We start from the raw sequence: 562,046 nt of genomic DNA, 5'->3' as shown, positions 1-562,046 counted from the left end.
CGTGAACTGAATTGTTTATTATTTATGTTTCATGTCGAGCATAAATTCCAGAAGCCAAGATGCTGCCACAGCACACAAACGTTATGCGTTTAAAACGTTGGAAATCAAAAATGCCATGTCAGGTCATTCGGTCCTTGTTCCAAAGTGAGATTCAGAAATAGGTTGGGATTTTCTGCCCTTAGATAAGAAAACGGAAATTATATTTTACTGTACATGTTATCAGTTAATGATAAATAAAAAAACTAATATACACTGCTGTTATTATAAAATCCATATGCTCAAGAATGTTCACGGATGGAGAGATCTTCAAATGCCATTTCAAAAAAGAAAATGCACTTTTCTTCTTTGCAGATTAGGAATTTGAACATATTCCCTGTGCAAAATGCAGGGAATATTTTCACAGCCTTTATACCTGATTACCATACTCTCTATTTATTTCTTATTTAAATTGCACTAGAAAACCTAAAGTAAATGAAATGTAACATAATAAAGAGAATTTAGACATTTACTTTAAAAGCTTTATTTCTCAAGGGTCAAGCTTCAGTTTCAAGCTACTGTTTGATGATGCATATGTAAATTCTTGGTAAAAACTTGATCATTAGCAATTAAAACAACTTTTTTCTTTTATTTTATAAAAATGTTTAAAATTGTTTCGCCACATGCTTGTCCTTAAAATGGTGTAAACTGACCATTGTGTAAGGTTTTTGTCAGATTTTTGGATAGAAAAGGAGTATATATTATGTGTAGATATGTCCATGTTTATTGTTTCTCTGATCTATCTATTTTTGTCCACATTAAATACTGATTATTGAATTTCTCACAGCTCTACACAGTAAGGGTGTTCCATAATGTAAAACAAGTTTAGTCAATCATCGTATGAATAGTTGAAATACACTTTTGGAGTTTGAAATGATAAAAGCAAGAAATCAGTGAGGTTCACTTCACCGCCCCACCTCACTTTTCCTTTTTTTAATGCTCCCGCCTTTAATTGTTAACATTATTGACTAAGTGGTTGAATAAATGAATAGTGAAAACATTTGCTACTTCTCTTTAAGGAAGGATGCATATTTTCCATATTTAATGCATCCTTCAAGTTCCCATTCAGATTAAACAAGATTCTCCTTGTCATCTTTAGTTTATAGAATGTTGAATGGGACGGCATAGCCTGCAGTGAGAAAGTTTCAGCCAATGTGGAGTATTGTATTAAAATTCCCTCATTATTTCTGTGGACCATATATATCAGTATTCTCTATTGTTATTTTTTTCAGAAATACTTGTTATAATTATTCACCCCATATAACTTTATTAGAAAATATAAACAACCATATGTGAGATATTATATAAGTTTTGTAATCATTCACCATTAACTGGGATCAGACTCCCTAGAATTTGAAGAAGAAATTAATGAAATCAAGTGTAACTTAATAGTAGTAGTAATAGAAATTTTAAAATCCTCTTAAAGTTTCTGCAAAGTGTGATCCCTGCCCCCTTACACTCAAGTTAAAGGAGGATGTTAACAGCCTGTCCTGTCTCTGTGGACGGTGGACCTTATCTATACTCCCCAACTCCAAATTCCTCAAGTTTATTACAGGCCAGCGAGCTCCTGCACAGCTGCAAAGTTACAAGACCAATAAATTTAGGTTGCAAGACATGTTTTTCTCAAGATGTAAGAAATGTTGTAGTGCTTGATTAACTGCCTTTGTTTTTCGCTTCTGTAACTTGCTTCCCGCCTCATGTAGTTCCTGCCTTAAGATGTTTAAAAGTAGGAAAAGCCCTTAGTTTGGGGCTCATATTTTCTGGACATATGTCCGGCTGGGCCGGTGATCACCTTAATAGACTCTCCTGAACCTTTTTCAGTCTCTCCAGTCTTTGATTGTCTTGTAACATTTCTGGGGGCTCATCTGAGATTGGAGACGGAACATTTTCTGTCTCCTTTGCCTGTGGGCTACAGCCCCAGGACACGGGAGATCTGGGGTCCTTGGCACCGCCAGGAGAGTTTCAGCCCGGAAGGAGAACTGCCTTCCCAAGTTCTGGGGCCTTCCCCCGACAGCACAAATGGAACCAGTGGAAGGGGTTGCAGGACGGTCATGGGAGCAGCATGCAGACATCTGAACCACGGTAAAGTTTGGGCCCTAAGGCAAGACCCATCCCATAAGGATGGAAGGGGAGCCTGATCACCTCCCAGGGCATGATGACTAATCTGACCCGAGGGAGTTGGGACAACCGGAGAGGCCCATTGATTCGGACAAAACTCATGCCCTAACCGACACCAGATGCAGGTGGGGCTCGCAAGTCGGTCAGAAAGGAAAACAGTTCCAGGGACGGGGGAGGTGTGTGAAAGAGACAGTCTCAGGAGAGACCAATGCGGGGCGTGACATGGGGAAGCACAGGTCTCTTAGCGTGGACTGTGTGCTCTGAGGCGAGTGTGGGGAAAACCAGACCTAGAACACTGCATACAGCCCATAGGACCAGCTCTATGGCTGCAGCTAGCTGTAACAGGAATTAAGGCACTCTCCTGGCTAAGCAGCATCCGAACCTCCCATAATAGGACCCAGTCTGGTGGATCCAAGAGTGAAAGTGACAGTGAAAGCATGCCATGAGGGAGGAAATGGGAGGAAAAGTGTCAAAGCCTGCTCCACTGGAGTGCATGCTGAAAAACTTTTAAAAAAGGTTTAAATGGTGATTAAATGGTTAAGCTAACTCCAAAGAAACTGAGAACCTTTTGTGAGATAAACCGGCTGTCTTTTAATGTATGGTGGCTGGCCGAGGGGACAATACACAAGGAGATAATTGGCCAAGTGTTTCAGGTGGTCACCAGGCTTGGAGAATAGCCCAGGCACCCAGCTCAGTTCCCGTATATAGACTCCCAGCTAAGTGTAATTCAGACCCGCCCTAAGTGGCTGCAGACCTGCTTTGAGACCTACTGTAAGACTCTAATGGCCTGGACAAAACCAGGAACCATAGAAAGAGACTGCAAGTCATCAGAAAAAACCTCTCCTACAGGCTCCACCTGAAGAGTTAGAAACTCTACCCCCATGCACCAATTTATCCATCCTTGGCAAGGCTTAGACAGGAGGCTGCCCCAGCAGCCTCTGGAGGCTCAGACTCAGAAGAAAGCATCCCTCAGGCAACACCACGCAGAGAGAAGTCAGAGCCCTTACCTGAAAAGCCAAGGGAGGAATTCCAGGGGGATGAGGTTGGCCGTCTTAGGTCAGGTCATGCCCAAGCAATGCAGATGCCCCTCCTCCGATAAACATGGGGACAAATTTATTTGAATGCACAGAATGAAGTCTGAGGGGGAGAATGGCTCTTCAGTTATCAGCCCTTCTCTACTACTGATCTTTGAAATTGGAGACAACATACTCCCTCCTATACAGAAAAGCCTCAGGCTCTTATAGATTTAATGCAGCCCATTTTCCTAACTCACAATCCTACCTGGGTTGATTGCAAACAACTTCTTCTGTCATTATTTGATATGGAAGAGCACCAAAGAGTTATACAAGCCGCTCTCCAGTGGCTGCAGAACAATGCGCCTGCAGGCACAGGAGATATCAGGCAGTATGCACAACAAGCACTCCTGATAGAGGCTGTCCCAGTCTGGGACCCTAACCAAGCTCAAGGGCTACAAAGTTTGCAGCGGTATTGAGAGGCACTCCTAAATGGAATAAAGGCTGGAGGGAAAAAGGCCACCAATATCAGAAAGGTCTCAGAGGTCCACCAGAAGCCAGATGAAAGTCCCGGTGAATTTTACGAGAGGCTCCGCGAGGCTTACCGGCTTCATATGCCATTTGACCCTGAGGCTGCTGAAAAACAGTACACGGTAAATATGGCATTTGTAGGGCAGGCCCAGGGAAATATCAGGCATAAATTGCAGAAGTTAGAAGCTCCACAGGCGTGAGTGCTACTCAGCTTACTAAAGTGGCTACGAAGGTGTACATTAACCAAGATCAGGAGGCAAAGAAGGAAGCTAATTGGAAGCTTAAGGAAAGGCAGATTTACTAGCAGCAGCCCTCACGGGAAGGGAAGCTGACTTTGCAAGGAGGCGTGGGTGCAGTCGTGAAAGAGGCCAGTCTGGACAGGGATTTAAGAGCTGGCCAAGGCTAGAAAAAGATTAATGTGAATGGTGCAAAAGGAAAGGACACTGAAAGAATGAATGTCAAGAGAATAAGGAAAATGGTCAGGACCATGGTATAAGAAAGCCACTGGCCAAGGGCTACTGCACCCGGGAAAAACCCAAAACCTTCTGCACCTGCTGTGGAAGGCAGGGTATAAAGTGTCAGGAAAAAAAGGCTCAAATCTGCTTTAAAAGTGTCCAGTATTTAGGCTTCTGTATAAGCCAAGGGAAAAGATGGCTTGGTGGTGAATGAAAGCAGGCTGTTTGTGCATTTCCTACTCCAACCACCCGGCGCCAGATAAGAAAGTTCCTAGAGGCAGCAGGGTTCTTCCGCATTTGGACCCTAAATTTCTTGCTCATGGCTAAGCCATTATATGAAGCCACAAAAAGCGGGAAAAGGAACCCCTCCTGTGGGGAAAAGAGCAGGACATGGCCTTCAAAGAAATCAAGAAGGCTTTGATCCAGGCCCCGGCATTAGGACTGCCAGACATGAAAAACCTTTTTTCCTGTATGTTCATGAAAGTTAAGGAATAGCTACATGAGTCTTGGTACAAATACTACGGTCATGATATTAGCCCATGGCATATTAGTCCAAAGGGCTAGACTTGGTGGCTACGGGATGGCCACCCTGTTTCAAGGCGTTGGCAGCCACTGCCCTGTTAGCAGAAGATGCTAACAAGCTCAAATTGGGACAAAGGTTGATAATTCGGGTTCCCCAAATGGTTGTCACCCTGACGGAGCAGAGTGGGCATCGCTGGCTTTCTAACCCTAGAATGTTAAGATATCAAGGGCTTTTGTGCGAAAACACCTACATAACCTTGGAGATTGTGAATACTCTAAATCCAGCCACACTGCTGCCAATAGAATGGGTAGAGCATGGAAAGCCCACGTTGTGTGGCCCAGGGTATGACTGTTGTGTGGAAATACTGGATGAGGTTTTCTCAAGCTGAAAAGACATAAACGACCAGCCCTTAAAAGACCCAGATGTCGAATACTTTACTGATGGAAGCAGCTTCATATCTGAAGGTGTCAGATGGGCTGGATATGCAGTGGTAACACTGAATTCAGTATCTGAAGCCCACCCTCTGCCAGTCGGAACTTTAGCCCAAATTGCTGAGCTAATAGCTCTCACTAGAGCATTGCTCTTGGCAAAACGAAAATCAGTAAACATCTATACTGACTCAAGGTGTGCTTTTGCCACTTTGCATGCCCATGGAGCCATATATAAGGAAAGAGGGTTGTTAACTACTGAAGGAAAGAAAATCAAAAATTAAAAGGAAATAGAGCAGCTCTTAGAAGCCATATGTGTTCCAAAAGAAGTAGCAGTCATCTATTGCAAAGGGCATCAAACAGAAGCAGGTGATGAGGCTAGAGGAAACAGAAAGGTGGACAGAGAAGCCAAAAGAGCTGCAATGACAGAGGTAACTAAGAAGGAAGAGGAAACCCTTACCATGCCTTTACTGGAGCTTCCCCTTACAGAACCCCCTAACTATTCCACTAATGAAAAGGCTTGGTTTGAGCAGGAGAGTGGAAGTTACCAGAAAGGAGGTTGGTGGAAGTTCTCAGATGGGAGGCTCGCCATCCCAGAAGCAATAGCCCCCCCACCGCAGTTCGTACAGCAGTTTCATCAAGGAACGCATATGGGGAAAACTGCGTTAGAGACTCTTGTAGGATGGCATTTCTGTGTGCCGCGTCTAATTGCCATCACTTGAACCATTTGTGAGCCACTGCAGGGGCCAACACAGCTCCCAGGGGTTCAAAAAACTGAAGCTACACCTTGTGAAAACCTGCTTGTGGACTTTACCAAGCTGCCTCGAGTTGGAGGCTACCAGTACAGGAGGCTAATGTTTGTCTGCACTTTCTCAGGGTGGCTCGAGGCATTTCCCACCAGGACAGAGAAAGCTCGGGAAGTAACCAGGATCTTACTAAAGGACATTATTCCTAGATTTGCACTGCCTCTAACTTTAGAATCAGACAATGGCCCAGCATTTGTGGCAGAAAATAGTACAACAGTTAATGCAGATGTTAAAAATCAAATGGAAACTGCATACAGCTTATCGCCCACAGAGTTCTGGAAAAGTTGAAAAAATGAACCAGACATTCAAACAGCTGTTAAAGAAGTTTTGCCAAGAAACACATCTAAGGTGGGATCAGGTGCTCCCCATGGTCCTTCTCCGAGTCAGGTGCACCCCTACTAAATTAACTGGTATTCACCCTATGAGATAGTATTCGGCCGACCACCCGCAATCATAACTCAGATAAAAGGGGATTAGAGCAAGACTCCGTCTCAAAAAAAAAAAAAAAAAGAAATTGGGGGATTAACCTTAAGAAGGCAAATGCAAGCCTTAGGTGAGGCCATGCAGGAAATACAAGGGTGGGTAAAGAAAAAGAATACCTGTTAGTCTCACAGATGCAGTACATCCCTTCCAACCTGAAGACTCTGTCTAGGTCAAATGATGAAACCCAACCACTTTAGGGCCTTTATGGGATGGCCCCCATATTGTGATCTTGTCTACCACCACTGCTGTTAAAGTTGCAGGTATCACACCTTGGGTTCATCATAGCCAGCTGAAACCAGCAGCCGCCACTGCCCAGGACCAGTGGACCAGTCAACAAAATCCAGACCACCTGACACTGGTGAAACCAAGCCACGGCTGACAAGGACGATTGCCCTGCTCCGATCACACTGGAAGCTGGTTGGTCCACGCACAACTGAAGCTTGAGAACATCAAGCCCTGCTCTAGTCACACAACCGGAAGGTGACTAGTCTACTCACGGCCGAAGCCTGAGGAAGTCAATGGTAGATAAGTAAATGTGGATTAAATTTACAAACAATAGTTATACTCCTACTTGTACTGATTTGTTTTGCTGTCACGTTATCTTTGTAAATGCTGCCAAGCTTGTTGCCCAGAAGGGTGCCCATGCATAGTATAAGTTTAATCATATTAGTAATACTGAAGCCGCTGACACTTTCACCTATGGTTATAAAAGGGGAGCAGGATGACTGTCATCACTGTATGATAGAAGCCTGGTCCAGAAAAGGTGTGACTAAAACTCTGTTATACCAGACCTACTATGAGTGTACAGGGACTCATAGAGGAACTTGTGTCTATAACCAGACTAGTTACTCAGTCTGTGATCCTGGAAACAGGCAGCCCCAAGTATGTTATGACCCAGAGTTCTTGCCCTATGACTTCCGGTTTGATGTCCAAATTGGCGAACCCCTAATGCCATCATACACAAACCCCACAGAAACCGGGGTCAGTAAACTTGTAAACAAAATGGAATTATTCCCTTACTCGCATAAAGGGTCTGTCTTCATACATTTTGATGCCTGCCAAGCTGCACATCTCAGTAAACTAAATAATATTGGGACCATCTGTAAAAATCTAGGACAAGAAAGAGTCAGCACAGAGCCGCCAAGGCCATAATAGGGGAGTCCAAAAAAGACTACCCTGATTGTGATAGTCAGTGAACCACACACGAATGTAATCAGCACCTATACACAGGAAGGGTTGCTCTATTTGCCAGCCAAGAGGCAAATATAGGGTGCACAACTGGAACGTGCAACCCACTCAATCTGACAATGCTAAAGCCAAATATGCCTTTCTGGACTAAAGGGTATAAAGGGCTACTAATTTTTGATCAGGCGGGAGCACTCCTAGGACTTGGTATTCCTCTAGTCATCACAAAGAAAACCCAAAGGACCCAAATTCAAGTTAGCCCGATACAACAGTTTAGATTCTATAAATCTTTCAGTGAACACTTTAATCCTGAAGTATCAGAAATTCAAATTCCTCCTATATCAGCTGAAAATCTGCTTGCCCAGCTAGCCAAAAGTATTGCTAATAATTTACGAGTTACTTTATGTTATGTATGTGGAGGTACTAATATGGGAGATCAATGGCCCTGGGATGCCAGAGAATTGATGCCATAAGACAATTTTACCTTGCCTGAATTTGTTAAAAAATTCAGCAAATCCAAATGTTTGGCTATTAAGGAACCCCATCATCGCAAAATACTGTATCGCCCATTGAGGCAAGGCCTTTCAGAACCAGGTAGGGGAAACAACTTGCCTAGATCAACAATATTTTGAAGAATCTGAGAACAGAACACAATGGAGAAGCTTTATAGACAATTCCTCTGTGTCAGATTTTAATCCCTTTTTGCAGTTCCCAACACTAAATCAATCATGGTACCAATTAGATGCTCCAGCTGTTTAGAGAGCACCTGCAGGGTTATATTGCATCTGTGGAACAAAGGCTTATCAATTACTACCCGATAAATGGATAGGGGCATGTGTATTAGGAAAAATATAGCCATCCTTTTTCCTACTCCCACTGCAGCAAAGGGAAAATCCAAGCTATTCGGTCTATGATGAAGGCAGAAAAAGAGTCAGAAGAAATGTGTTTACAAAAATGAGTACTGTGGAAAAAATAAATACTAACATTAAAAAGGACATTGAAATGGGGAGCTGGAACAATAATGAATGGCCCCCTGAAAGAATTACCAAATACTATGGACCAGCCACCTGGGCACAGGATGGGTCATGGGGATACCGTACTATTTATATGTTAAACCACATCATAAGGTTGCCAGCAGTTCTGGAAATTATAGTCAATGAAACAGCCCGAGACTTAGGCTTCCTAGCCATACAGGTGATCTAGATGAAAGATGCCATTTATCAGAACAGGTTAGCACTGGATTATCTTTTAGCTTTAGAAGGAGGAGTTTGTGGAAAACTTAATTTAACAAATTGCTGCTTACAAATTGATGACAATGGAAAAGCTGCATTTGTGTCAAGCACCAAAAGGGGAGAATGAAGAAGGAATTAATGAAATCAACTATAAACCAATAGTAGTAGTAATAGCCATTTTAAAATCCTCTTAAAGTTGCTGCAAAGTGTGACAATGCCCCCCCTCCCGCCCCGGCCTTACACTCAAGTTAAAAGAGAATATTAAGGGCCTGTCTTGTCTCTGTGGACAGTGGACCTTATCTATACTCCCCAGCTCCAAATACTTCAAGTTTATTACAGGCCAGTGAGCTCCTGCATGACTGCAGGGTCACAAGACCGTTAAGTTTAGGTCGCAAGACATGTCTTTCTCAAGATGTAAGAAATGTTGTAATGCTTGATTAACTGCCTTTGTTTCTCGCTTCTGTAACTTGCTTCCCGCCTCACGTAGTTCCTGCCTTAAGATGTTTAAAAGTAGGAAAAGCCCTTAGTTTGGGGCTCATACTTTCCGGACATATGTCCGGCTGGGCCAGTGATCACCTTAATAGACTCTCCTGAACCTTTTTTGATCTCTCTGGTCTTTGATTGTCCCACAACAAATTGAACTTCTGCCTCACCATTTGTTAGCTGTGTGATTTTTTTGGCATGTTACCTAACTTCTCTGTGTTTTGATTTCTTTATCTGTGAAATGAATATAATAATAGTGTCTATTTCATAAAGCAAGACATAGCTCCTGGCACCTAGTAGTGCTCAATACATGTTAACAGTATTCTCTATCTACAACTCTAACTGGTAATGGAGAAAATTATCCAGCTTTCTAAGTTTTGTTGGGGTTGTTATATTTATTGATAGATTTAATTGGTAATTTTTCTGTTACTGGAGGCAGCACAGCATAATGGAAAATGTCCCTTTTTTAGCTCCCTTGCTACCTTTTTTGTGACTGCAGGACTGATTTTTCATACAGTGTTCTGACAAGACCAGGTTCTTCTAATACTTTGCCTTTTATTATGATAAGTAACCTAGTATTTCTTTAAAACAGTTCTTACATTCATTTTATTCATCTCACTAGCTGTACTGCACTCATCCATCTAGCAAATGTTTGTTAAACACCCAATTTATGCTCAGTTTTAATAAACACTGTAGAGAATTTGCTCCCTTAACCCACAACAAAAATTATTTTATTGATTCTGCCCTTAACAAGCTGGGGAAAGAAGTAACTTAAAAACGTTTTGAAAAAAATATAAGTATATAATCATACTGTATTTAAATGTAATCAACTGTCAAACACGTAATAACAACAAGTAGTGAGAAAGAAGAGAAGTTGATTAATATTAGCTAGACTTGTTAGACAAAGGATATTGGGAAAGATTGTACTTGATGAGGGCGTGAAGAACAGGTAGGTTTTTTAGTTCTTCAAGAACTAAAGGGTATTTTGTCTGAGCATAAAATAATGTATTAGTAATACTTCTTGGACAATTTTATAAATCAAGTGAATAAACCTACTACCTTAAAATACATATATTACAATTTAAAAAGTACCTTCTATATATTAAACTTGAAATATATTGCTTTGTTAAATTGTACTTTTCATACTGTTTCAATCCAAATGAATAAACAGTTGAGCACTATAGGTGTAGGCCCTGTTAGACAGTCCAGCCACAAATATGAATGTGTCATGATCCTCTGATCCTCAAGGAACTCAGAATTGTGGGAAATAAGGGCACATATATTACACATGTAAAAATAAAAGATGATGAAAGCATGGAAGTAATACAGAGGAAGTAAGATAATTGTGTGAGAAAGTTTCAGAAGACTTCACAAATAATTGACACTTGAACAGTGTTTTAAAGGATGAATAAAAGTTCTACAAGTCAAAAAAAAGAAGGAAAATTCAATTAGAGGGAATAATTCAGTTATTACATTTCCCACTCTAATGAATTTCATCCATTTTTGTCTATAGTTACCTTAATATATATTGACTCAAACATTTTCTGATAAAATTACTTACATTGATTCTTTTTCTTATTTTTAAGTAGAAATAGTAGAGACATTACTCACTGACAAAATAATATATGAATGAAAGAGTAGACCATAAGATTGATAGATACGTGTATTATAATACATGTATACACCTTTTTGTGGAAGAAGAATGTGGAAATGGGAATAGGTTTTGTTTTGGTTGGTTGGTTTTTTCCAATTTTTATTTTAGATTCAGGAGGTAGGTACATGTGCAGGTTTCTTACGTGGTTATATTGTGTGATGCTGAGGTTTACGGTATGATGATATTGGTAGTTTGATAGGAATAGCATTGAATCTGTAAATTTCTTTAGGTAGTATGGCCATTTTAATGGTATCAGTTCTTCCAATCTATGAGCATGGAAATGTTTATCCATTTGTTTGTGTCATCTATAATTTCTTTTAGCAGTGTTGTGTAGTTCTCTTTTCACCTCCTTGGTTAGATGTATTCCAGATATTTTATTTTGTGTGTGTGTGTCTATTGTATGTAGGATTGCATTATTGGTTTGGCTCTAAGCTTGAATGTCATTGGTGTAGAGACATGCTACTGATTTTTGTACAGTGATTTTGTATCCTGAAAATTTACTGAAGTCAGGAATAGGTTTAAAATGAAGACTTTTTGAAAAAGAATACTAGAGAAAAAAGAGTGTGCTCAAAGCTCTACATGAGTTTTAGGCATTTTATAGTAAATGCAACATGGTTTAAAAAGTTTTTGTGTGTTCAGATATTAAACTACTTGCAAGAATATACTTTTGTAATGTCATGATTAATGAATACTTTAAAAGTAATATACAAATTTTCCTTTAATACTTTCAAAAATGATACCTCCTAAAATAAATTATTAATGGTACACTTTTACATCAAATGACCCTGTAATGTAGACCGTGTAAAGTAGAATAGAGCAGAATGGATTTAAATTCAATCATAGAGAGAAATATGGGTGGCTGTACATTCCAACACCTCTTTGCTAACAGATCCAACTATTTGAATATATTGTGATGGGGCACCTTATAACTCTGACAACATCACTGACTTCACAAACCAGCTCTTCTCTTTGAGCTCTTTAAATGTGATTGTCTATTTTGGAGACCTGAGGAACATAGAGCATCTAAATGTACACAAAGATTCATTAAATCTAATTTGATGCTGCTCTCCATAATAATAATGATAAAAATTATGGCTTCTGCATTGAATCCTAAGCAGTGTTTTCCAGGTGCAATTACTGTGTAATTTTAATTATAAAAATCCTTGAGGTAGGTACTGTTATTATCCCTGCTTAAGGTAGAGTAGCAGAGGGTTTAGGAATAAAACTTATCTAAGGTCACTGCTGGAAAGTTGCAAAACTGAGAACTGAATTGAGGTCTGTTTGAGTCAATGATCACACCCTGAACTATGCAGGCCATTAACACTGGATCTCACAGCACAGTTTAAATCTTGGTGGGAGGAAAGGTTGAAGAGCATGAATCCAACCTGGCCATTTGAGAAACCCTACAAATCCGAGAAGCACATAACCCCAGACTGCCTTGTTATGTCTCCTTTTTTACCCCAGAACAACTGCTTTATAAATAAGTCATGGTCCAAAAATGTCCATGATAATTGGGCCTTAATTTCCTATATGTCCAGTTTTAATATTGTGCCATTTTTTGTTTTAATTCCCATTTCCTGCAGATTCTGGCTTGCTATCTTTATAAGAACACTAAACCTGATAGTAAACAGAATGAAAATTATGCACAAAGTCCATATGATAACAAAATATACCATCACATCTTCACCTACTCTTTTTGCTCTTTCATTCTTTCTTGCCCATCATCTCTTATTTTCTTCCAAACTCTAGTTTCTCACTTTCAGTTTTAACTATATACTTCAAATTTATAAACCATACACCACAGCACATTTTTATATGTGTTAATTAATTTATTTCATTTCTAATAATTTATTATATTTTGTTAGGCATTAGAGACTACATTAGAAAATGTTGATCCATGGATCAAATTTTAATAGAGAAGGATCAGAGGAGCAAAAAGGGATTTCTAGATCTTTGAAAATGATAGAGATAGCTGTATTGCCTGACAACTTCTAGACTCTCATTAAATATTTTATAAACAGTCTAAAGGAATATCCCATAAAGGATCAAACCAAAAGTGCTCATATTTTTAACAATTTTAATTACATGATTATAGACATCATGTAGACATATAAACATCTATATGTCTTTCTAAAGCAATACGTATTTTCATGATTAGAAAATAGCATCAATGAAACTCTATTCTATAATCTAATACCTAGTAGTTGAATCTTTTTAAACAGTTTCAAAAACTTCATGATGAACTCTGGTGAGTTGTAGGAAATCTATGGAAATAGAAAATCTATCTTATATAACCCTTAAACCTTTCAGGACTGGAAAGTTTGCTATACTGGATTGTTAGATAGCCTATACTGAGTCTCTGAGAATTCAAGACCAATTAAGATCTTAGAGGGGAATACTGCATGAGGTCAAAGTTAAGACTATACCCAAAACACAGCTTTCTACCCATTCATTTTGTGGGTGTTACTTACTATTATATCCTCTCTGGGTTTGGGCTGTAATACCTCCTGAGAATAAAGAGCTTCATAATATAATACCTTTGTATCACCATAATTTATTTTATTTTATGTAAATAAATTGCAAGCTCCAGGAAATACCAAGTAGTTCTAATATTGCAGCACTAGGTGAATGAGGTCACAATATCCTCTTTTTATTTTATAGATGCTAATCTTCAGCCAGATCTTCTTTTAATTGTCAACTTCTATGGCAGCTCTCAGTTCCATTAAGCATAATTCAAAAATATCAAAACTTTCTGACCTATGTCACATCCCCCTGGTACCATGGTTTCTGTGCTTCCCAAAACAAACAGTTTCTCACATAGTCAGCTTACCCTTTTTTTGTTTGTTCTGTGACAGAGTTTCGCTCTGTCGCCCAGTCTGGAGTGCAGTGGCATGATCTCGGCTCACTGCAACCTCCACCTCCTGGATTCAAGCAATTTTTCTGCCTCAGCCTCTCGTGTACTGGGATTACAGGCGCCCACCACCATGCCTAGCTAATTTTTGTATTTTTAGTAGAGACAGGATTTCACCACGTTGGCCAGGCTGATCTCAAACTCCGGACCTCATGATCCACCTGCCGCAACCTCCCAAAGCCTGAGATTACAGGCATTAGCCACTGCACCCAACCTAGTCAGCCTAGTCTTATTGGAAACTTCTGTGGTTTGAATGTGTCCCCCAAAAGTTCATGTGTTCAAAACCTAATCCACAGTGCAACAGTGTTAAGAGGTGGGGTCTAATAGGAGGTGATTGAGTCATGAGGGCAGAGCTTTTATGGATGGATTAATGTTGTTGTCTCAGGAGTGGGGGAGTTATAAAGTGATTTTGGCTCCTGGTGTCTCTTTAGCATGTGCTCACTTGCCCTTTTACCCTTCTGCCATGAGATAATGAAGCAAGGAGCCCTTCATCTGATGCAGCTTCCCAATCTTAGACTTCTCATCCTCCAGAACTTTGAGCTAAGTAAATGTCTCTTCTTTCTAAATTATCCAGTCTTTGGTATTCTGTTATAGCAACAGAAAATGGACTAAGGAAGGTTACAGAAGACTTCAAAATCCACTATTATTTTTAGGGCAATACCCTCTGCTTTTTAACATAAAAACCACTTGTATTAGTTTTAAGAGAGAAGTAAGGGGCTTGCCCTGGCAGATTGGTATAAGCAATATTTTGTGCCCATGATTTCACTTGGTTATCTTAAAATAATGATGCTTAAGTAGTGACTTTCTCAGGTCAGGCTTTAGCTCCCAGATGAAACTACTAAGCATATGTTTGTTTGTACATGTCAGTCCCAAGCCTGACCCTCCCTTGGTCCGCAAAGAAAGTAGTTTCTGTATGCATGAGAAACAATAAGCACTAAGGACTTTGTCCCTAGTGTTCAGACTTATTATGTTACCTGTGTGTATTTTACTTTATGATTGGAATCTCATTGTGAGTATCTCCATTGCCTTGTTTCTCATTCATTGCCTCCCTTAGTTTCTGTAATAAAGAACTATGGCATAGTAAACAAACTGTCTAAAGGAATATTCCACAAAAAAGGCAAGCTAGGTAGAAAAAGCCTGGCCAGTTATAGCATATTTCTGTTACATAAGGACATCAGTTTGCACATGTTTTTCCAAGGTATAATCAGAATTTGAAGTTCTTACTGTAAACCAGATACAGACTACTTTTACAAATTGGTTTTTTAAATGTGATGGCTACAGACTGTCCATCCTAAGCTGATTGCACTGAGTGATTGCTGACCTGCATCTTTCTAGGGTGTAGCCCCCAGGGGACAAGCAAAAAACCCTTGATCACAGCCACTTCTAAGGTCCTTTCCTCTGCTGCCTCCAAGTTGAGGGAGGAACATGTACCCTGAAATTGTTCTAGAGCCACAGCAGGCTGCCCAAGAGTTCCAAGCCACAATCTCCAGCCAGCAGTCAAAGGGGACAGGAGCCCAAAATTTCAGAGCATTGAGAAAGCACACAACTGCAACTATGAGGAAAGAAAGGAGAGCCACACAACCAAGCAAGAGTCTACCAAGAGACCAGTATACCTAAGCGCCTCCTACTGGATCACATCCCAAAGCTTCAACTACAAATATACCTTGCTAACATACCCCACTGTGAAACCAAAGATAGCAAGTCAGTCAGAGTCAAATAAAGACTGCAAAAAGCATTGGTCCTGTGAAAACATCCATAAAAGAAGTCTATTGACTGTACTCAATCTATGCCTCAGTTAAAGGAACACTCACATGCAGAGGTGAGAAAGAATCAATGCAAGATCTCTAGTAATGCAAATGGCCAGAGTGTGGTATCGCCTCCAAGCAACTGCACTAGTTCTCCAACAAGAGTTTTTTTTTTTTTAGACAGAGTCTTGCTCTGTCGCCCAGGCTGGAGCGCAGTGGCACAATCTCAATCTTGGCTCACTGCAAGCTCTACCTCTCAGGTTCATGCCATTCTCCTGCCTCAGCCTCCCATGTAGCTGGGACCACAGGTGCCTGCCACCACGCCCAGCTAATTTTTTGTATTTTTTAGTAGAGACGGGGTTTCACCATGTTAGCCAGGATAGTCTTGATCTCCTGACCTCATGATCTGCCTGCCTCGGCCTCCCAAAGTGCTGGGATTACAGGCGTGAGCCACTGTGCCCAGCCAAGAGTTCTTAACTAGGCTGAGCTGGCTGAAATTACAAAAATAGAATTCAGAATATGGATAGAAATGAATATCAAAATTTGGGAGGACAGCAAAACTCAATCCAAGGAAACTAAGAATCATAGTAAAATGATACAGGAGCTGAAGGACAAAATAGCTGATATAAAAAAGAACCTAATGAATCTGACAAGGCTGAAAAACACAATAAAAGTATTTCACAATGCAATCAGTAGTATTAACAACAGAATAGACCAAGCTGAGGAAAGAATCTCAGAACGTGAAGACTGGCTCTCTGAAATAAGACACTCAGACAAAAATAAAGAAAAAAGAATGAAGAGGAATGAGCAATACCTCTGAGAAGTATGGGATTATGTAAACAGGCCAAATCTATGAATCACTGACATTGTTGAAGGGGAAGGGAGAAAGCAAACAACTTGCAAAATGTATTTCAGGATATCGTCTATCAAAAATTTTCCAAACTTGCTAGAGAAGCCAACAGTCAAATTCAGGAAATACAGAGAACCCCTGCAAGATTCTACACAAGATTATCCCCAATACATGTAATCATCAGATTTTCCAAGGTTGAAATGAAAGAAAGAATGTTAAAGGCAGCTATAGAAAAAGGACAGGTCACTTACAAAGGGAACCCCATTAGGCTAACAGTTGGCCTCTCAGCTGAAATCCTACAAGCCAGAAAAGATTGGGGACCTACATTCAACATTCTTAAAGAAAAACAGAAATTTCATATCCAGCCAAACTAAGCTTCCTAAGTGATGGAGAAATAAGACCCTTTTCAGGTAAGCAAACGTTCTAGGAGTTTGTTACCACCAGACCTGCCTTACAAGAGATTTTGAAAGGGACACTAAATACAGAAAGGAAAGACCACTACCAGCAAATACAAAAACATACTTAAATACACAGACCAGTGACACTATAAAGCAACTGCACAAACAAGCCAGAATAACCAGGTAAAAATACAATGATAGGATTGAATCTACACATGTCTACACTAAGCTTGAATGTAAATGGTCTAAATGCCCCAGTTAAAAGGCACAGAGTGGCAAGCTGGGTAAAAAAGCAAGACCCAATGGTACACTGTCTTTAAGAGATCCATCTCACATATAATGACACCCATGGACTCAGAGTAAAGTGATGGAGGGAAATCTACCAAGCAAATCAAAAACAGAAAAAAAGCAGGAGTTGCAATCCTAATTTCAGACAAAACAGAGTTTAAATGAACAAAGATCAAGAAAGGCATTACATAATGATAAAGAGATTAATTCAACAAGAAGACCTAACTAGCCTAAATATATATGCACCTAACACATGAGCAGCTAGATTCATAAAGGAAGTTCTTAGAGATCTACAAAGAGATATAGACCACCACATAATAATAATGACAGACTTAAAGACTCCAGTGACAGTATTAGACAGATCATTAAGCCAGAAAATTAACAAAGATATTCAGAACCTGAACTCAGCCTTGGACCAAATGGATCTGATAGACTTGTACAGAACTCTCCACCAAACAACAGAATGTACATTCTTCTCATTGCCTTGTGGCACATATTCTAAAATCTACCATGTAATTGGATGTAAAACAATCCTCAGCAAATGCAAAGGAACTGAAATTACACCAAACACATTCTCGGACCACAGCAGAATAAAAGTAGAAGTCAAGACTAGGAAAATTGCTCAAAACCATGCAATTACATGGAAATTTAACAATATGCCCCTGAATAACTTTAGGATAAATAATGAAATTAAGGCAGAAATCAAGAAGTTCTTTGAAACTAATGAGACTAAGATCCAACATACCAAAATCTCCAGGATACAGCTAAAGTAGTGCTAAGAGGGAAATTCATAGCTCTAAATGCCCAAGCAGTTAGAAAGATCTTGAACTAACAACCTAATATCACAACTGAAAGAATTAGGGAAGCAAGAACATATCAATCCCAAATCTAACAGAAGACAAGAAGTAACCAAAATCAGAGCTAAACTGATGGAAAATTGGACATGAAAAACCATTTTGAAGATCAACAAATCCAGGAGTTGGTTTTCTGAAAAAAAATAATAAAGATAGTCTGCTAGCTAGACTAATGAAGAAGAGAGAAGATCCAAACAAACAGAATTAGAAATGATGAAGGGGATGTTAATACTGACCCCACAGAAATAAAAATAACCATCAGAAACTACTGTGAACACCTCTATGCACACAAAATAGAAAACCTAGAAGAGGTGGATAAATTCCTGGACACATAAACCCTCCCAAGATGGATCCAGGAAAAAATGGATTCCCAGAACAGAACAATAATGAGCTCCATAATTGAATCAATAATAAGTAGCCTACCAACCAAAAGAAGCCCAGGACCAGAAGGATTCATAACCAAATTCTTCCAGACATACAAATAAGAGCTGGTACAATTTCTACTGAAACTATTCCAAAAAATTGAAGAGGAGGGACTCTTGAGTAGGTTTATTCTACGAGACCAGTCTCATCCTGATACCAAAACCTGGCAGAGACCCAGCAAAAAAAGAAAACTTTGTGCCAGTATCTTTGATGAACAATGATGCAAAAATTCTCAACAAAATATTCTCAAACCAAATCCAGCAGCACATCAAAAAGCTCATTCACCACGATCAACTTGGTTTCGTTCCCAAGATGCAAGGTTGGTTCAACATATGCAAATCAATAAATGTGATTCTTCATATAAACAGAACTAAAGACAAAAACCACATGATTATAGATGCAGAAAGGCTTTTGACAAAATTCACAATTTCTTCCTGTTAAAAACTCTCAATAAACTAGGTATTGAAGGAGCATACCTCTAAATAGTAAGAGCCATTTATGGCAAACCCAAAGTCAACATCATACTGAATGGGCAAAAGCTGGAAGCATTCCCCTTGAAAACTGGTACAAGACAAGAATGCCCTCCCCTACCACTTCTATTCAAGATAGTATTGGAAGTGTTGGCCAGAGCAATCAGTCAAGAGAAAGAAATGAAGGGAACCTGAATAGGAAGGGAAGAAATCAAACCATCCCTCTTGGTAAATGACATATTCTATATCTAGAAAACCCCATAGTATTGGCCCAAAAGCTCCTTCAAGTAATAAACAACTTCAAAAAAGTTTTAGAATACAAAATCAATGTACAAAAATCACTAGCACTCCTGTACAGCAACAACAGCCAACCTGAGAGCCAAATCAGAAAGGCATCACCATTCACAATTGCAACAAAAAGAATAAAATACCTAGGAAGACAGCAAACTAGGGAAGTAAAAGATCTTACGATGACAATGACAAAACGCTGCTCAAAGAAATCAGTGATGGTACAAATAAACGCAAAAACATTCTGTGCTCACTCATAGGGAGAATCAATGTCATTAAAATGGCCATAACTGCTCAAAGCAATTTACAGATTCAGTGTTATTCCTATGAAACTACCAAAAACATTCTTTACAGAATTAAATAAAACTATCTTAAAATTCATATGAAACCAAAAAAGAGCTCAAATAGCCAAGGCAATCCTAAGCAAAAAGAACAAAACAGGAGGCATCACATTACCTGTCTTCATACTATACTACAAGGCTACAGTAACCAAAATACCATGGTACCAGTACAAAAGCAAGCACACAGAACAATGGAACAGAATAGAGAGCTCAGAAACAAGGCTGCACACCTACGACTATCTGATCTTCAACAAAGCTGGCAAAAACAATAGGGAAAAGACTTCCTGTTCAATAAATGGTGCTGGGATAACTAGCTGGCCATATGCAGAAGATTGAAGCTGAACCCCTTCCTTACACTATATAAAAAAGTCAACTCAAGATGGATTAAAACTAAATGTAAAGCCCAAGACTATAAAAACTCTGGAAGACATCCTAGGCAATAGCACCCTGGGCATAGGAATGGGCAAAGATTTTATGACAATGACGCCAAAAGCAATCGCAACAAAAGCAAACACTGACAAATGGTATCTAATTAAACTTAAGAGCTCTGCACAGCAAATGAAACTATCAACAGAGTAAGCAGACAACCTACAGAATGGGAGAAAATATTTGCAAACTGTGCATCTGAAAAGTCTAATTCCAGCATCTATAAGAAACTTAGACAAATGTACAAGAGAAAAACAATCCCATTAACCGCTGGACAAAGGATATGAATAGAAACCTTTGAAAAGAAGACATACATGCAGCCAACACGCATATTTTAAAAAGCTCAATATCGCTGATCATTAGAGAAATGAGAATTAAAACCACAACAAGATACCATCTCATGCCAGTCAATATGGCTATTAGTAAAAGTCAAAATAATGGATGCTGATGAGGTTGCAGAGAAAAAGGGAACACTTGTACACTGTTGGTGGGAGTGTAAATTAGTTCAACCATTGTGGAAAGCAGTATAGTGATTCCTCAAAGAGCTAAAATCAGAACTACCATTTCGCCCAGCAATTCCATTGTTGGGCATATACCCAGAGGAATCTAAATAATTCTACCATAAAGGCATATGCACACAAATGCTCACTGCAGCACTATTCACAATCACAAAGACATGGAATCAACCTAGATGCCCATCAATGACAGATTGGATAAAGAAAATGTGGTACATATACACCATGCAACCATAAAAAAGAACGAGATCATGTCCTTTGTGGACGGATCTAGAGGCTATTATTCTTAGTAAACTAACACAGAAACAATATTAAATACCACATGTTCTCACTTATAACTGGGAGCTAAATGATGAGAACTCATGAGCACAAAGAAGGGAACAACAGACACAAGGGTCAACTTGAGGATGGAGGGGTGGAAGAAGAGAGAAGAGAAGAAAAAAAATAACTGTTGGGTACTAAGCTTAACACCTGGGTGATGAAATAATCTGTACGACAAATGCCTGTGACATGAGTTTACCTATATAACAAACCAGCACATGTACCCTGAACCTAAAATAAGAGTTTTTTAAAAAGTGATGGCTAATTAAAGATGCCCCTTCTTATGTTTACCTAATCTCTATTTTTTAGACCAAAAATAATCTTCTCTTCCAGATCATCTTCCCCAAAGCATTTGTTTAAAAAATTGCCTGCCATTGAACATACCTAGGATTTCAGAAATCTGTCCAAGCACAGATCAAGTGAAAATTTTAACAAAACACAGATGGAATAAGATGGCTTCGTAAGTTTATGTTTTCATGTAAACTTTCTATTCCAAACAAAAATGAAAAATGATAAAATAAAAAAGGAAAAAATAAGAGAAATTAAGAAATGAGGTAAACGTTTTCATGAACTAGAAATAAAACACAAATGCAAAGCAAGGAACCAAGCTGAGGCCAAGGGCTGTGACTTCTGGGACAGAACATAGATGTTGATTTTGGACTAAGGGTGCATATAGCAGATGGACCCTAAGGTGATTCAATGATTCTCACCCCCTGGCATTCATGCCTTCTATAATTCCCACCTTATGTGTGTAGTGGGAATCTGTGACTTGCTTCTAGTCACTAGAATATGGTAAAGGTGTGATATGGTTTGGCTGTGTCCCCACCCAAATTGCATCTTGAATTGTAGTTCCTATAATCTTCATATGTCGTGGGATGGTAATTGAATCTTGGAGGGGGTTAACCTCATGCTGCTGTTCTCATGATAGTGAATGAGTTCTCATGACAGTGAGTGAGTTCTCACAAGATCTGATGATTTTATAAGAGGCTTTTCCCTCTTTGCTCTGTACTTCTCCTTCCTGTCATCATGTGAAGAAGGACTTGTTTGCTTCCCCTTCTTCCATGATTGTAGGGATAATTGTGAGATAATGAATGTGTGTTGTTTTAATGTGCTGAGTTGGTGGTTATATGTTATATGAGAATACCTAATATAGTACCTTACACAAGAAAAGGATCAAGGCCAGGTTCGCTGCTTGAAACCAGGGCAGAACCAGCACACCCACATATGTGAACAGTGTCTGAATAAAAAGGCTGGTTACCTGTTTAAATATAAAACTATGGCTATAGAGAAGTATGAGAACTCAAAACCGGGAATTGAGTCAAGTTGCTAGTAGCAGCTGGATCTTTGAACCCACTCCCCACGCCTATCAGTACTCTTAAAAATGCTGTTATAGGCAGGGCATGGTGGCTCACACCTGTAATCTCAGTGTTTTGGGAAGCTGAGGCAGGAGGATTGCTTGAACTCAAGTTTGAGGTTACAGTGAGCTATGAGCTACGATCATGCCATTGCTCTTCTAAGCAACAGAGCAAGACACAGTCTCTAAACAAAAAAAGAAAAAGAAAGTTATAAAACTTGGTTCTGGATGGTGGATCAGGAGTACCAAGTGATGGCAATTTCAGGTACTTGAAAACTATTAGTCTAGGAAGCTGAGACCAAATAAAAGAAAATCATTCCTTCCAGTCGAAAGAAGATGTATATCTAAATTCAAAGACTTACGAAGAATGCTACTGCTAAGGAAGGCAAACAAAAACCACAGTGTTCCAGCATGAATTCCTTGCAGGAGAAATTAATTATATGGAACAGTTATGCTTAATGAAGAAATAGCATCTATTAAAAGTCATTAGAATTTGAAAGCAGAAACACGTCCTAATAAAAGTTTGAACATGAAAACAAAAATGAAAATCTTAAAAATAAAAGTTCATTATATGCAATAAATTCTACACATTTATGAAGAGAAATTAGCAAATTTGAAGATGAGAAATTCAATCCGGATGGAGGAAAGGAACACACACAGAGACACACAGACACATACACACCAAAAGGCCTGAAGAATATATTGACTCAATGATATATGTAACTGGAGCTTCAGAAGAAAAGAAAGAAGGAAATACCAAAAGAAATATAAAATACTAACTAAGAATTTTTCCAGAATAGAGAAAAGAGTAGGTACTCAGATGTTAACTAGTATCTGCTTTCCACTAGATAGAGCAACCAGCACCTACTAGAAGAGAAAATGTCATCAGCGATCCCTGAGGAGACTTGAAAAGTTTTAAATTCTCAGGCACTACTCCAGATTCACCAAATTAGAAAGACATGCACCAAAAAATCTCCAGTCTTCCCAAAATTGATAACCCCAGTCTAATCATGAAAAAAGTCATCAGACAACCGTCAACAGAATATTCCACAAAATATCTGCCCAGTGTTCCTCAAAATATGCCAAGGTCATCAAAGAAAGAGAAAAAGAGAGAAAGAGAGAAGAGAGAGGAAGAGAGGGAAGGAAGGAAGGAAGGAAGGAAAGAAAGAAAAGTATAAGAAACTTGCATACAGAGCAACCCAAGGAGGCATAATGACTGAATGCAATGTATCCTGGATGGGATCCAAGAACAGAAAAAGGATATTAGATTAAAAATTAAGAAAAGGTGAATAAAGTATGGATTTAGTTAATAATCATGGATTAATATTGGCTAATTAATTTTAACAAATGTACCACATCAATGTAAATAATAAGATGTTAATTATAAGAGGTGATAAATGTGATGTATATTGGAATCCTGTACTATTTTAACTAGTATTCTGTAAATCTAAAACTATTCAAATTTTTTTAAATTGTTAAACATAGAAGCTTTCCATTTTATTTTGATTATCAGCCAGATTTAGATTTATTTTATCCCATCATGTTACAGATGAGAAAACTGAGATGCTTGAATTCTAAGTACTCACCTGATTCTAGTAATTTTAGAGATAATATAGTTATTATAATTGTAAATTGTGATTACAAGTGATTTTTTGAAATACCTTAGAATTAAACATAATTTGTATTCTGGAGTTTTAACTAAACTATAGCAATATAACAGTGGTAGTTTAATTGCAACAAATGCTTATTTTTAAAGCCCTTAAAATGGTACTGAAAAATGGTGTGGATTTCAAAATCAGCCCCCATTAGTATTAAATACAGTAAATAAAAATCATCTTTTTTTTCTTTCTTTCTTTCTTTTTTTTTTCTTACAGAATCTCACTCTGTCTGTTGCCCAGGCTGGAGTGCAGTGGCATGATCTTGGCTCACTGCAATCTCGGCCTCCCGGGTTCAAGCAATTCTCCTGCCTCAGCCTCCCAAGTAGCTAGGACTGCAGATGCGCACCACCAGGCTGGGCTAATTTTTGTATTTTTAGTAAAGATGGGGTTTCACTATGTTGGCCAGGTTGGTCTCCAACTCCTGACCTCAGGTGATCCGCCCACCTCAGCCTCCCAAAGTGCTGGGATTACAGGTATGAGCCACCATGTCCCGCCTGAAAAACATCCATTTTTAAAAGAATAGGAATCTATTTTCTGTTTCCTCTTTTCTCCTTAAGCCCTCCCTTCTTAAGTATTTCTTAACGTTTTCTACTTTTCTTCACACCCACTTCCTGGTAGTTTCCCTGGAAGGGAACCACCTCCACACACAAGTTCTCGTCCCACCCATCACACTTACAACATACTTTATTGTCAACTGATTTTTCTTATTATCTCTGTCCTCTAACATGCCTCCCTTTATATCTGGCCAGCTCACAGAGACAGCTATCTCTAGTGAAAAGAGCTTTGGAATTTTACAATGGTACTGTCCCTTACTAAGTATGTGTGAACTAAAGTATATCACATACAACCATTGCCTCAGTTTTCCAACTTGCAAAATGGCTACAGGATTCCCACTTCACAGAGGTGTTGTAAAGATTAAATGAAGTAGCTCATATATGAGAATATTCTAAAGTATCTGGTATATTATGGATGTATGTCACCAAATTCCACTTCTGAGAATACTTTGCAGTTTCTAAGGAAACCCATACACCAGCTGTCCCCAATCTTTTTGGCACCAGGGATTGGTTTCCTGGAAGACAATTTTTCCATGGACAGGGGCTAGGGGGTGGGGGATGGTTCTGGGATGAAACTGTTCCACCTCAGATCATCAGGCATTAGTTAGATTCTCATAAGGAGTGTGCAAGCCAGATCCCTCGCATGTACAGTTCACAATAGGGTTCCTGCTCCTATGAGAATCTAATGCTGCTTCTGATCTGACAGGAGGTGGAGCTCAGCGGGTAATGCTGCTTGCCCGCCACTCACCTCTTGCTGTGTGGCCCAGTTCCTAATAGGCCACAGACCAGTACTGGTCTGTGGCACAGGGGTTGGGGACCTCTGCCATGCACTATACAGGAAAAAATATAGTTACTTCTTAATTGACCTTCGATGGTCAAATCAGTTTTTTCTAAATTGATTAAGCCTTGGTGCAGGGAACTTGGATATAGTAGACACTACATTAACTGTAGTCTTGTAGGTTGTTGCTACTCAACTTCTAAATGTTATTCTTCCCCAATATATTTAGACATGGTAAAAATGAAGTACACTGTTCAACCATGCCTTCCTTTGCAACTCAATTTTAATTTCATTTCTAGGAAACAACTTCCTTGTATGTTTTCCCACAGACTCTCAATACAACGTAGAATAATAGTATGATGTAACATGGGCACAACTAGATAATACATAGCATCATTACCAACTGTATTAACCTAAAATCATATAAACTCCCAGCTTCAAACCATCTGAAACATTTGGAGCAATTGCCTACATTTTTCTCCAATATAATTTTAAGAGTTTTGTATCTTATAGTCCAGAGGTTCAAGCTAAAACACTGTTACTGCTGACTGCTAATTAAATCTACCATCAAAGATTCATGATGTATTATGGAATCTCAAGTTTGGTTCATATTCTTGGAGCTCCATATACTGAATGGATTCTATTCAGTGCATTCTATTTAAGTTTATGCATTTCCATGAAGTTGAGAAGGATCTTGCTGAAAAGGCCCCAAAGTTTTCACAAATAGAGTGGATACTGAATATTTGCCATATTCATTCACTTACTTATAAATATTTATTGAGTATATTTTATTTTAATGCAAAGATTATTAGATATTGGTTTTTGTCTTAAAGTAGGTGACAGCCTATTAAGAGGGGTGAAAGGAATTAAATAGGAAGGAGAGAGAGAGAGAGAAGAGCAAATCATTGCGATAGAGAAAGAAAATTCTAGTAGTACTAACAACAGAGCCAAATGGGAACAGAGCCAAAAAAGTGTTTGAGAAAGTTTTCTGGAGAAAAATGACATTTGAACAGAATTTGATAGAAAATTTATTTTCAAACTAATAGAAGCTACCACAAAATTTAATCTCCATGAGTGGAGGGACTTTGGTTTTTATGTTCACCTTTGTATCTTCACTGCTGGAAACCTACCTGGTTCATGGTATGCTAAAAATCCTGTGTTAAATGGATGAATAAATGAATGGCTACTTGGCAATAGGAGCAGCTGAATGAAAACATTTACTTCCTAGAGAGTTAAATAATATATTTTATGGCAACTCCTGACACCACTATGTTTTTCACATAATTTGAAATGTAGCATGAGTCAAGCTGATTAACCAGATGACTCCATCTTAGATCATTCAAATTTCTATGATGGCCATGAAGAATTTTAGGAAATAGGAAGGATCTGATAATAAGAATAAATAAAAAGTCATCTTAAGTTGAGGAAAAGGCAAGCACACCTGCTTATTCCACTACAGTTCCCCACAAATACATACATTTACATGGCTTGCAGAGGTGGACCAAATATTTATATGATGAAAAACTCTTACGGAATTTTTTTTTGGATCAGATGAACAGAAATAGAATGAGGAAAAATTAGAAACTAATTGCAGACATTCAATAGGCATTCAATGCAGACATTGAATAGACATTCAATCTTTGAGGTACAACCTGAACTGACTGCATCCTTTTGTAAAACCTTCACTCCAGCAAAACTAAAGAGTCTCCAAGCTATGGACATGTGCTATATGGTAAAATAATATGGAGAAAGTTCTAGAACATATGCTTCCCCATTTCCATTAAAAAGAAATACTAACCATCTTTGAAATGTCAGCTCCATGATGAGGCATTCCTGAAATGATCTCCCCAACTTCCAGCATGCATCCATAGCTCTTTGGTCAGGTCTTTCTCTTGAAATTAATAGAGTCTGTGCTGATTTAAGTACATCTCAAATTCCTTTAAGAATGTGAGTTCCTTGTAGACATGAATGATACCTTTTCATTCTAATATTTGATCTTACCTCTTATAACTTCCCCTCAAATACACATACTCACACATAATCATTTCCTGAGTGAATGTTGAAAGAAAACTATAACCTGATATACTTACAGAAAAAGAGATTTGATGTTTTCTAAAATAAGAAACCATAAAGAAATACTGATACAAGACTTATGATGGCAATGCAAGATGTAAAAGATGCTATGAAAAATAAACAGAAAGGTAATCAGAATGTGTGATATAAATATGTTGCAATGATAAGAGTACTCAGCCTGTGCAACATGACAAAACCCCATCTCTACCAAAAATACAAAAATTAGCAGGCTGTGGTGATACATGCCTGTCATCCTAGCTACTCAGGAAGCTGAGGTGGGGGGATTGTTGAAGCCCAGGAGGTTGGGACTTCAGTGAGCTGAGATCATGCCACTGCAGTCCAGCCTGGGTGACAGAGAAAGACCTTGTCTCAAAAAAAAAAAAAAAAAGAAAGAAAAGAAAAAAAAAAATACTTACTGATTCTGATAGACATATTTTATTAAAATCAGGGAATTCATGTTAGTTATTTAGGGGAAACTATATCTCTGCTTCTGATAGCTACAGAATCAATAGCTTTTACACATCATAAAAATGCCTTTTGATCATCACTTGAAAGTTGCTGCGTGCTTCTTATTCCTTGTATCAGTTAGGATGCTCTCATCAGCAAATACTGCATTACACATCTACAGCAGCATAAATAATAAGATCTTGATCTCATATAGTAAGAAGCCTGGAGGTTGGAGATCCGAAGTTTGGTGCAGTGACTCAACGGTGATATCAGGATTTAGGCTTTTTCTATCTTCTACTTTTATGGTTGCAATATGAATGCCATAGCTGCACATCTAGTATTCCAAGCCAGAAGGCTAGGCAAAGACAGGAGCAGAGACTTTTTTCTTGAGCACTTCTCTTTTAAAAGGAAGGTCTTTATTAGAAGACTTTTTTTTTTTTTTTTTTGAGACGGAGTCTTCTCTGTCGCCCAGGCTGGAGCTCAGAGGCGCAATCTCGGCTCACTGCAAGCTCCGCCTCCCGGGTTCACGCCATTCTCCTGCCTCAGCCTCCCGAGTAGCTGGGACCACAGGCGCCCGCCACCACGCCCAGCTAATTTTTTTGTATTTTTAGTAGAGACGGAGTTTCACCGTGTTAGCCAGGATGGTCTCGATCTCCTGACCTCGTGATCCGCCCGCCTCGGCCTTTCAAAGTGCTGGGATTACAGGCGTGAGCCACCGCGCCCGGCTAGAAGACATTTCTTAACAGATTTCCCTTCTCACTGGCCAAGTTATAGAGTGCAATAACTGACATAAAGGAAGGGTACTGCTATGATGTGCCCAGACAGTTGAAATACACCCACTAGTGCTGGCACATCATGCCTGAACAAAATCGAGATTCTATTAACAGTGATGGAAGAAAAATAACTCTTGGAAAAGAAACCATTAGTGCCTATAACATCACAAAAGATAGTCTCTATAATTACTGTGATATAGACAGTAGATATTTGTTGGCCTTGATTTCATTAATTAGTAAAAATACCTGAAAAATCCATTATTGCTTTAATGCTTACCTTCAAATGATTTTGTTAAAGCTTGGGTGAAGTGGCAGTAAGAGCTGTGAAATGGCAGAGATAATCATTACATTTTAACTCTCAATGCCTATATCAAGTAATATAAATTAATGAAACATCATTTTAACAAAAATACCAGAACTTAGACATACACACGAATGTTTTGCTATAAAGTACTTACCTTGAGAAATTGAATACTTCCAAAGTAGCCACTGGTCAAAGAAAGCCAGAACTAATCTTTTTTTTTCTTCTTCTTTTTTGAGATGGAGTCTCGCTCTGTTGCCCAGGCTGGAGTGCGTGCAGTGGCATGATCTTGGCTTGGTGCAACCTCCACCTCCCAGGTTCAAGTGATTCTCTTGCCTCAGCCTCCCGAGTAGCTGGGATTACACGTGCCCACCACCACAACCAGCTAATTTTCATATTTTTAGTAGAGACAGAGTTTCACCAGGTTGGCTAGGCTGGTCTCGAACTCCTGACCTCAGGTGATCCACCCGCCTTGGCCTCCCAAAGTGCTGGGATTACAGGCGTGAGCCACCGCACCAGGCTAAGAACTAATCTTAAAGCATTGCCATTAGTCTATGGCATAGCTCTTAGGACTATTTTTAGTAATAAGAAATCTTTGTCTTTCGTGAATAAATTTGCTTATTGGAAATACATAAATGCTATTTTGAGCCAAGCCCGGAGAATTGGATAGGTAGTCAAGCTGTGTATGGCAATATTTTGGTCCAAAAATAGTGACTACTAAGAAACATCTTATATGCTTATTATGGCTTGTTAACATACTCTAGAAACAATTCCAAGTGGAATATTCTAAACCTACTTTGAGAACAGACAGGAAGGACATCCCAAAATCTACTTGAAGGACAATATTATTTTAGGCAGTTACATTAGAAATTATGTTTAAAATCAGTTTGTGTGTGTATAGTTACCTTCAAAACAAACCAATTTTAATACTAGCCTCAAACATATCAGCTTAGCATAAAATATATATATTTAAAACTGTATCTTTGAAGTAAGATAATTATTACAGATATTTCTCCTAAGTGCTTAGAACATAATAGGCACTTGATAAATGCTATTGGATAACTGAGTTGCAGTCAATCTTAAGTAAGTAATAGATTGAAGAACACTTGCTTGAAAATAGAAATTTATTATGATTTTATGATTATTACCTGGTAGTAACTGTAATCTTCCTATTGACTTAAAGTGTTGGGAAATTCAGCTTATGGGGAAGTAGCCTACTTAAATGTGTCATAATAGACCCTATATTTTTCATTAGGCCTGCTACTGTCATATTCAAAGATATACTCCTACATGAGAAACTTCATAATATAAAACAATTACCTAGGTTTTTAGAAGCAATATAGATTACATAGATCCACAATTGCATATCTGAGCATGGACCTGGCCCACACATTGGTAGCAACAACGAAAACATTATAGATTATATAGACATCGTAGTTGGCACAGCCCTTCACAAGTTAAGCAGTTTGCTCTGCTGTGTAAATGTCTTAATTACCGAAGTAAGTAATTAGAAAACCATAAAGTTATTTAGAACTTTAGATGTTCACTTAGAAGTCATACAAGTAGTATTTATGAAAATTACCCCGGAGGAGCAGTAGTGTAGTTTTCTTAATAAAATTGTTGAGTTTGATTTTAACTACACTTGAAGGGAAATCAGTCCACAAAGAACGTTAGTATCAGTGAGTATGCCTCCCAGATGTGGAGCTACTCTTTTTTTTAACTTAAATATATGACAATAACAGGCAAATATAAAATAGTGAAGGATGATCAGATATTTTGAAAGTATAACTGATATAGGATCTTAGTGTATTATGTTTATATTAATTTGATGAATATTTATTGTACCCCAGTGTAAGATGTTTCCATAACAGATTGTTTGCCTTTGGCCTGTTGCATTTTCCTACTTTGTTTTTCCAGAAAAAAGTTATTTTAACTTTCCTATTTATATTGTAATTTAACACACACACACATACACACATGCACATATATATAACACAGCACGTCACTCTGGGCATAGATGTATTTTTAATCACAAGGACCCTAAGTTTGTGCCTTGCCTACACATTACTTCTCTTAATATGGTAGAAATCTATGTAGAGTTGGAAACTCTACTAAATTGAACATTTCTGAAAAACTGCATCTTACTCTGACATCTACCAAGGAAGATGTTTAGCACATGCTTATTTATTGACCTGATCTGGCCTGGAAGATAAGCACCCTCTCTCTGCGTTCTCTCAACTTGTACAACTTTAGAAAAAAGCATTTCTTCTTTTTGAGTCTTTTTCTCCATTTGATTAATAAACAATTTATGGATTTTCTGTATTTGCTATGAGCAGCCCTATTTTGCAATTGTATACTGTCTCTGCTAAAATTGACATCAAGAATCTCTGTGTTTTCCAATTATTCACCCCAAAGCTAGTTTCTTCTCAACACATACTACACACACATATAGACACATTTATATTTTGGCATCCTTCCTTTCATGTCAGAAAATATTATAAAAATACTCTCTTGCCTCCTTGTTAAAAATCTCTTTAATTATTTTTTTAAGTTTACCAGTTAAATTGTCACTGAATGAGATTTCACATATGAAGTCCAAACACAATGCCTTGCACAAAAATTCCATAAGCTGTGATTATGATTACTATTCTTAGCACTCTCCCATTTTAGGAAAAAATTAAATAATCCAGAGGAAATGAAGAGTCACAAATTTATAACTTTACTCTCTTCCTCTATATATATATAATAAAGTAATATTCACATTTAGAAAGGCAAATATCCGCTCAGTTACTTCTCAACAGCCATTTCAGGTGGTGAGAACTACTCAAGGAAGAAATATGATTTACTGTCAATCCTGATGACTTGAAATACCTGAGCTACATCAAGACTTTTACATCAAAGCCGAATAGAAGGAGGAAATACATAATAACTGCTTTTAAGAAATAGACAGTGAATTGATTAAGCATTTATTTTGCAGACTCTGTTTTATTGCAATAGTAGCTTTTACCTGAATTAGGTTAGTATGTGGATCTAAATCTGGAAACTTTCTTCTGTTGCACTAGTATCTTTGCTTATCTTGTACCTGTATTACATTGTTTTAATCACTTTAGCCTCATCATTTTTCTTTTCTTAATACAGTTTGATTATACAAAGTGTAAAGAATTATCATCATTATGTTATTATTTCTCAGGTGTATATGCATGCATTTTCTTATTTAATGATGATATCAGGCAAGGTACTGGTTCCCCAGGGAAGACTAAATAGCTTTGAAAGCCTTGTCTCAGGAGTCATTTGTAGAATCATTGAAGGCAGCCTGATGATAAATCTCACATGTACTTTATAAAGAAATATTAGTCTAGGCCAAAGTTTTCCTTATTGGCTCGGAGAATGCGAGATAATTAAAAGCAGGTCTGGAATTGAACTAAGAGGCTATGTTTCCTGGCCAATGATGTTACCCAACAAATAACATCATGTATGCAAATTAAATACAAAAATTTAATTTATTTTTTATAATTAAGTTGTTATTTCAATTGTAAATAGAAGTCAGGAACATCTAGAGTCATTTCACACTGAAATGATAACTCTGCTGATATGTTCATAATGATAGTTCTTTCATCTCTGTAACACAATGGATGTAGAAAGCCAAAAAAAAAAGAGGGATAAGAAATGATGCAATGGGTTTGAAGCATCACTCCTTCAGCCTTGTAGGTAGGTATGCCCAGCTATTGGTGAAAGTGCTATGTATAGTATATATAGCATATATATTATATATGACATATATATGTGTGTGAAAGGATTTTGAAAGTATATAATACACACACACACATGATTAACAGCATACTATTCTTTTCCTTTCTCACTTTGTAATCTCTGTTCCAATATGTCAAGGTGTTCAGCTCAGTGTGAAACAGATATTAATTAACCAGACAGACCTGAGCCATAACAATGCGAAACTCTAGAACTGTACTTCTCAACATGTGTATATTGAGTCTTGACTCAGCACCCCACTGAGTTCTTGAGAAGGACCGAAAAAAGCATATGAGATTGTCTTAGTCCTTTCAAGAAATAGGACTAAACATTCTCACTGTGCAATATGAAGACCTTTAATATGTTCCTTGAATACCAGCTTCTCCATTGTCACTAATGTTGCCAAACCTTCATTTGTAAATTCTTCATTTTTAATTTTAAAAGGTAAGTAGTGTGCCTCTCTTCTTGCAAACTTTGCCTGATTCACTTTAGTTCTCTTTTCTTCAGAAAATATCCTCTGAGCCCTTCTCAGGGTTGGTTGTTCATCTCTACTATATCCTTATACTTCTCCTAGTTTGGCTCTTATGCTGCTTTAATGTAATTGCTTAGTTGTTTGTATCTGTAAGCTAAACTGTAAATTATATAATGAAAAATATATGTACATAATGGGAAAATGATGAATAAATGAACGATAGTTGACTTTCAAATTCCTGTTGTTTGAAATGTGCATATTAATTTCCACCATGTTACTGTAAATCCAATACTTTCTAGTTCAGAAATTCAGAACTGAGCTACAATATAATCAAAAGATTTTACTTAAATAATCAAGTCACTGTCTTGCTATATGAAGCAAATAAAATGTGTAGTTTTTAATATTTGTTACATACTGCTATGCAGTTTATTTCATTATCAAAGTTACTTCTCACAGCAACTTCATGATGTTAACATTGTTCCCATATTATACCTGGGGCCAATTGATTTTATCAAGCATAAGTAGCCAAAGGTTATATAGCTATTAAGTGATGGGGTCAGGTGCTAAATTTAAGCAATCTACCAGTCCCAGCTCTTATCTTCCATGCAATATACTTCTTGTCACTATGCTACCTGCACTAATTATTAACCTATATCCCAGCTTCAAAATACCTTTCTCTCCTCAGCTGGCTTTGAAATTCTAAGGCTGGAAAGCCACATTTCTGCTTTTCTAGCTGGATCTGCGCTAGGCTCTGCCAAGAGTGGATGCAAGAGGGTGACTGCAAGGCTGGAGGTGGAAGACAGGAGACCTTCCAGGCTGCTTCCCGTGGATTGCTGTATTCTTCTTATCTGGTCGTGCTCCCACTGGGCATATATTAGCCGGGCATAGTTCCCCACTGAAGCAGCAGAAGTCCTTTTCGTAATTGCATAAGAATCTAGTTTGTGGTTTTCCAACACTTGCAGAATCAGCTTTATCAAGCTCCTCTCCTTAGAGAGCCAGGTCCCACTCCCGCAGGAACCCTCCCCTAAGGTCCTCAATTTCAATGAATCACTCTCCTTGTTCTGACCTAATTAACAACTTCATGCATAGGAGCAGTCTCTTCTGAGTGGACCTTGACCCACACCAGGTCATACATACAGCTATTAAGTGATATATTCAGAAACTAAAGTTGGGCCAGTCTCCCAACCACAGCTGTTATCTATTGTGAAAGATTCTTATCACTGTGCTAACATACGTGATATTCCACTTGTTTGTCATCATTTTCTAAATAAATAATAGTAGCAGGTAGAACAGCAAAGAAATTAACAAAAACAAGTTTAAAGCTTAGAAACTCTCATATTTAAATCTATTGTTCATACAATCACATGGGTTTCTTTAAACAGTATTTCCAATTCTAATATAGCCATATAGATAGATATAGAACTGGATATATGACTATAACATAGCTAATACATAGCCATATATAAATAGATTATCTAGCTAGATATATAGTGACTATATTATTAAAACAAATAAAATGTAGCCAGTATAGCTCTCTATATAGTCATATAGAGGGAGAGAAACAGATATCCAGCTAGCTAGCGACTAATTTGGGCTTTCAGGTGTCTAAAGTGGTGGTCAGAAACATAACTTTTCACATCTACAATGGATAATTAGAATGTCTATACTTTTTTCTATCCAGAATAAATGCCATAAAGAATGCGAGTTTTCTGTTTTCAGGTTTAAAACTACTAGATTGTTGTTTTTGCTGCTACTGCTCCTATTATTTTCCACACCACTGCATTGTAAATATAAGTGAATTTTTTTTTCAAGTTCTTATTTGGAGAATTTTAACAAGTGATAGATATGACTTTCATTTGATCAGTAAATATTTTAATCATTTATATGCCAGGTACTGTGCCAAGTGCTAGTTTTATAATGCAAATAAGACAGAATATGCAGTTCCTGCCCTGCGGTTATGGTCTAACAGGGTTAAATATTTAAAAAGTGAATACTTTATAGAGTATTTAATGTTTATGTATTGGCTTTTGGGGTTATTTTTTGGAGGAAGAGTGAGACTAAGAAAGTACCTCTTACTATGCAAGATAGTGTGAAAGGAAAATAAACCTTGGGACCCCAAAATCACTGAGCTAAAGGGAAAAGTCAAGCTGGCAACTGCTTAGGGCAAACCTGCCTCACATTCTATTCAAAGTTAGCCCTCTGCTCACTGAGATAAATGCATATCTGATTGCCTCCTTTGAAAAGGCTAATTAGAAACTCAAAAGAATGCAGCCCTTTGTCTCTTATCTACCTATGACCTGGAAGTCCCCTCCCTACTTTGAGTTGTCCTACCTTTGATTCCAGTTGCCTTGCCTTTTGGACTATTGATTGATGTCTCATGTTTCCTTAAAATGTATAAAACCAAGCTGTGCCCCAGCCACCTTGGGCACATGTTGTCAGGACCTCCTGAGGCTGTGGCACAGGCATGCATCCTTAACCTTGGCAAAATAAATTTTCTGAATTGACCGGGACCTGTCTCAGATATTCAGCCTTCACTTGGTAACTATGAAGAGATTCTGAGTGGAGATGCCCCTGACCTTTGAAAAATCTATGGGTGCCTGGTACCATCTTGAGCTAACCTTATGGCTCAAACCAATAGGACAATTTGCTGAGGACTGGAAGCACCCCCTCCAGAGAATCCCTATTCTCCCAAAATTTGGTTGAGATCTAATGTTTATTTTGCTGTACAACTCTTTTTTGTTTGTTTGTTTGTTTTTTGAGTTTTACTTGTTTCCGACAAGGAAGGCAAGTTTTCCTGCCTGCATTGATGTAGAAGGCAGGGCTCCTTGCCAAACTCCACCCTCAAACCTGGAACCTTAGCCCTAAGTGAAAACAGCTGACCCTGATACAGAAGGGCTGGGCTCCTGGCTACACTCCACGCTCAAGCCCGGGACCTAGGCCTTAAGTGAAAGCAACTGACCCCATTTTTCCAACTGATTGCCTTTTTGACCCACCCCGCCCCCTATCCTGTACCCATAAAAACCAGCGCAGCTGGCAGAAGAAAGCTACAGCAACACAAGCAGCTGAGCCTCAGGGATACAAACTGCTGAACATCAGGGATAAAAGTGACTGAGCAGTGAGCAGAGAAGTAACTGAACATTGGAGACTACGGATAAGGATGGCTAACTTCAGATGGTGCGGTTTTGGAGGGGAACTTGGCCAGAGATGGCTGGGCTTCAGGGAAAAATTACCTTCTTCCTGTACTATCTCCTAAGGCTAATGAGAAACTCAAAAGAATGCAGCTATTTGTCTCTCAAGTACCTGTGACTTGGAAGCTCCCTTCCCAGTTCCAGCTGTCCCGTTTTACATATGTTGACTGATGCCACATCTCCCTAAAATGTGTAAAACTAAGCCTCTTGAGGCTGTGTCACGGGCATGCGTCTTCAACCTTGGAAAAATAAACTTTCTAAATTTACTGAGACCTGTCTCAAATTTTCAGGGTTTACAAATTTACTGTTAGCTAAATCTTCTGAGTTATTGGCAAAAATACCTATGTATTTAACTTTGAGGGTCTTAAGTTTAGGTAAGCACCTGATGTTCACGGACTACTAAAAACGTGTTTAACAAGGAAGTAACTAACTTTAAATGATAGTGTCTAATATCTCAGTTTACAGAAGTAATCTAGATAAACTGATAAAAGTAAAAGAATTGAGTACAGTGAATGGGATAACACTTTAGGTAAACTTTTTATGTAAATTAAAATCTTAAAAAATTTTGATGCTCATTTAATATCTGCATCATTTCCAGTTAAAGGGTTATGATATGGGGAACCATGTTTCTGAAATTGTGGATTTGTTCTTATCTATTAATGCCCATATCTGATGGTTCAGGATTTCTTGCTTTTTAGGGTTACACTAAAGTTTTAGTTTACTAAGGAAACAAATTATACTTAATACATAATTCTGTATATCAAATGTGTCAGAAAAGGTTATGTTATTAGTGAGGAAAAGAATAATTTTGTCTAATTCAAAAGTTATCTAATAGTTCAAGTTACCAATTTGAAAAGGTTATTTGTGAAACAATGTAGTAACGAACCAGAAGGTGGGGAGAAAGATATGGGAAATGTTTAGATTATAAAATACTCTTTAAAACCCAGTAGAGAATTGGAGACATTTGGCTATTAACATTTTCATAGTTAAAGCTCTGAGTCTTGATTAAAGTAAAATAAGAAGTATTGTTAAAAAAAAAAAAAAGCATCAGCAGTTTGGCAATTCTTTTTGTAAATACAGTTAAGCATGAAGCCGAATTTAGTGTGGAGCCAAATTTCATATACATGCTTGCATTGCTTTGCACTATGTTTACTGTTTTGCATGGATAGTGCTGGCACTGGAGTACTTATTGGTCATGTACCTAAAATGAATTTCTTAATTGCACAGGATGTATGATATTGGTAAACTTGAGGATATTGAATTGTGTATCAGGAATAAAATATTCATTATGTGGGTTTTTAAGGGCCCTGGATAACACCATAGCCTCCAGGGTCGATTGAGTAGGAAAAATTTAGGGTTGGTTTCCTATTTGTTTTGGCTACTAGTTTTCATTTGTTTGCTGTTTATTCTTTGGCTTTGCCTATGTATGCAGATATAAAACCATATATATATGGTTTTAGGCTTCCTGACACTTTCTGTATAAAACCATATATATGGTTTTAGGCTTCCTGACACTTTCTGTGTAAAACCGTATATATATGGTTTTATATCTGTGTGTGTGTGTGTGTGTGTGTGTATGTATGTATATATAGTTAGTTTCCAGTGGAAGGCCTTTATTTGGTTCTTTAATAGATATTTTGTTTCCTATGCATTTCTAGCAAGTCATCATTTGTTCCACTTATCTGGAATTCCTAGGCTACCTTTGTCAGGCCCCCCAGGTATTGATGGAACACACCAGCTTTTTAACCTTAAACTAACTTTTTGGATTTTAGGCTTCCTGATACTTTAAGGGTGTTGAGTATACTTTTGTAAACATAATTTGAGTCATATTTCTCTCTAATTTCTCCAAAATTTGTAAACTATTTGTGAATATTCTTAATTCATGGCAATGTATTTGTTTGCATACAGTTTATCAGGGTCACTAAGGCTGCTCAGGAAGAGAGAACTCAGAAACCTGGCATGCTGGCAAAAGTGTAAAAATTTCTTACCAGTCAGACTCTAGCCTCTCTCTGTGCAAACTGGATAAATAAATAATGAAAGTTACTGTTACTGTTTATCTCCTCTGTATCATTTTGATTAATTTAAAAAAAGATTCCGAGGCTAATGTTAAACTGTAGTGAATATGTTGTGTTTTGTATGTCTTTCTGTATTGCCCTGTTATAAAGAGGGACATCTTAGGATAAAATCCATGCCTATGACCTCATCGGCCCTCTGTTCAAGACAGCCCAGCAAACTGGCCAGCCACATTCTTGGGAGATTGACCTTGTAACCATGTGGCTGTGCTTTCTCTTTTTACAATGGTGACCAGGTTTGGGTTCAATTTCTGACTTAGGGAACGATTTCTTTATCTTCTGTCTATATTTAAATGTGTTATATGTGTAATATGAAAGAACTTTAATTAATTGGTTTAATAATAAGAACTTCAATCAAATATTTTGTCCAAAAAGTGGAATGCCTTTTATTTAGTTCCTGTGACTTAAGTAATCTTTAAAAAATAAAGTTTTAAAGATTATTGGTAAAATAAAAATCTTCAAAACTATAAACATTTCATTTAAATTATGCAGGTCAGATATTAGGTTTGCTAAATGCTTTAAGGTCATAAACTACTTCTTTGACTTTTAAAAAATTGTTCAATGTATTTTGGAGCATTCAATTTTAAATAAAGCCTGGGGACATAGGAAATTAGCTATGCCCCCTAGCTATGCAGAGAAGATTACAAAAAAAAAAAAAGAGGCTTTATATAAGAAAGGATCTTGTATGGTAAATTTTTGTCTTAAAGTAAAATAACTGGATGTTTAAAAGAGGGATGTTTAGGACAAGTCAGAAAGTCCAAGCATGTTGTTGATAGTCTATGTAAGTTGTGAAAGAATTTATGAGAGAGTTTATGCAAGAAATGTACAATTTAAAGGTGACTTGGCCTCCTGAATGTTTCAAAAATGTCACTATGACTCTTAACTGTACAACATGCCTGCTTTACAGCTAGGTAAAGCCTGGGACACATGGAGGTAGACACTGGAAAGAGTCAGAACTTATCTGCACTTCTGTCTGAGTCCTAGGCTCCACACCTAATACAGAATTCAAGTCCCAAACTTAACAAGGTTTTGACCAAAAGTAAAAGTCGCTAAGTGTTAACATTGTAATTGAGACTACTGAAGAAACAGTTTTACATGCAAGGTATGTAAAAAAAGTGAAATGTGATTTAGTAAAAGATTATAAGAAGGCATGGGAATGTGGATTTTTGTTGTTGTTGTTTTTGCCTAAAGGGTTAAAGGATTGTTTTAAGTTAGGATAAAGCTAAAGGTTTGAACAAGTTGTGGAAGTTTTGTAAAAACAAAAAAAATTAATCTTGTAAAACACTATGTGTGTGAACATACTGACTAAATTTAAAGGGTCATTTTCTGGTTTCTGCATAAATTGAACATTGAAATAAAAGCACAAACAGAGTTTTCTTAAATCACTGATCTTCTCTTTAACAAAAATTTGTAAAGGCTTATAAAAGGTTTATGAGACTCTCACCTTATGATGATACTGATTAAAATTGGAAAGATTTGTCTATAAGGTTTTATTAAAAATTGGAGCTGACCTTAATGGTACACCAATGCAAGGGTAAAATTTGGCTTTCTCTCTTGAACAAGATTTTCATGTAATATTAAAAGATAATGAAATATTTTTGTTTGGCTTTTGAATAAATTACCAAAAAAATAAATAAAGGAAAGGCAAGAGACCAATTATTTGGAAAGCTAGGTCTTCTTCCCTCTATCAATGAGTAAAGGTTTTTGCCTTTTAAATTTTTGAGTCATCATTTTGGCTAAATGAATGACTTATGGTAACCTGGAATTCTATTTCATAATATCAATGTTTTAAACGTTTAACATATTTGATAGGCCTCCCAAAATCATATTTCAGCTTCAAAATAGTATTTTCTGACTTCTAACTTTGAGATGCTGCAGAAGGCTCTTGAAACATCCAAAAGAGAGGTAAACAGGATTATTTGACATGTTATAAGGGAAGCATTGTCCGAAAAAAGTTTAATCTTCATTTATATTTTAGTCAGTGATAATATATGTCACAAAATTGTATGGGATTTCTAAAATTCTAATATGTCTGAGTATATGCTATCAATTATAATTACAGTTATGTTAAGTTATTGTAAACTACAGAAATAACCAATTTCCTTGTATAAAGCTACTAATCCAAGTAGAATAAAAAATTAATTGAATACCAAGAAAATATGTCATCAGATTTTCATGTTATGCCAGCGGGTATGGAAATTGTTTAGATATACAATTTGAACTCCATGGTCTAGGTCAAATTATCTTGATAATCCATCATTTATCAGTGCTATGCACCTAACTTGGTAAAACAACTGGTATTCAGGAGGATATAAGTCTAATGTTATTTAAACATGGACTCAGGGAGAATCAGGATGATCACCTTGTTCTTCCTGAATCCTTAAAGCTTTTGTTATTAAAAGTTCTGCATTCCATGATTCATCATGGAAAAAATAAAATCCAAATTGAATATATTTTTGTGGTTACTTATAATTTGTTAAAATAGTTGATAATCGGGGAGGAGCCAAGATGGCCGAATAGGAACAGCTCCGGTCTACAGCTCCCAGCGCGAGCAACGCAGAAGACGGGTGATTTCTGCATTTCCATCTGAGGTACCGTGTTCATCTCACTAGGGAGTGCCAGACAGTGGGCGCAGGTCAGTGGGTGAGCGCACCGTGCGCCAGCCGAAGCAGGGGCGAGGCATTGCCTCACTCGGGAAGTGCAAGGGGTCAGGGAGTTCCCCTTCCAGGGGTGACAGACGGCACCTGGAAAATCGGGCCACTCCCACCCGAATACTGTGCTTTTCCGACAGGCTTAGGAAACGGTGCCCCAGGAGAGTATAGCCTGCACCTGGCTCAGAGGGTCCTATGCCCACGGAGTCTTGCTGATTGCTAGCACAGCAGTCTGAGATCAAACAGCAAGTCGGCAGCGAGGCTGGGGGAGGGGCGCCCGCCATTGCCCAGGCTCGCTTAGGTAAACAAAGCAGCCTGGAAGCTTGAACTGGGTGGAGCCCACCACAGCTCAAGGAGGCCTGCCTGCCTCTGTAGGCTCCACCTCTGGGGGCAGGGCACAGACAAATAAAAAGACAGCAGTAACCTCTGCAGACTTAAATGTCCCTGTCTGACAGCTGTGAGGAGAGCAGTGGTTCTCCCAGCATGCAGCTGGAGATCTGAGAACGGGCTGACTGCCTCCTCAAGTGGGTCCCTGACCCCTGACCCCCGAGCAGCCTAACTGGGAGGCACCCCCCAGCAGGGGCAGACTGACACCTCACACGGCCGGCCAGGTACTCCAACAGACCTGCACCTGAGGGTCCTGTCTGTTAGAAGGAAAACTAACAGAAAGGACATCCACACCAAAAACCCATCTGTACATCACCATCATCAAAGACCAAAAGTAGATAAAACCACAAAGATGGGGAAAAAACAGAGCAGAAAAACTGGAAACTCTAAAAACCAGAGTACCTCTCCTCCTCCAAAGGAACGCAGTTCCTCACCAGCAACGGAACAAAGCTGGACGGAGAATGACTTTGACGAGCTGAGAGAAGAAGGCTTCAGACGATCAAATTACTCCGAGCTACGGGAGGATATTCAATCCAAAGGCAAAGAAGTTGAAAACTTTGAAAAAAATTTAGAAGAATGTATAACTAGAATAACCAATACAGAGAAGTGCTTAAAGGAGCTGATGGAGCTGAAAACCAAGGCTCGAGAACTACGTGAAGAATGCAGAAGCCTCAGGAGCCGATGCGATCAAATGGAAGAAAGGGTATCAGCCCTGGAAGATGAAATGAATGAAATGAAGCGAGAAGGGAAGTTTAGAGAAAAAAGAATAAAAAGAAACGAGCAAAGCCTCCAAGAAATGTGGGACTATGTGAAAAGACCAAATCTACGTCTGATTGGTGTACCTGAAAGTGATGGGGAGAATGGAAACAAGTTGGAAAACACTCTGCAGGATATTATCCAGGAGAACTTCCCCAATCTAGCAAGGCAGGCCAACATTCAGATTCAGGAAATACAGAGAACGCCACAAAGATACTCTTCGAGAAGAGCAACTCCAAGACACATAATTGTCAGATTCACCAAAGTTGAAATGAAGGAAAAAATGTTAAGGGCAGCCAGAGAGAAAGGACAGGTTACCATCAAAGGGAAGCCCATCAGACTAACAGCAGATCTCTCGGCAGAAACCCTACAAGCCAGAAGAGAGTGGGGGCCAATATTCAACATTCTTAAAGAAAAGAATTTTCAACCCAGAATTTCATATCCTGCCAAACTAAGCTTCATAAGTGAAGGAGAAATAAAATACTTTACAGACAAGCAAATGCTGAGAGATTTTGTCACCACCAGGCCTGCCCTAAAAGAGCTCTTGAAGGAAGCGCTAAACGTGGAAAGGCACAACCGGTACCAGCCACTGCAAAATCATACCGAAATGTAAAGACCATTGAGACTAGGAAGAGACTGCATCAACTAACGAGCAAAACATCGAGCTAACATCATAATGACAGGATCAAATTCACACATAACAATATTAACTTTAAATGTAAATGGACTAAATGCTCCAATTAAAAGACACAGACTGGCAAATTGGATAAAGACTCAAGACCCATCAGTGTGCTGTATTCAGGAAACCCATCTCACGTGCAGAGACACACATAGGCTCAAAATAAAAGGATGGAGGAAGATCTACCAAGCAAATGGAAAACAAAAAAAGGCAGGGGTTGCAATCCTAGTCTCTGATAAAACAGACTTTAAACCAACAAAGATCAAAAGAGACAAAGAAGGCCATTACATAATGGTAAAGGGATTAATTCAACAAGAAGAGCTAACTATCCTAAATATATATGCACCCAATACAGGAGCACCCAGATTCATAAAGCAAGTCCTGAGTGACCTACAAAGAGACTTAGACTCCCACACATTAATAATGGGAGACTTTAACACCCCACTGTCAACATTAGACAGATCAACGAGACAGAAAGTCAACAAGGATACCCAGGAATTGAACTCAGCTCTGCACCAAGCAGACCTAATAGTCATCTACAGAACTCTCCACCCCAAATCAACAGAATATACATTTTTTTCAGCACCACACCACACCTATTCCAAAATTGACCATATCCTTGGAAGTAAAGCTCTCCTCAATAAATGTAAAAGAACAGAAATTGTAACAAACTGTCTCTCAGATCACAGTGCAATCAAGCTAGAACTCAGGATTAAGAATCTCACTCAAAACCGCTCAACTACGTGGAAACTGAACAACCTGCTCCTGAATGACTACTGGGTACATAACAAAATGAAGGCAGAAATAAAGATGTTCTTTGAAACCAACGAGAACCAAGACACAACATACCAGAATCTCTGGGATGCATTCAAAGCAGTGTGTAGAGGGAAATTTATAGCACTAAATGCCCACAAGAGAAAGCAGGAAAGATCCAAAATTGACACCCTAACATCACAATTAAAAGAACTAGAAAAGCAAGAGCAAACACATTCAAAAGCTAGCAGAAGGCAAGAAATAACTAAAATCAGAGCAGAACTGAAGGAAATAGAGACACAAAAAACCCTTCAAAAAATAAATGAATCCAGGAGCTGGTTTTTTGAAAGGATCAACAAAATTGATAGACCGCTAGCAAGATTAATAAAGAAAAAAAGAGAGAAGAATCAAATAGATGCAATAAAAAATGATAAAGGGGATATCACCACCGATCCCACAGAAATACAAACTACCATCAGAGAATATTACAAACACCTCTATGCAAATAAACTAGAAAATCTAGAAGAAATGGATAAATTCCTCAACACATACACCCTCCCAAGACTAAACCAAGAAGAAGTTCAATCTCTGAATAGACCAATAACAGGAGCTGAAATTATGGCAATAATCAATAGCTTACCAACCAAAAAAAGTCCAGGACCAGATGGATTCACAGCCGAATTCTACCAGAGGTACAAAGAGGAGCTGGCACCATTCCTTCTGAAACTATTCCAATCAATAGAAAAAGAGGGAATCCTCCCTAACTCATTTTATGAGGCCAGCATCATCCTGATACCAAAGCCTGGCAGAGACACAACAAAAAAAGAGAATTTTAGACCAATATCCTTGATGAACATTGATGCAAAAATCCTCAATAAAATACTGGCAAACAGAATCCAGCAGCACATCAAAAAGCTTATCCACCATGATCAAGTGGGCTTCATCCCTGGGATGCAAGGCTGGTTCAATATACGCAAATCAATAAATGTAATGCAGCATATAAACAGAACCAAAGACAAAAACCACATGATTATCTCAATAGATGCAGAAAAGGCCTTTGACAAAATTCAACAACCCTTCATGCTAAAAACTCTCAATAAATTAGGAATTGATGGGACGTATCTCAAAATAATAAGAGGTATTTATGACAAACCCACAGCCAATATCATACTGAATGGGCAAAAACTGGAAGCATTCCCTTTGAAAACTGGCACAAGACAGGGATGCCCTCTCTCGCCACTTCTATTCAACATAGTGTTGGAAGTTCTGGCCAGGGCAATTAGGCAGCAGAAGGAAATCAAGGGTATTCAATTAGGAAAAGAGGAAGTCAAATTGTCCCTGTTTGCAGATGACATGATAGTATATCTAGAAAACCCCATTGTCTCAGCCCAAAATCTCCTTAAGCTGATAAGCAACTTCAGCAAAGTCTCAGGATACAAAATCAATGTGCAAAAATCACAAGCATTCTTATACATCAATAACAGACAAACAGAGAGCCAAATCATGAGTGAACTCCCATTCACAATTGCTTCAAAGAGAATAAAATACCTAGGAATCCAACTTACAAGGGATGTGAAAGACCTCTTCAAGGAGAACTACAAACCACTGCTCAAGGAAATAAAAGAGGATACAAACAAATGGAAGAACATTCCATGCTCATGGGTAGGAAGAATCAATATCATGAAAATGGCCATCCTTCCCAAGGTAATTTACAGATTCAATGCCATCCCCATCAAGCTACCAATGACTTTCTTCACAGAATTGGAAAAAACTACTTTAAAGTTCATATGGAACCAAAAAAGAGCCCGCATCGCCAAGTCAATCCTAAGCCAAAAGAACAAAGCTGGAGGCATCACGCTACCTGACTTCAAACTATACTACAAGGCTACAGTAACCAAAACAGCATGGTACTGGTACCAAAACAGAGATATAGATCAATGGAACAGAACAGAGCCGTCAGAAATAATGCCACATATCTACAACCATCTGATCTTTGACAAACCTGAGAAAAACAAGAAATGGGGAAAGGATTCCCTATTTAATAAATGGTGCTGGGAAAACTGGCTAGCCATATGTAGAAAGCTGAAACTGGATCCCTTCCTTACACCTTATACAAAAATCAATTCGAGATGGATTAAAGACTTAAATGTTAGACCTAAAACCATAAAAACCCTAGAAGAAAACCTAGGCAATACCATTCAGGACATAGGCATGGGCAAGGACTTCATGTCTAAAACACCAAAAGCAATGGCAACAAAAGCCAAAATTGACAAATGGGATCTAATTAAACTAAAGAGCTTCTGCACAGCAAAGGAAACTACCATCAGAGTGAACAGGCAACCTACAAAATGGGAGAAAATTTTCGCAACCTACTCATCTGACAAAGGGCTAATATCCAGAATCTACAATGAACTCAAACAAATTTACAAGAAAAAAACAAACAACCCCATCAAAAAGTGGGCGAAGGACATGAACAGACACTTCTCAAAAGAAGACATTTATGCAGCCAAAAGACACATGAAAAAATGCTCACCATCACTGGCCATCAGAGAAATGCAAATCAAAACCACAATGAGATACCATCTCACACCAGTTAGAATGGCGATCATTAAAAAGTCAGGAAACAACAGGTGCTGGAGAGGATGTGGAGAAATAGGAACACTTTTACACTGTTGGTGGGACTGTAAACTAGTTCAACCCTTGTGGAAGTCAGTGTGGCGATTCCTCAGGGATCTAGAACTAGAAATTCCATTCGACCCAGCCATCCCATTACTGGGTATATACCCAAAGGACTATAAATCATGCTGCTATAAAGACACATGCACACGTATGTTTATTGCCGCATTATTCACAATAGCAAAGACTTGGAACCAACCCAAATGTCCAACAATGATAGACTGGATTAAGAAAATGTGGCACATATACACCATGGAATACTATGCAGCCATAAGAAATGATGAGTTCATGTCCTTTGTAGGGACATGGATGAAATTGGAAATCATCATTCTCAGTAAACTATCGCAAGAACAAAAAACCAAACACCGCATATTCTCACTCATAGGTGGGAATTGAACAATGAGAACACATGGACACAGGAAGGGGAACATCACACTTCGGGGACTGTTGTGGGGTGGGGGGAGGGGGGAGGGATAGCATTGGGAGATATACCTAATGCTAGATGACGAGTTGGTGGGTGCAGTGCACCAGCATGGCACATGTATACATATGTAACTTACCTGCACATTGGGCACATGTACCATAAAACCTAAAGTATAATAATAATAATAATAATAATAATAATAAAAGAACTTACTCATGTAGCCAAATACCACCTGTTCCACAAAAACCTATGGAAATAAAAAAAAATTTAAAAATAAATAAAAAATAAATAAATAAATAAATATGCAAGATGATGGAGAAAAAAAAAAAATAGTTGATAACCAATGTTTGGTCTCATCTTCCTAGGAAAACAATTAAAGCTTCAGGTACATTTGGTCACCTGATGGACCATTTAAACATTTTATATACAGATTTCATTCAATTGACATTTTCAGTGCATGTTTTCTTGTTGTATAAAAGCTTTCCCATGCAAGAAGGCTGATGTTGGCTGGGCCTGGTGGCTCACGCCTGTAATCCTAGCACTTTAGGGGGCTGAGGCAGGAGGATCACAAGGTCAGGAGATCAAGACCATCCTGGCTAACATGGTGAAACCCCATCTTTACTAAAAATACAAAAAATTAGCTGGGTCTGGTGGCACGTGTCTATATTTCCAGCTACTGGGGAGGCTGAGGGAGGAGAATTGCTTGAACCCCGGAGGCGGAAGTTGCAGTGAGCCAAGACCACACCATTGCACTCCAGCCTGGGAGACAGAGTGAGACTTCATCTCAAAAAAAAAAAAAAAAAAGACTGATGTTATAACAGTAAATTATTATGCTACAATGTATTTTTGTCAAATAAAGAAGCCTCTTATGACTGAGGACAATCAACCCCTTCACAATCTAGAACCTAAAGATTATATCTTCTGAGAACATCAGAGAAAGACTGTCCTTGATATCCACAATACAGCAAAACTTCAGGACCTTAAACCTTGGGTTCATAATCTCACAATTGAGCAGCGTCCCATCATACTCTTAGGACTGTACAGCCCCTGGAACCCTTAAGGTAAAGCTAATCAGGAAAATTACTCCCCAGAAGAAGATGGCATCCTTGATGTGAACAGCTTTTCCCAAGATCATGGGTCAAGACTTCTCTACCATTAAGAGACTTATCTTGGAATATTTTTTTCCTTGCTTATGCCTCTATGAACAATAGAAGTGGAAAATGTGTCTGTTATGTGGGCTTATGGGGTAGACTTTTATTTGTGAAGGAGTTTTCAGCCAGCCTATATATGGATAACCTTATATATTATAATCAATCAGAAACAGAACATTTGTTCACTCCTCTAAACTCATATTATGGGTTAAAGAGCACATTGCCAAGAGGCCTTCACTCTTCTAGAAGGGCATCATTTGTTAGGTCCTTTTCCCATAGTTTGGCATAAAAGAAGCAATGATTAGAAATCTATCCTTTGTGATAGGCTTTATAGAAGATTCTACTGTAAAGGCTACAGTTACACAACAGATTTTAAATTCTCTTGTGAAGGTTATGATAGAATTGGCTGAACAGAGAAGTATCTGTGCAGCTGCTGGCACTCATGACCTATGGAGAAAACATTAGATATTACAGAGATTCAGTCGTAGTGTACAAATTAAATGACTTTGTAACTTTATTTCATTCTCTTCATTTACATAGATTGTACAACAAATAATGAATGGAAAACTCTAAAGGGTATTTAAACCCCAGAAAATGGATTAATGAATCCACTGCTTAGTTAAGTGAGTAGACTGTTTATTTAGCTCATTCTTTGATCTATTTGATTTTAGGAGGTTTGGTTTATGGGGACCCTGGGTAAGAAGCATACTCCAAACTCTTGGTATTATCCTAGTGATAATGATAACAATAGTCTCAGTGGTGCACTGTATTCTCTCCAAGGTTTTAAATGTTTGCATACAATGACCTCTAGAATGTCAAATGGTCTCTCTTTAACTAGAATGACAAGAGCTGAAAGAAATGTGTGACCATGAGGACACTATAATCTATGAATGACATGCTGAGACCAGAGGCCCTAAGTTTTGGTCACACTCTCACTTAAGTGAGAACCTGACCAAAAAGGGGGAATTTTTTAAAACAATTAATGAGAGGTCATTGTTTTGGACTGAGGTCATGCACTAGGCCCCAACACACCAAACCCAAACCAAAATGGAGTTGTTCATGCTAAGACTTTAAGGAAACACATAGATCCTAGAACAGACCACAGACTAGATTTTGCTTTTCTCCTGCAAATCTCTATAACAAACATTCCTGACAGCATAGGTATCCACTCCCTTAAGTCTCCATTAAATTTTTTAACCAAATTCAATTCCTCTCACCTAGAGACCATCAAGCTTCAGATGATCATGCAACAAGTGTTCCAGCCAGTTCCGGGTGAAGTCACCACCCCTGGCCATCAAGGAACTACCCTGACTCCACTAGACAGGACAGGGCAAGAGTTTCATGATCCCCAATAGGTAGGTACTATACCCCAAGCCAGCATGAAGCTGTTACAGAAGGAAGACCATCAGTTTTTCCATCTTCCATAAAGATTTATGGGGATCACATCTCTCAAGGGGAAAAAGAGGCAGGAGAATAGGGTCTGGAGGCAGAGAACATAAGATCGATTCACAATGACTTCCTAAAACTGATTTAAATTGAAACACTTTTGATTTAAATGGAAACACTTCAGCTATGACAGGAAATATCTTCTCCATTTACATAGGGCATACACCAAGTAAATGACTTTGTAATTTTACTTCATCCTCTTCCTTTACATAGGTTGTACAACAAGTAACCAACGGAAAATTCTAGAGGATATTTCAACCCCAGAAATTTCTGTAATGGGTTCTTGAGCCCCTGTGCTTGCGCCTGCTCCCAGCCTGTGGAGTGTACTTTTTTTCTTTTTAGTTTTTTTTTTTTTTTTTTTTTTTTTTGAGACAGAGTCTCACTCTGTCACCCAGCCTGGAGTGCAGTGGCGCAATCTCGGCTCACTGCAAGCTCCGCCTCCCAGGTTCACACCATTCTCCTGCCTCAACCTCCTGAGTAGCTGGGACTGCAGGCGCCTGCCACCACGCCCGGCTAATTTTTTGTATTTTTAGTAGAGATGGGGTTTCTCCATGGTCTCAATCTCCTGACCTCATGATCCACCCGCCTCAGCCTCCCAAAGTGCTAGAATTACAGATGTGAGCCACCACGCCCGGCCTCTTTTTGTTTCAGTAAATCTCTGCAGTTTTTGCTTCACGCTTTCCTTGCTTTGTTTGTGCATTTTGTCCAGTTCCTTGTTCAAGATGCCAAGAACCCGGATATCTTCAACTAGTAACACCAGCACACTTCAATGCACTTCACAAAAGCCCTAGGCCACAGCTCAGTTCTTTGTCTTAAGAAAAGAAAGAAAGAAAGAAAAAGTGGGAAACAAATGATCTAAGAATGAAAACCAGAATGACCCCTTTTCACCATTCCATTAGTTTTATGGCACCTCTACTTGCTAGAGTCAGTGTAAAATGGAAATATTAAGGTCTTTGTGCACATTTACTTCAAGAAAAGATAGCACTGAGGTCAACCTGCACACTGTAGAGTTCCTAAGCTCTCTTTTTCTCTATTTTCTTTTCTGCCTGCTTTAAAGCTGCTGTTACTTTGCTACTGAGATAAAAATTACTATTGGGACCCAATTGGTTTTTTTTTCCTTGCAAGCTGATAAATTTGTATTAATATCTCATGACTAGATTCCTGAAATAAAAGTTATAAGATCTTTCTGTGTGAGTGTGTGTGTATACATATATCTTTAAAAGGACTTTATGATATTTTTTTAAGACAGGGTCTCACTCTGTTGCCCAGACTGGAGTGCAGTGGCATGATCTCGGCTCACCACAACCTCTGCCTCCCAGGCTCAAGCAATTCTCCCGTCTTAGCCTCCTGAGTAGCTGGTATTACAGGCTTGCACCACTACTGCCCAGCTAATTTTTGTATTTTTAGTGGAGATAAGGTTTCACCATGTTGGCCAGGCTCGTCTTGAACTCCTGACCTCAAATGATCCACCTGCCTCAGCATCCCAAAGTGCTGTGATTATAGGCATGAGCCACTGTGCCTGGCTGATTTACTTAACTTTATGTTTAACTGGCAATTAAATCAGTTCTAATTTCCCTCTAGCACATTTTTCTTCCTGTAGTTTGATATGTAAATTTTCCTATCTGATTTTTCACCTGAGAGTTGCCTCCTTCAATATACAAATTCAGGGTTATTTCACTGTCAATTGCCTAGGGTAATGAAACAGGTTATCAAGAATTTGAAAGTATACAACAAAAAAAAGATCTTATGAATCTATAAGATGTTCTTCTATCACCATGTCTAATACATCTATGTATCTATGTGTTGTGTGCACATTGCTTCACTACTGAAAATATATTAAAAAGCTCTAATTAATTGGCTTAAGAAAAAGCACTTAAATACTTTTTCAGGAACAGAGAAAAGACTAGTCAAATGCTTTTTCAAGCTTGTGTGACTTAATTGAAATCTTTAATAAATAAGCTAGCTTGAAAATTATTTGTGAAGTAATATTAGAAGTGTCTTAAAAATTGCCAGCATACATTTTATTTGCATTTATTGATAAAGTGATTTCATACTTATCTCTGCCAAATACTACATTTTACAATAGTGATTTTATCTCTATGAGCAATTTGAGAAGATTTGGAGTCTTGAAGCCTCCAGCTGCATGAGTCCTGGACCATAATTTCTAATCTCATGGCTTTAGGCAGTTTAGTCCCCAGGCAGGTAGGGGGTTTGTTTTGGGAAAGAACTGTTATCATCTTTGTTTCAAAGCTAACTATAAACTAGTTCCTCCCAAAGTTAGTTTGGCCTACACCCAGGAATGAACAAGAACAGCTTAGAGGTTGGAAGCAAGATGGAGTCAGTTAGGTGAGATCTCTTTCACTGTATCAGTTATAATTTTAAAATGGTGGTGTCATAACTTTAAATGATGACTATCCCAGTTTTCATAAATAAGTAAACTATTAAAATACAATAAGTAAATGTAATTGGAAAGATAATTGCAGACAAACTTGCCATAATTTATAATCTAAATTTATATTAAATTAAATAATGGATATTTCTTTAATTGGGCATTTTCCAATAACATATTGTAGGAAAACATTCTTTTTCTAAAAAAAAGTGTGTCCATTTTTAAAAGGTGAATAATTTTTGTTAAATTCAAAGATCACTTAAAGGTTATGTATAATACAAGGTAAAAGGAGCCAGGAAATAAGAGATGTAAAGAAAGTTTATAGAAATAAAGAGGTTTTTTTTGGTAAGAAAGCTTAAAGAAAATTAATTTTATATGAGAAATAATCTTGTATGCCAAATTTTACCCTAGAATAAAATGATTGTTTGTGGAAGAAAGAGGGATGTTCAACACAAACAAGGAAGTCCAGGCAGGTCATGAATGGTCTGTGTGAGTCTTAATGAGAAGATTTATGGAAAAAACTTTTATATGATCAAGTTGTCTATAATTAAAGGGAAATTATAATATTTCTAGAGATTTAGTTTTGATTTTAAAAACTTATATGCTAAAGAATTCATTCAAACTATAAAATTTTCTTAAGGTATTGCTTTATTCTTAATAAATTGCAAGACATTATAATTTTTTTACACTAAGTTCAACTTTTATTGTTTCTGGTTGTTTTTAGCTTTCTCTCCCCTTTTAAAAGGCCTGAAACAATAACTCTATCCTTCAACTCATTTTCAGCTCTTGTAAGTGTTTTTTTGTTTCCTTCAGGTTCTAACTGTTGTAACCTGATGCTATCAAAGAAAAAAAAAGTTTTATCTTAAAGGTCTAAAGGAAATGTTTCCTTCCAACATAATATTCCCCTTAGAGAATAGCAGTTGCACTGCAGAAGGTCTCTTCTTTTGCCTTTGGGTAACTGGCCTAATAAACACGTAAGCTTTATTGAAATAATTTCTATGTCATTAATACTAAGTTTGATTGGCTTAGAAAAAAAAGATTAAAAAATGTTAATTAAAGTTATTACATTCATGTAACTTTCTGTATATGCTTTTAAAGTCCTTGTACCATTAAGATACAGGGCTTTGACTCCTGGGTCTAAAAAGGACACCAAGTCATGCTAAATCTTAACATTGAGAGTAGTTAAAGCTTTATCTTCAGACTTGGTAAATGATGCCAATAAAAATAAACTGTGTTTGTGAGACACAGGACCAGAAATTAAAGCTATTCAACTCCTCAAGTCCCAGGGACTCTCACAAAAGGGATGGGCACATGAAATTTTAAGGACCAATTTTGAGGGATAAGTTCAGTTTCTCTATAAATTAACCATTAATGTCAAAAACACACTGATGCAACACCAGCATATGGGCCCCTATGTCAGATTAACAAGGTTTTCTTGAAGCATTAATCCTCTCTTTAATAAGGATTATAAAGGTTATAAAAGGTTTATGGAAATTATATCTTATGGTCAAAATGATTAAAATTTTATAGATCATTTATAAAATTTTGAAAAACATTTAATTGGCCTCATGCTGTTTTTATTAGGGCTTAGTGTTTGGAAAATTAAATCTACTCTGTCAAAGAATAAATGTTTTTGTCTTTTTTTCAAATCTTTGAGTTATCACTTTGGCAAAATGAGGAACTTATTTTACAATGACCTGTGATCTTATTTTGTGATAATATCAAGCATTTTAAACCTTTAATATTTGAGAAACTTTCCAAAATCAAATGATAAATTATGTCTTTTTCTGACCTAATTAGCCCTTTAAGATATTAGGTTCCATAAAGTCCAAAAATTATATATTTGGCTTATTTGGTATAAAAATCATACAGGAAGAATTGTTAAATATGAAATGGTGTTTGGCTTTCTTTGGGCTGTATTTGTACAAATAGTTATTGGTATATGTTCCAAAGTTATGGGAAAATCCTATAATTCTGATATGACTTAGTGTACACTATCAGTAATAATAATAATTGCTATGTTAAATTATTGTGTGCCACAGAGGTAACAAATTTCCTTGTCAGTTGTGTCCTTGACTGTGGCTGCCCTAAAACTTTTTGTCATTCACAGACAACTATTGTTTTGTTTTGGTTCTCTTTAGAAGGTGATTTTACAATCAACTATAAAACTCTGAGAGGTGTTCTTGAATGCAGGGTTCGGATAACTTTGGGAATTTTGACATTAGAATAGAAGAAAACCTTTCTGGACTCTCATGGAGAGCTGAAATGTTCGTGAATATCAAGCAGAACAGGAGTTAACTGCCTGAACTGAACTAATAGAAGACTGAAGTAATCTTTTGACTTTTTTACTTAAATTGTTGCTGATCATTTGCTTTGTTTTGCAGAGTCAAGAAAACTTTTCTTTTGAGCTGTTGACAGCTTGTAGCAACAATATTTGGAGCATATTTATTTCTCTCTACCTGATTTCTCCAGAATTTTGAAACTGTTTGTGAGTATTCTTAACTTAATGGTAATATAGTTATTTGCATAAGTGCAATAAAAATGTCTTTTTTTTGCAACAGGAAACCCTTGGAGAAACTGGTTACCTTACCAAGGCTTTGGCTGGGATGGTCAACAAACTTGACTGGAAATAAACTTGACTTACAGAGACAACAAAAACCCCTTGGGAAAACTAGCCTCATACATTGTCTACACAGTCCCTGTACATGGTTCCTGACCTGTGGTAGGTAAAGACTATCACTTTCTGACAGGCCTGGGAGCCCCAAGTTATCATGGGACCTTAAGAGGAGAGGAATTTACCTAGCTCACAGGTATTTGATGGTACAAATCCACAAAATAAGCCTTGTCTGAGATTTCTTCTATGTTAACAAAGTTTCATCAAAGCCAATTAAAAAGCCTATGTGAAAAATGATTATTCCTGCTGCACTTTATACAAATAATCAGGCCAAGTATTATAAAGCAAATTGGTCCTACCATGATCTGTCTTTAGTAAAAATGAGAAACTGGAGAGAGAAAAATTGTTTCAAAAACTATAGTCTACCTGTTGTTAGATTATATTCTCACCTAATGTTTTTATAATTTTTATCATTTTTGACAGTTCGGAGTGAATTCTAATTTTTCTTGGCTATAAGTCTCCAAAATCATGTTTTCAATTTTTTTCTTCTTTCTTTCTCCCCATTTTTCCTAATTTTGAATCACTGAACACTAAGCTGTGTTTTCTTGAAGCCCTGTGAACTGAAGCTAGACAACTTAAACTTCAGAAGAAATAACAGCAGCCTATTTACATGCATAAGCTACTTTCATACCTGACTAGTGATGTATGGACATCAGAGTAATATAGCCTATATCAGTTTTCCAGGATTGTTGGTTTTTTATTGTTGTTTTTTCTCCCTACCTCCCCTTATTTTCTCTTCATAGGACATGAGACTTCACAACTTGCTAAAAATGAGCTTTCCTAATAATATGGGACCTACCTGTCTAGGAACAAACCACCCTAGCCATTAAAGATTAGATGAAACCTGAGACCAGAAACTCATTTTCTTCTAAAATGCTTTCTCTGAAAGAGTCTTAAAAAGAAAAGGGGAGAAATGTAAAAGGAAAATAAATCTTGGGACCCCCAACTCACTGAGCTAAAGGGAAAAGTCAAGCTGGGAACTGCTTAGGGAAAACCTGCCTCACATTCTATTCCAAGTAATCCCTCTGCTCACTGAGGGAAGTGCATATCTGATTGCCTCCTTTGGAAAGGCTAATTAGAAACTCAAACGTGTGCAGCTGGTTTTCTCTTATCTACCTATGATCTGAAAGTCCCCTCCCCAGTTCAAGTTGTCTCACCTTTGCTTCCAGTTGTCCCACCTTTTTGGACTGAACCAGTGTTCATCTTTCATATATTGTTTGATCTCTCATGTCTTCCTAAAACGTACAAAACCAAGCTGTGTCCCAACCACCTTGAGCATATGTCATCAGGACCTCCAGAGTCTTTGTCACAGGCATATGTCCTTAACCTTGGCAAAATAAACTTTCTCAGTTGACTGGGACCTGTCTCAGATATTTGGAGTTCACAATACAAATCAAAATTTTAAGATTTATTTTCTAGCAAATGGATTTATTATTTCAATCAAGTTTCTAACTTACACAGAAACCTCAAGAAGACCGAGCAGCTAAAAAGTGACTGTGTGTCAATAGTCTACTTTCCTTAGTTTTTTATGCTATGCCCCTAAACTTAAATGTCTATAACATCAACTATATTTGTTGATAACAGGATGCAATTACACTGAGTTATGACTCATATCAACTTCTCTTATATATAGTTCTCATGTCCACACACTAAACACTTTGAAAAGCTTTCTTTAGTTTTGCTGTGAAGTGGCTTGGTTTTACGCTATGACTGGAAGGAATTGAGAGCAGGATATTATTTGCCTCTTGGGCTCCTACAGTTCATTGTTTTCTCTTGCTTCTCATTCCACACAGTTTTTAAAGCTGTAGTTTGCAACTTTGGTGTACCCAGGAATCACACAGGAGGTTTCTTAGAATTGGAAATTTCTGAGCTCCACTTTCAGAGAATTTGACTCATTAGGCCTGGGGTGCATTTCAAGAATCTGCATTTTTAAGATGAATTAAGGATAGTAAAGTTCTGATGCATCATAATCATTGCTTGGAAGATTAGTTAGATGCAGTAGAGTGAGTGTGAACCGGAAGACAGGTTTTATGAAGTCAGGATCTATTTATCTACATCCGGATTGGGTTGTAAAACTTTTAACAAATCTCCTGAGAAATTTTTATAATTTCCAGGGGTAGGGAACTAGAACTACAATGATGGGGAGATAAACAGAGGTGAATAAAAGATGGGGAGATAAAACAGAGGTGAATAAAAGGATTGAAAGATAACATTGAGGGCTTATCATAAAGATAACCAATCTAAATGTATGCTTTTTGTAAAGATTATTTAGAACCAAGGTACTAGTACATTTCATTGAGTGTACCTTGAACTAAGAATTGGCAAAAAGGTTAGACTTAGGGGAAAAAAGAATCTGAGATGTCACTGAGTGCACAGTTGAAATGTTGATCTATGTGTTTTAGGCTTCATAGGGATAGAAAAGAAAAATAAGCTTGGGGGAAAAATGGTTGAAAGGCTTTTGGCCCTAAAAATAATGAGGGTTGAATTTACTGGGAGACTTGAAAGAGCAAGAGGTTATGGTTCAAAATTTCAGACATCAAGATTTCTGTAGTGGGATGAATTCTGAATTTATGTAGATGTGAATGCCATAAAAAATTACATAGTTTTTTTGGCCTTATTTCCTTCAAATCCATGATCACTGCCAAGATGTACTTTCTAAAATAAAAGTCTGATTATATTTTTCTGTGGTGTCACTTTCCTGACTGTCTGCTGCCTAAGATATGTCAAAACCCTTACCATGGCATTTGGAGTCCTTCATTATTGCCTGCAAACATTATATACTTAACACTGTACTGCCTACACATCCTTGAAAATATTCACTCATGTTTCACCTTTGATTATGTAGTTACCTTTGCCAGGTCTATCTGGCAAAATGGGAAACCATTTTAGTTAGTTTTTAAACCTCTTCAGGAAGGTTTTAATAAAATACTCCTCCTTCCAATGTCCATTACACACATTAGTTTACTTTTTTCCTCTTCTTTTCTACTTTAATAACTTGTATGTGGTTTTGTCCTTGATCTTAATGGTACAGGGTAAGGGGCACAAACCAAATATGAGCAGAGGGCATGCATTTAACATAAATACCAAAATCAAATAGGATGAAAGACAATTAATGCTAAGGTGCTTGTATAGTAATGAAGTGTAACACCATTAAAACTTTTTTAAGACGTTGTTGCCATAATAAGACAATCAAACAAAACACATCCAAGGCACATGTGGTCCTCCTCTGCTACACAGGTCATAGTAAAACTAAAAATGAAAGGGCGGTGGCAAAGTATCAAATAAGATTCTGTGGTGAAGGTGCATGCATCAGAAAAACAATTTAAATGTGAGGTGGGGGACAATAGTATATGTAAACACTAGTGGGACCAGATGAATTTAGTATTTTCGGGTAACAATGTCTGCTATGTATGTCTCTTATCCGAAGAAGACTAGTGACAAAAATTCATTACCTAGCTAAGAGCTGAAAATGCACTTTGAACTGAGATGTAAAGACCTACAGAGTCCAACTGTCACTTTGTGGCTCTCCCATGATATTGGCCTTCACAATGTTTGAAAAACTGGCCATGTGCTTTTTCCCAAAGTTATAAACCATCTTTTTTGACTTATTTCTCAGCTTATAAATTAGTTAAAATCAGCCTAAAAGAGAGACCTTTAAGAGTTTGACAAGAGAAGCAAGTTCTCCAGAAGTCCCTTCAGCTGCATCAGTGAAAACTTTAATTATTATCTATAGTCTAGTAGATCACATATCTCCATCTCTAACCAAGATTTCTCTCATGAACTTCAGAGGTATATATCCACCTTCCACCTTGCCATCTCTCATATGACCCATGGGCATTTTAAACATGCTCAAAATGGAATCTGTCATTTCTCCCTTCATTACCAAAATCAAAGACAAAACATTGCTTTTCTTGGTGATTCATCTAGCTTCCCAGTGCAGAAAGCTATGGGTCATCTTGGAAAACATTATTCTCCCTCTTTCTTATTTAACCAGTCACAAAGTTTTATCAATTTCTTTTCCTGTCTCTCAAGTCCATCCCCAATGACATAATCACTGTTTTCTCAGGTAACTGATAGATTTACCTTTACTCTTTTCCAGTCTGTTCTTTACATTGCAGGCAAAATGATTTTTCTAAAATGCAACCACGGCTTTAAACATTTCTCTATCTCCTGCTACTCTTAGGATGAAGGTAAGACTCCCCAGTGTGGCCAAAAAAATCTGCTTGATTTATCCCCTGGCTAACTCTCTAGAGCCTGTTCTGCTATTCCCTCTCTCACCTCTCAGGTATTTGCCCCTTCATTGGTTCAACAAACATTGAGTGCCTACTATATGCCAAAAAGTGGGGTGAACAAAGCAGGACATGAGGAGATAGAATTTTTTTAAAATCACATAAATATAGAATCACACTTTATTAAGTTTTTGTGTAAAAAAAATAAAAGTAGAGGATACATTTAAATAGTATTAGTGAATGACGTGCTTTAGATTGGTTAACAGGGACCCCAATCCTGATACTCCAGCACAGCTTTCCTGAAAAGAGCTAGGTTCTGCACATATGGAATTTTCCTTGTCTATCACTTTTCTACGGCTTACCTATGTCTCAGCCTATATGGTAGTTTTTTCAGGCAGCCATCCCTGAGACTCAGAGCCTGGGTTTGGTGCTTCTCCATCCACCGCAGTTTCCTCATTCTTTGTATTGTAGTGGGTTACTTTCCTATGGTTTAGTGGTTTAGCTAATTCAGGGACTCTCCCTGTTTTTGCCACATTGAATCCTTAGCTTCCAGCACCGTGGCTGTTACAGAGCAGATTCTCCACAAACATTTCTTGGATCAATAAATGGCAGAATGTTTCTATCACTGACAGAATTGAATAAAATGCTAAAGAACTAACGCTCATGAAAATTCTGCCCCTTTATGACTAACCCCAAAAGATTAATCTTAAAATCTTTTTTTTTTCCAATTTGCCTAAACATCAACCCTATTTATATTAATTATTCGAAATATGATAAGTGCCTGACAACTGCAAGAGGGTAGAAGATTGCAAGTTGTTCAAATAAATAGATCTAAAGAAGTTTCTACATAGAAATCTAAGACTCCATGACTTTATTATATTGTGCTTTGTCTTCAGCTTCATCTGCTGAAGGCCATCTCCAGTCCCACCCTACCCATATGGATCAGCAGTTTATATCCTTATGGTCTGTTTGATCTCACATTAATCAACCAGAAACATTGCAATAAAAACCCATTGCAAACTTGACATATTACAGAAGAAACACATACATAACTTTGAAATATCATCTGAAATGACATTTGTGAACACTTGAAGAGGCTTCATGGAGACAGGTGGTACAATTTATACAGGTTCTTTTATAAGTGGGCTAATAGTTGATGTCTATTTTTCAAAAAAGAACCAGATGAAGTTTATAACTTAATGACCTCATTTCTGAATCCAGGTGTGTCATAAATAGAGCATATGATGCAAATTATGTTACCTATTGAGAACAGAGTAAACAAATTTATACAAAGCAGCCTGTTTCCATTATCTTAACATCACTTCTTGATTTACTAAGCCTATACAGGCACCAAGCTGCTTTACAATCTGCGGCAATCACCTGGAACCCTGTGGAACTCTGCAGTTGATGACCCTCCCTCTTTTGGCCTTACCTTTTCCCCCAGTGTACTGCACTTAGGAGCAGAAGATTTAGCATGACTATGTCGTGAGTTTAGGAGGAAGGACCTGCTCACCCCACCTCCCTGACTGCTCTGTGTATTTAGATGTGTGATGTATCTCTCAGAATTGTGATTAACACACATATAATTTCTTGCTAAGGAAAGTGGAGGACAATAATGTGACAAGATGAAGTTGAGCTTTGACAATGGTCTATTGAATTTTGAAACTTAAAGCCATTTTAAAGTAATAATTTCAAACAACATGCTCTTGCCTTAACCACTTATTTCTATGACTTTCTTCATGCTTTTTCCTGGAATGACTTTTTGTGCCCCTTCAACATCATGTTTTATATGCCTAAATCTTACCTACCTACCCTAGCTCAAATGCCAACTTCATCACAAAACCTTCTCAGATTTGCCCAACTAGATGTAATCTCTTCCTCAGGATTAGGTCCTAATTTCTGAGCTCTCCTATGGGTTAAATGTCTTCAAGTCTTTGTTCTGTGTAGGTGTTCACAAGTATTTATTGGTTGAATAAAAAATTTTACTTAGATGATTAGGAAAAGTAGATAACCTCAAGATTTCTAGAACATTGAGTTAAATCCTTGCATATAGAAATGAAATCATTCTCTGTAACTTTCTGCCACATCGAAGTGCTTGTATTTGGCTTATAGTTGAGAATACTTCTCTGATTTCACAGCTTTATTCTCTTTTCCTTATTTCTCTATATTGTTAAACAGTCCTGTTCACTGAATTGGCTGAGTTTGTTCCCTCCTGAAGTGATTTGTACTAACTATTCCCTGTATCTGGAATTCTCTTTTTCCAATGTGTTTTTTTCTTTTTTTTCTTTCTGCCTGGCTGATGTTTTATCATTTGGGTGCCAGCCAGGTACACCTCTTTTAGAGAAGACTTCCTCTATCCTCAATCCAATGTAGTCCTTTATCTCTAAAAGTGGTCAGTCATACCACCTAGGTTTTATTTTCTTTATAGTATGTATAACTGACTGAATTTATCTTGCCTATTTTTTAAACTTGTTTTAATTATTTACTTTTCCAGGATGATTTTTCTCCTTTTATTAGATTGAAACCTCCATGAGAGAAGAAATACTGTCCTCCTTGTTGCTATATGTCCAGCTCCAAGAAAAGTGCATGGAAATGGAAGATGCTCAATATATATAACTGTGGAAAAAAATGAATGACTTCCAAATAGAAGGTTTTATGTATATTTTTAGTGAAAAGCATCAGGCCACACAAAAAGCACATGGTTTTATTTGTTGAAATTCCTTAGTGGTGGTGGCCTGGTCTAAATTCTCTGCCCTCTTTGAACTTCAGTCATAGCATCTGAAACACTTTATTAAATATAGGTCACTTATTAAAGTCAGGTCAGGGCGTTGCTCATCTGTGCATCCTCAACATGTAACAGTGTATTAGTCAGGGTCCTGTAGAGGGACAGAGATAATAGAATAGATATATATATAAAGGGGCGTTTATTAAGGAGTATTGACTCACATGGTCACAAAGTGAGGTCCCACAATAGGCTATCTGCAAGCTGAGGAGCAAGGAAGCCACTCTGAGTCCGCAAACCTCAAAAGTAGAGAAGCCAACAGTGCATCCTTCAGTCTGTGGTAAAAAGTCTTAAGAGTTCCAAAGCTGAAGAATTTGGAGTTCGATGTTTGAGGACAGGAAGCATCCAGCACTGGAGAAAGATGTAGGCTGAAAACTAAGCCAGTGTAGTCTTTCCATGTTTCCTGTGCCTGCTTTTATCCTACCATTGCTGGCAGCTGATTAGATAGTGGCCACCCAGATTTAGGGTGGGTCTGCCTCTCCCATTCCACTGACAAATGTTAATTTCCTTTGGCAACACCCTCACAGACACACCCAGGAACAATACTTTGCATCCTTCAATCCAATCAAGTTGACACTCAATAGTTCCTGGTATTAAGTTGAGCTAATTAAGTAGAGATTAAACAAATATTGTTTGTTCTCAAACCCTGATTGTCTTTATGTATTTACACAATTCATAACAATAATAGCTACTATTTTTGGAATAGCTACTCGCTAGATAGTGTTTTATATTCTTTATCATGTTAATTCTATTAAATAACCCTTTGTAAAAGCCTATTTTAAAGATAAGGCAAGCTGAAAGTAAGTGATTCTTTAGGACTGGATCCAGGTCTAATCTCCAAAATCCATAATCTCAATCAATCACATTACCTACTTTTACTGGAATACAAAAATTTCAAATGTACTTAACAGCTTACTTGAACATTAATGATTATCCCAAACTTTCCTATCCCAAAATATGCTTGACACTAATTTCCTTCATAGCAAATAATTATTATGTACTGTACTATGAATTTGTTTTTAATATCAAAACAAGTTTTTTGCTATACATCTAACTTACTGTCTTTTTTATAGTTTAATAAAAACAACTTTATATTTTTTGTATCTGTGATAAATAATGTAATTTTTAAAAAATCAAATAGAGAAAATATGATGAAGAGAACACAATTTAAAATCATCTTTTAAAAAAATGCTTTTTGGCTACCTATACATCTTCTTTAGAAAAGTATCTGTCCATGTCCTTTGCCCACTTTTTAAAAGGTTTGTTTGTTCTTGTAAATTTAAATTCCTTATAGATGCTGGATATTAGATCTTTGTCAGATGCATAGTTTATAAATATTTTCTTCCATTCTGTGAGCTGTTTTTACTCTGTTGATGGTATTTGGCTGTGCAAGAGCTCTCACATTTAAGTAGATCCCACTTGTCAGTTTTTGCTCTTGTTGTGATTGCTTTTAGTATCTTTCTTATGAAATCTTTGCCCATTTCTAGAAGGATGGGATTGCCTATGGAAAAAATTTCAACATCAATGATCATTAGAGAAATGCAAATCAAAACCACAATTACATACCATCTCACACCAGTTGGCATGGCTATTATTAAAAAAATAAAAAATAACAGATGCTAGTGAGTTTGCAGAGAAAAGTAAACACTTACGCACTGTTGGTGGGAGTGTAAATTAGTTCAACCACTGTGGAAAGCTGTGTGGTGATTCCTCAAAGAGCTAAAAGTAGAACTACCATTCAACCCAGCAATCCCATTACTGAGTATATACCCAGGAGAATATAATCATTTTACCATAAAGACACATGTATGTGAATGTTCATTGCAGCACTATTCACAATAGCAAAGAAATGAATCAACCTATATGCCCATCAAGGACAGCTTGAATAAAGCAAATGTGGTACATATACACCGTGGAATACTATGCATCCATAAAAAAGAATGAGATTATGTCTTTGGTAGGAACATGGATGGAGCTGGAGGCCATTATCTTTAGCAAACGAATGCAGGAACAGAAAACCAAAGACCTCATGTTCTCACTTACAAGTGGGGGCTAAATGATGAAAACTCATGAACACAAAAATGGAAACAGGAGACACTGGGGGTCTCCTTGAGGGTGGAGGGTAGGAGGAGATAGAGGAGCAAAAAATAAATAAATAAATAAAAATAAAAAAATATGAATAAAAAAATTTGTTTACTAGGCTTGGTACCCGGGTGACAAAATAATCTGTACAACAAACCCCTATGACATGAGTGTACTTATATAACAAACCTGTGCATATACCCTGAACCTAAATGAATGATAAAAAAATAAAATAAAATCATTTTATGGAACCAACAGACACCGGGCACTGGGGACTACTAGAAGGAAGAGGGTGCCAGGAGGGTGAGAGTTGAAAAACTACTCGTTAGACACTATGCTCACTACCTGGGTGATGGGATCCTTTGTACACCAGACCTCAGTGACATGCAATTTACCTATGTAACAAACCTGTGTATATACTCCCTGAACCTAAAATAAAAGGTGAAAATAAAATTAGTAGAGTGTGGAACCATCTCACTGTCATTGCTGTTCACTATTCCCCCTTCTGCCTGTTCCTCTCTTCCTTCCACCTTTAGGTACCTCAGAGTCTCACAGCTGTTTAGTCACTTAAATGCAATTCTATCTTTTTCATCCCATTTGCCTGCCCAATATGAAATATTTAGTCATCTGAGCCTGGGCTATTGCAATTCTTATATATTATTTTACCCACTCCAACCTTTATTTTATATACACATATATATAATTATATATTACATATATTATATATTATATATTATATATGCATTATATATATTATATATTATAAAATATATAATATATATAATGTATACATTATCAGCTATATATAATTATCAGCTATATCTTCCTGAAATATTCATTTTTTAAGGATTAAACTCAAGCATCTCAATCAGACATTGAAGGACCTCCACAAACTGGGTTCAACCCACTTCTCACCACCTTTCCACCTCATGGGCTCTACATTTAGACTGCTCTACACCATTTTTTATGAAAAGATCTTGTGCATTGTTTTTCTCTCTTCATTTGGTACCGCTTTAAGGAAAAATGTTTTCTAAATTCTTAGTATGCTTTAACACTCAAATATCATCTTCTCCTGAAGGCTTTTCTAAATAATCTAATTTATTTCTGCTTAATGAAAGTATCATCTATAGAATTCATTTATACCAAAAAAATGTATTATTGAATACCTACTATGAATCAGACACTGTTCAGGGTACTGGGAATATATCAGGGAATCAAATGGACAAAAAAATCTCTGACATCATGGAACTTGTGCTCTTATTGATAGACAGAAAGTCTCTATCATTAGCAGAGATAGAAAAGAGCCTGGTTGGTGCCAGTAGTCAAGACAGTCGGAGAAAAGGTCCCAAAGAGATCATCTTTCTTGTCATAGGTTTAGAGGTTCAGGATAATATAATGGTTTGAGGGGCCAAGCCTGGGGCCCCATTGTCCTAATGCCACCTCAGGATGTTGTTTCCTGCATTCCAACTGCTCTGGCTACAGTCTTGGGTCAAACAGCTCCATGTACGGCTTGGATTGCTACTCTGGAGAGTGCAAACAATAAGCCTGTGTGGCATCCATGTGGTGTTAAGTCTGCAGGCACACAGAATGCAAGAGTGGTGGAGGCTTGGCAGCTTCCACCTAGATTTCAGAGGATGTATAAGAAAGCCTTGATGCCCAGGCAGAAACTTGCCACCGAGACAGAGCCATCATGGAGAGCCTCTAGTAGGACAGTACCTATTGGAGCTATGGGAGCAGGGCCATTGCTACACAGACTCCAGAATTATAGAGCCACTGATACTGTGCACCCATTGCCTGGAAAAGCCACAGGCATTTAACTCCAACCAATGAGACCAGCTACATGGGCTGCGCCCAGCAAAGCTATGGAAATATGGCTGCCCAAAACCTTGGGTGCCCCCTTCTAACAGTGTGCCCATGATGGGGACATGAAGTCAAAGATTACTTTAGAGCTTTAAGACTTAATATCTACCCTTCTAGGTTTCAGACTTGTATGGGGCATTTTGCCATTTTCTATAGGCTAATATCTTCTTTTTTGAATGGAAACATTTACCCAATGCCTATACAACCATTGTATCTTCCCAGTAAATCATTTGTTTTTGAGACTCACAGTTTTAAGGAACTTACTTGCCTCGAGTCTTGGGTGAGACTTTGGACTTTTGAGTCTATGCTGAAACAATTTAAGACTTTGTGGGACTATTAGGATTAAATGATTATATTTTGTATGTGAGAAGGATATAAGATTTGAGAGATCAGGGCAGAATTCTATAGTCTGGATGTTTGTTCCCCTAAACTTCATGTCAGAATTTGGTCTGCAATGTTGGAGGTGAGGCCTAATGGGACCTATATGAGTCATGGGGTGGATCCCTCACAAATCTTCATGGTAATGAGTGAGATTTCACCCTATTTGTTCCCATAAGAACTTGTTGTTAAAAAGATCCTGGCCCCTTCTTAGTCCCTCCCTTGCTTCCTCTCTCACCATGTGATCTCTGCACATGGCAGCTCCCCTTCACTTTCCACCATGGGTGAAGCACTCTGAGGCTTCCACCAGATGCCCAATCTTCTAGCCAGCAGAAATCGTGAGCCAAGTAAACCCTCTTTTTTCTTTTTTTTTTTTTTTTGAAAATTCAACAGCCTTAGGTATACTTTATAGCAACATTAAATAGACTAAAACATTTACCTTTGAGCTGTACAAAAAGAGGCAGTTGCCAGATTTGGCCCATGAGTTGTATTTTGTTAAGTTTTGTGTAAACTATTGAAAAGTTAAGATTTTTAAAGACTAGAAGGAGATAAGGGAGTGAGCAGGCGGATATTTAGAAATAGATCATTCTAGGCAGAAGGAATAGTCATTGCGATGTTTCTGAGACAGGGGAATGCTTAGTGTGTTTCATGAATAAACAGTATACCAGTGTGACTGGGCAGGTTGAGTGAGAGAAGAAAAGAGGTAAGGGATGAGGAAGGAGAGGCAAGAAAAATGAGATTGTAAGGTGGGCTAATTAAAGACTTTAACTTTTACTCTGAGTGAAAAGTTGAGCCACTAGAGGACTTTGAGCAAAGGAGTAATATGATTTATTTATAAATCACAGATGACAACTATCACTTCTTATATCTGGAAGAAAGAAACCTTAAAAAATTGTCTGTAGTCTCAGTGTGTTTAATAGGTTTAAACACAGACAACCAGCTCTAATTGGGGTTCTATGAGAGCAAGATTCTGAGAATGAACTCTGTCTTAGTCAGAAGCACTTCTGTGATCAATTAGCAAAGGCTGCTCGAGTGTTAGGGCTGTTGGTTGCCATGTGTTTATGGTCCTCATCTAGTCTAACCTTCACCTTTTCCAAATTTGAATACACTGATCTTCCAACAGTTTACATGACTTTTACAACATCATCACCTAATTAATGTCAGCATCTCTGGTCCCTAGATAGTGATCTGGATTGTATCTTGGTCCCTCACCATTTCAGTTTTTACACTTAAGGCAGTAATCAATGCCTATGCTTCCTGGAAGCTGAAAAGACATTAAAATAAAAAACCGTTGTGGTGGTAATAATTACCCATGCAAACTTTACTCCCTTAAATTTATACAAACTTCACAATTTGTAAATCACTTTTGTCTTTATCTTAGTTGAGCCCCAAAATTATCTTATAAATTCTTCATAGTCCCAGAAAATTATACTAGGGCCCTGAACATGCAAGAACAGGCCCTCCATCTGCTCCTAACTGGAATTTCATTTGTCAGTGATTGCAGAGTTTTGCTTTTTTTTTTTTTTTTTTAACAATTACATTTATAAAATTTAGTTACAATTATTACCACAGTTATTTCACAGTTGTTACTAAAATACTTCTTAGTGCAAGTGGAACAAAAGGAAGGAAGGACCAAAGCCTTCAAAATGTTCAATGATAAGCTTAAAGCTGCCATTCTTTCTGTGCATTGTGGGGAAAAGGAGGAGGAGTTTGTACTGAGTTCCTGTGATGACTAATGAAATTTTTATTCTTTTCAATAAGAGCTTTAACAATTAGGCTGTGTTATAATGAAATGCCCATTTGTCCAAAGTCTGATTCCTGGTCCATAAATACCTCTTTGTCAGAGGTACATCCCTAAAATATGCCTTTGTCTTGAGTGGAATGCAACCAGAGGCGTTTAGTGCAAGGAGTCTCAGTAAAGCAGCCTGAAATAAACAATGGGGCTTCAGAAAAGCTGAAATTAAAATGTATATGTATATATTTTTCTGTACCATGTGCTATTCATTACCTGACTAAAAGATTATCTACAATAGAGAGTAAGACTTCACACTAAAATATGATCATAGAGGAATGTTTAAAAAATCCAAATTAATGAAAGACATTTTACATTCTCAGTAACAGTGTAAAGGACATCTAGAAACTACCTTTTTTGTTGTATATTTTTAAAGGATTTTAGTTCAAAACTAACTAATGATTTTAAATAGTTTGTACTTTCCTAGAAATACTTTTAAAAAACTTTTATTTTAAGTTCAGTGGTACATGTGCAAGTTCGTTATATAGGTAAACTTGTGTTATGGGGATTTGTTGTACAGATTATTTTGTCACCCAGTTATTAAGACTAGTAACCATTAGTTATTTTTCCTGATCATCTCTCTCCTCCCAACCTCCACTCTCCAACAGATCCCAGTGTGTGTTGTTCTCCTGTATGTGTCCGTGTGTTCTCATCATTTAGCTCACACTTTCAAGTCCTAGAAATACTTTTACTTTTGTATTTTGATGAAATGTATTCAGTTTTTCCTCTCATGTTACTAATGCAGTTGAAACCAGTTGGGATCTATTTTAATTACATTTTTCTCGTTGCACCACTTCATCTCCTTTCATTAATATTTAATCTCTGAGGAAAACCAAAAAATGTTGGTTTTGTGTTAAATATGAACTTAGTCACAGTGGGCTCACATTTCCAACGTGATGAGAAAGAATCAGGTACTTACAAAGAATCACCATATATCAAAGAACAGAAGCAACATGGTAAAAATCTTGTGGATTTACATCAACTACAAATTGACTGTTGTGTTTTCCATAACCTGACATGATTCCAAAATGCCAGAGAGTCTTAAAGGAGGACTTTTTTTTTCTTTTTAAAGAATGGCATTTAAATGAGTAAAGAAGTGTGAGACTGTGAGGTTCCTGGAAATGGAGGGAAGTGAGGCACAGGCAGAAGCGGAAGCAGTGAACAGCAATGACAGTGAGAAGGTTCCACAATCTACTGAGTTTATTCTCCACTATTGTATGATCAATCCATGGATCTATGGACACCTAATAAGTCTTTGGACCCCATTCTAGTTTTCTACTCATCTTACAAATGTTAGAGCATCTGATGGGATACTGGAACCACTGGGCCAGTTTTTTTTCTTCTCATGAACAATGCATCTATCTGCCCATGTTCTGTTTGTTTCTGGAATCCCACTTTTTCTGCTTAGCTAATTTCTAATCACTGGCGCCTTATCACCCAAAACTCAATGAAAGTTGCCTGCTGTGGAAAACTCTGGCACCTACAGTCTGTATTAAATGTCCCCTTTTTGAATGCCTTTAATGCCTTAGGTACACTTATATTCTTACGTGATTGTACATACCTTTTTTCAGTTTTATTGAAGTATAATTGACAAATAAGGATCGTATATATTCAAGGTGTATGATGTGAAGTTTTTATATACATATACATGGTAAAATGATTACTACAGCTAAGCTAATTAACATAACATCATTTCACACAACTTCATACGTGTGTTTGTGTGTGTATGTGTGTGATAAGAATATTTAAGGTCTACTATAAGCAAACTTCACATATATAATACACTATTATTACCTATAGTCACCATGCTATAATCTAGGTCACCAGAACTTACTTATAGCTGTAAGTTTGCAATCTTTCACGAATATTTCCCCATTTTCCTTGCCCCCCTGGTAACCACTCTTTATTCTCCATTTCTATAAATTTAACTATTTTAGATTCCACATACAAGTGAGACCATGGAGGATTTGTCTTCCTGTGTTTTGCTTACTTCACTTAGCATAATGTCCTCCAGGTTCATCCATGTTGTTGCAAATGTCAGATTTGCCTTCTTTTTTAAGGCAGAACAATTTTCCATTGTATACATGTGTATTTTCTTTATCTATTCATCCACTGACAGGTTGTTTTCATATCTTGGCTATTGTAAATAATGCTGCAATGAACATAAGTGTGCAGCTGTCACTTTGAGATAGTGATTTTATTTTCTTTGAATATATGCCCAGAAGTAGCATTGCTGGATCATATGGTAGCCCTATTTTTAATTTTTTGAGGACCCTCCATATTGTTTTTTAGAAAGGCTGTGCCAATTTGCATTCCCACCAACAATGCACAAGTATTTCCTTTTCTCCACCTTCAGTAACACTTATCTTTTGACTTTTTGGTAATAGCTATCCTAACAGGTGTGATGTGATATCTCATTGTAGTTTTGATTTTTATTTCCCTGATGATTAGTGATGTTGAGTACCTATTCATGTACCTGTTGATCATTTGTATTTCTTCTTTGGAAAAACATCTATTCAACTTCTTTGCCCATTTTTAATTGAGTCGTTTGGCTTTTTTCGTTCTTAAGCTGCATGCATTTCTTATATGTTTTGGATGTTAACCCCTTATCAGATATATGGTTTGCAAATATTTTTCCCATTAGTAGGTTGGAATTTCATTTAGTTGATTTTTCCTTCACTATGCTAAAACTTTTAAATTTGATACAAATCCCACTTGTTTATTTTTGCTTTGGTTGCCTGTACTTTGGGATGTCATATACAAAAGTAATTGCTAAAATCAGTGTCATGGAGTTTTTCTCCTTTGTTTAAATCTAGGAGTTTTACAGTTTAAGGCATTAATTTTAAATGTTTAATGCATTTTAGTTTATTTTGTATGTGGTGTAAGAGAACAACCCAGTTTTATTTTTTGCATGCAGATATCCAGTTTTCCCAACACCATTTATTGAAGAGGCTATCCTTTCTTTTATTGTGTATTATTGGTGCCTTTCTCAAAGATTAGTTCAAGATTAGTATATATATATATATACACACACACATATATATAGCCTATATATATATATGTGTGTGTACATACACGACCATTGCCATATTATTTTGATTACTATGGCTTTGTAATGTAATTTGAAATCAGGATGTATAATATTGATGCCTCCAGCTTGGTTCTACTTGCTGAAGATTGCTTTAGCTGTTTAGGATCCTTTGTGTTGCATATGAATTTTTAAATTAAAAAAAATTTCTGTAAAAATGCCATTTTAATTTTGATAGGGTTTGCATTGAATATATAGATCAATTTGGGTAGTATGGACCTTTTGAGACTATTGATTCTTCCAATTCATCAACATGGAATATCTTTTTATTTATTCGTGTCATCTTAAATTTCTTTTATTAATGTTTCATAGCTTTTAATTACAGAAATATCAACTTTTTGTTAAATTTATTTCTAAGTCTTTTATTCTGTTTTATGCCGTTGTAAAGGGAATTGTTTTCTAATTTATTCTTCAAAGCATTTGTTGATAGTGTAGAAATGCTACTGATTTTTGTATATATCAATTTTGTATCCTGAAACATTATTAATTTGATAGTTCTAACAGTTTTTCATAGACTTTTGAGGGTTTTCTATATATATAATATAATGTCATCTGCAAACAGAGATTATTTACTTTCTTTCTTAATTAAATGCGTTTCTTTTTTTTTTTTTCTTGCCTAATTACTCTGACTAGGATATCCAGTTGAATAGAAGTGGTGAGAGTGAGATAGTGGGCATCCTTGACTTGTTTTGATCTTAGAAAAAAGTCTTCTAACTTTTCAACATGGAATATGAGGTTAGTTGTGATTTTTGACCTTTATGGCATTTAGCAACAAATCTTCTGTATCTAGTTTGCTGAGAGTTTTTTTCATGAAGGATTGTTGAATTTTGTCAAATGTTTTCTCTGCATCTATTAATATGATTTTTATCCTTCTTTCTTTTAACATAGTACATCACAAAAAAAGCGTATGATATTTTTGATTTGCATATGTTGAACCATCCTTGCTTCCCAGGGATAAATTCTTTTTGATCACAGTACATAATCTTTTTAATGTGCTGTTGAATTAGGTGGGCTACTGTTTTGTTGAGGATTTTTCTATCTATTTTTATCACAAACATTGGCCTGTATTTTCTTTTTTGTACTTTTTTTCTGGCTTTTATATCAAGGTGATGCAGGCCTTGTAAAATGAGTTTGAAAGTGTTCTCATCTCTTCCACGTTTTGGAAGAGTCTAAGAAACTTTGACAATAGTTCTTTCTATGTGTCTGGTAGAATTAATCAGTGAAGTCATCAGGCCATGGGCTTTTCTTTGATGGGAGATTTTTATTACTGATTCAGTCTCCTTAATCATTATTGGTCTATTCTGAGTTTCTTTTTCTTTATGATTAAGTCTTGGTAGTTAGACGTTTAGTAGTTTATCCACTCCTTCCATGTTACCCAATTTGTTGTCATATAATTGTTCCTAGTAGTTTTCTATGATTGTGGTATCAGTTGTAATATCAGCTCTTTCATTTATGATTTTATTTTGGTCATTGATTCTGAGTATAGCTAAAGGTTTGTTAATTGTATCTTTTTAAAACAGCAATTCTTAGTTTTGTTCATTTTATCTAGTCTATTTCATTTATCTCTGATCTTTTTATTTCTTCCTTCTACTAAACTTGGACTTAGTTTATTCTTCTTTTTCTTATTCCTTATGGCATAATGTTAAATTGTATATTTGAGATATTTCTTTTGTCTTTCTTTATCACCATAAATTTCCCTGTTAGAACTGTTTTTGGTGTTGTGCATATGTACCCTAGAACTTAAAGTATAATAAAAATATGTATATATTAAAAAAAGAACTGTTTTTGGCTGTATTTCATAAGTTTAGTTACATTGTGTTTCCATTTTGTCTCAAGATATTTTTGTATTTTCTTTTTGATTTCTTGTTTGACAAATTGGTTGTTTGAAAGAGTGTTGTTTAATTTCCATGTTTGTGAATTTTCTAACTTTCCTTGTGTTATTGATTTACAGTTTCATACCATTGTGGTTGGAAAAGATACTTGATATTATTTAAATCTTTTTGGATTTATTAAGAATTATTTTGGGGCCCAACATATGATCTATCATGGAGGATGTTCTGTGTGTGCTTCAGAAAAATGTACATTCTGTTGCTGTTGATAGATTGTTCTGTATACATACATCTGTCAGGTTCATTTGGTCTAAAGTACTTTAAGTCCAGTGTTTCCTTATTAATTTTCTATCTGGATATTATGTCAACTGTGAAAGTGGAGTATTGATATTCCCTCCCATTATTGTATTGCTATCTATTTCTCCCTGCACATCTATTAATACTTGCTTTATATATTTGGGTGGTCCAGTGTTGGGAGAATATATAGTTGCAATTTTTATATCCTTTTGATAAATTGACACCTCTTTCATTATATAACAAGTTTCTTTGTCTCTTTTTACAGTTTTTGACTTAAAGTCTATTTTATGTGATAGAAGTTTAACCACTTCTGCTCTCTTTTGGTTTCCATCAGCATAGAATATATTGTTTCTAATCCTTCACTTTTAGTCTATTGTATTAGAAAATAAACTATAACTGAAAGTCTCTGACATACCATGGAGACATTTTCTCCACTGTCTTGGTGATTAGCATTTGGCTCCTCATTACTTATGAAAATTTATGCAGCTGGCTTGAATTTCTCCCCAGAAAATGGGTTTTTCTTTTCTATTACATTGTTAGGCTGCAAATTTTTCAAACTTTTATGCTCTATTTCCACTTGAACACTTTCTCACTTAGAAATTTCTTCCACCAGATACCCTAAATTATCTCTCTCAAGTTTAGAGTTCCACAGATCTCTAGGGCAGAAGCAAAATGCTGCCAGTCTCTTTGCATAGAAAGAGTAACCTTTACTTCAGTTCCCACCTAATTCTTCATCTCCGTCTGAGACCACTTCAGCCTGGACTTTATTGTCCATATCACTATCAGTATTTTGGTCAAAATCATTCAACAAATCTCTAGAAAGTTCTAAACTTTCCCACATTTTTCCGTCTTCTGAGCCCCCCAAGTCTCTAGGATGTTTCAAACTCACCCATACCTTCCTGTCTTCTGAGCACTCCAAGTCTCCAGGAAGTTCCAAATATTCCCACTTTTTCCTGTCTTCTTCTCAGTCCTCCAAACTCTTCCAACCTCTGCCTATTACCTAGTTCCAAAGTCACTTCCACATGTTCAGGTATCTTTACAGCAGCACCCCACTCCAGTACCAATTTACTGTATTAGTTCATCCTTACACTCCTGTAAGGACTTACCTGAGACTGTGTAATTTATAAAGGAAAGAGGTTTAATTGACTCACAGTTCCACAGGGCTGGGAGACCTCAGAAAAATTAAAATCATGGTGAAAGGAGAAGCAAATACATGCTTCTTCACATGGCGGCAGCAAGGAGAAGTGCAGAGAAAAGGGGGAAAAGTCACTTATAAAACCATCAGATCTTGGGGCTGGGTGCGGTGGCTCACGCCTGTAATCCCAGCACTTTGGGAGGCCGAAGCGGGCGGTCATCTGAGGTCGGGAGTTCGAGGTCAGCCTGGCCAGCATGGAGAAACCCCGTCTCCACTAAAAATACAAAATTAACCAGGCATGGTGGTGTATGCCTGTAATCCCAACTACTCAGGAGGCTGAGGCAGGAGAATCGCTTGAACCCAGGAGGCAGAGGTTGTGGTAAGCCGAGATCGTGCCATTGCACTCCAGCCTGGGCAACAAGAGTGAAACTCCATCTCAAAAAACAAACAAGCAAACAAAAAAACACATCAGATCTTGTAAGAACTCACTATCATGACAACAACATGAGGGTTACCACCCTCATGATTAAACTGTCTCCCACCAGGCCCCTCCCATGACATGTGGGGATTATAATAACTACAATTCAAGATGAGATTTGGGTAGGGACATAACCAAACCACATCAGTTGTGAAGCATGTGGCAAGTCACTTCATTCCCAAGGTGCCTACCCATTCTTTCCTTGGTTGCTGATAAGCCTCTGTGGACATAATGTGCCAAAGAGGGAGGCAGATTGTGCTCAGGTATCAGCTCTATTCTCTAACTATTTCCATCCTGTAGGGCTGTAGTAGTCCCCGAGAGCTGCTTGAGCACTCTAGCCTAGCCTCAGAGCTCTCCTTATCATAGTAAAAGTAAGCCACATGAGGCTCTTATCCCAATCAGACAGGCATCTTTATGTAGAAAAATGAAATGGACAGTATCGTTATATTTCTCCATGTGTTCCACAACTCCTTACACAGGATATATGCTCACACAGATGAAGATCTAACTCAACTCTCAGAATGGACTTATGACTCAGATTGATTCAAACATCCATTCACCACTTTTCTTAACTGTGTAGCAATGCATGGTTGATTTTGTTTTGACAAAGGATAAACAAATTAAAATATCAAGAGAACTCTCCAATTATTATTAGAAACTTTTTAAGGAAAAAAATGCAGATAAAGAACGTTCTTAAACGTTTCACTATATGACAATAAAGCATTCATTTAAAATTCTATAATTTGATGCCAGTATATTTTTGGGGTGCTTTTAGGTAAATTGTACTCACAGAATCACGGAGTTATAGAGCTGAAAGACTCTTAGATACTTTAGTCCTTTGCCCAAGACCCCACAGACTGTGAATTGCCTTATGGCAATACCCTAAAATGTAAAGGTCTTCCGATTCCCATTTCTCTGTCCATTACATTATAATACATTGTATTGAAATTTTGACAGTACAAAAGTCAGATAGTGATATCACAGTCTCTATTAGACCATTCAACTGTCAGGTGTCAGTGTAGCATTTTTGAAAATGCGGATCTCTCTGTCTCATCAGTCACCTGCCATCCATCACATTATTACCTGAAGTGAGACTCTTTGATTCTTATAACTTCAGTGAATACTCCTTTAAAAGCCATTTCTGAAGTTTTCAGTTTAGACTGGCTTTCAGTTGGTTTTATACGTCTCTTTGTATCACATGATTATATTTGTCGTATCTCATCAAATTTAATCTTCAAGATAATGACTGCAGGGCAGTTCTCCAGCTTACCTTGGAGCAACCCAAGTTCCCTCCCATTCTCACTTATAATTTTCAAGAATAACTGTAAAATGAGCTGGAAATGTAACATCCTGAAATAGGGTGGGACTGGCCAGAACAGCCTGGGCCCTGTTCCAGTACTCCTGACAACAGGATGTCCTTCAGCACTTTAGCCTAGCATGTCCTATAATCCTGGAGTATAAAATCCAAGGCAAGCTGCCTTCCAGGGTCCCTCAGCTGCAATGCAAGTGGGGCACTTGCAGATGAAACCCAATCTGCCCCAGACAGCTTTGTAGACGTTGTGGAACCAGCTCACAATGAATCCCAGGCATCTGTTTTCTCTTGCTGCCTATCTGTAAATAATAGATCTTCATGTAACTTGTTACATATGTGAGTGTTCTGTTTCATGGGACCCAGACAAGTTTGTAACTGGTATACGATGAACCTGCTTCAAAATGACAATATCTTCTATTTTATATAAACTTCTCCTTAGTGTTCTGGTGTCTGGTTTTATTTAAAAATTGCATAATACATCTCATTCACTTAATAAGCCCATGTATGCCTGAGCTTATTTGTCACAGTCATCTGTTTCTGAATTTAATCTATGAAATAACCTCCCTCCCTTACCTGAAAACAACCTCCCATTTTCTTCCCAAGCAGGCGTCACTCACATTCTCCTGTGCCCCAAATGGTGCCTAAATGAACATCTCTGATCCAAGCATCTGCCCAAAGACATGCCTGGACTAGAATGTCATAAATAGGTCATTGCTTTCTCCATTTGGCAGTTGCTTATTTCAACATAACCCAAAAGCATTATTTCCCTTACTCTTAACCAAAAGAACCATCTGGGCAACTGAGACTTTCTCTGGTTAGAGCTCCAGAGGATGTCTCAGGGTTTAATGAAGCTGCTATGTCCCTGCAGCTTGCTCAATCTAGGTAACAGTGATGACATCAGACATTAGCCATACCTTAAATAAGTTAGGTAGCTCTCCCAGCAAAGTCAGATGCATGACTAGATGAAATAAGAGTCTATGTGCTTAGGTTTAAGGTACAAAGAAAAGGAATCCTACTCTGAAATGTTTCCTCACCTGCTTGTATTTCTGCCTCATATCCTACCTCCAGGTTTTATTATTTTGAGCTAAGCCATAGATTCATTCATTGCAGTTGCCTTTAGGAAGTATAATAGCAAATGATACAGTCATTAAAATTAGCTGTCTTTTGCTTGCTATTCATTTTTTAATACAATAGGTCAAAATAGCCTTTGATGGGTGACATAGTATAAGTGAGAATAAATGAATAGACCAATAACAAGTTTTAAAATTGAGGCAGTAATTAATAGCCTACTAAACAAAAAAAGGCCAGGGTCAGATTGATTCACAGCAAAATTCTACTAGAGGTACAAAGAGGAGATGATACCATTCCTTCTGAAACTATTCCAAACAAGAGAAAAAGAGGGACTCTTCCCTCATTCATTTTATGAGGCCAGCATCATCCTGATACCAAAGCCTGGCAGAGACACAACAAAAAAGGAAAACTTTAGGTCAATTTCCCTGAAGAATATCAATGTGAAAATCCTCCATAAAATGCTGGCAAACCAAATCCAGCAGCACATCAAAAAGCTTATCCACCGTGGTCAAGGCAGCTTCATCCCTGGGATGCAAGGCTGGTTAAACATATGCAAATCAATAAATGTAATCCATCACATAAACAGAACCAATGACAAAAACAACATTATTACCTCAATAGATGCAGAAAAGGCCTTCAATAAAATTCAACATCGCTTTATGCTAAAATCTCTCAATAAACTAGGTATTGATGAAACATATCTCAAAATAATGAGCTATTTATGACAAACCCATCGCCAATATATTACTGAATGGGCAAAAGGTGGAAGCATTCCCTTTGAAAACTGAAACAAGACAAGGATACCCTCTCTCACCACTCCTATTCAACACAGTACTGGAAGTTCTGGCCAAGTGAATCAGGCAAGAGAAATAAATAAAGGTATTCAAAGAGGAAGAGAGGAAGTCAAATTGTCTCTATTGGCAGATGACATGATTATATATTTAGAAAACCTCATTGTCAGTAGGGCATGGTGACCCACGCCTGTAATCCCAGCACTTTGAGAGGGCGAGGCGGGTGGATCATGAGGTCAGGAGTTTGAGACCAGTCTGCCCAACATGGCGAAACCCCATCTCTATTAAAAATACAAAAATTAGCTAGGTGTGGTGGTGTGTGCCTGTAATCCCAGCTACTCAGGAAGCTGAGGCAGGAGAATCAATTGAACCCGGGAGGCGGAGGTTGCAGTGAGCCGAGATCCTGCCACTGCACTCCAGCCTGGGCGACAGAGTAAGACTCTGTCTCAAAAAAAAAAAAAAAAAAAGAAAGAAAACCCCATTGTCTCAGCCCCAAAACTCCTCAAGCTGATAAGCACCTTCAGCAAAGCCTCAGGATGTGGCAAATGTGCAAAAATTACAAGCATTCTTTTTTTTTTGTATGTTATGCAATGGATTTGATTTGATTTGTTTTTTTTTTAATTATACTTTAAGTTTTAGGGTACATGTGCACAACGTGCAGGTTTGTTACATATGTATACACGTGTATACATATGTATACATGTGCCATATTGCTGCACCCATTAACTCATCATTTAACATTAGGTATATCTCTTAATGCTATCCCTCCCACCTCCCCCAACCCCACAACAGGCCCCTGGTGTGTGATGTTCCCCTTCCTGTGTCCATGTGTTCTCATTGTTCAGTTCCCATCTATGAGTGAGAACGTGCAGTATTTGGTTTTTTGTCCTTGCGATAGTTTGCTGAGAATGATGGTTTCCAGCTTCATCCATGTCCCTACAAAGGACATGAACTCATCATTTTTTATGGCTGCATAGTATTCCATGGTGTACATGTGCCACATTTTCTTAATCCAGTCTATCATTGTTGGACATTTGGGTTGGTTCCAAGTCTTTGCTATTGTGAATAGTGCCTCAATAAACATACATGTGCATGTGTCTTTGTAGCAGCATGTTTTATAATCCTTTGGGTATATACCCAATAATGGGATGGCTGGGTCAAATGGTATTTCTAGTCTAGATCCCTAAGGAATTGCCACACTGACTTCCACAATGGTTGAACTAGTTTACAGTCTCACCAGCAGTGTAAAAGTGTTCCTGTCTCTCCACATCCTCTCCAGCACCTGTTGTTTCCTGACTTTTTAATGATTGCCATTCTAACTGGTGTGAGATGGTATCTCATTGTGGTTTTGATTTGCATTTCTCTGGTGGCCAGTGATGATGAGCATTTTTTCATGTGTCTTTTGGCTGCATAAATGTCTTCTTTTGAGAAATGTCTGTTCATATCCTTTGCCCACTTTTTGATGGGGTTGTTTGTTTTTTTCTTGTAAATTTGTTTGAGTTCATTGTAGATTCTGGATATTAGCCCTTTGTCAGATGAGTAGATTGTAAAAATGTTCTCCCATTCTGTAGGTTGCCTATTCACTCTGATGGTAGTTTCTTTCGCTGTGCAGAAGCTCTTTAGTTTAATTACATTCCATTTGTCAATTTTGGCTTTTGTTGCCATTGACAAGCATTCTTATACACCAACAATAGACAAAAAGAGAGCGAAATCATGAGTGAATTCCCATTCACAATTGCTACAAAGAGAATAAAATACCTAGGAATACAACTTACATGGGATGTGAAGGACCTTTTTAAGGATAACTACAAACCACTGTTCAAGGAAATAAAAGAGGATACAAACAAATGGAGAAACATTCCATGGTCATGGATAGGAAGAATTAATGTCGTGAAAATGGTCATACTGCCCGAAGTAATTTATAGATTCAAGGCCATTCCCATCAAGTTACCATTGACTTTCTTCACAGAATTAGAAAAAACTACTTTAAATTTCATATGGAACCAAAAAAGAGCCCATATAGCCAAGACAATCCTAAGCAAAAAGAACAAAGCTGGTGGCATCATACTACCTGACTTTAAACTATACTACAAGGCTACAGTAACAAAAACAGCATGGTACTGGTATCAAAATAGATATAAAACAATGGAACAGAACAGAGACCTCAGATATAACACCACACATCTACAACCATCTGATCTTCAACAAACCTGACAAAAACAAGAAATGGGGAAAGGATTTCCTATTTACTAAATGGTGCTGGGAAAACTGGCTAGTCATTTGCAGAAAACAGAAACTAGACCCCTTCCTTACACCTTATACAAAAATTAACTCGAGATGGATTAAAGACTTAAATGTAAAACCCAAAACCATAGAAACCCTAGAAGAAAACCTAGGCAATACCATTCAGGACATAGACATGGGAAAGACTTCATGACTAAAACACCAAAAGTAATTGCAACGAAAGCCAAAATTGACAAATGGGATCTAATTAAACTAAAGAGCTTCTGCACAGCAAAAGAAACTATCATCAGAGTGAACAGGCAACCTATAGAATGGGAGAAAATGTTTACAATCTACCCATCTGACAAAGAGCTAATATCCAGAATCTACAAGGAAGTTAAACAAACTTACAAGAAAAAAACAAGCAACCCCATCAAAAAGTGGGCAAAGGATATGAACAGACACTTCTTAAAAGAAGACATTTATGTGGCCAACAAACATAAGAAAAAAAGCTCATCGTCACTGGTCATTAGGGAAATGGAAATCAAAACCACAATGAGACACCATCTCACACCAGTTAGAATGGTGATTATTAAATAGTCAGGAAACAACAGATGCTGGTGAGGGTGTGGAGAAATAGGAACACTTTTACACTGGTGGTAGGAGTGTAAATTAGTTCAACCATTGTGGAAGACAGTGTGGCGATTCCTCCAGGATCTAGAACCAGAAATACCATTAACTCAGCAATCTTGTTACTGGGTATATACCCAAAGGATTATAAATCATTTGACTATAAAGACACATGCACACGTATGTTTATTGCAACACTATTTACAATAGGAAAGACTTGGAACAAACTAAAATGCCCATCAATGATAGATTGGATAAAGAAAATGTGGCACATATACCCCATGGAATACTATGCAGCCATAAAAAAGAATGAGATCATATCCTTTGCAGGGACGTGGATGAAGCTGGAAACAATCATTCTCAGCAAACTAACACCCCATGTTCTCACTCATAAGTGGGAGTTAAACAGTGAGAACACATGGACACAGGGAGGGGAACATCACACACCACAGCCTGTCAGGGGGTCAGGGGCAAGGGGAGGGAGAGCATTAGGACAAATACCTAATGCATGTGGGGCTTAAAACATAGATGACAAGTTGATAGGTGCAGCAAACCACAATGGCACATATATAACTATGTAACAAATCAGCACATTCTGCACATGTATCCTAGAACTTAAAGTAAAATAAAAAATATATAAATAAATAAATCATAGATGACATGAACAAATGGAAACACATCCCATACTCATGGATGGGTAGAATCGTTATTGTGGAAATGGACATACTGCCAAAAACAACCTATAAATTCAATGCTATTCCCGTCAAAATATCATCATTATTCTTCACAGAACTAGAAAAAAGAATCCTAAAATTCATGTGGAACCACAAAAGAGCCCACATAGCCAAAGCAAGACAAAGCAAAAAGAACAAATATGGAAGCATCCCATTAACCAACTTCAAACTATACTACAAGGCTACAGTTACTGAAACAACATGGTACTGGTATAAGAAACAGGCATGTAGAGTAATGGAATAGAATAGAGAACCCAGAAATACAGCCAAACACTTATAGCCAATAGATCTTTGACAAAGCAAACAAAAACATAAAATGGGGAAAAGACACCCTATTCAACAAATTATGTTGGGTAATTGGCAAGCCACATGTAGAAGAATGAAACTGGATCATCATCTCTCACCTTATACAAAAATCAACTCAAGATGGATCAAATACTTAAATCTAAGACCTGAAACCATAAAAATTTTAGAAGATAACATTGGAAAAACTCTTCTAGACATTGACTTAGGTAAAGTATTCATGACTAAGAACCCAAAAGCAAATGCAACAAAAACAAAGATAAATAGATAGGACTTTATTAAACCAAAAAGCTTCTGCACACCAAAAGAAATAATCAGTGAGTAAACATGCAACCCACAGAGTGGGAGAAAATATTTGCAAACTATGCATCCACCAAAAGACTGCTATCCAGGATCTATGAGGAACTCAAACAAAGCAGAAAGAAAAAACAAATAATCCCATCAAAAAGTGGGCTATGGACATGAATAGACAATTCTCAAAAAAAGGTAGACAAATGGCCAATAAACATATGAAATAATGCTCAACTTCGCTAATGATCAGCGAAATGCAAATCAAAACCACAATGCAATACCACCCTACTCCTTCAAGAATGGCCATAATTAAAACATCAACAAATAATAGATGTAGGCATGGATGTGGTGAAAAGGGAACCCTTTTGCACTGCTGGTGGGAATGTAAACTAGTACAACCACTATGTAAAATAGTGTGGAGATTCCTTAAAGAACTAAAAGTAGAACTACCATTTTATTCAGCATTCCACTACTAGGTATCTACCCAGAGAAAAGTCATTATATGAAAAAGACACGTTTACCCGCCTGTTTATAGCAGCACAATTCACAATTGCAAAAATATGAAACCATCCTAAATGCCCATCATCATTATATATATATGATGTATATATATGATGTGTGTATATATATATATATATATATATATATATACACACACTTACCATGGAGTATACCGTGGAGTACTATTCAGCCATAAAAACAAATGAAATAATGGCAGTCGCAGCAACCTAGATGGAGTTGGAGACTAAAATTCTAAGTGGAGTAACTCAGGAATGGAAAACCAAACATTGTATATTCTCACTTATAAGTGGGAGCTAAGCAATGAGGAGGCAAAGGCATAAGAATCATATAATGAACTTTGGGGACCCTGGGGGAAGGATGAGACAGGAGTGAGAAGTAAAGACTACACATTGGGTACAGTGTACACTGCTCGGGTGATGAGTGCACCAAAATCTCAGAAATCACCACCGAAGAACTTACCCATGTAACTAAACACCACCTGTTCCCCAAAAACTACTGAAAAAAACATATATATATACACATAAAAAGAACAAAAAAGATGACTGCATTGAATTTTAACTTTTAAAACTGCATGCGACTCTATATCTCAAATAAAATAGTTTATTTTGAGGAAAAAACTTTTGAATGATTTCATACATAATATTAATTTCCTTCCCCAGAATTTATTCATCAGAGTAGCATCATATCTAAGTTGAAATAATAAAAAAAGAACAAACGATAATCCAATATTGCATTCATTTTTTTTCTTTCATACATAAAACTCTGTGGGGTTGATTTCTCACATTCAGATATGTGACAAAATACATGAAAAATGTTAGTATTTATACATAGTGTGTCAGAGACTATTTGTCCTTTCAAATCCATTTTGTCCTTTCTCCTTAGGAACAAAGAATTAAATTCACAGCTGGTCACTCAGCCAGGGCCTATTCTTCCTTGCCCCGTCTTACAGCCAGAATAAACAGTTGACGGTTCTCATAGATGGAATGTGAACAGAAGGGACTTGTAGCACCCTCTAGCCTGGCTCAAAGTTTGGCTTAAATCCTGCCCTCTCTTTGGATTTTCAGTTATATTAGCCAATACATTTTCTTACTATTTAAACCAGCTGTAATTGTTTGTTTTTAGTTGCTCCTAGCCAAAATCGTCCTAGATAATACACATGGTCATAAAACACATTGCATAAGCATGGTTGAAGTGTATAATATATGACCAGGAATGTTTTCCAAACTAGAATATGTAGAAATGTTTTTTTGTTTTGTTTTGTTTTTGTTTTTGCTTTTGAGATGGAGTTTCACTCTTGTTGCCCAGGCTGGAGTGCAATGGCGCGATCTCGGCTCACCGCAAACTCTGCCTCCTGGGTTTAAGCAATTCTTCTGCCTCAGCCTCCCGAGTAGCTGAGATTACAGGCACGCGCCACCACATCTGGCTAATTTTGTATTTTTTGTAGAGACGGGGTTTCTCCATTTTGGTCAGGCTGGTCTCAAACTCCCGACCTCAGGTGATCCACCCGCCTCAGCCTCCCAAAGTGCTGGGATTACAAGCGTGAGCCACTGCACCTTGCCAAAATGTTTTTAGAGTTGAATCGATAATGTTTATTGGTTGGAGCTGTGAATATGTTTACCTTATTTTTTATTTTATAAATTGTCTGACATCTTGTATAAATACTATTGCTTTTATGGTTTGTTCATCTGTTGTTTTCCAGCACTGCACAGCTAGAATTCACCTCTTGGATAACATTTTTTAAAATTATACTGGCTCAAATTTATCCAAATAGTAATGACATTCTGATGTCATACAAGTTTAGCATATTATTTAAAGTCTATTACCCTGGCAGTATTGTATAATTCAGTGTTGATGTGATTATCTTAATATTCATATGAAGAACGACTCATCAGATCCAGATATCTGATAATGGTTTTAGATAATTTGAATGTAAGCATTGTGCTAGATAATATAAATTTGCTCTACAAACTAAGGCCATATTCTTTATCTGTTAAATCCTCAAAAGTATGCTGGTCTTTGTGTGTGTGTGTGTGTGTGTGTGTGTGTGTGTGTGTTATATAACAACAACTGCAAAAACAGTTCCTCATTAAATAATATTGCTTGAATTCTTATTTCAGTCTTTTGCTATGTCCACAGGAAGCAATCGTTTCACTGTACAGAATACAGCTTTATTGAGTCATTGTAATTACATTGAAGCTTGGAAATCAACATAATCCAAATACTTATTGCAAATATTTTATTTGCTGATTTAAAAATATTCCTATATCTATCAATTATCATGTATTTAGAACATATGCAATTGTGTACCCTGATGATTTTTTTTTTTTTTTTTTGAGATGGAGTCTCGCTCTGTTGTCCAGGCTGGAGTGCAGTGGTGTGATCTCGGCTCACTGCAAGCTCCGCCTCCCGGCTTCACGCTGTTCTCCTGCCCCAGCCTCCCTGGTAGTTGGGACTACAGGTGCCCACCACCACGCCCAGCTAATTTTTTGTGTGTTTTTTTTTTAGTAGGGGTGGGGTTTCACCGTCTTAGCCAGGATGGTCTCAATCTCCTGACCTCGTGATCCTCCCACCTCGGCTGTACACTGATGATTTTAATCAACATGTTTTATGAGATTTTTCTTAAAGACTGGAAGAACATCACAAACTGTTAACAGTAATCTCCTCTGTGGAATTGTGATTGGATGTGTGATCTTGGAAAAATCATTCATTTTATACTTCATATGAAAATTTTATGAATCACTAGATGTTGGGTTGTGTTTGCCTTATTTAGAATAACATTTAAGTGAAAGTTCCTAGAGAAAGGATTGTTGGGTTTTTAAAGTTGTATGTTTCTTCAAACAACTTTATAACAAATTATAAGTTTCCAAATTAATTTCTAAAAAGGTTGAATTGGTTTACATTGTCATCAGCAATATGAAGTTGTATTTCAGCATTTCCAAAAAAAGAGATAGGAATAAATATTTGTGGGATATATTTTTGGTTATTGCTCTTATAGCCATTTTTCATGTTTGTTCATCCATTTATTCATCAGTCTTAGTTCATTTGAGCTGCTATAACAAAATACCATCATTGTGATTTTTTTGGTTATGGTTTCTTTCTAATTTGGCTTAAGGTCTCTCTCTGGAGAGTGGCCATAAGCCAGATATCTACCCTCTAAGAGAGCACTGATGGAGTAGAGAGTTACAGTCGGTGCGTCTGTTAGGTAAGACACAATAAGGGAGTGAAACCAAAATGCATATAATGGAAGAAATTTATTATTCTCAAGTCTAAGAGAGGTTAGGGATACAAATAGGGGCTGGTGGGAAATCTGGAGGTGAAAGAAACTTAACCAGCAGGTGAACAGAGGGAGAGAGAAAGAGAAAGGGGAAAAGACAGAGAGAGAGAGAGAGAACCTGCAGAGCTACGCCTTTATTAAGGTTCTTATACATTATTTCTTAGGTTTTCCAATGGGGTTATGGATTGGCCAATTTAAGGAAAACACATTCTAGGATAATTTGTTTGCATGACTCTGGTATTGACCATTAGGTTTTACCATTGTCAGCAGCTGTGGAATGTGTTGGGTTTTGGATCAGTGAGATGATAAATTAAGAAAGGCATATCTTCTTTTTTTTTTTTTTTTTTTGAGATAGAGTCTTGCTCTGTCACCCTGGCTGGAGTGCAGTGGCATGATCTCAGCTCACTGCAACCTCCACCTCCCAGGTTCAAGCAATTCTCCTGCCTCAGCCTCCCGAGTAGCTAGGACTACAGGTACGCGCCACCATGCCCAGCTATTTTTTTGTATTTTTTTGTATTTTTAGTAGAGATGGGGTTTCACCATGTTAGCCAGGATGGTCTCAATCTCCTGACCTCGGCCTTGGCTGAGATTATAGGCGTGAGCCACCATGCTCCGCCCAGGAAGGCATATCTTAAACAATCACATTGGAAGGGTAAGTTTTAACTAGGCCAAAAGTGATGTGGTACAACTAAGTTTCAAGCAACTTATGTCAGGTCTATAAATTGATGCCAAGGCAGCAGCTATATTAAATAAATTTATGACAACAGTAAACTAGGAGGCTTGCAAACAACAGAAATTTATTTCTCACAGTTCTGGTGGCTGGAAAGTCCAAGATCATGGTACCAGCAGATCTGTGTCTGGTAAGGGCTCAATTCCTGGTTGATCGATGGTGCCTTCTCTCTGCACCCTCCAATGGTAAAAGGGGCAAGGCAGCTCACTATGTTCTCTTTCAGGAGGGCAATAATCCTATTTATTAGGGCTCTGCTCTAATGACCCAATCACCACCCAGTGACTTCACCTCTTAATACCAACACATTGGTGAGTAGGTTTCAGCATATGAATCTTGGGTAGCCACAGACATCAGTCTTTAGAAGAAGGTTAAGCCTGCAGTGAACCATAATAGCACCACTGTGCACCAGCCTGGAAGACATAGTGAGACCCTATCATCTCAAAACAAACAAACACACAAACAACACATTATATTTTAAAAATTTATTAGTTTAACAAATATCAAGTGTCAACTATATGTCAGATACTGGTAATGATTATGGAGAAAAAACATAAATAATCCTTATTTTATTCACCTCTTTATAATCCCAAAAGAAAAATTCTGTTATCCCCAGGTTTGCACAAAGGAAAAAAATAAGAGGCTCAGGCATATTAAGAATTTATTTTAAATCACATAGCAATTGAGAGATCTAGGATTCAAATCCAAAATATTTTGTCAAACACCAAAACCAATGTTCCTTCTTGTCTACATGTAAAGCATGGTGTTTTACTACTCTAGAAGTTTAAATTAATTTTGCTGATCTTATAAGCAAAGTTAAAGTCTTATTTTTACTTTAGTTTTTTTGATATCACAAAGTTAAAAATATTTTTCCTGCTTGTTTACTAATTATACTTCTTCATGAGACTATTGTCTGCTCATGTAGTTTAGTAATTTGTTACTACTGTGATTTTGATAACTTTCATACTAACTTGTTTAATATATAGATCAAGATATAGACATAAATATTAGTTTTTTTGTAATGTTTGATTAAAGTAAATGTACGTTTTTATTGTTTTACATGTTGGTGATAAGAGTTAAAATTCAGAATAATTTAACATATTAGGCTGGGTGTGGTGGCTCATACCTGTAATCTTGGCACTTTGGGAGGCTGACACAGGAGCACTGCTTGAGTCCAGAGGTTTGAGACCAACCCAAGCAACATAACAAGACATGATTTATATATACATAAATTTTTTTAATTAGCTGGGCGTGGTGGTGCATGCCTGTAGTCATAGCTACTCAGGCGGCTGAGAAGGGAGGATCATTTGAGCCCAGGAGGTTGAGGCTGCAGTGAACTGTAATCATGCCACTGCACTCCAGCCTGGATGGCAGAGTAAGACCATGTCTGAAAAAAAATTAACACATTACATTTTTCTTTATATTCACTGATGTGAACAAATAGAGGGCATAAAAAATAGCAAAAATGACAAACTTTTCCTATTTCACTGTGTAACTATATTTATCAATTCATATAGTGAGTTATAGGGCCTATTAATGCAGAAACCTTTATCAGTAATTGTTTGAAATGCAAACTAGTTTGTTATTAAAGAACATTTTAATTTGAAATAAATGTTTTGCATGGGATATTTTAGCTTTTCTAATTCCAACATTCAGAAACCATAATCCTTGCCCATATTTTCTGTTAATATTTTGCTTTTGTTATCACTAGTTGAATGTACAGTTTCCCTAATAAATGTTGTTATATGACTCTGGGCTTCTTTCATCATTATCAGTTAGTTTTATCACTAGAATTTAGTCAATGGAGCTGTATTTACTTTTCTTAGTGAGTCATGTTTCCTTTATACACTTATTAACATGCTTTGTATCATCACTTTCATCCTCATTCATGTCTCTTATTAATTGCCTGAAGGTCTTTTGATGACGAATAGAAACCTGTCATTGAAAAAAATTTCCAGAAATTAGCTTAGCATTAGTTTCCAATCTACATAAAGGATATTAAGTACAAATGAACAAAAATCTTATATAATGCTGCATTAATGATGAAAAACAACATTAATGACTTCTGATATGATGACATAGATATGGTAATTTAAAGGCTATTTTTTTTCTATTATTGCTGTGGCTATTAGCTGCTATTTACTGAGCCCTTACTCAGTACTATACAGTGATGAGTACTTTACCTTTATTTTGTCATTTAGAGTTCACAACTCTCTTATGCAGATATAATTATTAAAATGGGAATTTTTACAGATTACGAAAGGGCTGGCCAGGCATGGTAGCTCACACCTATAATCCCAACATTTTGGGAGGCTGAGGCGGGTAGATCACTTGAGCTCAGGAATTCAGGACCAGCCTGGGCAATATGACGAAACCTCATCACTTCCAAAAATACAAAAATTAGCCAGGTGTGGTAGTGTGTGCCTGTGCTCCTAGCTACTTAGGAGGCTAGGTGAGAGGATCGCTTGAGTTGGAAGTTACTGTGAGCCAGTATCAGCCACTGCACCCCAGCCTGAGTGACGGGGTGAAACCCCAGCTCAAAAAAAAAGGGGAGAGGGCGGTTAACTATTTGATGCAGGTCATATAGTTAGTGAGTAGATACAGTGTGAATTTGAATTCAGTTTCACATTTATTAGAGCACAAAATGTTTATTTTAAAAACATCCCTTTACACCTGCTGGGGCAGTTGTACTCCCTAGAACACAGTCTAAAAGTGTCACCTTAGATGTTTCAAACTTAATCAGACTTGAGTTTGAGTCATTCAGATAAGGCTCATGAGACAAATATAAAGAAATTAAAATGCCATTTTTAATAGTGTATACTGATAAGTATAAATGCTAAAATATTCAGACACTTCAAGTCCTCCAACCAGTGCATTCTCTCCCTGTAAGCAAATTATAGAAAAAGTAACATTATGAACAGGGAATTTCTGCATGCTGAAAGAAGAATCACAACAGAAATATTGATTATTTGAGATGAATGTTTAAAAGCATCAGAACATACATTTTTTCCCACAAAAGACAAATATCAGGCACTAGACTGGACATCACAAGTGCTTGGCACAGGAATTCCTTCCCTTTGGATAGTTCTTGGAGGTGAATGGCTAAGGTCTGACTCTGACCATTTCTGTATAATTCTGTCACTTATAACCAAATTTCCTTTTATTGATACTCTATTTATTTAAACTTGTTAAACTTTCAATATACTGTAAAAGGCATGAGACAGATTTGTCTCTTTATTATTTTGTATATTTCCATTTTATGCTATTTCCACCTCAGGGTGAGGTAGTAGCCTGAGATGATCCACATGGCTAACCCAACTGTCAGATGCTACCTACAACATAAGAAGTATTCATAAGCTTTGTGTGTTATAATGAATAAAAAAGTGAATTAATGGGCTTCTTTTTTAATGCCCTGAAAATTCCTTCATTTTTTTATATGTTGAGGAAAAAACCAAATGTAAATGTATTATTTGTAAAATTCTTTCTCTATAACTTTTCTTATCAATGTCATATAAAATCCTGATACCCAAGACCTGCCTACTACTTTCTTTGCATAGGATAATTTTATTTTGGTTTTGCTCCTTGAATAATAGAATAATTATTTGTTTTAATATGGAGAGGTCTCTGATTTCAATAAGACAATGTTTAGGATATATTTTTTGGCTTTATCTCCTAGTCAAAGTAAATATTTTGGCTTTATCTTTTGGTCAGAGCTATAACACAGAACTTACAGTTGCTAAACTTTGGCAGAGCAAAATCTCTTACTCATGTTTATCCACCCTGTCATAAATTTCAATGCTTTAAATTTCCCGGCTTATTGTACCCATTCGTTTTACAAATCCTCCTACCATCACCACCACCCACATCATCAATTAATAGCTTTTACCATCATTTGCAACCAGAGAACATTATCAAGAGTAAGAAAGACAGGCGGTGAAAATATTTATTTGGCTTTGATGCTGATTTTGTTTCTTTTAACTAGCTAGGTGTGAGTAAACCAAAGACGTGGGTAGAAACACATGTGCCTCTAGGATAGCAGGGACATATGTTTATACCCTAAAGTGAATTTTCTTAGTTTAGCCATGCTGATAACTCATATGCAGACACTTAGTTGTGATTTTGTTGGGTGGGGAAAAAAAAAAAAAAAAGAAATTTATCAGGGAAAAGTCAGAACTGTTAAGTTGGCAGGTTTTGACCTTTGGCTGCCTGGAAAAGAAGAGAAGAGAACATAAAGCGAATCAAAAGGGGAAATAGGAGAGGCACTCAGAAAGAGAAGACAGACACTAACAAAATAAACTTGGCAATTTAGCTAACTTGTAAAATTAATAGCTCTTGCACTATGGAAAACACTTGAGAGCTTTTCAGAAGAGGTATGAAAATCAGCTAGTCTTGGTTCTTACCAAGGCCTCTTTCTCCAAGTTAGTCCAGATCATTTATTCTAATTTTTCCTGGTATCTTGCCAAGCAGTTTTCATTCATGCCCTGTGAAGAGAAGGAGAAAGGAAAGAAAAGAAGCACAGAGAAGAGAAAGAGATAGACTTGTGTTCCTACAATTGATTTCCTCCTTTTAAGGAGTCAGCAAGATATAATTTCCTGGGATTTCCCTATTAATAGAACACATTCCTCATGAATGTCTTACAGTTTTAATGATACTTCCACCACTGCCACTGATCACCTGGGTTTCCCATTTCACTGGGCTTTTGAGCACCCACCCTCACCAAGCTTATTTGGCTTGTTCTTCCTTTCACAGGAGTACCATTGCTATACCACATTCTCACTTCATCCCCTTTGGATGAAATGAAAGAAACAGCTGGTTTGACTGGTAAGTTCACTAAGGCAGGACAGTAGCAGTACTTTATACATTTTAAAATGGCTATGAAACTGTTACTGCTTATTTCATTTTGGTTAACTGAATAGCTTTTATATTTTATTATTCTACAATTTGTTCATTATTATGTGTAAGTGTGTATACAAAATAATGGACAAATTATAGAGCAGTAAAGTTAGATACAAACTGAAATCATTTGCTATGAAATCTGATAAAGTTGTTTTTTTTCCTCTGACATAATTGTCTTCTTTTTCATTTATCCTGATATCATATTTACCATTCTTTTGGAGTGTGTTTTGTTAGGGAGAGGAGGGCACAGAAAGACTAAGAAATCATGTTTGAGTGACATTAGCAAGATAATGAAATAGGAAGTCTCATTCTCCACCCCCCTCCTCTAGAAAGTTAAACTAGCAACTGTCCACAGACCAGAGTATCATTTTTTAAAATCCCAAGACTTGAAAACAAGCTGGAAACAACCATGTGGTCCAAAGAACTAAATAAGAAGCAAATTATTAGGGTAAGTATAGTAATGCTTCAACCATGCTATCCCTGCCCCACCCCCTGCAAGTTGGCACAGTGCCACACAGAGAGGATTCCCCACGGTCCACAGTTTCTACAGAGGGACTAGAGAACTGAAGGTGGTCGGTCATCCAGCCTCCCTAGCATTCCGAGATGCTTCCTAGGAAGCCCACTCTGGTCTTACCTCAGGGGGAACACTGAGACTAATAGCGCAGCTGTACTACCTAGGATCCAGTAAAAAACAAAGAAAGAAGACAGAGCTCTCAGTGACCAGTGTGCAGATTTTGGTGGTTCCTCTATGTTCCTGCGAGCTGTGGTACCCAGTGAGAGATACCAGTCAACTGCGTAGGTCACGTGCAAAACTGAGCTGGTTGCCTTCAGAAGCACAGTGGGAGGTTCAACCTGGCTTGATTTCCTAGACAACATACCAACCTTCAGAGCCCACCCCAATGACACAGCCAAGACAGGGAGACAGTCAACTCCATGCATTTCAGAAATATGTAGAGAATAGACCTGCTTGACCCAGGAGGTCAAACAGCAGCTCCACTCAGCAAAAAGCCTGCCCCATGGTTGTTTCCAGACAGGGAGGCCGTCCTCAACCATGCATTTCTAAGGAGCATAGACTTTGGTTCCACCCATCCCAAACAGTGACTCTTCCTAACCTCAGAACCTAGACTATAGATCTGCCCAACTAAAGATTTTAAATAACAGAGTCACACAACCAGGGAATATATTCTGTGACTGACCTGACCAGAGAGGCCAGTGGCCAGACAGCAGAGCCCAGCAAATGGCTACACTTAGTGTCGGAGCAAAGGCAGCAATCTAACCAACTAGAGAACCCTCAATAATCCTTGCCTTCCTGAAATCACCACCAGATGCCCCTTATAAAATCACAGTTGAGACTAAATAGTGAAGATCTATCCCTGCCAAAGAACACCTATAAAGGCCAGAAAAGATGGCTGTCTCTTCAAATATGCAGACAATAACACAAAAAGACAAGAATCAGGGGATCATAGCTCCTCCCACAGAAACTAATAAAGCTCCAATAATGGACTCTAAAGAAACAGAGATCTATAAAATTACTGATAAAGAATTCAGAATAATCCTTTTCATGTTCAGTGAAATATAAGAATGTATGGATAGAAAATAAAATTTGGAAAATAATACATGAATAATGCAAGAAGTTTGACAAAGAAATAAAAAACATTTAAGTAGAAATCCTAAAGATAAATACAATGACTGAACCAAAAAAATTCAGTACAAGGCTTCAACATTAGACTGATCAAGCAGACAAAAAAATCAATTAGCTAGAGACAGAACATTTAAACTTTTCCAGTCAGAAGAGAAAAAGACAAAGGAATTTAAAAGAAGAAAGCTGACAGAAATTATGAGGCACCATCAAGAGATCACATCTTCACAAAACAGCAGTTAAAGGAGGAGAGAAAAAAGTAAAAAAGGCTATAAAGAATATTATAAGAAATAATGACTGAAAGCTTCCCTAATCTGGGAAAAGATGCCTACATCAGGTACAGGAAATGCAGATGTCTTCAATCGAATTCAACCCAAAGAGAGTTCAACAAGATATATAATAATCAAACTATCAAATTCTAAGACAAAGAAAAATTTCTGAGAGCAACAAGAGATAAGAAACACATTGTATTCAAATAAGTCACAATATGACTACCAGCAGATTTTGGGCAAAAGATAGAAGGATAATATATTCAAAATGCTGGTGAAAAAGAACTGCTAACTAAGAATATTTTCCCAGCTAACCTGTCTTTCAGAAATGAAGGAAAAATAAAAGTTTCTGAGACAAAATTTAAGAGAGTTTATTACCACTTCCTGTATTACAAGAAGTGTGAAAGAGAGCACTTTAAGCTGAAACAAAACATTACTAGCTAATAACATAAAACACACAAAAGCATAAAACTCAATGGCATAAGTAATACAGAGCCATATTCAGAATATTTCAGGACTTTAACGATTGTGTGTAACTCAATTTTATTACTAGTTCCAGGGTTAAAAGACAAAACTATTAAGAACAACAATACCTACAATAAATTGTAAAAAGGTGCTCATTACAAAATAATGTAAATTCTGAAATCAAAAACATAAAATGTACACATAATATAAGTGTACAGTGTTGTAGGCAATTCAAGTTACCAGCTTGAAATAGACTGTTGTAAGAGGTCTGAAGTAAGCCTCATGTAACAGCAAAACAAAAATCTTCAATAGAAGCACAAAACAAGTTTAAAGAAAGGGTTCAAAGCATACCGTGACAAAAAACCATCAAACCAAAAAAAAGACAAGAGAGAGGAAAAAAAAATCTACAAAACTACCTAGAAAACAGTTAACGACATGAAAATAATAAGTCTTAGCAATCAATAATTAATTTTAATGTAAATGGTTCAAATTCTTCAATAAAGACATAGAATGAGTGAATGGATTAAAAAATAAGACCCACTACATGCTACCTACAAGAGACATCAAGAGACTCACCTTACTTTTAAGGACGCATATAGACTGAAAGTGAAGAGACAACAAAAGATACTCTATGCAAATTGAAACAAAAAAAGAACAGAGGTAGCTATACTTACATCAGACAAAATAGACTTTATGTCAAAAATGTAAAAAGAGGCAAATAAGAACATTCTATTATGACAAAGAAGTTGACTCATCAAAAGGATATAATACTTGTAAATACATACGTGTGAGTATGTGTATATATACACATACTCAATATCCAACACCTAAATATATAAAACAAATAGTAATATATCTGAAGGGAGAGATAGATTATAATACAATAATAGTAGAGGACTTCAATACCTCACTTTTAACAACGGACAAATCATTCAGTCAGCAAATAAAGAAGGAAACATTGGATTTGAATAGCACTTGGACCAAATGAACCTAACAGACATATACAGAACATTCCATCCAACAGCAAGAGAATACACATTCTTCTCAAACACATGTGGAACATTCTCTAGGACAGATTATATATTAGGTCACAAACAAGACTTAGCAAATGTAAGACTGAAATCATATCAAGTATCTTTTCCAACTACAATTGCATAAAACTAGAAATCTTTTTTTTCTTTTTGAGACAGTCTTGCTCTGTCGCCCAGGCTGGAGTGCAGTGGTAGAATCATGGCTCACTGCAACCTCTGCCTCCCAGGTTCAAGCGATTCTCTCACCTCAGCTGCCCAAGTAGCTGGGATTACAGGCATCCGCCCCCACGCCCAGCTAATTTTTGTATCTTTAGTAGAGACTGGGTTTCACCATGTTGGCCAGGCTTGTCTTGAACTCCTGACCTCAGGTGATCCACCCGCCTTGGCCTCCCAAAGTGATGAGATTACAGGGGTTAGCCACCACGCCCGACCCAAAACTAAAAATCAATAACACACACAAAAATTGGAAATTCACAAATATGTGGAAATGAAACAATTCTCCTGAACAACTGATGGGTCAATGAAGAAATTAATAGATACATTTAAAATATCTGGAGACAAATGAAAATGGAAACACAACATATCAAAACTTGTGGGGTACAACAAACGCAGTTCTAAGAGTAAAGTTGTTTAATAAATGCCCACATAAAAAATGAAAGATCTCAAATAAACAACTTAATGTTACTGTTCAAGGAACTAGAAAAAGAGCAAACTAAGCCCAAAGTTAGGAGGAGGAAAAGAAATAATAAAGATCAGAGCAGAAATAAATGAATCCAAGACAGAAAAACCATATGAGATCAATGAAACTAAGAACTGATTTTCTGAAAAAATAAATAAAATTGACAAACCATTAGCCAGAGTAATGAGAAAAAAACAGAGAAGACTCAAGCAAAATCAGAAATGAGAGAGAAGATATTGCAAATGCTACTACAGAAATACAAAGAATCATACGATACTATTATGAACAATTATATGTCACCAAATTCAGGAAACTAAAAGAAATGAATACATTCCTAGACACTTACAACCTACCAACACTGAATCATGATGAAACAGAAAATGTGAACAGACCAAAAGGTAGTAAGGAGATTTAATCATAAGTTGAAACTCTCTTATCAAAAAAAAAGTCCAGGATCTTATGTCATCACTACTGAATTCTACCAAAGACTTAATGAATAAATAATACCAATCCCCTTTAAACTTTTCCAAAAACACCAACAAGGAATGAATACTTTTAAACTCGTATCAGGAGGCTTACATTATCCTGCTATCAAAGCCAGATGGGGATATTACAAGCAAAGAAAATTACAGGCTAATATCCTTGAAAAATTGAAAGGCTTTCCTCTAAGATGTGGAGGAAAACATGGATGCCTACTCTTGCCATTTCTATTCAACAGAATATTAGAAGTCTTCCAGAGCAATTAAGCAAGAGAAAGAAGCAAAAGGCATCCAAACAGGAATGGAAGAAACAAAATTGTCACTTTTTGCTTACATAATTTTATATACAGAAAACACTAAAGATTTTACTACAAAACACTTACAAACTAATAATACACTAACAAACAAATACAGTAAAGTTGAAAGATACAAAATCAACACACAAAAACAGTAGCATTTCTATACACTAACAATGAACTGTCTGAAAAAAAAATCAGGGGAATAATTCCATTTATACTAGCTGCAAAAAATAAAATATTTAAGAATAAATTTAACCAAGGTTGTGAAAGACTTCCACACTGAAAACTGTGACATTGAGGAAAGAAATTGAAGAGACACAAATAAATGGAAAGGTATCTCATGTTCATGAGTTGAATGAATTAATATTGTTAAAATGTCTATACTAACCAAAATGATTTATAGACTCAGTGCAATCCCTATCAAAATTCCAATGTCATTTTTCACAGAAATAGAACAAATGAGACTAAAATTCATATGGTACAATAACAACAAAAAACATTCAAATAGCCAAGGCAATCATAAGCAAACAGAAAAAAGCTGGTAGCATCATGCTACCTACTTTTAATCTATATTACAAATCAACAGTATATTAAGCAGTAAATAAAACAGCATGGTACTGGCATAAAACAGATATATTAACAGATCGAACAGCATAGAGAGCCCAGAAATGAACTATACATGTATGGTCAATTGATTTTCCACAAAAGTGTCAAGAATACACAATGGGAAAAGGATAGTCCTTTCAATAAAGGGTGCTGGGATAACTGGACACCCACATACAGAAGAATGAAATTGGAAGCTTATTGCATACCAAATACTAAAATAAACACAAAATGGATTAAAGACTTAAATATAAGACCGGAAACTATAAAACTACTAGAAGAAAACACAAGGGTGAAACTCTACGACATTTTTCTGGATAATAATTTTTTTGAATTTGATCCAAACAGTTCAGGCAACAGAAGCCAAAATAGACAAATGGGATAACATCGAACTAAAAAGCTTCTTCACAGAAAAGGAAACAATGAAGAGTGTGAAGAGAGATACATATGATTTGGGAGAAAATATGTGCAAGCCATATATCTGTTAAGGGGTTAATGTTCAAAATATATAAGGAACTCAAATAACTTAATTGCAACAAAACAAATAACCCAATTAAAAAATTGGCAAAGGACCCATGTAGGCATTTCTCAAAAGAAAACATACAAATGGCCAGCAGTTATATGAAAAATAATATTCAATATTGCTAATGATTAGGGAAATGCAAATTTCACACACAATGAAATTTCACCTCTCACCTTTCGGAATGGCTAATATCAAAAATGTGAAAGGTAACAAGTGTTGGAAAAGATTTGAAGAATAGTGAACCCTTTCACACTGTTGGTGAGAATGTAAACTAGTACAACCATTATGTAAAACTAGTAAGTTCCAAAAAATATAATTACCATATGATCCGGCACTCTCACTTCTGGATATTTACCCAGAAGATTTGAAATTGGTTTGTCAAAGAGATGTCTCCACTTCTACATTTATTGCAGTATTATTTACAATAGCAAAGATATCGAATCTACATAGGTGTTAATCAACGGATGAATTGATAAAGAAAATGTATATAGACACAATGAAACACTATTCAGCCTTACAAAAAAGAAAACCCTGTCATTTGTGACAAAAGGAATGGAATTAGAGAACATTATGCTAAGTGAAAAAGCCAGGCACAGGAAGACAAATATCACATATTTTCTCTTATAGTGGAATCTAAAGTGAATTCATAGAAGCAGAGAGTAGAATGGTGATTTCAGAGGCTGGAGGAATGCAGAGGTGATAGTCAAAGGGTACAAAGTCTCAGGCAGACAAAAGGAATTAGGTTTTGTTGGAGATCTATTGCACAGTGTGGTGAATATAATTAATTATAGTATTATATATTTATTTCAAAATTGCTGACAGTAAATTTCAAATGTCCTCACCACAAAAAATTATAATAAGTATTTGAGGTGATTAATATGTTAATTAGCTTGATTTAGGTATTCTACATTGTTTTCATCAATCGTAACATGACTTTGTTTCCTATTTCCAGTAACCTATCTTAGTACGGCACAGAAGTTTTCAACTTCATTTTGAGAAATAGTATTCATAATTTTTCAACTTGATCTCTGTACTCAGAAAGCCTGTTGGCTTTTGTTCGTTTTTGGTTTTGCACGTTAACACACAACCTTCATTTACTAGAAAATAATAAATAATGAAAGGAAAGGCAGATGTTGAAAAAATTAAACCTGGAAAGCATGGAGTTCCAAAGCTGCTGACTAAGCTAGACTTACGGCTGCCATAGAGTATAAGTATAGAAAGTCAGATGTGGGAGTAGGGTATGGATGAGCTCAAGATTATAGTTTAAACTGAGGAATAAGGGAGTCTAGTTAGAATATTATTGGCAGTAAATTCATAGAAAGGGAAGTTGTTTTAAAGCATGGAGGAGGGAAGTATGAGAATTGGAAAGGAATAAGATAAGCTTGTCAGAAGAGGAGGAGGACTGATTTTAGACCTTATGGGCAAAAAGAAAAACTGTGTTGGTGGTGTGATGTGCCTTGCTACCCAATCTGTGATCTATGGAATTGCAACATTAGCCTGACCTGGGAGTTCATTAAAAATACAGAATTTCAGGCCACACCACAGATCACCTGAACCCAGAGTCTGCATTTAACAATAACGCCATGTGAATTGTTGATTTGTGTGCATTAATATATGAAAAACACTCTTAAAGTGGAATCTTCTATCCACTGTTTTGTTGCTTTTTTTAATCTCTAAAAGGAGATTAATAGTAACTATTTCACAGAATATGGGGACAATTAAACTGTATACTAATGGTATGGTATGTGATAAATGCTTCATAAATGTTTATGTACTCCAGTTTGCTGAAAGTCTCTCTCCAGTAATTATTGTTTGTAGCTAGAGAAAAAATAATAAAGGGAGGAAATTTTAATGAAATAAAGGGAAGAAATTTCAGCAGAGGCAGATTTGATAATTAAGCTCCACACGTGAACTAAGAATAACCAGAAAATGTAGTTTAGCACAACAAACATAAGTTTGAAAGCACTGGAGAGCTAACAAAGACAATTTTGAACTGTGGAAATAAGATTTGTAAGGAAAAGGAAGTAAATGGAGAAAAGTGAGCGAGCCTGGCAGTGAAGCCCATTATCCCTGAGGGAATATGCAGATTACAGAAGAGGAAACTGATAGTGGGAGAAGATGAACAAAGAAAACAACCTCAGCAGACTAAGGGGACAAAAATTGGCATGCACAGTCTGACAATGGGAAAATAGTGCTGATAAATTCACAAGTTTGGTAAAGTTAAGCCCAAGAGTAAGGATAAAGCAAAAGTAAATATGAGCTTTCATTAAATCCAGCTTCTAATCATTTCAGTTCCAGAACTGGATTAAAGTGGTCTGAGATTGATTCTACCTTCTTTATAAAAAGAATAAAAAATAAACCATTATAAAACATTTCTGGAGGCAGTTAACAGCATCTTACAACTCATAATATTTCTATAATGTTTCCTATCTGGTATTACATATATAATAACAAGGCAGAAGGCAAAGGTGTGTTCCAAACAAATATATATGACAAACACTAGGAAAATAACCCACAGAGAATCCAGATAATAAAGTTAGCATATACATACTTCATGATTAGTATGTTCATGGATATATAATATAAGGTGGAGAATTTTGGCAAAGAGAATTATAAAAGAAAGAGCTAAACAAAAATTCTAAATCCCAAAAATACAATAGCTAAAATTAAGAACTCAGTGGTTGGGTTAATAATAGATTAGATACAACTGAAAAGAAAGTCAAGGACCTTATAGCATAGAAGGCATAGCAGCAGCATAGCACTGAAAATGAAGCGGAGAGCTCCAAAAGTTTGGGAAATAGAGAAAAGAAGGTAAGATAAATATGGGATACGCTGAGAATTCTAACATATGCCTAACTGGAGTTCCAAAAGAAGCAGAGATTCTAGATAGAAACAATGTTTGCAGAGATGAAAATTGCCAGTAACCCTGCTATTCAACATCTATTGGAGATTATAAATACACAATGAGGAAATAACAGTTTTCTTTTAAAAAATAAAAGGTGGAAAAAAGAAATAAAATAATCATTATTTGCAAACACTATGATTGAAAACTTAGAACATCTACAATTATGTACATATAAATTGTTAAATTAATAAGCAGTTTGGCAAGATTGAAGATTGCTAGATACAATGTCAATGGATGTATGAAAATCAACTTTCTACATTCCAAAAACAGAAAACGATTTTTAAAATTAACAATACTATAAAAAAAATTAGGTACCTAAGAACAAATTGAAAACAATATGTGTGAAAATGCTTCTAAAATAATAAAATGTCTTCGGATAAATTTTTTATTAATTAATTTAATTGAAGTATATACTCTCTTCACAGCCTGGAAGATGCAAAATTTGAAGTCAGCAATTCTCTCTAAATTAACCTAGAAATTTCATGCAATCTTAAAAATTCCAATAAGTTTTTCAAAAATTGGCATATGATTATAAAATTTGTATGGAAGTCAAAAATTCTAATAATAAAAATCTTCTAAAAGAACATGGTGAAATAACTTAATCTAATGAATACAACTCTTATTTGTAAAGGTATATAATTAATACAATAGAATACTGGTACAAGAACAAACAAAAGAACACTGGAATATAATTGAAAATCTAGAAGTTAACCCAATGACAGGTACACAACTTCATTCATATCAAAGGTAGCACTGAAGAAAGTGGTGCTGAAATAATTCAGATTTTCCTTCTACTTTACACCATATATAAAAGTCTGTTGCAGGTGTGTTGTAGATCTAAATGTGAAAGGGAAAATAATAAAGCCTTAAAATATCAAAATAATAATAATATTAAAAGTTGATTAACCTTATTAGTATTCAGGAAAATGTTTTTTTTTTTTTAAAAAAAACACAATTAGATATGACTAAACACCCATCAAACTGGCTACAATTAAAAGACTAATGATACCTAATGGTGGCATGGGTATTAAGAAACAGGAATGTTTATACACTGCTGGTGATATTATAAATACCACTTTCGTGTGTACAGCTAAAGTATACAGCCACTTTGGAAAACTGAGTATCAGTATCTATTAAGGCTGTATGCTTATTCTATAAACCCACTATTCTACTTACAGATATATATTAAAAATATATACATGAATATATGCACCAAATGACATATGTAAAATTTATTTGTATATCAGTCTTTCTTGTATAAACAAAAACCAGAAACAATCCAAAAGTCCATCAATAGAAAAATGTAAAAATAAATCATGTTGTATTCATATGATGGTAACAGAATTTAAGATTTAAAAAAAATAGATGGATCTCATGGATATTCTATGAAGTAAAAAAGCTAAATACAAAAGAAAAAAGCTGGATACAAAAGAAAACATACTATATGACTTTATAAAATATTCCAAAACAAGAAAACAAAACTGTGGTGTTCAAAGTCTGCATATTAGTTACTTGTCATGGGGAAGGTAGAGGTGATAATTGGAAAGGGTCTAATGGGGGTTTTCAGTGTTCTTGTAATATTCTGCTTCTTGATCAGGGTGATGGCTACAAATATGTTCTCTTTGTGGTAATTTATTGAGTTATATGTGTAGTTTTGTGCACTTTTGTGTGTGTATCATATTTTACTTCAAATGTCAAAAGTAAAAAAAAAAGAAGAAATCAAATTGATTCCAAAGGAATTTATGCCAATTTTTGTAAATTATGGTAAAATGAAATGGAAAATAGTAGTAAAATAAATATGGATGGGATATAAAGAAATAAAATTCCCATTATTTGCAATTTTTATGATTTTCTACATAGAAACCTAAAATAATATATGGGAAAATTACTAGAGATGAGAATATTCAACAAAGTTGCTAACAAAATTAAAATTCTGTTTAAATCTTTTATCTGTGACTCTAATGACATGTTACAGTATGCCTACTAGTTAACAAGTTTATAATGCATTCTTAATATCGGGGTCTTGACTTTTGCATTTGTTTTTGGTTTCGTTTTGTTTTGACTGATTTATCTCAGCTGACATCAGTGTAGAATACATCATATGCACTCAAATATATATTGAAGGAATAAACCATATTATCAACCAAAGCAAATGATACCATTTCTCATTTTCATATCAGGATAATATGTATACAGCCACAAATGGTCATATCAGGTTACTAAAGATCTCAGATAGGTTGTTAGGACACAACACTGATTCTTACTATTTGAGACTGAAGGGCCCTTCGTTAAGGGCCCATTTCACACAATTCTGAATCTTACTCAATAGAATCTTGATCATTTTGAAGTATCCTGAATAGACTGGCATCCAAGTTGAGGTCTTACTCATAACTATTTCCTTGGCAGGGTGAAACAAAGTGTTTTAAGAGCCAACAGTGGAGTACAGTGGTGCACTCTACATTGTGTAGAACTTGCATTAAGATTGACAGACCACTTCTGAAATGATTTTTTATTCTATCTACAATATTGTTTGTCTGCAACATTATTCCCATAACATCCAGACATCTTTATGAGGTATCGATTGTATTCATTTAGCATCCCTGGGCATACCAAATTTGCAGATAACTCAGTTGCCTTTATGCAAATTCTAGGTAGCTAGTTATTTTTACTAGGTAAGGAATAATTTCTTGTCTTCTGCAGTAACCACTCAGTTATAATGATATTCTCAAGCCCTCTCTTTCCTTCTATCATTACATATAGCCAAAAGGACTCTGACTGTAGAAGCAAGGGTAAGAAACCCAACATGGTAGGTCAGAAGAATCTACTTTCCCCTACACAAAAATATTTATTTTACTTTCTAGCTCTTATAACATTTGGAAAGTTATATTTCACAAAAGAAAGGGCTGGTATAATCTCATTTCCACTGATCACCGGTCAATATATTTTATTACAACAATAAATTTGTAAGTGACCTCTTTTGGTCCATCCTCATTGACAGAACACAGAGGACTGATTGTGTAGCAAATGACATGGTGTCTCCTGTTGTAAACTGATCATTTGACTCCTCTCTTTTGTCAGTTAGCTACAATAAAAGCAAAATGACTTTGAAGTCTGGAAACAGCAGAGCCAATGACTTAATTCTTCTTATTAATGATATAATAACATGTGCTTGTGTTAGACAGTTCCATATAAGTTTTCATGCTTCATTTGTTCACTCTCAGGCAAATCTGCTGAATCAAGTAAGACTCTAGAAAATGCCCTGCATTGTGAAAGTCACGGATGATCTTTTCAGGTTTGGAAGGAAGGAAGCATGGAACCAGGAGCTCAGATTCAGGATCAAGATCCAATTTGAGTTGTTGATTTGGCTAGAAGGATACAATTAAGAGTTTAAAAGCAAACCAGAGAAAAAATTTTCAGCACTTGTATGCCTAGAAAGCTCCCCAAAGCAAGCATAACATGTACAAAAGAGGTTTTACTTCCTCGATATTTTATTGGACTCTCAATTGAAACTATCAATAGAATAAAAAACTGGGTTCCTGTTTTCATAGGAATATTTCAAGGATGTTTAATCACTAGGGGACAAAATCTAGAAATTACCACTACAGATAATAATTTTATATTTCTTTTCTGAAAACAAAGAATTATTCAATATAAATACCTGATGAAGACTAGAAAACACAGAAAATAGAATATAGATAATTGACCTCAAACCTCTGGATCTAAGAACCATATTTTAGTATGTTTTCATTCCATGTGTGTTGGAATGAGGGATGGGGCATTTGTCTAGGAATAGTAAAACTGACTTTTTAAACTCAGAGTCAATTCAGGAGGAATTTGTGTGTATGTGCATGTGTGTGTGTGGCAGTTACAGCTTATTCCTGTAATAAGTAAAAAAAAAGTTATGACAATTTGATTTTCTTTGAAGTTTTATCCAGAAGCATCTTTGGGAAGCAATCTCTGCACTAACTTCTGGGTTCTCTAGTGTGGCAACCTGCAGCTGTGATTCTATTCAGCCCCTCTTGTCATTGACTGAACTACTGGTCTACTTGACTTCCCAGTGCTCAAAATATTAATTAGAATACATCTCTTTATCAATACAATGTTAAGAGATTTCTTTTGTTTTCTAAGTGGTGTGTATGGATGTATATTAAATTTTTAACAATGTATTTTGCCCTCATACATGATGGGCAACTAGCTAATCTTTATTCATTTTTTCACTCAATAAAATAATTATTGATGTCTATGATGTGCTAGTCTCTCTTCCAATTACTAAAAATGAAGAAGTAAAACATAGAGGTCTCTCTAATTCTTTCAAAACTTTATAAAAAAGACTTCTGGCTTTTAATATTCAGATAAGACTGAGACTGTGGCCTGGATTTATTTCTTTTCTTTTTCTTTCTTTCTTTCTGTTATAGGAGTTATTAAGAAATTATTTTACCTAGATAGAGGGGAAAAACGGTTCTTGGAAAGTTTTTGTCTCTTTTAAAGCAGCTCCAGAAACATTTCTTGTCTAGCAGGAAAGCCTGGCTCTTAAGAGCCAGTCAGGCAACCTTTGATATGCAAATACAGGCCATTAGAAGCTGCTTCCATCTACACATGTTGATTCCCACCATTGTCCTCTTGCCCTTGCTCCCACACGTGCCTGGCAACATGCCTGCCCCCACATATCCCCACGTATGTAGAACATCAGGGCGCCCTGCATTTGCATATTAAAAGACTAGGTGGGAGGGCCAGTTTTTTCCAGGGCTATGTGAATGACATGCTTAGTCAAACCAATCCCCTAAGCCCTATGCATATCAGACACCGCCTCCTCCAGCATCCTCATATAAAGCTGGTATCTACTGCACTCCGGGTTTCCTCTCTCGGCCTTGGAGACCCCTTCCCTCTGTCTCTGTACAGGGAAGCTTCTTCCTGCTTTCTTTTTTTTTTTACCTATTAAACTCTCTGCTCCTTAAAACTACTCCACGTGTATCTGTCATTTTATGCAATTCAGCCTAAGACAAGAGCCCTGGTGTTCTCCACTCATCGAAGTCGTATCATTTCTTTTTCTTTCTTTCTTTTTTTTTTTTTTTTTTGAGTCAGGGTCTTCATCTTTCACACAGGCTGGAGAGTAGTGGCACAATCATATCACAGCTCACTGCAGACTCGACCTCCTGGGCTCAAGCAATCCTCCCACCTCAGCTTCCTAAGTAGCTGGGACCACAGGCATGCTCTATCATGCTTGGCTAATTTTTCTATAATTTGTGTGTTTTTTTTTTTTTTTTTTGGAGAGATGAGGTTTCACCATGTTTCTCAGGCTGGTCTCACACTCCTAGGCTCAAGCAATCCGCCGGCTTCAGCCTCCCAAAGTGCTGGGATTATAGGTCTGCACCAAATACCTGGCCTTGGATTTATCTCTTTTAGTCCAAATACTCCTTTAATATTTCTGCAGTCTTATAATTCCAATATTTGATTGGGAAGTGAGTCTCCTTTCATTAATGTTGTGTGAACTCTCTTTAAATCAATTAATGTAAACAGTATATTTTCCAGGAGAGTAAATTTTTCTTAAATTGTATACTTGATTTTAGTTTCTGTTTCAAGTTTTGTAATTTGATTCTTCTTCAGAAATACCTATAATTAGAGAATCAAATCTTTCTTTTTTTCTCCCACAGATACCATCTTCTCTTTGATAGCTTTCATGTTTTGTACTTTTCAACTTTTTTTTCTATATTCTAGGATGGTTTCTCAAATTCTCTGATGTGTTCATTTTGTTGTGCTATTTCGAATATGGATTTAGTTTATGTGCATATTTTAGCTCCTCTACAATGTTTCTTTATTTTTTTTACTCTACCAGTCTCTGAAAATCTATTTCCATTTCTTTAATAGGTCATTTAAGTGATCCGCATTCCTTTAAGTGTGTTGTTGATATGGTAATTGGGTCAAAGGGGTGGTTTCCCCACCCTGTTCTCATGATAATCAGTGAGTCTCAGGAGATCTGATGGTTTTCTAAGTGTCTGGCATTTCCCCTGCTTGCACTCATTCCATCCTGCCCCCTGTGAAGAAGGTGCCTTTTTCTCCTTTGCCTGCTGCCATGATTCTAAGTTTCCTGAGGCCCCACCCAGCAATGCAGAACTGTGAGTCAATTACACTTCTTTCCTTTATAAATTACCCAGTCTCGGGTATTTCTTCATAGCAGCATGAGAAGGGACTAATACAGTTCTATAATGCTCTTTTTCTTGTTTTATAAAAAATACTGTAGGTCTAAACATTTGGTTGACTGTTTCTGCATGTTCACATCTGGTGTTTTCCAACAGGGTCATGAATTGAAATTCCTGAATCACTTTTTTTTTTTTTTTTTTTAATAACTCCAACTTTTATTTTAGATTCAGCGGGTACATGTGTAGGTTTGTTACATGGATATATTGCATGATGCTGAGGTTTGGGATGTGATTGTTCCCTTCACCCAGGTACTAAGCATAGTACATAGCATACACAATAGTTGGCTTTGAAACTTAATCTCCCCTTCTTCCTCCCAGTAATCCCCAGCGCCTATTATTGCATCTTTATATCCACATGTACCCAGTGTTCAGCTCCCACTTATAAGTGAGAACATGTGGTATTTGGTTTTATGTTCCTGTGTTAATTCACTTAGGATAATGGTCTCTAGCTGCCTCCATGTTGCTGCAAAGGACATGATTTCATTCATCATGAAATCTTTGCCAGTTCCTGTGTTCAGGGTGGTATTGCTTAGGCGGTCTTCCAGAGTTACTATAGTTTGAGGTCTTATATTTTAATCTTTAACCCATCTTGAGTTAATTTTTGCATATAGTGATAGGTAGGGGTCCAAGTTTATTCTGTATAAATGATGGCCAGCTATCGCAGCCATCATTTATTGAACAAGGAGCCTTTTCTTCACTGCTTATTTTTGTTGACTTGGTTGAAGATCAGATGTCTATAGGTGTGCAGCTTTATTCCTGGGTTCTCTATTCTGTTCCATTGGTCTATGTGTCTGTTTTTGTATCAGTACCACGCTGTTTTAGTTACTGTAGCCTTATAATATAGTTTGAAGTTGGGTAATGTGATAATGTGATGTCTCCAGCTTTGTTCTTTTTGAATAGGATGGCTTTGGCAAGCCAGGGTCTTTTTAAGTTCTACACTAATTTTAGAATAATGTTTCTAAGTGTATAGAAAATGATGTTAGTAGCTTGATAGGAATAGCAGTGAATCTGTAGATTGCTTTGGGCAGTATGGCCATTTTAACTGTATTGACTCTTTCAATCCATGAGCATGGGAGGTTTTTACTGGAATCTTGTTAAATCCCTTTTTCTGATTTGTAATTGGATGTACAAATGAACTACAACCTACTATGGCCCTTAAGCAGAAAAATAATGTGGCATAATTTCGAATTGACAATATTTAAATGTTTCTTTCATATTTATTTACTAGTGAAATGGTTGCTGCCTACAAAGGGATTTTTAAATCAAAACCATAATACTAAATAAGAAATATCATTATCATTTCCACTTTGGCAGAGGGAGGATTAGATTACATGTTTCCATGTTACAACTAGAATTCTTTGTAGAGCCCCAACTGCATTATTACTGCTTTCTCACTCTTTTGATGCCCCTCATAGACTGGTGTACTTTGCAATGGTGTAATGGTGTGACTGGCCTTACTCTTCATGCAGCTTAAGGCTAATGACACCTGAGTGTTGACAGGATCTTATCTGGAGAAACTTTGCTATATTCTACTGCCTGCTTTCTGTAAAGTCAAACGTAGGAAATATGTGAAAAACCATTACAATGTGGAACTCAGTACTCTCAATCATCCTTCTCTGGCTCTCCTAATATACCCATTTTCCTTGAGCACAATGATTACCCACTTAGCAATCGATATTCTCAGTCTACCCTAACTTTGTTTAGACTCTTTCATCTACTTTTCTATCATTATTCACTATTGATCTTCCTTGGGAATCTCATTCTTCAGCCAACTCTTCTCTCTCAATTTCTTGACCTTGCTTGTGATTAGAAAACGCATAAATTGGGAATTAAAAGAAAAAAGAAGGGTAAGCTACATGATTTATGCAATGCAATTTTAGAAAACTTTATTATAAAATAATACCTATTTATTTTATGAAATTTGGAAAATACAAATAATACAAAAAGAAAATTTATAATTGATAATCCCACTACCCAGAGAATATCACTGTTAATATTTTGGTATCCTGTCTACATGCATATAAAGAGATATGAGAAAGAAAGGATTATTATAAATAAACCATTTAATTTGATTTTAAATTAATAATTTGTCATGAATATAGCTTTTCATATTAGAATACTTTTTTCTTACTATGTTAATACCTACATGGTATTACATGAATGTGACAGTTTATTAAATCAATGTTCATTGCTTTCAAATTTGCATTAGTATACATAATGCTGATATTAGTATATTGGAATTTGTATGTGAATCATATGAATTCTCTTAGAATAAATCCCTAGAAGTATACAGAATTAACAACCTTAATTAACACAAACAGCTTTTTTGAAAGACTGCAACATTACTCTCCCAGAAGTATTTTTTTAAAATCCATTTCCCAATGCCCTTGTAAACTCTAGGTTTATCCAACTGAAATTTTATGTCTTTTGACCAGCACCTTCTCAACAATCCCACCACCTGCATTCCATAAGTTCAACATTTCTATTGTTTTAATTATGCTTTAATTGTCTGAAGACATAATTGTCTTAAAATATTTTCTGTTGCTATATTTCAATTCTGCAGAATGGGTAATTTATAAAGAATGGAGATTTAGTTAGCTCACTCTTCTGGAGGCTGGGAAGTCCAAGAGCATGGCACAGGTATCTAATGAGGACCTTCCTGCTGTGTCATGACTTGGCAAGAGACATTATGTGGCAAGACAGAGCAAATGTTCCAGCTCAGGTCTCTCTTCCTCTTCTTATAAAGCTGCCAATCTCATGAGGTTCCTACCCTGAGGATCTTATCTAATGCTAATTACCTCCTGTCTTTGTCCATTTTGTGTTGCTGTAACAGAATACCTGAGACTGGGTAATTTATAAAGAAAACAGATTCATTTGTTTCACAATTCTGGTGACAATTCTAGTCCAAGAGCATGATACTGTTATCTGCTCACCTTTTAGTTAGGGCCATGTGCTACATCACAACATAGCAAACAAGCAGTAAGGTGAGCAGATGAGTGCAAAGGGACACACATGAGAGGCTGGGCTCACTTATAACAATCCACTCTCATGGGAACTAATTAATTTCTGCAAGAGCAAGAACTTACTCCTTTAAGACAGCATTAATCTATTCATGAGGGCAGTACTCCCATGTTTCAAACACCTCGCAGTAGGCCCCACCTCCAAACACTGCCAAATTGGGAATCAAATTTCAACATAAGTTTCAGAGGGGACACAGTCAAACCAATAGCATTCGGCCCCTGGCCCCTCAAACTCATGTCTTTTTCAAGCACAAAATACAATCGCCCTATAGCTGCAAAGTCTTACCTGTTTCAGCAACAACTCGATCATTTAAAGTCCAAAATCTCATTTGAGTCTCAAGGCAAGCTCCCTCCAGCCATGAACCTGTAAAATGCAAAACAAGTTATCTACTTTGAACATAAAATGGTGGGAGACATATTGGTTAAACATTTTGATTTCCAAAAGGAGAAATAGGCCAAAAGAAAGAAGTGACCAGCCCAAGCAAATCTAAAACCCAGCAGGGTAGAAATTTAATCTTAAAACTGCAAAATGATACTTTATTCCATATGCTGTCTCCTGGACATACTGGGGCTGGGGTTGGGCCCCAAGGCCTTAGGCAGATCTGCTCCTAGGGCTGTGCTGGATGCACAGCTCAGATGGTTACTTATACGAGTTGGAGCCCAGTGTCTATAGCTCTCCCAGGTGGATGTTGCATGCTGCCAGTGGCCCAACCCAGCAGTGGCTGCACTCCCACACTCCACTAGACATTGCCATGGTAGGGACTATCTGTGGCAACTTCACCGCTGGAGCAAGTTTTTGCTTGGATTCCCAGGCAGGTTGATATATCTTTTGAAATCTAGGTGGGGACCACCACATCCCTACCTCTCTTGCATTTTGCAGATCTGCAGAATTAGCACTACATGGATGTGGAAGCTGCGGAGGCTTATTGTTTGTGCCCTCCAAAGCTGCGGCACAAGCTACATCTGGAGTCACTTGAGCCATGGCTGGAGCAGCCAGGATCCAGGAAGCAGCAATGTATGGATATGGGGAGCTCCAGGCCCATCTCACAAAGCCATTCTGCCCTTCTAGACCTGTGCCTTTTCTCCGTTGTCCTAACACACAACACTTATCTTTCTTGTTTTCATGCTAATCTTATTAGAAAGTAGTCACTGGGCCACACCCTCAGCAATCTCTCCCAAACTTGCTTTTTTACTCTTAACATGATCAGGCTGTGACTTTTCCAGATTTTTTCAGCTTTGCTGCCCTTTAGTTATAAATTCTGTTTTAAATTATTCATTTGCTCCCAGATCTCAGTATAAGCAGGTCAAAGTAACCACACAGCTCTTTCTCTAATTTGTTTAGAAATTTCTTCCAGAAATCCTAGTTCAACATTCTTAAGTTTCACCTTCATAAAACCCTAGAACATGGACACAATGGAGGCAAGTTCCTTGCTACAGTATAACAAGGATGACTTTTACTCAAGTTCACAGTAAGATATTCCTCATTTCCATCGCACCTTATCAGAATGGTCTTTACTATATATATTTCTATTAGAAATATTAATAGAAAATGAACCAACAACAGAGTAAGTTTACAAAGCCACAAATATTTTGTTGAAACGATTAATAAAATTGGTAATCTTAACAAGGATTGTTCAAGAAATAAGTAAAGAAACACAAATTACCTATAGCAATGAAAGAGTCAATATGATTACAGAGCTCATAGATATTGAAAAGATAATATTATAAAGAACTTTATCCTGGTAAATATGATTATTTAAGTGGAATGAAAAAAATCTTGAAAAACACAATTTACCAAATCTGACAAAAGAAGAAATAGAAAATTTTAATAGCTCTGTAACTTTTAAAGGAATTGAACCTATTACCAAAACCCTTCCACAAAGAAAACTGTAGGCCCTTATGGCTCATCACTGAAATCTATAAATCATCTAAAGAAAAAATAAGTCTTACATAAGGCTTTTTCAGAAAATAAAGGTGGCAATAATACACCCCAACTTGTTTTATGAGGATGGTATAACCCTGATACTAAAATGTGACAGAGATATTACAAGAAAAATTATCACCCAACTTAGCCACATAAAATGAAAAGGCAATAGTTTCACATCTGTTTGCATTTGATAAATGTCTTAAGGACTTGAATGTTATAAATCACTCTACTATAATGTGAAACATCTTTTATCAAATATCACAGGAATGACCAATATCTGATGACTGGAGAGGAAAAACAGAAGAGAAATACAAGTTTCTGCATGTCAGCCAAACATAGCTAACATTATTTTACAAAGCATCAGGAATTGCAGTGGCATTGTTGTTAACAGAAACTGAAGGCAGATAACTTACTGATTTTAGTATACACCATAACTTTTAACATAGTAATAGACTTCTGAGAGCACTAATGTCTCAGCAACTTAATAGGTGCTCCTTGATTTGTTGGATTCTAAGGAATGCCTTGACAAACATTCCCAAAATTGAGCTCTCATACATATTAAATCTAGACAAGGCTGAGTGGCTTACTGTGAAATAATAATAATAATCACAAAATCCTGGAATACCATGCCACTAAATCTTACTAGCAGAGTTCTAAAACAGAAAAATTAATGCATTTACTAATACAAGACTACGTATTGTGTAGTCTGTGACTTCTCTCCTTGATGAATATTTTTGAGTCCATTAAAATAATTCTCTTTGTCTACTTTAAGACAAAACCTATTGTCAACAATTTTTTCCATGTGAAATTGTAAAAATCTTTTAACAACATCTAATTAATTTTTTCCCTAACAATATCTTATTAAGAGTCCATTAAAATAATTCTCTTTGTCTACTTTAAGACAAAACCTATTGTCAACAATTTTTTCCATGTGAAATTGTAAAAATCTTTTAACAACATCTAATTAATTTTTTCCCTAACAATATCTTATTAATTTTTATTACACATCTGAGTATATTTGATGAGTAAAAGGGGAGTCAAATTAATGGTTATGACTCTTAGGAAGAATGCTAATATTTCTTCTTTAATCAGCACTTAGTTAAATCCTACTTATTAATTACTTTAAACAACTCCCTATAGAAAACACTCCAGTGCTATTTATTGCTTTTATTCATGAAACACATTTGTAAGAATATTTCCAATGTGTCTGTATTTTCTTCACCCTTAATATAATATCAGAGTGAATACAGTTTTGATGAATTAGGAACTATCTCAATCCTTTGTGATATAGTTTATCTTCATAGATGGCCAAAGGAAGCCATCTTTTTGGAATGCCTTTATCAAACTGCTACTAGATAGAAAAATAAATTAATATTCATGCTGATCAGGCTGAAGTCTTTGAAGACATTGGCCTGAATAAATAAGGCAAGTCACAGACCCATGCCACTCTAGTATGTTTATTAAAACAATCATACCCTATCAAAAACATAACTCAGCACATTACCCAGATAGTAATAATACAGGTCACCTCCTTTAGAGCCAGTAGATGAAACTGTAATCGTATCAACTCTTTCATTAATAGCTCTGTAACTTTTAAAGGAATTGACTCCATCACCAAAAGCTTTCCACAAAGAAAACTGTAGGCCCATATGGCTTATCACTGAAATCTATAAATCATCTAAAGAAGAAATAATGTCTTACATAAGGCTTTTTCAGAAAATAAAGGTGGAGATAACACACCCCAACTTGTTTTATGAGGATGGCATAACCCTGATACTAAAATGTGAAAGAGACATTACAAGAAAAAGTATCACCCAACTTAGCCACATAAAATGAAAAGACAATAGTTTCACATCTGTTTGCATTTGATAAATGTTTTAAGGACTTGAATGTTATAAATCACTCTATTATAATGTGAAACATCTTTTATCAAATATCACAGGAACGGTCAATACCTGACAACTGGAGAGGAAAAACAGAGGAGAAATACAAGTTTCTGAATGTCTGCATTGGTGTTATGCATTAAATAATACTACTTTTTCTTGCCTCTTGTTGATATATGCAGAAATCAGTATGCAATATGCCAAACTGCTCTTGCCACACCTATTACTGTGTAACTTATTCTTAAGCAAATTATCCCAATACAATAGGCAGCTCTTTTGCAAGCTTACTTAAAATGCTTTTATTCCTATTCATCCTATGGTCATATCTTTGTTCCTCTTTTCTCACAAGCACATGTTATTAGGCATGTCTTATCTTCTTCACAGTCACTCAAGGGTTTCCGTGTGGCTCTGTGTGTCAATGACCACTATACATGCAAATGTGCATGTGTACAAACATAATGTCCTGTCTACAGTCATCTCTACTTGCCCCTAGAGTTTCTTATGGTTCAATTTCTGTTTTAGTTTAAGTCAAAGATGTGTTGCTTAGATATTCTGGTTATCAACCAGGCAAGTCTATTCTTTTGAGCTACTCCTTTTTAGTGTGTAATCTTTCACTTCAGCTAGTTGCTTGTTATATCCTTCCAAAAACATCATTTCATCACGCTGTCTCCTACAACTTCTCTAAAAGCCTCTTTATTATCATTTTAATTATTCATCTAAGAATTGGCTTATTCTTTGTCTTTTCCAAACTCTAGAAAACCAAAGGGAATTTTATCGTTAGGAAGCATCTAGAGCAGTGGTTGGTAAACCATGGCCCATGGGCCAAATCCAGCCTGCAGCCTGTTTCTATACAGCTCACAAACTAGGAATCGTTTTTATATTTTAAAGTGGTTGGGACACAAACAAACAAAATACATTTTATGACACATGAAAATGACATGTAATTCAAATTTCACTGTTCATAAGTAAAGTTTTACTGGAACCTAGCCATGCCCATTCATTTACATATTGTCTATAGCTGTTTTTGCAATACAGGAGCAGAATTGAGATGTTGCAAGAGACCAAATGGCCTGCAAAGCCTAAAATATTTACTATTAAGTAAAAGAAAAAAAGTTTGCCAACCCTTGATCTAGGGAATTAGAAAAATGGAATTTGTTGTTCACAAGGTTAAATGATTTTCCCAAGGCCATAGGAATTTATTGCTGAGCCCAGGCAGGAACTTTGATTTCTTTATTCATCCATTGGTGCCCTCCTTGTTGTATCATATGCCAACTACCCATTTAAAAGACATAACTGAAAGACAAGGGGAAACTCCATTTCTCCTTGGGTCTTCTGCATTTCCAACGTTAGTCAGTCACAAAAAAACACTGTGGAGGAGATCAACATTTAGATGACTACTGAAACAGGGATTATCATACAATGAATAATTAACTAGGTAGCAAAGATTATGTATACCCTTACTAATCCTGGGTTTTAAAAAAGGTCAATGTTAATTTTAGTTAGAAAGAGTTGTATTAATATTACGGTGTTGCACTTCACATGTTACTTTTATATACATGTATATTCTTAGAAAAAAACAAGAACCCATTCTCTGGGATAATTTATCATCTTGCTTTAAAATAAAGAAACAAGTTCTGCTGCCAAGAAGTTTCTCACATGTTCCCCCCTTATCAGGATAAATAATTGTTTGATCAAAATAGCAGCTAGCCTAGTGCCCCTGGCTGAGAGAGTTGATTAATGAACTTTAATTACTAGTTACAACTCTAGAACCACCCAGCAGCCTTTAACCAACCTCTTCCTGATCATCAACCTCCTTTTTCTGCTTTTGCCTTGGAAATAATGACAGTGTCTCCTCTAGACATCCACAGGCCTGTGGGGAGATAGAAGTTCACAGGAGGAATTGCAGTTAATTTCTTGTTTCTTCTTTACTGGACAGAAAAACGAAGAGACTTCAGAGAAAAGATAGTGTGGTAACTATCCCTTTGTAACTCTAACCCAAAGTTCTACTGCCCTTTTTCGTGAAAATACTTTTAAAAAATCATACGTGAGAAAGGGGAGGGAGGTGTCTGTCATCCTTTTCAGGGCCCACCCGTGCTGTTACGTTGCCCTGTGGGGCACTCCTTGCTAGCCAGCTTCTGTGGAGGAACGAAGTTGTTGCTGTCTCAGCTTCAGTACAAGTACGTAGGGAAGACAATACTGTCATTTGCTGTTAGCTCTGTAATTCCCTACACCACTAGACTAGTGAGTGTCTGTGACTTGAAGGTATAGGCATAACTAGAGAGGGTAGGTAATGAGATATGGCAGGACTTTAATATACTAAATATGACTGTTGCCAGAGTACAAAGAAAAGACTGACCCTGGCCTGGTGTCTCCAACTGTGGACATACACCAGTTCAGATCCTTTTCCCCAATCTCAAGTTCACGCTGCTCCATCATTCAAGGAGAGATGCTGCTTTATCATGTAGTCAGAGAATAAATTTTCCTTATCACATTAGAATACACTACCACTACCCACAAGAACGGTATTTACTTTGGGCCTTCTCTTCTCCTCCTCACTAAGGCAATACATACGATTAGGTAAAAAACAAAAACAAACCAGCATTATTTGTGGCATTGGCAAGAAATGCCTGATGTTGAATTCCCAAAAGTGTCATCAGACACCCTGTTCCTAAAGACTAACAGAATGTATTCAAACTCATTGTAGTAAAGCAGACAGATTCTTAGTATTGGAGGAAATTTAGAGGATTTGGAGTCTGGGCTCAAGAGTTTTCAAAATGGGATGGGTTTAAAGCAGGAAAATTATTAGAATTGGGCAATGTTCATAACACAATAGTTTACGGTTGGTGAATGCATTGAGGTGAGGTGTTGACATGGTAAGCAAACCTTTGATAAATGATCTGTTTATTGAGGTGAACAAACATCTCTGATAAATTGATTTGTAGGAATTTCTTGAAGAAAACAGTAAAGTTGTTTACTGGTTTAGTTTCATGTTAGAGTGTTTTTTAAATTTTTTGTTTTGTTTGTTTTTAGAAAAAAAATCAACTAAGGCATGTGGATATAGATGTTTTCAGTTTTCATCAGAATGACCTTTAGTACTCCATGGTATCAAAAAAAAAAAAAAAATAGGTGTGGTATTGACAATCCAAATTTGTGGCTTTGTAGTATTTCTAACAGTATAAGGAAACATACATATACAAACATATACATTGTTCTAGAATAAATATTAATTTAATTGTTAGGGGTTATACAAGCCATAATACTCAGAAAGAAAGATAATTTTTTTTTCCTTGGGTAATACAATTTTTAAAGGTTGTCTGTAATCACAATGGAAGATATAAATTTACATTATTATCCAGATAAGTTTCATTCTCCACCTTATCTCTAGATCAAACCATGTAATTTCCTAGTTTAGACTATTACTGGTAGGTAGTATCTAGCCACGTATCCTGTCCAAAACAGAACCATCTTTCCATTAAAATTCTTAGCAGAGCTTTGAAGTTAAAATTTTACTTTACTGTAGGCCATATCAAATTCACTAATATTTGAAAAATGAAGGTAAAGCATACATGCCTTTATTATATCTAAATTAAAGCCAATCAGTAAGGGTGGCACTTGTTCTAGATAACACAGTTAGTTGCAAATTATTCCATTTTTTCTCCTTTTCTTTGTTTTTCATACAAATGACTCCAGCAGAGCTTAAAATAGTATTTTTTTTCTGTTTGTTTTGTTTAACTTTTAAGTTCAAGGGTACATGTGCAGATTTGTTATATAGGTAAATTTGTGTCATGCGGGTTTGTTGTACAGATTATTTTGTCACCCAGGTATATTAATCCTAGTACCCATTTGTTATTTTCCTGACCCTCTCCCTCCTCTCACCATCCACCCTCTGATAGGCTCTAGTGTGTGCTGTTCCTCTCTTTGTGTCCATGTGTTCTCATCATTAGATCCAATTCATTTGTGAGAATATGAAGCATTTGGTTTTCTGTTCCTGCATTGGTTTGCTAAGGATAAAGTCCTCCAGCTTAATTCTGAGAATTCATGGAATAAAAAAATTATGCTAAATTTAATCATTCTGATACTGATTGTTATAATATTATTTATTTTAGTAAAATGAGAATGTTAAAACTTCATAGTGATTTTTGCAAGTGAAGAAAAGCAGAATATTTCACCCCAAAATACACCTCTTTGACATACATATTTTTAAGCTTACTGCAATTGGGAAGCAGCAGTTACAGAAAAGACTGAGTTTCCCTTTCTTACCTAAGGCAGGCTATAAACATTCCTGTAAAAAAGATGCAGGTGGGCTCTGCCTTCTCTTTCCACATGTAGATGGAGATATAAGTTCTCGCTTGCTTATCAGCCCAGAAGTGGCACCAGCAGAGTCAAAGGAAGTTGGGAACAGACTTTGACTACTTTTATGCAGCTTTCCCCAAATTTGGGACCCTAAAGCTGCTTGTAATTTCTGTCTTAACACTTCTAAATTGATTGTTCTTTGTCAGATATGCTATATAAGCAGGAACCCTAAGCCATCATATTATGAGAAACTTTTGAACTGAGGTTTCTCCCGTGTGTGTACACTGCACACATAGATAAAAATGTCTGTTTTCCTCTTGTTAATCTGTCTTTTGTTACAGAAGTGTTCCCGCTATGCATTTAAGGGGTTGAGAAAAGAAGTTATATATTTTCTCCCATTTACAGGGAAAAGTTGTGTATTCATTCAATCAAGAAATATTTATGTATTTACTAATTTCTTACCAGACACCACACACTAGGTTGGATACAAGAGCTTTCAAAATGGGGTAAAGAAAACAAATATCATAAATTACTTTTAAAAATAACTTTTAAGCCAATAAATGAGAGAAATACATAAACTCTTGTAGTACAATGGAATAATCTAATCATGTTTATGTAAAGATGTTTTGGAAAGGTCTAAATCCATTTATGTTAAATTTGGATACGAATAGGGCCAAGTTATAGAAATATAATGTTTTTTTCTGTCTAATATGTGCCAAGCATTTTATATTATTTTATTTAAACATCACTACAGGCTGTAGAAATTCAATGTTTATCCCAATTTTGTAGGTGAGGAAATTAATGCTTATAAATATTAGAAATACCAAAGGCACAACAACTAGTAAGCAGTCAAGCCTGGCTTGGAATCCAGTTCTTTTTGGTTCCAAATTATTTACTATTTTCAGTACACTGAGCATCTCCAGTAAACACAGATCTGAATTCTGGATTTCAGGCAGGAGATATTGAGAGGCGACAACATGCTAGCAGCCCTCGCTCATTCTCAGCATCTCCTTGGCCTCGGCGTCCGCTCTGACCGCACTCAAGGAGCCCTTCAGCCCGCCGCTACACTATGGGGGATGCTCTCTGGGACTGGCCAAGACCGGAGCTGGCTCCATCTGCTTGCCAGGAGGTGTGGAGAGAGAGGCATGGGCGGGAGCCGGGGAGCTGGGTTCCAGATGCGTGCAGGCTCAGCAGGCCCTGCACTGGGCACAGCCGGCCAGCACCTACTGGGCTTGATTGGGGGATGAGCTCCCTCTGGGCTGCCGGAGTGCCTGGGCTAGATGCCCCAAAGTCCCACAGCAAGTGCCATTGAGAGGTGAAGCCAGCTGGGCTTCTGGGTTGGGGAGGGACCTGGAGAACTTTTCTGTCTAGCTAAGGGTTTGTAAACACACCAATCAGCACTCTGCGTCTAGCTAAAGGTTTGTAAATGCACCAATCAGTGCTCTGTCAAAACGGACCAATCAGCTCTCTGTAAAATGGACCAATCAGCTCTCTGTAAAATGGACCAATCAGCAGGATGTAGGTGGGGCCAGATAACGGAATGAAAGCCAGCCACTCAAGCCAGCAGCGACCACCCAAGCCAGCAGCGGCAACCCGATTGGGTCCCCTTCCACGCTGTGGAAGCTTTGTTCTTTTGCTCTTTGCAATAAATCTTGCTGCTGCTCACTCTTTGGGTCTGCACTGACTTTATGAGCTGTGACACTCACCACGAAGGTCTGCAGCTTCATTCCTGAAGCCAGCGAGACTGCGAACCCACCAGAAGGAAGAAACTCTGGATGCATCTGAACATTTGAAGGAACAAACTCCAGACACACCATCTTTAAGAACTGTAACCCTCACTGCGAGGGGCCGCAGCTTCATTCTTGAAGTCAGCGAGACCAAGAACCCACCAATTCCGGACACATTTTGGCAACTCTGGTGGGACTATCGCCTATCGCCAAGCAGTGAGACTATCGCAAAGCAGTGAGACTATTGCCTATCACCAAGCGGTAAGTCTGTTGCCTATTGCCAAGCAGTGAGACTATCGCCTAGCACCAAGTGGTGAGTACCATTGGACCCCTTTTGTTTGCTATTCTGTCCTATTTTTCCTTAGAATTCAGGGGCCAAATACCAGGCACCTGTCAGCCAGGTAGAAGCAATTAGTGCGGCTGCCGGATTAAAGACATGGGTGTCAAGCTTTCTGGGAAGGGGCTCTCTAACAACCCCCGACTCTTCGGAGTTGAGAGTATTGGTTTGCCTGGAACCAGTTTTCTGCTTTTCCTTTACTTCTGGGCTAAGCTGAGAGTTGACAGAGAGGAAAGCCATTCAGCTCTGGGGTCCCAACAACAAGTTGGTTGTCCCTGTGGCCATGAGGGGAACTCTCAAAATCATGTCGCCCAAGCGAGATTCGCCCATCTATCCAATCTATCCTGACCCTTGGCCCCTGGGTCCTAACGCCTGCCAGACAAACTTCCTCTTGCCTCTCTTCTCCGAGGCTAATCCCACTTCTAAAAAAACACTCCCTGTCTCTGGTGCTTTTCTAGTTTCTCCTGTAAGAATGATTTCTAGTACAAACTCCAGGACTCTATTACCTTCTTTAGGCACCCAGGCTCCCCAATCAGAAAGACATAATTTTTGCCCAAAGCCCCGTTGTAGGGGATACTATCTGGAATTTTAGGATCCCTCCTCAGACCCACAGGCCTAACAAAAGCTATTCCTAAAGCTAGGATATGGGGAGCCTCAGAAATTGTATCCTTCCTATTTGTATAAGTAAGGACAAAAGGCATCACTCTTCCAATGCTGGAGATACTTTCCCTCCCTCGGTATGGCCCTCCACTTCATTTTGGGGGCATAACATCTTTATAGGACACGGGTAAGGTCCCAATACTAACAGGAGAATGCTTAGGACTCTAACAGGTTTTCAAGAATGCATCGGTAAGGGCCACTAAATACGATTTTTCTTGGTCCTCTTTGTGGTCTAGGAGGACAGGCAAGGGTGCAGGTTTTCGAGAACGTGTCGGCAAGGGCCACTAAATCCAACCTTCCTCAGTCCTCCTTGTGGTCTGGGAGGAAAACTAGTGTTTCTGCTGCTGCATTGGTGAGCGCAACTATTCTGATCAGCAGGGTCCAAGGACTGTTGTGGGTTCTTGGGCAGGGTTGCTTCTGCTGCTGCATTGGTGAGCGCAACTATTCTGATCAGCAAGGTCCAGGGACCGTTGCAGGTTCTTGGGCAGGGGAAGAAGTAAAACAAACCAAAACCATGGGCGGTTTTGTCTTCAGATGGGAAACACTCAGACATCAACAGGCTCACCCTTGAAATGCATCCTAAGCCATTGGGACCAATTTGACCCACAAACCCTGAAAAAGAGGCAGCTCATTTTTTTCTGCACTACGGCCTGGCCCCAATATTCTCCCTCTGATAGCAAAAAATGGCCACCTGAGGGAAGTATAAATTACAATACTATCCTGCAGCTTGACCTTTTCTGTAAGAGGGAAGGCAGATGGAGTGAAATACCTTATGTCCAAGCTTTCTTTTCACTGAAGGAGAATACACAACTACAGAAAGCTTGCAATTTACATCCCACAGGAGGACCTCTCAGTTTACACCCATATCCTAGCCTCCCTATAGCTCCCCTTCCTATTAATGATAAGCCTCCTCTAATCTCCCCCGCCCAGAAGGAAATAGGCAAAGAGATCTCCAAAGGACCACAAAACCCCCCAGGCTATCAGTTATGTCCCCTTCAAGCTGTAGGGGGAGGGGAATTTGGCCCAACCCGGGTACATGTCCCCTTCTCCCTCTCTGAATTAAAGCAGATCAATGCAGACCTGGGGAAGTTTTCAGATGATCCTGATAGGTACATAGATGTCCTACAGCGTCTAGGCAAACCTTCGACCTCGCTTGGAGAGATGACATGCTACTGTTAGATCAAACCCTGGCCTTTAATGAAAAGAATGGAGCTTTAGCTGTAGCCCGAGAGTTTGGAGATACCTGGTATCTTAGTCAAGTAAATGATAGAATGTCAGCTGAAGAAAGGGACAAATTCTTTACCGGTCAGCAAGATGTCCCCAGTATGGATCCCCACTGGGACCTTGACTCAGATCGTGGGGACTGGAGTCGTAAACATCTGTTGACCTGTGTTCTAGAAGGACACAGGAGAATTAGGAAAAAGCCCACGAATTATTCAGTGATGTCCACCATAACTCAGAGAACGGAAGAAAATCCTTCACCTTCCTTGAGTGGCTACAGGAGGCCTTAAGAAAATATATTCTCCTGTCACCCAAATCACTTGAGGGTCAATTGATTTTAAGAGATAAGTTTATTATCCAATCAGCCACAGATATCGGAGAAAGCTCCAAAAGTAAGCCCTGGGCCCTGAATAGAATTTGGAGAAATTATTGAACCTAGCAACCTCAGTGTTCTATAATAGGGACCAAGAGGAACAGGCCCAAAAGGAAAAGCGAGATCAGAGAAAGGCCACAGCCTTAGTCATGTCCCTCAGACAAACAAACCTTGGTGGTTCAGAAAGGACAGAAAATGGAGCAGACCAATCACCCAGTAGGGCTTGTTATCAGTGTGGTTTACAAGAATACTTTTAAAAAGATTCTCCAATGAGAAACACGCCGCCCCCTCATCCATGTCCACTATGCCGAGACAATCACTAGACGGTACACTGCCCCAGAGGACAAAGTTTCTCTGGATCAGAAGCACCCAACCAGATGATCTAATAACAGGACCGAGGGTGTCTGGGGCAAGCGCCAGCTCATGTCATCACCCTCACTGAGCCCTGGGTACATTTAATCATTGAGGGCCAGGAAATTGACTTCCTGTGGACACTGGTGTGGCTTTCTCAGTGCTAATCTCCTGTCCTGGATAACTGTCCTCAAGGTCCATTACCATCCAAGGAATCCTGGGACAGCCTGTATCAGGTATTTCTCCCACCTCCTCAGTTGTAATTAGGAGACTTTGCTCTTTTCACATGCCTTTCTTGTTATGCCTGAAAGTCCCACATCCTTACTAGGGAGGGACATATTAGCCAAGCTGGAGCTATTATCTACCTGAATATGGGGAACAAGTCACCCATGTTGTCCCCTACTTGAGGAGGGAATCAACTCTGAAGTCTGGGCATTAGAAGGAGAATTTGGAAGAGCAAAAAATGGCCACCTAGTCCAAATCAGGCCCTATCAGTGCCCCTCAAAGCTCAAGTACATCAGCGCAGGGCCATACAACTAATACCCCTACTTATAGGGTTAGGAATGGCTACTGCTACAGGAATCTGAATAGCCAGTTTATCTACTTCATTATCCTACTACCACACACACTCAAAGGATTTCTCAGACAGTTTGTAAGAAATAACGAAATCTATCCTTACTCTACAATCCCAAATAGACTCTTTAGCAGTAGTCACTCTCCAAAACCGCCGAGGCCTAGACCTCGTCACTGCTGAGAAAGGAGGACTCTGCACCTTCTTAGGGCAAGAGCGTTGTTTTTACACTAACCAGTCAGGGATAGTACAAGATGCCACCCGGTGTTTACAGGAAAAGGCTTCTGAAATCAGACAATGCCTTTCAAACTTTTATACCAACCTCGGGAGTTGGGCAACATGGCTTCTCCCCTTTCTAGGTCCTATGGCAGCCATCTTGCTGTTACTCACCTTTGGACCCTGTATTTTTAACCTGCTTGTCAAATTTGTTTCCTCTGGAATCGAGGCCGTCAAGCTACAGATGGTCTTACAAATGGAGCCCCAAATGACCTCAACTAACAACTTCTACTGAGGACCCCTGGACCGACCCACTGGCCCTTCCACTGGCCTAAAGAGTTCCCCTCTGGTGGACACTACAACTGCAGGGCCCCTTCTTCACCCCATCCAGCAGGAAGTAGCTAGAGTGGTCACTGGCTAAATTCCCAACAGCAGTTGGGGTGTCCTGTTTAGAGGGGAGATTAAGAGGTGACAACATGCTAGCAGCCCTCGCTCACTCTTGGCACCTCCTTGGCCTCGGCAACCGCTCTGGCCATGCTCGAGGAGCCCTTCAGCCCACCGCTGCACTGTGGGGGCCCCTCTCTGGGGTTGGCCGAGGCCAGAGCCAGCTCCCTCTGCTCACAGGGAGGTGTGGAGGGAGAGGCACGGGCAGGAGCCGGGGCTGCATGCAGCACTTGTGGGCCGGCGCATGTTCCAGGTGGGCGTTGGCTCCACAGGCCCTGCATTTGGTGCAGCCGGCTGGCGCCTGCTGAGCTTGATTGGGGGATGAGCTCCCTGTGGGCTGCCGGAGTGCCCGGGCTAGGTGCCGCAAAGTCCCACAGTGAGTGCCATTGAGAGGTGAAGCTGGCTGGGCTTCTGGGTCTGGTGGGGGACCTGGAGAACTTTTCTGTCTAGCTAAGGGTTTGTAAACGCACCAATCAGCACTCTGTATCTAGCTAAAGGTTTGTAAACGCACCAATCAGTGCTCTGTCAAAACGGACCAATCAGCTCTCTGTAAAATGGACCAATCAGCTCTCTTTAAAATGGACCAATCAGCAGGATGTAGGTGGGGCCAGATAAGGGAATAAAAGCAGGCCACCCGAGCTAGCAGCAGCAACCCACTCGGGTCCCCTTCCATGCTGTGGAAGCTTTGTTCTTTTGCTCTTTGTAATAAATCTTGCTGCTGCTGACTCTTTGACTCTTTGGGTCCACGCCACCTTTATGAGCTGTAACACTCACCGCGAAGGTCTGCAGCTTCACTCCTGAAGCCAGCGAGACCATGAATCCACCAGAAGGAAGAAACTCTGGACACATCTGAACATCTGAAGGAACAAACTCCAGACACACCATCTTTAAGAACTGTAACACTCACCGCAAGGGGCCGCAGCTTCATTCTTGAAGTCAGCGAGACCAAGAACCCCCCAATTCCAGACACAATATCAGTAAATTATTCCACTACCAGAACCAGGAGAGTGATAAAACGAAAGCAAAATTTTAGAAAAGTAATCTCTTCAGAATTCTGGGAATCAGGTAATAATGTATAGAAGCAGAGAATTCAAATAGCTTGCTGAGATATCAACATAAAAAGGGCTTAGGCTAGAATAGTAACAGCTAATAAAAATTAACATGACCAACTACTGTATACCACATTTTGTGCTAGGCATTTCACAATGACTTTCAGGATAAAGTTATGAGGTAGGTGATATTATCCCCATATTACTGTCTAGAGGTTAAGCAACATGACAAGGTCACATAGCCAATAAATAGGAAAATTATGATACAAACCCAGATCTTTTTGGTTGTGAAAACTGAAATCTTTACCACTATGTTATAGTAAGATTAGAGCAGAAATGTCAAATATAATATTTTGGAGAATCTTTTGATAACAAAATAAGGAAAGAGAATGTGCTTGAAAGTATTAAGCAGAAGTTATCAGTGCCAAAGACAGATCAGATGACAAAGCTAGACCCTGATGCAGAATGCCCACCTCCTACAAATAATTGCTTCTGTCTTGTTTCCCATCACCATCTATATCATCACTGCCACTGTGATCATGCAGTAGCACCTATACTCTCATCTTCATACTTCTTTCGATATTCTTCTATTTACTCCCTTCCATCAATGCTTCCCTATTTTATAAACCCTTCCACTCTGTTCGGGGACTAATGGACACACACATATCCACAGTTCCTGGGAACAACGTAATGAGTTTTGTGTTTCTCTTTTTGTGTGGTATTGCTGTTCTAAAAACTACAGATATCAGTCAGTGTTTTTACAAACTCAATGTAGATTGATGCCTAGAAAATGATATCCTCTTCTGTTCCCACCATTCTTCTCCAAACCCTATCACGTCCTTGAAATACTGTTCTACGATCAGTATGTTCCTGTATATTCTGTGTCTTCTCTGTAAATTCCCTCCAGTTCCTTTGTCCCAACTGACACTTCAAAATCTTCTGAGGATGTGAGGAGATTGCTTTCTTTGTAGCCTTCTCAAACAGAGGTTTTTTTTTGTTCTTCTGCACTAGCCAGTTCTACCCAATCTGACTTTATAATTCCTGATCCACCAGTTTTGTTTTCTACATCTACCTGTCTATCAGCATTTTTATTGAATTCAAAATCCAAGAGGAAGACCTATTCAACAGGCTGGTAATGCATGATTTGCCCTCTTCATTTTAAATAACATTTACTGCCATCTCCATCTCAACAAATCATCCCCATGGTCACATCCTGTGGTAGCACTCCTCACACAGGGGCACCAGCTGCCGGGGTCTGCCTGCAGACCCTAACCCAGCGATGGATGAATAAAGTACACTGACACACAGATAATCTGCTTTGCCAGTCCAGCTGAGTGTCCAAGCCATTTACAAACTCCCTGCTGAGTATTGTGAACAGTTGCAACTATGGCCCGATCAGCTGATGAGACTCACATTTATTCAGTAAGATTAATTAACAAAGTCTTGAGTCAACACCATTAGATGGTAATTGACATTGTGGACTTCCCAAGTAAAAAGCACTTAAGCACCTGTGGTACATCAAAGGTTAGTCTTAAGACCACATGAGTAAACAAGCTAGCTAGTTAACTACCCCACATTCCTTTGTTACTACTCTACTTTATTTAACTAAAGGTTAAGATCAGATTGTCTTTAACCATATCTGTTACCAAAGTTATGCAAACTTCTTGGTCTTCCAAGAAGATTTGTGTCTATCTCTGTAACTATCTCTAATATTTTCCCCACCAGCCTGACTGAACCCCAACAACATTCTAGATGCTTCTCTTCTAGAAACTATGCCAACTACAGCATCTGTATTTCAACCATATTGCTTTACAATGATTGTCTTTTACTTTTCTATCTCACTTGCAAAAGTACCGTTGCTGAAATAATTCCTCAACTTCATTGAGGACCAATTCCTTGACCTCGCGACTTTCTCATTACCATACTGTCTCCTTGTATATTAGTTTTCCTTTTAAACCACATTAGATTATATGGTTCCACACTACCATCACTCATTAAAAAACCTTGTTTGCAAATATCCTTAATTTCTCTACATCTGCCACTTCCTGTGGTAATTCTCTGACAAACCAAATTTTTAATGAGTAATTCACTTTCTAACATGAAGACAGAAGAAACTTCTGTGGCTGGAAAGAAATATCACATGAGTAAGCTGACTGGTTTTTACTTAAAGGGACCATCATGAGCTTTAAGTGGGCATTCTACATATGGGCAGTCATATTCTAATGAGGAAATAGAAACAGTCAGAGAAGAACTTTCTTGTTTTCTTCCAACCAAATCTATAAAATGGCCTTAATCTGCATCTATCTGAAACTTTTTGCAGTGTGTTTTCCATCGCTAATCCCAGCATACGGGTTTCAAATAATTTCTACAGCACTGAAAAAAACCAAATCATGCCAAATAGTGGGAGGAAGAGCTACCTTATTCCAAAAAATATTAGTATCAGAACTCAGGTTCCATTAAGTACATTGATACCTAGAATAAAAGACTCTCTTGCAGCTTTCTGTGGCCATATGACTTTTGTTCAATGAAATATTAAGCACTGTGTTGTATCTCCAGAAAGTCCCCATTTTGCTTTTCTCCCTTTTATTCTTATTTTTGTGCTTTCATGAAAGTGATTTCAGGAGCTTCAGAATCCATCTAATACCATGAAGTAACCTTGAAGAAACCATGTGCAAGGGCTGCAGAGGAGAAAGAAGAAAGTCTGGCCTCTAATCACACTGTGGACATGCTTCCACTGTCCAAATCTGGATTTCTTTTGCATAAAATAAGAGAAACTTATATGTTGTTTAAACCACTTTTGTTTGTTTTTAATTTTTCTGTCATATGCATACATCAAAATTCATAAATGATGTGGTTTACCTGCAAATATCAAGAATATGCAATACAGGCTGGAGTACAGTGGCTCATGCCTGTAATCCGAGCACTTTGGGAGACTGAGGTGGGCAGATCATTTGAGGTCAGGAGTTCGAGACCAGCTTGAGCAACATGGCAAAATTCTGTTTACAAAAATACAAAAAAATTAGCCTGGCTTGGTGGTGCACGTCTGTGGTCCCAGCTACTAGGGAGGCTGAGTTAGGAGGATCTCCTGAGCCTGGGAGGCAGAGATTGCAGTAAGCTGAGATCCCACCACTGCACTCCAGCCTGAGCAACACAGTGAGACCCCATGTCTATATATATATATATATATATATATATATATATATATATATATATGAATATTTTTTAAGAAAGAATATACAAGAGAAGTTTAAAACTTACCTGGCAATAAGGGATAAATGTGTAATATAATAATTTCTTTCTATACAATTAAGCCTGAGTTTTGATAATTTTTTGGTTATTCTCCCACCAAAAAAGAAGAAAATAAAAAGCTTAGCAGTTCATTTTCATGATCTCAATCCTAAAGCAAAGAACTATTTTCCAACATTGTGCTTGTAAGTGTCTAAAATCACAAAGTGAATGAAAATTGTGTCAGCAAATTTTGAGAGTAGTTGAAATAATAACAAATTTTCTAATTAAGTGCATTAATAGGCTAAAATTACTTAAACAAGGAAATATTTTCTTCTGTATGTCTTATGAAATCATCAACCATATGATTCTAATTAAACACAAAAATGGAGCCGGGATTTTATTTTGTAAATTAATATTTTATATTTCAATAGCTTTTGGAGTACAAATACTTTTCGGTTTCATAGATGAATTGTATAGTGGTAAAGTCTGAGATGTTACTGTACCCAGGGGATTTTATTTTTTAAATTAGGTTTTTGTTAGACAATTGCTATAACAATCTAATGTATTTATTTTTATATTTTAAAGAATTGGCAAATAATAGCTGTGAAAAATTATTCTGTTTCTTCCTTAAACATGAATTTGCATTCTATCCTTACAATGGCAGGACATTACTAGAACAAAACAACATTATCATTTCCTAATTTCTATGTATAAAACACCTACTATGTGCCAAGAGTATCTAATATACTATTTCATGCTAACCTGTCTACAACATAGAAGAAACTTAATAAACTATAGTTGACTTAACTGATCTTCACAAGAAGCCTTACACATTTGGGTTACATTTATTCACTCACTAAGGGGAAGATCTGAGCCTTAACATGGGGAAGATCTAAGTAAAATTATATGATTGAATAAAGTTACACATTTGGAAAAGAAATCGCAGGTCTTGGATCAGACCTCAAGCCTGCTTGAGTGGCCTATGCCCATGTCATTCCTACTATTTCCGAAATCCTCATCACTTTGAATCAGAATTTAAAACAAGTATGGGTGTTTCTACTTAATTTTAAGTGAGTAGATATGATAGAATACTAACTAGAAGTTATCTGATGTGCCCATATTTCATTTGCTCTCTTAGCACTTGCGACAATGAAGTGAGAGAATTAACACATAAAATAGTCAGATTATACCAGAATTACTTTAAAAAAAAAAAATCACATCCAGCCGGGTGTGGTGGCTTATGCCTCTAATCCTCTAATCCTAGCACTTTGGGAGGTCGAGGCAGGCGGATCACCTGAGATCAGGAGTTTGAGACCAGCCTGGCCAACATGGTGAAACTCTGGTTGTCTGTTCCTGCATTAGGAGCTCGTCTCTTCTAAAAATACAAAACTTAGCCAGGGTTGATAGCAGGCACCAGTAATCTCAGCTGCGTGGGAAGTTGAGACAGGAGAATCACTTCAACTCGGGAGGCAGAGGTTGCAGTGTGCCAAGATCGCGCCACTGCACTCCAGCCTGGGTGACAGAGAGATTCGAGTCAAAAAAAAAAAAAAAAAAACAACAACAGTGATTGAATTTTAGAATTATCATTTTCAAATTATGCTTTTAGTTGGCTGTCCAAGAAAAACCTAGTGAAAAATATTTCTTTTTTCTTGTATTTCTTTAGTAGTTTATTTCTACATAGTAGCATAACAAAAGAAATCTTTCTCTTTAGGGTTTTTTCTCTAAAATTGTATGAAGACTATCTGACCTTACGGTTCACAAGGTTAATGATTTGATCATAATTTGTTAAAGTTAATTAATTACCCTGTAATGCCTCCTGAAAGGGATTACTTGGCTTTCTCACAGTAATTTAGCCAAAAAATAGAAATATTTTGTTCAGTCATCTAGCTAAACAATACAGAAAGACATGTTAAAATAAGCATATCTGACTAACCTACTTTCTTTGCTTTTATATTTTTTAATTTTTAAAATTGGATTTGTTTCAGCTTTTTTTATAGACAAATAGCTGAGTGCCACTGTGATTCTTCCACAAAGTTTATAGACTGAATATGACTTTTAGAAAAATGCTATTTTTCTAACATCACCTTTCTATTATAAATAATTTGTGCTATTTTTCAAGGTAAAGCTAACAAATATTGTTAACCTGTAACTGTCTAGATATTTAAGTTGGTCTAGATGTGTGTGTTGTGTGTATGTGTGTGTATTAATTTACCTCTAAATAAAGCTTTCATCACATTATTAACTATGCAGTATTTTCATTTTGATATTTTTTCATAGTTTATGATTTTTAAATATCTTTGATCCAAGATTTTAGTGAGCATTTTTTTAAGATATCAAGTAGTTAGATTTTTTGTTTTTGTTTGTTGTTATTCTAAAGCTGGAATATTAAATTATAATTTTATTACATCTGTGCATTTACATCTATTGATATGATGATATTAAAGTGTAAATGTAGTGAATAAATTTTTTGGATTTTATATTAAACCATATTTGCCTTTTTCTGGCATAAAACTAATTTGATCATAATGTCTTTTTTTATATGCAGTGTTGGTTTGTGTTTATTGGTAATTTGAGGGATTTGACATCTTTATTCATGAGTGAAAAGAACTTGTAAGTTTTGCTTATCATACTATTTCTGTTGGTTTTGTTGTGAAATTATTAAACATCATAAAATGAGAGAAAGTTTTCTACTTTTTCTATTCTTAGAAGTTTTTTTTAAGAATTGAATGATTTGCTCTTGGAAATTTTGGATGACCAGTAAAACTGTTCAAGTTTCTTGTTTTCTTTAGAGGAAAATTTTAACTGTTAATATAATGGCCTGCTATTTTTATTGTCTTTAGTGGTACCTGGAGACTATTACTTGTTTTCATTATCTTAAATTCCCACATGAAAAGGTGAAAGCTGATGATGCCAAATCTCTTAATACTTTAAATGTGCTAGCCCTTATGGAAAAAATGAAAAAGTTCTTTAGGCTGAGAGGAAGCTATTAATCTATTAATGGCTTGCTCTTTGGAAAAATCAGCTTTCCAAGTGGAAATATATAGCATATATATGATATGTAATTCTACATTGCCTACACATTCCAATATTTTATCAACTTTGTCAACTCAGAATTTATAACTGCCTTTTTTTCCATGTATAACTTCCAGATAAAATTAGTAACAACATGCTTCTTCCTAACCTGAAACAACCATACCTTGCACAACCAAAGACATGTTTTTCCTCCTCCCCCAATGGGAAACACAAAGTCTCATACTCTACTTTATTCATGTCTGGTTGATATTTATTTATCTTCTAAATCAGCTACAGATCTTCTTTTATATGTTGCCAAAATATATAAAACAGGGGCTTTTGGCCATTGGACAATAGGCGATATAAAACTGTGGTCTGTGATAGAAGAAAAATATACACGATGACTCATTTGATTTCCTCAGCTTACCATCTACAGTTTGTTTACAGGCCACAGCACAGGGAGGGGGAACACAACAGAGCCTGGCAATCTTAATGAGTAGAAGGGAAATAACCCGATATTTGAGGAGGACAAGGAGCTAGAATTTCATTTCAGTATATCAGAGAGGCTGGAACTGCACACAGAGTGAGTTCTAGAAATCTACATAAGAGTTTCCTGCATAAGTACTGATCAGTATATTCACAAGAGGAAATTACCCAAGACTGGAGGGAAAAAACAACAAAAAAAAAAAAAAAGAAAGAAAAAGAAAAAAAAAAACACCAGGAAGTTATAGGCCAACTAATTTCTGGAGCACAACAGGACTGGGGATTATTTTGTGTTCCCATCAGACAGCAATCAGAATCGTATTATATATAATGTACAGCAATCAGAATCATACTATATTCAATGTATTTGACCCAAAAAAGTTAACAGGTATGCAAAGAAACAGAAATATATTATTAATAATTCAGAGGAAAAAAATCAATCAATAGAAGACCCGCAAAAAATAGGGCAATAAAATTAAAAAATAAGAATGTTAAAATAGCTTTTAAAACATGCTCCATATGTTCAACAAGATAGAGGGAAATACAATCACGATGAGGAAAGAAATGGAAGATATTTAAAAATCCAAAGTAGGAAGACATTAATAGCAGATTAGACACTGCAGAAGATCAATGATGTTAAAGACATAGCATGGAAACATTTCAAAGTGATGTAAGAGAAAAAAATTAACACCTCAAGGATTAAACAGCATATCAATTACGTTATCAAGTAGCCTAACAAACATAATTAGAGGTCTAGAAAAAGGGGAAAGTATAGAAAAGACAATAATGCTGATAATTTTCTAAATTTGATATAAAATATAAATTTCCATGTCCAAGAAGTTCAGCAAACCCCAAGGGGTATTAACACAAAGAAAACTTCACCAAGGGACATCACAAATTGCTTAAAACCAGTGATGAAAAGAAATATCTTAAAAACAGCCAGAGGAAAAGAAACATTTTATACAGAGAAGCATGGATAATAACAAACTAATGCAAGCCATAGGACAACGAAACAACAGTCTTAAAGTACTTAAGAAAAAAGTCCACCCACAATTCCTTACCAGCAAAAATATCTTTCAACAATGAAGCGAAAATTTTTCATACATACAAAGATAGTGAGATTAATCTCCAGCAGATATGCATGTCAAACACTATTAAAGGAAATTCCTAGTGTATCAGTTTGCTAAGACTGCCATAACAAAACATCATAGACTGAGTGGCTTAAACAATAGAATTTATTTTCTAACAGTTCTGGAGGCTGGAAGTCCAAGACCTAGCTGTCAGCAGGTTTGGTTTCTTCTAATACTTCTATCTTGGCTTCCAAAATGGCCACCTTCTTGCTGTGCCATCACGCAGCTTTTTCTCTGTGTGCATACGTCTCTGGTATTTCTGTTTCTATAAGGACACCAATCATATTAGATTAGGGCCTGCTCATTGACTTCATTTAAACTTAATTACCTCTTTGAAGGTCCTATCTCCAACTATAGTAATGACACAGGATCCTTTGGGTGCCACTTTGCCAGCCGGAAACCTCTGTGGCGGGTGGTGCTTCTGCTCAAGTTTCACTCATATCCGCTGGGCTTACTCCACCCACTCAGCCTGACAGCTGCACTCAGCCCACATTACCAGCCTAGATCCCATGCCCACTGAGGGTGAGCCAGGCACAGAGCAGTGAGGGGCATGTGAGTGAGTGAGTTCAGGGTCTGGCCACAGCACACAGCCAAGAGTGCCAGCTACTGTGGTGAGGTGGGCAGCTCCATGTGCTGGCACAGGTTCAGGCTCTGTGTGAGGCTGCAGCTGGACCAGGAATACTGCAAATGGCTTCTGCCTTAGGCGCTGGTATCTGGATGAGGGAAACATCGTAGTGCCCGAAAACTTGGAGATGCCAGCAACCATGGAGCCTGAGCATTTCACAGCTTGTTCATTTCTTCTGTCCTCAGTGTGGCAAATGGGGTGGGAGGGTGTTTCATCTTGTTATTATTACAGCTGGTTTGGTCCCACTGCCCCACTCTGGCCCAGGTCTCATGGGCTGGCCCAGCCCTGCTGCCACTTCCTGTCATGTGGGGTGGCTGCCTGGCACTGTCAGAGAGCAGGAGGGGTACAGTGTTACAGTTCCTTTCCCATGTTCTGTTTGGCAGGTTCTGGGTTCTTGTCCCAAGAAGAATGAGGTTACATGGACAACCAGAGAGTAAGCAAGGCAGAGAAGAATTTTACTGAGTGACAGAACAGTTCTCACTCTACCTGAAGGCAGGTAGTCCCAACATGTGGCTGAGTCTGGGGTTTTTATGGACTCAGCAAGGGGGAGTGCATGCTGATTGATCCATTGGTGGGCCTGGAAAAAGCACCATTTGGTTGGCTAAAAGGCATTGAGGAAGTTCTCAATCCAGGTTGCAGATACTACCTGGGACTGGCAGCCCAGTTTGCAGGCTTCAGGCTGTCTTCTGGCTTGAAGGTTGGGTTTCACCAGGGACCTGCCCCTGTCTACCTACGAATTTGTCTGTTTCCTGCAACTATCAGTAACATTCTGATATGTACTGGGAGTTAGAACGTCCATATATACAACTGGGTAGGGGTGGGTAGTGAAGCAAAATTCAGTCCAAAGACTTAGGGAATAGGAAAATGTTACCAGAGTGAAATTGGGATCTAAACACACACACACACACACACACACACACACACACACAAAATTAGCAATGGTAAAAATATAAATAAACATACAAGAGTTTTTCTTCTCATTATTTGATCTATGTAAAAAATATTGATAGCTTAAAAATAACAATTTACTGTGTACTTTATAATATATATATAGAAGTAAAAAGTATTACAGTAGTACCATGAAAGACAGAGGAGAAAAATGAAAATATACTGTTATGAGTTTCTTATGCTATATGCAAAGTCATATAATATTATTTGAAAATAAATTGTAATAATATGAAATTGTTATATTGTAACCCATTGGCCAACCGAAAAATAAAAAAGATAAAGTGAATGAGCCATTTGTGATGATAAAATTGAGTGACAAAATAGACACAATCTAAAGAAGTAAAACAAAGATAAGAAATGAACAAAGAATAGATGAGACAAATAGAAAACAAATAGGGTACTAGATGTAAATCTAATAATATCGATAATTACATGAATTATAAATAGTCTAAACACTCCAATTACAAGGCAGAGATTTTCAGATTGGATAAAAACAGACCTGTGTTGTTCACAAAATATATTCACTTAGAACATACAGACAAGTAGATTAACAGTAAAAAGGTGGCCAGTGTATGTGTGTATATATATATATATATATGTATAAGCAAATACTAAAAAAGTTTTAAAAAGAAAACAACACGCTGGGAGACCTCTACCTCCAAATAGGTTGAGTAACTGGGCCTGGATGTACTGTTATCACCTTTAACAATGGAAAAAACAATGTTTTTCAGACACGGAGCATCAAAAAGTTCAGAATACTCATTCCTAACAGTGGGGAAACAAATAAGGTAAGCCCCATGCTTATCCTAGTTTACTGCCTGGAGAAAATTTCCACGCCACGGAGGAGGGAGAATGAAGCCAGGTACAGCCTGCAGTCTCTTTGAGTTGAAGCGATGAAGTTAGAATTCAGGCAGGGAGAGGAGGCAAGAAGTCTAGAACTCACCAGAAGGGATACTAGAGAGCAGATAGCTTCAGAAAGTGAGGGCTACAGAGACCTGCAAAGGAACACTGAGCCTTCAGTTGGGTTCTAACCGATGCACATGTGTGAAGAAATTACCCAAACCAGGTCATTTGTATTTAAGAATTCATCTGAAAATTTCTAGGGTAATCATTTCAAAAATGTTGTTAAAAAGGAGAAAATAAAAATACTTCAAAAATTAGTAATAAGATACACTGAGTAATACAAATGAAGGAAAGGAGGGTAAGGAAACAAAAATAGATGTGGTAATTAGATTAAAAACATAATGAGATAATCGACGTAAACCCAATTGTAATCAGTAATTCCTTACTTAGAAATAGAGAAAACACTTTTATTAGGGCAAAACTTTAAACTTCCAGAACACTTCCTTCTGACACATTAGATGTGTGGCATTTTTGTGCCACACTGAAAATTCTCCAATACCAGCCACACATCCTATGATTCAATTGAATTCTGGTACTAACCTGAGTTAGTGCAGACCCCGGAGATTAAGGGCTCAGGCCCACAAGGCTGGCTCCTACCTCAGATGCCAATCACAAGTGGTGGGTCTCCAGGCTCACCAAAACTTCTGTCTGACTTGGCTACAAACAGGAGGTTCCCATAACCCTCTCCTTGTGTTTGATCATTTTCCAGAAGAGGTTGCAGAACTTAGGCAAACAGTTATGTTTACCAGTTTACTATAAACAAGATTACAAAGGATACAGGTAAACAGTGAGATGAAGAGTTACATAGGGCAAGTCGTGTGAGAAGAGGTGCAGAGCTTCTGTGTTCTCACCATCGATGCCACCTTCCCAGCACCTTCATGTGTTCAGCAACCTGTAAGTTTTTCAAACTTTGTTCTCGTATGTGTGTGTGTGTGTTTTACGGAGGCTTCGTTATAGAGTCATAATTGATTAAGTAACTGGTCATGGGGGATTAAGTCAATACTAGTCCCTCTCCCTTCCCTGGAGGTAGGGGATGGGGCTAAAAGTTCTAACCCTCTAATCACATAGGAGGGGTAACCAACACCATCCTGAGACTATCCAGGAGGGCCTGATACCAGGCATCTTATGAGCATACAAAAAGACACTTATCATTTTGGAGATTCCAAGCGTTTTAGGAACTCTGTGCCAGAAAACAAGCAGGGAGAAGGAGATGAGGGGACAGAGACTAAATATATTTTTTATTATGCCACAGTAACAATAGTTACCCTTTTATGAAATAAAGCAATCATGTTCTTAAACTTATGGTTTATCCTCTAGAACAATACTAGGCACATAGTCAATTTTCAATAATTGTTTAAGTAAATAAATAAATGAATAGCTCAGATTTTTTGTAATGATTGTCACTCTTTTCTCATTTCCATAAAAAGCTAGCTGAATTTAGTTTGAAACTAAGGTTGTTGTATCAAACTGGGTGCTTACTTTTTAGCAGAACCTTTATTAGATTCAGGAAGGCAGCTGCTTATTTATTTATTGGTGGCTCAATTGCTTTTATCTTACCTAGGGGAAAAATTAACAATATCTCAAATGAAAACATTCTTATGGCCAGATATCTAAGGCTAGTCCAGAACTGTGTCTAATACATGTTATATTCAAAATCCGTGTACTCAAGTGAAGTGTGTCTTTTCCTTCTTAGATTTTCAAAATGAGATCAACACAATTGTAATGGTATACTTTTAGGAAAATCGTCGTATACAAGTTGGCATTTACTGTTCTTTCATAATCTTTAAAGATAAGAGAAATATAAGTGGAACTGGAAGAAGTCTTTTGTGTAAGACGTAATTGGTTGTTTTGCCACACATTATCATTGTATGATGGCATTTTTAAAAATTTATCATTTGTTTTGCTTCTTTTTGGAATTTAAAATCCAGCGAAAGCAAGCCACGTTTTTTTGAAATAAATCTTATGTAGGAAAATGGAAGATAAGGCATTTATGAACATATAATATTTAAATCCCAATTATTAATTATTTAGAGAAGTTAAAAAAGAAAGTTCTAGGATATATCTAACACACTGACACCCTCTTCTTCATTTATCAAAGTGTTTCTAAACATGTTAGAAAAACAAGCCAAAAAATTACAAAATAAAAACACGGCTTTTAAAGTTGGTCTGAATATGTAAAGTGAGATAAAAATTAAATAGGTTTTGGGATCTATGTTTCTCTCTATCGTAGTTTCAATACATCTGGGTAAAAGTTTCCTTTTCCAATGATTGAAATGGACTTAATCCATGAGACATTTACATCATTTAAGAAACTGGAATATTTGTAAGGCAATTGCTCACTTCTGTAACCTTGAAAATAATTATATAACAAAGAAAAAAACCAAATGCTGTGGATTTTTAAAAACACCCTTGTTCTTTTCCTTCTTGTTTATTAACCTTTGTTTTGATTTAGCAGTATTAATGTAAAGTAGCTGAACCAAGCAGCTAATACCATAGAAACAATAACAGGGAAGCCATTTGAGCTTGTTATTAATTGTTAATTGTCTTCTGATCCTTAAACTAGGTACCTAAACTGAAGAGACAACTATCAGCAACAGAGCCAAATTATATGAACACTGTAGGTGCCCAAATGCAAGTGGATTTCTAAACATTGTATTACTGTCCAAGTGTCACTGAATAATTGTATTTAATTTTTCTCATACTCTAAAAGGTGTAGTGTCAAAAATACTTGCCCCATTACAAGTTATCAGAACCTGGTATCTCAATGAATACAATTTTCCTGAGAGAGTGTCTCAGAAAATTAACCAGAGATTGCATTTTATATACATGCAGGTGACCATGGAGGGAAATATATTATTATATTTTTATATTTTTGATGATAAAATATTCAGAATATTTCATTTCAACTTTATTTTTGACCTTTGTATTTTATGTTTAAGGCAAGCTGAACTACTTACTCCTTTCTCTAAACACCCGTTATTATCAAACCCGTGTGTATTTTGCCTGCATTCTTACTAAAATGTTTTCTTCTAATGGTTGCCTGAAAGATCCTATCTGTTTTTTCTGTGAAGCCTGCCCTCATCTATACAGATATATATGATCTTTCCCTTTTTTAAATTGTCATGATGTTTTTGCAACTGCTTTTATGGCATGAGTCTCATTCTACTGTATCCTATATTTGTATGGTGCATTCTTATTTCCTATATTAGGTTGAAAAAAACTTTGAATTTAATGTCAGTGTCTACTTTTTAAAACTGCACTAAGCTATTCTTTATATATTTGGTAGTAAATAGATAACTTCAGAAAAAATGTTAAAATAGTAGAAATTTTCTGATTGTATTTGATTGTTGCTTTTTAATTTTATAATCAGAGAAGGTGATTAGAAAGACCCATTATGGAAATTGGAAACTTTGTGGAGAAAACCAGGAGGGTAAAATTATTTTAAACATATAAAACAAAGGGTATTGTATAACAAATGATGATTCATTAAACTCCATTACCTGCAGAAAGATGAATAATTTTCTTGAGAATCAAAGTTACTAATGCAGTTATTTATTAATGGTGAGAAATCCTAGTACAACTCATAGAAACTTTTAGTAAGTATAGAATTCAATTTTTCTGAAATATTTCAATGAAATTCTGTCTGAAGGGGAAACAATGTCCCTGTAAGGTGCATATTTAGTAGGCACAGCCACAATCAACTTAATGTTCTTCATTTTATTGACTCCACACAGAGTCTCAGACCTGATATTACTGAACTTGAAACGTAGAGTAAAATCCTATATAATTTGAAAGCCAGGAAAATATAATGTCAATTTAGTTGTTTGGCTATCTAAGGCTTAAGCAGAAAACCTTCATTATGGAAGGCTGTGTCACCTTTTTTCATAGCTGAAACTTTTTCTAAAACTTACTAGAGCATTTTCTATTTCACAGAATATACTACATAGATGTAATTTCATTTTCATTGAAGCTTCAGGAACTTGCAGTGCCACTGTGTTTGCAAATTCTAATTTTAAAGTCCTATTATTTTAGGCATTGGACATTTGGGTATGATTCTGTTTAAATGATGGGGTTGGATACTTTAGGTTACATATTATGGAGCACGGATCCTATTAACTATTTCGTCATTGCCTGAGGTCACACATACACTCTTGTATAGAAACCCATATTTAAAAGTGAGAAAATTGCTGTAGATCAGTTAATGGTGTTTTCAGCTTTACCTTCCAGTTGGAGATATTATCCATATATAGGGAATTCTGGAGATACTATGGACCTGCTTGATTTGGCATGAGAGTGTGCAGTAGCACTAAATTTGCTGACAGGCTGTTTCTCTCACTCATCTGATCTGAGGAGATACTGAGTCAACAGAACAGAACACCAACAGCTTTTCTACTGCAAAGCTCACGCCCTTCAGAGTGATACCTTTGTCCTCTGGGGCTTATTCAACTGCTTTAGGAAACTGATAGCCTGAGCAGTAAAAATAGAACAGAGTCCAGTATGCAGAGAAAATAAAAAGAGACAGAATTAACCCAAACAGTGCTGCACATTTTTTTCATGCTTTATCAATTTAACTTTTATTTCTTGGTATAGTCATATAAAATTAGAACCTTCTTTGGAACATATTCATTTTATTTTGATTATAACACCTGACCCCTATCATTCTCATTCTCCCTCACAAAATTGCAAAGGGTTTAACATTTTCTCTTCTTATTTGATATTTGCAACTCATAACATAAAATGAGGTGGGGAAAGATTAGAACTTTTTACAATTGGCAGCAAATCTAGCCTCTACTCACTCACTCATTCATTATTCATTCATTCATAACTGCTCTAAAGTACGTCAAAGATAGGAATCAAATAATCTAAATAAATGACCACACCGTGACCTTCCTCAGTCTAGTGTATTAGCATTCACTTACAATGTGCCATGCACTTTGTGTGTTTGAAAACTGTACTTAGAACAAATGCATTTCAGAATAGTGTTGGACTAGAGTCTGTTTACCTATGAGGAGACTTAGGGAAATTATCTTATAAAGTTACTAGTAAGTAACTAACAGAGGTAATACTTTTGGGTGTATCAGAAAATTGGGAAGTTAAATGATTTTAACATCCTTTCAGTGATAGATTTCTATGAATTCGTAGGAATAATATACTATAATTTTATTATCTGTAGTGGTCTAGTCATTCATTTTAATATGATTTTACCACCTGCTACGATACAGGCACTGTGTTTATCAGGGAAACTATAGTTTTGAAAAACACGGCTCCTGTGTGTTTGTTAAAGGACATAAACAAACAAGAAGTTACAAAGCAGTGTAGTAAGTACTCCTTAATACAGAGTATGGTTATGGGTGAAAAGAGGTGACTAACAGGCATTCTAGGCATAGCAAAGGCCCCAAATATTTGAGGGCATTTTGGGTTCAGAAGTAATATACTTGGAAAATGAGAAGTGAATGATATGTGAGGAAATGTAGTGAATGCATATAAATTATGCTTTCAAGAAATTTGATTTTTAAGCCAAAAAAAAAAAAAAAAAAACCAGAAAGAAGTTTGGGTATTATAATGATGTAAAGTGTCAAGGAGGGAATTTTTTCCCCAAATGGAAGCGATAACCATATTCATATGCTATAAAGAAGCCAACACATGAAGAGATAATGGAGCAAAGGGATGCATTGGACTCAGATTATTGGCAGTTCTTTTTCTGAAAGTGAAAATGAAATAACGATGATAAAGGGAGGACACTTCACACCGAAGTGTAAAGCATAGCACCAGATAATAAAAAGCCAGGTCAGCAGGAAGTAAGATGAGAGGAGTGGCAGATTGTCTTGGTACTTGTTGGAGTTGGAAGAAGGAGAGCAGAAATGGGAGAAGTAGCTGACCAATAATGCTTTCTGTTGATCTGGACTGAAGGACCTGAGTCAGTGAGCATGCACTTTTACTGCCAACAGCCATGTGGTTGTTACATTTTCTCTGGCATTGCTCAGCAGCAATGTGAGAGCTTATGAAGTGAGGTCCCGGGAAGACTGACAGTTTGGGAACTACCATAGAAAAGAAAGACACGGGCAGGTGCAGTGCCTCCCACCTGTAATCCCAGCACTTTGGGAGGCTGAGGCAGGTGGATCATTTGAGGTCAGGAGTTTAAGACCAGCCTGGCCAAGATAGCAAAACCCTGTTTCTACTAAAAATACAAAAATTACCAGGGCGCAATGGCAGACAACTGTAATCCTGGTACTCAGGAGGCTGAGGCAGGAGAATTGCTTGAACCTGAGAGGTGTAGATTGTAGTGAGCCGAGATCGCGCCACTGTACTCCAGCCTGGCTGACAGAGTGAGATTCTGTCTCAAAACAAAAACAAAAACAAATAAACAAAAGAAAGACATGGGATGAAGAATTTAGGAGAGAAAGTGTGGGAAGTTATGAACTTCAAAGTGTCCAAAGCATAGAGAAGGTAGTCAATACAGGGGAAAGACAGGGTGACTAAAGGTCTCAGTTCAGCAAGGATTCTGGGCAAAAAATATTTAGAAAGCTAGAAGAGAAGGGGGTTAGATGAATGAAAGCATTGTGGAACAGAACCTTAAAATTTGGGGGTTGGGAGCTTTCATATGGTAACTTTCTGTGTGCTGAGATGGGAGTGTGTATTAAACCAAAATAGAGATGGAAGTGATTGAATTTGAAGATCACAATAAACATCGTGACTAAGTGGTTGGTTAGAATCACTGCTTGCATATGGAAATCTTCCAGAAGAATGAAGAAAAATAAGATGGAAAGAACAATGTAAACCATGGGCCAAACTCCTCAATGGATATGGGGGAAGATTGAATTATCAGAAACATGTCAGAAAGGAGAAAATTTAGAGGGTACCAAATTTGGATGCTGTAAGTTTTTAAAGGATGAAGGGGTTTTTCTTGCATAAATATAGAAAAATAATGATCTAGAACTGGCAAAGAGAAATTGAGAGAATGTTGCAATTGCTTTAGGAATTTGGGGTGTGGGACAATGAATAAGCTTGTTCTCGAAAGGACTATTTGAAGGTATTTGGTATTTGAAGACCAGCCAGGTTTTAGTTGAGGCAAAGAGGAGAAATATAGAGAAGTTGTCATATGCTTCCATTTGGAATATTACAATATGTGCTTAGGATTCTAAAGAGAACCATTTTAAAAGCTTTCTGGTACCCTTTCAAGGTGATTCCTTAAGGACAGGAAGTGCAAGTGCACATGCTGTATCTTGTATCTCTGTATCTTGTGTCCACGTGGGCATCTGCGTACTATAAACTCCTTGAGATAAGGGACTGGTCTTGTGTGTACTTATATTTTCAGCATCTAGTTCACAACTTAGCAAATAGTAGGCTTTTAATAAGTACTTGTGCCTGCCATATTTTAGGTAATCTACACATATTTGTGGAAGGACTATATTACACGGTACATAGATAATATCTTTCTTGAGGTTGCTTCTTGTTTGTTTCTTTTCCTTTGAAGAACAAATATAAGAGTGAAACAAAAACGCCCAAAGTGAATCGTTGGAGTTTTAGTTTTTCAGCCTATATATCTATAAAATCTTTTTGAGATATTCTCTTTAAATAATTAAATTACTATGAAACAGGACACTTTTTTCCTCATTTGAAATTGGTGGCCATTTTTCTGCCTTATGAGAACTTTCCATTTTTTTCCTGCTGTGGTATAATTCATGGATTTTTATTTTAGTGAAAAAAATCCAAAGGTCAATTTTTTTTTGTCTTGTTTAAGTAGGTGCCTGTCATCCAGTTTCACAGTGAGAACCTTTATTTTCCTCTTATTCTTATAGCTGTTTTTTGCTTTAGTGATGACAGGTAGATACAATTCAAAGTTAAGTCTAACTGTGCTGCAAAAGTAACTTTTAAAACTTGACTACAGAATCTGAGAAATCCTAAAAGTAAACGTCGGTATCAGTGAAAGCCCTAATACGGTCTATAGTTGTAAGTAAGGCATTTTGCAGGTTGATAATTTCATGTGCTCACAAAAACTCAGAAAACATTCTCTATTTGAATATCTGTTCTGTAACTTGGCTTAAAAATATGCTTCTTCTCTTTAACACACGTGTATACTTAACCTCACAAAGATTATCAGTGATGTTAATTTTACACAAGTTTCTTAGCTAAATATTAGCTGTACTTATATGAATGCCTACTTCCTTAGATTCATATTTTGAGGTTAGGTATTAATCTTTATTTATTAATTCAACAAATATTCATGAGTGGCTACAATACACAAGGCTAGGACATTGAGATTACACTGACTTAAATACGAAAAGATTGGTTTATATATGAGACACACCATTTGTTTATAAAACTGTAGAAAACCATAACAAAATTCTTCAATGATTTTTTTTTTAATTACCACAAACAATTCTGAAAACTACATATAAAAAATGTTGTTTCTTTTGAGTGCTGACAAAGTTTCTTCTTGAGAAGATTCATTCTTTTGGATTAATCCATTCTCTTCACTAAATTGTGAGTGGGTTTTAAATGGGAAAAAAAGGGGCAGTTTTTAAGTTTTTATACCAAGTGTTTACATTAAAATAACATAAGCTATTAATTGGCTATACATTGTTCTTTGTATCACTGATTTCAGGAATATGAAGATAATGAGTGAGGGTCACATTGTGCAACCTGTGGTAACATTTTAGGTAATTTATCAGTTATTATAAATTTATAAATTATGTAGTTAATTTATCAGTCTGGAAACTACAGGGAGGGGTAAAAAGAACAAAATGCTTTGAAACAATTTCCTGGCTGGGTGCGGTGGCTCACGCCTGTAATCCCAGCACTTTGGGAGGCTGAGGTGGACAGATTGCTTGAGCCAAGGAATTTGAGAACAGCCTGGGCAACATGGCAACACTCCATCTCTAATAAAAACATAAAAAATTAGACGGGCATGGTGGTGTGCATCTGTAGTCACAGCTACTCAGAATGCTGAGGTGGGTAGATCACCTAAGCCCAGGAGGTTAAGATTAAGGGGAGCTATGATCGTGCCACTGTGCTCTAGCCAGCAGGGTGATAGAGTGAGACCCTGTTTCAAAAAAAATCCAAAAACAAAAACAATTGCCCCAGGCATGGGTGCGAGGAAGATGACTTCAGTCACATACTCTTGTCTCTCTGAGCCTAACACATTTTGCATACCTCATATTTTCAGACTTCTCTGAGCTATTTTCCTTTCCTACAGGCTATTTTCAATTGCCACCATTTGCCTAATTATATCTTAATAACACCACTAAAATATAACAATACCAGTTAAAATAACATACCAGTTAATATATTTTTATATATATAAACCCAGGTGTCTTAGTCCATTTTCTGTTGCTATAACTGAATACTGCTGACTGGATATGTTACAAAGAATACAATTTTATTTAGCTCACAATTCTGGAGGTCGGGAAGTCCAAGTTTGACAGGTCTGCATCTGATGAGAGCCCTTTTGCTGCAGCAAGCCATAGCAGAGGGCATCATGTGGTGAGAGGGCAAGAGCATGTATGCCAGCTCAGGTCTGTCTTCCTTTACTTATAAAGCCACTGGTCCCATCACACCAATCACCTTATCTAATCCTGATTACCTCTTAAATATTCCACCACTAGTGAACATACGAATTTGAGGATTACATTTTTAGCATGTGAAATTTGAGAGACACATTCAATCTATAGCACCAGGGTTCTGACTTAGAGACTATGAGCAAGCAAACTTACCTGATTGTAAACATGCTACTGATAGACTGAGCTATCATTTCCTTTATATTGTGTGCAAACCCAATAAATAGCAATAATAAGTATTACTTTTTTATTTTAAAAAATTAATTGACCACAATGTGTCAAGCAGCGTAGAAAACAGAAACATTTCCATTCTCCATTACATTCTAGTGTAGACAATAACCAAGATAAATAAGTAAATATGGTGGCAAATGCTAAAGAGAAAAATAGAGCAACGAGGGAGAATAGGGAGCTTAGCAGAGGGAGTTGGAGAATAGTAAAAGCTTAAATAGAGTGTTCAGTCAAGGTTTTCTTGAGCAGGTGACCCTAGAGACATGACTGAAGTAAGGGAGCTGAGCACGTGAACCTCTAAGTGAAGAGCCTTGTCGGCAAAAGGAATACCAAGAGCCAATGCTCTGTTGCAGGAGGGTGCATAAAGTAACAGTGAGGAGACCTGCATGGCTGAAGCACAGTGAACAAGAGAAAAAAAATAATAGCAGAAGATGTTGCAGAAATGAGAGGAGAGTCCTATGGGGTCTAATATGTTATGTTAAAGACTTCAGCATTTACTCCAACTGAAATGAGAAGCCTTTATGGACTTTTTAGCATTAGAATGACATAATTGGACTTATTTTTTTTTTTTTACAGGATTCCTGGGTGCTTTCTTGAGAATAAACTACAGGGCTTGAAGTAGGGTGGAGGTCAAAGGTAGAAGCAAGAAGGACAATGAAAAGACTATTAGAATAATACAGTCATGAAATGGGTTATTAGACACTGGTGGTAGTAGGTAAGGAGATGAGACGTATTTGATTCACAGATATATTGTGATCATATAATCAACAGAATTTGCCTCAAATGTGGGGTGAAAAAGACAGAAAAATCAAAGATAATACCAACCATTTTGGTCCTTGGCAACTGAAGGTATGGAGTTTCCATAAATTTTGATGAGGAAAACTACAGGAAAGACAGGTTTTCTGGGAGACATTAAGAACTAAGTGTGGTCACGGTCAACTTGAGATGCCCTCCCCTTCTTTTTTTTTTTTTTTTTTTTCAGGGTCTGAAACTCCTGGGCTCAAGGAATCCTCCCAAGATGTGCGATGCTTATTGACCATTCAAAGTAGGCAGATGACTCGAAATTCAGTGGAGAGATTTAAGGTAGAGATATTAACCTTAAAGCCTTCAGCATATACATGATATTTTGAATCATGAGACTGGATAAGATTACCAAAGGAATAAGTAAAAATAGAGAGAAGAGGCTTTTGACACTAAGATGCCTGAGAGAAAAGGAGAAAACAGCAAAGGGACTTACAAGGCATAACCAGGTGAATGTCATGTCCTGGATGCCAAATGAAGCAAGTGTTAAAGGGAGGAGAAATCTAATTCTGTTAACTTGTGTTGACAGGTCAAGAAAATTGAGCATTGAGAAATCACTATAGGATTTAACAACGTGGAGGTTATCATAACCTTGATAAGAATAGTTCTGAGGGAGAAGTGGGGACCAAAGAAATGAATAAAAAGTGTTTGAGAGAAAATAGGAGGAGGACATTGGGAAATATAGGAAGTATGCGGAACTCTTTCAAGGAGTTTTGCTCCAATTATTAGTAGAGAAATGGTGCACAAACTAGAAGAGAAAGTGGAAACAAAGGTTTTTGAGGAGTCTTTCTGCTCTTTGTTTTAAGATGGGAGAAATAACAGTATATTTGTATGCTGATGGTGTGATTTCTTAGGAAACAAAAAATCAATGATGCAAGAGGGAAGGATAATTGCTGGAGCAATTACCTTAAGTGGAGATCAGGGATGGGATGACCTTAAGCCAGATGCATGGAGAGTTCTTTCATGAGAGAAGCTGCAGTCCAGGAACACACACAGGTAGACAGGTAGATGTGGTGGGGATGGTAGAGGCTTTTCTGATAGCTTCCATTTTCTTCTTGATGTTGTTATTCACCTAGAATAAGACACAAATACCAAGACAAGGAAAATATAGATCTAAAACAGAGTAATAACAAACCCTTCCCAATAGGTTTACTTCACTTAATTCTCCACTTATCCTGACAATTGTTTCTAATGATTCCAGTGCCTTTTGAGCAGCAAAGGAGATTTATCTCTCAGGATATTACCTAAATATTACTTCAGCATTCAGTTGCTATTGCAGAAAAACAACCAAGAGCCTCTTACAAAAGAGAAAAGAAACTCTAGCATGGTGCCCTTTTAAGATAGGGCATGCATCAGCACAACTTCTCAGGAGTGTAGACCCCCTATTAAGATGCTAATTAAGTGCTTGTCAGGGAGAATTATTTGCTCTTCCTCTCTCTTATCTGTTTTTCCCTGCATTTAAAATCTAGTCTCTGGGTTCAGAATTTCAATTCACAACAAAAATGTTCTTGGGAAAATTTCTGGCACTTGCAGATAGTGCTTAAGTTGACATTTGGTAGAAATCTTTCCTGAGTACCATCAGAACTTGATGCTTGTACTTAAAATGACTGACATGAATCACCCCAAGGAAGATTAATTTCAAAACAACATATGGCCCTATGGCATAAATGTTATGAAAACCCCAACCACATTATACACTACTGTAAAGAAAGACAATGCATAGATTCTGAGGGGTTTATTTTTATGAGTGGTAGCAAAAGGCTAGTTGTTATGACCTGTAAACCTCCATCATAAACATTAGTACTAAATTTTAAGAATTGAGGTGAATAGCTAGTGGGGGGAACTATAGTATAATAAATTATACATACGGATGACTATTGATTTGAATTTCTTTTTCTAACCAATTTTTTATGTATGTAAATAAAATAAGTGGTCAGTTGTATGGATGTTAATTAACTAGTTTACTATTTGGTACCTTTTGTTTATATGTATACAAAGAAATATACTCACATTTTAATTATGTTAACATTAAATCTTACTTTGTTTCCCTTAACCAAACCTGTAAACCAAAAGTAAAAGTCTAAATTCCCCCAGCTGACTGAATGGACTCCGCTCTCAGCCAAGGGGACACAAAGAAACCTGAAAAACTACATCAGGCTATGACAGAAAGGAGGAGATAGGCCATGCCTCATTATACTTTCCTCCCTTTGGAGTTGAGGCACAGTTGACCAGCATTAACATTAAAACAGAGGTCATAATAAGAGTGACAAAACAGACTCTTTGTAACCATAAGACACCAAACTCCAGCCAGACTCTAGTATAATATCACATGACAGATAAAGAAATCAAAATATTTTACCCCCAAATATGTCAGTTTTTCATATTTTAAAATGGCCTGCAAAGCAATCTTTCATGGGGGAAAGTTTGTATCTGTAAAGAATCTTTATTAATATAACTAGCTCTTTCCCCCTTCCAGTCCTTCCCAACCCTGAAGACATTAACTAAAAGTCTAGCAACTTTTAAAGGTCTGAATAGGAAATATTTGCCATCTCTTGTCTCTAAGGGTAGGCCACCTCAGAGACTCATCTACGTAATAAGAACCTTGGTCTCCACAATCCCTTGTCTTAACCAAGACACTCCTTTCTGTTGATTCCAGGTTTTTAGATAATAAGTTAGCTCTTTCAACCAATTGCCAATCAGAAAATCTTTAAATCCATCTATGAGCTGTAACCCTCACCATGCCCCTGTTTTGAGTTGTCCCATCTTTCCAGGCTGAACCGATGTATACCTCAAATGTATTAGTTGATGTCTTATGTCTCCCTAAAATGTAGGAAACCAAGCTGTAACCCAATCGCCTTGAGCACAGCTTCTCAGGACTTCTTGAGACTGTGCCTTGGGCAGTTGTTACTCATATCTAGCTCAGAATAAACTTTTAAAAATATTTTACAGGGTTGATGGTGTTTTTTTTTTTTTGTTTTTTGTTTTTGTCAGTATAACTACTGTGGTTTGGGAGCATAATTCATAAGAGGAGGCCTTGTGTTAATAGAAGCCAGCCTGGTATATATGTAATTGAACACATGTAATGCACAAACTGAATTATACACATGGTTTACCAAAAGGTAAACAATTTGAGAAAAGTACATACACTCATCTACTAATATGCGAAGTCTTCTATAATTAATTGTCTAACAAATTCTAAATCTTGATATAATTTTAATAGATGATAATGCTACTATTAAGATTATACAAACAGCTTTACTCTTTTTCAGTTCAGAACTTTACCATATATAATTTTAGGTTTGTGTGCCCAAATGAAAGTATATTCTAATCAAAGGTGATTATAAAAAAAATGATAATTCTTGGCTGGGCACGGTGGCTCATGCCTGTAATCCCAGCACTTTGGGAGGCCGAGGCAGGCGGATCACGAGGTCGGGAGACAGAGACCATCCTGGCTAACACGGTGAAACCCCGTCTCCACTAAAAATACAAAAAATTAGCCGGGCGTGGTGGCAGGCTAATTGTAGTCCCAGCTACTTGGAAGGCTGAGGCGGAAGAATGGCATGAACCCGGGAGGCAGAGCTTGCAGTGAGCCGAAATCACGCCACTGCACTCCCGCCTGGGTGACAGAGCGAGACTCTGTCTCAAAAAAAAAAAAAAAAAAATAATAATAATAATGATACTTCTTGAAATAAAGAGCTTGGATAATTATACTTTCTAACTTTTCCAGTTTAAGTAGGAAGAAAAAAGCATTATTCTCAATGAGTTACATTTTTGTAATGAAAATGCATCTGAGCTAATAAAGTTGTTGTTGTTTTAATTTCAGATTTATAGTACAACCTCTCATAATTCAAAAAATTTCAGATGTGATGGGTATATATATAACAGATGTGATTGATCAATGTTTAATAGCAGAATTATCCTTGTATCTTACAGCATATTTAAACACTGCCTTTGTGACTGCTCCATAAATTATTTCAGGGTAATAGCTGGGACATTAATATGGTTAGCAACAAAAACTTATTCATTTAATATTAGTAGAATAAAAATTTATCCTGTTTAAGAATACTCAGTTCCAGAAAATTGACTCAGCAGTTGTTCAACACTTTCCGATAACCAATGAAATGTATACTCCATGAATTTGTGAAGCTGACCTGTTGGGGGGTGGGGTGGGAACAATGTTATCTCTATTCTCTTACAAATTTTGTTCATTTACCAAACATGGGTGGCTATAGTCTGTTATGTCCACTGTGGAGAAAAGTAATCTAATGAGAGGCATGAATGATAAGAATTGCAGACAAATAGAAACAAGAAAAGTAGAAAAAGAACCTGAAAATACTGAAATACTTGGTTTCAGTTCAATATAGACGCCCACTTGATTTTTACTTTGATTTCCATGAGTGATGCTTGAGTCTTTATTATAAATTACACTCCATACTTAGACTACTTTTTGCTATTTTCTGACACACAATCAAAAAAATTTTTAACAAACACATCATGATTAGTTGCATCCAATAATGTGGATAAACTCAAAGATCATTCCTGGTTACCAATGTGGGTCATTGGAAAAATGGAAAGGCCATTCACTAAGATATTTCGTTTAAAAAAAAAAAAAGATAAAAGAACTCACAAAGCCAAAGAATCTTATAAACATCTCCTGCAGAATATTTATTCGACACATATGTTTATTTACACACATATATATACACACATATACATATATGTATACGCACAATCTTCAATCTTCATTATTCATAGATTCCATATCTGCAATTTTGCCAACTCACTAAAATTTACTTGTAACACCGAAATCAATACTTGCGACTCTTTTTTAAACATTTGTGGACATGCACAGAGCAAAGAAAATGTTGAGTTGCCCGATGTGCAGCTGAGATTGAACAAGGCGATGCTCTGCCTTTTTGTTTTAGCTCTCATCAGTATAAACTAATGCCCTCTTTTTCTCATCTCTGTGCTTTGGTTGTTGATGATTTCGCTTCTTTAATAGCCCTCAGTTGTAGTGTTGAAGTGCTGTCTAGTGTTTCCTAGGTGCAAGGAGGCTGTGACGTAATTTAGGGAAAAAATGCATGTTAGATAAAGTTCATTCAGGCATGAGTTGAAATGTTGTTGGCTGTGAGTTCAATGTTAATAAATTAATAATATATATATTTTAAAATGTGTCTTTAAACAGAAGAATACATAAAATAGAGTTATGTACTGACTAAGTGACAAAAATGTGACCATAGGTTCATAGGTACTTAACCCTGTATTTCCCTTAGGAGTAGAGGCTCAGTGTTTGTTAATCCAGTGTTTGTAGTAATTTTATAGAACATTAGTATCACAAATAATAAGAGTGGACTTTTATATATTCTATTTTACAGTATAATATAATATACTAATTTAATAAAAAACTATAAAAATTACAATAATTATCTTTAAACATATTTTCAAATTTCATAAATCAGAGTTTTATTCATTAAGACACATCAGCTATAAATTAACAAGTTCCGCTTTATTGCCAAAGAACTCATCTTTGGATTTTTGAAGTTCAAAACATTTATTAGTTGAATCACAGGGAAGATGCTTTAAAATATTAGAATAAGAAAGGAGAATGAGGTCTAAATTCATTTTGGTGTGTTTTATCATTCAAGATACTAAGTAAACCCCTAAAAAATTTCATTTTCTGGCAGTTTTGTCAGAGGAGTTTTGTCAGTTTTGTGAACTAGAGCAACTTCATCTTAAATAGGAGCTGGGTAAAATGAGGCTGAGACGTATTGGGCTGCATTCCCAGATGGTTAAGGCATTCGAAGTCACAGGATGAAATAGGAGGTCAGCACAAGATACAGGTCATAAAGACCTTGCTGATAAAATAGATTGCAATAAAGAAGCTGGCCAAAACCCACCAAAACCAAGATGGCCATGGGAGTGACCTCTGGTCATCCTCACTGCTACACTCCCACCAGGACCACAACAGTGTATAAATGCCATGGCAATGTCAGGAAGTTACTCCATATGGTCTAAAAAGGGGAGGTATGAATAATCCACCCCTTGTTTAGCATATCATCAAGAAATAACCATAAAAATGGGCAACCAGTAGCCCTTGGGGCTGCTCTGTCTATGGAGTAGCCATTCTTTTATTCCTTTCTTTTTTTTCCTTTACTTTGTTAATAAACTTGCTTTCACTTTACTCTGTGGACTCACCCTGAATTCTTTTTTGTGTGAGATCCAAGAACCCTCTCTTGGGGTCTGGATTGGGGCCTCTTTCCTGTAACACTTTTACACAGTTAACAATGAAGATTATACCTATGGTACTACTTTAAATATATGGGTTCAATCTGGAAACTCAACAAGTTGGACAGGTGGAAAACGTAAGAACAGAATATTCTCTGTGTTTATTTTATTACATCTTTTATTTTATCCATTACTACTCAAACATCAAAATAACTGCAGTTAACCCATGATGAATAGGAGTTTAGAAGAACCAACCACCAGCCTCCCAGACCACCAGCCTCACAATTGAAAATCCATGTAAAACGTTTTTATTTCCTTCCAACTATTATTTTAGATTCAGGGGGTACTTGTGCAGATTTCTTGCATGGGTAAATTGTGTGTCACTGGAGTATGGTGTACAAATTATTTCATCAACCAGGACGTGAGCATATTACCTAATCGGTATTTTTTTATCCTCACCCTTCTTCTACTCTCACACTCAAGAAGACCCAGTGTCTATTGTTTCTTTGTGTCCACATGTACTCAGTGTTTAGCTCCCACTGATTATAGAACATGGGGTATTTGGTTTTCTTTTCCTGCATTAATTTGTTGAGGAAGATGGCCTCCAGTGGCATTCATATTGCTTCAAAGAATACAATTTCTTTCTTGTTTATCACTGCCTAGTATTCCATTATATATATATGAATAACTGTGAGATAGATATATATATATACATATCACATTTTCTTTACCCAGTCCACTATTGATGGGGATTTATGTTGATTTCATGTCTTTGTTATTGTGAATAATGCTGCAATGAACATGCAAATGCATGTGTCTTTATGGTTGAACAATTTGTATCCCTTTGGGTATACACTCAGTAATGGGATTGCTGTGTCAAATGGTAGTTCTGTTTTGAGTTCTTTGAGAAATCTCCAAACTGGTTTCTACAGTGGCTGAACTAATTTACATTCCCATCAGCAGTGTATAAGTGGTCCCTTTTCTCTGCAACCTTGCCAGCCTGTTATTTTTTTACTTTTTAATAATAGCCATTATAACTGATGTGAAATGGCATCTCATTATAGTTTTTATTTGCATTTTCTAATGATTAGGGATGTTGTGCATTTTTTCATATGCTTATTGGCTGCATGAATGTCTGTTCGTGTTCCTTGCTCATTTTTTAATAGGGTTGTGTTTTGCTTGTTGATTTAAGTTCCTTACAGATTCTGGATATTACACCTTTGTGGAATGCGTAGTTTGCAAATATTTTCTCCCATAATATAGGATTTCTATTTACTAGCCAATTGCTTCTTTCAGTGTTCAGAAGCTCTTTAGTTTAATTAGGTTTCACTTGTCAATTTTGTTTTTGTTGCAATTGCTTTTGGAGTCTTTGTCATGAAATCTTTGCCAGGGCCAATGTCAAGGATGGTATTTCCTAGTTTTTTTTGGGGATTTATAGTTTTAGTTTTACATTTAAATCTTTAATCTGTCTTGACTTTTTTAAACATGGTATAAGGAAGGACTCCAGTTTCAATCTTCTGCATATGTCTAGCCAGTTATCACAGCACCCTTTATTGAATACGGAGTCTTTTCTTCATTGTTTTTCATTGTTGAATTTGTCAAAGATCAGATGGCTGTAGGTGGGTGGCTTTATTTCCTCATTCTTAATTCTCTCTGTGCCTGTTTTTGTACCAGTACCATGTTGTTTTGGTTACTGTAGCATTCTAATATAGTTTGAAGTAGGGTAGTGTGATGCCTCTGTCTTTATTCTTTTTGCTTAGGATGCTTTGGCTATCTGGGCTCTTTCCTTGGTTCCGTATGAAATTTTAGAATAAATTTTTTTCTAATTCTATGAAAAATGTCATTGGCAGTTTGATAAGAATACCATTCAATCTGTAAATTGCCTTGATCAGTATGACATTTTAAGAATATTGATTCTTCCTATTCATGAGCATGGAATGTTTTTCTGTATGTGTCATCCCTGATTTCTTTGAGCAGTGTTATGAAATTCTCATTGTAGTGATCTTTTACCTCTCTGGTTACATGTATTCATAGGTATTTTATTCTTTTTGTAACTATCATAAATGGGATTGCATTCTTGATTTGGCTTGCAACTTGGACATTTTGGTATACAGAAGTGCTACCAACTTTTTGTACATTGACTTTGTATCCTGAAACTTTGCTGAAATTGTTTGTATCAGAGGTATGGGCCTTCGGGCAGAGACTGTGGGGTTATCTAGGTATAGAATTATATCCTCTGCAAACAAGGCTAGTTTGACTTTCTCTCTTTCTATTTGGATGCCTTTTATTTCTTTCTCTTCTTACCTGATTGCTCTGGCTAGGATTTCCAGTACTATATTGAATAGGAGTGGTGAGTGGGCATCCTCGTCTTGTTCTAGTTTTCAAGGGGATTGCTTCCAACTTTTGCCCATTCACTCTGATATTGGCTGTGGTTGTTTTGTTTTATTTTTTATTGATGGCTCCTATTATTTTGATGTTGCTTTAATGCCTAGTTTGTTGAGGGTTTTCAATATGAAGGGATGTTGAATTTTATCAAAAGCTTTATCTGGGTCTATTGAGATCATCATGTTGTCTTGATTTTAGTTTCATTTACGTGATGAATTACATTTATTGATTTGCATATGTTGAACCAATCTTGCATCCAAGGGACAAAGCTTCCTTGATCATGGTGAATTATTTGGATATGCTTCTGGTTTTGGTTTGCTAATATTTTGTTGAGGAATTTTGCATCTATGTTCATCAAGGATATTGGCCTGGATTTTTCTTTTTCCATTATTTCCTATTTCCAGGTTTTGGTATCAGAACAATGCAGGCCTCATAGAATGAGTTAGAGAATAGTTCCTTCTCCTCAATGTTTTAAAATAATTTTAGAGGATTGATAACCAGGTTTTCTTTTGTGGTAGAATTCAGCTATGAAGCTGTCTGGATAGGGCATTTTTCGTTTGGTGGGTTTTTTTTATTATGAATTCAATTTTGGATCTCATATTGTTCTGTTCAGAATTTCAGTTTCTTTCTGGTTCAATCTTGGAAGGTTGTATGCTTCCTGAAATTTATCCATTTCTTCCAGGTTTTCTAGTGTGTTTGCAAAGATGTGTTCATAATAGTCTCTGAGGGCTTTTTGTATTTCTGTGTGGTTGGTGGTAACACACCTTTGTCATTTCTGATTGTGTTTATTTGGATCTTCTATCTGTTTTTTTTGTTAGTCTAGCTAGTGATCTAGCAATCTTATTTATTCTTTCAAATAATTAGCTTTTGATTTCATTAATCATTTGTGTAATTTTTTGTGTCTGCATTTAGTTCAGTTTGACTGATTTGGGTGATTTATTTTCTTCTGCTAGCTTTGGTTTTGGTTTGCTCTTGTTTTTCTAGTTTCTGTAATTGTAATGTTAGTTTGTTAATTTGAGATCTTTCTAACTTTCTGATTTGGGCATGTAATATTATGAACTTTCCCCTTAAGACTGCCTGAGTTTTGTCCCAGAGATTCTGGTATACTGTATCTTCATTTTCATTAGTTTCAAAGATTTTGTTTTGATTTCTCCCTTCATTTTATTGCTTACCCAAAAGTCACTCAGGTTCCAGTTGTTTAATTTCCATGTAATTGTATGGTTTTGAGAAATCTTGGTATTGATTTCTATTTGTATTGCACTCTGGCCTGATAGTATGGTTGGTTAGATTTTGTTTTGTTTTGAATTTTTTGAAAAAATGCTTTATGGTACAGTGTGTTCTCAATTTTAGAGTATGTGCCATGTGCAGATGAGAAAATGTGTATTCTATTTTGTTGGGTGGAGTGTTCTATAGATGTCTGTTAGGTCCATTTGTTCCATTGTCAAGTTTAGGTCGTTAATATCTTTGTTAGTTTTCTTCCTCAATGATCTGTCTAATGCTGTCAGTGGGGTTTGAAGCCTCCCACTATTATTGTGTGGTTATCTAGGTCTCTTCCTAGGTCTCTAAGAACTTGTGTTATGAATGTGAGTGCTCCAGTATTGGGTGCATATATATTTAGGATAATTAAGTCTTCTTGTTGAATTGAACCCTTCATCATTATGTAATTTCTCTTTTTGTTATTTTTGGACATTGTTGGTTTACAAAGTCTATTTTGTCTGACATAAAAAATTTTAAAAGTCTAATTTGTCTGAAATAAAAGAACAGAGCAACTTTTGAATTTTTTTTTTTTTTTTTTTTTTTTTTTTTTTTTTTTTTTTTTGCTTTCCATTTGATTGATAGATCTTTCTCTATCCCTTTACTTTGAACCTATGGATGTCATTGCATGTGAGATGGGTCTCTTGAAGACAGCAAATAGATGTGTCTTGCCTCTTTATCCAACTTTACACTCTTTGCCTTTTAAGTGGGTGTTTAGCCCATTAATGTTCAAGATTAATATAGATATGTGTGGACTTGGTCCTGTCATCACGTTAGCTGATTGTTACATATACTTGATTGTGTAGTTGCTTTATAGTATCAATGGTTTATGTACATAAGTGTGTTTTTGTAGTGACCAGTAATGGTCTTTAGTTTCCATGTTCAGCACTCCCATAAGGACTTCTTGTAAGGCAAGTCTGTTGATAACAGATTGCCTTAGCATTTGCTTGTCTGAAAAGGATTTTATTTTCCCTTTGGTTTTGAAGCTTCATTTGGCTGGATATGAAATTCTTGGTTGGAGATTCTTTAAAGATGCTGAACATAGGGCCCCAATCTCTTCTGGCATGTCAAGTTTCTGCTGAAAGATCTGCTGTTTATTTGACAGGTTTCCCTTGTAGGTGACCTACCCCTTCTCTCTAGTTGCCTTTAATTTTTTTTCTATTGCATTGACCTTGGAGAATATGATGACTGTGTATCTTGGAGATGGTCATCTTGTATAATATCTCATAACAGTTTTCTGAATTTCCTGAATTTTAATGTTGACCCATCTAGCAAAGTTGGGGACATTTTCGTAGACAAAAGCATATCTTGAAATATATTTTCCAAATTCCTTGCTCTTTCTCCTTCTATTTTAGGGATGCCAAGTAGTTGTATGTTTGGTCTCTTTACATAATCCCATATTTCTTGGAGATTTTGTTCATGTTTAAAATTTTTTTTTCTTTAGTTTTTGTCTGACTTAGTTGATGCAAAGAACCAATTTTTGGCTCTCAGATTTTTTCCTCAGCTTGGTATATTCTGCTCTTAATACTTTTGATTGTATTATGAACTTATTGTAGTGCATTTTTCAGCTTTATCCAATCCATTTGGTTCTATCTTAAAATGGCTATTTGTCTTTCAGCTTTTGAATTATTTTACTGGATTTCTTAGATTGAGTTTCAATTGTCTCCTGAATCTTGATGATCTTCCTTCTCATCTAGATTCTTAATTCTATGTCTGTCATTTCAGTCTGGTTAAGAACCATTGCTGGGGAGCTAGAGCTGTCATTTGGAGGTAAGAAGACATCCTAACTTTTAGAGTAGCCAAAATCCTTGCACTGTTTCTTTCTCATCTGTGTAGGCTAATGTTCCTGTAATCTTTGAAGTTGCTCTCCTTCTGATGGGGGTTTTGCTTTTATATTCTTTGATGTCCTTCAGGGTTTCACTGTAAGTTTGTTTTAGTTTACTGGCTTTGTTTCTGGATGATTTCAGGGGCCGAGGCTTAGCTCAGCACTCCTGGCATGTGTTCTCTAACACTGGGGGGCTGGGACGAGGCCCATGGCTTTGTTCTCTGGCCCCTCAAGGTTAAACACCTGCTGCCCTGGAGGGACCATGCTGTTCCAAGTCTGTTGGCAACAATACTTCAGTGAGGAATGCTAGCAAAAGTGCTTCATCGGGGCTATAGTGGCAGGGTCCACATGTGTGCTTGCAAAGGAGGTTGTGGGAGAGTGTGAATTGGCAAAGCAGTGTGGGGAGGCAAGTGTGTGCACACTGTTGGGGGCCTGTATGCAGAAGTTCTCTGACGGTTAGGCAGGATCTGCCCATAAAAGAGCTGTGCCCATGGCCTCTGGGAAGTGCCCTGGTTGGGCATCTGAGGCTATGCTGTAAGAGAGTTCAGCTAAGCAGGGACCCTGGATGAGGCACTCAGATCAGACTGGTCAAGTCCCATGGGCAAGATAGCCCTTATTCTAGGGTGGAGCACAGTAGCATAACCTTGGTTTACTATTGTTTCCATTTCCTGGGCTCCAGCAATCCTCCTGACTCTCAGCCTTTTATTCCTCCCTGTAAGTGAGACAGAAAGGCTATAGGGAGCTGGAGGTGGGTAATTTACCTTACCCCCAAGTCCAATAAGGCTCTAGTGAAGATTTTTTCCTTTGCTGGAAAGTTTTTTTTTTTTTCCCCTTTCCTTTCCTTTTTTTCCCTTTGCTGGTTTATTCCTTTGGTAGGCCTTTCTTGTGAACTCTCCCTCCTTCTTTCAAAATTCTTCTTTCCCCTTCCTGGCCAAACACAAGGTTTCTTATTCTTCTCACCTCTGATCTTTACCATAGAAACTCAATGCAGTTCCTGAAGGGAAAATCCACAAAGGTGTGAGATTCCATCTTAAAGTGGGGCATCAGGAGTTTTTCACTATTAAGCTAGTCCACACCATTAACCCCCAGCTTTAAACTGAAGTTACCGTTTAAGTGTTTCTACCAGTTACTGGCCCCCACAGCTTCTGCCACAAGTGAGCTGATCAGTATTGTCTGTATTTGCCTGTCTCTAGTATTCCAGGTGGTGGAAGGGTCATTAAGGAAATGAAGGGCCATTTCCTTAAACATGTCTTATGATCTCAATTCTCTGAGATCTAAGAAAAGTTAATTTTCAGTTTGTTCAGCTTTTTCTTGTTTTGAGGAAGATATTAATAACTTTCAAGCATTTTACATGTCAATGGGAAAACCAGTAGTTCCTTTGACTAATATCATTTTTTGATACAGTTTAGTATAAAATGTTTGCAATTCATTTATTACAACTTAATAGATTTTTCTCCAAAATTATACTTGTGTTATTGATGTAACTACAATTTATCTATCTCATATTTCTTAACAAGAAAACTGTCTTTTTGTATATAATCTGTCATTAGTAGCTCTTATAAATGCAAAAACGTATTATTTTACATACATGATATTTATTATTTTACATACATAATATTTATTTTACATACATAATAAATATTTATTATTTTACAAACATAATATTTATTATTTTGCGTACACAATAATTATTTTTATATACATAATAAATATTTATTTTTACATACATATTTTTATACACATAATAAATATTTATTATAATTATTTTATGTTAATATAAACAGACACAATTTCTGAAAACTGCTTTTATTCCTATTTCTATTTCTTTCTTTCTTTCTTTTTTTTTTTTTTTTGAGGCAGAGTCTTGCTGTGTCTCCCAGGCTGAAGTGTGGTGGCATGATCTCAGCTCACTGCAACCTCCACCTCCCAGGTTCAAGTGGTTCTCCTGCCTCAGCCTCCAGAGTAGCTGGGATTACAGGTGCCTGCCACCACGCCTGGCTAAATTTTGTATTTTTAGTAGAGACAGGATTTCACTATGTTGGCAAGGCTGGTCTTGAACTCCTGACCTCAGGTAATCCACTCGCCTCAGCCTCCCAAAGTGTTGGGATTACAGACATGAGCTACCGCGCCTGGCCAAAAACTGTTTCTATTTACGCTATTATTTGCTAGAGAAAACTACCCTGAGGAATTATGCCTTTTTATATGCAATTCTGACTAAGACCTATAGTTCAATGTCCCAAGTTTTTCAGAGGAGGATAACTTAAGTAGCATTTATTAAATTGGTAGAAATAAAAGTAATGCTTAGGAGCTGAAGTCCTGAGCTGAATTACCAAAGGAGGCCTCCTATCGTCCCAGAGATAATGTCTCTTTACCAGAAAATTATTGAAGGAATTGCTGACAATGTATGGGTGCTCAGAAGCCACCCTATGTACCTGAAAGAGTCCTTTTATAATAGAGAGCAAGAGTCTTTATTTGACAGAGGTAAATAAAGTAAATGTAAAATAAGCTTCTGTAGTATCCTTTTTTCTCTCTCTTTTTTTTAGACGGAGTCTCACTCTGTCATCTAGGCTGGAGTGCAATGGCGTAATCTCGGCTCACTGCAACCCCCGCCTCCTAGGTTCAAGCCATTCTCCTGCCTCAGCCTCCCCAGTAGCTGGGATTACAGGCATGCACCACCACGCCCAGCTAATTTTTGTATTTTTAGTAGAGACGGGGTTTCACCATGTTGGCCAGGCTGGTCTCAAACTCCTGACCTCATGATCTGCCCGCACGGCCTCCCAAAGTGCTGGGATTACAGGTGTGAGCCACAGTGCCCGGCCTCTGCTGTAGTATTCTAAGGGGACAAATGACCACAACACACAAGCCCTGGAAGGTTCCAGACTCTCCTGTGTCACTGTGTCTGTTTTCCTCTGTATCACTTTAGGGTATTTTGGAAAATGAGTAAACACCTTGGTACTATGCAGGAGGCATAATTTCATAAAATGAGTGATGAATTTACAAATCATTTTTAAAGACTGTTACAAAATTTTTATGTTACCATTAAGTACCAAAAATGACTTTTGCATTAAGAAAGGAGGCACAAATGATTGATAATATTTCAAAAATTTGAAGTGTGAGCTGTGATATTTGTCTTCAAATAATGAGCAAAGAAGAATATATCTATATATGAAATAGCCAAGCTCAACTGTCAGATTGCGAAAAGCATGAGCAATAGAAAGGAAAAAATATATAGCCAACATTGCTCTTACACAAACGAGTTAAAAATGTGCACAGGACAAACTTAATCAAGAATATGTCACATATTACTCTATACTTGCTGCCCCCATGGTTTCTGATGTGTGTGAAAAATGACTTGTCTGTCGCAGTAAAATATAACTTGTTAAAAGACCCTCTGAGTGTGTCAGGACCGTGTTTCAGCAATTTGAATCTATTCATCTGGCTCATCTTCTGCACAGCTTTCACTTCATATGAGGGAATTCTGCACCAAATCTAAAGATTTCTTTAAAAGTACATTCAATTTTTGTTATGAATTATTGCTGCTTGAATCATGAATTTACAGAGTATTCTGATACATTTAATTGATGTTGATTCTTTTAAGTCTGATGCAAGGTTTCCTTAGATGTCTTGTATTTTAAGTTATCTTCTTAGAGTTGCTTACTGTTAATTATTTTAACTAAAATTTATTATTAAATGAACTTTAATGTGGTACAAATATCTTTACGTTATATATTTAAACAAACAATGGCTGAGTTGACCAAGTGACATAAATGTGAGATTAAAAAAATGATATTTATTGATTGCAAGCTGTCTGTTCTGAGCTAAATGCTTATTATTGAATTTAGCTCATTTAATTAAGGGTCATTTCCTTAAAAATGCAAAGGCAGTAGCAATGCAGGGCACGTAAAAATATCCTGCAGGCTTCATCCCATGTCCTGTTTTCTCTCATATAGCCAAGACAGTGAAGTATTTCTTCATATATTTGAGGATATATATTTCTCACAATCATTATTATTAGATATTTCTAAGCTTAGCCTCATAATTCTTTGTTCTCCTACTGGTTTAGGGTAATCCTAAGAATAATTTAAATGGAATCAAAAGGAGGTTATTGGCATCTAACCATACATTCTTCAGACACCCACAATAGATAACATTCATAACTTCACCTAAGTAAATGGCAAGATTTGTAAAATGGTGGCTATTACCACAGCATAAATTCTACACTTCTCTAAATCTGTACTTTCTAGCCATTGCTTTTTAAAAAACCACATTCTAGGATGGTTTCATTTTTAAAGTCATTTTTTCAAGCTCAAACTTTAAAAGAAAAAAAGGACTCATTTCAATATATTTTCCTTGGCAGAGATGAAAAGGGCATTGCCCCCAACAATAAATTCCAGCCAAGAAAACAATTTGCAGTTTGACAGATATCCCATTATTTTTAAGGAACTATGTGCGTCATGTTAGAAGAAACTTTTTTCCCTTAAAATTATTTGAGAACACAGAAGCCATTTTTAAAGCTATAGTTTTCATATTTGTACAATTTACTTAATCCTCTCCTTGCCCTAATTACAAAATTTAAATGAAATTATCCAAATAAAAAATTTGCTTCATTCAATAAAAGCAATTAATGAATCAGGGTTAGGTCTAGCTGGACATATTTGCACAGTATGTACATCCTGACTTGGAAGTTTTGCATATTCTTCCAGTGTAGCTCTGACTTCTCCTCCGGAACCAGGACCCACTGAAGACATTGGCTTCCAGGCCATTGAGCAGAAAAGGATCATTTAATGTCTTACTTCAGTGTGCTTATTATAAGGTGGTAGAGGAGGTACTTTCAGCCTTATTTGCCTCTTAATATATTCAATTCTATCAGTAAAAGACCTAACCTTTGGTAGAGAAAAATACTACTATGGAAACTTCATTAACAAGAGGGCCTATAGGCTCTGCAATAGAAACTTTAGACATTTTTAGCTATTATCTCCAGACTCAAAGTTTATAAATGATATCTTATCCCAGAAGGCTTTGGAGTCTTCCTTATCCTTATATAATTATACACAAATATTACATGCTTACATAATATTGGAGCCTTTCAAGTTACACAGATACTGAGGCCACCATTCTTCAATACACATTACGGACTGACTGTTTGTGTCCTGTCACCCCCAAATTTGTATGTTAAAACCCTAACTGCCAATGTGATTAATTTAAAGATGGGACCATTGTGAAGTAATTATGTTTAAATGTCATGAGGATAGGACCCTTGTAATAGAATTTATTAAAAAGATGAATTGGGAGGCTATTAGGCTGAGAAACCTGTAGCACCTTGGTTTCTTGTGCAAGCAAACTGAAGCCCAACTCAATGTAAACAGTAAAATAAAACTTAACCTTAATGAATCAGAAAGCACCAAACTAACCTCTAACTAGGAACTTTCTGCTTTAGCCAATCAAATAGACTTTCTTTGTCTTGCCTCCATGAACGTCTTAGAAAAGTTTTCTCCTTGCTCCCCTCAGTGGAGCACTGAAACATCTGCTGACTGGTTATTCCTGATTTGTGAATTGTTGAATGCTCAAATAAATGCATTAACAATTTAATGTGCCTACGTTTATCTTTTAACAGAGTAGTATCCTGAGAAGAGGAAGCAACCAGAGCTCTCCCTCTGCCATGTGAGAAGACAGTAGAATGTGGCTGTCTGTAGCCAGAAAGAGAGCCTTACCAAGAACTAAATTGGCTGGCACCTTATTCTTGGACTTCCCAGCCTTCAGATCTGTGAGAAATAAACGGCTGTTGTTGAAGTCACCCAGTCTATGGTGTTTTGTTATAGCAACTGGAGAAGTCTAAGAGAATACAGCAAAATGGTTTGAATACATTTTAATTCTATAATTAAAATGGAAGAAAAGAAGTGTGGTATAATTCACATTTTAAAAATTACATTCAATTTATTTTTTGGAAAGTACATTTATGTTCATCTTTCAGACTCTGGTAATGACTGCCAGGTCTCAGTCTTCAGTTTGAAGTTCTCACTGAGCTTCACACCTTTGTCCCTGTCTGTTGTATTTTCTCCATTGGATAAAACATCCCCATATGTATGGTAGGTTAAGAAAAAAAAAATCCCTTCTTCATTTCTTTTCACAGGCATTACTGTCCACCAGCCATCTAGGCTTGAGAACTTGGAGACCTCCATGGAAAAATCTCGCTCCCTAAACTTCTTCACTAAACATCCAAGATCTCCTCTTTTCTATATGCCTAAATTATAAAATTGCTAGCACAGAACTTTTTATTTATAAACAATTCTACAATTTAAGCATTTATTCATATGTGTCTTGTTTCTTTAATTTATTATAAATTTGATGGCATGGAACCCAAATTTGTCTTCTATATCTCCCCTAACTTTTAACATAGAGCTAGGTGACTAATGATGCTCAGCTAATTCTTTTCTATGATTATGACTGTCAGCTTCAAATGTATCTTTTTCAGATGTGGGTTTCTAGTCAGACCAGCAAGTTAAAAACAATGTTTAAAGGGACTTTAATATATTATTAAACAACTATTTAAAATCATTTAACAGTTTTAATGACATTAGTATATTTCTCCTAAACTCTTAGCAAAGGAACTCTCATTTTGTGGAATAGAAATGTTCATATTAAATTGATAGAAGGCAATGATTCTTTGTCTTTATGCTCCTGTCAAATATCTATGATTGTCCTCACCATATTTAGTCTTTAAATATTTTCTATTTTTGGATTTAAGATATTGCTTAGAGATTGAAAAGAGTGGAAGCAGGAATTAAATTATGATAGCAGTAATAAAAACCTGAACTTGGAAATTAAACAAGTACAGATTGTACTGGTAAAGATGCATAAAACTATGTTCAAATATATGTGTACCCTTCCAGCTATTTTAGGCAGGTAGATGAGGTGCTTACAGAATTACAGAGAAGACAACTCTTCTCAATCATGAATTAGTTTGTCATATTTTAGTCTAGAAAAAAATTTAAAAGTTAGCGCTTATGTAATTTAAATTCCTAGAATCAGTAACCTAGAAATTATACAAAAATGAAACATATCAGACTCAGAAGAGAATTTTGTTAATAAAATTCCTATAATTTAAAAAAATTAACAAAATTCTGGGTATTTTACAGACACTTTTCTTGCTTAACACAATCAATTTAGACACTTAAATATTTCCTTTTATTTAAAAGAAAACTGCATACTGAGAGTGACTGTTTTGCCCAAGAACACACAGAATTACTAAGGAGCCAAACAAGAATTTAAATAGTTGTTTTGAGTCCATATACTTTCCTTTATCCAAAGCATCTCACCATCCAAATTAAATTTCGTAGTAAAAAATAGTTGAATTTTATTCAAATACATCATTTTATTCAACACGTCCTGAGTGCTTACTAAGCGTTAGAAACTTTTTCTACTAGGAAAAAAACACCAAATCTCTATCCACTACAGATTCAAATAAATCTCTTAAAATATTCAAACATTGTATGCATTTCTTAGATATTTTGCCACCGCTTTACAGACTTGTCAAAATTTGTCTAGGATTTCTTCCCCAGCTAAATGGATGAAAAAATCATGATTAGAAATATAAGCAATTCCCTAGGAAAAATCACAATAAGAACTAATCCCTCTGAATCTCCACCTCATCTGCCACATTAAAAGTTCAGATTTAAGTGACCCCAACTGAATGCTTTTAGAATTCAACTAAATATCAGTTGTCTAAGTGCATGCCAGAAAGAGTACATAGATCAACCAATGCTTTGAAGAAAGCCTGACTCTCAGTGAATAGAATACCTGGGACTGCGAAAAGACCTTACAACTTTTATTTATTTATTTAATTGATTAATTAATTTATTTATTTATTTTGAGAGGGAGTCTTGCCCTGTCATCTAGGCTGGAGTGCAATGGCGTGATCTCAGCTCACTGCAACCTCTGCCTCCCGGGTTCAAGTGATTCTCCTGCCTCAGCCTCCTGAGTAGCTGGGATTACAGGCACATGCCACCACGCCCGGCTGATTTTTGGTATTTTTAGCAGAGACGGGGTTTCACCATGTTGGCCAGACTGGTCTCAAACTCCTGACCTCGTGATCCACCCACCGCGGGCTCCCAAAGTGCTGGGATTACAGGCATGAGCCACTGTGTCCAGCCCAAGACCTTACAACTTTTAAGTAGCTCAAGCAGAAGCCAAAAAAAAAAAAAAAAAAAAAAAAAATACTGTACATTTGTTGGCTTTCCATTACAACTAGTATTTTCAAAATCAAAATATCCAAGGAACCATAGTCATAGGTAGATTTGCTTTTATTTGCAGCAACTTTAATTATGTATTAGGAAATGATTATTTATTCTACAATTAGATGGTTTTTAAGGGAAGTCCTGTTGCACTTAGTGAATTGACTTATAAAATTGACTGATATATAATCAGGTTTAGCTACCTGATTTGAGGAACCATGGAAAAAGGTTGAACTGGGTAAAGACCTCTTTAAACTGCTTGATTCTGGCACTGCAACCCTCTAGTTTGGTTGTTTCATAGCCTCAGTCTCCTCATTTCAAATAGTAAGTCATTACCAATTTGAAAATGATAGAGATCTATGTATCTACTGTTAAAGAAAAAATTATTCATGACACTCATTAAAGATGGTAAGGCAAGCTTTATTCAAGGGTGATCATGGCAATGTCTACAGAGACTGTTGAAATGGGGTCTTGCAATGGGAGATAGATTGGACTTAATTCCAACTCCAACAAGGACAGTGGGGATTTAAAAGCAAGGTGCAGGGTGAGGGTCAGTAGATGGAAAACCACCAAGAGGAAACATCGGGCATAAGGGGTTGATAAGAATTTTTGCTGAAGGCAGGCCAGGACAATAAGATATCAACAGGGGTGGATTTCACCTACACTGACTTTGCAGGATTCTACAAGGAGAGAGAGAAGCCCAAGGTTTGGTCTAGTCAAGCTTACTCAAAGGAGCCCAACTGAAGTTTTGGTCAAAGGAAACAGTCATTGGTACCACTAAAGAAAACAATGTTCATAGGTATGAAAGCCAGGATTTATACTCTTTTAATAATTTGTGTGTGTGTGTGTGTGTGTGTTTTATCAAATATCTTAGTAGGTGTGGAATAAGAATTTTTATGTCAAAATCAGTGAAGTATTTTGAATCTAATCTTATTTCCTGGAGACACCCTGAGAACCAGCTCAGGTTTTATACCTTGTCAAGGTTTTTACTCTTCTAGAATTAGTTGGAAACAATATCTTTACAAACTTCTAATATACAAGCAAGTAGTCTTAAAAAAGATTTATATCCTGTGTTCTTGGGTACCACAAAGGTAATCCTTGAGCAATAATATAGCATTGTGAACATCCCCAGAGCTACATGAAAGCTGCAGTGTGCTAAGTCCTTTCAAAAACATTCCTAAAAAGAACAGTGTAAATTGTATGCAGCTCAGATCACATAATAATTATGAAAATCATTGTAAATACATTTAGGTTGCCTTCTGTTACACATTACAGTAGTTTTATTTTCCCAAATAACTGAAAAATCTATGGAACCAACTTCATGCTTGTGATTTTATCTAATGAACTCAATTTGGTTCTGCAAAACACTAAACACTTAAGTTTCCTTTATAGGCATAAGTATTGCTTGTACAAACACTATTCAGAAAGGAAGAAAACAAAGGAAATGGCAATAAAGCCAACAAAAGCAGCAATGCGCAATTGGGAATGAGCCAGAGGAGATAAGCAAAGATAGTAGAAAATAGCTCAAAAGAAAAAAAAAATACCATGACCCCCAAAATGTTAAATAGCTAAGAAGTGAATAGAATAGTCACAGAATATTTTCCCCTAAGAGCAGAGACATCTAAATGTCACCTTATCTTAGAGTTTGATAATAAGATGGAGGAAAGGGAAATAAAGCCTCTGACTTGTTCTTGATGTGGTATTTGAAAAGTAAAATGCAAAAGCCTGATTTTACTTTTTGCACAGCAGTGTGTGGTAGGTAGAATTCTAAGATGTCCTTCAATATTCCTACCTACTGATATACATACCCAATATATGTACCAGCATATATGTGGGAGCTGAAATATGATGAAATATCACTCCTGTGATTAGATTAAATTAATAATAGGTGGATTGGCCAAGCATGTTGGCTTATGCCTGTAATCCCAGCACTTTGGGAGGTCAAGGTGGGCAGATCATGAGGACAGGAGTTTGAGACCAGCCTGGCCAACATGGTAAAACTCCGTCTCTATTAAAGATACAAAAAATCAGCTGGGCATGATGGTGTGTGCCTGTAATCCCAGCTCCTCGAAAGGCTGAGGCAGGAGAATTGATTGAACCCAGGATGCAGAGGTTACAGTGAACTGAGATCACGCCATTGCACTCCAGCCTGGGCGACAGGGTGAGACTCCGTCTCTAAATAAATAAATAAATAAATAAAATAGCTCGATTTTGGAGATGAGTCAAGGTTTGCAAAAAGAAAATAGTGTGGACGAAGTAATCATTCTTTATAGATTTTAGCTAAAGTTAGACAGAAGGCAGCAGTAGTGAGTGGGTTCTTTAAAACTTTTATACAGAGTCCCCAGTCTGTATGGTGAAAAACAGGACAGTGTTCAGAGTCATCTAAGTGTTAAAAATTGGGATAGAAATCTTAGAAAGGGAAGAGTTGGAGAATGGGAGCCCCAAACTCTGTTTACAAATGATGTACAATCTTCTGGCTGACCCCAGAAACATGCATGGATGAGAAAGACCCCAATTATACATAACAGAATTAAATTAGATGAGTGCTATTGCTCAAGATATAGTTTGTAGTGAGAATACAACCATAAGTATGTATGCACCTAATAACAGAGCTTTATGTTAGCAAGGGTGTCCAATCTTTTGGCTTCCCTTGGCCACACTGGAAGAAAAAGAATTGTCTTGGGCCACAGATGAAATACACTAACACTAATGATAGCCAATGAGCAAAAAAAAAATTGCAAAAAAAAAAAAATCTCATAATATTTTAAGAGTTTAGGAACCTGTGTTGGGCTGTATTCAAAACCATCCTGGGCTGCATGTGGTCCATGGGCCATGGGTTGGACAAGCTTGATTTATATCAAGCAAAATTGTCAGAATTAAATGAACAAAAAGACAATTTCATAAGCATAGTTAGATTTTAACATTCCTTTCTGAGCAATTGAAAGAATGACTAGACAAAAATATAGTAAAACATAGATTATCTGAACAACACTATCAATCACCTTTACCTATATATAGGTCTATAACCAATGTATATCTATAACCAATTACTACAACTTTAATGGCTTAAAACAACACTTAAAAAAAATTTACAGTTCTGAAGGTCAGAAGTCCGAAATGAATTTTGCTAGGTCAAAAATTAAGGAGTTAGCAAAGCTCTGCTTCCTCTGGAGGCTCTGGGGAAAAATACATTTACTTGTCTTTTCCAAGTTCTAGGTATCCCTTGAATTCCTTAGCTAATGGCCCTTCCATACATCTTCAAAGCCAGCAGTTAAGTGTACTCCAACCTTCCTCTGTTTTCATCATCAGATTGCCTTTTGCTCTTCCCTGATTCTACTCCCTCCCTCTTATAGGCATTCTCATAATTCCATTGGGCCCAACAAAATAATTCAGGATACTCAAAAATAGTAGATACCCTATCTCAAAATCTTTCACTTAATCATAACAGCAATTCTCCCATGCCACATGAGGTAACATATTCACAGATTCTGGGTATAAGTATGTTTACATTTTGGGGGTCCATGATTCTCTGTACCATAAGCTAATTGATGATTATAGAAAACTATACCCAACAACTACACAATACATGTTTTTTTAATGTGCATGGTTATTTCACCAAGATGGTCCATGTGATGAGTTATAAAAAAGACTCAATAAGAAACAGTGTGGAGATTCCTTAAAGAACTAAAAGTAGAACTACCATTTGATCCAGCAGTCCCACTACTGGGTATCTACCCGGAAGAAAAGAGGTTATTACGCAAAAAAATTATTATACGAATGACTTCCACACACGTTTATATTATAGCAGCACAATTTGCAATTACAAAAATATGGAACCAGCACAAATGCCCATCAATCAACAAATGGATAAATAAATTGTGGTCTATATATACCATAAAATACTACTCAGCCATAAAAAGGAATGAAATTATGGCATTTGCGGCAACCTAGGTGGAATTGGAGAGCATTATTCTAAGTGAATTATCTTAGGAATGGAAAACCAAACATCATTATGTTCTCACTCACAAGCGGGAGCTAAGCTATGAAGATGCAAAGGCATAAGAATGATACAATGGACTTTGGAGACTCGGAGTAAAGGGTGAGAGGGGGGTGAGGGATAAAAGACTACACATTAGGTACAGTGTACACTGCTCAGGTGTTGGGTGCACCAAAGTCTCAGAAATCCCCATTAAAGAACTTATCCATGTAACCAAACACCACCTGTTCCCCTAAAGCCTATTGAAATAAAAAAATAAAAAAGAAAATAAAAAACACAGTAAGTTGAAAAGAACTGAAACCATACAGAATCTGTTCTGACCTCAATGGCGTTAAATTAGAGAATGATAGCAGGTATCTAGAAAATCTGCAAATATTTGGAAATTATGTTACATGCTTCCAAGTAATCCATGAGGCAAAAAGAAATCACAACAAAAATCAGGAAATATTACAAACTAAATGATAATGATATTACAACATACTGAAATTTCTCAAATATACCTGAAGCAGTTCTTATAGAAAATGCAAGAATTGAAATGCTTGTATTTTCCAAAAGTCTAAAATCAGTGACTTAAGATTCTACCTTAAAAAGCTAGACAAAGAAGTAAAATATAAGTCCAAAATAAGTAGTAGAAAAGAAATAGTAATTTTTTTTTTACTGCAAAATAAGAGATCAAAGCACAGAAAAAGGAATCTAGGAAAAACATATTTCGGTAACAGAAGATGAAACATACGCTGTAGATGTTTAGGAAAGAAATGGAAGGAAAATATAATAAAATTACATAAATGAAGGCACATTTTGCAGAACAGTTTTCTGGGTGGCCCTGGAATGAATGACTTCTCTCTTTCTGGCTTGTAGTTCTCAGGAATGAAGAATGTGGCATTAATTGCAAGATGGCCAACTAGATGCAGCCAGGAAGAACATCTGCCACCAAAAGACTGGGATATTGGGAAGACTGGAGCACTCTGAACAGATCTTCAGAGGGAAGGCATTGAGAATGGGTGGAGGGAGGACGCAGATACCAGGCTGAAGGGAGAGAAAGCTGGGAACCCTGCACAGGGCTACCACTCATGGGGAATGTTCCTGGCCCCCAGTGACTACCGAGGAGGGGGTGAACTGAGCAGACAGTGTTACCCACACTTGCCACACACCTCTGAAATCCTGGCAGCAGGAGATCCCATGACACCAGTGGAAACTTGAGCTGGCAAGGAGAGTTGCTTAGGGAGGTGGGAGGAGCAGGACTCTAGCCTGTTCAGAGCCTAGAGGGTTTGATATAGGAATGTCTGCAGTGGAGCATGGCCAGGTACACCCATCCCCCAAAGCTTGCCAGGCTCCCATAGAAGACTTTAGCCTTAGAGAAACTGTCAGACCAGAACAGAGCAGGGCAATGTTGCTAGGAAGACAAAGACAGTCTGACCTGAGTGCCCTCCATCTGCTGGCCTCTCCTACAGCCCCAGCCTGGCTATGCCAGCTTGCAGTCCAGCCTCAGATGCCCAACAGGAGTGCCTCCCAGGCGCCTATGCTGGCAGACAACAAATGACTGTCAGAGAGCTCCAGTAGAGTGCCCCCCATGATGCACACCAACCTACCCATACCCTCCCCCCACCACAACCTTCCTCACTCTGCTTTGCCAGTATGCACTCACCCATTGCTACCCCCATGCGTGTTCCAATGGTACATGTGCACATGGATGGACTTTGCATCCTCTCCCCTTCCAGTGAGCATGTGTGCATGAAACCCATCGTGCCACTGCTGCCAGGGTAAGCACACCCCATTCCACCTCCCCACTGTGCCACCATTGCTGTGGTGAACATGCACACAGAGGCAGTAGCCCCACCCTCCACTCTGCCCCACCATTGTCACCAGTGTGAATGTGTGCATGGAAGATGCCAGCACCACACCTGTCAGTACCCTGCCCCTGTGCCGACACTACCACCATGCAAATGCACACACAGATGCCCATAGCCCAGCCCCTACCCTTGTGCCACCATTGCCACCATTGTGAATGCTCACACAGAAGCCATCAGCCCTGCACCCACCAGCATCCCACCACAGCCAACAAGCATGCATCCCGTAATGCTGCTACTTCTACTGCTGTTGGCACATGCAAATGGGCATAGATCCCACTGTCACTGCCTGATGGAAACACTTCAGCTGGCACCACTCATTGGAGTTTTGTGGATAGTGGTATGGGAAGTCTCAGGCAACTCCAGTGCAGCAGGCTGCTAACCTCTAGGGACCAGATAACAAAGCCAGGGGGCTCATACCAGCCTTCCAGTGTTAGAGCATGCAGCTCAGTACTGCTGAACTGAGTCTTGGCCACCTGAATTCTTCCAGAAATGAAGCCAGTAAACAGAACCCATCTTACACCAAAATCAAACTCCTAAGAGCATCAAATGAGATAAAAGAAAAAAAAGCATATAAAGGACAGCAACTTCAATGATTGAAGGAACATCAGCCCACACAGGTGAGAAAATCAGTGTAAAACCCCTTGAAACTCAAAAAGTCAGAATGTCTTCTTACCTACAAGAAGAACCAGCAATGGTTCTTAACCAGGATGATATGGCTGAAATTACAGAAATAGAATTCAGAATATGAATACAAACAAAGATCATCAAGAGTCAGGAGAAAGTCAAAACCCAATCCAAGGATTATAAAGATTATAAGAAGATGACACAGGAGATGAAAAACAAAGTGGTCATTTTAAGAAAGAACCAAACTGAACTGATAGAGCTGAAAAGAATTCTCACTTTAAGAATTTCAGAATACAATTGCAAGTATTAACAGTAGAACTGACCAAGATGAGGTAAGAATCTTAAAGCTTAGAAACTAGTTGATCTATATTCAGCATTCTTAAAGAAAAGAATTTCCAATCAAAAATTTCCTATCTAGCCAAACTAAGCTTCATAAGTGAAGAAGATGCTTTTCAGACAAGAAAATGTTAAGGAAGTTTATTACCATTAGATCTGCCTTATAAGGGGTCGCAGGCCAGTTGCAGTGGCTCACACCTATAATCCCAGCACTTTGGGAGGCCAAAGTGGGAGGATCATCTGAGGTCAGGAGTTTGAGACCAACCTTGACAATGTGGTGAAACCCTGTCTCTACTAAAAATACAAAAATTAGCTGGGCATGGTGGTGGCCACCTGTAATCCCAGCTACTTGGGAGGCTGAGGAAGGAGAATCACTTGAACCCAGGAAGTGGAGCTTGTAGTGAGCTGAGACCCTGGGCAACAAGAGTGAAACTACATCTCAAAAAAGAAAAAAATAGAGGTCCTGAGCAAAGTGCTAAATATGGAAAGGACAGATTGCTACTGGCCACCACAAAAATACACTTAAGTACATAGACCAATAACACTCTAAAGCAACTACACAATCAAGTCTGCATAATAACCAGCTAAAAACATGATAGAATCAAATCAATACATATCTATACATATCAGCATATCATTGCATCGTGATTCTTTACCCAGCTTGCCACTCTGTGCCTTTTAATGTGGGCATTTAGCCTGTTTACAATCAAGGTTAGTATTGATATGTAAAGATTTCATCTATACATATCAAGCTGAGAAAAGAATTTCAGAACTTGAAGACCAGTTCTCCAAAATTAACTCAGTCAGACCAAAATAAAGAAAAAACAATGAAAAAGAATAAAAACTCCAAGAAATATGAGATTATGTAATGAGACCAAATTTGCAACTCATGACATCCCTGAAAGAGAAGGAGAAAAAGCAGACAACTTAGAAAACATATTTCAGGATGTCATCAACGAAAATTTCCTCACCCTCACTAGAGAAGCTAACAGTAAAATACAGGAAATGCAGATTGCAGATAATCCCTTTGAATTACTACACAAAAAGACCATCTTCAAGACATAGTCATCAGATTCTTCAAGGTCAAAATGGAAGAAAAAACGTTAAAGGCAAGTGGAGAGAAGAAAAAAATTTGATCTCTATATATCAATACTAATCTTAATTGTAAACATGTTAAATGCCCTAATTACAAGGAACAGAGTGGCAAATTGGGTAAAGAAGCAAGACCCAATGGTATGCTGTCTTTAAGAGACCCATCCCACATACAATGATACCCACAGGCTCAAAGTAAATGGATGGATAAAAAATCTACCAAGTAAATAGAAAACAGAAAAAGGAGTGGTTACTATACTAATTTAAAACAAAACAGACTTTAACTCAACAAAGATTAAAAAAAGACATAGAAGGACATTATATGATAATAAAGGTTTCAATTCAGCAAGATGTAACTATCCTAAATATACATGCACCCAACGCTGGCGCACCCAGATTCATAAAGCAAGTTCTTAGAGACCTAGGAAGAGACTTGGATATACAATAAGAGGGGAAGACTTACAACATCCCACTGACAGTATTAGACAAATCATCGGGACAGAAAACTAACAATGATATTCAGAACCTGAATTTGACAGTTGACCAAATGAATCTCGTAGATATCTATAGCAATCTCAACCCCCAAACAACAGAATACACATTTTTCTTATCTGCACATGACACATAGTCTAAAATTGACCATACAATCAGATATAAAGAAACTGTCAGCAAATTTTGAAGAAACCAAAATTATACTTATCACATTCTCTGGTCATACAGCAATAAAAAATATTTAGGCCAATATCCCTGAGGAACATAGAAGCAAATATCCTCAAACAAGTTTCTAGCAAACTGAATTCAGCAGCATATCAAAAAGTGAATCCACCATGATCAAGTTGGCTTCATCCCTGGGATGCAAAGTTGGTTCAACATATGCAAATCAATAAATGTGATTCATCACAAAAACAGAACTAAAAACAAAAACCACATGATGATCTCAATAGACAGAGAAAAGGCTTTCAATAAGATTCACCATCACTTCATGTTAAAAATCCTCAACAAACTAGGCATTAGAGAAACATACTTCAAAATAACAAGAGCTATCCATGGCAAACCCACAGCCGACATTATACTAAATGGGCAAAAGCTGGAACCATTCCCCTTGAAAATCAGAAAAAGACAAGGATGCCCTCTCTCACCACTTTTATTCATCATAGTACTAGAGATCCTGGCCAGAGCAATGAGGAAGAGAAAGAAATAAAAGACATCCAAGTAAAAAAGAGGATGTCAAATTAGCACTGCTTGTAGAGGTTATGATACTACACCTAGAAAACCCCATAGTCTCTTCCCATAAACTTCTTGACCTGTTAAAGAACTTCATCAAAGTCAATGAACAAAGTAATGAACAAGGTGAATGAACAAAAATTAGTAGCATTCCTGTAAAGCAACAACATATAAGCTAAGAGCCAAATTGAGAATGCAATTCCATTTACAATAGCCAGAAAAAGAATAAAATACCTAGAAATACAGCTTACCAGAGAGGTGAAAGATCTCTAAAATGAGAACTGCAAAATGCTGCTCAAGGAAATCAGAGATGACACAAATGGAAAAACAGTCCATGCTCCTAGGAAGAAATAATATCATTAAAATGGCCATACTGCCCAAAGCAATTTACAGATTCAATGCAATTCCTATTTAACTACTAAGGACATTCTTCACAGAATTAGAAAAAAACTATTCTAAAATTCATATGGAACCAAAAAAGAACCTGAATAGTCAATGCAATCCTAAGCAAAAAGAACAGAACTGGAGGGTTCACATTACCCAACATCAAGCTATACTACAAGGCTACAGTAACCAAAACAGCATGGTACTGATACAAACACAGACACATAGAACAATGGAACAGAATAGAGAGCCCAGAAATAATGCCACAAATCTACAGCCATCTGATCTTTGACAAGCTTTACAAAAACAAGTAATGGGAAAAGGACTCTGTATTTAATAAATGGTGTTGAGATAACTGGCTGGCCACATGCAGAAGACTGAAACTGGAGCCCTTCCTTATCCTGTACTGAAAAAATCCAAAAACCCAAGATGAATTAAAAATTTAAATGTGAAACTTAAAACTATAAAACCCCAGAAGATAGTTCAGGAAATATCATTCTGAACATTTTCCCTGGCAAAGATTTTATGACAAAAACTCCAAAAGCACTTGTAATAAAAACAAAAATTGACACATGAGACCTAATTAAATGAAAGAGCTTTTGCAAAGCCAAATAAACTATCAAGAGACCAACTTACAAGATGGGAGAAAATATTTGCAAACTATGCATTCAACAAAAGTCTAATATCCAGAATCTAAAATGCACTTAAAAAATTAACAAGTAAAAAACAAATAAGCCTATTAAAACTTGGTCAAAGGACATGAACAGACACTTTTCAGAAGAAGACACACACACAGTCACAAGCATATGAAAAAGAGTTCAACATAACTAATCATTAGAGAAATGCAAATTAAAAGCACAATGAGATAGCATCTCCATCTCCAAACAATCTTAATGACTATTATTAAAAAGTGAAAAAACAAACAAACAACAACAACAAAAACAGATGCTGGCAAGGTTGTAAAGAAAAGGGAATGCTTACACACTGCTGGTGGTAAGATAAATTAGTTCAGACATTGTGGAAAGCAGTTTTAGAGATTTCTCAAAGAAATCAGAATTACCATTCAACCCAGCAATCCCATGATTGAGTATATACCCAAAGGAATATAAATTATTCCACTATAAAGACACATGGATGCACATGTTTATTGCAGCACTATACATAATAGCAAAGACATGGAATGAACCTAAATGCCCATCAACAGTAGACTGGATAAAGAAAATGTGATACATATACACCATGGAATACTACACAGCCATAAAAAAGTGAGATCATGTCCTTTGTAACAACATGGATGGAGCTGGAGGTCATTATCTTCTAGGGTTTTACAGTTTTAAGTTTCACATTTAAATTTTTAATTAATCTTGGGGTTTTTTTTAAATATAGTATAAGGAATGGCTCCAGTTTCAATCTTCTGCATATGGCCAGCCAGTTATCTCAACACCATTTATTAAATACAGAGTCCTTTCCCCATTACTTGTTTTTGTAAAGTTTGCAGCTGCTGGCTGCCTAAGACAACTGAGCTCCCTAAGAAAGGGCAGCAGCCATCTCTACAGCTCCAGGCTACCATTTTTCCCCTGCTGGCGCTGGGGAGACTGGACAGCTTGGTCCCAGGAGGTATTCCCCCCCAGCACAGCATACCAGTTGTGGCAGATTGTGGCCAGACTGACTCTTTAGGCTGGACCTTGATCCATCCTTTCTCACTGGGTGGGGCCTCCCTGCAGGAACTCCAGCAACTTCAGCCAGGGCTTAGGGAAAGAATTCTTATCTGCCTGGGCCTGAGTCCCTAAGGGGAGGAGTGGCCATGGTCTCCATGGATCAGCAGACTTAGTCTTTCACCTTGCTAGCTCTGAGGAATCCAGGCAATCTAGACCAGAAAATTTCCCCCCGTACAGCACATACCCTCCACCAAGGGACAGGCAAATTGTTTTGTTAAATGGGTCCTGGTTCCTGTGCACAACTGGGTGAGACCCTCCAACAGGGGTAACCAGACACCCTATACAGGAGTATTCCTATTGGCATCAGGTTGGTGCCCCTCAAGGTCAGAGATCCTAGAGGAAGGAGCAGGTACCCATCTTTGCTGTTCTCCAGCCTCCTCAGGTGACATCTCCAGGTATGGAAGGACCAAGATGAATAGGGCCTGAAGTAAACCCCCAGCAAACTTCAGCAGCCCTACAGAAGAGGGACCTTACTATTGAAAGAAAAACAAAAAACCAGAAAGCAACAACAATAGCATCACCAAAAATGTCCCCACAAAATCCTCATTCAAAGGTCAGCAGCCTTAATAACTAAAACTAGACAAACTCATGAAGATGACAAATAATTAACAACAACAACGACAACAAAAAGTACACTGAAAACTCAAAAGGCCAGAGTACCTCTTCTCATCCAAATGATCACAACACATTTGCAGCAAGGGCATAGCATTGGATGGAGGATGAGATGGATGAGTTGATAGAAGTAGACGTCAGAAGGCAGGTAATAACAAGCTTTGCTGAGGTAAAGGTGCATGTTCTAGCCCAATACAAATAAACTAAGAACCATAATAAAAGATTACAGGAGCTACTAACTAGAATAATAAGTTTAGAGAGGAACATAAATGACCTGATGGAGCTGAAAAACACAGGACGAAAACTTCTTGATGCAAACACAAGTATCAATGGCCGAACTGATCAAGTGGAAGAAAGAATATCAGAGCTTGAAGACTATCTTGCTGAAATAAGGCAGGCAGACAAGATTAGAGAATAAAGAATGACAGGGAATGAACAAAACATTCAAGAACTATGGGGCGATGTAAAAAGACCAAACCTAGGACTGATTCGATTACCTAAAAGAGATGGGAAAATGCAACTAAGCGGGAAAACACACTTCAGGATATCATCCAGGAGAACTTCCACAACCTAGCAAGATAGGCCAACATTCAAATTCAGGAAATACAGAGAAGCCGACTAAGATACTCCTCAAGAAGATCAACCTGAAAACATATAATCATCAGATTCTCCAAAGTCAAAATGTAGGAAAAAATGTTAAGGACAGCCAGAGAGAAAGGCCAGGTAACCTACAAAGGGAAGCCCATGAGATTAACAGCAGTCCTCTCAGCAGAGACCCAACAAGCCAGAAGACAGTAGGGGCCAATATTCAACACTGTCAAAGAAAATAATTTTCAACCCAGAATTCCATATCTGGGCTAAATATGCTTCATAAGTGAATGAGAAATAAAATCCTTTTCAGACAAGCAAATGCTGAGGGAATTTGTCATCATGAGGCCTGCCTTGAAAGAGCTCCTGAAGGAAGCATAATATGGAAAGAAAAAACTTGTACCAGCCACTGCAAAAACACACTGAATTACAAAGACCAATGATACTATAAAGAAACTGCTTCAACTAGTGTGCAAAATAACCAGCTAGCATCATGCTGACAGAATCAAATTCACATATAGCAATATTGGCCTTAAATGTAAATGGGCTAAATGCCCTAATTAAAAGACACAGTCTGGCAAATTGTGTAGAGTCAAGATGCATCAGTGTGCTGTATTCAAGAGACCCATCTCACATGCAAAGACACATATAGGCTCAAAATAAAACAATGGAGGAAAATTTATCAAGGAAGTGGAAAGCAGAAAAAAGCAGGGGTTGCAATTCTAGTTTCTGACAAAACAGGCTTTAAACCAACAAAGATCAAAAAAGACAAAGAAAGACATTAAATAATGGTAAAGGGATCAATTCAACAAGAGCTAACTATCCTAAATATATATGCACCCAATACAGGAGCACCCACATGCATAAAACAAGTTCTCAGAGACCAACAAGGAGACTTAGACTTCCACACAATAATAGTGGCAGATTTTGACACCTCACTGTCAATATTAGACAGATGATCGAGACAGAAAATTCACGTGGATATTCAAGACATGAATTCAGCTCTGGATCAAGTGGACCTCATAGATATCTACAGAGCTCTCCACCACAAAACAACAGAATATACATTCTTCTCAGTGCCACATGGCACTTACTCTAAAATCAATTACATAATTGGAGGTAAAAGACTGCTCACCAAATGCAAAAGAACAGAAATCATAACAGTCTCTCAGACCACAGTGCAATCAAATTAGAACTCAAGATTAAGAAACTCACTCAGAATTGCACAACTACACAGAAATTGAACAACCTGCTCCTGAATGAACACCTGCTCCTGAATGACTCCTGGATAAATAATTAAATTAAGGCAGAAATCAAGAAGTTCTTTGAAACCAATAAGAACAAAGAGAGACGATGCACTAGAATCTCTGGTATACAGCTAAAGCAGTGTTAAGAGGGAAATTTATAGCACCAAATGCCCACATCAGAAAGCTAGAAACATTTCAAATTGACACCCTAACATCACAACTAAAAGAACTAGAGAAGCAACAGCAAACAAATCCAAAAGCTAGCAGAAGACAAGGAATAACGAAGACAAGGAATAACTAAGATCAGAGTGGAACTGTAGGAGACAGACACAAAAAATTTTTCAAAAAAATCAATGAATCCAGGCACTTGTTTTTTGAAAAATTAATACAATACATAGACCACTAGCTAGAGTAATAAAGAAGAAAAGAGAGGAGACTCAAATAGGCACAATAAAAAATGATAACATTGACCACACAGAACTAAACCAAGAAGTAGTCAAATGCTTGAAGATACCAATAACAAGTTCTGAAATTGACATAGTAAAAAATAGCCTAGCAACCAAAAAAAAAAATCCCAAGATCAGAAGAATTCACAGCTGAATTCTATCAGAGGTACAAAGAGGAGCTGGTACCATTTCTTCTGTAACTATTCGAAACAACTGAAAAGGAAGGACTTCTCCCTAACTCATTTTGTAAGGCCAGCATCATACTGATACAAAACCTGGCAGAGACACAACAGAAAAAGAAAACTTCAGGCCGATATCCCTGATGAATATTGATGTGAAAATCCTCAATAAAATATTGGCAAACTGAATCCAGCAGCACATCAAAGACCTTACCCACTGTGATCAAGTCAGCTTCATCCCTGGGATGCAAGACTGGTTCAACATATGCAAATCAATAAACATAATTCATCACATAAAAAAAAACTAATGAAAAAAACCAAATGATTATTTCAAAGACACAGAAAAGGCCTTTGATAAAATTCAACATCCCTTCATGTTAAAAACTCTCAAACTAAGTGTTGATGGAACATATCTCAAAATAATAATAAGAGCCATTTATGACAAACCCATAGCCAATATCATACTGAATGGGCAAAAGGTAGAAGCATTCCCTTTGAAAACTGGCACAAGACAGGGATGCCCTCTCTCACCACTGGTATTTAACATAGTATTGGAAGTTCTGAGCAAGGCAATCAGCCAAGAGAAAGAAATAAAGGCATCCAAATAGGAAGAGAGGAAGTCAAATTGTCTGTTTGCAGACAACATGATCCTATGTCTAGAAAACCCCACTGTCTCCGCCTAAAAGCTCCTTAAGCTGATAAGCAACTTCAGCAAAGTCTCAGGATACAAAAATCAATGTGCAAAAATCACATTCCTCTACACCAACAATAGACAAGCAAAGAGCCAAATCATGAATAAACTCCCATTCACAGTTGCTAGAAAGAGAATAAAATACCTAGGAATACAGCTAACAACGGATGTGAAGGATCTCTTCAAGAAGAACTACAAACTACTGCTCAAGGAAATAAGAGAGAACACAAACACATGGAAAAACATTCCATCCTCATGGATAGGAAGATCAATATCATGAAAATGACTATATTGCCTGAAGTAATTTATAGATTCAATGCTTTTCCATCAAACTGCCATTGACATTCTTCACTGAATTAGAAAAAAGTAATTTAAAATTTACATGGAACCAAAAAAGAACTTGCATAGCCAAGACAATCCTAAGCAAAAAGAATAAAGCTGGAAGCATCATGCTACCTGACTTCAAACTATACTACAAGTCTACAGAAACCAGAACAGCATAGTACTGGTACAAAAACAGACATACAGACTAATGGAACAGAATAGAGATCTCAGAAGTAAAACCACACATCTTCAACCATGTGATGGTAAAAAAAAAAAACAAACCCGACAAAAACAAGCCATAGGGAAAGGATTCCCTGTTTAATAAATGGTGCTGGGGAAACCGGGTAGCCAAATGCAGAAAACTAAAACTGGACCCCTTCCTTACACCTTATACAAAAATTAACTCAAGATGGATTAAAAACAGAAATGTAAAACCCAAAACCAAAAAAACCCTAGAAGAAAATCTAGGTAATGTCATTTAGGACATAGGCATGGGAAATGATTTTATGATGAAATCGCCAAAAGCAATTGCAACAAAAGCCAAAATTGACAAATGGGATCTGATGAAACTAAACAGCTTCTGCGCGGCAAAAAAATTATCATCAGAGCAAGCAGGCAGCCTACAGAATGGGAAAACATTTTTGCAATCTACTCATCTGACAAAGGTCTAATATCCAGAATTTATAGGGAACTTAAATTTACAAGAAAGAAACAAATAACACCATAAAAGGGGCAAAGGACATGAAGAGACGCTTCCTAAAAGAAAAGTTATGCGGCCAACAAACATATTTTTAAAAGCTCAGTATCACTAATCATTAGAGAAATGCAAATCAAAACCACAATGAGATACCATATCACACCAGACAGAATGGTGATTATTAAAAAGTCAAGAAACAACAGATGCCGGCAAGACTGTGGAGAAGTAGGAACACTTTTACACTGTTGGTGGGAATGTAAATTAGTTCAACCATTGCGGAAGATAGTGTGGTGATTCCTCAAGGATCTAGAGCCAGAAATACTATTTGACCCAGCAATCCCATTACTGGGTATATACATAAAGGAATATAACTCATTCTATTATAAAGATACATGCATGTGTGAACCTAAACGTTTTTTAAAAATCTAAAAAAAAAAAATGTAGAATGGACTGCAACATCCTGAAACATGATGGAGGAATTGCTTGGAACAGCCTCAGCTCTATTCCAGTTTTCCCTAGGAACAGGATATCCTTCAATGTTTTAGCCCAGTAGGTCACCTTGTCCCAGGGTATGAAACTAAAGATAAACTGAATTTTAGGGTCCTTCAGCAAGTGGGGTGCATCAGTGAGACCCCATCTACCTCAGACAGTGTTCCTTGAGACTTGAGGGGTTGGTTCATAATGAATTCTAGGCTTCTTTTGACCCCTGTTCTTATTTGTAACTAATGAACCCACCTTTTGTAACTCATTGTATATGTGGGTGTTCTGTCTCACAGGACTCAAGCGAGTTGTTAAGCAGTGCACAATGAATGTACTTCATGCATATCAGAAACAAAACAAAGAAGAAACCACTAAAACCAAAGTCATTTCATTAATACTGAAAAACATGAACAAAATAACACAGACTTACAAAAGCAAACAGTTACAGAGGAAAAAAAAGGGGCATAGAAGACAAAAGAAATGTTACATTTGTAATTCACTATTCCCAGAGGAAATAAACAATGAGACAAATAATGCAATAACTTTATATGAGAAGGTGTGTTTATACAATTATTGATAATTGAAATTATTATCTTCCTGAGTGAATAGAAATATTTTGTTTTTCCTATAATACTGTCACAATGCAACTCAGAATAATTCACCTCTGGTCACCAAAATGTGTATGGATTTCTCTCTACCAGCAGTTGGTCCTTCAGCAGATTCTGCAGATGATTCTTTAATGAACACCAGATGGTTGTCCTCCCAATTCAATTCAATTCTCACACTGGAAGATCTACTGGAGCTAGTGTCAAATCCCACAGATTGAGATCCCAGTTCCACAAGACTGACCCCTCTAACCCCCCTACTTGAGATGCCAATAGTAGGAACAGGTTGTGGCCTGTGTTTTTTTTTTTTTTTGAGACAGCGTCTTGCTCTGTCGCCCAGGCTGGAGTGCAATGGCACAATCTCGGCTCACTGCAAGCTCTGCCTCCAGGGTTCACACCATTCTCCTGCCTCAGTCGCCTCAGTAGCTGGGGCTACAGGCGCCTGCCACCACGCCCAGCTAATTTTTTTGTATTTTTAGTAGAGAAGGGGTTTCACTGTGTTCACCAGGATGGTCTCAATCTGGCCTGTGCTTTTAACCAACTGATTATAAATGAAGTTTCCATGACCCCCTACTCAGGTTTGATTAATTTGCTAAAGTGGCTCACAGAAATCAGGAAAACACTTTACATACCATTACCAGTTATTATAAAGGGTAGTACAGCAGCCAGATGGAAGAGATGCTTAGGGCCGGGTATGGGGAAAGCATGTGGAACTTTCATAACCTCTCAGAGGACACAACCCTTCAGGAACCTCTTATGTGTTCAGCCGTCTGGAAGCTCTCTGAATGTAGTCCTTTATGGATTTGATGGCAGCTTCCTCACACAGGCACAATTGGTTAAACTATTTGTTGCTACTGATCAGCTTAACCTTCAGCTCCTCTTCCCTCCCCAGAGGTCCTGGACTTTCAGGTGACTGTTCCCCATCCTGAAGCTATCTAGGGGTTTCCAGCCCCCAGTCATCTCATTACCATATAAAAAACACTCTTATCACTCCAGATATTCCAAGAGTGAAGACCAAATATATATATATATATAGTATATATTATGAATCACTATGTTACACTGAGTTAACATAGCAAAAACTTTCTTCAAATATTAAGAAGTCTTGTATTCCTATATTTTCTGGTAAAATATAGGAATAGTACTAGCTTTGGGCACAGATTTATTAACTATAAGGCTATCCATAAAAACAAATGGTAATTGTGAGAGAAGAAAATGCAAAAAAAGATGAGGAAGAGGAAATATTCACATTTCAATACCTCTTATAGGTCCTACTCAACAAAATAAATGGTTAAGTGTAAAAACTTAAGACAGTTATTCACCACAATAAAAATACAACCTTTCTGATGATCAGAACAAATACCCATCCAAGTACAGCAAACAGTCAATGTGGTAAAACGTATAAAGACAAAAAAGCTATAAAACCAGAAAGCATGAATAAAATATGATGACAGAACTAAGAACAAATATATCTTTTATGTCAATACATGAAATGCACTGAACTCACCAATTGTCTTCGGTGGGGATTCCTGGAAACAGAGACAAATTCAAGGGATTTATTAGAAAGAAGTGCTATACAAGAAAAAGAGTACGAAAGGAAGGAGAGGGTGAGGGTTAAAAAGTAAGCAAATATGTGACCTCAGCAGAAAGGGATTTCAGTTTAATTCTATAGACAAGGTTTGGAGCAACAATTACACCTCAGAGTTAGTTCCCCTTTGAGGCACTTTTATATCCTTGACTGAATTCTGCCCCTTAAGGGGAGCTGAGGCTGGGGAGTCTTTCACAACTTGATGGGTGAATTGGCTTTAGCAGAGGACAATTTTCCAGAGAGAGAGACATCTGTGAATTATTAGCCAAAGTCGGAGGCAACTGGGGAATGAGGACACCTGCAGGGAAAGGGTAGAACGTCAACAGCATCTACCTTAGGCCATCCTTGTACCACTAGACCTACTTGCTTTTTGTGTTACATATGTTCCATCTAGTCACAGCTTCTCCGGGATCCTGCTTGGTCACCATTTCCAGTCATATCTACAAGAGGAGATTAGTGGGCTAAAATATAGCACCAAATGCTGCAGCTAGTTCCAAGACTAAAATTGATACTTCTTTCTCCACCACTCATGCTACCAGTGGCCATAAAACCTACAAACATAGGTAATCTCTCTTTCAACAGATTGAATCACCTTGTTTACTTCTGAGGTATGCTAAAATAGAAAGTTTTTTTTCTTTTGGTTAAAATCAGAGAAACAACACACCACAGCTACATGTACAGGGATAGATAGAAATTTTGCATTTTTGACAAGTGACACAAGAGCATACCGTATAATATCACTTCATGTATCAGGTATTATATTACCAATACATAATTATATTATATTTGCCATGATTCCATACTTTATGGCGACTCCTGTGGCAGGCCAGGTCTCACTAACAGCTGAACAGGCAGGCCTCCCCGACAACTGTTTCAGCACTGACTAAGTGATTAAGTTAAATATTAAAAGCTGATAGAGCCAGTGCCCTTGTACAAAGGCTAGGATGTAACAAAAGCCCACCAAGAGTTTTGCCTCAGCCTTTCCTGGGCCTTGAAGCATAACAAGATAGTGAAGGAATTCTTAACAGGACCTTTTGAGGATTAAACAAGTTTTATCTGGGGTCTGAAGGAACCCCCCAGACCTCCACAAACAAGTTTTATTAGTGTCTAAAGAAACTCCCCAAATCTCCATGATTTAGTGGGAGACAAGGTAAGGCTAATCATCCCTGGCACCTGGAACCATCTAGATAAAGTGAATTTACTGAAGTTCCAGAGGAAGGTCTTCAGGACTCAGATCTTAGATGTAGATTAGAAGGAGTTAATCACTTATGTCCTTTGACAAATGCATATTTACACATAGATAGATAGCTTAGAAGGTATATACTCTAGAAAACTGTAATTCTGAGTTGGTCTGGTGATATTTTCTCAGCCTTCTCCCTGTACCCGGTTAAGGAAATAAACTCTCTTTTTTCCCAGTGCATCTGCATCTTGTTACTGGGCCACGAGAATAAGCACCCCAACTCTCCGTTCAGTCCGGGAATACTCCCGTAGAAGTCCCCTCTTGTTCAACTAGGAATTCTGCTAGTATAGGTGACTTGGCTGGTGGCTTTATTAGACGCTCATCCCCTAAGGGTTCTAAGTTCCTGATTACCATGCCCTTACCAGGATGTGACTGCTGTACTTGTCCATTTACATTTACAACTCAGCATGGGAGTATTCAGAGACACTCCAGTTGATTATTTGAATTCCAGATATATTCCTTCCTGGCCCTCCCTTACTACCTCATGGTGATCTGTGCCAATTACCCCTGCCAGAATAGTGATTCCCTTTGTTGCCCACTAGTCTAGTGGCACTTGCAAGTGACCCTTGCTGTGTCTCCTGGTGGAAGAGTTCCCCTTTCAGAAACAAGGACTACTAGACTTACTGAGCCTAAAATGCTGAAATAAGAAGCAAAATTGTGAATAATTGTGTTAGTGCCATTACTACTTTCATTCCTTATTTTCAGAACCAACATATTCTACTTCTTGAGAGACAATACCATATAATGATCATTGGTTTAAGATATATGCCATGTACTGAAGGATATAGTGTACAATTCCTACAATGTGTCATCTCTAATTGGCATTTTATTTGTACTTTTAGAAAGCTCTTCTGTCACTCTACGACATTTGGTAGGTTCTTGATAGCTGTGGTAAGTAGTAGAATTGGTATCTGGAAGAACCAATATGTGGTAATACCATAATCCTGTGGTCAGAATGCACTACCATGAGTCTTTACTAAAAAGTGAATTGAAATGTTTTGCTAGATGCCGTCTTAGTAGATTATAAAGTAATACACCTGGAATATAAGTCGATTCTATTCAATGTGAATTAATGCCTTTCCTAGAATTGAAGATTATAATGTAATTAACCCACATCAAGTGTCTAGTGGGTCTCCTTGAAGAATTGTAGTATATTATGGACTCATCATTGGTCTCCATTGTTAATAAGTCAGGCATTCAGCAGCAGAAATAGCTAGATAAACTTAAGTCAGAAGAAGAGGTGGAAGTGAAGAAACCCCATAATGTTGGCATAGCTGCTATCTCAAATACAGTGTTTACATCATTCATAAGCCTATGAATGAGCGGAGGTGGCTGAGGTCAGAGAAGAGCTAGCATTTACTCACAAAATTACCCTATCCATTCATTTTATTATTCCCTCTTTGGAGTGAATATCCTATAATTGGAATTTATATGTGATTTTAAAATATCCTCATACTTTTTTCCCCAGCTCCCACAAGTACATTACACATGCCTTTTCCCCTGATCTTCCTGTATTGATCTGCCAATCTTGCTCATTCCAGGACTCTGGCCAACCTGATAAGACATTTTCAATACTCATAAGTATATGTAAATCTTTACTTTGTTTACTTTTCTCTGCATACAAAAGGGATGACCAGAAGCACTGCTCAAAACTCTATCCATGGGAGGATGTCACTTCTCTTACTTCTTTCATGTGTACTCCAAAAAGGGGCTGGAGTAGGGTAGTTGAATAATGCTACAGTTTTCAACTTGCTCCTACACGACAGGTCAACCATGACAGGTGCAGTAAGCTTGAACTTTTTTTTTTGCCTCCATCAACTAGTCATAAGAAACCCCCATAAGACCATGGATGGTACTGATACCAAAGAACAGGTATCAGTACAAGAGAGGTAAGTGTCACCATTTATTCAGCTAACTTGTGCCCTCAGACATTTTTGGACCTAGTCACAGATGTACCACTTCCATTTTACTATGAGATTATGCTGGATCTGCCTGCCTTAGTGAATCTAATAGTAATTTGCTCATGATTCAATCTTCTGGTGACATAGTTATTTGATGTTCAAATGGCTAGACAGGTTATTTCTACTAAAACCCAATATAGTGCTGAGAGATGCTACTCTGTTGCACATGACATGACCTTGTCTAGAGCAAAGGATCTGCATTAGAACTTTCCTATTAGGGCTCAAAATGGTGACTTTTTCTGCTGTAAATATGTGTTCTGTCATGGGCTCTTTCAGGTCATATGGCCAAAGAAGCCAGCTGCTTAATCACATTTGGGACCTGTTGAGAACTTTTTCTTGCCCTAGGGCCTATTCTAAGCTAGCTTTATCAGAATTTCTGGTTTTAGAATATGATCCTCCCAAAAACCAAAAAAAGCACATTAATCATTGTACATTTTTTTCTTTATGTTAGAAAATCCAAGTTGCAATAACTTGTCTGTTATTTGGGGGTTGTCTGAGAATGCCCCGCACCCCTGATTTTCTAAAACCTTTATCAATTTAGTCCTGGTCTAACCCCAGAACTTTTTATGTTCTACTGTTCTACTTTTCCTCTTGAACTTCATTTTGAACTCTTCAGTGCTATCTAATCCTTCAGATTTCAGTAAAATCAGCATTTTTTTAAGCAAACAACTTTTGACTAATCTCCCCCTATTACAGAAGAAAGAGGTTGTAGAAATGAAAAATGAGTGCTGTATAGGATCTCAAAATACCATGCACTTTTCTTTACAGCACTTGTTATACTTGCAAATTTATATTTCTCTTTGTGGTTAATGTTTCTTTGACCTACTATATTATATTTTTATTTTAAGCTTTTTTTTCTTAATTGTTCAAATATACTTCAGATAATGGTTGGAGAGGAAGTATTATACAAACTTTGGGGAGAGGGAGACTAAATAATTTTTGTCATATTAGTGTTTTTATAATTTCATATTACAATAAATATCTTTTGTCTTAATAAAGGCTCTTGACTCTAGAAAGTTTTACCTGGGCCAGTTTATTTAATGACAACAGAAGTATTATTTTTTTGAAAGTAATGCGAAAATTATGATTAAAGTTTTAAAAATCCTGATCTGTTATAGATAAACTATAGTAAAATGAAAAGGAAACTAAATCCCCTCAGGCAAAATTCTGGCAAACTACCTGACAGGTAAGCTCTTGATACCTGAGTGAATGGAAATTGGATTTCCTTTAAGCATTACCCAAGATGAAAGGGCTCAGAAACAAAGCTGTCTGTAGGGGTTATGTTGCCATCATGTGGTCTTAAGGGAGGAAACATTTTAAATAAAAACAGACATCTAGTATAGAAAACTATATGGCATCAGTTTAAAGTTGTCATTTAAATGGAATATAAGACCTTATTTTTTTACATTAAGAAAACACTTCTCTGAAAATGTTATTAATTCATTTTATCCAAAACTTGGCTTTCTGTTCTGGGACTTTTAGTATGGCCCTTTAACTTCTTGTTTCCTTGTCAGGAGGCAAAAATAACATTTTAAAAAAACAATTAAAATTATGATGCATGACAACTTTAATAAAGGGCAAATATTAGTAAAGCAAATAAAAGAGGAAGATAGAAATCATACTAAAAGAGAAAAATTAAAGTCAGGCAATTTTCCCACAAAGCAAATGAAGCTTAAGGTTAGGGACTCTCAGATTCCTGTTCTTAATTTTGTATTGGCAATTTTGATTCTTTTTCTTAAGAATGGTTTATTATTTGTTTCCATGCTGCTTATAAAGACATAACTGCGACTGGGAAATTTACAAAAGAAAGAAGTTTAATGGACTTACAGTACCACATGACTAGGGAAGCCTCACAATCATGGAGGAAGGAGGAGCAAGTCACATCTTACATGGATGGCAGCAGGCAAAGAGAGAGATTTGCAGGGAAATTCCTGTTTTTAAAACTATCAGATCTCGGCTGGGTGTGGTGGTTCACGCCTGTAATCCCAGGACTTTGGGAAGCTGAGGCAGGCAGATCATGAGGTCAGGAGATCGAGACCATCCTCGCTAACATGGTGAAACTCTGTCTCTACTAAAAAAATACAAAAACTTAGCTGGGTGTGGTGGTGGGCGCTTGTAGTCCCAGCTACATGGGAGGCTGAGGCAGGAGAATGGTGTGAACCCGGGAGGTGGAACTTGCAGTGAGCCGAGATTGTGCCACTGCAGTCCAGCCTGAGCAACAGAGCGAGACTCCATCTAAAAAAAAAATAATAATAATAAAATAAAACCATCAGATCTCATGAAACTTATTCACTATCATGGGAGCAGCATGAGAAAGACCCTCCTTCATGATTCAATTACCTCCCACTGGGTTCCTCCCACAACATGTGGGAATTGTGGGAATTACAATTCAAGATGAGCTTTGAGTGGGGACATAGCCAAAACATATTATTCAGCCCCTGGCCCCTCCCAAATCTCATGTCCTCACATTTCAAAACCAATCATACCTTCCCAACAGTCTCCCAAAGTCTTAACCCATTTCAGCATCAACTCAAAGGTCCACAATCCAAAGTCTCATCTGAGACAAGGCAAGCCCCTTCCTCCTATAAGTCTGTAAAATCAAAAGCATTCCCAGATACAATGGGGGTACAGGCACTGGGTAAATACAGCCATTCCAAATGGGAGAGATTGGTCAAAACAAAGGGGCTACAGGCCCCATGCAACTCCAAAATCCAGCGGGGCAGTCAAATCTTGAAGCTCCAGAATGATCTCCTTTGACTCCATGTCTCACATCCAGGTCACACTGATGCAAGAGGTGGGCTCCCATGGGCTTGGGCAGCTCCACCCCTGCATCTTTGCAGGGTATAGCCCCCCTCCTGGCTGCTTTCATGGGCTGGGGTTGAGTGTCTGTGGCTTTTCCAGGTGCACAGTGCAAGCTGCAGGTGCATCTACCATTCTGGGGCCTGGAGGACGGTAGCCCTCTTCTCACTGCTCCACTAGGCAATGCCCCAGTAGGGACTCTGTGTGGGGCTCTGACCCCACATTTCCCTTCTGCACTGCCCTAGCAGGGGTTCTCCATGATGGCCCCTCCTCTGCAGCGAACTTCTGCCTGGGCATCCAGGCATTTCCATACATCCTCTGAAATCTAGGCGTAGATTCCCAAACCTCAATTCTTGACTTCTGTGTACCCACAGGCTCAACACCACATGGAAGTTGCCAAGGCTTGGGGCTTCCACCCTTTGAAGCAACAGCCTGAGCTGTACCTTGGCACCTTTCAGCCATGGCTGGAGTGGCTGGGACACAGGGCACCAAGTCCCTAGAGTGCCCACAGCAGAGGGACCCTGGGCTGGGCCCATGAAACCATTTTTTCCTTCTAAACCTCCAGGCCTGTGATGGGAGGGGCTGCTGCAAAGGTCTCTGACATGTTCTGCAGACATTTTCACCATTGTCTTGGTGATGAACATTTGGCTCCTTGTTACTTATGCAAATTTTTGCAGCTGGCTTGAATTTCTCCTCAGAAAATGGGATTTTCTTTTCTATTGCATTGTCAGGCTGCACATTTTCCAAACATTTATGCTCTGTTTTTTTCTTTTAAAACTGAATGCCTTTAAAAGCACCCAAACTACCTCTTGAATGCTTTGCCGCTTAGAAATTTCTTCCACCAGAAACCCTAAATTATCTCTCTCAAGTTCAAAGTTCCACAAATCTCTAGGGCAGGGGCAAAATACCACCAGTCTCCTTGCTAAAGCATAACAAGAGTCACCTTCACTCCAGTTCCTAACAAGTTCCTCATCATCTTTCTGAGACCACCTCAGCTTGGATTTCATTGTCCATATCATTATCAGCATTTTGGTCAAAGCCATTCAACAAGTCTCTAAGGAGTTCCAAACTTTCCCACATTTTCCTATCTTCTTCTGAGCCCTCCAGACTGTTCCAACCTTGGCCTGTTACCCAGTTCCAAAGTTGCTTCCATATTTTCGGGTGTCTCTTCAGCAGCACCCCATTCTACTGGTATCAATTTACTGTGTCAGTCCATTTTCACACTGCTGATAAAGACATAACTGAGACTGGGCAATTTAGAAAAGAAAGAAGTTTAATGGCCTTACAGTTCCACATGGCTGGGGAAGCCTCACAATCACTGAGGAAGGAGGAGCAAGTCATGTCTTACATAGATGGCAGCCGGCAAAGAAAGAGCTTGTGTAGGGAAACTCCCATTTATAAAACCATCAGATCTCATGAGAGTTATTCACTACCATGAGAATAGCACGGGAAAGACCCACCCCCATGATTCAACTATCTCCCACCGGGTTCTTCCCATGACACATCTGAATTGTGCGAGCTACAATTCAAGATGAGATTTGGGTGATGACACAGCCAAACCATAGCAGATGGCCTCCCAAAGCTGAATAGGCTTTATGTTTAAAAAAACCTAAATGTGTCCTGTTTCTGTATTACTGTTATCCTGTTTAAAAGATCAATTGGACACATACCAGACCCTGCTTCAGATGTTGGGATCAGAGAAAAACACTGTTCTTCAATTCAAGAAATCCATAGTTAACTGGGCTTTACAGTGCTTGACATTTAGATATTACAATTAATCTTTTTAAAAAGCTATATTACTCTTTAGAAACTCAGAACTCAGATGAAAATAAAAGAGGTTTCATAAAATATTGCGTAGAGAGGATTAGGAAATGTGATCATTTGTAAGCTTTTCCATAACCTCTATAACCTCCTTTATAAACTTCCCCATAAGGGAAGTAAAAAAACTTGCTACATTTTGCAAAAATAAGAAATGACAGCCCGAGTCACAAAGTTCATGCAGAATCAGACTGACTAACTTTTTTTGTTTACCAGGCCAGAGAAGCCATATAGAAGGCTTTTGTTTACCAGGCCAGAGAAGCCATATAGAAAGATAATTTAGCTGTACGTGTAATTTAGCTGTATGTGTAATTTTAAGTCAAATTTCAAATTCATGTAACAAGTTAAAGAAAAATATTCTGCCCTTTTAAAATTATGGCTTATCCAACAAACCTACTAATTTTGAAATCATAAATATCCAAACATCTTCCATTTGATGGCCTTCTATAAGCTCCTAGCCTTTTAACAGCTGAGTATATTTTTCTGTCCCCATGTGCTTTCTATGGGAAGTTTAATGCTTGCTCAAACTTCTGAAGATGTAGGCCATGGAATTTATTCTTTAATTCTTGTTGCAAATCCCTGCTCTCAGATCTCAATTATCGGCTCCTCTTACTATGTTTCTTCTTGTGACTTCTGAACTCTTCCACAACAATTTATTCCCTAAGATGAATGCACTTACTTTCTCTTTTATGTACCAAAGCATCATACTCTCATGTGAAATTATTTTACTAACCATCTGGGGCAAAAGGACAAGGGGATATAAAAAAACACAGAACAGAAACATCTTAATAATATATGTCAGCATTCTTAAAATCCCTTGCATGGCCCCAGAACTGTTAATTTCTGTTTTGTTTTGTTTTGTTTTGTTTTGTTTTGAGATGGAGTCTTGCTCTGTCGCCCAGGCTGGAGTACAGTGACACGATCTTGGCTTACTGCAGCCGCTGCCTCCCAGGTTCAAGTGATTCTCCAGCCTCAGCTTCCCGAGTAGCTGGGATTACAGGCGCGCACCACGATGCCCAGCTAATTTTTCTATTTTTAATAGAGACGAGCTTTCATCATGTTGGCCAGGCTGGTCTCAAACTCCTGACCTCAGGTGATCCACCTGCCTTGGCCTCCCAAAATGTTAGGATGACAGGCGTTAACCACCACATCTGGTCCCAGCACAGTTAATTTCTCACTGGCCCTCTTTCCCCTATTAGACCAGTCTGCTGCTGCATCGATGGGGGTGTATTTTCCCTATCTTGACATTTTTCAAATTCTTCTTTATCCAGAGTCTTTGCTGTCCCCCCATACAATTTTTTTTATTCATTAGCTATTTGATAGTTATCAAAATTCTCTCCTTTTTATGTAATAAAAATTAATTATTTTAGTTCAAATTCTTCCTCTGAATTATACCCAAAGACTCAGCCTTCCCTTTGCCTTAACCTCATCAGAAAATCCCTGAATCATCTTAAAAGACTCCCAGGGTGTTGTGGAGTCCAGTTTGAAAACCAAAGATTGAAAGATTTTCTGCGTTGTGACATAAATACAATATGTTTATTTTTATATATTGCAACCAACTCTGTTCATTCTTTTCAGGCAATTCACATATTATCTCTATTATTATCTTAATTCCTAGTAAATCAATGAATAGCTATTAAATCGTATTGCAAATTTTACTTCAACAGTATTTGAGTTAAGCTGAATCTGCTCATAATCCTCAGTATTAGTAATCAGTAAGTTATGGTTGACTTAATCTGTTTTTTTTTTATTGGAGTGATAGTTACACAAGTGTACAACTTTTTAATGTTCATCAGACTGGAAAATTAAAATGCAAATATTTTATTTTCCCTCAATATTATTTTACTTCAATAAGTTCATTTAAAAGCAAAATAATTAAAATATGAGAAATGGATAAGACATTACTAAACAGGCTGCAGAATTAAAAACTATAAATAATATTTCTAAGAATTAAAACATCATATTATTTAATGTAAGAAATCATTTGCAAAACAAACCCCCAAAAGTATGGTAGTTCGAACAATAGACATCTATAACATAACAATACAATGTCAGGTCAGTTGAGGGATGGCACTTGATGTGTGATGGAGGTGTCATGTGTTCCATACCATTATTTAGAGAAATGCTTAGGGATGCATTGTTTCTTCAGCATTCTGATTGCAAAGTTGCCCTGGGAAGTGCCATACATGGGAGATTCTTCTAGGCTACACCTGTAATGCTGTCTACAAGATACACTTAAAAGAAATGCACAGAGGAAAGTCAAAAGTCACAGAACAAAAGCGTGTGTGTGTGTGTGTTTGGCATGATTTTGAAACAAAACAATGATCATATAGCTATTTTAACATCATATAAAAAAGAAAAACAAAAGCCAGTCAAACAAACAAACAAAACAAACACCAAAACAAAACAAAACCAAAAACTATTAAAACACAAAAAAAATCTATAAAAAATTAGGGACATTAAGGATGCTAATGGGTGCTACATGTATTAGTTAGGAATTGTGTTTGATGAGGAGGAAACCAACAAGAAAGTGACTCAAACCTATGAGATGCCTAATTCTTCTCAATGGGAACCTCAGAAGAGGTAAGAAGTGCAGAGCTGAAGAAGCATCATAAAGCCATCTGGGCTCCAGGTTCCCACTGTTTTCTAGTCAGTCATCCTTATTTTTGTCACTTACTGGTTCCTGGATAGCTGCTCTACCCCAGTCTTATGTCCCCATTCTGGGCATAAAAAGACTAAGAAGAAAAGGTACATCTGAAAAGAATCTGCCCCATTTTATTTTTATTTTATTTTTTTTTGGAAATATCTCAGGTGACTCACCAAACATCTGCTTTTAACTCATTAGCCAGAAAAGTGTCACACAGACACTACTATCTTCAAAGTGTTGCTGGGAAATAGAGATCTTGTGGAGCATTTTTCTGACCCATATAAATTCAGGCTTATTTAGTTTTATATTGCTTGTTTAGCTAATTTCTACAAATTGTTTTTCTGGGAAATTGCTGTTTTACCAAGTTTCCAAACTTCGTGGCATAAAAATTCATAATATTATTTTACTGCTTTTCAAATGTCTGTTGTGGTAGAATCATTTCTCTTTCTTCATTCCTAATTTTGGTTATTTGTGCCTGCTCTTTTTTTTTATTTGGATGATCTTGCCAGTAGTTTACCTATTTTAATTGTCTTTTTAAATAATTGATGCTAGAAAGAAATATATTCTTCACACCTGGCAATTCAATATAAGAAAAATATTAAAAATTAAAGGCACATTTGCTGCCTCCCTTCCCCAACTTCAACTTATTATTAACTTATTACTAATTATAATTTTAATGATGAATATGTTACAGTAGGTAGCTAGTCAGTCACGGACAGGGCAGGAGAGAGCTCCCCTTTCCACCAGGAATGCCAGGAAACCATCAGGTGATGGTCAGGCAGTTTTTACACTGTTTCTCTAAATTAATAATTGGTCACAGCCAACACCAGGGAAAGGCAGTCTCCCAATCAATAGAAACACCTGAAACTGGTGATCGGTAGCTTCCCAATAAGATCTCAGGAGTTGAGAGAGTGGGCTAAAGCATGCTCACTAAGAGGCAAAATGGCAGATGACCTTTCTCTAGGAACACTGTACGGTAAGGGAAAAACTCCTCAAATGAGCAGGTGTACAACTCTAGTAAACACACGGAGCACGCAGTTTCTCCCAAGAACTTGCAGGCTGCTGCACCCCAAGGAAACAATCAGAGAAGGGATGCAAGACCCTGGAAATATGCTAACATATAAAATCCTAAGTCAAAGTTCAAACGGTGCACCATGCACATGATCTTTCACGTCACCTGCTTGGCCCTCTTCCAAGTGTACTTTATTTCCTTTAATTCCTGCTCTAAAGCTTTTTAATAAACTTACTCCTGCTCCCAAGCTAGCCTGGGTCTCTCCTGCCTTATGCCCTTCAGTCAGATTCCTTCTTCTGAGGAAGCAGGAATTGAGGTTGCTGCAGTTATATATGGATTTGCTGCTGCTAACATACATACTATTGTGAGAGAGAGAGAGATTTGTAAGTGTGTGACAATACGTTGCCCTGTTTTTCTGCCTCTTCTGATTTCAGAAATCGTGGTTTATAATAAAAAGCCGAGATACAGAGAGGATGGATGGATCAATAGATTGATAGAAAGACTGATAGATGGATAGATAGATAGATAGACACATCAAGTCTTGTAGAATGCAGAAACTACAAAATGATATTCAGATATAGAAAGAAAATTATATTTATAGCAGCTGTATTCATAATGGCCCCAAAACAGCTGTATTCATAATGGCCCCAAACTGAAAATAACCCCAAATCCGTAATACAAGTGCATAATACAAAGTGGTACATTTCTGTAGGCAGAAAATATTGTCAAATTTCTATGCTGCTCTCTACCAAGCTCTTGGCCAAAACCAACCAACCAAACAAACAATACCATGCAGAAACCTTTTTTTCCCTTTTTTTAAATGCTCAAAGCACCTAAGAAGGAGTACAGTTAAAAGCACTAGGTTATCCATGGAGACATCTAATTTTTCTTTTTCCATTTCACTCTTCCACAAATGAGGCTTTAGGTCTTATCTTAAGAGTGGAGTGATGCCTCCCATGGCAACACTCTACAATACTTAAAAAAAAACTACCACTTGAATTGAACATAATAGGTTTAACACCTCAGATACTCTGGGTGTGTGAGTTAGTGGGGAAGGGATAGAGAATCCTTGCTTTTCTAAGTAAGAGTTATCTCTTGTCGGCCTATAGAAATCTTATAGATAATAGAAAGTGTCAACAGAAATGTCATTTAAAGCCAGAGCTCTTAAGATGCTAACTATTCTGTAAATGGTTTCAGACACTTGGTTATGACCTGTTATGCATCGGTGCTATCTACAAATGCCCTCTCTTTATAAAAATGTTCTAACTAACCCATTTTCTTCCTGTAGGTACTTTCTATTTTACATTCAATTTGTAATGCCATTCTCAGATGATCTACATTAAATTGAGCCAGATAATAACTGCTCACCTGGAACAAATGCTACTATAAGTTTTCCTTTAATTGTTCTCTCTGATTTCCTTATAGTAGCAAGCTCAAAAGTTTCTATGAAATTCTTAAGCAGAATCCAATGATAAAATAGGCTTGAAAAACGATCCGTTAGCTAGCTCTCTCTTTAATATAACATACTAAAATATTTGAGTAGTACAAGAAGTGGAGCAAGATATGGTTAAATACATTATTCCAAACTTATTTAACTAAAGATTCTCCCTTTCACTGAACATCCCAAATTAAAGATATTAACATCATATACTACTGATTTTTTTGTAGCCATGCTTTGAAAAATAATTTTATGCTGCTGTGAAAATTTGTTTTATACACACATTGAAAAGGCTCTAACTTGGTTTTAGAAATTATTTTTGATTTTCTTATTTGCTTTGATACTATACTGTGATAAAAGGTTAATGGAAATTACTAACACACCGCATGATGGTTCTGCTCATTGTGTACATTCATTGAAGATGTAAAAACAACGATCAGGACAAAAATCTGTAGAGTAAGATGTGAATGGTGCCATTTGGAATTGAGAAACATGGCACCCTCATAATGATGAAATTAAAATAAAAAGCAAAAAGTAGCTGAAACACCACAGTTGATTTATCATTTACCAGAATGGCTCAATTCTTTGTCTAGTATGTTCTTTCTGCGTGCAGTATGAATGTTGTAAGTATGCAAGAAGAATAATTGTTATAGTTTAATTTGTAATATTATGTTGAGAAAAAAATGCTTAAGATTGGATTACTTGGAGATACTGGTGGGGATGCAAAATAGTACAGCCACTCTGAGAAAGAGTTTGATAGTTTCTTAAAAATTAAAAAAAAAATTATCATTAGATTTAGCAATCTCACTCCTATGTATTAACCCTGGAGAAAGAAAACTGTATTTACACAAAATACATATGTTTATATCAACTGTACTCATAATGGCCCCAAACTAAAAATAACCCCTAAATTCTTCAACTGATGAACGGATAAACCACTATTACATCCATACAATAGACTATAACTCATCAGTAAAAAGAATTATTGATACATGCAATAATTTGGATGGCTTTTGAATGCATTATGCTACATGAAAGTAACCTAAGTCAGAATGTTACATACTATATGATGACACTAATATAAAATCTGGAAAAGGCAAAATTGTAAGAATGAAGAAGAGATAGATAATTGTGAGAAATTGAATTGGGGGATAGATTTGATGAAAATTAAATAGTGTAAAGAAATTCTAGGAGAAGAGGAATCTGTTATCCTGGTCTCATTTTTTTTTTTTTTTTTTTTATGAGATAGTGTCACTCTGTTGCCCAGGCTGGAATGCAGTGGTACAATCTCAGCTCACTGCAACCTCTGTTTCCCGGGTTTAAGTGATTCTTGTGTCTCAGCCTCTTCAGTAGCTGAGTCTACAAATGGGAGCCACCAGGCCTGGCTAATTTTTTTATTTTTAGTAGAGATGGGTTTTCACCATGTTGGCCAGGCTGGTCTCGAATTCCTGCACCCAGGCAATCTGCCTGTCTCGGCCTCCCAAAATGCTAGGATTACAGGCGTGATTAAAGCCCCTCTGCTCTTAAAGAAGAATTAACCAAACTAATTAGCCATCCCACCAAACAGACAAAACACAATAACAAACAACACCAACATTTCATTGAAACGTTGAAAATAAAAGATGAAATAAAATAATCTTGGCAAATACAAACCAAAACAAAGCAGGGGGGTGTATTGTGTCAGGAAAAATAGACTTGAAAGAGATGGCATTATTATGGAAAAGGTAAAAGTTTAATTTACCAGAAAGATTTAATGACTTTATGTAATATAAAACCAATAGAATAATTTTGATATCTAGAGAGCATATTCAAGAGAGCTAAACAGAACAATTGGCAAAATCACATTATTTTAGGAAATGTCACATACTTTTCACAATTATTAACATTTCAAAAAGAAATTTTAGAAAAAATAGAAGAGGTGTAGATGCACAATTTAAAAAGCTAATTTAATCAACTTGGACCCATCAGTTGGAGATGGCCCATATGATCTAAATGCGTATACAGAACACGTAAAAATGAACCATGTTAAAGTGGGTCTCAGATTTTAAATAATAAATTTTCAGACCATGCTTCTGATCACAACAACTGAAGTTAGAATTAAACTACAAAATAATGAATAAATTTATTCCAATGTAGTTTAAATTTAGCAAAACTCTTTCATTCTAAATAACCCAAAGTAAAAAATATAATATATATAAACTATGTGTATATATATATATATATATAAAAAAGTGTGTGTGTGTATATATATACACACACATATATAATGTAATAGGAATTTTAAAATGTTAGAACATGATAATGGAAATGCTAACCAGAAAAACCTGTGAGATGTAGGTTAAGTGCCATTTTTCAGAGAAATTTTGAAGCCTTAAATTATCTTTTTAAAATGTAATTTTTGATATTTAGAAAGATCTTTATTTTAATTCTGGTGATTATCTTTAGCTATAATCCTATATTTTTGTAATAAGTTTATTCCAGTCCTCTTCCTTTGTACAATACCTATTTTTCTTTATAATAAGCAATAATAAAGGTATCTACTACTTTCTCCACTTCCACCTAATTTTAGCCCATTGTATTATCTTTCTTGATATTTTTCTATTGTTAAATATGTTTATGCTCATGCTAAATGATACTTCAGCTTTAAATAGTAACCTCTGTCTTTAACTTACTATGTATGAAGCAATTGTCATGCTTATTTTATTTTCTGCCTTATCTCTCATTCTTCTCTTGGCTTCAATTTTTGTATCATTCCTATATTATTCTTAGAATCTGGATAAATATATTCAATGATCACTATCATTCCTTTGTAAAAATTTCCCAAGTTATCCATTGTTTTGAAAAAACTTTTTTTCTACCCTGCTGCCAGCAAACCACTGCCCCAAAAACTAGAGAGACAGGTGGATACAGTCACAGCTTAATAGAGCAAAAGCCCATGAACAGCAACCTCTGGTGGAACCAGTTCCAAAGGCTTATGCCTAAGAACAATAGAATACAACAAAAAGAACTGCTTGTCTCAGGGAAACAGTCTTTAGGGAAACCAACAGACAACAGTGAAGACATAAACAACCAGAGGAAATTTTAGTTTCTGAAATGTACGACTTCAGGAAAGAATAAAAACAGCTTAACTCCTAGCCATATAAACACAAAGCCTCCCACTGAGGCTTTCTTTTTAAGTCTCAGTTCCTTTTATCTAGTGCGTCATGTCTGTCTTTCAGCAAGAAATTACAAAGTGAACTAAAAGAGGAAGAAAATACAGTTTGATGAGACTGAGCAAGCATCAGAACCAAACTCAGATGTTGGAATTATGAGATTGAGAATTTAAAACAAACGCAATATGCTAAGTGCTCTACTAGAAAAAGTTGGTGACATGCAAGAACAGATGGGTAATGTAAGCAGAGAGATGGAAGCTCTAAAAATCAAAAGGCAATGGCAGAAATGAAAAACTCTAACACAAATGAATAATTCTCATCAACAATTCTCATCAATTCTCTCAATTCTCATCAACTCATCAATCATCTTTAAGTGATGTCAATAGAAATCTCTAAAACTAAAAGGCAAAGAGAAAAAATAAATAAATAAAACAGAATATCTATGAACTGTGGGAGAATTACAAAAGGTGTGATATATGTTTAATGAGAATACCAGAAGAGAAAAAGCAACACAATGAATGTTTGAAGCAGTAATGACTGAGAATATTCCAAAGTTAATGATAGACACCAAAACACAGATCCCAGAAGCTCAAAGAACACCAAAGAGGACAAATACTAAAAAAATCTATACCTAAGAATATCACATGCAAACTGCAGAAAATGCAAGACAAAGACAACACTCTTTTTTTAAAACATTTTATTATTATTATACTTTAAGTTTTAGGGTACATGTGCACAATGTGCAGGCTTGTAACATATGTATACATGTGCCATGTTGGTGTGCTGCACCCATCAACTCGTCATTTAGCATTAGGTATATCTCCCAGTGCTATCCCTCCCCCCTCCCCCCACCCCACAACAGTCCCCGGTATGTGATGTTTCCCTTCCTGTGTCCACGTATTCTCATTGTTCAATTTCCACCTATGAGTGAGAACATGCAGTGTTTGGTTTTTTGTCCTTGAGATAGTTTGCTGAGAATGATGGTTTCCAGTTTCATCCATGTCCCTATAAAGGACATGAACTCATCCTTTTTTATGGCTGCATAGTATTCCATGGTGTATATGTGCCACATTTTCTTAATCCAGTCTATCGTTGTTGGACATTTGGGTTGGTTCCAAGTCTTTGCTATTGTCAATAGTGCCGCAGTAAACATATGTGTGCACGTGTCTTTATAGCAGCATGTTTTATAATCCTTTGGGTATATACCCAGTAATGGGATGGCTGGGTCAAATGGTATTTCTAGTTCTAGATCCCTGAGGAATCACCACACTGACTTCCACAATGGTTGAACTAGTTTACCGTCCCACCAACAGTGTAAAAGTGTTCCTATTTCTCCACATCCTCTCCAGCACCTGTTGTTTCCTGACTTTTTAATGATTGCCATTCTAACTGGTGTGAGATGATATCTCATTGTGGTTTTGATTTGCATTTCTCTGATGGCCAGTGATGATGAGCATTTTTTCATGTGTCTTTTGGCTGCATAAATGTCTTCTTTTGAGAAGTGTTTGTTCATATCCTTTGCCCACTTTTTGATGGGGTTGTTTGTTTTTTTCTTGTAAATTTGTGACGAAGGGCTAATATCCAGAATCTACAATGAACTCAAACAAATTGACAAAGACAACACTCTTTAAAGAAACCAGAGGAAAACAAAACCCAAACCGAATAAAACCTTACTGATAGAGGAGCAAGGATAAAAATGATCTCAAACCTACTTTTAGAAATCATGTAATCAAAAAGAGAGTGGAGTGATGTCTTTCAAGTATTGCAAGAGCTTGTCCTCCAGTTTTCTCAGAATAGGCTCCTGTGAATAATATTCTCTGAGCTTTTTTCTATTCAAAACTGTGTACAGTGTTTATATGTAATAAGTTGGCTGAATATAACACCCTTGACTCATACTTTTTTCTCTGAAATAGAGAAAATAGCCTGTAAGTATTATTCTTCAGTCTTTTCTTTTTTTTTTTTGAGACTGAGTCTCACTCTGTCGCCCAGGCTGGAGTGCAGTGGTGCGATCTCAGCTCACTGCAACCTATGCCTCCCGGGTTCAAGCACTCCTCAGTCTTTTTATATTGATAGTTGATTGGGAGAAGTTTAATGCTTACCTGATTTATTATCTTTTGTACGTGATTTGTTCTTTTCACTTGTTTGTTCAATGATTCTTTCCTTAACTCTTAAGTCCAATTTTACTGGACTGTATTTCAGTGTTACAAATTTTAGTATTCCCAGGGATATGGTGTGCCTTTTCACTTTATAGATAGAAACTTTCTTTTATTTCTGAAAAATTTCTGGATTATACTTTTAAATATTTTTTCAGTTTTAATTATTTGATATCCTCCATTATTTTGTGTTTTTTCTTCCTAATATTATGTCGTCATCACTGACCATCTTTTACCAGACTTACTGTTTTCTGATTTGATGAATTTCTTCATAGCTGTGATTATTTCATTAAAGAATTGACAAATTTAGGTTGCAAAGTTATGTTTCAATCTTGAACTGCTTTGTAACTACCTTTTTAAAAACTCATCTGTTAGCATATGCTTCGTGTTTTATTTTTCCTAAAAGTATCTTTATTGGTAGAATTTTAAAAAAATATACCTAAGAAAGTGTTAATCTTGGTCATAATACAAGTAACTAACTCTGTTATTTGTTCCTGGAATGCTGATGTAATTTATAGCACTGCTAAGCTGATCCCTGTGGAAATGTGAGCTTACTTTTCTGTATACCTTACTTTTCTGTAATGCAGAAAAATTAGTGTCCTTAAACATCTTAGCACTATATATCTTACTAAAAATAGATTAAATTTATAATCTGCTCTTTCATAGGCACCTTAAGGAAGCAAAGTCTTCTCTCATCCTCAGGCTGGAATCCATAGACAAGTAAATTGAGATTCTAATAAGATGATGTTATATGTTGGTATATGTGTATTTTTTCAAGAAGTGGACTCATGATTTTCTTTATGTTCACAGAGGAATCCAAGAATGACAATGACAATAAAAAGATGTGGTCCATTTGCATTGAGGAAGGAGGACTAAAATAAGATCTAAGGAAATTTACAGTTTGTGCATTTTACTAGCGATATGGTTAGGTCACTTGCTACCTCTGGGAAATCAGTGATTTCTAAGGTCTTTTGTAGTCTGAAAATTCTATGATTCTAAAGCCAGGAGCCTTTCTTGGGTGCTGTCTCCTCCAAAAAATTTTGAACAGCAATTCATAGCTATTCCTTCCTTATTATACTCATTACATGGTGCAATAATCCAATTTTGCTAAAGTCAGAATTGTGGCCATCTGAGTGTAAAGCTATAAAATACTCTTTGTCTTAGACCTAAAGGACATTGAAGATCTAGAGTGCACAGATTCCAACCCTTGATGCCACTGTGTTTTATGATATTTAGATTGAGCTTTCAAGGCCAGAGTTAAAAGAGGAACACTTGATTTAGAAGGAAAGCTGCTGTAGACAGCAGTATAAAGTCCACACGTAAAGTGATTGGTCATTCTTCTCTGGTTATTTTTGTGTTCAGTTTAGAAGTGAAGGTAGTGAGAAATTACTCAAAGAAGATTTCTAGCAGCCATGCAGCTTTTAACACCACTGTTTATTAAAGAAAAAAAAAATTGGTATAAAAGAGCTGAACCTATAAAAGGCATAGTATTCTAAAGACAACAATATAACACAAATTGAAGAAATGAAAAAGAAGACTTGGCTGAGCATGCTGGCTCATGCCTGTAATCCCAGCACATTGGGAGCCCTAGGTGAGCCCAGGAGTTCGAGACCAGCCTAGGCAACATAGTGAGACCCTGTCTCTAACTAAAAAAAGAGAGAGAGAGAAAGAAAGAAGACTACTCTTTAGAGTTATGAGAGTCAAACTGAATTCCTTTCAACCCCACCTTATTGGTCACTTTCTTTGGCAAATGAAAATTAAAATAAATTAGACTTGAGGACTCCTTTTATAAAAAAGAATTTTCGGTTTAATATATTGTGATTGCTTATAAGATTTTGAAAGAAAAAAGTTTTCAGGACTAAAGTAGATAAATAAATTAGTAAATAAATAATAAGTTTTAAATTTTAACTGTACAATAAAGTAAAGTTAAAAAGAACCTAGGACACTTTTCTGTTAGTGTACATGGGACCTGCGGATATAAAAGTTTGACTTAGTCGGGGAAAGCCAGAACACTACTTTCATTTTCCAATGTGATAAAAACAAGAGTATTCTTAAAAGATGCCCTCTTAACCTTCAAATAACTTCCTCTACAGATGAACAGATAATATAAAGTATACTGACTTGTTAAACGCATTTGGCTAGAGGGCTAATTGCTGTTATGCTCTGCTCTATTGCTTTTACCAGCTGAATCATATACTTACTAAGAGCTAGTCATACTTGTCCCAAGACCCATTACTTTATTGTAATTGCCACTGTAATTATGTAACTTAATTAAATGTTGCATAAACGAATGAGTATATAAAAAAAGATAGTTGTTTCTATGAATGCTTTGGAAATATTTGGTAATAGTGAATTGCTAAAAATGTTGCTGCTCATTTAAGGTGAATAAGACAATCCTAAAAGATTGGAAAATTTATAAAATAAATAAATTTCTGAATTAGACACTTTTTTGCTTCACTTTTGAGAAAATAAAACTGGATGCATTTAGTAGAGACTGACACAGACCTCACACTCATAGAAAATGCCTTCTCCCTAAATTGACTAAATGTACATTATATGTTTTAATAAAAATAAAATGTTTAGGAGGCCAGGTGTAGCGGCTCACATCTGCAATCCCAGTGCCAAGGGAGGCTGAGGTGGGAGAATTACTTGGAGCCAGGAGGTTGAGATAGACCTGGACAACATAGTGAGACCTCATTTCTAAAATAAGTAAATAAATAGCTGAGCATGGTGCTCCACATCTGCAGTTTCAGCTACTCAGGCAGCTGAGGTAGAAGGTTTGCTTAAGCCCAAGAGTTTGAGGCTGCAGTTAACCATGATTGGGCCACCACACTCCAGGCTTGGTAACAGAGAAAGACCCCAACTCGAAATAAAATAAAATAAAATAAAATGTTTAAGAGATTTATACATTCTTACTGATAGGGACAGAGGGCAAAGAAATTCTGGTCAGAAAGGGCCAGGTCCCTGGCAAAAACCTCATCCTCTTGCCGAAAAGCCTGAAACTGTGGTCTTAAGTGGGAACTTATATCTCTGTTTTCCTGCTTGAATGTTGCCTTTCCTAAACCACCCATGCCCCACCCCACCCCATCCTGTGCCTATAAAGACCCCCAGACTCAATCAACAGAGAGGAGAAGCAGCTGGACACTGGGGACTACAGCTGGACATCAGAGAAAAGCAGCTTGACTTCAGAGGGACAGCTTTACTGTGTAACTTCAAAGAATCCAGCCAGGGATGGCTGGACTTCAGGGGAAGATTACCTACCTCCTACCCCATCCCCTTTTCAGCTCCCCTTCCTGCTGAGAATCACTTACACCAGCAATAAAATCCCCCACATTTACCATCCTTCAACTTGTTCACATGACCTTATTTTTTCTAAATGCTGGACAAGAGTTCAGGAGCCACAAGTGTAGATACAAAAGCCTGTCACATTGGCCTTTGCCCTCGTAGTGGAGGGCAGCCACCCCATGTGACAAGGCAAAGGGCTCACTGAGCTGTTAACACTTAAGCCATCCACGGACAGCAGAGCTAAAAGAGCACTGTAACATGCCCTCTGGTGTTTCGGTGCTTGCAGGCACCCCCTACCTGGACGCTGTTGTGGGGCCCGCAGGGAGTTTGCTCCTGCTGGTGCCAAAGTGGTCAGCAGGTCCAGTACGCATGCATTCCACTTCCTGCCTTGTTCACTCACGTGCTCCCTCCTGCAAGGGTTTGAGAGCAGTGAGCTGAGTAAATAAGGCACCTCTGTTGCAAGTCCTCCAAAGGGGTCAGGGAAATAATCCTACTTCATTTCTATTGTGTTACTTCAAATAACAATTTCAAATAACCAATCAATTATTTTATCCTAAGTGTCAGGTAAGATGGCTTCTACTCTGCAAGTCAGAGAGAACTGTTAAGTAGGAATTTCCTGGCATTAAATGGGATAAATAAAAGGGTATCACAAAAGATAACTCTTACAGTATGACACTATTGCTAAGGGATGTGCTGCAGTTTGTATTAATATAGCCTTAGAATATATAGCATCAGAGACATGAAATTCAGAATGTATGAAAGTTTAAAACTTTTATTTCTAGTAATAGTTTTGCAACAGAGTATACAGAAGAATGGAGATTGGGGAGTGTCTTACTTTATGCATGTAACTGTTACCTTCTCTAGCGGATACGGAGTAAAATGAATGCTGTTTGTGCCTGCCCAGGGCCCCTTTCCCAGCTGTTTATCACTCAGTGTTGAAAGTGATGTCAGCTTCCCTCTTCTGGAAGGAATTAACCTCAGCCAAGTGGAAGCCATAGAGTTCTGCAAGCTATCTTCAGTCTTGCTGTGGGTCATAGACAATTATTAACTGACAGTACAGTAGGAAAAGTCAGGCGGCGTGTATTGGCATGAATGAAAAGAGAATGCCTTGGAGTAGGTATTTTGGCTGTTGGATCAAAGTGGGAACCAGATAGTGCAAAATCTTTCATTATGAGGAGTTAACATTTTGGACAGAGCTTCAGGAATTGATTCTAAAATGCTGCAGAGATGGCTCTTGAATGCAATGGCCTGTAGGAAATAAAGGAGAGATACCAGACTGCTGTAGGAAAGCTGTAGAAGAAGAAATCTAAAGGCTCAAGGAAGGGTCTGTATGAATGAGTCTGCAAGACAAAGATGGAAAATACATTATCTGTTCATGTTCTTCAAAGGAACTTGTAAGAGACTTCAACTTTGAATGTGTTCATTACTCAGACAAATGAATTGGCAGAGGTTGCAAGACTTAGGGCTCAAATCATTAACTATGAAGCCACAAAAACACAGAAGAAATCTTAGGAATCTAGGTTAACAAATAAAAACAAACAAACAAACAAAACTGAGCCTATATTTTAGTAGTCACTGTGGAAGATTGAAGTAGATTGGATGATTCAGCCCATTAATGCTAGCCAGACTCTGTCGGGGGCCACAGTACTGCTTACGAGGGTTCATAAATAGGGAGACATGGAGGCAGGGACAGATGCCATGCATAGGCCCAACAACATGGGCTCTGTCTTACCAGGGTTGATTCTTGTACTATTACTGTTGAGTGTCCAATACACCAGAAACAGAGAGCAACACTGATGCCCCCGAATTGTATCATACCCAAGGAGACCAACCAGTTAGTTGTTTGCAAGTTGACTGTATCAGATCTGTTCTATTCTGGAAAGGTTATGCTGACCAAGTGTGAAACATATTCTGCATATGAATTTGACTCCCTGCTCAGTTTCTCATCCAGCACCAGTATCTAAGTGTTCCCAATATCTAATCTACAAAGAAGAGATTCTGTAAAACATTGTTGTGGACCACGAGAACACCTTAAAACAAAGGTGACCCATGAGATCTACTGGTTCTACCATAAACCACACCATCTAGAAGTTGCCAACCTCTTGAAAACACAATGGAGGCACCAGCCTGCAGATAACATGCCTTGATAATGGTATTTCAACCTTCAGAATGCAGATGAAATTAATTAAGATAATGTTATACTGGAGTAGGGTGGGTTCTTATTCAAATATTACTAATATAAGAAGAGAGAAACACAGGGAGAAGAGCTGCATGTGAAGACAGAGTCAGAAATTGAAGTAAAACATCTACATGTAGCAGGGAATCTACACTACCTTACAACAAATTTGCCACATTTAAAAAAATAGCCATTTTATCTCCCCAATGTCATGTCTTGATCTTGTGAAAATATAGGTCCAAAATTTCTGTGTAATGAGTTACCACAAACTTACCAGCTTCAAACAATACCACAAACTTACCAGCTTCAAACAACACAGTTTTTGTGGTCAAAACTCTGAGCATAGCATAGCTTTTCTCTGCTTAAAGTCTCACAAGACTTCAATCAAGGTATTGGCTGTGTTACGTCTTCATCTGGAAGTTTGATTGGGAAAGAATCTGTGTCAAAGCTTTCTGTATTATCTTATAGGGATGCCACAAAAATACTACAAACTGGGTAGCTTGAAACAACAGAAATGTGTTGTTTTATACAGCTCTTAAAACTATAAGTCTAAAATGAAGATATCAACAGAACTATGTTTCCTTTATAGCAGAAAATCTTTCTTGATGTCTTCTAATGTCTGATGGTTGTTGACAATTTTGGCATTTCTTGGCTTATAGATGCATTACTTCAATTTCTGCTTCTGTTATCACATGGCCATCTTTTCCCTTTGTGTCTCTCTTTTTACAAGGACGTTAGTCATATTGGATTCAGAGCCCACTCTACTCTAGTAGAACATTATCTTAACTAATTACATCTGCAATGACCTATTTCCAAATAACATCACGGTCTGAGGTACAGGGTGTTAAGACTTCAGATATATTTTCCAAAGGACACAATTCAACTCATAACACTCACTCAAGTTGTTGTCAGGATTTATTTCCTTATGGTTGTAGGACTCAGGCTCCAGCTTCTTGCTGGCTATCAGTTGGAGGCTGCCTCTAGCTTTTAGAAGTCTTCCAGAGTTTCTAGAGGTTGCTCACACTTTCTTGCTATTTGGGCATTCCCAAAAGTGGCTGTTTACTGCATCAAGACATCAAGAATATCTCCTTAATGTAATCACGGAAATGACATCTGTACTGGGTTTAATAGCACTCCCCCCAAATTCATGTCCATCTAGAACCTCAGAATATAAATTTATTTGGAAATGGGTGCTTTGCAGCTGAAATTAATTAAGATAAGGCCATAATGGATAAGGGAAGGGGTTCCTAAATCCAATTACTTGTGTCCTTATAAGAAGGCCATGCGAATTCACAGAGACACAGAAAAGGCGGCCATGTGAACAAGGAGGAAGAGATTGAGGAGTGATTTAGCTACAAGACAAGAAATGTGAAAGATTAACAGCAACTACCAGAAGCTGAAAGAGGCAAAGAGAGACTCTCTTCTATAGGTTTTAGAGGGAGCATGACCCTGCTCACATCCTGGCTTCAGACTCCTAGCCTTCATAACTGTGAAACAATAAATTTCTGTTGTTCTAAGCTACACAGTTTGTGGTAATTTGTTGCATCAGCCCTAGGAAATAAAAACAAATTTCATCACTTTGCTATATTTTATTGGTTAAGAGCAAGTCATAGGTCCCATCACACCCAAGGAGAGGAGATTACACAAAGACACGTAATAGGCAGGGATCATAGGGGACCACTTTAAAGACTATTCTTCATACAAGAGGCAAAAGTAAGAATAGTTCCATCAACCACAGGTCTCTATAATCCATTTGCAGAACTTGTGCTTCACTCTCATATTTTTAGATTCAGTGGGTCCAGAGGCCCCAATTCTCAGAGCAGGGATGCTTCTACCTGGGGACATAATAAGAGTCTTACTGAATTTAATGCTTTTTCTTCTGCCTGATCACTTTGGACTTCTCATGCCAGTAGAAAAGTAAGCCAAAAAAAAAAAGAGTTCTCATACTGGCATGACATTAGACCTAGTCATCAGTAGGAGGTAGAGCTACTACTAAATAATGACAACAAATAGAAATATTTTAAGTATTAAAATGATCTGTTAGGATGTCTTGATATGTCCAGTACAAACTGTAAATAGGTAAGTTCAGCAACCACAGCCTGATAAGGATGTGAAAACCAGGGCCTCATGGTGAGTTATGAAGGTCTGGGTTCACCCAACAAAAAGTCACATAGATGAGCAAAAGTACTAGTCAAAGCAGAAGGGAATCCAGAATGTGTCACGGAAGAGGGAGATGTTGAATATCAGATATGCTCTTAGGACCAACTAAAAGATAAAAAACTATAGTAAGACCTACTAACTTGCCTCTTAAAAGTTTCCCTAAGAACTGTGACTGATCAGAATCCTGGAGAAGCTGTGTCTGGATGGACTCAATGAGAGAAGCATGTAGATGAAGAATGGACTATAGTGGATGCAACTGGTGCTCTGCCTAGTTCCCTAGTACCAGTTAGTGTATGCACCCTCTGGGTGATGTGAGGTTTGGGGGATAATAATTAACAGGTGCCCCGTTCTCCAGAGAACTGCCCTTGGTTAAATAGGAACCACCTTTACCAGTTGTATATGCCCTTATTAACTCTCTACTCCCTCAAAATATGATTATGAGATTATAATCTCAAGAGCTGTTTCAGAAGCTCCCTATCGAATCTAACTAAAGCTAGTCTGCCACTGAGACCATTTTATTTCTTGGCTTTTTTTTTTTTTTTAACTCGAATTTGCATTCCTAACTCCCTCTCCCTTGAGACCAACTTCTTAGCAAATTATTTGAATGAGAATTCTCATCTGAGGCTTTGCAAATTAGGAACTTCTGTAAGACATAAGCCACTAGTTTTTATTCTCTTAGGGTGCCCTGAGTAGCCTTTCCATTTGTATTAGTTTGATCTTTATTTGTTCTTTTATTTTGAAATATATAACACAACTATCCCTCCTTCTCTGGATTTCTAGATTTGGTTCCTCCATCAAGAATGAACAAAAACATGAACTTGAAGAATTAGCTGCTGTAGACATCTATTTAAAAAAAACTCAAATTACTGATCTCTTAGTGGAAAATCCTCTGAAACTTACCTGTATGAATGAAAGATTTTGCCTTATTGGACAGTACTCTCATCTTGCATAGCACATGTCCTCTCGTGGAGAGTGAACTCTTTCACAGCTCAGGAGCTGGTGCACCATTGAAGTTAAAGTTGTTCAAATTCAGTTTCCTGGGCTCCTAGGGAGTATGGATTGGTACAAACTGTAAGCTGTTTTGAGTTGTAAATGGCCTTCCTTTGTTTTCTTGCATTTAGATATGGTATGTCTTAGCATTTCTGGAACGCTTTTGGAGTGTGGCTAAATTATTCTTATAACCTGCTTGTGATAGTAGTAAGCAAATACTTAACAAGAAGCTGATACTGGTGCTGAATATGTATTGGATCTACTTTAATAATATTTTCAAGGCCACACCCACACAAAAGTATTCAGCATTCATTCAGCCACCCTCAAAATCTTCTCTGGAAATTCTAGGCTAACCACAATCAATTCTTAAACTTTTATCTTTGTATTCAAGCCACAGAGGCTAAACCATAGTATGTCTTTCAGGAAATATTGGTGAGACAGACTGATAATCACCGAAAAATTTCAAGTGTCTTGGTATGTCCGCACAAATTTATAAGGATCTTCCTTTATCTGAATAAGCACCTTTGAACAATTCATACAGAAGGAAACTTGAGGGTAGGGTGCAGGTAGTATGAGCTCACAGAGATGTGAGATGTGACACTAAACTCAGTAATCGGCAAGATCCACCTGTCACCAGGTGAGGGCTGTGAGCCCTTTTGAAGATTGCTCTAAGCATTCCTTATATTTCCCAACACAAAGGAGTTATGATCTGGGAATGTGCACTTAGAGATTACATGAGTGTGCACATATTATTAAGAAGAGCTGGGCAATCTTTGCCTGGAATTGGGACTGAGTCCTTCCTCTTGATAGGTTTCTGGAGTCCCATTGATTTGTCTGCACTCACTCACTAACACACACACTTGGTGCTAGTCACTTCTCCTGTCAACCTATTTGGCCTCAAACATTTTCTGTCTTCTCAGCTTCTCTTCCACTCAAGTGGAGTTAATTGCATTTGGTGAGAACATTAAGAACACATTTTGTCCCTGATTTTGATTTACGGATTCTGGAAGCTAATGCTTCTTCACAAATACTGATATGAAGTACACCGGTTTTCCTGATAAATTTCCATGTTCCCTTCTGCATTGTGCACACTTTTGTTAAATTCCATTACTTAACTGAAAATCTTAAAGCCCACTACCAGAATGGATGATGAAGAACTTAGCACAGGTATCTTCAGCACATTCCACTCTTTCAAAGACTTGCTCTAAAACCAGTAAACACTCATGCACTAAAATGGAAACACTCTCAACTTACAACTCACACACTTTATTAAGAGAAATGTCCTGGAAACTCTTTAGAACCTATGTTTTCTTTCTCAATTTTTATAATTCAATAATTTTCCTAATATAGTTTTCTTGGTTTACCATTGTCATCCCCAGAGTTCTGCCTCTCCTCAGAAATATAAAAATACTTTAGCTTTTAGTGTCTGGGATAACAAACAATGCAGGAGTTTGATGGATTTATAGACAGGATATTTCAAATGATCTGCTTTGTGTCCAAAATGGTAGCCTCCTAACCTCATTTGCTTAGACACACTCAGGAATATCACTTTTGTTTTTCCCAGAAGCAATTTATCTTTCTTTAAGAATGTTTTAACAATCCTTGCCAAACAACTTGAACTTCCAAAACACCCTGCACAGGTGACATCTCATGTGGGGGCTTTGGAAGGAAACCAACAAAGTAAACTTCCAGCATAACATAATTCTGATACTCTGGTTAAAGTATTTATCTCAAATGTTGTTCTCACAAAATAGGTCTAGCTGTGAAATCATTGCTATGCATACTGTGCAATTCTTTACTTGAAAGCATTTTCTAACTAAATTATAATTTGTGCTAAGTACATTTTTTTTCTCATTGGCACCATTCTGTTAACCATTTAGATGGTATGGTGAAGTATTATTTCTTTTAGAATAATGAATATTTTGATTAGATATAGATACAAACTATATTCAAACATTTTGGATAGTAGCATCCACTTTTCTGTCCCATATTATTCTATTAATAGCATTATTGCCCCTGTTGAGGAAAGGAGAGAATAAAAGTTCATGATCATATGATCAAGTTAGCCAGGGAAACTGAAATAACAGACTGTTACTTTGCTTTTGTGTCTACAAAGGGGTAGAAATATGGGAGTGTTTTTTATTATTATTATTTCATTAAAGTCTATCCAAAATGTATGTGGTTTCAGTTTTAAATGCTTGGAGCACCTCCATGGCCACCCACTAATGATCAGCAGTCACTTCCACTATAGATTGTCTTCTACAGCTCCTCATCCTTTTAATCACTTTGCTTCTTCCTGATAGGTTTTATACTTGGTTTGGGTGTTAATTAGCCATTTTTGTCTTTCTTTTGTTGGACAGTGGTCAAAGTGTGTGTGTGTGTGTGTGTGGTTGTGTTGGGGGAAGCAGGGATGACAATGAGGGAGATAATTACATACTGTGGTGGAGCAGGGGAAACAGAGAAAGCCTCATGAGGATCTGTCCTAAGGGTCTATATGTAAAAGGCAGTCAGACCTTTTATACTGGCAAGATTAAATCCTGCATGAACATTTAATATATAGATTTCTGCTAAAACAACTTTCCCACACTGTGTTGCAATATGAAAAGCCATTATTTTTACCCTAGCCTTGTTTTGATGTTAGTGTTTTGTATAACATTGACTATTGCCTGTTGCAATGATGGAAGTGCATCCCTGATCTCCATTCAAGAGCAGCTCTTTGTGGGTAAGTCTGTCACAAATAGTGATGACCTACTTTTGCTTATTCAATCTGTTCTTGTCTTTGGTTTCCAAGAGATTGATTACCTTGAGAATGCTAGGACAGATTTGTTGTTCATAGAAAAGGCTATAAATTATGAATAAGCATAAGTAGATTTTAGTATTATATTCTAATATGTATCAAAAATTTTCAGATACATTTATTTACTAGAATGGTTATTCTATGCTCCTTAGTAATTCATTATTAATTTATTTTTATTTTACGACATCCTGATCAAAACAGTGTGTTAAATTAGGGAGTTATCTAGAGTTGTCTTAAGAGAATAGGAGAGGTATATTTTAAAACCAAGAAAGAATCAAGAATCACAATGAGCATTTGGTACCGCCAAGGAAAGAGATGGAGAATGGAGTGACATGATGAGTGCGCTTGGCAGCCCCTAGGATCAGGGGCGCAAGCATCCCTTGAGTGGTGATTGCAGCAAATGAGAGAAGAAAATTTGCCCAAGGAGAAGTGAATGAAAATTATGAAAATAGCTCTTCTTTTGCAACTCTGCTTAAGGCTTTTTTCTGCAGGGTGAATTATAGTGCCTAAATTAAAAAAATGAACATCCGTATTTATGTTTAATTTATTTTTTCTTATCTTGCCTACCATGGTAAATGTTAGTGGCCTATATTAGAAAATAAGTTACTTGAGACTAGAGATCTTATCTATTTTGATCTTTGCTATTTTCCCTGCACCTATAATAGTGCTTAACACTTAGATATTATTCAGTAAATGTGAGTACAATTTGCATAATATTATATTATCTGTAAATACATTTAACTGGGAGGGCAAAGGCTTTAATACTTAGCAAGAGCCTACAAAAGACCAAAAGAAAGTAAGAATGGTGCCTTCATTAGACCAGGATGCCCTGGATGCATTAGGGGTATCAGGATGTATTAGGGATGTCACACATCTTTGAGGATCTGAATTGCAGATTTGATGAAGGTCCTCAGGATTGATCCATATGTCAAAGAGTAGAAAACACTAATTTATTCCTCATTTTAGGAAAAATTAAATATGAATAGAAATTCCAACATTTTCCATACCTTAGTCAATGTTTTTTATACTCAACTTACCATTGTTCTAATATGCACATATATTTTTCTTAGCATGTTTATATCAATGCATATTTTATTATTGTATTTTAAATTAACATTTAAAAAGCAAGTAGTTCTTACACACTAAGAGTACTATAACATAGATTTTCAAAATGTAAATCTCAGAAAATAACTTTTATTTATTTATTTATTTGAGATGGGGTCTGTATATGTTGCCCAGGCTGATCTCAAAATCTTGGGCTGAAAACATCCTACTGCCTCAGTCAGCCTCCAAAATACCTGGGATTACAGGTGCAAACCACCACACCCAACTCCACAGAAAATAACTTTAGAAATATGTATAGAAATTAATCTTGTGAGGCTTCATGCAGATTTGATTCTGTGTTTACAATAGGAAACTTCTTATATTATGGCTGAAGAAATTATAAACTTAACCCTAGGGGGTGGCCAAGAAATTGAACTGTAGAACATTTGAAAATAAGGGTCTAAAATATATTTTATTTTCAGTAAAGAAAATTCTTTAATAAAGTAAAATATTTAAAATGGCATGTGTAAGGAAAATGGATGAGCTACAGTCAAGAGTAGGCTGAGGCAGACATCTGGTCTAACATGACTCAGTGAGTTTGGAGTGCAGGTGCACAATACTGCTTATTGTGTAACCATTCCTGTGAGCTAGTGCTTGTCTTTGAGCCACTATTATCTGTAAGTAGTATAACTGCCCCGCCACCCCTGTCATGCAGGAGGAGGGAAAGAGAATAAAGCTGCTAACACTGTGAGTGCATGCGCACATAAGACAGCTAGCCGCCTTGCAGGCAGACAGAGAGAGAGCCGGCCACCTTGCAGGTGGACAAAGAGAGAAAGTCATCTGCTGTGCAGGTGGACGGAGAGAGAGAGCTGATTGCCTTGCAGGCAGACAGTGGGGAGCCAAGAAATGGTGTGTGTGTCAGGGAGTGCAGCTGCAGGCATAGAGGTGGCAGGAGCCACGGAGCCACGGACTGATGGAGAGATAGAGCATAATAAAGCCACATTTCACCTGCCTACGGGCCCCAAGTGTTCTTTGAGCTACGTGCCACCTGTCCTACTACTCCCCTCAGACCTCATCTTGGGCTGGACCCCGACCCTTGGCATGATAGCATGTAATTTATTTTGCCTTTTTTTTGGTGTTTTCTACTGCTTCAATTGGTAAGGATTTGTAGAGCTTTGTAGTAAGCCCATGTAAGTTGGTTTATGATTATTATATAAACTTACATTTAAAATCAGGTCTATTATTTAAGGCATTATAATTTGGGGCAAATTTCTTAACCTCCCTAAGCCCTGATTTCCTATTCTGTAAAATAGAAATACAAAAAAAAAATGTTATTAATACCAACTATGAACCGAAATAACACAAATAAATTATCTACTTCAGTGCCTAACTCTGACTCCCTTGTCTTCTTGTTGATTCTGAAGGTCTGTTTGCCTTATGACCTATTCCTTGTCCTTTCCCTGATTTGCTCTATGTGAAAAGATGCTGACTCCTGCAGGTTGTGTTTCTTAGGCTCCTGTAACAGCTGGCTTTCAGCTGGGGCTGGTCAATGGCAGGAGGCACTAGTAGACGATTGGAAGGTGAAAAGAAGAGAGGTGCACCAGTATCTCAGCTTGTGTGTCTGGCAGCTGCTAGCACACCCAGTGGTTTCAATGCCCATGGACAGGCTTTTGTGTTTCCAACTTCTGCTGCGTGACTCCAGCTCCTGGATTCTGGTAAAATTCACTTCCCGTGATCTCAAGTTTCCCTCCGACCAGAGCTTAGATGAAGCTAGTTCTAGTTCTATAATTCTTCCTGCAGCTGCTACTCAGAGTTGCCTTGCCACCTTCCACTCAGCTTCTCTGCTTTTCCATCATCTATAGAACAAAATTCTTAAGTTGAAGTCCCCGTATCTTAAAATCTCCAATGCTTTGTGTTTTCAAGTTAGACCTAGTATTAGTTTTTTACTGCTGTGTACCAAATTACTCAAAATAAGCAGCTTAAAAGTACACCCATTTATTATCTCACAGTTCTGTAGGTCAAAATTCCATGAGGACTCAACTGGGTTCCCTGGTTAGGGTCTCACAAGCACACAATTATGGTGCCAGCTAGGGCTGGAATCTTGACACTCTGGAAAAGAATCTACTTAATTTATTGAGGTTGAAGGCAGAATTCCATTATTTGCAGCTATAGGTGTTTTCTTGCTGGCTGTCAGCTGAGGGCTGCTTTCAGTCCCTAAAGGTGGTCTGTTTCCCTTGCCACGTGGACTTTTTAACAATGGAGAATATTCCTCACATGGAATCCTTCTCACTCTTTGAAAATCTCTGATGTCCTCTTCTGTCCACAGCTGGAGGAAATTATTCTCCTTCAAAGAGCTTATGTGTTTAAGTTAAACCCACCTGGATAATCTCCACTGATTAGTAACATCAATTACATCTGCAAAATCTCTTTTGCCTCCTAAGGTAATATAATCATGGGAGTAATGCTGGGGAAGAAGGTCATTGTAGATAGAATTCTGTCTTCCACAGGCCTAAAGTGATCCAACACTTCTGGCGCTAGCCATGTTTGTGTCCTCGAGCTAATCATTTAACCGTCAAAGACCTTAGATTCTTCATTTATAAAACATTTATAAGTAAGAGGGCTAGGCATACTGATTGCTAATGTTCTAGTTCTATAATTCTACCATTTTGTCATCTGAGACCTACATTACTTGGGCTAACAGGAAGAATGGTGCGGGGTTTTGCTATCTTCTCTTGTGCCCATCCCCTTTCACTGGGGAGTATTTAGATTTCATTTGGAAAAATAGAAAATTGTGTTTTGCCAGAAACATTTCTTAAGTATAGTCACAATGAAAATACTTATATTTCATTGTATTAAACTTCAGTATTTAGGAGTGAGTTGCTACTTCTTTTGGTGGTGCCAGTTCTGCCGAAAGTTTTGACATGGGTCAGTAAGCCCCACCTCAGTGCCCAGAGTGATGCTCTGGTATGAGGTGAGCTGGATGGAGAATATAGAAGGGCTAATCCCAGACGGTTAGAGGAGAACTCAACCTAGTAAGAGCCTCAGATGATATAACAGCCCTGGCATCTCGGACATATTACATAACATCTCTGAACTTCAGTTATATACTCTGTAGAATGAAGAAATTCACCAGGGGACTTTTAGGGTTCTTCGGGTTTTAACAATAGATAACCCTTCTCTATAATACAGGCTTGGCTGTAATAAAAACACAGTAACATATGTACAACGAAATTGTAAGTTTGTTAAATTCTCAGGTGGAATGAACACTGAATACTTTAAAAACTTACATAAAAAATTATTTTCATTAAAATATTTCAGTGTATAGTTTTTGGATGTTATAATTTATGACCGTAAACCACTCCCTTCCACCTCCATAGATCTATTCCTTCTGGATTAATATACATATATAGTACGCCCTTATAAAGGTGAAAAAAACGAAAAATAAATAATAGCATACCAACATCTGGCAGTCGCATAGTGCCCTCTTCTGGCTAAAGATCAAACCACAACTTTTCTCTGTGCTATGACATTATCTGGATATTTGCATGTTATTTTACATCTTTTCTACACATTTACTTTGTGATATCTGTTTCAATAATTCTTAATGTTTAATTGTTATCAGTTTTAATAATCATTGTGTTTTTTTGATGTTGTACGCATTCACCTACTTAGCAACTTAGTTTAATAAACACAGGTAATCTACAAGGTTTTTTTTTTTCCCCCAGCAAAATTTTAGACTATAATCCAGTTGGGGTATTTTTACTGATAAAATTAACCAGACTGCCACATTTACATTGAATTTTTAAAAAGACAGTGATAAACACATTCTACAACAACACAGTATATTTATAATTAATATTTCAGTTTCTGCCTCTACATATGTATGGGAGTTGACTAAATCATTTCCGTTCGCCTCTAACTAGGATAAACCACACTGTGATATTATTTTCCCATTCTTGTTATTATAGTTTTTACCCAAGTATTTCCATTCTATATTATATATTTGATCATAAAGGGATTTAGAAATGAAATATAAAGCCAAGAATAATAATGAGTCTATTTGGTTTTAACCAAATAACTGTGATTTGGGGAGGTAATTTAATGACTTTGCCTAATGTCTCCATTTACAACAGTGATTATCAACCCTTAGGACCACATGAAGATCACTTGGGGATGTAGTGGGAAGAGTAAATTTTCTCCAATAGCAACACGTGTGATGTTCTCCAGACACATTGAGACCCTTTGATAGCCTTATACTTAATGACTACATAATCTATCACCTAAATCAGGACACTTTTGAGTGTGAAAGAGTCATTATTAAATAATAATTATTACTAAGAATTACTTATGCCATGGTACTGGCCTAAATTGGGGCTACCGTAGGCAAAGCGGAAGTTGAATCAACATAATTTTATTACAAAATGTATTCAATAGAGTATGGAAAACTGAACAAATTCTGTTTTTACTTCTACTTTCAATGGCAGTTCTCATCTTCTATTTACAATTTTCTGTTGTATGGCAAACAGAAATCATGTTAAACCTTTACTCACCTTGGAGCCAGATGACCTAGTTTCAAATCATAACAAATTACTTAGCTTTTTTGTGTCTCAGTTCCCTCATCTGTAAGATGGGAATATTATTAGTAATTAGCTTATAGGAGTGTTTCAAGTACTAGAAAGTTAATAATGACTGAGTAAATATGTCGGTTATGTTTAGAATAGTATCTGGAGCATAATAAACGCTATTATTAATAATGAAATTATTAGTTTTTGAGAATGAATACTAATTTGTTTGAGGTTTTATAAAGCAATGATAATTTCAGAGGTTATATTTATCTCAGGAAAGCAACATGTAGTAGGCAGCTTCTCAGATGGCCCTGAGTTCCTCCTTGTGCTCACGCTGCAGTATGTTCTTCTCCCCTTGAGTGCGGCCTAGACCTAGTGACTCATTTCTAATGAACAGAACAAACGACGAAAGTGATGAGATGTCACCTCTGTGAGGAGCTATAAAAAGACTGACTTCCATGTTGCTCTTCCTCCCTTATTTTTCTTTCTCTCTTGTATCCTCGCTCTGAGAGAAGCAAAATGCCATGATGTGGACAGTCGTATGGAGAGGCCAATGTGGAAAGGAACTGATGATGTCTCTGGCCAAAAGTCAGCGAAGACCTGAGGCCTAGCAATAGCCTTTTCCATTAGCAAATGGTAATTTAAAAATATTCAAAGAATCAAAATGTAAATAGTGGGAAAATGTGATTTCTTCAGTTTCCAGACGCTAAAAAAAAAAAAGCAAAAACTAGTCTGTCTCTTCCTATAAAGAAAATCATTAGAATTTCCAAATTAAAAATAGTTTAAGTTGTACTAGGAAACAAAAAGACATTTAATTATAAATGCAGCTTTGATAGAAATTCTAGTATGGAAATTAAACTGACTTTGGGACTGAATGCATTTTAAGAATATAATCCTAACGATTCATGTCAGTTTTACCACTTGGTGGAGCTACAGTGCCAGATAACCCTTAAAACCTGTTCTGTTTTTATGGAAGCAATTTTTTTTTGAGAAATGTAGATAAAATGCATAATTTTAATCACTATTTGGAAGTGTTTTAATGATTACTCTGCACCCTTACCAAGCAATTTCTGTAACATGTCAAAGAGAAATCTTTACACAATCTTGGGCTGTTAATGGAAGACAATTTGCTTATTTTTATTTTTCATATAGATAATTTGAGGAGGATATTCCTTGGGAAATACTTACATATTGGGAAAATATAATCTATTAAAATTTGAAGAATAGTTATCAGGTCTTCTAGATATTTATGTGTGGATATTATGAGAAGGAAAAGTGAGCATTCCTGTAGAACAAGGCCTATCACAGAATTCCTGAGTCAAGCAGTGGTGGAGAAAGACTGATTTTTGCAAGGAAGAAAGGACAGACAAAAGGTGGAAATGTTGGTCACAGGCAAACATAAATTCATTCTCTAATCCTTACAAACTATTAGAATGATTACGTTTGGTAAACTCAGGTCTCCAATCCTTTGTCTCGAAATTTGGGGGCCAATATGCGTTAGAATTAAGAAATGTTCAGATGTTGAAAGAGGAATACAGTATTTATATCATATATAGCAGTACATAACATTCTCAGCAATGTCTGAGCTAGCACCCATTCATGTTGTTGAAGGTTAGATTCCACAAGAATCAGACTCTGAAATAGAGATTCAGAGAAGATGTTTATTAGGATGTACTCTTAGCTTCAGGTAACTTCATGGGAAGATCTCAATTTGATACAGTCCTTTCACATTTTCCTGAACTAGAGTGAGGAAGATGAGCCTTCATACCCCCCTGCAATGAGTCACTGGATTCAGGCTGCTGCTGAATAAAAGGAGGCCTTGTTCTGGCATCCCTCCCAGCAGCTAAGAGACTAAATCTTTCATTCCTGCTGTGTGACTTGGACCACTATCTTTGAGGTTTCTGAGCTTCATGTCTTCAAGCCCTTCTCAGGAAAAGGTTACTAAATTTGTCCATTGACCACCCAAAACTTGGCAAGAGGATACTAGGAGATGTCCAAGTGATTAGCAGAGTAGGAAACATATTCCTCCTCGTCCTTTTGTGTCACCTTTCTCCTGGTGAAAAGAGTCGATTCCTACCAATATGCTAACTCCACTTCTTGTCTTCTATTCACTTGCAAGAAGAGCATAAAGCATCCAAGAGGCAACCATTAACTTATAGTTCAGCAGGGCTTTTCTCGTGTGTCCTGGTGAAAATGTTCTCTTGGAATAAGACAACTTAGAGTTGCAAGGAAAAGAAGCGCAGAATCACTAAGTAAGTGAATCATTAATAGTGATAATAAAGGGGGTTAATCCTGCTTCTACACTTTGGCTCCAAGACTCATGCATAATACTTACTGGGGACACAGAATCACAAATAAAGCCTTGGAAACAAGTGGACACTCTGTCCTGGAGGAATGGTATGCACATCTTCTCTGAACTGCCACTTCAGCTTTGCCTTCAGCAGGCCATTCCATTGCGTTGTCTAGCCAGCAGCTTCTGAGTGGCACAGTATGTAATGTGACCAGTGGATCATGTGTCATGGACCAGCTATACACTTCCCTTGCTATAAAGTAGGTTCTTCGATCTGACATGATACTACGTGGAATTTTGTGGTGATGGACCTTATGTTTTATAGGTCCTAGCTGTTGCCTCTTGCATAGTCTTCATCTCTGCCATCACTGGTGCTTCTTTCATGAGTTCCTTGTGCCTACACGAAGGTGGCTGATGGCAGAAGCTGGCTCATGTTAACTGGCCAGTCAGTTTTGTTTACCCTGATGGTCAGTGCCTCTTCCATGGCAGAAGGTCTCTAGTATACTTTAACATGCAATATGAAGCCACATATCTCCACAGTGAGTGACCTAATGCCTCCACCTCACACCTTCTTGAAACTGATCTTTCAACATTTCTCTTTCAGGACTCTGATCAGCCAAGCCATTTACTACTGCTTATGATTTCAGCTCTGTACTAGGTTTGAGCTTAGATATGGCAGTGAGTGGTGACTCTAAAACACTGGGGCAAGGACAGAAGCAGATTGGATACCGTAATCTCATGTCACAGCAGATAACTGCAACCACTCACCTATGATCCTGGACCAATGTAGGACGCAATGAGTAACACAACCTTAGAAGGAAATTAGAGGAAAGACTGAGAAAATGCTCTTTACGTAGTGGCCTCTAGCTGACATCACAAATAATGGTTAAATAATGAAATAGAACAAAACATAGGTTTCATTGTTTCAAAATGCTTATCAAAGAGGTGGTAGGAAAAAGCATTTCTCAGAACTCTTCATTGTTCAGATATATAGGTTATTGTCACATTGAACTTAATTTATTTCAAATCAGGTAAAACAAACTTAGAGAAAAGCAAATGTTCAGCCTGCAAACACTTCTACTTCTAGAACTTGTACATGTTTCTCAGTTTCAAACTTTGAGCACATCTATGACTCTTACATCCCTTTAAATCCTACATTGAACCAATTGCTGTAATTTTTCCCTTCAAAGGCAGCTGACATTAATTCATTGTGCTTTGTTTTCTTCTCTGGCTTCTGATTACAAACCCTTGTGTTATTTTTTGATTATTGGAATATTTTTCTAACTGAGCATTCCCTGTTTAAACAAGCCTGCCTAACACTGCTAGATAAATTTTCCTTAAAATCTATTTTCAGTATCTCATTATTTGGTTAAAAATATGAACAATAGAAAGAAAAGATGCTTGTTAAGTATCCTTAAGCAAGTTAAAAAAGAAAACTCCAACTGAGAAAGTATGTTTGCAATAGGTTTAATGGATTGGTGTTTAAACTACATGAGGGATGCTTGCAGTTCAGTAAGCAAGTGACTCAAAGGAAAATGGAAAAAACATTAAGTGTACAGTATAAAGTCATTTTGAAATAAAATTAATGTACATAAATAGGACACATAAACCCCCAAATGCTAATGGTGGTTTTTTTCTAGGAGATGGAATCATGATCGATCTTTCTTTTCTAATGTAAAAATCTTTTAAAATATGTAAAATATTTTTAAAAATATGTAAAATCTTTTAAAATATGTAAAAATCTTTTAAACTCATTAGATAAAATGAGTTTTTAATTGTAAAAATAAATGTTATATCTATTTTAAAGAGAATATCTAAGGATTGCGGACTCTGTAAATCTCTAACATTGTAGTCCATGTACTGTCAGGTGCTCCATTTCCCTTCCCACCCTCACAAAACCCACATACTCTGGAGGCTCTAGCAGGGAGGACAGTTATTTCTGTACCCTGGCTGCACAGCTCTTCAGTGTTTGGGTTCGTGACCTTTTTCAACATGCAGCTTCAGAGAAGACACACACAATGTCAACCAGGCAGACCAAATGCCATCTCAATGCAGACAATAACAGGTTGACAGATTTCGGTTAGAGTCCCCTCATATTCAAATGAAGTAGTTATATTTAAGGATATTATAATATATTAAAAGATTCATGTTTATGAACCAAAACATAAAACATGTATGTTATATATAAAAGTATACTTAAAGGAAAAATGAAGTACCATGTTTTAAGTTGGAGTTAGCTTAGATTATCTGAGATAACAATTGGCTTAGAGACATCTTCAGAGAGTGGTAGAAAAATTGCTTTCCTTCTCACACCACCCCCCATCTTGCAGAAACAATGAGAAAAAATAGGGTAAAGAATTCTTAAGAAATTGAGGGCATCATACCAAATAAATAAGCAACGTATTTCTTAAAGGAATCTAATATATCAACATTTTCAGAGTGAAATCACAGAATTTGAAAAAAGATGTCACTTTTTTAGTGCATACCATATGCTAGGTACCTTCTTATACATTAATTTCCTTGAAGATACATATGCATTCCATAGAATATATATAGAAAAGAGTTTAGTCTAGCTAGTTTCGCAGAAATAATAAAGGAAATTAAATATCTCCTAGATCTCTAGGAGAGCTGAAGAACGAGAGTTGGATGCTGCACTGACAGAAATAGTACAGGAAGAAAAAACTCCAAACTAAGCTTTACTCATAAAATTATTCTGAGAAGTTAAAAAGAATAAAAGAAAGCATTATAAATGGTATTATAAGAAATTGCAAGTACATCAGAAAACATATTCAATATCTGCTTTCAACTTTTAAATGTGATCTTCAACCAAGTTCAGGGTCATTGTAGGTAGTCAAAAGAAATATGTGTCCTTCACACATACTGACATTAATTTTAGTTCTAATGATGTTTAAACAAATTCAACAAATTACAAGACACCCAGAAAGGTGATCAATTAAGTTGTCAATTAACAGGGTAGAATAGGCTAAATTATTCACTTACAATTACTTGTTTTCTCCTTACCTTTGCTATACTTTCTCATAAGCAGGAAATAAACCCTCTGCCCCACTGATGCTGGTGTTGGGCTTAGCCATGTCATTCGATTTGTCCAATGGAGTGTGAGTGGAGTAACATACACCTGTTCAAACAGAAGCTTTAATTGACTTGTCTGGGTTGACTCTGTCCCATCTGAACAGTTGTCCTCTGCCAAGAGAATATCATGTCTCAGATGATGACTCCCTCAGAAAAATTCCAGGAGTGAGAGAACTCATGGAGCTGGGTTAAATCCAGTGGGGTGTGTAGCCCCCACTGGATTTAACCCAATACACACAATAAAAAGTGTGTATTGACAGAGCCACGGAAATTTTGGGTTTGTTTGTTGTCATGGCAAAAGCCAGTTAATATACAGGGAAGCACAATAGTTTAAAGTATGGTCAAATTTAGAAGTTACTGGATTAGGAATCAGTGGCAATGGAAAATTCCTAAGATTAAATGCTGCTTTTTGAATTAATTTTACTTTCAGATACCATAACTGTAAATTTATTTATCCTGACAAAAAAATACCTTATTGCAAAAGAAGAGGGGTCTATTGTACAGGGACCTTGTTGTAGTAAAACAGAGTGTGTGGAGATATATATATATATAACTCCACGTATCCATGTATATATATATATATATATATATATAAATATATATATATATATAACTCCACGTATCCATGTATATATAGATCTATCTATCTATGTATCTATCTAGAGAGATAGATACATATATATATATATATATCACTTTTTATATAATATATGAACATCTTCAGATAATTTCCTGGGTTCCATGTTATAACAGTTCTTGTTAATCATAATCAGTTTTTGATATAAGAAAAATTGAATATAAAATTCAGAAGTGATTAAAATTAGTACAAACTACTTCAAAACAATGCTAAAATTTATGTGAACTAAAGTCTAAGATTGCTGGGCATGTTTGAATAAGGCAAAGTTGTTTTCTGTTTATTTGTTTGTTTGTTTGTTGTTGTTCTCAGATAAGAGGGGGATAGTTACTTTATATCCAAATCCTTACAAAATCTTACTTATTGCTGATCCTCTCTCAGTTTATTTAATTTTGACTAACCAAACCAAATTGTTGTTGTTCGTGAAGACACATTAGCCTAAAAATCTGTCAATACTAGTATCAAGTGAGTGACTGAGATCGACTGAATTGGTGAGAAAGAAAAGAAACCCTAAAACTATAATACAGATTTATTTATTCCTGTCATGAACATGACTTCACAATTGCAAGTGCTGGGTTATAAACAAGTTTAAAATTTATTTAAAAAGCAATGCAGCAAATGGTCAGGTTGAGGAGATAGTGGATGTATATTCATAGGAAAATATAAAAACAAACGGGTTAATGTTTTGTGAATGTATACACTCAGGATAAATTTTCCAGTGCAAACGTTGTATACAGACCCAGAAAGTGCTTTATCTCAAAAAAGTGTGGACCAGTAAGAAAATAATGTGCTCTGGACAAAGCCATTAGATTCAACAGGCAGCTCTGTTAATGATGAAGACTACTTTAGAAAATACATATAGAAAGCTTAAATAAAATAGTTCAAGGAATGTGAAAAAGTATATTTTTATAGTAGTGAAGTGATTACATAATAACATGTGATTATAAATATGTTAACTTATTTTATAAAGTACATATTAAAAGTTGATATTGTTGAAGTTAAGATGGAGACCATGCCTGAAAAAAATCCCTGAGCTGACAAACCCAATTAGAGCTCATGTTACCCCAACCTTGCTCGATTTGCAAACATAAGTGAAACAACTTGAGGTGTTTCTTGTAAATGCCTATACTAACGAAAAAGAGAACTTAATCTCAACCAATCAGAAGCAGCCAATTAACATATTATGATTAGCAACTTTCTAAGAAAAGAAACCAAATAAGGCAACTGTATAACTGTAATCAATCAATGTCTTATTTTCTTTTAACTCAATATAGTATTGTAAAAGCTTCCCTGTTGCATTTCCTTGGTGGAGCTCTCAGATCACTTCTGGTTTGGAGCTGCCCAGTTAATGAATCATTGTTAGCTGCAATAAATTTTTAAAAATAGTATTGTGTTTCAGTTTACCTTTTAAATAGTATTTACGATTATATATACAAAATTAGATGTTAATATGGTAAAGTTAGTGAAAAAAACTTCTTTCTGGATCTTTTCCTTGGGAAAATAAAAGATGACTATGTTTTAGGTTAACTCAGCAGGAATGCATGGTACCTAACTCCATTCTGAACCATATTCCTTTAATATTTACCACCTTCTATTAATTAATCCCTCACCTATTTTCCACCAAAGATTAGTTCACTCACTTAAAAATTAACAAGTCTAGAATGTAATTTACAAGAGATGTCTCCTAACTTCAGAAGCCTAAAGGTTTGATAAAAGTTCTTCTTTAATGATTTTAACATGCGTGATGATTTTCCTTTTGATTAATAAAGAAAAAGCTAGAATTTAAGAGCCAAAGGGTAAGCTATCACATCAGGTTCTGGCCAATCCTATGCTAATTAGGAAATTGCAGAGCCAATTAAGCAAGCGATGATTAGACTGCTGTCATTGGTCAAAGAAAGCAGCTAAATTGGTTTCTTTTGACTACCACATTTTAAACTGAACCTTCATTAAAATCACAAAGGGACATTTCTTTGAAAATGATTAAAAAAAAAAAGGATTTAAAGAACTAGATAATCTCTTTAGGGGATACTTTCTCCCAAAAAAGTTTTAAAGTTCTGAATGTATAGGTTGCCTTTCACTAATAAGTAAAGACATACAAATAGAAAATACTTTGCCATTGACCAATGAGTAGATTAATATGAACTCATGTGGGTTATTCCTTCTGGAATAATGCCTAATAGGGCTGTCAAAGTTACACTGGTGTCTTAATCCATTTTATGTTGCTATAACAGAACACTTGAAGCTGGGCAATTTATAAAGAATAGAGGCCGGGCATGGTGGCTCACGCCTGTAATCCCAGCACTTTGGGAGGCCGAAGCGGGTGGATCACGAGGTCAGGAGTTCAAGACCAGCCTGGCCGAGATGGTGAAACCTTGTCTCTACTAAAAATACAAAAATTAGCCGGACATGGTGATGGATGCCTGTAATCCCAGCTACTCGAGAGGCTGAGGCAGAGAATTGCTTGAACTCAGGAGGTGGAGGTTGCAGTGAGCTGAGATTGCGCCACTGCACTCCAGCCTGGGTGACAGAGCGAGACTCCATCTCAAAAAAAAAAAAAAAAAAATTGAAATTTATCACTTATAGTTCTAAAGGCTGGAAAGTCCAAGGTCAAGGGGCCTTCATCATCTCGTGATGTGGCATCATCTCACGGTAGAATGCAGAAGAGCAAGAAGGCGTGTGGGGGTGTGTGTGTGTATGTGTGTGTGTGTGAGAGAGAGAGAAAGACAGAGAAAGGAATGGTGCTGAACTCATTTTTTAAAAAATCAGAAACACACTCCCAACATAACAAACTCATTCCCTTAATAACTGCATTAATCTATTCATGAAGGCAGAGACCTCATTACTTAATCACCTCTTAAAGGTGCCCCATCTCACTCAACATTGTTGCATTGGGGATTACGTTTCCAACACATGAACTTTGTAGGACACATTCAAACCTTAGACCCATGACCTCTCCAGTAAAACGTAATCAGGCATAAAGTAATCCAGATTCCCTTAGGACCTACCTGCAAAAATTTAACTCTGAACACTGCAGATAAGTTTAGTCCAGTATTTTATTTCAAAGGATGCATTTTTTGAAGCACTCTTTTGGGATACAATTTTAATCCAAAAACTTTTCTAAAAGTTGAGTATGTTTGTAAGTTTGTTTGGCTCCCACTCTTACCTCTGATTTTTTCTCTTGAGCAGCTAATTAAAATCCCAGAAAAGTCATCCCCCAGCCAGTCTGTTGTTTCTTCACATCTATGGAAGATACGACATACATGCCTGACTAGAGTGCCCTAGAGCTTTGCTGTTTAAAATGTGGTCTATGATCAAGAGTTGCTGACTAGGAATGCAGACTCTTAAGCCACACCTCTGACATTCTGTATCAGAATATGTATTTTTATCTTAATAAAAATAGGATGGATTTATTTCTGGGTCCTCTATTCTGTTCTGTTGGTCTCTGTTTTTATACCAATACCATACTATTTTGGTTACTTTTGCTGTGTAGTAATGATAATAATATTTTAATAATGTTTTAAGGTAATATTAATACATAATATAATAAAGTGATATTAATAATAATTATTTAATATTTTAAAGTCAGTAGTGTGCTGCCTCCAGTTTTGTTCTTTTTTGTTGTTGTTGTTCAAGTTTGTTTTGGCTATTTCAGGTCTTTGTGATTCCATATATACATTAGATTTCTTTTTCAATTTCTGTGAAAAATATCATTGATATTTTAATGGGGATTGCACTGAATCTGTAGATTACTTTTGGTAATATGAACATTTTAACAATATTAATTATTCCAGTGCACGAACATGAAATTTATCTTTCAATTAATTTGTGTTCTTCTCAATTTATTTCATCAACACTTTATAATTTTCTTTGTGGAGCTCTTTTACCCTCGTGGTTAAATTTATCCCTAGCCATTTCTTGTTTTGTAGCCATTGCTAGTTGCATTGCTGTCTTGAATTCCTTTTCAGATAGCCTGCTGTTGGCATGTAGAAACACTACTGATTTGTGCATTTATAGCAAACTGATTTTCAACATAGGTGCAAAAAACACACATTGGGGAAAGGATGGTCTTCTCAACAAATGATGCTGAGAAAACTGTATATCCATATCTAAAAGAACAAAGCTAGACATCTATCTCTCACCACAAAAATCAACTCAAAATTGATTAAAGACTTAAATATAAGACACAAAACTATAAAACTACTCAAAGAAAACATAGGGAAAATACTTCATGACATTGCTTTGGATAAAAGTGCTAATAAGACCTCAAAATCATAGGGACACAAATGCAAAAATACACAAATGGGATTATATCAAAATAAAAAGCTCCTACACAGCAAAGGAAATAATCAACAGCGTGAAGAGACAACATGCAGAATGGGAGAAAATATTTACAAAATATGCACCTGACAAGGGCTAATATCCAGAATATATAAGGAATTCAAACAACTCAATAGTGAAAAACCAAATAATCTGATTTAAAAATGAGCATGAGATCCAAATAGACATTTCTCAAAAGAAGTCATACAAGTGGCCAACAGGTATATAAAAATGCTCAGCATCTTTGATTATCAGAGAAATGCAAATCAAAACCACAATGAGCTATTACTTCAACCCAGTTAGAATGGCTACTATGAAAAAAGACAAGAAAATAACAAATTCTGGTGAGGGTGTGGAGAAAGGAGAACTCCTACACACTGTTGATGGAGGTGTAAAGGAGTACAGCCATTATGGATAACAGTATAAATTTCCACAAAAAATGTAAAATGGAGCTACCATATGATCCAACAATTTTACCACTGGGTATATAGCCAATGGAAATGGAATTAGTATGTCAAAGATATATCTGAATTTTCATGTTTATTGCACCGCTATTCACAATCCCAAGATATGGAATCAACCTAAGTGTTTATCAACAGATGAATCCGTTAAATAAATGTGATACACGATGGGATACTATTCAGCCATAAAAATAACAAAATCCTGTCATTTACAAAAACACGGCAGACCTAGAGGACATTATGTTAAGTGAAATAAGGCAAACACAGAAGGACAAATACTGCATGATCTCATTCATATGTGGAAGCTAAAACACTTGATGTCATAGAAGCAGAGAGTAGAATAGCGGTTACCAGAGACTGCGGAGAGTGCAGGGTGAGGGTATGGAAATAAATTAGTTAAAACAAGATTACAGTTAGATAGAAGGAATAAGTTCTATTGCACAGTAGAGTGATAATAATAAAAAAGTAATGTATTGTATACTTTAAAATAGCTAAAAGAGATGACTTTGAGTGTTCTCACAATACAGAAATGACAAGAGGCTGAGGTGACGGATATGCTTACTACCCTGATACAATGTATATATATGTTTATATATATACACATACACATATATATAAACATCACAGTGTACCCATAAGTCCTACAATTATTACATGCCAATTAAAAACAAAATAAAACTTATTTGACAAACAGAAATGTCCCGTTGGTTTTTCACTTTAACGTTTGAGAAATAGTCCTCTTGATTTTGTTTTTTTGTTGTTAATCTTTAATGCAGTGGTTCTAGCCCTACTTGCACATTACAATTACCTCGGAAAACTTCTGAAATTTCCAGTCCTGATGCCTAGGCCATACATCTGATTACATCAGAATTATTGGAGGTGAATCCAGCCATCACCGTATTTTTAAAGTTCCCAGGTGATTACAATGTGCCACCAAGTATGAATCAGAATCACTTGATGAGCTTGTGAAAACACAGATTTGGGCCCTCAATGTCCAGTTTCTAATGTATTAGGTAATGGTTGGGGTATAATATGTTATATTTTTAACAACTTCCAAATTGCTGCTGCTCTAATGACCATGCTGTGAGAACCACCAATTTAGAGGGTGTGATTTGAAGGTGAAATTTTTAAAAATCGTTGTCCAGGAAAAAAATGTTACTTTATTTCCAGCTAACACCTTGATATTACCTTATAAAAATTAATGAATTTACTATTTATATCTTTACTCTGAAACCTACGTCTGTACTATGCTTCAGAAATCCAGTCATAGAGCTATACCATAGATTTTTCAGCACCCAGAACAGTTCCATTTTTAAAAAGTCACTTTCTACTAGATAACTACACCTGAACACTACTTAAGAACTCTTGCCAATGTGTTCCTCCTGCTAGTTTCTTATCTCACTAAATGACATCACCATTTACCCAAGCTATCTAATCTATCATGTCCCATAGTTATCTATGATTCTTTTTTCTCTTATGTACAGTATTTCAACAAGTTGTACTGATCATTTCTCTGAAACCCTCTTAATTATGCTTCTTCTTCTCCTTATTAACAGAGTGATCAGCTCAGTCTGTCTCCTTTTAGATTATCCTCGCTCTCCCTACCCCATCCTTACCCAGTCAGGCATTAACTGAACTGCTAAACTACAAACTGCTTGTCACCCATAAATCTTGTCCTCATACTTAAAAAATGTCAGTATTTTTTCATGACCCATAAAATAAAGTCCAAAAGTAATATGACATTCAGAATAATTCCACAATCTGAACCCTAAGTCTACTTTTTCAATCTATTCCCCACAAATGTTTTTCATAAACCTGCTGAATTTTCAAACCACTACATTTCTCATTGTTCCATGAAGATGCTATTTTCATTCCTTTGCATATATATAAGCAACAAAAATATATACATGTTATATACACATATTATATATAATATATAGAACTAGAAAACCCTTTATTATTACTCTTTTTTCAAAATTCAACTCATCTTCAAGACTCAGATCTCACATTCTTTTAATTCAAAGTCTTCCTCAATACTCTCCAGAAGAATTAACAACTCAATCCCTTTCACCTGTTTTGTTGTTTTGAGACAGGCTTTTGCTCTGTCACCCAGGCTGGAGTGCAGTGGCACCATCATGGCTCATTGCAGCCTCGACCTCACCCAAACGATTCTACTGCCTCAGACTTCCAAGTAGCTAGGATCACAGGCATACACCACCACACCCGACTAATTTTTTATTTTTGTAGATACGGGGTCTCCCTATGGAGCCCAGGCCGGCCTTAAACTCCTGGGCTCAAGCAATCCTCTGGCATTGGCCTCCCAAATTGCTGGGATTACAGGCATGAGCCACTGCACCATGTCCCAGGTTACTGTTTAACATTATCCTAATGTTAGTTTCACATCAGTATGTCTTGCCTCACTCATCATAGTATCCTCCAGAGCATTTAGCAATATCTGGCACTCAATGAAACTGTTGAATTGGTTATTATGTGTGATAGAATCATCATCAAATCTTAATTCTCTATCGCTCGAGATTTTTACTATGCCCCTTTTCGAGCATGTATGCCAGAAAGCAGAATCAGGAAAACGTATCTGTGTGATGTAGGTGAGAAATTATTTTTTTCCACTAGAGTTCATATGGGTTAAGAAATTCTGATAACATCAATATAGGTTACCTCAGTATTTTTATAAGATAATAAATTCTAAGCCATCAATCGGGATTCTGAAACCATATTTTTGTCCTATTATGAGAAAAGAGTTGTGTAAGAAAATAATAAAAAATTTTTTCTCATTAGGCAACAGCCAAATTCTTATAAGTATTCAAAGTAATAACAATTATCTGGCTTTAATCAGTTTCAAATTCTGCTCTTTAAAATACATTTTCACATCAACATTGAAATTAAGAGAGAAAATTTTTCTATTTTTCCTGTTGAGCAAATGAGGACAGAGAGAAACTAAATACAGTTGACCCTTGAATAATGTAGAGATTAGGAACAACGACTCCTTGGGCAATTGAAAATTCACATATAACTTGGGTCTTACTTTGTCGCTCAGGCTGGAGTGCAGTGGCGTGATCATATCTCACTGCAGCCTCGAACTCCCTCAAGTGATCCTCCTGTCTGTAGCCACTCAGCCAGGACTATAGGCCACCACACCTAGCTAATTTTTATTTTCAAATTTTTGGTAGAGATGGGGAGCTTACTATGTTGCCCAGGCTGGTTTCGAACTCTTGGCTTCAAGCGATCCTCCTGCCCTTGGCCACCCCAATTGCTGAGATGACAGATGTTAGTCACCAGCTCCACATATAATTTTTGATTGCACCACACCTTAAATATTACTAGTTTATTGCTGACTGGAAGCCTTACCAATAACATAAGCAGAAGATTAACACCAATTTTATATGTTATGTGTAGTGTATTATATACTGTATTCTTACACTAAAATAAGCTAGAGAAAAGAAAATGTTGTAAGAAAACCACAAGGAAGAAAAAATATATTTATTAAGTGGAAGTGGATCATCATGAAAATCTTCATCCTTGTATCTTCAGATTGAGTAGACAGAGAAGGAGGAGGAGGAGGAGGAAGGAGAGGGGTTGGGTTGGTCTTGCTGTCTCAGGGTTACTAGGGGCAGAAGAAAATCTGTGTATAAGTGGCCCCAAGCAGTTCAAACCCATGTTGTTCAAAGGCTAACTGTGGTTTCCATCTCAGATAATTACGGACAGGATTAAGATACAAATAGTAGTCTGTTTCTTAATAAACCAGAAGACTTTAGAGTCAATAGCTGTTTTCCATTTCAATGATATGTCTAGTCTAGAGCAGGCTGAGAGAGTGATAAACGAGATGATAGGTCTGTGATGCCGGTGAAGTCCAGAACTGGAGGACCTAACCACAAAATTAAACTAAAATCGACTTGATAAAAATATATTAAACTACCAAAGGTGCCCCCAATGAAACAGTACTTAGTAATTTATAACAATAAACAATAATAATAATTATTAATGTAATAGTAATCAATATAACAATAGTTTAATCATTTAATTATTTAGGGAGGTGTTTAATAATTACTAAACAGTAGTTTATTAGTTAAATATGTCTCAAGAAAAATAAGTGACTCTTTCTTCTCAAAAGGTTCGCTTTTATACTATTACATAGTTGAATGTCAGCATAAGCCAGAGTAAGGAAAAAGACAACATCTTAGTTCTGGAGTTACTTAGCTGATATTGTAATATAATCACATAAATTAAGTTGATGCAGAAACAATGAAATTAACCAGAAGTTAAATGAAAGATAAGAATATAATTTAGAGCACCTTTTCACAAATATTTAAAAATATATAAGTAGCTTCTTAGTTTATTATCTTTCCCTGATTTAATAAAAAATATTAAATATAATAATGAAACTTCTACTTGATGATACAGGTCATTACTTTACATCATTTGTGGAGTATAATATGGAAAAATCTCTTCTCCTCCTAACCCCATCCTTCATTTAACATTTGTGTAAGGTATATCTTGCTTTTTTACCAAATTGTACCAGACATCTATGTTGTTCTAATTGTTCGTATTTGTTTTTCTTGTGTGATGTGTCACTTTTTATTGTTGTCTGACCATTTGTTTCTTTGTTGTCCCATAGCTCTTTATCATTCTCCATTGATCTGAGGGTTTCAGATGATCACAGACAATCAAGCTTTAGAGCTACCAGAACAGATGTCTAATGCAGAGACTTGCTTTTTGTTTTCACTTGAGAAACTAGTGGCAGGAGCAACCCAGTAAAATAACGGGGTGCATCCCAAGACAGCAAAGGTAGAATCACAAAGAAAATCTGATTTGGGGCATGAAAAGCCAGCCTAGATTTTTCTGAATGTTTTGGCTTTAGGAAATCAATGTGACCTTATAGGTTATTTGCACCTGAGAGTTCCCCTATTTGGGGAGGGAAAGCAAGATTTGGAACCTGACACCAACCTCAAGGTTAGGGACAAAAAATTGAAATGGGACACCTTCTCTAGAAAGGATTTATGGGATTGTATTCCAGATGAAAACTGGGTAGCAACTCGAAGCAGTCCATGCAGGATTTTTCTGAAGTTTTTCCTCTTTTTCTCGAACATTAGCATTTAGTCTTCGGTTTCCTGATCATCTCCCATGCTATTATTTCAGCCTGAAATTTCTCTAATTATCATGAAATCTTCACTGACTCCATAACCCTTTGTTTTTGGGTGGTGGCATAGGAAATTATGGAATAGAGAAGTGAGACTTTCCCTCTATGACAATTGCAACACGATTATGAAACAACAGTGGCATTGGGATTCTGGGGGTAATCACAGAGTGAGTGGCAGCCCCAGGCAGCACCGAGAGCTGCAGAGAGAAGAGGCAGTGCAGAGAAGTACCTGCCACTTGGTTTAACTGAGCAAAATAAAACACAATTTTTTTTTAACCTAACTGCACAGAAAGATGGGCCTTAGTAGGAGAGGTGATGAGTTACAATTCAAATTAAAATAAATAGATGTTATCTACTATTTTATTAATTATATTTATTGTGATTTTCTGAGTTGTTCATATCATTTCAGGAGTCCTAGGTTGCCATAAAGCTCTTGATTTTTTAGTGGTCACTTTAAGCACCAGTATAGTCACCTAGTTTTGCCAAAGCTACATAAAAGACAAAGATTTGTGGTTCCCTGAAAAGTGTCTCCTGCCTGAGATTCACACAGTTATTAACCATATACACATGCATATACACACAAGGCCTTCGGGGTGAGAGAATGTGCAGCCTGTACTGTAAACCATTTTCCTATCTTTTATAAAGATATAAAAGTATCTTTTAGATACTTTTCTGGTCTAAATTGTCCTTATCTATTAAAGATATACAGCATGTTCTTCCCAAGAAAATTGTAGTAATAAATATTTAAATGTCTAAGGGGCCACCATATATTAAGGGTACATTTTAAGATCATATTTCTCTCTGGGAGCTTTTAAAATCCATTAGGGAAGTACAGCTAGGGTACTATTAGTCATTAACTAGAATAAATCGAAGGACAATTTTGAAGTTGCAACACAAGTGTTAGTTATCTACTGGGAATCAGAAAATAGGGTAAGAGTTTGAAATTAATCAACCCCAAAGTTTTGGCATTTCTGAGTATGTATCCTTCTGAACTCAATTTCAAAATAGAGTGTTGCTGTTTCTGTGTCTATAGTTCTGCTGTCTAAATACAGTAGCCACTATCTGTATGTGGCCATCTAACATACAATATGAAGACTATAGGTAATACAATTGTACTGTATATGGGACTCATGATAAATGAGTAGGTTTTAGCTGCTCTTGCTACACCCACACACAAAAGGGTTACTGTGAGGTGAAGGACATATTAATTTGCTTCACTACAGTAACTTTTACTATCTATATGTATTCTATAACATCATGTTATAGAATACACACAATACACACAATAAAAACTATTTTAAAAACATAAATTTAAATTTATTGCAAGTTTATTTCTCAATCAAGTTAGCCACAATTCAAGCGCCGAACAGTTACACATGGCTAGTGACTAACATATCGGACAGTGTAGATATAAAACATTTTCATCATCTCAGAAAGTTGCATTGAATTATGTTGATGGATAGTATGATTTTCCAGCTGGGCGCGGTGGCTCATGCCTGTAATCTCAGCATTTTGGGAGGCAAAGGTGGGTGGATCACTTGAGGTCAGGAGTTTGAGAACAGCCTGGCCAACAAGATGAAACTTCGTCTCTATTAAAAATACAAAAATTAGCCAAAAGTGGTGGGGCACATCTGTAGTCCAAGACACTTGGGAGACTGAGGCAGGAGAATCGCTTGAACGCGGGAGGCGGAGGTTGCTGTGAGCTGAGATTACGCCACTATACTCCAGCCTGGGCAACAGAGGGAGATGCCATTAAAAAACAAACAACAACAACAACAACAATAACAAAAAACTATGATTTTCCTTTTCTCTTCTTTTTCCTCTATTGCTAAGGTACACAGTGAAATGTAAGCCATTATTGTAACATTTGGTAATGGCATATCCCAATATTTAGCTAGTATAGGGAAGGAAACAATTTCATTTCCTTTCCTATTAAGGTTCTTAGTTCAGACATGTTCCTGAAAACAAAAGTCAGATTAACAAAAGAAAAATAAGCATAAGCTTATTAACGTGTGCTGTTCTATCACACAGGAGAGGCCTCAGTTCAAAAGTATTTCTCTCTCAAAGCAGTGACTCAGGGACCTTGCTTAAATTTAATGGTATTTTAACAAAGAGCCATAAATCCTATGTAGTGACAAGAAAAAAGAGAGAGAAGTTTCAGTCTTTTAAATGGTAGGAAAATGTGGTGAGATAGTAAAATCCATTCCCAAGTTCTCCTGGTGTCTGCTGGTGCCTTCTCTGGGCTGATAAGCAAGTGCTGTCACCAGTAAGCAAGGACTGATGTCCTGTCATCAGGCAGAGAGAGCTGAGGCAGAGTCTTGCCCTTTGTTTTCAGTCTCTTTAACATAACAATCTTCAATATTTTTTTCCTTTACTAACCAAAATGAAAGATAATTTAGTGACACAACTGCATGCTTTTTGTTTTCATCTTGTATCTCCGACTTAAAATACAACACATTCAATCTTAATTCAGTCCCCACGTGTACCTAAGTCATGACCATACCTGTGAGAAAAGGAAATCCAATTGCTTATTCTCTCCGTGTGCTGGGATATTATTTCTTCTTGTTACAGACTTTTACAGAATGATAACTTACAATTTAGGAAGTAACACATAATGAAACAAAAGTGCATACCCCTCCCTTGCCAGGAGATAGGAGAGCACAGAGACCTACATTTGCTCACAGAAGCCTCAAAATAGTTTCATAAATTAGACATCCTTGCACTAAGTTCAGGCCTTCTTGGTGAATTCCCAATGGATATTAAATTTAAATACCTCCCAACTTCTCATCATGTGGCCATCAGGACAAACATAACATCTCTGTTATTATTTCTTTTCTCTTTCCCAGGTAATCACACTTTAAAAATGTAATCAAGATTAGGACTTGCCTTCATTTGGGCAGAAATGTGACTTAGTTAAATAGAAAATCTTACTTAGTACAATTATTTAAGACATGGTCTGGGTATCTGAAGACAATAAATCTAACTGATCTGAGGCAACATTATTAATATAATGGACACTGGACATAAAAGGTTCTAGTTTGAGTGCCAACCTATTCCAGTCACAGGGGAGTTGAGATGTTTTTGAAGTCTCACAGTAAGCAAAATACCACCAACACTTTGCAGAATTTTAGAGTGGTTGAAAAAGATAAACATACCAGAGGTTTAGCTATGGATTAGTTGTGACTTGGACCTTGTGTGCAACTAATCAGCAATTAGAAGTTTAAGATTTCTGACAATATTTGGAAACAGTGCCATGTGATAATCACTAAGTGGAATTACAGGCATGTATCAGAGGCAGTGGCCAAGCTATTGAATTTTATGGTAAACATGCATTCTTGATTTCCTGACTCAGTCCTCTGCTGCCGTATACGAATCTGTAATGGTCAGATCATGCTTCCTTAATAATTTTTGGAAGTTTAATTAACCAAAATATCATAACTTTAATGTCTCAAATAGAGGAAATAGGACTATCATTGACAAATAACCTTAAATACTGTGCATTTAATATTTAATATATGGTTTATAAGGCTTATATGGATGAGTTACTTGTATGTGGTAAAGAACATATAGGGAACCCATCCCTGCAACTCACAATTACTGCTGCTGCTGATAGGTAATGGGGGAGGAAAAAAAGAGATAGCTTAAGGAAGCTACCTCAGGTAAATTTGTGGCAGAAACTCTCTCTCTTAGACTGTTTAACATGTTCATATCACTTCATGACAATGCTTGAGATGTTGCTACGTAAAGCTTCATTGGGAAAAAATAATAATAGGAAATCTTAGAAGAAAAAAGGGCCAGTACAATAAACTAGTAAAAAATTACTTCAACTAGATAGTTCTGTACAAAGATCTTGACCATATCTTACTGTGGCAGCAATGGAATTGTTGAATATAAAGAGTGAGAAGTTAGTTGGAAAACTATTTTTCAGCAGGAGCATTTTATTTATTCTGTAGTTCAGAACAGGTAGGTTCCGGGGTATCACTTAGAAGAAATTCACCAGGAGTTGCTGTAGGAATGCTTTGTGTATAAGAAATCTGTTATTTAGCAGGCTTGGAGACACTTAAGTAAGCTAAGGGAATCAAAGGATAGCAGGGAACAAATTGTCTTGTTCTATAAATGTCCCACATTTAAGCACCTTAATCACTTAGCCTTAAAAAAAAAGCATGACTTATTTATTGGGAGAAGAGCAGGTCAATTTCCAGGATTCCCCTTATACCATAATTTAAACATGTAAAAGTTATAAATTAGAAAAACAAATTATTAAGTCGAATATCCTTCTCTGGACAAATGTATCTTCATGATTACAAAATTAAACATATGTATAAAATTATTATTTTTATAATATTAAACATTGGCACAAAAATCAAAGACAACTAAATTGCCCACCTATTGATATTATATTGATGCAGCAGCAATATTTGGATGAGTAATAAATGAAACATTCACAATTTATAAGTCATTTTATATTTACCCTATCAAATTTATTTCTTGTCTTACATACAGGAAGTCACTATTCTCTAATAATCAACATTTTGTGGTAACTTGTTGCCCCTGTGGTAGGCAGGATTTGAAGATGGCCCCCTAAGATTCTTAGCCCTTAGTGTACCTCGCACTCCTAGCTAATCCATACAATTCAACACTAGTTTAGGCATTGCTGTAAAGAAATTTTTCAAATGTAATAAGATTCCAAATCAGTTGATCTTAAAGTAAGAAAATTATTTTGAGGGAAAGACTTGATCACGTCATCACTTTAAGAAGCACAGAAATTTCTCTGGCTGGTTGAAGAGGAAGTCCGAGACTCAAAGCATGAAAAGAATTCATGGCACCATTGCTGGCTTCAAGAGGGATGAGACCATATGAAAGGAATTCAGGCTATCTCTGGAGCTGAGTACAACCCCCAGGTCACATTCAACAAAGAAACAGGGACCTCAGTCCTATAAACACCACCAACAGAATGAACTTGGAAGCAGATTTTCCCCCAGAGCATCCAGATAAGAATCAGTCCATTCAACATCTTCAGCTTTGTGATATCCCAGGCATATTGTGCTGAACTTCTGACTTACAGAACTGTGAGTTAATAAATGAGTGTTGTTTTAAGCCACTATATAACACGTTTTGTATTTTCTGATGTTACTCAGTTATTCATGAAAGTAGTCAATTTTTTTCTTGTAAATTTGCTTGTGTTCTTTTTAGATGATGGATATTAGCCCTTTGTCAGATGAGTAGATCGCAAAAATGTTCTCCCATTCTGTAGGTTGCCTGTTCACTCTGATGGTAGTTTCTGTTGCTGTGCAGAAGCTCTTTAGTTTAATTAGATCCCATTTGTCAATTTTGGCTTTTGTTGCCATTGCTTTTGGTGTTTTAGACATGAAGTCCTTGTCCATGCCTATGTCCTGAATGGTATTGCCTAGGTTTTCTTCTAGAGTTTTTATGGTTTTAGGTCTAAAATTTAAGTCTTTAATCCACCTGGAATTAATTTTTGTATAAGGTGTAAGGAAGGGATCCAGTTTCAGCTTTCAAGATACATGCACACGTATGTTTATTGAGGCACTACTCACAATAGCAAAGACTTGGAACCAACCCAAATGTCCAACAATGATAGACTGGATTAAGAAAATGTGGTACATATACACCATGGAATATAATGCAGTCATAGAAAATGATGAGTTCATGTTCTTTGTAGGGACATGGATGAAGCTGGAAACCATCATTCTCAGCAAACTATCACAAGGACAAAAAACCAAACACCGCATGTTCTCACTCATAGGTGGGAATTGAACAATGAGAACACTTGGACACGGGAAGGGGAACATCACACACTGGGGACTGTTGTGGGGTGGGAGGCCGGGGGAGGGATAGCATTAGGAGATATACCTAATGTAAATGACGAGTTAATGGGTGCAGCACACCAACATGGCACATGTATACATATGTAACAAACCTGCACGTTGTGAACATGTACCCTAGAACTTAAAGTATAATAAAATATATATATAAAGAAAGTAGACAGGTGTTCCACATTTTTGCAATTGCAAATACATTTTGAACCACTTGTTGCAAATTAAAACAAGTGGTTCAAAATTTATTTGCAATTGCAAAAATGTGGAACCAACCCAAATGCCCATCAGTCAATGAGTTGATAAAGAAACTGTGGTATATATACATGGTGAGATACTACTCAGCCATAAAAAGGAATGAATTAATGGCTTTCACAGCAACCTAGGTGGAATTGGAGAGTATTATTCTAAGTGAAGCAACTAAGGAATGGAAAACCAAACATCATATGTTCTCACTCATAAGCAGGAGCTAAGCTATGAGGATGCAAAAGCATAAGAATGACATAGTGGACTTTGGGGACTCAAGGGGAAAGAGTGGAAAGGGGGTAAGGGATAAAAGACTACAAACTGGGTACAGTGTATAGTGCTTGAATGATGGGTACACCAAAATCTCGCAAGTCACTACTAAATAACTTACTCATATAACCAAGTACCACCTGTTCCCCCAAAACCTATGGAAATAAAAAATTACTAAAATTCTTTGTTTATAAGACTTTTAAACAAAGAAAATTATTTTACCAGCTGTTTTACATTCTTAATTTTTAAAAGAATTTTTGTGACATATTTCAGCAGAAAAATTATATAACAAGTGAAGTATTTCCTTCTATGTATATCCATTTACTATCCCTGTGTTTTTGTTTGAAAAGCATTTACTTACTTAATTTTTGTTAAAATTCAACTTCATTTTGAAGAGTAATATTGTTTGGTTATTTTATTAAAAATACTTTCTTGGAGTATACCACTGGCAGCCAGTGGCCATCACAGGAAAATGTAGGCAAATTGAAACAACTTTTTTTCGTAAAATAAATTTTTGATTTATCTTTAAGAATTTTGCCATGAAATGACTAATAAACAAAGATTTTTCTGATCATCTACATCTTGTTGTGAAATATTATAGTATTTTACTCTTTAAGTAAATGAATCCATAAGTCCTTTTGATTGGGCACATATAAAGTGTAATGTGTTCAAAAATGATAGAAGCAAATACACACAAAAAAGGACACACAATAAGGGAATACAAATGGTTTTTTCAAGAAATGGTACTGGGTTTACTAAGCAGTCTTATAGAAAAAACAAAGCTTGACTATACAAAATAAAAATCCCAGGTAGATATAAATGTGAAATGAAAACCAGAAGGCTTTTTGATAATATAAAGAGAGAATATCTTCACCATCATGAGAGTAGACAAAAATTTGTTAAACAGAGCATGTAAAACAATCACTAATCATAAAATAAGATGTTGTTAATTAATATTAAGAACATCTTTTTATCAAAACATACCAACAAGAAAATGAAAAAGGCAAGCCATCAAGTAGAAAAAGGTATTTGTAATACATTTATCTGAAAAAAAAAAGACTGACAAAGGACTTATATCCAGAATATGTAAAGAATGATTACAAATCAATATGAAAATAGATAATCCATCTATAAATGAGCAAAAGATCTTAAAAATGTTTCATAGAAAAGGATTTCCAAATGGCCAATAAATATGTGAAAACATAATCAACCTCATTGGAAAATGCAAATTGAAACCACCAGTACATATTATAGCATATTCACCAGAATAGCTAAAACAAGATAATAATAATAAATTTTGGCGAGTATATGAATCAAGTGGAGCACTCATGAACTGCCGGTAGGAATGTAAATTGGAATAATCATTTTGGAAAACAGAACATGTATGTTCCCCAGAACCTAGTAATCCCACCTAAAATATATACTTAGCAGGAATACATGCATATATTAATCAAAGACATGTATAAAAAATGTTGAGAATAGCATTATTTCTAAAACCTCCAAATTGGAAACAGTATAAATTTCTAGTAGTATTACAACAAACAAATAAATTGTGACATATTTCCACCATGGAATAATATATTGTCATTAAAATGAACAAAATACTTACATCGACTTGAAAGATGTCTCACAAGCATAATGTTGAGCAAAAGGAATTAGATATGAATGAGTTTGGACTGTAGGCTTCCATTTATATATATCAAGTTTAAAAACAGGCAAAACTAAGCTGTGGTGACAGAAGTCAGAAGAATGTTTACCTTTGTTGGGAGAGGAGAGACCCAGCAGTGGGAAGGCACCTGAGGAGGCTGCAGAGCTGCTGGTGAGATTCCTTTTATTCTGGATGTGCTCACTTTGTACTAATCACCAAGATCTATGCTGATGACTTGTGCCCTCTGAGTATATTTTAATAAAAATAATTTATTTTTTAATTTATTTTTTAAAAGAACACCACTGGTAGCTCCCACTCTTCCCTCAATATCTCAAACATAATACACGGCAGAAAACCATCTGGACCAAATGTGGATTTCAGGTTCAGAGTATTAAATATCAAGTGGGCTTAATTCCTTTCTATCTTATATTAAATATATATGTAAATAAAATATATAAAGATTTCCTCTTTTACTCCAGTGTATTGCATTTGTATTGCATTACACACTTGCTGGAAAGTGCATACCACATTTTGGAGACCACTGGTGTATATAAGGAACCTGTGGAATTAAGTATGCATACCATACTGGCCACTGTGGCTGATCTTCTCACAAAGTTTATTCCTCGATTCATGTTATTGCAAATGCTCCTCTCTTATCCCACTCCCTCAGGGGTAATATATTGGATGCAGATGTCTCCATTTATTGACTCAGTCAATCACACTTACTGAACAGTTTTATAATGTGAACATCTAAAATATTCTTTAGGTTGTTTATTATGTGTTGTTTTTTATTATAAATAAAGAACTTCTATTAAATATTTGCATTTAATTAAATCTGTCTTTCTCCTGTACTCTAACTTTTTTTGAACAATTGCTGATCTGCTCTGATGACTTGGAACTTAGGGTAATAACACAAGTACTGTAGTTCAGCTTTCATTATGAATTTTTAAGGTTTTTATGACTGGCCTGGGACTCAAAGTCTCATTTGAAACTTCGCTTATAAGAATGACTATGTTCCAAATTTCTAATTGACCTACACATAAACCTTTTGGAACAAAATCAATTTGTAAATCAAGCATTTCTTTTGTAATTAAATTGCAGAAACTTTAAATAACAATAATTTAAATTATCACAGAAATAGCATTCAGAAGTTAAGATAAAGTAATTAAGTCTTCAATCTGGGATGAAGTGACTGACAAAAAGTCAGAAATGGTAGACTAAAACTGACAATTTTTCCAAATCCAAAGGTAATATAAGGTCAATACTGAACTGTAAGTAAATATTCATTATTATAGTTGGAGGGTAGTTTTAGTGTCTGAAATACCAAAATGAATGAAAAGCACCCTTTTTAAAGTAGAAGCTGGAGATTCAAGCTAGGCAGATAACATTCTTCCTTCTGAATGTTTTATTTTGTATAATTTCATAAAATTCCTTGACATTCAAAATCTTGCCAACTTCTTTACTGAAAATAATTTAATGCAGTGGTTTAAAGCAAAGGTTTTGAAATAATACCTTTATTCAAATCTCAATTCCACTACTTGCTGGTGGTTAACTTTTGACAAATTCCTTAGCCTCTCTGGGTTTTTGTCTCCCTACCTTTAAAATGGAAGTAAAGGTGTACTCTTCCAGTAGTCATTGCCAGGACTAAATGAGAGCATCCATTTAAAGCACTTGGCACAGTACCTGGCATATACTGAATTTTCCATAAGTATTGTTCTCTGTAGTGTGGGTTTAATGCTGTCGTTTACTTTTGTTTGTGACAAGGGACACTGAAAGGTTAACTTTGGATCATGTGTTCTATTTAATGATATTTGAGTTGTTATATTCAACTGTTGAGACATCATAACACTCCATACAAACACAATGAAAATCATAATTTCCTTCAGAAAATTGGAAGAAGTGAATGCTTTATTCAAGAAATAGAAGTTGTTGTAAAACCAGCTTATCTCTCAGTTTTTTCCTCCATGAAGAAGACATACCGACAAAAATGCATTCCAGAGAAATCAGCATTACCATTTTTTTCCAAAAAGGTATTATACATAGTTATGAAGCAATAGCTCACTGGGAGGCATTGCTGTTGCTTCTTTTGTTTTTGCCACTCTTCTGTAAAGTATGTGGAGTATATCCCTCAAAATCTTCACTATTAATAAAAAATAAAAAGAAAAAGGAAAACATTTATGCTTGAGCCCAGCTTGTGGGTGGGAAGTGGGGGCAATAGAGGAGAAGACAAAGATGGGACATAGGGTTTTGTTCTGTAAATTAAAAAAAAAAAGCTGACAATTGATAGAGAACAAGTTCAGGTTTTTGTACAGAGCCAAGAGTGATGGGTTTATCCTCAACAACACTGATTGTTTCCCAGAACTGGAGGGTTTACCTCATCTTAATATCTCTATATATTTATTTCTCCCAGACCACTCAATTTTCTCTGCCAGATATTAACTCATTTCTCCACCCTTGTTCAAGACTCCTGGTCACTGAAACCACCCCGATACAACACTAGGCTTCTATTCTTTTCTCCGTGATCCTTTTGCTTTCACTTTAATCAGCAGGAGAGTTCTTGCTCTCCTCTTACTCATTACACAACAAAATAACTCCACGTGTTGTTTGTTTTGAGTTTCAAAATTAAAAGATTTAGAGGCTACCAAGTTAAGGTAAACAATAGAAAAGAACGGAAAAGAGAAGATGGGTGTTCACCTGGGATGACAGGATATGATATGTTCAGAGTGATTTTTTATCCTTATGCAAGCCATGTGTGGTTTCAAAAGGTAGCCTTTTCAAGTGTGTTAAGTTTTTTTCTCTTTTTACTGCCTGCTGTTATTGAAGCAGAGAAGTTTGTTTCCAATATGCTTTTTAAGTACGTCAATGCAAGAAGAATAATGTCTCATGATCAGATTAACACACCATTCTTTTCTTGAAATAATTCACAGCCACTTCAAATGACTGGATCAGTTACTGAAGTATTGGAAAATTTTTTGAGTTCACCATTACACTTACAGTGAAAGGTTTATTGTGGGCAATGATAGAGGTAGGAGATGCCTGTTTTTATTTCTGCTCCCCACTTACTCTCCTTTTAGTTTTCCACTATCAAATTGCCATTTGGAAAAGATAAGCATTTCCCTCAATTTGAAGCCAACTCTTCAAATCCAGCCATTCTGGAAATATTCAACAGTGTTATTATTTACCACCTAGTGATGTTCCATGCATCACACTTCTATATGCAACAATCTTCAGATTATAATACATTGTGGGAATGCTTCCAAATGTTTACACATGAAAATGATTATCTATCCTGGTTCAACTACAAATACTATTTTCATCTAGAGTGATTTTAATGATGCTACTCAGTTAAGGCAGAGATCAAGACAGCACACTCAGAGTATATTATGAGTTAGCAAAAATGTCTCATTTTTTTTGGGAGATGGAGCAAAATGACCAAATAGCTTTCATTGATCATCCTTCCTACAGGAACGCCCAAATGAGCAACTATCCACACACAAAAAAGCATATGAGATGTAAAAATCAGGTGAGGACTTACAGTACAATGTTTCAACCTCTTATCATTAAAAGAGGCCCTGAAGAGGATAGAAAAGACAGTCTTGATTTACCAGTGCCACCCCCCCATTCCCCAGCATTGCCACATGACATGGAGAAAAAATCTGTATGCTTGGGAAAGGGAGAGCACAGAGACTGCCGGACTTTATATTGAAATTCAGTGCTTCCTATCACAGTGGAAAGCAACAGTGGGCAGAATTCAGGCAGTGCCTATGAACGAAGCATTTAGACCATCCATAGCCAGAGGAAAATTACTCATCTCAGTCGTTGGAACCTGAGATCTGGCAAGCCTTGCCATCATGGGATAAAGAGCTCTGGAGTTCTAAATAAACTTAAAAGGGAATTGAAGGAACAAGGAATGCAATCCCTGGGCAAGTCCTGGTGCTGTGCTAGACTGAGAGCCTGTGTATTTGGGGAGCATGTGAATAAGTGAGGCACCAGCCTGGGTGGCCAAGGGAATCCTTGTGCCATCCCTACCCCAAACCCAAGCAGAGTAGCTCACAGCTCTTGAAGAGATTCCTTCCCTCCACTTGAGGAGAGAAGAGGGAAGAGTAAAGAGGACTTTGTCTTGCAACTTGGCCAACAGCTTAACCACAGTACGATTGAGCTGAAGGCAGACGCCTAAGGCCCCATTCCAGTCCCTCACTCCTGGACAATGCTTCTAGACACACCCTTGTCCAGGAGGGAACCTACTGACTTGAAGGGAATAAAGCAGTCCTGGCAGAATTTATTACCTGCTGACTAAAGAGCCCCTGGCCCCTGAATAATTAGCAGTGGTTCCCAGGCAGTACTCACCCTGGGCCTTGGGTGAGAATCAGAGACATTCTGGCTTCAGGTGTAACCCATCAGATTCCCAGCTAGGAGGAGGGATTCTTTCTGCTTGAGAAAGGGAGAGGGAAGAGTAAGAGGGACTTTGTCTTCCAGCCCAGGTACCAGCTCAGCCACAGTTGGGTAGATTACCAAGTGGGCTCTTAGGATCCTGAGTCCCAGGCCTTGGGTTTTGGACAGCATTGCTGAACCTGCTCTGGATCAGAGGGAAGCCCACTGCCCTGAAGGAAGAGCGGCAGGCCTAGCAGCATTCACGACAAGCTGACTAAAGAGCCCTTGGGCCTTGAATGAATGTTGCGGTAGCCAGGTAGTACCCACCATAGGACTGTGTTCGTGGTGGACACAGGGAGATACCACTTTGCTTGGGAAAAAATGAGGGAAGAGTGAGAAGGACTTAGTCTTGTGATTTGGATGCCAGCTCAGCCACAGTAGATGGGGCACCATGTAGATTTCTAAGGTTTCTGATTCACGGCCTTAGCTCCTGGATGGCATCTCTGGACCTGCTCAGACCTGAGGGAACTTGTCACCCTGAAGGGAAGGATGCAGTCCTTGCTAGCTTCCCCCTTGCTGTTTGTAGAGCTCTAGGGCCTTGAGGAAACATAGGCAGTAGCCAAGCAGTGTTTCGTGCAGGCCTTGGGCAAGACTAAGTGCTGTGCTGGCTTCAGGTCTGACCCAGCACAGTCCCAGTGGTGTTTGCCACAAGGGTGCTTGTGTCTGTCTGGTAACTGGATAATTCTTCTGGATCTTATTTAAGATTACAAAGGTGGTACCTCTACAAGTCTGCAACAGCCACAGTGTTACTGGCCTTGGGGTGTCCCTTAAAGAAGATAAGGCTGCAGTGATCTAAAAGTTAGATCATAACACTCAAGTCTCTTTAAACAGCCAAAAAGCCTTCCTAAGAAGGACCAGTACAAATAAGGCCAGACTGCAAAACTACAATAAACACCCAATTCTTCAATGCCCAGACACTGAAAAACAAGCATCAAGACCATCCAGAAAACATGACCTTGCCAAATGAAATAAGAAACCAGGGACCGATCCTTTCAGACAGATAATTCAAGATATCTGTTTTCGTTTGTGTTCTGAGATAGAGTTTTGCTCTTGTTGCCCAGGCTGGAGTGCAATGACGTGATCCCAGCTCATTGCAACTTCTGCCTACCGGGTTCAAGCAATTCTCCTGCCTCAGCCTCCCAGGTAGCTGGGATTACAGACGCCCGCCACCACACCCGGATAATTTTATATTTTTGGTAGAGATGGGGTTTCTCCATGATGGTCAGGCTGGTCTCGAACTCCTGACCTCAGGTTATTTGCCCACCTCGGCCTCCCAAAGTGTTGGGATTATACGCGTGAGCTACTGTGCCCAGTCTAAAATAGCTGTGTTGAGGAAACTTAGATTAAGTCAAGATAACACAGAGAAGAAATTCAGAATCCTATCAGATATATTTAACCAAGAAATTAAAAAATTTAGTAATAATCAAGCAGAAATTTTGGAGTTGAAAATTGCAATTGACATATTGAAGAATGCATCAGAGTCTCTTAATTACAGATTTGGTAAAACAATCATTAGGTTTGAATACAGGCTATTTAAAAAATACACAGAAGAGACAAAAGAAAAAAAGCATAAAGAAGAATGAAGCATGCATACATACGAGATTTAGAAAATAGCCTCAAAAAGCCAAACCTGAAAGTTATTGGAGGAGGTTGAGAGAGTCTAGGGTATAAAGTTCATAGAAAAAGATAATAACACAGAACTCCCCAAACCTAGAGGAAGATATCAATATTTAAGTATAAGGAGTTTATAGGACACCAAGAAGATTTAATACACACAAGACTACCTGAAGATATTTAATAATTAAACTCCTAAAGGTTAAGGATAAAGAAAGTATCCTAAAAGCAGCAATTGAAAAGGCATAAATAACATACAATGGAGCTTTAATACATCTGGCCGCAGAATTCTCAGTGGAAACCTTACATTCCAGGAGAGAGTAGAATGCCACATTTAAAGTGCTGAAGGAAAAAAGTTTTTATCCTAGAATAGTATATTTGGAGAAAATATTCTTCAAACATGAATGAGAAAAAATGTCTTTCCCAGACAAACAAAAGCTGTGGGATTTCATCAATGCAAGACCTGCCTTACAAAAAGTGCTAAAGGGAGTACCTCGATCTGAAAGAAAATAACATTAATGAGCAATACAGTGTCATCTGAAGGTAAAAAAAGTCACTGGTAATAGTAAGTACACCAAAACCCATAGAATATTGTAACACTGTAATTGTGGTATGTAAACTATTCATGTCTTGAATAGAAAGACTAACAGATAAACCGATCAAAAATAATAGCTACAACAACTTTCCAAGACATAGAAAGTACAATACAACAAATAGAAACAACAAAAAATTAAAAAGCGGGGGGAGGAATTAAAGTGTAGGGTTTTCATTAGTTTTCTCTTTGTTAATTTATGTAATCAGTGTTGTCAGAAGTTTTAAATAATAGGTTATAAGATATGATTTGAAAGCCTTATAGTAACCTCAAATCAAAAAACACACAAGAGATACAAAAAAATAAAAAGCAAGAAATCAAAACTTACAACCAGAGAAAATCACCTTTGCAAAAAAGAAGACAGGAAGGAAGTAAAGAAGGAAGAGAAGACCACAAAACAACCTTCCAAAAACAGTAAAATGGCAGGAGTAAGTTCTTACTTATCATTAATACCATTGAATATAAATAGACTAAACTCTTCAATCAAAAGACATAGGGTGACTGAATTTATTGAAAAAAAAAAAAAAAAAACAAGACTCAACAATCTGTTTCCAACAAGAAACACTTCATTTATAAAGACACAGATAGACAAAAAGTAAAAAAAACGGAAAAAGATATTCCATGTCAATGGAAATCAAACAAAGAGCAGGAGTAGCTATACTTATATCTGACAAAATAGATCTCAAGAAAAAAGCTACAGAAAGAGACAAATTTCATTATATAATAATAAAGATGGCAACTCAGCAGGAGTACATAACCATTGTAATATATATGCACTCAACACTGGAGTATCCAGATATATAAAGCAAATATTATTAGAGGTAAAGGGAGAGATAGGCCCCAATACAATAACAGCATTCCGCTTATAAATACAACATCCCACTTTCAACATTGGACAGATCTTCCAGACAGAGAATCAACAAAGAAACATCGAACTTAATCTGTACTTTAGAGCAAATGGACCTAATATGTAATTACATCCAAAGGCTGCAGAATACACAATCTTGTCATCATAACACACAGATCATTCTCAAGGATAGAGCATATGTTAGGCCACAAAACAAGTCTTAGGAAAATTTAAGAACTGAAATTAAATTAAGTACCTCCTCTGACCATAATGGAGTAAGACCATGAATCAATAACAAGAGGAATTTTGGAAACTATACAAACACATAGATATTAAACAATTGATACGGTTTTGCTGTGTCTCCATTCAAATCTCAACTTGAATTGTATTTTCCAGAATTCTCATGTGTTGTGGGAGGGACCTAGGGGGAGGTAATTGAATCATAGGGGCCGGTCTTTTCCATGCTATTCTCATGATAGCGAATAAGTCTCATGAGAGCTCATAGATTTATCAGGGGTTTCTGCTTTTGCTTCTTCCACATTTTTCTCTTGCCACTGCCATGTAAGAAGTGCCTTTTACCTTCCATCATGATTCTGAGGCCTCTCCAGCCATGTGGAACTGTTAAGTCCAGTTTCTTCTCAGTCTCAGTTATGTCTTTATCAGCAGCGTGAAAACAAACTAATACAGTAAATTGGTACCAGTAGATTGGGTTGTTGCTGAAAAGATACCCCCAAATATGGAAATGACTTTGGAACTGGGTAACAGGCAGAGGTTGGAAGAGTTTGGATGGCTTAAAAGAGGAAAATGTGGGAAAGCTTGGAACTTCCTAGAGACTTGTTGAATGGCTTTGCCCAAAATGCTGATAGCAGTGTAGACAATAAGGTCCAGGCTGACATGATCTCAGATGGAGATGAGGAACTTGTTGGGAACTGGAGCAAAGGTGACTCTTTTTATATTTTAGCAAAGAGACTGGAGGCATTTTTCCCCTGCCCTAGAGATTTGTGAAACTTTGAACTTGAGAAAGATTATTTAGGGTATCTGGTGGAATAAATTTCTAAGCCACAAAGCATTCAAGAGGTAATTTGGGTGCTGTTAAAGGCATTCTGTTTTATAAGAAAAGCAGAGCATGAAAGTTTGGAAAATTTGCAGCCTGACTGCGATAGAAAAGAAAAACCCATTTTCTGAGGAGAAATTCAAGCTGGCTGTAGAAATTTGCATAAGTAGTAAGGTACCTAATGTTAATCCCCAAGACCACATGAAAAATGTCTCCAGGCCATGTCAGAGACATTCATGGCAGCCCCTTCCATCACAGGCCCAAAACCCAGGAGGAAAAAGTGGTGTTGTGTACTGGGCCCCAGGTCCATGCAGCCTAGGGACTTGGTGCCCTGTGTCCCAGCCACTCCAGCCATGGCTGTAAGTGGCCAACATAGAGCTTGGGCTGTGGCTTCAGAAGGTGGAAGCCCAAACTTTGGAAGCTTCCATGTAGTGTTAAGCCTGCAGTGCACAGAAGTCAAGAATTGAGGTTTGGGAACCTCCGCCTAGATTTCGGAAGATGTATTGAAATGCCTGGATGCCCAGGCAAAAGTTTGCTATAGGGGCAGGGCCCTCACGGAGAACCTCTGCTAGGGAACTGCAGGAGGGAAATGTGGGGTTGGCGCTCCCACACAGAGTCCCTACTGGGGCACTGCCTAGTGGGGCTTTGAGAATTAGACTACTGTCCTCCAGACCCCAGAATGATAGATCCACTGTCAGCTTGCACCATGTGTCTGGAAAAGCCACAGACACTCAACACCAGCCTGTGAAAGCAGCTAGGAGGGAGGCTGTACCCTGCAAAGGCACAGGGATGGAGCTGCCCAAGACCATGGGAACCCACCTGTTGCATCAGTGTGACCTGGATATGAGACCTGAAGTCAAAGATCATCTTGGAGCTTTAAAATTTGATGGCCCTGCTGGATTTTGGACTTGCATGGGCCCTGTAACCCCTTTGTTTTGGCCAATTTCTCCCATTTTCAATGGCTGTGTTTACCCAATTCCTGTACTCTCATTGTATCTAGGAAGTAACTAGCTTGCTTTTGATTTTACAGGCTCATAGGTGGAAGGGACTTGCCTTGTCTCAGATGAAACTTTGGACTGTGCACTTTTGGGTTAATGCTGAAATGAGTTAAGACTTTGGGGGACTGTTTGGAAGGCATGATTGGTTTTGAAAGGTGAAGACATGAGATTTGGAGCAGCCAGGGGTGGAATGATATGGTTTGGGATTCAAATCTCATCTTGAATTGTATCTCCCAGAATTCCCATTATTGTGGGAGGGACCCAGCAGGAGGTAATTGAATCACGGGAGTGGGTCTTTCCCATGGTATTCATGTGATAGTGAATAAGTCTCATGAGATCTGATGGGTTTATCAGGGGTTTCTGCTTTTGCTTCTTCCTCATTTTTCTCTTGCCACCACCATGTAAGAAGTGCCTTTCACCTCCAACCATGATTCTGAGGCCTCCCCAGCCATATGGAACTGTAAGTCCAATTAAACATCTTTTCTTCCGAGTCTCAGGTATATGTTTATCAGCAGCGTGAATATGAACTAATACAACAATATACTCCTGAATGATCAGTGGGTTAATAAAGAAATTTAAAGGAAATTTAAAAATTTATTGAAACAAATGATAATGGAAACCCAACATACAAAAACCTATGTGATACAGCAAAAGCAGTAATAAGATGAAAGTTCATAGCTCTAATCTTACATATGAAAAGAAAAAAAACAAATACACAACCTGATGATGCATCTTAAAGAACTAGAAAACCCAGAGCAAACAAACCCCAAATTAGTAGAAGAAAAGAAATAATTAAGATCAGAGCAGAAATAAATTAATTTAAAATTAAGAAAACAATACAAAAGATCAACAAAATGAAAAGTTGTTTTTTTGAAAAGTTAAACAAACCTGGCAAATCTTTAGCCAGACTAACTGCTAAAAAAAAGAAAGACCCAAATATTTAAAATTTGAGATGACAGAGAAATATTATAACCATTACCACAGAAATGCAAATATTAGAGTCTACTATGGGCAGATATATTCCAATAAATTGATTAATCTAGAAAAAATGGATGCATTTCTAGACACATATAATTTACCAAAATAGAACATGAAGAAATCCAAAACCTGAATAGACCAATAACAATTAATGAGATCAAAGCCATAATAAAAGCTCTCCCAGCATAGAAAAGCCCAAGACCCAATGGCTTCACTCCTGAAATTTGCCAAACATTTGAAGAAGAACTAATACCAATCCTACTCAAACTCTTCTGAGAAATAGAAGAGGAAGAAATATTTCCAAACTCTACAATACCGGTATAACTCTGATACCAAAACCAGACACATCAAAAAAAAGAAAAGAAAGAAAATTACAAGCCAATATTTCTGATGAATATTGATGCAAAATCCACAACAAAATACTAGCAAACTAAATTCAACAATAAACTAAAAAGACTATTTATTATAACCAAATGAGATTTATACCTGTGTTACAAGGATGGTTTAATATATGCAAGTCAATCAATAACTAATAGAGTGAAGGCCTAAAACCATATGATCATTTCAATTGATTATGAAAAAAAAAATTGATAAAATTCAACACTCCTTCATGATAAAATCACCAAAATCTGGGTATAGAAGGAACCTACCTCAGTATAACAAGAGCCATATATGACAGATTCACAACTGGTATCATACTAACTGGGGACCCACTGAAAGCCTTTCTTCTAAGATCTGGACCCCAAGAAAAATTTTTCACTTTCCCCACTGTTATTCAACATAGTTCTTCTAGTTAGAGTAATCAGACAAAAGAAATAAATAAAGGATGTCCAAATTGGAAAGGAAGAAGTAAAATTATCCTTCTTTGCAGATAATATGATTTTATATTTGGAAAAACCTAAATACTCCACAAGAAAACTATTAGACCTGATAAACACATTTCAAAAAATTTGCAGGATACACAATCAAGATACACAAACCAGTAGCATTTTCTATATGCCAACAGTGAACAATCTGAAAAAGAAATAAAAAAGTGATCCCATTTACAATAGCTACAAATAAAATTAAATACCTAAAAATTAACTTAACCAAAGAAGAGAGATCTCTATAATAACAATATAAAACATTGGTGCAAGAAATTGAAGAGTTCACAAAAAAATGCAAGAATATTTCATGTTTGTGCATTGGAAGAATCAATATTTTTTAAAATGTTCATACTACTCAAAGCAATCTACAAATTCAATGCAATCCCTATAAAAATACCAATGGCAGTCTTCACTGAAATAGAAAAAAATAATTCTAAAATTTGTACTGAGCCACAAAAGGCCCAGAATAGCCAGAGCTATTCTAAGTAAAAACAAAAAAGAAACAAACGAACAAAAACTGGAGTAATCACATTATCTGACTTCAAATTATACTGCAGAGCTATAGTAACCAAAGCAGCATGGTACTGGCACAAAAATCGACACACAGACCAATGGAACATAATTGAGAAAGCAGAAACAAATCCATACATGTACAGTAAACTCATTTTCAACAAAGGTGCCAAGAACATACATTGGTGAAAGGACAGTCTGTTCGATAAATGGTTAAAATGCTGGGAAAACTGGCTATGCATATGCAGAAGAAAAAAACTAGACCCCTATCTTGCACCATATACAAAAATTTAAATAAAAATAAATTCAAGACTGAAATATAATACCTCAAATTATGAAACTACTTAAAGAAAACATTAGGTAAATTCTCTAGGATATTGGACTCTGCAAAAATTTCTTGACTAATATCCCACAACACAGGCAAACAAAGCAAAAATGGACAAATGGAATCACATTGAGTTGAAAAGCTTCTGCACTGCAAAGGAAACAATAAACAAAGTGAAGACACAACCTACAGACTAGGGGGAAATATTTGCAAACTACTCATCTGACAAGGGCTTACTAACCAAAATATATAGCAGCTCAAACAACTCTAAAGGAAAAAAATGTAATAATATGATTTTAAAATAGGCAAAAACCTGAATAGACATTTCTCAAAAGAAGACATACAAATGACAAACAGGTGCCCAACATCACTGACCATCAGAGAAATGCAAATTAAAACTACAGTAAGATATCATCCCACCCCAGTTAAAATGGATTTTATCTAGAAGATAGGCAATAATGAATGCTAGCGATGATGCAGAGAAAAGGGAACCCTCATACACTGTTGGTGGGAATACAAATTATTACAACCACTATGGAGAACTGTTTGGAGATTCCCCTAAAAACTAAAAGTAGAGTTACCATATGATCGAGCAATCTCACTGAGAGATATATACACAAAAGAAACGAAATCAGTGTATCAAAGAGATATCTTCAGTCTCGTGTTTATTGTAGCACTATTCACAATAGCCAACATTTGAAAGCAACCCACATGTCCATCAATTGAAGAATGGATAAAGGAAATTGATACATATATGCAATTGAGTACTATTCAGCCACAAAAAAAGAATAAGATCCTGTGATTTTCAACAACATAGATGTAAATAGAAGTCATTTTCTTAAGTGAAATAAGCCAGGCATAGAAGGATAAACTTTGCATATTCTCGCTTATCTGTGGTAGCTAAAATTTTACAAAATTGAATTCATGGAGATAGAGAGTAGAATGATGGTTATCAGAGGCTGGGAAGGATAGTGGGGGCAGGGATGGGGAAAAGTGGGGGATAGTTCATGGGTACAAATATACAGATAGAATAAATAAGATCTAGTATTTGATAGCTCAGCAGGGTGACTACAGTCAACAATAATTTATGTGCATTTAAAAATAACTAAAAGAGTATAACTGGATTGTTCATAACACAAAAGGATAAATGCCTGAGATGATAGATACCCTATTTACCCTAATCTTATTATTGATGAATTGTATACTTGTATCAAAATATCTTATGTGTCCCATAAATAATACACCTATTATGTACCAACAAAAGTTAAAAATTAAGAAATTAAAAATAAAAATGGGCCAAGAAAAAATGTCTCAAACTCAAGGTAAAGTAATAAAATAATTATAAGAAATCATATATATTCCCATTTTCAACTGAAATTGTACCCAACTCTGCTTAGATTAGTTCCTGATAAAGATGTGATGGGAAGGGTACAGGCATTTATTCCCTCATAACTGTAACTTTTGAAGATTTTTCCAAGAGCATTTTTTGTAGGTCTCAAGAATTTGCTAATTATATTCATCTACTAGATACATAAAGATACATCTATTCCTTCCTGGTAATTAATGGGACATTTATAGACTATAAAACAGATTTTACTAGGCTATTCAAAATAATTTTAGATTTATGTTCATCTGATTCAATAGATGCTCATGTTCCAGTAGTATATGGTGATATTTATGTAAAGGGAGCCCTAAAATGAATCATTATGTATAACATGTTGGGATTTGCTTCTCTGAGCAGAGGGTGAGTCACATATTATGTCCATAAATACAGATTTGTTTCCAGTTAGTGTTATCCTGCTTTCTAAGACTTTCTGAAAGTAAGTCATAGGCAGCTCTAAAAGGAACATATGTATATATACAAGTGTGAATGAGAACCACACTTACAGACAATTACTTACATTCGTTTCTGTAGTTAAACCAGTATTTGCAATTGCACTGGACTATTTAAGAGAAGATATCTATATCAAGAAAAAGAGATGGTTCATTTCCCTCTGTACTGATTTTAGTTGATGCTAAAGGATCAAGGCTTAGTCATAACTCTAACAGGTAATTTAGGGCATTTATTTTACGTGTTAAAGTATTATTAGCCCCCATTTTCTTTTGTGAGCCACTGCACCAGGACTTACTTCTACTTTTTTTTAAAAAAAGTATGTATTTGCTTATATAAATAGAATCTCTCTGAAAGCCGTGTAGCTGGGGATGGTGGTTGTCTCCTTGAAGAGTCATTGGGAGGCAGTTAACCCCCATTTTTAATCTATTTTTTCTAACCCTATCTCCAAATACAATCCTTCATTTAAAAAAATCATGTTTCCACGTTCTTGGCCCTTTCTGTTGTAACTGATTATTTGTCCGAAGGCCCAGCAACTTGATACTTATTTCTTAAATTCCTCTTCCTTTTCAGTAGCAAAGTCATCTCAGATATCCTCATAATTATTTTACCATATTTATTTTAAGGAAAAAATTGGTATCCCTTTTCTACAAATATTGCTCAATATTACTTTGAACAGGCTTTCATGGTTGTTCTAACACTAGTTTCTTTCAAGTTGGAAAGAAAAATATTTTCCTTTAATTGCCCTCAGTTGGATTTTGTAGAGCTGACTATCTGACATTCTGGAAATTTTCAGGTAAAATCCTATGCGTGTGCTAAAACAGGGGAACAATTTCCGACATGGTGATTTAATTTGGTTTATGCCCTATTAACTTACAAAGCAGCATATTCATTTAAGTAAGGTCTTTTTAAGAAAATAAGAAGTTAGAAAAGCTGGTGAACTAATGATTTCAAGGCAAGGTATAGGATTTTCATTTTTATTTTTAAGCAGAAATCTTTAACCTCCATAATTTTGGGAGGCTAATTTTCACATTTTTGTAATACAGATTTCTCTTACAAGCCATGGAGCTCTTTTTGTAAATACAAATTAAGGGTTAATTTTTTGGGGGGTATTTTGAAGATACCTTGAAGTTAAGAGAGTTCTTTGGACACTTACATATTTAATTTCATTATACATTTTAATTGCATTGTAGTGTTTCTGAATTCTTTACTGTGCTTTTACTTTTAACTTCTCAAGTAAACTATAATCAATTGACAATGTGTTCTACATTATTGCTAGTTTCTACATTATACTTCACTGTCTAATTTACATTTTGTCTTGGATGTTAAATAGGCATGTCAAACCTAATAAGCCCAAATTCTGTTTGATCTCCAGTTCCACCCCTAAAGGCCAATCCTCTTTTTCTATCTTAGTGAAAGGCTATTTCATCCTTCCAGTTTTTGGGCAAAAAGTCTCAGACTCATCCTTGATCTTCTGTGCCATTTACATGCTAGCATTAAATATGCTGACTTAATCTATCAGCATATTTTTGTCAGCTCACCCTTGGAAACCTATTCAATATTTTATCACTTCTCTCTACCTCCACTGCTACAACTACACACCATGAACAAATCACCGTCTTCTCTTGCTGAGACCGTTGCAATAGTCTATTCATGGGTCTTTTAACTTTTATCTTTGAGCAAATATTGTTTATTCTCAGCCCAGCAGCTAGAGTAATCCTTCTAAGAAGCGGTAGATCCCATCACTCTTCTCTGCAAAACCATCCAATGCTTACTGTCTCTTCAATAGGAAAAGCCAAGTCCCCTGCAAGGCTTACACGTTCCCTCTTAATAGGCTCTTCCCTCCTCACTGCTCTGAGTTCATTTTCTACATTGCCCCCTTACTCAGCTCCAGCTACACTGGCCTCTTGTCACTCCAACAGGCCAAGTATGCTCTTGTCTCAAGACCTTGAACTTCGTCTTCCTCTCTGTCCATCATGCTGTACCCCAAATATCCACTGGCTTAGGTCCTCACTTCCTTTGGGTCTCTTCTCAAATGTCATAATATCAAAGAGAACTTCCCAGATCATTCTATATGAAATAGCACCCCTCCACTGCCACCAATCTCGAAGCCTTATCCTGCTTTGTTATTCCTTTGATTGTACTTATTATTTGATATGTTATATATTTCTTAAAATTTGTTTTGAGATCTTTACCTCCACTAGAATGTAAACTTCACTAAACAAATAATTTATCTAGTTCACTTTGCACCCTAGTGACTTGCACATTTAGGCTTATGACAAATATTAATTGAAAGGATGTATAAATGAATTACACGGTGTTCCATACAAGTTAATGCCACCTGGGCATTACAACAAATGTTTTGGGTTGAAATAGCCATGTAAAAAATAAAAGGATGTGAACAATTATTAATCACAATCTTATTTGTCTTTAAAATCACCTCATTTTCACAGAGTGTTTTAATGAAGCTTGGGTACATGTGGAATCATCATGGTCAAATGGTTCTTATTATAATTTCTAAAACAAAAAACCAGTGTTCATCGTTATTCTGCTAAAAGCTTTCTTTATGTTCCCATCAGTGTCTCCATCAACTATTACTTATTATTTGCCTGATGGGATTCAGTCTTAGTTTGTCAGTATTATTACTCTAGTAGCTTTCACTTTATCTCTAGATAAAGTGAAAAATTAAATAAAAATAAATAAAATAAAAATAAATAAAATAATAAATAAAAATAAAAAATAAATAAAAATAAAAAAATAAAGTAGTAAAAATTAGAAGGTTATAAGAGAAAGAAAATGTGTGCCATAATATGGTTAATCATCAGAATTCTTACCAAATACTATACTTTTATCGGTACAGAGCTGACTCTGAAATATTCCTTGGGTGCTGTTTTACCTGCCAGCATGCCATTCCTGATGTTGCTTTTAATTTTAATAATATATTACTTTATTCATTTCTTATTAATTTCCAGATGGTAGGATAGCAGTTAAGAAACTGTTTGAATATTCAATTATAGATCAACTTTATGAGTGTGTTTAGGGCCCCACAATATAATGAATCTGTGAAAGAAACTTCTGCTTTATTTTTGACAGCAAAAGCAATGTTTTACTATTTGTTTTTATGTCTTTCTTGGTTTCAGCTGGGAATATGTCCTAGCTCATAGTCACCTCACAATTAATCTTTTAACCTCTTTGCCTCCTGACCATTCAAATATTTCATCTTATGATAATAATTTAAAAGTCAGAGTTTTACATGAAGATTCACAAAACAGTATTAGTTTTCCTGTTTTTTCTTCCCCATGCTCCAGATTGTACACATTGGGCAAAGTAGTTTCTGCAGTTAACACTGTGCCCACAAAGGCCTTGTCTCCACTCAAGCTAAAAAAAAAAAGGTAAGATACACGTTAAAGAGAAGTTCATCATACTAAAGGAAAAATATTAAGCCTAAAAATCTGTTACAATAGCTATATGAGATTTTTTACAATATGGCAACTAATAGGCCTGTTTATCTTTCTCTTCCTTTATGCTTCCAAATCCCTCTTCAACATTTATATTTAAATACGATATCCGATAATTGTTTATATTAGATATAATACTTTTTAAGCATTGTAAACTACGTTTCTGTAAAAAAAAATTAAAAATGCATACATGGCAGAATGTGCCATTGCAAGAAAAAAAATCCACTGCTGAGAGTAAGACTTTTCTTACTTGAATAAGCAAATGTAAAATGTCTACTTTTTATGCTATAAAGATTTCAAAAACATTAGGATAGTCCTAATCCCCAAATACAAAAGACTACTTCATGTACTGTATTTATTACCTCCGTGATTCTAAAATAACATTACAATTTGACATGTGAAAGAGTAGGATGTTTCTTTAGATGTACTTTCACCCAAGACACATAAATTGGGTCTATAAATATTCAGTTACAAATGAGATTTTTATACGTTGTTCTTACCAATATTTATTGTATAATCTGTTCTAAACCCAGAAATAAACATATTTATTATACATTTGAGAGTCTAAAGTTGCTTGAGGCAGTGATAGAAATTTTCAAATTACTGAGTGTTTTTTTAATATTGCCAGGCTAGAAATATTTTCCCACCCTCAAGCTCCTTTCAGATCATCAAATACTAACAACTTTTATTCCTCTGGCTCAGCTATGCAGCAGTTTATCAAAGGATTGATAACTTCTTTTTTTAAATGGTCTTTTGAGATCAGCCTATGCCAAAGAAAAATATTTTACTAAACCTTCTCCGCCTTTGTAAATGGTTGAGGGACCACTACAGAACCTATACCTGTAAGTCAGGACTTTTGATTCTGATCAACCAACCATTTTGAATGAATTTTAAACAAGTCAGGACCTTGACCCACAGGTCAATTCATTACTTTCCACATACTCTGTACGTGAAGAATGATTTGTTTCCATAACAAATTATATTCTGAGACCTAAGTAGAAATTGAAATGGAATAAGAATATGTGGCTAGTTACCAACTCAGATTTAATTACAACAACCACCCAAACACTTCATATACATCAACTAATTTGTAGTTAATTTATTGAGGAGCATCAACACTAATACATAAATATATAATGGTTTTATTTTTTCCAAAGACTGCACTAATTGTGTATTCTTTTGACTGTTTACAGGTTTATCACTGAAAAACTTGGGGAACACATCTATCTGGAAGTCCTACCCCATGACTGAAACTAAAATAATTGTGTAAAACTCCTACCCCATGGCTGAAGCCTTATGGAGCTTTTTATTATCACTTTTTATTATTAAAACACTATTTATTATTAAGACAATCACTATTGTTTTCCTACTCCCTCAGCCTCCAGGAAGTTAAACTCTAGTGGCGTGGAGGTTTGAAAATGTGTATGTGGTGGGGGTAGGGGATGAAAGGGTGAATGTTCTGGTTTCCAAATCAGTACCTTACATTTTCCCTAGTGTGTGTCTTTCTAGAAAAGTGGGAGTTGGGTGGAGGGGTATGGGAAACAGGCTTCTTAGATGATGGCCCATGGCAAAACTTGTCCTCTCTTTAATTGGTGCACACTTCTCAACCTGCCTACTTTCTATGGACTTGATATTGACTTATAGGGCTCTGTACGTGAAAGGCTCACTCACACACAGCTCACCTGCACATTGGTGCTCCCTAGTGAAATAAAACCACACACGTCAGCCTATCCGGCAGCCTTGTATTGCATTCCTCTGAAAAATGTACATCTGTGACCCACACTCCTATGGTCCCCTGTAAAACCATGGCTCTGCCTATTATCCAGCCATTCGGTGAGGTCCCAGAGCAGATGCTGCAGGAACAAACATTGAGAGGGTACTGTCTTTATCTCTTTCTTCTCTCAGCCTGAAAATCATAACAAAACCTCCATCCCTAATTTTCTTTACCAAAGCTTTGGTAGCACAGAGAGCAGGAAGTCTGATGGCTAAATAGACATCCAACCAAGAAACAAATTTAATTTCTTCATTTAACAGGCACTCCACACTTATAAGGCATTCTCCTTGGGCTTCCTACACTGGTTTTCAGAAGAAAAGCATGCCACCTACCAAAAAGGGAGACCGGCAGATGGAATGTGGGGTGTGTGTGTGTGTGTGTGTGTGTGTGTGTGTGTGTGTGTGTGTGTTTTCCTTTTTCGTAACATTTTCTACAATGTCTCTTAATCTTCATCTTATATCAATGCAGTGTGGTGGTGGCAATAATATCAGAAAGGGTTGATCTTAAAAGCAGAGATTCTATGAACTTATGACTTAAATTTCTTAGCTATGGGTTTTGCTCATTATTTTTAATATATTCTATTACTCTAGTTGGATTTTCACATGTTTAATATTCACAAGTCAGTATATTTTGAAGTTTTGTAGTTAAATTGGACCTGGATTTCCATCTCTACTCTACTATGTATTAGCTGTATTAATCTTGGGCAAGCTTACTAATGATTCTGTGCTTCAATATTCACAGTTGCAAGATGTAAATAATAACTTTTCATAGATTTTCAAAGGAACTAGACAATGCATATCTTATACAAATAACTTAGCATGATGTATGGCAAATAAGAGACATTTAGTAAAGTCATTTTCACAATTTAGAGGTTAAGAAACTGACTTCAGAGATTACTACATTTTCTTTTTTTCTTTTTTTTTTTTTACAGTCAGCAAAAATTTTATTTGAATCTCTGTATGATTACTTCCATATAACCATTTTCTAGCCTAAATTCTGTAATAATGGGTGCAGCACACCAGCATAGCACATGTATACATATGCAACTAACCTGCACATTGTGCACATGTACCCTAAAACTTAAAGTATAATAATAATTAAAAAAAAAAAAGCTAACATCTGTGTCCACCAACTATAAGTTAAGGACATAATTATTACAGAGATTACTACATTTTCTAAAGATGTTTGAAAGTAACAGAGACAGTATTTGAAATCAGATCTGATTTATGCTAAAACCTATATATTTTCTACTGCTACATGCCACCACATTTGCTACTTCAAAAAAATTAATCAATTGACTTATTTTCCTTAACTGTACCAAAGAAACTCCTAATTTAAAATGAAATTTAAGAAAATTATTTTTAAAAAGGATTTAGGATATTGTTCACATATACAGTGCCGTAACCCAAATTAGTATTGAGAAAAGTATGGCAAGGGAAAAACAAGGATAAATATAAAAAGATAAATTTCTGGGAAACCAAAAATGTTCCTGTGTTCAGCTCTGATAGGTAGCAGTATATTTGGAAGTACCTCTAGTAGAGTCATTAACTGGAATCCAGAGGCCAATCTTAACTTTCAAGGGAGGTCTATGAATCCTTGAAATTGTGCAATATTTTGTATGTGAGTGTCTATATGTGATTGTCTTGGGCATTCAAACTACTTCCTTTTAGAAAACTAAAAATCAAACAAATGTAGGAAGCAGAGTAAAAACTTTGCAAAATTTCTTTTTGTTTCACAGTATTATAAGAAATTCTATGCGAAAATCCCCTATAAAATCTCATTATTCTTACCATAATACAGATATTTTGTAGCATTGACTGAGATTAAGAACTCTTACAAATACTTAAAGAACAATGCCTTTATATTATAAATGAAAAGCAGATCTTTGTAGTTAAAAAGTCATAGGAGCTTGTTCTTGTACCTTTTACAAAGAAGAGGTGGCTCCTGGAAGGTCAGCTCAACTTCAGCTTGAAGCTATTAATAACTTCAATTACAGACATCTTGAGAATTTGTAGAAATTCTTGTAATGACAGGAGCTGGCATCATCTCTAAAACCTAGATTTATGCCCCCTAACTTGATCATTATCTGTCATTACAAATTTAAGGGCCCAAATCCAAGGTTCAGGACCAAAAACTTTGCCAAAAGTAGCATGTGCCACAAGCCTAACTGCACAGAATATAAGAATAAAAAGTCTGAATAACTATTTATAATTACTTCCATGTTAAATTTCTAAAAAGAATTGGTTGAAAGATTTGATATTGTTGTCTTATAAAGCTAATCTTTTTATGCCTTAACATATGAGGCCATTTTTAATAGCGAAATCTTTAAAATGTGTGTTTCTATAAAAGAATCTAATTATTACAGATTATCATTCTGCTTATCTTTTATTATTTAATTTCAAACTCATTTTCAGATACCAAGTCATTTATCAAAGGCATCACATTTTATTTTTCATTTAGAATACAACATAGTATTTGTTACCATAAGAAAAAATCCTTCAATAGGGAGTGTTTAACCTAACTCTTAATCCTATAATGATATTCTTTTCTAGATAACCTGGGCTAAGTAAAGACTTTTTTAAGCTAACAATTTCGGAAATAAATTTAGCTCCCAGAATTACCAGAACTGCATTAAAACTGCTCTTAAATTCAGAGTGCTTCACTTGATTACTTTTTTCTTTTTACTTTATCAGCTGTAAAGTATGACTTAGATTCACTGTATTTTTAGAGAGTAATCAGCTATGTTAGTCATCTCTAAGGAAAAATACATTGAAAGCTATAATCTGCTGACATTTTAAATCTTCAAAAAAAAGTAATAGAAGCATTCATTTTATCAATGGGAGACATATAACTCAATACTAATATGGTAAAGGTAAGAAAAAGTTAAAATTTCATTGAAATCAATGTGCTGCCTAAATTATTGCCTACTGTGGGAGTGGTAAAATATTTCTGACATATCACTGTAAAAAATGATACAAATCTTTTATTTATTTATTTATTTATTTATTTATTTATTTATTTATTTGAGACAGTGTCTCGCTCCGTCACCCAGGCGGGAGTGCAGTGGCGCGATCTCCACTTCCCAGTTTCAAGCAATTCTTGTGCCTCAGCCTCCCATGTAGCCGGGAGTACAGGCGTGAGCCACAATGCCTGGCTAATATTTGTATAAACAATCTTTAATAGTTAAATTATATGATGTTGGTTACGGGAGCAGCTCTCATGTAACCTAATAACACAATTCACTCGGACTGGCAATTACCGCCTATTCAGCAGTATCACTCAGTTGCCTTATTGCTGGAAATTATGAAATTATATAATACTAGAAGTTGACCTTTTACCATTTAATCCTACTCCCTTACATAAGCAATCAGAAAGTTGAAAATAACATGTGCAGTGGATTAGCATTAGATCTGATATCTATCTGTCCTCCTGATAATCATTAGCCGCATGACTTTTAGAATGTTACTTAATCTCTGAGTCTCTGTTTCCAAATTCGGAGTAATAATGCTTTTTTTACCAAACCTGATAAATATTGTAAGAATCAAAGGAAGTGCCATGTATGGAAGTGCCTTATCATTGATTGTATTATTGTTTTCTGAAATATGGAATGCTGTATGTCCTTGCGCAGCATGTGGTTTGCATACACATTCACCAGGAAGGGAATTCGATTGGGACACATGCTCTGATGTACTCTGGGGGACATGAGAAGACAACACTGTGGTTTGTAAATGTTCTATCAGCTGTGGTCTGGTCGTTCTCAGCAGTGATGGGCACCACCCTAGAACGGCTCAGGAGGAAAATTTCTGACAAGACAAGAGATAGCGAATCTTTATCTTGCTTTAGGATTTAGCCAACGGGGGCTTAATAATTATCTTATCCTTCTGTCTTTCCAGAATCCAGAAAGCCTGGAAGATACTTTTCCAAGAATTTATTTTCTGTTTAGATTCTACCCCTGAAAGGTACCATACAATATTTGGAAGGTGAAATAGAATCAAAGCCATTTTGCTCTGGAAGCAGTAACCCAATGTACAGGCAAAAGACAGACCTGATGTTTTTCCAGTGCCTTCACATGTTTTGTGAATCACTTGTTTCAGTGCTGCAAGCAGCTGACATGTCTTCAGTGGTGTTCTGAAACTCTTATAATTTCCTTTGCCATTGCCTGCCACTTCCAGATTTCCTGGAAGTTAGTGATGCCTTTTCTGACCTTTGTTTTCCTAGTCTTTCTAATGTTTTAGTATGTATGTAATTTATTGTATTAAATGTCTTCCTATCTTCTTTGCAAATCCCAGATTGATACAGTATCTCACTTTACTCAGATATTTCTGACAATTTACCATCAATTATCTAATTGCTACATAAAACACCAAAAACTTAGTGACTTAAAACAACAACAATAAAATTTAACTAAAAATCAATTTAAAAGATGTATAGAGAATTTCTAAATATTTGGAAAGGAAAGAAGGCACTTCCAAATAATACATGAGTCAAGGAAGAAATTGGAACAGAAATTAGAAAGTAATCTAGACGAATATGAAAATACAATATATAATAATTTGTAGGATGCAGATAAAGCACTTCTTAAAGAGAAATTTATAGAACTAAATGCCTATATTACAAAAGAAGGAAGATTTGAAATCAATGAATTCAGCTTTCATTTTAAAATAACAGAAAAAGAAGATCAAAGTAAATCCAAAGTAAGCATGACAGTAAATAATAAATAGGACAAATCAATAAAATAGAGCACAGTAAAACAATAGAGAAAATCAATGAAACAAAAAGCTGGTCCTTTAAGAACATCAATGAAGTCGATAAATGTCCAGCCAGAAAGGTCAGAAATAAAGTAAAAATCAATATCAGGAATGTCAGAGGTGACATAACTATAGATCTTACAGATGTTTAAATAGTAATAAGGAAACATTATAAACAACTTAATGACAATAAATTTGACTACTTAGATGAAATTCATTGATAGACATGCACTATCAAAGCTTATCAGGATTAAATAGTTAAGCTAAACGACCTTACATTTAGATATTGAATTTGTATTTAAAAACTTTATCACAAAGGAAACTAAAAGTCTGGATGGCTTCATTTATTAATTCTACCAAATATTTAAGGAAGAAATAATACCAACTCTATACCAATTGTTCCAGAAAATTTATGAAGAGAGAATACTTCATAGCTCATTCCATGAGCTCAGCATTTCTCTGATATCAAAAAAAGACATTACAATGAAAGAAAGCCATGGACCCACACACCTCACAAAAACAGATACTAAAGGTCTTAATATTTTACAAATCTATCACAATGGTTTATAAAAAGGATAAAACATGATGATTGGGTGGGACTTATTACAGGAATACAAATTTTATTTACTATTTAATAATTAACCACTGTAATTCACTGTGTTCACAAACCTCAATCCCCCTCAAAATACAATCATCTCATTTGAGACAGAAAACACATTTGACACGCCTCTCTTTCCACAAACAAGAAATCTAAGAAACTGTCTCAACCTTAATGAGAAAAGACTGAAAACTTTACCAGGAACAAAACAAAAATGTCTATTACTATTTCTATTCAACATTGTACCAGAGATTTTATTTGGGGCCATAAGGCAATAAAAATATGTAAAAACATCCATATTGGAAATGACCAAGTAAAGCTATATTTATAGATAATCTGATTGTTTATGTAGAAAATACTAATGAATCTATAAAAATAGTAGTGAGATTAGCAAGGTTGCATGATACAAGGTTAATATATTTCAAAAATATTTCTCTATATGCTATAATAAGTAATCTGAAATTAAAATTTTAAGTACTATTTAAAATAGCATCAAATTATGAAATCATTAATGATAAACTTGTCAAAAATATGCAAGACCTGTAAATTGAAAACCATAAAACATTACTGAGAGAGAGAGAGATGCCTTAGTCAGTTCAGGCTACTATAACAAATATCATAGACTAGGCAGCTATTTATTACAGTTCTGGAGGCTGTGAAGTCCAAGATCAAGATGTTAGTTGATTTGGTTCCTGGTTTGCTGACCCTCTATGATTTGCAGACAGCCACATTCTTGCTGTATTCTCACACTGGGAAGAGAAAGAGGGCTCTGGTCTGTTCTTTTTCTTATAAGGTCATTAATCCATCACGATGGCTCAGCCTCCATGACCTCTTCTAAACCTAATGACCTCTCGAAGGCCTGATCCTACTTCCAGATACCATTATATTGAGGATTAGGACTTCAATATATGGATTTTGAAGTAGCACAAATATTCAGTTCATTGCAAAAGTTTAAAACAATACAAGTACATAAATTCTTGTTCAGGATTTTGAATCTATAGGTTAAATGTGATCTCCAGCCACCTTTTAAAAATATGAAATGCTTTTATTTTTATAGAAATCAACATTCTGATTAAAAATTCTTACAGAAATAAATTTAATTTATAAAATCCATAAGGACCTTAAAAAATAAATTTGGAGGCTTAAAACCTAATTTTGAGATTTATCATGAGGAAACTAATAAAGACAGTGTACTACTGGCACAAAGATGGCAAAATAAATCAATTGGTCAATAAATAGACTCACACGTATAGGCCTAATTGATTTTTGAGAAAGGTGACAAGGAAATTGAATGGGGAAAGGATAACCTTTCTCAAAAATTGTGTTAGGACAATTGGTTAGCCATATGTAAAAATAGGAACCTTGATTCATATCTTATTACAACTAATACAAATGTATTCAAAATGAGCGAACAACCTAAACATAAAAGTTAAAAAAAAAATAAAGTTCTTAGAAGCAAACAAAGGAAAAATATTTGCGACCTTGGTTTAGGCTATTTCTTAAAGATTCAACTGTAAGAGCATAATCTATGAAAGAAAAGAAATGATAGATTGAACTTTACCCAAATGAAGAACTCTTTGAATGACATTGTTAAAAAATGAAAAAGACAAATCACACAGTGGAAGAAAATATGCACAAATGGTATAAAGACTCCTCAAAACTCGATGATAAGGAAATTAACAACCCAGGTTAAATAATTAATTATATTATTAGTCTTCATGGTATTGCCAATTAAAGCCATAGTGAGACACTACTACACACATATTAGAATATGGAAAATTAAAAAGACTGACTCTCAGTAGTGGGCAAGGATATAGAACAACTGGAATTCTTATACATGATTGGTGGGAATGTAAAATGGCACAGTCTCTCTTAAAAACAGTTTGGCAGTTCTTAAAATGTTCAAGTCAAATATATATCTAGCACATAACCCAGACATTTTATCGTCAGGTATTTATTTAAGAGAAATGAAACATATGTCTATACAAAAGTTGTACATGAATGTTCAGAACAGCTTTAATTGTAATAGTCAAAAATTGTAAACAAGTGTCCATTAACAGGTAAATGCATAAATAAATTGTGGTATATCCATATTACGGAATCCTAGTCAGTAATACAAATAAGTAATCTACTGATATACCCAATATGGACAAGTTTAAAAATGATCATGCTAAGTGAAAAAAAGTCTCTAATGATCAGTGATGATGAGCTTTTTTTCATACACTTGTTGGCTGCATAAATGTCTTCTTTTGAGAAGTGTCTGTTCATATTCAAGTCAGGAAACAACAGATGCTGGATGCGGAGAAATAGGAACGCTTTTACACTGTTAGTGGAAGTGTAAATTAGTTCAACCATTGTGGAAGACAGTGTGGCGATTCCTCAGGGATCTAGAACCAGAAATAACATATGGCCCAACAATCCCATTACTGGGTATATACCCAAAGGATTATCAATCATTCTAATATAAAGACACATGAACAGGTATGTTTATTGCAGCACTGTTCACAACAGCAAAGACTTGGAACCAACCCGAATGCCCATCAATGCATCAATGATAGACTGGATAAAGAAAATGTGGCACATATACACCATGGAATACTATGCAGCCATAAAAAGAATGAGTTCATGTCCTTTGCAGGGACATGGATGAAGCTGGAAACCATCATTCTCAGCAAACTAACACAAGAACAGAAAACCAAACACTGTTTGCTCTCACTCATAAGTGGGAGTTGAACAGTGAGAACACATGGACACAGGGAGGGGAACATCACACACCGGGGCCTGTTGGGGGGTGGGGGCGATAGGGGAGGGATAGCATTAGGAGAAATACCTCATGTAGATGACTGGCTGATGGGTGCAGCAAACCACCACGGCATGTGTATACCTATGTAACAAACCCGCACATTCTGCACATGTATCCCAGAACTTAAAATAAAATAAAATAAAAAAGTCAGGCCAAACACACACTATATGATTTCACTTATATAAAACTTTAGAAAATGTTAAATGTGTCTATAGTAGCAGAAAACAGATCAGTGGTTTACCCAGGATAGGGTATGATGTGGGGAGGGGCAAGAAGAAAAGAGTACAAAGGGGCATAAGGAAACTTTTATGGGTGATGGCTATGCTTATTATTTTAATTGTGGTAAGGATTTCATGATTGTGTCCTCATATTAAAATATAAATTATACCTTTGACCTGGGAGAAATGTACCTTACGTCCGTTATACCTCAATAAAGCTGTAAAACAAACATACAAACAAAACTCAACATCATGAATATTTGTTTCTTCCTGTGATCAAGACTGGGCTCAGCCATGCTGCTTGTCTCTGCTTCCTCCTGGTGTCAACTGGGCTCACTCTCGAGTTGGCAATCAGCTGGTGTCTTGACTGGGCTGGAGGGTCCAAAATGGCCTCACTCACATGTCCAGTGCCTTAGCTGAGGCTAGAATAAATGGGGATTGGCTGGACTTCTCTTTCTCCTCATAGTCTTTCATCTCCAGGAATTCTATCTTATCCTCAAGAGGCTTGCCCAGGCTCCCTGATGCAGAGTCTCAGACAGCATGAGGGTGAAAATAAGAGCTGAAAGTCCTTTTAAGATTTAAGCCTGTAATTTATACAATGTTACTTCTGGCCAAGGAAGTATTCTACTGGCCTGCACAAGTCATAAGACCAGCCCAGAATCAGTGTGGGAAGGAACTATAAGGGTATGATTTATTTGGGACTATTTGAAACAATCTATTACAATGTCTATAACTTTCAACCTAGTGATTTTTGCACACATACTTCTGTATCATTAATGTTACAGAAGTATATTAGCATATGTAATAAACACAATTCAAAATTCGACATTAATTCAGTGATTGATATTTGTGGTTGGCAATTCCTATTTCTTTACTATCTATACTCTGCCAAGTTCCTACCTTATGAACATTTTTTCCACTTTAGAATGGCAGAAGAGGAGGTGGTTCTTCAATTTTATTTCTATATTTAGGGCTATACAATATTCACTGAATGTTTTTTCCTATTCTTCAAAAACATGTAGCTCATATATACTTTCCCAGCTTTCATGAGTAAAAACAACTTTCATTATTTTTCCCTTGTCATGGTTATTTTCTTTTCTCCATTGCTATACCCTTTCTTTTTTACTGCAAAGAAAATATTTCACTGTTTCTAGATAATTTCTCTTAAGTCACTTAACTTAAAGGCCTCTCTATTGTACATCCCTTTTTTTGTAGCCATATTAACTTTAATAAAAACATTAAATTGCAATATTTGAATTATATAAACTAACTCAAAAGATTTGAAGCATTTAAACAGCCTGTATTGATTTACCTTCTATGACAAACTGCTGAGTCAAGCACTTTATGTTGCACACAGTATCTGATAAAATTATGGTAGACACAATAGACATGATAAAAACAATGGCACCAGGCTAGAAGAAAGGCAGATATAAGACAAATAGTTGTATAACAATATACAGTCAATGCTATGGAATTAGCAATTACCTACAGCCAATACCTATGCAATGCCAGACTCTAGAAAACACCAAGATCTATTGACCTAGTTTTCTGTCTAAGACCGTTAAAATGAATCATTAGAGTCTGCCAAAATGTGAACAAGCATGATTCTTGGTTCTCTCTCGTACAGTCAGTCCTGAAAGGATTATAAAAGCAAGAAAGAAACATGGACTCTAAGAATTAACAACAGTGTGGGAAGCCACCGAGGAGATTTATGACTACCTTAAATTGGTTGGTGTTTGGATGGTGAGTGCCTGAAAATTGCTACTGAATATTTTGATGAGAAAATGAATTAAGATAAATCTTTTTAACTTTCTGCTTTTGATTATCTTTTTTTTTTTAACCTTAGGATGAATATTTCCTGCTCTTTATTACTAGTAATTGGCAGCAACATCTCAGATTGGATAATGGTACTGGTGGAATGACCACCAGAAAGAAAAAAACATCCCCACTAAAGTGATGAAAACATGTACAGATTGTCCAACCTTTTGCTTTTGTACCCCTTCCCCTTCCAGATGTCAGGGTTGTGATTTATTTCTCCCTAAGAGTTTAAAAATAAAACTTTCATCAGAAAATTTGCCTGATACTGATGAAAAATAAGATGTAGTAATTTAGGCCTTCAGACTAGATTCAGAAATAGAATCCATTAATTTTTTTTTACTAGGGATCCATTTAAAAACATCTAAACATGATGAAAATGAAAGAATGGAGAGAAATATGCCAGGTAAATATAAACTTAAAAGAAAGCTGGGGAAACAGTATCAATATCTGACAAAAACAGATTTTCATGTAAAAAAAATGGCACACATACACCATGGAATACTATGCAACCATAAAAAACGATGAGTTCATGTCCTTTGTAGGGACGTGGATGAAGCTGGAAACCATCATTCTCAGCAAACTATTGCAAGGATAAAAAAACAAACACCGCATGTTCTCACTCACAGGTGGGAATTGAACAATGAGAACACATGGACACAGGAAGGGGAACATCACACACCGGGGCCTGTTGTGGGGTGGGGGGAGGGGGGAAGGATAGCATTAGGAGATATACCTAATGTTAAATGACGAGTTAATGGGTGCAGCACACCAACATGGCACATGTATACATATGTAACAAACCTGCACGTTGTGCACATGTACCCTAAAACTTAAAGTATAATAACAAAAAGATATCATAACAACATTTCTCTTATAAAAGACACAATAGAGCAGAATAATATATCTCTCATAATCATATGCCTATTTAACAATATGAATTCCAAATATATCAAGGAAACAACAAACTAAACAGCAGGAAGAAAGAGATAAATCACCAATTATAGTTGTTCATTTCCAGAGTACTTTGCTCAGAAACATGTAGAACAAGTAGACCAAAAATACAGATATTGAAGATTTGAAGAATACAATGAAAAACATTGAGCTATTATGTCTATCTATATCTACCTACCTACCTATTCTCCTTGACTTAACAAACATTAAATATACATTCTTTTCCAGAATACACAAAATGTTTTTAAAACTAGGTCATACATGAGATCATAAAGGAAGAATAAACAAATTCTTAAGTATCAGTATTTCATAGGCTTTTTTTTCTGCCACCAAAACATAGTGAAATTTGAACAAATAAAAAATAACAGCAAAGAAGAACTCATATATTTTGAAAATGAAATAACATATTACTAAATAATCTTTGGCAAACCTAGAAAATTATAAAGGAAATGTACAGATATTTATAACTTGATAATGAAAAATAATAGACACATAATTAGATAGATATAAACAGATACGTAATTGACTTCCAAAAAATATACAAAGTCAGGATTTGCGGGAAACAGATAAAACTATACAAGGAAAAATTTTGATAGCTTTAAACACTTTTATCAGAAGTGAGAAAAGATTAATGAGCTCAATATTCGACTCAAGAAGTTGGAAATAGAAGAAGAAAGTGAACTCAAAGAAAGAAGAAGGTGGAAAATAAAAGATAAGAGGGCAGAAAAGATGAAATAGTAGAAAGTATTCATAATTTCAAATTAAATTTTAAAAAAGATTAATAAGATGGCTGGAAAATCCGATTAAGAGAGAAAAAAGAGAAAGAGGTAAAAAGAAAAAAAGATGCAAGTAAACAAAATACAGAATGAAAATAGAAAATCACTGAGACAGCAAAGATTAAAAGAATAGCAAAAGACTATGAAAATTACTATTCACCAACAAATCTGAAAACTGAATAACATGAATTAATTCCTCCACAAATAAAAACAACCAAAAATTGGATCAAGAAAAACATGGAATTCAAATATGCAATTAGTATTAAACAATTGCAATGTTAATCAAAATATTCCCCTTTAAAAATATTTTAGAGAAAATTTTCATGTTGTTAGGTGGAGAATTCGCATGCTCTTGGCTGAGATGTTCTAATATTATAAAATATCAATCATCCACAAATTAATTTATATATTCAGTGTTTTCTCAGTCCCAGTAGATTTGCTTGAGGAAATCAAGAAACTTTTCTCTACATTTACGTATCACAAGAAAATCCTCACAGTGAATGATAGGGGATATGTAAGACGATGTCCTTTGCAGCATTATTTGTGGTGGTGGAGTGTTGGAGGCATTCCGTGGTTCCATCACTCGGAGAGTGGAAGGTAAAATGGGAGGAATCCATGCCAGGGGGTATAATGCCACAGGTAGAATCAATGGAGAGCACATAAAAACATGAATGACTTTAAAGATATAATACTGAAAGGAAAATAAGAGACAAAGACAATAAGAGATAAAATGAAATAGGCAAGACATTATTTTAATAACTTCAAAATATAAACACAAAACAATAATAAAAACTTGCAGTAACACAATAAAACAAAAATGAATACATTAAATTGATTAATGGTTGCCTATTGCAATATTGGAGAGGTGCGGAACTGGAAGTGGGATATGAAATTAGAAATAAGTGCATCAGTAAATGAAGCAAGAACACAGCCTTGCATAGACCCAATGATAATGATGCTGTGGCATGAACTGAGAAGTTTAATTCACCCAGCCCTCTGAGCCTGAGATTCAAAAGAGATTAAAGCAAACAGCCAAGAAAAACACATGGAAAGCACACATTTAGAAACCAGTAACCATAGGTTACTGAAAGTCTACATAAAACTATTGAAAAGTAATAGCATGGTTTTCTTTTCTGTTTAATCTCCAGCCTTTCCCTTTCCTTGTTCTTTCACCTGAACTTACACTTGTTAAATTTCTCAAATTGTAAATAATAATAATAACAAAATATGCAATAACTCCTCCTTGACTTTATGCCATCCCTACGTCTAGTCTCTTCTTGGCAAAAATTCTTAGTAAAGCAGTCTATGCCCTATGCTCTGATTCCCTACTTTTTAGCTCCTCAATACTCATTGTAAGTGGGCCATCGATCCACTGGCATACACATGGCATTATTTAGATATTTTAATATAATTATATATGTAATCAATAATATATTTTGTTTATTCAATTTAGTGTCTTTTAATATAGGAATATCCCATTTATCACTCTTGCTATATTAGATAAGAAGTTCTTGAGGTCACCCCATATATTATTCATCTTTGCATCCACTCACACATCTTAGTACAGTGCCTTGCAATATTAAGTATCTGAAATATTAATAGTAAATGAATAAACAGAGCTTTGATTTTAAATAAGTAAAAAGGTCCAGTCATAGACAAAATTGAGAAGTTGGCATATTTTACTTTGCAGTCTCAATCTACCTTTTCTTTGCTTTGTGTCATAGTTATACAGTCCAGGCCTATATTCTGGTCTCAACACTTATGGTCTAAATATGTTGAGAAAGATATTTAGCCTCTCCAACTTTCATTTCCTCATCTGTGAAATAGCAAATACTTATTACCTATGATATAGGGCTCTTATGAGAAATCAATAAAATAAGGCTTATATCATTGCCTCTCCCACTATATGCAAGAACTCAAAAATGATTGAAAGTACTTTTATTACATAGCAATTCCATTCCTTTATTCCTTTTCCCACCTTCTTTTTTCTTGCTCTCTACTTCCTGTCAAAATTGGAGATAATCAGATCTCAGTTATTTAAGTTATAAGACAAGGTTGTCACTCAACAGTCCTGGCTTCTGTGGAATATCAGTCCTGGAGTCTAGAGGATGGTCTGACAGGCCAAACTAGGCATAAAAAAATAAACCCAGAAAATGCCTATGCTATTAAGATAAAGAATAATTTGGTTTTGCCGAGTTAGGGGAGTGAGAGCTTGGACTGAAGATGCTATCAGAACACAAGAGACATTTTCCCAGGCAGTAGGGCATAGCATTGATAGAATTTGAAGTTGAAAGCACACTGAAATTTAGACAATTTTTGAAATGTAGCAGCTCACACTGGAAATTTGGGGATTGATTTCAAATCACATGAGGCTTGGAGATTCACAAGGGTAGGAGATTGGGGATTAAGAGACAATTCAGTCTAGAGAGAAACAGAGACCTATGCATTGTCATGGACACTATCGGTTTCCAACTAAATATATGTTCCTTCTTCTCCTTTGCTAAACAACACACAATATGGGAATATATCTTTCCGCATGCAGTAAATGTTCTTCAAGTGAAGCTGACACACCCCTAGTTACAGGAAGAGGGTTGATTGAGCAAAGGGTGGTCCAGACCATTTTTATATTGATTGGTGCCAATGAAGCAACACACAGAATTTTGTGGCCTTCCTTAAGAATCTGGCCCAGTAATTGACTTAAGACTCCATTTGTGCTAATAAGAGACAAGTGAAGGCATGCTGGGGATTTGGGGAAAGAGGTTTTCTCATTTGCATTTGCTTTGTTGCCAGAAACAATCCCACTCTCCAGTTCAGAAAGATGTGGTATAAGATGTGAATCCTGGAAGTACTATGCCATTTTTCCCTTTACTGGGAAGTCAACTGTAACAGAGAATGCTATACACTTACCAAAACCTGTTTCCTGTTGTGCCTGGCATTATAAGATATTTTCTATGCATTTTGTACCTAGGGATAGCACATATCCATATAACTAAATTCTGTTTTTGTCACTTCTGGGCAAAGTGAAAACAAGAAGGTATGCCTCCCCTATGCTCTCTTTTGCTATACACCAGCTGAATGAAGAGAACTCTGAGCACTTATAAGAGAGTGTAACTACATGTTAGGAAGAGCCCGCATTCCTAAATGATGACCTAGAAGGCTGTTACCACCAGAAATATTCACATTGGATGATGATGTGAATCGGAAGTTAATTTTTGTTGTTTAAATCCTCTAATAATTCAAGATATATCTATTGCTAGCAGTTAGCTAAACCAGAATTAACCTCACACAGGGAAGATAGGATAGAGATAGAAAAGCAACCATGCTACATTTTCTTAATCCAGTTTATCTTTGACAGGCATTTGGGTTGGTTCCAAGTCTTTGCTGCTATTGTGAATAGTGCTGCAATAAACATATGTGTGGAATGATAGACTGGGTAAAGAAAATATGGCACATATACATCATGGAATACTATGCAGCCATAAGAAAGGATGAGTTCATGTCCTTTGCAGGGACACAGATGAAGCTGGAAACCATCATTCTCAGCAAACTAACACAGGAACAGAAAACCAAACACCACATGTTCTCACTCATATGTGGGAGTTGAACAATGAGAACACATGGACACAGGGAGGGGAACATCACACACCAGGGCCTGTCAGAGGTTGGGGGGATAGGGGAGGTGTAGCATTAGGAGAAATATCTAATGCAGATGACAGGTTGATGGGTGCAGCAAACCACCATGGCACATGTATACCTATGTAACAAACCTGCACATTCTGCACATGTATCCTAGAACTTAAAGTATAATAAAAAATAAAAAGAAAAGAAAAAGCCACCATGTCCCCAGTGATACTGTTGAGCTGTTGAACCAAACAATCTCTGAAACTCAACCCAAATCTTCCAGTAATGGGAACAAATAAATCTCTATTACTGTTTAAATAGTGTGAGTTGGATTTTCTGTTTTTAGCTGAAAGGTAATTTTATGAAGAATAAGACAAAAACCAATCCATGGACACAGGTTACAAGGTTAAGCTAAGTCATGAAGAACAAGGCAAACATATCTATTGAACAGAACTAGGTTCCAAGATGAGCCGAGTCCTAGCAACAAAGCAATAAAGCCAATTTGATGTTAAACTGTCAAACAATGAATCCAGGATATTCGTATTTTGTATGCGCCTTAATCAAAATCACCAGATACTTGGGTTATAGCTGTACCTGTAGGTGGAGTTCAGGTGGCCCTGAGCATAGTGGAGGCTAGACTATATAAGCAGGAAGCCAACTTCCCATTACACCAGGAAAATAAATTAGGGATTGGCTGGACTGCAGCAGATAGAAGTCTGTTTCAAGTAGCTGACGGGGATAAAATGTTCTTTTAATGCTGTTCTGCACTAACGTAAAACCAAACCTACACGTCCATGCCAGTCCAAACCTCTTTACATCTTCTCCTTACTTACTACCCATATATTATTTCCTGTTCAATACTTATGAATATTTCACACTTTCTCTGGTAATCCACCCATATTTTCCAATACATTTTATTTTTTATTACTCTATTTCATTACTACAGAACTATATTTTAAACATTTAATCTCTTCTGTTATACACGAGAATGCATGTCCCCACTTCCTCTGTTATCTTGGCCCCTACTAATATTACTTATGAGAAAACATGTCATTGCAATAAATCCTTTTCATTGGTAAAAATTTAATGGTAATGTTATAGCAAGAGCGTTCATTCGTAATGAATACACCTTAATTATTTCAAGAAATTTCTAAAGATAATTTTTTTTTGCATATTTGGGGAGAATTAGTTAACAGTAATGAATCAATAAACAACATAATCTATTTGACATAAATAGACCATACTCTAATTTCTATTCTAAAATCTAATAGAAATGGCTTACTATCTTTATTTCTACTCTTAAGTCTATTATTTTACCTGCAAATTATAATGAATTTTAAGTTTCTTAAAAAATAAAGAGTTTGTGCTATCTGTGATTCTGGTAACTCAGTATATATTTACAATTGCAGCTGCAGTGATCAAGAGGGTTGCATTCAAAAGTGCTCCAAAGAAGGGACTGGAAAGTATTCAAATTCAAACTTGTTCAGTTAATCATGAATTATATTTGACTTCAAATGAGGAGATGACAAAAATTACTTTCAAATCAGGAAAATATTTGAAGTTTAATAAGATAAAATTTAATATACAGTCATCTGAATTTGTTGGAGATGAGGGTAGAAATAGAAACAAATTTCATTCAACCACCCAGACCACTTCTAACTGAATCAAAAAATATATTCTGAGTATTTGCCAGTGAATAGTACTGTTTTGGACAAGTGCGGTGTTTAACCTTGATCCTAGGACTTTATACGCTGGCCCCCTTCCAGAGAATTTCCACTTAGGATGGGCTGCTCGCCTGCGCAGTGCCCTTCTTACCCTTGGGAGGTGCACGCGCAGTGTGTTTCAGAAGTTGTACACATGCCCATCTGAGGCTTTCTTCCCTTTTCCAGTGGTGTGTCCCCAGAAGGTCATACTCTGCCGTTTTTGTATCTTAATGCACATGCCTGGGAAGTTACTTCTCCCTGGTGTCTGGATTCATGTAACACTTTAGTGCAACAGGTGTGGACCACCAGGAAATGGCCTCTCCCTGGTGCTGGCTGCCAATTTAACACTTTTAGAGAGGAAATGTGATAACTGCCAAACCATCACCTGACATTCCTAGTGGGTGGGGGAGAGCCCTCTCCTTCCCTGCTCATGCCTAACTATCTAACTACCTCTAACAGTATTAACTCCAAACAATATAGAGTGCCTAATTCATGCTTTGCCAAATCACTCACGACATACCACCTGGTTTCCAAATGATTATACACAAAGAACACAAGCAAAACGAAGATCAAATAACCTTTTGATTCATATCTGAACAGGTATTAGTGCAGATTGCTGGTAAAGGCTTGATACACAGAGTCTACACAGGTTCTAAGCTTAAAGCTTGCAAGGGATCCTGCTTTGCTCTTAAATATTAATATTGGGATGAGACAAGCATGTCCATATGTGTCTCAGTGGCAAAAAAAAAAAAAGAAATAAAAAGATGGATGGTGTGGACAGAGAGAGAGAGAGAGAGAAAGTCTTGAGAATATTACTCAGCTGCAAGAGAAAGGGAGAGAAAATACATGAGAGAGGGAGAGAAAATACATGAGAGAGAGAGAGAGAGAGCGAGAGCAAAAGTCTTGAGAATATTACTCAGCTCCAAGAGAGAGGGAGAGAAAATACATGAGAGGCTGTGTGAAACCCAGATATCTCCAAGTGAGAGACAGACCCTGTGTCCATTTCCTGACACAGCTGCAGTGTATCAGAGAAAACTAAGACACAGTATCCTACTTCATGGTAAAATATACCACGAATGCTCAAATGAATGCTTTACACTCTACTCCATCATATTAATACCTCCTTTTCCTGTAGAGGAACAAGCAATTTGGAGACCAGATTACCTATGTTCCCAAACCTCAGCTCTACCTCTTATGTTCAAATCCTAGCTGGGTGTGTTTGGACAAATTATTTAGGCTTTCTATGCTCTTTCCTCATGCATAAGCTTAGGATAATAAAATTACCCATTTCATGGGGCTTTTCTGAGGCTTTTGTGAGGATCGGCTTTTGGAATATGACATCCTGAAGTGTATCAAGATAATTCTGTTCTTTTCATCTTACATCTAGTTGTCAATGCATACAACTGATTACTTTGTACCTTCCTGGGTAAAGAGAGGCAGACAATTTAGTCTATGCCAAAAAAAATGCATCAGAACAGACATTAATTAGGCTATCTCCAAGGTTTCAGCATATACTAGATTAAAATATCACTCCCTAATTTATTATGAATTACAAAGTATGCCTATCCACACTTTTCAATCATGTTCATTAGGAGAGGTTTTTCAATTAGTACTACTTCGTGGCTTAGCTCAACAATAATGTCAGTTAAGAAAAATGCCTCCAATTTGTAACTCTCCTTCTTACTAAGGTTTCACAGAAAAATTAAATTTAAAATTCATTCCTTTTGCAGATTTTAATAAAAAGAAATTAAACTTTAAAAGTATTCCACTTCCAAGTTTTCTCATTCTCTGCAAATGGATTTAACTAGGGGGCTTGGTAGAATTTTAGTATTTTTCTCAGACAACCTAACTAGAGTCAATAGCCAGCACTGTAACATTTTCAAGGTTGGATTGATTCAATCCCAAGCCTTAAGTAGTCTCATTTTTCAATATTTGAAATGGTTAACACAGACTAGGCTGGGCGCAGTGGCTCATGCCTGTAATCCCAGAACTTTGGTAGGCCAAGGCAGGAGGATCACTCTAGGTCAGGAGTTCGAGACGAGGCTGGCCGACATGGTGAAACCCCATCTCTACTAAATATACAAAAATTAGCCAGGCATGGTGGCATGCACCTGTAATCCCAGCTATCGGGAGGCTGAGGCAGGAGAATCACTTGAACTACAAGACTATCACAAAACTAGTCCTCTATCCAAGAAATTCATAAGAAAAATGCAAGTTCTTATAAAAAATGATTCCAAACAAGATGATGGTATCAGACAGGACTTCAACACTGACTTTTTTATAGCAAAGTATGTACTGTACTGTCCTGTGTAGCAAAGCAACTTATAATGCTTGTGGCTCTAGGGGCCCAAACGATATCATCAAGCCTCTTTCTCTCTCTCCTCTTGCCTTCTCTTGGGCTCTGCATTCTTCTCTGCAGACTTCATTCACAGACAAGCCTTTCAAAATAGTGGTCCCCAACAACTTGAAGTTTACATAATTCTCCAGAGTGGCAATTCCAGCAGAAAGATATATGCTCTGCCTGAGTTCAAAATGAAATAAAATAAAATCCTAGGATTTAGTCTCATTGGACTGATGTATCCTAATATCATATACACATCAGAGATCAGATCAGATATATGATGTTTTCTGGGAAAATGGAAGGACAGAGAAAAGATAAAAAGAAAATCTTGTTTTAACATTGTCCAGAGTATAATCTGTGCATACCAGTTGTCCAGAGTTCATAATTTAAACGGTTTTGTGGGGAAAATTTTGTTGAACAATTAATTTTACTGTCACATACTTTTCACTGTGCTCTCTAGAATTCAAGGGTTTTTTGTTTGTTTGTTTGCTGTTTGTTTAGTCCTCTGCTTTTGCTGTGAAACCTTCATAATCCCTGCCTCCAGTATCCCAGTAGGAATCCATATAACTTCTCTCATGTGTTTTTCTCACAAATCTCATGGTAGCTAGTGCTATTGTGCTGCTGTTGTTGGCATTTCTCAAATCCATATGTTAGAGGCTAAATTTGAAGCAATAAATTTTGTCTTATATTAGTCCTTGAACATAACCTATCCTTTTCTTTAAGATACTTTTTCTTGAGACATCATAAAGTCCTTGTTCTCTCCTTATTTCAGACTGTAGCCTGACTTGACTTTCAACAAAGAATCAAATAATTTTCTTAGACTCAACAAAGAAAATAGAGGAAAGGAAAAAGGGAAAAAGAAAAAGAAACCCACATATAAACACCAAAAATAAAATAAAAAGCTATAGACTCTGAGATTTCCAATTTTATGCCACATACCCATTCCAGGAACTAACAATACAGATGCCAAAAGTCTTTTTACACTTAATCTCTGTTTGAGATTTCTCTGGCTCTGGCAGGCTTGTGTAAGAAAAAATGTTAAATAAAATTTTTTTTTTTTTTATGTTTTTTTGTGATGAGCGTAACCAGTTGCTCAGTTGCTAGCAAGAACAATTCCTTCTCCTTGCCTCCAGGGCTCCTGAAGAAGAAAAAGAAAATATTTGTCTCTGGCCATGATGTGATCCCTGTTTACTCACTTTAAGGTCCCAAATAAGCCTGCTCTATAGCTGGATCATTTTTCCAAACAACAAATACCAGCTGTCATATTTCCCCAAATCTTTGATATCCTTATACAGCAATTTACTTCCAAATGCTGTCCCCCGTGAAGCTCCATACTTGAGATTGAGAAAGTAGGAATTGAGATTGGCTTGGATGTTATTTTGATAGCATTAGAATGTCCAAATCGTGGTGTTTTGTGCAAGTAGCAAGTGATTCTGCATGATTGTAACTTAGAGGGTGGCCAGCGTTGGGATGCTGAGTCTAAAAAGTATGCTGAAGCTGTACTTTTGTTACTTATGCCAGACCACATTTATTTCACTTATGCCACTTATGTTACCTGTGCCTGCATTTATGTTACCTCTAGATTTTACTCTGTAGGCAATGAGGATCTTTATGTAATGAAAGATGTGACATATTTTTATTAAATTCAGTATTAAAAACATGTATCTCAACTTTTATTAAACATTTATGTCCTTAATTGGACATTGCTTTCAGTTTAAAAGACTGCGTGAGCAATAGAAGTGCACGAGTTCAGAATTATCCTTTGGTATTTAATATGTAAGCCAACTGCGAATGGGAAATTATCATTAGAGCCGCCTTGTTATCTTATGAAAGTATCTTAATACCTTATTGGTAATATTTTGACAAGTCTTGAGGATACTACTCAACTCCAAGAGTTAATCTCTAAGAAAGTACCACCAAATTCTGCTGATTTTCAAGCAATTAAACAGTGTAATTTGATCCACTGAACTTAAATTGGATCTATTATGTGCCAACAATATAGAACTACAGTGTCTTTTTAAAATGATCCTGCATACATGGGCTTCATTAGATCTCCTTGTAAATGCATCGCCAAGAGTATTAGTATTGATGTTTCTTTGGTGACAAGGAACAGGAATCCATTCAAATAAAGAGGAAATGTTTTGAAGGGATATGAGGGAAAAGCACAATTGAGCCTTGTTGAAGTCATGAATTGTGGAGCCATCAGAGCAACTACTTTTTCCATCTCTCTAGAGTCAAATTATTTCTCACTGTTTTCTTGGTAAGTCTCCTACTTCTTGCTACAAAAAGAACTGTCATTCCTGACAAAAATTTGCATGACTTGTGAATCTACATTCTTCGAAAGCCATATTTCAAATTCTCACAGAAGTTCTGATTGGTCACTGATCATTCATTGCATTGTTATAGTTGGACTGTGGTCACATGCTACTTGTGAAGCTAGTTGGGCTCAGCTGTACATCAGGCATTGCTGGTGGTGAGAATTTCCTAGTGAAGGGAAGGAATGTATGGGATAGCCTCTTATTGTGCTTGATCATTTCTTTTTAAAAAGCATTTTAAAAATTGTTCTGTAGAGACAGAGTCTCACTTTGTTGCCCAGGCAGGTCTTGAACTCCTTGCCTCAGGGAATCCTCCCACCTTGGCCTCCCAAAGTGCTGGAATTACAAGTGTGAGCCACTGTGCCCAGCCTATAATTTGTTTTTAAACAAATGATAACCAAATGAAAAGGCCACAATGACTATTCCAGAATTGACCTAACCTAGTGCCAGAATTTATACTACAATTAAAGATTAATAAACACAACCTTGAATATTGGTCTCATCTTTTCAAAAATCAAGTACATTAGATAAAATCAAGAGGATGAGAGTCATTTATAATAATGTTATTAATTCTTAAAGCTCTAAATAATTTTGCCCTGAAATTATATAAATTTTTATTTTATTATTTAGAGTAATTATTTTACCAAACAATTGTAATTTGAAATTTAGAAAAATGTTATGAGATAAATTTATAAAGAAAAGAAAAAAGGCAACAACTAAGCGCAAAACCAGACTAATCACCATGGTAACTAGATTTTTACACATGCATTAATAGTGTTTCCAGAGTAAAGAACAAACAGAAAGTAGTAGACAAGAAATATTTACATTTGAAATAAGATATGTAACTCTAATGTTTTATATGCTGCAATGCCACTAAAAGAACAACATTCACAAAAATGTTATTTTTCCTCTCTCTTCTGTCCTTTGATGCATGTCCAATTAAATAGAGAGATATGACAGTCTATGACTGGAATATGCTGTTATAACAAAGCAAAATGACAAGATTCTGCATGCTTGATCACCTATTATTTCTTACTTCCCTCAAATGCAAAAATGGAAAAAAACTTTAAATGAGAGACTCTTAACAGAATTAACTTGCTTTTTAAAATATTATCACTCCTTAGGATTAAGAACAAACACACTGAAAACTTACTATGTTTCAGATAACATGACAAATGCTTTGCTTACAAGATCATAATTTGCTTTAATAACAGCTATGTGGATAAAAGTTCTATGATTTTGTTTCCCATTTTACAAATGAGGAAGGAGGGTTACGGAAATTTAGCAGCAGCATGTTGGGGAGCCTGGAGAAGAACAGAAATGAAATGAAATGAAATGAAAAATCCTAACGGTGACCAGAAGGAAATTGTTCAAAAGGCAGCTGTTGCATAGAGAGAACAAGTTTTTGGCTAGGGTGACAGTTTATAAATAAATGGTCTTGTTAAGCCAGATATTGGCATTAGCAGAGATTTACCACACTTAGTCTTGAGGAACAAGTGATAGGAAATGTTAATGCAAAGTTTTCAGCTCAAACTCCTGAGATATACTTCAAATGGAACCATTTTTGTAATGGTGTTTATTTGGCACACTAATTATTCACACTCAAAGACAATCCCACAGAATCTCCTACTTGTACCATCTTTGGAAAATCACTAACACTCTTTAGTTTTTGATCCATTTATCTGAAGATTGTTTCTATGAGAACTGAAAGTTCTAATGTTCTGTAATTTTATGGAGACCTTTTTGGTTTATGTCAGCTCTGTCCTTCTCCTCTCTCAGCTATTTAGTTTCCTTATAAAGAATTCTGTTCATATGTCTGTTTATTAAATCAAGCATTGGCTTTGTACCAGTCTTGAAGGCATTCACTTTTATTCATATTTAGATAATTGAGATGGTGAGTGCAACTCTTATGAAACTAAATCTCATAAAACTGTTTACATTTTCTCGGCTTCAAAAAGTAAATATGCCAGTCTGAGTTTTTTTTTTTCCTTTAACAACTAGTAGCGTGGAAACCTAGAATAACTATGTCATCTGTACAATATTCTTTCCCAAGATAATGAAAGTCACTTTGAACAAACAAATGATAGTCTGTGCCAGGTGGGAGTCTTCTGATTCATTAAAACCAGAGTGAACTTGGAGCATGTTGAACTCAAAGGAATTGGCAAACAACTACAACTAAAGCAAAATCCATGGAATTTAGAATTAACAGTTTTTTTAAAAAAATACTTCATCAAATAATAATTTAAGAAAATAGAAATACAGCTGACTCTTCCTAATCATAATGAAGGTATAGTGGATACTAAATAGCAGGCAGTTGGATTTGATTTTAGAAGAAATTTTTATGTGCATTCTGTTATCTCCATTTACCATAAAACCACTGTACTGTGAATTTGTCATGAAATGATTTTATGAGATAATCAGTAAAACACTTACCAGAAAAGCCTTGATATGTCTTAAAAGGCCAGACTGGAAGTACAAAATCTTCTTGGAACTGCTCTTCTCTTGTTCTCAAATGTAGTTGAAAACCAATTAAATCAAATAGGAAAATCTAATTAAATCAGAAATGCTGTCTTGTCTTGCTGATATTTTGTACCCATGATCTCAATTAAGCAAAGATTTAGACAGTCAATCAAGAGTTACAAAAGATATTTCAAATATTTAATTTGAGATCATAGTATCTTTAAGATCAACATCATACAAACACGCTTAGGGGAAAAATACATTTCCTTTCTGCAGTTTTCAGATATAATCAGTGAACATTTATCAGGGTCCAAATAAATGAATTAAATTTTTGTTTTTAAAGTATTTAGAAAAAGCCATCACGTATTACCTTATGCTGTTTGGTAGATGCATTTTCCTGAATCAAGAAAAGTATTTGGTTTATAGCAAATTACAAAATTTTCTAAAGCCCCTCTTATTTTCCAAAGAAAACTTATTAACATTCTATAGAACTAATTCTTATGATCAAACGTTAAAAAATGCTGGGTAAGTTATAGCTACAAGGTTACTATTGATATTCTTCTATATGGCATGAAAAGTCCACTAATAATTTATATCCATTTCCTTCTGTACTCTCCTAATGCCCTATGCTATTAATAGCAACACAGCCCTGGAATTATCCCTTTCTATACATTATAGATACAAAAAGCTCATTCTGGGGTCACTCTTTATTTCTCTGTTCTTAATGTGTACATTAGTTTGCTACAGCTACCATAACAAAATACCTCAGACTGGATGGCTCAAACAACAGAAATTTATTTTCTCACAGTTCTGTAGAATAGAATTCCAATATTAAGGTATCAGCAAGTAATTTCTTTGAAGGGCTCTCTCCTGGACTTGCAGATGGCTGGCCATCTTGTCACCAGCCTTTTCTCTGCATGTGTATTCCCATGATAGCTCTCTATGCTTCCAAATTTCCCCTTTTGATAAGGACAGCAATCAGATTGAATTAGGGTGCACTTACGTGACCTCAGTTACCCTTAATTACCTATTTAAAAGCCTTATCTCTAAATATAGTCACATTCTGAGGTACTGGGGTTAAGACATCAAAATATGAATCTGTGATGTGCGCCCTCCTCCACCCCCACCTCCTGGTTGCTTTTAGATTTTCTCCTTATCACTAATTTTCAGAAATTTGCATGATGGGTTTTGGTGTGGTTTTCTTTGTATTTATCCTGTTTGGACTTTATTGTGTTTCTTTGATCTATGAACTAACAATTTGTTTTAAGTTCAGAAAATATTTTGCCATTTTTGTTTCATATACATTTTAGGTTCTGTCTTTAGGAAATCAGATTACACATATGCTAGGCTTTTTCATTTCTGTAAACTGAGTCCTTTAATCATTTTTCTAGTGGGTTTTTATTTAGTCTTTTTAGCACCAGTTTTTAAAAGGTGTCTATTTATTAACAATATTAGCCCTTTTATGATACTTTTTGCCTGTATTTCCTCCCAGTTTATCATTTATCTTTTGAGTTTGTTTGTTTTTGTTGCTGAGTTGTTTTCTGGCATGTAGAAATTTTTTAAAGTAGTTGAACTTGTATTTCTTTTTTGTTTCTGATTTTGAACAATAGTTAGAAAGATGTTCCCATCTTGAGAATATAAAGGAATTTATACGTTTCCTTCTAGTACTTCTATGATTTTCTTTTTTTGCACTTAGTTTTGTATTTATTTTATTTACTTTTTTTTAATTTATTTTATATTCAGGGGGCTCATGTACAGGTTTGTTACCTGGGTATATTGCATGATGCTGGGGTTAGGGATAAAATTGATACTGTCACCAAGGTACTAAGCATAGTACCCAATAGTTAGCTTTTCAAACCCCGCCCCACGTACTTCTTCACTCTAGTAATCTCTAGTGTCCATTATTATCATCTTTATGTTCCTGAGTAGTAAATGTTTAGCTGTCTGAATGCTTCACTTATAAGTGGTTTTCTGTTCACATGTTAGTTTGTTCTGGATAATGGCCTCCAGCTGCATCCGTGCTGCTGCAAAGATATCATTTTAATTTTTTTAATGGCTGCATAGTATTCCATGCTGTATATGTACCACATGCTCTTTTTCTTTTTCTTTCTTTTTCTTTTTTTTTTTTTTTTTGAGACAGAGTCTCACTCTGTCGCCCAGGCTTGAGTGCAGTGGTGCCATCTCAGCTCACTGCAAGCTCTGCCTCCCAGGTTCATGCCATTCTCCTGCCTCAGCCTCTCTAGTAGCTGGGACTACAGGCGCCCGCCACCATGCCCAGCTAATTTTTTGTATTTTTAGTAGAGACGGGGTTTCACCATGTTAGCCAGGATGGTCTCGATCTCCTGATCTCGTGATCCACCTGCCTCGGCCTCCAAAGTGCTGGGATTACAGGCGTGAGCCACCGCTCCTGGCCTGTACCACATGTTCTTTATCCAGTCCACCACTGCTGGGTGCCTATCTTGATTGCATTCCATGTCTTTGTTATTATAAGTAGTGATGCAATGAACATGTTACTGTGTGTGTCTTTTTGGTGGAATGATTTACTTTCATTTCAGTATACAGCCAACAGCGGGACTGCTGTCTTGAATGGTAGTTCTATTTCAAGTTCTTTGAGAAATCTTCAAACTGCTTTCCACAGTGACTGAACTAAGGTACATTCCCACCAGCAGTTATAAGCATTCCCTTTTCTCTGCAGCTTCACCAGCATCTGTTGTTTTTTGACTTTTTGGTAGTAGCCATTCTGACAGGTGTGAGAGGGCATCTCACGGTAGTTTTGCTTTGCATTTTTCTTATGATTAGTGATGTGGAGCCTTTTTTCACATGCTTGTTGGCTGCTTGTATGATTTCTTTTGAGAAGTGTCTGTTTATTTTTTTGCCTACTTTTAAATGAAGTTATTTGTTTTTTGCATAATGAATTGTTTAAGTTTCTTATAGATTCTGAATATTAGACCTTTTCTGGCTATGTAGTTTGTAAATATTCTCTCCCATTCTGTAGGTTGACTGTATAACAAATAAAATACTTGGAATACATCTAGCCAAGGAGGTAAAAGATATCTACAAGGAGAGCTACAAAACACTGCTAAAATAAATCATAGGTGACATAAATAAAAGGAGAAATATTTCAAGCTCAGGGATCAGAATAATCAATATTGTTGAAATGGCCATACTGCCCAACGCAATCTACAGACTCAACGAAATTCTTATTAAACTACAAGTGTCATTTTTCACCGAACTAGAAAAAAACTATTCTAAAATTCATATGGAACCAAAATAGACCCCAATTACCAAAGCAATCCTAAGGAAAAAGAGCAAAGCTGGAGATACCACATTACCAGACTTTAAACTGTATTATAAGGCTACAGTAACCAAAACAGCGTGATACTGCTACAAAAACCGACACATCAACCAGTGGAACAGAATAGAGAACCCAGAAATAAAGCCACACACCTACAACCATTTCATCTTCAACAAAGTCAACAAAAATAAGTGATGGGAGAAGGACTGTCTATTCAATAAATGGTGTTAGGATGGCTGGTTAGACATATACAGAAGAATAAAACTGGACCACTACTTATCATCATATATAAAAATTAACTCAAGATGTAGTAAATATTTAAATGTAAGACCTCAAACCATAAGAATCCTAGAAGAAAACCTAGGAAACACCATTCTTTCTGGATACCAGTCTTGGGAAAGAATTTATGACTAAGTCTTCAAAAGCAATTGCAATAAAAACAAAAAATTGACAAGTGGGACCTAATTAAACTAAAGAGCTTCTGCACAGAAAAAGAAACAATAAACAGAGTAAACAGGTAATCTACAGAATAATTGATTTTTTATTTTGAGTTTATTATTTGGATTTTGTGAAGTATGCTTTACATTTTGTGGTTTTTTCCACTGATTATCATTTGTTCCAACATCTTTTATTAAAATTCCATCATTTTGCCAGTTTAATATATACTAAATTTTTATATGAACATGGTCTATTTCTGATTTTACTGTTCCCTTTCATTAGCCTTCTCTTTATTAACTTACCAGTAACATACTGTTTAAGTATGGGAGCTTTGTAGTATTTTAAGTAACTGTTAAACTAGTCACCTGCAATTGATCTTCTGTTTTATGATTTTATCTTTTTTATTTCATAAGAACTTTAGAATCAACTTTTCTACCTCCAGGGGAAAAAAGGTTATATTTTTACTGACATCATATTAAGTTTATAAATTATCTAAAGGAGATAATTATGCATGATGCTTTTGTAATGTTGTATTGCAACTGATGTCTTCCAATTTAGTGAGGCTTACTTTTCTGTATTTCATGAGTGTTTTAAAGTTTTCTTCAATGTAGGCTTTGCATATTTGTTATATTTATTCATAAATATTTTATCTTTTATTTTGTAGCAATTACAAGTGTTTTTTTTGACATCATCTCATTATTGTTCATGTACTTGTAGACCATTGATTTTGTGTGTTAACGTTTTTCCTGCTACTTTAATTAATTCATTTATTATTTCAGTTCTATCAGTTTCATTGGAGGGTATTGAGAGGCATAACTTGGTGGAGTTTTTTGGGAGCTGGAACACACAGGAAGCAAAGTAATATTGTTTGAAGACATTAGAATGAACATCAGTTCTCCTACTTCTGAATCCAGTACTAGATGGCAATCTAGAATCATGAAAGCTGAACTCGGACATTATCTGTGAGAGCAGAGTGGTCTGAATTATAAGTTAGACAGTTAGCCTGCCTCTCCTTTTTGAGATTTTAGGTATTCTTTGCCTACAAGGAGAGGAATTTCTAGATATATCTGTATTTTCTTGCCTTTGTTAAGCTTTGCGGAGATAGAAAACTTGAAACTTGAAAGTTCCCCGTGGGCCTCTGAAGGTTCATTAAAAATTACTGACATGAAGCAGATTAACAGGAGAAAAGTGTACAAATCTATTGAATGTGTATACATAGGAAAATCACTGAGTGATTTCCTATCCCACAGCATGGTTCAGGAGAAGAGAAATTCTGTTGAGTGGATTACTAGGAAGGATAAATAGATCAGGAAACAGAAATTAACTTGTACATTATCTTGTGAAAGGTTCTGTTCAGGTGTGGTTACACTTTTGCTATTATAGGGAGAGGAAGAAAAACATTTTTTTCTCTTGTTGGGTCTGATCTTAGGTAGATAAAGGCTTTGGGAGAATCAAAGGGAAGGGGAAGGCCAGAGACAGCTTGAAGCTTCTTCAGTTCAGCATGTCAAAATGCCACATTTTGGGCTATCAACTGCTGTATTAGTCTGTTGTGCAGTGCTGTAAAGGAATACCTGAGATCGAGTAATTCATAAAGAAAAAAGGTGTATTTGGCTCATGGTTCTGCAGGCTATACAAGCATTGCACCAGTATCTGCTTGGTTTCTATTGAGGCCTGAGAAAGCTTTTACTCTTGGCAGAAGGTAAAGGCAGAGCAGGTGTGCTCGCAGGCATGTCACGTGGTGAGGGAGGGAAAAAGAGAGTGGGGGAGGTGCCAGCCTCCTGCTCTTGAGTGAACTAACAGAGCAATAACTCACTCATTATACTGGGTAGGGCACAAAGCCATTCATGAGGGATCTGCCCCTATGACCCAAACACCTCTTACCAAGTCCCACCTCTAATATATTGGAAATCACATTTCAACATGAGATTTGAAGGGGACAAATATCCATACTATATTAGTTTCTGTGCCCCAATAAGATCCATGAGTCTTGCAGTAACTACTGAATTATTGTACTCATTTCTATCTCCAACGGATAAGGAAAGTTGGAATAGAGTCTCCTCCTACAAATGCAAATGTTCCTGGGAAGAGTAAAGGTAATATATGCAAAGCTGCTCTGATGAGCAATCAGTCAACAACAATCAGCCAGGAGAAGGGACTGCTTCTAGGATGATGCCTTACCACCACTACCTTTCAGTATAAGGTCCAGCCTAGAGTAGAGGGGGAAACAGATATGGAGAAAATGATCTAAGTCCAACGCAATTATGCCGTTCCAGGTACCTCTCCACCCTCTGACCCCTGGGTCACTAACCAACAGCTGAGAGAAGACGATCCCTTGTGGAGGGTGGCTAACCTCACAGCATGTATAGGATTAGGTAAGCAGTCCAGCGCATCCGCCAGTGAGTGGTGTTGTCATTTTGTCTAGTGTAAATACTATTTGTTTCTGCTGTTTATTGTCCCCTTTTTCTGCAGGCAGTAAGGAATATAGAATATCCTTTCGGAACCATGCAACATGTTGTCTTACCAATATAGATTCAATGACTCTGTACAGATTAACTCTTGCTGAAAAAGATAAAAGAAAACAGCAAAGGAAAAATTGTGAGATGGCTGCCAATGCCAAGACTCCCATAGTACTTTTGTCTTATTTTCTATTATCAGTTTCAAATGCTTTTCTCTACCAAACAGTCAAAAAGGGAAGGTAGAGAGGTAGGAAGTGAGAAGAAAGGAATGAAAAATAAAGAACAAACCAAGGTCTGAACCTGGAATTGATACACTATTCACTCCTCTGTCATCCAGTTTCATTCCTTAAAAAGTTAATTATGAATTAAGTAAATGAATTAAGGAATGAATGAGGAGCTCAAAGCCGAGGTTATAGATATAAAAGATGCTATGTAATTAATAAGACATTGTCAAATAACAAATAATACACTAATAGAATATTCTCATCTTTATATTCTTTGTAATGGATTCATTCTTGTTTTTCCCAGAAACAGAGGAATCCATTGTGCTAAATTTCTTTGAACCAATGTGTAACTCTCAAGATAATTATATTGAAATACATCATTTATATTATAAAACTGTAACTCAAAATTACTAACCCTTATTTTCCAATACACACCATTTTCATAATGAATAACAACCCAAGAATTTCAGAAACATGGTTTTCCATGATTTGGAATTAGGAAGTTCCTGCAAATCTGTGTGTAGTTTTGATATATATTCATGTCTATTTACTAATGCAGCCTAAATCAGGTATTTCCTGATTACATTGTTTGCTATACTTAGCTTAGTTTTATGCTTGTTACACGAACATATTTTAGAATTAATACTTTATAAAACTCCAAAATATGGTTCTAACTTATGATTTGGTTATGTGGGATTTTGTACAAATTTCGTTATATTTTCTGCTGAACTCCCACTAGAAAGCATCATCTTTAGAGTGCAACAACATTCTAACACATCATGCTACAAAACAATTTTTTTTTCTAGTGATAAATAGCATGCTATCCCAAGAGAATATTTAGCACAATGTTGTGGAGAAAACTTCCTCTAAGTCAGTCAGAACACAGAGCTAGCCATTCTGACTCCCACTGCAAGCCTTCAATTGAATTATAAATCTTCCTTACATTGTAAGTCCTCCTTATATTGTACACAATACCTGGGGCAATATCAGAAGCTTTAGGATCCCTATTTGGATTCCATTTTCCAGCTTTATTTTTTCCTCTCTATTCAGACATCACTGTACAGACTTCCACTGCCAATTCATGATCTAACTTTGCTTTGGAATTTTATGTTTTGGCTTCATTTCATTGAAACAAATTTAAGTGTAAATAGTTATGAAAAAGCATAATTTACATGCATTATTTTTGTAGTGCTCTTTAGACCAGTAAGGAAGTCACTGGAACTCTAGACAAAATATTTAATTTTTCAAAAGTGTAAAGCGATACCTGGCAGAAATTTGGCCCTGATTTTTTTATACCAACTTTATTGAGATATACTTTGTATATCATAAAATTTCCTATCTGATATGGTTTGGCTGTGTTCCCACCCAAATCTCATCTTGAATTGTAGCTGCCTTAATTCCCACTTGCTGTGGGAGGGACCCAGTGGGAGATAATTGAATTATGGGGGTGGTTTCTTCCATACTGTTCTCATGGTAGTGAATAAGTCTCATGAGATCTGATGGTTTTATAAGGGGGAGCCCCTTTCACTTGGTTCTCATTCTCTCTTGTCTGCTGCTGTGTAAGACTTGCCTTTCACCTTCCACCATGATTGTGAGACCTCCCAAGCCACAGCGAACTGTGAGTCCATTAAACCTCTTTTTCTTTATAAATTACATGGTCTTGGGTATGTCTTTATCAGCAGCATGAAAATGAACTAATACACTCTCCTACGTGTACAATTCGATAATTTCTAAAGTACAGTTTATAGAGTTGTGCAATAATATAGAAGTTTTTTTCTGATACAGCTCTATTTTCTCCTTCCTATGTTGTGCTATGGTTGTCATGTATACTATATGTTTATACATTGTAAGAGCAACGATACAGTTTGATAACATTTATTTTTATGTGGTTGTCTTTTAAATTTGTTAAAAAAGATATATATATATACACACACATACATGTAAATATATATATATATATATATACTTTTTTATATTACCTTTACCACAAACATTATCTTTTCAGGTATATGTGAGTTACTACTTAGTATAATTTTGTTCAGCCTTAAGGACTTCCTTTAGTATTTATCATAAAGCAGGTCTGCTAGGAATGTTTTTTTTTCACTTACATTTATGAAGGGTAGTTTTGCTGAATATAGAATTTATGATTGGCATTTCTTTCTTTTAATAATTTAAATATGCCATTCTCTGGCCTCTGACCTCCACTGGGTCTGAAGTACTTTGAATTTTATTGTAGTTAGCCTGTATATTTTAAGTCATATTTCTCTGGTGTGTGTAGTTTTTTCTTTTTTAACATTTTCTGTTTTGGGCTTTCAACAGTTTGACCACAATACATTTGGGTACATATCTCTGAGTGTGTTCTACTTGGAGTTTTTGAGACCCTTAGATGTGTAGTTAAATGTTCTCAATCAAGTTTGGGAAGTTTTTGGCGAAGAGTCCTATATATATATATATTTGTTCTTTTATCACCTCTCCTTCTGGAACTTCTATTATATACATATGTATGGGTTCACTCAGTGATGTCCGCAGGTCTTTAAGGCTGTGCTCATTTTTCTTCACTCTTTACTCCTCCTTCTTTGTTTCTTCAAATTAGACAATTTCTACTGATCTATTATCATGCACAGATTCTCTCTTCTACCAGTTTAAAGTAGCTTGGAGCCTCTCTGATATGTTTTATTTCTGTTACTGTGCTTTTGAAGCTCAGAAAAATTTTTTGAAAAAATAATTTCTGTCTCTTTTTTTATTCTTTATTTGATGAGCAATTTGTTCTTTGATGAGTAAGTAATCATACTTATCTTTAATGCTTTAAACATTATTTCATTTAGTTTTTGAACACACTTGTGACCACTGTTTTGACATTTTTGTTTGCTAAATACAACATCGTGGCCCTTTTCAATACAATATATATTGGCTGGTTTTTTTTTTTCCTGTGTACAGGTAACCCTTCTCCATTTCAAGTATTATAATTTTTTGTTGAAAATTTACATTTTAGATAATATAGCAAGTCTTTGTTGTTACAGAATTATAAGATGAACTTCAGAATTCCTACTTTCTAGTGTACATGTCCTGAATAATCTCCTTGAGTTTGAGCAGAACCTATGAACCTGATGGATGTCACTACCACAATTAGTTTATATTATATAGTAAAGGTAAATGGATTTTTCCAAATGAAATAAAGGTTTCTACCCAACTGACTTAGAGTTAATCAAAAGTGAGATTATCTTAGGTGAGTGTGACCTATTGGGAAGCCCTTTAGAGACATTTAGGAAAGAGGGACTAGTAGCAGATGTCTCTCTCTCTCTTTCTGTCTCGTTCATCCTAAGGAAGGAAGCCACCATGAGTTCCATGGCTGTAAGAGGATAAATACATTCTGCTAACAGTCATATAAGTTCTGAAGACCTAAGCCTCAGATGAGACCTCAGCCCCAGCTGACTGCTTAACTCTTGCCTTGCGAGACCCTGAGCAAAGGAATCAGTTAAGCTATGCCCAGATTTCTGACTCATGGAAACTGAGATGATAATTTATGTTGCTTTAAGTCACTAAGCTGTAGCAATTACAGCAAAGAAAACTAATACTTTCTTCCCCAAAAGAATTGTCGCTGATTGTGTGTGTGTGTGTGTGTGTGTGTGTTTGGGGGGGATTTTTATTTACTATTTTGCTACATTAAATAGTCTTCTTTTTTCTTTTTTTTTTTTTTTTCTGAGACTGAGTTTCACTCTGTCGCCCAGGCTGGTGTGCAGTGGCACGATCTTGGCTCCCTGCATCCTCCGCCTCCCGGGTTCAAGCGATTCTCTTTCCTTCGCCTCCTGAGTAGCTGGGATTACAGGCATGTGCCACCACACCTAGCTAATTTTTGTGTTTTAGTAGAGACGGGGTTTCACCATGTTGGCCAGGCTGCTCTTGAACTCCTGACCTCAGGTGATCCGCCCCCCATGGCCACCCAATGTGCTGGGATTACAGGCGTGAGCACCCGGCCAATTCTATAGTCTTTCTTGCACACAATGTGCAGTTGCTAATGTTTCTGCTCTGATTTATTATTTTTTCATTACTAATTTAATTTTTAAGGCTGGATTTTTAGGGATTGCACCTTGGTCAACATATCTTAGTGGTCACTTAATGATTTGTTAGAGGTTATACATAAACAACTTGAACTCATAAGCCTTCTACACTTAACCAGTGGATCTTTGTGTGGATTGGGGAACACATTCAAAGTAAAGGCAGTTTGCAAGTCCTCTCTCACTTTTATTTTCTGTCAGATCTCCTCATCACACCTCTCCAAACTAAATGTCAATGAGGATGTGGTGGACCTAGGATTCTCACATATTGCTGCTGAGAATGTAAAATGATTCATTTATTTTGAAAATAGTTTGGCAATGTCTTAAAAAGTTAGACATACATTTATCATTTGATCCAGGCATTCTACTCCTACATATTTAGATAAGAGAAAGAAAAGCATATATACCTACAAAGACTTACACATGAATGTTCAAGCAGCTTTATTTGTAATACTTTAAAACTGGAAACAACCCAAATGTCCATCAACAGGTGGAAGGACATAATACTACTTAGCATTTAAAAAACAGTGAACACATCACAACATGGTAATAATTATGCTGGATGAAAGAAGATAAAAGAGAAAGGATACTCTATATTGTCATTTATATAAAGCTCTAGGAAATTCAAACTAATATATGGTGATAGAAAACAGATTAGTGGTTACCTGGTTACTGGGAGAGGTCTAAGTGGGGAGTGGCAGAAGGAAGAGATTACAAAGGGACATGAGGAGACTTTTTGGGGTGACAGACATGCTTAACATCTTGATTGCATTGACAGTTTCACACATGTATACCAGGCTTAAAACTAAGATAAAGTGAGTGAGACTCACTTTTGAGACTCAGGCACAAAATTTAAGTGGGTAAAGTTGGGGGAGGAAAACATTCAGGAATCAAGATAAATAATATTTTAGTGCAATATTGTAAATCTAAATTATTTTTAGAAATGTAATGAACAAAATATTACAGATTTAAATAAAGACAAGATCTGATTCTATACTTGCAGAATGTATTTACTCAACTTACCCTACTCCAAACTCTCGTTCCAATGAAACTCTCTTTATAAAAATAGGTAGATGGCCCACAGGTTATGGTATATCAACTTGATTTAAAAAAAAATATTAAAAATGATAAAAAACATCATTTATCTTGATTATCTTTTTGGTGCCCCCCAAAGGGGCATAGTAATAAAATTATACCTGACTGAAAATGAGCTCTCTGCTTTGAGTGAAATGATGCACAGAAAAGCAGATTTCAAAGAGAACCAGTTACACTGAATAGTTAAAATGTCTATTTTGAGATCTATATTTAGATATTATAAACTAGCTGCAAATAACAAGATAGATATTTTAAAAACATTTGTCATTATATTTAAAAACATGATGCTAATTTTTTCCCATGAATTAAGGTATACCATTCTGCCCTTTCTCACTTTACTAAAAATTACTTAAGCTAACTAAACTTTGCATGGTTAATCTGACATTTTATTTATCATTTTGGAAGTATTTAGTGACAGTAACTAATCTGTTTAAATGTCATATTGTAGGACAACAAGTATTTAAGGATATGACTGCAAGATTTTAAAATCATTTAAGCTGTGGCCAGGCACGATGGTGGCTCACGTCTGTAATCCTAGCACTCTGTGAGGCCGAAGGAGAATCACTTGAGGTCAGGAGTTTGAGACCAGCCTGGCCAACATGGTAAAACCCCATCTCTACCAAAAAAGAGTACAAAAATTAGCCAGATGTGTGCCAGATGTGGCACACGCTGTAGTCCCAGCTACTTGGAAGTCTGAGGTGAGAGGGTCAGTTGAGCCCAGAAGGTTGAGGCTGCAGGTAGCTATGGTAGCACCACTGCACTCCAGCCTAGGCAACAGAGTGAGATTCTGTCTCAGAAATAAATAAATAAAATCATTTAAGCTGAAATAGTTGAAAGGAAGAATGGAAATGAAGATATTCATATTTTTAAAAATAGCAATAAAGTTCTATGACCAACTGAATATAATAGGAAGAAGAAAATTTGATGGTTTTGAGGACACACTTGGGAACTAGACATATTGGGTTAGAACCTCAAAGCTCACAGCTTGATCTGTTTCTCTCTAGCTGTGTGACTTGGAGTAAGTGACTTAACCTCTTTGAGCCTCTTTTCTTTATCTAAAATATAGGGTTGTTAATAGGATTTATAAGTTTGTAATGTTGCTTCAATATCATTATGAACATAAAGTGTTTAGATTAGGGCATGACACAAAGGAACTACTCAATGGAAAGTAGTTGTTATTATTACTAAAATATTAGATAACAGAGAAAGCAAGCAAGAAAGGCAAACAAGCTTGCGATGAGGAAATCCAGTGATTTATTATACTCAGGAACAATAGCATTTGCAAGGGAGAATAATATGATGAAAGCATAAACGACGACTTTAGGAGAAGCCATGACGCCCATGTCATAGTATAATGGTAACAAACATAGGCAGAGGACAATACGCTTGAGCAAATTAACATTTGCTCCATGTGCCTCAGCCCAGGGAGATTTTGAGAAGCACAAAAACATCTTGACATGTGAGTTTTAAGTAGGAAGTACCTAGGTTATCTTTGAAAAGTGTAAGATAGAGATGGTTCCAAATACAAACTTTCTTGCACACACCCAGTCCTTGCATCAGCAGCATGGTCATAGTGGCTTTGATGCCTGTGAGTTTTGTTTGTATAGACAATGACAAGAAGTCCAGTTTGGCATGTTTTGATCTCTGGTGTCTTACAAAATCCAAAATATCATCGACAGTATGTGTAATGCTGTATTTATCATGGTTTCTCATGAACTTAATTATAAAAATCTGTTGTTTTTCTGTTAGCTTTAAAATGAATGAAACCCTGGGACGGGGGAAGAATAAAGGAAACATTAATGGGTTGGGTGTCAGCATGCATTATAGTAACACAATGTCATGCTGGTCTTTTTAATTACAGTAGAAACTCAGCTTGTCATATTCACAGTGCTTAATTCGTGGCTATGGATATATACTTCACAGTGAGGATGAAATCAGGCCAATCAGCCAGTATTCGCAGGTCTGCAAAGATTCCTGATTTTCATGCAAAGACCTAAGTTTTGGTATATGAAAAATTTAGAACATCCAAAACTCCCAATGAAAGCATTCTGTGGATACATTCACAGTTGAAGTAAGGTGGTTGGATTATTTCTGTTTAGGGTTAACAAATATTTAAGGAAATGGCAATATTATATTGTTAACCTTTCCCAAAGAATTTTGCAATAGTTAACTAATGGCTTTTTCATTTGACTAATCACCTCTAGGTCCAAAGCAATGGAAATACACTACTCAGATTAATACTTTTCTAAGATACCACATAAAAATGAGAATGCAAGAACTGTAGTACATTACCCAAAAGTCCAAGATGACAAAGAATAAGAAGTGCAAATATTCTAAAGTCTGTTCTTCTGTTTATATGTCACTTCTTTCTGACACATACACATTATTGTACAATATTTTTGTAAATGGCTTTTATGTTTAACAAAAATTCAAAATAAGTTTAACAAGTTAAATAATTATTATGAACATTATTATAAATAATCTCAAATATCTAATTTTCATGGAAAATACACAGAGATTTTATATTATGCTGGTAAATGTGTATAAAAAAGGGTTTTGTTAAACCCTTTTGCTACTTTTTTATTCATTGGCTAAAGCAATATAAATTCAACATGTTTAAAGCAAGCCCTATTATTCTCATACAATCTCACAAAACAGAGTTCTATGTGATCAAAATAAGCAGCTTTTATTTATTTTTTATAAACTTATTTTTTGACAGAGTCTCCCTTTGTCACCCAGGCTGCAGTGCAGTGGCGCAATCTCAGCTCATTGCAACCTCCAACTCCCAGGTTCAAGCAATTCTCATGCCTCAGCCTCCTTAGCTGGAACTATAGGTGCATGCCATCATGCCCAGCTAATTTCTTTGTATCTTTAGTAGAGACAGGGTTTCACCATGTTGGCCAGGCTGGTCTCGAATTCCTCCCAAAGTTCCGGGATTACAGGTGTGAGACACTGCTCCTGGCAGGATCATTAAAATGAGGGTTCAGTGACCAAGACAAATCACATGGCTTTTCTATTTCTATGGCTACTTCTCCTATTATTATGTATGTTTCCATAATAGAAACAATTAAGAAATATAAAATAAGTATTAAGGGCAACTAGAAATAGAAGGTAGAGAGAGTGAAGATGATGCTGTCTTTATCTCAACACCTTAACAATGAAGCTGGTGGCAATAGGTTTTGGGATAAGAATGTACGTGTTCATAAACCTTGAGGAAATCATCTAATTCTCCTTTATGGACTGTGCATATGGGTCCTATCCTATCAGCCTGTACCTTATCTGTTGCTCTGCCAGTATCTTACCAATCTATTTCCAAGAAATAAATCATGTCACCCTCAATACACTCAGAAAAATTATTTTTAAAATTATACTTTGAAGTGCATTTCTATTTGTAAAATGATGGTAACAATTTAAATTAAGATTATAAGATAAATATTTAAAAATAGAGATTACCTGGGAAATAACATCAGCAAAGTGATGGGATAGGAAACATCATGTTTCTCTCTCCACCACAGAAAGTTCAACTAACAACCATACACAGACAAGAACTCTTTGGTGAAAACCCCAAAACTTGGAAATACGCCTGAGATGCCCACATGGATCACAGAACTGAATAAAAACCACATTAGAAGAGTAAGAAAAACGGTTTCACTTCGACTTTGTTGCCCCTCCCACTCCCTCAAGTTGACACAGTGCCTCACAAGGAAATTCTCCAGTGCCCAGGGTTTAGACAGGGGTAAAAGAAAATTGGAAACAGATATCCAACTTCCCTAGCATTCCAAGGGGCCTCTCAGGAATCCCACTTCAATCTCACCTTACAGGAAACACAGAGGGTAACAGCCTGGCTAAACTGCCTGTGGTCAGATAAAAACAAAGAAAGGAGGCACTGCTCACAGTGACTAGCATGCACATTTTGCTGGTAGCTCCATGTTACTGCTAGCAGAGGTGTCAAATCAGAAATATGGTGACATAGCCCATGCACAAGGACAAGCTGGTCACTTGCAGAAATATAGTGAAAAGTTCAATCTGGCTTGAATTTCTAGACTACTAGCTTCCATGCCTAGCCTCATACCATATCCCAAGTTCTGGCCCAGAGAAGGAGATGCCTGCCACAGAGTATTTCACTAAAGCACCGAATATAAACTTGTGCAATCCAGGGATTTAAATGCTGGCTTGGTTCAGCATTGAAGTCCACCTCAAGATGCCACGGCCTGAAACAGTACTTTTCAGTAAAGCACAGGAGCTAGACTTGTGCCACCTGGGCCTTCAAATAGCAGCTCAGCTCATTTTCAAATACCACTCAAAGGCTTTACCCAGGCAAAAATGCAAACCTCAACCATGCCTTTCTACTGAGCATAGCAGCTGGTCTCAATTATACCAAGCAGCAATTCTGCTTAACTTTAGGATCTAATCTGCCTCCTGCTCAAATTTAAGAACTCAAATGGCGGTACCACTGTACTAAGAAATATGTCATGCATTCTGGCACTATTAGAGGCAATTTCAGTGTCTAACCAGTAGCTCTAATTGCAGAATGTAGTCAATGGTCTCATGAGACAGCAAAGCTCAGCTAGCAGCCACATCTGACCTCAGAGCAAAGGTAGTGGCTCAGCAAGCTAGAGAACCCAACAGCAAGCTCTGCCTACCTGATGCCATTATCAGTTGGCCCATCTAGAATCAAAGGCTAGAATTAATAGTGAAGGTATAGCCTTGCCAAAAATGTCTGTAAGGACTGAAAGAGGTGGATGTCTCCTCAAATGCACATATACTAATGTAAAAACATAAAGATTGTAAAGAATCATGGAATCATGCCACCTTCAAAAGATGGTGGCCTCTAAAGAAATGAAGATCTATAAAATAAATTACAAGAAGTTTTAAGATCTATAAAATAATTGACAATAACAGTTCTCTTAGGGAGTTCAATGAATTTAAAAGATATAAAAATATATGGAAAGGTAAATAAAACTTGGAAATCAGTCACAAATAAAATGAAGCATTTGAAAAAAATTGAAACAGTAAAAAATAGAAATCCTAGAGATGAACACAATGACTGAACTAAAAAATATAATAGCTTCAACAGAAGGTTTGATCAAGCAGAAGGAAAAGTCATTGAGCTCAAGACTGAAATTTGACAGAGACATTTGAAATTATTCAGTCAGAGGAGCAAAAAAAAAAGGAATGAAAAAGAAAACAGAAAGCCTATGAATTTATGGCACACCACCCAGAGACTTAACATTCACTTAATAGAATTACCTGAAGGAGAAGAGGGAGAGAAAAAGAGCCAGAAAGTATATTTTTCAAAATCATAGCTAAAAACTTCTCAAATGTAGGGGAAAATGCCATCATTCAGATAGAAGAAGTATAGACATCTCCAGTAAATTAAACAAAAGGAAGAGTTTATCAAGGCATAGTAATCAAACTATCAAAAATGAGAGACAAAGAATAATTCTGAAAGCAGCAAAAGATAAGGAACATACCATATAAAGGGACTCCCAATGCAGTTATCAGCAGATTTCTCAGCAGAAATACTGCAGGCCAGGGGAAATTGGGATGATAATTCAAATTACTAAAGGAAAAATAAATCTGTAAACCAAGAATAGTTTACCTGGCAAAGCTTTCCTTCAGAAATGAGGGAGAATAGAAAGTTTATCAGACAAACAGAAGCTAAGAGAGCTCATCATTACTTGGTTTGCCTTGCAGGATTTACTAAATATAGTTCTCAAAGCTGAAAAACAAAAACAAAAACAAAAATTATTTCACTAATTAATAACATAAAATGTACAAAAGTACAAAACTCAATGATACAAGTAACATATATTCATAGTCAAATACTCTATGTCTGAAATGGTGGTATGTAAAGGAATTTTAATTCTAATATACTGGTTAAAGGATAAAACTGCTAAAAACTATGGCAAAATAAATTATGAAAAACAAACAATAAAATTATGTAATATTGACATCAAAAATCAAATTAAGGGAAAATAAAAAGAAAGAGTTGTTAGATATGATCAAATGGTGTTTAGCTTGAAATAGCCTAAGTCTGAGATACTTTATGTAAGCCTCATGATAGTACATCTATAGATGTGCAAAATATAAATAGAAAGAATTCAAAGCATACTGACAAAAACCATCAAACCATCAAACCAGAAAACTATCAAAGCACAACGGAAGGTAGCATGAAAGAAAAAAAACAAACTATATTCCAAACAACCAGAAAACAAATCATGAAATGGTAGTAGTAAGTCTTTACCTGAAAATAATAGTTTTGAATGTTAAATGGATTAAATTGTCCAATTAAAAGGCATAGAGTGGCTGAATGGATTTTGTTTAAAAGACCCTACTATAAGTTGCCTGCAAGAGACTTACCTCACCTTTAAAGATGCACATAGACTGAAAGTGAAAGAATGAAAAAGGATATTTCATGCAAATGAAAATCAACAGAGAGTGGGGGGAGATGTATTTATATCAGACAAAATAGATATTAAGCCAAAAACTATAAAACAAGACAAAGAGAGTTACTATGTGAGGATAAAGGGGTCAGTTCATTAAAAGGATATAACAATTGTAATAAATTTGCACCCAACATTGGAGTACTTAAGTACTTAAAGCAAATATTAACAGAACTGAAGGGAGAGATAGACTATATAATAAAATAATGGCAGTGGACTGCAATATTCCACTTTCAACAGTGAACAGATCATTCAGATAGAAAATTAAAAAGGAAACTTTGGATTTGAATATACTTTAGATCAAATGGACCTAGAAGACATGTACGAAAAATTCCATCCAATAGCAAAAAAAATACACATTTTTCTCAAGGGCACATGGAACTTTCTCTAGGATAAACCATATGTTAGGGCACAAAACAAGTCTTATCAAATTTAAGAGGATTGAAATCATATCAAAATTTTTTTCATAATGATATGAACTAGAAATCAGTAACAGGAGAAATCTTGCATAATTTACAAATACATAGAAATTAAAGAATATGTTACTAAATAACCAATGGGTCAAAAAGAAGCCAAATGGGAAATAAAAAATATATTGAGACAAATGAAAATGAAAAAAAGTAACATAACAAAATATACAAGATAAAGTAAACGCAGACCTAAAAGGAAAATTTATAGCAATAAATGCCTATATCAAAAAAGAAAAAATTAAGTAAACAATAGAAAAAAACAAACCCATGATCTGACTTTTGAAAATTTAAACAAAATCAACACTTAGCTAGACTAAGAGAAAAGAGAGAAACAAATTAATAAAATGAGAAATGAGGAAAAAGATATAATAACCGATACCACAGAAATACAAAAACTGAGATTAATATGAACCATTATAAGCCAACAAACTGAATAACCTGGAAGAAATAGTTAAATATATACATATATAGAGCCTACCAACAGTGAATCAAGGAGAAATAAAAAATCTGAACAGAACTTTAACAAGTAAAGTTGAGTCGGTAATAAAAAACTCTTCCATCTAATAAAAGCCCAGCATCTGATGGCTTCACAGGTGAATCCTATCAAATATTTAAAGAACTAGGCAGGGCGTGGTGGCTCACACCTGCAATTCCAACACTTTGGGAGGCTGAGGCAGGTGGGTCACTTGAGGTCAGGAGTTTGAGACCAGCCTGGCCAACATGATGAAACCCCATCTCTACTAAAAATACAAAAATTTGCTGGGCATGGCGGTGGGTGCCTGTAATCCCAGCTACTTGTGAGGCTGAGACAGGAGAATCGCTTGAACCCAGGAGGTGGAGGTTGCAATAAGCTGAGATCATGCCACTGCACTCCAGCCTGGGTGACAGAGGGAGACTCTGTCTCAAAAACCAACAAACTAACAAGCAAAAAAGCTAATACCAATCCTTCTCTAACTATTCCAAAAACTTGAAATAGAGGAAATACTTCTGAGCTCTTTTTTATGAGGCCAGAATTACCTTGATACTAAAACCAGAGAAAGACTCAAGAAAAAGAAATTACAGGCCAATATTTCTCATAAATATAGATGCAAAAATCTTTAAAAAAATCAGGAAAGTGAATTCAACAGTTCATTAAAAGGATAATTCACCAAGATCAATGAGAATTTATCCCAGTGATGCAAATATGGTGCAACATGTGCAATCTATAATTGCAATACACTACATTAACAGAATGAAGGGCAATTTTTTTTTTTTTTTGAGACAGAGTCTCACTCCATCACCCAGGCTGGAGTGCAGTGGCACGATCTCAGCTCACTGCAAACTCCGCCTCCTGGGTTCTTGCCATTCTCCTGCCTCAGCCTCCCAAGTAGCTGGGACTACAGGTGCCTACCACCACGCCTGGCTAATTTCTTGTATTTTTAGTAGAAACGGGGTTTCACCGTGTTAGCCAGGATGACCTCGATCTCCTGACCTCATGATCCGCCCACCTTGGCTTCCCAAAGTGCTGGGATTACAGGCATGAGCCACCACACCTGGCGGAAGGATAAAAGTCTTACGGTCATCTCATTAGAAGCAGAAAAACATTTGACATATTCAGCATTCTTTCATGATAAAAAGTCTCAAGGAAATATATGCAGGAATATATTTAGCCACAGACGTGAAAAATTTACACACTGGCCTCCATAAAACTTTGATGGAAGAAACATAAGAAGACACAAATAAAGGGAAAGATATGTCATGTTTATGAACTGGAACAGTTAACATTGTTTCAATGTGCCTACTAACCAAAGTATTCTACAGATTCAATGCAATCCCTACCAAAACTCCAATGTCAGATGGGTGCAGTGGCTCATGTCTGTAATACCAGTATTTTGTGAGGCCAAGGTGGTAAGATTTCTTGATCCCAGAAGACTGAGACCAGCTTGGGCAACATGGCAAAACACGATTTCTACAAAAAGAAAAAAATAAAAGAAAATTAGCTGGGCATGGAGGCACATGCCTGCAGTCCCAGCTACTCCAGATGCTTATGCAGGAGGTTCCCTTGAGCCCAGGACACTGAGGCTGCAGTGAGTCATGTTCACACCACTGTACTCCAGCCTGGAAAACGGAGGGTGACTCTTTCTCAAAAAAAAAAAAAATTCAAATGGTCATTTTTCACCAAAATAGGAATAAACAATTCAAAAATTCATATGGAACCATAAAATCAACAAATAAAGCAATCTTGATAAAAAAAAACAAAGCTGGAGACATCACACTACCTGGCTTCAAGCTATACTGCACAGCTATAATAACTAAAATTGCATGGTACTGTCATCAAAATTGACACAATGATCAGTGGAACAGAATAGAAAGCCCAGAAATAAACCCACGTTTTTATGGTCAATAGATTCTCAACAAAAGTACCAATACCACACAATCAAAAGAACAGTATTTTCAATAAAGGTTGTTGAGAAAACTAGATATATACATGAGAAAAAATGGAATTGGATGCTTCTTCTACATCATAACAAAAATTAACTCAAATGGGATGACTATGTAAACATAAAACCTGAAACTGTAATAATACCAGCAGAAAACATAAGGGAAAACTACACAACATTGGTCTGTGTGATAATTTTTTTAAAAAATTTGACTCCAAAAAGCTCAGGCAACAAAAGCAAAAATGGACAAATGAGATTACATCAAACTAAAAAGGCTCTATACAGTAAAGAAAATAATTAAGAGTGAAAAGACAACCTACAGATTGAGAGAACATACTTGTAAACCATATATATGATAAAGCATTAATATCCTAAATATATAAGAAATTTATATTGAGAGGTGACAACGTGCTAGCAGCCCTCACTCGCTATCAGCACCTCCTCAGCCTCAGCATCTGCTCTGGCCACGCTTGAGGAGCCCTTCAGCCCACTGCTGCACTGTGGGAGCCCCTCTCTGGGCTGGCGGAGGCCGGAGCCAGTTCCCGCTGTTTGCAGGGATGTGTGGAGGGAGAGGTGTGGGCAGGAACCGGGGCTGCATGCAGTGCTCAGGGGCCAGCATGAGTTCCGGTTGGGCATGGGCTTGGTGGGCCCTGCACTCAGAGTGGCTGGCTGGCACTGCCGGCCCCGGGTAGTGAGGGGCTTAGCACCTGGGCCAGCAGCTGCGGAGGGTGCACCAGGTCCCCCATCAGTGCCCACCAGTGCCACACTTGAATTCTTACCAGGCCTCAGCTGCCTCCCCCTGGGGCAGGGCTCAGGACCTGCAGCCCACCATGCCCAAGCCTCCCCCTGCCGAAGGCTCCCGCGAGGCCCAAACCTCTGCAGCACCCGGTCCCATTGACCGCTCAAGGGCTGAGGAGTGCAGGCACGTGGTGTGGGACTGGCAGGCAGTTCCGCCTGTGGCCCTGGCATGGGATCCACTAAGTGAAGCCAGCTGGGCTCCTGAGTCGGGTGGGGACTTGGAGAACTTTTATGTCTAGCTAAAGTTTTGTAAATACACCAATCAGCACCCTGTGTCTAGCTCAAGGTTTGTAAATGCACTAATCAGTGCTCTGTGTCTAGCTAATCTAGTGGGGACTTGGAGAACCTTTATGTCTACCCAAAGGATTGCAAACACACCAATCAGCACCCTGTATCTAGCTCAAGGTTTGTAAATGCACCAATCAGCAACTTGTGTCTAGCTCAAGGTTTGTAAATGCACCAGTAAGTGCTCTGTGTCTAGCTAATCTAGTGAGGACTTGGAGAACTTTTGTGTCTAGCTCATGGATTGTAAATGCACAAATCAGCACCCAGTCAAAACGGACCAATCAGCTCTCTGTAAAACACACCAATCAGCTCTCTGTAAAATGGACCAATCAGCAGGATGTGGGTGGGGCCAGATAAGAGAATAAAAGCAGGCTGCCCTAGCCAGCAGTGGCAACCTGCTGCAGTCCCCTTCCACACTGTGGAAGCTTTGTTCTTTCACTCTTTGCAGGGAATCTTGCTGCTGCTCACAGTTTGGGTCCACACTTCCTTTTATGAGTTGTAACACTCACCGCAAAGGTCTGCAGCTTCACTCCTGAGGCCAGCGAGACCACAAACCCACTGGGAGTAATGAAGAACTCTAGACGCACCACCTTAAGAGTTGTAACACTCACCACGAAGGTCTGCAGCTTCACTCCTGAAGCCAGCGAGGCCAGGAACCCACCAGAAGGAAGAAACTCCAAACATGTCCAAACATCAGAAGGAACAAACTCCGGACACACCATCTTTAAGAACTGTAACACTCAACACAAGGGTCCGCGGCTTCATTCTTGAAGTCAGTGAGACCAAGAACCCACCAATTTCAGACACAATATGTCAATAGCAAAAAAAAAAAAAATTAAAATTGAGCAAAGGACCTGAATAGATATTTCTCAAAAGAAGACACATAAATTCTCAAAAGATATATGAAAAAGATGCTCCATATCACTAATCATTAGAGAAGTACAACTTAAAACTACAATCAGATCACATAACACTTTTCAGAATGGCTAGTATCAAAAAGATAAACAATAGCAAGTGTTTGCAAGAATATGAAGGAAAAGGAACTCTTGTACACTTTTGGTATAAATGTAAATCAGTACTGCTGTATTAGTCCATTATCATACTGCTATAAAGAACTACCAGAGACTGGGCAATTTATTAATATAAGAAAAGAGGTTTAATTGGCTCACAGTTCTGCATGGCTAGGGGGGCCTCAGGAAACTTACAATCATGGTGAAAGGAGAAGCAGGCACTTCTTACATGGCAGCAAATGAGAGGAAGCGGAGGGGCAAGAGCCCCTTATAACAACTTCAGGTCTCATGAGAACACACTCACTATCACAAGAACAGCATGGGGAAAACAACCCTAATGATCCAGTCACCTCCCACCAGGTCTGTCCCTCAACCCCTGGAAATTATAACTTGAGCTGAGATTTGGGTGGAGACACAATGCCAAATCATATCAACAGCCACTATAGAAAAGTGTATGGAGGCTGATATGGTTTGGCTCTGTGTCTCCACCCAAATCTCATCTTGAATTGTACTCCCATAATTCCCACGTGTTGTGGGAGGGACCCAGTAGGAGATAATTTAAATGATGGTGGCAGTTTCTACCATACTGTTCTCATGGTAGTGAATAAGTCTCACGAGATCTGATGGTTTTATCAGGGCTTTCCATTTTTGCATCTGTCTCATTTTCTCTTGCCACCACCATGGAGGAAGTTCCTTTGGCCTCCCACCATGATTCTGAGGCCTCCCCAGCCATGTGGAACTGTAAGTCCAAGTAAACCCTTTTCTTCCCAGTCTCAGGTATGTCTTTAGCAGCAGCATGAAAATGGACTAATATAGAGGTCTTCAAAAAAGGAGAAATGCAATTACAATATGATTCAGCTATCCTATTTCTGGGTTTATATCTTAAGACTTGAAATCAGTACGTCAAAGAGATATGTGCACTCCCATGTTCATTGCAATATTATTCACAACAGTTAAAATAGGAAAACAATTCTTCATATCCATCAACAAATAAATGGATAAATAAAACATGGTGCAGGTTGAGTATCTCTCATCTGAAATGCTTAGGACCAGAAGTGCTTCCAAGTTTGAATTTTTTTTGGATTTTGGAATATTTGCATATACATAATGAGATATATTGGGAGGGGATACAAGTCTAAACATAAAATTCACTTATATTACATATAAACATTTTATAAATACCTAAAAGTAATTTGCACAATATTTTAAATAATTCTATACATAAAACAACATTTGTGTACATTAAACCATCAGAAAGCAAAAGCGTCCCTATCTCAGCCATCCATGGAAACAATCTGTGGTTATTCACATCACCATCATTGCTGACTCTGAATTTATATGGTACCAATAAGCAGTCATTTTTCTGACACTTATTTGCACATAAGTACTTAACAGCAAAAAGTTGACATACCATTAATACAGTGAAAAAATAATGTGTTCAGGTTAGCTAAGCAACACAGTTGCATCACCAGAATACCTGTATTAGCTGTTAAATAACAGCAACTGCAAACAACAACAGGATTTTAGTCTCCACCTATAATACTGTGTTTTTATTAACAAGATACTATACAATGTATTTTTTTAGGTGAGAAAAAACATCAGAAGCAGTTGACAGAAAAGGAGGTGGATCATCTAGAGTTGAGGAGGTATTCAGCCGGAAGGCATTTAAAAATGTTTCCTCCAAAGTCATCTGCCTTATTAACAATGGTATTTGTTGTCAAAGTCTCTCTTTGATTTTATAAACTAATATGATTTCTTGTACTGTTATGAATGCATACTGCCCTAGTCCTTCAATAAGTTCATTATATATTTGACCATGTAATTAACCTACAGGCACTTCTGCAGTGGTTATCATTGTTAAATGTCATCTTCATTATCATTATTACTGCAATCACTTTGACTCAGGATCATTTTGGCTATTTCACCATCAGTCAATGAATGAACAAGTGGAGCCTAATTTTCTTTTCTTTTTATTTTTATTATACTTTAAGTTCTAGGGTACATGTGCACAATGTGCAGGTTTGATACATAGGTATACATGTGCCATGTTGGTTTGCTGCACCCATCAACTCATCATTCACATTAGGTATTTCTCCTAATGCTATCCCTCTCCAAGGCCTCCACCCCCCAACAGGCCCCAGTGTGTGATTTTCCCCGCTCTGTGTCCAAGTGATCTCACTGTTCAATTCCCACCTATGAGTGAGAACATGTGGTGTTTGGTTTTCTGTCCTTGTGGTAGTTTGCTTAGAATGATGGTTTCCAGCTTCATCCATGTCCCTACAAAGGACATGAACTCATCCTTTTTTTATGGCTGCATAGTATTCCATGGTGTGTAAGTGTCACATTTTCTTAATCCAGTCTATCATTGTTGGACATTTGGGTTGGTTCCAAGTCTTTGCTACTGTGAATAGTGTCACAATAAACATATGTGTGCACGTGTCTTTATAGTAGCATGATTTATAATCCTTTGGACACGTACCCAGTAATGGGATTGCTGGGTCAAATGGTATTTCTAGTTCCACATCCTTGAGGAATTACCACACTGTCTGCCACAATGGTTGAACCAATTTACACTCCCACCAACATTGTAAAAGCGTTCCTATTTCTCCACATCCTCTCCAGCATCTGTTGTTTCCTGACTTTAATGATTGCCATTCTAACTGGTGTGAGATGGTATCTCATTGTGGTTTTGATTTGCATTTCTCTGATGACCAGTGATTATGAGCATTTTTTCATATGTCCGTTAGCTCCACAGATGTCTTATTTTGAGAAGTGTCTACTCATATCATTTGCCCACTTTTTGATGGGGTTGTTTTTTTCTTGTACATTTGTTTGAGTTCCTTGTAGATTCTGGATATTAGTGCTTTGTCAGACAGGTAGATTGCAAAAATTTTCTCCCATTCTGTAGGTTGCCTGTTCAGTCTGATCGTGGTTTCTTTGGCTGTGCAGAAGCTCTTTAGTTTACTTAGATCCCATTTGTCCATTTTGGCTTTTGTTGCCTTGTTTTTGGTGTTTTAGTCATGAAGTCCCTGCCCATACCTATGTCCTGAATGGTATTGCTTAGGTTTTCTTCTAGGGTTTTTATCATTTTAGGTCTAACAGTTAAGTCTTTAGTCCATCTTGAATTAATTTTTATATAAGTTGTAAGGAAGGGATCCAGTTTCAGCTTTCTACATATGGCTAGCCAGTTTTCCCAGCACCATTTATTAAATAGGGAATCCTTTCCCCATTGCTTGGTTTTGTCAGGTTTGTCAAAGATCAGATGATTGTAGACGTGTAGCATTATTTCTGAGGCCTCTGTTCTGTTCCATTCATCTACATATTTGTTTTGGTACTAGTACCATGCTGTTTTGACTACTGTAGCCTTGTAATATAGTTTGAAGTCAGGTAGCATGATGCTTCCACCTTTGTTCTTTTTGCTTAGGATTGTCTTGGCAATGTGGGCTCTTTTGTTGTTCCACATGAACTTTAAAGTAGTTTTTTCCAATTCTGTGAAGAAAGTCATTAGCAGCTTGATGGGGACGGCATTGAATCTATAAATTACTTTGGCAGTATGGCCACTTTTATGATATTGATTCCTCCTATCCATGAGCATGGAATATTCTTCCATTTGTTTGCATCCTCTTTTATTTTATTGAGCAGTGGTTTGTAGTTCTTCTTGAAGAAGTCTTTCACATCCCTTGTGAGTTGGATTTCTAGGTATTTTATTCTATTTGTAGCAATTGTGAATGTGAGTTCACTCATGATTTGGCTCTCTGTTTGTCTGTTAATGTTGTATAGGAATGCTAGTGATTTTTGCACATTGTTTTTGATCCTGAGATTTTGCTGAAGTTGCTTATTAGCTTAAGGAGATTTTAGGCTGAGGACGATGGTACTTTCTAAATACACAATCATGTCACCTGCAAATAGGGACAATTTGACTTCCTCATTTCTTAATTGAGTACACTTTATTTCTTTCTCTTGTGTGATTGCCCTGGCAACACTATATTGAATAGGAGTGGTGAGAGAGGACATCCTTGTCTTGTGTCAGTTTTGAAAGGGAATGTTTCCAGTTTTTGCCCATTCAGTATGATATTGGCTGTGGGTTTGTCATAAATAGCTCTTATTATTTTGAGATATGTTCCATCAATATCTAGTTCATTGAGAGTTTTTTAGCATGAAGGGCTGTTGAATTTTATCGAAGGCCTTTTCTGCATCTATTGAGATAGTCAGGTGGTTTTTGTCGTTGGTTCTGCTTACGTGATGGATTACATTTACTGATTTGCGTATGCTGAATCAGGCTTGCATCCCAGGGATGAAGCACTTGATTTTGGTGGATAAGCTTTTTGATGTGCCACTGGATTCAGTTTGCTAGTATTTTATTGAGGATGTTTGCATCAATGTTCATCAGGGCTATTGGTCTAAAATTCTCTATTTTTGTTGTGTCTCTGCAGGCTTTGGTATCAGGATGTTGTTGGCCTCATAAAATCAGTTAGGGAGGATTCCCTTTTTTTCTATTGATTGGAATAGTTTCAGAAGGACTGGTGCCAGCTCTGCTTTGTACTTCTGGTAGAATTCGGCTGTGAATCCATCTGGTCCTTGACTTTTTTTGTTGGTAGCCTATTAACTATTGCCTCAATTTCATAGCCTGTTATTGGTCTATTCAGAGATTCAACTTCTTCCTGGTTTAGTCTTGGGAGGGTGTTTGTGTCCAGGAATGTATCCATTTCTTCTAGATTTTCTAGTTTATTTACATAGAGGTGTTCATAATAGTCTCTGATGGTAGTTTGTATTTTTGTGGGATTAGTGGTGAGATTCCCTTTATCATTTTGTATTGCATCTATTTGATTTTTCTCTCATTTCTTCTTCACTATTCTTGCTAGCAGTCTATCAATTTTGTTGATCTTTTAAAAAACCACTTCCTGGATTCATTGATTTTTTGAAGGGTTTTTTGTGTCTCTATCTCTTGCAGTTCTGCTCTGATCTTAGTTATTTATTTCCTTCTGCTAGCTTTTGAATCTATTTGCTCTTGCTTCTCTAGTTCATCTAATTGTGATGTTAGGGTTTCGATTTTAGATCTTTACTGCTTTCTGTTGTGGGCATTTAGTGCTATAAATCTCTCTCTACACACTGCTTTAAATGTGTCCCAGAGATTCTGGTACTTTGTGTCTTTGTTCTCATTGGTTTCAAAGAACAACTTTTCTTCTGCCTTCATTTCATTATTTACCCAGTAGTCGTTCAGGAGCAAGTTGTTCAGTTTCCATGTGGTTGAGTGGTTTTGAGTGAGTTTCTTAATCCTGAGTTTAATTTGATTGCATCGTGGTCTGAGAGACAGTTTGTTGTGATTTCTGTTATTTTACATTTGCAGAGGAGTGCTTTACTTCCAATTATGTGGTCAATTTTAGAGTAAGTGTGATATGGTGCTGAGAAGAATGTATATTCTGTTGATTTGGGGTGGAGAGTTGTGTAGATGCCTATTAGGTCCGCTTGGTGCAGAGCTGAGTTCAGGTCCTGGATATCCTTGTTAACCTTCTGTCTCGTTGATCTGTCTAATATTGACAGTGGGGTGTTAAAGTCTCCCATTATTATTGTGTGAGAGTCTAAGTCTGTTTGTAGGTCTCTAGGGACTTGCTTTATGAAAATGGGTGCTCCAGTATTGGGTGCATATATATTTAGCATAGTTAGCTCTTCTTGTTGAATGGATCCCTTTACCATCATGTAATGTCCTTCTTTGTCTGTTTTGATCTTCGTTGGTTTAAAGTCTGTTTTATCAGAGACTAGGATTGCAACCCTTGCTTTTTTTTTGCTTTCCATTTGCCTGGTGAATATTCCTCCATCCCTTTATTTTGAGCCTATGTGTGTCTTTGCACGTGAGATGGGTCTCGTGAATCCAGCACACCGATGGGTCTTTACTCTTTATCCAATTTGCCAGTCTGTGTCTTTTAATTGGGGCATTTAGCCCATTTACATTTAAGGTCAATATTCTTATGTGTGAATTTGATCCTGTCATTATGATGTTTGCTAGTTATTCTGCCTGTTAATTGATGTAGTTTCTTCATAGCATCAATGGTTTTTACAATTTGGCCTGTTTTTGCAGTGGCTGGTACCAGTTGTTTCTTTCCATGTTTAATGCTTCCTTCAGGAGTTCTTATAAGGCAGGCCTGGTGGTGACAAAATTTCTCAGCATTTGCTTGTCTGTAAAGGAGTTTATTTCTCCTTCACTTATGAATCTTAGTTTGGCTGTATATGAAATTCTGGGTTGAAAATTCTTTTCTTTAAGAATGTTGAATATTGGCCCCCACTCTCTTCTGGCTTGTAGAGTTTCTGCCGAGAGATCAGCTGTTAGTCTGATGGGCTTCCCTTTGTGGGTAACCCGACCTTTCTCTCTGGCTGCCCTTAACACTTTTTCCTTCATTTCAACCTTGGTGAATCTGACAATTCTGTGTCTTGGGGTTGCTCTTCTCAAGGAGCATCTTTGTGGTGTTCTCTGTATTTCCTCAATTTGAATGTTGGCCTGCCTTGCTAAGTTGGGGAAGTTCCCCTCAATAATACCCTGAAGAGTGTTTTCCAACTTGGTTCCATTCTCCCCATCACTTTCAGGTACCAATCAAATGTAAATTTGGTCTTTTCACATAGTCTCATATTTCTTGGAGGCTTTGTTCATTTTTTTTTTTAGACTTTTTTCTCTAACCTTGTCTTCTCACTTTATTTCATTAATTTGATCTTCAATCACTGATACTCTTTCTTCCACTTGATCAAATTCATTATTGAAGCTTATGCATGCATCACGAAGTTCTCACGCCATGGTTTTCAGCTCCATCAGATCATTTAAGGTCTTCTCTACACTGTTTATTCTAGTTAGCCATTTGTCTAATTTTTTTTCAAGGTTTTTAGCTTTCTTGAGATGGGTTTGAACATCCTCCTTTAGCTCAGAGAAGTTTGTTATTACCAACCTTCTGAAGCCTACTTCTGTCAACTCATCAAAGTCATTCTCCATCCAGCTTTGTTCCATTGCTGGTGAGGAGCTGTGATCCTTTGGAAGAGAAGAGGCATTCTGATTTTTAGAATTTTCAGCTTTTCTGCTTTGTTGTCTCCCCATCTTTGTGGTTTTATCTACCTTTGGTCTTTGATGTTGGTGACCTACAGATGGGGTTTTGGTGTAGATGACCTTTTTGTTGATGTTGATGCTATTCCTTTCTGCTTGTTAGTTTTCCTTCTAACAGGTCCCTCAGCTGCAGGTCTGTTGGAGTTTGCTGGAGTTCCACTCTAGACGCTGTTTGCCTGGGTATCACTAGTGGAGGCTGCAGAACAGCAAATATTACAGAACAGCAAATATTGCTGCCTGATCCTTCCTCTGGAACTTCGTCCCAGAGGGGCAGATGCCTATATGAGGTGTCTGTCTGCCCCTACTGGGAGGTGTCTCCCAGTTAAGGTACAAGGGGGTCAGGGACCCACTTCAGGAGACAGTCTGTCCATTCTCAGAACTCAAACGCCATGCTGGGAGAACCACTGCTCTCTTCAGAGCTGTCAGACAGGGACGTTTAAGCCTGCACAAGTTGTCTGCGGCCTTTTGTTCAGCTATGCCCTGCCCACAGAGGTGGGATCTAGAGGCAGTAGGCCTTGTTGAGCTGCAGTGGGCTCTGCCCAGTTCAAACTTCCTGGCTGCTTCGTTTATCTATTCAAGCTTTGGCAATGGCGGACACCCCTCCCCCTGCCAGGCTGCAGCCTCACAGAATGATCTCAAACTGCTGCACTAGCAGTGAGCAAGGCTTCGTAGGCATGGGACCTGCCAAGCCAGGCACGGGAGAGAATCACCTTGTCTGACAGATGTTAAGACCTTGGGAAAAATCTCAGTATTTGGATGGGGAATGTCCTGTTTTTCCAGGTAGTCTGTCACCACTTCCCTCAACTAGGAAAGGGAAATCCTCTGACCCCTTGGACTTCCCAGGTGAGGCAACACCCTGGCCTGCTTCAGCTTGGCCTCCTGGGACTGCACCCACTGTCCAACCAGTCCCAATAAAATGAACCAGGTACCTCAGTTGGAAACGCAGAAATCACCCATCGTCTGCATCAAACGTGCTGGGAGCTGCAGACCAGAGCTGTTCCTATTCGGTCATCTTGGAATGCCCCCCACCCCCCGGCCTAATTTTCAATGTTACAAACTTCAGTATCACTTCTTCTGGCTTACTGAAGGACTCTGAATGTATATTTTTTTGCATAGATAAGAAGGTCAGACATCATTTATTTCTCACTTAACATATGGAATCCTTCAAAGTCACCACCTTGTTCATCATCATCACTGAACACAATCACAGGCCAGAGGTTGTTCCAGGCATGCCCAACTGTGTCACTGTGTTCAAAGTGTTGGCAACAATATGTATGGTATCCTTTCATATTTACTATTTATTGATCTAAGGGTACCCTCTTTTATGGCTGAATAATTGAAGTTAAATTTGGGGAAAGTACATGCCATAAACATTACTTTTTATGACTATTTCAGCTGTAGGATGAACAGAAGAGTTGTTGAAGAACATCACACTCTGGGGACTGTTGTGGGGTGGGGGGAGGGGGGAGGGATAGAATTGGGAGATATACCTAATGCTAAATTACGAATTAATGGGTGCGGCACACCAGCATGGCACATGTATACATATGTAACTAACCTGCACATTGTGCACATGTACCCTAAAACTTAAAGTATAATAATAATAAAAAAAATTTTAAATATCAAAACAAAAAAGAAGAATAACAAAATCTTGCAGTCATCTTTCAGTCCTGTTTTCTTGCAATAAGCATGAGTTGCTGATACAAAATATATGTGAAAACAATAATGAAAGATGTCCCTGGTGATTCATGCCTTTTTGTTAGCATCATAATTGACTGGTCAGAGATTTGCTCCTTGGAAACAACAAGCATGCACGCTTGTGCCTATCACAAGTTTACTTATGCATGCCTGCTGCATTAGCACAGTCTAGCACAGTTATTCTTTCTTTGGCATCCTTAATTCTTGTAAGGGCTGTCTCATCAGCAGTAGTCAGTGTCTTTTTGGGCAGTAACACAAAAATGGTGATGTTTCATTAGCACTATAGACTTGTCTTAGCATCAGATTTTCACCAGCAATAATCTTGACAAACTTGTCAATGGATATTCCCACTGCTTTGTGTTCAGCAGCTGCTTTATCATCACAAATCTCAAACAAGTAATGCTGTGGGGTTTTTTTAATTCTGCAGCTAGACTCTTGAGTATTCACAGCTCCCTTTAACTTTCAGTTTATCATGATAGATCTCTGCTTGTTTGTTTCATAATCGGCATACTATTAAGTGGGATGTGTTCATTACAATGGTGATAGATCTAAGTTTTCAATACATGATCCAGATCTTAATCATAAAATAAGACCTTCCTTTTTAGCTTTATACAGTGCCTTTCTATTTTTTTTATTAACTTCTGTTCATCTTTTTCATCATGGAACTTTAACAGTTTATCCTTGTGTTTTTTCAGGTATATATGATGACCATAGTCTTCTGTAAGACGTTTCACACTTAAAGCAACTATCAGGTTTCAACAGCAGCTTGATTTTTTGTGTTTTATCTTTTTCTTACCACTGTTACCCATAAGGGATTCTGCAGGCCTTGTAAACATTTTCAACAATATCTTTACACCACAGAGCAGAGAATAAACAGCAACAAAAAAATCACAATGAGTAATGCACAGAGATCTTGGCCCTATGTCAGGTATCATGGTGGTGAACCTGTTGTTGGCATGTTGAGGCTACACACATGCCATTTTAGTACCCTTTGTGGGTGTTCTTGCATGGGGGAATCTGTGCATATGTGGAAAAGATATTTCACACCTGAAGGGGGCAGGGAAAATCTTTTCTCTTGGGGATGCTGAATAAACTGTGTTTTGTGTGCCTGCAATTTGACTGTGATTTGTCACATGAGGTCAGGTGTGGAATTTTCCACTTGTGGCATTACATCACCGGCCAAAAGTTTTGAATTTTGCAGCATTTCAGTTTTCACATTTTCAGAGTATGGATTATCATCCTGTATATATGCATAATGGAGTACTACACAGTCTTAAAAAAAGAAAGAACTTTCTGTCATTAAGAACAATATGGATGAACGTGGGGGACATTATGCTTAATGAAATAAGCCAGGCAGAGAAAGACAAAGACTGCATGTTGTCACTTATATTTGGAATCCAAAACAATTGAGCTCTTAGAAGCAGGGAGTAGAATAGTGGTTACCAAAAGTATGGGGTATGTGGGAATATGGAGATGTTGATCAAAGGGTACTAAGTTGCAGTTGGTCAGGAGGAATAAATAAGTATTTAAGGTTAAAAAATGTGAAATTAATTAATGTTGCATATCAAATAATATTCCTTCCATATGCCTTGGATTGCAAGTCTTTGGTATCTTTGTTTTCATCCACTTTTGCAAATGAAATTCATTCAGCTACTCTGTAAAGCATGAAGCTATTATTGACTTCTGTGAATTGAGGCTCAGTGAAATTAATAGCTGAAAGATTTTCCCAGAATAACTTTCATATCTTGCCTGAATTTTGTATGTCTTTCTGCCTGACTTGTATTTTCACCTTATCTTCATTGTTCGGAAACTGATTCTTCAGAAATTACCCACAAGACCACTTTTACTAAAATTATTTTCATCTTCCTCAAGCAATTTCGAAGTACTTTAGTCACAATCTCTAAAAAAGTCATTTTTTATAAGTAAAAAAAAAAAAAGAGACAGCTTAAATACTGAATTATTGAATCTGAATTGATTGGGTTGTGGGAAAAGAAGCTTTTTAGATTAAGTCATTTAAGCTACTTCTGAGGAAGGTATACATGAGACAGATTTATTATCTATAAATAAAATTATTATAACTTGAACCCATGAGAAATATGGAAATCAAGTATGTGCAGTACTTTGAATCCCTATGTGTTTATCCAACAGATACCTACTATATTCACAATAATTATTAGCTGCATATGAGATAAAATGATAAATTAGACATGGCCTCTGTTTAATAAAATGTAGAAAATTTTGAAGAAAATATGTTTTTAAAAATTTATAAATAATTTGTCCTCATGAACAATATGCTATCCATTCATTGATACAACTGGTTATAAGAAGACAGGAAGAAAAGGTTGGATTTTTAAACTCAAAGGGTTTTATATGTAAGGCAGTAAATTAATACTAACCATGTGTTAGTTAAAAATAATAAGGCATGACAAAATTTGCCATTTCTACTAAAAATAGTTTAAATGAAGAGAGAAAAAGAGCAAACATTTACTGAATGTTAATTATTATGTTATCTCATTTAATTATTTTGTATATTACAAAACTAAGATTTAAAAAGTCAAATAATTGTTCACAGTGACAATAATAGTAATCAATGGAGCAGGAATTAAAATTAATTAAAATTAATATACTGGAATGATAAAATTGAACCAGAATATGATTCTCAAATATCCAACCTTGTCAAACTGGGCTATTTGTATACTAATTTTCTGAATCCTCTTTATGGGGCCTTTGTACACTGTGACAGCCAATAATGTAGTACATTATGGGTGAGCAGAAGGATGAAGAACCTTTAGATAACTTTGGGAACTTTCCCAGCACTGGCAAGCCATGATAAACACCTGCGTTGAAATGTCATTACAGGATTTTACTATAGAGTTGGTCACTTAAGGGGCAGTACAAGTATGGAAAAGAAAGAGGTATTTTTAACATCTAGGGATATCAATGTTCAGCTAGATTATTAACTTTGATTTATAATTTTCCTAGAGTATGTTTTAAAAAAGAAAATAAAGACTATTACTGAGTAGGGAGACATGATGCCTTTTACCTTCTTCTGTACAGTAATTTGATAGTTTTTATTACATCTAATTTATTGACCAGCTATTCACTCTTCCTGAGAATAGAACAAGATGAACTTGGCTAAATAAATTAGACTTTGTGGTAAGCAAAATAACGGCCCCCTAAAGATCTCCATAATAACTTAAACTCATGAGAAATATGGATGTCAAGTATGTGCAGTGTTTTGAAGGCCTATGTGTTCATCCAATACATATCTACTATATGAACAATAATTATTAGATGTATAGGAGATAAACTCCATGTGAGTTCTAAGTCAGAGAGATACAGCATCAAAAGAGTTTGATTCACTGTTGCTGACTTTGTAGCTGGAGGAAGGGGGCCAGGAGACAAGAAAGGGAAGTAGCTCTAGAAGCTAGAAATGGCAGGAAATGTATTCCCTAGAGTGCACAGAAAGAAATCAGCCCTGCCCACACCTTAGTTTAAGCCCAGTGAGATGCATATTATACTTCAGACCTACATAACTGTAAATAATAAATTTGTATTGTTTTAAATTACTAAGTTTGTGATAATTTCCTAAAGCAGCAAAAGAAATATAAATAACAGCAAATATATGAAATAGATTGATAAATAAATAATAGATCAATAGGTTGATAAATATGCTAAACATAAGCAAAAGAAGCAAAGTAATATTCACTATATTTCTTGCACAGTGCAATGGTGAATCCATAAAAAATACAAAATATAAACTTTAAACAATGGTTTACCTTACAAAAGGGTATAAGGCTTCCTTACTTGAAGCAACTAGAACATAATGCATGTTATTGAGTATGCAAGTGCTAACTTGTGTGATTCTGAGAAAATATGTTTCAGAGAAAGGTGTATTTGAAAATCGACATGAGCCCATGACTTGAGAAAGGAAATATGAGTGTCACATGGAAAATATGAGAAATATACTATTGACAGAATTGACCATGGATACTTATGAAAATTAGCATTAAAAAGTTTTGAATTCTCATTTCTTTACGATTCTTTCAGATTACAGATGAAGAGAAGGTTTTTTCTCAAAGTGGACAACTTGCTTTGATTGACAGTGAGGACCTGAAGATTTAGGATCGAATCTGACACTTCATATGAACTCAGAGAACATGGTCCCAGGATCAACTAGAGATATATATTGGGGTCATAGGAAAAAGGAAAGTTTTTCATGCTTTGTCTGAATATTGCCAGGGCTTATGCTCAGTCAATATTCAACAATGGATACAATATAGCGCTATATTTAACTATGTCAAGTATTCAAGTTGATAAAAAGTGGTTCCTTAACCCCCTTAGTGCCTCACTACTTCCTTGGTCACCCGGCTTCTACCTAGGGCCCTGAACTATCTCTAATCCAGCAACTATAGGACTAACATATGGCACTGTGGTGATACTGTTCATTATAAATTTTAAATACTATATTGAATGAAGGTAAGGTGATGTGCTAAGTGATTTTTTCAAGGTATGTTTGAATCCTACATTCATGTGATAACTAGAACAAATAGAGTATACACACTTGGTTAAAAGAACATATTGACTTATGTTTCTAGGTATAATTTATTTGAGATCAAGTAAAGAAGTAGCTACATTACATTTACTTCTCAAAAAAAGCCTATTGATTACTCGCATGGCAAAGCTCCTGACACAATTACTTTATAAATTGCTTAGCAATGACCTCGCAACAGTAGCAGGAGTTGGCAGATGCATGCCATTGCATTTTCTCAGGCCAAATAGTATAACTTCTTGGCATACTTTGAGAAAATTCTAAAAATGGCATTTTCCATGTACAAAGCAATGAAAATGGAATGCCTTTTCTGTTATCACCATATATGGAAGGAATTCAGTTTCTTACAGACGTATAAGTTTTGTTGTGGTAGCTAGACACAACACCAACATGTGATAGAGAAAGAAGCAGACATTTAAAATTATCTTACACAAGAGAATTTCAAAGACTTTTCCATCAGCAGTCACGCTGGGAGAATGTGTGACTATACTTCAGTCATGACCATACAAAAATAATTAAATAAGGGACTTGCACCATATCCAGGTACAGCTGCTGTTCTCATCTATGCTTTTATCTATGAGGTCATGGTTGACTTATTGAACTAGCAAAACCTAACATTTTCTGTGGAAAGTGGACAGACTGCCAGAAATTTACTTTATGATTCTCTCTCTGTCTCCCAAACCTATGCAAAATGTATCCATTCCATATGTATGTCTTTATCCAGATTTTCTATTTACCTGAAATATTTTATCAGTCTGTACAATGAACTGGTAGAATATGTCTGGAACTTATCATGTAGACTTTGCTCAGTTCCAAGAAACATTTATCAAAACATCAAGTGAAAATGACCCAGAATTTTATTACTTGATCATACTCTGCCATTAATGATACATAAATTGCATTGTTGTTGAATTAAGATTTGGAATTTTCCTCACTACTGCTGATTAACATATTTTTGGGCTAGGCAATATGTTAAATTTTAAATAGGAATTAAAAATGTATGTATACATATTTATATGTATAATTTTGCATTTTAATTCTAGCACCTATTATAATTTGACTTGCATTATAGTTAGTTGTACAAATGTGTTTTTCTTATGAGACTGAGCTCCTTATGGATAAAGGGCATAGTTTATGCACTTTTGTTTACCAACAATACAGGATTTTTCTTGGAAGAAAATAGTAATCACTTAAGAAATCTTTTTTTCAATTGAGTTGAGCAGAACTGAATGGCTTTTTCAAAGCTTTATGGTACAAATTCTTTTGGGACAACTTCCTACTTTGCTGAGGCAGAGCAGTGTAGTTGAGTATAACATTTTTGATATGATTTTTTTACTGAATTCTAGGCAAAGCAAAATGTATTTTTAGAGATATTGTTGTTGCTTTTCATCTTTTGTTACCATGATATTATTCATAACCTCAAATAGAAAAATATGTTTATAGCTAAATAAATGCCACTTTTTCTTCCGGCCCTCTAGAAAATGTCTAAACACAGAATGATATTCAAGGACATGGGTTGAGCCTAGTGTTTGTTGCTAATTATTGTTTGACATTAGGCTAACTTCTGGAGACTTAAATTGCACTGAATTTTTAAAATGGTAAAACTGGTCTAGATAATGTCTAATGTCTCTTGAAGCCCAAAGATCTTTTATTTTCTCACATGTCATTTTGTTTAAGATATAGTCCAGTAAAACATAGGGAAAAGAAGTTAGACAAGTCCTTCAATACCATCCCAATTCCATCTCCCATTCAGTTCCCCCAATTCCATCCCCAAAGAAATCTACATTTAAGCCTTATTGTTTGCCTTCATACTTTTCCACACAATAGGTGTAGGCAGGTATTGCGACTCCTCTTCCTCAGGGAGACAAATGAAAGCACAGAGGGAGCAAGAGATTTGAACCTGTATATCTATCATTTAATGAATGGGGAAATAGGAATAGGTCAGATCTCTTTAGCCCATGTCCTTTATTTGACAAGTGACAAGTGACTTTTCACAAATATGGCCTTATTTCCTTCTTATTGCTCTACCTGAAAAAGTCTCTACAATGTCATCTGACACAATTTCACCCCTCTTTCACAATGCTTTCCTTTCTATGTTCCCTTATCCCCTTTAGGTTTCTTTTTATGTTGTTTCTTAAAAAAATTTTATTACTTTCTTTTTATGTTACAAATTAGCACAGGAGAAATACAAGAAGCAACACTAGTTATTTTCTCTTTTTAGTAGTAATCAGGACAATAAAAGCTAAAGTAAGTACACATTTGATGCCATATTTAACATCATGCTGTAACATTTACATTTTAATGGACCTTAAACTCTGCAGATATATATAAATCCTTTCTTTTCCCTCTATTGATCGTAAAATACTACTTGGAATGATTTAATCAGGGCTGAGTTGAGACTTTTTAAAGTAATTGAATACTAATTACTAATCTGCTCTTAAACATAACTTTTGAAGTAAGAATTTGCTGAGTGCTTAAATCAGTTGCACTCAACTTTTAGCAGTGGCTACTTCTAATGGAAAAAGAACCATATTATTGAAATAACAGAAACTTGTAAAAGGAAAGGAAAGAAACAGAATTCAGAAGATTAATAAACAATCGACTTAACACTAATACACCTTTGTTCTTTTGAATTCTTAGGAATTGTTTCCTTTTGCATCTCTATAATTTAAGAGAGTTCTCAAATTTAAAAATAATCAGAATTACCTGAACGGTTTAAATACATACTGCTGGGTCCCATTCCCAGAGTTTCTGATTCAACAGGTCTAGAGTGAGGACTGAGAATTTGAATTTCTAATAGGTTCCCCGGTGTTGCTGATGTGGCTGGTCAGGAGACCACACTCTTGAGAACTCATTGATGTGGGTTATATAATGACCTCTACCTTAAGGGAAAATACTTATGAAACCAGTTTCTGTTCTGCTTACAAACTATGTTATTCATCAACAGTATTTAATTGTTCTTAATGCAAGAATGAAAGTTTTCTTTAAATTGTGGTTTGATAAAGTAAAAAATGCAGACTGGCTGAAAAAATGTGTATAAAATAGAGGGAATTTGAAATCATTATACCATTAAAATAAGTATCTAAAAAAATCAATATACAAAAATCAGTAGCATGTGTGTACATCAAAACATTCAAGTGGAGACTCAAATCAGGAATGCAATATCATTTGCAATAGCCACAAAAAGAGTAAAATATCTAGAAAGCTAATGAAGGAGGTGAAAGAGCTCTACAAAGAGAACTACAAAGCACTGCTGAAAGAAATGAGAGATGACAAAAATAAGTGGAAAAACACTTTATGCTCACAGATTGGAAAAATCAAGATAGTTAAAATGGCAATATTGTCCAAAACCATTTATAGATTCAATGGTATTCCTATCAAACTACCAACATAATTTTTCACAGAACTAGAAAAAACTGTCTTAAATGTATAGGGAACCAAAAAAGAGCCAAATCACCAAAGCAATCCTAAGCAAAAACAACAAAGTCAGAAGCATCACATCACCCAACTTCAAGCTATACTATAAGACTACAGTAACCAAAACAGCATGGTACTGGTACAAAAACAGACACATAGACTAATGAAACAGAATAAAGAACCCAGAAATAAAGCCACACACCTACAACCATCTGATCTTAGACAAGGCCAATAAAAACAAACAATGGGGAAAAGACTTCCTATTTAATAAATGGTGCTGGAATAACTGCCTATCCATATGCAGAAGAATGAAACTGGACCCCAGTCTATCACCATATGCAGATATTAACTCAATATGCATTAAAGACTTAAATATAAGACTACAAAGTATTAAAATTCCAGGTGAAAAGCTAGGAAGTATCCTTCTCAATATCAGCCTTGACAAATAATTTATGGCTAAGTCCTCAAAAGCAATTGCAACAAAAACATTGACAAGTGGGATCTAATTAAACTAAAGAGCTTCTGTGCAGCAAAAAACAAACTATCAACAGAGCAAACAGACAATCTATAGAATTTGAGAAAATATTAGCAAACTATACATCTGACAAAGTTCTAATATCCAGAATATATAAGACATTTAAACAAATCCATAAGCCAGAATAAAATAACCCCATTAAAAAGTGGACAAGGACAGGAAGGACAGGAGATGTATCTACATCTCAAAAGAAATTATGCAAGTGGCCGAGAAACATAGGAAGAAATACTCATCATCACTATTCATCAGAGAAATGCAAATCAAAACCACAATGAAATACCATTTCACACCAGTCAGAATGGCTTTTGTTAAAAAATCAAAAAATAACAGATGTTGGAAAGGCTGTGGAAAAAAAGGGGCATTTAGACACTGTTCGTAGAAGTGCAAACCAGTTCAGCCTCTGTAGAGAGCAGTTTGGAGATTTCTAGATGAACTAAGAGTTGAACTATCATTTGACCCAGCAATCCTATTACTGGATATACCCAAAGGAAAATAAACTGTTCTACCAAAAAGACACATGCAAAAATATGTTCATCACAGTGCTATTTACAATAGCAAACACATGGAATCAACTCAGGTGCCCATTAATGGTGGACTGGATAAAGAACATGTGGTACATATACACCATGAAATACTATGCAGCCATAAAACAATGAAATTATGTTCTTTGCAGCAACATGGCTGCAGCTAGATGCCATTATCCTAAGTGAACTAATGCAGAAACAGAAAACCAAATACCACACATCCTCACTTATAAGTGGGAGCAAAACATTGGGTACCCATGGACATAAAGATGGGAACAATAGACATTGGGGAATACAAGAGAGAAGAGGCAAAGAAAGAGGAAAGGATTGAAAAACTACCTATTGGGCACTATGCTCACTATCTGGCTGATTCATGTTTATTCCAAACCTCAACTTCAAGCAATATATCTTTGTAACGAATCTGCACATGTGCCTCCTGATTCTTATTTCAGAAAAAGAATAAGATAAAGTTGAAAAAATATATAAAATATATTAGCATAGTATCCAGAGAAAAATTTTAATGCTCCTTTCACAAACCTGAAATCATCCAGACTCCATTGAAGACCAGTAGAGCATCATAAAAATTATTACATAGGCACAAAGACATACACATTGTAATACTTACCATGCTATAACATGGCCATATATACTCTGGAAAGTGTCTCAAGAGTATGTTTATTGCAGCATTATTCACAATAGCAAAGACTTGGAACCAACCCAAATGTCCAACAATGATAGACTGGATTAAGAAAATGTGGCACATATACACCATGGAATACTATGCAGCCATAAAAAATGATGAGTTCATGTCCTTTGTAGGGACATGGATGAAATTGGAAATCATCATTCTCAGTAAACTATCGCAAGAACAAAAAACCAAACACCACATATTCTCACTCATAGGTGGGAATTGAACAATGAGAACACATGGACACAGGAAGGGGAACATCACACTTCGGGGACTGTTGTGGGGTGGGGGGAGGGGGGAGGGATAGCATTGGGAGATATACCTAATGCTAGATGACGAGTTGGTGGGTGCAGCGCACCAGCATGGCACATGTATACATATGTAACTTAGCTGCCCGTTGTGCACATGTACCATAGAGTCTAAAGTATAATAATAATAATAAAGGAAAAAAAAAAGAAAAGATAAGCAAAAAAAAAAAAAAGAAAATCATAGTGCTATAGCAGTGACATCATGCAGGTTGCTGAAATGTTAGAACATATATTCATTAAATTCAGTGTAATTGGAATGATTTGTCATAATAAAAACAAAATTTTTACTCATATAATTATCTAATGACTTCATTTACATCATCAGAAATCCTTGAAGTATGTATTTGAAATTTTTAATATCCGGGGCTTTTATTTTATGGAGTAGATATGCTTGGTGTAGTCAAAGCTAATTAACAATTAAAGCTCACATACTATTTGATATAATGCCTTCCAAATTAGGACTTTAGAATATGCTCTTATTCAAAATGGCCAAGTGTATTCAAGCTTATTAAATTTTTATTCTCAGGAGTCCAAAAAGTGACATAATTATACAGTCATTTTAAAGGTAACAGGAAAAGAGGACTAGAGACAAAATAGTTCTTGTTTAGATGAGAGGAATACTGCTGCGGTAAATTCTTTCTCTCTCTCTCTCTCTCTCTCTCTCTCTCCCTATGTTTCTTTGTCCCTGTCTCTGTTTCTCTCTCTCTTTCAACAATGTGTTTTCATTACTGATTAAAATAAGAGACTACTGTTTAGTCATTTTAACATGATGTCTCTAAGTTTAGTACTAAAGAGTACCTTTTTATTGACTTTAAAACAATGTTTTTCTTTATAAATTACTAACAGAATCTTTTCCTTCCATGTCTAATAATTATGGCAAGCTAGACTTCTGGTTTTAGTTCTGACAGCATAGAGGCTGTCACTGTTGTCATTACAATAAAAGAAAATTGGACAAACTTAAAATCAATGTCTTTTCTCAGACCCGTCAGAGAGCTGAAGTTGCAAGGCAAACTATCATCCTGAAATTTGGGAAAACAGATGCACCAGAGACCAATATCTGTTTATCTCAAGCAGAAGCTGTTAAAGTGCTAAAAGCAAAGAAACACTTAAATGGTAATTTTTGATTAATTGCATGAGAGTAGACTATCTTAAGAGTGAGAAACACAGTCTTAGAAGTGACCCACACTTTAATAGGCTTTACCTCCAGGAGCTCTACCAGATTCTGATGGTGAAGACCTGAGAAAAGTCCCCTTATGGCTCTGTAAAGTGGAGGGAAAAATGAATCATTGTGAAATACACTCAGAGAATTCTCCATAACAAAGGAACACTCTTCAGTAGAAAAGGCTATGCCGGAACCTTATCCCAGCTTGGAGAAGGAAATTCCTCTTGCTCCAGCCCACGCTAACCCTTCCATTTCACCAAAGAGGAGAAATACAGAGTCAACAAGGACCAGGGCTTCAAGGACATGAATTGGGAGCACTGCAGTTTGGGAAAGAAGTGGGAATCTAAGGAAAATTAGTCCATACCACCAGAGAAACTGCTGTGAAGGTCACACCCCAGGGATACAAACCCACAAAAGGACAGATTTAATAGCAAAATTATATAATGCTCCTACTCTCCCACACCTTACCACCACACAAATACAATTCCAGTATAACAGTAGAGTACATCTAAAAGGGCTGCAACACAGACTCCCTCTGACTAGAAGCACTCAGAGAAACTCAAGGTAAAAAGAGACAAATGCAAGGACACTACAAGAACATGAAGCATCTGGCAACTATAACTATAGCATGTGCTAAACACAGCCCAATTCCTAGCCGGATTACCATAAATCCTCACACGAAGGCCCTATTTACTTTCATTTGTGTTACCTGATACATGCCTGTCTTTCACCAAAAAATTATAAAGAATGTCAAAAGGCAATAAAAAATGCCATCTGATGAAACAGAGAATCATCATAATTAGACTCATGGCTGAGATAGGTATTGAAATTATCAGACTGGGCGTTTCAAATAATAGGAATTATTATGGTAAGGGCTCTAATGAAACAGTAGATAATATTCAAGAGCAGATAGCTAAAATAAGTTGAGATATGGAAATCCTAAGAAAGAATCAAAAGGAAATGCTAGAAGTAAAAAACATAGTAAAATAAATGAATACTGCCTTTGATGGGCTCTTCAGTGTACTCAACGCAGCCAGGGAAATAAAGAGTGAGCTTGAAGATAAATCAGGTGAAACTTTCCAAACTAAAATAAACTGAAAAAGAATTTTAAAAGAACAGACGATCCAACAACTGTAAGATAATATCAAAAGTTAAAATATAGGTATAATTGGAATATCAGAAGGAGGAAAAACAAAACATGGAGCAGAAGAAATATTTGAAGAAATAATAGTTGAGAACCTTCCAAAATTAACAGAAAACAAAAAATTACAGATTTTGGACTCTCAGAGAAGCATAAATATTAAAAAAAAAAACACAAAAACACAGACACATATACTTAGACATGTCATATTCAAGCTGTAGAAAACCAAAGACAAAAAATACATCTTTAGAGAAGCCTAAGAGAAAATAAAGTACTTGATTTCTGGAGGAACAGGGATAAGAAAAACAGTACACTTCTCAGAAAAAAACATGCAAGGAAGAAGAGAGTATGACAAAATATTTAGTACAGAAAGATAAGAACCACCAACTTATAAGTCTACACCCAGTGAAATTATCTCTCAAAAGTTAAGGAGAAATACAAACCTTGTCAGATGAATGAAACTGAGGGGATTTTTGCCTAAAAGAAAGTTCAACGTTTTTCAGACTTTCAGTTTGGGCCCATCATGTAAGGAACTTGAATGTTGTTACTTTATCCTAACAAGGAAAAAGCTGAAGAAGCTCAAAAATCAACAACTTGTCCTAGAGCTGTCAGAGAATTCAGGTGTCAGGGCAAATCACTGACCCCAAATTTGGATTGACAGACAGGTGCATACAAGGAGTCATGGCTTATTGAAGCAGAAACGTCCATGGGAACTACAACCAGAGTAGAAAAACCTAAACTGTAATTGATTGCTAGAGGCTCATTGTAGGTAAGTCTGAGAGTTCAAAACTCCAGGATGGCGAGCAGTGATAGGGAGTCCCCACACTTTTTTGAGTTTTACCTCCAGGAGTTCAACGTGGTTCTCTCAGTGCACAGTGCAGAAAAATCCCTTCATGCTTCCATCAAGCGGTAGAGGACTAAGCGCACTTATAAAGTTCACATTTCAGAGGCACAAGCTAAAACTGAGAACTAATCATAATCACTAGAATTGCAAAGAATTTCTGTAGATACTGAACCCTCAAGAAGATAGAGCAGAACTCTCTACTTCTTAAGTATGGGCTACACATAAAAATTTCCTCCAAAGAGCAGAACATAGGAAGGGGGAAGAAAAAAGAGTAACTTTACAGTGGAGAAATCTAAAAAGCACTATCTCAGCCAGGTCATCAAAGCCAACATCATCAGTGATAAATCATGTTGACAGTATGTACCTTTGATGTGATGTGATAAGAATAACACCTGACCTCTGCAAAATTTTTTCCCAAAACCTATAATCTCAAACCAGGCATAAGAAATATCTCAGACAAATTCCAATAGAGAAAAATTCAACAAAATACCTAGCCCATACTTCTCAAAACTGCCAGTCATCAAAAATAAGGAAGTCTTTCTGTGATTGGGTTATTTCACTTAACATAATGATCTCCAGTTCCATCCATGTTGTTGCAAATGACTGGATCTCTTTTTTTTTTTTAATGACTGAATACTTCATTGTGTAAATGTACCACATTTTATTTATTCACTTGTCTATTGATGGACACTTAGGTTGTTTCCAAATCTTAGCTATTGTAAACAGTGCTGCAAAATGTACACACCTACTATGTATCCATAAATTTTTTTAAAACATTAAAAGTTTAAAAATTAAAAAAAAATAAAAAACAAAGTCTGAGAAATTGTAACAGCCAAGAGAGCCCAAGGAGATATGACAACTAAATATAATATGATATCCTGGATGGAATTCTGGAATATAAAAAGACCATTAGGTAAAAATAAAGGAAATATAATTAAAGTATGGATTTCAGTTAATAATAATGTATTAATTATTTCATTAGTTATGACAAATATACCAAATGTAAGATATGAACAGCAGGAGTAACAAGATACACTACCTTCACAATTTTTCTGTAAATCTACATTTATTCTAAAATTAAAAGTTTATTAAAATTGCCTTAAAACTTGTGTTCATAGATAAAACAACTTGAATTTCAGATGTATAGGCCTGTAAGAGACCTCATGTATCAACTACCTCAACTTCCTCATTTTATAATACAAGAAACTGACCTCTGGAGGAAATGACTAAACCAAAATCACACAATTGTTGAACCCTCATCTATATTACTGAATGCTGCCACCATGCCTGTTACCTGAGAGATTCCCTAAGTTTCTTGAAAATTCATAGTGTGAAAATCATCATTAGTAAATATGTAAGAAGTGTAAAGCCCTTTGAATGTAGCATGTTAGTTTGACTTCTTCCTAAAGTATTTTTTGTCAAACTCATTGGATTCAACAAAAACCATAAGTGCTTAAAAATCATGACCTCGCCCAGCATTACTCATAAGACAGAACTGTTTATACAAAGTAACAGTACCGTAAGTCATGCTGCCTTCTGAGTCAATTTGCTTCAGGAATAACTTTGCAAGACAAGCCTTGCTTTCACAGGAGACTTTTGACTAAAGAAAAGACATGAGTGGTCAAAAAATTTCCTGTTTATTTTTTTAAAAATTTTCGGCCAAAAAGAAATAATTGTCCTGGGAAATTGCAACCCAGAGCAGTTACATGGATTCTTTGTAATAATTTATTTTCAGTAGCATACTTTCTTGTCAGTTCATCTAGTTTACATTTCTAAATCCCATATGCCATAATCATACTAAAATCATTGAAATGGGATTTGATGATACAAAATGAAATTGGGTATATTAGATCCCAAGAAATAAAAGAGCTCTTAATTGAAAGCCTTCCAGAACAGGGAACATGCCTCATGGCTTTTCAATACTTTTTTCAATGCCTACTCTGACTTGTTTTAAATACTTAAACTCTAGTTTCCAGAAACAAAAGCAATGAAATAACATGATGCCCCTTAGCCCTATAGAAATATTAAATCCATTTTGATAGATTAGCCAGTAGATACAGCATTCAATATCACTCAATTATTTCATCCATCTGTTCAATATGGTAAAACGACCTTCCTAGTCATCTTTCTGTGAAAAGAAACAATAGAGAGAAAAATTCAGTAGGTCTTTCAAAGTAAATAGTAAAGGAAACTAATTATTATTAGGCATTATGAATAGTCCTTAATAAATTATTTCTCTATTTTGAATTTAAATATGATAGACTACTGTGGACTTAACAATTTACAAAACAACAACAAAATGTTTTTTAAAACTCTTTAAACAGATGCTTAGTTTTTAGGGTTACTTTGGCTTCTGTTTTTCTTACTCTTGTATGACAGAAATTTTTTAGGGCTTATGTCTGGTGAAAAGATCTTTTAAAGAATCTTAGGTCCATTACCGCATGTGTTACAGTACTCACTTCCTTGGTGATATAATTAAATTTTGAGGTGACTAAGGTGAACGATAACTTCAATACTTCTTTTAAAAAACAAAGTAAAAAACTAAATTCTCAGTTCTAAACCTCTGATTTTTTTTCTGGGTCTTTATAAAGCTCATGAAATATTGTGTTTTTTTTTTCTCCACTGGTTGTCTTTCTATTGACATTATTCACTGATCTTCTTTCTTTCTTTCACTATCTAGAAGTCTTGGTTGTATCATCTGTTCAGTTATTTTATTGACTAACCCCAAACCAATTCTATTGTTTTCCCCTTTCTTTATTTCCCTCATGACTCAATCTGACCACTCCCTCTTTTGTTGACTTTATTCCTTTTTTATTCCAGGACCTTCTTTCTTTTAACGGAAAATCATCCTTTAACTTCATAAAGTTCATATTACAGATTTAAAGGCTTAAAATACATAATGTTAACTTTCATTTTCACCCTTCTAAATGAAGGTTCTTAAAAAAGCTCTATGGGCCAATTTTAGTTGATAAAGAGTGTGAAAATATGGTTCATTACAATTTCATGAGTGAAGTAAATGGGATTAATAAACTGAAACTGTGCAGGAAAGGAGATGCCCTAAAAGTGACATTCATTGCTTCTTTCATATCACACTAGTGGACTGACTGACAATGCTAAACATTCTTGAAATTCCTAGCTTGCTGGGCAATAAATTTAAACAAATGCAGTGCATGATGAGGCTGAACTGAAAGTTGATTAATGAAGACATTAAATTGAAATTGTCCCCTTTCTCCTAAAAGCCAAAGCAAATTAACAACTGAAAATACAAAATAGTCTTTTATTTCTTCCTATTATTGCCTAAAATTTCCAAAAACTAGAACATAGTTGCCTAGCTTGATATTATTTAAAGCAAAATCCATCATCCACATGCTCTGCAATGGTGTGTGTGTCCCTTTGCATGTGCACATACATAATGATACAGCTGGCTTAAGTAAAATAAAGCCTCTTCAAAATCAAATTTTTCTCCTTGTGGTTCAATAAAAAAAAATCTATTTAGGTAAGAATTCAAATATAAAATTAATCATTTTGATCAAAAATGTGTTGCCTATCTTATACTTTATACATCATTATATATTTTTTTCTGGGGATACATAATGAGAAACTTGTTTGAACTTAAGAAAATGAAAACTTAATCTAGTGGGACTACTCACTTCAGCTTAAATTACTACAACATAAGATAAATTATAAGTGCTTAAGAGAATAAGGAAAGAGTTATGGTAGTTTGGACAACAGAGTGTGGGTGTATATGTGTGTGTGTGCGTGCACACATGCGCATGTGTGTTGGCAATTGAGGTAGAAATTTAATGAACCCTGAAAATTCACTAGAATTTGAGCATGTGAAAATGATAGCATAAAACATTTCTGGCATTTAATAGGACATTGAAGCAAAAATAATGTATGAAAAACATTAAGAAATTCTCTTTTGCCAGAAGAATAGAAATTAAATAGAGTGGTGGAAAATAGAATTGGGAAGGCAAATTGGGGTCAGATCACTTAGGAATTTGGATTTTTTAACAATGAGATTAAGCATTATTCTGTGGAAAGTGATAAATTGATAAGCTTTTAGGATAAATAAGTGGCCTGACCACAGTCAGCATCAGACTTTGACAGCAGAGGGTACGAATGGTAGGGAAGACAAGACCTGAAAGAAAAATAAGAAAAAAGGCAGAGACATGGATAGAGAACCTGGGGAAGATTTTTGTTACTCCCCATTTGGGCTGAAAGACATGAGGTCACTTTTGCCCTCAAGCGGGTGTGAAATCATAAAGTATCACCACCAGATGTAAGATGGAAAGATTTAGAAGATCTTAAAATACCATAAAGTATCATAAAGTATCACCACCATATGTAAGATGGAAAGATTTAGAAGACATCAATAGGCAGATAGTAACCATCCCCTTTTCAGTCAAGCACACATGTATGAAAAACTCTCTAAGATTGGAGAAGGGATAGAATGGAAGGAGATGAAGGATATTTCAATATTGGTGGGAGTACCTACGAATTCTTCCACTGTTCTTGGCTGAGTTTCTGGGATGGAGGTGGAAGTTGGGGCTGACCTAGAACCACCTTAATTCTCAGCTAAGTTTGCTGATTTGAAATATAAGCAACGAATCCCTATTTCCTGTCCAGAATCCTGAGGCCCAGCATTCTAAACAGAAGTGCCTTCCATCATAGTCATGTGGTAACAGAACAACAATGGCAAAGTACAGTGCCTTGATCAGAGAGCACCTAATGTCCGCACCTCAAGTCTTCTGGGCCTTGAGGCCTAAAAGTTACTTGAGAGCTGCTGAATCTTCTCTACCAGAGAGGTTGGAAGTTAGCTGAGGAGCGCTATAGTGGAAATTGGAATGAACATTTGAATACTGCATTTGAAGACTATAGCTGTCCTACAGATATTGTAGCAAAATGAGAGAGATAAATGCTGTGGCTAGAATTCATTATTTCTGCTAACTGCCTTTATCCCCCACAGAAGACTACCTCTCTGTATGTATTTGGCCTTCACATTTCCAAAGGAAAAGATATCATTTGTTCAAATGGAGTTAGTGTATATTTTAGCATATTTATGCATAAATAGCAAATATTGTCCTAGAAAGTCACTTTACCTAGATTCTTGGTTTTGGGTTCAGATTCCTACTATATCACCCATGGCCTCTTGATACATTGTCCAGAGATTATATAATAATGTCTAGGGATCACACAAGGGACATCACATTGTAGCTGTGTGACAGCAACCAGATGGTAAGCAAGTGAAATCAGTCCCAGCTTCGCTGGGGCTGAGCACAGCATGTCTGGTTGAGGTATGCTCTAAGCCTGGCTATGTGCAAGTTGAGGTTCTTGTCTTCCTTTCCCATGTGTCCTTAAAATATCATCTGTTACTGTATGTAAACTCAATGTGTCTTACTCTTACAACTTTGAACACCTAATAGTCACTTTGAGGCATTGCAACCTTAATTAACTCTCAAAAGTGTGAAATGATTGTCTCCAAAGAACCGAGTCCTTCTAATTTACATCTTTCCTGCAAAATCTCTCAGTAACTTTCTTCTTTTGAAAAACATTGAAATCCATTTCTACTATTTTATTAGCACTATTACTGCTACTATCTACTGATTTATAGCAAAGTCTTCCATCTCCCTTAATATTATAGTAGTAAGGTGAAGATGAACTTGTCTGCATAAAACCATATGTGTAAAAAAATAATTATTTTTATATTTTCTAAAACTGAATTTAATTTATACTTTTGAATCTTCTTTCAACCTGAAATCACAAAATGTATTTATGTTGCCATGATAGGATGATGAAACTCCCGTGGGGCCAGCCACAGCAGTGACTAGACTCAGAAATGGACATTCTTCACACTGAGCTGCATTAACCCAGGGAGAAGAAGAGGAGACGCAACATGCCATATTTTCTAATGAGTTAAAGCCTAATTTAATCTGGAAATAACTGCTGTTGACTAGCGTGTTTCCCCTAAAATAATTGCCTCTAATGGTCAATTTTATAGCTAAACCTAAAAAAGGTGATTTAGGAAACACTGAGAAGTTCATCCCTCTTCCCAGAATAAAAATATACTTTGCAATTTATTATTACAACTATCTTTCAAGTTATTTCCCTGGGTCTATGTTATTTTGAGAAACACAAATTACCCAAAGAATCTGACTTAACCAGTCAGTGACATCAATGACATTCAGAAGCAAGTGTATAAGGTTATATATCTATTTATCAATATTTATTTTAGTCCGTCAGCTGATCATAAAATAATAAAGGGCCTCCTCTTCATTCTACTCCTTGGTATACCTTATAAATTCAATCCTACTTTCCCTTCATTTCGCTTCCCCCAAAATTTTCACTACGATTGAAATTACGTTTACTACAGCACATGAAGCCTTTACAAAGGCACATTTTTCTTCTGTTTTTGCTCACTGTTCACAGTGTAGAATGTCTAATATCTAATTAAAGTGCTCAATAATAAATGCCTATCATACCCAATGAATTGTATGATCCAAATGGCATAAATAGATAAATACTGTACCCTTTACATCCATGGAGAAAAATTCATTTTGGAGATTTATACAGTGGTATTTCCAGCTCCTAACCCTTTGGATTCCACATGCATTTCCTCCCACTAACTGATCCACACATACTAGACCCTTCAGCCTGTTAGCAGTGCCCCACTCCTTGAACATACACTATGCTCTCTTTTTTATTGAATTTTCTCTTCACCAATATCCTATTTAAAACCCAGTCAGCCCTTTAAAATCTGGCTCAAACTGGGCTCTAGATCGATACGAGTAAATCTATCTAATCAAACACAAATCTGCTTAATGCTTAATTCACCTAAGGAACTATTTGAAAAATTTATTTTGGTAAAACATATAACATTTTCTATATAATGGATGACTTTTATCTTTTGGGAATTTTTGTATATGTATTTGTATTTTGCATGTTTTAAAAATTTCAGAATTATTTACTCAATTTACCTAAATCATTTCAGCCTTGATTCCACATTTTCAGTATTATTCAGTTTAATGCATTATGTTGACAATAAAATTATTTATTTCAATGTATTTTTTGGTATTTTTGAACATTTCCAGACTTTTTAAACCAAGACCAAATTAATATTGTATAATTATTAATACCTTTTTTTACCTTATTCCACACTCATCAAATTATCCCTTTTGTGCAGCCCTATGTTGTCTAAATTACCTTTGTTCAATAATAATTTTCATTCACATTTAATGAGGTACTATCATTTTGAATAATAATAATGAAAAATCACATTAGGTAATTTAGAAATAATTTGTCACAATGAATAGATTTTTTATTTGACTATAAAAATATAAATATATACATGTACTAATATATAAATATTATAAATACTGTAATATATATTACAGAGCCAGATGTGGTGGCTCCTTCCTTTGATTGCAGCACTTTGTGAGGCCCAGATGGGAGGATCACTTGAGCCCAGGAGTTTGAGACCAGTCTGGGCAACATAGAGAGAGCCCATCTACAAAAAATTTTTTTAAATTAGTCTGGTATTGTGGCATACACCCGTAGACCCAGCTACTTGGGAAGCTGAGATAGGAGGGTCACTTGAGCCTGGGAGATCAAAGCTGCAGTGAGCCCTGATAGTACCACTACACTCCAGCATGGGCAACAGAGTGAGACACTGCCTCAAAAAAAATAATATATTACAGCATATGTTATATTATCTATATTATATATTAAAGAAAATTTAGAAAATAAAAATAATAAATATAGATGCATCAACCACGAGAACTCCTGATAACTTTTGTTATTTTCTTTCAGTTATTTTTCTATATACAGTATGTTTTTCTCTACATAATCTGTCTATACACATACACATAGTTGTGTATCAATTTTTTATTTAACTTATATTACTTGTTTAAATGTTATTTTATGATTTCTTTAAACATAGATTTTAGTGGCAGTGTCATAAATTACATAATTTTCAAAAGTTCATAATGATTGTGTAAAAATTCATAATGAGTGGATGAATCAAGAGTTGTTTACTAAGTGTGGCTGGAAGGTTGGCAAATTTTTCATTATTTATAAGTCTAGTTCTTCATTTTAATTAAATTTACTTCTGACTCTTAGGAATATTTAGCCCTTTCCTTATCTTAGTGAAATTTTCCTTTACAGATTTTTAATTTTGAATTTATTCAAGAAGTAATCTATCTATTTATCAGATTTAAAAATATTATTGTAGCAGAAACAAAGATTTTATTTTTTATTTTTTTTAATGCACTGAGTGGTTGGTAAAACCAACACGTCAGAGTTATATATGTATATGGGTTATGACATGACATTCAACATAAAAGAACTGGAAAACCCACAGATTATAGAATAATGCAGCTAGGGAACTCATGTTGCATAATTTATGAAACTCCTGACATTAGACACTTGGTAATTATATAGTCAAATAACATTTCAATTATGGAACGCAATTTCAAAAGTAAGTTGAGATGAATAGCTGGGTAAACAGTATGATGTAGTGGTTGAGTTCATTCAGGACGCTCTAGAGATCTATCTTGAACTCCGATGACAGGAAAGGAATGGCACAGCAAAAGCAAGAGAAGGTACAGTCATTTTAGTGTGTAGATCTCTTCACATAAAATCTAATTTGTGGTCCTTTGGTTTCAAATGTTCTTTATGCACTCATAGCTTGAATCATGCTAAGTCTTGTCAAAGAAACCTTCCCTAGCTTATTTTGAAGTAGAGAAATATTAGTAAGCACTCATAAAGTTACAAAGTCCCGGAGAACTAAGGATCATGCCAACCAAAACACATTATTCTACCCGTTCACACTTGAATATCTAGATCCAATGTTTGCTTATAAATGCTTTATGTTAGATACTTACAGTGCTATTTTCTATGTTTTCAAAGAAGCATTGAAAAGAAGTTAGGAAGGTGAACAATAGACAATTGTCTAAATAAAAAAAATCTTTACCAGCCCACATTCCTTAGTAAAACTACAACCTCAAAATATTGTCAGAGACTAGAGGTTCTGTTAGTCAATATTTTTTAAGCTGGGAGGTCCTTATTAGTCAATAGTTAATCTGTACCAATATTTTCCAAAACCAATTAAATTCCCACAACTTACTTTATATTCCAGCTGCCACATCCAGAGAAATATTTATGTTAGGAGATAGAAAACCATCATATAGTTAAGAATTGCTTAATAATTGGGACTCTCCTAGGAAACATAATGTACAAAATATGTTCTTTTTTTGCCTAAATCCAAAGAGAGGTCTAAAAGTGCTCCTATTTAAGAAGCATGAGGCATTCATCACCAGTGCTAAGCAAAGAGCACAGTATCTGTTTTTGTTTTGGCATTAGTTTTTGCAGGTGTTACTGAAGCATGTTTTCATAAGAGAAAAGTGTACTTTGTGAATTTTCAACATTTGTAGGAAAATGTACAAAAGCACATAGAAACAAAAATAGTATAGCAGAAGAAAAACAGTCAAGATGAGGAGGTTATTTTTCTCTTTATTAAAAAATATTATTGAAAATACCAGTATTCTTACTAAGTTAAGCTTTGGACAATGTAGACAGCAAAGTGGAATAAGACAGGCAATACTGTGCTCAAGTGAAGACTACAAAGTCAAGTCTTAAACAGATCAGAAGTACTTTCTTGACCAAGAAGAAACCCAGAAAAAGGTCCACCTATATATGAATATAGTATATGATTAAAGGTACACTGTAGGGTGAGGAGAGAATATTCAATACACTGTGCTGAGAGGAATAGTTAACCAGAAGGAAAAAGAAAGTAATTAAATCTCAACATCACAACAAATATAAAAATTAGTTCCAGATAGACTAAAGACTTAAATATGAAAGACAAAATTTAACCATGTTAAAATATAAGAAAAAAACTTTTTGTTATTTACTCTGCACAAGAAATGATTTTCTAGGGGAACACAACACTCACTGATCATTAAAATTCACTTATATTAAAATTAACAAATTCTATTTAATAAAAGATATACCTGTCCAACAAAAAAAGATAAAATAATAAGCTACAAAATAAGGCCAAATATTTTTAACACACATAACTAGCTAAAGAGTCATAAACCAGAATATATAAAGAAATTGTTGAAATAAGTACAAAAGGAGACACAGACATTCAATTGAAAAATAAGCAAAAGACATGAATAGATATTCCACAGAAGGAAAAGACAACATGATAAATATGTGAAAAGGTTTTCAACTTTATTAATCAGGGAAATGTATATTACTATTGAAATGTTTTCTATGTACTACCAAAATAATTTATATGTATTACAAAGTAAAAAATTACTTTGGCAATCCTGAGCTTTAGAGTTTGTAGGTCAATAGGATCTCTTTTACACTGATACAGGAATGTAAAATGATACAACCACTTTGGAAAAACAATTTAATGTTATCTCGTGCACGAACATTCACATACCCCGTGACTCAACAGTTCAACTCCTCAATACACATGCTGGAGAAATTCCTGCAAATGTATTTCAAAAGACAAATACAAAGCAAAAGAAATCCTCTCAGTATCATTGTTCATTGCAGAGAAAATACTGAAAGCAGCACCAGTATCCATGATAAGCTGTAATATATTGACAAAGCTGAACATCACATAGCAATGAAAATGAATGAATTAGACTTACATGCAATAAAACAAATGAATCTTAGGCATACTTTTGAATAGAAAATGCAAATTGTAAAAACTACACATATAGTATGATATTTTTATGAAGCTAAAGCACAAGCAAAACTAAATATATCATTAAGAGAATTTCAACGGATAGAAAGCAACAAACACAAACATCAATATATTTGTTCTCTTCCAGCTGGGGTGGGGGACATAAGAGGTTGGGATAGTGGAGGAGCCACTTGCATGTATGTTACATATAGTCGTCATTTATCCAAAATTATATAATAATATAAAAATTGGACACAATTATTATTTTTTTATTATTAAACTTTAAGTTCAAGGGTACATGTGCGCAATGTGCAGGTTTGTCACATAGGTATACACGTGCCATGGTGATTTGCTGCACCCATCAACTCATCATTTACATTAGGTATTTCTCCTAATGCTATCCTTCCCCCAGCGCCCCAGCCTCCAACAGGCCGCAGTGTGTGATGTTCCTCTCCCTGTGTCCATGTGTTCTCATTGTTCAACTCCCACTAATGAGTGAGAACATGCAGTGTTTGGTTTTCTGTTCCCTTGTTAGTTTGCTGAGAATGATGGTTTCCAGCTTCATCCATGTCCCTGCAAAGGACATGAACTCATCCTTTTTTATGGCTGCATAGTATTCCATGGTGTACATATGCCACATTTTCTTTACCCAGTCCATTATTGATGGACATTTGGATTGGTTCCAAGTCTTTGCTATTGTGAATAGTGCCGCAATAAAGTACCTGTGTGTGTGTCTTTATAGTAGCATGATTTATAATCCTTTGGGTATATACCCAGTAATGGAAATGCTGGGTCAAATGGTATTTCTAGTTCCAGATCCTTGAGGAATCACCACACTGTCTTCCACAATGGTTGAACTAATTTACACTACCACCAACAGTGTAAAAGCGTTCCTATTTCTCCACATCCTCTCCAGCATCTGTTGATTCCTGACTTTTTAATGATAACCGTTCTAACTGGCGTGAGATGGTATCTCATTGTGGTTTTGATTTGCATTTCTCTGATGACCAGTGATGATGGGCATTTTTTCATATGTCTGTTGGATGCATAAATGTCTTCTTTTGAGAAGTGTCTGTTCATATCTTTTGTCCACTTTTTGTTGGGGTTGTTTGTTTTTTTCTTGTAAATTTCTTTAAGTTCTTTGTAGATTCTGGATATTAGCCCTTTGCTAGATGGATAAATTGCAAAAATTTTCTCCCATTCTGTAGGTTGCCTGTTCACTCTGTTGATAGTTTCATTTGCTGTGCAGAAGCTCTTTCGTTTAATTAGATCCCATTTGTCAATTTTGGCTTTTGTTGCCATTGCTTTTGCTGTTTTAGTCATGAAGAATTTGCCCATGCCTATGTCCTGAATGGTATTGTTTAGGTTTTCTTCTAGGATTTTTATGGTTTTAGGTCTTATTTTTAAGTCTTTGATCCATCTTGAGTTAATTTTTGTATAAGGTATAAGGAAGGGATCCAGTTTCAGCTTTCTGCATATGGCTAGCCAGTTTTCCCAGCACCACTTATTAAATAGGGAATCCTTTCCCCATTGCTTGGTTTTGTCAGGTTTGTCAAAGATCAGATGGTTGTAGATGTGTGGTCTTATTTCTGAGGCCTCTGTTCTGTTCTGTTGGTCTATATATCTGTTTTGGTACCAGTACCATGCTGTTTTGGTTACTATAGCCTTGTAGTGTAGTTTGGAGTCAGGTAGCGTGATTCTTCCAGCTTTGTTCTTTTTGCTTAGGATTGTCTTGGCTATGCAGGCTCTTTTTTGGTTCCATATGAAATTTAAAGTAGTTTTCTCCAATTCTGTGAAAAAATTCAATGATGGCTTGATGGGGATAGCATTGAATCTATACATTACCTTGGGCAGTATGGCCATTTTCATGATATTGATTCTTCCTATCCATGAGCGTGGATGTTCTTCTATTTGTTTGTGGACACAATTATTACAACCCAGTTGGAAACGATAGTCTAGGCCCTTACACAACGATCCTTGTTGGCAATAATAAGGGTCTTAGAACTTCTGAGAGCAAATTTTCCTCAGATAGAACATCACCTTTGGCAATCTATAACAGGCTTTCTAGACAATGGTCCAAAAAGGCACAAAAACTTACCACAACTGGTGAAACTGCATGCCTCTAAACAGAATTCTCCTTTGCAATGGTTACTTAACTGCATAATCTAGGTTTTCTTTCCAAGTTGAGGGATGGCCTAACCTGTGTAACTTTAGAGGATGATATCCTAATTTTCTCAACAATTTTGTTATTAAATTTATGACAGTGAATTTTGTTATCAACTGGTATTTTTATTTAGATGTATTATATCCATGTATTTTTACATAGAGCTAGTTCTCTTCATTATATCAATTATTATATTTGTTCCAATTTATTAAAGCATAACTGTAATCTCTGCACTTTGGGAAGCCAAAGCAAGAGGATTAATTGAGGCCAGGAGGTCGAAATGAGCACTGGTGACATAGAGAGGTCCTATTTCTACAAAAAAAAATTAGAAATTAGCCAGTTGTGTTGGTGCATACCTACATTTCTAACTGCTCTGGAAGCTGAAGCGGGAGGATTGCTTGAGCCCAGGAATTCAAGGTTACAGTGAGCTATAATCATGTCACTGCACTCCAGCCTGGGCGACAGAACAAGGTCTTGTTTCTTAAGAAAGAAAAAATGAAACATAATACTAATTGCTATTTTTCTTTTCTGACTAGGAATCACAGGCTCAATTAATTACAATTAGGTGACCAAATAAACCCCAAACTTATTGAATTAATTAAATCAGACAAATCAGCTTTCAGTTATTGTTTCTAATCCTGTATCTGGAAATTCATATGCATAGTTGCATTTTTAGCATATTTTATACGTTTCTTTCTTGTTTGTTTCTTTTCTTAGCATATTCAACCATAGATCTATACTAGTCTATTCTTGAAATTGTCCTCTGAGTCTTATTAAAAATTTCTGAATATGGCATATTAGTTCTTATTTTCAATTTCTTAGCCAGGCAGAGTTTGTATATTCTCGGTCATTGCAGTGTTGTAGTCCTCAGTAAGGGTGAATTCTTTTCTTACATTTTGCATATACATTCTGTATACAAGACTAGCTCAGGTGTCCCAGGGAACAGGAGAGTTTGCTGCACATGGCCGAGGATTACAGTGGGTAGAGAGTCTTAACATGCCTACGCACTTCAGGGTGAGGGAGAGATATAGGTTCTCGGGTAATGGAAAAATCACAAAAAGTCTTCTGACATAACATAACAGTGTGCTCAGCCTTTTTAGAGAGCAAGCCTTCATTGGAAGACCTGAGATAAACTCTCCAGCTTAAGAGAGAGCAAGGGAGCAGTCAGGGGCCTGTGTCCTGCTTTAGGCCATCAGAGAGAAGATAAATAATCAGAACAGACATTTGCAAAGCAGACAGTCCAATAAGTTCGTTCTGTTTATTATGCTCAAGAAGAGGTTACAAGAAAATAGATAGTGAATGGCTTTTTAGCATTCCAGTTCTTCAGGATTAATTCCATTGGTCTGTATAATTGATGTTAATGAGGGACATCTGTCAAGAAAAATAATTTTTTTACCCTAGTTGTGAGTAGAGACAATAAAGAACAACATTAAAAGTAAGAATAGTAACAATTTATCAGAATTGACGTGGTTGGTATAGTAGCTGACGAGAAACAGTGATGATGAGACTCCAGAAAACCTCAGTACCTTTACATTTGGTTGACCTTTGTGGCCTGTTTTCAATTCACAGAGTATGAAGAAGTTAGCTCTAAATATTATTTATTCAGGATACTTATATGTAACATTTTAAAACTTTGGCCTGATTAATTAATTAGGTTTCAGTTTAAATGTCCTTCCTCTGTTCCTGCAGTATTCCATAGCTCCCTCATCATTGCACTTACCCATAGTACAATCAGGATGTTTATCTACTGTTTTCTATCAGAATGCAAACCCCATGAAGGTAGCACTCATATCTCTGTTACTTATCATGGTATTTTTAGACCTTAATGAAGTTACTGGAACAAGATAGTTGCTTGAAAAATATTACCACATGAATGAATTAGTGAAAACACTCAAAAGGTTATTTTACTTAAACATAAGCATGGTGACATTGTTAATAATTTATTTCTAAATTGTAGGTTACACAGTTTTCTAAAACCATCTCCATCATACACACAGAGTATCATATATTCAACTTATCCAAATGCTCACAATCTCCCACTGCATCACCCCAGGGTGGCCACATAGATCAAAGTCTAAATGGGGGATGTTTCTTGGATTTATGCATTAGCAGCTCAAGTGACCACACATGGCAGCACTTATGCATGATGCCTGGTAGCATCACTTAAGACCATAATTAAGGTGGTGGTCTTAATCTTACTTAAAAACCTTCACCATGTCCCACACTGATTTTTTTAAAAATGAGGATATTTATAAAACAGTAATTTTTTATTAGATGTGGGGTTTTTTTGTAACGGTTTTATAAGGAAATCTTCATATAAGATGTGGCTTTGTCTTAGTTGGAATCCATCAAAACCACAAATTTTAAAATTAATTTGAATTCTACCAACCTTCCTGGAGAAATGTCAATTCTGTTCATTCAGCTTTTATTCACTGTTCTCACTACAGATTTAGCCTCGTCTTCTAAAATAATTTTAATATATTTTGTTTATAAAGCTCGTTGACAGTGCATCTTGACACATGAAATGACATCATTTTATACCCACACATTTTCTGTCCTAAAATCTTGGGATAATGCATGATATTGTCTTTCATCTTTCAAATCTGTGATTCATAGAGTGAGTGCTGATGACTCAATTTGAATTTATTACATATAATATTTATTTAATTGCAAAGGACAAAATCCTAATTTAAATTGGTTTGTGCAAAAGGTATTATAATGTCTTGACTCACAAAGAGTAAAGTTCAGAAAGCATCTGTACTCAGGCATGACTGGATCCAGGAATTACATCGTTATTGTCCAGAAACTTTTTAAAATTTGATTTGATTTGATTTTAGCTTCAAGGCATACATGTGCAGGTTTCCTGTATAGTTATATTGCATAATGCTGAAGATTCAACTTCTACTGAACCCATCACTCAAATAGTGAACATAATACTCAATGAGTACTTTCTCAACCCTTGCTCCCCTCATATTCTGCTCCATTTTGGAGTCCCCAGGGTCTATTATCTTCATTTTTGTGTTCATGTGAACCCATTATTTAACTCCCACTTATAAGTGAGAACATGCAATATTAACTTTCCTTATTCTGAGTTATTTCATTTAAGGCAATAGCTTCCAGCCCCGTCCATGTTGCTGCAGAAGATATGATTTCATTCTCTTTTTTTATGGCTGTGCAGTATTCCATGGTATATATGCCACATTTTCTTTATTCAGCAATCATTGATGGAGCCTTATGTTGATTCCATGACTTTGCTCTTGTGAATAGTGCTGTGATGAACATATGAGTGGAGGAGTCTTTTTGGTAAAACAATTTATATTCCTTTGGGTAGATGCCCAGTAGTGGAATTACTAAGTCAAATGGTAGTTCTATTTTTAGTTCTATGAGAAACATTCATTCTGTTTTCAATAGGGGTTGTACTAACTTAAATTCCCACCAACAGTGCATAAGCATGCCCTTTTCTCTACATCCTCACTAACATTTGTTATTTTTTGACTTTTTAATAAGTCATTCTGATTTCTGTGAGATGATATCTCATTGTGGTTTTGATTATTGATTGGAGCATTTTTTTATGCTTTTTGGCCACTTGTATGTATTCTTTTGAGAAGTAACTTATGTCCGTTGCCCACTTTTTAATGGAATTATTTGGTTTTTTTTCTTGTTGATTTGTTGAGCTCCTTATAGATTCTGGATATTATTCATTTTTCAAATGCACAGTTTACAAATATTTTCCACCATTCTGTAGGTTGCCTATTTACTATGTTAATAGTTTCTTCTGCTCTTCAGAATCTCTTTAGTTCAATTAAGTGTCATTTGTCTATCTTTTGTTTTGCTGCATTTGCTTTTGAAGTCTTATTCATAAATTCTATGCCTAGGCCAATGTCATGAATGCTAGGTTTTCTCTGGGAATTGTTTTAGTTTCAAGTCTTACATTTAAATCTTTAATTCATCTTAACTTCCATATGTGGTGAGAAATGGGCATCCTGTTCCATTCTTATGCATATGGCTAGCAAGGTTCCCTAGAACCATTTATTGAATAGTGTCTTTCCCCATTGCTTATTTATGTCAACTTTAACTAAGATCAATTGGTCATAGGCATGTGGCTGTATGGCTGGATTATCTATTTTGTCCCATTGATCTATGTGTCTATTTTTGTGCCAGTACCATGCTCTTTTGTTTACTATAGACTTATAGTACAGTTTCAAGTGAAGTCATGTGATGCCTCCAGCCTTGTTCTTTTTGCTTAGAATTGCATTGGCTATTAAGGCTCTTTTTTGTTTCAATATACATTTTAGTATTTTTTTTCTAATTATTTAAAAAATAGTATTGGTAATTTGATAAGGATGGCATTAAATCTATAGTTTGCTTTGGGTATATAATTATTATAATAATATTATATCTATTTTTCCCATCTATGAGGATGTGACATCTTGCTTGTGTCATCTACAATTTCTTCCATCAGTGTTTTGTACTTCCTATTGCAGAGTTCTTTTAACTCTTTGGTTAAATGTATTCCTAGGTTTTTTTGTGTGTGGCTGTTGTAAATGGGATTGAGTTCTTGATGTGGTTTTCAGCTTTACCATTGTTGGTGTATAGAAACGCAGTTGACTTTTGTGCATTAATTTTGTGTACTGAAACTACTGAAATCATTTATCAATCCTAAGAATATTTTGGAGGAATGTTTACAGTTTTCTTTTAAAGCAAGACAACTAAAGTTTTCATTAGAGTTTTTAAGCAAACAGAGATTATTTGACTTCCTCTTCCATTTGTATGGTTTTTATTTCTTCCTCTTGGCTGATTGCTCTGGCTAGGACTTTCCCTGTCACATCATTGTCTTGTTCAAGTTCTTAGGGGTAACACTTTCAGCTTTTCTGCATTCAGTATGATGTTGGCTGGGTGTTTGTCACATATGGCTCTTATTATCTTGAGGCAAATTCCTTCAATGCCTAGATTGTTGAGAGCTTTTATCATGAGAAGATATTGGATTATATTGAACACTTTTTCTGCATTTATTGAGATAAGCATAAGGTTTTGGTTTTTAATTTTCTTTGTATGGTGAGTCACATTTATTGATTTGCATATGTTGAGCCATTCATGTATCTCTGGAATAAGATCTACTTGGCTGTAATGAATTGTCCTTTTCATGTGCTGCTGGATTCAGTTTGATAGTATTTTTTTGAGAATTTTTCAGTCTGTGTTCATCATGGATATTGCCCTGTAGTTTTCTTTTTGTTGTGTCTTTGCCAGATTTTGGTATCAGAATGATATTGGTTTTGTAGAAAGAGTTAAGGAGGAATCCCTCCTCTTTAATTTTTTGGAATAATTTCAGTAGAATTGTTACCAGCTCTTCTTTTTGTACCTGGTAAAATTCAGTTGTGAATTTGCCTGGTCCTTGGCTTTTTTTGGTTGGTAGATTATTAAATTTCTAATTCAATTTCATTACTCATTATTGGTCTGTTCAGGATTTCAGTTTCCTCCTAGTTCACTATTGAGAGGTTGTGTGTTTCATAGAATTTATCCATTTTTCTCTAGGTTTTCTAGTTTGTGTGCGTAGAGATATTTATAGTAGTCTCTAACGATCTTTAGTATTTCTGTGGTAACCGTTCTAATGTCACCTTTTTAAATAAATAAACACATCTGATTGTGTTTATTTAAATCCACTCCCTCTTTTTGGTTAATCTAGCTAGTGGTCTGTCAATCTTGTTCATCCTTTTAAAGAACCAACTTTTTATTTTGTTGATCCTTTGAATGGTCATTTTGGTTTCAATTCATTTAGTTCTGCTCCAATCTTTCTTTCTTGGTTTTTTCTGCTGCTAGATTTAGGTTTGGTTTGTTCTTCTTTTTCTAGTTCCTTGAGGTGTGCCAATAGGTGGTTTATCTGAGGTATTTCTATGCTTTTGATGTAAGAATTTAGCACTACAAACTTTTCTCTAAACACTGCTTTTGCTGTATCCCAGAGATTTTGATATGTTGTTTTTTCTATTTTCATTTTTTAAAGTTTTTAAACATTTATTTCTATTTTCATCGTTTATCCTAAAATCATTAAGGAGCAGGTTGTTTAGTTTCCATGTACTTTTGTGGCTTTGAGGGTTTCTTTTGGTATTGATTTCTAATTTTATTTCACTGTGGTCTGAGAAGACGGTTGATATGATGGTTTCTTTTCTAAATATATTGATACTTGCTTTATGGCCAAGAATAAGACCTATTTTGGAGAATGTTCCATGTGCAGATGAGCAAATAATATATTCTGTGGCTGTTGAGTAGAATGTTCTGTAAATGCCTATCAAGTTCATTTGGTCAAGAGTCCAGTTTATGTCCAGAGATTTTTTGTTAGTTTTCTGCCTCAACAATCTGTATAGTACTGTCAGTGCAGTATATAATTCCCCCAACTATTATTGTATGGTTGTCTATCTCTTTTCTAATGTATAGTAGTAATTGTTTTATGAATCTGGGTTCTCTAGTGTTGGGTGTGTATATATTTAGAATGGTTTTATCTTTTTGTTGAATTGAAATCTTTATCATTACATAACGTCTTTCTTTGTCTTTTTTTACTTTTGCTGATTTAAAGTCTATTTTATCTGATATGAGAATAGCAACCCATGCTCTTTTCTCTTTTACATCTGCAGGATATATCTTCTGCACCTGTTTACTTTTGGAGTATGTGATGTCATTACATGTTAGGTGGGTCTCTTGAAGGCAGTGATGGTTGGGTCTTGTTTTTCATTCCAATTTGCCAATCTATTTATTTAAGTGGAATGTTTATACCATTTACTTTCAAAGTTAATACCGATGTTGAGGTTCTATTTCTGGCATAGTGCTGTTAGCTATTTGCTTTGTATTCTGGATTGTGCAGTTTCTTTACAAGATCTGTAAACTTTGTACTTACATGTGCTTTTATGGTAGCAAAGACCGTTCTTTCGTTTCCATGTTTAGAATGTTTCTGAGCATTTCTTGTAGTATCAATCTATTGGTGATGAATTCCCTTCACATTTGCTTGCCTGAGAAAGACTTTATTTCTCTTTTGATTGTGAAGCTAAATTTAGCAGGATGTAAAATTCTTGGCTGACATTTTTTTTCTTAAGAAGGATGAAAATAGACCCCCAGCCTCTTCTGGCTTGTAAAGTTTCTACTGAGAAGTCCACTGTTAGTCTGATGGGATTATCACCTTTATAGGTGATTTAGCTCTTTTATCTAGCTGCCTTTAAGATTTTTTCCTTTAGCCTTGACCTTGGATAGTCTGATGACTATATGGCTTGTTGATGTTCATCTTTTATAGTGTCTTGTAGGTGCTGTCTCTCTAAATTTCTTGTATCTGGATGTCTACCTCTCTCTCAAGATTAGGAAAATTTCCCTAATTTATTCCCTCCAGTATGTTTTCCAAGTTGTTTACTTTTTCTTCTTCTTTATCAGGAATTCCTATAAGATGTAGTTTGGTTGCCTTAAATAATCTAATATTTCGTAAATGCCTTGTTCATTCTTTAAAATTCTCTTTTCTTTATTTTTATCTGACTGGGTAAATTCAAAAGACTGATCTTCAAGCTCTGAAATTCCTTATTCTGCTCGGATTATTATTTCAAATTGTGTTTTGAAATTACTTTAGTAAGTATTTTGATTCCAGAAGCTCTTTTTTTAAAAATATAGCTATCTTATCTTTCATATCCTTAATTATTTTTCTGGTTTGTGTTGATTTTCTACTTTCTCTTGGATCTCACTGAGCTTTCTTGCAATCTGTATTTTGAATTCTTAATCTGTCATTTCAAAATTTTTATTTCAATTAGGATCCATTGCTAGAAAACTAGTTTGATCTGTGGGAGGTGTCAAAATCATCTTTTTCTTTTTTTTTTTTTTTTTTTTTTACTGTAAGAGGTTTTGCACTGATTTCTTCTCATCTGAAAGTGTTATTTCTTCTTATTTCTGAATTTGCTGTCATTTGGATGGGACTTTTTTTGTTATTTTTTTTTCTCTTGAGAATATGAGTGGGGTGTATGTTGTATATGATTGCTTGGCTTAGTTCCTGGATGCTTTCAGGGCCTAGACTTAATATGGGTTCCACGGTTGTGTATAGCTTTTGTGTGGTGACTTGCTCTAATGCTGCTTGTTGTAGCAATATATTGAACATATGGGCTGACATACTATCTCTTGTGGGGCTAAAAGTTGAAAGGTGTAGGAAGCTTATCTCATACGCTACCATTATGCCCTTCTGAGACAGGTTTTTTATTTGACTGTGCAGTTCAGTCACCATTCCTGTCCTTGGTGCTTAAGAATAAGAACCAACTCATCTTTGCATAGCCCAATAATGAGTGAAGGCACTCACCTTAATGGGGATTGACCAGGGGAAATGTTGAGGGAGTGCACTAAGGTCTCAAGGGTTGGGGCCCAAGTAGATGCATCAGCTTTTTGTCTTCCACAGACAGAAATGTGATCCACTTCTCTATCATGCCCCTGTTACAAGCTTGCAATCTTCAGTTCAAATAGACATTGTCTTTTTATTTCAGGTCACAGTGCAGGCTACAGATATGCCCCTCTGGTGGCTACCACTGAAAAGGGCTCAGGGCAGAGCCTCTTTCTCCAGTGCAGAGCAGAAAACCCTGTGGCTTATCTGCCTTCCATTGCCAGGACACTGCCAGTCTGTTTAGAGAAGGGAAGATAAGCCTCATCATTTATGGATGCACCTACTGCACATGATCACTTTCAACAGGGGTGCAGTCACCATGAAAATAACTTCAAAGCCTTTCTCCAAGTGCACACATGCTGGCCACCAGCAGGAGAGCCTCTGCTACTTCTACAATAGTGGTTAGAGGGAGCAGGAGATAACCCCCTCTACACATATGTTCCTGCCCACTGGTCGCACTCCCTTTGGCATTCGCCACCGTGTCCACATCTCCCTTGTCCCACGGGGGGCTTTGGTGAGCTGTGTTCCCTCCTCCCTTCAGGGCAGCCCATGTCAAGGGTTAGATCTTCAGGCATCCTGCAGCTTTCCAGGGACACACCAGTCCCTGTGGTTGCCAAAATCAGATTGAGTTGTGGACTGTATTTGCAGGGGACCTCGTGATGTGGTAACTGGACAGCTGAGGTTCTCCAGATAGGGCAGTGGCCCACAGTAGGTATAAAAACAGTATGTTGCCCACTATCTCAGTTAAGGCCTGAGGGGAATGTGGGTTCCCCCGCACGAGGTGGCAACCTGGTTCTCTGTCTCTGGGAAGTCTCCAAATTGCCACCATCATACCCAGGTTGTGAGGGTGAAGAAAACTCTCCAGCAATTTAGCAGTCAGCAGATTGTCACAGGGATGAAGGGAGCAGAGAAGCAACTCCACCTACCCTTTGCTTTTCTGCATCCCAGCTTCTTCACATGGGCTCTCTGACAGATCATTGCTCTCTTCCCTCAGTTTTCCACTTGGACCATGGCCAATCCTCTATTACTTTGATCTACTTTTTGAGGAGAACTGGCATTCAACATCACTAGTCAGCCATCTTGAAGAAACAGCTCAGAAACCTTTACTGTTCCTTCTGTTCAAGTGTCATCTCCGTTTGTCTTTGTCTGTCTTTATTCTGTTTTCTCAACGTTGGTGACCACAATTACTTTGATAAACCTTCAATTCTATCCACCCTTTTAAATGGACATTTAACATTCACACCTAAATTTTAACCACTGCCTTTGTCATTTTACTACAAAATTTAATTTGCTTATTTTCATATTGCAATAAAGAATTCCTATAACTATTCAATACTGAACTGGTACAGACTGGTAATAGAAACTACTCTTAGAAATACAGTATCTTCCATGTTGCAGCAGAATTTTTTTTATGCAGTAAAGTAAGTAAAACCTGTTTTACCACATTCAATTTATGTGGTGGTGGAGAATTATTAATTCAATTTCATGCCTGAAATCAATGTGTACCTTTGTGCTTGAAAAAATTTGTGTAAAATTTGTTTACAATGGAATGTTTCCCCTTCCTTCCTTCCTTCCTTCCTTCCTTCCTTTCTTTCTTTCTTTCCTTTCTTGAGACAGATTTCACTCCTGTTGCCCAGGCTGAAGTTCAATGGCGCAATCTCGGCTCACTACAAGCTCTGCCTCCCGGGTTCAAGCAATTCTCCTGCCTCAACATGGAATGTTTCTATGTGTTGCATCTTACTGGAAACAGGAACTCCTGAAGTACTTAAGAAACAAAGTAATAATATTAGCAATCATAAAAAGAATTTCTTTTTGCCTATGTACAGTCACATGAGGTTTGTACAGTTATAACTTAGTTTATTATTTCTGCAACTTAACTATTTATGCAAACAAAAGCTCATTTTTCAAGAATTGGTATCTGTGCTTTTCCACTGCTGCTTCTTTTTGGGGAATTGTCTTAGTGATGAAGCACAGAACACAGAGTCCAGCACTTGTCATCCTGGTAAATATTTAAATAATGGGAATAAATCAAGATCACAATGCTTGTCTTCTGGCTAATAGCCTCTTAGGTATGCACTAGGCATGCCCTAACATGCTACTCAGCCTAGAACAGTTTCAGATCTTCCAGCGAATGAGTCAGATGAAGATGGCATGATAGGAGAACAAGTGATATCTCAAAATAAGTATGGCAGCAAGGGCAGCCAAACCCAGATGAAAAGAAACCTGAGTCTAAGTGGACAGTGTGAAAAAGCAGCCCTGCGCCATTTCTTGCCAAATGTTCTCAGCAGTTCTCTGATATTAGAAACATGCCTGAAAGGTAGGTATTCATACAAACTTCTTTAATTTGATAACTGGTATACTTATCAAATCTCTGTTTCAAATTATGCTGTACATTCCCAGGAGGACCTCATTTCTCCCTCCCTTTGCATTATTTTCTGCTAACACCTACAGTCCTAGCATTTGTCAGTCAGACTGATAGATCTGTGGCCAGGTGAGGCCTTAAGTTCAGAGAATTGGGAATGATTGTCATGACTCATATCATTTCCATGACCCTGTGGTTTTCTAGAGGCTACTTTTCCTGGGCATAAAAAGAAAATTCATACCTTTACTTATTATTTTGAACCATTTTTCTTAAATTAGAATACTAAATGCAAAAAACTCTTCATGAATGTTTTGTATGTCATTGATTATAAGTAGTTAAATATTGTTATATAATAAATTGCATGCTATATTAGTTTTCTGCTCTTGACAAAACAAAATGCCACAAATTAAGCAGCTTAAACAACCCACATTTGTTATCTTACAGTTCTGTTAGTCATAGTCCAATAGGGTCTCATCATGGTATCATCCAAATGGCATTCCCAATTGGAAGCTCTAGGGTAGAATCCATCTCTTTGCTCAAGCAGATTGTTGGCAAGATGTAATTTCTTGCAATTATAGGACAGTCATCCCCCATTTCACTGGTGGCTGTTTGAATTCCTTGGCTTATGGCCCCCTTTGTCCATTGTCAAAGCCAACAACCATGAGTCAAGTCCCTTTCAAATTTCAAATTTCTTCTGCCTCTTGTTTCCTCATCACATTTATCTCATTGAGCCTTCTGCCTTTATCATCTGCTTTTAAGGGTCCATGTGATTACAATGGATCTGCCAGATAATTTAGGATAGTCTCCTGATTTTAATGTCAGCTATTAGCAACCTTGATTTTATCTGCAAAAATCCATCTTGCCATCTAAGATAACATGTTCATAGGTTCCAGGGATAAGCATGTAGCCACATTTGGTGAGCGGGGGCAGGGGGGCATTAATTGGCCTACCATACTTTACTCACAGCAAACTATTTAAAAATATTAATGAAGACTTATTTTTAGAAATTGATACCATAATAGTGTCAATTCATGGTAGTTACATTACATAAAACTCTTCCCTTTGGCTTTTTTCTCTACAAACTATTGATCACTATTCTTCTCTGTTGAAAGTACTTAGGAAGAAGCCAGATTTCTATAACCCTTGTTTTAACCCTTGAAAACTCTCAAGTGATAAAAAATGAAAATAATTGATATGTTTACCTTATTACTTTGTTCATTTATTTAATGAATGCATAAACCCTGCCATGACCTTGAAAAGTTCTTCTAGAAGGCACCCAGTTACTATCTTTACCTCATCCACTTCTTAACAGACATTACCTAAATTGAGCTATTCTAAACCAGATAGGAATCTCTATTGTTTAGTAAAAATGAGGCTGTAAAGTTTCAGTCTATTATTTGCTCATGCATATCATACATTACTTTCCAGAAATCTTTCTTTGTATTTTTAAATAAAAAATATTCAGTAGTACTTGCTATAGCATGATAAGGAAGATTTTATTCAGGACCATCATGATAAGTACAGGGACAATCGCAATGGGGTTTTGTAGCTAGGGTGAGGTACTGGACCCAACTTTGAGTACAGCGTGGGCAAGTGGGAATTTATAGCTAAGGAACATGGTAAGAATCAATAGATGGAAGCTGATAAGAAAAAGAATTAAGGGTAATGGGGATTCTAGTTAAACTGACTTATTGGTGTTCTTGCTGAAGAGAGTCAGGGATGATCAGACATTACTTGGGATGTGGTGGAGGATAAAGAACCTGATCAGATATCAAAGGTGATCAGATATCAAAGAAAGAGGGTTCTTGCTAAACTGACTTAGAAAGGTTCTTTGCTAAAACTGGATTTTAGAAGAAAGTACGCAGATGGAATAGGAGAGGGCTAACTAAATTTTAGTTAAGCAGATAACCTTTGCCAGTATTTAATGAAAATAATCCTTTACATAATTTAAAGATTTTAACTTCTTCTTTTAGAAATTAGTGAATTCTTATCTTTAGAGTGCTCATGAAGTTTTATAAGTTCTAACCTCTTCTTCCCAGAAAGATTTTTTACAAAATCTAGAAGTTTCAATAACATTAAAATCATATTTACAAGAAAATAATGCAATTAAGATTTATTTAAAATTATATAATAACAAAAATACATGTAATTATTAGGAATATGAGAAATTATTAATGAACAGAACTTTTACAAGAAAAGAAATTGTATGTCAGTCAATATGTTTGTCTAAAAATGCCATCAGTAAACAAAGCTATATTCATTTCCCTATTAATAAAGAATAAATTTGGTGTAAGAAATGATGGAAATTGTATTGATTCCATCACTGACTTAAGAAGCATGCTTCATCTCAAAACCAGATATTGACCAACTACTATGGGGCTTATTCTTATGAATACTTTCTGAATACAGGGACCATTAATAAAAAGGAAAATTCTCCAACTTGGGATAAGAATTGTTTAGCTGTAATGAAATGGGAGAAAATATTTAAAAACCATACATCTAATAAAGTGTTAATATCCAAAATATATAAGAAAATCCTACTACTCAATAGCAAAAAAATAAAAATCTATAAAAAATGTACAAAGGACTCCTGAACAGGCATCTCTTCAAAGCAGACATACGAATGGCCAAGAGTTATATTTTTAAAATGATCAAAACAATTAATCATTAAGAAAAATCAAATTAAAGCCATAATATGATGTTACCTTACACTAGTAGGATGGCTATTATCAAAACTTTTTAAGTATTGGTGAAGATGTAGAAAAATTGGAATATTTGTACATAATGGGTAGAATGTACAATGGTGCAGCCACAATAGTAAACAATATGAAGTTTCTTCAAAACGTTAAAAATAGAACTCCCATATAATTCAGCAATCACACTTCCGTGATTATATCCAAAAGTATGTTAAAAAGATACCTGCACTCTCATGTTCATTGCAACATTATTTACAATAGCCAAGATACGAAGACAACCTAAATGTCTATTGACAGATAAATGGATTAAAAAATATGGTATATACACCTAATGGAATATTATTCAGCCTTAAAAAAGAGGAAAACCCTGCTATAAGTAACAATATGAATGAATCTGGAGGAAGTTATGCTTAGTGAAATAAGCCATTCATGATATCACCTATATGAGGTATCTAAAATAGTCGAACTCATGAAAACAGAGAGTAAAATAGCGGTTTTCAGGGGGCTGTGAGAAGGAAATGAAAATTTGCTGTGCAAGTGGTATAAAGTTACATTTATGCAAGATAAATAAGTTCTAGATATCTGCTGTAAAACATCTGCCTATAGTTAACAATACTGAGTTGTGCACTTAAAAATTTGTTGAGTGGGTGTCATGTAAAGTATTATTAGCCAAAAAATATAGTAATAAAAGGGCAAATCATTTAAAAAAATAAAATTACTTAACTTTGGGAAAAGAAGAGTACTATGAGAAATAGGCCAACTTTCTTCTAGTCTTCTGGAGAACTACAGTATATGAAGAATCCCTACTTGTGTATTCACAGAGAATTATTATTATTATTATTATTTTTGTTCATTGGATAATTTTATTTCGTGTTTATTTTTTCTAGCTTCATTTGGGTATACATTGATAAATAAAAATTGTATATATGTGATATTTTGATATTTTGATATTTCTATACATTGTGAGATGATTACAACAATCAAGCTAATTAGTACACCTCTCACCTCACATAATCAGTGTGTTTGTATATGTTGTGTGTGATAGAGATAACACTTAAAATCCACTCTCTTAGCAAATATCCCTCCTCTGTACTTTTTTCCATAATTATTGGACCAATTTACATTCCCACTAACAGAGTGCAAGTGGTCCCTTTTCTTTGCATCCTCATCAACGCTTGTTATCTTTGTCTTTTTGATACTAGCCATTCTAACATATGTGAAGTGATATCTCATTGTGGTTTTTGTTCATATTTCTCTTATGACTAGTGATACTGAGCATCTAATATAATTTGGATATTTGTTCCCCACTCAAATCTCATGTTGAATTGTAATCCCCAATGCTAGAGGTGGAGCCTGGTAGGAGCTGTTTCGATCATGGGGGCGGATCCCTTATGGCTTGGTGCTGTCTTCAAGATAGTGAGTTCTCACAAGATATGGTCATTTACAGTGTGTACTCCCTCCCCAACGGTCCCCATTCTCTCTCTTGATCCTGCTTCCACCATGTGAGAAACCTTCTCCTCCTTTGCATGTTTATCAACTGTAGATGTAATAAAATGAAATTAAAAACATGCTTTTTATAAAAACCTCTAAGATTTGTATATGTTCCTATTTAGGCTTCTGAAAGGGAGAGAAACCATTTTAGGAATCAATGTTTGTGTTCTGAAACCTGCTTGTAAATCTCTGATCTCATCTTTCATTGACATTAAACCATTTTAATGGTGAAAAAAAACCATGATTGTAGGCTTCCTAAGGCCTCCCTAAAGCAATGCCAGTGCTATGCTTCCTTTAAGCCTGCAAAACTGTGAGCCAATTAAACCTCTTTTTCTATAAGTTACCTAGTCTCAGATATTTATATATGGCAATGCAAGAATAACCCAATAGAGCATCTTTTCATATACCTGTTGACAATTTGTATGTATTCTATGAAGAAATATGTCCTTTGCCTATTTTCTAATCAAATTATTTGTTTTCTGCTATTAAATTGTAGGAGTTCCCTATATGTTTTCGATATTAATGTCTTATCAGATGTATGGTTTGGAAATATTTTCTTCATTCAGTAGGTTTTCTTTTTACTCTGGTGATCATTTCTTTTGCTGTGGAGAAGCTAGTTAATTTGATGAAATCTCGCTTGCCTATTTTTGCCATTGTTGCCTCTGCTTCTGAGGTTATAACCAAAAAACCATTAACCAGGCAAATGTCAAAAGAAGCTATTTCCCCTATGTTTTATTCTAGAATTTTTATAGGTTCAGGTCTTATCTTTAAGTCTTTAAACCATTTTTAGATGATTTTGGTATATGGTTTGAGATAAGGATCCAAATTCATTCTTCTGCAAGTGGATATCCAGCTTTCCCAATCGCATTTATTGAAGAGACTATCTTTCCCCATTATGTGTTCTTGGCATCTTTGTCAAAGATCACTTGACTGTAAATGTGTAGATTTTTTTCTAGGTTCTCTGTTCTGCTTCACTGGTCTGCATGTGTAGTTTTATGTCAGTACTATACTGTTGTGATTACTGTAACTTTATAATATATTTTTAATCAGATAAAATATGCCTCTAGCTTTGTTTTTTTAAATCAAAATTTCCTTGGCTATTCAGGGTCTTTTATGATTCTATATGAAACTGTCACAAGAGACAAAAAAAGATTATAATAAACTGACAAAAGGTAAAAATCATCAAGTGAATATAACAATTATAAATATATATGTACCCACTATTGCAGCACTTAAATATATAAAACCGTTATCAGCAGAACTGAAGGAAGAAATGGACAGAAACACAAAATGGATGGATCTCAATATATCACTTTCAACAATAGATAAGTCATCCAGGCAGAAATCAATAAGGAAAGAGCAGAATGACGCTTGGATAACACTAAGGAGCAAATGGATCTAACAGACATATACAGAACCTTCCATCCAACAGCAGCAGACTACACATTCTTCTCAAGTGGACATGAAGAATCCTCCAGAATGGGTCATATGTTGGGTCACAAAACAAGCCTTAAGAAATTTAAGAAGTTTAAAATCATATCAAATATATTTTCCTAGCATAATGGTCTGAAATTAGAAATCAATATCAGGAAGATAATCGGAAAATTCACAAATATGTGAAAATTCAGAAACCCTCTTTAACAATCACTGGGTCAAAGAAGAAATTATAAAGAAAATAAAAAATAACTTAAAACAAAAAAAGTGAAAACACAACATACCAAAAACTTATGGAATGCAGAAAGACAGTTACAAGATGGAAGTTTATAGCAATAAATGCCTATATTTAAAAAAATCTCAAATAAACAATCTCATTTTACACTTCAATGAACTAGAAGAAGAAGAATAAACTAAACCCAAAGTTACTAGAAAGAAGGAAATAAATAAAACAGTGATTAGAAAAAAACAATAGGAAAGATCAACAAAACTAAGGTTTTTCTTCAGAAATATAAACTAAATTGACAAATTCTTAGCTAAACAACAGAGAAGCTTTAAAAAATATATGAGAGAAGAGACTTATACCACAGAAATACAAAAAGATCATAAAATACCATTATGAGAAATTATATACAAACAAATAGAAGTACCTAGATGAAAATTAAAAATTCCTAGAAACATACAACCTACCAAGACTTAATCATTAAAAAAATAGAAATTCTCAGGAGAACAACAGTGAAGTCAGAATATTGAATCAGTAATAAAAAAATCTAATAACAAATAATAGCCCAGGACCTGATGGCTTCACTGGTGGATTCTACTAAACATTTGAAGAAGAATTAATACCAATCTTTCTCAAACATTTGCCAAAAAAAAAAAAAAATGAAGAGGAGAAGTACTTCCAAACTCATTCTATGCATTACCCTAATATCAGAGGCAGACAAGAAACTATAAGAAATTAAAGTTATAGATCAATTTTTCTAAAACATAGATGCAAAAATTCCCTCAAAATAATAGCAAAACAAATTCACCAATACATTAAAAGGACCGGGTACCATGACCAAGTGAGATTGCTTTCCCCTGAGATATAAGGATGGTGCAACGTACACAAATCAGTAAATGTGATATGGCACATCAACAAAATCAAGGACAAAAACCATATTATCATATTTCAAGATAGCTAACTAGAGACATCAGAAACAAGAATGATTATGGCTTGAGTTAAATACTGAGGGAAGAGTTCTTGAAACTGTTGAAGCATCCACACAAAGAAACTGACACACAGAAATAGAAGGCAGCAAGTATTTTACAGAGATTGACCTCTGAGGAAATCCACCGGTTGTACTTGACTATCCTGTCCAGGGAATCTCAGTCATTGTGTCTCCATATTACTACATCCCCTGCAAGCATTCCCCAGCAGAACCTCCTCAGACTGTGGCAACCACAGAGGACACAGAGGACTGGTGAGACCCTGGGAAGCTGTGGCATCCCTGGAGATCTAGACTTCAGGACAGGCTGTCCCGGGGAAATGGAGTTGCACTCTGCCAAATCACCTCTTGGGACAAAGAGGAATAGATTTTGCACTTCCCTGCCTAAAAGTCCCCACACTCACTTGCAAGTGGAAGAGGACTGTGCCCTTCCCAGATGTGACACAGGTGTATTGCTGATCTCTGAAGGGGCAGAGTGTGGTTTCATCCTAGTGGACAAGTTGCTCAAGTGCCTGGGAATAGACATGAAGAGCAGGTCTTCTTCTACCTTTCACTTCCCTCCATCCACTGCTGTGGATACAGCTACAGCTTTTCACACTGGGGGCTGGCACAGGTGCACTTAAAAATCAGCCTTTCCAGGATTATTTAGGGCAATTGCATCCCCACTGAAAGTGTGCTGACTGGCCAGGGCTTGCCAAGGCCAGGGCCCATCTCCCACTCCCTATGCTGAGTGGCAACATTCCTGCAGCACAGTGAGGACCAGCTGTAGAGCTATTTGTTTGGGGCTGAAGGAAGAGGTTCCTCTCCAAGGCCATTTTGGCAGTAGCCACAGATAGACGTTTTACATGGACCTCAGTTGCATTGCAGCCTGGAGATAAAAATCCATGTCTATCTGAACCTAAGGTCACTAGCCCTAGGACAGGGGTGTGATAGAAAATTGGAGCAACTTTCTGCCTGCCTGAAATGAGGAACTGGGGCAGCCCCCTTCCAACCTCCCCAGCACAGACCTCAGTGCCCACCATGAGCTCTCCGTGCCATCCCTGTCATGGTGGGCAACAACCATCATTGTGGCATATGAAAGAGATTTTGCTCTCTCTCAAAGCACCACCATTGGACTAGAGACAGAACTTCACAACCAAGTTTAAAAAAAAATTGCTGACATATGGGCATATTGCTAGAAAATGGAAAAAGCTTCTTGAGACTTCTGCACTCCCAGCCACACAGAAGATAGTGAGCTGGCTCAGACACTTTATACATTGCTACGACAATCAATATTTGAGAAAGCCACCACACAAAAGCTATCTTTAACCAAGGAATTCACACGGAGACTTGATCCCCTGAAAGCATCCAAAATTGAAGTCAAATGATCAGACACAAAATACATAATTATCACATCCTCAAGATGGAAAAATATAAAACATAAAAATGTTTCATCCAGCTGGGCACAGTGTCTCATGCCTGTAATCCCAGCACTTTGAGAGGCCGAGGTGGGAGGATCACGAGGTCAGGAGATCGAGACCATCCTGGCTAACATGGTGAAAACCCATCTCTACTAAAAATACAAAAAATTAGCCGGGCGCAGTGGCGGGCCACTGTAGTCCCAGCTATTCGTGAGGCTGAGGCAGGAGAATGGCGTGAACCCAGGAGGCAGAGCTTGCAGTGAGAAGAGATTGTGCCACTGCATTCCAGCCTGGGTGACAGAGTAAGACTCAAAAAAAAAAAAAAAAAAAAAATGTTTCATCCAAATGAAAGCAAATTCAAAAATAAGAAATGATAGCTCCAATTGAGAAAGAATAAGCACAGGAACTCTGGCAGTATAAAAAGATAGATTATGCTAACACCTCCAAAAGATCACATTAGATCTCTAGCATAAATCTTAACCAAAATAAAAATTCTGAAAAGAACAGATAAAGAATTCAATATATGGATTGTAAGAAAGTTCACGGAGACACAAGAAAGTTGAAAACCAACAAAATGAAATCAGAAAAACAATTCAGAATATTAATGAAAAAATTACTAAAGAGATATTAAAAAAACAGCAAACTTTTGAAAACAAAAAAAATTATTGAAGGAATTAAAAAGTACAGTTAAAAGCTTTAACAATGTACTAGACTATGTAGAGGAACTAATTTCAGAGCTTAAAGACCAGTCCTTTGAATTAACATACTCAGAAAAAAAATAAAAAATAATTTTAAAAGATGGAGTATTCAAGAAATATGAGATTATATAAAGCATCCAAACCTATGAGTTTAGGCGTTCTTGAGGGTGAAAAAGAAAAAGTAAAAAGTTTAGAAAACATATTTCAGCCATCATTCAGGAATAACAACATCATTCAGGAATAATTCAGGAAATCTTCCCTGGTCTAACTAGAGAAGTAGATATCTAGGTACAAGAAACTTGGAGAATACCTGCAGAATTCTCTGCAAGACAAACCTCATTGAGGCATATGGTCATCAGACTATCCAAAGTAAACATGTAGGAAAAAATATTGATATCAACTAAAGAGAAATGTCTAATCACTTATAAAGGAAATCCATCAGACTAACAACAGACTTCTCAGCAGAAATCATGCAAACCAAAAGAGATTGGAGAGCTATTTTCAGCTTTCTTAAAGGAAGAAGAAATGCTAACCAAAAATTTTTTTTCTTTCTTGCTTTCTTTTCTTTTATTTATTTATTTCTTTTCTTTTCTTTTTTTTTTTTTTTTTTTTGGCAGAGGCTTGCTGTGTCACCCAGGCTGGAGTGCAGTGATGTGATCTTGGCTTACTGCAACTTCTGCCTCCTGGGTTCAAGCAATTCTCTTGCCTCAGCCAAAATTTTACATTGTGCCACACTAAGCTTTATAAATGAAGGAGAAATAAAGTCTTTTTCAGACAAGCAATCACTAAGCAAATTTGTCACCACTAGACTGGTCCTCCAAGAAATGCTAAAAGGAGTTCTAAATATGGAAACAAGCAGACAATACTTGCCATCACATAAGCCCACAAAAATTCAAAGCTCACAGATACTATAAAGAAATTATACAATTCAGACTACAAAGCAACTAGGTAACAATGACAGGAACCAAACCTCACATATCAGTATTAACATTGAAAATAAAAGGCCTAAATGCTCCACTTAAAAGTATAGAATTGCAAATTAAATAAAAATCAATAAGATTCGACCCTTTGCTGCCTACGAGAAACACATCAGAGAGGTAAAGACAATCACAGACTCAAGGTAGAGGGATGAAGAAAGATATACCATGCAAATGGAAACAAAAACAACCAGGAGTAGCTATGATTTTATCAACACCAACAATAAAAAAGACCAAAAAAGGCATTATATAATAATAAAGGTTTCAATTCAACAAGAAGATATAACTATCCTAAATATATATGCACCCAATGCCATACCATCCAGATTCATAAAACAAATAATACAAGAACTAAGAAAAGAGACAGAAAGGAATACAATAATAGTGGGGACTGCAATATCCCACTGAAGGAGTAGAAATATCAATGATGCAGAAAATCAAAAAAGAAATTCTGGACATAAATAGACTCTAGAACATATGGACCTAATAGACATTTACAACACATTTTACCCAACAAATGCAGAATACAATTTTTCTCATCTGCGCATGCAAAATACTCCAAAGTAGACCATATGCTTGGCCATAAAGCAAATATCAATAAATTCCAAAAAAATTGAAATTATGTGAAGTATCTTCTCAGACCACAGTGGAATAAAATTAGAAATTAATACAAACAATGTTCAGCCACACAGGTACATAGACGGAAAACAACTTCTCCTTAATGACTTTTAGGTAAACAACAAAAATAAAGTAGACAACAAAAATTTCTGAAATGAATGCGAATAGAAACACACCATACTAAAACCTATGGAATACAGCAAACTCAGTCCTAAAAGGAAAAGTTTATAGTGTTAAATGCCTACATCAAGAAGATAGAAAGATTTTAAATTAACAATCAAATTTCCCACCTCAAAGAACTAGGAAAAAAAAAAAAAGACTAAACCAAACCTAAAGCTAGTAGTAGAAAAAAAAAAAATCAGTGCAGAGCTAAATGATTTTTAGACCAAAAAAGTAAAAAGATTCACAGGATGAAAAATCAAAAAGAAAGTCTTTGAAAAGATAATATTGATAGACTGACAGCTAGATTAACCAAAAACAATATATTTAAATAAGCACAATCAGAAGAGGTAAAGTTTACATCAAAATTGATACCACAGAAATACACAAGATCATTAGGGACTACTGTGAATATCTCTATGCACAGAAACTAGAAAACCTAGAGGAAATACATAAATTCTTGGAAACATACAACGTGTCAAAATTGAACTAGAAAAAAAGTGGAAATCCTGAACAGACCAATAATTAGTAGTGAAATTGAATCAGCATTAAAAAAAATACAACCAACCAAAAAAAAGCTCATTACCAGATGGAATCACAGCTAAATTTTGCCAGATGTACAAAGAAAAGATGGCACCAATCTTACAGAAACTATCCCAGAAAATCAAGGAGGAAGGAATCCTTCCTAACTAATTCTATGAAACCAGTATCACCATGATACCAGAACTTGGCAAAGGCATTATAAAAAAAGGAAACTATATGCCAATATTCATGATGAACATAGATGCAAAGATCCTTAACAAAATGACAGAAAACTAATCCAATAGCATTTAAAAAATATAATACACTATGATAAAGTGGAATTTATTCCAGAGATGTTATGATAGTTCTGCATACACAAGTCAATAAATGTGATCTGCCATATAAACAGAATTAAATGTAAAACCATATAATTACCTCAACTGATGCAGGAAAAGCATTATATAAAATCCAGCATCCCTTCCTGATAAAAAATATCAACCAACTAGGCATCAAAAGAATAAGCCTCAAAATAATAAAACCAATATATGACAAATTCACAGCCAACATTATACTGAGTAGGGAAAAGCTGAAAGCATTTTCCCTAAGAACTGGAACAAGGTAAGGATGCCCACTCTCACCACTCCTATTAAACACTGCACTAAAAGTCCTATATATATCAAGCAAGAGAAAGAAATAAAAGGTATTCAGATCTGAAAAGAGAAAGTCAAATTATCTCTGTTCACTGACAGCATAATTGTATACCAAGAAAGCCCTAAAGAATCCTCCAAAAGGCTCTTGGATTTAATAAGTGACTTCAGTAAAGTTTCAGCATACAAAATTAACATACATAAATCAATAGCATTTCTAAATACCAATAACATTCAAACTAAGAACTAAATCAAGAACTCAATTCAATTTACACAGACACAAAAATAAATAAGTAAAATACGACAGAATGCATTTAACCAAGGAGGTGAAAGATCTCTACAAGGAAAAGGATAAAACACTGATGAATGTGTGCCCTTGTAAGAAGAGACAGGAAAGAGTTTGCTTCCTTTCTCTTTGCTCTCTGCCATGTGAAGATACAATGAGAAGACTGCTATCTGCAAATGAGGATGCAAGCAGGCCCTCACCAGACAATAGAAGTGCCAGTACCTTGATCTTGGACTTCCCAGGCTCCAGAACTATGAAAAATAAATTTGTGTTTAAGCTACAAAAAAAAGAAGAAAGAAAAGAAAGCATAGATGCAACAAATAGAAAAACATCTCACGCTCATGGATAGGTCATTTAAGTGACCACACTGCCCAAAGCAATCTACAGATTTAATATAATCCTTATCAAATTACCATCTTTTCTTACACAATTAATAAAAATTATTCAAAAACTTTGGAACCAGAAAATAGCCCAAATAGTCAAAACAATCCTAGAAAGAACAAATCTAAAACTGTAACATTTCCTGACTTCAAACTACACTATCAGGCTATTGTAACCAAAACAGCATGGTACTGATATAAAAGTAGACAAATATATCAATGGAATAGAATAGAGAACCCAGACATAAAGCCACATAACTACAGTCAATTGATCTTCAACAAAGTTGACAAAAATACACAATGGGGAAAGGACACCCTACTCAATCAATGGTGCTGGAAAAAATGCATAGCCATGTGCAGAGAAATAAACTGGACTCTTATCTCTCACTACATACAAATATTGAATCAATATACATTAAAAATGAAACTCTAAAAATCCTAGAAGCAAACCTAGGAAAAACTCTTCTAGGCATTGGCCTAAGCAAAGAATTTATGACTAATATTTCACAAGCAAATGCAACAAAAATGAAAATAGACCAATGAGACTTAACTAAACAAGAGAGCTTCTTAGCACAATGAAGTAAATAATCAACGTAGTAAACAGGCAAATACAGAATGGGAGAAAATATCTGCAAACTATGCATCTGCCCAATGACTAATACCCAGAATCTATAAGGAACTCAAATAAATCAACAAGAAAAAAAAATAACTCTATAAAAAAGTGGGCAAAGGAGATGAACAAAATTCTTCAAAAGAAGATATACAAGCAGCTAACAAACATGAAAAATGTTCAACATCACTAATTATCAGAGAAATGTAAATTAAAACTTCAATGACATACCACCTCACACCAGAGAGAATGGCTATTACTGAAAAGTCAATAAACAACAGATGTTGGTGGGGATGCAGAGAAAAGGGAATGCTTGTACATATTGGTGGGAATTTCGATTAGTACAAACTCTATGGAAAACAGTATGGAGATTTGTCAAAGTACTAATAGAAATATCCTTCAACCTAGTAGTCCCACAACTGGGTATTTACCCAAAGGAAAAGAAATTATTATATCACAAATATTCATGCACTTGTATGTTTATCACAGCACTATTCACAAGAGCAAAGTCACAGAATCAATCTAAGTGTCCATCAATGGTTGATTGGGTCAGGAAAAGGTATATATATATACACTACGGAATATGATGCAGCCACAAGAAAGTGAAATCTTTTTTTTTTTTTTTTTTTTTTTTTGCAGTGACATGGACGTAGCTGGAGGCCATCCTAAGTGAAATAACTCAGAAACAGAAAATCAAATACTGCATGTTCTCACTTGTAAGTGGAAGCTAAACAATGGGTACATGGACATAAAGAGGTAATAGTAGACACTGGGTACTCCAAAAGAAGGTAAGGTGGGAGAAGTTGAGGGTTGAAAAATTCCCTACTGGGTAGAATGTTCACTAGTCAGGTGATGGGTTCACTAAAAGCCTAGACATTACCACTACAAAATATATCCAAGTAACAAAACTGCACATGTACCTCCTGAATCTATAAATAAAAATAAAGAAAGCAAAACCCCCCATATTATCACCTAAATAGGTTAAGAAACAGCATTTCACAAAATTTAACATCCTCTCCTGATTGAAACTCTAAATAAATTAGGTATATATGTAATGTTCCTCAACGTGATAAAGACCGTATATGACAAGCCCATAGCTAACATCATTCTCAGAGGTGAAAATTTGAAAATTCTTTCCATAAGATCAGGAACAAGACAGTTTCTCACTCATAGAACTTCTATTCAAAATTAAGTTTTGAAGGTCCTAGCTGGAGCAATCAGGTAAGAAAACTAAACAAAAGTCATTTAAGTTGAAAAAGAAAAAGTGGCCAAGCACAGTGTCTCACACCTGTGAGTCCCAGCACTTTGGGAGGCTGAGGTAGATGGATTGCTTGAGCCCAGGAGTTCAAGATCTGCCTAAGCAGCATGGTGAAACCTTGTCTCTACAAAAAATACAACTAGACAGGCATGATGGCACACCTGTAGTCCCAGCTGCTTGGGAGATTGAGTTGGGAGAATTGCTTGAGCCTGGGAGATTTAGTGAGGCTGCAGTGAGCTGTGGTCATGCCACTGCACTCCAGCTGGGGTGACAGATCAAGACCCTGTCTAAACCAAAAAAAAAAAAAGGAAAGGAAGGGAGGGAGGGAGGGAGGGAGGGAGGGAGGAAGGGAGGGAGGGAAATCTTTTCTGTTTGCAGATGTCATGATCTTATATATAGAAAACACTAAAAAACTCTTAGAACTGATAAATTCAGTAAAGTTGAAGGACACAAAATCAACATACAAAAATTTGTGTGTTTCTATATGCTAACAGTAGAAAATTTAGAAAATTTAGAAAATGAAAAAAATTTAGAAAATACTCCCATTTATAGTAGCATCAAGAATAAAATATTTAGAAATAAATATAACCAAGGAAATTATAGACTGAAAATGTAAAACATTGATAAAAAGAAATTGAAGAAAATGTAAGTAAATGAAAAGATGTATTATGTCCATGGATCAGAATAAGTAATACTGTTAAAATTTCTGTACTACCCAAAGTGACGTACAGATTCAAAGTGATCCCTATCAAAATTCCAATGGAATTAGAAAAGAAAAAATGTCTTACAGCATTTTATCTAGACTGTTTTGATGAAGATTTTCACTAATTTCATTGCGCCATAATTACTGTGAATATGTCTTATCTTAAACAGACATTCAAAGTAATAGAGATGTTGACTTGAATCCTGATGTTACCACTTTAGTTTATGTTAAGCACTTTATATACAGAAAAATAAGACAGAGTGCTTGCCTTCAGTTTTGTATGGTGCTCCATTTCAACAAGGATAAAGCCTATATTGGAAATATCCATAGGACATCAAATAAGCTCAGAGGCAGCTAACCCAGTCTGAGTATAAGGATTTTATAGAGGAGATAATTCTAGTAGATTTCAGAAAGGTGAAGAAGGATGCACATGGAGGGTATCTTTGTGATGGAAAACAATATTAGCAAACATAGTGAGATAGGAAATATCCTTACAGAGTGGTATAGAGGAAGCTTACAATGTGAGGCACGAGTAAAAGAAAATAAAGGTGGAGAGGTGTGAAGGATCCAGGTGCTAGAGCACCCAGTGCACTAAATACTAGACCAGGTATCTTGGACTTTTCATCCCAATGACTGTGTGATTTGGTCAATGCAGTGTGACCTCAGTTTGTGCAAATGTAAAGTGGAGATAATACTTATTTCAGATGCTATTTAAGAAAATAAGTAACATGACACATGCAAAGATCTTAACAGATGCTTGTCAGAGAGTAGGCATCCAAAAATGTTAGTTATCTATCTCCCCTTTGCTTTATTCACATCATCTTTAAGAAGTTCAAGTCCATGGGCCTACTCTTTAAGATAGTCCTAGATATTGGTGTAAGTTTCAGGGATATTGCCCCTAAGCCCATCACTGATGCTCTGACATGTTCTCCAATCTTCTGGGAATTCCTCGTGCTCAATTCTGGTGCTCAATCCTGGTGCTCAATTTTTAGGGGTATTGCCCCTAAGCCCTTCACTGATGCTCTGACATGTTCTCCAATCTTCTGGGAATTCCTCGTGCTCAATTCTGCTCTGGGGCTCATTCTGACATGGACACTGATTGCATTCCTATGACTTGGGATAAGCAATTTCCCTGCAAGTGCTTTTAGATCTATAAAATAGGCTAGCTATTCTTTAAGAGAGTAGATAATTTACTCTTCCATGGGCCATATTACTGTTTCAGTTTTAAAGTTTTTTCTATTGAAAAACTTGGAGCTTTTACAATTTAAATATCTGGGCTACAATTCATATAAGTGATACCATACTGCTGTATCCACTCCAGAACTGGGTTTGCATATTTGAAAATTTTCCTAACTTAGTATTTTCCTAAGTTTCCTAGGCTCTACCTCTCACCAGAAAACACACAAAGCAGAGGACCCTAGTGTACCCTCGTCATTAAAGGAGACTTGAAACAAGATTGAGAGCCTATTTTCAGCCCCATGGTCTTTTTTTACCATCTGTGTCAAAGAGTTTAAGAATGTTTGTTACAATGGAATTTGTTATTGTCTCTTTCTTAATACTAGAATCCTTTAGATGGGTATGCCAAATATATTGACTGGTCTGTATGTACTACCCATGTGCTTCACACATATGGTACATGCTCTGTAAATATTAATAAGCAAGAAAAATAATGAGATAATGAAAAGAAATAAAGAATGAAGAAAAAAAAAGGCAGACAGGCCAGGCTGGTGCATGCTAAGGCATTCAATAAATGTTTTAAATGAATATGAATGATAAAACACATACAGAGGTCACTCCTTAAAATGTAATTTGTCTTGAGATTGAACTACTGAAAAAAAAATTTCTTCAACATAGCAGAAATTACTCAATTTCAACTCACTTGGTTGAGATAAGTAATTTTTTAAAAAATTAAGGAAGAGTTGGACACTATGGCTCTATATACCATAATTTTGGGAGGCTGAGGCAGGAGGATTGCTTGATGCCAGTAGTTCAAGACCAGCATGGGCAACATAGTGAGATCCCATCTCTACAAAAAACAAATTTAAAAATTAGCATGGCATGGCGGCACATGCTTGTAGTACTAGCTCCCTGCGAGGCTGAGGTGGGAGGATCACTTGAGCCCAGGAGTTCAAGGTTGCAGTGAGCTATGATCATGCTGCTACACTCTAGCCTGGGCAACAGAACAAGACCTTGTCTCTACAAACAAAAAAACAAAATAAAGGAAATAAAAGAGGATAATGAAGTCAAAGAAAGTACATGAGGAAGTTGAAACAAAAGTTGTATCTTAAAGAACAGTTAGGCAGTGATTTTTCAATCACTCTGTATATTACAGAGATAAACGGTGGAGGTGAGAGAGGAAAAATTAGAATCTTTTCATGAGCAAAAATGCACAGACAGCATATTTGAGGATCCCAAGTTACCTGCCTCATGTTCCATCTTTAACAGTGAACTCACTAATCTTGATAGGTATACTCCATTCCACTGATCTCCACAGCCATGAATTCAAAGTCTGAAAATTAGATAGCTGCTTCTTCCCTGCAACAAACCTGCTCAGAGTCACAAATTACTTTCACTCAGGGCAATGACACAGTAACTGTTCCATGGCTCACCTAAGATTGATAATATGCCTCAGAGAGCTAGAGATAAAGACTTTAGACCAATGATTTATAGATATGGATTCATGTGCATTATTTCCAGTATTGCAATAATACATTATTCTGTTGGTCTTTTGCTGTGAATTGTGGGAAGATATATTCGACCATAGATCAGACAGAGAAGAGCAACAGGCCTTTTGCTAAACATGAAATCACGATCCAATTTCTGCAATAAAAAGTGATTCAGTGATTCTCTTGCAACATTTTACATTTAGAAGGCTAAGTGAATGAAGATTATATATAAGAGAATTTACCAGTGACATAATACTCATATCCATAGGCTTACAGAAAATAATAGTAAGAACATCTTTTTCTCCCAAGTGCACATAATTTATTACATGTTTTAAAAATATGATTTAACAGCCACAAAAATGCCCTAAGATTGGAAGGGCATGGGAAAATGAGGCTCCATTATGTTATAGGAATATTTTTTTGTACATGAATAAGTTCTTTAGTGGTAATTTCTAAGATTTTGGTGTACTCATCACCCGAGCAGTGTGCACTGCACACAATTTGTAGGCTTTTACCTCTCATCCCCCTCCCACCCTTTCCCTCAAGTCCCCAGATTTCACTGTGTTATTCTTACGCCTTTGCATCTTCATAGCTTAGCTCCCACTTATGAGTGAGAACATACAGTGCTTGGTTTTCCATTCTTGAGTTGCTTCCCTTAGAATAGTGCTCTCCCATTCCATCCAGGTTGCTATGAATAGCATTATTTCATTCCTTTTTATGGCTGAGTAGTATTCCATGGGATATATATATTCCATGTGATATATATATACACACACATATATATATACACACATGCATATATATACATATATATATATATATATATATGCACGCACACACACACAAATTTCTTTATCCACTCATTGATTGATGGGCATTTGGGCTGATTCCATATTTTTGCAATTGCAAATTGTGCTGCTATAAACAAGCTTGTGCAAGTATCTTTTTCATAGAATGACTTCTTTTCCTCTCATTATATACCCAGGAGTGGAATTGCTAGATCAAATGGTAGATCTACTTTTAGTTCTTTAAGGAATCTCCACACTGTTTTCCATAGTGGTTGTACAAGTTTACATCCCCATCAGCCATGTAAAAGTGTTCCCTTTTCACCACATCCATGCCAACATCTATTATTTTTTCATTTTTTTATTATGGCCATTCTTGGAGGTGTAAAGTGGTACTGCATTGTGGTTTTGAGTTGTGTTCCCCTGATTGTTGGTGATGTTGAGCATTTTTTTTATATGTTTGCTGGCCATTTGTATATCTTCTTTTGAGAATTGTCTATTTATGTCCTAAGCCCACATTTTGATGGGATTGTTTGTTTTTTATCTTGCTGATTTGTTGGAGTTCCTTGTAGATTCTCAATATTAGTCATCTGTCAGAAGTATAGATTGCAAAGATTTTCACCTATTCTGTGGGTTGTCTGTTTACTGTGCTGATTATTTCTTTGGCTGTGGAGAAACTTTTAAGTTTAATTAAGCTCCGTTTATTTATCTTTGTTTTTGTTGCATTTGCTTTTGGGTTCTTGGTCATAAAATCTTTGCCTAAGTCAATGTGTAGAAGGGTATTTCCAGTGTTATCTTCTAGAATTGTTATGCCATCGGGTCTTAGATTACAGTCCTTGATCCATCTTGTGTTGATTTTTGTATAAGGTAAGAGATGAGGATCCAGTTTCATTCTTCTACATGTGGCTTACCAATTATCCCAGGACCATTTGTTGAATAGCATGTCCTTTCCCCACTTTATATTTTTCCTTGCTTTGTTGAAGATCAGTTGGCTGTAAGTATTTGGCTTTATTTCGGAGTTCTCTATTCTGTTCCATTGGTCTATGTGCCTATTTTTATACAAGTACCATCCTGTTTGTGAGGCCTATTATAAGGTCTGTCTTACAAAATGTTCCACGTGCTGATGAACAGAATGTATGCTCTGCAGTTGATGGGTAGAATGTTCTACAAATATCTGTTAAGTCCATTTGTTGTAGGGTATAGTTTAAGTCCATTGTTTTCCTGATGATTTTCTGTCTTGATGACATGTGTAGTGTTGCCAGTAGAGTATTAAAGTTCCCCACTATTATTATGTTGGCATCTACCTCATTTCTTAGGTCTAGTTGTATTCGTTTTATATATTTGGGAGCTTCAGTGTTAGGTGGATAAATATTTAGGATTGTGACATTTTCCTAATAGAATAGTTCTTTTATCATTCTATAATGTCCCTCTGTCTTTTTTTTTTTTTTTGAGACGGAGTCTCGCTCTGTCACCCAGGCTGGAGTGCAGTGGCGCAATCTCACGCCATTCTCCTGCCTCAGCCTCCTGAGTAGCTGGGACTACAGGCGCCTGCCACTATGCCCGGCTAATTTTTTCGTATTTTTAGTAGAGACGGGGTTTCACTGTGTTAGCCAGGATGGTCTCGATCTCCTGACCTCGTGATCTGCCCTCCTCGGCCTCCCAAAGAATAGTTTTTTATATATAGCAGTTATCTAAGAGTTAAGAGGTTATATATGTTCATATGTAAATAAATTACCCCAGCCAAGAATGACAGTGAATTCACCAAATCCCAATATGCATTCCTCCCACATACTTCCGCCCCACAAAACTTGACAGCTTTGGCTGGTACAGTCTGTGATTTTCAAATATTATTAGCCTGTCTTGGCCTCCCAAAGTGCTGGGATTGCAGGCGTGAGCCACCACACCTAGCCCCCTCTATCTTTTTTAACTGCTATTTCTTAATATTTGTTTTGTCTGCTTTTGATGGCCATTTGCATGGAATATCTTTTTCTACCCCTTTACCTTAAGTTTATGTGAGTCTTTATTTGTCAGGTGAGTCTCTTGAAGACAGAAGATACTTGGTTGGGAAATTCTTATCCATTCTGCCATTCTGTATCTTTTAAGTGAAGCATAGAAGTCATTTACATTCAACCTTAATACTGAGATATGAAGTACTATTCTATTCATCATTCTATTTGTTGCCTGAATACCTTGTTTTTTTAATTTTTATTTTTTGTTGTTGTTTCATAGGTACCATAAGATTTATGCTTTAAGGAGATTCTATTTTGGTGTATTTTGAGGATTTGTTTCAAGATTTAGAGCTCCTTTTAGCTGTTCTTGTAGTGCTGGTTTGGTAGTGGTGGATTCTCTTAGTCTTTATTTGTCTGAAAAAGACTATCTTTCCTTCATTTATGAAGCTTAGTTTCCCTGGATACAAAATACTTGGCTGATAATTGTTTTGTTTAAGGAGGCTAAAGATAGGACCCCAATCCCTTCTAGTTTGTAGGGTTTCTGCTGAGAAATCTGAAGTTAATCTGATAGGTTTTCCTTTACACGTTACCTAATGCTTTTGCCTCAGAACTCCCAAGATTATTTCCTTTTTCTTGAGTTTAGATAACCCAATGACTATGTGCCTAGGCGATGATCCTTTTGCAATGAATTTCCCAGATATTCTTTGAGCCTTTTGTATTTGGACGTCTAGACCTTTAGCAAGCCCTCAGAAGATTTTCTTGGTTATTTCCTCAAATGTTTTTTCCAAAATTTTAGATTTCTCCTCTTCCTCAGAAACACTAAATATTCTTAGGTTTGGTCATTTAATGTAATCCCAAACTTTTTGGAGGCCTTGTTCATTTAAAAAAAAATTTTTTTTGTCTTTGTCAGACTGGGTTAATTCAAAAGCCTTGTCTTCAAGCTCTGAAGGTTCTTCTTCTGCTTGTTCAATTGTATTGCTGAAACTTTTCATTGCAAATGCAATTCCCTAAGTGTGCCCTTCATTTCCTGAAGTAGTGATTGATTGTTTTTTATTTATGCTATCCATTTCACTGGAAAATTTTCCAATCATATCCTGTATTTTTTAAATTATTATTTCTTTAAGTTTGACATCACCTTTTTCTGGTGCCTTCTTGATTAGCTTAGTAGTTGACCTTATAAATTCTTTTTCTGGCAGTTCAGAGATTTCATCATGGTTTGGATCAGTTGCTGGTGAGCTTGTGTGATCTTTTGGGGGTGCTAAAGAGGCTTGTTTTGTCCTATTGCCAGATTTGTTTTTCTGTTTCCTTCTCATTTGGGTAGACTACATCAGAGGGAATATCTGGTACTCAAGGGCTTCTGCTCAGAGACTTTTTTCCCATGAGGTGCTCCCTTGATGTGCTGTTCTTCCCTTTCCCCTAGGCATGGGGCTTCCTGGGAGCCAAACTGCAGTGATTATTTTTCTTTTCTGGATCTAGCCACCCAGCAGAGCTACCAGGCTCCAGGCTGGTACTGAGGAATGTCTGGAAAGAGTCCCGTGATGTGATCCATCTTCAGGTCTCTCAGCCATGTATAGCAGCACCTGCTCTGGTGGAGAAAGCAGAGGATTGAAGTAGACGCTGTGAGGGTCCTTGGTTGTATTTTTGTTTAGTACATTAGTTTATTGTTGGTTTGCCTCCAGCCAGGAAGTGGCACTTTCAAGAGCACACCAGCTGCATTATCATAGGGAGGATACAAGCTTGCCCTAGGGTAAAGCAGTGGGCAGGGCCATAGAGCTCCCAAAAGATTATGTCCTCTGTCTTCTGCCACCAGGGCCAGTATAGAAAGACCATTAGGTGGAGACAGGGTTAGGCATGTCTGAGCTTAAACTCTCCTTGGGGAGGGCTTGCTGCAGCTGCTGTGGAGGGATGAAGGTGTGGTTTGCAGGCCAATGAAGTTCTGTTCCCAGGGGTATATGGTTGCCTGTGCTGCATCACACAGGTTACCAGGGAAGTGGGGGAAAGGCAGCAGCCACAGGCCTCATCTAGCTCCCCTGCAGCCCTCCAGCCCAAAAGGCCCATCTCACTCCCACTGTCCCTTGCCATCAGCACTGAATTTATTTCCCAGCTGTTGGTACACAGGGCTGAGAACTTACCCCAGGCTACAAGCATCCCAGCTGAGAAAGCAAGCAGACTCACAGTTCCTCAGCTGTCCCATGGAGCCTGCAATGGCAATCCACTGCCTTCAAAGGATCTGTGGATTCTGTTGGCTTTCTTGGTATGTTCCTGCAGTAGTTCTTGGAACAAAATTTTACGATGTGAGTCTTCGCATACTGCTCCGTCCATCCAAGTGCAAGTCGCAAGTTATTCCTGCTTCCTTTTCACCACTTTCCTCCTTCCTCCAAGAACATCTTTTTAAGTTACATCTTAGTTAAATTAAAACAACAACACAAGTGATGTGATTTGGATCTATGTTCCCACCCAAATCTCATGTGGAATTGTGATCCCCAATATTGGAGGTGAGGCATGGTAACAGGCGATTGGATCATATGGGCAGTTTCTCATGAATAATATAGCACTGTTCCCTTGGTGCTGTTCTCATGAGTGAGTTCTCACAAGACCTGGTTGTTTAAAAGTACATAGCACCTTCTCTTTCTCCCTCTCCCTCTCTCTTCCCCTCCCCCCACCATCTTTCTCCTGCTCCCACCACTTGAAGTGTCAGCTCCCTTATTGCCTTCTGCCTTCTGCCATGATTGGAAGCTTCCCGAGGCCTCCTGAAAAGCAGAAACCACTATGCTTTCTGTACAGCCTGCAAAATCGTGAGCCAATTAAATCTCTATCTTTGTAAATTACTCAGTCTCAGGTATTTCTTTATAGCAGTGTGATAATACACTAATACAATAATAAACTAAGAGACTAGGCTGGAACAATATACATGAACTTGAAGATCCGGACTTTAGAAAGTCTGTAAAACCAAACATCCTTAACTCCACTTTCACGAGACAAAGTAAGGGAAAGATATGCTGTGCTATTTTGGAATTATCTATCTATTGTTTATAATTTTAACTTACTGCTTTCTGATGTTTATTTACTTTTCAAACAAAGATGCCAAAACTTATGAACTCCAGAAGAAAATTGTTAATTCTGATGTCAATATTGCTTTATCTGCTCTATTATATATTTACTCTAGATATTAGTAAAAATAAATGTACAGATGTGATTGTATTTCAGACCAATATAGCTCTTTCCCACATTTTATTTAAGAGTAATATGCATACATAAAGGTGCATACTATGTAAAGAGCTCATAGCAATACAGTGAACCTGAGCAGAAATCACCAAATGGTCCAAAGTATTCTTCATTGAATATTTGTTAATTATTTAAAATATCAAAACATCCAGTCTTTTATACCATTTGAGTACATGTTATGTAAGGCTGACAAAGCTACTGAATAGTTTATTTCATAATCTATCTCCATTAAATTTATTGTTCTTCAAAGTTGCTGCAACAAAGCCAGTGAAATCTCTCATGGTTATTGAATTAGAAAAATATCACAGAACCTGATCTTCACTTGTATTATTTATTTATCTATGCATATTGTGTGGGTCAGGTGTCCAGGCAGGATTTAGGTTTAACTGGGCCCTGCAAGGCTGTAATCAAGGTGGCCAGAATGAGCTGGGTTCTCATCAGGGGTAGGCTGGAAAAGGATCTCCTTCCAATTTCATGAAGTTGTTGGCAGCATGTAGTTTCTTACAGGCTGCCAGACTGAGAGTCTCAGTTTTTTGCTAGCTGTTGGCAAAAGCCTGTCCATAGCTCCTTGCCATATGGCCCTGTTCATGTGACATCTTATAGCATAGTTGTTTCTTCTAAGTCAGAAAATAAATGTCTCTTAGCAAAATGGGCATTACAATTTTATGTAAAATAATTATATACATTCTGTCACCTTTGCCATATTTTATTGGGTAGAAGCAAGTCATAGCATTTTTAATTCAGAGAAATTAAAAACCTAACCTAAATGAATGTACCCACAATCAAATCTTCCAAATACGCCTACTAACATAGTTGGGAGAGACTAAGTTTTGCTGTGGTAACTAACAGCATCTAACATATCAGTGGCTTAAAATAAAGGTGTTTATTTTTCAGTTACACCAAATATCCATCATAGGTCAATTAGGGATTTAATTGGAGTTAAAGCTCTTTGTCAACCATAAAATTTAGAAAATAGCTTCCAGTTTTCGAAAATATGAATACAAAAAATAATATTTAAATAAGATAAATTATTTTTGAACAATTTTATTAAAAATAAATCTCATGGCAACAATAGACACTGAGACTACTAGAGCAGGGAGGATGGAAGGGTGACATGGGCTGAAAAGCTACCTATTGGGTACTATGCTCACTACCTGGGTGACAGGATCATTTGTGCATCAAACCTCAGTGGCATGTAATTTTTTCATGTGACAAATTTGCACATGTACCCTCTGAATCTAAAATAAAAGCTGAAATAACCCCATCATGTTGCACACCCTAAAAAATATAAATAAATCTCACAAATATTAAACTTCATTATTATATTTTTCAAATGAGTTAATTTACAAATGATTATTCACTTTTGAATAATGTGACTCAAACACATTATAAAATTAGCATTTCGTTAATCAAAATTAAGTCATTCACGAAAATTTCCTGAAGATCTGCCGGGTGCGGTGGCTAACCCCTGTAATCCTAGCACTTTAGGAGGCCAAGGCAGGTGGATTTCCTGAGCTCAGGAGTTCCAGACCAGCCTGGGCAACACAGTGAAACCTCATCTCTACTAAAAAATACAAAATATTAGCCGGGCGTGGTAGCATGTGCCTGTAATCCCAGCTACTTGGGAGGCTGAGGCAGGAAAATCGCTTGAACCTGGGAGGCAGAGGTTGCAGTGAGCCGAGGTCGCGCTCCAGCCTGGACGACAGAGTGAGACTCTGTCTCAAAAAAAAAAAAAAAAAAAATTCCTGAAGATCTTTAAAAAGAATAGACATGGTAAAGGAATAAGGAATTCTTAAAAAGATTTATGATTATGATTTTATTCCTGCTTGTATACAGCGGAGTGTGCTAGCAGTTGGCCATACCAGATTTCTTTCAACATAAAACATGTGATGCCATAACTTCAAAAAAAAATGCAATTAGAATGAGCTTCTAGAACAAAATACTGCTTTCCTTACACAAAAAGATGATGAAAGTTGCTGTTCAACATGAAAGAATTATGTTGTCAAATAGTCATTTGTTTGAATAACTACAACTTCATTTTGTTAAGTGATTGCTTCTCTTTGGGCATCTTACCAATACAACTTCCAAGCACTGGATAAAATTATATAATACATAATTATAAACCTTGACAGAATGCCTGCCTTATTTAAATCTGTTCAGGCAATCACTGAAAATAGAACTTAATACATCTTATCTGATCAGATTAATTATACTTAAAAATGTAAACAAAAATGATGCTACCATTTTTAAACAAGAAATGCCAAAGTAATAACTGTTGTTACAGAAATTACATATATAAAATTTAATGTTTCTGACAATATTTAAATTCTGCATTTATCTTTTAAAGGCCTGCTTTAAAATAGTATATGGTCTATGCTTGGTTACCTGGTGGCAGTGTTCTTACTTTATAAATTATCATAGTATAATTTTTGTGTTGGCCAAAGTAATTAAGGTTCACAATTTAGTCCTCACAACACCATGAGATGATTGAGCCTTAAGGACTAGGAAGTGTTATACAAAATGTGTATGCTAGCACTTTTTAAAAAAATGTTGGAGTTACTAACATATGGATACAACCATAGATCTGAGACTAAAATGGGAGGCTGATAACTGGGAGAAATTAGAGATCATAGGAAGGAGGCTGATCTGGCAAAGAGGATGATGACAAGTAGCCACAGTATTAGCATCAATAATGGGGAAATTACAAAGATAATGAAGTGTCCATGATAGTATAGAATGATGGTTTTCAAAGTATGGTCTCCAGCACAAAGACATCAGTATCACCTGGAAACAGGTCTCAGGCCCCACCTCAGACCTACTGAAACAGAAACTCTGGTGATTCTGATGCACGCTAAAGTTTAAGGCCCACTGGTATGCAGTCATGGAAACTGAGAGACGAAAAGAGGAAACTGTTCACATGTTGCATGCTAGCGAGGACTTGAGTAAAACGAGAAGACGAGAGTGTCTGTTAGAGTTGAGCATGGAAGTCACTGGAGGCTGTAATACAAGAGACAGAAATGCATGCATACTAGTTTTCATAATATATTTATTAGGGAAATATAGAGACAATAGAGTCAGTGGGATGCACATACTGTGAGATTTATGCTCAGTTATCTGGAGAAAACATGGAAAGTAATACTGAGGGTGCTATATGTATTTATAGGACAGTTGGGAAATGTCGGGGAACTCCAGTCAACCTTGTAATAACGGAAGCTCCTTGACCAGGGATGTGGCCTTTGTAAGACAATGACTTAGTCAAGCAGGGTCACATACTAATGCCTCTGATATGAGATGGAGAGAGACCTTGTGTTCTTTTGATGAGCTTACCCAGTACTGCTCAGCCAGCTCTGCCAACCCCCATAAAAAGGGAAGAGAAAGGGCAACCAGGACTATGCACAGAGGCCACCCAAAAGACAAAATGCGTGTCTCTACTCTGATCTTGAAAGCAGCATGTCATAGACAGAAGTTTGGCTACATCAGAGGGGAGTAAAAATCATGTGTAGCTCAAAAAGACATGTGGCTAAGAATTTTCTTTTTAAAAAAATATGGGTGATACTAGACCACATTGGTGTCCTGAAGAGAATGATTCAAAGAGAGAATACTGGTGATGCAAAACTGAAAGGATGAGTGGAGATGGGATCCGGAGTATATGTGAAGGGAACTGTCACAAAGGTTTAACTAGGAAGAAAGACAAAGAAGGGTTTGACTGCTGTTAGTTTTGTTGAGGGCATTCCCGTCTGCTAAGTTGATGATCTCATGGTTTGGACCATCTCCTTCTAAGGAAAAATGGACTGATAATTGAAGTAGTGTTAATAGTACTTTCTGGACCATGGCTTGACTATATAAGTCACCAAGTTTTTTGTCCATGGAGAGATAAGAAGCAGAATTGGGTTTCAGGGTGGAATCAGAATTAAATAAGGCAACACCAGCTACCACATCCTTAGGAACTTTAGCCAGGAATTAGCATGTTCACAGCACCTTCCTCCCTGCTGTATGCATCACTATGCAGAGGCCACCCATACTCTGACCAGGGCCAGTTGTTCATTCACTGACCCATGCACTTGAAGGCTGCTAGAGCAAAGTAATCACTATTTCTTGACTCTTAAACTAGTAATCTGCAATACGAAGAAAGGGTCTTAATCCCTATTAGATCATTATCACCTTTATGCAGGGCCTGGCTCACTTGTTCAGGTCAAGACTCAAGAAGGAAAGCATTATTCCTTTCCTATTCTTTGTAGATGTAGAGGGAAACAGAGAAAAGATATCAAGAAGGAACCTTCTTGACATCTTTCGTCTGTTTCCCTCTACATCTACAAAGAAAGTGAACAGAAGAGAAATGACAAACTGCAATAATAAGAAAATGTGAAATGTCTTATGGAAGACTCATTTTTCAGGGTGTCTTGGAATTATACTATGCACTAGGAGCTTATGTGGTGACAGAGTTAGAAATATCTAACAAGGATAGAGAACATAAAAGCGTAAAATAATGTGCTATGATTTCAGCTCTATTATCACTTTAGTGGAAGCAGGCCAAAAAGTGTTTAGTATGTATATCTGATCTTAGAGGATAACACCCATTTACTTTTCCCATTAAATTGAAGCCCTCCATAGGATGATATTAAGGCAAATGCATTTTAAGTGCTGTTTTGCAGTACCTCATGTATGCCGTGATCTGTTTTTATAGTGATTTATTAGATGTGATTAGTGAAAATAAGCCGCAACATAGTTTGCCTGACAGAACCATCTTACCAACAATTATAAATCATGTGTAACCACTTGGAACATATATTGTATTCTGAGTAAAATACAACCGTGCAGGACATTACCCTCTCTTGTTATGTAATATATAGAAAACCAACAGCACCTCAAGCATGAGACAAAGTCTGAGTCCTCTATTATTTTACATTTCAACACTCTAAAAGCAGAAACAAATGGAAACATACAGTTTTTTAAATATTGCAGTCAGGCTCTCTGTAAAAGTTTAATGACCTCAGCAGTTACAATGAAGATGAATGACCTATTATAGTTCAAAATAGACTTTTTGCTCAAATAGTTAAATTTTCCACAATGTCTGCTAAGGATAGTTAAGAAGAACATTTTTCTCATTTGACTTTGCTAATCATAGAACCATGCTGACTGGCCTATCAGAAATTCATGCTGCCTATTTTCAAGTGAGTTCTCAAAGCTACTTGACTATCTTATTATTCATTTCTAGATGATAAATTAGTCTGTTCCCTATAACTTAAGTTCCAAATCATCTCTTATCTTCTCCAATTCTCTTGCCTAACTTTCCTAAACACTCTATATTTTCAGGTAGCCCTGCCTTCTTGTTTAAGGAAGACATCAGCATTGAGACTATTAAGCTGAAACTCCCACTTCACTTAGTTTTTAAAATCCATTTATTAGGTATCCTTTGCTTATGGGGAAGGGAAGAGGTAATTGGTATCTCCAATGAATTCCTACGGCACTTTGCTTCACTGATACACTTACATGTTTATTATTTTGTAATTATTTGTTAACACAGTTATATCCCCTTTTATATTAAAGACTTATTGCATACAGAGGCCAAATCTTATACAAATGATTATCTTTCACAGAGCCAAGCCTTTTACAGAATTCTCAATTAATATTTGCTAAATGAATATAGTTAGGAATAAATGACAAAACTCTAACCTCCATCATCTTGGTCTTTGTTTCAAAATAAAAACAATGTAAAGATATTCTATAGACTGTATAATTTATTATGAAATTCACAGGTCAATAAAGGAAAGAGCAAAGACTACCTTGTGTAATAGATCTCAGAGAAGGAAAGTTTAATGTAAATTGATAAACATTAATATCAATTAACCGAAATTTTAAAAATTACCTTCGTGTAGCTATAGTTAAATTCCCCAAGCCATTATGTGCTAAAGTATGCATTTGGAACACTGGTGTCAGTCATGATATTAAGGGTGTTTTATAAAAGAATTTTGTGATCAAGAGGATATGTTAAAGAGCATAATCTTAAAGAATCTAAGAACACCTGCAGAAAAAAAAGCAGAGCAGTCTCATTTAGCCCGGCATTTCTAGAGATCAAAGAACTCTATTTTGTAATTCATCTATTTCTGTCGAATAGAACATCAGTATTTAATAAATCTCAGTTTGGGAAATTCCACCTTAAAGGAACTCATAGCGAGTGGTATGGCTTCATTTGGCTTTGATGTCTTCTAAAACAAGTCTTGGATCTCTTTTTTGTCATTAATTGACCTATTAAAATACTTCATTGAACACCAGCCAAGCACCAGCCTCCCTAATAGGAACTGTGAATACAACACAAGCAAAATGGGCATAGCCCCCTCCCTCATGAGGTTGAGCTTAGTGAGGATGCAATAATTATTGCTAAGGTCCAAAGAAATAGTAGACTCAGTAGGCAAAGAAAACTGTGGGAGACTGAACATTCCCCATAGGAAAAAAAACACGGTCAAAGGCAGCATGGTGTAGGGAAGGGCATGGATATTAAAGACCAGGGCTGGAGACAGAGAGTGCATTAGGAAATGGTGAAGATAAGACTGGAGTGGTACATGAGGACAGAGCCACACAGAACATTGCAGGCAGAGTTTTTAAAGATGTGTTTTTATTCTAAAACTATAGGGAAACCATTTAGTTATCATCGGCAAGAAACTGATATGCATTTTAAAAAGAAGATTCCAGCTGCAATGAGAAAAATTTTGACAGAATCAAGAGAGGATATGGGCTGATCAGTTAGAAAGAATAATTTAGTAATTCTGGCAAGAAATAATAAGAACTTAGTGTTATGGACTGCAATGTGGCCCTCGCCACCACTCCAAATGCTTATGTTGAAGCCCTAAATCCCTAAACTCCTTGTGACTCTGTTGAAGACAGAGCCTGTAAACAAGTGATCAAGGTTAAATAAGGTCGTAAAGCTGGAGCCCTGATATAGGGATACTGGCATCTTTATAAAAGAGGGAAAAGAATACCAGAGATCTGTCTCTTTGCCATTGAAGACACAGCGAGAAAGTGGCCATCTCCAAGCCAGGAAAAAGAGATTTCACCAGAACCAGAATTCTGCCAGAACCTTAAGCTGGGACTTTCTAGCCTCCAGAACTGCAAGAAAATAAATGTTTGTTATTTAAGCCATCCAGTGTATGAAATTTTGTTATGGCAGACCAAGCAAACTAAGACACTTGGAGTAGAGTACTGGTGGTAGAGATGGAGAAGCATATACTGAGATACATAAGATACATAAGAGGAAAATCAGTATCACTTGATGATATGGAAATAGAGGGAAGGCCAAGGATGAACTCTGATTTCTGGCTTGTTCATTTCCTCTAATACTTTTTTCTCTAAAATACTAACAACTCTTAAATGCTGACCTTTGTTTCTCTCTTATATCATGTGTACAACTGTTTGTTTTCCCACATTTCCATGTTTCCTCAGAAACTCAGAGCTTTCCATATTCTGTTTCTCTTGCTTTAAATATCTATTATTCTCCTAACTTTTATTTGACTGTATAACTTCTACTCAACCAACCTTTAATAGAGTGACCAAGCATCAGAGTCTAATATTCCTCGTATATGTCCCCTGCATACTTATCACTTGCCATTTAAACTGTCTGTTAATTCATCTTTTCTTCCTATAAAAATGGGAATGTATTGTGATGTATTAGAGAAGGTGATGCTTAGGGTAAATCTTGAAGGAAGGATAAGTAGGAGCTAGCCAGGCAAAGAAGGGGAATAATGGCTGTTCTATTCATTTTTCTATTTATGAGAATTCCCACATTATAACAATGGGTATATGGTAGACCCAATAGATATCCATTGACTTAGCTAATGAAGGGATAGATCTAACATATATTTGTATAATTTTTCAGATCTTCTGTCATGTACTTAAGTTGACCTACAGATGCCCTTGTGATTAACATTCTTTTTAACTGGACACTTTAAATTTGCACTCAAAAGTCTTCTCTTACTAACACCAAAATTGTTCACTGTGTGAACCAATGTTAAAATGGAAATCACAGAGAAAGAATAATGTACTTTTAAACAATAATAAACTTCTTCAAATTATAAAATAAAAAAACTCTTTGATAAAAGATTTAGGCCGGGCACGGTGGCTCACGCCTGTAATCCAGCACTTTGGGAGGCCGAGGCGGGCAGATCACGAGGTCAGGAGATCGAGACCATCCTGGCTAACATGGTGAAACCCCATCTCTACTAAAAATACAAAAAATTAGCCGGGCATGGTGGCGAGTGCCTGTAGTCCCAGCTACTCAGGAGGCTGAGGCAGGAGAATGGCGTGAACCCAGGAGGCGGAGCTTGCAGTGAGCTGAGATTGCACCACTGCACACTCCAGCCTGGGCGACAGAGCAAGACTCTGTCTTAAAAAAAAAAAAAAAAAAAGATTTAGGACATATAGAAAACTATAAGGCAGAAAGTGACAATTACTTACAATCTTATATCCTGGAGATAACCTTGCCTTCTAATTTGAAACATATGTCACCAAAATTTCAACTGTTTATATATACACACATGCTTTTGTCTTTCTACACAAAATAAAATGTGATAAATATGTTATACATAAATTATTTTTACTTAACCATATGTTACAGATATCTTGTCATTTCAATAAAGGTGAATATGCCTCATTATTTTTATCGGCTGCACAGTAATACACAAATCTAGTAGTATTTAATAGTATTAAAATCTCCTTTTAGCGGTCATTTAAGCAGTTTTCACCATTTGCCTTTTATAAATAATGCTGCAATCTGAATATTCATAAAACAAATTATATTTCTCACACATAACAGACACCTCAATAAATATTTGTTGAGTTTTATATTGAAATTAGGGATTTTTTTAACTTTTAGGTTCAGGGGTACAAGTGCAGGTTTTTTATGTAGATAAACTTGTGTCATGGGGATTTTTTGTACAAATTATTTCATGACACTGGTACTAAGCCTAGAACCCGATGGTTATTTTTTGTTTTGTTCCTTGTCCTCCTCCCACCCTCCGTTCTCCAGTAGGTCCCAGTGTCTGTTGTTCCCCTCTTTGTGTCCATGTGTCCTCATTATTTAGTTCCCACATATAAGTAAGAATATGAGGTATTTGGTTTTCTGTTCCTACATTATGTGCTATGGATAATGGCCTCCAGCTCCATCTATGTAGGATCTGATCTCATTCTTTTTATGGCTGCATAGTATTCCATGATGTATATGTACCATATTTTCTTTATCCAGGCTACCATGGATGAGCAGTTTGGTTGATTCCATCCTATTTTGCTATTGTGAATAGTGCTACATTTGTATTTATGATACAACAATTTATATTCCTTTGGTTATATACCCAGTAATGGGATTGCTGGGTCAAGATTTAGTTCTGTTTTTAGCTCTTTGAGGAATTGCCACACTGCTTTCCACAATGGTTGAACTAATTTATAACCTCACCAACATTGTATAGGCGTTCCTTTTTCTCTCTGCAACTGCACCAGCATCTGTTATTTTTTTACTTTTTAATAAGAGCCATTCTGACTGGTCTTAGATAATATTTTATTGTGTTTTTTATTTATATTTCTCTGATCAATGATACTGAGCTTTTTTCTTCATATACTTGTTGGCTGCATGTATGTCTTCTTTTGAAATGTGTCTGTTCCACACACACAGACACATACTTGAAGCTGAATGAGGACTCCTGGGACTGTGTTTATAGCAAGCTATTCTCACCTCCTGTCAAACTATTAATATTAGAGAGGAATGGATACAAAGTAAGCTGTCAATATCAGCTTATCTTTCCATTTTTGGTGTGGTCATGTTCTGCCCTCTGTTTAAAGAAACATAACAAATTATGAAAACACACAAATTGTGCTTGACAAACATAGAGAGGAGAGTTAAATAAAACCAAGGATTTGACTCTCATAATCTAATAACCCCAGTGGTTCCCGAGAGACTAAGAAGAAGAAAAAGCTTCCTTGAATGAATTAATGGCATTTGCAGAGACCTGGATCAGACTGGAGATGATTATTCTAAGTGAAGTAACTCAGGAATGGAAAAACAAACATCATATGTTCTCACTTATAAATGGGAGCTAAGCTATGAGGATGCAAAGGCATAAGAATGACACAGTGGGCTTTGGGGACTCAGGGGGAAAGGGTGGGAGGGTGGTGAGAGATAAAAGACTACAAATTGTGCTCAGTATACACTGCTTGGGTGATGGGTGCTCGAAAATCTCACAAATCACCACTAAAGAACTTACTCTTGTAACCTTAACACTACCTGTTCCCCCAATAGCCTATGGATATAAAAATTAATAATAATTTTAAAAAGAAAGAAAAGTGTCTGTTCATGTCCTTTGCCCACTTTTTAATGGAGTCATTTGTTTTTTGCTTGTAAATTTGTTATAGATGCTGGATATTAGACCATTGTCAGATGCATAGTTTGCAAATATTTTCTCCCATTCTGTAGGTTGTCTGCTTACTCTTTTGATAGTTTATTTTGGTGTGCAGAAGCTCTTTAGTTTAATCCCATTTGTCAATTTTTGCTTTTGTTGCAATTGCTTTTGGCATCTTTGTCATGAAATTTTTGCCAGTTCCTATGTCCAGAATGGTATTGCCTAGGTTGTCTTCCAGAATTTTCATGGTTTGTAGTTTTACACTTAAGTCTTTAAGCCATACTGAATTGGTTTTGTATATGGTGTAAGAAAGGGGTCCAATTTCTATTTTCTGCACATGGCTAGCCAGTTATCCCAGCACCATTTATTGAATAAAGAGTCTTTTCCCCATTGTATGATTTTGTCAGCTTTGTTGAAAACCAGATAGTTGTAGGTGTGCAGCATTATTTCTGGACTCTATTCTGTTCCATTGATCAGTGTCTGTTATTGCATCAGTATGCTCTTTTGGTTACTGTAGCCCTACAGCACAGTTTGAAAGTCAGGTAACATGATGCCTGCACCTTTTTCTTTTTTACTTATGATTGCCTTGGCTATTCAGGCTCCTTTTTGGTTCCATACAAATTTTAAAAATAGTTTTTTCTAGTTCTGTGAAGAATGTCATTGGTAGTTTGATAGGATAGCATTGAATCCACAAATTGGTTGGGCAGTATGGCCATTTTAAAGATATTGATTCTTCCTATCCATGAGTACGAGTGTTTTTCCATTTGTTTGTATCATCTCTGATTTCTTTGAGCAGTGTTTCGTAATTCTCACTGTGGAGATCTTTTGCCTCCCTTGTTAGCTGTATGCCTAGGTATTGTTTACTTTTTGTGGCAATTGTGAATGGAATTGCTTTCCTGATTTGACTCTCAGCTTGGCGGTAGTTGGTATACAGGAATGCTAGGGAATTTTGTTCACTCATTTTGTATCCTGAAACTCTGCTGAGGCTGTTTATCAGTTTAAGGAGCTTTTGGGCCAAAACTATAGGGTTTTCTCAATACAGAATTATGTCATCTGCAAACAGGGATAGTTTGACTTCCTCTCTTCCTATTTGGATGCCTTTCTTTCTCTTGCCTGATTGCTCTGGCCAGGACTTCCAATACTATGTTGAATAGGAGTGGCAAGAGAAGACATCTTTGTCTTGTGCTGGTTTTCAAGGGAAACGCCTCCAGCTTTTGCCATTCAGCATGATGGTGGCTGTGGGTTTCTCGTAAATGACTCTTATTATTAATATTTTGAGGTATGTTCTGTCTATACCTAGCTTATTGAGAGTTTTTTTAACATGAAGAAATATTGAATTTTATTGCAAGCTATTCTGTGTCTCTTGAAATAATCATGTGACTTTTGTCTGTTTACGTGTTGAATCATATTTATTGATTTGTGTATGTTGAACCAACCTAGCATCCCACTAATAAAGTCTACTGGATTGTGCTGGATTAGCCTTTTGACGTCCTGCTGGATTTGGTTTGCTGGTATTCTGTTGAAGATTTTTGCATCAGTGTTCAAGGATATTGGTCTGAAGTTTTCTTTTTTTTTCTTTTTCTTTCTTTTTTTTTTTTTTTCTGTGTCTCTGCCTTGTTTTGGAATCAGGATGATGCTAACCTCACAGAATGAGTTCGGGAGAAGTCTCTCCTCAATTTTTTGGAATAGTTTCAGTAGGAATGGTACCACATCTTCCTTTATATCTGTTATATATATTGGGTATTCAGCTGTGAATCTGTCTGGTCCTGGGCTTCTTTTTGTTGGTAGGCTATTTATTACTGATTCAATATTGGAGTTGTTATGGGTCTGTTCAGGGAATCAGTTTATTCCTCGTTCAGTCTCGGGAGGGTGTATGCATCCAGGAATTTATCCAATTCTTTTAGATTTTCTAGTTTGTAAGCAAAGAGGTGTTCATAGTCGTCTCTGCTGGTTATTTGTATTTCTGTGGTGACAGTGGTATTATCCCCTTTATTGTTCCTAATTGTTTATTTGGATCCTCTCTTCTTTTTTATTAGTCTAGTTAGTGGTCCATCCAGTTTTTCAAAAAACTAGCTCCTGGATTTGTGTGTCTCTTGAATGTTTTTTTGTGTCTCAGTCTCCTTCAGTTCAGTTCAAAGTACTTCATAGGGTGGTGGCGGTGGGATCCCTCCTCCTTCCCACCCGTCAGCAGCAGCAGCATAGGCAGTGTGGCAGGGTGCATGCTTTTGGGCTATGGCTGGGTGCTAGCAGGTGCCGGGTGCCGGCTTCCATGCGGGCATTCGCAGCAGTGGCAGTGGCAGAAGGGCTACAGGCATTGTGAGGCCCCACCAGGGACTGTGCGTGCCTTCACTCTAGTGGTGATGTTAGCACAGGGGCGGGTCGCTGGTGTATGCAGGACCGTGTGTGCCCTCTGTGGATGTTCATGCTGGCCGTGATAACTGCTCAGGGCAGGGACAGGTCCACTGTTCTCCATGCATAGTTTCATGACTTGCAGGTGGCAGTGTTGGCACAGAGCCTGTGCACTGGTGAGGAAAGGGCTGGAGGGCTCCCTGCTGCCAAGGACAACAGCAGTGCAGTGGGCAGTGGGGGGTTGGGTACACTGAGGCCCGCAGCAGTGGCATCGTAGGGTGTAGGTGGCTCATGCACGGTGGTGGGAAAGGGAAGGCAAGGTCTGCCCATGCACACACATGCCAGCAAAGCAATGTAGGGGGTGGCCATAGGCGAGTACATGAAGATAAAACCACAGCACAGGGGAGGCTGCAGTGTGGGGAGGGCCTGGGCCAACTGGTGCATGCCTGTGGGCTGTTCTACTGGAGAGCTCAGGCAAGGTCCACCAGCACAAGAGCTTGGGGCCCCAAGGAGGTTCGTGGGCTCTGTACCAGGTGCAGTCAGGCTTGGGCCCTGAGAGAGGCCAGCCAACTGAGGGTGCTCAAATTGGACTGGCCTCCTGTCATGGGCAAGACTGACTTGCAGAGTTCAGGCCCTACAGTTCCTCTAGGGCTAAAGTCTCAAATGACAGCAAGTCGAGGCTGGGGGATGGGCATCCCTGGCCATGCTCCACCACTGGGTTCCACACTGGCTGGAGTTGTGCTCATACGACTTATCTAAGCAGCACTCCCTACCAAGTCAAGTTTCCATGGTGGTCAAGGGGTCTCTTCCTGCTGAGATTCCAGAGGCCAGTGAGGACAGCAGGTTGCTCCTTGCTCGTTCAACTCACACCCTCTGCAGGAGTCCCTGGAGGCCAGGAATGAGTGGTGGTGCACAGTAGCCCTGTGCAGGGTACCCAGCTTCCTCCCCCTTCAGCTTAGCATCTGTCTTCCCTCCTTGCTCTCAGTGCCTCTCCTCTGAAGATCTGCTAGGAGTGGCAAGTCTTCATGATGTCCCAGCCCCTCAATGGGAGATGTTCCCCCTGGTTGCATCTATTCGGCCATCTTGGAGCAGGAGCCAGGATTTCAATATAAGCTGATAATCTATTATCCTAAACTCATTCTATTTTCTTCTTGATGAAACTATCTTAAGAAAGAATCTAATTCATTTGAAAATGTACCTTAGTGATAATTCCTCATAATGAGCTGACAGCAAAAATAGACAATTGTTTATAGTTCAGTTGTCTCCTGTGCTGTTAGCAGTGAACATTAACCACCAGTACTCTCAGTAGCCATAGTTACTATTTTGAGTAAAGATCATTTAAATGGTAAGGGACTACTAACACTTAAAAATCTCACATTAATTAGAAGAATAAGATCCATATTTCTCAGTCATCCCAAGATTAAGAAGAATAATTGATATGGTTTGAATGTGTCCCCTAAAGTTTATGCACTGGAAACTTGATCCTGAATGTGGTGTATTAGAAGGTGAGGTCTAACAGGAGGTGTTTTGGGTCATGAGGGCACCACCCTCGTGAATGAATTAATACCAGTAATCATAGGGATGTCTTTGTTATCATGGGAATGAGTTTCTTATTTAAGGACAGTTGGGCCCCCTCTTACTCTCTCTCACTCATGTGATGCCTTCTGCCATGTATAACACAAGAAGAATGCCCTGACCAGATGCCAGTGCCTTGGTTTTGAAATTCCCAGTCTCCAGAATTGAGAGGAAATAAATAGATTTCTGTTCTTTAGAAATCACCCAATCTCATATTCTGTAATAGCAGCACAAAACTAAGACAATAATAATACTCCCTCTGTGTGTGTGTGCACATGCATGTGTATGTGTACAGATGTTAACATACTCTGCTGGTGGAAATCTGAATTAGAATAACTTTATTGAAGGCAAAGTTGGCAATTTTATTGGACTTTTCTATGTCACCTGAAATTCCTCTCGACCCCACCTGTCACTTTTGATACCACTGCTAGTTTTGTTCAGGTACAGTTAACAACCTTTTACATCTGGCTTTACTGCCTCTTTCTTGCTTTGAGATATGAGCTTCTGTGATGACCAGGTGAGGGTTTTCAAAGGCATCCTTCTCTGAGAAGTCTGCAAGTGAGAGGGAGTTAAAATCTGAAGGGCCACCCTTGACTAATGGGGAAAGAAGCAAATTTATGCCATGGGAGAAAGCACTGAGAATCATTTCCTACATTTTATCATATGGTTGCTAGCAGATCTAGCACCAGAGATTGAAGTGGTGCCTCTGAATAATATATTCTTATTTCCTTTTGATACAGTTTTCCTTTTGATATACATTTCCTTTTGATATAGTTTGGATGCCCCTTCCAAATCTTGTGCTGAGATGTATTCCCCAGTGTTGGAGATGGGACCTGGTGGGAGGTGTTTTGGTCACGTGAGTGGGTCTATCACGGCCTAGTGCTGTCCTCCATGGTAGTGAGTTCTTTTGAGATCTGGCTGTATAAAGTGCGTGGCACTTCCCCACTCTCTCTCTCTCGCTCCTCCTCTCACAGTATGAGATATCTGCTCTTCCTTTGTCTTCCACCATGATTGGAAGCATTCTGAGGCCTCACGAGAAGCCAAGCAGATGCCGGCGCCATATTCCCTGACAGCTTGCAGAACTGTTAATTAATTAAACCTCTTTACTTTATAAATTACTCAGTCTCAGGTATTTCTTTGTAGCAATGCAAGAATGAACTAACACACTTTTCCTCTTTGTTTTACTATCCTGTCCTGCATTCCTGCTTCCTCGGATTATATTTCCAAATTAATCATGTGCACCCAAGCCTTTGTCTCATGCGTGACAATTAAGAGAATGAAGGCTAAGAAACAGTAACATATAAAAATGTAAGGGTGCATAACTTTTGTTCTTGTAATTCCACTTTTTAGAACTTCTCCAAAAATGAAGGAGAAAGAATGAGGAGACAGAAAAAAATCTATGTTTAACTATGAAGCACCTCTTTATATCTCTAGTTTCTTAATTGCTGTAGCCTCAACTTTTGCATAAAGATTGTCTTTTAGGTCAATGTAGCTCTTTCCTTTAGAAAGTCTTCAGTTTGTTAATACCATTAGGAAAACTATGACCAAGTTTTGACACTGTTATTAAACAGATGTCTAAATACAATGAAGATATTGCTGAATGCCTATGTCTGCAATACTTATAATAACAGCCATAACTTTAAGTACACTTATATTGTCTTGCTTTGTTTATGAATATGCTTTGATTGAGCTAAAAAAGTAACAGAAAAAAACTTTTACAATTTATAATTAATTTGAGGTTCAGTGAAGAGTTACAGATCCTGTAAACAGAATGTAAGTATGTGTGGTTATTTGTTTTTATGCGTGGTAATTTTATTTTTTTTTATAAATTCTCATAAACTAAAATAGATTAGATAACAAATATTTTCACAAACCAATGTTTATTCACATCAATCTTTATCTTCAGCAAATTAAAATAAAGTATTACTGGGAATGATTTTATTTTACACAAGAAATGAAGGTAAAGATGTTGATAATTATTATTTAGGGTACCACAGCAATAGTTCCAAGAATCCTTTTAAAGCTTAAAAAGTCTGAAATAACAGTGTTACATTAGTAAAGTGTTTCTGCAGACACTTGCAATATAAAGAAACATAATGGAGAGGTCTAGAAATAGAAACGTTAAAGAAAGTTTACTTAGAATAATCAATTTTAGAAGTTTTCTTTAAGTCAGCTATCCAGGGAGTTGACCAATTACTTTTTGTTTGTTTGTTTGAGACGGAGTCTCTCTGTCGCCCAGGCTGGAGTGCAGTGGTGCTATCTCGGCTACTGCAAGCTCCGCCTCCCGGGTTCACACCATTCTTCTGCCTCAGCCTCCCAAGTAGCTGGGACTACAGGTGCCCACCACCACGCCCAGCTAATTTTTTGTATTTTTAGTAGACACGGGGTTTTACCGGACCAATTACTTTTAAAATGTTATAGATAATAAAATGTCTCTAAGTTTCTGTGAAATTCATATTTTAGTGACTTTGTTGCCTTTATTCTTTGTCGCTATTTATTTTCTTAATTATAAGTGAGGTTAAAATTTTTTAATATAGTTTTTAAATATTGTTACCTTGTTTTGTCAACTTTCTTGTATGTCCCTTGCATATGTTTTCATAGGATCTTTTCTTTTTATTTTCAAGAGTTCATTTTATACTAAGAAAATTACCAAATGTCAAAATAGAATTTTTTAACACTTGGTTAGTTCATTAATGAGCTAATTATATATTTGAGACATGTTTATCTATTTGTATATAAGTCATCTTTTTAGCTTTTCAAAGCTGTATGTTGACACTTCTTTTCTGTCAAGTGAATGGCAACATTTTTTTCTAATTTTTCAGTTGTCTTTTGACTTATGTAAAACCTTATAAGATTTCATTGGCTTATATAATTAAAAATATTTTGTATAATTTGTTCATTGTTATCTTTGTGAATTTGAGATTTAGGGACATATTTAGAAATTACATCTCTTCCTGCAAAACTGTTTAAAAAAATAGAATACTAGTCTTTTCCAGTATGTTACGGTCTCTCATTTTTAATATTTACATCTTTCCTCTTTCAGAAATTATTCACAGATATGAAAGTAAGTAATCTGCTTATATTTTATCTAATGTCTATCAATCTTTACATTTATTTTACAATTGTTAAATAACTCACCTTTACATCTCTGGCATAAAATGGCAATTTTTAAATATTCTACTTGTCCATGTGTCTTTAGACATGTTTCCGTTCCATTTTTCTGTCTATCTAATCAAAAACGTGTCATCCTACTTTAGTGGCTAAAGCCCTACTTCTAGCGTTATTCTCTGGCACAGCTAACTCTATCCTGCTCCGCACTCAGCTTTGCAGGTCTCCTGACTATTCTTCCATGTATATCATTCCAGTTGGCCATTATATTAACATATAATCATATAAATTTAAAAAGTCTTGTTTTTATTGGGATGGCATATTTTACAAATTAATTTAGAAATAATTCACATCTTTACAACATAAAAGTTATTATCCAAATATTAGGAGTGTCTTCCAATGTATTCAAATATGTCTTGTCCCTTCCCCTTATTTGGGGCAAGAGAAAATTATTATAATAGCCTTTCAAGAATTCTTGTTTTTAATTTATTTATTCTTTGTGCCATTTTTGTTGCTCCTGTTTTCTACTTAATTAGAAGCTTGTACTTTTGATAAAGTATGCATTGAAGAAAACTTCTTAAATATTATGAAAGAAAAATCTAGCAAACCTCATTCAAAGTGGTTAAGTGCTCAAGTCATTACAAATAGAATGAACTAAGGGTGCTTGCCATCACCATTTTTATTCAATACCTTTTGGATGTCCTAGCAAATTTTTAAAATCAGGTAAAAACATTACTTTTATACATTATGGCCAAGAATAGATAAAACTAATTTTCTTTAATGACAACATGTGAAGTCACTGTTAATTGCCTACCAATGGATAGTCTCACCATTCTTATTTGCTGAAAAATCACACTGTTATTTAATACCCTCCTATTTTCCTGTTACTTAGGGTGATGTCCTGTCAGTATGAGTCAATCATGGGAATCCCATCTGCCTTCTAGGTTACTGGTTTTGGTGTATGTATGTGACATAATTATAGTCAATTCGATAGTAGGAGAAATTCGCTGAGAATATTTGAGGAAAATATTTTTCTCAATTTCAAAAGAAATACTAAGGAGAAAATTATCTCCCCATGTGTGGCCTGTGTATATTAATGTGATAGTAATATTATGGGTGACATATTAAACTGCAGTCATCACCTGACAATGAGTAGAGCTAGCCAGGAGGAAACTACATACTGACAGGCAGAGTTGAAATGTCGCAGGACCCAGCTCCTTGTGCTGCTGAACTAAACAACTTTAGATCTCTGTCTATAAGATTCTTTTTGGGTGACAAAACTAATTTTCCTCATAGTCTAAACCTATTGAACTGGGATTTTGTTTCTATTACTTGCAGCTAAGAATATATTGATATGTATTTACACTTAGAAAATTCCAATTACTACTATTGACAACAATACTACAGAAATCAAAACTACTAAACAGAATAAGAAAATGTTGGAAGATGTCCATAGGGGACACTTGTAGAAAGCATGCTTTTCTCCTCAGGCACAATATCCAGATCTCTATTGTCCTCAGTGGTCCCAGGCATCCAAAGTATGCTGGTTCCTTGTCAGCACTTAGAGGCTGGTTTCAGTCCTTTCAGTATTTCCTTTTATAATTCTGGCTAACATACTTAGCTATTGTCTATATATTTAGATGTAAGTTATAGTTCCTTTTAATTCTTGAATTGAAATAAAATAAATTGATTACATTATGCTTGCTTTTTTTCTAGTCTTCTCACACTCTCATTTTCAAATTATTATTTTTACATTTTAATGTTAACAATACGTCTTTTCCATAACCAGAATTTCTATAAGTTTGACCTTTATTCTGTAGTTAAAAATCATCAAGGCTTTTTCACCTCTCCGTTATATCATGGCTTCTCCATTCCAGTTATTTATTTTGATGCAACTTCTGATTAAATAGATTATGGCATCAAGTAGTTTTTATTTTCAATAATGATTCGAGTAAACTAAATTTCTCAACTTCTTTTGTGTTTCATATTTGTCATTCTTATATTTAAACAGCTTTTCTAGTTACACAATTAGATTATCAGTTATTTGCTGCATGTGCCACTATCTTCTAGCACTGAAGAAGTAAGGCTGTGGCCAGCCTGATTTTGTCTTTATCATGAGTTGCCAAGTTATCGTAAGTTGTTGTTTTTTTTTTTTCTGTAGAAATCCAGAATTTTCTATTTCTTTGAAATGACAGTAACTTTACCAAGTTATTTCCAGAGATTAGTTTCTCTTTATCAGTTTTGCCTGGGACACAATGTGTTTTATTCAATAAATGTTTCTTTTATAAGATAGTTGACAATTCTGTTGAGTTTTTTTCTGTTTATTTTTTAGGAAAAATAAGAAAGCATAAATTGAATCTTTTATCTACCTTTAAACTTATATACAGCTTGAATATTTCTACATCTGAAAACCCAAAATAAGAAATGCTCCAAAATTCACAACTTTTTGAGTGTCAGCATAATGCTACAAGTCACAAATTTCACACCTGATTACATATGATGGGTCATGTCAGATGCAGGCATAAAACACACAGTTTATTCAACATCCCCAAGGGACCAAAGACCCTCCCAGTCCTGTTCAATTGCCGTATATCTTTTCTGCACATGCCTAGATTCCCCCATGCAAGCACACCCACAAAAGGTGTGGGTGCAGGCTGGACACACCAATGGCAAGTTTCCCATAATTCTCCACATGAGGTCAAGACGTGTGTGCTTTACTCACTGTGTTTCTTTGCTTATTCTCTACTTGGTGATATAAAGCTATTGTTGAAAATATAGGGGCAAAAAAGCCTGCAGATACCCCTGTAGATAACACTGATAAGAGAAGGAGGAAGCATTTATGTTTATAGCATGGAAAGTCAAACTGCTGGAGAAACAACAGTGGTATAAGTATAAAACATCTTTCAGAAGAGTATGGTGTTGAAATGACCATCATACATGATTTGAAGCAACAGAGGATAAACTGTTGAAGGTCTCTTCTGTGCTGAAAGTGATAAACAGAAGTTAATTAAAAATAGAAAACACTACATAAAGCTAAAAATGAAGATTCTGGTTATGTATTAAAAGAATGCCTCCATCGCAGTTTCAGTGCACACATGCCACTTCATGGTATGCTGATTATGAAATAAGCGAAGAACCATTACTACGAACTGAAGAGAACTGTGAATATTCAACAGGCTGGCAGCAGACATTTTTTTAAAAAGACTTGGCATTACATGTTAAAAGATTTGTGGTGGTAAAACATTTGCTGATTGTGAAGCAGTGGGAGAATCCATTAACAAGTTTGCCAAGGTCACTGCTGATGAAAATCTGACACTAGAATAAGCCTGTGATATTGATGAAACATCACTGCTTTGGTGTTACTATCCCAGAAAGACACTGACTACCACTGATGAGACCGCCCCTACAGGAATTAAAAATGCTCAAGAGAGAATAACTGTGCTGGGATGTGCTAATGCAGCAGGCCTGCCTATGTGTAAACTTGCTGAGATAGGTGAAAGGGTCCTCTCTCTTTTCAAGGAGTTAATTTCTTACCGGTCCATTATGATGCTAACAAAAAGGCATGGATCACCAGGGTCATCTTTTCTGATTAATTTCACAAATATTTTGTACCAGTATCTCATGCTCACTGTAGGGGAACTGGACTGAATGATGATTGCAAGCCTGTTATTTCTTGATAACTGTGTGTGTCTGCAAGTCCCCCAGCTGAAATACTCATTAAAAATAATTTTTATGCCATGTGCTTTCCCCCAAATATGACTTCATTAATTCAGCCACTTGATCAGGGTATTCTTAAATCAATAAAGAGTAAATATAAAATTACTTTTTGGATGGCATGGTAGCAGCAGAGAATGAGTTTTTCACAAGGCATTTAGCATGAAGAATGTTATACATGCTGTTGCCACTGCTTGGAACACAGTGACTAAAGACACAGTTGTGCATGCCTGGTATGACCTCTGGCCTGTGACTAAGTTCAGTGATCAACATGGTGACTTTGAAGAATTCCACATGTCAAGTGAGAAAAAAATGATGTCTGACCTTCTTATAGATGCAAAATATACACCTTTAGAGTCTTTCAGTAAGCTGTAAGAAGTAAATATTGAAGGCGTTTTTTAACACCCCTAATGAGGCTCCAGTTTATTTCTTGACTAAGGTGAAATAGCCAAAGTGGTTCTGAGTCAAAGTGATCATGATAATAGTGACAATGAAAATGATGTAAACAGTGCAAAAAAAAAGTGCCTATAGACCACAGGATGAAATGTGTGATGGGTTAATGGAAGGACTAGAGCACTGTGGATATACAGTGGAACAAGAAATCATGTCAGTTCATAAAATCAGAGAGACTTTGAAGACAAAAACCATTGTTAATGAGGCTCATAACTATGAAGGAAACATTTTTAAAAGCCATCTAGCAGAAGATCTCTTTATTCTTAGAGGACCCATATCCTGTTCTTCAACGGTTTCTGATGTTTCTTTTCATCTAAAAAAATAAAATTCAGTGTACAGTAACCTTTTAATCAAAACATAGCATCACAGGTGGAGACTGAAAGCCTGCCATTGTTAGTGGTTGCTTTGTTTTGTTTGTTTATTTGTTTGTTTTGGGGACAGATTCTTGCTCTGTCACCCAGCCTGGAGTACAATGGCACCATCTTGGATCATAGCAACCTCTGTTTCCCAGGTTCAAGTGATTCTACTGCCTCAGCTTAATGAGTAGCCAGGACTACAAGTGCGCACCAACACATCCAGCTCATTTTTGTATTTCTAGTAGAGATGGGGTTTCTCCATGTTGGCCAGGCTGGTCTCGAACTCCTGACCTCAAGTGATCCACCCACCTCGGCCTCCTAAAATGCTGGGATTACAGGCGTAAGCCACTGTGCCCAGCCGGTGGTTGCTTTAACAGCTGATACAGGTTTTCTGGTGGTGCTACTGTGCTGCTTAGTTACTGTGAACACATTTTTTTTTTCACTGTATAAATTGTATGTCTTTTTTTACTATTAAGTATTTATGTGTAAATAAGTGTAAGAAAATGATTGCTTATCAGTAGCAGATAAATTCAGAGTCAGAAATGATGGTGATGCCAAACAAGCACAGACTGATTAAGCGGGTGGCTGATAAAATAACAATTTTGCTTTCTGATGGCTCAGTGTACACAAATGTTTCCTGTAAAAAATTATTTAAAATATTGTATAAAATTACCTCCAGCCTATGTTTATAAAATGTGTATGAAATGTAAATGAATTTTATGTTTAGACATGTGTCCCATCCCTGACACATATCATTATGTTATGAAACATTTCAAAATCCAAAAAAATCTAATATCTGAAATACTTCTGGTCCCAAGCATTTCAGATAAAGAATCATCCCTTTCTCTCTCCATATATATATATATTTATATTTATATATATAAATTTATATAAATATAAATATATTTATATATTCATATATATAAATATAAATATATTTATATATTCATATATATAAATATAAATATATTTATATATTCATATATTATATGAATATAAAATTTATTTTTATATAATATATAAATATATATTTATATATTTATATTTATATATGTGTGTATTATATACACATATATACACACATATATACACATTATATATTATATATATTTATATGTACATTCCTATACATATAAAATTTGTGTATATAAATTCATCTGATCTGTAATCACTTAATTTTGATGTGACTTTTCACAAATTCATTCATCCCCAGCAGCTTTTATTCTATCTTTTCTGCCTTTAAGATAGCTCTTATTTTTGTAATGCCTTTATTTTAACTTCTATTATTTTTCCACATCTGGCAACTTATATTTTTACCTCTTTATTATCTATTCTTTTATCTAATCCTTTCACGTTTTCTTTGACTAGTGTATCTTTTATTAGGGATTTTTATTTTAAAAGTATGTTCTTGTTAATTTTTTCTGATATTTTGTGCATTGCCTTTAGCTGGTTTTCTCCTCTTCATTTTCGTTTTGTACTACCTTATAGAGACCCTTTGCTGATTCCTTAACTCCTTCTTTAAGTAGAGTGGTTTAATCAGGGTTATCAATGTATTTAATTATATTTTAGGGCAGGACTAGCAGAGGTAACTAGCAACATTTATTTGAATGTATCTGCTGCAAATTCCCTTATACTAATACATTTTGTTTTACATCCTTGGAATATGGCATTCATTGTAGATAGGGGAATCCTAGAGATGTGCTACTATCTTTGATTTGAATGCCGACTATACTTGTCAGCTAAGTTATCGTGGGTGTCATTTAATTTCTCTGTGCCTCAGTTTCTTTGTCCCTATAAAGGCAATAATAATGACATGCCTACTTTATAGGGTTGTAGAGAGGCTTTAATAGGTTAGTATATGTACAGTGCCTAAAATAGATATTGGCACATAAACATCTACTAAATAAGAGATATTAATATTATATTTTCTCTGTTTTCAATGTTACTCCTCCTGAGTCAGCAGAAAGCCTGTATACCTCCAGATGAAGCTCTCTGTCTCAGTTTTTCCATTTTTTAAAAAATCTCTGTTAGCTGATTCTATTTAGAAAATGCACGTCTGCTTGACTCTTCCTTACTGCAGACTAAGTTATCTCCAATTGTTTCTCTAAATTAGAAAGTAAGGTTACAGAAAACAAACAAACAAACAATGGAAGTTAATTCTTTCTTTAGCTTTACCAACACTACCATTTTGAGTCCTAAGGATGTTCTGTGCTACTTATCTAGACATCATTGTCATAGGCATTCTCATTACCTTGACATTTTCAGGCCATATAACTTAATTTTAGAAAAAAAAATCCTGAATATGTCTTGAGATATTTATCAGTTTCATATTTTACTTTAATTAATCTACATACATCATTATACTTAGAAGATATTTCCCAAGTTTGTATACTGTGGATGTGGCTATTTTCTAGTGTCATTGTATTTTTAAATTTCTTTGTACTGTTTCCAGTGAATTTCAAAAACAAAGATAGAGAAAACAACTTTTGCAACAACCTTTTGAATAAAAATCCTGTAAATTGTATTTTGTGTGGGGTCTAATAATTTAAATAATAGAATCCTGTGGGTTCACAGTTAATAGTCATTTTTAAAAATTTTCCAAGTAGCATATATTCAATTTTTTTATACATAGAAGCAGGGTCAAGTTCCCCTCCTGGAGTAGAGGGAAAACATGCATCTTTAAACTACATTTTTAACATTTATGTTTTCAAATAACATATGACATGACTATAGAGGATAAATTTGGAGGAGAAAGTAAAACTGTGAGTGTGTGTGCATGCATGTTTTTCCCAACAACTTGCATAGCTTCCATAGAATGAGAACAAACATGTCCGCAGCTCTGGCAAAACTGAGGGAAATCGGACACCGGGGGAAAGAGCAGAGCACAATGTCTGCAAGATAATCAAGCTATTTTGGATTGCAGGTAGTGGAAATTTCAAAAATCTCCTTGATTTTTTTTAACTTTCTTCCTATTCAGGCAAAAGCTAAACTTCAAGCTAATTTATTGTATTATAACTATTTTAGCCTAGTTCATTTTGATATTAACATCTCTCTTTACCATATGACTATTGATTTTTTAAATTCATGCTTTAATGATTCCATTGCATCATTTTTAATTCTTAATTTATGTTTCTAATTTTAGCATATTTCAAATCTATTTCAAACTAGATAGGATATAAGTAATAAAGGAGTATATTAATTAATAAAAAAGAAGAAAATATAAATATGCGGTACATGGGAGACATTGCTAAGGAGTTTTCTTTCTTGCCTTTTCCATATTGAATAATGCCCTATTTTATAATTAAAATTTGACCGCAGCCTGATATTACTGTGATTCTCCACTGCCTCAAAAAAGAAAATATTCTATCTTTCTCAGAGAGATTTACTCTTCATAATGTTTAAAGGCAGCAGACATGGTATCCACAATGTAAAAAATGTAATTTTTATATTTAATCTTATGTTTTTCTTTCATTAATGTATGGAGTTGTTGAGCCATGCATATTTATCTGAATGATAGGTTAGATGTATATATGTCCTATCGCTATCATTGAGTATAATTAATTTATCAGTCAAATAAGCCAAATTATGACTCATCAGTTGATATAAATATTTTATCTCCTAAAACCATTTTGTTTCTATGAAAGTTATTAGAGTTCTGCTGCTATATTTGCTCAATTTTCCACTTAATCTGTTAGACATAAGAAGGTTTTTAATCTTTGTGGAATTTGTCTATTGCTCACAGTATGATGCCTATTGCTATGACTCTTTTTATCTCTGTTTGAATTAGTCTAGCTACCTTCTACTCTTCTTTTCTCCTCTATACTGTATTATTAAAAGATTTTTTCTGTAATTTAGTTTTATTTATATTGGTATTGCAAATGTCATATACCAGTAAGTATTTTAGTAAAAGGATTTCTTTACAGACAAATGCACACCCATTTTTTTTCTGTTTTTGAGATGGAGTCTTGCTCTGTTGCCCAGGATGGAGTACATTGGTGAAATCCGGGCTCCATGCAACCCCCACCTCCCAGGTTCAAGCAATTTTCCTGCCTCAGCCTCCCAAGTAGCTGGGGTTACAGGTGCCCACCACCACATCTGGCTATTTTTTTGTGTGTATTTTTAGTAGAGATGGGGTTTTACCATGTTGGCCAGGCTGGACTTGAACTCCTGACCTCAGGTGATCCACCCATCTCAGCCTCCCAAAGTGCAGGGATTACAGGCATGAGCCACTGTGCCCAGCCTGAACACCCTTTTTATTGTTGAAATAGACCCCACATTAACTCATCTTTTATGAAACTGAGATGATGAAACAGAACAAGATAAGAAGGAGGAAGAGGAGGAAAGGAAGAAGAGGAGTGGAACAACAACAACAAAGAGAAGAACAGAGAAAAAAAGGTGATAGCAATTACAGGTTATTTTGCAGTCAATGTGCTTTAATATGAACCAAAACCAATAAAAAGTTGTGATGAGGTATTACTCTTCTCCTTCCCACTTTAAAAATGAAAATGAATTATTTTATACAAGTGTATGTAAAAGTCTAAACATGGAAAAGCAAATCTATTGTTAATAGATTTTACATGCAGTATAGGTAAAGGTCAATATGTATTTTAGAAATGGTATGAAATTTGAACTAAATTAATATTTATTCAAATACCTCATGACCATAATTTTATGTTTAGTATTCTAAAAATATTTCTGATGTTAAAGAACTTGATTAAGAATATGACTCTGATAGGTTATTTCTTTAATTTTCAAAATTATATAATTTTAATTAATTAGTTAATTAATTACTGATTAAATAATCAGTTAACTTTTCTACACCAGTAAGTAATGCCAAGTCTTCATTCCTAAGTGGCATCATTTTGTAAGAAAATTCTGGGAGATAATTAGAGGAGAAACTAATGAGACAAAAAAGGTAAGGATTAGGAAATAAATAGGTGTTTACTAGCATTGAATCAAGCTTTCTGTCCTGTTATTTTAAATAGAAATAAAGAACAATAGAACTCTCAATAGACCACATATTACTTGGAAGGACACTGAGATAACTGTAAAACGATGTGAAGTACCAAACTAATCAAGGTTATTCGCTAAAAGATAATTAGGAAAGTACAAAAGGGTTGACCTAAAAATTATTAAATTTTTCAAATGAATAGGACTACAACTCATCTTTCTCCCCTATCATCAACTTTCTTTGTCCATGGAACTCATAGCACTTACATACCTCTTTTTGTAAAATCATATATTGCTTTGTAATAGCTCATAAATTATCTTATTTAATATTTGATGTATATATGAAACATTATCACACCTATTTTGTAAACTTCTCTCCAGTAGGGCTCCTTGTGGTATCTGAAACATGCTTAGTATAATGATGTACACCTCCTACTGTAACAACCTCTGTACCTGCAATCCACTCAGATATTTATTAATGAACATGCCAGATTGATCCGGCCTTCATATTTGTTGTTCCACTCTGATTGCTAATTGATCAAGAGCTAGCTTATAACACCTCACTCCCCACTTTTTCTTTCCTGTTCTCTTTATGCTCAACCTTAATTTTTTTTTTTTGCAGGACAATCATTTATTTATGTGACTGGCTTATAAAAATCTGCCATTTTTATCTGGCTTTTATATTGACCCTCAAATTTTCAATATTGTAATATTAATTGCAATGATATATACGAACACATGGAAAGCTATTGCCTAATTTTTCTTCTACAACTGCAAAGATCCTCATTGCATTCCTTTTCTCTGGGATCTAAGTACATTTTAAATGTTTAGAAAGCATTTTTAAATATTTTCTCCTTTGTTGTTTCAGAGATGTAAATTGCCTTGTTCTACATTTTGATTTCTAGGTACTGTATATGTTTAAATTTTTAGAATTTTGTTGTCCTTTTTCTTGATATATTATTATTCCTAAACTTACAAAACACAGCATATACATATTAAACAGCTAACCAGATTTCTCATTAGCAAGAAGCTCTGGGAAATAAGAAGGGAAAAGAGTATAAGAAATGTGGCAGGAATTTAAAAAAAAAAACAAAACCTCAATCAAAAGATGTTTTTGTTTGGGCCTATGTAAAGCCTACTTAAAAGTTTTTAGATTATTCCCATTCAGAAGACTGTGGTGAAAATTTAATCTTTGAATTTATGAAAACTAATATATGTGCATGTTTACTTCCATCTATATATTATATTATGTGAAGTATACATAAGTATACATAAAAAGTATACAGGGTGATAGAGGAGTTGGAGTGAGATGGAGAAATAGAAGGCTCTGCCAATCATCCCCTCTTCAAGGACACCAATTTAACAACTATCTACACATAAAAGCACCTTTGTAAGAACCAAAAAACAGGTGAGCACTCATAGTACCTGGCTGTAACTTTGTATTACTGAAAAAGGCACTGAACAGATAGTAAAAAACAGTCTTGAATTCCCAACACCACCCCTCCTCTATGCCCTGGCAATGGCAGCATGGTGAGGAGGGCATTTCTGTGTGCAAACAAGGGCAGATAGTGCAGCAACTTTGAGGCATTAAACTCACTGGCTGTCCGGTTATAGCAGAAAGGAAAACTGGACCAAATTCAGCTGATGCTCACCCACAGAGGGAGCATTTAAACAGCCCTCACCAGAGAGGTATTGCCAATCCCAGTGGTAAAAACTTGACTTCCACAAGCCTTGCTGCTGTGTGTTGTAGTGTTCTGGGGCTCTAAATAGACTTGAAAGGCAGTCTAGGCCACAAACACTGCAATACCTAGAAGAGCCCTAGTGCTAAGCTGGGCCCAGAGACAGTGGACTCAGGAGGCACATGACTTACTAAGACACCAACTGGGGTAGCTAAAGGAGTGCTGGCATCAATCTTCCCCTATCCCAGGCAGCACAGCTTGCAGCCCCAAAAGAGACTCCTTACTTATGCTTAAGGAGGAGAGAAGAAAAAATAGGAAGGATATTGTCTTGCATTTTGGATACTAGCTCAGCCACAGCAGGATAAGGCACCAGTCAGAGTTGTGAGGCCCCTTTTCCAGGCTCTAGCTTCCAGATGGCATTTCTAGACATACCCTGAGCCAGAAGGGAACATACTGCCTTGGAGGGAAGGACTTGATTCTGGCAGCATTTATTACCTGCTAACTGAAGAGCCCTTGGGCCCTGAATAGCCAGTAGCAATACCCAGGTACTACATCAAGGCCCTAGGGTGAGATTCAAGACTTGCTGGCTTCAGATGAGACTCGGCACATTCCCAGCTGTGGTAGCTGTGGCCAAGACTCCTGCTTCAGAAAAGCAGAGGGAAAAGTAAAGGGAGCTTTGTCTTGCATGTTAGTTACCAGCTCAGCCACAGGGCGGTAGAGCACTAAACGAGCCCTTTGGATCCATGATTCCAGGACTTGACTCTTGGATGTCATTTTTAGACCTGCTCTTGGCCAAAGGAAAGACCATTGCCCTGAAGGGTGAGTCCCAAGCCAGGCAGCATTCACCAAAAGCTGACTGAAGAGCCTTGGGACTTGAAGGAACACCAGTAGTCTGGCAGTCCTCCCTGTGGGACTATGGAGGTGGTGGTGGCCATGGGGTGAGGGTCCTCTGCCTTTGGAAAGCAGTGGGGAGAGTGGGAAGGACTGCATCTTATGGTTTAAGTGCCAGTTCATCCACAGCACAGTAGATCACAAGGTAGACTTCTAGTTTATTCTAGTCCCTGGCTCCTGGACAGTATCTCTGGACCTGCCTGGGACCTAGGGGAGTTTGTTGCTCTGAAGTGAAGGACAAAGGCTCGGCTGGCATTGCCATCTACTGATTATAGAGGCCCAGGGCCTTAAGCAAACATAGGCAGGAGCCAAGGATTACAGCAGGCCTTGGGTGAGACCGAGTGCTGTGCTGGCTTTAGGTCTGACCCAGTACAGTCATAGTAGTGGTGGCCACAGTGGTGCTTGTTTCAGTTCAATCCCAGCTTCAGGTGGCTCAGAACAAAGAGACTTCATTTGTCTGGGAGAAAGTAAAAGAAGAGAACAAGAGTCTCTGCCTGGTAGTCCAGAGAATTCTCCTGGATCTTGTCCAAGACCATCAATGTTGTACCTGTATGAGTCTACAAAAAGCACAGCATTAATGGGCTCAAGGTGCCCCCTAAAGTAGATATAGCTTGGATCCCAACACCAAGAGCTTTCAAATATCTGTAAAGCCTTCCAAGAAGGGCAGGTACAAAGAACCCCAGAATGTTAAGAAATGCCCAGACACAGACAAACATCTGCAAGTATCAAGGCAATCCAGGAAAATATGACATCACCAAATGAACTAAATAAGGTACCAGGAACAAGTCCTCAAGAAGCAGAGATATGTGACTTTTCTGACATAATTCAAAATAGCTTTTGAGGAAACCCAATGAAATTCAAGATAACACAGAGAAGAGATTCAGAATTCTATCAGATAAATTTAACAAAGATATTGAAATAATTGAAAAGAATTAAGAAGAAATTCTGGAGCTGAAAAATGCAATTGGTACACTGAAGAATGCATGGAGTCCTAAATAGTATAATGGGTCCAGCAGAAGAAAGCATTAGTGAGCTTAAAGACAGGTATTTGAAAATACACACTCAGAGGAGACAAAAGAAAAAAGAATAAAAAACAATGAAGCATGCCTACAAGATCTAGAAAATAGCCCAAAAGGGTAGGTCTAAGAATTATTAGCCTTAAAGAGGAGATAGAGAGGAGTAGAAAGTTTATTCAAAGGGATAGTAACAGAGAATGTCCCGAACCTAGAGAAAGTTATCAATATCCAAGTACAAGAAAGTTAGAGAACACCAAGCAGATTTAACCCAAAGAAGACTATTTTTAATAGTCAAACTCCTAAGGATCAAAGATAAAGAAAGGATCCTAAAAGCAGCAAGACAAAAGAAATAAATACAAGGAACTTTAATACATCTGACAGCAAACTTTTCAGTGGAAACCTTATGAGCCAGGAGAGAGTGGCACGACATATTCAAAGTGTGAAGAAAAAATATTCAGCAAAAATATTTTTCAACCATGAAGGGAAAATGAAGACTTTCCCAGACAAACAAAAGCTGAGGGATTTCACCAACACCAGACTGGTCCTGCAAGAAATGCTAATACTTCAATCAGAAAGAAAAGGACATTAGTGAGCAAAAAGTAATCACTGGAAGGTACAAAACTCACTGGTAATAGTCAATACAGAGAAAAACACAGAATATTGTAATACCGTAACTTGGTATATAAACTACTCGTATCCTAAGTAGAAAGACTAAAGGATGAACCAATCAAAAATAATAACTACAAAATTTTTTAAGACTTAGAGAGTACAATAAGATATAAAATGAAACAATAAGTTAAAAAGCAGGGGTACTAAGATAAGATATAGAGTTTTTAATGATTTTATTTTCACTTATTTGTTTATGCAAACAGTGTTAAGTTGTTATCAGCTTAAAATAATGAGTTGGAAGATAGTATTTGCAAGCCTCATAGTCACCTCAAACCAAAAAACATAGAACAAATAAACAAAAAATGAAAAGTAAGAAACTAAATCATGTCACCAGAGAAAATTACCTTCACTAAAAGGAACACAGGAAGGAAAGACAAAAGGAAGAGAAGACCACAAAACAACCAGAAAACAACAAAATGCAGGAGGAGTGCATCCCTACTTACCAATAATAATATTGAATGTAAATAGACTAATCAAAAGATACAGAGTAGCTAAATGGATAAAAAATCAAGACCCATTCATCTGTTGCCTACAAGAACACCTTTGAAGACACACATAGACTGAAAATAAAAGGATGGAAAAAGATATTCCATGGCAATGGAAACCAAAAAATAGCAGGAGTAGCTGTAGTTACACCAGATAAAATAGATTTCAGACAAAAATTATAAGAATAGACAAAGAAGGTCACTATATAATGAAAAAGGGGTTAACTTAGCAAGAGGATATCACAATTGTAAATATATATGCACCCAACACTGGAGCACCTGGATACATAAAACAAATATTATTAGAACTAAAGAGAGAGATATGTCCCAATACAACAATAGCTGGAGACTTCAGCATCACATTTCAGCATTGGACAGATATTCCAGAGAGAATCAACAAAGAAACATCAGACTTAGTCACCACTAAAGACCAAATGGATCTAATGGACATTTCATCCAATAGCTGCAGAAAACACATGCTGTTCTTCAGCACATGGATCATTCTCATGGATGGACCATATATTAGGTCACAAAACACATATGAAAACACTAAAGAAATTGAAATAATATTAAGCATCTTATCTGACTACATGGCAATGAAACTAGAAATTGATAACAGGAGGAATTTAAGGACTATGCAAGTACATGGAAATTAATCAATGTGCCCCTGAATGACCAGTGGGTCAATGAAGAAATTAGGAAAAAAATTAAAAAGTTTCTTGAAACAGTGAAAACAAAACATGTCAAAATCTAGGAGACAGAGCAAAAGTAGTACTAAGAGACAAGTTTATAGCTGTAAGTGCCTACATCAAAAAAGAATAAAAACTTCAAATAAAAATACTAATAATGCATCTTAAAGAACTAGAAAGGCCAGAGCAAACCAAACCCAAAATTGGTAGAAGAAAAGAAATAAGAAAAATTATAGCAGAAAGAGATAAAATTGAAATGAAGAAAACAATACAAAAGATTAATGACAGAAAACTTGTTTTTTTTTTTTAAAAGTTAAAATTGACAAACTTTTGGCCAGACTAAGAAGAAAAGAAAGATTTAAATAAATTAGAAAATCCAGAAGAAATGGATAAATTTCTAGACTCATACAACCTACCAAGATTGAACCATGAAGAAATTCAAAACCGGAACAGACTAATAACAGGTAATAAGGTTGAAGCCATAACAAAAAAATCTTCCAGTAAAGAAAAGCCTGGGACCCAAGGGCTTCACTGGTAAATTCTACCAAACATTTCAGGAGAAACTGACACCAATCCTACTCAAACTATTCTGAAAAATAGGGGAGGAGGGAATACTTCCAAATTCATGCTATGATGCCAGTATTACCCTGATAACAAAAGCAGACACAGATGCATCAAAAAAAGAAAACTGCTAGCCAGTATCTCTGATGAATACTGATGCAAAAATCCTCAAAAAAATATGAAAAAACCAAGTTCAACAATACATTAAAATGAAGATTTGTCATAGCCGAGTGGGATTTATCCTTCAGATAAATCCCAGGGATACAGTTAGCATCATACTGAATGCTGAAAAAATTTAAGGCTTTTCCCTAAAATCTGGAACACAATAGGGCTGCCCACTGTCACCACTGTCATTCAACATAGTATTGGAAGTCTTAGCTAGAGCAATCAGACAAGAGAAAGATATAAAGGGCTTCCAAATTGGAAAGGAAGAAGTCAAATTTTCCTTTTTTACAGATGATATAATCTTATATTTGGAAAAACCTGAAGACTCCACACAAAAAAATGATTACCTGATAAACAGATTCAGTAAAGTTGTAGGATACAAAATCGACATACAAAAATCAGTAGCATTTCTATTTTCTAATTGTGAACAAGCTGAAAAAGAAATTTAAAAATTAATCCTATTTATAATAGCCACAAATAAAATACCTAGGATTTAAACAAAGAAGTGAAAGATCTCTACAATTAAAACTATAAAAGACTAATGAAAGAAATTGGAGAGAATACCAAAAAAAATTTTTAAAAATTATGTTAATAGATTGGAAGAATCGAAATTGTTAAAATGTTCATACTACCCAAAGCAATCTACAGATTCAATGCAATCCCTATCAAAATACCAATGACATTTTTTACAAAAATAGAAAAAACAATTCTAAAATTTATATGGAACCACAAAAGACCAGAATAGCTAAAGCTATTCCAAGCAAAAAGAACAAAATTAGAAGAATCACATTACCTGACTTCAAATTATACTACAGAGCTCCAGTAATCAAAACAGCATGATACCGGCATAAAAACAGACACATAGACCAATGAAACAGAATAGAGAACCCAGAAACAAATCCATAAACCTAAAATGAACTCATTTTCAACAAAGTTGCCAAGAACATACACTGAGGAAAATGCAGTCTCTTCAACAAATGATGTGGGGAAAACTAGATATCCATATTCAGAACAATGAAACTAGACTCCTGTCTCTCACCTTATACAAAAATCAAACCAAAATGGATTAAAGACTCTAAGTCTTCAAACTATGAAAGTACTACAAGGAAATATTGGAGAAGATAATTGGTCTGGGAGAAAATTTCTTGAGCAATACTCCACAAGCACAAGGAACCGAAGCAAAAATGGACAAACAGGATCATATCAAGTTTAAAAGCTTCTGCACAGCAAAGGAAATAATCAACAAACTAAAGAGACAACCCTCAGAATGGGAGAAAATATTGCAAACTATTTGCAAACAAATCTGGTGAGGGATTGATAACCAGAATATATACGGAGCACAAACAACTCTATAGGAAGAAAATCTAATAAGCTGATTAAAAATGGGCAAAAAATTTGAGTAGACATTTCACAAAGGAAGACATACAAATGACAAACAGGCATACGAAAAGTTGCTCAATGTCACTGATCATAAGAGAAATGCAAATCATCCAGTTAAAATGGCTTATATTAAAAAGACAGGCAAAACAAATACTGGTGAGGATGTGGAGAAAAGGGAACACTCATATACTGCTGGTTGGAGTGTAAATTAGCACAAGCACTATGGAGAACTCCTTGAAGCTTCCTCAAAAAACCCAAAAATAGAGCTACCATATAATTTAGCAATCTCACGGCTGGGTATATACTCAGAAGAATTGAAATCAGTGTATCAAAGTGATATCTGCACTTCCGCGTTTGTTGCAGCACTGTTCACAATAGCCAAGATTTTGGAAACAACCTACGTGTTCATCAGCAGTTGAATGAACAAAGAAAATGTGGTATACACAATGGAGTACTGTTCAGCAATAGAAAGAAATGAGAACTTGTCAATTGTAACAACATGGATGGAACTGGAGGACATTACATTAAATAAAATAAGCCAGGCACAGGAAGACTAACTTTGCATGGTCTCACTTATTTGTGAGATCTAAGAATCAAAACAATTGATCTCATGGTTGTAGAGAGTAGAAGGATGGATACCAGAGGCCGAGAAGGGTAATTGGGTTTAGAGGGGAAAACAGGATGGTTAATGGGAAGAAAAAAAAAAAGAGAGGAGAGAGAGAATAAATAAGACCTACTATTTGACAGCACAACGGGGTGACTATAGTCAATAACTTAACTGTACATGTTAAAATAACTAAGATATTATAATTAGATTGTGACACAAAGAATAAATGCTTGAGTGGATGGATACCCCATTGTCCATGATGTGATTATTATGCATTGCATGCCTGCATCAAAGCATCTCACATATCCCATAAATATATATATCTACTATGTATCCACAAAAATTAAAAATTAAAAAAATGCATAGGGTGAAGGAGAACAAGAAGGAATCATATAAAGCTAGCACAACTTTTAGACCACTGAAAGTTAGGTGATCAAGCAATGTGAAATAAAGTTTAGAATTAAATTAGTATTTTTCAAAAAAAACGGTATAGATTTACACTAATATTGTAAACCAAAAGTCAAAAACTACTGATCTGTAGCAAAAATCCATTCTACTAATCTGTTTCAGTTGTCCTATACAATGTTAGTCATCTTAATTTTTAAAATATTTTTAAATTATTTGTTTAACATTTAAATGAATAAAAGTTCCCATAAAATCTTCATCTCTGAACTCTCAAAAAATCAAATTTCCAGTAACACTAGGTCTGCATTCCCAAATAGCAGTGATAAACCAGAGCTATGTTGCAGTTTTCTTCATGCTTTTAGGGCATTTCAGTCTTCCTATTGCTTCTGCTGCACTGAATACAAGGGTCAGTGGCCAGTCCTGAGCATAACTGTCATGTTTTCGTCGATAACAATTTTTTCAAAAGGAAACATTTCTGGTATTCATATTCTGTCAAAAATAGAAAAATGAAAGATCAGTTTGGAGGACCTTATACTTCAAAATAAAGGGAGGTGGGTGAAGAAAGGGAAGAGCATATGGTGGAAGCATAAATTGTTTCTACATGTTTAATATTAAGCAATAAAAGAAGGTTTTACAAAAATAGCTGTCTGCTTTCCTCATGTATTCATACCCAGCCTCTGTAACCATGTGAAATTGCAAACTTTGTTTAAAACACTTATCTGTTCCCTTTTCCCTATCACATCAGAAAGAGTAAACAGAGAATATCCTAGCACTGCCAAATTCAAACTTTACTTGTTTGCTATTTTTTTACCCAACGCTACTTCTATTTCACCACTTACGTTAAAAACATAACCAGCAATTAACTCTACGGCAGTGGTTCTCAACCCTAGCTGCACACTAGACTCACCTGGGACACTTTAAAAATACCACTCCCATGCCTCCACCCCAGAGGTTCTTATTTAGTATGTATATAATGTGACTTTTCCATCAGCACTTAAATTTTTTTTTAGCTCCCCATATGATTTTAATGGAAGCCAAGGTTAGAATCATTGCTCCAAGAATTTTGCTGTCCATTAAATACTGGAATATATGCCATCCAACCTCTGCTCTCTGTCACTTTGCAAATTTCATGAGTTACTTAACCTCCTTAGGTCAAATATTTTTCTTTATAAAATGCTATAGGCAGTGACACAGGGTGAGTTCTTCTGGAAGCTGAAACTAAGGCAAGGATTCCAGTGAAAAACATATTACACACTTTCAGGAGCAAATTCCCCAGCAGCCTGATACTGCTGGAAGCTCTAGAGAGTGAATGACACCTCAAAGTTGGTCACAAACATGAAGGCAAAGAAGTGGAGCTTTTGTACTCCTGCACCAGTTATTGAGTATGTAAGGGTGGGAGTGGGGAGGCAGAGGAAATGACCTAAGAATTTCCAGTGCTTCTAGCCACCACTGCCTACAGGTGAGGGGCTCTGTTGGTCAAGGGCAATCCTCTGATCACTGGTATGCACAATCAGCAGGAAAGCACCCAGAAGATGGGGGATGGGTGCACAGAGCTGGAATACAGGATCCTAGGGGCATTTCTATGGGACTCCATGCAACCGTGCCCACAACAGTCCGCCCACACATTCTTACAGAAGGGAAAGTGCAGGATGATGGTGAAGGACAAGGTGGTGTTGAACTAGAAGATCTCGAAGACCTTTTCTAGATGAAAAAAAAATCTATAAAATACTGTCTGAAACATGCTGTTTGAATCTTTATTTTCTAACTGATAAATACTTAAAGATTTTGTTCTCTCTTTGCCTCAATCATCTTTTGATTCCTCTTTTGGTAACTGCATGACAGTTTGACAGGATACTAATTAACAACAAAAACTTGATTATTTCAAGGAAGTTTAAGGAAATACCTTAAAGCTTTAATAAAGGAAGGAAAACATTCTTCACCATGGTAGTTTCTCAGTCTTACCAGTCAGGATGCTATATATTTGTAAGCCAATTTGGAGTCATGTAACATGACCAAAGATTGACATAAATGACTAGATATATAGAAGATATATTATATTTTTATATTTGCCACATATTTAACTAACTATGTAAGAAGAATACATGATTCTTACATAATCAGCATGGTGGCTCACGCCTGTAATCCCAACACTTTGGGAAGCCGAGGTGGGTGGATCACCTCAGGTTGGGTGTTCAAGACCAGCCTAGCAAACATGGTGAAACCCTGTCTCTACTAAAAATACAAAAATTAGCTGGGCATGTTGGTGCACACCTGTAATCCCAGCTACTCGGGAAGCTGAGGCAAGAGAGTTGCTTAAACCAGGGAGGTGGAGGTTGCAGTGAGCCTAGGTAGCTGCCATTTCACTCCAGCCTGGGTGACAGAGTGAGCAAGAAGCATCTATGTACAATTTAGTCTCTGTTATCTGTTTTAATCAGAAATCCTATAATGGGCTATGTAAGACTTATGTTCAGATGATTGAGGCTTTTAGCAAATATATTTTCCTAGTTGCAGAGAATTAAGGGAACAGACAGCAAGAACAGCTTTTCAGGCACTTAATTTTTTTTGCTATGAAAAACTATAGTAAATGAAGCACAACATTTTCACTCAAAATGAAAAATGGTAACTAATTTACCCTAATAAGTACAGCAGTAATCTTAAGAACATTATTTTCAATCATATTAAGTTTGGCTTGCCTAGAGAATCATGTCTTGGAAAAGTACCAATGTTGTATAAATTTGTAGTACAACCTTGACACTCAGCCACAGAATATAATGTAGTAACTCCGATAAAGTTTCCTCATCACAGTCTCTACAAAAACCCTTTTAAAAAATAAGTTGAAGTTGCTTTTTGCTACTGTAAGCAAATTACCAAAATGCCTATTTTAAGTAAATAAGACAGGACTAGAACATAGTCCAATTAAATTTAAATTTAAACAAAATTTAAATTTCTTGACACTATTTTCTTTAGGTTAGTAGTTAAATGAATAAATTATTAACATATATATGCATATATATATATACATATAAATGTAGACAATACATATGTTTGTGTAGGAGGAAAACTAGCAATTTTAAAGATCCATTTGCCTATTTTATATTACATAGTTCATATAAATTATATTATTTAATACAACAGCCCTATGAGATATATTAAGCACAATTTTACAGGATAGGAAAAAAGAATAAAAAATATAAAATTAATTGCCCAAGGGGGACATAGCTATTTAACTTTGCAGTTGAGATTGAAATCTCAGTCTGACTGGCTTCAAAGATTATGCTCTTTTTCACTACACTGCGCAAGGAAAAGAAGTGTGTAGCTAAAAATAAATGAATGCCACAAAACTCTTTCTGCTTTTTCTGAGATCAAAATTTACCTCTACAAATTCTGGTTTAGATTTATGTGAATAAGTAAATCCTGATGCTGGTCCATCTTATCTTCTGAAAATTTTTAATTTTTATATTGTAATGTACAGAGTCATTTTTTGGATTTTCTTTGAAGATGCTTCAGGAAATGTATGAGAAAAAGGGAAGAAAAGTTGCCACCTGACCTTGTCCTCCAACTCTGTTCTGAGCAAGAATGGAGAGGATTTGTGAGGGCTTCCTGATGTCTAAATTTCTTTATGCTTGGATAATTAATTCCAAAAACAACCCACTCTCTTTGTTAGTTGTATTTTGTTTCCAAAAGGGGCATAGAAAGGTGTAAGAAAACATTGTTTCCTTGATATTTTTCTAGAATTTGCAGCACCGACATAAGCATTTGTTTCTTAACAAAAATAGACATTTACATTCCCTGGTGTTCAGTGTTTTGAAATGACAACTGTAGGTAAGAAAAGAATTGTTAATCAGGATTCCAAGTACAAAAACTGTCAGTAAAAGGAGTGATTTTTGATGTGGAAGACAGGATTTGACTTTATATATTTATATGCATGTAGGTCTTCTTTCTTCCAAAGATGACATCTTATTTATGTATTTTTATAAATAAATTTAGTTTCTTTCATGCTTTTCTAGAAGCATATTTTCTTTATTTGATTCCACTGAGGTAAAAAGGGTTTTAGAGTGGAACACAGTGATATCCATAATGAGAAACTCCAGGATCCAGGAATTCTCCTTATGTTGGGGACAAAAGACAGAACAAAGCAGTCAGGAAATCTGCCTTTAGGGGAGCTTACAGTCTAAATGGGAAACAGGTGATAAGCAAAATAAGTAAGTAAATTATATAGTATGTTGGATAATGGTAAGTATATGCAAAGAAAGAAAAAAAGGGAAGGGAATATGAAGAGCTGGAGGCTGAAATTTTAGAACAGGTAGAGTTTAGAAGAGGTAAATTTCCTTTTCAGCAACCTGCAACAAAGGAAACTTGCTTCTTCTAAACTTAACCTCTTCTAAAATTTCACAACCAGATTAAAGATTTAAATTTTGAAACCAGAATAAAAATTTAAAAAGAGAAAAGAAAGAAAATCTATTGTAAGGCCACTACAGTATTTCAAAAAACTGGAGAAACTGGGCTATGGCAAATGCCAATATAAAAGGGAAAACAAACATATTAAATGGTCACATGGTGACATGGTTTGGCTGTGTCCCCACCCAAATCTCATCCATATGTTATGGAAGGAACCCTGTGGGAGATAATTGAATCATGGGGGTGGTTCTTTCCCATGCTTTTCTTGTGATAGTGAATAAGTCTCATGAGATCTGATGGTTTTAAAAATGGGGGTTTCCCTGCACAAGCTCTTGTCTCTTGTCTGCCACCATGTGAGACGTGCCTTTCACCTTCTATCATGATCATGAGGTCTCCCCAGCCACGTGGAACTGTGAGTCCATTAAACCTCTTTCTTTTGTAAATTGACCAGTCTCAGATATGTCTTTATCAGCAGCATGAAAACAGACTAATACACGTGGAATATTCATTATAGAAGGCAAATAATCATTTAGAGAAATTGTCATCTACAGCAACTTCTTTTCTATCTTTTTTTTTCAATAAAAATTTATTGAGCTGTCTCACCTGTGGCTATGTTTGACTTCCTTCTCCATCTCTACTTCTTTGAGGTGTTGCCTCCTAGCTCCTGGCATAATGGGACAAGGATTATATTTAGAATCAGAACACCAGGATATGTGTCCCATTTTTCTTTCTCACTAGTTGTGTCTTGGGCATGTTGCATCACTGTCTTAGTCCTTTTTGTTCAATAACCACTGTATAACCTTTAAATAATAACATTTTGTAATTTTAGAAAACCTATGAGAGCTAAGTGATTGTCTTACATGTGGAATTAACCCTTAAGAAGATTGGTCAAGAAGGAAATTTAGAGAAAATGAAAAAAGGACTAAAAAGTTATCTAAACGGAAACCTACATTTAGAAATTTGAAGAAACAGAGGTTCAGGAAGGTGGAGAAGATCCAGAGAACTTTTTAAAATCTAAATTAAACTAAATTTAAAAGAAATTAATAAAAAATATAGTTACAAGAAAGGCATAGAAATCAGCAGTCTTCTGAACAAATATCAAGGTCAATCACTTAGAAATAACCATTAAAAGTGGTAACAAGGTTATCTAAGGATCATTGAGGAAAAACAGGTTTGGAGACAGAAGGAGGGATGAAGATTATAAATAAAAATCTATAGAGATTTTTCTTTCAATGTCCAAATCCATATCTTTCTATATAAATGGGAAAAATAAATCTGATCTTACCAAGATGCAAACAAGAGTATCTTAATGGTAGTGTTGTGAATTATAATCCATTTCAGAAGAAAAAAAATGAATTTTGGTTACCAGGTTTTGATTTAGCAAAATATTATTTTAAAAAAAACTTCAGAACCCTATCGTTTCTTTCCACTTCCTGATCCTTTTTGCTGTCTCTCTGTCTTCTTGAGTTGGATAGAAACATGGCATTTTTAGAGCTACAAGAGAACTTAACAACTATCCAGTTGAGAGTCTTATCATTTTTTATGATACCCTTTAAGAAATAGATATGTTATGGACACTGTTAGCAGGAAAATGCATCCATACATGCAAAAATAAGATTTGCATATAATTTCAGTGTTCTCTGAGTCTCAAAACAAGAACATTTTACCTTATCCAACCCTGTAGTTTCATAAATAAATAAAGTCACTAAAAGTGTGTTTTTACTCAGGTAACCAACAAACTGATATGTAGCATAGTGGAAATTCAGTTATGTATGTAAAAATGCTATCGAATACTCTTTCTACAATGCCACCTTGATTCTCTGTAAGCATGTCTCATGCAAAAGTGATTATCCAGTAAATTTTAGCTGTATCCAGATTAGAGTACACACAAGGGTTTGGGATAGGTACACAAGGGGTTTAGTGGAGAACAGCTTCTGGAGACAAGCACATCTGGGCTCCAAGCTCTCATACATAGTAGCTGTGTGACCCTGGACTACAGATTATCTGATACAAGTGTCCATTTCCTCATCTGTTCATGAGAGATATCTCTAAAATCTAGCCCTGGGCCTTTGCAGAATTAGGTATGGTAATGCGTGTAAACTGCTTATTAAGGTGCTTGGAACATAGAAGTAAATATTAGCTCAAAGAAGTAACAAAAGTATCACTATCATTAGGTTATACATCATTTAATCTGAAGGGTCCCCTACGTTCAAGGTTGATTAGGTTATCTGTGAACTTTTAACAGCCCAAGCTGACATTCTGGATCTGCCACTAAAAAGACACTTTGACAGGTGTTCTGCCTTCCAATTCTAATATTTACAGAGTTCTAAGTATGTTGTTTAAAGACTTTATCTTGGTTTGAGTGTCCAAGGAGAGCATATTTGAATAAGCCTGTTTATTTCTTTCTAAGGCTTAAAATTGCAATTTAGAAATCAGTCACCAAGTGGACATTTTTATGGTTTTATGCTGTAAGTTTATGACCCATGTATCTCAGTTTCCTCATATTTAGAGAAAAACCATGCAAGCTAGTAACCTATGTTGTTATTAAAAATGTAGGAAAGATTAAAGTTAATCATTTTAAACAAACATGTTATATGGGAAATTTTTATAATTCAAACACTGGGAGTTGCGGCTACTCTGTTTAAAAGTAGATGAGTCTCTACTCAAAATTCAGTTCATGTCAAGACTGATGACATCACACACAACAGGAGAGTATGAAAAGGTTTCTTACTTACAGAACTGATGCTTTTCTGGTGAAAGCAAGGCAAGCCTCCCAAGCAGGTCTGAAATGATTTGAGAGAGCCAGGAAAGAAAAATGGCATGTATTTTTATTCCCGACAACAGGTAGGGCCAGTGGTAAAGTTCCCATGCATGGGCAGGAGTGTACATGGTGAAATCATCAATGCCAGAGAAGTGAGCACCCAGGCTTTTTAATCAATTTGCCCAGAGCTGAGGAAAAATAGAGGAGGCAAGGTGGGCCTGAGAGTTGCCAGCAGTTAAATATCAAAAATGGGATTAGATCCTTTATTATACTGTGTTGGATGACACATCATTGCACACATCTTAACTACTATCACCACTCTCAATAGGTTATTCTAACTCTATTTAGAGAATACATGAAACTCATCCACTAGGTGCCTAAAGCGTCTTTTGGAACAGCATCAACTCTTTAGGGCCACATAAGCCTTCCACTGAAACCTAGGTTTTTCACTGCACTGTCTTGCCCATTTTTATCAGGCTTTGCTCTTGCAAATTCTTTAGCTACATTTCAGCAAGAAGGAAAAACTGACCATCTGTAGCATTCTTCTCATCTAGTCAGGGATGAAAAGAAATAGTGAAAAATTTTGATTATGCTTGGCAAATCTCTTTGTGACTATCTTTTTCTAATCGGGAAAACAATTTGATCCTGTTCCAAGGATTTAAAAATGAAATACATTTAACTTCTTTACCAAATTATATAGATTTTTTCAAGTTTATTTCTACTTTTAAAGGTACCAGATACATTTTCCTCTTGAACATTTTAAAATAGCATGCATAGTTGCATACTTTATAGGTAGCAACACTGAATCACAGTGATAGACAATCATTCCTACTCTAAATGCCAAATGATTATATGGTATAAACCATAAGTGCTTTGGGTGCTCAGAAGCAGACCTATGTGTTTGAGATAGAGTGCACATGCAAGATTCTTCTCAAAAGAAGAAGGAATTTAATAGATAAATAAGATTTAGAGAAATTACATGGAATGAGGAGGAGGAAATTTCAAATAGCGGGTAAAGCATAACATCACACATGGGTAAGTGTTAATACAAGGCCTGCTATTTGAATGCAATGTATGTATGTGTGCTTGTGCTTTAAATGTACTGACACATGGTTCCAATATAAAATAACAGAATAGGAAGTGACTTTTCCTTCAATATTCAAGGAGCATGTATACTCTTTGTGTTATAAAGAAATTCCTTTTTGGAAAAGTCATTAGAAACCAACTGAAACTGCCATGCCTGCTCTGAAACAAGATTTACAGAACACAAAACTACGTGTGAAATATGAAAAGTTATAGAGATTTCACAAGAGTTTTGAGACTAAAGGACTATTCAAAATATAGCATTGGTAGAGGAGAAGGTTACCTGAGAATTAAGCAGTCTCCCTTGAGAACAGTAAAATCAGCTAGGAACCATACCTATTTGAGCTCAACATCATGTTGTTGGTATTTAAGCTGTGCCTGAATCATAGTAGGTGATCAAAAAAGGTTTTTGGATGAATTAACACATTTATTTTCTGAGGAATCAATGCAAAAGATCTGTATTATATAATGTTGAGCTAATAAAACCTTTACAGAAGAGTCTAATTTAAATCAAATCCTTTTGTATATGGAACATGTGTGCAACCTGCCAGTCACCTTAATTAGAAACCAAACTACTACTAACAGAAGGCTATCCTGTGCTTGAAAATAGTACATGAATATTATGATAAAAACACTATTCTGAGAAAATACACTGCGTGTACATGAGAACTATTGGGATTGGTTTCAAGTCTAGCACAGCAGGTGCTCTGTTTTTATTAAATGTGTGTATGAGCATTTAGACAGGGTTGTTATCAAGCAAATGAGGACAGAAAGGTGTAGAACATGTTATTACTAAAGGAAGCTGTCTAGTTTCCCTTGTCCTAGAATTATTCTTCAACAGAGTGTATTATTCCCTGTGTAATGATTAAATCATGTATGTTCAGTTTAAAATTTGAAATAAGCACCTCCTTACAAAAAATGATGTAAATGGAAACTCATAATTCCTTCACTCTGAAATACCACTGTTTATAACGTGAGTGGTTTTACATCCATCTAGCTATATAAACACAATTATATATTAATCGTTTTTTATATATAGTGGTTATCTAAGAGTTAAGGGGTTATATATGTTCATATATAAATAAATTACCCAAGCCAAGAATGACAGTGAATTCACCAAATCCCAATGTGCATTCCTCCCACATACCTCCGCCCCACAAAACTTGACAGCTTTGGCTGGTACAGTCTGTGATTTTCAAATATTATTATCTCAGTCCTAGGATAGTCATCAATCACAATATTATTCATCTATGGGGATAACAAATTTAAGAAATATACATAGGCACTGTACAGGAACTAAAATATAGTACTATCTTTACTTTCCAAAGTGTAGGTTTCTTGGTAAAACTGATTTTGAAGAAACAGTTTGATCCAGAAACCATAGGCCTTTATTCATTTATTCAAAAAATGCTTGTAGAATTATACTGACAAGTATTCTGAGCAGTGGGGATAGAGAAGTTAAGTTCTTATGGAGCTTACATTCTAGTTGGGAAAAGACAGAATGATGAAACAATAAACTATGTGGGGTATCAAGAAAGGTATAAAGAGTGCTAGGAAGGGGACTGTCATTTCAAACAGGGTAGTTTGCAAAGTCCTTTCAAAGAAGGAGACATTTGAGCAGAGACCTGAAGAGTGCAATTATATCTTGAGAAATAGCATTCCAGGCAGAGGAAAGTAGGAATGCCAAGGCCCCAAGATGACAGCATATTAGGCTTTCTAATTCTGTCTTCCTGAATTGAATTTCTTTACCTACTGCTGAAGAACCACAGCCTACAACAATGGAGCACAAAGGTGCATCACAACTCCGCTCTAATCCAGCCCCTCCATCTTATTTCATGCTGTTGCACACCTCATAGAAACATGAGCAGAGAGAGAATATGTTTTATCAGTTTATCAGTTCATTTTCATGCTGCTGATAAAGACATACCCAAGACTGGAAAATATACAAAAGGAAGAGGTTTAAGGGACTTACAGTTCCACATGGCGGGGAAGGCCTCACAATCATGGTGGAAGACAAAGAGAAGCAAGTCACGTCTTCCATGGATGGCAGCAGGCAAAACAACAACAACAACAACAAAGCTGTGCAGGGAAACTCCCATTTTTAAAACCATCAGATCTCATGAGACTAATTCACTATCATGAGAACAGCACAGGAAAGACATATCTCCATAATTCAATCATCTCCCACAGGATTCCTCCCCATGACACGTGGGAATTGTGGGATTTACAATTCAAGATGAGATTTGGGTGGGGACACAGTCAAGCCATAACATTCCACTGCTGGCCTCTCCCAAATCTCATGTTCTCACATTTCAAAACCAATTATGCCTTCCTAACAGTCCCCCAAAATCTTAACTCATTTCAGCATTAACTCAAAAGTGCACAGTCCAAAGTCTCATCTGAGACAAGGCAAGTCCCTTCCACCTATGAGCCTATAAAATCAAAAGCAAGTTAGTTACTTCCTAGATACAATGGGGGCACAAGCATTGGGTAAATACAGCCATTCCAAATGGGAGAAATTGGCCATAACAAAAGGGCTGCAGGCTCTATGTAGTCCAAAATCCAGTGGGGCAGTCAAATCTTAAAGCTCCAAAATGACCTCCTTTGACTCCATATCTCACATCCAGTTCATGCTGATGCAACAGGTGGGTTCCCATGGTCTTGGGCAGCTCTGTTTCTGTGGCTTTGCAGGGTATGTCACCCATCCTGGCTGCTTTCACAGACTGGTGTTGAAAGTCTGTGGCTTTTCCAGGCTCATGGTGCAAGCCGTCAGTCGATCTACCATTCTGGAGTCTGGAGGATGGGGTCCCTCTTCTCACAGCTCCACCAGGTGGTGCCCCAGTACAGACTCTGTGTGGGGGCTCCAACCCTTCATTTCTCTTTCGCACTACCCTAGGAGAGGTTCTCCCTGAGGGACCCGCCCCTACAGCAAACTTCTGCCTGGACATCCAGGTGTTTCCATACATCTTCTGAAATCTAGGTGGAGATTCCCATACCTCATTCATGCACCCACAGGCTCAACACCACATAGAAGCTTCCAAGGCTTGGGTTTGCACCCTCTGAAGCAACAGCCCAAGTTGTCCCTTGGTCCCTTTTAGCCATGGCTAGAGCATCTGGAATGCAAGGCACCAAGTCCCTAGGCTACACACAGCAGGAGGGCCCTGGGCCTTGGCCACAAAACCATCTTTTCTTCCTAGACCTCTGGGGCTATGAAGGGAGGAGCTGCCCTAAAGACCTCTGACATGCCCTGGAGACATTTTCCCCATTGTCTTGGCAAATTACATTTGGCTCCTCTTACTTATGCAAATTTCTGCAGCAGGCTTGAATTTCTCCTCAGAAAATGGGATTTTCTTTTCTATCACTTTGTCAGGCTGCAAATTATCTGAACTTTTATGCTCTGTTTCTCTTTTAAAACCGAGTGCCTTTAACAGCACCCAAGTCACCTCTTCAATGCTTTTCTGCTTAGAAATTTCTTCCACCAGATACCATAAATCATCTCTCTCAAGTTCAAAGTTCCACAAATCTCTATGGCAGGGTCAAAATGCTCCCAGTTTCTTTGCTAAAACATAGAAAGAGTCACCTTTACTCCAGTTCCCAACAAGTTTCTCATCTCCATCTGAGACCACCTCAGCCTAGATTTTATTGTCCACATTATTATCAGCATTTTGGTCAAAGCCATTCAACAAGTCTTTAAGAAGTTCCAAGCTTTCCTAGATTTTTCTGTCTTCTTCTGAGCCCTCCAAACTGTTCCAGCCTCTGCCTGTTACCCAGTTCCAAAGTTGCTTCCACATTTTCAGATATCTTTTCAGCAGCACCCCACTCCTTGTATCAATTTTCTGTAGTAGTGTGTTTTCATGTTGCTGATAAAGGTACACCTGAGACTGGAAAATTTACAAAAGAAAAAGGTTTAATGGATTTACAGTTACACATAGTTGGGGAGGCCTCACAATCACGGCGGAAAGCAAGGAGAAGCAAGTTACATCTTACATGGATGGTGGCAGGCAAAAAAAAAAGAGCTTGTGAAAGGAAACCCCCATTTTTAAAATCCTCAGATCTTTTGAGACTCATGCACTATCACGAGAACAGCACAGGAAAGACCTACCCCCATAATTCAATTGTCTCCCGTGGTATTCCTCCCATGACACATAAGAATTGTGGGAGTCACAATTCATGATGAGATTTGGGTGGGATACAGTGAAACCATATTGATCAGTAATCTGAACATCAGAGAAAAAGCAGAGCCATGATTTGGGGCTATGCTAGAAGAATGTGATTTTCTCCAAAATCACCAAATAAAAAAGAATATCTGTGTTTTTATGAGAATAAGGCAATAACAGGAGAAGACATAGGAACCAGAAGTGATCCTCCCAAGGAAAGAATCGAATATGATTTTCTGTATGTCTTTCTGAGTGTGGGGGATAAATAATAAGTGCTTCCTTCTTTTTAACAAAGTTTGTATTATATATATTCTCCAGATATTTTAAAGATAATTTACTTTTACATAGTACATGTTTTCTCTGTAATAAGATAATTACCCTTATTATCTTCTCTGTGACTATTTTTCAACCATTTGGGTTACTCAGTTATACTGAATAAAAAATTTGAATACTGTAGCTCTCTATTTAAGGAATGAATTTTTGTCAAAATATCTGAGAGAGCCCTCAGTCAATCCCCATCCTTTTTATGAGAAGTTATTTTTCATTTCATTCAGTTCAACTGAAAATTGAGAAGCAAGGGGTGTTGAGCACAGACTTGGAACTCATAAACTGTGGAGAGTGCAATGTGGACAAATTATGCCCTTAGACCAAGCCAGAAAGGAGCCAATGTTGATGGCTGCATTTTCTTCTCCATTAGGAACCTGAGTAAGTCAAAGGGAAAGCAGGCATAGATGGGATAGACAGAGATCATGTATATGTTGATTTTGATAATCTTTTGTGGAAAAGTAATTGGCATTTCAGAATATCAATTCCGTAGTTAACTTATACCTCTAGGGAAACTCACAATTTAGCACTTCAAAAGATTTGAACCATTATAAAGTCAATTTCTTGTGCTAATCACCAGTCTTTGTACAGATACCTTCAGTATAATTCTGAACATCAAAGTCAGTAGATAGGAAATTGAACTTATTAGACTAATGTAATTAATCAAATCTAGTACTGGAAAAACATCTACTCTTGTAAAAGTCACTCCAGGCTACCTCTTTATGTGCCACTCTAGCTCTAGTTCTTGAGATGAGATTTTTTTTAATAAATAAAATAATTCAAGTAATGAAAAATTCTGTGGACAGCAAATTGTCAAATTAGAAATTAGTCTTGTTCATCTTGTTTTATGGAAATGAATGATGTTATCTTCCAAAAATTATATTGAAAGTATTTTTTCTAACGTCTTTGAGAAATAGCTGCCAAGCACAATCTGACAGTTCCTTTCTCTCCCTATTCTGCTCAGAGTCAGCCCAAATTGCATTTTGAGTGAACCCTATTTAGTCCTTGAAGATCACAGGGCTCCCAAACATGTCTGAAGCTTCCATGCCAGAGAAAATGGGGCAGTCAGTGCCAGCAGATGGCAGCATCCAATGCCCCTGCTTGCTGCGGCCCACAAGAGGACTCATGACTCAGAGGTCTGGGAGGAGGTCGACCTTCCTAGCTGCAACTGAGCAAACATTTTTAAGTTCACAGCTACTAGAGTATCCCTGAACAGAATGCCGGACGGACTCTCTTAGCACACTCAGATGAACAACCCCAACCTGCTCACAAGGTATACCCTGCTGAACTAATTCTTGATCAGACAAAGCAAGTGCTTATGGCAATATTAAAGAAGGAATTCTGAGAAAAATGAGAAAATTAAATTATTGACTGTATTTGAGATATCCAGTTGTATGCTACGGAATGACAGTTCTATCAATGATAGCCCATGTACACTACAGTGGTCTCATAAGATTATATTGTATTTTTACTGCCCCTTTTCTATGTTTAGATACACACATACTTAGCATTGTGTTACAACTGCCTGCAGTATTCAGTACAGTAATGTGCAGTACAGGTTTTTAGTTTAGGAGGACACTCATTCAAGGACACTTATCCCCCTTCCAAAAAATAGGTCTCAGTGGAGGCACCTGAAAAGGGTCTGAACAGACATCCTTCCTCATCTTCCAATAAAAAGGCCTCTGAATGGAGGCACTTAAGCTTGGAATGCAGGAATACCTATGAGCATGATCACTGGGGTAGGGGAGGTGCTGGGAGGCTGAGTCCTCCAATGCAACTCCCTCCAGAGACAGCAATGCACTAATTATACACCAAGCTTGAACTGTGCAGGGCAGCTTTCTGCCCATTAGCATGACCAGGTAAAGCCTTTGTAATTTCTGTTAGAATTGCAGCCTAGAGCCAAACCTCTCAGTTATGAATAGAAATTACTGTGTTTTCACCTTTGCTTACATCTGTTATGCATGTAAGTGTGTGTGTGGGTGTGTGGGTGTGTAATTAATTTTCCTCTATTGTGTTAAGTAGGGATCTACCATATGTTATTGAATATAGGACTCTAAGAGTATTATTTTAATTTATATACTTCTAAGAAAGAAAAGAAAATGCTTCCAATTAAACTATGACTCTCCACTAACTGTAAGAAATTTCAGAAATGTTAAATATGAAAAGAAGTGGTGTTCGAATCAATGAAATGTAGTAACTTTATCTATTTTATTTCAAGTTGACAATCAATGGTCTTTCTACCACTAATTGAATACCTCACACTTTTCTCACCTACATGAAATTTTTCTAAATAAATTATATTTTCACATAAACATAGGTTTTCTGGACTCTCTATTTAGTTCTGTTAGTCTTTCCATCAATTATTATATGAATAACATCCTATCTCAATTCCCATCTTTTACTTTGGTTAGAATTGACATCATTAGAATATCAACTTTTCTAACAGACATTTAAATTGTTCCAATTTTTTTGTACTTGCAGAAAATGCAAATTTAAATTCATACAAATTCATTTTGTATTAAGGTTACATTTCTGAAGGTGAAATTGTTTATCAAAGGATATAAAATTTAATTTTAATAGATATTGCCAAATTTCTCTCCAAAAATTGGGTTAACTTAATGTTCCACCAATTGTGTATAGCTATATTTGTTTCTCCATACTTTTATTAACACTAAATATAATAAAATGTAAAAATAATTGCTGCTAACCTGGTAGTTTTAAACTAACATTTTATTGTGGCTTTATTTGCATCTTCCTAATCATATGTGTAACTGAGAAGCTTTTCATATTCTATTGGTGAATTATAATTCTTTTTTTAGGTTCATTTTGCATAATTTGTTATTCATTGCTAATTCTTCACTTCCCCCAGCTGACCAACATTTTACCAATATGCAACTTTGTTTTCCCTTATTAAGGAAACTTTTTTGGTCTCTTCCATTCTTCCACATATCACATTTATTATTCCACCTTCTTTTTCATATTCTGGTAGCCAGTATCTTTCTTCCCTTAAAAACTTTAACCCCATTGACCCAGATGGAAAAATAAAACTTTTTTCTGTAAATGATTAATACCTTTCCTTTTGGCCAAGTTTGTCTCAACAGTTACTGCCCAACATTCCTGAGCTAATTGCTGAACACCCACATTATAAATACACACAGCTGAAGGCTTGGCTGGTGACCTAACAATACAGCATGTCCACCAGGAAATAATTTTCTCTTTTCTTATACTCCACCAAATGCTTCCAAAGCACAACTTGTTAGCATGAATGCCAATCCACTATCCTTCCCATTATAGCATTTGAGGTTGAATTCACATGTCTTGGAGTTTGTTTCTTTGTGTTATAATTCATTCTAATCACTTTTCATTTCAACAATATTTTCCTCACATAACAACATTAATTTCATATCATTTTAAAAATAGCCAGTAAAGCTAATGTAGCTGCCGAAACTGTATGGACTCCAGAAGCTGAACTCCTAGACAATGCCTGAGAAGAACAGGTGTAGGTCCATCCCCTACCGTATCAAACTGCCACATGGCCATGGGTGTGTCGCTGACCTAGGCCTCACACACAGTCAGCTGGATGTCCATGATAATGGAATGGGGAAAGTTTAGAGAATAGAAGAGAAAATGACTTAGTGAGTGCTAGCAAGGGACCAGCAGCATTACACAATGAGATCTTGAAGTGCAAGCGATCACATGAGAGTTGTGCTTGTATAGGTTTACAAGTGGCCCCTAGGGCACTGCTATAGCACCCATGGCCTTCAGCTTCACCCCAAAGCAGTCATTGATGGCAAAGTCAAAATTAGTATAGTACAGTAAGTGCATTAAAATTTGTCTTAAATTTCAGAGAACATCAGGTTCTTAATATCCGTCAACACTAACAGAACATCAATCCAGAGAAGCTGAGCAGTCCTCTAATTATCCTCAATATCCCCTGGGGATTATGGCCACACCTTGTATTTTATGTTCCTTCTTATCTGGGAGTGTCTGGTTCTTACCCAGTTGCAGGCCATTGTCTTGACTCTTGAGTTTTACATAATTCTGTGGAAATATTCAAACAGAACAGACTCTTATAAGGTATAAGATTTTCCTTTTAATTAAGTAAGATATCCACCCACCATAGTGCCTAAGATGAAGCCTATACTTAATGCTGTATTAAACTGTTTGATTTATAGTGGACATATGTTCTCTGCAACCGAAAGGGAAACCAGAGCACTGGAGATTGAGAAATAATCAGAAATGGAAAATAGAAATATGTGGATGGATATTCTAAAAAGGAATATCTCAGAGTACTGAACAGAATGACACCTCTTACCTATCACATCATTCCAGCAGTCTACCAATATGCTGGAAGCATCATGGACCACCACAGAAGGAACCTGCTATTCCAGCAACCATCAGGGATGTTCTAAGAAAGTTGACATAAAGGCTTCATAAGCAAGCAAAAAAACAGAAAACAGTCATGTTTATACTAAAAGAAAAATACAAATCACCTAGCCCACCAACAAGAAGCAAAGCATGAAGTGGTGGGAGTAGGGGCTCCTCAAAAGCAATGAGAGCAGTCTCATGGGATTTGTCCCTACTTCTTATTCTGTTTTACATAAATGTTTGTTCTGATATAATTTCCCCTGTGTTCAACTCTCTCAATTACTTTACTTAAAGGGATGTAATTTTAGCTTTCTAGCATGTCCCTAAATCTCTGTCTTTTGTCTTATATAAGAATTGAAAATTGCTGGGAATATAATTCTTGGATCAAACTTCTTTTCTCTAAAAATTTGTTTCCTTAGCCTACATAAGAAGCTTGATGCTGTTTTCATTCTCTTCCATCTGTAGGCTTATAAAGTTTTTTCTGCCTCTGTCACTCAGAAAATTCCCTAGGTATATATTTCTAAATTAATCCTATTTTGAACTCAGTGAGCCTTTCCTACTCAAGACTTTAAATCTTACTGTTATTCACAGTTTCTTCTATTGTTTGATCATTTCTTCTTGCTCAACTCTTCTTCTCTCTTTTTAGGAAGCCCTAGATCATTGTCATGTCTCATCTTTTCTTCTGTGTTTTCTATTATTTTTGCACTGACTTCCATTTGCTCTTCCAGAGAAATAATTTAGTTACAGCAGTTCTGAGTTTCTTTATTGAAATTTTAAATTTAAACATCATTGACATGGTTTGGCTGTGTCCCCACCCAAATCTCGTCCTGAATTGTAGCTCCCATAACTCCCAGGTGTTGTGGGAGGGACCCAGTGGGAGATAATTGAATCATGGGAGCAATCTCATGGTAGTGAATAAGTCTTACGAGATCTGATGATTTTATAAGAGGAAACTCCTTTGGCTTGGTTCTTATCCTCTCTTGTCTGCCATGTAAGACCTGCCTTTCACCTTCTGCCATGATTGTGAGGCCTCACCAGCAATGTGAAACTGCGAGTCCACTAAACCTCTTTTTCTTTATGAATTACCCAGGCTCAGGTATGTCTTTATCAGCAGTGTGAAAATGGACTAATACAGTAAATTGGTACCAGTAGAGTGGGGGCACTCTTGTAATTATACCAGAAAATGTGAAAACAGCTCTGGAACTGTAACAGGCAGAGACTGGAACAGTTTGGAGGGTGAGAAGAAGACAGAAAAATGTGGAAAAGTTTGGAACTTCCTAGAGACTTTTCGAATGGCTTTAAATGAAATGCTGATAATAATACAGACAATGAAATCCAGGGCGAGATGGTCTCAGATGGAGATGAGAAACTTGTTGGGAACTGGAGTAAAGGTGACTCTTTCTATGTTTTAGCAAAGAAATTGGTGGCATTTTGCCTCTGCCCTAGAGATATGTGAAACTTTGAACTTGAGAGAGATGATGGAGGGTATCTGGTGGAAGAAATTTCTAAGCAGCAAAGCATTGAAGGGTGACTTGCATTCTGTTAAAAAGCATTTGGTTTTAAAAGGGAAACAGACCATAACAGTTTAGAAAATTTGCAGCCCAACCACCCATGCAACAGAAAATACAAACCCATTTGCAAAGGAGAAATTTAAGCCTGCTGCAGATATTTGTATAAGTAACAAGGAGCCAAATGTTAATTTGCCAAGACAATGGGGAAAATGTCTCCAGGACATGTCAGAAGTCTTAATGGCAGCACGTCCTATCACAGACCTGGAGGCCTAGGAGGAAAAAAATGGTTTCATAGCTGAGGCCCAGGGCCCCCCTGCTGTGTGCAGCCTAGGGACTTGGTGCCCTGCATTCCAGCCACTCTAGCCATGGCTAAAAGGGGCCAAGGTACAGCTGAGGCTGTGGCTTCAGAGGATGCAAGCCCCAAGCCTTGGCAACTTCCACATAATGTTGAGCTTGCAGGTGCACAAAACTCAAGAATTAAAGTTTGGGAACCTCTGCCTAGATTTCAGAGGATGTATGGAAATGCCTGGATGTCCAAGCAGAAGTTTGCTGCAGAGGCAGGGTCCTAATGGAGAATCTCTGCTAGGGCAATGTGAAAAGGAAATGTGGGGTTGAAGCCTCCACAGAGAGTCCCTACTGGAGTACTGCCTAGTGAAGCTGTGAGAAGAAGACCATCATCCCCCAGACCCCAGAAAATGGTAGATCCACCAACTGATTGCACATGCACCTGGAAAATCTGCAGACACTCAACACCAGCCTGGAAAGAAGCTAGCAGGGAGGCTAAACTCTGCAAAGCCACAGAGGCAGAGCTTCCCAAGACCATGGAGACCCACCTGTTACATCAGTGTGACCTGGATGTGAGACATGAAGTCAAAGGAGATCATTTTGAGGCTTTAATATTTGACTGCCCCCCTGGATTTCTGACATTCATGGGGACTGTAGCCTCTTTGTTTTGGCCAATTTCTCCCATTTGGAATGGCTGTATTTACCCAGTGCTTGTACCCCCATTGTATCTTGGAAGTAACTAATTTGTTTTTGATTTTACAGGCTCATAGGCAGAAGGGACTTGCCGAATCTCAGATGAGACTGGACTTTTGAGTTAATGCTGAAATTAAGATTTTGGGGGACTCTTAGGATGGCATGATTGGTTTTGAAATGTGAGGACACGAGATTTGGGAGGGGCCAGGGGCAGAATGATATGGTTTGGCTGTGTCCCCACCCAAATCTCATCTTGAATTTTAGCTCCCATAATTCTCACATGCTGTGGGAGAAAAACAGTGGGAGATAATTGAATCATGGGGGTGGCTCCCCCATATTGTTTTCATAGTAGTGAGTAAGTCTCACGACATCTGATAGTTTTATAAGGGGAAAACCCTTTCACTTGGTTCTTATTGTCTCTTGTCTGCCACCATGTAAGACATGCCTTTCACCTTCTACTATGATTGTGAGGCCTTCCCAGCTACATGACATTGCGAGTCCATTAAACCTCTTTTTCTTTATAAATTACCCAGTCTCAGGTATGTCTTTATCAGCACCATGAAAACAGACTAATAAAACCATGTTTTCTATTTTCTAAAACTCTATTCATTTTGTAGTTTTCTGATTGTTCCATTGTGGTATGAAATCATAAGAATTTACATTACAATTCACTCAAGATTGTCTTCTGTTTTAAAACTAAACATTTTCTTAATAGGAATCACTGCTTTGATCACTTGGCTTCATCTAAAATTAGTGTGTTCTTATGACCTAATCTTTCTCTTTCTACTCTTGTCTTTGGGTAACGGTTCTCTCAAACAATTCTAGTCATCACTTTAAATTCTCCAGGGAACCTGATCTGAAATCATTGGGAATACAGTATGTGTTTCTTGGCTTTAGGCAGACAGTGACTCTTCTGGCTCAACTGAGGCTAATTCTTGCTTAGACCTTCACTTCATATGTCTTTCCCGTAAAAGTGGAGAGAGACAGACTTCTCCCAGCTGCACTGAAGAAGAGTGTATTCCAGCAGTCAATGTCTAATAATAAGTGGTTAGAAACATCCTTATTATTTTTACATACTTGCACATATAGGGCAGGACAAAGTCCTTTAGAGACCCTAATCACTGAAGACATAACAATGTGCCTCCTGTCTTCCCCCATAATAAAAAATAATAACTAGGCAAGGGAGGATGAAGAGGTATGGCACAGAGGATGTTTAGGGCAGTGAAACTACTCTGTTTGATACTATCATGGTGTATATATGTCCTTATACGTTTGTCCTAACCCATTGTTCTAGTCCATTTGGGCTGCTATCACAAAATACCTAAAATTGGGTGGCTTATAAACAACAGAAATTTATATCTGTTGTAGTGGCTGGGAAGTCCAAGATCAAAACACAAGCAGATCTGATACCAGGTGAGAGATGGCTTCCTGCTTCATGCTTCATAGATGGTGCCTTCTCACTGCATCCTTACATGGTAGACGGGCAAATGAGCTCCCTTCAGTCTCTTTTATTAGAGCAGTAATCCCAATAATTAGTAAGCTCTGAAAGTTCCACCTGTTAATACTATCACATTGGAGATTAGGTTTTGATATATAAACCTGAGGAAGACACAAATATTCAGACTATTGCATCTATAGAATACACAGCACCAAGAATGAATCCTAATGCAAACTATTGACTGGGTGATAATGATGTGTCAATGTAGGTTCATCAGTTGCAACAAATGTACCACTCTGTTGAGGGATGTAGATAATAGGGGAGGCTATGTGGGGGTAGCAGTTAGAGGAGAAGTCTCTGTACCTTCTACCATGACTCAGTACTTTTCTAGCCATTCTCCCCTCCTTCCCCTAGGACTCAAGGTCTTTAAAATGTCAGGAGCCTAAGTTCGGGGTTCCCATAACAATGAGACAATTTCTTCCACCTTTACTGCTGGTTATCTGACTTACCCTCACTTGGAGCCATTCCATGGGGAGAAATGGAACATTGAGGGAGCCAGAACTTTTCTATTTTTGGCTCTTGCTTATATACTATTGCAGTAAGTGAGTAAAGATTTGTTACTTTTAGTTGGGCTCATTATCCTAAGTGACCACCTGGATACCTCATAGCTCATGACAATAATTATATTAGTGAAAACATCATAAAGAAAAATATTTTCATAAGCTTAATTACATACCAACTAAAATAGTATGTTAAGAACTCCTACAAAAAGATAAAATCCATGAGGCAGACAAAGAAAAACTATTTACAGAATACATAAAAGAAAAGGCAAAGCCAGCATATAGAAAATGTTTCCACAAATTAATAAAAAAAGAAAAATTCACAGAAAAAAATAAAAACAGATGACATAACTAATACGAACTCACATACAAGGGAAATAGGGACAGAAATAAAATATTATACTCATCAAAGTGGTAAAATCTGATTTAAAATATTAATAATATTGAATAGACTATGGCAAAACAAACTTCCCCATATACTCTTGGAGTATATGTTGGTATAAATATACTCTGGTTCCAAAATTATACTTATAGGTCTCCATTCTACAGAAATATTTACCTAATTGCACCAAAGTATAAGTATAAAGTTGTTCCACTTAGAATTGTCTCTAATATTGACAAAATAAGAACAACCTATATATTAGGTATATTTTAACTAAATTCAAAACATCTATATTATGAATTGTCAAGCATCCATTAAAAATTATGGGTTTAGATTTCTGAGTTGAAATGGAGGAATAAAATAAGAGTTCCTTTTTAATCCTAAATATATGAATAAATAGATAAAACACAGAAACAAGGAAGAAAGAAAACATTAATAAATATCCATAGCTAATTTTCTTCTGCATTAAATCAAGGAATAAGAGCATGAAAGATAAATAAGAAGGCAGAAGATAAAATAGAAAAGCAGCCCCTCTGGATCTTGCAGTTTAATAAAGATGTGACTGAAATGTACTGGTTTTATCTATTCCCTCACTTTTATCAAGAAAAATCAAAAGGTTACAGAATTAAGATCAAGAAAACTTATCTGTCATACTAATTAGTATAAAAGGGATTAATCAGTCTATTAAAACAAACAGATTAAATTTGAAAGTGAAACCAACAGTATCCTGTGTTTAGGGGAGAAAATTAAAGCAAGTGACTCACAAGAGTTGGAAGTAAAAGAGTGGGCAATTATATAACAAGTAAATGCAATTAAAAATAGGAAAATTGACATATTAATATTAACCAAGGGGGAAATTGAAGCAAAGACTTTAAATGAATCAAGTGACAACTTTATTAATAAGAAATCACAAAATTCACAAAGAAGATTGACTATTTACTCATCTGATTATATAAAATCTGATTGTATACAACAAATATTTCAGGAAATGTAACATAAAATAGCGTATTAATAACACAAAATTTTAACTTAACTTTCTCAGCCTTTAAATAATCAGGTAAAATTTTTTAAAAGGGCAAACAGGAAGTATAAATAACAAAAATGTAGGTAAAAAGCATATATTAATCTGTACACTCTGAAACCCATGAACACACTTTTAAGTGCTTACATACTTCGAAGTTTGACTTTATATTACTCCAAAAATTACCAATATATTATAAAAAGATAAAATCATGGGACAAAATTATCTTATTATAATTTATAAAAATACAAAAGAATAACAAAAAGAAAATGCCAAAACATTAGTTATTTGAAAATTATTTTTAATTTTGGTTCAGAAAGAAAATGGAAACAGCCAATCACCTAAAAAACAGAAAGTATTTTTGTAAATAATAAATAAATAAAAATCTATGACTTCATATGCTGATTTTGTAGACAATAAAGCCACTGTGTTAATTAATTATCCAACACAAAAAACTAGACTCAAACAAAACAAACCTAAAGAAATAAAAAATAAAGATAAAAACAGAAAATAATACATTCGGGAAAAAAATGGAAAACTAATAAATTAATTCCAGGGGTATTTCCTCGAAAAAAGCAAACAAGCAGTAAAACAATTAAGCTTATATTTAACCTAATTGTGAAAAAAGAGAGAAGATGCAAACACACACAAAGACATACATATGAGGAAATCATTACAGATGGAGAAGAAATTAAAATAATAACATAGCTTGCTGAAATCAATGCAATTAAATTTGGTAATCTGGAAGAAAATAGATGCTATACTAGGAAAATAATTTCTGAAATTGATCACTAAAAAAAGAAAGATACAAAAAAATTGTGTAACATTTCTTGAATGAGATAAGTAACAGAGCTGCTCTGTGGACATGATAGCAGACAGATAGGTGGGTAGGTGAAGTCCATCATAACTTTGGTGGAACAAATAGCTCTAACTATCTAAAATGCTCTGGAGCATATAAGAAAAGGGAAGATTCCAAATTGTGTCTATGAATTAAATATAACATATATCACAAAACTGTACAAAAACAATATATTAGTCCGTTCTCACACTGCTGTAAAGAAATACCTGAAACTGGGTAATTTATAAAGAGGTTTAATTGGTTCACAGTTCTGCAGGCTGTACAGGAAGCATGGCTGGGGAGGCCTCAGGAAACTTAGAATCATGGCAGAAACTGAAGAGGAGGCAGGCATGTCTTGGCAGGAACAGGAGAAAGAGATGCTACGTACTTTTAAACAACCAGATCTTGTGAAAACTCACTCACTATCACAAAAACAGCAAGGGGGAAATACACCCCCATGATCCAGTCACCTCCCACCGGGCACCTCCTCCAACACTGGGTATGAATATTCAGACATGAGATTTGGGCAGACACACAGATCCAAACCATATCAAAACAGAAAAAAAAGCCGGGGGGGTACCCAACCAATCACATATAATAATATCAATGCAAAATATTGGCCTATAGAGTTAACTAGAATATTTTCTAGAAATGAAAATTTGTTTCAGTATTACAAACTCTCTTAATATTATCCATTGTATTAATAGTGTGGCCGGTTGTGTAGACTGTCTCTCTCAATAGCCATTTAAGCCCTCTTGGGGTATGCTTTCCTTGTACTGCAGAGGCTGAAATTCTAAAATCTGCATTTCTGAGTCACACTTGCATCTGGGAAGCTGGGTGTGATTTAGGTTCTGCCGATCAGGCAGGCAAATCACACTTTAAGGCTTGAAGTTAAAACTGAGTTAAGAGGAAGAGAGGCAGGGAGTGAGGATCTCATTTGTGATACGAATTCAGGTGCAGCCCTTTGGACCCGTAGTCAAGCTCCCTGATTCAGCAACTTCAGTAACAATGGCAGTTGCTTTCTAGATGAGGGCAGTGAGTATGACACGAAAGGACGCTTAACCTGGAGCCAGTTACTACAGCTCTTAAAAAGATTTTGAAAGACATAAAATATCTTTTAAGAAATCTTTTTCTGCCTAAACTAGCCGGAGAGATATTTGTTGCCTACCATTTATAAACAGGTCAAAGAAAAAAGAACATATGACCAGTCACCTTGATGTCAAAAAGATTTTTATAAAATTCAATTACTTTCTTATTAGAATTTGTAAACAAAATTGTAATGTAGGCAGATACTTTCTTAATGTAATAAAATATGTTTTTAAAACAAGTTGATATTATGCTTGCTAGATGAACACAAAGTATTCCCATTAAAGTACAAAGTTGCACAAAGTTGCACATCCTCACCAGTATTTTTAAAGGTATTTTTGCTGGCAGTACCAACCAATATAATTAGAGAGGTGAAAGGAAAAAGAAGTATAACAATTGAAGACAGGAACAATTTTTTATCATGTTTATGACTAGAAAATTCAAGAGAACAACTAAAATTACTTGAAAAAATAGGTTATATAATGGTTAAATTAATATACATAAGTCAAGCTTTTCTGTTTACAAATAATCACACAGAAAAAAATGAGAAGAAATCTTATTTATAAGACACCAAAGAAAAAAAGCCAAAACAAAACAGAACTTTAATGTAATAAGCAATGTGTCATTCTCATACAAAGATAACTTTAAAACTCCAAGAAACATAAAATAAGACTTAATTTCTTACTATATATGGACACAGTTTTTTAAAGACATCTAAACTATGAATCTACACATTTTATATGGTTCCAATGAAAATAACATGAGTACTCAATATCCATTTATTGAAATTAGATTAACTGATTTAAAAATTTAAAATGCAAAGTAAGCATGCAAGAAAAGCCATAAAAATTCTAAAATGTTAGAAATGAGATAATTTATGACTATAGCTACCAGCTATTAAAACATACTTGGCAGCTACAGTCATTAAAATAATATGTTATGGTGTCATGATTAGATGGAGAGTTTTCAGAAATAGTCTTAATCAAATGTCAGCAATTAGTATATGACAAAAATGACATAGCAAAATAGGAAGAAAAGATTTTTTTGTTTTTAATAATTTTAGATAGATGAAAGATTTAAATCTTTAAAAATAACTGTAAAAGTGCTAGAACAAAAAAGAGGGAAAACTTGCATCCAATATTGCAGTAAGAAATTTATCTTAAGATGACAAAATACACAAAAGCCATAAAGAAAATTACTGATAATTTCAAATAAATAAAACTTTTATGTAGTAATGATATGCTAACAATATTATAAACTAAGCACGAAGTGAAATAGAAAAATGAGAAAATATAAAATTACAACACATTAGTCAAAGTCCATATTTACATTTTTTCATAAAAGCTTTAAGATATAAATGCACATGCCATACTATTCCTGATTTAAAATGCACAATGCAATGGCAGCTAATATATTCACAATCAATTTTAGAATATTTTCATCATTCTAAAAGAAGTCCTGTATTCACTAGCAGTATCCCCATTTCACCCTAGCACTCTGCTCTCAGCCCTAGGCAACCTACATTCTGTATCCATAGATTTGCCTATGTTGTCTTTTGTGATTGGCTTCTTTCACTTAGCATAATGTTTTTCAGGTTCATTTATGTCGTATTGTATATTGTATCAGTACTTCATTTCTTTTTAGTGATTAATAATATTCTATTGTATGTATATTTATCCGTTATCAGTTGATGAACATTTAAATTGTTTTCACTTTTGGCTATTATGAATAATGCTGCTAAGAACACAGGTATGTACAAGTTTTTATGTGGACATGTTTTTATTTATCTTGAGTATATACCTAGAAGTAAATCACTGGGTCATATGGAAACTATTTTTAAATAATTGAGGAACTAACAGATTGTTTTCCAAAGTGGCTTCACCATTTTATATTTCCAATCAAGGAGTAGGAGGGTTTGAATTTCTTCATATATTTGAAAACAGTTGTTATTATTTTACTCACATTATATATAGATAATACGTTACATGTATATATGTATGCCCATGAGATAGTGGGTATGAAGCGTTAGCTGACTGTGGTTTTGATTTGCATTTCTCTAATAGCTAATGATTATGAGAATATTTTCATGTGTTTATTATCCATTTGTTTATCTTCTTTAAAGAAATATCTATTCAGATGTCTGCCCACTTTAAATTCTGTTTTCTTTTTGCATTGAGTTGCAAGAATTCTTCAAATTTTCTGGATACTAGTCCTTTAACAGATTTATGGTTTGCAAATATTTTCACCCATTCTCTGTGTTGTCTTTTCACTTTCTTGAAAGTGTCCTTTGAATCTGGTATTCTAGTCTTTCCTTTTCCAGCTTAGAACTAATACCCTACTAGGACTTGGGCTAAGAGCAATCAGAGTCCAGCATTTTGGGCTTGCCATGCCTGGAATAGAGCCTCTAGTCTATGCATGGGGAGCAAATGAAAGAAGGGAGCCCCCAACCTCTTGGCCACGCTTATCAGAATTTTGCCAGCAATTGAGAAATGCTGGTGGTCTGCTTCCCTGGGGTGAGATACTGTATCACTAGATCAGGAGCCGAAGGCACATGAGGCCTCCCCTTTTTGGCCACACCACCAGGCCAGGAATTTCCATTATGCTGGTGAACTGGGAGGTGGAGGCTGGGAGGGAATGAGTTGGTCATGGCTCAAGGGCCACAGACTCTGACTCTTTACAAATATTTGGTAGAATTTTTTCCAAGTAAATGTTTCTACATCTGCTATTTGTGCCTAAATTTCCAGAGATTCTAATTGGTTTTTTTAATCAATTTTAATTTAATTGGTTTATTTTTTATCAATTATTATTGTTTTACTGGGGACAGGTCCATAAGATTCCTAATACCACTATTCAGGAAATAAAACTGTGCTAAAACTTCCATTTAAAAAAAGAATTTTATGTATGTGTGTATTTATTATTTAATAAATAGGCTCTCACTATGTCACACAGGCTGGTCTCAATTTCCTGGGGTTCTAGTGATCCACCAGCCTCAGTCTCCCAAAGCATTGGGATTACAGGCATGAGCCACCACACTGAGCAAAAAAGGATTTTAGAAATTTTTTTAAAAAGCAACATTTATTTATTTATTTATTATTTTAATTTTTTAATTTTTTTTGAGATGGAGTCTTGCTCTGTTGCCCAGGCTGGAATGCAGTGGCACAATCTCGGCTCACTGCAACCTCCACCTCCGGGGTTCAACCAATTCTCCTGCCTTAGCCACTCGAGTAGCTGGGACTACAGGTGCATGCCACCACACTGGGCTAACTTTTTTGTATTTTGTTTAGTAGAGACAGTGTTTCACCGTGTTAGCCAGGATGGTCTCAATTTCCTGACCTGATGATCCACCTGCCTCAGCCTCCCAAAGTGCTGGGATTACAGGCGTGACCCACTATGCCCAGCCACAATATTTATTTTTAATATGGCCATTCTACCTGTTATATTTGAATCACAGAATGTTAGAAAGAACCTTCTGAAATCATTAATTACAATTATTCATTTTGCAAATAGGGAAGATATCTATTCCTTTTGAATACATAAAAGATTTTGCTAAGCATTGCAACTCACTGCCAGAGCCAGTACGGGCTCCTGTGCCACTTGACTTATGTTTTTAATGTCAACTTAGGAAAGAAGTCTTTATATAACAAGTGCCCTAGGAGGCACTTGTTATATATCCAGGCAGGAGTGACAAACATTATCATTGCTTTATTCCCTTGTGTTTCATACCTTCATCATGTGCGCAAGATTCTGTTTTCTTCACATATAATGTTATGTGCTATGATGACAGGAAAGCAAGGTGTTCAGGATAAGGATGAGAATGGATAGGAGAGGGGATGGGCCGTTGTTGCTGTATTAGCAGCACTGGCATCTTCATTGGCAGCATATCTGATATTTTTCGAAAGGCTGTTTTTGAGAGACAATGTGGTAAGCCTGTCCTACTAAGAACATAAAGGAAATGATCTTAAAAATAAATTTTAGTTATCTGAAATATTTGCTCTCATTACACTTCTGTCATCCAAATTAATTTTGTGTTTTCAACATGTTTGGTGTACTGAAAATCTTTTTGGATCCACAAAAGAAATCTTGTTTTGACTAATAGTGTAAGAATAATTTTAAAAAGTCCTGGCAAGATTGATATGCTAGGGATTTAAATACACTTATCACTGAAATTAAATTGCTGGCTATAGATAAATACACTAAAAAACATTCACCAGATTTCCAAGTATTACCAACCCACTTTTAACAGTCTCACATCTACCCTCTCCGACTGTTGCCCATGGGCTAAAAGAACACAGGCATATGACTGCAGGAGAAAAAAGCCACAAAACCTTCCCATTCTCCAATTCTCTGCCTTTCTCAGCCAGATAAAATGCCCAATTGGCTGACTTTGAAGTCAAATTGCAAACCTATTTACGTAAAATATCTCTTTTGCCTAGCAGTTTTAATACATTATATTTTCAATTTTGAGTTGCTGCTAAGTCTTGATTTACTTGATTCTTGATGTAGTTTTTGAAAAGACATAATCAAAAAGCCACTAAAATGTCACATCAAAGAGGTAGGATGGGATAAGATAAAATAACAATAAAATGCATCTAAAGAAAACGCATTATTTGAAAGAAGGAAGACAGAAAATAGGAAATTAAAAAGAATATAAATATAAAAAGGGAGAACATGAGTAAGAACAAAGTGGACAATAGATACGATAAAAACTACGAATGAGAAAAATAAAATTAAAAATAAAATAAATAATAAGCGAATAAAATAATGGGAAAGATTTAAACCTTATAATTATACAGTTTTACCTGCTAATTTCATATTTCCCTGTGCAATTATTTCTACTCTCATTAGCCACCATTGTTGATTTTTTTTTATTTGTTTTAGGTTGGAACACAAAGACTTGCAGGATTGAGTAACACTTCATGTCTTTTGGATAACTTTGTGTTATCATTCCAAACTTCAAAATAATATCCACTGCACATTCACTATTAGTCAAGCAAAGCTTTTATAGGAAAATTATGTAGAATTCAGTATTAACTCAGATGTTAAAACACATAAGAAGGAATTTTCTTAAATATTCTGATCAGATTAACCACCTATTTCTCCCACCACCAATTCTGAAGTACACCAAAGCATAGATCTGTTATTGAATCAAAGGAACATCTTTAAGAGGTAAAGGGTAAATATTAATAAAATCTGGATAGAAGCCTGAGAGACTCAGCTGTCTTGGAGCATGATCTTTCTGAAGTTTCTTTTGGCTTCTAAGGAATTCTCCTACAGGATTTTCAAGAATAACTGTGCCATTGCTGTGTCTTCTAGATTAAGAGATCTCTGGATATGTGAGTTGCCACTGAACTATTCCCAAAGACTGTCCTGTTGACAGGTCAGCAGAATGTGGTTATTGGGTTTTCCTGCCTGCGACAGATTGGGAGACACAAATTAGAAAGCAGGGAACAACAGCTCAAAGCACACACACTTGCTCATGAATAAGGGATGGCTGATCATCAACAAGGAGAGAATACTCTCCCAGAAAGTAAAAATGGCTGAAAATTTTGTTTAAGTATAGAAACCTGGATGCAGTGAAACATAGGTAATGATAGATAGATAGACAGATAGATATATTGATAGATACGTAGATACAGATACATAGATAGACAACAGCTACCTCTGCAAATGTCTCTACCACACACAGTATATTAAGGAAGCTGGTTCATAAAGTTCATCCATGGAGTAACTGTTTTATCAACTCTAAACCCTGCTGCGTCACCTTCTGCACTATTACCTATAGCTTTAATACTTTCCAAATTCTAAACTAGAAGGTTTGGTTTGGTTCATCCTAAACTTGCATAATGGGGACTTGAGAAGCCAACCTAACTTTCTCTCCCCATTCTCACCTTTCACTAGGGATTTATGTTCCTCAATGGCGACTGGCCTGGCCGTGTGTTCAGTGCTCCAGATCCTCTGAGATCTGCCTCATTCTCCAGTTTTCCCTGGTGTTTTGATCCTTTCTGGTGGCTCAATCCCTACTCTTTCTAGTCAGAACTATCTTGTGCCACAGTCTTCTTTACCTGGATTTCAGACTCCTCTGTCTGTCATTGCAGGCTGCTCACTGTGGCTCTTCACTGACTCCCACAGGCTCTTTGCCCCTTTTTCCCTCTCTGCCTGGGGACAGCCACACTCATTCTTCTGCCAGGGCTCTGTCTGATGTCAGGCCTCTGGTTGTCTCATCCTGCCTCTGCCCAAGTCAGGATGATAATACTCTGAGACCACTGGAAAGAGCTCAAAGTCAATCAATTTGCTCAGTTTTAGAAGATAAAGGTGATAGAAAACATTTACATAAACTGTCATTAATAAATATTACAGAAAACATGAGGTCAATGAATTTACAGATGTCTATAAAAGCAGCTCATGTACAAAACCTCATTTTTGAAACACCAGATACAAGTAAATGCACATATTTGTCATTTTTCCATTTGGTACAAATATACTTAAGATGAGCATTTTAAGATAAATGCAGTGCTAGGTGCTGGGGGACATTAATGTCAATCTAGCCCAATCTCTTCTCAGGGTCTGTGGGAGGAGAGTTGTTTCTGCTTACGGAAACGGAAAGAATATTACCAGAAGCAAAAGTCTCAGTGTGCACATTAGAAAAATAATATCTCTTGAATCCAACTCAACGTCAATGGGAAATACGGAGGGTTACACCTCTAAGTAAGATAGACCAGATCCTTTTCCACATGAAATACTTTCGCTTTTCAATGTGGGCTTAAAGACAAGGACTTTCAGGTGAAGGCTGGTAAACATTCAGGTCATCCTGCCACTTTTGGCTATGCCCTTAGGCTGTACCAAAGTTTAAAGGATTTGTCAAAACCTCACTGGCAGCTGCACCCCTGTGACTGCCTAAATAGGTCTGTGCTCTGCATAGCAGCCTAATGCAAGTTCCAAGCACCTTTATATTATTAGAGCCATTTGCCTTGTCAGGAAAGCAGCAGCAGACAAAAGACCCTGTGATCCTGTTCCTTTTGCATCTCTCTTCATTTTATTGTGCAAAATAGTACACTTCAGTCCCCAGTGCTAATGTGTTATGATGACATATTGAGAGGAAAATTTATTACAAAGCCACTCATAGGCAGAATATAGGGAAATTTCCCCATATTTTGAAGAAAGTGCATCAAGGAAGAGGTTTTTTTCTGTATCAATTTTCTTTATTTTATTGCTACATTCTCATGATTGAAGGGCCACCAGCAAATCTCTCTTTTTTTCAGAGGCAGCATTCTGCCTGAGAAAATGGAGATGTGAGATCCACATCATATAACCAAGGCAACCCATTAATCAAAAATATTCTGACAGGAAAATAAAGTGAACTATTTTGTGCTGTTAATCACAGAACAAATATAAATAAAACCAGGGTCCATTGTCAGTAATTCTTGTATTGACGTAAAAGGGAAAAACAAGTGAATTAAATAACTTAAACTCATCACATTAAATGCAGTAATATAGCAAACAGCATCCATGCCTCATAAGTAAATTTTGACAAATTTGCAAGCACTATTTTGAGCTGCTTCTAAAGTATATTAATTTTCTGTATTTTTAACAGACTTTCTGGTATGCTATGACACAATAATAAGATGCTTAAACATCAGATAGATACAGAGCATGGAATAACACCAAACTGCTATGTCCTCTACTGGTGAGACATATAGTCATCAATCAATTGACTGGTTGATCAACAAGTTGATAGATTTGTTATGTACCTGATGCCAGGCACTGAATCACTTATACCATGACCCAATAGGAATAGTGCTACCAGCTAGGCAGAATTTTGCCTCTATTAGAAACAGGATTTCTGTGCCCATGGCTGCTTGACATGTCTATCATCACCAGGTAGATTTTTAATTCTATCCAGGTTGTGTATATCCTATGAAGACAAACATCAATTCCATCAAGCAAGAGGAACTATTTTAGCTGGAAGATAAGGTTTATTCATTGGCCCAGCATGAGTAGTAGATTTTTTTCTAGTTTGCGTTATGACTTGTGCATTAAAAATGATTGGCATTTATGGTCTTAAAATGAATTAATATACACAAAATTGTCTCATACACTCTCTAAAGCTTTGCAGATAAAAACATTTGTATCTTCTTAATGGTGGTTTTTATAGGAAAGAAAATATAAAAGAAATGGGCTACGGTCATTATTGATAGTCATTCAATCATTACATTACCAACCGTCAGTTATATAGTAGCCTAATAAAAATAACAAGCTTATGGGTCCTGCTTGGAAAAGAAGACCTGCTAGCTATCTTACATCTGTGAAGGTACATAGATTTATCTCCAGGAGGCTGTGGAGTAACCTTGGAAGACAGGTATTAATGGCAGAGCCATCTGGCCATTAAGAAATAAGAAATACACTTTCATTTTTATTGTTTATTTTAGTTAGGAAAAAGTTTGATTTAATTTGATTGTCTGGATATTCAAATCTTTGGTGAAGCAGTTTAGCCAATGTTTTTACTAATATAATTTCTAATCTGCCATCTATATATTTATTTAGATATGTTTATTCTAAAAAATATACATAATGTTGCTTTATGTATAGTTTTTTAAATACATGAAGTTTATTGTGCCATAGACTTCATTCTATTTCCATCTGTTTACCCCAAACAACACTACAATAAACATTCTTTTATCTTTCTCAGCGTATATCTTCAAGAGTTTTGGGGCTTTGTTTAAAATATACAACTGCAATATATCTACATAAAAAAACCTCACTAAGACACTGCTAAGTAACTCTTCTGAATTTCCTCACTAGTTATTATGTCACCAGTGGTGAATAGTCTTTCTTGCCAACATTCTTGCCAGTACTTGATATTATCCAATTTTACAATTTTTGTCAAATCTGGTTGTTGAAAATTGGTGTCTACTGCTGCTATTGTACATTACATCTTATTCTTGCTTTTTTTTAAAATTTACTCCATTGCTCTTTTTCTTCTTGAAATGAACATTTAGTTAATTTATTTTTTCAATCATTTTTTATACCTAAAAAGTATGAAATCTATCAACTTTTTATAAATGCTGCATTAACTCTATTTCACACATTTTGACCTACCAAGTTTTTGTGGGGAGGAGGGTACCCATCACTTCAAGCATTTATCCTTTCTTTGTGTTAACAAACATCCAGTTATACTCATAGTTGTCTTTAAATACACAATAAATTGTTGAGTGTAGTCATGGTGTTGTACTTTCAAACACTAGATCTTCTTCATTCCATTTATATTTTTGTACCCATTAATCATCCCACTTCTCCCCACCTTTACAACCCTTCCAAGCCTCTGGTAACTATCCTCCTGCTCTGTATCTCCATAAGTTCAATTGTTTTAATTTTTGGCTCCTGCAATTAAGTGAGAACATGCAAAGTTTGTCTTCCTTTGCCTGGCTTATTTCTTTTAACATAATGTCCTCCAGTTCCATCCATGTTGCAAATGACATTCTTTCTTTTGGCCAAATAGTATTCCACTGTATATATGTACCATATTTTCATTATCCATTCAAATCTTGGCTATTGTGAATACTGCTGCAATAAACGTGGTATTGCAGAAATCTCTTTGATATACTGATTTTCTTTGAGTATATGTAGCAGTGGGATTATTAGCTCATATAGTAGCTCTATTGTTGGTTTTTTGATGAGCCTCCAAAGAATTCTCCATAGTGGTTGTGCTAATTTACATTCCCTTCAACAGTGCATGAGCATTCTCTTTTCTCCACATCCTTGCCAGGATTCATTATTGCCTATCTTTTGGATGAAAGCCATTTTAACTGGGGTGAGATGACATCTCATTGTAGTTTTGATTTGCATTTCTCCGATGATCAATTATGTTGAGCACCTTTTCATATACCTGTTTGCCATTTATATTGACATACTAAGTTTGGTTTGTTTTTGTTTTTGTTTTTGTTTTTTGAGACAGAGTCTCGCTCTGTCACCCAGGCTGGAGTGCAGTGGCGCAGTCTCAGCTCACTGCAAGCTCCGCCTCCCGGGTTCAAGCGATTCTCCTGCCTCAGTCTCCCGAGTAGCTGGGACTACAGGTGCCCACCACCACGCCTGGCTAATTTTTGTATTTTTAGTGGAGATGGGGTTTCACCGTGTTAGCCAGGATGGTCTCGATCTCCTGACCTCATGATCTGCCTGCCTTGGCCTCCCAAAGTGCTGGGATTACAGGCATGAGCCACCACGCCCAGCCCGACATACTAAGTTTTTATAGCTATCCATTCGTTACCCATTCTGGTTAGGGAATCTAGCCTATATGATAGTAATCTTAGAAATTATTGGGGCTTTTGGGAGAACTACCACATTATCAATATTTGAGACTATTCTGTGTGTGTTTTAAATGAATATGAAGTCTGTATTTGTTGTAAAGATATATTTGTATATAGGTGTATATATGCTCAGAAGTTTACTGATCTTACTATTCAATTTTCTATACTTCTACATATATCAAATTTGTTTAATCTATTAAACTCTGAGTGAGGCCTCTAAAAATTTCTAACTCATATTTATTACATACCCCCTCTAAAATGAGAATCAGTATGGTTAGTTGCATCACAGCTAGAGAGCAGCACAAAGAGCAGAATGTCCAGAATTTAAAAGCTAAGCTTATACTTGACAATATTTTTCATATTAATGTAATTTCTTCCTAAATATTTTAAAATATTGCTTATGAAATATACTTAAGGATCTCTTTAACTGCCCCTTTGGGAAGATGGGGAGATGGCTATTGCTAGCTATTCTGTTTCAACTACCACTATTTAGTAAATGAATTTTAAATGTATTATTTAATTAAGAAGTACTCTCTGTGCAGACCCACTTACTAAAAAATAAAGTAATACCTTTATTTTTAAAACATTATTGATATGGTTTAATAAGAAAGAGTTTAAAAATAGATTATACATTGAAGTATGTCTTTATATTCATTTCTTCTTTGCATTTTTCGACCAATTCCCTATAAATTATGGCCACTTCATGGTAAAGAAACCTTAATTAAAATACCAAGTGCAAAGGAAGGACAGGATTTGGATGACATATGTGAATGCAAATGAAAAGTACTCTATAGGGAAAGTGAGACTTCATTGAAGGTGACATGCTTATGGAAAAAAAGATGTGCTGAGCAAGCAATTTGGGGCAGTGCCATAAGCTGCAGGCATTTTAGTAAAAAATACATTAAAAATGTAATTGGGAAAGGCTTGGTTAATCAGACCCCAAACAGCATCAATCTTTAGAACTACAAAGCTAGAGGAAAACAAAATGACAATCAATAAGAAATGGTGATAACGCAAAATCAACAATAAATATACACATAAGAAGAGGCGTACCTTGTTTTAACATTTGGGTAAATAACATTATAAAAGTCTCCTTTTAAGTTAAATGTATATAGACATAAATTTATCCATTTCACATTTAGATAGAGGCTTGTGTGTTCCTTCAAGTGGGTGTATACAAGAGAAACAGATATGTAACCACAATCTATACTGTCTTAAGTACAAATTGGTGTTCTGTAGCACTCAGATTTTGTAAGATATTCTAATGGAATCTTAGTCTTCTCTACCACAGAAATAGGAATGTGGAGGGGAAAAAAAAGAACAGTCCAAGAAGCCTTCCAGAAGAAAAATTTCTATCCTCATTAGATTTTTTCCTCCGGGCTAATTAAATCTTGTTACAATCAAAGCAAAAACAAAAAAGAAACCATTATTGTTTTCAAAAGTAAGATGGAACATACGTAAATGCAAAAAAAAAAAAAAAAACCGTGATAGGGTGAAGATTCAAAAAAAGAAGAGCTTTTCCCTTCAGTTTCCTTAAATGGTACCTAGTTTAGAGGTAAATACTCTCAATTTCTCTCTATTTTGGAAAATGATCAAGTCACAAATGTAATTTACATAACCACAGGCCTTGTCAAACACAGACCACTTGAGAAAATCGAGGCTCTCACTGTAATTCCTGGCTGACAATTTAGCCTCTTTATATTTCCTTTCTCAGACATTGGTGGATTTGAACAGCGCTTATATAAAAGGCAAATTCCAAAGGTGACCATGCCTAAGGCGACCAAGCACATGGTTGAATAGCTGTAACTGAGGTAGCTCAAGAATAAATTATTTCTCCAAAAGCTAGAGTAGCATAACATTCCCATAATCTAATTGTGTCCTCACTCTCTCAAATACAAGATTATCTAAGCCATCTATTCTAACAATTTACTCATTCAACAAATATTTATTGAGCCTCTACTGTATTCAGGCACTGTAATAGATTGTAGGGATAGAGCAGTTTTTTAAAAGTACAAAATCAAAGCCCTCATGGAAAATATATTCTAGTGGGAGATAGACAATAAATGAGAAAAATGTGTAGCATATTAAAAGGTGATAATTGTTGAAGAAAAATATAAAGCAAAGAACAGGAAAAGAGAATGGTGTGGTGGCAGAAATTTAATTTTAAAAATTACAATAATAAGGACATAAAATATAGTTGGTGAAGCCAAAAAAATTAAGAAATAAAGCAAGGTAAGTGAAAGAATAAATATGGCTAAAGAATGAGCTAGCGAGTTAAGAGATTGGATTATGAAATTCTCTCATCAAATGGTAGTAAAGGATAAAATGGAAATATAATTAAGACATAGATAGAACTAATATGGATATGTCTATATTTGCATAGTAAAAGTCCCAGAGGAGGAAAAAGTCAAAATGAGAAGCACAAAATATTTGAAAAATAATAAAGATAAACTTTCCTCAAACAGAAAGGAGTCATAATTTAACCAATTTTCACTACCTTCACTGCTGCTATCCTAATCAAAGCCATCACCTTTGTCCTAAATAACTGTAGTAGCCTCCTAGTAGCTTCCACTCTTGCTCTCTTGCAGTCTAGTCTCATCAAAGTAGCCAGAGGAAACTTTTACAATTGTAAATCACACAACATATGATTCTTCTCTCAAAACTCTGCAATGGCCATTCTGATTAAAAGTCAAAATTCTTATATGCAACTAGAGTCTAGATCTTGGTTTCTAATACCATTCTCCTAGCAAAACATAGGGCCCTAGGGATAAATGGCTGATTCTAGGACTGGGATAGGAAATAAACAAGATGGGCTTGCAGCATCTTCTAGTGCCAAAAAGCATGGAAATATGCAAAATAAACACAACAATGGGTGTATGTCAAAGCAACATTGAAGCCAATTGAAAGAGCTTTTAAAGGCCAAATTTAGAACATTATGAGCACAAAATATAAATTAGTATTGTAGTATAACCTAAAGTTTAAAAATGATCCATGAGTTCATATTGATGCAAATAAATGTTTAAATAAATAAATACATGAGGAAGAATAAATCAGTCACTCATGCTGAATTCCAAATAATTCAGGCCCATGTTTGCATCTGAAATTCTACCACTTATGTCAGATGATGAAGTTTCTGGTTTGGTGGATCAGATAACATTCAGTTCATGATGAACAGATCATGTTACATGGTAACTTGGTGGACCATGGTTGACTAGTAAAGTCCAGTAGCAGGCCAAGAGCTGTTTCTCAAAAGAGCAGTAGCTATATACAGAAGATGGCAGATCTTTGCTCCAAAATCCTAAGGGCTTACATTACAATTCACACATACAGGCCTCCCAATACAACACCTATAGAGCAAAAGTCAAATGCTGACAATCACCAAGGGCAAGGTGAGTATAGCAAATGTGATGGACAGCAGAGTCAAAGCAGCAATTAAAATAGTTCAACAGGATGCTCTAAACAGCATTCCTGTCAGCAACTAACACTTCCAGCACCAATAGATCTGCTGGATCATATGGTCCAAGTGGCAAAGCAGCCTGCACAGCAACCTGAATCTGTTGCACAGCCTTCTTTTTTCCTCACCCCCACTCAAAACTAGCAGCTTTTTGAGTCACTCAGTAAATCGGCTGGGGTAACATACCCAAATAAGGAGTACATGGCCTGTAAAATCTAGAAGCCCTCTAAGCATTGTACCACTTTTTCTGGTTGTAGGAGGAGCCAAATTCAATAACTTTTTTTAGAAGGGATATCTCTACCTGCTCCACATCACTGGACCTCCAGAAATTTCACTGAAGTAGAAGGCCCCTGATCTTGGTTGAATATGTTTCTTACTCTGTCTTCACAAATGTCTTACCAATGAGTCTAAAATGGTTGCCACTTCTTACTCACTAGGTCCAATTAGCATGATGTCATCAATATAACATATCATTGTGTTATCTGGTGGAAGGGAAGGCAATCAAAATCCCTGCAAACCAAATTATGATGTAAGGCAGAAGAGTTGACATAATCCTGAGGTAGGATGGTGAATGAATTCTACTGGCCTTGCCAGTTGATGCAAACCGATTCTGAAAGTCTCTATGGACTGAGATGGAGAAAAAGGCATTTGCCAGATTAATAGCTGCATATGAGGTACGAGGAGAAGTGCTCATTTGTTCAAGCAATAAAACTACATCTGGTACAGCAGCTTCAATTTGAGTCACTACCTGGTTAAGCTTACAATAATCCATTAGCATTCTCCAAGATCCATATATCTGTTCTGCAGGCCAAATAGGCAACTTACACGGAAATATGGTTGAACTACCACCTTTTGCATCTTTCAAGTTGTTGATAGTGGCACTAACCTCTGCAATCCCTCTAGGAGTATAGTATTGTCTGTGGTTTACTATTTTCCTATGTAGAGGCAGTTCTAGTGGCTTCCATTTGGCCTTTCCCACCAAAGTAGCCTTTATTTCACGTGCCAGTGAGCCAGTGTGGGTATTCCTCCAGCTGCTGAACCTATCTATTCCAATTATGCATTCTAGAACCGGAGAAATAACCAAAGGATGGGTTTAGTGACCCACTAGGTTACTATAAGACAGACCTGATCTAAAACTCCATTGAGCACCTGACCTTCAAAAGCCCCCACTGTAACTGGTAGACCACACTAATGTCTTGGGTCTCTGAAATTAGTGTCAGTTCAGATCCAGTGTCCAGTAGTTCCCAAAAGGTCTGATAATTTTATTTTCCTCAGTACACAATTACTCCGGTAAAAGACTGTAGGTCCTTCTGTGGAAGTCTGGGAGAAAGATTAACAGTATAAGTTTTGGGGGTGGTCCCTCTTCAAGAAGCCTCAGATTCCAGTTCATTCAAGTTGTTCTGGGTCTTTAAACTAGCTCAAGTCTGGAAATTCATTGAGGATCTGTGACTCTCAATTCTAATTTTTTGACTCAGGTTAGACTCATGGTCACTTAACTAGGAATTTGATGCTTCTACAGATAAGTAAGGATTTGGTAGGCTTCCTATTTAAATTCTAGGAATAACGTGATTAACTTGCCAACATCATACACAGTTCTGTGTAAATTGAACTACATTGATTGCTGCTTTGACTCTGCTGTTCATTACATTAACTGTACCCACCCTGCCTCTGCAGGTTGAGTTTCAGCACTTGACCCTTGCTACCCCAGAATAGTTACCCCCAATGCATTTAGATACCCCAGATCAGTACCTGCAATTCCCTCTGTAAGCTATGGCCTACAGAAAAGAGCAATGACAGAGCTCTTTAAGGATTTCAGGCTCCCCTTACAAATTTATTTCCCACGGTATTAATGAAAGATATGTCTTCTAGACCGTTTCAGGCTGGGTGAGCATGTTTTAAATCACGAATCCATTCTAACATTTTAATCTTTTAAAGGCTTTGAATCCCTTTTTCTACATTAGAACAGGGCAGATTCAGCATTTCCAACCCACTCACTGTGGGCCACCTTTTGGTCTCCAACCAACCAAATAAATTGTTGAAGTCCTTTTTAACTCCCTGAACTGCAACATTAAATCCAGAACTGTTGCTTAATTAGCCCACATTAATAAATTCGGCCTGATGCAACTTTTTGTTTCTTCCACCATTGTCTCACACTATTGACATCCATTTTCACACAGGTTTCCCAGATTTCTGTCTGTATAAATCTTAAAACTCAAGTAGTTCTTTTGGGATGTAATGTACTTCCTCATGGGTCACACTTTGTACCCCACTTTTAGGGACCTTCTGGGACTTGTGTATAGTTACAGGTCTAAAAGCACATGGGGTAATGGGGGTGGGTCCTGAGGAGACTTAGTGTTATTTTGTAAGGCTATTCAAGGGATGCCATGATAGTGAGACAGCCAGGTTGGAGGGTCTCCACGGAAAAACTCCAACCAGCCTGCGCACTGAGGTGGAGCCACAGCAGTTCATGTCCTTTTCGGCAGGGAGGAGTCAGGCCCCTCCTCTTCCTCTGAGGAACCTGGGATTTAAATGGTGGGTGGGAAGCACTCTAGGGGAAGGATTCCGGCATTGCGAGAGTCTGTTTCTCCCTTTTCTTCCTTTTCACCCATTAAAACCCTGTCTTACTCACCATTCAAATTGTCTGTGAGCCTAAATTTTCATGTCTGTGGGATGGACAAGGACCCCATATTTAGCTGAACTAAGGAAAAGTCCAGCAACATTTTTTCTGTGCAATGTGGGGGCTCAAGAAATGGTGAATGAAATGGAGACTCAAAACCTCTCTTTGTCACTTTTCATCCTGGGATTCCTAAGGGTAGGGGAAACTATGCCCCCACCCCCTGTTGCTCCCAGGGGTCAGGAACCATTCCAACCTTTCCATAGCCCTGAGAGGTGACAGTGTGCTGGCAGCCGTTGCAGCCCTGGCTCACTCTGGGCGCCTCCTCAGCATTGGCACTCACTCTGGCTGTGCTTGAGGAGCCCTTCAGCCCACCGCTGCACTGTGGGAGCCCCCTTCTGGGCTGGCCAAGGCCAGAGCCGGCTCCCTCAGCTTGCAGGGAGGTATGGAGGGAGAGGCCTGGGTGGGAACCAGAGCTGCCCGCAGAGATTGCAGGCCAGCGTGAGTTTGGGTGGGCCCCGCACTCAGAGTGCCGGCTGGCCTGCCAGCCCCTGGCAGTGAGGGGCTTAGCACCTGGGCCAGCAGCTGCTGTGCTTGACTTCTCTCTGGGCCTTAGCTGCCTCCCCGCCGGGCAGGGCTCGGGACCTGCAGCCCACCATGCCTGAGCCTCCCCCCCACCCCACCATGGGCTCCTGGGTGGCCGAAGCCTCCCTGACAAGCACTGCCCCCTGCTCCAGGGTGCCCAGTCCCATCGATCACCCAAGGGCTGAGGAGTGCAGGCACATGGCACGGGACTGGCAGGCAGCTCCACCTGCACCCTGGTGCTGGATACACTGGGTGAAGCCAGCTGGGCTCCTGAGTCTGGTGGGGACTTGGAGAATCTTTATGTCTAGCTAAGGGATTATAAATACACCAATCAGCACTCTGTATCTAGCTTAAGCTTTGTAAACACACCAATCAGCACCCTGTGTCTAACTCAGGGTTTGTGAATGCACCAATGGACACTCTGTATCTAGTTAATCTGGTGGGGACTTGGAGAACCTTTATGTCCAGCTAAGGGATTGTAAATACACCAATCAGCACTCTGTATCTAGCTCAAGGTTTGTAAACACACCAATCAGCACCCTGTGTCTAGCTCAAGGTTTGTGAATGCACCAATCGATGCTCTGTATCTAGTTAATCTGGTGGGGACTTGGAGAACCTTTATGTCTAGCTAAGGGATTGTAAATACACCAATCAGCACTCTGTATCTAGCTTAAGGTTTGTAAACACACCAATCAGCACTCTGTGTCTAGCTCAGGGTTTGTGAATGCACCAATCGACACTCTGTATCTAGCTAATCTAGTGGAGACATGGAGAACTTTTGTGTCTAACTCAGGGATTGTAAACACACCAATCAGCACCCTGTCAAAAAGGACCAATCAGCTCTCTGAAAAACAGACCAATCGGCTCTCTGTAAAATGGACCAATCAGCAGGATGTGGGTGGGGCCAGATAAGAGAATAAAAGCAGGCTGCCCCAGCCAGCAGTGGCAACCCGCTTGGGTCTCCTTCCACAGTGTGGAAGCTTTGTTCTTTTGCTCTTTGCAATAAATCTTGCTGCTGCTCACTCTTTGGGTCCACACCACTTTTATGAGCTGTAACACTCACCGTGAAGGTCTGCAGCTTCACTCCTGAAGCCAGTGAGACTACGAACCCACCGGGAGGAATGAACAACTCCAGCCACACAGCCTTAAGAGCTGTAACACTCACCGCGAAGGTCTGCAGCTTCACTCCTGAGCCAGCGAGACCACGAACCCACCAGAAGGAAGAAACTCCAAACACATCCAAACATCAGAAGGAACAAGCTCCCGACACGCCGCCTTTAAGAACTGTAACACTCACTTCAAGGGTCCGCGGCTTCATTCTTGAAGTCAGTAAGACCAAGAACCCACCAATTTCGGACACAACCCTTCGCTTCCTTTTTCAAGAAGGTCCAGTAAGCAGCGGCTCCCCCCCCTCTGGGCTGGGACACATGGCCCAAGTTGCCATGAGTAGCTGACTGGCAGTTTCTGCCTAGTGCCCATGGAGTGTCTTCCTCTTCACTCCAGGGAGGCCAGCTCTGACCCACAGCAATTAAATTTGTCTCCAAGTTGGAGGAAGCACTTGCATAAGAATAAGGAGTTCTTCCCCAGGCATTTTTAAACTTTTTTCTTTCCTCTTCTCAACTCCAACAGCAGTTAACTTATTCTCTTTAAAGGTTTAATTGTGAAAAAGGATTTGTGGGGCTAACCTTGGGCTGTGGCCAATTTGGTGCGCTTTGCATTTCTGTTTCGTTTGTGCTGCAAACCTCCATCTTGTTTTACGTCCTGGGGGCATGGCCAGTAACCGCTTGGGAGCTTGGGAAGACTTTGTTTAGCAATCCTGCCTTAGGGTTGAGCCCTCTCTGGTTGAATATCTGCATGTTTTCCTAGCCCTGTCTCTTAAAGGAGCCCAACCAGGAACTGGGTTTTCTTCTGCTTGTTTGTGTGTATACTGTGTGTGATGTCTGTAAGAAGAGTTCTAATTAATTTGGCCTAAAGAAAGACAAGTGCAGCTGGGCATAGTGGCACATGCCTGTAATCCTAGCACTTTGGGTGGCCAAGGAGGGTGGATTGCCTGAGTTCAAGAGTTCAAGACCAGCCTGGGCAACATGGTGAAACCCCATCTCTACTAAAATACAAAAAATTAGCCGGGCATGGTGGCATGCACCTGTAGTCACAGCTACTTAGGAGGCTGAGGCAGGAGAATTGCTTGAACTCGGGAGGCAGAGATTGCAGTGAGCCGAGATCATGCCACTGCACTCCAGCCTGGGCGACAAAGCGAGACAAGTGCTTGGATCAAGCATTTTTTTAAGGAAAGTTAAAAGTCGTAGTACCTTTTGGTTCATGTGACTTTAATCTTTGAAAAGTAAAAACAGCCTTAAAGTTTATTGGTAAAATGCAGGTCAGATGCAAGGTTTGCCATGTGTTTTAAGGTTACAAGCTGCATTTTGGGTTTTGAAAATTGTCTGTTTTGCCTGTTTCACAATTGGTAGGGCCTGGGGACATATGGAACTAACCACACCCTTAATTAAGAAGACAAACCTTGGCTACACTTAGAACAAAATTAAAGCAACTTACCAGGTTTTACCTTAAAGTTAAAAATTGCTAGGAGTTACCATGAAACTACTGAAAATAGATTTACATGAAAGGTGTATAAGCACAGTAAAATGTGTTTTTCAGTAAAAGGTTATAAGAAGTCATGTAAAGGTAAACTTCTGCCTAGGGTTAAAGGATAATTTTGAGTTACATTAGGAAAAAGCTGAAGGTTCAAAGAAGTGGTGGAAGAATTGTGGAAATTAATCTTGCAGAAGAGGTTCTCAGTGTGAACATATTGACTAAATTCAAAAAAGGGTATTATCTGGTTTTTCTGTAAATTGAGCATTGAAATAAAGCACAACAAGGTTTTCCTAAGGTGCTAGTCTGCTCTATGGCCAAATTTGTAAAGGGTTATAGAAGGTTTTTCTTCCTTAAAATTTCTGAGTCTTTATTTTGGCAAAATAAATAACTTATGGTAATCTGGAATTCTATTTCATAATAACAAGTTTTTTAAACCTTGAACATTTAACAGCCTTCCTGAAATCAAACTCAATGTCCCCAAGATCCTTCATCAAGGTTTTCCCACATGTCCCCGTTCCAAATTTTAAGGTTTCATTCCTTCCTAGTCAAGGTTTCATTCCTTCCTAGTCCTCACATAAACAAACAGTAGATATTCTGTCGATCTGGGAGTTCAACTGAACTATAATTAAGCCAATTGGAAAATGAGATTCTGTGTTTAATTTTTGGCAATTCCAGTCTTGCTAAAGGAGATATGGGTCTCTTTGAGGGCACATATAAGGTGATTCATGTGGCCCTTGGGCTGAAATTTAAGCCCCTGTGTTCATCCTTTTCTATCCCCACTTTGTCCAGCAACAATTGAAGCAACCATTTAATCTCATTATATAAATTAATTTGCAAAAAAATGTTCAAAAGTATCATATACACAGTCCCCCAGATCCCTACTTCTTATATTATGGATTAAGAATATTCAATAGTAATATTTTGTGTCTCTCTATTGCTATATCAAGTCATGTATATCTTTGTGCTCTTTACTACTTGAAATAAGGTAATTAGGGTCTTCAAATCTAATCAGATTAAATAGCAAATTCCAGAAACCCCAGAACCAACTTGGAAAATTCTGTTTCTCTGAAATGCTCTCTCTACCAAAATTTGTGTTAGAATTCTCCAAACAGAAAAACTAGGACAAAGATAATGATAGATAGAGAGATAGATAATAAGAAATTTGCTTACATGATTATGGAAGCTAAGAAATGTCAACATATACAGCCTACAAGCTGGATACCTATGTGAGCTGATGGTGTAGCTCCATTCAGACTTTTTAGTCCATTCGAATGCTGCTACTGAGAACTGCCCAAGACTGGGTAATTCATAAAGGAAAAAGGTTTAATTGACTCACAGTTCTACAGGGTTAGGGAGGCATCAGGAAACTTACAATTATGGCAGAAGGGGAAGCAAACATGTCTTCACATGGCAGCAAGAAGAAGAAGAATGAGAAATGAGCAAAGGGGGTGTCCCTTATAAAATCATCATATCTCATGAAAACTCACTCACTATCACAAGAGCAGCATGGGGTAACTGTCCCCATGATTCAATTACTTCCCACCACGTCCCTCCCATGACACGTGGGGATTATGGGAACTACAATTCAAGATGAGATTTGGGTGGGGACAGAGCCAAATCATATCATTTGGTCCCTGGTCCTTCCCAAGTCATATGTCCTCACATTTCAAAACACAATTATGCCTCTCCAACAGCCCCCCCAAATCTTAGCTCATTCCAATATTAACTCAAAAGTCCAAGTCCAAAGTCCCATCTAACACAAGGCAAGTCCCTTCCACTTATGAGCCTGTAAAATCAACAGCAAGTTACTGCCTAGATACAACGGGGATACAGGCATTGGGTAAATACACTTGTTCCAAGTGGGAGAAATTGGCCAAAACAAAGGGGCTACAAGCCCCATGCAAGACTGAAATCCAGTAGGGCAGTCATTAAAACTAAAATTTCCCAAACTATCCCCTTTGACTTTATGTCTCACATCTACATCATGCTGATGCAACAGGTGGGCTCCCATGGCCTTGGGCAACTCCACCCCTCTGGCTTTGCAGGGTACAGCCCCACTCTCCACTGCTTTCATGGGCTGGTATTGAGTGCCTGTGGCTTTTCCAGGCACACAGTGCAAGCTGTTGGTGGATGTACCATTCTAGTGTTCTGGTAAGACAATGACTCTATTTTCACAGCTCCATTAGGCAGTGCCTCAGTGGGTACTCTGTGTGGGGGCTTGGACTCCACATTTTCCTCCCACACTGCCCTAATAGAGATTCTCCATGAGGGCTCCACCCCTGCAGCAAACTTCTGCCTGGACACCCAGGCATTTCCATACATCCTATGAAATCTATGGGGAGGTTTCCAAACCTCAATTCTTGACTTCTGTGTACCCACAGACTCAACACCACTTGGAACCTACCAAGGCTTGGGGCTTGCAGACTCTGAAGCAATGGCCTGAGCTGTACATTGGCCAATTTTTGCCATGGTTGGAGATGAAGCAGCCTCTTATTTCAGACAAACTTTAAGCCAGCAGCAGTTAAAAAAGGCAAAGATAGACATAATATAATGATAAAAGGACTAGTCCAACAGGAAAATATCACAATTCTAAATATATATTTACCTAACACTGGAGCTCCCAACTCTATTAAACAATTACTAATAGATTAAGAAATAAAATAGATGGCAATACAATAATAATGGGGAACTTCAATACTCCACTGACAGCACTAGATGGGTCATCAAGACAGAATGGACTTAAATCATAACCTACCACAAATGAACTTAACAGATATTTACAGAACATTCTACCTAGCAACTTCAAAATGTACATTCTATTCATCAGCACATGGAACATTCTTCAAGATAGACCATATTATAGGCAAAAAAAAGTCTCAGTAAATTCAATAAAATTGAAATTATATCAAGTACTGTCTCAGATAACAACTGAATAAAATTGGAAATCTACTCCAAAAGAAACCCTCAAAGCCATGCAAATACAAGGAAACTAAATAACCTGCTCTTAAATGATCATTAGGTCAACAATGAAATCAAGATGGAAATTTTAAAATTCTATAAACAGAATGATAATAGTGACCCAACCTATCAAAACCTCTGGAATAGAGCAAAAGCAGTTCTAAGAGAAAAGTTTATAGCATTAAATGTTTACAACAAAAAGTCTGAAAGAGCACAAATAGACAATCTAAGCTCACAAATCACAGAACTGGAGAAACAAGAACAAATCAAACCCAAACCCAGCAGAAGAAAAGAAATAATGAAATTCAGAGCAGAACTAAATGAAATTGTAACAAAAAAATTACAAAAGATAAATAAAACAAAAAGCTATCTTTTTGAAAAGGTAAACAAAATTGATAGGCCATTAGTGAGATTAATCAAGAAAAAAAGGGAGAATATCTAAATAATTTCAATTTGAAACAAATGAGAGATATTACTACTGATACCATAAAACTACAAAAAAATTATTCAAGGCTACTATGAACACCATTATGCACATAAACTAGGGAACCTAGAGCACATGAATAAATTTCTAGAAATACACAGCCCTCCTAGATTAAACCAGAAAGACGTAGAAACTCTGAACAGAGCAATAACAAGCAGTGAGATTGAAATGGTAATTTAAAAATCACTAGCAAATAGAAGGCCAGGACCAGATAGATTCAAAGCTGAATTCTATCACACATTCAAAGACAAGTTAGTACAAATCCTATTGACACTATTCCACAGGATAGACTAAGAGGGAATCCTCCCTAAATCATTCTGTGAAACCAGTATCAACCCAATACCAAAACCAGGAAAAAACATAACAAAAAAAGAAAACAACAGGCCAATATTCCTGATGAACACAGATGCAAAAGTCCCCAACAAAATACTAGCTAATTGAATTCCACAGCTATCAAAAAGATAATCCACCATCATCAAATGGGTTTCATACCAGAGATGTAGGAATGGTTTAACATCTGCAAGTCAATAAATGTGATACACCACATAAACAGAATTAAAAACAAAAATCACTTGATCATCTCAATAGATGCAGGAAAATCATCTGACAAAATCCAACATCTCTTTATCATTAAAACCCTCAGCAAAATCAACATAGAAGGGACATATCTTAACGTAATAAAGCCATCTATGACAAACCCACAGGGAACATTATACTAAATGGGGAAAAGTTAAAAGCATTTCCCCTGAGAACTGGAGCAAGACAAGGATACCCACTTTCACCACTTCTATTCAACATAGTCCTGGAAGTCCTAGCCAGGGCAATCAGAAAAGAGAAAGAAACCACAGGCATCCAAATTGGTAAAGAGAAAGTCAAATTGTCATTGTTTGCTGATGATATGATTGCTTACTTAGAAAACCCTAAAGACTCATCCAAAAAGCTTCTAGGACTGGTATATGAATTCAGCAAAGTTTCAGGTTACAAAATTAATGTACACAAATCAGTAGCTCTGCTATACACCAACCGGGACCAAGCTGAGAATCAAGTCAATAACTCAACCCCTTTTACAATAGCTGCAAAAGAATAAAATAAAACAAAATACTTAGGAATATACCTAACCAAGGAGCTGAAAGACCTCTACAAGGAAAACTACACAACACTGCTGAAAGAAATCATAGATGACACAAACAAATGAAAGCACATTCTAGGCTCATGAATGGGTAGAATCAATATTGTGAAAATAACCATACTGCCAAAAGCAATCTAAAAATTCAGTGCACTTCCCATTAATATACTACCATCATTCTTCACAGAACTAGAAAAAAACATTAAAAAATTCACCTGGAACCAAAAAAGAGCCTGCATAGCCAAAGCAAGACTAAGCAAAAAGAGCAAATCTGGAAGCAACACATTACCCAACTTCAGATTATACTGTAAGACTGTAGTCACCAAAACAGCATGGTACTGGTATAAAAATAGGCAAACAAAAACATAAATTGAGGAAAGACACACTATTCAACAAATGGTGCTGGGATAATTGGCAAGCCACATGCAGAAGAATGAAACTGGATCCTCATCTCTCATCTTATACAAAAATTAACTCAAGATGTATCGAGAACTTTAAAACCTAAAACCATACAAATTCTAGAAAATAACATCGGAAAAATCCTTCCAGACATTGGATTAGGCAAAGACTTCATGAACAAGAACCCAAAAGCAAATGCAGCAAAAACAAAGAGAAATAAATGGGACTTAATTAAATTATTAATAAAAAGCTTCTAGCCAGGCACGGTGGCTCACGCCTGTAATCCCAGCACTTTGGGAGGCTGAGGCGAGTGGATCATGAGGTCAGGAGATCGAGACCATCCTGGTTAACACAGTGAAACCCCGTCTCTACTAAAAATACAAAAAAATTAGCCAGGTGTGGTGGTGGGTGCCTGTAGTCCCAGCTACTCGGGAGGCTGAGGCAGGAGAATGGTGTGAACCCAGGAGGCAGAGCTTGCAGTGAGCTGAGATCGCGCCACTGCACTCCAGCCCAGGTGACAGAGCAAGACTCTGTCTCAAAAAAAAAAAAAGGCTTCTGCACATCAAAATAAATAATCAGAAGAGTAAACAGACAACCCACAGAGTGGGAGAATATCTTCATAATCTACACATCCACCAAAGGACTGATATCCAGAATGTACAAAGAACTCCAACGAATCAGCAAGAACAAAACAATCCCATCAAAAAGTGGGCTAAGGATATGAATAGACAATTCTCAAAAGAAGATATACAAATGGCCAACAAGTATATGGAAAAATGCTCAACATCACTAATGATCAGGGAAATGCAAATCAAAACCACAATGTGATACTACTTTACTCCTGCAACAATGGCCATAATCAAAAAGGTATCTTCCCAGAGGAAAAGAAGTCATTATACTAAAAAGATACTTGCACATGCACGTTTATAGCAGCACAATTCACAATTGAAAAATGTGGAACCAGCCCAATGCCCATCAATAAACAAGAGTGGATAAAGAAAATGTGGTATGTGTGTGTGTGTGTGTGTGTATATATATATACACACACACACCATGGAACACTACTCAGCCATAACAATAATAATAATAATAATAATAATGGCATTTGCAGGAACCTAGATGGAGTTGGAGTCTATTATTCTCTAAGTGAAGTAACTCAGGAATGAAAACCCAAACATGCTGTGTTCTCACTCATAAGTGGAAGTTGAGCTATGAGGACACAAAGGCATAAGAATGATACAATGGACTTTGGGGACTTGGAAGAAAAAAAAGGTGGGAGTGGGATGAGGGATAAAAGACTACACACTGGGTACAGTGTACACTGCTTGGGTGTTGAGTGCACCAAAGTCTCAGAAATCATCACTAAGAACTTATTATTCATATAAGCAAACACCACGTGTTCCCCAAAAACCTATTGAAATAAAAAACTAAATTTAAGACAAGAAAAGTAAAAATAATAAACATAATAGATACTAGTAAAATAAAAAGCAAAAAGAGGCTTAAAAAACAAACATTGGCTACTTGAAAAGATAAATGAAACGTTAAACCTCTAAAAACATTGATAAAGAAAAAAGGAGATTATATATAAATAATATTTTGATTAAGGTGTGGGAGAGATTACTGCAGATAAAGCAGATATTACAAGTGTAATCAAAATGATAAATATCAACTTTATGATAATTAATTTTAAAATTTAGTTACTTTTGACAAATTCTTGAAAAATGTAACTTACCAAAACAGACTCTTAAAAAATAATAAGGCAAAGACTCCTATATTTGAAATCATAGTTTAAAATTATAAAGAAAATAAGAGTCTCAAATGATTTACAAGTGGGTTCTACCAAATTTTCATGGAATAGACCATTATAATCTACTAGAAACTCCTCTGGACAATTGAAAAATAGGATATATCTCAAACCTTTAAAATAATAATACAACACATACACAAAAACAATTATAGGCTTTCCTTACGAATGTCTCTCTCTCTCTCTCTCTCTCTCTCTCATATCATGTAAAAGAGATCACATATGACCAGGTAGGTTTATCCCAGCAATGGAAGGATGTAAGGATGGGTCAATATTAGCATAGGTTAACATTTCATATATAAATGCCATTCTTCATTGATCATCTCAATAGAAAGAGAAAAAGAATAGAAAGTCTATACAAAAAATTTGATAAAATGTAGCACAAATTTTTGATAAAAATTATTAGTAGCTGGGTGCAGTGGCTCATGCCTCTAATCACAGCACTTTGCGAGGCTGAGGTGGGCAGATCATGAGGTCAGGAGATCGAGACCATCCTGGCTAACATAGTGAAACCCCGTCTCTACTAAAATTACAAAACATTAGCCAGGTATGATGGCACACGTCTGTAGTCCCAGCTACTCAGGAGGCTGAGGCAGGAGAATCGCTTGACCCAGGGAGGCAGAGGTTGCAGTGAGCCGAGATCGCGCCATTGCACTCTAGCCTTGGCAACAGAGTGAGACTCCATCTCAAAAAAAAAAAAAAAAAAAAAAAAAAAAAAAAAAAAAAAAATTAGTAAACTGAGAAAACAAGAAAACTTCCTTTCTCTAACCTAAAAATTCTAGTATAAACATCATCCTAATAGGTATTTCCATTACTTCTACCTTTAAAAAAATTTTATTGTTTAAGAACACCTAACAAAACCATATAATGTTAGGCTTAAATGTATGTATGAATGTATGATGAAACTTTTTAAAGCTATGTATGAATGTATGATGAAACTTTTTAAAGCTATGTTCTGTTAAAATAGAATTCAGTTCAGCAGCTACCCCTTGGTAAGGATGGAGAAAAGACAGGAGTCATAAGACGAGGAAAAACACCTTGGTAAATGTACATTATTGTCAGTCTTATAGATCTCAGGTTGCATAGTAGTGATAAGACATCTAATGAAAATGAAGTCTAAAATTTAATACATTTTATAAACAATATAGCACTAAGCCCTCATAGTGGCGTTTAAAAATTTTTGTTTACACCATTAGTGAATGGAATTGTAAGCTGTACAAAATGTCATCCTGGTGGAAAAAATGCATCACAAATATTTTCTTTCATAAGGAACCACATTTCACATACATCCTACTGAAAATAGTCTTCTTGCTTTTCAGAATTATTCTGTACATAAAAGCCTATCTTTGTTTTAAGGTGAAACAAACCCTTGTGTTCCCTGAAACTAGATTCAAACCACAAACTCCCCCATAATTGGTTTCCTGTAAGGACCATTTATTAAAACTTCTGGATCTTGTTCTAAGTCTGGATTGTATATTCACCAGAAATGACTGTATCATTGTGCTGATTATCTGATGTGGTCAGAGAAATAGATTAAATCAGAAACACACAAAAATTCTAAAAAATGCAAAATAAAACTTTTGCTTTAAGACTTTCTTTGGGGAAATACGGCTTATATTGGGTTTTCTTCATTGGAATTCTAAAGGTAGTCACTTCTGGCTTTTTATCTTTTCTTTTTCTAATCCCAAAACTCTTAAATTTGACTTATTCATAGTACCCATTTCATCAAGATTTCTGAGCAACTGATAGTCTAAAGCTCAGGTTTATATGAGGAAGGAAAAGAATTCCTGACATTAAAAGGGAGAAGGCATGAAAAAGATTTTTCTTAAAATTTTAGTTTTTCACTGACAATACAGTTGAATGAAATCTGTTTCATTCCACATTTAATATGATTTGATTATTATCACAGATGCATTTTAAGCCTAGGACTTAAAGGATATTTTATCATATTGGATTTGTTATCCATAGAAGGAAATTATGTAAACAAGAACAGTTCATGGCATTCTCGTGGCGTGGCTTGACAATGCAAATCAATCAAGGAATTACCCAAATCTCCAAAAGCAATCAAATATTTTGTCAAGTCTCAATATAAATCAAACTTTCCTCAAGACACAGCAAATCAAATGCTGTCCATGACAGTGGCAGAAACTGCAGTTATTCTTGTGACTTGCCTTGCTATTGATGGGTAAGAGACCAATCAATGATATCAAAAGCTTTTTAATTTAACATGACATTTAAATATTCTAAGGTGAGAAGTGTACTCCAGAATATTCTAAAACTAGACATCATATGTTGAAAATGAGACAGAAACTTAGAGGGCAGAGGGAAGTTTCTAGGGATAAAAGCAATCCTGTGAATTCAATGAGCATATAAAAATATCAACAAAAGATAGATAACTAAGATTATTGGGAGCCACAGATTTGAAATGTATTCAATGTATAAAATGAATTAGGCCAACATCATTAAGATACAGAAATTCATGAAAATCTTTATTTTATATATACATTGTTTGCTTTTTCTAATGGAACTATAAACAATTTGAATTAGAAAAATTTTTGACTATCTTGTTTTTTTAAATAAAATGCCACTTTCATTTCAAAAGACTAAAACACATGTTGTCTAATGTTATATATTAAATCCACTTGTTAGAAGTAGATGAAGATTCTTAAAAGTTTATAAACTTAATGGCTTGCCAAAGGTCACACTACAATTCTAGGACCGATTCAGGAATGCAACTAGGAGGTTGATATCAGGTTGAGGTGACACACACTGCATTGGGAAATAGAAAAGTAAAATTACAATACTCATGTTTTCATTACAGGAACTTTGAAAATTTTGTTTAATAGTAATATTTTACTTGATACTCATAAGTTTAATAGTTATGTTTTTTAAAAGTTTTTACTTTGGAATACATATAAGTTCATGTCAAATTGCAAAAAAAAAATCATAGGAATGTCCCATGCATCATTCACACAGCCTTCCTCATCTTGGATGACTACAGTATGATATCAAAACCAGAAAACTGGCATTGGTACAAATCCTAGTTTATTCATATATATGAATAAATATATATGCTAGTTATATATATATATATACATATATATGCTAGTTATATATGTGTGTGTGTTGTGTGTGTGTGTGTGTGTGTGTGTGTGTGTGTTGTAGCTATCTGGAATTTAATCACATGTGTAGCTTCATGTAACCAACACAACTTTCAGCACATTTAATATGTCATCCCATTGCTTCCTAGTCTCCTTGGTTTCTGATTATAAAACAGCTGTTAATCTTATTGAGCTTTTTATGTGTGATGAGTTGCTTCTCTTTTGCTGCTTTCAAGATTCTGCCTTTGTTTTAAGCTTTCAACAGTTTAATTATGATGTGTTTAGGCATGAATCATTTTGAATTTATTCTACTTGGAGCTCATGGAGCTTCCTGTGTGTGCAAATTAATGTTCATCAAATCTTGGCAGTTAACCATAATATTCAAACATTCTTCTGCCCATTTTTCTCTTTTTTTGGACTCATATTTTGCTTATTTTGGTATGCTTGATACTATTATGCAGATCTCTGTGTCTGTGGTTTTCTATTTTTTAGTCTTCCTGTTCCTCAAACTGAACAATTTCAATTACCTTATCTTCCAGTTTGCAGATTTTTATTCTGCCTCTTCAAATTACTACAAATATGTAGTAAAAGTTTTATTTTATTCTACTTTTCAACTGCATAATTTCTTTTCTTTTTTCTTATATTACCTCCTTATTGATACTTTCTTTTGAGAAGACACCTGTTTTCATGCTCTTCGTTAGTTCTGTGATAGCCGATTTAAAATTTTTGTCTCAGTCTTCATCATCTTAGCTTTCCCACGGACTAGTTTCTATTAACTATTTTTTTATTTTCCTGTATATTAGCCATGCTTTCTTATTTCTTTGCATATCTTGTGATTTTCTTGTTAAAAATAGACATTATAAATAATATAATGTGAAACATCTGGGAATCAATTTCCCACAGAAGGTTGCAAGCCTTTTTAATTTCCACAATTCTGAAAAGTAGATTTTGACAATTTTTGCCAGTGTTCTTGTTGCTACTTCAGAGGAAAGAATTTTTAGAAGTTTTTAGTCTGCCATTCCCCATAATGTCACCTCTGATTGCTAAAATTTTACTGAGGATTTTTGCATCTATGTTCATGAGAGATACTGATCTTTAGCTTGTTTTGTGTATGTGCTGTATTATTAAGGTAATATTAGCCTTATAAAATTGGAAGTTATGAAGTGTTTCCTCCACTTCTATTTTCTGGAAGATATTGCATATTTCTATTAATTTTTTGGAATGTTTGGTAAAAATTCTCCATTAAAACCACCTGGGTCCTGATCTTTCTTTTCAGTAGCTTTTAAATTATAAACTCAATTTTCTTAATAGTTAGACAACTATTTAGGTTATCAATTTCTTCTTGGCTGAGTGTTGGTAGTTTGTGGTTTCCAATAAATTGGTTTATTTCTTTTAGGTTGTCAAATTTATTAGCATAAATCATTTGTAATATGTCTTATTATGCTTTTAATGGCTGCAAAACGTTCTGCTATGCCGTTTCATTCTTGATATCAACTATTTGTGTCTTCTTTCATTTTATGTGGGAAAATAAAATTTCCCAGGATTTCCCAATGCTACTGCAAAAAGCATCAGCTTCATGATTTTTTTCATATAATATTTGTATTGATTTGCCTTGTTAATTACAGTAATCAGAAAGGATAGAAAACTTATTTTTTTGTATATTATCAATGATTACTGTTCTAGGCTAGGTTCTTGGGTTAAACTCTAAAGTGCCAGGAATTCTGGAACACTGTCTCACTGGTTATCTACATTTCAAGGAAAAATGAGTCCAAAAACTTGAAGACATCTACAGGTCTGAGAGAAATGGGCTAAATGGCTTCTGGAACGATTTTATTTACATGCTAATATGCTGCAGTAAGCAGGACATTCTAAAGCAAGAGAAACCACTGCCTCCTTCCTTTATTGAGCAGTGAAAAATCATTTTGCCTTGTCTCTTACCTGTGGTGTATCTAGTTACTCATGTAAGATTTACCTGATTTTTATCACGTTGCACAAGGGTAAGGACTAGGGCAAGTAATTCAGGGAAGGGAGTATGATACGCTTATTTACTACAAGGTATTTAATGAGAAATCTGTCTCTGTTCCAGAACTCCTTGTGCGCACATTAAGGATAAAAATAAATGAAGATAAATATTTAAAATCCAACATTTTATCATTGTCAATCTTGGTAGAGGTTTATAAATTGTGTTGTTTCATTTATGTAAAAGAACAGCTTTTAATCTCAATTTCTCTGTTGATTTTCTATTTTCAATGTTATTTCTTTTTGTCATTATCTTTTTTACGTCCTTCCTTCTGCTTTTGAGGGGTTAATTTTTCTCTTCTTTTCTAGTTTCTTAAAGCAGGAACTTATATTGATTTGAAGTCTTTCTACTTTTTAAATTATAAGTATTTGGTGTTATAAATTTATTTTTCAGCACTGCTTTAGTTACATCCCACAAACTTTAATATGTTGTGTATTGATTTTAATCAGTTAAATATATTTTTACTTTATTATATTTTTCTTGTTTGACCCTGGATTATTTACAAGTGTTGTTTACATTCCAAGTATATAGAAATTTTTCTCATCTTCTCTTATTGACTTCTAGTTTGATTCCTTTATGTAAGTGAACTTACTCTATGTGACTTCAGTTCTTTTAATCATTTTTTAAATCCAGCATATGCATTCTCATGGTTCATGTTCCATGGGTACTTGAAAGGAAAGTGTGTTCTGCTTCTGTTGGGACTAGTGTTCTCTAAATATGATGGTATCCTGTTGGTTGATACTGTTGTTCGGTTCTTCCACATCCTTGCTGATTTGCTGTCTAGTCATTTTTTTGGTTCCCCAACTATAATTGTGAATTTCTCAATTTTTTCTTTTGGCTCTATCAGTTTTTGCTTCATATATTTTGAAGTTCTGTGATTTGATACATACAAATTTGAGAATGTCATATGTACTTGGTTAATATATTCTCTAACAGAAAACAGAAGAAGACTAGAATCTTTACAAAGGAAAGAATAATAGAATAGGTAGAAATAGGAATAAAATAGACTTTTTCACATTATGAATTTCTTTAATTATATTTTATGGTAAAAGCAAAAAGTTATACACCATCTGATGGGGTTCTTTCTCTATGTAGAAAAAATGCTTAAGACAATTATGTTTAAAATAATGAAGAGTAAAGAGACCTAAATAAAAGTAAGATTTCTATACTTCATTGGAAGTAGTAAAATATCAACCCCAGTATGTTGTGATGAGTTATGTGTATATTGAGCAAAAATATTCTGAGCAACAGTTAAGAAAACAGAACAAAATGATGTCCTTAAAAATAAACAAATCATAATGGAACTCTAAAAATGCTCAAGTAACTCACAAGAAGACAAGAACAAAGAAGCAGAAGACTCAAGAACAATGTATGGTAGAGTGGATAACTAAAAATGATTCAACAATATGCTGTCTACAAGAAACTCACTTCAAACATAATGGCATTGGCTGCTTAAAAGTAAAACAGTGAAGAATGATGCTCTGAGGGATTGGCCAAGATGGCTGCCTGGAAGCAGCTAGTGTGTGCCACTCTTGTGGAGAGCAAAGGAAATGGTGAGTAAATACAGCACCTTCAGATTAAACATTCAAGTATATACATTGGGACTCATTAAGATAAAAACCTGACCCACAGAGATTGGAGAAAAGCAAGGCAGGATGACTGCCCACCTGGGAATGACATGAAGCAAAGGGAGCCTCCCCATCCCCGGGAGGTGGTGAGTGAGTGAGTGAGTGAGTGACCCCAGGGACTCATGCTTCTTCAATGGATCTTTGCAACCCTCAGGTCAGCAGACCCTCTCATGAACCCACTCCACCAGGGCCTTCAGTCCAATACACAGAGTTACATGGAGTCTTAGGAGAGCAGCCACTAAAGCACATGAAGAGATACTCGGCTTCCCAGCAAAAGCAGCTGCAGCTCTGACGAAGCAGGGATTTTGACGCTGGTACATATTTCCAGGAAAGGGGCTGAATCCAGGGGGCTGAACAGTGACAGGCTGTAGGCCCTGCTTTCATGGCACCTTGCAGGATAAGACCCACTGACTTGGGAATCCAGCCAGCCACTGGTAGCAGTGTTTCACCTCCCTGAGATGAAACTCCCGGTGTGGGGAGGGGGGCTGCCATCTTTGCTGTCTCACAGCCTTAACCATTGTTGCTTTTAGGTTCTAGGGAGTCTGAGGGAACCAGGCACCAGGGTGGTCCCTCAACACAGCCCAGCAGCTTTGCAGAGAAGTGGTCAGACTGTTCACATGGATCCAGGATCCCATTTCTCTACTGAGTGGAATCTCTCATCTGGGGTCTCCAGTCACTTTCACCAGTGTTTTCTTCTTTTTTCGCTTTTTTTTTTTTTTGAGATGGAGTCTTGCTCTGTCACCCAGGCTGGAGTGCAGTGGCACAATCTCGGCTCACTGCAACCTCCACTTCCCGAGTTCAAGCAATTCTCCTGCCTCAGTCTCCTGAGTACCTGGGACTACAGGCACATGCCACCACACCCGGCTAATTTTTTGTATTTTTAGTAGAGATGGGGTTTCACTATGTTAGCCAGGATAGTCTCTATCTCCTGACCTCATGATCTGCCTGCCTTGGCCTCCCAAAATGCTGAAATTATGGGCCTGAGCCACTGTGCCTGGCCCCCACCAGTTTTTGCTAGCTGACAGCCATTTCAAACCTTCTTGGGATGGAGCTCCCAGAGGGAGGGGCAGGCTGTCATCATAGCTGTTTGGCAGCCTTAGCTGTTCTTGCCTTCAGGCTATGGAGAGCCTGAGGCAACTGGCCGTATATTCCCAAGTATTTTATTATTTTATTTTATTTATTTTTGCAGCTATTGTAAAAGAAGTTAAGTTATGGTTTGATTCTCAGCTGGGTCGCTATTGGTGTATAGCAGAGCTACTGATTTGTGTGTATTAATTTTATATCCTGAAATTTTGCTGAATTTATATACCAGTTCTAGGAGCTTTTTGGATGAGTCTTTAGAGTTTTCTAGGTATACAGTCACGTCAACAGCAACAGTTTGACATTGTCTTTACCAATTTGGATGTATTTTATTTCTGCTTCTTGCCTGATTGCTCTGGCTAGGACTTCCAGTACCATGTTGAATAGTGCTGAAAGTGGGCATTCTTGTCTTGGTTCCAGTTCTCAGGGAAAATGTTTTCAACTTTTCCACATTCAGTATAATGTTAGCTGCAGCTTTGTCAAAGATGGCTTTTATTGCCTAAATGTATATCTCTTTTATGCCAATTTTGCTGAGGGTTTTCATAAAGGGATGCTGGATTTTGTCAAATGTTTTCTTCTGCATCTATTTATATGATCATGTGATTTTTGTTTTTATTTCTGTTTATGTGGTGTATCACATTTATTGACTTGAAGATGTTAAACTGTCCCTGCCTCCCTGGTATGGAACCCACTTGATGATGGTAGATTATCTTTTTGATATTCTGTTGGATTTGATTAGCTAGTATTTTATTGAGGACTTTTGCATCTATGTCATCAGGGATATTGGTATGTAGTTTTCTTTTTTTGTTATGTTCTTTCCTGGTTTAGGTATTAGGGTGATACTGGCTTCGTAGAATGATTTAGGGAGGATTCTCTCTTTATCTTTTGGAATAGTGTATAGGATTGGTATCAATTCTTCTTTGAATGTCTAATAGAATTCAGCTGTGAATCCATCTGGTCCAAGACTTTTTTTGTTGGTAACTTTGTAATTATGATTTCAATCTCACTGCTTGTTATTGGTCTGTTCAGAGTTTCTACATCTTTCTGGTTTAACCTGGGAGGGTTGTATTATTTCCAGACTTTATCCATCTTCTCTAGGTTTTCTAGTTCATGTGTATAAAGGTGTTCATAGTAGCCTTGAATGACCTTTTGTATTTCTGTGATATTGGTTGTAATATCTCCCATTTTGTTTCTAATTGAGCTTGTTTGTATCTTTGCTCTTCTTTTTTTGGTCTAATGGTTTATCAATTTTATGTATCTTTTCAAATACCAGATTTACATTTCATTTATCTTTTGTAATTTTTTTGTTTCAATTTTATTTAGTTCTGCTCTGATCGTGGTTATTTATTTTCTTCTGTTTGGTTTGGGTATGGTTTGTTCTTGTTTCTCTAGCTCCTTGAAGTGTGTGCTTACATTGTATATTTGTGCTCTTTCAGTCTTTTTGATGTAGGCATTTAATGCTATGAACTTTCCTCTTAATACCACCTTTGCTGTATCCAAGAGGTTTTGATAGGTATGTCACTATTATCGTTCAGTTTAAATCATTTTTTAATTTCCATATTGATTTCCTTGTTGACCCAGTGATCATTTGGGAGCAGGTTATTTAATTTTCATGTTTTTCCATGGTTTTTAGGTTTCTTTTTATAATTGATTTCCAATTTTATTCCACTGTGGTCTGAAAGAATAGTTGCTACAATTTTGATTTTCTTAAATGTTTTGAGACTTGTTTTGTGGCCTACCATATGGTCTATCTTGAAGAATGTTCCATGTGCTGATGAACAGAATGTATATTCTGCAGTTGTTGGGTAGAATGCTCTGTAAATATCTGTTAAGCTCATTTATTCTAGGGTGTAGTTTAAGTTCATTGTTTCCTTGTTGACTTTCTGTCTTGATGACCTGTCTAGTCCTGTTAGTGAAGTATTGAAGTCCCCCACTATTATTGTGTTGCCATCTATCTCATTTCTTAGGTCTATTTGTAATTGTTTTATAAATTTTGGAGCTCCATTGTAAGGTGCATATATATTTAGGTTGTAATATTTTCATGTTGGACTAGTCCTTTTATCATTATATAATGTCCCTCTTTGTCTTTTTAAACACGATTTCTTAAAGTTTGTTTTGTCTGACATAAGAATAGCTACTCCTGCTTGCTTTTGGTTTTCATTTGCATGGAATATCTTTTTCCACTCCTTTACCTTAAGTTTATGTGAGTCCTTATGCATCAGGTGAGTCTCTTGAAGACAGAAGGTACTTGGTTGGGAAATTCTTACCCACTCTGACATTTTGTATCTTTTAAGTGGAGCATTTAGGCCAATTAGATTCAACCTTAGTATTGAGATATGAGGTTCTATTCTATTCTATTTGTTGCCTGAATACCTTGATTTTTTTTTATTTTTCACTGTGTTGTGGTTTTATAGGTCCTTCGAGAATTATGCTCTAAGGAGATTCTATTTTGGTGTGTTTTGAGGATTATTTTCAAGACTTAGAGCTCCTTTTAGCAGTTCTTGTAGTGCTGGCTTGGTACTGGTGAATTATCTCAGCCTTTGTTTTCCTGGAAAAGACTCTATATTTCCTTCATTTATGAAGCCTAATTTCACTAGATAAAAAATTTTTGGCTGGTAATTGTTTTAAGGAGGCTAAAGATAGGACCCCAATCCCTTCTAGCTGGTAGGGTTTCTGCTGAGAAATCTGCTGTTAATCTGATAGGTTTTCCTTTATAGGTTACCTGATGCTTCTGTCTCATGGCTCTTAAGATTCTTTCCTTTGTTTTGACTTTGGAAAACCTGATGACTATGTGCCTAGGTGATGATCTTTTTGCAATGAAATTCCCAGTGTTCTTTGAGCTTCTTGTATTTAGATGTCTAGATCATCAGCAAGGCCAGGGAAGTTTCCTCGATTATTACCTCAAATATGTTTGCCAAACATTTAGATTTCTCTTCTTCCTCAAGAACACAAATTATTCTTAGGTTTGGTCTTTTAAGATAATCACAAACTTTTTGGAGGCCTTGTTCATTTTTTAAAATTCTTTTTTCTTTATCTTTGTCAGACTGGGTTAATTCAAAAGCCTTGTCTTCAAGCTCTGAAGTTGTTTCTTCTCCTTGTTCAATTCTATTGCTGAGGCTTTCCAGTGCAAAAGCAATTCCTTAAGTCTGTCTTTCATTTCTAGAAGTTGATTGTCTTTTATTTATGCAGTCTATTTCACTGGAGATTTTTCCTTTCACATCTTGTATCATGTTTTTGATTTTTTTAAGTTGGACTTCACCTTTCTCTGGTGTCTTCCTGATTGGCTTAATAGTCAGCCTTCTGAATTCTTTTTCTGGTAATTCAGAGATTTCATCTTGGTTTAGATCCATTGTTGGTGAGCTAGTGTGATCTTTTGGAGGGTGTTAGAGAATCTTCTTTTGTTATTTATGTATTTATTTAGAGACAGAGTCTCACTTTGTCACCCAGGCTGAAGTGTAGTGGTGCTATCCTGGATCACTGCAACCTCCACTTCTCAGGTTCAAGCAATTCTCCTGCCTCAGCCTCCCCAGTAGCTTGGATTACAGGTGTGTGCCACCACACCCAGCTAATTTTTTATTTTTAGTAGAGGTGGGGATTCACCATGTTCACCAGGTTTGTCTCAAGCTCCTGACCTCAAGTGATCTGCGTGCCTTGGCTTTCCAAAGTGCTGGGACTATTGTTTTGTCATATAACCAGAATTGTTTTTCTGGTTCCTTCCCATTTGGGTAGACTATACCAGAGGGGAGATCTGGGACTCAAGGGCTTCTGTTCTGATTCTTTGGTCCCACAGAGTGCTCTCTTGATGTAGTGCTCTTTCCCTTCCCCTAGGGATGGAGCTTCCTGAAAGCTAAGCTGCAGTGATTTTTTTTTTTCCTCTCTCTTCTGGATTTAGCCACCCAGTGGAACTACCAGGCTCTGGTCTGATACTGGGGAGTGTCTGAAAAGAGTCCTGTAATGTGACCTGTCTTCAAGTCTCTTAGCCATGGAGACCAGCATCTGCCTTGGTGGAGGCAGCAGGGGAGTGAAGCAAATTCTGTGAGTTTGTGTTTTTGTTCAGTGTGCTTCATTTTGTGATAGTTGGCCTCCAGCCAGGAGGTGGTGCTTTCAAGAGTGCATCAGCTGCAGTAGTATAGGGAGGATACTAGCTTTCCCTAGAGTCACCTTTGGGTAAGTATTCTGCTATCTCAGGTGGTGGGCAGGGCCATAGAGCTCCCAAGAGGTTGTGTCCTTTGTCTTTGGCTGCCAGGGCAGGTAGAGAAAGACCATTAGTTGGGGACAGGGTTAGGGATGTCTGAGCTCAGACTGTCTTTAAGCAGGGCTTGCTGAGGTTGCTATAGGGGATGGCAGTGCAGTTCTCAGGCCAATGGAGTTATGTTTCCAGAGGGATTATGGCTGCCCCTGCTGCATCACACAAGTTTTCAGGGAAGTGGGAGAAGCCAGCAGCCACAGGCCTCTTCCAGCTCTCATGTATCCCCGCAGCCCACAATTTTGGTGTTACTCCTCCCATCCCCACACCCCCCAAAGCCGACCAACAGCACCAAGTTTATTTCTAGGCAGCCAGTGAGCAGGGCTGGGAACTTGCTTCAGGCTACAAGCCTCCCCACTGAGAAAGCAAGCCAACTCACAGTTCCTTGGCTGTCCCATGGGGCCTTCAGGGGCAATCCACCTCCTTCAAATGGTCTATGGATCCTCTCAGCTTTCCTGGTATGTTCCTGGTAATTCATGGAGCAAAAGTTAAGGATGTGGGTCTCCACAAGCCACACTGTCCATCTGAGTGGGTCTCCACAAGCCACACTGTCCATTTGAGTGGGTCTCCACATGCTACTCTGTCCATCCAAGTGGGAGCTTCAAGGTAGTCTTGCCTCCAGCCTGCCATATTCCTACCTATCTCCCTCCTTTATCTGTTCTTGAAGAGTAGGTCTATTAACAACAATTTTCTTAATTTTCTTTCATTGGAGAATGTCTGTATTTTTTCTTCTCCCCTGAAGGTTTGTTTTGCCAAACATTGAATTCAAGATTAATAGTTCTTTTCTTTCAGTGCTTAAAAAATCTTTCGTTTCCTCTGTGCCCAATGGTTTCAGATTAGAAATCTATTATATGGATAATGTATCATTTCTGTCTGGCTATTTTAAGATTTTTTTCTTTGTATTTAGTTTTCAGAAGTTTAATTATGCTATATCTTACTGTTGATTTCTGCAGTTTATCCTAATTGAAGCTTTTGAAGTTCATAAAGCAAGATTTATACAGTTTCATTTGCAAGTTTATGTTTTTCACCAAATTTGGAAGTTTCCACAATCATTTGTTGGATACCTTTTCAGTCTCAGTCTCACACCTTTTCTCATCTCCTCTGGGATCCTACTTTTAATGGAAAAAAACACAATTACTTTTGCACCAACCTAATATATGTTTTGTTATTATCTTACAGAATCCTGAGGATCCCTTTTTTTGCCTTTTATCTCTGTTATTCAGATTGAGTAAATTTTATTGAACTATGTTTATGCTTACTAATTCTATCCTCTGTCATCCCCATTCCACTACTGAATCCATCTAGTAAGATTTAACTTGATTACTAAATTTTTAAATTTTATAACTTCTATGTTGCCCTTTTTAAAACTTTGATTTTTTTGAGGGGAGGGGGGAGGATTACTATTTTTTCATTTTTGTCCATGGCATTTGTAATTGATAACTGAAGCATTTCTATGACAGCTGTTCTTTATAATCTTTGTCAGATAATTTCAACATCTGATTCATCTCAGTACGGATATCAGTTGATTATTCTTCTCATTCAAATTGTTGTTTTCCTGGTTTATTGGTACAACAAGAAATTTTTATTGTATCCTAGATATTTTCTATGTTAGGAGACTTTTGATTTTATTTAAGTCTTCTATTTTAGTTGGTGTGTAGGTTCTGGTCTATTTTTTTATGATTTAGCTACAATGACAGTTTAGTTTCCTGAGCACTTATAATGTTATTCTGTCCTGCTTTCTTCTTCTGGCACCGTGGGGGTTCCCACTAATCCCTACTGATACTATTTACAGGAGGAGAAGCATATCCCTTTGCACCCTGTTTTTTGGTGGGCAATCTTTTGTGAAGTGCAGACGACACTGGGTTTTGATTCCTGTATGCCAGTGGGGTGAAGGGCAGGGAGACATGGGGCTTCATTGTCACCACCACTGCCACCGGATTGGAACACCTACTGATGACCCAGTTATAGAACAAGGGCTGGGATGGCCTAGGCCTTTATTGCTCTGTTTTCAGAGGCATGGACTGCCCAGCAAACTAGTTTGTAGAGTTGTGGTTAGAACTCCCCACTGGATCTCTGTTGTACTTCTCCTTTCTCAGTTCATTGGCCAGATAGAGTAGGCTTTCTTGGGTTTTTGGTCTGTTTGTTGTTTTGTTTTTGTCTATGTAGTTTTGTTTTTGTTTTCATTTTTTCTACAATTGTTGGTTGCAGGCTGCAGCCCTCTCCAACACCCAATCCTATAGTATATGAGATATAAAAAGAAAATCCAGAGAGATTACCACATTTTCATTCCTCAATTCATGATGTCCTTAGGAAGCCCACATTCTTCTGTCAAGATTACAGAGTTGATATGATTTGGCTGTGTCCCCACCCAAATCTCATCTTGAATTCCCACATGTTGTGGGAGGGACCTAGTGGGAGGTAATTGAATCATGGGGGTAGGTCTTTCCCATGCTGTTCTCATGATAGTAAGCCTTACAAGATCTGATGGATATTATAAGGGGGAGTTTTCCTGTACAAGTTCTCTCTTTGCCTGCTGCCATACATGTAAGATGTGACTTGCTCTTCCCTGCCTTTGGCCAACATTGTAAGGCTTTTCCAGCCATGTGGAACTGTAAGTCCAGTTAAACTACTTTATTCTGTAAATTGCCCAGTCTCAGGTGTATCTTTATCAGCAGTGTGAAAACAGACTGATACAGTAAATTGGTACCAGTAGAGTGGGGCATTGCTGAAAATATACCTGAAAATGTGGAAGAGCCTTTGGAACTGGGCAATAGGCAGAGGTTGGAACAGTTTGGAGGGCTCAGAAGAAGACAGGAAAATGTGAGAAAGTTTGAAACTTCCTAGAGACTTGTTGAATGGCTTTGACAAAAATGCTGATAGTGACATGAACAATAATGTCCAGGCTGAGGCGATCTCAGATGGAGAAGAGGAACTTGTTGGGAAATGGAACAAAGGTGACTCTTGTTATGTTTCAGCAAAGAGGCTGGCAGCATTCTGCCCCTGCCCTAGAGATTTGTGGAACTTTGAACTTGAGAGAGATGATTTAGGGTATCTGGTGGCAGAAATTTCTAAGCAGCAAAGCATTCAAATGGTGACTTGGGAGCTGGTAAAGGCATTTGGTTTTATAAGGGAAGCAGAGCATAAAAGTTCAGAAAATTTGCAGCCTGACAATGTGATAGAAAAGAAAGTCACATTTTCTGAGGAAAAATTAGAGTGTGCTAAAGAAATTTGCATAAATAACGAGGAGCCGAATGTTAATCCCCAAGAAAATGGGAAAAATGTCTCCTGGGTATGTCAGAGGTCTTCACAACAGCACCTCCCATCACAGGCCTGGAGGCCTAGGAGGAAAAACTGGTTTCCTGGGCCAAGCACAGGGTCCCTGTGCTGTGTGCAGCCTAGGGACTTGGTGCTTTGCATCTCAGCTGCTCCACCCATGTCTGAAAGGGGCCAGTGTAGACTCAGGCTGTGGCTTCAGAGGGTGCAAGCCTCAAGCCTTGGCAGCTTTAACATAGTGTTGAGCCTGTGAGTGCACAGAAGTCAAAAATTGAGGTTTGGGAACCTCTGCCTAAATTTCAGAAGATGTATGGAAACACCTGGATGTTCAGGCAGAAGTTTGCTGCAGGGTCAGAGCTCTCATGGAGTACCTCTGCTAGGGCAGTGCAGAAGGGAAATGTGAGGTCAGAGCCCCTACACAGAGTCCTTACTGGAGCAATGCCCAGTGAAGCTATGAGAAAAGTGCCACCGTCCACCAGACCCCTGAATGGTGGATCCACTGACAGCTTGCACCGAGTACCTGGAAAAGCTGCAGAGACTCAATGCCAGCCCATGAAAGCAGCCAGGAGGGAGGCTGTACCCTGAAAAAACCACAGGGGCAGAGCTGCTCAAGTCCATGAGAACCTACCTGTTGCATCAGCATGACCTGGATGTGAGACACGGAGTCAAAGGAGATCATTTTGGAGCTTTAAGATTTGACTGCCCCGCTGGATTTGGGACTTGCATGGGGTCTGTAGCCCCTTTGTTTTGGCCAATGTCTCCTATTCGGAATGGCTGTATTTATCAAATGCCTGTACCCGCATTGTATCTAGGAATTAACTAACTCGCTTTTGATTTTACAGGCCAGGCAGAAGGGACTTGCCTCATCTCAGATGTGACTTTGTTTACTTTTGAGTTAATGCTGAAATGAGTTAAGACATTGGGGGACTGTTGGAAAGGCGTTACAGGTTTTGAAATGTGAGGACATGAGATTTGGGAGGGACCGGGGTGGAATTATATAGTTTGGCCATGACCCACCCAAATCGCATCTTAAATTCCCATGTGTTGTAGGAGGGACCTGGTTGGAGGTAATTGAATCATGGGGTCAGGTCTTTCCTGTGCTGCTCTTGTGATAGTGAGTAATCTCATGAGATCTGATGGTTATTGTAAGTGGGAGTTTTCCTGCACGAGTTCTCTCTTTGTCTGCTGCCAACTATGTAAGATGTGACTTGCTCTTCCTTGCTTTTCACCATAATTGATTGTGAGGCTTTTTCAGCCACGTGGAACTGTAAGTCCAGTTAAACTTCTTTCTTTTGTAAATTGCTCAGTCTTGGGTATATCTTTAACAGCAGCATGAAAATGGACTAATAGAAGAGTACTTTTATCATTGTCTGTTGAATGATGTCTAGGGTGTTTAATTTTATTCAGAGGAAAGAAACAGGCAAAAATGATTCTACGGCATCTTGTTACAGAACTGGAAGCTAATATTTTCATTATAAATCATGGCTTCCTGGACAAGTTGAAATTACCAACCAAAGAATGACCTTGCCAGTAGCTGAAGTGACTAGTCAAGGATTATAGGCCAAACCTCTCACACTGTAAGATAAGAATATTTGCTTTCGGCTTTTCTATTTTGTTGCTTGCCAGCTACACATATCTATTTTGATATATTTAAATAAACCACATTTCATTGTTAAGACATCATTAATTCAATCCGGTAGATCACTGAGTTAGCTCTACTAACAAAATTTTATCTCATTTGTGGCCTGTTTTGTACTACATAGTAGTTAGAGAGGGCTTCAAAGAGATGAACAGGAATATGAATAGGTGTAAATGCCTTGTACATTTACTAATGTTTGATACCTTCATCCAAAATAAAATGAAACAAAATAAATAGAAGAGGTATCATTGCAGACTGAGCTGCCTCTATGTTACAAAATATAACCAGAATATAAGGATCTGCCTATCTTTTAAGATACTTTTGAAGATATATGTATTTTACAATAACAAAGTGCTGGGCTCTTGTTAAATTTTTTACAAACAGAACTTGAAATCACTGTAAATGCCAGGAGAGGAGATGTAGAGCTCTCTGGCATAGCACAATCCCTTATCCAGACAAGTGTTTAATTACTGACTTTAAAATTTAGGGTCAGGCACGGTGGCTCATGCTTGTAATCCCAGCGCTTTGGGAGGCCAAGGCAGGAGGATCACCTGAAGTCAGGAGTTGAGACCAGCCTGGCCAACATGGTGAAACCCCGTCTCTACTATAAATACAAAAATTAGCCAGGCATGGTGGCAGGCACCTGTAATCCCAGCTACTCAGGAGGCTGAGCCAGGAGAATCACTTGAACCCAGGAGACAGAGGTTGCAGTGAGCCGCGTTCATACCACTGCACTCCAGCCTGGGAGACAGAGAGAGACTCCTTATCAAAAAAAAAAAGAAAAAAAAAAGTGGAAGAAGAAAAGAAAAAAGAAAAAACGTAGAATCTCAAGCCAGGCGTCATCATTACGTAGAGGTATTGGCATAGAATTAAGGAATATTTATTTTCATGCCTCAAGAATGACCCCATTTCAAATGCATACTGCTACTTGTAAATTAAATTAGCTAATGTTAGCAGTTAGTGTAGAAAACAAAAAGAATCTTTCAATTTTACCTATATTAGCATTCTAACTTTCTCAATCTATTTTTTATTATTCTGCAAAGCTCTGTTTTGAATAGACTACCTTTGAACACTAATATTCTCAGATACTCAGTACATGCTTTTTGCACTTACAAAGTAAATGGGCACATAGGTAAGGGATTTTCTCAAACATATAGTTAATTTTTTTAAATGGCCACTCTCTGTCTTCAGTTATAGTAATCATTTAGTCATATTTCCAAGAAGTAAGCCAAGACTTATAATGAAAGTGCTTGGCTAAATTATTCCTTCGGTTCTTGAAATCCACCCTGAAATAACATTAGGAAGCTTTATAGGCTCAGGTAATGAGGAATTAAACAACCTAAATTCTTGGGAAGGGAAATCTAGTGTTTGAAATGTTAGCGATGTGGAGAATGAAAAGCACTCAATAAATTCACCATCTTTTCTCTTTTAATTTAATACTTTTGCTAATATATAATAGACATAGAATTAATTATGCATATTTAATTTGTCTAGTTTGATAAATTTGCATGTATAAATGCATGTGAAACCACCAGCACACTTAATAGAATGGAAATATTCATTCAACCCCCAAAGGTTCCTTGTGACTCTTTATAATCCCACATACCCTCATTTCCCCTACACCCATCCACAGACAGCCAGTGATTTTTATAATACTATAGATTAGGGGACATTTTCTAGGATTTTATATAAATGGAATCATATATGTGAACTTTTTTGTCTAGCTTTTTTTCATTCAGTATTTTTTATTTTATTCATGTTGTAATATGTTTCAATAGTTTCTTTTTATTGCTCAGTTGAATCCCATTACATGGCTATAACGCAGTTGTATATCCATTCACCTATTGATTGACATATGTATTGTTTCACATTTGGGGTTAAATTACTAATAAAGCTACTATAAACATTCTATTATAAGTCTTTGTAGAATCATAGCCTTTTATTTCTCTTGGGTAAATACTTGGGAATAGAATGCTTAGGTTATATGATAAGTATAGGTTCAACTTTTTAAGAAACTGACAATTTGGTTTTCTAAAGTGGTGTGTGATACTACTGTTAAGAGAGCCCCAGTGTCTCTGTATCCTTACCAATATTTAGGATGGTCAAGATTTTTAATTTTAGCCTTTATAATAAATAGGTATTAGTGGAATCTCATTGCCTTTGCCTAATGATTAGTGATGTCTGGCATCTTTTCCTGTCCTTATTTGCGTATGTGCATATGTATGTCTGCTTTGATGAAGTTTCTGTTTAAATATTTTGCCCATTTTTAAAATTTGATTTTGTTTTGTTATCAAGTTTTGAGGATTCCTTAATCTGGATACAAATCCTTTATCAGCTATATGATTTGCAAATATTCTAACTTGTCTTCTCATTCTCTAATACTTTCTTTCAAGGAGCAAATTTTTTAAATTTTGATAAAGTATAATTTATCAATTTGTCCTTTGATGTGGCATACTTTTAATGTAATACCCAAAATTCTATGCTTTGCCCAAGGTCACAAAGGTTTTCTCCAACTTTTTCTTTCAGAAGTTTTATAGTTTTAAGACTTACATCTATATTTAAATCTAAATTTTGACTGAAATCTAAATTTGGGCCTAACATCCATTTTGAGTTAAATATTATATATGATGAATAATATAGATTGAAGTTCTCTTTTTCATATGGCTATCTAAATTGTTCCAGCACTAATTTTGAGAAGGCCATTTTTGCTGCATTGCCTTTGCAGCTATAGTAGAAATCAGTTGCCACATATGAGGGTCTATTTTTGTTCCATTGATCTATTTCCATATATTCACACCAAAACTATAGTCTTGATTGCTGTAACTTTTTCACAAGTTTGAAATTGGATAGCATTAGTTTTCCAGTTTTCTTTTTTATTTTTTCAAAATGCTTTTGTTTACTCTAGTTTCTTTACATTTCTAGATGACTTTAGAATCAGTTTTTCAATTTTTACCAAAAATTAGCCTATTGGGATTTTGACTGGGATTCAATTAAATTTATAAATCAACTTGGAGAGAATCGACATCCTAATATCATTGAGTTTTCTATCCATAGATATGATATATCTATTTATTTAGGTCTTTATCTCAGTAATATTTTATAGTTTTCATTGTACATGTCTTTCACATGTTTTGTCAGATTTATCCTTAAACATATCATTATATGATGCCATTGTAAATTATAGTCTTTATTTTAATTCTCTAAAATTAATTGTGGTAATAGTTGCACAACTTTGTGAACATACAAAAATCCACTGTATTTTCTCTTTAAATGAGCAGACTGGCATTATATCTCAATAAAACTATTTTTTATAATGCAAGCATACATCACATAAACTTAGCAATACAATGCCCAAAGAAAAGAAAATAATTCAGCATACTTAACCAAATATGGTTTTGAAAATATAAAATATAGTGGAAATCAAATTATATCTATATTATTATTGAAGTAAAACTCAGAACCTGATGATCAATGTTAAATCAATCACACTAAAATAAATTAGCTATTAAGATTGGCTGAAAGGTCCAGATTTTGGTCAATAATATGCATATTATTAATTTTTGTAATGAAGGAAATCCTGCCATTTTCGACAACATGGATGACTCTGGAGGGCATTATGTTAAATAAAATAAGCCAGGCACAGAAAGACTAATACCTCATGGTCTCACTTATATGTAGAATCTAAAGAAGTCATACTCACAAGCAAAGAGTAGAATGCTGGTTACCGTGGACTGGTCAGGGGGTTGTGCAGGGAGATGTTGGTCAAAGAATACAGATTTCAGTTAGACAGAAGGATTAAGTTCAAGAGATCTATTGTACAACAGGGTGAATGGAGTTAATAACAATGCATTGCATACTTTATAATTGCTAAAAGAGTAGATTTTAAGTGTTCTTACCACAAAAAAACTGACATGTAAGGTAATGCATAATGCATATGTTAATTAGCTTGATTTAGTCATGCCACAATGTATATATATTTCAAAACATATATGGGCTTACTTGTTTATGGCTTATAAGATGCCCACTTTAACGTAAGTTCTGTGAGAAAAATGGTACAATTCACCCTTTATCTCCAGTGCCTAAGACAGCGATTGGGCTGGGGTTGGCACCCAATGAGGATGTGCCAAATCAATGTCCAGATAGCAACTTAGAGCCAGAAGAGACCTCAGAGAAAACTGACAGCATGAAGCTACTTCAAAGTCACACATTATACATGGTAGGGACAAGACTACAACTCATTTTCTGGATATTCTTTCCATCACATTTCACATTTTCACAAAGCAAAGCATGGTTAAGTGAAAAATCAGGATTTGAAGTAAAAGCATTTAGGTTTTAGTCCCATTTCCAATACAGTGAACTCATTTAAATAACCATGGCAAGCTATCTTGAAAATTAAATTTTCTCAACTGGAAAACAGTGATAATGACACTTTATTCATAGGACTGTTGTTAGAGTTAAATGAAAGTATGAAAATGAGTAGGTTGGAGCTATAAAGCATTAGGAGAAAGTATATTCTGTCATCGTATCTCCCTCTTCATTTTTACTTTTTCTCTAACAGGCAATTAATAGCTCACAGAAAGAAAAAACAGAATTAAGATAGAATTATGATTACCATGTTTGTGGGTACTCTAAAGCATTTTTGACTGGCTTAGAAATACTATACATTCCTTGAATTTAAAATCTAACTGAGCTTATCCTTAACTAAATTACTTCTGAAGTTTAAAAATGTGAGATTATTATAGGTTTTTATATGTTGTTTTATATTTTATAGACCTCTTCTATAAATTTATTAAAATAATCTTTATGAAGTAATAATCAGGAGAAATGAGATTAATACAAACATTTTTATGAACATAAAATTTGATACACAATGAGCAAACTACTAAAGAAAGTGAGCATCTACATTTCATCCCTATTCTATAATATATAGACTTTATAAAAGATTTTAATTTTCCCAAGATCAGTTTGAATTAGCACATGGGAATTTTTTCACTGTTTGAATAACTAACTTATTAGACATAATTAACAAGAAACCTCAAGTCCCAGTACTTTTCATAAATCACCAGAAGTGAAGCCAGCAAAAGACTAATTTCAAAGAACATTTCATTATTTCTAACCCTAGGCAGATTCAAACTAAAAAGACTTTTTTCCCAAAGAAACATATAAATTTGAATAATTGTTTTTCAAAATACCAAAGAAATTGTGTGCTTCAATAAGTGATATATCAAATGACAAGCCTTACCTGAATTCATTGAGGGCCTGACTGATACTCATGCTTCAAAACATTTTCAAAATGCTTGTTTTTCAAAGCTTATGGTTTTCACTTGGAGGCCCATATTTCACCTTTAATTGATTCCCTACAGAACTGGACCTTTATATTAGTTACAGTGTCTGTAACTCACTTGAAAACACTTCAGCATAGACAGTGCGTTACGAGGAGTGTGTTAGATTAAGCTGCAACCCAGGAGCAGCTGGCATTCAAATCAGTCATGCACAGTCGGCTGAGGAACAGATAGATTCTGGTCAAGAATGCCCAGGCCAAAAATTTGAGGATTAAAATAAGTAGTGATAGTAACAGATTATAACTCATAGAGTAAAGTAAGAACCATGAATGCATACTCATAAATAACTAAAGAAATAAAAATATTAATGAGGAGAAGAGATAGGGCTATCAGTTCGGCATACCACTCTTGTGGTGTTAGGAGGCTTCTATTTTGCCTAAAATTAATTTATTCACTCAGCAATTGTTTTATGTCTACAAGAACACAATTTTATTTATTTTATTTTATTCTTCTAATTGACAAATAATAATTGTGAATACTCATGGGGTACAAAGTGATGTTTGGATACATATAATTTACGGTGGTCAGATAAGGGTAATAAGCATATCATCTCTAACATTTATCATTACTTTGCGTTGGAAAAGTTCAATATTCTCCTTCTAGCTATTTGAAACTGTATAATAAACTGTAGTCATCCTACAGAGGTACAAAACACAAGAAGGCATTTCTCCTATCTAGCTGTAATTTTGTATCCTTTAACAAATCTCTTTCTATTCCCCCCTTAGATTTCCCCTTCCCAGCCTTTACGGTATCCTCGGTTCTACTTTTCATTTCTATGAGATTGATGTTTTTTAGCTTTCATGTGAGTGACAACATGCAGTGCTTACTTTTCTGTTCCTGGATATTTCACTTAACATAATATTTAACAAATATTTTTTGGGAACTTAGTATATGTCAGGGACTGTTCTAGGCAGGTAAGATAAAACTATTACAAATAAAAAGACACACATAGAGCCCTCATAGATAGTTACATTCTTTCTCACTTATGAAAATTATTTCATAGAATAAACTGTGTGTGAATGTAAGTTAGGTTTTTGTATAGTAAACTAAAATTTCTTAGGACTTTTAAAATAATTATCATTTCCCATCCTGTTTCTTTGGAATTACACACCAATAAGGACAAGATAATATAAAAGAAGAAGGAAGTGGAGAAGAAAGATTAGTGCTGTTGAGTCTCAAATATTCAGAAACCTAGAGACTACCTACACAATTAATTAAACTAATTGGGAAATTTCACAAGAGTAAAAATTATTTAATAACAATAATAGTAGTATTAATAATAATAGTCTAAAATGGAAAGTAGGGTTCGAATTGAATATCGCCTCAATTGGCAATTTCTGGAACTGGATAATTAGGACATCCTCAGGATCAAAAATACTCTAAAATTGCTTTTATCTTAGGGATATACAGTGAAGGTGACCTCAGGCTGGGATATTCACCTGACTGCTGAGAAGCTTGGAACATTTCATTGCAAACATGCCAGCCCACTAAAGCAGCAAGCTGTTTCTGCTTCTCCTAACAAATTCAGAATGGAAATGAAATTCCAATTATGCAGCAAATACAGGTAGTATAATTAAAATTTCTATTTCATTACTTCACATCCTTTAACTCTTTTAGGATGCATTGCTTAAACTATGAACCTGTAGATATCAGCCATCTGATAACTCTATAAAAAGCAAAATGTTGACTGATTTGAGTTTGCATTTTTCATTTAAATATACCATTATTAGAAACACATGTGCTTTTTTGTTTTAAGATGGCCAACTACAAACATTACGGTCATAATTGTTGCAGGCAAGAAGTTGCTAAAATTGGTCAAAAGTTTGAGGAGAAACATTGCGTACCCACATTGTATCGCTCTGAAGATACTTAACCAATTACAAGGGCAAAAACAGTGGGAAAGCGGCAGATACCGCCTTAGCTAAATGATCCAGGTTAACATCACCAGTAAATAAGATATATCATCATAAATACCTTTGATATGATGCAGGGGCATAGATGGACAATAACATCACTTCTGAGGTATTCTTCCCAAAAATGTACAGCCTCAACCTTAGGAGAAAACTAAAGGCAAATTCAAATAGATAGATATTCTAAAAAGTAACCAATTAGTACTTATCAAAAATGTCAAGGTCATGGAAGAGAAGAAGAAACTGAGGAACTATCACAAATTGGTAGAGACTATGGCAACAACTAAATGTAATGTAGAACTCTGGATTAGATCCTAGCACAGAAAAAGTATATTAGAAGCCAAAATAGTGAAATTTGAATAAGGGGTGTAGCTTTGTTAATAGTATTGTAATAATGTGAATGATAATTGTTTCATGGTTTGTAAATTGTAAAAAGAAGAAACTGAGGGAAGAGAATATGTGAACTCTGTAATATTTTCACAACTTTTCTGTAAGTCTAAAACTATTTCAAAAGAAAAAGAAAAAAGACAGGTAGTGGATTACATTTTAGAAAATATAATCCAAAGAAAGTTGTTGATTCAACATTAAAACATCTTGTAGTATTACTCCTTCTAGAGTAAAAATGAACAAGTGACTTTTTCTCCCTTGCATTTTTTCTAGATTGAGGCCTGACCTGTCTAAATTTTCATTCAGTCACGTTTGCTATGACTGAACTACAGATCCAAAATACTCCTTTACAATGGAGAACACACCTTTAACTAAGGTGTGATTTTTTGTTACTGTAATCTTTTTATGTAATTATCAAAGCAAGCTGCACCAAACAAGCCAGAGATTAATATGCTGGGATGTCCATTTAGCTCTTTCTAGGTAGGCTTCAATTTGGCTAAAATTTAGAATTATTATTTTTCTTCTGAGCACATCACGTAGATGTCAAAAATTCTCTCCAAAACTTCTTATGCTGTCAGCTTTAATAGAGCCTGCTTATATAGATGAAAAATAAAAATTTCCTCCTTAAAAAATAACAACACAGAGATTCTTTCCACTGAAAACTTGCAACTGAAAATTATTTGAACTCTAAATAACTATAGACATTTAGATATTATTTCTTGAGGGCAGAACATCTTTTTGAGTTAGAGGTTATAATGAGAAATCTTGAACACTTGTGGAGTGATGCCAACTCCAAATAAACTGCAACTTGCTTGCCTTTTCTTCAGTAGCAAATATTTAGCTCTTTGTTGCATTTTTTTCTATACATAGTCAGTACCAAAACTTTTGAAAGATAATTTATGTCGCCCAGTAGGACCCAAACATGAAAAATAACACAGGCAGTATCTGGCTCATGGATCCTGACAATTATGGTCTATTCAATTTCACTAATCTTACTTCATTTACTCATATCACAAGTTGAAGACTATAAAATTTCCACTTGGTCACTGTTGTAATAATCTATGTTCATGGAAATAATTAAGTACCTCAGTTTAAATCTAATTTCTCAGTGGTACATATTTTGAGATCTAGCGGTCGTTAAGTAACTCTGTAATTAAATTATAAGTTATTGTTTCATCAGAAACTGTCACCTTCACAATTATCTTAAAGCTAAATAAAATTACTATGTACATAAATTGTGCAAGGTGCTATGCAAATTTTCTTCTCACAAGAACAAGAAATGAGCTGGCATCCTCTTTCTTTCCTGTTGGCTTCCCATTTCCTCTCTTCTGTAATCCATATGATATGTTTACACTGTTTTTCCTGTCCATCATTTAAATGATTTGCAAGAGAGTACTCCATATTCTTCAGTTTTAGCAACTAGATTACATATTTGATCTCCTTTTTTTGTTCTACCATAATTTAAGTGACTGTTCACATGGATAACCTTTCCAACACCACAGCCCTTAAGTTTCAAAACATCTTAACTCTGATGACCATCCTCTCCACTTCGGCCCACATATGCAGCAGCACCTTGAAGCACACCATCACCTCTCACTGATCAACCTTCAAGATCTGATCACAGCATCAGTTTCTTCCAAATCTCCCAAGGTGTGCATCCTTCAAATACTGACCTTTACTGCACAATGTAATCCCTTAATCTGGTCCTATTCCCCAAGCTTCTCTTCTGGCCTCATTCACTTACTTAACCAGACTAACCATGGTCAGTCTTTAAGCTGTGATCTCGAATAAGCAGCCAAGAATTGATTTTTTGCTTTACATACTTTGGATTAGTTCCTAATTCCACGTTAATATTTCTGTTTCTCCATCTCCTTTTGAAATGACTAAGTATAGCAGGAGAAAACTCATGTTATTGCACAAATTGGTCTCATCAGAAACTTAAAATCTGACTGCAACTGATTAATGAATATTAACAACAAATTATTCTTTTATTTATTATTTATCCAAAATTAATTATCTCTTCAATAACTATCTGCCAGTATTTTGGACCTTTGCCAATCTCTAGATGCAGCCAAATCTATAAGCAAATGACTTTATCTTGTCTATTTAAAAAGTTAAAAACACTCAAATCAAATTCCTTCAAACTATTTTCCCGTTTTTCAAATGTTTTTCTATAATTTCTCAATCATTATTATTTGCCTTGTGACACAAAGGAAAGAAACAATATAAAAAAGTAAAAAAATATATGGATTTGCCACTTTCTTACTGGATAATCTTAAACTAATTATTTATCACCTCATTTTCTTCCAATTTAAAATAAATGTAAAAAAATATGAAAGTAAAATATCTTGGGCCCGCCAAATCACTAAGGAAAAACTCAAGCTGAAAGCTGCTTAAGGTGAACCTACCACCCATTCTATTCCAATTATCCCTGTGCTCACTGAGATAGATGCATATCTGATTACCTCCTTTGGAAAGGCCAATAGGAAACTCAAAATAATGCAACTGTTTGTGTCTCACCTATCTGTGACCTGGAAGCTCACTCCCACTTTCTAGTCTTCCTGCCTTTGCTTCAAGTTGTCCCGCCTTTCTGACAGAACCAATGTACTTCTTACATATATTGATTGATATCTTGTCTCCCTAAAATGTATAAAACCAAACTGTGCCCCAACCACCTTGGGCACACGTCATCAGGACTTCCTGAGGCTTCACGGGCACGTCCTCAACCTTGGCAAAATAAGCTTTCTAAATTAACTGAAACCTGTCTCAGATTTTCTGGGTTTACAAATTTATACCTTAAAGTTGTTGTGAAAATTAAATGAGATATTCTAAGACCCCACACAGAGTGCTTCATAGCAATTATTTGTATTTAAAGACATCTATTCTTTCCCTTCATTTAACATCTTAATTTCATTCTGTCTTCTTTTTGTCTAACCATTCGTTTCCTTATTTGCCCCCTAATTTCACCCTGTGTCTTAATTCATTATCTCAGTCTCAGTCTATAAAAACACAAAATTTCTTCGGTTCTCAAAAAAAAAAAAAATCACCTTCTTTCCTTACCCTGGGTTTTCCTCAAGCTATTATTTCTTATTTCTATCTACTTCAAAGCCTTGCTAGGCTTGAAAATGTAGTCTAGGTTTTCAGGCTATATTTAAACTTGACTCACCAACCCACTGATGTCAGGATCCCTTGCCCACTGACTGTGTACCACTTTTTTAGCCACCTTAGTTTTGTGTTAAAGAAATATTTGAGTCTTTTTTCTTCCCTTAGCAGCTACTGTCAATCAATACATCTGGCTATTTTTAACATGGAAACATTCTGAGATCTGTCCCTTTCATTCTACTCACTTTCCATTCTCTCAGATACTATTATACATCTATGGTCTAAAACAAGAGTTTCTAAAGTGGATTGTAACTCCTGCCTCATTCATTCTTCCTAATACTTCCATTTTTATCATCTGAAGCAAACAGAGCTGATCTACATCACTATGGTCCTTTTAAAAAACCGAGGATTCACATTATCTAAAATAGCCTATGTTTTTTGCATAGATGAATTTTGAGTGCATGACCCACGTACAACCTAATTGCAAAAGATATTATTTTCTATACTTCTCACCTTGCACCATAACCTGTAGTCATCCTGAACTTAATTTTTCTTCTACTATCTCTATACATATGCACATGATCCTTTCTATCACATCTTCCTGTTAAATCAAAGCCAACTTTTAATGTGCAGATTAAATGTCTTCCAGATCCACCCACATTTCACCCAAAGTTTTTGTCTCTAGTTCTCTAAGGTGCTTTGTAACTGCATTGTACAATTAGTCCAGTTTATTCTTATTGTAATTTTATATGCATTGGTAATTCCATACAAGACTATCACGTCTGAGGCCATATGTTTTAGTACAATTCCTCAAACTATGATCTAAAGAGTAGTTCCATCAAAATCACTTGGAATACTTGTTAAAAATTAGATCGTAGTGCTTACTTTAGACTGACTGCATCTGTATCTCTAGGGATAGGACCCATGAATGTGCTTTTTAATAAGCTAATATTAAATACACTAACATTGAGCACTATTATTAAATAGAATAGAATTGACTTTGGAAGAAGATGCATTTGTCTGAAATTATAGCTCGATGCCTTTGGGTAGTATAACCTCTCATGATATGAATTTTGTCATCCATAAAATGAGAATAAAATTAGTAATACCTACCACAGGAATCTGGTGGAAAAAATAAACATAATGAAATATGCCTAAAATATCACAGACCTAAAAATTATATAAGTATATTTTTACAAATAAATAACATTTTATAATATCCCAGACAAATAAATATAATTTTCCTTCTTTAACACCTTTCCCAGAGCCTCAGACCCTCAAAAATGCCATATTGGGTGGGTTTTTTTTTCCCATGTATCACATAGTATCTACCTTAATTCCTTGCAAATCAGAGGGGCTGGAAAATGTTTACTTTTAGAGAAGGCAACGAAGACAGAACATTTGTTTCTAGTAATGTTATATTTGTATGCATGATATTGAAATTAAGGCAAACTTTAGAAGGTTGTTAAAAGTTTTATGAGCACTTATGAAATCTATCAATGATTAAAGAAATAATGAGGAGTGACTATCAAAAGTTGTGGAAATCTAGTCTCACCTTAAAAATAGAGTATTAGACTTGAAATCAAGTTAATATCAAGGACATTGTGCATTTCGACATCAGCAAGGCATTTAACAAAAACATCAATGGACTTTTGGATATAATTGAGAAATATGTTTATTATACTGCTGGGTATACTGACAGCTGCCTAAACAACTGTGTTCTAAACAACTGTGTATTGAATAAAGAGGCAGACTTGGGGTATTAGAAAAAAAAAAAAGAAATGTACTTTGAATCATGGGACCTGATGAATAAGGAGATTGCAATCCAGTGTGTGGCTGGGCATGATGGAGCTTGCCTGTAATCCCAGCATTTTAGGAGGCCAAGGGAGGCGGATTGCTTGAGCCAGGAGTTCAAGACCAACCTGGGCAAAATGGCACCCAGGTGAAACCCCACCTTTACCAAAAAAATACAAAAAATAGCCAGATGTGTAGTGGAGCACACCTGTAGTCCCAGCGACTCTGGAGGCTGAGGTGGGAGGATCACTTGAGCCTGGGAAGTTGAGGCTCTAGTGAACCATGACCACGCCTCACACCACTGCACTCCACCCTGGGTGACAGAGTGAGGCCCTGTATAAAAAAAAAAAAAAAAAAAGGAAAAAAAAGAAAAGAAAAAAGCAATCCAGCTTGCATTTCCACTCAGCAAGCCATGTGCATGTGCCTTGAGTGATACTATACTCACCTGGAGGAAGCACATCCACAGAAGGGCATTTCTGCTCTCAGGGCTGATCTGCCCAGAGGGGGTTCCATTTTTTAATATGCACAAAATCTCTATGTGGTAGTTGTACAGATTACAGTCAGCTTGATCTCTACATGTAAAAATATGGAGATACAGGAGACAGAGTTTTCCATACCAAGGGACAGAGTTTTCCATACCAAGGGGACAGTATGATTCTGTACATCCCAGAGTAGTACCAAAGTGATAATGACCCTAGTCAGATCCATAGTTTACTAAAACCCAAAAGGGTATGGGAAGGGCAGGAAAGCAGATGAAAAATTGAAAAGGTCTAGTGCTTAGGACAAAGGATGACTCAGCATCTACCTACAGAGACCAATGACTAAAGACCAGATGGGAATAAACACATCCCAGCAGTGCCATCTGGATAGAGGGAGACACTGAGTAACAGATGCCCTCCCATCCTGTGACTTGGCACTCTGTCAGCCTCTGGGAACTTAATGAGAGCCTAGGCCCAGAAGTAGGTAAACCCTGAACTAACTGAGATTAAATTTCTTTCAGCTGACAAAATGGGAGATAAAAATAAATCTTAAGTAATATTGAAAGTAAGACATCACATAGACCGAGATTCATACCTGCTACCCAAACAAAGATTGAGATTAAATGTTAGGTTAGCTATTTGAAAGTTGGGGTAAATTAGATTATATTTACATAATTAGTACACTTTACAGAATCAGAGGGTAAAAAAAAGATAATTCAGGGGAAACACCGTATAACTGGCTGACTTAGCACTGTTAACTACTATTCTGGAGTATATAGATTTCTAAGAACTGCCCTCATGGATATTACTCCTTGCACTTTCTCTCTTGCCTCTCCCAGGAGACTATCTTGGTTTTTATGCACTTGTAGAATATACTTTTAAAAGCATCCATGCAATAGCACAACTGTTTTACATCAGTAATTTTATTGCATATGAATGGAAAATTAAGTGAAATGTATATGCTGCAAAAAGTCTAAAGAAAATTAGACTTCCAATTATAACACTTAACTTTCAATATCACACTTTCTACTGTTACCAAGATTGTATAACTAAATCTTTAGCTTTTAGTTAGGAACCTCATTCCCTCTAGGGCCTGACGTATACCACTGATTAAATCTTAAACCATCTAAGGAAATTAGAGAGGCTCAAAAGCCTGGTAAGTCTCAGTCCTGCTTTTCTTTAGCCTGCATATAATTAGTCAGTATCGTGTCTGATCTCTGCACCTAGCTCAGGAACTGAATGGAGTATTCATGGTTAATTGGCAGAGAAACCCAAAATTAATCTGTCTACTAACTGCTTCCATGCAGAGATTATATAATTTGACTTTTTCTCAGTAAATTAGACAAGATTTTCTTTCTTTACTTGTTTCTTACTCTTTCTCAAAACATAATTACTTAAATTTGAATGGAATAAAAACAACTCTTTAAACATATGTAAATTAAAATGATTTTAGCTGGCATCAGAAACTTTATGAATGAAAATAATGAAACACTTTCTCATAGAAAGGCAAAAAAAGTTCTGTGAATCTGAATAATGTATCATTTAAAGCAAAACATCAATAATTTTAGAAGATCCTTTATCTTTTAAATATAATAAATACTTTTTTGTTCATTATAGAAACACTTGAAAATTCAGAGAGCAACATAAATTAAGAAAACTAAGGCAAGCCTAGGCAACATAGTGATACCCTGTCTCTAAAAAACGTAAAGCGAAACAAAACAATTTGTATATGGTGGCATATGTCTATAGTCCCAGCTACTTGGGAGGCTGAGGTGGGAGGATTGCATGAGCCTGGGAGGTTGAGGCTGCAGTGAGCCATGATCATGCCACTGCACTCCAGCCTGGGCAACAGAGTGAGACCCTATATCAAAAAATAAAATAAAATTATGGATAATCCACCTGTGAGAGATAAACCTAGCATTTTATCTTGTTCTATTCCATTTCATTTCCATATGGCGGGGGGAGAGGTGTCAAACAATGCATATTTGGAATTTTTTCCTTAATAATATATTCTGAACATCTTTCAATGTAATGAAGTATTCATATGCAGCATCATTTTGAAAGCCCACACAAGATACTATTGTAAAACTTTAACACAAATTCATTAACCCATCACTCATTTCTGGGCTAAGTTGTTGAAAAAATTAACTCTGATAAATTGGCTTTGATAAATAATTGATGTAGTAGAATATTTATAAACATCCACAATGAATTCTTAAGGGTAAGCTCCTAGAATTTAATAGCAGGCCACAGAGTATCCACTTTTATTGGATTTTGGCTGTCATGACCAATTCATCCTCCAAAAAGTCTCTACCAGCATTAATCTCCTCTGCAATAGTCAGTGTTCACGTTTCCAAAACTTCACCACATGAGAATTTCTCTCATTTTACCAACATAAAGTATATACCATACCAATTTTACTTTGCATGTATTTATTTACTAGTGAGTTTTAACCTTTTTTAAAATGTTTGTTTGTCACTTGCATGTATTCATTGGTGATTTTTTAAAAATTCTTGTCCTTTATACATTTTTAAAGAGTGCTATCTTTTTCTTCTTCATTTTTAAGAGCTCTCTTTGAACTATTAAAGAATGAGTATTTTGTGTCAAATATATTGCAAACATTAGTTTTACAAGTTTACTGTTACTCTTTTAAACTCTTTATTCAAGTATAATTACAGAAAAAGTATATTTATAAAGTATACAGCTTGAAGAATTTTTGCAAATAACACATGTGTGTATTAGCACCCACATATGGAAACAGGGCAACATGACATCCAGAGACCTTTCTGCTTCTTCTAGTCTTTATTTTCCCAGTAAAGATTATCAGTATTCTAACAGCGTAAATTAGTTTTATGTTTGTTTGTGTAACCTCATATATTTGAAATCATATTTTACGTATTCTTTCATGCCTGCTTTCTCTCACTCAACATTATATTTCTGAAATTTTTTCATAGCATTGCACGCATTCCACTGAATTCCCCTGTATTTCCTCTGTGTGGTACTAACCTCACTTGTGATAGGTATTTGGGTAGCTTTCAGTTTGGGACCAGAAAATCTGAGAGATGCAACAAACGGAAAAATAACCAGTAAATTGAGCAGGTGAAGTCATTTTAAACATAAATAAAATAAGCAAGTTTCCCCCAGCTGAAAACAAAACAAGCCTTCAGATTGAAAGGGACCACCAAGCTATAGCAGGACAAATGAAAGCAGACCTATAATTAGACATATCAATGTGAAACATCAGTATGGCAAGAAAAAAATCATCCAGAAAGAGGGAGAAAACAGGTTATGTTCAAAGCGATGAAAATCACATTGGTATTTCACTTTCCACCTGACATACTACAGGTAAAACACAATGAAACAATGCTTTCAAACATGTAGGAAATCTACTTTCACCCAGAAATCCATATCCATCCACCTTATTAATAATTCTGTAGGTAAAATAAAGATACATGTACAAAACATTATAATATTTATCTCCCACATATCTTTTCTGAGTAATTTATTTAAGGATTTTACTCTGAAAAAAAAGTGAGGGTGTAAATATAAAATAGAGACACTGGATTTAACCAAGGAGAGTAATGAAGGGAGTTCCTAGCTGTACAACTGTCCAGCAGGCCTACAGAGCAACCAGGGAAGACTCCAGGACAGTTAAAAGCAATACAAGATCTCCGGGCTTCAAACATAAAGATGCTCTCCAAACTGGAAAAGGAATTCAATGGCCCTCCATCTGGGGGATCAAATATATTCCAAGTGATACACAGATCAAACAGGAAGAGGACTCCCAAAGTTTCTACCTTTAGAATCACTTTTTTTAGGAAAAGTTATAAATATTTCATTATGGTTAAAAATATATTGTAATTATTATCTACTTTGTATATTTGTAAAAGTACAGAGGACAGCTGTTGGCAGGAGGAAAGGAAGAGAAATGTGGAAGAAAAGGCAAAGGAGAAAATGTGTTCATCTTTCAAATTGAGGAAGTACAAGATATTGATTGAGTGATAATTAGAAGTTTAAACATATAATTTGTATGAAAATATTACCATGCTGCCACTTAGCAGCAGTACAAAAACCATGTAGTTATTTGTGTGTTTCCAAAATTGATTTAATCTTTTTAGCAAAGCTCCTATTAAATCTATTGTTTCCAGTTTAAACTGTTTCTTCTCAATAACTCAATTTATTCCACAGAAATGCCTTGTCTTCAAGATTTCCTTTCCCTCATATACTTTTCTTCCCTCCAACACCAACTTGATACAGATTCTCAGTAGGAGAGGGCTATGTGAGCTCCTGTGCCCTGTTCCCTGGGTCCCCGGGGCTCCTCAGGGTTGTTCCCTATGTGCTGGGTACGCTATTCTCTTCCCCTGCCAGTGTCTGCATTGAAGAATTGTGTTTTATTCTCTCAGCTCTGTCAGGCCTGCTGAATTTCTCTCCTTTTGACTGAAGCCCACTTCGGCTCTATTTGCGCTGCCATCCCTCCAGGTCTCAGCAAAGTCCTCCACCAGCCTCTGGCTCAGTTCACACGTCCGGATATCTGAAGCCTCCCCGGTGCAGCCCCCATGCCAGGCCAGCTGGTTTTCATCTGAGCTACTTCACCGTCTTCCACAGGACATGCAGGAACTTGTGAATCGATTCTTTATTACAAAGGAGTCTAGAGAGACTCAGACGTCATAAATTACACACTTTCTGTCCTAACTGCACTGTGCCTCCATGCCTACCTGGCTGTGCTTGTTCAAGAACACATTTCTACAGACTCACTGTCATTGGTTTTCCCACAATTCTCCACCCTGCATCCCCAGTGGTGGGAAGCTAGGGGAAAGTGTGGAAATGGGTGTTTCTACTGCTTCTTCCTCTCCAGTTGTCCACAATCTACTGGCTAGAAAGGACTTTCATTTACTCCACTTCTTGTCTGGCAAAGACACCCTCTGCATCATATTTTCTATATCCCATTTGATAACCCCTCTTCTTTAATCTATGGTGATTAAATTGCTATAGGAGAAAGGAGGAACAAGAAATACATTAGTTTAATGGTTTCCAAATATCTGACTAGCTATTAAAAGTTAAATTTAACCAACAGAGATGTAAAAAGAGTGGTAACTATTTATTATAGTTACCTAACTATATATTTGGACAAAAAAAGGTCGTGTGCCAGAAGAATTGAAACAAAACTGCTAAAAGCACTGCTAAGAGAATTAGACATTAGGAGGGCAAGAGCATGGGATGATTGTTTTTTATTATAAATCCTTGCATACTATTTAACATATTAATTTATAAACCACAAGTTTTTATTTATTTATATTCATTATGCCAAGAATTCATAAGGAATAATTTCCAGCAGCTCAGTCTCCTTGCCATTGATTCTCAAAGTGAGCTTCTTTGAGTAGAACAAGCTGGCACTTCAGTTGAACACAAACACCCATTTCTTTGTTTCATTTTCACAATCATTTTCCTTCATACATTTGGAGATGCTACCTCCATGCTCTGAGTACTTCATGTGCCCAATACATACGTGAAATATCTTGACAACAATCTTGCCCTTATTTAACATAATAGATCCTCCCAGCTTTGCCAAGTGAACATTTGTGGGGCAAGGATTGCATGACTTTGAAAGTTACTTAAATATTTCTGAATCGCAGTATCTCCATCTGTAAGATGCGAATAAAAAGGCAGGTTCAATTTGAGGCACTAGTGGCACAAAGACATATTAAGGCTAAACTCCTGTACCTAAATTTCTTGGCTGTTGGGTTATTTATATTTTAGAAATTTTAAAAAATTTTACAAGAATATGTCTGAGATTATTTTTCATTACTCTTTCTTGGTAAATATTTAGGAAATTTTTTTAAATCCCATTCAGATGTCCCTTATTGCAGAATACATTCATTCCTTTTATAATATTTTGCATTTTTAATTTTTTGTTTTATTTTCTTATTCAGAAATACAATGTTTTCTTATAGTAGATTACTAACTTAAATTCTATTTATTATAATGTCTCTTATAGTTGTCCTACTGTCATATTCCATTTCGTTTTAGATTTATTGTTTGTTTACTACATCACTGACTTTATTTTCTATTCCTCAGTATCTTATGCAGATTTCTATTCTTCTATTGAATTTCTAGTTTCCTACTAAAAATAACATTATTTTCTCATCTCCCCAAGCTTCCTTTTTATTTCCATCTTTTCTGTTAAATAGTCACTCTTTCTTTTTATAAGGTCTATGATTCCTTGAATTTTTTTACTAACTCAGTGCAGAAAGTTTTGAAAATGTATTTCAGTTTTCCTGTAGTAAAGCTTTTTCAAGTATGTATTTTTTTCACAACTATACCTTTATATTATTGTTTATTTATTTTTATTTTTTATTTTTTTTTTGAGATGGAGTCTTGCTCTGTCTCCCAGGCTGGAGTGCAGGGGCATGATCTCAGCTCACTGCAAGCTCCGCCTCCCGGGTTCACGCCATTCTCTGCCTTAGCCTCCAGAGTAGCTGGGACTACAGGCGCCCGCCACTTCGTCCAGCTAATTTTTTTTTTTTTTTTGTATTTTTAGCAGAGACGGGGTTTCACCGTGTTAGCCAGGAAGGTCTCGATCTACTGACCTTGTGATCCGCCTGCCTCAGTCTCCCAGAGTGCTGGGATTACAGGCGTGAGCCACTGCGCCCAGCCCTTTTATATTATTTTTAATGTTGAAGATATGTCCATAGAACTCAGTTCATTGGATATTTTTTTCATCAGTTGACTCATTCTAGAAAAGAGAGAGATTTATGTAGGCCAAATGTCTACAGGACAGAAGGCCCTTGAAATCCTTCATTGACTACCTGGTTGCTATTAAAACTCTGTTCTCAGATATGAAGTTTTGATGGAAGGCTGTTTGATAAAATTTCACTTCCCCAATTCAGGAAGCCTGGGGAGAATTGCAAAGAAGCTGGAGGCTTTGAAGGAGAACTCAGTCTCTCTAGGCATACTCTTCTTTTTAGTGAAACTGTAGCACTAATGTCTAAGTCTGATTTCCAACTTTTTTGTTGTGCAGCCTTCTATGTCAAGTATGAGATGTGATTCTACCTGCTCTCCTTTCTGGTTGTAATACCAGCCAGATCACAGGGAAACTGCCTCACCCTACTAGATTTCTGTAGTGGACAGTAGCAAAAATATATGTCTATCCTTAGGTCTATGGCCTTCTCTTGTCCTTCCATTTTATGGGGTTTTTCCCTCTTCAACCAAAAAGAAATAGAGTACGTTGGCATTAAAAAGTTTAGAGAGTGGTATAAAAATTTTAAGAAGATGAAAGTACAATTTTTTTCTCACCATAGTTTGTAAAATCAGTATTTACTCCTTTAAAAAATCTAAGTAATCTATAAGGAAAAGGTTAAACTTCCTAGAAACTTTATTACCATATTCTGACTGTTCAGTTACTAAAGAAGAGTTAGTATATGGCAGATACATTAAACACTTGCCTTTGGCTGGTGAGTTACACAGTTTACTGAATAATCTTGGCTTTTTCCTGGATGTGTTTGCACTGGCAGCCTCTCTACCATTTTCTTTGCTCACCTTTGTATCCTGGGAAGAGGAGGCTGTAGGGGTGTGAGATACTGAGTCCTGTGCAGCTGCACTTTCCAGATTTTCATGTATCTTGGCTTCTGGCTGTTTCTCACACAGGAAGGCACTGGTGGGACATTGGAGAGTGGAAGAAGGGAGAGGCAGCCAGCATACTCCCGCCTCTGGGCCTCAGGTGGCATTTTCAATACTTTGTTACTCTCTCTCCCGATTCCTCCTGCTAGACCCATTATAATTTCATCTCCTGGTTGATCCTGTGCTCTGGAATTCGGGAAAACTACTTCTATTCTTTGTTCTTCAGTATAGGATTGGTGGCTTCCAGCAGTTAAATTCTGGGTTGCCTTGCCAGCCTGATGGCATCTTAATTCTTTTATCACATCTGTAACCAATTTCCTACGTTAAATTTCTTCTGTTTTTCAAGTTCTTAGCGTTTTCCTACTTATACTTTGATATATCCCAAAGTCTCTGTATTAATATACATAGCTATCTCAAATTTATATCCAAATTAGTGAACTACGCTGATTCACTTTAGTGCTATGTTCTCAGTAGTCATTTAATCCTATTGACGATTAGGATTATATAAAAATAAATGCATATTTTAAACGCGTTTCTCAGATTCCTCCTCGAAGCCAAAAAAAAATGTTTCCTATAAAGGAGTTTAAATTTTTAAAAAGCTATATAACAGCAATAGCAGGTGAAATAATACTTTCATAACTTTTGCTTTATATAGAGTAGTTTTTATAAAACATACAGTTTTCTTGCTATTTTCCTGTGTTTAACTGTGTATCAAAACTGAGCAAGTGAGTATCTAGACCTGATTTAGTTACAGAATCTTAAGGCATCAATTAATTATGTGCCAATTAACCAATAGCTGAATGCTATTATTTCACATAATTTTAAAATATTAAATGATGTGGTATTTATTTTCTGAGCAACAAAATATTTTTATGTGATATAACCTGCATATATTCCCTTTTTTAATAAAAATAAAATAGTCTCTTAATTGAAAAAGTGTCAGATTTTATCTCCATGTTTAGTAAAGGTATCAACCCCCATTTTGTAGTTGAGAAATGGTTAGCTATATACCCTTAAGCATTGTATTTTACAAATCATGTGTTCTGGTTAAACAGGAAGAGCAATTCATAGTTAATAAAAACCAGTAAGAAATTTCCCTTAGAGTCACTTAAAAACTGAACTGAAGCCAATAGGTGTTTCCTTATAAGTACAGAACGGCCCATTTACACAGCTTTTGCTAATACAGTAAGGTTTTCAGTGGGCCAAAGTCTTCTGAGCTTTGCCAACAGTCTTGAAAATTTCCTGTAATCATTACATCTGGGTATTTTGCTAGAAAAATGTATGTGAAAAGGATTAGAAAAGTTATTGGGTAAATTGATCTGATAATTGTGACAGCTTTGTTATATTTTATCATTTTATTACAGTTTATGAGTTCAGCTGCTAATGGCTTTGGTTATTTACTTTGTATGAGGCTTGGAATTTTTTTCCATGAGACACTCTCTGCTCTTACCTACATATCATGTTCCTCTATCGAAACCATTCGCTCTGTAACTTACTTTTTCTCTAGCTAGAACTCCATAGATAGAACAAATTGACGCCCTGACACAGTGAGAAAATTATATACATACTTGGCATGATCCACATTTTTATTCACACAGAAGCACATATTTTGTCCAGATAATTAACACCAGGAAATTCTTGATAGATTTGTTTGCCTGCTGCCCTATCACATTACTCAATACTCTATTCTACAATATCACCAATCATCTAAGAACTTCAGAAATAAGTTAACCCTAAGTTAGCCCAATTTTATTCCCATACTGGAGATTAAAGTCACTTTCCTATATAGTAATACATGTGGTTATGAAACATTTTAACAAAAAATATCACGAAGAAACTAGAAGTCACAAGTAGCATTGTAGTCAAGAATTCTGCAAAGCAGGAGATGGGCATGATATGTCGGTATGGATGGGAGTGTGATGTTAAGGATTCTAAAAGTATAAAAAAGTGAATGAAGAAAAATTAGTAAGTAGTACAGGGAAGGTTTCCCTACGCCAATTATTAAGCTATTGCCTTAGGGCTCTGCTATGGTCTGAAAGTTTTTTCCCTCCAAAATTCATGTGTTGAAACTTAATCCCTAATGTACTGATATTAAGAGCGAGGCTTTAGAAGGTAAGTAGGTCATGAGGGTCGAGCCCTTGTCAATGGAATTAGCGTCCTTATAAAAGACGCATGAAGAAGTCTGTTTGCCTCTTCTGCCATGAGAAGATATATAGAAGACACCAATTATAAGCAGCAGGCCCTCGTCAGACACTTAATTTGCTAGCATCTTGATTTTGGACTTACCAGCCTCCAGAACGATGAGCAATAAATTTCTGTTGTTTATAAATTACCCATTTATAATTTTATATTTTGCTATAACAGCCCAAATGGAGTAAGACATGCTCCAAATCTACCTTTTTCTTCTCTGCATTCTGATATTGAATCTCAGACTTCAACCTACGTTTCTGCTTCGCCAGGTAGATCAACGTTAGACTCTATCAACAGGAGGTACTGAAGGAAATTGAGAGCCTGGAAGAGGGAGGAGGGACTTGCTCCTTCCTGTTTGTTTCCTGTGGTCTTCCTGACTTCCTCACTTCTGTCCACCTACCAATACATTTTTTTTATTTTTTTATTTATTTATTTTTTTACCCAAACAAGGGCAGTTCCTTCTCATAGAAAATACTAAATCCTGGTTTCACTTTTTCCAACACTTGCAGAACCAGCTTCATCATGCACTGTTCTGTGGATGCACTAGCTCCAGCTGGCTCTTGCTCCTGTTTTCAAGGTCTGGTCCCCAGGCCCTGGGAGCTCTCATTTAAGCTTCTAAGTTTTAATAATTTCTATCTCTTCCCCAAGGGTGGTAGCTATTTCTTGCAGTTGCTCCCTCCACAAGAGCTTATAGTTCTCTTTTTACTCTTTCAATTACTTAAGTAACAATTGTATCCTTCATTAACAGTTCTTCATATTAAATTTTCTCTTTTTAAATATGTAATGTCATTTCTGTTTTCTAAATGGACCATGGCTGATAAGTTCTCAAAAGATGCAACCAGGTTATGAATTGTTCTTTAGATAATTGTAAATCCATTCTATCAAGACAAAAAGGTGAAAAGAAGGACCCAGGATGCTAGCAGAAGAAAAATAATAGTTACCATAAAAAACTTAAGCAATATTTTTTGAAATATGCATTGTATAATGGAGGAAGCCAATAAATGTCAAAGAATTCAAAGAAACATGACCTTGAGGGGAGCAATGGCACAGAGGCTGTGGCTTCTATTTCATCAGAACTCACCCCATTCCCATCTCATCTATGCTCCAATGATACTGAGTATGAGTTTTATAAAGATAAGCAGACACCAGGAGAATAAGGACTTCATGATATATGTAGTATTAATGATGAAACATATGTAGTACTAATAATGAAACATAGTAAACTCATAACTGTTATATATCTCATTATTAATTGTATTTCTATAACTCAGCTAATATTCTTTTTAGGGAGGTGGATAAGACTATCTTTTCCATTAATATGCTAACATTCCTGGAAATTTGGGGAGACAATAAACAACATGAAACTTGTCTTTACCAAACTAGTCACGATGAGATCTAATTCAAAGATGTGGCTGATTCAGAATCTATAAAACAGAGTTTTATGAATAGATTAATGTGTTATTTCCGGTAAAACGTGTAAAATAAAAAGCTTAATGAATACTATGGTTTGAATATGTTCCCCAAACAGCATGTTTAACTTAATCCCCAACACAGCAATATTGGGAGTTGGGGTCTAAGGAGTGGCATTCATGTCATAAGGGCTCTGCCTTCCTAAATGGATTAATGTCAATTATAAAAAGGACTTACGGTTGCAAGTTCACTCACATGTCCTCTCTTGCCCTTCCACCTTCCACTATAGAATGATGCAGCAACAAGGCCCTCACCAGATGCCAGTTCTCCAGTCCTGGAATTCCCAGCCTCTAGAACGGTGAGCAAATAAATTTCTGTTCATTATAAATTACCCAGCCTCAGTTATGCTGTTATAGCAACAAAAGTGGACTAAGGCAATGAAGAAATGAAGCAAGCAAACAACTGAAAGAAACTGTAGGTGAATATTTATATAATTATGGAGTGGAATAGGACTTTTGAGACAAAATAGTAAGGTCAGAGACCATTGAAGGGAAACATTATAAACTTAACAACATTAAAACTTAAAACATTTGTACCTCCAAAATGACCACAAATAAAAAGTAAAGAGCGAACTAAAAATATTAGTCACATAAACCTTACTATATTTCACAGATCAATATAAATTGATGAATATGCTAATGGGAAAAGATGGTTAATATGTAATTCATAAAATAGAAAAACTAGTCAGTAAACATATATAATAATAAAATTTAAAAATTTAATAAATGAATTAAATCAGATAAAGTTCTTTAATCTATCAAACTATTGGCACCTTTATACACTGTCAAGGAGCAAGGGGTGGAAGAAGAAATTGTCTCAACAGTTTCATCAAACAACTTGGCAAGAGATATATTTCTTAAAAACTTTGAAGTATTCATACCTTTTAACCTAGAAAATATTTTTCTACAAATTAATCCAACAGAAATATCAGTAAAGTGGGCAAAAATCTATATACTCTATAAAAATATATATCTTTATGTTGTTTGCAATTCTAAAACAACCTAAATACCTGCATTAGAGAATGTTATAATGTGTAGTTATAATATTACTAAAAAATTAGAATAATATAACAGTATCTATTGAGATGAGGAAAATTTAATATATTATTTTCTGAAAAAGCAAATTATAATAAGTGGGAGCTAAGCTATGCATACACAAGGGCATGCAGAGTGATATAATGGACCTTGGAGACTCAGAATGGGGAAGGTGGAAGGCGGTTGTGGGGTAAAAAACTACATGTTGGTTTCAACATACACTACTCGGATGACAGGTGCACTAAAATCTCAGAATTCATCACTATGTAATTCAGCCATGTAACCAAAAACCACTTGTACCCTAAAAGCTATTGAAATAAGGGAAAAAATTTTTAACAAAGAAAGCAAATTATAGGGGAGTATATGCCTTATGATGCTATTATTAGACTTCTATTACTCTGTCAGTATGCACTTTTCTGCTAAAAGGAACTATATTAAAATGGTCATTTTGATGGTGGGAATATGGATAATTTTGAAATTTTGTGCTTTTCTATGTTTTCCAAAGATATTAAATGATTAGGCATGGAATTTTTTCTAATTATGATTAAATTATTTTGTATAAGAAAAATGCTCAGCTGGGGACAGTGGCTCGCACCTGTAATCCCAGCACTTTGGGACACCAATGCGGGCAGATAGTTCAGTCCAGGAGTTCATGGCAATACCCTGTCAAGAATAGAAAAATTAGCCAGGCCTGGTAGCACACACTTGTAGTTTCAGCTACTCTGGAGGCTGAGCTGGGAGGATCACCTGAGCCCGGGGTGTGGAGGTTGCAGTGAGCCAAGATTGCACCACTGCACTCCAACCTGGGCGACAGAGCAAGACCCTGTTCTCCCACCCCTGAAAAATGCTAATTTTTATTTCTCATTTAAAAAGAATATGAACATGCCACCATTAGCAGGGTTACATAAACATGAAATGATATTTTTGATTTATATTAAAAAGATGTTCAATATATAATGGTTTGTGTTTACATAAATTAAAACAGATTGGTCGGGTGCAGTGGCTCACACCTGTAATCCCAGAACTTTGGGAGGTCAAGGCTGGCAGATCATCTGAGGTCAGGAGTTTGAGACCAGACTGGCCAACATTGTGAAACCCCGTCTCTACTAAAAATACAAAAATTAGCCGGGCATGATGGCACGTGCCTGTAATCCCAGCTACTCACTAGGTTGACACAGGAGAATCACTTGAACTCGGGACGAGGAGGTTGCAGTGAGCCGAGGTTGTATGCCTGCACTGCAGCTGGGATGACAGAGCAAGATTCCATCTCAAAAAAAAAAAAAGATTATAACTATATAACATTGGATATTTGGAGTTCAAAAGAGAGGTTGAACTAAATATTTATCTAGTTCATTTGAAAATATTATTTAATATAAAACTTTACAATTCCAAGAGTCTTTTTCACATATTATCATGTATTGTTTGATATATGAGCAAAACCCAGTCTTTTGAAACAGACAGACATGACTTTGTTTCTAATTAGTATTCTTTTCAAGTTACTTAAACTGTCTAGTAATTTGGATCTTTCATTTTTAAAATAGTTACAATAATTCCTAATCCAGGGGGCTGTTACCAGGGATTAATGAGATAACAATATAAAACTGAGTATAATTCCTCAAATATAATAGAACAGTGATTTAGTACTGCAATTAATCTTAACAATAACTTGTGAAGTTGTCCATTAAAGTTTATAGTTAAGGTTGAGAAATTTAGTCTTCAAAAGATTAAGTTACTTGTTAATGTGAGAGTCAGAGGGTCCAATTGATCAAAACCTTCATGTTCTTCGAGATTTCTGGTGAGGGTTAAGGTATTATTGCTGGTTTACTTGGACTGGAGAGGGCAGCTGGACACAAGCCTCCTACTCCTTCCCTGTATGCATTGAACACACCCACTCACAGAAGCTGGAGAACTGCAGGGCTGCCCTGGGGAGTCGACAGATCCTGCATTTGGTCAGCACGTGGCACAGGGTCAGAGGACAGTACTCCTCCAGTACACTTGCTAGAGGCCAAAAGATAGAATCATACATGACCCCTAAAATTGACTTATTTTCTACTTGCTCTCCATAGGAAGTGCCCACTATTCACTTCATAGGAAAGAGTAAATGTGACATGGAAAAAGGGCAAAAGCACTCTCTACAATCTGTCCCCCATAGGGCAGAAGTGCAGATGATCCCCAACTTAAAATGCTTCAACTCACCATGTTTCAGCTATACAATGGTGAAAACTATTGTTTTTCACCTTTGTACAGAATTCAATAAATTATGTGAAATATTCAACAGTTTATTATAAAATAGGCTTTGTGTTAAATGACTTTCCCTAACTGTAGGCTAATGTAAGTGTACTGAGCATATTTAAGGTAGGCTAGGCTGAGCTATGACGTTTGGCAGGTTAGATGAATAAAATGTATTTTTTACTCAATAATATTTTCAACTTATGTTGGGTTTATTGGGACAACCTCATCATAAGTCAAGAAGCGTCTCTATTGGCAGAGTTTAAAATTGGAACAGGAGAAACAGGAGCAGTAAAATCTTACATTTGGTTAGTGAAGAATTTACTCCATTCAAGTCTTCTGGTTCCAAACTTCAGTACATTTATTAAGTCATAATGCTTGACTTGAAACAAATAAGATCTTGAGCAATCTTACCCATGTAAGTTTGGGTAAGATTGTGTTTTCTTTGATCATTACCTGGCCTTTAAACTTTAAACTAAACCAACTTTAAAGTTTAAAGGCCAGGTAATGATCAAAGAAAACACAATACTAAAAATACATAGTAAGGCTCTTTACAAAATATGTAAATTTAAAGTGAAACATTTAATTTCCTAAGGCACGAACATATTTTAAAAATAATTATATTAATACCTTGAAGTTGACACAAAATCAGCTGACAATTTTAGGTAAAATCTTAAATTTGGCCCATATATATGAAAAGGGGAAGGAGGACCTAATGTGTATGCTCCCCAAATGACAATCCACTGTGAATAAACTACTGAATAAGATTATATTTTGGCTGAATTTTTTAAATTCTCTTTGCCTTCCCGAATTTGTTCAATTATAGTGCTAAAATGTCTGTGTCCTTCTGTTTTTTCAGTTCCATCTCAGATTGCAGTATTTTTGTCACTGTTGTTAATCGTTGTTTGTTGGCCTTACTGCAGAGTTAAGGAAGAAATGTAAATAAAGAAGCATGTAAGCAATAAATATTTTGCAAAATTAAATAATAGATTCATGTTTTATTTTTATTATGTAGCATTATGAAATGGGTCTACAAGTTACCTCACCACTGAAAATATTCTATTTTCTCTCATTAAATTAAACCCTCATTCTGAACTCTAGTTCTCTTTTTGTTTAAAATGATTAAAGAAATAGAAGATAAGAGTGTGCATTATTGAAAGGAAAATTATCCTGTATTTAAAGTTATATATGCCATATTAACAGTTTTACATGTATACAGGTGTTTACCTTGAGAATGAAATTAGTCCTCTATTATTTTCTTAAAAGAATTCGAATTAAAATACTAGAACACTTTAAAATCAGTTTAAAAAATTGTTAAAGATATTTCTCTCTAATCTCAAGTCTTCTCTAAAAGAGAAAAAACAACAACAACAAAAAAACAATACAATCCATTCCTTAAAGTCCTGTGTAATAGTCAACTTGAAATATGTAAGTTGTGGTCAACAATACAAGGGAAGCATTTTTCCTTCAACATTTCCTGAGGACATTAAACAGAGTCAAACAGAGGTGTACAGTTTCGTAGAAGAATCTACAATGTGAGGACATTATTTAACCAGAGTGAAAAAACACTTCTCTTATTCCACACTTTTGAAACAAGGTTACCAGTGTTTAAATAGAAAAAATATATATTGAAGATGAATGGAAAGCCTTATCAAGTTAATTTCATGCCATTTTACCATAAATTCCTCTTAGTCCCCTGGGATTATACATTATGGCATGCTGGTAAAGTACATATTAGAAAATGGTTACACCATTGAACAGTCATTGAGGGCCACATTAAATTTAATAGATGGTAGTTGAAAGATTTTCCAGTGTAAATGCTACTTTTTAAATTGTGAAGGAAGCATGGGTTGGATGGTTATATATGAGATGGTTTTAATCTAATAAAGGAATTAATGCTAGAAATAACTAGTAATTTTGAAAAAGTTACAAGAAATCTATACATGCAAAGCTTTCTTTTATTTAATGGTGGAGTTGGAAGAGAGTAATTAGAGAATGTAACTATAACAACCAGAAACAGAAATAGTGACAATTACTTTTCACCATATATATATAGTGAAACTCATATCCTTAAGAATAAATGTGTCAGCTGGGTGCAGTGGATCACACCTGTAATCCCAGCACTCAGATCATCTGAGGTCAGGAGTTTGAGACCAGCCTGACCAACATGGTGAAACCCCATCTCCACTAAAAATACAAACATTAGCCAGGTGTGGTGGTGCATGCCTGTAATCCCAGCCACTCGGTAGCTGAAACTGGACAGTCGCTTGAACCTGGGAGGTTACAGTGAGCCGACATCATGCCACTGTGCTCCAGCCTGGGTGACAGAGTAAGACTCTGTCTCAAAATAAATAAATAAATAAATAAATGTGTCCTTGAAAATGCACCTTATTAATTACAAATTCACTTATTATTTTTTCAGTTGACTCTACAATATAAACATATATTTGTAGAGAGAAATTGGAATAAAATATTTTAGAATATAACTTATTGTATTGATAAATTCAATTTCATACTCTCTTACAGAACCAAATATTTTATATAAAACTAAGTTGAAATGTGTATCTGATACAAGCAGACCTTTTCTGTCATTTCTTTACTATCATGTAATATAAGTATACCACATGTATACAATATGATATCTGTACAGGATAATATAGATTTTACCTATCAAGCAAAAATCTAATTTTTTTCAGAATGAAGAACCATTTTTCTTCCAAATCCCATGCTTTTCTTTATATGGGAATAATTACCAACCTTTTCCAAGTGAAGAAGGTTACAGCTCTTAAATGCTATAACTTGAAATTCTGCAAGAGGATGACTTTAAACTATGTAAGATACCCTATTTCTATCCCGGTATATGATAAACAAAACATTTGCTTTAGCATTTCCTAAAATTACTCCAAAATCAATTCTCTTTCTACAGTGAGAAATATTAAACTCAGACTTTAAAACTTTGTTGTGATTTCTTTGCTTTAAGTTCCTAATCAGAGCCTTAGAGAATACATCTTTCTAGAATATTCTCAATGTGGCAGCACTAGTGTCAGGGAGAATGAATGGATTGAGGTTTTATAGCCTAAAAGAATGATGTTAACATCATTCAGTTAATTGCCAGACCCAACAAGCAACCAGGTTCTACACACCAGAAGAGACTATTTTCCTCCACAAACATTACTATCTAATCAGTTCTTGAATGTGAAATCATTGATCTTGGAACTTCCTTCTTAGCTTTGTTTATGAAATGAGGCAAAAAATGAAAACCTTAAGGAAAAAAAGCTTCATTTATACTGTCTTTTAAAGAATGCTGTTAACCTAGTTTTTCTTTATTCTTGGCAGTAGAATTTCTGCCCTATTAATCAGGGAAGGTCCTCTTGGTTCATCTCCCTACTTAGAAACAAATATTTTAATTCTCACTTCACTACACTCTAGCTAAGAATTAAAGGCCGGGTGCAGTGGCTCATGTCTGTAATTCTAGCACTTTGGGAGGCCAAGGCGGGCAGATTGCTTGAGCTCGGGAGTTCGAGACCAGCCTGGGCAACATGACAAAACCATGCCTCTACAAAAAATACAAAAATTAGCTGGGTATGGTGGCACGTGCCTGTAGTTTCACCTACTTGGGAGGCTGAGGTGGGAATAGGGCTTGAGCCCAGGAGATGGAGGTTGCAGTCAGCCAAGATCATACCACTGCACTCAAGCCTGGGCAGCAGAGCCAGACTGTTTCTCAAAAACAAAACAAAATGAAACAAAACAAAAAACGTCAAGAATTAAATATGTTACTACCCATGATTATATGCAAAGTACCATAGTAACTATAAGGAATATACAAGATACAATTCTGATATCTGATTATGGCCTCTCCTCACTTAGGATCTAGGGGTAACTTTAGACTGTTCTAAACTGATCTGGCTCTTTGTCTGCTTGTCTTACAACACTCCTGGTACTGTCCAATATGCTCTTGTTCTAGGTTCATTAATCAGACAATTTAACTTGAATCCTCTGTGTCTGACTGTTGTTGATATTTTTACACTGGTTCAACATCCAACAGTCAAAGATTATGGGAAATGGGTGTTACATTATTTATTTTTTGAAAAAGATATTCCATCCCCAATAGGAAAGGAAGCTTAAAATACATAAAATATTGGACTGAAAAAAGAATACAATAATATTCCTTTTGCTATAGTAAATACTATTTATATTCTCCACACGTCACCCAGAAAAGCATCTGAAAGTTTTACAGAAGAGAATTACTTCATGCTTAGTACCATTTGATTTACACTATGCTTTGTCCCACTACAAATTATACAAAACATCTTTGTAACTGAAAAATACATTTGCTTTTTATATTTCTTCTATCACACCTAACCTCTTCTACTCTTTAAGATGATGAAAATATTAATTACCAGTGGATCTTCTGTTCACTGGCCTTTCTCATATTTAAAGATAGTCTTAGGTGCTGGATGTGGAAATACTGGACAAATACAGAAGCCTGGATATAACTCTCTATTATGTTAGGGTGGTCTAGACATCAAGAAAATGAGATTCAGAGGATGAGCAGGAGACAGTGTGGGGAAAAAAAAGTTGATAATCAGTAGCTGAGGAGAATCTTGAGGAAGAATCATTTTGATATGAAATTTATTTGCAGGTTTATTTAAATTATTTACATATGTATTTTGTCTACTTGACATAAAAATAATCAGATTAAAAATCTTTCTTTGCTTGTAAAATATCCTCTTTTACTATTCCATACTTCCAACAATTTTTGCTTTGCAGATTTTGAAATTATGTTATTTAGGGCATGAATGTTCGTTATCTCTGTATTTTAACTGTAAGTTGGACATTGCAAATATAAGCCATTCTTTTTGCTATTTTAAGCCTTTTTGTCTTGAATTTTTATATCATCTGTTATTGATATTGTTGTTCTTGATTTTTTGTGCTTTCAATGCCTGGATAATATTTGCAATGTTTATTTTAGCCTTCTTAGTTTAATATTTTATTTTGTGTATCATAAGCAGAACGTCATTGAACTATTTTATAATTTATTTCTTTACACTAAGTCTCTTATTTTAATAAGACTTTGAACTCAATCATATTTATAATAAAAACTGACAACTTTGTTTATTTGTAATCTTATTTTATAATTTCTTATATTTCTCTTTTCGTTTTTATCTTCACGTATTGAGCATGGTTTCTTAGCTCATGCTTTTTCTCTAAAGACTCAAATGTTCTATATTTTGTTTTTAACTCTATTAATAGTTATCTACACACTTTTTAAAATGTGAACATATACTTTTCTAACATTATAAATCAAAAAACAATAATTACTCATTCCCTCATTTTAACATAAAAACTTCATTTTATACCCAGTTGCTTCTCTCATACTTTATTTTTGCTGTTGTTGTTGGAATAATCCAAAACTTACTTCCATATTTTGTTACTACTTTACAACATGTACCATTAATTTATGAACAATTTCACAGCTATATTAGTCTATTTTCATACTACCATCAAGAAATACCTGAGACTGGGTAATTTATAAAGAAAAAGAGGTTTAATAGACTCACAGTACCACATGGCTGGGGATGCCTCACAATCATGGTGGAAGGTAAAGGAGGAGCAAAGTCACATCTTACATGGTGACAGGCAAGAAAGTGTGTACAAGGGAACTTCCCTTTATAAAACCATCAGATCTTGTGAGACTTACTATCACGAGAACAGCACGGGAAAAACCTGCTCCCATGATTCAGTTACCTCCCACCAGGTCCCTTCCACAACACTTGAGGATTATGGGAGCTACAATTCAAGATGAGATTTGGGTGGGGAGACAGCCAAACCATATCAACAGCTGCATTATTTAGTAATAATAACCACAACTTTTAGACAATAACTTTAAGTTTCACTGGTTTTATTGCCCATTTCTTTTTATTATGCTTCCCCTTCTTCAATCTTGAGTGTTCTGATTTATTTCTCCATTGGCATAATTTTTCAAGGCATTTTTTTTCCAGGATGATTATGGGAGCTGTAATTTTTTTCTCATTCCTCATATTCCTAAGACTTTCAATTGCCTTCACACATAAATAATAGCTTGGTCATCTTCTCATGTAATATATTTCCCTCAAAACTTTAGGGATTTTTTTCCCAAGGAACTGTGTTAGAGTTTGATACTAATTAATTTTTATTATAAGACAATGTTTTTATTGCTTGAGTTATGTAGATTTCTCTACACCCTTTATGTTTTATCATTTCAGACTGCCCACACACATTTGTTTCCTGCACATCTTCAGCTCTGTTGTTGCTCTTTGGTCCCATTATTCCACATATCAGAAATTCTTCCCATTGAATCATGACTAAGTAGTTTTTGCAAAACATACACCACTTTCTTCAACAAGACTTTTCCTATTGCTTTAGCATATTTAAAGTTTGAGCTTGAATCCTAGCTCTGCTGATTGTCTGTGTGACTTTGGGCACATTGCTTAACCTCTCTATACTTCAGTGTCCTCATATGTAAAATGGTATAATGCATACATTAAGGGACTACTTTAGAGAATAAATAACATAATGGAAGCAATTTTATATTTAATAATATAAAGTGAACACAATGGCTGTCTTCTTGAAAGGGGTCATTCTCTGGTCATTGTTATTGCTAATGTTACCTATTGTAATAACAATGTCTAAGTATTAAATAGAGAATTAAGCCATTGTAACAGTCTTGTTTGTTTAACGAAATTTAACCTATTCATATTATCAAACTAATATTAATGTGGGATTTGGGATAGATTGAAGTAATAGCTAAAATGCTTATTGCTATGTGATATATTGGTGTTTTGTTTTTTTAAATAGGATTATAACCATATGCCTAGTAATATACAGTGACAACATTTGAAGTGATGTGAACACGTATGCAGTGATGTAAACAGAATGATATTTCAGCATAAAGGGAAGGTGATAATTGCAAAGATGCCTCATTTTCCTGTTCATAAATCATTAGCAGAGAGGAATGCTTTGTGTTTCTACAATAAAGCACAACATGTCTACATTACTTTTTTTTCCTGGCAAAATTCCACCAGACAAATCTGTTTGCTATTCCAAAATGATACGGATATCTTCCCAGAATTGATTTCGGAGAACAGAATTGAGCATATTCTCAAGTTTTACAGGATAATTTTCCCCAGTTTTTCATGACCAGATTTAAAGGATACTGTTAAAAAAGTCTGCAGGGAAAAAATTCTCTGAGAAATCTCAGTTTAAAATTACCTCATCCAAAAGAAATCCCACTGCCATATGTTTGCTTGGCCTAGATTTCATTCAACAAGGTTTCCTCCTCATACATTCTTCAGGGAGAAACAAAATTAAGAGTAGTGTGGTTGCCAGCCATCAAATGCCTATGGCCTGTGTCAATTTTTAATCAGACAGATCCTGTAGTAACTTTAACAGATTCTTGCTTTATAGCTTTAAAATCATAGAGAGAGCAATGTGATTGGAATTTTTAAATGCTAAGAATTCTTAGTTCCTGCTTTTCTTTCAGTAAAAATATTGTCTTTTTTCCTTATGGAAATGCAAAACTCCCTTCATGTTCACAATCCAAGTTTGTTTATTTAAAATGTATGTGCTGTCTTCCTTCTTGTTTTAATGTCACCCTTGATGATTTGTTTGCTTCTGATAACTTTATGAGGATTAGTTATTGTTGTGAAAATTGAAGCTATTTAATAACATAATATATGAGGAACCATTATTCTTGACCCACAGTGTACATTCAATGTTGAATGAACATTAAAAAGAGAGGGCGGGGAGAGAATATAAAACTGAAGTATTGGGCAAATGAATTGATGCAGAGTTACCATCTCTACTTGAAACTGAGGTGATAGTGCAGAAATCAGTTGCTACAGTTAAAATAATATAATTGTTAGAAGTATAATTACCATAAAATACTTGGTAAAAAAAACTTTAAAAATTTGTACGCTGTCAGTATTAAAGATTATATTTATGAAAGCCTGTCACTATTATTGCTGGACTGAAATTTACAAATAATACCTCATATTCCAGGCCATAAATATGGTGAAACTTTCTCCATAGAATCATCGAGCAGAAAATTTTCGTTGACAATGACTATCTACCATCTCTACACGATGTCTGTTCACCTGTTAAGAGTCAGGATTCATCTGGTATTAGGTTTCCCTTTTATTATCAATAAGGCCACCAGCAACTTTATGGGAATGTTATTTTACATGCTCATAAAGACTTCCATCCTTTTCAAAAATTTCCTGCATCATGCCTCACCAGGATAATTTGCTCTTATAAAATTGAAATGTTGGTATTACTCTGGACTATGCCATAAACATTCTGAAGTTGCAGAAATAACTCTCATGCATAGTTTGTGGAGTGCTTTAAGGAAGTGTCCTGCATTTTTTGTCAAACCCTCCTGAATCCGTTGGTGTACGGGATACTTAATCTAATGGAGCCAGGTTCTATGTACACCACTCAATGCTCAGGTTTAAACACACAGTAAAATAATCTAGTATTTTGTTAAGTAGGAGAACACAAAATATGATGTATGTTTTTATTTTTAAAGAACCCAGGGATCAAAATTTTCCTTTATATTGCATTAATAATTATTTCTAAAAACAACCTAAAAGACAAATGCAGAGGCATAATTTAATTATCCATTAATATACTACACTATATTAATGCCAAAATATTCAATAATGTACCCCAAAATTCTCTTTGTCCTCTATTCTAAACATTCTTAGTTAAAAAGCATCTTTCCTGCTCTTTAATAAGGATTGAACACAGAGAAGCCAGTTATTGCCTGCTATTCTCAATGGAATTCTTTTTAATTGCATTTTGAAATTAACTACTAATGAAAGGTGAAAATATATGCAGAGCCCTGGAGACAGACAAAAAAATAAAAACTGGAGGTAGACACCTAAAGGAATACAAACTATTTTGAAAATAAGTGTACTCCAGAGGATTATATAATATGAATAAAATATTATATAGTACAATATGAAACAAGTGGTTTATGACAAAATTGAGTGATACTCTGTAGAATTTAGACCACTGCAGAAAAGCGAATGTATTTTTTACAAAGGGTTTTTTTTTTCTTATACTTTCATTTATAAGACAACAAAAAGATAACATTGCAAGCCCTGCTTAATGATTGAAGATGACCTCAGGGAGCTGTTGAGCTTGCTGTGAGCTCCAGGATAACAGACAATCGCTGGGAAAGGGTTATAGAGAAGAGAACACAGTAAGATGTGTGAAAGTGGTTAAATGACAACATGACTATCTGCAGCAAACTGTAACTCTCAAATGTCAAGTGTTGAAAAATTAGATGATCTCCAAGGGACATTGCAGAACATGTATCCAAAAGCTTTAAGTTCAAATAAATTATTTAATAAGTGAACTATGAGAATCTCCATTTAGTCTAATAAGCCTTTTCTTATCAACTCTAATATGTTATTTTACATTTAAAAACTCCTTTTTCTGTTATTTCATTAATTATGCTTTGTTCTTGGTTCAGTGTGTTTAACAAAAAATGTTTGAGTTGTAATTTAGTGGGAAAAGAAACACAGCTAATTTAAAATAATTATTACATGCAGATTTGTTTTTCACCATTATTCCTGAAAAAATAAAGTGTAGATGGTCATGAACAAAAGCTGCTTTTTAAGAATAATTATTTTGCATGTTAAAACCATTTGAAATCTGTTCTAAGCAATTTTGAAGTATACATTATTATTAGCTATAGTCACCATGCTGTGTCATAGATCTCAAAAAACATATTTCTTCAACTGAAACTTTGTACCCTTAGAAAAATATTTTTATAGCACCCATTGCAAAATAAAAGCATTACTTGTTTATGAATTCTGTATAGAAAAATAGGGCTTGTCTTTTCTAGCTGTGTGACTCTGTGCAACTCAGTAAATCCAATTAATATCCATTTCTTATCAGTAAAATAGGGGTAGTCACATTTATTTTACCTGTTTTCATGAAGAGTAAGTGTGAGAGCCTGTGTAAAGTGCTCCACACATATTAAATTTGATAAAATTATGTCTCCTTGCCTGTCAACTCTGGGCAAGGTACTGTTGCATCACCCCTAAAGAGTCTTTATTGACTCTGGAGTTTATATGAAGAGTTATTATTATTATTATTATACTTTAAATTCTAGGGTACATGTGCACAACATGCAGGTTTGTTATATAGGTACACATGTGCCATGTTGGTTTGCTGCACCCATCAATTCATCATTTACATTAGGTATTTCTCCTAATGCTATCCTCTCTCCAGCCACCCACACCCCGAAAGGCCCCAGTGTGTGATGTTCCCTGCTCTGTGTCCATGAGTTCTTGTTGTTCAACTCACCCGTGAGTGAGAACCTGCAGTGTTTGGTTTTCTGTTACATGAAGAGTTTTTAAATGAGCAATTATAAAAAGAGGAGGGGAATTAATAAACTGTAAATGAGCGGTTTCAGTGCTATTAAACACATATTCTTATTGAATATGGTTTAAAGTAATTTAAGATGAATGATTTTAAACTACATGACTTTGTTGAGTTGAAAGAACATGGAATCTGAGATTTTAAGGTTCTAAAAATTGGTCATTAATGTAAGTTTGAACTATAGTAATAATAACCATCTAATGGTTTGGTCATTTCCTCAGAAGTATTAAACATTTTTTAATCTAATTCACATTCATAAATCATCTGCTCCTATGAATTTCTTTATGAAAACTGTGATCTTGTGAATTTATTGTAGATGAGATTGGATAAGGGGCATAATGATTGAAGAAACAAACTAACAGAGTGAGTTTAGAATCTAACTATTTCTCTTGCCTGCTTTCTTCTTTTCATGTGTTCCCTCTTTTTTTGACCAGAGGCACTGATGTTATTAATAATTCCTCCAAGTCATAAAAGAGTAGAACCAAATAACACACACTTCTGTGTGTGTGTGTGTGTGTGTGTGTGTGTGTGTGTGTGTGTGTGTTGTGATAAGTGATAGGAGAAAATTAAAAGGGAGAGAAAATACAGAGACACAAAGAGTGTTTGTGGTGTGAGGGTTAAGGGAGTCCTCTCTGACAGGTGACACTCAAGAAGGAACCTGAATAAAATGACTAAGTTACATGGGTATCTGAAAGCAGAACATTCCAGCGAAAGGGAATAGTAAGGACCCGGGCAGAAATGTGGTTGGTATGTTCACAGAAGGCAGTGTCATTTGAGCAGTGTGAGGGAGAAAGTATTCATTGCTAAGGCTGCCATAACAAAGTACCACAAACTGGGTGGCTTAAACAACAGAAATTTGTTTTCTCACAATTCCTTAGGCTACAATCTTGAGTTCAATGTGTCAGCAGTGTTGGTTTCTTCGGGGGCCTCCCTCCTGGGCTTATAGATAGCCATTTTCCTATGGTGCTTCCTCTGTATGTGTCTGGGTCCAAATCTCCTATTCTTATAAAAACATCAGTCAGATTGAATTAGGGCCCAGCCTCTTAACTGTCTTTAATTTAATTATACATTGAAAGACTCTCCAAATATATAGTCACATTCTGAGGTACTGGGAGTTAGGACTTTGACATGTGAATTTTGACAGGCACAATTCAACCCATAACAGAGGGAAAGACGGTGAAAAAGAACAGTTGCTTATTTAATTTGTGGTTTTCTTTTATGTGTGTGTGTTGGTTTTGCCTTTTGTTTTTGTTTTTGAGTGATTGGGGTAAGCCAAAGAGACAATGGAAGGAGAAGTGGGACAGCGAGTTTGGGGGAGTGAGTTTGGGGTAGTATTGTGGCATGGAGTTTTGATACAAAGAGGAGCAGCAAAATGGAGCAGTAACCTGAGAAAGCATGTGGCAAAAGGGAGGGCCCTTTTTAAGCTGAGAGATTGCATATCGTGCTTCTGTTCCCTTGGAGAAAAGAAAATAGATAATTGTAGGGAAAATGTCTTTTTAACACAAAATAGAGATGGTGTTTATGCATTCATGAAGAGGTTCAATTTAAACAGGAACATGGACAAGCAACTCCACTGTACCTTCATTCTTGGGCTTCTCCATCTGTTTAAATGCATCTCTCTATCTCCTACTCCCACAATCTTTTAAATAGCAAGGGAGAATGGGAGGGTGGTTAAATGTTTAAGGCTTATGAATTGGACATTTTTAAAAATAGTTATCCCAATACTTCTTAGAAAAAGAGCTATCTTTGGAAACTACCTGTTGGCAGGAGTAGAGCAGGAACTTTGAAAACCAGCTAGAATGGAAGATTTAGAGAAAAGGAGCAATTGCTGTGTCAAAGCTAAAGGAAAGGGCTTTGGAAAGAAAGACAAGAGTAGAAACGGGCTGCACTGAGGGACATGGGGGAGGGCAAAGGACCTTCAGTGGCAAGAGAGCCAGAAAGCAACTTTTGAAGAACAAAAAATGTGTAATACAAGTTTTTAAGTGGTTTCATTACTTCCTGTGGCCAAGATAGATTAATAGGAACCAGATTTACCCTCCTCCTGCCAGCAACAACTAAAGAACTAGATAATTTCTTTTTGACAGAGTCTCGATCTGTTGCCCAGCCTGGAGTGCAGTGGCACGATCTCAGCTCACTACAACCTCCACCTCCTGGGTTCAAGCGATTCACCTGCCTCAGCCTCCTGAGTAGCTGGGACTACAGGCACCCGCCACCACGCCTGGCTAATTTTTGTATTTTTAGTAGAGATGGGGTTTCACCATGTTCGCCATAATGGTCTCGATCTCCTCATGATCCTCCCACCTTGGCCTCCCAAAGCGCTAGGATTACAGGCGTGAGCCAACACGCCCAGCCCAACAAAATATTTTTACAAAAAAAAGGCAGGGCAGGACAGTGATTCCTAAAAAAGCAGTGACTGAAATCATTCCTGTAATTAGCCTAGCTATTACCTCCAGAGAGTGTGGCAGCCTAGGCAGGGGGAATCTTGGTAGATCCCAAAGGTAACCCTAGGAGGAAGAGACAAAGTTGGAAGACCAGAAAAGCCAAGCCAACATTTAAAAGGCAGAGGACAGAAGAAGAGAGAGCTGCACAGAGAGAGAGCTCCAATGACTCTCTGATGAGCATATTTGCATAAGAAAACCACCCAAGGCCAGGCAAAGAAACACTAAAAGAAACAATCCCTAGACCTCAAACAGGTCTGGGAATAATTATATTCTCATATTCTCACTACAAATTCTCCTTGATTTACAATGGGGCTATGTCTGATAAACCAATTGCAAGCCAGAAAATATTTTAAGTAGATATGCATTTAATATACCTAACCTATCAAACATTATAGCTTAGCCTAGCCTACCTTACATGTGCTCAAAACACTTACATTGGCTTACAGTTGAGCAAATCATCTAACACAAAGCCTATTTTATAATGAAGTTTTGAATATTTTATGTAATTTATTGAGTACTGTACATTACATTGGAGTTGTGCCAGTTTCACACCATTGTAAAGCTGAACCATGGTAAGTCAGGGACTGTCTGTAGTCAGATTGGAAAAAACTTGTAACTCGCAGGGTGTCAGGTAGATCACCTAAATGGTGCAGTAAAATTAGCTTTAGACTAAAGGTTGTTCCATGTCCCACCTTAAAGAAGAAAAGGAGGAGGAGAAGGAGGAGGAGGAAAACAAGCCTCAAAAAGATCAAACTGTTTTGATGTAACTTAGCTACATCCCAGATCAAAGCTCAAAACATCCAACAAGGTAAAATTCTCAGCGTCTGCCATCCAGCTGAAAATTACCAGCTATGCAAAGAATCAGTAAAATACAACACTTAATGAGGAAAAAAAAAATCTGTCAATAGATGCACACTCAAAAATAACAGAGACAAACCTAGATGATAGATTAGGACATTAGAACAGTTTTTGAAGCTTTTCCATAGAGAAAAAGTAAAGCCGGAATATACTGAGTAGAGATATGAGAAGATGTTTTTCTAAAAATACAAAAATCAAACTTATAAAGAAGAAAGATAATATCTAAAAGAAAAATACACTGCACTAGGTGAACTGCAGATCAGACACCACAGAAGAAATAATTAGTGAACTTAAAAAAAATAGCAATATGAACTACCCAAAATGAAAAACAGAGAGAAAAAAGGACTGAAGAAAAAATTCAAAGAGCCAGTAAGCTGCAGGGTAACATCAAGTAGCCTAATTTACATGTAATTTAAGTCCACAAAAGAAGGCAGGGAAGGTGGAGACAGAACAAAATATATATATATGAAGAGGTAATGGCCTAAAATTTTTGAAGTTAAATAAAAGAAATAAATCCATAGATCTTGAGAAACCCAATACATCTCAAGTACAAAATTTAAAGAAACTACCCCAAGGCACATCAAAATCAAATTGCTTATAAACATCTAAAATGAAATCTTAAAGGGCAGCCAGAGGGAAAAATATATACATGAGATTTACAGAGGAACAAATAACCAAAGATTTCATGTCAGAACAAGGCAAGCCAGAAAACAGTAGATCAATATCTTTAAAGAACTGAAAGTTTTTTTAAGGTAACTAGAATTCTCTACTTAGTGAAAATAATTTTCAAAAATGATGAAATAAAGACTTTCCCAGATATACAAAAGCTTAACAGTAGACCTTCACTGCAACATTTTACACATACATGTATGAGGCCTTCATGCAAAAAGAGGATGATAACAGATAAAAATCTGGATCTACAGAGAGGAATACAGACCATTAGAAATGGTAAAAATGTGGGCAAATATAAAATACTTTTCATTTCTTTTTAGTCTTTTCTAAAAAGATAATCAAATACTCAAAGTAAAAATAATAACAATATATTTAGGGGTTCTTAACCACATGTGGATGTAACATACACAGTATTATAAAAATGGCAACAAAGTCAAGTGTGACCTTCTGGTCTCCAGGTGACCTCATTCATTCTGAGTCTGCTGTGCTTTTCTATATGTCATATTTATCCCATCCTTTAGTCAAAAAATTACATAAAATGGGAAAAGCATGTCTTTATATAGAATATTTTTTATATATTTGACTTTATTGAAGACCTAGGGACAGGTGAGTAGGTTTTTCAATGTGTGGTCCAACAAGGTAGTCATAAATCCAAAATAATGTGTGTTCCTTTTCCTTATACAGTTTTATTGAGGTATTAACTGACATATAAAAACTGCATGTATGTAAAGTGTACATTTCCTTTTGAGTTTGGGGAAGTTGTTTATTCCTGAAAAACTGCTTCACAATCAAAATAAGGTACACATTCAGAGAATGAATCTAGTTATGTAGGAGTCACAAGGCATCCATGTCAATTGATCTAGAAATATGCAGAAAGGCAAGGTAGAATTAAGGATATTTATAACAAATTTTCTCAGTGATATGGGTTGGCTTTGTGTCCCCACCCAAATCTCATATTGAATGATAATCTGCATGTGTTGAGGGAAGGAACTGGTGGGAGGTGATTATATCATAGGGGCAATTCCCTCATGCTGTTCTCATGAGAGTGAGTCAGTTTTCACAAGATCTAATGGTTTTATAACGGGCTCTTCCCCCTACATGCTCTCTCTGTCTCTCCTGCTGTTTTGTGAAGAAGGTTCCTCACTTCCCCTTCCACCATGATTGTAAGTTTCCTAAGGCCTCCTCAGCCATGCAGAACTGTGAGTGAATTATAAACCCCTTTTTATTTTATAAATTATGCAGTCTCAGGTGTTCTTTATAGCAGTGTAAAAAGAGTCTAATACACTCAGATATTAAAAAAAGAGTGTGGCCCCCAGCTGATCAATGGGTTATTTGAAATAGATTTCAGTTATTTCCTATTTTTCTTTTCAATAAGAAATTGTGTCACATTTTGTCATAGTTCCTGAAGTTCCACTTGCCAGACCATTACACAATTGCTGAATAACATCTACATGCAACATGAGTTACAATACAGGAGAGAGACCCTGAGCTTAGGGAACTCAAATCTTTTATTATGAACAATAAGCATGCGGGCCCTTTACTCCAAATGGAAATAATATTTCTATCTCCCAATGCTGTTCCTATACAAACATCCGTGTAAAGATAATTCAGAATAGTCAGTCAGTGCCTCTGCTCACAAGATGCTAAAAAACATGAGGCAACCTTATTGTGTCCCAACAAAATCCACTCCTCACTTTTACATCATCTTAACTTCTGGTGAATTTTTTCATGAGTACACCATTTCACAATTCCATCAGCCACTTTGATTAATTTGACTAGCAGAGCCTCAAACCAAATCCATTCCATTTGTCCCATGCAACATTTAATTAACACTACTATCACAGGATGAGAGCAACTAGCAGTACTGACCTCAACCAGGCCCCTAGAGTTCTGGACTCAAATAGCTTCACAGATGCCACAAATGCTTAAGGTCTACCTTAGAAAGTGTTTTAGACTGCTAGGGCTGCCATAACAAAGTAATCACATATTAGGTTGGCTTCGACAACAGGAATATATTTTTCTCACAGTTCTGGAGGCTGAAAGTTGAAGATCACAGTGTCAGCAGATGGAGAATGACTTTGACGAGCTGAGAGAAGAAGGCTTCAGATGATCAAATTACTCCGAGCTACGGGAGGATATTCAAACCAAAGGCAAAGAAGTTGAAAACTTTGAAAAAAATTTAGAAGAATGTATAACTAGAATAACCAATACAGAGAAGTGCTTAACGGAGCTGATGGAGCTGAAAACCAAGGCTCGAGAACTATGTGAAGAATGCAGAAGCCTCAGGAGCCGATGCGATCAAATGGAAGAAAGGGTATCAGCCATGGAAGATGAAATGAATGAAATGAAGCGAGAAGGGAAGTTTAGAGAAAAAAGAATAAAAAGAAATGAGCAAAGCCTCCAAGAAATGTGGGACTATGTGAAAAGACCAAATCTACGTCTGATTCATGTACCTGAAAGTGACAGGGAGAATGGAACCAAGTTGGAAAACACTCTGCAGGATATTATCCAGGAGAACTTCCCCAATCTAGCAAGGCAGACCAACATTCAGATTCAGGAAATACAGAGAACGCCACAAAGATACTCCTCGAGAAGAGCAACTCCAAGACACATAATTGTCAGATTCACCAAAGTTGAAATGAGGGAAAAAATGTTAAGGGCAGCCAGAGAGAAAGGTCGGGTTACCCTCAAAGGGAAGTCCATCAGCCTAACAGCGGATCTCTCGGAAGAAACCCTACAAGCCAGAAGAGAGTGGAGGCCAATATTCAACATTCTTAAAGAAAAGAATTTTCAACCCAGAATTTCATATCCAGCCAAACTAAGCTTCATAAGTGAAGGAGAAATAAAATCCTTTACAGACAAGCAAATGCTGAGAGATTTTGTCACCACCAGGCCTGCCCTAAAAGAGCTCCTGAAGGAAGTGCTAAACATGGAAAGGCACAACTGGTACCAGCCACTGCAAAATCATGCCAAAATGTAAAGACCATCCAGACTAGGAAGAGACTGCATCGACTAACGAGCAAAATAACCAGCTAACATCATAATGGCCAAGCAAATGGAAAACAAAAAAAGGCAGGGGTTGCAATCCTAGTCTCTGATAAAACAGACTTTAAACCAACAAAGATCAAAAGAGACAAAGAAGGACATTACATAATGGTAAAGGGATTAATTCAACAAGAAGAGCTAACTATCCTAAATATATATGCACCCAATACAGGAGCACCCAGATTCATAAAGCAAGTCCTGAGTGACCTACAAAGAGACTTAGACTCCCACACATTAATAATGGGAGACTTTAACACCCCACTGTCAACATTAGACAGATCAACGAGACAGAAAGTCAACAAGGATACCCAGGAATTGAACTCAGCTCTGCAACAAGCGGACCTAATAGACATCTACAGAACTCTCTACCCCAAATCAACAGAATATACATTTTTTTCAGCACCACACCACACCTATTCCAAAATTGACCGCATAGTTGGAAGTAAAGCTCTCCTCAGTAAATGTAAAAGAACAGAAATTATAACAAACTATCCCTCAGATCACAGTGCAATCAAGCTAGAACTCAGGATAAAGAATCTCACTCAAAACCACTCAACTACATGGAAACTGAACAACCTGCTCCTGAATGACTACTGGGTACATCACGAAATGAAGGCAGAAATAAAGATGTTCTTTGAAACCAGTGAGAACCAAGACACAACATACCAGAATCACTGGGATGCATTCAAAGCAGTGTGTAGAGGGAGATTTATAGCACTAAATGCCCATAGGAGAAAGCAGGAAAGATCCAAAATTGACACCCTAACATCACAATTAAAAGAACTAGAAAAGCAAGAGCAAACACATTCAAAAGCTAGCAGAAGGCAAAGAAATAACTAAAATCAGAGCAGAACTGAAGGAAATAGAGACACAAAAAACCCTTCAAAAAATTAATGAATCCAGGAGCTGGTTTTTTGAAAGGATCAACAAAATTGATAGACTGCTAGCAAGATTAATAAAGAAAAAAACAGAGAAGAATCAAATAGATGCAATAAAAAATGATAGAGGGGATATCACCACCGATCCCACAGAAATACAAACTAACATCAGAGAATACTACAAACACCTCTAAGCAAATAAACTAGAAAATCTAGAAGAAATGGATAAATTCCTCAACACATACACCCTCCCAAGACCAAACCAGGAAGAAGTTGAATCTCTGAATAGACCAATAACAAGAGCTGAAATTGTGGCAATAATCAATAGCTTACCAACCAAAAAAAGTCCAGGACCAGATGGGTTCACAGCCGAATTCTACCAGAGGTACAAGGAGGAACTGGTACCATTCCTTCTGAAACTATTCCAATCAACAGAAAAAGAGGGAATCTTCCCTAACTCATTTTATGAGGCCAGCATCATCCTGATACCAAAGCCGGGCAGAGACACAACCAAAAAACAGAATTTTAGACCAATATCGTTGATGAACACCAATGCAAAAATCCTCAATAAAATACTGGCAAACAGAATCCAGCAGCACATCAAAAAGCTTATCCACCATGATCGAGTGGGCTTCATCCCTGGGATGCAAGGCTGGTTCAATATATGCAAATCAATAAATGTAATCCAGCATATAAACAGAACCAAAGACAAAAACCACATGATTATCTCAATAGATGCAGAAAAGGCCTTTGACAAAATTCAACAACGCTTCATGCTAAAAACTCTCAATAAATTAGGTATTGATGGGACGTATCTCAAAATAATAAGAGCTATCTATGACAAACCCACAGCCAATATCATACTGAATGGGCAAAAACTGGAAGCATTCCCTTTGAAAACTGGCACAAGACAAGGATGCCCTCTCTCACCACTCCTATTCAACATAGTGTTGGAAGTTCTGGCCAGGGCAATGAGGCAGGAGAAGGAAATAAAGGGTATTCAATTAGGAAAAGAGGAAGTCAAATTGTCCCTGTTTGCAGATGACATGATTGTATATCTAGAAAACCCCATTGTCTCAGCCCAAAATCTCCTTAAGCTGATAAGCAACTTCAGCAAAGTCTCAGGATACAAAATCAATGTATAAAAATCACAAGCATTCTTATACATCAATAACAGACAGAGAGCCAAATCATGAGTGAACTCCCATTCACAATTGCTTCAAAGAGAATAAAATACCTAGGAATCCAACTTACAAGGGATCTGAAGGACCTCTTCAGGGAGAACTACAAACAACTGCTCAAGGAAATAAAAGAGGATACAAACAAATGGAAGAACATTCCATGCTCATGGGTAGGAAGAATCAATATCGTGAAAATGGCCATACTGCCCAAGGTAATTTACAGATTCAATGCCATCCCCATCAAGCTACCAATGACCTTCTTCACAGAATTGGAAAAATCTACTTTAAAGTTCATATGGAACCAAAAAAGAGCCCGCATTGCCAAGTCAATCCTAAGCCAAAAGAACAAAGCTGGAGGCATCACGCTACCTGACTTCAAACTACACTACAAGGCTACAGTAACCAAAACAGCATGGTACTGGTACCAAAACAGAGATATAGATCAATGGAACAGAACAGAGCCCTCAGAAATAACGCCACATATCTACAACTATCTGATCTTTGACAAACCTGAGAAAAACAAGTAATGGGGAAAGGATTCCCTATTTAATAAATGGTGCTGGGAAAACTGGCTAGCCATATGTAGAAAGCTGAAACTGGATCCCTTCCTTACACCTTATATAAAAATCAATTCAAGATGGATTAAAGACTTAAACGTTAGACCTAAAACCATAAAAACCCTAGAAGAAAACCTAGGCATTACCATTCAGGACATAGGCATGGGCAAGGACTTCATGTCTAAAACACCAAAAGCAATGGCAACAAAAGCCAAAATTGACAAATGGGATCTAATTAAACTAAAGAGCTTCTGCACAGCAAAAGAAACTACCATCAGAGTGAACAGGCAACCTACAAAATAGGAGAAAATTTTCACAACCTACTCATCTGACAAAGGGCTAATATCCAGAATCTACAATGAACTCCAACAAATTTACAAGAAAAAAACAAACAACCCCATCAAAAAGTGGGCAAAGGACATGAACAGACACTTCTCAAAAGAAGACATTTATGCAGCCAAAAAAACACATGAAAAAATGCTCACCATCATTGGCCATCAGAGAAATGCAAATCAAAACCACAATGAGATACCATCTCACACCAGTTAGAATGACAATCATTAAAAAGTCAGGAAACAACAGGTGCTGGCGATGATGTGGAGAAATAGGAACACTTTTACACTGTTGGTGGGACTGTAAACTAGTTCAACCCTTGTGGAAGTCAGTGTGGCGATTCCTCAGGGATCTAGAACCAGAAATTCCATTTGACCCAGCCATCCCATTACTGGGTATATACCCAAAGGACTATAAATCATGCTGCTATAAAGACACATGCACACGTATGTTTATTGCGGCATTATTCACAATAGCAAAGACTTGGAACCAACCCAAATGTTCAACAATGATAGACTGGATTAAGAAAATGTGGCACATATACACCATGGAATACTATGCAGCCATAAAAAATGATGAGTTCATGTCCTTTGTAGGGACATGGATGAAATTGGAAATCATCAGTCTCAGTAAACTATCGCAAGAACAAAAAACCAAACACCGCATATTCTCACTCACAGGTGGGAATTGAAAAATGAGAACACATGGACACAGGAATGGGAACATCACACTTCGGGGACTGTTGTGGGGTGGGGGGAAGGGGGAGGGATAGCATTGGGAGATATACCTAATGCTAGATGACGAGTTAGTGGGTGCAGCGCACCAGCATGGCACATGTATACATATGTAACTAACCTGCACATTGCACACATGTACCATAAAACCTAAAGTATAATAATAATAAAAAATAAATAAATAAATAAAATAAAATAAAAGGAAAAAAAAAAAAAAAAGTGTCAGCAGGTTTTGTTTCTCCTGGGGCCTCATTCCTTTTCTCACAGATGGCTGTTTTCTTACTGTATCTTCACATAGTCTTTCCTCTATGTTCATGAAGCCTTTGTGTTTCTTCTTCTTCTTATAAGGACACCAGTCATACAGGATCAGGACCACATGCTAATAGCATCATTTTAACTTCAGTTCAAGATCAAAGTGTCAAAATGGTTAGTTTCTTCTGAGAACCTTTCTCCTTAGCTCACAGATGGCTGTCTTCACATGGTTTTTCTTCTGCGTGTGTTTGTGTCCTGATCTCCTTGATTTATACAGACCACAGTCATATTGCCTTAAGGTGCACCATAATGATCTTACTAAACTTAATCACCTCTTTAGAGACCTCATCTCCAAATACAGTTACATTCTGAGGTACTAGGGGTTAGGACTTCAACATATGGATTTTAGGGAAACATAATGCATCCCAAAATAGAAAATGAGGTGGCTTTCTGTTTAACTTTCTGTATTGGCCTTTCCACTTGGTGATTATAGAGTCCACAATGGCATGTAAGGATAATTCTATCATCTATAACAATCCTGGACAGTGAGAGGAGGCTAAACTGTATGCCTTCCAGGGCTTTAGCTAAAGTTAGGGACAAATTTCTCACAATGCTTTCCTAAATGAATGATTTGTATCACAGGGATAACTGCCAACAGGGGCCATGTAATTAATGACTCAGTGATTCATCCAGGAAGTTCCCCAGAGTAAGCAACAGCAGCTTCATATTGGAAAGAACTCCATGTCATCTGATAACTACGTGATCTACTAATGGTATTCCTTAAAATCTAGAGAGTCTCAGATGACTGCCTCAGAGGAACAAGTAGTTGTATTTTCAGGAGGGAAGCAAATGAATGCCTAGAATCCACACAAAATGTTCAGTCCCAGAGACACATATGGTGACTCTAGAAAGAAAAGGTTGTTTGCAATAATTGAGCCCTCAGTTGGGGTAGCACATGTTAATAGTGCTTCCAAATTGTTCTCATATCCACATGATGGATCTTAGGGTTCCCAGTTCAGTTCAAAAACTGAATTGAGTCCTTTGGTTTTGGAGACAGCAAGTGAGGGAAGTAAGTCCAAGCAGTTGTCTTGCCTTATACCATAGCTGGGTGGGATTTGTGTGCTCTGTGGAACAAGCAGCAGCTCCAGGAGTGGAGCTGATACAGACATCTGGAGGTGGTGACAGATGTTTTGCATGGAAGATGCAGGAGCTCGGGCCATCCTCTGTTATTTCCAATAAATTTATTAGTAATATTAAGGGGAATGATTGTCAAATTGTAGTCAAAGCTGTCCAGCAGAGGACAGAAGATTCACCAGTATGCTAAATTTAATTGCAACAGTTTGGAAAAGCCACCCAAGTCATTTCTCATTCATGAGAAAGGCTATAGGGCTGATTCCAAAAGAAAAAAGATGATTAATATCCTTCCCTTTCCAGTATTTTCTGTGGTCTGAGTAATTTCTTTCCCATGCCAAAGTCATTGTTTTCCTTTCACTGCCACAAAATTGATGTGTCTCATTCCAGTAGCTATAACTTTACCTTTTTTAAAAAACATTTTTTAATCACACCTAGGCCTTTCTTTTGTAAGAGTCTGATACAAGAAAGGCAACAGCATTTTTTTTAATTTTTTTTTTTAGTTTAATCAATTTTATTCATACAAAAGTTTACAGTTATAAGTTTAGAACAAGTCACTGCTAAAATACAGATTGGATTGTTTTCAGTATTATGCTTTGGGTATATATTGTCACAATTCTTTTTCTTATTTTTAATTTAATTTTAGATTTGGAGGTACATGTGCAGATTTGCTTTATGAGTATATTGCATGATGCTGAAGTTTTGGCTTCTAGTAATCCCATCAGCCAAGTAGTGAACAAAGCACCTGATAGGTAGTTTCTCAACTCTTATTTCCTTCTCCCCTTTCACCCTTTTAGAATACCCAGTGTTTATTGTTTCCATCTTTGTCTCCATGAGAACCGAATGTTTAGCTCCCATTTATAAGTGAGAACATGTGGTATTTGATTATCTGTTTTGGATTAACTCACCTAGGATAATGACCTCCAGCTGCATCCATGTTGTTACAAAGGACAAGATTTCATTCATTTTTATGGCTGCATAGTATTCCATGGGGCATATGTGCCATATTTTCTTCATCCAGTCCACTGTTGATGGACACCTGGGTTAATTGTATGTCTTTGCTGTTATAAATAGTGCTGTCATAAACATACAAATGCAGATGTCTTTTTGGTAGGATGACTTATTTTCCTTTCAGTATATATCCAGTAATAGGATTGTTGGGTTCAATATAGTAATGGGGTTATTGGGCTGAATGATAAATCTCCAAACTGCTTTTCACAGATGCCAAAATAACTTGCATTCCCACCAACAATGTATAAATATTCCCTTTTCTCCACAACTTTGCCATCAGTTATTTTTTTACTTTTTAGTAACAGCCATTCTGACTAGTGTGATATGGTATCTCATTATGGTTTTCATTTGTGGCTCTGATGATTACTGATGTTGAGCATTTTTTCATTTATTTGTTATCTACTTGTATATCTTCTTTTGAGAAGTGTCTGTTTATGTCCTTTGCTGACTTTTTAGAGGGGTTGTTTCTTCTTTTTGATTTTTTTTAAGTTCCCTATATATTCTGTATATTAGTCATTTGTTGGATGCATATTTTGCTAATATTTTCTCCCATCCTGTAGGTGGTCTGTTTATTCCATTGATAGTTTATTTTGCTATGCAGAAGCTCTTTAGTTAAATTAGGTCCTGTCAATTTTTTATTTGTTGCATTTGCTTTTGAGGTCTTAGTTATAAATTCTTTGCCTAGGCCAGTGCCTAGAAGAGTATTTCCTAGGTTTTCTTCCAGTATTTTTGTAGTTTGAGGTCTTACATTTAAGTCTTTAAATCATCTTGAGTTAATTGTTGTATATAATGAGAGGTAGGGATCCAGTTTCATTCTTCTGCATATGGTTAGACAGTTTTCCCAGTACCATTTATTTTTCCATTGTTTTTTCTTGTCAACTGTGTTGGTGATCAGTTGGTTGTAGATGTGTGGCTTTATTTTATTTTATTTTATTTTATTTTATTTCATTTTGAGATGGAGTTTCATTCTTCTCGCCCAGGCTGGAGTGCTATGGCACGATCTTGGCTCATTGCAACCTCCGCCTCCCAGGTTCAAGCAATTCTCCTACCTCAGCCTCCTGAGTAGCAGAGATTACAGGCATCCACCACCATGTCTGGCTAATATTTGTATTTTTAGTGGAGACAGGGTTTCACCATGTTGGCCAGGCTAATCTCAAACTCCTGACCTCATGTGATCTTCCCACCTCAGCCTCCAAAAGTGCTGGGATTACAGGTGTGAGCCACAGCGCCTGGCCAATGTGTGGCTTTATTTCAATGGTCTCTATTTGGTTTACTTTTGAACTAGGTACAGGAAAAGAATCTGTAGATTGTTTTCAGCAGCTTGGACATTTTAACAATATTGAATCATCCAATCCATAAGCATAGAATGCTTTTCCATTTGTTTGTGTTTTCAGCAGTATTTTCTACTCCTCATTGTGGAAGTCTTTCACCTCCTGGGTTAAATGTAATACCAGGTATTTTATTTTTGCATGTGGTTAATGTAAGTGGTTTTGTGTTCTTGATTTAGTTCTCAGCTTGAACGTTATTGTTGTATAGACATGCTACTGATTTTTGTCCATTGAGTTTGTATCCTGAAACACTGCCAGATTCATTTATCAGGGCTGGGAGTCTTTTGGCAGAATCTTTAGGGTTTTATGGATAAATAATCATATTGTCAGTGACGAGAGATAATTTGATTTCCTCTTTTTGTATTTAGATGCCTTTTATTTGTATTGCCTGCCTGATTGCTCTGGCTTAGCTCTTCGATACTAAGTTGAATACTATTATGTAATGAGAGTGGAAAATCTTGTCTTTTTCCAGTACTTATGGAGAATGCTGCTAGCTTTTGCCCATTCAGTATGATGTTGGTTGTGGGTTTTTCATAGATCGTTCTTATTATTTTTAGATTTGTTTCTTCAATGCCTAGTTTGTTAAAGGTTTTTATTATGAAAGGATTTTGGATTTGTCAAATGCTTTCTTGCATCTATTGAATGATTATATGGTTTTAGTTTTTAATTTGGTTTATATGGTGAGTCACATTTACTGATTTGCATATGTTGAACTATACTTGCATCTCAGAAATAAAGCCAGCTTGTGGTGATTTAACTTTTTGATATGTTACTGGATTAAGTTTGCTAGTATTTTATTGAGGATATTTGCATCTATGTTCATCAGGGGATTGGCCTATAGTTTTCTTTTTTGTTGTGTCTGTGCCATATTTTGGTATCAGGATGATACTGGTTTCACAGAATGAGGTTGGGAGAAGTTTCTCCCCCTTTATCCTAGTTTCAGTAGGATTGTTTCCAGTTCTTCCTTGTACATCTGGTAGAATTTGGCTATTAATCCATGTGGTCCAGGGCTATTTTGCTTGGTAGGTTACTTATTACCAATTCAATTTCATTAATTGTTATTAGTCTGTTCAGAATTTAATTTTCTTCTTGGTTCTATCTTAGGAAGTGGTATGTTTCCAGGAATTTATCCATTTCCTCTAGAATTTCTAGTTTGTGTGCATAGACATGTTCATAGTAGTCTCTGAGGATCTTTTGTATTTCTGTGTGATTTGCTGCGATGTCACAGTTGTCATTTCTGATTGTGCTTATTTGGATCTCTTGTCTTTTTTTCTCTGTTAACACAGCCAGCAGTCTATCAATCTTGTTTATCCTTTCAAAAGGCAACCAACTTTTTATTTTATTGAAACTTTGTATGATTCTTTTGGTCTGAATTTCATTTAGTTCTGCTCAGACTTTAGTTATTTCTTTTCTTCTGCTAGCTTTGGGGTTAGTTTGCTCTTGTTTTCCTAATTTCTTCAGATGTGAGGTTAGGTTGTTAATTTGAGATATTTCTATCGTTTGATGTAGGCATTTTTAGCACTATAAGCTTTCCTCAACACTGCTTTTGCTGCATTCCAGGGGTTTTGGTATGTTGTGTCTCTATTTTCATTTGATTCAAAGAATTTTTATATTTCTGCCTTAATTTTGTTGTTTATCAAAAAGTCACTCAGAAACAACTTGTTTAGTTTCCATGTATTTGTGTGGCTGCAAGAGCTACTCTTGGTATTGATTTCTATTATTATTCCCTGTGGTCTTACAAGATGGTTGTTATGATTTCAATGTTTTAAAATTTATTAAGACTTGCTTTATGACTGAGCAGGTGGTAATCTTAAAGTATGTTCCATGTGCAGATAAGAATAATATGTATTCTGTGGTTGTTGGGTGGGATAGTCTGTAGATTTCTATTACATCCAATTGGTCAAGTCTTGAATTTAAGTCCAGAATTTTTTGTTAGTTTTCTGCCTCAATGATTTGTCTAATGCTGTCGGTGAGGTTTTGAAGTTCCCCACTATTATTGTGTAACTGTCTAAATCTTTTCTTACATCTGGAAGTCATTGTTTTAGAAGTCTAGGCCCTCCAAATTTGGGTCTATATATATATTTAGGATAATTAAGTCTTCTTGTAGAGTTGAACATTTTATCATTATGTAATGCCTTCTTGTGTTCTTTTCTACTGTTGTTGGTTTAAAGTCTATTTTATCTAATATAAGAAAAGTGGCCACTGCTCCTTTCTGTTTTCCATTTGTGTGATAGATCTGTCTCTATCCCTTTGCTTTGAGACTGTGGGTGTCATTACATGTAAAATGGGTCTCTTGAACACAAGAGAAGGATGGATCTTGTTTCTTTTTTCATCCAATTTGCCAATCTATGTCATTTCAGTGGAGCATTTAAGTAATTCATGTTCAAGGTTAATAGTGATATGTGAGCGATCGTCTGGAGCCAAGATGGCCAAAGAGGAACAGCTCCAGTCTACAGCTCCCAGCGTGAGCAATGCAGAAGATGGGTGATTTCTGCATTTCCATCTGAGGCACCGGGTTCATCTCACTAGGGAATGCCAGACAGTGGGCGCAGGACAGTGGGTGCAGTGCACCGTGCATGAGCCAAAGTAGGGCGAGGCATTGCCTCACTCGGGAAGTGCAAGGGGTCAGGGAGGTCCCTTTCCTAGTCAAAGAAAGCGGTGACAGACAGCACCTGGAAAATCAGGTCACACCCACCCCAATACTGCGCTTTTCCAATGGGCTTAAAAAACGGCGCACCAGGAGATTATATCCTGCACCTGGCTCTCAGGGTCCTATGCCCACAGAGTCTTGTTGATTGCTAGCACAGCAGTCTGAGATCAAACTGCAAGGTGGCAGTGAGGCTGATGGAGGGGCGCCTGCCATTGCCAAGGCTTGCTTAGGTAAACAAAGCAGCCTGGAAGCTCGAACTGGGTGGAGCCCACCACAGCTCAAGGAGGCCTGCCTGCCTCTGTAGGCTCCACCTCTGGGGGCAGGGCACAGACAAACAAAAAGACAGCAGTAACCTCTGCAGACTTCAATGTCCCTGTCTGACAGCTTTGAAGAGAGCAGTGGTTCTCCCAGCATGCAGCTGGAGATCTGAGAACGGGTAGACTGCCTCCTCAAGTGGGTCGCTGACCCCTGACCCCTGAGCAGCCTAACTGGGAGGCACCTCCCAGTAGGGGCAGACTGACACCTCACACGGCCAGGTACTCCTCTGAGACAAAATTTCCAGAGGAACAATCAGACAGCAGCATTTGCAGTTCACAAAAATCCTCTGTTCTGCAGCCACCGCTGCTGTTACCCAGGCAAACAGGGTCTGGAGTGGCCTCTAGCAAACTCCAACAGACCTGCAGCTGAGGGTCCTGTCTGTTAGAAGGAAAACTAACAAACAAAAAGGACATCCACACCAAAAACCCATCTGTACATCACCATCATCAAAGACCAAAAGTAGATAAAACCACAAAGATGGGGAAAAAACAGAGCAGAAAAACTGGAAACTCTAAAAAGCAGAGTGCCTCTCCTCCTCCAAAGGAACGCAGTTCCTCACCAGCAATGGAACAAAGCTGGACAGAGAATGACTTTGATGAGTTGAGAGAAGAAGGCTTCAGATGATCAAACTACCCGAGCTATAGGAGGAAATTCAAACCAAAGGCAAAGAAGCTAAAAACTTTGAAAAAATTTAGAAGAATGTATAACTAGAATAATCAATACAGAGAAGTGCTTAAAGGAGTTGATGGAGCTGAAAGCCAAGGCTTCAGAACTATGTGAAGAATGCAGAAGCCTCAGGAGTCAATGCAATCAACTGGAAGAAAGGGTATCAGTGATGGAAGATGAAACGAATGAAATGAAGTGAGAAGGGAAGTTTAGAGAAAAAAGAATAAAAAGAAACGAGCAAAGCCTCCAAGAAATATGGGACCATGTGAAAAGACCAAATCTATGTCTGATTGGTGTACCTGAAAGTGACGGGGAGAATGGAACCAAGCTGGAAAACACTCTGCAGGATATTATCCAGGAGAACTTCCCCAATCTTAGCAAGGCAGGCCAACATTCAGATTCAGGAAATATAGAAAACACCACAAAGATACTCCTCAAGAAGAGCAACTCCAAGACACATAATTGTCAGATTCACCAAAGTTGAAATGAAGGAAAAAACGTTAAGGGCAGCCAGAGAGAAAGGTCAGGTTACCCACAAAGGGAAGCCCACCAGACTAACAGCGGATCTCTCGGCAGAAACTCTACAAGCCAGAAGAGAGTGGGGGCCAATATTCAACATGCTTAAAGAAAAGAATTTTCAACCCAGAATTTCATATCCAGCCAAACTAAGCTTCATAAGTGAAGGAGAAATAAAATCCTTTACAGACAAGCAAATTCTGAGAGATTTTGTCACCACCAGGCCTGCCCTAAAAGAGCTCCTGAAGGAAGCACTAAACATGGAAAGGCACAACCGGTATCAGCCACTGCAAAATCATGCCAAAATGTAAAGACCATCGAGACTAGGAAGAGACTGCTTCAACTAACGAGCAAAATAACCAGCTAACATCATAATGACAGGATCAAATTCACACATAACAATATTAACTTTAAATGTAAATGGACTAAATGCTCCAATTAAAAGACACAGACTGGCAAATTGGATAAAGACTCAAGACCCATCAGTGTGCTGTATTCAGGAAATCCATCTCATGCAAAGACACACATAGGCTCAAAATAAAAGGAAGGAGAAAGACCTAACAAGCAAATGGAAAACAAAAAAAGGCAGGGGTTGCAATCCTAGTCTCTGATAAAACAGACTTTAAACCAACAAAGATCAAGAGACAAAGAAGGCCATTACATAATGGTAAAGGGATCAATTCAACAAGAAGAGCTAACTATCCTAAATATATATGCATCCAATGCAGGAGCACCCAGATTCATAAAGCAAGTCCTGAGTGACCTACAAAGAGACTTAGACTCCCACACAATAATAATGGGGGACTTTAACACCCCACTGTCAACATTAGACAGATCAACGAGACAGAAAGTTAACAAGGATACCCAGGAATTGAACTCAGCTCTGCACCAAGCGGACCTAATAGACATCTACAGAACTCTCCACCCCAAATCAACAGAATATACATTTTTTCAGGACCACACCACACCTATTCCAAAATTGACCACATAGTTGGAAGTAAAGCTCTCCTCAGCAAATGTAAAAGAACAGAAATTATAACAAACTGTCTCTCAGACCACAGTGCAATCAAACCAGAACGCAGGATTAAGAATCTCACTCAAAACCGCTCAACTACATGGAAACTGAACAACCTGCTCCTGAATGACTACTGGGTACATCACGAAATGAAGGCAGAAATAAAGATGTTCTTAGAAACCAATGAGAACAAAGACACAACATACCAGAATCTCTGGGACACATTCAAAGCAGTGTGTAGAGGGAAATTTATAGCACTAAATGCCCACAAGAGAAAGCAGAAAAGATCCAAAATTGACACCCCAACATCATAATTAAAAGAACTAGAAAAGCAAGAGCAAACACATTCAAAAGCTAGCAGAAGGCAAAGAAATAACTAAAATCAGAGCAGAACTGAAGGAAATAGAGACACAAAAAACCCTTCAAAAATTAATGAATCCAGGAGCTGGTTTTTTGAAAGGATCAACAAAATTGATAGACCGCTAGCAAGACTAATAAAGAAGAAAAGAGAGAAGAATCAAATTGATGCAATAAAAAATCATAAAGGGGATACCACCACCGATCCCACAGAAATACAAACTACCATCAGAGAATACTACAAACACCTCTAAGCAAATAAACTAGAAAATCTAGAAGAAATGGATAAATTCCTCAACACATACACCCTCCCAAGACTAAATCAGGAAGAAGTTGAATCTCTGAATAGACCAATAACAGGCTCTGAAATTGTGGCAATAATCAATAGCTTACCAACCAAAAAGAGTCCAGGACAAGATGGATTCACAGCTGAATTCTACCAGAGGTACAAGGAGGAACTGGTACCATTCCTTCTGAAACTATTCCAATCAATAGAAAAAGAGGGACTCCTCCCTAACTCATTTTATGAGGCCAGCATCATCCTGATACCAAAGCCGGGCAGAGACACAACCAAAAAACAGAATTTTAGACCAATATCCCTGATGAACATTGATACAAAAATCCTCAATAAAATACTGGCAAACAGAATCCAGCAGCACATCAAAAAGCTTATCCACCATGATCAAGTGGGCTTCATCCCTGGGTTGCAAGGCTGGTTCAATATACACAAATCAATAAATGTAATCCAGCATATAAACAGAACCAAAGACAAAAACCACATGATTATCTCAATAGATGCAGAAAAGGCCTTTGACAAAATTCAACAACTTTTCATGCTAAAAACTCTCAATAAATTAGATATTGATGGGACATATCTCAAAATAATAAGAGCTATCTATGACAAACCCACAGCCAATATCATACTGAATGGGCAAAAACTGGAAGCCTTCCCTTTGAAAACTGGCACAAAACAGGGATGCCCTCTCTCACCACTCCTATTCAACATAGTGTTGGAAGTTCTGGCCAGGGCAATTAGGCAGGAGAAGGAAATAAAGGGTATTCAATTAGGAAAAGAGGAAGTCAAATTGTCCCTGTTTGCAGATGACTTGATTGTATATCTAGAAAACCCCATTGTCTCAGCCCAAAATCTCCTTAAGCTGACAAGCAATTTCAGCAAAGTCTCAGGATACAAAATCAATGTATAAAAATCACAAGCATTCTTATACATCAATAACAGACAGAGAGCCAAATCATGAGTGAACTCCCATTCACAATTGCTTCAAAGAGAATAAAATACCTAGGAATCCAACTTAGAAGGGATCTGAAGGACCTCTTCAAGGAGAACTACAAATCACTGCTCAATGAAATAAAAGAGGATACAAAGAAATGGAAGAACATTCCATGCTCATGGATAGGAAGAATCAATATCGTGAAAATGGCCATACTGCCCATGGTAATTTACAGATTCAATGCCATCCCCATCAAGCTACCAATGACCTTCTTCACAGAATTGGAAAAAACTACATTAAAGTTCATATGGAACCAAAAAAGAGCCCGCACTGCCAAGTCAATCCTAAGCCAAAAGAACAAAGCTGGAGGCATCACACTACCTGACTTCAAACTATACTACAAGGCTACAGTAACCAAAACAGCATGGTACTGGTATCAAAACAGAGATATAGATCAATGGAACAGAACAGAGCCCTCAGAAATAATGCCGCATATCTACAACTATCTGATCTTTGACAAACCTGAGAAAAACAAGCAATGGGGAAAGGATTCCCTATTTAATAAATGGTGCTGGGAAAACTGGCTAGCCATATGTAGAAAGCTGAAACTGGATCCCTTCCTTACACCTTACACCAAAATTAATTCAAGATGGATTAAAGGCTTAAATTTTAGACCTAAAACCATAAAAACCCTAGAAGAAAACCTAGGCAATACCATTCAGGACATAGGCATGGGCAAGGATTTCATGTCTAAAACACCAAAAGCAATGGCAACAAAAGCCAAAATTGACAAATGGGATCTAATTAAACTAAAGAGCTTCTGCACAGCAAAAGAAACTACCATCAGAGTGAACGGGCAACCTACAGAATGGGAGAAAATTTTTGCAACCTACTCATCTGACAAAGGGTTAATATCCGGAATCTACAAAGAACCCAAACAAATTTACAAGAAAAAAACAAACAACCCCATCAAAAAGTGGGCGAAGGACATGAACAGACACTTCTCAAAAGAAGACATTTATGCAGCCAAAAAACATATGAAAAAATGCTCACCATCACTGGCCATCAGAGAAATGCAAATCAAAACCACAATGAGATACCATCTCACACCAGTTAGAATGACAATCATTAAAAAGTCAGGAAACAACAGGTGCTGGAGAGGATGTAGAGAAATAGGAACACTTTTACCCTGTTGGTGGGACTGTAAACTAGTTCAACCATTGTGGAAGTCAGTGTGGCAATTCTTCAGGGATCTAGAACTAGAAATTCCATTTGACCCAGCCATCCCATTACTGGGTATATACCCAAAGGACTATAAATCATGCTGCTATAAAGACACATGCATATGTATGTTTATTGCAGCACTATTCACAATAGCAAAGGCTTGGAACCAACCCAAATGTCCAACAATGATAGACTGGATTAAGAAAATGTGGCACATATATACCATGGAATACTATGCAGCCATAAAAAAGGATGAGTTCATGTCCTTTGTAGGGACATGGATGAAATTGGAAATCATCATTCTCAGTAAACTATTGCAAGAACAAAAAACCAAACACCGCATGTTCTCACTCATAGGTGGGAATTGAACAATGAGAACACATGGGCACAGGAAGGGGAACATCACACTCTGGGGACTGTTGTGGGGTGGGGGCGAGGGGGGAATAGCATTGGGAGATATACCTAATGCTGGATGACGGGATGATGGGTGCAGCACACCAGCATGGCACATGTATACATATGTAACTAACCTGCACATTGTGCACATGTACCCTAAATCTTAAAGTATAATAATAATAAAATTAAAAAATAAATAATAAATTTTTTTGGAAAAAAAATTTATTTCTTTGGAAAAAAAAAGAATAAAATCATGTCTTTTGCAGCAACATGAATGGAACTGGAGGCCATTATTGTAAGTGAAATAACTCAGAAACATAGAATAAATCACTACATTTTCTCACTTATAAATGGGAGCTCAATAATTCATACACCTGGATATAGAAACTGGAAAAATAGGCAGTGGAGACTCAGAAAGACGTGAGGTTGGTAGAGGGTTTAGGAATGAGAAAATACCTAATTGGGGCAATGAGCAGCATTCAGATGATTTTTGCACAAAAGCCAATACTTCATCCTTATGCAACATGTCCGTATAATGAAACTGCTTTTATACCCTCTAATATATTAATAAAGAGAAAAAAATGGAAAAAAAATAGTGATATGTGAGCTTTTGTTCTTGTGGTATTTTTTACTAGTTGCTTTGTAGTTTTTAGTGTGGTTGTTTTATAGAGTCTGTAGGCTATGTTCTTATGTGTACTTTTGTGGTAACATACATTGTTCTTTCATTTCCATGTTTAGAACTCCCTTAAAAACTTCTCACAGGGTCTGGTGGTAATGAATTTCCTCAGTGATTGCTTGGCTAAGAAAGACTTTATTTTTCCTTCATTTATGAAGCTTAGTTTGGAGGAATAGAAAATTTCTGGTTGGAATTTCCTTTTTTAAGATTGCTAAAAATGGTACACCAATAAAGTTCTACTGAGAAATCTGCTGTTAATCTGATGGGTTTCTCTTTATAGGTAATATGACCTTTTTCTCTAGCTGCCTTTAAGATTTTTTCTTTCTCATTGACCTTTGATAGTCTGATGACTCTGTGCCTTGGGGATAGTAATTTTGTACAGTATCTCACAGGAGTTTTCTGGATTTCTTGTATCTACGTGTCAACCTCTAGCAAGATTGGGGAAATTTTCATAAATTATATCCTCAAATATGTTTTCAATTTGCTTACTTTCCTCTTTGCTCTCAGGAATTCCAATAAGTTATACATATGGTCACTTTACATAATCCTGTATTCCTTTAAGGCTTTGTTCATAATTTTAAAATCTTCATTCTTTAGTTTTGCCTAATTGGGTATATTTGAAGGATCTGTCTTCAAAGTCTGAAATTCTTTCTTCTGTTTGGTTTAGTATGTTATTAAAGCTTTCGATTGTATTTTGAAATTTCTGTAGTGAATTTTTTCAATTCTCTAAGTTCTGTTTGGCTGTTTCTTAATATAGCTATCTTGTCTTTCAATTTTTGGATCATATTTCTGCCTTCTTTGTGTTGGATTTCAATTTTCTCTTAGATCTCACTGAGTTTCTTTGCCATCCATATCCTGAATTCTATACAAGTCATTTCAGACATTTCATTCCAGATAGGATGAATTACTTGGGAACTATCCTTTGGAGATGATGAAACAATCTGGCTTTTTGTGTTGCTGGAATTCTTGCACTGGTTCCTTCTCATCTGAGAGAGCTGATTTTTTTTTTTTTTTTGATTTGCTATTGCTTGTAAGGAGCTTCTTGATTTTTAATTCTTTTTTCCCTTGAGGGTATTACTGTGGTGTGTGCTGTGTATAATTTATTGGCTTCATTTCTGGGTGCTTTCATGGTGTCAAGGCTCTGTACATGTTCCTTGGTTGCAGATAGGTTTGTGCTATGGTTTTCTCAGACATTGCATATGGTAGCAGTGTAACTTTGTATGGTGTTGTAATTCAGGGTTCAGTCCAGTAGATGGCACTTAGGAGTAAGAAATAGCATGTGGGGGCAGAAGAGGCAATAAAGATGCGTTAAAAAAAAAAAACCCTCCCTCAATCACAAGGTCAGGAGATCGAGACCATCTTGGCTAACACGGTGAAACCCCATCTCTACTAAAAATACAAAAATTTAACTGGACGTGGTGGTGAGCACCTGTAGTCCCAGCTACCTGGGAAGGCTGAGGCAGGAGAATGGCGTGAACCCGGGAGGCAGAGCTTGGAGTGAGCCGAGATTGCCCCACTACACTCCAGCCTGTGCAACACAGCAAGACTCTGTCTCAAAAAAAAAAAAAAAAACCCTCCCCCAGTACACATTCACCTTCAGTGGGGTGAATGTGTACTGCAGAAGCCTGAGAAGAGGTCACTTTCAGCTCATGCTTCTCAGTCCTGATGGGAAGATCTGCTGCCAAGTCCACAGTGGTGCACTAAGTAGAGATGACCACCTCTCCACATCCATTCCTAAGCTTTGATGATAGCACCTTCAGCAGCTTGTGCCACAAATAATATTTTTATAAAATTCACAGAGAGACATTAGGCTTCCTGCTTTGGCCCTCATGAGTCTCTATATAGAAGAACTCTACCAGCAGGTATATTCAACCAAGTGGTCATTATTTGTATGATCTAGGACCATGTCAATCCAAGAGCAAACTCCAGATGGCTGAGCCAGAACTGAATTTGAATACACAATGCCCCCACTTTTGGCCAAGTTGTACCTGAAAGGTACATAATCAGGCTAATCTGGGGTTGCAATTAGGGGAAAGAAAGATGCATCATACCCTGGAAAGGTCAGGTTGAAATTCCAAATTTTCAAAATTCATTTATAGCACCCTCCTTTCCTTCATCTTTATTATTACCCAGTATATTTGTTTCCCAAGACTGCTATAACAAATTGTCATACACTTGCTGGCTTAAAGCAGCAGAAGTTTATTCTTTCCTTGATCTGATGGCCAGAAGTACAAAATCAAGGCATAGACAGTGACATGCTCTCTCTGAAGTGTTAAGGAAGAATCTTTCCTTGACTCTTCCAGTTTCTGGTGGCTCCTGGAATTCCCTGACTTATGGCAACGTAACTCCAATTTCTGCCTTCATCTTCACATGGACTTCTGTGTGTCTCTCTATGTCCAAATCTCCCTGTGTTTTCTTTTATATATATTTTTTTATTATACTTTAAGTTCTAGGGTACGTGTGCACAATGCGCAGGTTTGTTACATACGTATACATGTGCCATGTTGGTGTGCTGCACCCATTAACTTGTCATTTACATCAGGTATATCTCCTAATGCTATCCCTCCCCCCTCCCCCCACCCCAAAACAGGCCCTGGTATGTGATGTTCCCCTTCCTGTGTCCAAGTGTTCTCATTGTTCACTTCCCACCTATGAGTGAGAACATGTGGTATTTGGTTTTTTGTCCTTGCAATAGTTTGCTGAGAATGATGGTTTCCAGCTTCATCCATGTCCCTACAAAGGACAGGAACTCATCGTTTTTTATGGCTGCATAGTATTCCATGGTGTATATGTGCCACATTTTCTTAATCCAGTCTATCATTGTTGGACATTTGGGTTGGTTCCAAGTCTTTGCTATTGTGAATAGTGCCACTATAAACATACGTGTGCATGTGTCTTTATAGCAGCATGATTTATATTCCTTTAGGTATATACCCAGCAATGGGATGGCTGGGTCAAATGGTATTTCTAGTTCTAGATCCCTGAAGAATTGCCACACTGACTTCCACAATGGTTGAACTAGTTTACAGTCCCACCAACAGTGTAAAAGTTTTCCTATTTCTCTACATCCTCTCCAGCACCTGTTGTTTCCTGACTTTGTAATGATTGCCATTCTAACTGATGTGAGATGATATCTCATTGTGGTTTTGATTTGCATTTTTCTGATGGCCAGTGATGATGAGCATTTTTTCATGTGTCTGTTGGCTGCATAAATGTCTTCTTTTGACGAGTGTCTGTTCATATCCTTCTCTCACTTTTTTATGGGGTTTTTTGTTTTTTTCTTGTGAATTTGTTTGGGTTCTTTGTAGATTCTGGATATTAGCCCTTTGTCAGATGAGTAGATTGCAAAAATTTTCTCCCATTCTGTAGGTTGCCTGTTCACTCTGATGGTAGTTTCTTTTGCTGTGCAGAAGCTCGTTAGTTTAATTAGATCCCATTTGTCAATTTTGGCTTTTGTTGCCATTGCTTTTGGTGTTTTAGACATGAAGTCCTTGCCCATGCCTATGTCCTGAATGGTATTACCTAGGTTTTCTTCTAGGGTTTTTATGGTTTTAGGTCTAACATTTAAGTCTTTAATCCATCTTGAATTAATTTTGGTGTAAGGTGTAAGGAAGGGATCCAGTTTCAGCTTTCTACATATGGCTAGCCAGTTTTCCCAGCACCATTTATTAAATAGGGAATCCTTTCCCCATTGCTTGTTTTCCTCAGGTTTGTCAAAGATCAGATAGTTGTAGATCTGTGGTATTATTTCTGAGGGCTCTGTTCTGTTCCATTGGTCTATATCTCTGTTTTGATACCAGTACCATGCTGTTTTGGTTACTGTAGCCTTGTAGTATAGTTTGAAGTCAGGTAGCGTGATGCCTCCAGCTTTGTTCTTTTGGCTTAGGATTGACTTGGCAATGCGGGCTCTTTTTTGGTTCCATATGAACTTTAAAGTAGTTTTTTCCAATTCTGTGAAGAAGGTCATTGGTAGCTTGATGGGGATGGCATTGAATGTATAAATAACCATGGGCAGTATGGCCATTTTCATGATATTGATTCTTCCTATCCATGAGCATGGAATGTTCTTCCATTTCTTTGTGTCCTCTTTTATTTTGTTGAGCAGTGGTTTGTAGGTCTCCTTGAAGAGGTCCTTCAGATCCCTTCTAAGTTGGATTCCTAGGTATTTTATTCTATTTGAAGCAATTGTGAATGGGAGTTCACTCATGATTTGGCTCTCTGTTTGTTTGTTATTGATGTATAAGAATGCTTGTGATTTTTGCTCATTGATATTGTATCCCGAGACTTTGCTGAAGTTGCTTATCAGCTTAAGGAGATTTTGGGCTGAGACAATGGGGTTTTCTAGATATACAATCAAGTCATCTGCAAACAGGGACAATTTGACTTCCTCTTTTCCTAGTTGAATACCCTTTATTTCTTTCTCCTAACTGATTGCCCTGGCGAGAACTTCCAACACTATGTTGAATAGGAATGGTGAGAGAGGGCATCCTTGTCTTGTGCCAGTTTTCAAAAGGAATGCTTCCAGTTTTTGCCCATTCAGTATGATATTGGCTGTGGGTTTGTCCTAGATAGCTCTTATTATTTTGAGATATGTCCCATTAATATCTAATTTCTTGAGAGTTTTTAGCATGAAGGGCTGTTGAATTTTGTCAAAGGCCTTTTCTGCATCTATTGAGATAATCATGTGGTTTTTGTCTTTGGTTCTGTTTATATGCTGGATTACGTTTATTGATTTGCATATGTTGAACCAGCCTTGCATCCCAGGGATGAAGCCCACTTGATCATGGTGGATAAGCTTTTTGATGTGCTGCTGGATTCTGTTTGCCCGTATTTTATTGAGGATTTTTGCATCGGTGTTCATCAGGGATATTGGTCTAAAATTCTTTGAATTTAGGGCCAACCCCAAATCCAGGATGAATTCATCCCAAGATCCATAACTAAGTACGTCAGCAAAGATGGTTTTTCCTAGTAAGGTTACATTCTGAGGTCCCAGATAGACACGAATTTTAGGGGAGCACAATTCAACCTACTATACACCCAAGTAATGATTAAGGGAAAATAACTACTTTCAGGTGACGGCCACATTGAGTGACCAGTCTTACAAGATGTGTGAACCAGAAGAGGTGACAGAGGGTAAAATTAGAAATTATTTCAGTTGATTTTTGAGGAGGCCAGTTAAACATGCAACAGTATTAGTTTGGCTTAACAAACAGTTAGTGAGGCACAGGCATTTAGGGGAACCTCTGTGAACTGAGAGCCCTGTTGAGCCGGTTACTTTACTTTAGAAGTCTGAGTAAGCGATAAAGCTTCCCTCAAAAGAATAATTGTCACTTTTAAATGTAAAGCTGAGACGATGCTGGAGCCAAGCCAGCTGTGTTCTTGGCTATTTTATTTTCATTGCATTTTACAAGAGAGATGGACTGGGATCTTCCTACAGTCAGAGTCCAAGTTGACCCATCCCAAAATGAAGACTATTATATTAAAGTCACAAGGCCTTCACTGGCCAGGCATTGAATTTCAATAAGATTCCATGGCAAGTTAATAGCTGCTTGTCAAAAGGAGATTTCCCAAGAGCCTATGACATGGAGGAGAGAAATACAAAACCCCAAGGGGTATACCTTAACACCAAAGGATGAAGACTGCCTCCCAAGGCCAGATGCTACAGTCCTTAAAATAATTAGTCAGAGAAACTTGTATCTCAAAGGTGTCACTAAGTTGTGGAGCCCCAAAGGTTTTTATTCCTGACTGAGGGACTCTCTGTGGCATTTATGGAACAAGAATGAATATACAAGCATATAGCTACTACATATTCAGATTGAAATCTACAGCAATAGAACATTGAGTTAGCCTCAAATGACAAGTCATACAATGTCACACTAGCTTCCAATCACTACTGTAGAACCTTCTCAGGCCCCATCAGTTAAATTTACATTCGTCTCCCCATGTGGGACAGGCTAGGATAAAGATTTGAATGTCTTTCTCCAAAGAACCCATAAAAGTTTGAGTCCTTCTCATTTCTGAAGTTCCCCAGCATACTAAGACAAGTGCACATTGTCTAAAAAATTCTTTAGAGATGAGAAGATATTGGTGCCTCTGCTAATCATCTTACTACTTAAAGCAGCTGAGGTTAGGTAAAAGGAGAAAGTTAGAGATCAGGAGATGTGGAGGGAGAAAGAGGCTCCACACAAGTGAGTAAGGCATATTTGTATTCAGTTTCAAGCAGTATAGAGGCTGCTCACAGATGAACCAAACAAACTTCTAATGTTTTCATTACACCAAAAGCCGTATAAGAGGCAGCAAGGTTGCCATTACTGATTCCATTTATTCACCTTGGAGAATGCTTTCCCTAAGTAGACATAGCTCACATAGTCTTCTGTCTACAGCTGCAGGTTTATGCCCATCAGCTGACTAGGGATTGACTCGAATAGCAGTAACTTTTAAAAGCGATGCTGGTGAGGTTGTGGGAAAAAAAGATCACTTATACATTGTTGGTGGGAGTGTAAATTAGTACAACCATTGTGGAAGACAGTGTGTCAATTCCTCAAAGACCAAAACTGAAATAGCATTTGACCCAGCAATCCCATTACTGGGTATATACCCAAAGGAATATAAATTGTTCTATTATAAAGACACATGTACATATATGTTCATTGCAGCACTATTCACAATAGCAAGGACATGGAATCATCCTAAATGCTCATCAGTAATAGACTGGATAAAGAAAATGTGGTACATATATGCCATGGAATACCATGCAGCCATAAAAAAGAATGAGATCATGTCCTTCGCAGGGACTTGGATGGAGCTGGAGGCCATTATCTTTAGCAAACTAACACAGGCAGAAAACTAAATACTGCATGCTCTCACTTATAAGTGGGAGCTAAATGATGAGATCACATGGACACCTAGAGGGGAACAACACACACTGGGGTCTTTTGGAGGGTGGAGGGTGGGAGGAAGGGGAGGGTCAGGAAAAATATCTAATGGGTACTAGGCTTAATACCTGTGTGATGAAATAATCTGTACAACAAACCCCATGACACAAGCTTACCTATGCAAAAAAACTGTGCATGTACCCTTGAGCTTACAATACAAGTTTAAAAAGGGGCTAATAAGCACATCGAAAAACTATAAATAAATAAATATAAAAATAAAAGTGTGCATCTTAATCCAAGTCTTTTGCTGCTACGTTGTCATGATAACATCTCTCAAATTTTCACCAATTTTAACATAAGGGATAGGAGCAGTTTGTAGGACAGCAGGTCTGACCACAAGAATTTATCCAGGTCTTTTTTTACCAGTGTCTTATTTTACAGTATTTCACTTTCATCAGCATTATGAGCCTAATCCAGGGCAGTAAGATCCCAAACACTAGTTAATACCTTATTTAATGATTTCCCAGGGGAGTTTGTCTATCTAAGGGAAATCTTGATCTTTTGCCGTCATCTCTGAATGACTCTAAATTTGGCATGATAGACTGCATTGTGGCACAGTACGACCCTTGCCATTCTTCCTTGGCAGAAAGCAATGTCTCTATCAATGTCCCTTCATTACAAACTGTCAAAAATGATGAAGGGCATGAGATTTTATCCTTCATGCAAGCTAACAAGTTAGGTTGCCACAGTTTGAGAAAAAAAGAACTTGGCACAGCAAGTAGCCAACATATCAACATAGTTTTGCAAGTTCTTTGAACCCCATTTCCACAGGGTGATTAGAGTAGAGCCAGGTGACTGCTGCATATGCAGTGGTATGCACTATAGGAGAGAATCCTTCATTTCAGGGACCTGAATCTTTTATAGTGAGCAATAAACACACCTGCTCTTTGATACTGAGGGAGACACTACCTCTATCTTCCAAGACTCGCAGAAAATGTGAGTGACTCATAGAGAATTATCTTCTAATACCAACACCCCACCTATACTTTATTTATTCCCAAAGGTGAAATTTTTTTCATGACTTTTTAAGCAGATGTATATGTAAGTCTTTTTGGGAAATAGCACCTATACTGGGCAAAATGATAGATTATCTTCCAATGTGTCTAAACGTTACATGAGGGTATTGAGAAGTGTAATAGGGCAAAATGGAAACTGATTTTTTAATTAGATAATCTGAAACAAGAACAAATGAATGGGGTTCAAGCACAGGGAAGGTGAGGAATGTGGGTGCTGAATTAGCCAGCAAGCCATAGATACTATAGCTTTGTGCAGAGGTAAAGACCTGGGCCGAAATGTGGCAAAAATTACTGAATATAAGCCAAAACATATAGGGTGGAGAAAATACTCTAGCCAAGATATAAGGGAAATAACATGTAGTTATCCTTAGTCACTTGAAAAAAAGATCAATTGTTTCTCTTTTTTAATAAAAATGAAGCTTGTTATCTATAGCTCAGTGACGACCTCTGAATTTGGTTGTAATCAGATCATTTATGAAACATTTCAGCAGCTCAATCTCACCTCCAATAATAACATGAATTTCAAATAATAATGTGAAACTCTATTGAGTTTCATATTATTGTACAAAGAACCTACATACATTCAGCATACATATTGTACAAAGAACCTACATAAAAGTGTGAGTGTGTGTGTTTCTTTTTGTTTGTTTTGCTTTTGTGAGACAAAGTCTCGCTCTGTCACCAGGCTGGAGTGCAGTGGCATGATCTCAGCTCACTGCAACCTCCACCTCCCAGGTTCAAGTGATTCTCCTGCCTCAGCCTCCCGAGTAGCTGGGATTACAGGTGTGTGTCACCACACCTGGCTAATTTTTGTATTTTTGGTCGAGACAGGGTTTCGCCATGTTGACCAGGCTGGTGTCAAACTCCTGACCTCAGGTGATCTGCCCGCATTGGCCTCCCAAAGTGCTGGGATTACAGGTGTGTGCCACCACGCCTGGCTAATTTTTGTATTTTTAGTAGAGACAGGGTTTTGCCATGTTGACCAGGCTGGTGTCAAACTCCTGACCTCAGGTGATCTGCCCGTGTTGGCCTCCCAAAGTGCTGGGATTACAGGCACTTTGGGAAAGGACCGCACCTGGCCCTTTCAAGTTTTCTTTAAAACACACACACTTGACAGGGCGTGGTGGCTCATGCCTGTAATCCCAGCATTTTGGGAGGCCAAGATGAGCAGATCACAAGGTCAAGAGATCAATACCATCCTGGCCAACATGGTGAAACCCTGTCTCTACTAAAAATACAAAAATTAGCAGGGAGTGGTGGTGCATGCCTGTAGTCCCAGCTACTCAGAAGGCTGAGGCAGGAGAATCACTTGAACCCAGGAGGCGGAGGTTGCAGTGAGCCGAGATCATGCCACTGCACTCCAGCCTGGTGACAAAGCAAGACTTTGTCTCACAAAAGCAAAACAAACAAAAAGAAATACACGCACTCACACTTTTATATAGGTTCTTTGTACAATTTATGATATTGGGAAAATTAATAAAATTAGTTAATATTTTATTTATATAAAATGTAAATTAAAATAATATACATATATTAATGAATATTAATGACACATTAGAAGAGGACCTATCATTTTTTGCCTTTGATCCTTCCACCTTATAAAACAGAGCGAGTACTATTTTCCTGACATAATGAAACAGATCAAAGATGCCAAAACTCTGGTTTTTCTCACTGCTAATCTAATACTCCAATCACTAAATTATGATCCTGGAAAATCCGTTTTATAATCTCACCAGTGTCTGGCAGTGAATTATTATATACTAATGTGTACATTAAATCATTACATCATTGATCATATACTTATGCATAATGTTTGCATTAGTTTCATGACAGCTTGTCAAATGTACAAGGACTGTTTAAAAATCTGTTTTACATTAGTGCTTTATGAATCATGAAAATAACAACACAAATATATTTTAAGGGTTGAATAATTCACAGCAATTTCACCAGACCACACATGAAACATTTTTCCATAGTTAAACATATACCTTTATATTACATGAACTTGCAAACATCTTTGTCATAAACTACGAAGTATAGTTTCCTCAAGAATTTAAAAATGAATGTTTTCTATGTATTTCTGAGATTTTATAAAACCTACAAATTCTAAGTCTGAAAATTCCATGCTTAAAATATTTACTTTTAATTGTTGTTTCACTAGCCAAATTTTTGATGACTATTTCATGGCAACTCTGTTCGTTCGGGTAAAAATCCAAAGAAAAAAATTTAATTGTTCAAGTAAGCTGAATTTGCCTTTTATGTTTTTTAAATTAAAATCCTTATTGCCTTAGAATGTTCTCTCCTGAAGTCATTAATGAAGCTTATGTCACCTTAATTTCTTTAAAGCATTCTTTTGCACTGGGTACATATGGACATAAAGATGGGGACAATAGACACTGGAACTACTAGTCGGGGAGAGGAGGAGAGATAGGGCTGAAAAACTACCTTATTGGGTACTATGTTCACTACCTGGGTGGCAGGATCATTCATTCCCCAATCCTCAGTATCACGCAATACGCACATGTAACAAATCTGCATATGTCCCCCCTGAATCTAAAATAAAAGTTGAATTAAATAAAAAAGAAGCTGTGGGTTTTTTAAAGGCCTAGAAGGCATTTTAAATTAACCATGAGAATGAGAAGCCTTATTAGAAGAGAAAGTTCTAGAAGAGCACATGTGAGGCTTCAATCAACTTTTAGTTTAGAAATGTTTAAAAAACACAAACTTTAAATCATTCATAGATTAAAAATGAATAAATAATGTGATTGTTTAAGAGAAAAAAAGAACCTGGAAACAAGTTAACTATAGTTAAAAAGGTTGAACTAGATCCATAAATACCAATATAAATATATCTCTAAAACATAATAGGAAGAAAATGAAAAATATAGAGGATATACAGAAAAATATCACAATAATAATAATAATAAAGCATATTTTGGGCATATCTCTGCCTTGTTTTTAAACTTTGAATGGTCTATTTGGACACACATCATGTAAGCCAGGAAATGAGAGTTTTCAATGGCCAGAAACTAGCCATATTTCTCACAAAGGGAAGAAGCCCCCTAATTCTGCTTCACACGCTTTGCACATGCCATTTTTTTCTCCTGAAGTAGACTCCTATCACCTTCTTATTTGAACCAAGGCTTTTGTCACCTCCCCTAAAACTGCTCTTTGAAAGGATGGAAATGGCCTCTATGTTTCTAGTCCCAATAGTTATTTCACAATCCTTACCTTATTGAAGTTATCAGAAACACTGACACAATTGATCACTTCTTTTTCCTTGAAACATCTTTTCTGTCTTCTGAGACAGCTCACTCTCCTGGTCTTTTCCTATTACATGACTTGTTCTAAGTTTTCTTTGCTGGCTTCTCCTCATCTCCCCAATCTCTACATGTTGAGGTGTCCCAGGACTCAGTGCTGAACCTCTTCTCTATTTACCCTTACTCTTCAGTGATATCACCCAGCTTCATGGCTTTACACACCACGTATCTACTGAGAACTTATATGTACATATCCCAAGCCTGGATTTATCGCCTCAATGCTGGAATCTTATATGCAACTGGCTACTTGACCTTGTACTTTATCTATCACCTTGTACTTGGATGTTAAATAGATTTCCAAACTTAACATGTCCTAAATTGAAAGCTTGATATTTGCTTTAAAAACTATTCCTGGCCAGGAGCAGTGGCTCACACCTATAATCCCAGCACTTTGGCAGGCCGAGGTGGGCGGATGACGAGGTCAGGAGTTTGGGACCAGCCTCACCAACATAGTGAAACCCCATCTCTACTAAAAATACAAAAAATTAGCTGGTCGTGGTGGCAGACGCCTGTAATCCCAGATACTTGGCAGGCTGAAGCAGGAGAATTGCTTGTACTGGGGAGGTGGAGGTTGCAGTGAGCTGAGATCATGCCACTGCCCCACTCCAGCCCGGGCGACAGTGTGAGACTCTCGTCTCCAAAAAAAAAAAAAAACTATTCCTCCAAAGCTTTCCTCAAATTAGTAAATGAAAATTCCACTGTTCCAATTTCTCAGGCTTTAATCCTTAAGGTCATCCTTGACTCCTCTCTTTCACATCCTACTTTTATTTCATTGGCCAATTTTATTCATATTCTCCATTATTAATACTCACTTTCAAGACACCTTTCTCTCTCTTTCTCTCTCTCTCTCTCTCTCTCTCTCTCTCACACACACACAGGGAATATTAAATATTCTTCTAACTGGTTTTCCTGGTCACTTCTCTCTTCCAATGGCTTTTTGTCTCATTCATAGTAAAAGAATTCTCCAGATTGTCTACTGGGCCTTTCAGGATTTAGTCCCTGACCTCTGTGATTGCATGCACTACAATCCCAGTGGTTCATCCTGAGCTCTCCCTGCAGCAATTAAGCTGGACCTTAAATGGAAGAGTGAAATTTCAATGATCAGGTAGGGAAAGGAGGGGCTGCCATTTTAAATAGGTATTCTCACCAATAGGAGAACATTTGAACAGAGACCCAAGGGAGGTGAAAGAGTGACCATGTGGCTCTCTGAGACAAAGATGTTTCCACTAAGGGAACAGCGAGTGCATAAACTCTGGGGCAGCAATGTGCTTGGCAGGTTGAAGAAATGAGAGGAGTCTTAAGTCCAAAAGGCCAGCCTAACAGCCCAGGTGAAAAGTACAGAAGATACTACCTGTTTTGGTGTAAATAGGAATTGAAAAGAAGAGACAAGAAGAAATGACGTAAAAACAAATTATTGCATTAACAAATGTTTATCAAGTAACTCCTCTAGGCAAAGCAGTTTCTTAGACTTAAGAGATCCAGTTAGACCAAAATGGTGCCTGCTTTCAAAAAATGTATAGTCTTATATAGAATACAGATACTGAGTGACTGGCAATTGCTTTTATGTTGTAAGGCAATAAAGAGAGGGGATTTCAAAATGCGATTTGAACTTTGGTGGTAGTTCATGAACATAGTTGTATATGAACTGAAATTTACATAGGACTTCTATGAAAATTCTTAGAAACTTCTTTATGGATGAGAAGCTCTTCAACAATGATCCCAGTGAGAGGGGTTTCTAATTAGACATGTAAAACAGGCAATACACTCAGTTGAAAAGAGGCAGAAGAACACACTGGCAACAAAGACAACTAGCCCTGGGTTTAAAATTCTGTCTCTGTTACCTAATCTCTCTAATCTTCAGTTTCCTCATCTGAAAGATAAGGATAATCATTGTACCATCATTACAAGGCTGTTGTGAAGCTTTAGGTAAATCACCTCACATGATAATTGCAATAAACATTCTATATTTGTATAATAGCTAATACGTGTAGAGAGACTTGAACAACTTAAAGACTTTCTGAGACAATACCTACTACTGATGAGGAAGCTCTCATAATATACATCTTATTAAAAATTTCTGTAATAACCTAGTGAATCAGTGCTTGTATAAGGCTTTGTTTTATTTTTGATGGAATGAAATAAAAACCAAATAACTTTTTATCTTTCATTTTATTTATTTGCAAAATCCAATATTCTTCCACCTCATATAAAAATAGAGATGAAAGAATTTATTATATAACTTAGAATTTCCTTAGGTCATTTAAGTGAAAGAAAGTTCAGTGCTGAGAAATATTTGTGACAGCTAGCATTACCCATTCACTGTGATATTCAATATCCTCTACACTAAAAAATGCTAACAGCATTAATGCATGCTCAGTTTTATAGAAAGATGTCTGGTAATAATCTATGGGATCTACTTTTTATATTATGAAATTCCATTATGAGTAAGAAAAGGGCACTATTATCTATTAAAAAATATTTACCAAGATAAAAATCAACGCAATGAGTGCTGAGAGCTGTACTGTGCAGAAAGATAATCACCATCTTCTGAGAGCAAAAAATTGAAATCAGGCAGTTCAGTGGCTTAAAAATACAAGGAGCAGTGAGAATATGGGCCCTGGACAGATAGTAATCACAGATCAACTTGAGTTAAATGCAGGTATTTTGATTAAAGAGTCTAAAGATTCTGAGTTTTGGGTCAAGATAACAGATTTAATCCCTCTTGAAAATATATTATATGGCAGAAAAATAATTTTCAAATGAGCAACAATCAGTAACAGTAAAGATAATTGAAGATGAGTAGGGGAATAAATAGATAAGCTGTATTAAATAAATTTTAAAATTCAGAAAGCAGATATAAGCATGGGAAGGACACCACAGCCCAGGGGAATATGCTCAGAGCTCCTGATGCAATTGTGGATTTGTCCAATTCCTGAATTTCTTATAGTATATAAAGCTTAAAATTATGATAAAGGCATAAAGATAAATCTTTTATATTTTCTTGTAATATGCTATATTTTCCAATATAGCAAATTTCTTCTTTCTGTTCAAAATGTGTCCTTCACATGAAAATATCTTTATTTTGAAATCATATTTGAATTTTTTGGCAAAATAAAAAACTTCACATTTAAAATAATTCTTATTTCAAACTTTGAGGCCACTTTATATTAATCTGGCTTCCATTTCTTTGTAAGTTACCTATACTTCTTTCACTACTTTTTGTATTCTCTCTTCATTTGGAATTCTGAAACTTCACCAAGCTCTCTTTGGGTGTGGGCCTTGTTATTAACCCTACCTGACACCAGGTGGACCCTTTGGAACCTTTCCCAGGTGAACACTGGAACTTCTGGATCGATTCTTCACATTTCTGAATACTTTTCCCAGACTTTGCACTTTTTTATCATGTCTCACAGACTAGTAACTTGCCCAGGCTTGCTTTTCTGAGTCACTAATTCAGTCTTTCCCTGTGCTTATTCTCCTAGTACTAAATCTATCTAATGATGATTTATTTTTAATTGAAGCAATCACATTTTAAATTTTAGTATTCTTTCCTCAAAGCAAGTTTTGGTTTCTTTTCTTGTTTTATGAATGTGATATTCTGTTATGCTTCTCTACTGATGTTAATTTGACTTATTTTAATATATTCTGTTTCCTTTATTAACTCTGTTCATTGAAATATGTTCTCTGTCAGCATTAACAATTCTTAGTTTTCTGTTTGTTTTTTTAAAACAATTAAATAAATAAGGTCTACACTTGAATGCTTTTTGTGGCTAAGACGTATTTCTTAAATTCATAACCCCAGTTGTATTAGACTGGAAATGAATACAGATCTAATTATAGAAGTCCTCCAGTGATTGCACTTGAGAAGTCCAAGTGGACATGTTGTTTCTGAGGGTGGCTTCTTGGTAAACCAAAAGTAGTTATTTAATCCTCAAACTTAAAAGTTTCATGGTAGATCCCGAGGTCAAGAGATAGAGACCATCCTGGCCAACATAGTGAAATCCAATCTCTACTAAAAATACAAAAAGATTACCTGGGCATGGTGGCTCATACCTGTAATCCCAGCACTTAGGGATGCTAATGCGGGTGGATCACAAGGTCAGGAGATCAAGACTATCCTGGCTAATGTGGTGAAACCCTGTCTCTACTAAAAATACAAAAAAAAAATAGCTGGGTGTAGTGGCACGCACTTGTCTCAGCTACTCGGGAGGCTGAGGCAGGAGAATCACTTGAATCCAGGAGGTGGAGGTTGCAGTAAGCCAAGACCACACCACTGCACTCCAGCCTGGTGACAGAGCAAGACTCCGTTAAAAAAAAAAAAAAAAGTTTCAATGCTCAGGCCATCCTCAAATTATTAAATCAGAATTTTGAGAGGTGGGATGTGGAGTTTATTTTTTTCAAATTCCGCAGTTTATTCCAATGTGTGGCCAAGTATGAGAACCACTCCATTAGAGCACTTCTATTTTTCTAGTGCCGCACGTGCTGCAGAAACCCCCCTGCCAGAGCTCTCCTTTCGATATGCTATTCTTAGCTTTGTGCCAATGCAGGCATCAGACATCCTTAGAAGAGTAAACTGACTTGCCTCTTTCATCCTATTTAGTTACTTTTTTCCAGTTTTATGGTCTCTAACCTTGGGATAGTCCCAAAAGTCAGCTGGGAAATCTCCCTTGTTTTGCCACTGCCTGTAATTAGAGACTTCAACACTCCACTCTCAGCATTGGACAGATCATCTGATCAGAAAACCAACAAAGAAACATTGGATTGAAACTTCACTTTAGACCATATGGACCTAACAGACATCTCTACAGAACATTTTATCCAACAGCTGCAGAATACATGTTCTTATCAGCACATGGAACATTCTCCAGAATAAACCATATGTTAGGGCACAAAACAAGTCTCAACAAATGTTTAAAAATAAAAGTCATACCAAGTATCTTCTCAGACCACAATGGAATAAAACTAGAAATAAATAACAAGATGAACTTTAGAAACTGTATCAATGTATGGAAATTAAACAACATGCTCCTGAACAACCACTAGATCAAGGAAGGAATTCAAAAGCCAATAAAAAAATTCTTGAAACAAATGAAAATGGAAACACAAAATACCAAAACCTATGGGATACAGAAAAAGCAGTGTGAAGAAAGAGGATTATAGCAATAAATGCCTACATCAAAGAAAGTACATAGATTTTAAATAAACAATTTAATGATGCATCTGAAGGAAATAGAAAAGCAAGAACAAGCTAAGCCCAAAATTAAGTAGAAAAGAAATAATAAAAATCAGAACAGAACTAAATGAGATAGAGACTAAAAAATACAAAGCATCAACAAATATAAAGTTTTTTGAAAAGATAAAATTAATAAACAGCTAGCTAGATAAACTAAGAAAAAAAGAGAGAAGATCCAAATAAACAAAATCAGAAACAAAAAAGAGACATAACAACAGATACCACAGAAATGTATAAGGCCACCAGAGACTATTATGAACAACTATATGCTAACAAACTGGAAAACCTAGAGGAAATGGATAAATTCCTGGACACATACAACCTACCAAGACTCAATCAGGAAAAAAATATAAACCCAAACAGACCAATAATGAGTAATAAGATTGATGAATAAGTAACAAAAAGTCTCCCAACAAAGGAAAGCCCATGACCAAATGGCTTCACTGACAAATTCTACCAAACTTATAAAGAACTAATAACAATTCACTTCAAACTATTCCAAAAATTTGAAAATGAGAGAACTCTAATTCATTCTATGAAGGCAGCACTATCCTGACACCAAAACTAAACAAGTACATGACAAAAAAACAAAAACAAAAACAAAACTACAGCCCAGTATCCCTGATGAACATAGATAAAAGTGTTCTCAGCCTTGTTGGGTCTTAACATCAATTGGTTACCATCAACCTTATGTTATACAGAAATTCTGCACTATTGTGATCTATTAGTAATACCACCTTTGAGTCACCAATGCTGCTATGAATTCATGTTATCTTCTTTCATTTTATTGTGACAGGAAGGAATCCTATTCCACCAAGATCTAGAAATAATCAAATTTGTGTTCATTCTTCTTCAATTTAACAAGTAGACATTGAGTCCCTGGTCTATGTCCTAAGTTCAAAGAAGAGATCAGAAGTACAGATCCAGCCTCATGTGTGTTTTTACATTCTAATGTATTTTTTATAGTTAAGTCCCCACCCCCAGCAAATAAGAAGCAATCTAAATATTCAATAATATATTATTGGTTCAATGAGTTAAGGTAACATACATATATTGAAATACTATTCAGCTTTTAAGTACACTTGAAAATTATGGCATAAGAAAAATTCTTACAATATAAGGTTAACCAGAAAAAGCAGGATGCAGAAGGACACATAAAGCATAATCTCAGCTAAGAAAAAATAATGGTTTTTGCCGCTGGATTGAGGCACCCTGGACAATTACTGCAATCTTGTGTATATTTTTCTCTTTTTTTAAACTTAAGTTCAGAGGTACAAGTGCAGATTTGTTATGTAGGTAAACTTGTGTCGTGGGGGGTTGTTATACAGATTATTTCATCACACAGGTATTAAGCCTAGTATCCATTAGTTATTTTTCCTGATCCTCTCCCTCCTCCCATCCTCCACCTTCCAAAAGGCCCCAGTGTATGTTATTTGCCTCTGTGTGTCCATGTGATCTCATCATTTAGCTTCCATTTATAAGGGAAAATATGCAGTATTTGGTTTTCTGTTCTTGTGTTAGTTTGCTAAGGATGATGGCCTCCATCTCCATCCATGTCCCCACAAAAGACATGATCTCATTCTTTTTTATGGCTGCATAGTATTCCATAGTGTATATGTAACACATTTTCTTTATCCAGTCTGTCATTGATGGACACTTTGGTTGATTCTATGTCTTTCCTATTGTGAATAGTGCTGCAATGAACATATGTGTGAATATGTCTTTATAATAGAATGCTTTGTATACCTTTAGGTATATATTCAGTAATAGAATTT

General features: G+C 36.5%; 2 long non-coding RNA genes across 2 annotated transcripts; one reads left to right on the top strand and one right to left on the bottom strand.

Annotated features, from left to right (window-relative positions):
• The first annotated feature begins 135,103 nt into the window (after positions 1-135,103).
• LOC129035671 (uncharacterized) lies at positions 135,104-162,522 on the top strand. Its single transcript, XR_008502269.1, has 3 exons — positions 135,104-135,288; positions 145,162-145,262; positions 162,284-162,522. It is a non-coding gene; the product is annotated as an uncharacterized LOC129035671 (long non-coding RNA).
• A 73,908-nt stretch (positions 162,523-236,430) lies between these two features.
• On the bottom strand, positions 236,431-558,411 carry LOC134739381 (uncharacterized). The gene is made up of 3 exons (XR_010125977.1): positions 558,334-558,411; positions 506,801-506,895; positions 236,431-236,495 (listed from the first exon to the last, which is right to left on the bottom strand). It is a non-coding gene; the product is annotated as an uncharacterized LOC134739381 (long non-coding RNA).
• Between the last annotated feature and the right edge of the window lie 3,635 nt (positions 558,412-562,046).

This window comes from Pongo pygmaeus, chromosome 3 (assembly GCF_028885625.2).
Source record: "Pongo pygmaeus isolate AG05252 chromosome 3, NHGRI_mPonPyg2-v2.0_pri, whole genome shotgun sequence".
Taxonomy (NCBI): Eukaryota; Metazoa; Chordata; class Mammalia; order Primates; family Hominidae; genus Pongo; species Pongo pygmaeus.
This window is presented reverse-complemented; position numbering and strand designations above follow the sequence as displayed.